Source organism: Pelodiscus sinensis, chromosome 9 (genome assembly GCF_052426305.1).
Source record: "Pelodiscus sinensis isolate ZL-2025 chromosome 9, ASM5242630v1, whole genome shotgun sequence".
NCBI lineage: Eukaryota > Metazoa > Chordata > Testudines > Trionychidae > Pelodiscus > Pelodiscus sinensis.
In genome coordinates this window covers 8,031,652-8,608,367 of record NC_143060.1, presented here as the reverse complement: position 1 = coordinate 8,608,367, position 576,716 = coordinate 8,031,652, and the positions used below count along the sequence as shown (strand labels likewise).

At 45.3% G+C, this 576,716-nt stretch overlaps 1 protein-coding gene and 1 long non-coding RNA gene across 2 annotated transcripts; one reads left to right on the top strand and one right to left on the bottom strand.

The window, feature by feature from the left end:
* The first annotated feature begins 119,470 nt into the window (after nt 1–119,470).
* Nucleotides 119,471–548,595, top strand: LOC149523907 (cytosolic carboxypeptidase 6-like). Its single transcript, XM_089780411.1, has 8 exons — nt 119,471–119,591; nt 203,115–203,204; nt 244,121–244,235; nt 295,909–296,020; nt 388,805–388,957; nt 406,872–407,034; nt 529,551–529,647; nt 546,259–548,595. Exons 3-8 carry the CDS (start codon nt 244,198–244,200, stop codon nt 546,377–546,379), a joined length of 684 nt encoding a protein of 227 aa, XP_089636537.1. The 5' UTR covers nt 119,471–119,591; nt 203,115–203,204; nt 244,121–244,197; the 3' UTR covers nt 546,380–548,595.
* LOC112546332 (uncharacterized) lies at nt 271,535–286,173 on the bottom strand. The gene is made up of 3 exons (XR_003090011.3): nt 286,049–286,173; nt 275,724–275,867; nt 271,535–271,712 (listed from the first exon to the last, which is right to left on the bottom strand). It is a non-coding gene; the product is annotated as an uncharacterized LOC112546332 (long non-coding RNA).
* Nucleotides 548,596–576,716: the final 28,121 nt, after the last annotated feature.

The window sequence follows — 576,716 nt, the reverse complement described above, 5'->3', positions numbered from 1 at the left end:
AGAGATAAAGTTGAAGAAACAGATGGCACACTGGGTTCCACTGGATTCTGTCAAATACTCATGAATTGAACTTTAAAACCCCTTTAGGATTAGAGAAGATTTCTGTCTATCCCTCTCCCTTCCTGTTCTTCCCACTGCACTATTAAAGACTGTACACTAATATACATCTATTGTAACAGATTCTTTAATAAGATAATTCTACTTTTCTTGAAAGATGAATATAGGCTAAGGCTGTTGGAGGCAATATTTTATGTAACTTGAGAACCAGAAAGTCTCCCCAAAAATCAGAGATTGAAAGTTTATATGAATAACCAGCAGCAGTATCCTAATATAAGTTCTTTTAGACAGACTTAGCAATCAGGCACCCTTCCTGCAAGTTGCTCAAGAATTCCAACTACTCAGAGATAATCTCTCTGAAGATTTCAGTCAACCTTTATCACCCCGTTCCCAATTAGATTTCTGATACAGATGCAATAAAGCACCTGGATGGTGCAAAGAGGTTCACTTCTAAACATCTTTAACTTCTGTATGTCCACACCAAAAACGCTATACGGGACACATAAAGTCTATGTCTTCTGCTGTTACATATATGTTATCTTGGTTTCTGTTATTTCCACTCCAGTTCATCTGATGAAGTGGGGTTTACCCATGAAAGCTCACAATTCTAGATATTTTTGTTAGTCTCTTAAGGTTCCATGAACTCATTTCTAAAGACTATGTATCACTGTGGGAATGGCTAGCTAACATGGGTTAAGTTGTACAGCTGGCATTTACTCTCATATTCAATAAGCTGGGGATCCTGAAGGCAGTACCTCCTAATAATGTGTATTTTCAATGCAATATATATTTCTGGAAAGAAGCTGTTCTAATAATGGACTGGTTTCATGTACATTGTAATTGAAAATGAGGGTGTGGAAGGTTTTATTGTGAACAGTAATCCTGTACAAACTATCCCTTCAATCACTATCCATTCTCTACCCCTTTCCTTGAAACAGTATAAAGAACAGGTTTTTCCCTCACTTGATTTACTGTTTCAAGGAAGCAAAGTTGTCATGTGACACTATAGAATTACCCACCCATGATGAAAAAGTATACAGGTTGAATGTCTCTAGTCCAGCTGGTGCCAAACCAAATAATTTGCCGAACTCCGAGAGGTCAATATTATCTAACAACATTACCAACTCTTCCACTGCTTACTGTGCTTAGACATTTAGGGTTCATCTAGACTACAGGCTTTTGTCGACAGATACTGTCGACAAAGCTTCTATCGACAAAGAGCGTCTAGACTACATCCAGTTCTGTTGACAAAGCAAGCCGCTTTGTTGACATGAGAGTATAGACACAAAGGACAGTGTAGATGCAATAACGCCTTCTGTAGACAAAAAGCATTATTCCTTGTAGAATGAGGTTTACCACTGTCGACAAAACTGCTGAGTTCTGTTGACGTTATGTCGACAGAATTCGGTGGCAGTGTAGACGCCGGTATAGTTTTGTCAACAAAAGTCCACTTTTGCCGACAAAACCCTGTAGTCTAGACACATCCTTAGAGTTAAATTAGAGCAAAAAGCAGGACAGAACACTGAGAGATTGTAAACAACTGGTGATTGTAAACAAACTAGGGGACCATGGGAAACTTGGCCATACCCATGATAAGTGTCCACCTGGCTAACTAAAGCCATGCCAAATGTTGCTGGACTAGAGAGGTTCAACCTGCATACCTTTTGAATTCCTAAATGAGGTGCGCTTTTCTGAATTAGAATGTTGATTGCTGTGAATTTAATTTCACTATTTTTTTAGCGCAGATACCAATCTGGTAAATGTGTTAACTTTCCCATAATCCTGCCCATCTTTGTGTGCTGTTAGTATCTTCAGTGTTGGACTGCCACTTGGGAAGTTTTTACAAGACTGGGACTGCCACCTTTCCCAACTGCAGTACATGCTTGCATAGGAACTAGTGCTGCCGCCACACCCCTGGCTCGAAATAGTTTCCATCGTATACAGGATTTACAGTTTGTTTCAAAGGCTCTCAGCACCCACAGATATGGATGACGCAGTTACAGAATTTTGACTTGAAATAGATGTTATTAAACTTCATGGGAGCTCTATCATTGTAAATATCAGAAGAAAAACACTTAAAAGAGACCAAGTCTTATAGTGTCCTGGAGATCAATGTATATTGTTTACCTTTCTTTCTCAAAGGGGGAAGAGTATTATTGTTACATAAATGATATCAGGGCTTTGTTGCCACCTATTACAAATTGAAACAGCAATATTGATCCATAATAATGTGCCTCTGGCACATTTGCGAAGGACAAAAATTAGAGCTTTATTTTCTATTAATGATTTTATAAGGGAAATATGCCATTATATTAAAGGACAGATATTAATACTCATTTATACAAAACTTTCAACTAAATTAAAAAGAAGCTACTATTTTTTTCTTGGGGGGGTGAGGAAGAGGAGGAGAATTTGTCAGATCTGCCTGTTATAGATAGGTTTGGCTTTAGTGATTGCTTTATTGAGATGGAAGATACTCTAAGACAGTCAGTCTAGAATTTTTATTTATTTAGTCATATGAAAGATAAACTGTCAACTGAAGCAGCTTGTTATGTTGCGTTTGGACAGGCAGTGAGCGTGACTGTCAAATGAAAGTACAGTTCACCTGCAGGAAGCAACTTCATTGCACTATAACTTTGATGCTATATCTGATGGGATAACTGCTACTCTTTTGTTGTATTAAAGTGTAGATTATTGTCCTATGGGAAGTTCTAAGTAGCAGTACATTGAACTATATTAAGTCCATGCTTTTTCAGTGGGCCTTAACTATGAGATTTCAAGATTGTTAAACTGAGCAGCCAAAATGTGTAAACTTTTAGAAATAAATTATTGAGCACACATCGGTGTTTAAAATAATGTTTATCTTGACAAATTAATGGAGAGTGAGGACATGCTGAATTAGAGTTGTCACATTAGCCTTCAGCCCAATTGTATCAAAGCAGTGTTAATATTTCATGGGGTAATAGTATTTCACCAGTGTTGGCTGCAATTAAAGGTGTAGATGCAGTGAGTAAGCTGTGCTACTTTACAGCCAGTTTGTACCCAGTTTATGTAAACTGGTGTCACATAAAAAGCTGTATGTAGGTCTGCAGGGATTAAATTTATATTCCTCTAGGCCAGCCATGAGCCCTGCTGGCGAAGAAAACAGGTGTACTTTATCAGACGGCCTTCATCAGATGAAACTCCCTATGCTTGCTAGCTGAGAACTGCAGATGGGATAAATAACATAACCTTGGTTCTCAGCCCTGTGAGAATGTCATTGGGCCAACTTTCACACACTCGGTAAACAGCTAGGCTGCGTCTAGACTGGCAAGTTTTTCTGCAAAAGCAGCTGCTTTTGCGGAAAAACTTGCCAGCTGTCTACACTGGCCGCTTGAATTTCCGCAATTACACTGGCGATCTCATGTAAGATTGTCAGTGTTCTTGCGGAAATGCTATGCTGCTCCCGTTCGGGCAAAAGCCCTCTTGCGCAAATGCTTTTGCGCAAGAGGGCCAGTGTAGACAACGCGGTATTGTTTTGCGCAAAAAAGCCCCGATTTAAAAAATGGCGATCAGGGCTTTCTTGCGCAAAACCGCGTCTAGATTGGCACGGATGCTTTTCTGCAAAAAGTGCTTTTGTGGAAAAGTGTCCGTGCCAATCTAGACGCTCTTTTCCGCAAATGCTTTTAACGGAAAAACGTTTCAATTAAAAGCATTTGCGGAAAATCATGTCAGTCTAGACGTAGCCCTAAAGTATAAGATCACTGGGAGACCTTCCCCTCTGGGAGTCTCACCAGGGACATAGATCTCAAAGGGTGCCCTGGATCCCCCCAGCTGGAGCCAAGTCCACTGCAGCCTGGTGTGAGGTGACCGGAACAGAACTCTGCAGACTGAAGGGACGTAAGCATTTCCAAGTGCCTGTTACTCTTATTCATTGCTCTGCCTATTCTTATTGGCATATTACTTTGCAGTAGCTGTGTAACCATCTGGCAGTATTAAGCCTGTAATAGTAATGACGTAGTGAGATTAATAAAAGCAACTATCCCTAATCTTGAAGCAAATCCACCACCCTGTTGAGCCCTGCTCCTGTGAGTTGACACCTGGCATGGAACTCTCTCTCTGTCTGATTCTTCTCACATGAAAATCAATTGTAAAACTCCTTTTGACTTCAGTGGGATAGGTAGGATCAAGCCGTCAGATGGCAAACTCTAGGTACTCTGTCACTTAGACATATCAAGGGATGGTTTCAAGTTTCCATGTGCCAGCTGACAACTGGAATTTTCTTCCTTTTCTGGGCTTGTATCAACCATAGCATAAATTTAATGGGGGGAGGGAGGGAAGAGTTCGCTGAATTTCTTTCTAGTTGCTTTTCGTAGAATATTACATTACTCTGACATTATAATTGCTTTAGCTCTGTATTGAAAATGTTTCGTTTCCTTTAGACATTTAAAAATTACTTTAATTAGAGACATGAAAAAATTACAAATGCAAAAAACTTGAAATCACGATTTTCAAATATATAAAGGTCTAATTTTGTGGGGAGAGGGAAGGGGAAATCTCGCTTTTCATTAACCCCCAAGACTATTTTGAGTGAAAAATGTCAAACTAAAATTTTATCACACCAGACATGTGCAAAACTTTGCAAGTTTTCAGCATGAGATTGGTTTGCTTCTCTCAGGGCTGTGAAAAATTTCACAACCTGTGTGTTATAATTTAGTCTAATATACTTTCTTGATAAATTTCAAGCCTTGGTTTAGCTGCTGCTAGGTTGACAGACAACTTCTATTCGTCAGCTCGCTACCACCTCTCAGAGAGGTGGGTTGACTACAGTGATGTTTGAACCCCTTTTAGTGCAATAGTGTCTTCTCTACAGTGCATTGCTACAGCACTTCTGGTGTACTTGATGAAGTCTTAACAACATCCGTCACAGCCTTGTTTCATCATAACAGCATTGTGGAATGGTGAAGTGATAATTCATACAATGCTGAGGCAATAAAAATGTTACCAAGCGCAATTATTGTATATTTCATGCACAGGAGATAACTTTTAAATTTTACTATTTTGGACACTAACTGATTTTTCCACTATCTTAGGCTTCCTAAATAGGAAAAGACAATTAATTGGGAAAAGGGATGGGTGTGTGGATTTCAACTTCCCCTCCCCTCTATAGTGACAAATGTGGGACTCGCCTACATGTAAGCAGTGGGAGGTGGAACAGACGCTCTGCAAGCAAAAAAAATCTGCTACCATTGCAAGCACACATAGCGCCCCTTCCAGGGCTTTCTCAAACTGGCAGGGAAGGCTGGTAGCCAACTGCCTCCCAATGGCAGCCCAGCAAGCATGCTGCTGATGCAGGGCCTGGAATGGGGTGGGAAGAAGTCATGTAAGTGCTTTTAAAGTCTGTACCCAGGTGATCTTTTCCCACCTGTCTGCAAAGCACTAATAAATACAGCTTAAGTCAGTCTGTAGCCAAGTGGTAAAATCTTGAGCAAACCGACGGAACAAAGAAGATAACAATCAGTGAGAACCCTTTTCATGAAAAGCATTCCAGTCACACTTCTATGCCAAGAGGAGAACTTTAATGAGTGGGTTAATCAAGTGTTTCTTCTGCGGTCAGGGCTCCTATACGCTGCTATGAAACAGCCATATAATTAGGGATGTAATCTGCTTTCTACCCAGGTATTGTATAGATCGGTAGGTGCCACATGTATGAATAAAACAGATCATTTTCTCGACATCTGTCAGCTCTTCAGCTACTCCCCTTGCAATCTGGCTTTTCTTCCTATTTGTGGTCTCTCTGCAAGTGTGAGGTCAGTGGATTTCCTTTACCAGCTTCCCTGAGAAAGAGAGAGCAGGAGGTGGGGTAGATGGAGATGTTTCACAATTCAGGCCAGCGAGGTTAGTGACATTATTCAGGACTTATGTCTTTACTAGTGCTCTTGGCGGTAAGGAGACTGCTAGAGCACTGTCGTGCAGGAGCTTGTGATAAGGGCAGGTTGGCTAGCGGGTCTATTAAGGTGTGCCGAGAAGAGAGTTCAGGAAGGCAACACTTGTCGTCGTTTGCAACTTTTGAGCTTCAAGTGTGCATCAGAAGAAGTCTCCTGTCACATGGAAATCTTAGGGTTGGAAAGAGTGAAGCTCTGGAAGGGCACAGGGACAGCAGCTAACAGCTGACCTACTGAAATCCTCAAAACAGAGCTCCCACACATTTTCATAGACTCACGAGTTTAAGGTCAGATGGGAGCATTAGATCTCATCCAACCCGAATCACGCAGACCGTAGAACTTAATCCCATTACCCCCCCCCCTTATTGAGGCCAATAATTTATGTTTGTTTAAAGTATATTTGTCTTCCAGACAGGCATCCTTTCTAGGTTTGGAGACATCAAAAGATGGGGGCTCCAATATTTCCCTTGTTTCCCTCTACCCCTATGGCTAATCCCCTTCATGGTTACGATATTGTTCCTTATTTTTGTAGCCTGGCTCATTTCCAGTCATTGGTTCTTGTTCTGATTTTCTCCACAAGATTAGAGAGGCCTTTAGTACCTGGTATTTTCTCCCTGGAGGCAGGACTTAGACACTGTAATCAAGCCACCTCTTGATCTTCTTTTTGATAAACTAAACAGAGCCAGTTCCTTACTTTTAGGTATATTTTCCAGTCCTCAAATCACCTTTTGGCTTTTTTTAGTACTGCTTTGCTATGCACACCTGAGCTGTGCAGAAGGAGTACACTGCAAAACCGATCATGATGAGCGCCTAAGCATTTCACTTAATTAACTTGGTGGTATCTCAGCTGCTAGGATGGATGTATTTTGTATTTGAATGCACTGCGCATTAGTCATAGTTTCACTTTGTGCGGCACTTTTAGATTTTTTTTCTGTAAAACTGAATAACATCAAATAATTTTGTGATCAGGTAGCATTGCCATGTTAATTAAAATGCAGCTGTCACAGAAATCAGGATCTTGCTTATGGAATTGATATAGAATGTGCCTCGCTGGACAGGGCCTTGTTTCTAGCGCTATAAGCCTTTTCCTAGCCATTTTCCAACTGACTGTGTTTTGTGTGTGCCATAAAGGCGACCAGGGGCAGGTGCATTCTTTTTTTCTTTACTGTTTTTTCTGTATGAAGCAAAATGATCCATTAAGCCACCCCAGCACCTGAAAGTACTGAGTGAGGCTAAACATAGCAATGATTTCAGACCCTGTGCTGTAAAAGAAGGTACTAAAGCGAGACACCAAATTGGATGCAATAATTGTTTTATTATTTGTGTTAACATCTGAGCCACCTTTAAACTTTGATTTTTCTCTGGGTGCTGGTAGCAGTAAATTGCTGTAAAGAGATGCAGAATCGTTATGAATCCATTTCTTTCCATGTGGGATACAAGAGAGAAACTAAAGCCAATCTTTTATTTGGCTAAGTTTAATGCACATTTTGGACCCCTTTAACTACAGATCAGAAAAATTATATAAATCAGGCATGTTATAAGAGGGACTAGAACAGCAGCTGCAGGTCAGTGCCCTGACCAATGAAGGGCTGCTTCTGAAGGAATGAGGCATGTTTTGCTTGCCTATGATTTTGCTAAATTATTTTTAGATTCCAAGTTAGCTATTGCTCAGAGAGGAGATGAGGAACTAGTAATCTCCTCAAGATGATTTAACTGAAAATCATTAGTCCCAGAATGCTGAAGGAAGAAGCAGATTTAAGTGTGTAAACAGAAATGAGAGCAAGATAAAGGGGGAAAATTTGCAATTAATATTTTTTCACAAGTCTCCTCTTTCCTTTGAGAGTTTTGAATAATGTCAAACAAGGTTTCTCTAAATTTCCTTCATCTTCTCTCTAATGATAGCCTGTTAATTAACTTAGTAATTTATAAACATTGTGAAATCACCATCTTTGTACTTTCTTCCGATTTGTGTGGACATGAGAAAATTAATTATGGACACCACCTTTAGAAATGTAATTAATGTTTCACTCTTAGATGCCTGCTGATATTTGTGCATTTGCTTTCTGTTTGCAACTGGCCTTTTTAAAAATTCCCCTTTTCCCAAAGCTTATATTCTGGGGCTCAGATTTCATTGGTATAGAACAGAAAAGTAGCAAATGATTCCAGAGAGCAGCCAATGAAAGGGGCTTTTATTAGGCCCTGTGAGCTAGATTAACTTCACCCCTTCCATTGTTTCCTCCATTGTCTTCCTCCCTCACTGGAAGGGGGAAACACTGCAGCATCTGCCCTCTTGGACAGTATTTTTGCTCTTATCTTGCTGGTTGGGATGAGGGAGATTTCAGTTAAATTCCTCTCTTTGCCTGTTGAAAAGGGACTGGAACATGGATCTCTACTCACTTAGCTATGGGATATTCTGATGTGGGTCTCTGTCTCCCCTGTTAAAGCATTCTGTTTTGTGTAAATACTTAAATATGCTGTGGGTCAGAGAGTGGGTGAGAAGGACTCTATAGTCCTGAGGAGTATCCTAACCACTGGGCTAAAGATTATATGTGAAGACACTTTATTCTCCTCCATCTTCCTTTTCCCTGGCTATTTAATGTAGTGATGAAGTGTTCTGAAAGCGCACCTTGAGGAAGCAGTGTGCATGCCCAGATGCAAAATCTTAGGCACCATGGGGACTTTTACAGTGCAAATGAAACCCATTACAGAAAGGATGTAGGTGCATTGGAGAGAGTCCAGCAGAGGGCACCCAAAATGATGAGGGGGCTGGAGCACATGACTTATGAGGAGAGGCTGAGAGATTTGGGCTTATTTAGTCTAGAGAAGAGAAGAGTGAGGGGGGAATTGATGGCAGCCTTCAACTACCCAAAGAGGCTGTTCTCAGTGCTGACAAATGGCAGAACAAAGAGCAATGGTCTCAAGTTGAAGTGGGGGAGGTCTAGGTTGGATATTAGGAAAAACGCTTTCACTGGGGCTACATCTACACTACGAGTTTTCGCAGCAGAAAATATGCTAATGAGACTCATTAGCATAAGTTGTGATTCATTTGCATATTTTCTGCCCATCCATTTTTGCGCTAGGGGTTTTTGCGCAAAAACAAGTAGTGTAGATGTTTCCTTTCTGCGCAAAAACCCTGTTTTGCGCAAGATCCTTATGCCTCAAAAAAGGACGTATACCGATCTTATGCAAAACAAAACGTCTGCAAAAACCCGTAGAGCAAACATGGATCGGCAGAAAATACGGAAATGAGATCACAACTTATGCTAATGAGTCTTTCATTAGCATATTTTCTGCCGTAAAAACTCATAGTGTAGATGTAGCCTACGAGGGTGAGGAAGCACTGGAATAGGTTATCTAGGGAGGTGGTGGTGGAGTCTCCACCCCTACAGGTTAAGTCCCGGTTTGACAAAGCCCTGGCTGGGATGATTGAGTTGGGGTTGGTCCTGCTTTGGGCAGGGGGGTTGGACTCAATGACCTCTTGAGGTCTCTTCCAGCCCTAGGATTCTATGAAATGTAGGTGCAGAGTGAATACAGATGTCTTCAGGGCTAGGGGATAGCCGGGTGAGGCTGTTCTGTTAGGCAGTGGTGCCTAAATCTAGGATTTATCACCTAAGACCCTTTGTGGATCTGGGCCTCAATGTATATGAGAAACAACGGCACACACAATTATGGACTGCCCCTCTCCATTTTATACTAAGGCTTGCTCTGTTGGTGTGACTGAAACCTCCTGGTCTTAGTGTGAGGAGGTCATGCTGGGGAGATTATACCAGGATCGACATTGCACTTCCTGGATAATTAGTGATGCCATTACAGACTCGGTGCATTTGCATCTGCAGATGCCATTCTCTGTCCAGCAATCTATTAGAACTTCCCCAAACTAGGGATCCCTAGTTCAGTTCAGTGGTTCAGCAGTTTTGCTTAACCTTGGTATCAATAAGATCAAGTGTTATTGGGGAAGTGTCCGTTTATGGGATCAGAATAGCTATGGCGTCTTTATAGTTTTGCCTCCCTAAAGCTTCCAAGGTGAGGGCTAAACAGATCTGGCCTGCTCTATGGAGACAGGAATCAGGTTTTTCTTGCTAATCATTCCTTTCTGAGTCCCACATTCTACTGGTGAAGGCTTTGCCTTTCTGATTAGTCAAAAGGATTTGCAGAAACATGAGGAGGACTCTACACTGGTCGCTAAGCAGATCCAAGGGAAATACGTTTTAAGTAGAGACCAGTAAAAGGGATGAAGCTATGTTAGTAGAAATGCTCCAAAACAGAAGCATCTGATTGGCTGCTATCCTCACTAATCTGCATATGAGATTACCTCTATGTTGTGCACTAGTAATTCTTGAGAAAATTCTCCCTATTTAGTGAAAGGCTTGAATAAGAGAATAGTGACTGGTTTCTCAGGAGTTTTCTCTGTATTAAAAATGTTGTGCCACTTTCAGTAACAGTTTCTTTTGAGAAGCTTAGTTGCGCTAGTAACTCAGTACATTGCATATCTAGGCTTGGAAGAATTAGAAATTTACTGGCAAACATCAGCAAACATCGATTTCACCATGCCTGCAAAACCGTAAAAAATATTTCCACCGATAACCATCAATATTTACAATAAGACAATAAGAAAAAATGCTTCTTGAATGTACAGGCTTTGGTTTGAGGATATTTACTTTGTATATTTTGATATTTGAGGCTGACCATTTGCTTTTTCACAGTTATAAAGCTTTTAATTTTTGAATCTCAAAATACACTCTCATTAAATAATTGTATGATCCCTCCCCCAGTAATCTCCCACAACAGTGCACATTTAAATGGGGGAGGGGGGGAAGAATTCAAAATAAATGTAACAATGAAATTCTGCCAAACCTGTACATAACACAAAAATGTTATGGCCGGATCAGATTGTGTCCGGAAATGGATGACGGGAGGGATCACTTAATGATCCCCTGTTCTGTTCACTCCCTCTCGGGTTTCTGGCATTGGCCACTGTTGGCAGACAGGACACGGGGCTAGACAGACCTTTGGACTGACTCAGTATGGCTGTTTTTATGTATATTCTTATCACCTGTCCTGTGGAAAACTCATCCAAGAGAGGTGGGGAACATGGAAGAGGAGTGGAGGCAGGTTGGTTGGCCCTGGAATAAGATGGTTTATGGGCCTTGTCTGCAAATTCACACTGACTCCAAGGAATCTGCAGGAGGTACACGATGGATTTGGTTCTCTGCAGTGACTCTGATTCCTCCCTCTCCTCTGCCCTCCATTCTGCCTCTGGTACAGCACAGCTCTGTTGCGTCCTGTTCATATCTAGGAGGTAGCTGCCCTTGGGACCACCAGGCTTGTGTTTCATCCTTCTGGCACCACCCTGGTCTGTTCACTTCTGAACTGGATCTCTCACAGCTGGGTCAGGGCCCCAGAATAGACAGTAATCTGGTTGCCAGCCCCCAGCTGTCTCCTATGTAGTATGGCGGAGTTCAATAGCCACAGTCGCCTGGCATTGATAGTCTGGGGGTAATTACACAGCTGTTACTAAAATCTTGCAAGTAGCTATGTGCCAGTCTTTGTGTTTAATGTCTGGAGTTACTGTTCAGGAAGAAAGCATTCAAATGAAATGTTAAATAACTAGATGATGCCAAGAAGGTAGGCACTATATAAACAAGAGCATTGCAATGCAATCTGTATATGCAAGTAAGTTAAAAGCCATCGAACAATAGATCTCAGTGGTTACTATAAAAGCATGAATTTTCCCATCCAACTGGAATCAAATACACTGAGCGGGGGGAGGGGGGAGTAAAGATTTCAGCTGTCACTTGGATTGCCTTGCTGCAGTCCAAATCCAAGGCAAATGTATTACCAGACGAAAAGGCTTGCTTCAATTTGAAAGGCTTAGATTACCTGAAATTTACTATGCCTCCATTTAAACAGTTTGAAAGAGAGGAAAGCTGATCAGACTGATTTTCTGTATTCAAGATAGTGTTACAGTGACTTGTTCATTTCCCCACATGCTTAACCACTGTTTTTTCTCCCCCAAAATGTTGAAATAATAGTACTATGGATTAGCAACTGTAGTACCTTTCATCTCTTGTCTCCTTCCATTGTTGGGTGGCAGTGAAGTAGTTCGTATCTAAAAACAAAGAAATGTTACATGTTGATTTTCTGATATATCACTTGCAATCTGTGTAATTCTGAGGCTGAGTCGTGAATGTCTATAGTTGGCCATTTACCAAGTAGTGTACAAAAAGTACATTCACTTTTATATAGACTTTCACCTGATTATCTTAAAGTATGTATACAAATTTAATTAAATCTCACATATTCCCCCTGTCGGATAAGAATTTTTATACCCATTTGACAGCGGAGGAAGTGATGACGCAGAAAGATGGTGATATGTCCAACTCCACGAAGGGATCTAGAACACAGTCCAGGAGCTGTGATATCAGCTCCCTTGCTCTAAATGAGTAGACAGTGCTTCCTCCTGTTTTCATTGAACACTTTATGTCAAGAAACTATTTATGGAGGGAGGCTGTGCTAAGGCTTTTATAAAATAAGAAGGGTGTCCATAAAAAAAATAAAAATAAGGTGGAGATGTGCAGAGGCAGCTGGGGATTGCTTAAGCATCTTTGAAAATCACAATCAATACATGTACCGCCAACCTTTATAGGATGTATGGCTGGGACTGGGTGTCACACATGGTGTTTGTGAGTGCTTAAACCACTGTCCTTTGAGTTTAATAACCCACATGAGTGGAAAGTACATGGTACCATTCCTCATTCACCCATAGTTATTCTTCATGTAGCACTTATCTTGGGTACGCTTGGCAAGATTTATTTAGGGAACTTTGCAACCTCAAAAATTGTACCCCCAAGAGTTCTGAAAACAAAACAAGAAATGCATTTTCCTCCAATGCCCCCAATTCTGTTTGTCATTATTGTGCTTATTGAACAGGTTAGTCTTTACACGTAGAGTAATAACGAGAAATCTCCCAAGTAACTAAGTTACAGAGTACGCATTCATGTAGAAACAGTCACCACGTTTGCCATCTTATTGTGTAACTGGGTGCCTCTCTGGCAGATTGGATTAGGATAGCAGTGAGTATGTTACACAGCGCTGCATTTAATTGCCTCCCTTTCTCTCCAGTACAAAACATAATTGTGTCCTTGGCCACCGACACTTTCGGAAGGACACATCCAACTTCATCTATCTCTGCTTTGAACCATTGAGCCATTGAAGCAGGGACACATTCACAGGAGAAAACCATCCGCATCTGCAGCTCAGTACTTAAAAAAACAGTCCATCCCTATTTTCTGGTACAAAGTAAGAGGTCCCCAATGACACGTGGAAAGAAAATAAGCAAGGTGTTGTCATACAAGGGAATAATTTCCTATTGCTGGCCATCTGTTATTGAACTGCAGCCAGACTCCTACAGGTTGATTGTGCTGTGCTTCATGCGGGAAGGTACGGGCTAAATGTGACCTGCAGAGGCATAGCGAGGCTCTCAAATCTGCGCTGCCTGTTCAAAAGCCCAACGGAAGGCGGAAAGACATTGGAGTGTGTCTGTTTATGAAAAATTCCTGATTTATCCTCTAAACCAAAGGCCTGTGGAGCAGATGTGGCCCACCAAGCCACCGGCTCTGGCCCACGGACGCTTGCGGGGTGCACCAGGCAGGCTCCCCACTTGCCTCGCCCCTCCCGCTTGCTGCTCAGAAATGCAGCTGTGGGATGGTTTTTCTTTAAAAACTGTGAGTCTGAGGGGGGGAAGCTTTAGGAACTACTCCTGCCCCCAGCACAATCCCACTGGCCGGCTTCTGGCCATAAACTGGCCAATGGGAGCTGCCTATTTCAATAACAGGCAGCTACGACGCACAAGGGACTTCAGAGCTCATGGTTGCAGCCTGTGCAGGGGCAGGGTAGGCAGGGAGGCTGATTCTGGAACCACTGCTGGCTGGTAAGTAGCCTGGCAGAGCCTACCTCTGGTACCCTAACTCCTCCCTTCTCCAACTCTCTTCCCCCCACTCCACATACCCAAATCTTCTGCCCCCTCCTGTACCCATATTCCCTCCCAGGTCCAGCACTCCATTCCCCTGCCCCAGATCAGTCCCCTCCTGTCCTAGCTCACAACCCAAATCCCTGCAACCCCTCCTGTATCCCATTTCCCTGCCCTGGGTCACAATCCAACCCCCTGCACTCCACTTCAGTGCCCCAGGTCACAACTGCCTCCTTCACTCAAACTCCCTCCCTTACCCCAAGTTCCTTTCTGCACCCAATCTCCATCCCAGACTCCTCACCTCCTCCATTAATGTCATGGAAGAGTGTGGCCCTCAATCACTTTCCAAATTCTTGGATTGCTCTGCCCCCACTCCCATAAAAAATTATTGCCCACCCCTGCTCTAAACAGAGACTTACAAAGCTGGAGTAACTTACCTGTGAAATGAATTTGATGCTCTCCATCCATGGTTACATCATGAGACCATTTCACTTTTGCATCAGCTGGCACTCTTGTTGGTAGTCTCAGCAGAAAAGTCAAGGCCTAAAATGCACTGACTACTCGTATGCTCATCTATGAGACAGTCTTGGAGGTACCATGGCTGGTCAATATACATTTACACTGCAACTAGTTCTGCTGCATCTCTTCTGTGGAGAACAAGAAAAATTCTGATTCTATTTTGAGTGCCTACTCATGTCCATTCCACATCAGGTGTGCGTGCCCACCACAAACACCACTTCTGGAAGCTTTTCCCTCATCGGTATCCCTAAGGGATCCGGCTTTGCTACCCTCTGGAGTGGCAGTTGCATGGGGCAGTATAAGGGACACTGCCAGTTCCTTCCACCTTCAGTTCCTTCTTGCCAGAAACTCCGAGAGAGGAGAAAGAAGGTGGGTCATGGAATTAACATGTGAAACCTATCATGAAGAACAGCAGTAACAGAACAGGTCTGAGTGCTTGCTCATGTCCATTCCATGGTAGGTGACTCCGAGCAGTGCTGGTGGCGGCAGATAGGAGTTCACGGCTCCGTAGAGTGTAATACATGTTTGCTGAACCCAGCATTGTCTCTGGCCTGCTGAATTCTGGCATAATGAGACATGAACATATGGGCTACGTCTACACTGGCATGATTTTCCGGAAATGCTTTTAACGGAAAAGTTTTCCATTAAAAGCATTTTCGGAAAAGCGCATCTAGATTGGCAGGACGCTTTTCCGCAAAAGCACTTTTTGAGGAAAAGCGTCTGTGGCCAATCTAGACGCGCTTTTCCACAAAAAAGCCCCGATTGCCATTTTTGCGATCGGGGCTTTTTTGCGGAAAACAAATCTCTGCTGTCTACACTGGCCCTTTTGCGCAAAAGTTTTGCGGAAAAAGACTTTTGCCTGAACGGGAGCAGTGTAGTATTTCCGCAAAAGCACTGACAATCTTACATGAGATCGTCAGTGCTTTTGCGGAAATTCAAGCAGCCAGCGTAGACAGCTGGCAAGTTTTTCTGCAAAAGCAGATGATTTTGCTGAAAAACTTGCAAGTCTAGACACAGCCATGGACAGAGGACCACGTTGCAGCTCTACAGATGTCTTGTGTCACAATCCCCATGCTTTATGAAAAATGACTTATGAATATGCATAACTCAAAGATGCTTTATGCAAAACAGGTCATGTGACATATCATTTTTAAAGTTACAGTTTGCTGAATCAGTATATCATATTTTTGTTCATCTATCATTCTTGTATGTGCAGATAGAAATATGAAGTGTGAATCTGCTTTTAATAGTAAATGTGCTTATGAGGGCTATTGGCAATACTTTAGAAACTTAATGGCTCAGTACTTATATCAATGACCCATTAATGGTTTTATTTTTCCTCTAAGCCTAAACTGTGGATGGTTCTAAAAAGACATGTGACCATGCTGATTGGTGCTGGAATCCATCTTGAATCAGGTACTTTTCCATGGGGATGGGAAGACTGAACAAAGGGTTCTTACCCTGTGGGAAAGTCTACTTAAGAGATGAAAACCAATCAGATCTTTGTTGTCAACTGGCTTTTGAAATGGCTTCCCCATCCTAAGCAGACACACTTAAAGAGACCTGTAAACAAATAACTGTAGTGAAAGGGTGAAGACAAAGCTGGGCAAAAAAAGATCAGCTATGAGTAAATCTAGACACTCTGGTGTCTGAGGTACTTGTTAATTCCTCTTGACGCCATAACCAGGCCAAATGAGAGGACTGCAAACTGGCAATTGGCCAAAGCCACAGTAAAAAGGAGAAAGCATCAGAGCCCCATAACACTTACTACATTAAATTATGCATCTTTCAGGTCGAGGGCAGCATACCAGTCTCCCGGCGCTCAGGAGGGGATAATGGAAGCCAGGGAGACCACGCAAAACTTGAAATTCATTAGGTCTATGTTGAGATCTAGGATGGGATAGGGACTACTTTTGGTATTTGGGATAAAAAATGACCAAGAATAGAAACCAGTATTCCGGTATGGAGATGAGACCTTCTCTACCACCCTCAGCTACAAGAGCCCCTGACCCTGTGGTCAAGATGTGTTTGTGAGAAGGGTCCCTGGAAAGGGACAAGAGGTGGGAGTGTGTTTGTGTGGGAGGGGGCATTTGAAACAAATTGGAGGGGGTAGCTATGTGCTACCATACCGAGGACCCAGAGAGTTATTCAGCACCGATGCATGTGGTGAGCAGCAGAATGGACATCAGCAACCCAACTTGAAGAACGCCATTTCTGGAGTCGGCCAATTGTAAAGGAATAACAAATCCTGAGCGTGGGGGAAGCAAATATGTTAATGTCTGGACCAAATTTAAAACGCAGCACAACTGGTGCAAAAGAGAGAACGTTAAGAAACCTTTGCCTCCCCTAAGCCCTCGCCATGTTCTTAAGCGTTGAATTTCATGAAAAGCCCAGTTTCAGGCATATTCAGATCAACAGGAGCCCTTCTAAAATATATTTCTGAAGATTCACACTAGAATTAGCAGCAGTGAGTGGCCTTGAGGGGAGGATTCTATCCAGACTCTTCCCTACCATGTAGTCAATTTACTTGAGTTCTGTGCAGCAAAGAGCATTTCACTCATAAACATGTTTTCTCTTCCCTGCTGCAGAGTGCAAATACTATTTTGACATCTATCATGTTTGCAACATATTTATACACAGAGCAACGTTCACCTTTTTAAAGAGCTAAGGGAGTTACAAATGCACATCCACCGGAGAACATACCCAAGCAATTGCAACCCTTTTTCCAATGTAAGTGAAGCAATCTTAATATTCTTCTGACTTACAGATTGGTTCTTTAAGCACTGCTGTTTCATTGTAAGAGTAGCGTGAATCACGCAGGTAGAAAAGACAATGTTCACCCCGCTCAGAAATTCCACATAATACCCATTTCACTTTTTAAATTAGGTTTGGGCAAATTTAAATACAAAACGGGTTGAAGTTCTGATCATATTGGCCTTGAAGGCTGGGGCTTTGGTGTTCAATTCGGTTGGACGGCTAATTCTTCATAATGTACCGCAGGCTATCTCTTTTCTATTCAAATCGAAGAACATGAACTAGTGCTTTCTCATTCTGTCTGAGATGAATGGGAAAAAACCGAAGGCAGACTGATATTTGGTTATATTTGATTCCTATCAGTGTATCTGTAGTGCAATAACTGAATAAACTCAAATATTTGTGCTGCCACTCAGGCATGCCAGCTCAAAACGTGGGTAGCTTCTCAGATTTCATTTCCTGATGTATTGAATGAAGAATATAAACTCTGAGCAGAGTGCAGTCCAGGTTATGGCTGTTCCGAATTTCCATTCGCTAACACAATTGCTCAGGCAAGCAAAAAACTGCTGATGGTCTGAGTGACCTTGCAATTAAAACAAACCACCTGCACTGCTGCACACTTGCTAATAGCCTCTCATTAAATGGCCCAGAACCCTTGCCCTTCAGGTAACTGGCACATGCGACATACTTTTACTTAGGTGTTACATAGGCCAGCATTTTCAAAGCTGGACATCTAAATCCACATTTAACTTCCCAGATAATGTCCTGATTTTTAGAAATCCTTAGCAACTCCCTCTTGTAAGTAAATGCCCAAGTCATTGTGAAAAACCTTCCAAAACACCATTATTCTATTGCATACACTCTAATCAGAGACCTGATATAGAATTCCCACTGGTCACTCAACAACTCTTTTTCTACCACTTCACCACCGGTTAGGAGAGGAAGTGAAGGATATAAATTATATCAGAAACTGAGGGAGAGTTAAGTAGGTAAGAACAAGTGTCTAAATTGGAATCGAGCCAGGACACTCAGCAAATCCTTTACCCTGGCTAAATATACCATGGGATTTTTAATGATTACAAATGCTCAGGACTTGGGTTTAATATCCTACCAGAAGCTCAATGCCCTGTAACACTAGGCTGTTTCATGCTTGATTTGATCATGATATGAAGGGCAAGGGCCTGGTCTGCATTGATTTATGAATACTGCATAGGAGTGGGCTATAGGAAATGTTTATGGCTATCCTGGAGTATTTATTGTATGTAGATGGGGGTTTAGTTTAATAGAAAGCTGTTAGCAGGAAGGAAACAGATCCAGATAGAACACATTCCGGTAAACAGACTCAGAGGCTAAGAACCCTACCTGCGCTATTCGCTGTGCAGATGCGAATTCCATGTTTTGGCCAAAGTCACACTGCTGTTCTGCCAGTGCTGGGAATGAACATATCGCAAGGAAACAGCATTTCAAAGGTCACGCTGCAGACGGAGGAGGGTGCATTTGGAGAGATCAGTGGAGTGGAAGGTGCAGTTAGTTCTTGTAACTACGACAACTGACTCAGAAGACTGTTGCCCACTTGCGATAGGTGCATGTTCAAGTAGGACCGGAGTGGTATGGAAGTCCAGACAACCTCAAGTGTTGGGGGACATGGGGATTGGCTTCTAATTCAGTCTCACTGCATGTACCTCCTTGGTCTAAGGACCTTGTCACAGGCTGGCAGGCCCTATGGGAGAGCTGGGCTCAGCTTTCCCTGTAATGTAGCAGGTAACTCTCTCACTCCCCCCAGCTGATCCTGAGGTGGAGATTTTAATTACAATTAGAGATCCCAGCTGCACAAGGATCAGGGCAGACTACGCAGCAAAGAGAATTCAGTTGGGGGAGAGGGGAAGACTTATAAGGGAAGTCTCCCTGAAGGGGACTTGATAAAGGTAGGCTGAGAGAACCATGAGGATTAGGCAGAGTAGAGGTGGCTGAGCTAGGACCCATGAAAGCAGGGAAGGCCCTGTGAGAAACTTCCAGAGCCCTTGGTGAGGGAGGCAGTGAGGAAACCTGCCAGGAAGAAGGGCCCCCGGGAAGAAGCTCTGGGAGGGAGTGCTCAGCCTCTGGAGAGTGAAGAAGGATCATGCAGTCCCTGGGAATAGGGTTATGGAACAAGAAACAATGTAGCCTGAGAGGGTAGAAGGCTCCTCTGTTTAGTTGCCCTTTTGTTACCCTGCAAAGGGCCAGGTTTGGGCAGGGAGATGGAAGAGGTCGTGAAAGACAGGCTGCTTCAGGGCAAGAGATGTGGTTGACATGGTGAGATGAAGACCCTCACAACGCTGCTCCAGGGGTGAGTGCAGCGACTTACAGCCCCGCTATGTATTTTCACATACTCCTGACATTTTAGTGAAATTAGAGGTTGGGTAATATAAGACAGAAATATTGATGGAGGCCAGGGCGTAGAAAAGTTCTTAGTGCTGAGAACCAGGCCCTGATCCTGGCTGAGCCCTCTGGGTGATAGACAACAGTGTTTCTCAACTTTTTTTTTACAAAGTACCCTTTAAAAAAAAAAAAGTACCCCCAATACCTACAGTTTTCAGACACACCATTTTTTTTTCTACCATTGCAACACATTTGTTTAAACAATTTGATTGTTGCCGGGCAGGCGATGAAATTTTTGGGTGTAAAAAGTACAAAAATCATAAAGTGCTGTAAAACTGAAGACACAAATTCAGTTTTCTCCAAATTTCAGTTGTTGAAGTACCTCCCCCCCGCCCGCCCGCCCAGACTTCTCTCAAATACCTCGAAGGGTACTTGTACTGGTTGAGAAACACTGGTAAACAATATCTATGCTTGATACTTCTGCAAATGCATGTTGGTGACTGACACATTAGAAATATTCAGCCTGGTGGAAAAGTTTTTGGCGTTTATTTTCAATAGTGTCTGTGTTTGCAGGTCAAATATTGCTATATAGACACAGAGTATTCCTGCTCACTGAATATTTTGGCATAGTTCTAGTTCTGAGGTGCTTGGGCCAATGTTAACTCTTCTAAGCAAATCTTGTTTTCTGTGGAGTGCTAGACTTCATTGTAAACCTCCCCTCCCTGGTCCTTAGCGAAGACCCTCCACCTGCACACACACCCAACTGGATTATTTCTGCATCCCATTTGCCTGTCTGATCATTTTGAACTTTCCCCGGCAGGCAAGTGGAAAGGAATACACTAGCCTCGTTAGGTCAATTTGTGTCTGCTCGGGTAAATGGTCTGTTGAGTTTTCTGAAGACATCCTGCACTAGCCAGGAGCTTTCACCTCCATCGCTGAAAAATTATTGGTATTGCAAGAAAGGGAGCCACTGTGCTAATAAAGGGGCATCTTGGTTTTGTATTTGAAGCAACGTAGTTGCCGGTGGATATATTGCACAGTGGGATAAGAGTTTTAATTTGATCTGACTAGTGTTGTCAGGGACCTGACCTTGGATCCATTCAAAGTATGGAGCCTTCTCAGATATGCTGTTGAAATTGGCCCAGGAGTCTAAGGACAGAAATGGAAGTGTTGTGCGTCCCTTCCTGCCCTCAACTTGATGATTACTGTGATGGGGTGAAGCAACCCCTCACTGATGGGGGGTGCGGGGAGTCCCAGGAGGAGGGGCAACCTGGCGGAAACAGTGGCCGGGTGACCGCTGGGGCGAGTATCTGGGCCCTGCTCGGGGGATCGTACGGAGCTGAAGGGGACGCCGGCGCAGGCGCAGAAGACACAGGACGTGTCGGCCAGGAAGCGCCAGGCGATGATGTCACCTGCCGGTTTGGCGGGGTGTCATAAAACGTGCTGGCGTGATGAGGGGTGGGGAAAGAGCTGGCGGGGAAGCGGAAGGTGGGGGGATGCACCAGGAAGGAGCGTTGTTTCCCCCTTAGGCTCCAAAGGGCGGCAGGCACCCTAGGAAAGGGAAGAGGTAGGCCTGGATGTGGAAGTAGGAAGTGCCCCAGGGCGGGGTAGGGTAGCCCACGGGCGGATGTGTTTAGGGGCAACTCCCCCTTCCGCTAGGCCAGGGAGAAAGCATCCCTGCCTTAGGGCCCTGGGCTGGGACCTGGGAGAGTGGGTGGGCCCGGGTCCCCTTACCCTGCTGTCTGTGGCCAAGTGTTGGGTACGTGGCAATGCTAACGTGGGCGACAGTTGACTTCTATGGTGCGGACGGTGCCATGTATAGAAAAAGGGTGATAATGGTGACAGGGAACACACAATAAAAGGGGTAACTAGCAAAGACTCCAAGCTGGCCCCTCTACAATTACCTTTTGCAGTTGTTTAGGTTTCCATGGTATCAGACGGGTTGGTGAGTCAAAACAACCATCTCAGTTCCTCTCATGACCCTAATTTGTTTTTAAAAATGTGTCGTTCTTACAAATGAATTCTCTGAAGTTGAATTCTCTGGCTTAGTTTGAAAAGGATCTTGAGGACGTGTAAAATTGTAAGTCATTTGTAACTAAGCAATATACCTCAGGAGAGCGGCTGAACTGTAGTTTCTCCTTATTTGTCAAAAATTAGTGCTGTCCTTAGAGCTGAACAAGGAATGAGAGAGACGTCTCGTAGCTCCTTCTGTGAATTCTGAGCCTTTTGATCTTGCCACATTCAGTCTTTTTTGTTTGCTTTCATACCAGCATTTGTGAGATTTGATAAATCAAGCAAGCTACAGGCTCAGGATTAGGCTCCACTAAGAGCCTGGGACAAATATTTTATCACTTCCTTTTTACTTGTCCTTCAATAAAAATGATAACCTAGAAATGGTACCTAATCTAGTACTCTTCAACCATAGAGCTCAAAGGCTTAGTTGGGTTCCTTTGTTTCTCTCCTCTACCACCCCCTGAAGATGGATAAGCACTGTTATCCCCATTTTGCGGATGGAGAAAGTGAGGTATAATGAGGCTAAGTGAGTTGCTCTGTCTGGCAGAGTCCGTTAGTGACAGAGCAATCAACCCAAGTCTCCAGACTTCAAGTGGCTAGCAGTGCCTCCCATGTGCAAGAATTCTGAGCAGAGTTTGCCAGCTGAGTTTGATAGTGGCATGTGCATGCTAGTGTCAGGAGAGAGCAGATTCCAAAGATATCCAGGCTTGTACCGACAGCATGGTAGCACTAACAAACTCAGTCTCTAAAACCACTGCAGTTCTGATTTCTTCCAGCTTTGCTATAAATTGGATGCATGGGCTGATATTCACTTGGTGCTAAATTGAGACCACCAAACCTGTGTTAGTTGTAACTGAATCCAGATATCCACTTGAGTCTCTAGCTGAGAGATGGTAATCCATTGACTCTCACTACCCTCTTTACTTGAAATAGCAAAGAGGTGCTTGAAATAGGTTTTTAGTGGTAGAAATGAAAAGAAGCTAGTTTAGGCCCCAGATTTAGATGTTTAATAAACCTCTTATTACCCCAAATGTACTGCTAGAAATCCTATGACTCTCAATTAAAAACAAACAAACCCCTTCACAGCAGTTTTTTGAGCTACATGATCTATTTCCCTGCTGCTTTGGAAACTCACTCTTACATAGAGCTGCTGTGTATTATGTGACCAGAGTCGGAAACTGACCAGTCTAATTTCACTGCTCAGCTGGGAGAAGTGCAAAATTGAATAAAAACAGTGTGAAGGGTAAAAATGAGAGTGGCGAGAGAAGGGTAGCATTGTCTAGGATAGGAAACAGGGAACTAAGAGCTCCTTCTTGACAGATCTGGGACTGGAACTGACTCATTTGGTGACCTGGGCATGTCACAACCTCTCTGTCATTTTCTCCATGAATACACTGGAGATGAATTTTTTTTCTACCTCCTAGAATATTGAGTATGAATGAATATTTGTTCACCACTTTGAAGGTGAAAGGCTCTATATAAAGGAATAGTATAATTATTTTAATTTTTTCTGTTTTAACAACATCCTAGTATATGTCAGGAATTTAAAAAAAATATGATTGTATCTCATCCTTGTCCCTTTTAAACAAGGCCTCTTTTAAAATCTGCGGATTGTGTTTCACATGGGGATAGATATCCTATTGATGGAAGGAATATAGTTATAATAGTTCTTTTAAAAGGGTATGGTGAAAAACTTTGCTTTTGCTTCTCTACGTAGCCTTTTGATATTAGTAGCTGACAGATTTCCACTTCTTAGCATTTGTTATCTCCTTTTGTATATGCCACTTGTTATCTGCTTTGTATATGACAACCGTGTTAGGTGTTGGTGGTAAATATTTTTAATAAAAAAGCCAAAATGTTTGCAAGCTAAAGCGGATATTACTTTTTCTCCTGGTTCACAAAGTCTCCTTTCGATAGCATAACTTTGACAGTGCAGTACATCCTCTGCTCGTATGTACCACACATTTAAATGGTGCCTGTCCGATGGTTTTCTTTACAATCGGCTCAGCTGCGCAGGGATAGAAGGCTGTGGCCATAAAAGGTTATAATTATAGATGGGCCTGAGGTGGAATGTTCAGATCAAAATCTAGACATGAACTTTCTGAAATTCAGAACTAGGTCTTAAGGTCTGGGATGCTCATGTCACTGTTTTTGTTGGAGTTCATTTGGAGCTATGGCTTGTTAATAGTTGGTGAGCAATATGTGGGAATAAAGTTGGAAGTCTCTCCAGAATCCCCATTGCTTGAGTGCTCCATGTTTCTTCAGCTAGACCTGGTTTATAACTGCGCATGCTTTTAATAATGCAATATTAACCTGCCTTGTGAGTGAGAATTTAAAGAGAGGCCCCTTCTCTCTGTCCCTTCTGGACCGTGAAGTGTCAGTGAAATTTTTCTATTTTTGAAGATGTGAAGTGAATTCCTGGGGTCCCAGTCAACATCTCTCAGTGTAACTGGTTCTAATATCCAGGGCTTAGCATGTGAGCTGTTTTTGGAAAGACGACCACAAAGGAAAGCTTAGCATGCAAAATCTACTGCAGAGGACTTCTCCTACTGTGCTTACCATAGTATTTGAGCATCTTACATTGTGTAATGCATCACTGGAAGTAACATTTATTATGTATGGTTTGTTTGTTCTCATATCTTACTCCCCAGGAGAAGAGTTTGGGGGGGAAGGGGTGCGCACGCATGTCTGCAATGGAGTGTTTATTGATAATGATTGATTGTTTGAATTACCACAGCATGTGGGCACCCCACCTAGGCCAAGAGGGCCTCATTGTGCTAGGAGCTGTACAAACACAGAACAGAAAGACAGTCCCTCCCCCAAAGAGCTCCCAATGTAAGTATAAGTCAAGAGACCACAGATGGGCACAACCAGACTCATGGGGAAATCTGAGAAAACAATGAGACAGTAAAGATCAGAGGGCTTAGTCAGTGGTTTCAGCACACTGGGAGCCTGACCACTGTTACAATATTTATAGGTGATATAACAAGGGAGAGTTTTGAGAAGAGATTTGGAAGAGGATCATAGGTGACTTTATGGCTGTGTATAAGGAGCTCCTCCCAAGTGTGAGGGGCAGCCTGGGAGAAAGTGTGAAGGTACTTGTTTGAAAATGTAACAAGAGGTGGCGGAGGCTGGTACCACTGGCCAATTGAAGGTGACTGTGAGCATCATGGCTGTGAATGAGAGGACACGTGGAGTGGGGATTGGCCATGGAAAATGAAAGTGAGCAAGTTCGATGTGATATTGAAGGAGGAGCCAGTAGCAGGATGTAAAGAGAGGAATGACACAGCTGAAGAAAGTAGAACAGGAAGCAATGAGCTTAAATTGCAGCAAGAGAGGTTTAGGTTGGACATTAGTTTTTCCTAATGTCCAACCTAAACCTCCCAACTGTCAGGGTGGTTAAGCACTGGAATAAATTGCCTAGGGAGGTTGTGGAATCTCCATCACTGGAGATATTTAAAAGCAGGTTAGACAGACATCTATCAGGGATGGTCTAGACATGGCTTGGTCCTGCCATGAATACATGGGACTGGACTTGATGACCTCTAGGGGTCCCTTCCAGTTCTAGGATTCTATGGTTCTATCAAGTGTCGGGCTAGAAGAATGATGGGTGTTGCAGCATTCTGAATGATGAGTGGGAAGAATCTTCGTTTGTTAAGGCCGGAGAGAATCATGTTGCAGCCATTGACACGTGAGCTGAGGAGAGCGGGACAAAAGGTTTAGGTTTGCAGGAAGGTAAGGGAGGCTGTACCTTAGGGAGATTATGCAGAAAGAATTGGCAAGATTTAGATACCTCTCTGTCGGGCCTGACACTGATGATGTATGAGTCAAAGATGATGCCCACGTAATAGGCGTGAGTGACAAGCAGGTCGGGGGTGTTGTCCATAGTAATTGAGAGAGAGAGTGAGGAGGAGGACTCACAAGGGAAAGATTAAGAGTCCTGTTATTGTCAAGCAGAGCTGGATATCAGAGACAAGCAGAGATTTTTAGTCTGGACAGGTCTGGCGTAAACAGGTAGATCTCTGAGTTGTCAGCTCACAGAGATGTTAGCTGAATTTGTGTTTGTGGATGAGATTTCCCAGAGATAAGGTGCAGAGAGAAAGGAAAACAGAACTAAGAATGGAGTTCTGTGGATGGAGAGGGTGTGTGTGTGTGGGGGGGGGGGGCGGGGTTGGGTGTGTGTGAGAGTGTTTTAGTCTACAGTGCTCCTCTGCGTTTACATTAGCTAAGGCAGGTCAAAGAAAAGTCCCCTGCATTTAGAGCAGTTGGAGATGTGGGGTGGGATGGTCCTTAGTTCCCGTTGGATTTCATTCCGCTCGCTCATCTCTCTTGAAAAGGCTTTGTCTCCCGCGCAGGCGTCACCCTGATTTGTAGAGAGTCCCATTGGGTCAGAGGACCAAAGTTGTTGATGGGGGAGGGGGAGAGGAGCTGCCGGCCAGGCTGGGCCTCTGGGCAAGGTGGGTGGGTGGGGACTGGTTTCCTGCTCCTAGGAGGTGTGGGGCCTTGGATGGAAGAGGCAGGCCTGGGAGTAGCAGCCCTCAGCACTGCCCAGACTGCAGTGGGCGCCCCCCTCCATCCCTCAAAGCCACCTGGAGCATGCACCTGGCATTCTGCACAGTGCTCAGTTAACCCTGGCCAACAGCCAGGCCTGCCGAGGAAGGGAGGGGCTAAGGGGTGCAAAAGGGGCAAATGCCCCGGGGCCTAGGAGTTCCAAAGGGCGTAGAGCCCTGGACCCTTTGTAATTGCTGGGCCCCAGGACAGTTGCCCCTTTTGCACCCCTTAGCCCCTCCCTTCCTCAGCAGGCCTGGTTGTTGGCTAGGGATCCTGGGCCCAGATAATCGAGCTCTGTGAAGATAAGGAGATCTCAAATTCCGATCAGTTTTGTAAAGGGGACTCAATGTAGCAAGCTGAGGATGGGTCTGATGTGCTTGTGACATCCCGTGCTGGTGAGGAGAGTTGCTGCTGTGTTTTGGGCTAGCTGGAATGTCAATGCCACCTTCTTCGAGTGCTTGTGTCACCCACACGCCTAGTGTGGTTCACTGCACCATGCAGGGGCGCCTAGACCACAGCAACAGCATAGAACAAGAGACCTCTACAACAGGGGCTGAGAGGCAGCGGGCTTTTAGCTCAGAGTAGAGGCTCCTATACTAAGCTGTGGATATCCCAGGTTCAAATCTACATGGTGGCGGTGACACTTCTTCATATCCATTCCAATTAGGTGTGTACGCAGCATGTGTCCAGTTGTCCAAAGCTTTACCCGATTGGCTGTGGAGCCCCCTCCAGTGGTGTAGGTGCGATGCTGTCTATGACTGCCATACCGACTGCCCGCCAGTTCCTTCTTACTGCTAGTGCCACTATGTTTCCACATAGTTTCTTAAAGAGGGAAACACCCTCCTCAGATGGATCATTAAGGACACTGTTGTCTAATGCAGGGATCTCAAACTCCCGGCCTGTGGGCTATCCCCAGCCAGAACAAATGTGCAATCCTGCACAGGAGTCCCACGTTGTTGTAACATTAGTCAGTCTTCTGCCTTGTGTGCTACAGCCGCCCCATTGCTACATTTGTCTGTTAAAATCTTCCAAGTGCTCTCTATTTTGGCCATGTTCTTCACCTGCCTTTGTGTGGTGATTTCACATGGATATTTCTTCCCATGCCCTGCTGCCAACCTTCAGCATTTGCTCCATCTTTTGGTGAGTGCTCCTGTTCTGCTCACCATTTTATGGATGACAATTTACAGATACTCTGGCGGAGTCCTTTTTATAAGGCAAAAAGCTTTTAATACTACAGGAAAATGGGATTTAAAGGGGAAAATAACTTTCTGTTACAGTTCTCTTATGGAATGCTTTACCGGCATTGTGTAAGACCTGAGCACAAAAATGACACCTTGTTGCCAGCAGGAGAGGCTGTGAATAAGCTATGAAATCCCTCTTCTACTACATGTTTGTGTCGTCTGTCTAATATATGCATCTGTGTAAATAAATCTTGGTGCTAATTAGACGCTTTCAATCTGCTTTATCATTTCTCTTCTTGTTTTCCTCATTGGTGCCCTATATGCTGCTGCTCCTGGCTGGTTCTTTTCGTATCATCTGTCTACTTCGGGGTACCCTAGAGAGGGGGATGGGGTAGAGTTCTGGGCATGGCAGGATGGCAGCCTGTGAAAGACTGAAAAGAGGAATTTTTTGTTCAGAACCATTTAAAATCCCATCCCTAGGTTGTTTTCATGGCTGGAATGCTGCTGCCGTGCCTTACCCAGCTGTAGCACAAACGGCTTGTTGCATCTTGCAGACATCAGCACTGTGCGGTGATTTGAAACGCCAAACATCATTAATCTCTTCAGACAGTTTAATTTTTGATGGTATTTAAATGGAAGACTAACTTTAGCTCTGAAATGTTTGTTTGGGGTTCTCCCCCCCCCCCTGTATTTTCATATTGTGCTTGCCTTTTATTTAAAGTGAATTGAATAACATGTACTTCCCTACCAGGGATCAGCTCTAGCTGCTACAGTTTCCAGATTAATAGAGTGAAAGTTACGTCTATTTCCTTCAGATTGAGAATCTCTAGGAAAATATGAAGACCAGGAGCGGTGACTACATAACACATTCACAAATACAAGGTCTGGCTTACTTTGCAAGTTAGATTAAAGTTATGATTATCTAAGTGTCCAGAAATTCTATACAGACCTATCTATGAACCTGCAACTAATATAGTTATGTTCACTTCCTTAAACAGTAGTGTTAGGGGCAGATGGGTCTCGAGTGGATTGATCGTCAGTAGAGGGATGGTTCCTGATGAAGTTTCCCATTGGGAGCTCATTTTTTTCCCTAATCTAGGTACCAAGGAGGCCGATAAACTTGCATGTAGAAGGGGCGGGGCCTCAGGCAGAAGGGGTGGGGCTAGGACTAGCTTCCCCCAGGCAGCCCTCAGCACCACGCGGTTCTGGCAGTGATTCAAAGGGCCTGGGCTCCGCCCACACTGCTGCCGCGGTAGCACCAGCTGAGAGCCCTTTTCAATCACCAGGCCCCTCTGGCAATTGCTCCCTTTGTCCCCCTCTTTTTACAAAGTGATTCTGTCCATACCTACATTTGTGCACGTCCATGAATGTGTCAGCCCATTTGTCCTTTATTGGTCTAATGTCCCCCACAAATATACAGCATCCAAGGCCTATGGTAGAGCCCTTCACGGATACAAGTCTCTACCTGGGGATGTGGCTATCCCCAGATAGGCATCAATATCTACTGCTCTGCAGGGTTCTAATCCCAGGACAGAGTGCCCCAGCCAAGCAGCTATGCAACTACCAGCCCCATCTCCAATGGTGCTGGGCCGCCCCAGACAGGAGATGGGGCTGAGGGCGGTACAGTCACACAGCTGGAAGGAGGTTCCAGTGTGGGTTGCTGGCACCCAGGAGCAGCAGTCAAATGCTCGTTTCCTTTGGTCACAGCACCTCTTGGGAGACAGAGCTCTGCAGATCAGTGGATCTGATGTCTGTTTGTGGATTTCCTCGTCCGCAGGTAGACATTTGTGTCTGTGCAAGACTCTACCTATGGGTTATGTAAGTTCCTTTTCTTCTCATTAGTATTGATGCACTGTCTGTGTCCTATGGTCAAGGCTCCTGGTGGAAACAGAAATGCTTCTACAGCATTTTTATGATTTAAAATTAATATCAGCAATATTACCACTTGGTACCGCTCTTCCCATAATCTTGGGGGCATCAGGTTATTCTCCAGTCAATTACTTGTGTCAGCATTCCTTCTCTCCACAGCCTAAAATAACTTAAGGACAGTCTTGCAGACTTCAACCTACAGGCCTTCTGTTCCAGCTTTTCTTACTTTGATCAGCGTTTAGAAGGAATAATCATGTATCTACCTTGTGCTTCTATAATCCTACATACAGTGACTATGATTAATCAACATGTCGTATATAAAACACAATAAATGGACAATAGCCAAAAATCATTGGCTGCACAACAAAAAATAGTTGTACAGGGTTATACTGGCCAGATATTTGAAACACCCACACTGGTAAAAGCGGCGAGGAGTCCTGTGGCACCTTATAGATTAACTGAAGTGTTGGAGCATAAGCAAAGACACACTTTGTGAGATGCATGTAGTGGAAATTTCCAGAGGCAGGTATAACTATGCAGGCCAGAATCAGGCTGGAGATGACGAGGTGGATCCAATCAGGGAGGATGAGGCCCACTTCTAGTAGCTGATCTGGAGGTGTGAATTCCAAGAGAGGAGAAGCTGCTTTTGTAGTTAGCAAGCCATTCACAGTCTTTGTTTAATCCAGAGTTGATTGTGTCAAACTTGACGATGAACTGTAGCTCAGCAGTTTCTCTTTGAAGTCTGGTCCTGAAATTTTTTTGCTGCAGGTTGGCTACCTTTAGATCTGCAATTGTGTGTCCAGGGAGATTGAAGTGTTCCCCTACAGGTTTTTATATGTTGCCATTCCTAATATCTGATTTGTGTCCATTGATTCTTTTACGTAGGGACTTTCCACACTGGTAGAAGTCCTTCTTTCTGAAACATTAACATTCTTTTTTGTCACTGATATTTTCTCATCACATAACAATGTGGCACCATCCACACTTAGTGCACATTAATCCTGCGCAGTGAACGGATCTCAAAGATGGGCTTGGTTTATGTTCCAGCTAGACGACTGGAAGCTAGGAATTAATTATAACCTGTATTTAACACTGGCTCACTGTGTCCCAGTGGGGAAGTCCCATAACCTCTCTGCCTTATTATCTCCATTGTACAGCTTAATACTTCATACCTACTTTGCAGGGGCTCTTCATACCTACCTTCTCATGTTGCTGTGCAGATTCACTAGTTAATATTTTTGAAACACTTTGAAGGTTAAAAGTGCTGAGTATTATTGGACTTTCATCTAAAAAGACATTTAAAATCGTGAAACTAGAGACAGATCTGCATAAATTAATTCTTCTGTTGGTGGTTATATCTTGCCTTTTCATCTGAATATATTAAGCGCCAAAAGGAGTGTGGGAATTTGTATCTCTCCCTTTCATCTGAATTTATTAAACAGCAAAAGGACTGTATGAATTAGTGATCTAATTTGAACATCAAACCAAAGGCAAAATTCTCCTTTCAAACCATTCTGCATATCTCTCACTATCAGAAAAGAGTCCTTGCATATCTCAGGTTCAGGAACGACATTTCATCTCAGGGTTTGATTCTTCCTTCTTTAGCAGAGCTTCAATCAATAGCAAGATTTTCCCCCTAATCAACACAAAATCAATTGGGAGTCCCAACTTTCTCTTCTAAGAAATATGTTAATCAAACTGCTCTGCTAGTAGAAATTAGTAATATCGGGACAGATAGTGAATATTTCTGCTTACAAACTAATGAAACTGATTACGTCTGAGATTTGTTTATAAACTGATGACATGATCTAGCCCTATAGTTCACCAACGTTTGCGTGGTATTTCAATCTGATCAAGATAGAGCAGCCACTCTCTAAAGCAGGTATGATAATATCTATTTCTTCTTCGAGTGATGCCCTTGAGGGTGCTCTACTGTTGGTGTCTGGCTTGTCCTGGCACCACAGATTGGAGACTTTTACAGCAGTGTCCAGTTGGGCTGCGCATGCGCAAGGGGTGTGCGGTGGTCCCGCTTTTTAAGTTAGCGCATGCAGTTTCCCCTCAGATTCCTCTCAGTTCCTTCTTTGCTGCACTCAGCTATGGATGGAGCTCCAACCTCTCTCTTCCTCATGTCACTTCTGAGAAGGGAAATAAAGAAAATTAGCTTGTATATAATTAGTCAGACACTTTACTGCCACACACACACACACACACACACACACACACACACACACACGAGCTTTTATTCATAAATAAGAGTCACAGCAGCAAGCAGTGTAGTTCACCACCTGGCAAAATGCTGGATTCTTCCAGCTTCAAAAAATGTGAGAATTGCCGAGACTCTATGCCAGCATCTGATGGCCACAGCGAATGCATACACTGCCTAGGAGAGACGTATGTTTCATAAAAACGTGTTCATTGTTGCAGTCTGACAGTGAGACTGTGCAAGGATAGAGAGCTCAGAGTACGCATGCTGTCCTTTGATAAAGCCCTAGACCCACCCCCATCCGCATAATGAGGGAAATAAGGGTTCGGACGTGACGTCCCCTAAGGGGAACCTCTTAAGCCCTTCACCACAAAAAGTGTGTTCAGAAACGAAGCCCTCATCAGCCCGCTCCCTCCTGCGATGAATTAGTAAGGGAGATGAACCAGGCACCTGACTAACAGGCTCAAAAAGTGCTCTAAGCAATCTGCAAAACTGGCTCCCTAACTATTAAAAAGGGCTCCTACTAAGGGCCCCGAATCAACAAAGGCAATGCCGGCACCTGCAGCACTGCTGGCGCTGGCGCTATCCCTGACACCCGGCGAGCCCCCAGCATGGCTTTCGTCTCCAGCGCCGAGAAAAGACAGAGCAAACTCCATGGTGCAGACTGACCCCAGATCTCCTGGGGTTCCAACGACACCAATGCCTCCACTGCCGGCATTGGCAAACGCAGCCTCCACTGCCGGCAAACTCAGCATAAATCATAAAGACCGTAGCATAAAGCACCAAGCCACTGCCATTCCCCAACATGCAGCAAAACACACGGTCCATCAATGACTGACAGGAGAGAGAGAGAACCAGATCCCTGGGTGAGTCCTCGGCATGGTATCGCTCACTCTCCTCTTATCAATGAGAAGCTCTCCACCATCACCACGCTCACCTACATTATCTCAACTCTGTGCCTACCAGGGGGACACAAGGAGTGTGTTCTCATCACAACACTCGTCCCCAGAGAGAGCACATGCCTCATACAGGGTGCACAGGCTACGACCCTATCAATACCCACGTGGCATCCTGACTGGCACTACTATCCTCAGCATTATAACCGCTGGTCCCCCTATTATTATTGGGCTTCATGGCACAGCTACACTGGCCCCCTATAACCACACAGAGATCATGGTCTTCTACATACTCTAACCCATCATGCTCTCCCACAGATGGCATGGACCCCAAGGAAGAGCAGACTGAGGATGAGCCGACCATCCAACAAGAAGACACGCTACCAAATGACAACATTTCTTCTGCCTCTGATGAAGCAGTTATCCCAGATTCCTCACCTCATGATGACCTAAAAAAATGTCAGGATCTATTCAAAAGAGTGGCTGTCAATCAGGAGGTTGTGCTATCAGACGTGCAAGAAAAGCAGCATAAGCTTCTCAAGAACCTCCAGCCCTCTACAAAATCCAAAATGGTGCTGCCTCTAGACGAGACAGTACTTGAAGAAGTGAACAAAGCATGGCAAATGCCAACTGCAACACTCCCCTCCCCAACCAAAAAATATTTTGTTCCATTGAAAGGAATGGACTTTTTATTCTTACACCCTCAACCCAATTCCTTAGTGGTTGATGGTGCAAATCAAAGATCTAAAAATCCTCAATGCAAAACAAATCTACAAGACAAAGACCACCAATGCCTGGACTTGTTTGTGAGGAAAATGTACTCCTTCTAAACCCCTTCAACTTTGCATAGCTAATTACACAGCCGTACTCACTAATTGAGACTTTGACAGTTATGTAAACGAACAGAGCTTGTGCACCATCTCCCAAATGATGAGAGGAGACCTATCCTCAAAGCCATCATTAAAGAGGGGTATACTATATCTCGTATAGGCTTAGAGATGGCCCTCGATGCCGCTGACACCGTGGCAAGAGCTATGGCAACATCCATAGTAATGAGACGCTCATCCTGGTTTCAAGCAGCTGGCGTTCCTAAGGACCTACAAGCCAAGGTAGAAGATCTACCATTTGATAAGTGCAAATCGTTTGCTGCAGAGACTGATGAAGCTTTGCATTCTAGCAAAGACTTATGCACCACCTTGCACTCATTAGGGATGTATACTCCCCTCTACCGAAGAAAGCGCTACGGGTATGTCTATACTTGCACCCTCTTTTGAGAGAGGGATGCAAATGAAGACATTTGAAATAGCAAATGAGGCCGAGATTTAAATATCCTGTGATTCATTTGCATAGCCGCGTTATGGCACTATTTCAAAAGAACAGACACTGTTAAGACTCAGTTATTTTAAGAGAAAACCCTTCTCTCGAAATAACTGGTAAACCTCATTGTATGAGGAATAAGGGTTATTTTGAGAAGGGGTTTCTCTTGCAATAACCATGTTTTAACAGTAACAGAGATGTAGCTGTGTTAGTCTGGTCTTGCTGAAACAAAAGACAGGACTTTGCAGCACTTTAAAGACTAACAAGATGGTTTATTAGGTTATGAGCTTTCGTGGGCCAGACCCACTTCCTCAGATCAAATTGTGGAAGAAAATTGGCATAACTATATATACCAAAGGGATACAATCAAAAAAAGTGAACACATCTAAAATCTGATTTGTCAGTTTTATAACCTCCTTCTTACCCAATGTTTGTTCTGAATTTAGTATCAATGAACCACACTTTGTACCTGAAACTGCATCGTTCCAGGGATGAAGCCTTATTGCACACTCTATATGTGAGAAGGGCCATTGCCTTCTATTTACACAGGATGCAGTTTTTTCGACTATCAGAGAGTGCTCGTATCTATAGCTGAAAGGTCCAAGAGAAAACCACTTTCTTCCCAGTGTATATCAAAACTGATAACATCCTGTGTTACTACCAGCTACTTGCTCCAGAATAGAGTATTAACGACTCCCAAAGCTCATTCCACCAGAGTGAATACAATGTGAACTGCCTTCCTCAGAGATGTGTCGCTCCACAAACTATGTCAAGCAGCCATGTGGTTGACTAATCACACGTTCATGAAGCACTATGCAGTTCTATCATGCGGTGTCTGTTGCTGAGCAGTAGCTACAGCAGTCCTCTCTGTGACCTGCAACAAAGCCCACCTACCATCTAACTGGGCATTGCTACACAGTCACCAACAGTGGAGCAACCATGGGGACATCACTCGAAGAAAGGGAAGTTGCTCACTCTGTGCAGTAAGGGTGGTTCTTCAAGATGTGAGTCTCCATAGGTGCTCTGCTACCTGCCTTCCTCCCTGCTTCTTCAGGCATTAAAAACTTGCCAGGAGGGCATCAAAGAAGAAAGAGAGGAGTTGGGCTGTGCACGCTAACTACAAAGGCGGGAACACCACTCGCCTCTTGCTTGACACTGCTATAAAAGTCTCTGATCCGTGGCGCTGGGACGAGCCCGACACCAACACAAGACATAGATCTCAAAGAACCATCGCTACTGTACAGAGTGAATAACGTCTCTTTCAGTTGGGTGTAGTAAGGCAAAATTTCATATTTGTTTAAAATTCTTTTAACTTCTTGAATGAAAATATGCCATTGAAATGTGAAGGAGTGTTTGGCATCACAGGTGTATTTTTGGAGATAAATGTATATTGACCACTATGGCAAACATGTGATTGTGAGATTTCTCAGAGCACAAGGCCAAAGCTTTGTCTTATGCTGACTCAATGTCATGCTTTTGTCTCCAGTTGACATGGGTCAATTTCACTAGTTTGAATTTGAAACACCTATCGGGTGTACAGAACTACTTGATGAGGAATGTACTGAACTTTGGGAATGCAGATGGGCTGTTGGCTGGTGAGGTAAATCAAGGGTGTCTGAAAAGCCTTCCCAAATGTGCATGTTCATAGTAAACTTAGAGGTCCTTCATGGTACTTATGCCACATCTATACTTACCACACCAGAGACTGATCTTCTTGCATTTGATTTTAGTGGGAGAAGTAAGGACCCGCTAAACTGATCGCTGAGGGTGCCTCTGGTTGCTGCTGGTATTCATGAGGAATAAGGGAAGTCAACTGGCGTATTTGCTCCCATTGACCTCCCACTGTGGAGACAATGCCAACTCAGCTTAAGGTACAGTGATTCTAGCTATATTATTTACATAGCTGGAGTTGTGTACTTTTAGCTGACCACCTGGGAGTAGTGTGGACCTGGTTTTAGTCCAACATTAGTTAAATGCACTCAGAATTGAGGAAGTACCCCGGCAAGCTGCTTGGCACAGGGTTGGTCAGCTTTAGTGGAGGCTAATATTAAGGTTCTCTTCACCTATAATATATCCTCCTCATGGGCTTAGAGAAATTCATCTTCTCTTGGTTATCTTCCCCACACCGTGGAAGAGCTCCTGAGGCTTGAAAGCTGCTGCTTCCACTAAAGAAGTTGGTCCTCACCCATCTTGTGACCAACATGGCTACAACAGCCCTGCATCCATAACATGTAAGCTTTTGCTTTGACTTCTATTGTCACCTGAATGGATGGTCTTGCCTGAGGCACCTCTGTTTGGATTTTATAGATGAATGCCGTGCCACCTACCTTCTTGACCTGCCTGGGTCTGTGGTGTGCCAAGTAATGGGGGGGAGGGGATAGTGTGTGTGTGGTGGGGGTGAGTGTAAGTGAGGCAGGCAATATCTGGTCCTTTATTGCTGACAGGCTGGCAGCGGATCACTAATAAGCATCACTTTTAGCTTGTGACTTTGCACTGTCTGTTTTGGGCACTATATGTCGGTCATAGATGTTTGGAATCTGGTTTCTTATGTCTGCTTTGATGTCTATTGGAACAGTTCCTTCCAGCCTTCACTGTGATAGGTAGAAGAGTGGACAGTGCCATGGGACGATTGGAATGGAAGATTGGTTGTTTGGTTGGCTCAATGCCATGGAAAAGACGGGTTTGTTAGATACCTTCTGGAGCTATAGCAGAGTCCTGGTAATGGACAGAGCTGCAACAGTGTATATATCATGGGTTCAGGATGCTGGGCGTATGGCATGTTGATCAGCACACGGAGGCGATGGCCAGAGAAGCAGTACTGGAGCTGGGTGCTTCCTCCTTACAGGAGCCTTTGGAGCCTAGTTCCTGAGTCAGGTGCCTGTGCTGAAGGGGCAGGCCAGGAGAAGAGTCTCCCTGTCTCTTTTCAGAATGCTTCTCTCGTTTCTGTTTCCAAATTTTCAAATGTGAACAGAGATCCTTGCTCTGCTGCTCCTGGTGGTGTGAGGACCAGTTGGAATTTGGTTCAAACGGCTGCTGCTACATCCCACACTGGCGAGGGAGGAGAAACCAAGTCCTGTAAGTCCCGTGTAGACCCTTCTTGGCTTGTGAAAGAGCCAGGAGCACCAGTGCGGTTCACAACTGAATGAGCCAATACTTCATTCAAGGGAGGACTCTTCCCTTCTCCAGCCATGGGATAATCCAACCAATACTGAAGAATCTTGCTCAAGGCACGCCAGTTCTAACTAACTACTACCCAGAGTGAAACCACCTACTCCTGACCAACTACAACCTCATTTAGCTGAATGTAATATTCCAGCTATGGCACAGTCTGGATTCATGCCAGGAGGTGGCTCTGAATCTGCTTTAGGAGCATTAATGGATAATCATCTGCTGTCAGTGAATAGAGGGCAGATATCCAATCTCTGAAGTACTATTGCTATCAATCCTCTAGTGCTGCTGTCTTGCCTGAGAATAGTAATGGATTCAGGATCATGTGCTTAAAAGGAGCATGGTTGGAAACTGCACCTCCATGTCTGGAGTATCCACTCACGGAGTCTCATAGGGTATGTCTACACTACAAAGTTAGTTCGAACTAACGGACGTTAGTTTGAACTAACTTTCATAGGCGCTACACTAGCGCTCCATTAGTTCGAATTTAATTCGAACTAACGGAGCGCTTAGTTCGAACTAGGTAATCCTCATTCCACGAGGATTAAGCCTAATTCGAACTAGCTAGTTCGAATTAAGGGGTGTGTAGCCCCTTAATTCGAACTAGTGGGAGGCTAGCCCTCCCCAGGTTTCCCTGGTGGCCACTCTGGCCAACATCAGGGAAACTCTACTGCCCCTCTCCCGGCCCCGGACCCCTTAAAGGGGCATGGGCTGGCTACGGTGCCTGTACCAGGTGCAAGCCTGCCAGCACCCAGCCAGCAGACCTTGCACCTGGCACGGATCGAGCCACCCACCCGATGCCCCCCAGCCCTCCCCCTCTTCCCGGGACCAGGCTGGCGGCTCCCGGGAGCTTGCCCGGGACTGCAAGAGGCGGGCACCCGCCTGGGCTAGTGCGGACATCGTGGACCTCGTCCACGATCTCCACACTAGGCACAGGAAAGTGGCTGGCTAGGGCAGGAGAGCTGCCAGCCTGGCCACCCAGGAGCAGGTGTGCAAGAGAATCAAGGGGGTCCACTGAGACCCCCGACCCTGAGCTTACAATGGCCGTCCTGGGTCAGACCCAAGGTCCATCTAGCCCAGTAGCGTGTCTGCCGACAGTGGCCAACCCTAGGGACCCTGGAGGGGATGGACCGAAGACAGTGACCAAGCCATTTGTCTCGTGCCATCCCTCTCCAGCCTTCCACAAACCTTGGGCAGGGACACCACTCCTACCCCCTGGCTAATAGCACTCCATGGACCCAACCTCCATGACTTGATCTCACTTCCCTTTAAACTCTGTTCAAGTTCTAGCCTTCACAACCTCCTGCAGCAAGGAGTTCCACAGGTTGACTCTTTGCTTTGTGAAGAAGAACTTTCTGTTACTAGTTTGAAGCCTGCTACCCATTCCTTTCCTTTGGTGTCCTCTAGTCCTTCTTTATGGGAACTAATGAAGAACTTTTCTGTATGCACCGTCTCCACCCAACGCCTGCTTTTAGAGACCTCTATCCTGTCCCCCCTCTGTCGTCTCTTTTCTAAGCTGAAAAGTCCCAGTCTCTTTAGCCTCTTTTCATATGGGACCTGTTCCCAACCCCTGATCATTTTAGTTGCCCTCCCCTCTCCCAGCCTCTCTTTCCCTCTCCCACCTCCTTTTCCCAGTCTCCCCCAGTTTTGTTCAATAAAGACAGATTCCATTTTGGAAGACACGTTATCTTTATTTTGTACGTCAAGAAGAGGGGCTAGGGAAGGGTAAGTGGAAGGAGGTGAGGGAGGAATGGGGTACGAGCCCCCAATGGGGAGGACTGGGCTGGCTCTGCGGGATTCTGGGGGTGGAAGCTCTCCTGCAGCCCCCCGATTGCCCCCTCTCCCCAGATGGCAGCCTGTGGCAAGTGCAGCCGGTCTGATGGCCGAGTGCTGTGATGTGCCCAGTGTGGGTACTCAGGCACTCCAAGCCAGGACTGGTTTGCAAGCGGGGCACCCCTGAGAACTGTCTGTCCGGGGTGGAGGTCGGGACCCTTTAAGCACAGCCCTCGGCTAGCCTGAGACAGCATCTCCACGCTCTAAGTCCTCCTCTGATGCCCTGCCGGCACTGCTTCCGGCCATCCTTAAGCCCTGTTCAGGGTCCACTTAATGTGGACGCGCTAGTTCGAATTAGCAAAACGCTAATTCGAACTAGTTTTTAGTTCTAGATGCGTTAGTTCGAATTAGCTTAGTTCGAATTAGCGCTGTAGTGTACACATACCCCATAAGGATTAGTTCTCTCACCAATCCCGCTCAACATCTGTATGCTGGCACTAGGTCAGCAAATGATCAACATGGACTCTAGTGCCAGCAATAGGCAGAGGATGCACAACTCTACTTACCTTTTGCCACAAATGATCACACCACTGCAAAATAGAGGTGATGTTAATGAACCAAGAGAAGAAACTTAAAGAGTTTGTAGCTATGGTGCAGTCTCCTATTCTGTGGTGGTACATAATCGCAATCGGTCAATTCAGTCCTTTCCTTAGGCATGTTCTTGGATTCCTTGCTAATGCCAAGATTGCTTAGCAGCATATATGAGAAGTGATTGTTTGTTTTTAGTCACCCTTGACTGGAGAGGAGACTCCATACTATCAAGGTGGATGATGACTTGGCCAGTGCAATATACCTGAGTATGACGCCTTCAGAACTCGGGAAATTAACTTGTGTAAAATGCCATGATGCACGTCCTCAGCAGTATGGGCTACTGTGAATGCATCAAACCTGTTGGCCACTCTTCACTATATTTAAGTATCTTCAAGATGCCCAGTGGTCTGGGACCAAGAAAAGATCAGCTAAAACTCTGGGATGAAGCTGGAGATCATCAGCTCTGATTCAATGGGACTGTTGTCTATATGGGTAAAGCTTATTTGAGTTGGATGCAGCTTTTTCCGTGCTGGTCCAAAAGTGTGGAATGAACTCTCCTACTGGCTAAGACAATCATAGATCTTCCCTTCCAAGTTCAAGGCACGTTTTTATGATCTTGCCTTCTATAACACACAAATACACATGTTTGGGTAGGATTTGCTAATATATAGCAACAAGATGCTTCAGTACACACACTTCTCCCCTCACCCCACATTTCTGGAGAGAAGACAGGAGAACAGCCAACACATGACCAATATTCATCCTGTCCTTTAAGGCAAGACTGGCAGGGTTTCAGGTACTAAAGTGGTAAGCATGATGTAAGAAACTATATAAAGTGGATGATCACTATAGCTACTGGCCAGAACCTGTAGAAGAAACTTTTCCACAAATTGTTTTAGACACTTCCTTGTGCCAAAAAAGTTTGACCCTTCTGCAAAAAAATTGAAAAAAAATCCATCAATGATTTTAATAACAAATCATTATTTTTGGAAGGGTTTTTTGGTCCATTTGGACATTTCCAATTTGAAACTTTTCAGGGGATTTGTCTTCATTCTGCAAAACTTGTCAATATTTTGTCTTTGATATTTCAACATTAGTTTTCATGTGGAATTGGAACAATTTCCTGTGGGATGAAAATTCTGTTTTCCAATCAGCTATGATACAGACCTCCCATCCATCAACCATGACGATATTTGGAATGTCCTGTTGTCCCCTCCCCCCCGATATTTAGCTTGTAATCTTTTTTTGTTTGTTGTTTTTTTTGCGTTGGCAATGTCTTTTTCATAATTCTGATCAATTGAGTTTTTCCTTTTTGTTTAATTTTCTGGCTGCATCATCATGGTGAAATGCATTGCATCAAACATCTCTCATATCAGTAAAGAAATTAAAACCATAATATTTTCCATAAAAAGTGATCTTTCCCCCCAACAGCCACTGGACCAGTTTGATACACTCGCGTACTAGCGTATGAGCTTTAGTAATTAAGGAGGATGGGCACAAAAATATTTGCGTGAGCCTGGAACTCTGCCAGACTTTGTCCTGTCTTTTTATCATGCTTGTCCATTTGGGTTTCTTTCATGAGCTCTGTTATATTCATCATCTAGATTAACAATATACAAAAACGAACAGACTGTGATGCTTCAAAGTGGGAACTGCATGAGTAAACAAGATCAAAAGTAAATGTAGCCACTGCAATGAATCAAGTGGCCTCTCAACTTGTTTTAATTTGCAAAGGTTAACTGCAGATGGTATTGGAGCTTGCGCATATAGATTGAGGAGAGCATGCAGTATTACTGATGTACGCAGGGCCGGATTAAGGTGAGGGCTAGCTGGGCAGCTGCCTGGGGGGTGCCCACCTCCCGGGGGGCTGCAGCGGCCACCCGGGGTGGGGGCCATGTTAATCCCCACAGCACCAGCCAGCAGTGCCCTTCCCCCCACGGCCACAGGGTCCTGCACAGCCAGGCGCAACCCACTCTGGGAGGCCCCGGGCTGCACGCCATCAGCAGTGGCAGGTCCACCTGGGCAGCGAGTGCGCCATGCATCAGCCCACGCACCCCAGGAGCAGGCCTGCATGTCCCTGGAGTGTGCCCGGAGGTGGGGCTGTGTGCCCCAGGGGCGGCACCGTGTTCCTGGGGCCTGGGGTGCAAAAATGGCTCAGGCTGGCCCTGGATGTACAACAAAAAGGAAAAAGGATGACCAGGAGAGTGAGTTTTTTTTTTTAATTGCCTTCTTTTTTTTTTTACTTTTAATTGGCTTTATTCCTACCTCTACAAAGATAAAGTACAGCCCAAGATGGTGGAAGGGTAAAGCTAGTAGTGGAGTTGTTGGGTTTTGCTGTTCTCATAGGCCGAAGCTCATTCAGCATAAATTTTGAATGGATGAGGGGTGTATATGTGTGGAGAAAATATATAGATGAGAGTTTGCATGTCTGTGAGTCCGTTTGTTCAAGAGCTCCTAAACGGTAAGAGCTAGGACCATCACATTTGGTAGGCAGCTTCCTCTTCTTCCAACTGAAATCAAGGTCAGGGTTTGGTTGTGCCGGGAAAATGGGATGTGCCTGGAATGGGATTATTTTTCATAACACAGAAAGGGAAGGGGCTGATAGGAGAGACAATTACACTGCTGAGTGACCCCAGGGGAGCAGCCACACCAGGAAGAGTGGCCAGCTGGGGCCAGGGCTCTCTGTTACTGGCCACCAGCCCAGGTAAGTGGGCCCCCTACCCCCAAACTCTCCCTCCTTGGCCCTCAGATATAGTGCAAGAGAAGGGGGGGGGCAGCAGCCCCATTGCCCAGAAGTACTATCAGTGGGGCCAAGGCCAGGTAGCACAGCCCTGTCTCTCTCCCGGAAGAGCCCCACCGATGGCCAGGACCAGGCCATGCAGCACTGTTGATAACTGTGCAGCTTTGCCACTGGTAAATAGGCATTTGTGGGCAGCAGCATTTTAACCACTCTACTGTCTGGACAGGCTCCGAGTGAGCCTGTGTAGGCAGCATTCCTCTTACTCTATTCAGAGTTAGAAAATTCTGTTTACATCCAAATGCAATAACTATTCCGGGTTAAGAGACTCTCTCTGCAATGGTGTTGGCAGCTTTTGTCTTAATGGGTGTTCCCTACTACTACAGAGTAACCTTTGATTGCTGAAACCTCATTGTGGACCAGATTTGCTCTTGGGCCGAGTTCCAGAACTCACCACTTCTGACTTAGCCCCACATTTCCCCCAGGTGCAATCCTTTTTGGTCGATGGATCTGCCTGGGTTCTGCTGGGGACCTGACTGAGGAACAGAATAACTTAATCAGTCTCAGACAAAGGTTTCCAGACTATGGGTTGTGACGGGTCATGGAAGGTTGGGCACTGGGTCGCGTTGCTGCAGGGGGATTGGATGACCAGTGGAAGTGCTAAGGCAGCTTCCTGCCTGTCCTGCACCATAGACTGTGCAGCAGGCCCAGCGCTGGAGGGAGGGGGGCAGAGCAGAAGAGCACACAGGGCTCCGTGCTCCGCCCTTCCCCTGAGCACTAGCTCCACACTTGCATTGGCTGGGAACCTGCTGCTAGCTGCTTCTGTGACACAACATGGTCGACGGTGCCAGGAGAGGCAGGAAGCTGCCTTAGCCCCCCTGCTGTACTACTGACCGGGAGCTGCTCGAGGTCAGCCCGTCCTGCCAGGCATTGACCCCGCCCCCCAATGCCAGAGAACCCTCCTATACCCCAAAGCTGTCCTCCTCAGCCCCACCCCGGAGTCCCCACACAAGTCAAATTATGTTGGGTCATGGGCATGAACGATTTTCAACTGGGTCATGAGGGGGGAAAAAAAGTTTGAACACCACTGGTCGAAGGCAAACATGAAAGGCCCCTTCTTAGAAATAAAAATAGCAAAGCAATTGAAAACGGCCTTTTGTCAAAGACAGTTTCAAATTTCACAAAAACACGCTCCCCAATTCAGGGCACAAAAAGCCGGTGAGGGGTGTTGCTCTCTTAGCTAGCAAACTAGGGCACCGCCTGTTCCAAGAAAGGACGGTGACCGCCATTTAGGCAAGGATGCCGAAAGGATCCCCAACGTAGGCAGTGCTAGAAGTGTGCCCAGCGCTGTGCCCTGTTCGTTGTTTTCTGAATGAGCTGTGAAATACTGTATGTACTCTTCCCGTCGATAACTAAGGGAAACACAGATGGCAGCCCCCAGAACGTTTTCTTTCAATCCCTGCACGTAATAGAAAACGAAGCGCTGGTTTGAGGCGGCGGCATGAGTCGCTTCAGGTGTCTGTTTAATATTCCCTGCTCGCATCCTGAAAAAGCCACGGCGCGCTTTAAAATTTCCCTGTGCGGCCGTGCATCACTGCACACTTTTTTGAAGGCGCTGACAGATGGTGATGTTTAGTTTTGAAGTCATTTCTCTATTAAGCCAAACCCCGTGTTGTCAATGATTTTAATAGGAATGCAGTTGATTGCCACAGTGTATTCGCATCATTAGACTGCGTTAGGAGGAATTGGGGTTTTAGGAACAAACACGGGAAATTCAGGGTAATCAAGATGACCCAATTAATGGACAATCCCCTGGCCAGGCCAGTTTGGCACATCATTCATGGTTTGGTGTCTTGAATGGCGTATTAGTGACATGGTAAACCTTTCCCTTTGTGTTCTTCTGTTACCTACTGATCTATCTTAGGTCCTGATCATCCATCTCCAGGGCCCAGATACTCAGAAGTATTTCAGCACCCTTTGAGGCTCTGGGCTAGGGTTGTACCAGGATAAGGCATGCAGCAACACAGATCACTGGGAGGAGGTGAATAATAATGCACAAATCTTTGCTGCTGCTTTCCTCCAAGGATCTCAGAATACTTACTGGAGAATTTCACCACGGTTTTGTGAGGTAGTTAGGGTTTTTACCTGGGTTACTGCTGAGCAAACTAAATAGGCTGAGCAGGACCACCAACGCAAGAGGCAAAAGAGGCAACTGCCTTGGGGCACGGTGATACAAAAGGGTCAGGGGTTCTCCGCTGCTGCTCCGGGCCCTTTCACATCACCACTGGAACAACGCTGATGTCAGAATGTGCAGCACCTTTTGGGTGGTGTTGAAGGCTGCTTAGTCTCAGCTCCACCCTTCCACCTGAGGCCCCGCCACTTCCATGACCAAGAGGCCACAAGGCAGTGTGATGATGGGTAAGAGAAGGTAATTCAGGATCCCCATCTTGGTTAGGGCCTGCTCTTCATCCTTAGAGGGGAATTAGCTTGGAGAGTTCAATTCCTCCATTTCACACAGTCAAATTTTTCCGACTGTTTGCCCAATTCCCAGGGAAGTCAAAAATAGTGAGGAGTGAGGATTTTTCTCAGGCCATGTGGCTAAAAGTTTCTGTAATGGGGGCAGGAGATCTTGAAGCCTTCTAGTACCAAGCTGGCCAGGAGAGAACTATTGATTAGCAAGTGCTAACTTCATATCGTGTAACAGAACATAGACTTGTATTGGTTTGATTGTAGAAAAAAGTTCTCTAATAAAGTTCCTCTTCTGCCACACCCCTTATCTTCATTAAAAAGTAACAATTAATTATCTTTCCCTACAACATATTAATGGAGCATGTTACGCTTGAGAATAAAAATGTCAGTCAAAAGAAATTTTAATTCTGCCATTGAAAACTATGTTCTTTTTTTATTTGTTTAACTTCCTATGGGAAAGCAGATATACCTTAAAAAACGAACGTACACTCACTTAAATTATTTTGCTTTTGGGGGTCACATTTTAATCAAAGCCATACCTGCCTCCAGGGGAAAAAAGGAAGTAAAAGTGATTGAATTTAATAACTGAAATAACATAAACTGTCTGCTTTGAAATGTATAATATCACATGACATTTATTTCATAATGTGACCAAATCATATATGTTGTTATGGGACACTGTTTATTAAAAATGCCATTTATTTTAACAAGAGCAATAAAAAGAAACACACTTTTTTACTGTGGCAGTGGAAAGGCTGCTATTAAGTTGCTTTCAGCTAAATGAAAACATATCGCTCAAGATTCGCTCTAAAATATTTAAATAAAGTGGTGTGGAATTTATTCTTTTGCTGCCTTCTGCCAGCCATAGAAGAACGTGAAATTTTCCTAAATACGATAAATGTTACAGAAGAACTTGTTTAGCTTATAAGCTGTGTTGATAAATAAGACCATTTAAGTGGAACATTTTAATATCGGCCTGTAATTATGGCCTAGAAGGCCTAATTTAAGGCAAGAAATGAAAGTGGGATTTTGTTCCTAAACTTACCTTAGTGCATGCCATGTGGCTTATGCTCAAAGGACTAGAGACATGTGGCTCACCCGGAGGAACTGTGTGGCATGAGGAAAATTATACAGCTGGGTCTAGAGCCACCACAGGTTTTGAAGCACTGCAACGCTGACGTGAACTTTAGGTACCCTGCCGCGTAATGGGATGTCACCCTGTGTTAGGCACCCAGTCTCCCTACACAAGGCATGATGAGTAGAGTTAGGTATCTAAGAATGGAGCATACTCAGCCGGCACACAGTATGGCGTTACCTCAGATAATCAGGAGGAAATACTGAAGACAGGAACCTGACCTAAGCTTCATCCCTCAAAAAGCGTTAGGTGCCTGTCCATAAGGCAGTATGTGCCTGGGGGTGTATAGCCTCACACTCGGGCTGGCTTCCATTATTGGTAGGCAGGGTTTATAGTTTATTTATAGCACGGGTGCTGGGGGGAGTCGTTCCAGCACCCTGGGCCTATCCCTGCTTGGGATTTCCTGCTGTAAACCTCCATGGGAGTTAGGTGTTTTGAAGAAGGGGGGTGGGGGCAGCACTTCTCCGCTTCCCTCAGAATTTTAGCCAGTGATTAGAACGCCTGTCTGGGAGGTCGGACCCCTAGGATCAATTCCCGCCCACCAGGGGAGCTGACAGCTTCTGCAGGCCCCCGAGCAAGGTGTGTGTGGGGTTGCTCTGTGCTCCTGAAAGGGGCGGGGCCTCAGGAAGAAGGGGGCGGGGCTGCAGGAAGAAGGGGCAGGGCCAGAGGCAGGCATGCTGGTGGCGATTTAAAGGGCCTGGGGCTTCAGCTGCTGCAGTGGCAGTGGGCAGGAGCCCCGAACTCCTTGGAATCACAAGGCCTGGGGCAACTACACCCATAGCACACTCGTTAGTGGGCCAGCCTCCCACTGCTTGACGGTAGTATGGATGTGAATGCATGTTTCCTGCCTCTCACTCTAACATGGAGCTATGGGATGCTCTAGGATGGTCCAGCTCTTGTGAGCTGTTTTCAAAAGCTGCCACAGAGGCACCCTCTGCTCACACCCCAAACTAAGAACATAAGAACAGCTGTACTGGGCCAGACCAAAGGTCCATCTAGCCCAGTAGCCTGTCTGCCGACAGTGGCCAGCACCAGGTGCCCCAGAGAGGGTGGACCGAAGACAATGATCAAGCGATTTGTCTCCTGCCATCCCTCTCCAGCCTTTGACAAACAGAGGCCGAGGACACCATTTTATCCCCTGGCTAATAGCCTTTTATGGACCTAACCTCCATGAAATTATCTAGCTTCTCTTTAAACTCCATTATAGTCCTAGCCTTCACAGCCTCCTCTGGCAAGGAGTTCCACAGGTTGACTACACGCTGTGTGAAGAAGAAAGGAAGTGTTGGATTGCGTCAGGCTGTGATGCAGGTACAGATGGGTGGGGACAAGAACATTCAAAGATCCCTTCCCTCTCGCCCAGCCAGCCCAAGACAACAGTCCCTGTCTGAGAATTTGAGGGAATGCTTCCTCAGTGCAGCCGTGGCAATAGGTGGGACCTCAAGGGGGGAGGAGGCAGGCCATGGCTCCCCCTGACCTTTCCCACAGGGGCGCAAGCAGTAGACCGCTGTGCTGGTAGGATCAGGCTGAGCCATCCCAAAGGATGTGGTAGCCTGTGTGCACTGGGCTGCCTGAGGCGAGGAGTTAGATCACTGAGGCCTAAAGAGAGAGAGAACCTGGGCCTGTGCATTTCATAGCAACCCACACAGGGGGACTGAGCACCGCACCTTGGCCTGAACTACTTAAATAGCCTGATTTCCTGCTCCCACTGCCAATATGGAATAAAACTGGTGTAGAGCTATGTTAAACAAACCAAATTAGGCATGCCAGGGCATGGTCAACGACCATGATTGCATACACAAATTGCGTATTTGCATGGGCAAATGGCAATGGTCCATTACTTATATAACTGCCTGAGAGGCATGATTTTGGTGAGAATGGGCTCCCATTGTTAAAAAACAAACATACCCCAGTGTGGGAAGGGGGTGAGGTTGAATTCTGAAACCCACTTTTTTATTTTGGAATGTGTTGAATGCCAAAACTTTCCGGTAACTTTTCCTTGACACAGACCCACTGCCCATTTCCCTGTGAAGGCTCTTTCTGCCCTTTTAACTGTAATGGCCCCTCTTTGCAGATCCATTGAGGGCTTAATGACATCCTGGCCTCTAGAAGTCTGTTTGATCAAACCGAAGAGCCACGTGACTTGAGAGGCGTGTGATGATTTGTTCTCCCCTCTCGATGCCTTCCAGGCTGATCTGCCTTTCCTGAATCTGACAGCTGCAGCAGGAGATGAGAAGTGGTTTGAGTCAGTGCAAAGAGGCGGGAGCTGTGCTGAAGTTAGATGTTAGATCAGGGGGCATATGTTAGTGTGTGTCACATTTGACAATAAATGACCTATTACCGGGGGGAGAAGGCCAGACTGTAGAATATCTTGGGCTCGGTACAGCAGTAACCCGGTGAAATTCTGTGGCCTGTTACAGGTCAGATTAGAAGACCCAATAGTCCCTTCTGAACTTAAAATATAGACACCCACTCCCCGTGTATCTGTATTTCTGCAGCTTCCCCACACTTCTTCTGGAAGAAATGAGAGGGGGAGTCAATAAATACACCTAGGGGTCAGAAGGCGTTTTATAGAAATGTGTGATATTGAACTTACTGATGTTTGTAGGACACCTCTTCAAAGCTTACAGCTATGCCAGATACTGGGAGCTATACCACTTGAGAGGGGGAAAACTCATCAGGGGCTTAGGGTGAGATGTTTATATGCCTGAAAAGCTGCAGCTAGACTGCACTGCTCGATATGTTGTAGTGTACCCTGATCCAGTGAGTGTCCAATAGGTAGCAGGTTTCAAACAAAAGGAAGTATTCCTTCACACAATGCACAGTCAACCTGTGGAACTCCTTGCTGGAGGATGTTGTGAAAGCCAGGACTTTAACAGTGTTCAAAAAAGAGCTAGATAAATTCATGGAGGAAGGGTCCATCAATGGCTATGAGCTGGGAGAGATAGGATTGGTGTCCTCTGTTTGTCAGGCTGGGAATGGACCACAGAGGTGGGATCACTTGATTCCATGTGTCCATTCCCTCTGGGGGCACCTACCATTGGCCACTGTCAGCAGACTGGATACTGGGCTGGATGGACCTTTGGCCTGACCCAGAATGGCTGTTCTTATATTCATCCCTCCAGCTTGTACATTGTTGAGGCAGAGCTAGGAATGAAGATAATGCCTCTGTATTTTACCACTTAACGCCTACGATTGGCATATGTCCCTAGGCTTATTCACTGCCCACTTTACTTGGGCAGATACCTGGGTAATCTGTGTAGTATGGCCCAGAATGGCCATCAGAAGATGAGCTACAAGTAACGGTGCTTTTGCTGCTTTAATTTGCACTCATTTAAAGGGCAGCTCAAACGTGAAAAGAGCTAGGATATAGCACTTTGTTATTTCTAGGAGGAAAATGTGGGTACATATTTCCATACTTTCCAGTGACTTTGAGAATGTTATAGAATGCTTAAAATCTTATTTACTATAGCAGAGAGCATACAAAGTAATGGGTTGCTAGTACAGAACTAACACGTAAGTAAATAGGGGTAGTAAGAAAATGTAGTGAAAATTCTATCCTGTCTGTCAAAGAAAGAGAGTGAGAGCTGTGTGTAAGTAGGTGTAAAAATTATAATGCTAATCAAGGTTAAAAGAAGACTCATCAATCAGTGCAGTAAATCAGTTAAACTTTGTACATAGGGAATATGGCCAAGTGCTGCCAAGTTTGGGGCATTTTGTTTTGAGCCTTTGATTCTTTCGTGTGCAGCTTGGGAATGGGTCCCTGGCAAGTGCTGATAATGTGAAAGTGAACTGGGAAATGACTCGTCTACAGCAATGACCATTTTCAGCTGCTGCAAGGAATTCCTTGAATCTATCAAGCATAGGCGCTGGAACTACAGTGTGGGAGTGGAGGACGAGTGTTGCCACAGCACCTTGGGACCCTGGGTGCCAGCCCCAGCTCAGGGTGGGAGTGGTAGACAGGGGCAAAGGGGCTGGATTTCAGCATCCCCACTCTTAAAACTGTTGACACACCACTGGCTTTTCTTGATACTGCAATTGAACATTTTCCTACAGAACCCAGAGAAAAGGGAGCGTGTGTGTTTGTGGAGGTGTCATGACCATGAGGGTTAGCCAGCAGCCTGGGGACTAAGAGGTTAACTATGTCCCTTACCTAACCAGGTAGCTGGCAGCCAATAGAAATGTAGGTAGGAAATTCAAACTGGGACAGAGGAATGTTTTGGTTTTTTTCCCCCCTTTGTCCCTAGGCAGTTTCTCTCCAGATACTGAGGAAGGTAGACCTGTCTCTCTCTCCAAGAAAAGACACTTCACTATCTGTAAGTAGGGTAAAGTTTAGATAAATTCATTAGGTTTTATTGTTTTATGGTTTGGGATTGGGAATCTGATGTCTGTGCATTTAAAAATGGGTTTTCCTCTCCTTTGTATATTAATTGGTGACTTTTTCATCTAGTCATTTTGCTTGTAACAGGACTATTGTGGTGATGATAAATTTTTTCTCTTTCTTTTTCTATTAACCTGGTATTGGTTAATTTTTGTATGTGTCCTGGTTTTACTGTAGGGCTGAGATTTCCCAAGTTGTCTCTCCCCTCGCTCTGTTATCATTACTTGGGTGGTGGCAGCCGACTTCAATCCCCAAAATCTAGGTTTTTAAGATTTTGAGGGGAAGTTTTATACCAAAGCCTGGAAAGATAAGGTTTTGGGGTACTTTTGCGGGACCCCACTTCTGCATTTATCGTGCCAGAATGGGGATTTAGCCTTGTCAGGAGGGGTGGGGCATTTAGAATTGTAGGGATAGAAGAGACTGCAAGAGTAATTTATCTACCCCCCCTGCCCAGATGTAGGATCTGGAGAGACAACTGCAAGCCAGTTACAGGCTTTGCTGTCTGCAGTGGCATTTGGAAAGAAAGGAGAGTTCTAAGTCATAACAATAACCATTTGGGTGGCTTGCAAGGTCCAGAAGTGTCCGGATTTCAGCACCCGTGAAGATGTGCCTCCAGGCTAATGTAGAGGGGTTGAAAGTGGAGACCGAGTTGTCTCGGGTGGTGACTGAAGTAAAAAAGGGGAAAAGTCCTTGAGGGAGGTGGCGTGAAGGAAGCTGTTGCCTACTCATGGGTATTTCCTGCTTGCAAAAGTTTGGCAAAATCCTGGGCAGAAGTGGGAAGGAGGGGGAAGGCTGGAGGGAACCCAATGGGGCAAAGAGGCATTAGAGGTTGTTAGAGTGGGAGTCAACAAAGGCAGAGAAGTGGAGCTGTTTTCCAGGAAGTCCAACAGAGAGCGATCCCATCTGCTGACTCCTAGCACACACTTGGTCAATCGTCTTGGTCAACTGGCACCCCTTCTCTACGCTTTGCTTTGATTCCCTGCCTTACAAACCACCCTCTTCCCCCAAGGGCAGGTTCATTAACATTTGAGGAACATTTTTGGATGGAAGCTGCCAAATAAGCACAGAATAAGCAGGGAAAGCTGCATCCTGCGTTCAGTTCTGCATCTGTGAAAGCTGTTGACTTCTGGAGGCGGAGGGGTGCTTGACACTGCCTACCTCGTCAAGGCCAACATGGGCGGACGTGTGTGATATTTTAAAACCTCTTGAAATGCAGAAATGGTTGCGTGTCCTTGGACCTATATCTGGTATGTGGGTGCTTTGATTCTTTCCTTTTTAAAATAAAAGAGAAATTAAACGAAAGGAGGGGGGGAAACCCTGAGCACTCAGCTCGTTTACATGGACGCCTCGACAGAGCATAAGGAACACGGTGCAGTAGCAGGAATGTTGCTGAGCTGAGAGCCTGGGAGGCTGCTGAATCTCTGAGAACACTGGATTTACACATCAGGCCTTTCCTTACAGGTGAAACCACAAAGAAACCATCAGGGCAGCCCCACGTCCGCTTAAATCACAGAGGATGCTATCTGGTCTTGGTAGATTGGATTCGGAGCCCTTTAACGATGCAAACTGGATTAGCAGGCCGGGCCTTAGGCACTTCTCGCAGCACTCCATCAGGCTAGCTTCCTTGGTGAGAATCAAAGGAAGCGGTGGTGATTTCCGCATGTGGTAACACATTGTTGGATTTCCTCACCCAGTCCCCTGGGAGCTGTAGAGCGTCTGCCTCTTCAGTTCTACAAAACTCCACCACTCTAGGTCCTGCCCTTCTTTCCCAGTAGGGGGCCGGCTGTATACCAGAGGGGTAGATAGCTGTTGAAATACATGGCAAAATGCCAGGCCATAGGGTCAGTATTTCCCCAACGAGCATGAAATTCCAGTGGGTATAAAGCCGGTTAGTGCCTGCATCTCCCTTCCTGTGTTCCCAGCAATAGGGGTGTACTTGGTTAGGAAGGGGTGAGGACTGGTATTGTGTCTGACGTATTGTGAGCCATCAGGCCGTCCTTTGTGGATCATGGCCAGCTGGTTCAACTTAGAGCAACCTCCAGAGCACCTTAACCTGCGCCAGAGCCAGTGGTAGGGCATAAAACTGAGAAGCTCTATGGCTCCCTGACAGTCTTGCTCTCTCTGCTGTGCTCACTGGCAACTGGGAGTAGCAGAGAATCTGGCTCGTTTAGTGATACTTGAAACATCGACCCTAAGGAACTACACAACTCTGCAATGCTTTGGCCTTGTAGGTGTGGGCCTGTGGAAATGTACGTATAGCCGACACACACTCTTTTACACACATCATCCTCTTGATTGCTGCACAATGGTACAACATTCAGCCATCTGTCAGTCTGGCTTCATCCACTGCTATTAGGCATGTGAGTAGTTTGTGCCTTTTGCTTGCCTGCTGCTGGCTACATCCACTCGTGTCGTCCTTTTACCCGTCTGGGACTGGTCCAGACAAGATACTCTATATATTCTTCAAAAGGCATTGGGGCTTGGGGTTTCATTGACTTCACTGGGGCTTCATGGATATAAGTGTGGCCATGGCATGGGCTTAAGTAGATGTCTTCTAGAATGCAGGAGGCACAGAGTATAGACTCCGTCCTGGCTGAGGTATGTACTCCAGGAGATAAGGACCATGTGGCAGAGAGCCACGCTTGTCTCTAGCTGACGTATGGGGTGATGTAGTTGGGGTTGATCCTGCTCTGAGCAGGGGGTTGAACTCCATGACCTCCTGAGGTCTCTTCCAACCCTAGGATTCTACCATAAGAAAATGCTTTCTCCAAGGGCTGGGCCTGAAACAGCTACAGAGGGGCTGAAAACCAGCCAAGAAGGGTTCTCTCTCTCTCCTGGAAGAGCTGGGGGTTAAGAGATTACTGTTAACTAGTTTAATATTAGCTAAATATGACTCCTGATAATGTTTACTCAGCACTTCAGGTGGCACACTGATGGGTGCCTTGGAAATCTAGACGACATTGATAGCAGGTTAAGGTCAGGCAAGAGATAAGAAAATCGGTATTTCCTTCCATCGTACAGAACTACTTCAGTAGGTTTCCCAAGAGGCATCTGATTCCCGAACACCGGAAGGTGTGAATTTGCCGAACGAATGCCCTGTTTTAAAAAATTCATCTTCTACACTCAAAGATTTTTGTTATAAGGGAGCAAGGAACAGGTACAACAATTTTTCAATAGAACCATTTTATACCGAAGAGTGGCTGTGCGGCTACTTTCCCTAAAATCATTTTTAAATCGAAAGATTGACAGACACGGCGTGCTAAGTGAGGGGGGATTGCTCTCTGCTGTCGTTTAAATGGCATCAGGTTGGACCGGGCACAATCATTTCCTTCGAAATTGGTAGTCGTTCCCTTTCAAATTGTCAGAGAAGCTTTCTTCTGCTTCGTTGCACTTGAGAAACAGGTGGACAGCAAGCTGCACAGCCGTGTTTGATCCACATGCTGTTGTTCAATAGATACCGCAAATCAAACTAGAAAGCCACTCTGATATAGCTATAATGTTGGCCTATTCAGTGGCTAGATTAACAGTGAAAAGCTGCTTGGAATTCGGACAGGGGGTGAACTTTAATCCGGTCTTTCTTGCGACGTATTAGACAACTGAACAGTAAATTTAACTCCTTGGTGCCAAGAGGAGTGGGCCTATTTTGGCAGAACATGGCTTTTTGCATTTTGCAGTATCATAGTGCATTGGTAAGGAGGGAGTGAAGAAATTGAGAACTACAGTGCACACCATACGCCTAATAGCTTTGGGGGAAAAGGGTGATGGTGTGGTTGCAATACAGGTCTGAGTGCCAGATTATCTAATTCTAGTTTGGATATTGCCACTGACTACATGAATTTAGGCATGCGGCCTCTCTCTGCCCTCCTTTTTTTCCCTAGAGAAAGGGGAGGTTGATAACTATTTATCTCAGCGTTGTGAGGCTGAAGTAATTAATGTTTGTAAAAGACTTGGAGTTCCTTAGAGGAAAGGTGCTATCGGTGAGCAAAGTATCATTATCATCATCCGCATTTTCTATTGCTTTCCCACTATTGTGTGTGACTGAATATGAACAACATCTGGTTTTGCTTGGTTAATCTAATATGCCCGTGTGCTCAAACTTTTTGTGGCCTACAAAGGTTTATTTAAAAGGCTGAATGTTTGCTTATCTTGTAATTTACCCAAGGCTTATACCATAGGTCATGAAACAAAATTAAAAATGAAAGAAAACATTTATTTTCCAAGTAGTTTTGCGTTCTCTCACTAATGAGAAATCCACTTACTGCAAAATTAATATTGCATAGAATTTGCTATGTGGCTCTGCAGGGCTTTTCCCCATCTTGGCACCATTGAAGGCGGACCTGGATTAAAAAACCATGCCCACCCTGTAGCTGAAGCATCCGATTTCGATGGTTGGGTAGTAGCTTTGGTAGCTTTTGTGTTGCTTCCATGTATGCAATTACTTACTGAAGCCAGAAGATCAATGCACAGAAGATCAATGCTGTCAGACGATCTTCTGGATGCCGATTAAGTGGGTCTAGTAAAGACCCGTTAAATCGAACTCAGAGAGCGCCTCTGTCAGCATCTGGTGCTCCTGCAAGGAGTAAGGGGAGCTGACACAAGCATTTGCTTCTGTTGGTCTCCCACTGTGGGAATGGCAGGGAAATGCGAATCAAGGCACATTGACTCTAGTTATGTAATTGATGTAGCTGGAGTTGTGTATCTTGATTTGACTTTCCCCTCTAGTGTAGACCTGGCTTAAGTGCCTTAAAGTGATGACATCAAACATGTGGAATTGAGCCATGGGGAAAGGTCTCACAAGGTGTTAACAAGAGTGGCTTGTCAGTGATTATGTTTAGTGGGGAACCTCAATGGGTTCTAATCCTCACCTGCCTTTTCTAAGCTCAGGCTTGTACAAATAATTTTTCATAAACAGAAGAACCCTATGGAGTATGCATCATATATAACAAATCTTTATCCTTTATGGCAAACGGCCTACAAAGATTCATTAGAACAGGATCAACAGACCAGCTTCACCTCTGCCTATAGACTCTTATGTATTAGACAGAAATGTTGCATAACCTGTTTCTAGGTTGGCCCCATACTCATTACTGCTGTGTTTCCCTCATGATCTATGTGGCATAGATACAAGGCACATTCAGCTTGGAAATGCAGAGCTAGCACAAGACAACTACATGGTATACATAGTGTGCTCTGTAGCTGGGGACTACCTAACTAACTTCAATTCAGAATTTACTTTTCTTGATGGCACGGTATATCTGAAGACAAAAGCCCATGCCGAAGGGCAGAGATTCAGTGTGTGGAGTTACACCAGCATGAGCAGGCACAAGGATGGAGAAGGAAATGACACACCAGTGTGATGAGGACACATAGTGAAGGGAATTGATTTTCATCTGATACACTGTGGGATGACTGTTGAAAATCATCAGGAATTCACTGATCAAAGACAAGAAGGAGGGGATTGGAAAATCTCAAAGCACTTCTTATGAGCATAAGAACATAAGAAAGACCATACTAGGTCACACCAAAGGTCCATCTAGCCCAGTATCCTATCTTCCGACAGTGGCCAATGCCAGATGTCTCCGAGAGAGTGAACAGAATAGGTAACCATCAAATGACCCCTGTCATCCATTTCCAGCCCCTGACAAACAGGCTAGAGACACCATTCCTACCCATTCTGGCTAAGAAGTATTGATGGACCTAATCTCCATGAAGTCATCTAGTTCTTTTTTGAACCCTGTTAGTCCTGGTCTTCAGACATCCTCTGGCAAGGAGTTCCACAATTGGTACTGTGTGTTGTGTCAAGAAAACACTTCCTTTTCTTCTTTTAAACCTGCTGCCTATTAATTTCATTTGATGACCCCTAGTTCTTATGTTATAGGAACAAGTAAATAATTTTTTTCATTCACTTTCTCCATACCTATCATGATTTTATAGACCTCTATCATACAAAGGAGGAGACCCCTTTAGTCTCTTATTTTTTAAGATTTAAAAAGTCCTAGTCTTTTAAATCTCTCTTCATATGATGCCCGTTCCAAACCCCTCATCATTTTTGTTGCTCTTTTCTGAATTTTTTTCCAATGTCAATATAACTTTTTTGGGATGAGGCAACCCCATCTGTATGCAGCATTCATGATATGGGTGTACCATGGTTTTATATAGAGGCAATAAGATATTCCCTGTTTTATTCTCTATCCCTTTTTAAATTATTCTTAACATTTTCTTTGCTTTTTTGACTGCCATTGCACACTGAGTGGATGAACTGAGGCTTGTAATGCTTCTGTGGGGTGGGTAATTATGTTGCTTTGCAAGATACCATCTGCATGGGATTGTTATTCTTGGCTCATAGACCTGCAGGTGAGAGTCAAGGGTCTCTGGAGACTGCCCCAGACAATGTTACAGAAACTGAGATGTGGTCTTGACAGGGTGTTGTCAGTGTGGAAGTAGTGGGAACTCTTCCATCTCATCTGCTGGTCCACACTCAATCCGTTGGGAAGTTGGGGATCTTCCATAGGCTCGGTCAGTCTTCAGCCTTCCTCAAAGTGTGCCCCCCCAACTCTCTCCCTGGCCAGAAGGAGACAAAGCTGAGGGGTAGACAGGAGACAGTAAACATGTCTGAGGAAAGGAGCCTTCAGGGAGCTACTGGGGAAACTTGTGCTTCTGCACAATGAAAGGGAAGTAATGTTACCCTTCGCCATAATCACAGGATCTGCCAACATCTGTCCATACACCAGAATATTCTTAATTATTTAGTGGGTCCCCTAGCACTGCCACACCTGGAATCTCTTTTCAATCTGATGTAGCCCTTGCACACACCACAGCTAAGACCCCAAATGGATGTTTGTGTTCCACAAGCACTTGCTCTATGAGGTGAGTCCAAATCTTTCCTTGCCTAAGAAGGGGGATGGGCTGTGCTCTGCTTGTCTGCCATTGCTCGTTGCACAACTGCAGTCAGGAGTATCACCCATCATGCAAATCTGGCAAGGCAGAGCTATAGGGAGTCTCATTCCATCATCTCTTACCTCAGACATGAGGGTCTAATTCTGCTCTCAACAAAATCGATCACTGAACTCCCAGGTCTGAGAGAAGGGAAAGTAAGTCTGATTCACGTGAGTTAGACTAGTACAAGATTATCAAAGTCTCTTCTAATGTTTTGCAGTACTCTGAGGTTTTCCATGTTCTGTTTTTTTTGGACTGCAGTCTTTTCTAGCTCCTTAGCTTGCAGTAGCTGGTTCTCTTACTGTGTATTTCTATGTAACATTGGAGACGCAAAGTGGCACGCAATTCTTGACACAGAATAGAAGGACGTTGAATTTTCATTTAAAATCTCTTTACCCACAGATACTGTGAATTGAAATGGCACAAAATTACTAAATTGCTTTACATTTGGGAAACCTCGGTTCAAAAAAAATTGCTAACCATTTATTTTTGTACTATGTGGTTGACATGATTCTTTCTTTCTGCCTTTCTTAAAAAAAAATCGAATGTGTCTACTGAGATTCCCAGGAAAACCCAAGTGTGTCATACAACATTGCCTTCTGATTTGCAAGTTAAATAGTTTACGCAAGCAAAAAATGCGGCGCAATTGGAATATTCTTTACTCTGACACTTAAGGGCTCAAACTGACTGCACATTTAAACCTGGCAGCCCTCCACCGATATTTTTAGCTAGAAAAACATTTTGAAGTAACAAGAAAAGACAGATCCGATCCAGAGAAAATGAAGCTAAAACCACCCCAGGGCATTTTTTGTGTGTGTGTGAATTTAACTGCTTTCGTACTTAAGTACTATTTCTGTAGGGGTGTATGGAATGCTAGAGGTCAAGGCTTAGAAACTTTGGGCCGTTCTGAAACTAAATGTTATAAAGATGCAAGATGGAGTTAGCCTTCTTGCTGATTGATTTAGTCTTTCTGAAACAGGCAAAGCATCAGGAGCTTTCTGCTAAGAAAGATTAGCATTCAGAGCCTGCTGTTTTTTAATTAAAAAAGCCATTTAAATACAGGAGTTGGGGCGTCCGCCAGCAAGCATTAAAAATACCTGTCTTATAATTATCCCCCAAGCCCTTTTTCCATTTAATTCTTTCATTCTATTTTCCCCCTCCCCGTTATATACTTGACAAACTCTCCCCCATTTCAACTACCTGCTATTGTGGCATGATGCCTTCTGCTAGGGTTAGCAGCTGGCTATACATTTCATGCCAGCACTTCTGCAAGCAGCTGGCAGGAGGTGTGAGGGGAGAATGCACTCGGCATGTGCTTTCTGGTGATGGAGCGTGTCCTTCTGCCTACTGCTCGGCGGGTTGGGTGCACACATTTATTTCCAAATCTGCAAATACACACGTACGTGAGGGTACTTGATTGCAGGTAGACCTTGCCTGCAAGAAAAGGAGGCTGGTAGTTGAGCCCAGCTGGACTGTTAATTTGCCTATTTTGCTGGTTTCTGTTGGACATGTCATGAAAAACTGTGAGGCAGCGGTGGGATTCTGAAAGAGGCCTGGCTGGAGGGTCAGGTCAGTTTGGTAGCTAAAGACAGTGGGGAAACTGAACTAAAACATCCATGTTTGTGTCTGAGATATGTCGAGCTGGAGATATGTGCGCACACAGTCTGTTTATCTATTTAAACATCTGTAACCAAAGAAATATTAGATCAAGTCATAGTTACACTCCAACGTCTTTTTGAAACATTTATGCATATTAACTTTTGTACCCATTGCTCCTTTGAACAGCAACATGCTGAGCCCTGGACTCACACGGGGAAGACTTTTCCATTGAATTTGTTTCCTGCAGACAGGTGTCTCAGGATTTTTCTCATCTTAACCCATGCGTTTCTGGGGCACTTGTCACAAAGGCTCTGCGAGGTTTTCTCAGTCGGTGTCTCGGGGCACCTGGCAACATGCGGTTCTTAGTTACTAATGTAAAGCGTAACACGACCCGTTCTTCGTCGAACCTGTCCAAGCCAATCGACTTCCGCTGCTCACGTGTGTTTTGGGGCAGCTACTTACCCTTCCGCTGCATCAGGAACTCTGTTGATTCAGCCTTGTTTCCCTTTGTCCTTGTTCTTGTGAAAGATCCTGTGCTCAAAATCTCAGCTTGGTGGTGTTTCCTTCCCTTTCCGGGAATGTTTCGAGCATTAACCAAGCATTTAAACACTGTGTACAAGAGACATGACTACTCCCTGGTAGCTCTTTGATCCCATTGCATGACTGCAGGGATGTTAGAAAGGGCCTCATCAGCACTGATTTTTTTTTTCTGAAACTTTCCCATCCTTGTAATAGCATCAGTGCAGACGTGAGGCACTAGCGATATCTAGTCACTGATGTTTTACCCCCATGTTGTGCAGGCCCGGTGTATGCTAGTATTCCCACCATCATTCGCACTGGTGAGAGACTTACCTGTGTAGGCACAGGTGATAGAGACAAAGGGGTGCAGCACTCTGCATTCCTCTGATCTTACAAGCTTCTTTGCCAGTTGGTCTCTCCAGCTGTTGCTGCTATTCGTCTCTTCAAATCACATCCTCTGAGCCTCTCCCTCTTTCCCTATGTTGCTTCCCCCCCCCCATTCCCTACTACTCTAGCTTCATGTTACTAGTTTGAAGAATCCACTTCACTATGGTGCGCCATTTCCCCTGGAGCGCCATTTACTTTTGACCGATTGTACATAGTTGACATACTTTTTAAAACCCTTTACATCCCCAGTAGATGTTTACCACTGGGCTGCATTTGGCCTCATATGACTTTAAACACCTTAATATATTCTGCCACATAGTTGTTTATCAAAACTCTGAGTAGTCTTTCTGAATTCACATGGCAATTTAAAACGTTGTGTTCTAATTATGGCATAATCAATAGCTGAATGAAGACTCAGATTCTGATACCTGTCTTGTTTCTTTCTTTCGTTTTTTTTTTTTTTTTTAGCAGCCTGCACTCATGGAGAGAGATTTCATTTTAATTTTCTGATAATGCTTTTGAGGTAGGCTCTGAGAGAGGAATTGATCAAAGCACCATATTTACAAATATGCAGATTCAATTCTCAGCTGCTCTAATGGATGTACAACAGTTCACTGAAAGGAATTCAGATTTCGAGAGCAGGAGAGAGATTTTCTGCCTCTCAGTTGCTATTCCTAGGTTCCAAGGTCAGAAGCAGGGGCAGTGGGTATGCTAGGTGGGGGAAGGCACTCCCTTCCCAAACCTCCAGACATGGCCCTGCCCCCAGTGTCTACTCTCCCTGGTGCTCCAGGACCATAGCAGCTGGGGCCATGTGGTGCTCCACCTTCCTGTGGCTCTGGGGGGCAAGACCTGGGAAGAAGGGGCAAGTTTAGGGGTGGGGCTGAGACTTGCCTCCCCAAGCCCTACCTTCACCTACCATCCATGGTCAAAAGGGACCATTTGTGATCATCTAGTCTGCTCTCCTGTGCAACAAAGGCCAGACAACTTCCTCAAAATAATTCTTAGAGCAAACCTTTTAGAAAAAAATCCAGTCTTGATTTTAAAAAGGTCAGTGATGGATTCTCCATCACGTTCCTTGGAAACTTGTTCCAATGGTCAATTACTCTCACCATTAAAAATGTACGACTTATATTCAGTCTGAATTTGTCTAGCTTCAGCTTACCGCCATTGGATTGAACAGACCATTATTAAACATTTGTTGCCTGTACAGGTACTTACCGTCTGTAATCAAGTTACCTCTTAAACTTCTCTTTGTTAAACTAAATAGATTGAGTGCCTTGAGTCTTATCAGTAGAAGGCAGGTTTTCTAATCCTTTAATCTTTCTCAGAGCTCTCCTCTAAGACCTCTCCAATTTCTCCACATCCTTCTTACATTGTGAGTGCCAGAACTGGACACAGGATTCCAGCAGTAGTTGTACCAGTGCCAAATAAAGAGGTAAAATAACCTCTTTATTCATGTTTGAGATTCCTGTTTATGCATCCAGGGATTGTTCTGGTCCTTTTGGTGACAGCAACACATTGGGTGCTTGTGTTCACCTGATTATCCATCATGCCCCCCCAATCTTTTTTCAGAGTTGCTGTGTCCCAGATGAAAGCCCCCCATCACGTAAATATGGCTTATGCTATTTGCTCCTAGAGGGGCATATTTTCAGATTCAAATATATAGTGCTTGCTCGCTCACTCACTCCCAATTTATCAAGCTATTCGCACAGCACTGTCCACCACTCCCCTAGCTTTTGTGATATTTACAAACTTTCAGTGATTTGATTTTTTTTTTTTTTTAAATCTGGTCATTGATTAAAAACATTAAATAGTGTTGGGGGTAAGACCTGAGTCCTTCAGAATCCCATGCTCAGTGGTAATTCCCCATTGCCAATTACTTTCTGAGACTTATGGGTTAGCCAGCTTTTAAACTGTTTGACATGTGCCATGTTAATTCTGGTAACATCAGCTGTGATACAGCTCACATTGGCTTTTATGGAGGCAGAGGTAGGTGGACAATGAGCACTCCTTTGAAAGCCCTTCCACTGCATGGCAAATTATACTCTATGGAGCTATACCTATCTCAGGGCAGGAAGGCTCCTTGAGAGGTCATTGAGTCCAGTCCCCTGCTTTCACAGCACTGACCAAGTGCCATCCCTGACAGATTTGCCCCAGATTCCTAAATACCCCCCTCAAGAATTGAACTCACAACCCTGGGTTTAGCAGGCCAATGCTCAAACCACTGAGCTACCCCTTCTCCCTATGAGGCATGCTTCTTGCACGGATAGAGCAGTGGAAGCAAAGTAAGGGTCTTCTGGTGTCTTGTGGAATCAAGGACTCTCTGTTCCATGGGGAGAAGAATTGCCAAATGTCAGTTGTGCTGGCAAATGGGAAGACTCTGTTGAAGAACAAAAATGGATTTGCCTGTCTGTGCTTTTCTTTGGTGGCCAAACAATAAGTGAACAAATTGCAAGTTGTAGCCTTCCATGTTCAGAAGACAATAGTGCCATTGTAATTAGAAACTACACAGGTCAAAGAACATGGTTCATCTTTTCCCATGCAGTGCCAAACTCTGTCCATGATCAATAACAATGTTACAGGTCGACTGTCCTCAATATCTGTGTACAGTGCTGGCCCGGATAGTACTAGACAAGAATTAGGGACCCCCTATGGTCTCGCATGAAAATTCAAGTAAAAAAGCTTTCTGACTGAATGAATCCAGAAGCTTGTTACATACAGAAGTCAAAGCTGCTTTTCTTTTGGTGAAAGAGAGTCCCAGAGCTCTTATGGATTTCTTATCGGGAAGGCAATTTGTTTACATCACACAGCTTGCCCAGGCTTCCTTTGCGAAGCCAGAGATCTCAAACAAAACAAAACCGAAGCAGTTAGCTGCTGATTCCTTTACTGGACTTGTTCCTTTTGATGGATAAGGTTCTGGTGTCCATCTGTTCTTCAGATGCTGCTTTGCAGGTCCATTCTTTCATGTATATTACATGTCTATGTCTCCCAGCCAGTCTGATGCCCTTTTATGCTGTGGCTGTTCAGACACATAGTCAAAGATATGGCCTAAAGAGCTTGCAGTCTGAGGCCCCAACCCTGCAATTTGTTACATATGGGAGCGAAGAATTTGGGAGCTGGTGGTTTATGTTCCAACCCAACCAGTGTGCCCCAAGGCACAAGATGGCAGGTGGTAGGCCATGATGCAAAGTCCATTGAAATATATGAGACTCCTTTGTGAGCGCACAGACACAAGGGGTACGTGAATTGAACAGTCAGTGTGGGACAGAGAGAAGGGGAAATGGAACGGAGAAAATGAGGTAAGTATCCTGCAATTTTTTGTTGACATCTATTATAGATGAGGGAATTATGAGTGGCTGGAAGATGCTCAGCCAGGACAGTGTCTTTGAAAGGAGCAGCTAAGTTCTAAGAAGTCCTTTACTGAGCCTGTGTGAACTGAGATTTTTTTCTTCAGGGCTACGTCTACAGTGGCGGCTTCTTGTGCAAGAACTCTTTTGCGGAAGAGTTCTTGTGCAAAAAATCTTCCACAAGAGCACGTCCACACTGCCATGTGCTTTTGCGCGAGAGCATCCATGGCAGTGTGGACGCTGTCTTCCTCAAGAAAGCTCTGATGGCTATTTTAACCATAGGGGCTTCTTGCGCAAGAAATTCATGTTGCCTATCTACGCTGCCCTCTTGTGGAAGAGCTCTTGCGCAAGAGGGCTTATTTCTCATGGGAAGAGGAATAACTCCTCCGGAAGAAGCCCTGTTTTACAATGCTAGACTGTGAATTTACTTGCTCAAAAATGCTCGTACAGTATAGACAGCAGGCAAGTTTTTGTGCAAGAATAGTCCAGAGGTTTGTATCTCAGCCCAGGTTTACACTAGGGAACAATGTCAAACTAAGGCACTCAACTTCAGCTGCATGAATAGCATAACTGGAGTTGCTGAACCTTAGATAGTTACCCTGGTGCCTCTGCTGTGATGGAGTCAACAGGAGAAACTCTCCTGTTGACTTCCCTTATGCTTCTCAACCTGGTGGAGTAGCAGAGTTATAGGAGCATGATAAGCAGTTGATTTAGCAACCCTTTACCAGTCTCACTAAATCAACCCCCGAGGGATCAATCCCCTCAGTGCTGATCTCATGGAAAGTGTAGACAACACCTATGCCAAGTTTGGGCAGATTTTCACGAGACCGACAAAAGACACATTCCTGACAGAAAGGCCACCTCTCTGCCAAATTTCTGTTTCAAAGCATGGGGCAATAGAACTGATTTTTAAAAAATTACCAGGATGTTACATACTTTCAGTAGCCTTTTTCTCAACCGGCATTCTCCGCTAAAACATGTCTCCTTTACGGACACATCAGTGAGTGTGTCCGTGTGTGTGTGTGAATAAGATGAGAGAACGTTCATAGAGAAATGCCAGCAGATTGCGCTCCAGAATATGGAGCATTGTTCATGGGGTTTGTAGGGCCACTGCAACTTCCTCTTTTTGTGCACCAGAGATGGCCTCAGCTCTATGTAGAGGCTCTTAACATTTCAGGGACAGATTATGACTGCCTGAGACCGAGTGTCTGACCATGTTCGCTCTGGGCCAGTGTAACCCTGCTCTGGACTTTGCCCATGGCCCCGATTTCTCTGAGTAGTATTCATTCTTGATGTAACTTATTTCTTCAGGCCCTGTTCTGTGTTTGGCACTTTGGGTGTGTGCAAAGTGCTTGTGTTCGTTTTACTATCAAGTTTTTGTAATGACTAATGTAGAAGTATTATTTTTAACATGCTGGACAAGATGTGACCCATAAGGAAGTTCCTGAGATGTCACTAATATTCTTGCTATTTCATTTGAGGTGACCCAGACATGCACACTTAATATCATTGTTGTCTGCAACTCAAGTGCGTTACATGGCCCTTAAGGAGTGGGGGATATTGAAACAATCCCATTTTATATTATGCAAATCAGAAGATGCCCATGAAGAATGATGCATTTGTTTCAGAATTTACCCCGGGGGAAGATACTGACACAATCTTTGCAACGCAAACCGACAGAAAATTACTAGTGCCCATTGAACTGAACAACAGAACTTTTTTTTTTTTTCTGCTAATGTGGGTTTTTTTTTTTTTTCAGTTTACAACTCAATATGCAAGACTTTGAACATACTGTCTTGTGGGCAGATAGGAAAGCAAAAGAGAGAACTGGAAGTGACACTTTTAAGTGAGGTTGTAGAATATCTTTGTTTCTAAACATAAAAATGTAACTGCCTTCATGCTATCAGCCGAAGAAGTCCAAAGGCCCCGTGAAACTTAGCATACTCCAGCATTTAGTTTAAGGATTCCCTTGTCACTGTCAAAATTGTTTTAGAAGCCCAAATTAATGCATAGTGCTGAATTTATTAAAATGTGAAATAATCATAAATTTTTCATTCTTTGTACACTTTAGCTAATTTTCACATAAATGAAGCACTTGGCAGTTGAAATTCCACATATGGTTGACACTGATGTTTGATGTCAGAACAATGCCCTGAGCGCCATGCAAATTAAACAGATTTTAATTATTCTGGCTCTCCGTTCTTCCTTTACAGTGTGTCGAAGTAGAATACTAAAAGGAATTTTAAGGGTAATGTATTGTCAGCGAATGACTCACAGCCAGAATGAGTTCTTTCGCCATCTCAGGCGCCCAAGAAAGGACCCAAAAATACCTCTCCTGCATCCAGCAAATAAACTTTTTTTTTTTCAGGAATGGAAGCTAAACTGACTTAGTGAGAACTTCAATATGCTGTTGTCACCACAGCATTGGATTAAGCCAGGATGGAGGCTTATGAAGGCACTGAGCCAAGTCAATCTACAGTTTCTTTATTTAAATGGCAAATTCCAATGGCTTCTCAGGCACTGTTTGCTAGTGAACAAAGCCGTTGCACTTTTCTCTAGCAAAATGGGTTTGTTTGTTTGTTTGTTTGTTTAATTAAAAAGAATCCATGATTTTGGCCCTGCAATTTCATGGTGTAGTGCCAATTCCAAGAGCAATATTTAAAGTCGCTTACTGCCAGGACATTTTGTATAAACTTGCGGCTCTTCTTTCTCTAATACTCAATCTTCAGCAATTCTCAAGGGATTAGCCAGGAATTTGTGAATTCCAAGGCAAGTTTCCAAGGTTGCTGTTCACTTTTCAAAATGGAACTGTGATTTTATAATCATTTGGGTGCTTTCTAAGATGTGACTTTTAGGTACTGTTTCCGGAAAGCACATGACCATGTGCCTAACTTCTGAATGTGCCGAAGTCAGATTGTTGAAAGTTAAGTGCGTCAGTGTTGTTATCAATAGGAATGCTTTCCTAAATGTAGGCGTTCAGTGGTGCATTTCTGTACCCATATATGGGAATATCAACTTACCTCTCTTGCAAGAGTACAATGCGTTAACATTTGCATCGTGTTCTGAATAATTTAAAAGTATTTAATGTGAAATGTTGAGGGTTTTTTTTATCACTCTACTGTTAAACACATTGCTTGTAAGCCTGCTTGGGCCTGTGGCACTGTTGGGTAAAGTCCTCTTAGGACTTCACTGTAATAGTATGTCTACACTACGGGATAAGGTCCAATTAAGATAAGCAACCTCAGCAACATTAATTGTGTAGCTGAAGTCAAAATACCTTAACTTGACTTTTGTCGCAGTCCACGCTACAGGAAATTGAAAGGAGAACACTCTCTCTTTGACTTCTCTTACTTCTCGTAGAAGCAGAACTACCAGCATCGACTGGAGTGCCCCTCTTAATTCGAATTAGCGTGTATTCACTAGACCCACTAATTTGAACCCTGGAAAATCGACAATAGCAGCTTCGATCTTCTCTGTGGTATAGACATACCTTTAGAGAGAAACTTCCACCCCACACATACGCGCGAATATGTGGATCTTCTGAAACACATCTTAGAAGACAATTGTGAGTCAAGTTTGGGGTCTCCTGCTCTGGATGATTTTCCCCTTCAAAACATGACAGCCCAAAAGGAAAACTAGACACCACTCAAGTGGAAGGGAAGAGATTTTCTAATATGCTCTGGAAGTTCTGCAGAAATGATCAGGTTCCGCTTCCAGTTTTTCTTCCAGTAAATGGTGTGAGTGGAGTCAGGGAGGGGAGGGACATGGTGTTCCACATTGTAGTAGATGAAAGGGAAGGCTGAGCTCAACCTGAATGTCTGTAGAGACGGTCGGGATTTAAGGAAACAAGAGAGAGACAGCAGTGACTCTAAAGGTGACTTCAGGTGTGCTCATAAAGCGGACGATCAGTGCGTAAACATTCTGTCTACAGCCTGGAAGTAGGTATGTCAGCCTGGCGGGGGGAGGTCGATTTTTTTTGCCCATCCTCTTCTACCATGTAGTTATTGCTTAAATCCAGAACAGAAGTGTAAGCAAATAAAAACTCAGCTGCTGTGCTTAAAGGTTAATAAGGGTAACGCTGGGAAACAACGAAGTCCAAGAAAAATGGTCTTGTATCGATTTGCTACCTTGTAGGCACTTAACTTGTTGCTTCCAAGTAGGCGTTGGGGGGATACACAGCCTCTGCCTTTTACTTAGTAGATTACATCAGTCTAATGAATTGGTGGCCATGGCAGATGCTGTTGAGGTTATGGAATGCTAAAGATGGATGGGGCTGCATCAGCAGGTTTCCCCAGCTTCAATTACATTCTTTTTTTCTTCCCCCTTACTGTGTGTGTTGCTAATTGTTCATTAAAGCACATGGACAGTGCATTGAAACAAAGTGAGAGATTGAATGCGATGGAATAAAACCTACAGTACCCTGGATAATCACGGACAATAAGAACTATTTAAGTGGCTCGCAGAAAGCATGTTCCAGACAATGGATCTAGGCTACAGACTAGACTTTGAGCATGGCTGGATTTCTCTTTATCCCACCGCTGCTGCTTCCCCTGGAGGGTGGCAACAGAGAATGAAAGGCAGCTCAGGAGATGTAGGTTTAACACATCAGATCAACGTGCATTCTCTCCACCACAATTTTCCTAAAGTGTACATTGGTGGGTGCTGGTTTACAATGTCAGAGGCCAAAATGTAAGGTGGTAGCTGCTGAATGGCAAAGTGAAATGTTTTAGGGCTAGGTTTGCACTGAATCTTCTTTTCTGGGAGTGTTCTTTTTCTCTATGCTAGGAGTGGAAAATAAAATTGCCTGCTAGCCAAGGAGATGCCTTGTGTAAGACAAATATATACATATACACACAGAACTGTGTGAAGAGGATACAAGGCTGTAAAGTAGAGCACTTCTGCACATGTATGATTATATGGTCTTTAACTACACAACCACATTATTTTTTAGATGGGACCTTTACTTGTTCAACCAGGAGCAGCAATTTCAGAGAAAGCCCTGTCCAGCCCCTACAGCTAGTGCTGGGACATGCTCACAAACCCAATCTTTGGAGAATTTAGCTACCAACGTGAAATAAGTCTTTACTGGGTGGGCCTGTGAAAAATGCAGTTTTTCCCCCCACAGGCTTATAATTTACCTGGATTTTGGTATTTTTATGGGAATATCTAAAGTCACAGTCCTGATATAAAGGGTCTATCTCTGAAGCAAGGGTGCATGATAGATTCTCAATTAAACATTTGTAGAACCACAAAATTTTCATTGGTAAATGCATTTTTACCTAATCTTGTTCTTGGAAATGGTTGAACCATTTTTACTGAAGCTTTCACAATAATAATGAATAATCTACTTAGGGCAAACACCCAACATAGATTACAGTTTGTCAAAGTTGCAAGCAACTGACAATAGCCTCTTATAATGGAAGTATATACTCTTGGCCTGTCTGTGTGTAGAACTATTCCATCTAAGGGCACGTCTACACAGCAGGGCTAAGGCCGAAATAAGCTACACAACTGGAGCTACGTCAATTGCTTAGCTTAAGTCGAAATAGCACCAAAAGCCAAAATAAGCGGTCTACTCAGTAGGAAGTCCGAGGAAGAGCACTCTTCCTCCGACTTCCCTTACTCCTCATGAAATGAGGGCTACAGGACATTATTTTGACATCATGTTGAAATAACACCTTGTAGTGTAGACATGCACTATGTTATTTTGGAATAACGTCAGTTATTCTGAAATAACTCTGCTGTGTAGATGTACCCTTAGTGCCCATGGAGGGGTGAGAAGGGACCAGCTCAAAATCTGTGCCAGGAATAAAATGAAACTATGATTGCTAGGCTAAATTTGGGCTGACTCTAAATTGAATAAGTTGTCTCTTGGTATGTTTGTCTCCTGAAATCCATACAACTCCTCAATAAATCACTTATGTGTATCTGTGTACCTTAATTATTCCACTGCTCCAGTGAAACATCATGTTAAGGTACTGTTCTTAGAACTTATGGACTAGAGGAAAAGTTTACACATGCTGGATTTCATGTGGAATATACTCTTGTGGATCAGCCTAAATCAAGCGCATATTTCCTACTCTACATCCTCCTGGAAAGATAACCTACACGTTTTCCCCCTTCCACCTGCAGCTGACTTTCAGTACACTGATTGCAGAGCAACTTCTGCTGGATCATTTCTAGAGCTGCTTGGATATAATCTCTGGTCTGCTTGTAGATCCATAAACAAATGGTGGTGAGAAATGGACATGCATCTTGTATAGATGTGTGGGGAAAGGTCTTGGGTGTGGTTTCACCCGTGATCTAAAAGAAAGGGTAAATGGCATATACCTGGGAAGAAGATACTAATTTGGCAGGTGCATAGAACACAAAGGACAAGTCCCTTCTGTTTGCTGTAATTTTTGATCTGTCTGACGTCGGAGCTGCAGCCAGGAAAGACAAGGACCATCTCTTCCTTTTGCAGTTGGAGTGGCAGTTGTGTGGGTTTATCCTTTTATTCCAATTCCCCTGGCCCAGCAATGGGAGAGATGCTTGGGGAAGTACATGGTGCTAAGCATGGGGACCTGAGTGCCAGTCCTAGTAATTACAAGAGCATCCATATGCTGCCATGGACCTCCCACAATGACCACCACTAGCATTTGGCTAATGAGGTTGGTTCTTACGCAGTTTTCTTGATTTTTCATTTTTCCAGTTCACTGTTAAGTAAAATTAAACTTTGAGATTTAAACAACCCCCCTTTCACAATGTGTCTCTATTTAATAAGAAAGAGATAGGAACAGGTTGTGATGTGCTTATTTGGATAAATAAGCACGCTATGATCACAAAAGCTTTACAAAAATAAAGCAAACTGCATTCCATTTGGGGCTGTACCAAACCTTCCTTCCTTTGCTCTTTGACTGAAGTGAATGTATTCCTTTCTCGGGCGCCCCTGACACCCTGTTCGATATGATTAAATTAGAACTAGGTTTCCTGTAGGAAAAGGTCGGGAGTCAATTGCGATATTGACACCATTCTGAAGGAAAGAATCAGCACTTGTCAGCAGGCACCATCTCGAGGGTAGAACTCTTTGGCTGACCAGAGCCTTTAATTGTCAAATGCATAACTGCTTGCTATGGTGAAATTATCCTGCATTATTTCCTAGGCAAAAGTAACCCTCCCCCCACCGCCACCCCCACACACTAGCTGCCTTGAAATTACAAGGTGACTTCACTGCTTAGCATGGGTTCTGAAAACTTCATCACTCAAACAGGCTTCAAGCATTTCTGGCTTCTATTTGTCCATAGTTTTGCTGAAGATTTAAATGGGAATTATAGGGGAGGTCAAATGAATTTCAGATTAGTAAATTTTTTTAAAAAAAGGTCCCATTTCAGAGTTTGATGTTCATCTTATACAAGGGTTTGTTAAAGTTGTAAAGGAAATGGAATTTCATGCCATCTTAAAAAAAAATGAATTTGTCTACTATCCATTCAATCAGTCTTGTAACCTGTGCAAACGACAGCATATACAACGAGAAGAAGGAAGAATATAAAGTTTGGTTTATAAGCCAAAGTGTGGTTTTTCTGATCGTATGAGTGGCTGGTCCATCATTGTCATTTATACCAAATGCTCATTAGAGAACCACCACTTATCCTCAGGTTTTACGTCTCTTTGTGTAATCCATGTCATCTTATTTCTCTTTTTGTAGCTAGAAGTGCTTTTTATACATAACCAGGATAATGAGGGGGCAAATTTATTCCATGCACCCAAGTTTTGAAGGAGACCTCAGAATTTCTTGTCCAGATTACTCTTCCATGTATTTTAGAATTGTCTATAACATCCATTACCATAATACTTAAGCATTTCCCGTATGCCCAGATTAGCCTGTGTAAAAGTTTGGAATTCCTAATGTGCACAACATTTTTGAAAGCAACTATTCTAATTAGGCATGTAGAATCTGCATTAAAGGCCCTTGCACTTAATAATGGGCATCTTCACATAGCTTCAGTGGGTTTAGATCAGGCCCTGAGTTTCTGAAGCCTGAACATTGATAGACCAGTGGCATGTCTCATTAGGGTCAGCAGCAGAAGGCCGGCACTTTAGTCAGCACAATTTCCCCTAGAAAGTTTTATATTGACATGTTAGGAAGCACCGGTTCCAAGTGATCAGAAAGAAATTGGTTAAAATCACTGGAAAAATGGAAACCCTCCCAATGTGATGCACAGCCCAGCCTTTTAATGATTGGGAGGTGTGGGGGAAGCTTTTCATTCTCATAGGCATTCTCAGTCTGACTCACAAATGTAGTGGCTTTGGTGGGCCTTAAGTTTCCATATCTGCTTAATGACTCCACCCTGTAAACATGTGTGAGTCCGAAGCTCCCTAATTGCTGGAAGCCAAGCAGGGCCTCCTACTAAGCCAAAGTTTTATCCGCTCTTACAGAGGTTTTCTGTGACCATGTAGCCCCACATGTTGTTATCTATCACTTTCCTCTGAGTTGCCATTGCCAAAGAACCTTACACTGTGGTGTTTCTCTAGGACACTTTACCATGCCTCTTTTGAATTGTAATTAAATAAGGCCACAGCCACAATTAGCAGATTAAAAACCAATCAATAAACCTACAATGAGCCTTCACTAGTAGGAAAACAGTTAAGACAATGGAAATAAAACACTGACCAACGCTAAATCCACTGTCAGAAGGATAGGACTGTGTGATTGTGAGAGGAATACATTTGGTTCTAGGATGCCTGGGTTCTTTGTCCAACTCTGCCACTGACTTAATCTGTGGATTTTGGCAAGCTAGTTGTTTGTGCTTCTGTTTCCCAGTGTAAAATGTGTGTCATAATAATCATCTCTCACACAGAACAGTGCAATACACTCCCAATCCTCAGTTGAGTGTTGTTACCAAGTGCTAACTTGATTATTTTCACAGTGCTATTCAACATACAATTTAAAATCAGAACTTTGAAAAAATAGCACATTGGTGTTTTTAGAGTGTGTGAAAGGTACCTGATTAGTACAGGTTGAACCTCTCTAGTCCAGAAACATCCCTCATTCCATATGATTTTAGTTAGTCGGATGCCCACTTTTAATGGATGTGGCCATGTTATCAAAGTGCTTTGAAAAAGAGAGACAAAGAAAGACCTTAGGTATCTGCCAGAGACAGATTAGTCGGCCCAGGATAACGCTACACACCATGTATGAGGTTTGATCCTCTTTGTCCATTTATCAACAATGTCCGTTCCTCATCAAGTAGCAGATTCCTATGGCCATGCACTGCAAATCACGTGTTATTTTGGTCAAGCCTACGCTACTCAATTAAATGGATCTAAGATATATTGACATTCAGCCACCATGGTAGTTGAATTATTTTTACATGTCCACACTATGCTGCTTGTGTCAGCAGTGTGCTTCCTCACCAGGAACACAAGCACCAATTTCCCTGCCAGCCTTTGGGCATTGTGGACAGTTTCTGAAAGGCAGCAACAGTTGAGATGTTGCTGTGACCTAGCTACCTCAACTTAATTTGGTGGAAGCGCTATGCCTTTTGCGGAGGTGGAGTTAAGTCACTGTAGCGAGCATGTTACAGCAGTGGGAGCTACGTTTTAGTGTAGATACTTACAGAGTCAGGTTGACATAAGGCAGCTTGCCAACTCTGTGTGGTTTGGACCAGACCTATATCTTTAATGTACAAAATCATTGCAGCTATAATGTTGCCCATCATCAGTGAATTAGGCTGTAGATCATAAATATTTCTTAGAAGCCTACCTTACTCTATTAATGGGGCTCATGGATTAAATTATTTCCCATTATACAATACAATTTGCAACCTGTTATCTGCAGCATTGACAATACATTGTAGAAATTCACAAAGCTCTTGAACGATATGCTCTTGAATAAAGCATATTTGAGTTAAGCATATTCGTATTCAATGTATATTTCCATAAAAATATGGGGGCATGTGTTAGCACTCTATGCGATACTAATGGCTGCAGGTGTGACAGAGTGCTGGATGAACTCGGGGGCCTAACCTTCCTCTCCTGAGAGGCAGACTACATTACCTGTGTGTTCCTTGAGCTCCAAACAGCCAGAGGTCACTGTTGAACTCAGCTGACTCATTGGTATGAATGTCAAGGCTGGTTAAAACAATGCAGTGAGACTTTCAAGTGCAGGTGCCCAAGTTTATGGGGACCCTACTATCATGTGATGTGTACTGCTAGCGCTCGCTGTGCGGGAGCTAATGTTTGGTGCCGACATGAGTTACGTGGCCAAATGAGGCGTTTTTCTTTGTGGCCCATGGCATGTTTTCCACTGTCATTCACGCACGCCGATGTCTTGGCTTTTCCTCGTTACCATCTGTAAAAGCCAACCCTTTCCACTGACAAGGGATGGGTATTCAAGGCCGATTGCTTTGCAGCAGAAGGTTCACTCATGTAGCCTGACAAGGGGACCCCAAATATGCTAGAACTGGTCCTGACCTTTGAATGCCAAATGTGTTGTCAACTCAGCAAAACAATAGACTTTTCGCACGTAGACATTTTTCTGCTTAATGGTTCCCCTCAAAAGCTTCCCAAGCTCTTTCAGAAAACACTGGAAGGACAGTTTTGAAGACAGTTGTGGAAGAGACCACAACTGAAGTATTCTACACGCTGTGCATTCAAGCATAGCCCACCTTCCTCTGATACTACTGCTAGCGTTGTGGCTTTTCTCTGAGAGAGCATCATACTTTTACCTTTTGTTACACTGAAGAGGGCTTATGGTACCTTGTGTATTTATGCATTCCCAGACCTCTTCAGAGCAATTTTCAGTGGTAGCATCTTATTTTATATTGAAGAATGAAAACAACTATATCCTTCAAGGGTCTGCTCCTGATTTGATCTAAACTTAAGAACATGGACTCCATATGAAATGCTGTGTGACAGTGCAATGAAGGTAAATATTACTGAAACTCTCCCTTTTGCATGTAGGACTAACCGTCTGAATACACTCTTGCATCGCCTGACTCTGTTAGTGTATTGCATAAGTTGTCAGCATTTGCAAAATTGAACTTACAGTTTTGCTCCCTTGCTTAATGTGCAAAGGGATCCATACTAATCTAATGACAGAGACAGAGCAAGATGCAGATGTCTGGGCGACCAAAGCAAAGTTGCTGACCCAGATTTCATTAACTTTAACTAGGCATAAACGCAGGGCATTTTGGAATTTGTCAGTGTGTTAAATCTATCCCCTTTGGATACTCATGTATCATAGTGAAGGCCTTATATATGAATGCAGACAGTGAAGGGCAGCTACAGGACACTAATTGGATGTCTAGTCTAGATGTTCTAGTGATACGCATGTTAGAAAAGCTGATAGATTAGATGCAACCCCACCAGAAGGGTGTGTGTGTGTGTGTGTGTTGACTAGGGAACTCCATGCACACAATCATAGGGTGAAAATCCATTCCTCTGCTAAAATTAGGAGCAATCCCAACGAAATCATCCCAGACAGGGCTTTTTAAAACCATGCTTGACACACCTCTAGGGATGGAGATTCCACCACATCCCTAAGGAACCCATTCCAGTGCATCACCACTCTTCTAGTGAAATCGTTTTTCCTAATCTCCAACCTAGACCTCCCCCACTGTAACTTGAGATCATTGCTCCTTGTTCTGCCATCTGTCACTACTGAGAACAGCCTCTCTCCATCCTCTCTGGAACCTCCCTTCAGGTAGTTGAAGGCTGTTATCAAATCCCCCCTCCCTCTTCTTTTCTGTAGACTAAATAAGACCAAATCCCTCGGCCTCTTCTCGTACATCATGTGCTTCAGTCCCCAATCTTAAAAAGATATAGCTTTTGAATGATCACTTTTAGCTGCTTTGATATGTCCGAACAGTTTTTTTTATGCTGTAATTTTGCATTGCTCATAAATATTCATGTAGTCTGATGTTTTTTTCTTGTTTTGAGGAGGCAGAAAAGTCCGATTTAGAAAATGGAACATGGAATCATTCAGGACAGCTGAGCTCTGCCCCAAACTACCATTAATGTTCGAGGTGCCTATCAGCTAGTCCCTTGACCTCTCTCTGCTTCTTTTGGCAGTTCTATAGCATGTCTATAGCAATAATAACAGCCAGCCAAACAGTGAGAATCAATTATCTGCAAAATGATTTGCGATCCTTTGATGAAAGGAGCTATACTGCATGAGTGCAGTTGGACTCTTGTAATTACCCTTGGTTCCTATATTAGTATGCATCGTTGAACTCTCATGAGGCCGAATCAGTATGGCCGATGATCCATCTGTCCTTTTAAAAAAATGGACAGTTTCCATCTTCTCTGACCAGCTGAGGTGAAGCCCCGAGCATCAACTGGTTAAAGAAGGGGGTTGTGGGGAGGGAGGTGAAGTCCTGTGCATTTGAGGAAAATCGGCTCTGAAGTCCTGGGGACATTATGTTAATGGCATTACTCAATTTCTGGAAGCAATGCTGATTAAATATTCATTGACTTTGATTATACTGAAATTAGGACTAAAGCGTGAACTCAAATTGAGTGGAATAATGGCAGTGTAAATAATGCATACTTTCTAAATTGAAAACACCAGCTTGTGCAGTATTCTCCCCCCACCGTTTGTCATTGTGCCATTTGTTTAGGAGATGATTATACTGATGCGTGCATATCTAGCTACCATTTTTACCAGCTGGGGGAAAATGTGAAATTAAAGGTTTCTGCATTGTTTGCTTTTTCTTAGCATTGGAAAACAGAAGTAAATACGGTTCGGCGAAGACGTAGCTGCGAGATGCATGAGAAATAGTAAATAGCTCCGAAAGCAGCTTTAGAAAAGTCACTGACAACGTTCTTTGGGGCTGAGAAATATTCGTGATGGTCCCACAGAGAGGAACATTAGGAACAAAGGAATCTTGGAGAGCACTCGGGCTGTCCCGCTGCGGGCGTGCTCCAAAGCTTTGCTCCCCGTCTCCCTGCAGACCAGGGAGCAGCTTTTCTCCCCCAGAGGACGGGGGCGGCGGACCGCGGCACATCTGGGCGTCCCGCCGCTCCCGTCCTCCGGGGCAAGAAAAGCCCCGTTCGTAACTGCGGATCCGACATAAGTCGGATCCGCGTAACTCGGGAACTGCCTGTATTAGGTTATGAGCTTTCATGGGCCAGACCCACTTCCTCAGATCAAATAGTGGAAGAAAATAGTCTCAACCATATATTCCAAAGGATACAATTTAAAAAAAATGAACACATATGAAAAGGACAAATCACATTTCAGAACAGAAGCGGGATGCGGGGAGAAAGGTAAATGTCTGTGAGCTAATGGTATTAGAGGTGATAATTGGGGAAGCTTTGTAATGGGTAAGATAGTTAATGTCTTTGTTGAGACCGACACGTAGAGTGTTGAATTTTAGCATGAATGACAGTTCAGAGGATTCCCTTTCAAGTGCAGATTTAAAAGGCTTCTGGAGCAGGATGCAGGTAATTAAGTCGTTGAGACAGTGTCCTTTCTGGTTGAAATGGCAAGAAACTGTTTTTTCTTCGTGATCCTGTCTAATATCTGTTTTGTGGGCATTGATCCTTTGGCGAAGTGTCTGAGACGTTTGTCCAATGTACAAAGCAGACGGACGCTTTTGGCACATGATAGCATAAAGATACTATAGTAGGCATCTTAATTAGAAGAGAGATGTGCCATTCTTGGGGAAACTCAAAATCAAAGACAAGACCTGGTATCTGGCCTACCCCTTTTTCCCTTTGCCCTTTTTCTACACCCCATTTGCACCTTCTTGCAGGGATGGGCTGAAACTTGTCCTGGAGTGAGTATGGGCTATATAGCTTGCCGCACAGCCAAATGTAAGATAAAGACAGTGGCATTCGCTACCTTGTCTTGGAAACTTTTCCACTCCTCCACTCACTCATGAGTTTACTGTGTGATCTTAAAGGGTCACCCTACCTGGGATTTGCACTTATAATTTCCCCCTAGGTTTACTCCTTTTTTTTTTTTTTTTTTGGTACTTTCTTTGGGCCTGCCTGCCTGCGATCTTTCTCTGGAGCTGTGTAGCTCCTGGCTGATATAAGTTCTTTTTTAAAAAAATGACAGTTCTTTTATCATTAATTACTGACTCCCAGTCTCACAGCAGAGTTTGTCACTCTGTGCTATAGACTCTTCTGTTCGTTTCATACGTCTTTTTATAAAATTGATATAGGTGAGTAAATATTACAAATATTTGTGATAAAAGAAACTTTGGGGCAGCAACCTACCAATTATCTAAAAGTTAGTAGGACCAATTTGTTTTCAAGCGGAGTCAATTTAACATTGCAATGCATGAGGATTTGTCTTTTGCTCTCTGAATTCCCTTCCCCCGCCCCAATTAAGGAATTCATCTGCAAACACCTGGAAGATATTAAGATGATCGGTAACAGGCAGCATGAATTTGTAAAGAACAAATCATGTCAAACCAATCTAATAGCTTTCTTTACTAGGATAGCAAGTCTTGTGGATAAGGGAGAAGCAGTGAAGGTGATATACCTAGACTTTAGTAAAGAATGTGATATTCTCTGGATATATTTAAGAGTAGATTAGATAACTGTCTATCAGGGATGGTCTAGACAGTACTTAGTCCTGCCATGGGGGCAGGGGACTGGACTCGATGACCTCTCGAGGTCCCTTCTAGTCCCAGTATTCTATGATATGGTCTCGCCCGACCTTTTTATCAATAAATTAGGGAAATACAACCTACCTGGGGCTACTATAAGGTGAGTGCACAACTGGTTGGATAACCATTCTCAGTCATGCTAGAAGGACACAACAAGTGGGGTTCCACAGAGATCTGTTTTACGACCCGTTCTGTTCAATAGTTCAATAATTTAGATATTGGCATTGAGAGTACCCTTACCGAGTTTGCAGATGATACCAAGCTGGGAGTGGTTGCAACTGCGTTGGAGTATAGGGTCAAAATTAGAGAATGGAAAAAGACTATCTAGGAAGGAGTATTACAGAAAGGGATTTAGGAGTCATAATGTACCACAAGCTAAATATGCGTCAACAATGTGACACCGTTGCAAAAAAAGCAAACATGATTCTGGGATGCATTAACAGGTGTGTTGTGAGCAAGACACGAGAAGTCATTCTTCTGCTCTACTCTGCACTAGTTAGGCCTCAGTTGGAGTACTATGTCCAGTTCTGGGCACCACATTTCAAAAAAGATGTGGAGAAATTAGAGAAGGTCCAGAGAAGAGCAACAAAAATCATGACAGGACTAGAAAACATGACTTATGAGGGGAGACTGAAAGAATTTGGCTTATTTAGTTTAGAGAAGAGAAGAATGAGAGGGGACATGATAGCAGTTTTCGAGTATCTAAAAGGGTGTTATAAGGAGGGAGAAAAATTGTTCTTCTTCGCCTCTGATGACAGGATGAGAAGCAATGGGCTTAAATTGTGGCAAGATAGGTTTAGTTTGGACATTAGAAAAAATTATCAGGGTGGTTAAACACTAGAATAAATTGCCAAGGGCAGCGTTTCCCAAACTTTGAGTCGTGGCCCGGTACCAGGCCGTGGGAAAAAAATACAGGGCCTCAGTGTGGCTGCTGGGAGGGAAGCAGAGTGGGGCGGGCTGGGAGGAGGTGCATGTGTGTGGGGGGGAAACTGGCCTCTGTGAAGCAGGGTTGGGAGTAGCAGGGCTGTCCCACAGAGATCGGTGCTGGCAGGTGGCAGAAGCAGGGTTGGGGGTGGTGGGACTGTCCCGCAGAGATCTGGGTGGGCAGCCAGTGGGAGCAGGGTTGGAGGCAGCGGGGCTGTCCCATGGAGTTTGGGAGGGGGTCAGGCGGGCAACGGAAGCAGGGTTGGGAGCAGCGGGGCTGTCCAGCAGAGACTGGGGAGAGCAGGCGACGAAACCAGGGCTGACGGGGGCGGGGAGGGGGCGGGAGAGCTGGCCAGGGAGAGATCAGGCAGAGGAGCACGAGAGAACAAGGTACTGGAAGCAGGGCTAGACGAGGGCAGTGGGGCTGGTTGGGGGGGTCGGAGGAGGAGCGGGGCTAACTGGGGGAGACTGGTGGGGTGCGGGGGGAACCAGCCACCGGAAGCAGGGCTGGACGGGGGCAGCAGGGCTGGACTGGGGAGATTGGGAGGAGAAGGGGGGGAGCAGGACTGACCCTGGCACATGAAGACCCTGCAGACCCTGGCAGACGAGTGAGTCTGGCCGGGTATTCCGTTTTCCCCCCCCCCCCCCACACACACACATACCCTCCCTTGAGTAGTTGCGAACTGCCTGGCAGGTAGACACACTCAGGCAGCATGAGCACATCTACCAGCCAGGCAGTTTGCAGCTAAAGACTGATACACCTAATTATAATAAAACGTACCTAATTAGAAAATACCAGGCATTTTATTGTCTGGTAATTTCTCAATTTGTTTCCAGGACAAAACCCGCAAATACCAGACTGTCCGGTACAAAACCGGACACCTGGCAACCCTACCCTTCTTTGCACCCTCCCTCCTAGCCAGATACCCTACCCCCAATCTGCTCCTGCTCCCGCCTCTTGGAGTGCCCATGCAGCACCGAGTCCCCCAAGACCTGGCCCAGGCTGGGCGGAAGATGCAGCCAGGTGAAACACTGATAATGTATTCATTTATCATTCTTTTTTTTTATGTGTGTTTATATTTTTGGGCTGAAAAAGACAGTACTGAAAAAAAAAACCGGGTTCCAACTAAAGTAAAAAGTTTGGGAACCCCTGATCTAGCCAGCTTTCTATCCATCTTACAGTCCATTGATCCAATCCATGTTCCCTTAACTTGCTGGCAAGAATATTGTGGGTGGCTGTATCAAAAGCTTTGCTAACGCTGACACTGGGGTCTTTGGGAGGATCAGAAATAACTTATCTGAATATTCATCATTTGCTTAATGAAGATGCAAATATGCAAATGAATGTTACCGGTCCTCCAAAAGCTCGTGAATGGATTTACTGGTCCCCGTGTCAAAGAGTTTGGGAACCCATGGCCTAGGAAGGTTGTGGAATCTCCATCACTGGAGATATTTAAGAGCCGGTTGGATAGACACCAATCAGGGATGATTTAGATCAGTGTTTCTCAAACTGTTCTCCACAGAGCCCCAGGGGCTCCGCTAGACATCTCCAGGGGCTTCGCGAGGTTGACACACTGGAAACATTGATACATACAACACATACAATCAGTGGACCGCTGGGGCTTCGCATAAATTTTTACACATGTAAAGGGCTCCGGAGCCCAAAAAGTTTGAGAACCACTGATCTAGATGGTAATTGGTCCTGCTGTTGGAGCAGGGGACTGGACTTGATGACCTATGATTCTATGAATTAAAAATCATGGCTATAACAGTACAGTTTTGTACACAAATCTAGGCTTACAGTAAATGACCAACCAGATTCTAGTATATAATCTACTAAATATATAAAGAAATTCACGTTGGCATACAGTAGGCATAGGAATTGAAATGGCTCATGAGCTGATTTCACCCTGCAGTATTATTGGATGAGGCTGATCTGTGTATGCCATCAAGAATTTTGTCCACATCTTTCAACTCCTCATAAAGAACATCTGCACTGCAATAAAAAAAAGTTGGCAATGAGTTTCAGAGCTTGTATCAGCTGACTCAAGCTTATGCCTTGGGGCTGAAAATAACAGTGTAGATGGCTGGGCACAGGCTGGACCACAGCCTCTGAAACTCTTCAGACAGACCCTGAAAGGCTACACCGCTGGTTTGGGCCCTTTCATGCAAGCACAAATCCTTGGTAAGTGCTGAATGTGCAGGACTGGGAGATGGGTTGGAAATGGGGGGGACTACGGCCTATAATGGCAAATAGAAAGGAGGGTCAGGGCACAACAGGGAGGCAAGATCAAATCAGTATCTTAGATGTCTATATACAAATGCGAGAAGTATGGGTAATAAGCAGGAAGAACTGGAATTGCTAACAAATAAATACAACTATGATATCATTGGTATTACAGAAACCTGGTGGGATGGGACGCACGATTGGAATGTTGGTATGGAAGGGTACGGCTTGCTCAGGAAGGACAAACAGGGAAAAAAAGGGAGGAGGGGTTGCCTTGTATATTAAAAATGTACACACTTGGACTGAAGTGGAGATGAACGTAGGAGATAGCTGTGTAGAGAGTCTCTGGGTTAAGCTAAAAGGGGTAAAAAATGAGGGTGATGTCATGCTAGGAGTCTACTACAGGCCACCTAGCCAGGTGGAAGAGGTGGATGAGGCCTTTTTTAAACAATTAACAAAACTATCCAAAGCCCAGGATTTGGTGGTGATGGGGGACTTCAACTATCCAGACATATGTTGGGAAACTAACACAGCGGGGCACAGGCTATCCAATAAGTTTCTGGACTGCATTGGAGACAACTTTCTGTTTCAGAAGGATGAAAAAGCTACCAGAGGAGAAGCTGTTCTGGATTTGATTTTAACAAATAGGGAGGAACTAGTTGAGAACTTGAAAGTGGAAGACAGTATAGGGGACAGTGATCATGAAATAATAGAGTTCATGATCTTAAGGAAAGGTAGAAGGGAGACCAGCACAATTGAGGTAATGGATTTCAGGAAGGCAGATTTTGATAAGCTCAGAGAACTTGTAGGTAAGGTCCCATGGGAAGCAAGACTGAAGGGAAAAACAGCTGAGGAGAGTTGCAAGTATTTCAAAGGGACATTAAGGGCCCAAAAGCAAAAAATTCCGCTGTGTAGGAAAGATAGAAAATATGGCAAAAGACCAGCTTGGCTTAACAAGGAGATCTTGCATGATCTCACAATAAAAAAGGAGTCCTATAAAAAATGGAAACTAGGACAAATAACAAAGGATGAATATAGGCAAGCAACATGGGAATGCAGGGGCAAGATTAGAAAGGCAAAGGCACAAAATGAGATCAAACTAGCTACAGGCATAAAGGGAAACAAGAAGACCTTTTATAAATACATTAAAAGCAAGAGGAAGACCAAGGACCGGGTAGGCCCACTGCTTAGTGAGGAGGGAGAAGCAGTAACAGGAAACTTGGAAATGGCAGAGATGCTCAATGACTTCTTTGTTTCGGTCTTCACCGAGAAGTCTGGAGGTGTGCCTAACGTAGTGAATACAAGCAGAGAGAGGGTAAGTTTAGAAGATAAGATACACAAAAAACAAGTTAAAAATCAGTTAGGAAAGTTAGATGTCAGCAAGTCACCAGGTCCTGATGAAATGCATCCCAGGATACTCAAGGAGCTGATAGAGGAGGTATCTGAACCTTTAGCTATGATCTTTGAAAAATCATGGAAGACAGGGGAGATTCTAGAAGACTGGAAAAGGGCAAATATTGTACCCATCTATAAAAAGGGGAATAAGAACAACCCAGGAAATTACAGACCAGTCAGTTTAATGTCTGTCCCAGGAAAGATAATGGAGCAGGTAATTAAGGAAATCATATGCAAACACTTGGAAGGTAATAAAGTGATAGGGAATAGCCAGCATGGGTTTGTGAAGAACAAGTCATGCCAAACTAATCTGATAGCTTTCTTTGATAGGATAACGAGCCTTGTGGATAAGGGAGAAGCGGTGGATGTCATATACCTAGACTTTAGTAAGGCATTTGATACGGTCTCGCATGATATTCTTACTGATAAACTAGGCAAATATAACTTAGATAGGGCCACGATAAGATGGGTGCATAATTGGCTGGATAACCGTAGTCAGAGAGTTGTTGTTAACGGTGCTAAATCCTGCTGGAAAGGGATAACAAGTGGAGTTCCGCAAGGGTCTGTTTTGGGACCCGTACTGTTCAATATCTTCATCAATGATGTAGATTTTGGGATAGAGAGTATGCTTATTAAGTTTGCAGATGATACCAAACTGGGTGGGGTTGCAACTTATTTGGAGGATAGGGACATAATTCAAAATGACCTTAGCAAGTTAGAGAAATGGTCAGAGGTAAACAGGATGAAGTTTAATAAAGAGAAATGCAAAGTGCTCCACTTAGGAGGGAACAATCAGTTCCATACATACAAGATGGGAAGCGACTGTCTAGGAAGGAGCATGGCGGAAAGGGTTCTAGGGTTCATAGTGGACCACAAGTTGAATATGAGTCAACAGTGTGATGCTGTTGCAAAAAAAGCAAATATGATTCTAGGTTTTATCAACAGGTGTGTTGTAAGCAAAACTCGTGAAGTCATTCTGCCACTCTACTCTGCACTAGTTAGGCCTCAGCTGGAGTACTGTGTCCAGTTCTGGGCGCCACATTTCAAGAACGATGTGGAGAAATTGGAAAGGGTACAGAGAAGAGCGACAAGAATGATTAAAGGTCTAGAGAACATGACCTATGAAGCCAGGCTTCATGAACTGGGCTTGTTTAGTTTGGAAAAAAGAAGATTAAGGGGGGACATGATAGCGGTTTTCAAATATCTAAAAGGGTGTCACAAGGAGGAAGGAGAAAATTTGTTCCTCTTGGTTTCTGAGGACAGGACAAGGAGTAATGGGCTTAAAGTGCAGCAAGGAGGTTTAGATTGGACATTAGGAAAAAAATCCTAACTGTCAGGGTGGTCAAATATTGGAATAAATTGCCAAGGGAGGTGGTGGAATCTCCCTCTCTGGAGATATTTAAGAACAGGTTAGATAGACATCTGTCAGGGATGGTGTAGATGGAGCTTGGTCCTGCCTTGAGGGCGGGGGGCTGGACTCGATGACCTCTCGAGGTCCCTTCCAGTCCTATAATTCTATGATTCTATGACCCGAGCTCTGAGACATTCTGCTCAGGATTGTTTATTGCAGTGTAGTCGCACCCTTCGAGGAGCTGAAAGATGGAGGCAAAATTAAGTGCAGTGTAGACATTCCTAGGCTTGATTTTCAGCAATGCAGCCTTGTTGCTGATTGAAGTCAACAGGAGTTGCAAATGCTCAGCATCTCTGAAAATCTGGCCCTAGGCACACTCTGTACATGTGGGGTCTGGACAAGGGGCATTTCTTCTGTTCTCCAAATCTGTGGGCAGAACATTTAAGGGGGATCTTTATGCAAAGCGTAGTTCTTAGCTCATACAAATTATTCAAGCCAAAACTTCCCTGTTGAACCAGCTGTGTTAGTGAAAGCAATGAGCGCAGGTCAGACTTCAGCAATGCTGTTCTGGGCTCCTCAGTCTGGTATCTGAGTGGGCTGATGGGAAGAGGCAGTCCTATGACTGATATGTTAAGACTAACCTTAGAAACCTCCCCCCTCTTTGTTTTTGCTTCCTCAGAATACCAGCCCATCAAATAAGAAAGCTGCAGTGTTAGAGATGCATTTAATGAAACATGTCCCAGCTGAAAAATTGTGTTCCTAATGAGATTCCATTGTCGGACAATGGCAGTCCCGTTGCTAAGTGCTGAGTCATGGAATATGAAAATACTCTGTGCTCAGATGTTGAGCATCTGTGTGTCTCTTCCCCCCAACCTCTCTAAAATCTCTGGGCGGTATAGGAAGGCACACACATTCTTAATAACCCTTGCTTGTCTGTGTAAATAATTAATCAGAAAGAGAAAATAATATAAATCCCAGCTATCATATTGCTATTAAAATTGCAGAAGCATTAATGCATTCAATAAGTATTGTTTTTGTAATTAGACAGTCTTGCTGTGCTGCATCACTGCTCAGAATAAAGACTGTACACCCACTTGCTGGAAGGAACTGATATAAATATTGTGACTGAGAAGACATCTCTGCTGCGGGCCCTTAGAATCTAAGGCTACGTCTTTGTTGCATCCCTCTTGCGCAAAAGCCTATGCAAATGAAGCACGAATTAGCATATTGCCACACTTTTCATTTGCATAATTAATTAGGGGCTGGTTTTGCGCAAAAGGGAGCCATCTATACAGCTCCTTTTTGAGCAACATCCTCCTCTTGCGCAAGAGCCATTCTTCCTGAAAAAATGTGGAAGAACAGGTCTTGCGCAAGAGGGGGAGTTTGCACAAAAAGGAGCTGTGTAGATGGCTCCTTTTTGTGCAAAAGCCTCTTGTGCAAAAACAGACTCTAATTAATTATGCAAATGAAGTGTGACAATATACGAATCCGTGCTTCATTTGCAAAGGCTTTTGTGCAAGAGGAATGCAATGTAGACTTGTCCTAAGAGTCAGAGGCCTCCTTGAACTGGAGTAGGTGCTTGCAGGGAAATAGAGGGGAGTCAATTTGTGTCTCTTCTACCCAGATGCTTGTGGGGCAGGTAAGGCCTGTGGTGGAGATGAAGTGCTCTCGTTCCAATGGCCCTACTTGGCCACTTCAAGGATACAGAATCACCAGGGTATGAGTTCATTTTAGCTTTGCATCTTCCTTCCCCTGAGCGGCATCCTTTCTCCTCTGGCTCACCTCTGTTCTGCCTCTGCTTGGAACATCCCTTGCAGTCAGGCCTCCTGAGGGCTTTCTGCACCAGGAGGTATTCCCCAGTAAGGGCCTTCCGATTCCATAATGCAGTGCTTAGTCTGGCCTGAAGGAAGCATCATGTTACAGGTCTGAATTGGTATCCTCCGCAGTACTGTAGTAGAACTGCACTGATGGGTTGACTAGTCGGAATAAATGGGTGAATCCACTCCAGGAGCTTTCCTCTAAAGCTGATTGCTTAGGAACATGCCATCCACAGAGATATGATGCTGATGGAAAAAGCTAAAACTTCTTAATGCGGGTCAATATTACGACGGTACCTAAATGTGGGGCTCCACAGGGGAAAGTCTGGCTAGTACTCACGATGCCACCAATAGGAGCTCTTGTATCATAGTGTCAATTACATCTTGAATATTTCTATGAATAACGTAACTTAGTATGGTAAATACATAATTATGATATGGCTCTTTAATTGTGAAATGTCTCTACTAACCCGCATTATTATATTATTATTATTATATAGCCATAATTGCATATGGTGATGCAATTATGGTAATATAATCAATACCAATCATTGTTTTTTCACTAACCCCCTGAAGTTGCACTGGTATTATAGTAACAGCTAACATGTGATTTATGCTGAAGTACTGGGAACTAATTATGCAGGTAACTCAGCTTATTGGGGAATAGCTGTGAACAGTGTTCCCTCTAAACTAGGCAGTAGCACAGTTTCACAGGTGATTAATTAGCCACTCCCTCCTCAATGAGAGGCTCAGGGTCCCATGCATGGAGCTGACTAATTGGGCAGGGCTAATTAATCACCTGTGAAGCTGTGCAGCCGCACAGCTTAGAGGGAACACTGGCTGTGAAGTATAGGTGGGGGATTATGATAGTGGCATAACAGGCTCTGAGCAGCTGCCTTGGTGTGGAACCCTGGCTTTCAATTCTATCCTACTGTCTATTTACCTATGGAAATGAGTCTAACTCTCTCAGCTCTTTCACTAAGGGGTATTTCTCAACAGGGCAAAACTAACATACGATTTGTAGAAATTAGTAGTGTCTGCTGGAGAGGGCTACGTCTGGGTTAGCATGGATATCATTGGTGAGGACTAAAGGTGTGTGGACAGAAATACGCAGGGAGATAGATGCGATGCATTCTGTTTCAGCCAGGACTGTAGTCCGCTCTGGTAGTGCCCTGATTCTGTAAACAAGAGGCTTCCTCAGAAAATAAGTCTGGGATTTTCAAAGGAACAGAGTGGGATTAGGTTCCCAATCCAATTAGACGGGAGCCGGACAACTGTCGGTTCCTCTGAGAATCCCAGCCTTAAAATCAGAACACCTGTTTGATGAAGCTATCAGTTGTGAACAATTTTCAAAAATGTATTCTATTTCTAGAGCGCATCTGAAAATGGAACTCGGGCTTCTGAGGTGCATGTGAAAGTTTCACTCGTCATCTCCGTTAAACACCCCGGGTCAGGTCAAGATGTGTCTGGATGGGAAATGCCCAAGAGAAAAAGAGAAGGGACAAGAAGGCAGTGCTGGTGACGCTTCTTTTCCCAAACCAGCTTCAAGCAGCGGCCGGTCTGCTGGCAGTGGATGACGTGCGGCTGATGGAGTAAAATGAAAGACTTAAGCTTTGGGATCATTAAAGATCCTGCAGCAATTTTTCATGGGAGTCAGGGCCTCACACCTAATGTTCTGGCTCACGCACTTGTTAGAGGTGAACAGAAAAAGAAATGAAGCAAACGAATCTCTCTTGTTTTCTCTGGGCTTTGTGGTGCTTTAAAGTTTATGGGTCTGGAAAATTTTAGACCAGCCAAATCATTACAAGCACCTACACAATTTTCTGAGGCAGCCTCACGTCTTTACCACCTCAGACAAGCAATTGTTGGCTGCTGCATTTCCAGTGGTTCCATTTTGGTGGGAAAGAACTGATCACTGGGAACTGATTGTAAAGGTCCTTATGCAGTGTGTAAAATGCCCACAAATTTTTATGCTCTGGGTGAGAGCAGGACCATCTCCTGCATAAGTATCCAGCTTCTTCTCTAATACCAAACTGGAAGAAAGTTAAAGGATTGGTTGAGTAGCCACTGGCCTTCAAAGCGTGCCAGATATCTTGTCTCTGCTCTTTCCTTCTTCCGCTCCTTACTGCTCCTTCTTTTCTCACAAGCCAGTAGCATAACGAGACCAGGATGATGTTCTGAGACATAAAATCTAAGGAAAAGGGACAGTGCCACAATTTCTATCAGGAAAGGCAGGAGAAATTGATGTACATGATGTCTTCTGATTTGCCGCCATATTCTTCTTTAGCTGGCATGTCATCTCTTCTGCAGGAGACATCCAAACGGGATGTAATCTATCCAGCTGTTGCTTCTGAGCCCTTCATCATGGACTATCATAATGAAATTTCCTGTATGATCGTTTCTATGGGCAACATGTGGTGTTAACTAATAATCAACTCTCTACATTGCATTTCAGGGCTGCTACTGGGCAGCTTCCAAGGGCCGATTACACTCAAAAGTGCAGAGATAATTTACTTGTCTGTGAGGCCAATGTGGTACGTAGCCAACTGCAGACGCGTGCTTATTCGTACTCTGACGTCATTCATTTGCCAGCCTCTTCCACTCATCCATAACTACAAGTGCATGATCAAGGAAGACGCTAGCAGCTTTCCAAAAATTGACTCAATGCGGGCTATGAATTATTGATGAAGCTTGGTCCGCGGTGCATATTAGTCAGTGAGCTGATTTTCAATGCAGAAATCTGTGGCTGGAGAATGTCTGCTGCCTTTGACTTGCTGTTATCAAATGTTTCCCATTTATTGATATTTAAAACTAACAGTAGAAGATGTGTCCTTTGATGCTAATACACGGTATCCCTTTTTCATGTTAATATTGTTAGTTACTGAGCTATAAGCAAAGGTCAGTGACCATCAGTTGAGATTTGTGCCAGGCAAATCAACAGTGGTTTCTATCTTTGCTTGTTGGAAAAATACAGAGAAAAGAGAAAAATCCGGCACATTGTATTCATTAAACTCAAAAAGACTTATGATTGAAGCCCTGCAAATCCGTGGATATCTGCTTTATATCTGTGGCTATCTGCATCTGTGGGTATGGATGTGGATATCTGTGGTTCATTTTTGTGGCTACAGATGTGGATACAAATTTTGTATCTGCGCAGGGCTACATATGATCACATTCTGAGAGAAATCGTCTGGTGGTTTGTGAGAGTAACTGACAGATCTCTGAAGGCTGTATCCAACTTGTACAGGCCATGGGGGGACCTGAACACTTTCTAGAAGGGGCATAGACATGGGTCAGCCTAAGGGGGCCGTGGCTCACCCACTATGTACCTAGGTTTGTCTTCTTTCAGCCTGCTCAGTGAGCTGGCTGGGGAAAGTGGGCCAGGGTACTGGGGCTTATCCCTTTGCACCTAATGAGTGAGCCAGGAAGTGGGGCTGGTGCTTGCTCCCCTCACCCGTATTCAAGCCCACCAACCTGAAGTCACAGCCCTGCTGCACCACTGGTTTCTAGCAAGAAAGAGAGCACAGTCAAGATCAGCACCCGCCCCCTTTTTGTTCTATTGCTGCTTGACGTACTTAGAGAAAACATCCAGAGACGGGCACTCTGCTGCATGCTGTCTGCAGATGATGTAGTGCATATGGGAGAGAGCAAAGAGGGAGTGGAAGGAGATTTATTGCACTGTTTTTCAACCAGTGGTCCATGAAAAAAGATGGGAGAACAACTGATCTAGAGAGATGGATTTGCATACTCGAAATAAATGGCATGAAAATCAGTAAAAAATAAAACCAACCATATAATCTGTTGACTCAATGCCACCTCCCAGGGAGGTAACAAGATTCGAAGTATGCGGGGCTAGCTGCTACCAAAGATACAAGTATGTAGGTTTGATAGACAGGGTACTGGCGAACTCAACAACTAGCTTATAAACTGAACAGAAAAGGGAGGGACTAAATGGAGATAAGTGAGTGTCTATCACACTGATGAGTGAGATCTACATGTTGGTACTTAAACCTTCACTTTTGTATGGCTCTGAATGCTGGGAACTGAGGGAGACAGGACCAGCTCCTGAATATAGTGGGGACAAACCTTATAATAGATGCTTGGACCACCCTTTTAACTCTGTGTTTGAAAGAAATGAATTTGGGGAAGTATGATGGTGATGCCAATTACAGAAAAGTAGAGGGAATGCAGGCATAGTGGCTTGATCGTGGGCATGTCTACAAGCAGCGTTATTTTGGAATAACAGGCTTCTGACTCAGACTTCTGTAAACCTCAGTGTATGAGGAGTAAGGGAAGTCAGAGGAAGAGTGCTCTATTTTGAAATAAGTGCTGTGTAGATGTGTTCAAAGTCAAAACAAGCTGTTTTGACTTAAGCTACGTGTTTGACGTAGTTCAAGTTGCATAGCTTATTTTGAGTTTAGCCTTGCTGTGTAAACATGCCTCATGTGAAAAGAAGATCAGAAAAAAATATTCAGGAAACAATGTGTTAAACCAAAAGAAGAGGACAAGAAAAGAATTGGAAGACACAAAAGTGAACAGATGAAGGTCATGCAGAAGGATTTGATTAGCTGCAGAGTTTCTGACTACGTGCTTTCAAGGATAGAGTTGGATGGAGAAGAAGGACTTGAAGAGGTGACCCTGTGTAGACAGGACTCAGATAAGGATAAGGAGTTGTTTCTGAGCTAGGAACATTTTGTGCACCCATGTTCCTTCTATGATGATTAAAACAATATTTCTAAAGTAATTTTACCCTGGTTTAGGGGCTCGAATTTCATCCCTAAACATTTGTCTCTGCCAGATTTGGGTAGAGCCTCCACTGGTATATATTGATGTGGCTCCAACAAAGTTATGCCAGTTTACTTCAGATGAGGTTCTGGTCTAAGACCACCTAATGATTTTTCCCCTCTCCTTAAAATCCCAGAGATGATACTTTTCAGCTCATAATTTTACAAAGTAGGCAGTTGTTTTCAATATTTCTGAACAAGCACCACTGCAATGCAAGGAAAGCAATTCATATGTAATACACTGCCTTGTCCAAAAATGTCATTAATACAATAACTAAGATGACTTTGTATCACACTTCTGACTCACTGTCTGGACAGTCTGTTGACTTGTTGGTCATTAATGCAGTTTGGTGATTTGCTGAAGGCTTAGTAAGTAAAGTAAAGGTAGAAATGTGAAAAGTGGTGTAACCCGTTGCCCTGGTGGTCACCCCGAGTTCGGGTGACCCTCGTCCTAACCAGCTGATCGGATTCCTGGCCCTCCGTCCGATCCTAGCTCCCGACCGACCGTGTGGGATGTCAGAGCCCGCACTGGCTCGCAGACGCCGGGAAGGGGGCTCGGGCCCTCCCTCACTCCGAGCCCCGACCCAGGGCCCTAAGACGGGGACGCTAGTCCCTAGTCAGTGGAGGGGGTTACGTTCCCCCAAACCCTCCACTCGCGGGGACCACGGCCCCGCCCTGGGTCACTTCTTCCCGGCCGGTTGTTCGGCACGTTCCCCCCCCAGCAAGGGGACAGACTCACCCGGAGCCCCTGTCTTGGGTGGGGCTTCAGCCGCCGCGGGTCACGCGTCTCCTCCCCAGGGCCTCCCAACGGGCTCGGTTCCTCCGTCCTGCCTCCAGCGCTCCTCTCCCCCGGTCCATGGTCAGGCGCCTTTTGGACGGCCCGCTCCCCTGCGGACGCCGGGGCCGGCGTGGTCCCGTGACTCCAGGCCCCGCCCCTCTCCGCGCTCTCCCCGTCGCCTCCGGTGACGTCATCGCCCGGCGCCGGGGAAAGCGGCGGGCCGACGGCCGTCTCGGCCGGGGCTCCTGCTCCCGGGTTCCCCGTCTCAGTGCGGGGCGGCGCGGACCCTGTGCCTGCCCCGTCACAAGTGGTTACAAAGAAAGTTGGATGATTTAGGTAAAAAAAAAAATGCAGCTAGCGGATTTACCAGCATCACTCATATCCTTAATGCAATTACATGGGCTTTTTTTTGGAAAATAAAAGGAAAATGTACATGCTTTATTTAAACGATTATATTTTTCAAAAATATTGTGCTATTTTTATAAAGTTCATTTTTATTTTGGAGTTCTTAAAATGGGATTGTTAAAACTTTTCCATTTAATTTTTAGTAAATTTTTAGAAAAGGAAATTTCATGAAGAGTATTTATTCTTCATCCCTATAAACTCTTTATCATTTGCTATATTTTTTTTTAAAAAGAGGACTATAGTCAATTTGGTTTCCAGTAACATTTTTGTCTAGTGTTCAAACCTTAAGCATTGGGTTAGCTGTACCAAAATGGAGCACTCTTCCAAATTTTTCCATTTTATCTCTTTTCCATAAGGTTTATTGAGAAACAATCTTATTCCAGGTTCATCCTATTTTTTTGGGTCATCTTGGTTCAGTCTTTCAACATTTGTTCTGTTATGTCAGGTTTTCAGGACTGTATTTGATTTGATGATTTTTAGCTTTCGTCTGTATGGTTTTATGAGAAGCAATCTCATTCCAGGCACATCCCATTTTCCTGGCACAACCAAACCTTTATGTTGCTTTAGGTTACGATAAGAGGAAGTTGCATAGCAGATGTGATGATCCTAGCTCTTACTGTGTAGAAAGAGTTTTTGATCAAACAGACAAACTCTCTAAAATATGTAGTAGATGTAAAATACTCTGTGATCACTTGGGTTGCCTCTGTTAAGATGCTCCATTTTCTCTATACGTTTTAAGGAGAAAAATCCAACTGTCAGCCAGGAATCTGCTGGTATTAGATCTGATTCTGCAGACAAATGTTTCTGAGCAACCCTTCATCCACAATGATTCTACAGAGGTCTGCATTAAACCATCTGTTTGCAGGACTGGATCTTGTAACTTTCCTTTGAATTCGTAGGCCTATGTGTGCACACTTAAACACAACACAACATAGCGCACACATAGATTAAGCAGTCAAAATATATGGCTGAGATTTTCAGAAACGATCAGTCTTGGCCTAACTCTGAACCCATTGACTTCAGCGAGAGCAAAACTGAACAATTTTGTCAGTGTCCTAGCTTGTCTATTCTAAACTGTTGTCATATTACAGCACGTTCCCTGGCTGATCTGTCAGCATTTCAATGGAGGGTGAATACTTCATTTCAAAAGCCCAATTGGATGCTTTGGGATGGAAGGTGCTAGAAAAACATACAAGTATTTTCCTGGTAACATGTAGCACTTCAGGAGGATTTCGGGCTGGACAGTTCCCTGGAGAGCACTACAGTAGATTAAATTATAGCAATGCTATACTTAATCCCCTCTCCCGCCCCCATCTCCTTGCTTGATGTTACAGACAGGGCTGGCCAATATTTTGATCGACTTTTTCTGAGGGGGGATTGAGGCAATATTTTTTTTACAGAAGGTGTCATTATACCTCAACTCCCTCCCGCAAACTTAAATGTCTCTGATAAAGCCTAACATTTTCTGTTTTCACATTTTTTTTCCAATGAAAAGTAGGAAATTTTCAATGGTGAGTAGGGGGAAGGACACACATTTTTTGGTCAGGTGTAGTGAGACTAAAATTTCAGACAGCCAGTTCTATAGTACACCACATGGCGCTGGCTAACGGAGCATACGCACACATAACTCATGCTGTCTGTAACCTCGTAGTGGAACTAAACCCAGGTACTGGTGCCATAACCCTCATGTGACAGTGCAGCCAGAAAGTCATTTGAGGTAGAATAATTCTGGGACAGTGGAGGAAACCAGAGACAATTTACACTAGTGGAGGATCTGGCAGACCGAGCACAAAGAACCAGCACTAGGTGGGTCCCTGCCTTTTGTGTACCGCGGAGTACTACCCATAGGGACTTAGTCTGTAGTTCTATAGAGAGTACTATGTGGGTGGACCAGGAGATCCATGGTCATCTAGACAACATGGCAAACACTTATAGGAAATTGGTGCTTCAGTACAGGGGGTAGGTGAGAACTGACTTCAGTGGAAGTTGTGTGTATGTATCTGAAAGCACACTTGAGCCCCGTGAGTTCAAAAGAGAGCCACAAGTGGAACTGGTAGCATAATTAGGCACAATAACTAGATAAAATAAGAAATTCTCTTTATTTAATAATTGTCTCAGTGTTTACAATGATATGTATGTCCCTTTAGGGGTAGTGCCTGGAAAATAGTAGAAATATCAATATACAGAGGTGTGTGCTTGTGTGTCAAAAACACACACCATAGATTTCAGAATCAGGCTAACACTGAGTCTTACTGAGTGTCATCTCTGTGTACCTAAATACATGCATCCAGACTCACTACCTTCTTTGACTTGTGTCTGATCTCAGTGGAAATCAGGTGTAACCTCAGTCTACACAAAATCAGAATCAGGCATCTATATGCATGTGTGTGTGTATATATATATATAATATGCAGGTATAGAGATATTTATATGTAAATGTATGTGGAAATAATGCTTGCTATAACCTTGCTGTGTGTTTAGGAGCTGTTCTGGGACCAGCATGCTCCTAAACCAAAGCTCTTGATGAGTTGATTGTCCCTGAACCTCTCCCCTATTTTTTTCCTCTTCCCCTTGTATAGTGTAGCTAGACCTGCATTGTGGTAAAAAATTATTTTCTTGTTTTAAATCTCAGTTGGAAAATGTCAAAGTTCAGGTTTAGAAGAGAGAGAAGTCTGGGTGCTAAAAGAAAGAACATTCTTTTTAATTAGAGTTATGCCCTCCAGCAGTGAGAAACCATTATGTTTTTATTCTTCCCTTGTATTTGTTCCAAAACCTTTTACAGGATCAGACTAAAAGGTAAGTGCAAACGAATAAGCAGCTACAGGAGTAAAGAGGATTCATAAAGGAGCAGGGAAAACTGCAAATCTGGATATTTTATGTTTGTATAATAACTGCCTGACATTTAAAATTACATTGTATATCCCTTCTGGAGACAAGAGATTTGCAAAGACCATTTCCATACTCAAAAATAATGCGTAGGTTTGTGGTCCTGAACCTAAATGCTATTTGGATGACATTTTTGAATGCTTTAATTAAGGTGACATGATTCTAAGCATGTATCTTCTCTTACTGTGAAAACTGATTGTTTCTAAACTGTGGTTCTTAGACTGTTCTCATGGTGCTGTGTCTCTTGTTCCAAGATTCTAAAAAGCACCAAGTGACAGCTGAAACCGTTAAATACGGTCTTTATACAATTTTTCCTTGTAAGCAGTTGCTATGGTTGACAGGGGAATACTATGTGATCATGAATGGGAGAGGCTACCCATTCATAAATGGGATGGGTATCCATTAGGCAGTTCCTCTATTGAGAGAATCCAACCCACAAATATTTGAGGAAGCGCCAAATGGAAAATCTGATGGATTCCTCCAGCTCTCTGAGACTTCGTCCCCAGTGCGGGCATTTTGCGGAAGAGGAAATGCAAATGGAACACTCATTTGCATATCTCACACTCATTTGCATATCTTCTTCCGATTCTTTTTGCGGAAGAGGTTTTTGCGATAAAAAACCCCGTGTAGATGGGGCCATTTGTCAGAAAAACCCCGTTTTGCGCAAGGTCCCTTATTCCTCAAAAAATGATGTTTACAGGCTCTTACGCAAAAGGTTTTTTTTCCAAGAAATGGGCCTGTCTACACAGGGCCTTTTATTGCAAAAACCTCTTCTGCAAAAAGGATCAGAAGAAGATATGCAAATGAATGTGAGAGATGCAAATGAGCACACCATTTGCATTTCTTCTTCTGCAAAACACCCCGCAGAGTAGACGTAGCCTAAGAGCCACATCAGCTGGAAAGTCAGCATGACTGAAAAGCCGCACTGGAACCTTTCAAAATGGTCGGTAGTTCAGATTGTGGCTCACCCTATATGGACATGCAGGGAATGGAGAGGAGACTAGGAATCAAAGTAGGAATAAGAGATCCTCTGGAAAAGGGCTTTATTCCGGAGGATCGCGCCAGTCTAGACGCTTTTTTTCCGGCTTTTCCCCAAGCCAGAAAAAAGCGGCGGACATGTTTATTTAAATCCGCAGGGGATATTTAAACCCCCCGCGGATTTCCCTATCCTGACTTACCTGATTTGCATGGCTTTTCCGGAAATTGTGGCCAGTGTAGACGTAGCCAAAGGGTGGTGTAGATGCAATAATGCCTTCTGTCGACAGAACTCTGTTGACAAGACATTATTCCTCATAGAATGAGGTTTACAGCTGTCGACAAAACTGCTGAATTCTGTCGACATTATGTCGACAGAACTCAGCGGCAGTGTAGACACAGGTATAGTTTTGTTGACAAAAGTGCACTTTTGTCAACAAAACCCTGTAGTCTAGACACACCCTTATGACCTCACTGTTTACCCGTTTCTCTAGATCATTTATAAATAGGTTGAATAGGATTGGTCCTAGGACACACCCTTGGGAGACCCCACCAGTTACCTCTCTCCACTCTGAAAACTTACCATTTATTTCTACCCTTTGTTTCCTGTCTTTTAACCAGTTATCAATCCAAGAGAGGACCTTCCTTCTTATCCCACGACAACTTACTTTTCTTAAGAGCCTTCAGTGAGGGACCTTGTCCAAGGCTTTTTGGAAATCTAAGTATACAGGCAGTCCCCGGGTTACATGGATCCGACTTACATCAGATCCCTACTTACAAACGGGGAGAGGCAACCCTGCACTAGCTGCTTCCCCCCAGCAGACCAGGGAGACGCGAAGCAAGCGCCCCCCTCCAGCAGACCAGGGAGACGCAGAGCGGCTTTTCTCAGCAGACACCTCAGCTTGAGAATAAAAGACTGAGGGAAGTGAGGTGTGGGAGAATAAAACTGAGCTCTGGAGAAATGTTTGGCTAGAGTTTCCCCTACAATATGTACCAGTTCCGACTTACATACAAATTCAACTTAAGAACAAACCTACAGTCCCTATCTTGTACGTAACCCGGGGACTGCCTGTACTATATCCACTGGATCCCCCTAGTTCACATGTTTGCTGACCCCCTCAAAGAACATTAGTAGATTAATAAGGCATGATTTCCCTTTACAGAAACCATGTTGACTTTCCCCCAACAAATTATGTTCATCTATGTGTCTGACAATTTGTCTGACAAAAGACTCTGTGATGGACGCAACTACAGAAATTATGCTTTTTGATGATCCCTTGATCATCAAAATTAAGTGAGGCATAAAGCAGGGGGACGTTTGTTCACCGAAGTTGTTTGCCAGTGTCCTGGAAGACATCCCGCAGAGGATCGAAGTAAAGGATAGATTTTTGATTGATGGTGAGGTTCATCAGATGCTCCTTTTCGCAGATTACGTCATTCTAATTGTGTTGAAACCCAAAACATTGCAAATCCTCTTCAGTGATATCAGTAAGAATGCAAAGGAGATTTGGCCTAACTATCCACACTGGAAAAATGAAGTGGATAAAAAACGCACACTGTTCAGAGTACGACATGCAGCTGGATGGACAGTCTATTGAGTTGGTGGATTAATATGTATATCTTGGACAAACATTGCAGATGGACAATGAGTTGGGCCCAGAGCTGAGCAGGAGGAGAAGGTCGGGTTGGATTGCCTTTGGGAATCTGCACAGTGTTTTTGCTGAGTCCAAATTTCCCATTGAGCGAAAGTCCATCTTTCCAGTAATGCTGTATGGGTGCAAAACATGGAGTTTGACGCTTACAGAAGAATCAAAGCTGCAAATCACCCGAAGAGCAATGGAAAGACGCATGGTGGTTGTAAGCAGGCTACAGCATGTTACTATTGGTGATCTGCATGCAAGAAACAGTGTCAATGATATTATCCAAATTATGTCTGATCAGAAAATTAGATGGGCTAGCCATGTAGTGAGACTAAGAGACAACAAATGGACAGCATGCACAAGTTGTGAAAAGAACAAGAGCAAGGCCTCCAGGATGTTGGAGGATTCATGGAAGAACATGGACGAGAATTGGGCAAAACAGGATGGCATGGAATAGTTGTGATCTGCATTGGTGGCAAGACTGTCCACACTGATGTAATCACAGATCTTCCAAGTATTTAAGTAACCATTATTAGATATATTTTGGGGGGCGGGGGGGGAGTATGGGGCACATGCAAACCATTTGTTCCTCCAGATAGGAAGAGAAGATTTAACACCAACTGGGTAGATTATTAGACAGCATGGGACAAAACATTCCTGAACCAGTAACTTTAAAGATGATTTATTCGAGACACATGCATATTGGGGAGCTTGGAACCCCTGAGTTCTAATCCAGTTCTCTCACTAGGTTAATAGCATTAAGAAGGTAATTCAATGACAGCATCTTTGGTTTCCCCTTAGATAGGCTAATAATGAACTTTGAGAGCAAAAGCACAAGCCCTGTGTGTTTCTGAAGACAGCAAAAGTTTTGAGATTTCTCTCAGGTGTTGCCTTGCTCATCTGCATTCTGCAAACCTGCATATCTCTCAACATTTCAGCAAAGGTGCTGCTAAGAGCTTTAAAAAAAACCTACAACTCTATGCTTATGCATGTAGTTTAAAATATTCAAAACAAATAGTGAAAATGGAACTATAATGATCAAAATAAATGTGCCTCTTGCAATGCAGTTTCCTTCCTAGAGTTTTCCAATTTGCCATAGTTCTTTGCCATTGTGGCTAATTATCATTTGAATTGTGGTAGCATCCTAGGCTAGGTCTATGCTATGGGATAAGTTCAAATTAAGATGCCTAACTCCAGTTATGTTGAGCAAGAGAGGTTTAGGTTGGACATTAGGAAAAACTTCCCAGCTGTCAGGGTGATTAAACACTGGAATAAATTGCCTAGGAAGGTTGTGTAATCTCCATCACTGGAGTTATTTAAGAGCAGGCTAGACGGACATGTGTCAGGGATGATCTAGACAGTGCTTGATCCTGAGGACTGGACTTGATGATCTTTCGAAGTCCCTTCCAGTCTATGATTCTATGATACTTCAACTCAAGCTACACAATTATCTTAAATCAAATTTTGGTGCTGTCCACATTGCGGGAAGTAGTCGACAGGAGCACGTTCTCCCTTCGACTTCCCTTACTCCTTATAGAAGCAGGACTACTGGCATTGAAGGGAGCACCCTCTCAGTTTGAATTAGTGTCTTCACTAGACCTGCTAATTCAAACCCTAGAAGATTGACTGCAGCAGCTTCAATATTCTCTGTAGTGTAGACATGGCTCTACTGACTCCATTGTAGTAGTCCAATAGCTTTCAACCTGTGGTACTTTAAGACTATGCCTAACATTTTCAAATGTGTCCTCACCACCCTTCACATTTCTAAGGAGTCTGCCAATGAAAAAAGCTTGAAAGCAACTGTATTAGTGTAACCACCACCTGGCAGATTTGAACCTGGGACCTTTGAAGCTGAGTATAGGAGCCACTACCCTCTGAGCTAAAAACCAGCTGGCTGCTAACCCCTGCTGTAGAGGTCTCTTGACCTTATCTGTTTCTGTGGTCTAAGTGCCACTGCATGGGTCAGTGAACCACACTATGGGTGTATCTAGACTACAGTAATTTTTTCGAAAAAAGTAGCTTTTTTAAAAAAAAAAAACTTCCCCTGCGTCTAAACTGCAGCTGTGTTATTTCAAAAGTAAATCAAAAGAACGTGGCAGGTTTTTTGATCGTGGTAAACCTCATTTTATGAGGAATAACGCCTTTTTTCAAAAGTACTCTTTCGAGAAAAGGCGCTATTGAATGTAAACTGTGCTTTTTCGAAAGAGAGCATCTAGACTCTTTTGAAAAAGCAGCTTGCTTTTTCAAAAAAATTGCTTGTAGTCTAGATGCTCTCTTTCAAAAGAGGCTTGTAGTCTAGGCATAGCCTAGGTGTGTGGGTTACATACTTCCCCAGGTGAGGAAGTGCATCCAGAACTTCAGAGACCCAGCTGGTATCCTAGACATGCCCCCACTTATAACTGCCACCGGGCAGATTTGAACCTGGGACCCCTGGAGCTGAGTATAGGAGTCTCTATCCACCAAACTAAAAACCAGCTTGCTTCCAACCTATGCTGTAGAGGTCTCTTGAGCTTAGTTGTTGCTGTGGTTTAGGTGCCACTGCATGGGACACTGAGCCACACTAGGTGTGGGTTACACTAGGATGTGTACATGCTTGTGCATGCTTGCATGCGTGCACACACGCGCACATGCACACACACACACACACTGTGAGAGTCTTGCTCTGCAGAGATTATAGTGTCCTGGGTATCACTGAGTTTCCTCTATTTTCATCAGAATTGAACTATCTGTGCAGCAGGTGTGTAACTTGTGCACAACATGCTAATATATATGCATGGTCTGGGTGGCTATAGTATAGCCACTCACAGCAAATGCATGAAACATACATTCCTGCGTTAAATTATGTTAATGTGTTGCATGGAAAAGCACCTCCACAGGAAATGTTAAGATAACAGGAAAGAAAAATCCCTCTTTTTCTGCCTTATGTTTTCCCTGATAAATATATTTGCTGTGAATGTATAAAGGAACACGTTGTTTGATGTAAGATACAAAAATTGGAAAGCGTTATCAACAAGCGAGAGGCACTTGATTTACTCCATTCTAGCTTTGCCACAAAGTTGTCCTCCAGCTGGGGAGAATGAGACGAAAGGGCATGCATTTTTCAAAGAATGCTTTCTTTGGTTTGTTTTTTATTTTTTAAAGGCCTGTGTTTTGATGTGGCCCAGTGAGTCTCTCCAGCTAGGGCAGCCATGCAGTTTTGCAAACATCCCATAGCGTTCTGGAGGTTTGAGAAGCTTTTCAGAAAAGGATGTGTCTCCTCTGATAAAGGAAAAGGGGGAAATTACTGTAATGAATTCGTCCTTTAGATTCTGATTTGCTGGACTGTCCAGAGGAATGCAGAAACAGTGTGTATGAGGGGAAAAGCTACAATGGCAAATGGTATGCAGCAACTGTCTTTTTGTACAGCATCCTGCTTGTTTAGGTTTGGATCTTTTGGTGCCTCTGGTCATTACTGTAATATAAAAACAGTGGGAATTAGTTAAAAGCCGGAGTATCTCTACAATGAACTTCAAAGCGTGCTTGCACGGAGATGAATAAAAATATATTGTCTGGCTTCCATTCTGTGGTGCTGGTTCAATCTAGCTCTAAAGCTGGCCCTGAGTGTATCCTCTTAGTTCTGAGATTTATTTACCCATAGTTCTTGCTCATCTCTGGTTGATATACTGGAGATAGCAGCAGCAGCAGCAGCAGCAGCAGACTTACATAAGAGCATCCTGAAGTATTTATGTTTTTTGCAAGGGGTTAACTCACTGTGCACTCAGCCCCAGCTCTAGGCTTATGCCTTGAACAATAGACAATACTCTTATGCTGCAGTATATATGACTGGCATCCGGTTTTCCTTTGCAACTAGACCCATGATGAAGGATAAAAGAGGATTATCATTAGGGAGATTTAGGGAAGGCTGGTCCATTCAGACATTCAAACAAACTCCATTTCACTATTTTCTTCTGCTGTAGCGGGGTAGGTGCAAACTAGGTTTTTTTTTTTTTAAAGCCTTTCTTTCAGTGAGTTTAACCCCCAACAGGTGCAGGAGATGCCCCGAGGGAGGGAAAGAGATGGGAAGGAAGCATTTATTAACTGCTGCCCTCTCCCTAGGAAAGATGCCAAACTTAAAGGAAGGACCTTTCATAGCATTGCTTTTTGCAGAGCCTTAAGAATGAACTGTAGGTCTAAGGTGCAGAGGTGAATGGATTAGTGATGGACATGTTCGGAGAGAGAAGTGTTTCCTTTTCTCTTACTGATCTTAAAAATCGGGCCAGATGGTCAATTGGTATTGATTTGGTGTAGCTCCAGGTGAAATGAAGTAGAACACAGAGATGCTGAAGTCAGAGCTACACTAATTTACACCCACATGGGATCTAGATATTATAAAATATAGATTAATGGACAGGGCCTTACCAAATTCCTGGCCACAAAAACCATGTCACGGACTGTGAAATCTGGTCTTTTGTGTGTTTTTACCCTATATTATACAGATTTCACAGGAGTGACCAGCGTTTCTCAAACTGGGGTCCTAATCCCAAAGTGAGTTGCAGGGCAGTCGGGCAGTCACACGGTCATTTTAGGGGTATCATCATAATCATATGCTTACTTCTGGGCTGCCTTCAGAGCTGGATGGCTGGAAAGAGGCAGCTTATCTGGGGTCTCAGCTCTGAAGGCAGTGCCCCGGCAGTGGTAGCAGCACAGAAGTAATTATAGCAATACGACACCATGCCACCCTACTTCTGCATTGTTGCTGGTCACAACTCCATCTTCAGAGTGGGGCTCCCAACTAGCAGCTGTCCAGCTCTGAAGGCAGCCCTGTTGGTAGTACTGCAACCATCCCTACTATAACCTTGCAATCCCCTCAACTCCTTTTTGTGTGAGGACCCCTACAATTACAACACTGTGCAATTTCAGATTTCGATTGCTGCAATCCATGAACCTTACTCTTTTTAAAACCCTATGCCAGTAAAATTGACCAGAATGGACTGCAAAATTGATAGGTTGCAGAAATCCTTGTGAGTGGGCCTAATTCCTACTTACTTGATAGTTTAGATTTAGGTGTTAGTGTGTGTCACTAAAAATGGTGTGGCAATCACTTTCTGCATGCTGACTCTAGGCTCTGGTCTACACTAGGGCTTTATTTCGAAATAACCTCCCTTAAGTCAAATTAATAAGCAGAGCGTTCACACTACCAAGCCCATTGTTACGAAATAATGGGCCGCTTATTTTGAAATCTGCACTCCTGCTTTCCTTGCAGAATAACGCTAATTTCAAAATAGCGGCAGTGTGGATACTTTGGTGCTGCTATTTCAAAATAACTCCTCCCCAGAATCATTCAGATTAATTACTCCCCAGTGCTTCCTGGGGCCCTAAGTCGAGGTAGAGCGTGCACATTAATGGAGCCTGCTTCGGACTAATTTCGAGGCTTCCCCATAATGAGGACGTGCTGTTTCGAGTTTGTTATTTCAGAAGTTATTTCGAATTTAGTTATTTCAAAATAGCTTCCTACTGTAGACATGCCCTAGGAGTCCTCCTAGTGTACAGAATTTAGGAGCCATGTGCTTTTCCATGATATTATAGTATGGAATAGGGGAGTCACGCACACACTGTGCTTTCTCATGGGAACTTTGCTTGTATTCTTTCTTGTTATTACTGATTGAATAATAAATCACTGTAGCCTGATAGTGTTTCTCTGTGTAGGCAACTATAACATTGAAAAATGTACATTTGTCTTTGTGACACTTTGTGTAGACAAGAGCTAATGGGTTTACCATATGTTATCCATTTTAAAGTTGTTTATCTCTATTATCCAGTGTTTTTAATGGGAAACCCACTAGTGATATTTTGTAGGAGTCTCCTCATTGTTGTGAATACGCATGCGAAGATTTCTTGGCTGGATTCTTAGGTGGTTTTATTTAAAGTAGCCAGAGGCTAGCCCTGGTGAACTCTCTCCATAAGAGGGCTTTCATATGGTGCAAAGGGGGCTTCAACCTGCCTGCACCAGCTCTGCCATCTGAGTATACAATCTCTTGTACCCAAATCCCTCTTTGAGTACAAGAAGAAGGGAAGGCAGGCAGCCCATTGGGGTCAGGATGGGTGTGCGGAGAAATATGTAGCAAAGTGAACCTTCTTGATTCTTTGCTGGTATCGGTTAAACTACGTCTGTGCAAGGTTAGCTTCAGCTAGGTGGGTTACATGGTAGGTGTCTTTCTGGAAAATATGTTTTAGACAAACAGAAATTATTGATCCCAATACAGGAGTAATTGGGTAAAATTTGATTGTCTATGTTGATGTTTGAAGTCCCCCTTCCTCAGCCAGGCAGCTCCATACACGAGACCTGAGCCCCTGGTTGGGCGGAGCTCATTAAGCATTTGTGGAGCTGTGCTGCCACGCGGCTTAGAGGGACCCTTGGTCTTGAAACTAGATAGCCTCTCCACTCAGAGAATCAAGGGCACCCCTCCCCCCAGCTTTGCTAAGTGGAATTTCACATTGGAATTCGTTTTTTCCCCCCCTATAACTGGAAAATTCACCTTCATAGAATCATAGAGCTGGAAGAGACCTCAGGAGGTCATCAAGTCCAGCCCCCTGCTCTAGGCAGGACCAACCTCAACGAAATCAACCCAGCCAGGGCTTTGTCAAGCGGAGACTTAAAAACCTCTAGGGATGGAGATTCTACCACCTCCCTAGGGAACTCATTCCAGTGCTTTTCCAATATCCTAGTAAAACCGTTTTTCCTAATATCCAACCTAGACCTCCCACATTGTAACTTAAGACCATTGCTCCTTGTTCTGCCATCTGTCACTACTGTGAACAGCCTCTCTCCATCCTCTTTGGAACCCCCCTTCAGGAAGTTGAAGGCTACTATCAAATCCCCCCTCACTCTTCTCTTCTGTAGACAAAACTAACCCAAATCCCTCAGTCTCTTCTCATAAGTCATGTGCTCCAGCCCCCTAATCATTAAAACAGTCTGTTCTGGCCCAACTGTGGTTCAGATATGCAGACATAGTTAAGCAGTCAGACTAACTCTCATAGGAGCAGGCTTTCTCATGAAGTCTTTGGTACTTCCTACATGTGGTTGAAACCAAAATATCATAAAACCACCCAGCTTCTCTGCTTGCATTTAGGCACCTTTTCTTCTAGATGATCATGAAAATGATGGTGGATTGTAAGCCCATTTAGGATATGGCCTATCTTTTACCTACATATATAGAATCATAGAACATAGGACTGGAAGGGACCTCGAGAGGTCGAGTCCAGCCCCCCACCCTCAAGGCAGGATCAAGCTCCGTCTACACCATCCCTGACAGATGTCTATCTAACCTGTTCTTAAATATCTCCAGAGAGGGAGATTCCACCACCTCCCGTGGCAATTTATTCCAATATTTGACCACCCTGACAGTTAGGAATTTTTTCCTAATGTCCAATCTAAACCTCCCCTGCTGCACTTTAAGCCCATTACTCCTTGTCCTGTCCTCAGAAACCAAGAGGAACAAATTTTCGCCTTCCTCCTTGTGACAGCCTTTTAGATATTTGAAAACCGCTATCATGTCCCCCCTTAATCTTCTTTTTTCCAAACTAAACAAGCCCAGTTCATGAAGCCTGGCTTCATAGGTCATGTTCTCTAAACCTTTAATCATTCTTGTCGCTCTTCTCTGTACCCTTTCCAATTTCTCCACATCTTTCTTGAAATGTGGCGCCCAGAACTGGACACAGTATTACTTGAGCGCAATCGGGCTCTGATTGTTGTGTTACTAATAGAAATAATAACTCACTACGGAGGAGTTGGCCAAACTTTTTTGAACGTCGTGTTTTATTGCAGTAGTAGGAGGCCTTCATATTTATTCAGCCTCACTCATTCATCTCGATGACAGATTTTGCCAATTTTGTCCCTCGGTTTATCAGATGATAGGAACACCTACAATCCAGGTTCTTTTGTAAAATTGTGTGATTCATGCAAACTGCGTAAGAGAATTTCTCATCTTTCAAATTAATAAACCAACTATTGAAGAAGCTGCCTCAGCTGCTCTTTCTTGATAAGACGGCAAAGCTTTGCAATTTGACATAAAGCCCTAGTTTTCGTCTTACACACAGTTCTGCACTGCCAAAAGTAGGCAGAAATATTGCAAGAGAACCCCCATCAGTTTTATCATTTTATATAAAGCTATCTTGTCTGACAGCGAGTCTTTTGAAGATAGACATTCTCAACTTGTAGAGCTCACCTAGGACTGCCAATGTCCCACTGCTGTTGCCTCAGGTCTTTACCATACCCCCCTAGCTGGGTCTCATGGTCTAAAATCCTCCCTTTGCTACTGCTCATTGAAATATGGAAAATAAAAAGCCCCCTGAACACTAGGACGGCAGGTCTTTCTCTTAATCCCAAACATATCAGTTTTTAGGCATAAAAGGCATAATCATCATCATTTATACCACTGCCAGGAGAACACGGTAGAATTCCAGCAAATGTTTCCTTCATTGCAAGCATTTTGTATAAAGAAAAAATAACTGCCTTAGGTTAAAAAAAAATTGACTTGCAGACTCCTGGGCTACAGATTGGGAATTTCTATTACTTAAGGTGTGTTTCTAATCAGCTGAAATAGCAAGTGGTGTGTCAGAGGATTATTGTGGGAAATGAATATTAGGTTTGATTATAGCATTGATTTCTCACTTATTAAACCCTTGCTGAAAAAGGTGTCTGGGAATATTATTTCTATCCAGAGTGTTTTGTTACAAGCAGCATTTGTGCTAAGCCTTCTTTTAAGCTGCTGGTTATCCTTTAAGAACAGCGTTGGTTGATAGAAGGGAGGGCACTGGGGTACTTTACCCTGGGGGAAAAAAAAGAAGGAATACAAGTGTATATGTAACCCACACACCTTCTGGGTGTAGTGTGCTGTCCCGCCTAGTGGCACTTGAGGAGAAGGAGTGGGGGAGGGGGAAAATAATTTTCTCTGCCACCTTAGCTGAGAGCCAGTTGGCTTTTTAGCTCAAGCTGTAAAGGTTCATGCACTAAGCTCTAGGCGTGTGTCTAAACTACATGGCTCCATTGATGGAGCCATGTAGATTAGGCTGATCGGCAAAGGGAAATGAAGCCGCGATTTAAATAATCGCGGATTCATTTAAATTTAAATGGCTGCCACGCTGAGCCAACAAACAGCTGATCAGCTGTTTGTCGGCTCAGTGTGCTAGTCTGGGCACTCCTGCGCCGACCTGAAAGCCCTTTATTGACCTCCCCGTTATGCCTCATAGGATGAGGTTTACCGGGGAGGTCGATAAAGGGCTTTCATGTTGGCAGGGGAGTGTCCAGATTAGCGCACTGAGCCGACAAACAGCTGATCAGCTGTTTGTCGGCTCAGCGCGGCAGCCATTTAAATTTAAATGAATCCGCGATTATTTAAATCGCGGCTTCATTTCCCTTTGCCGATCAGCCTAATCTACATGGCTCCATCAATGGAGCCATGTAGTTTAGACATACCCTAGATGCTCTATCTGCATCTGTAGATAAAAGCACCTAAGGGTACGTCTACACTGCATGCTTATTTTGAAATAAGCTATTCCGAAATAGTTTTTCCAAAATAGCTTATTTTGAAACAGCACGTCTACGCTGCAGGGAAGCCTCAAAATTAGTCCGAGGCAGGCTTCCCTAATGTAGATGTGCTATCTCGATTTAGACCCCCAGGAGGCACCGGGGAAGAATAACTTAGAATGGCCCTGGTGAGGGGCTATTTCAAAATAGCAGAAGTGGAGTGTTGACACACGCCTTATTTCGAAATAGCTATTTCAGAATAGGCGTTCATTCTCGTAGAATGAGGTTTACAGAAGTCGGAGTAAGCTGCCCGTTATTTCAAAATTATTTTGAAATAATGGAATGGCTGTGTAGACTCTCTCATTGTTATTTCAAAATAATTCTAGTTATCTCGAAATAACTGTGCAGTGTAGACGCACGGTAATGGATTTGAGAGCCCAAGTCCCATTCATGGTCATGCTTTTGAAGATTTACCCTGTAAGTCCATCTCTGAGTGTGGCCAGTGCCAGATGTTTTAGAGGAAAGGAACAGAATAGGACCGTTTGGAGAGACCCATCCCTTGTTGTCTACTCCCAACATCTGGCAGTTGGATGTGTAGGGACACCTGGAGCATGGGGTTGTGTCCCTGATCATTTTGGCTAATAGCCATTGCTGGGCCTAACCCGTACGAACTCCTCTAATTCTTTTTTTAAAACCCGTATTCATCTGCCTGAAGATGCAAATTGGTGCATGTGAACATTTTAAAAAGCCCCGGGGCACCTAACTTATGTGGATTTCAAATCTTGTTGGGCATATATTTTCATCTTTAGGTTCCTCAGCACCTATAAGAATTTGGCCCCAAGTACATTGCCAATGATCGGATCTGAATTGTGTGTGATCCCAGATCTGCCAGGGCCCAGTCTAGGGCCTTAACCCTATGACTGGTCTTCCTGTCCATATCAAATCAGTTTCTTCACCCAAAATGTCTTCCCTCATTAGTCAAAGTGGCTACATTAAAGCCTCCCTGTTCCAAGGGGTGTGTGTGTATGTGGCTAAATTCATTAACATTTGTAAGGCATTGACAGATCTGCAATGAGGAGCACCTAGAAATGCTTATAAATAAACAAACAGGCTGTAGTTGGCTGCCTCCTCATCTCAACAACCAGGATGTGATAACTGACCAGGGTATGTCTACACTACAGCATTATTCGAAATATTTAATTATATCAGCATTATTTCTAAATAGTTAATTCAAAATAGCTTATTTTAAAATAACGTGTCTACACACAAAATGCATTTCGAAATAGCATTTTTCTACTTCGAAATAGCGCATCCACACTGAGTGAATCACATTTAAGGCTGGTTGGAATCAGTTCCGGCAGGGCATCAGTTCAGAAGTTGTCTTCCCAGTGCACCCTGGGAAGGGCTGGAGGACCCCTATTTCGAAATAAGCATCTACATAGCACTTATTTCGAAATAGCAATTTCGAAATTGGCAGTATTCCTCGTGGAATGAGGTTTACCAATTTTGAAATAAGCCCTCCATTATTTCGATTTAATTTTGAAATAGCAGTTGGCTTGTGTAGATGCTAGGAAAGTTATTTCGAAATAACTGCTGTTATTTCGAAATAACTTTGCTGTGTAGACATACCCCCAGTGCACAGAGGATGGTTTCCTTGAGCAGCTATAATGCACAGGGCTGTTAAGTAAAATGTTTCATACTCTACTCCCTCAGTTAGGCTGCACTGAACTTCAACTTCCTGAAGTCTATATACTCTCCTCCACCCTCAGTCCCAAGGCATTGTCATTTCCTCTGTTTGTTGTTTAGAAAAGCAGGCGGTCGTGCCTGTCATCTTTTGTGTGAGCTTTGTCTTTGCGCCAGCTCCCATTCTGGGGAACTGCAAAGTGGCACCAGCTCTCTCTTTCTCACAGCAGGCATGTTTTGCATTTACTGACACATGGGGAGCGACTGACTAATACTAACATGAAAACAATTCTGACAGAACAAGGGCTTGATGCAGGAGGGAAAAAACTACCCAGGAAAACAGAGCGTGTTCAGCATATGCTATAGCTTGCGAGTGAAAGGCGCCAGTTCAATAAATATTTATTTAATTTCTTAGCATTGATTTTCGCCAGTGTAAACCTAAATGGAGGAGAACGTAAGGAGAGGTTTAGGCAGATGTTTTTTTTTTTCCATATGAAAGCCTCCACCCCACCCTCCGCGTGCTGAGATGTTTCTTGCAGTATAAATGAGACACTATTCTAAAAGGGATTTCTCCCGGCAGTGCAAATCAGAAAAAGGCAAGTGAGGGAAATAGAGCACACACATTCTTCCCTCTTCCTTCATTGATTTTTTTCTTCTTTCTTTGGATCAACATCCAGTAAAGTCTTGATGTTAGCTGGAGTCTTTTATCACTGGAGGTTTTAGATATATATTTTAAACCATCTGTAGAAAGAAAAAGGCAATAACTGAGACCATGGTAACAGAGAGCGCAAATACACGAAAGACAAGATGATGGAGAAGATAACCAATATAGTGGAAATACATCTAAAAATCCATTGGGCTCTCATTGGCTGGGATGGTTTAGTTGGGATTGGTTCTGCTTTGGGCAGGGGGTTGGGCTCAATGATGTCCTGAGGTCTCTTCCAGCCCTAGGAGTCTGATTAATTGGCTGATTATTCTACTGGATGGGTTTTCTTTCTCCCACCTCTACTTTTTCCCTGTAGTTGGCTCCCATATGCACTTTGTTTGCCTACTCTTTTCTGGAGTTTTGGTGGGAAACTCAGTTCTCTGGATGTAGCTGTGGTTTTTAGGTTCTTTGGCATTTGCCATTTTTAATGCTCCTTTTTGGCAGTGAATACTCATGTTCGGTGACCTTTTCCCTTTAGAGTCATTGTGGAGAATCCATAAATGGTCACAAGATAAAAATTGAATTAAAACAATTTAAGTTTCTTCTCTATCCCAAACACCCTTCTTCCACTGAACCATTTTTTGTTGCATCAGATTTGTTTCCCCCAACACGTTTTTCAGCTACTGACCTCTGGAGACATTAATCAAAGAATAACTCCTATTGGAAAGTAAAAAGCCTCTAATGAAGCTAGCATTATGTGCACAGTAGAAATTATACTTAACAACTTTTCAGGGGAAAACTAGTGTACTTGATGTGAAAAACAATCAGGAGTTGTAGTGTAAAGCCTGCACTTGCGAAAGAACATAACTGCCAGACTTTGTCAGACCAAACATCCATCAGTGGCCAAAGCCAGGTACTCAAGAGGGCATGAACAGTAAAGGAATCATCATGTGTTCCATTCCCAGTTGCCCATTCCCAGTCCTGACAAACAGAGGCTGGGGGGATCATCCCTGTTTATAGCCATTGATGGACCTGTCCTCCAAGAAATGTATTGAGTTCTTTTTTTGAACACTATCAAAGTCTTGGCCTTCACAACATCCTCTGGCAGGGAGTTCCACAGGTTGACTTTGTAAAATGTGAAGAAATGTAACCAACATACCTAGATTATGTCTACACTCATGGCTTCTTGTTCCAGAAATATGAAATGAGGCTAAACGTGTAATATCGCCAAGCCTCATTTGCATACCTAATGAGCCGCCATTTTTGTGGAAGAGGCTCTTGCACCAGAAGGAGCTGTCTACACTGCCCCTTCTTGTGCAAAAAACCCCTCTTGCTCAATGCCATTATTCCTGAAAATAATTGGCGTAATGGCATTGCGCAAGAGGGGGTTTTTTTTGTACAAGAAGGGGCAGTGTAGACAGCTCCTTCTGGTGCAAAAGCCTTTTCCATAAAAATGGCAGCTCATTAGGTATGCAAATGAGGCGTGCGATATTCCACGCTTAGCCTCATTTGCATATTTCTGGCGCAAGAAGCCGTGAGTGTAGACATAGCCATAGTGTGGTTCACTCTCCAATGTGGTGGCACTTAGACGACTTACAGCAAGAGATAAGAACAAGTGAGCTCTACAGCTCTCAGTCAAAGCCAGCTGGCTTTATAGCTCAAGCTGCACAGGTGCCAATACTTAAGCTCCAGAAGTCCTAGGTTCAAATCCACCTGGTGGCAGTTACAGAAATACTCCTTTTTGTTTTGTTTTTAAAATCTGCTGTCTATTAATTTCATTTGGTGACTCCTAGTCCTTGTGTAATGGGAAAGAGTAAATAACTCTTCCTTATTTGCTTTCTCCACATCGGTTATGATTTGATGGACCTCTAGCAATATGCTCCTTTAGTCTCCTCTTTTCTAAACTGAAAGTCCTAATCTTGTTAATCTCTCCTCATATGGAAGCTGATAAACCCCTAATCATTTTTGTTGCCCTGTTCTGAATGTTTTTTGAGATGAGGTGACCACATCTGCACACACATTCAAGGTGTGGGTGTACCATGGATTCATAATGAGGCAATAAGATATTCTCTCTCTTCCTATGTATCCCTTTTTAATGATTGCCATTATTCTATTTGCTTTTTTGACTTCCACTGGTTGTTTTCAGAGAACTATCCACAATGACTCTCGCTCTTGAATAACAACAACTAATTGAGACCCCTTAATTTATATGTGTTGTTGGGATTATGTTTTCCAATATACATTGCTTTGCATTTACCAACATTACATTTCATCTGCCATTTTATTTCCCAGTCTTCTTATGAGAGAGTACAACTAATGCTCACTTGATTGATTGTGGTTTAGAGCATTAGTCATCCAATACCATTGAAATTCAATGGTATTGAGTCTACCACCCTTTGGTGCCATTGAAAACCTCACCGTGCAGTTAACACTTTTTGTTTTAGGTGAAGGGGGGAAGGGGTTAGGATTGTTGGCACAGAAGCCAAATGTTCAACTCCTTTGGCATTCCTGACAAGGACAGGCTGGAAAACGAGACTTTCAAGTCACAAAAAACATTGAGGATTCAACTTTTTATTTTTGTCCCAAGGGAGAACAAAAGCAAGACCTTTTGCAGAAATATTTTCCTACTAAACAGATAGAGAGGGGGCACCAACCAGAATGGTGAAAAGTCCTGTGGTTAGGACACTCTCCTGGGATGTGGGAGACCAATCTAATCTGGAACAGGTACTCAAATCGGCATCTTCCCCCAGTCAGAAGTGAATGCCCAAAGCACTGGGCTATTGGCTATTCTGGGCTGGATGCTCTCTCTCTCAAATTCCATCCTTGCCCCAAGAAACCTTTCTGGCAACTTACTGAATCCAACATGATGCTTCAAAAACCTTCCCTTTGATAGACCAACACTTTCCAATGACAAATAAGTGCGGAAAAACTATGGTGGCTCAGATGTGATGTGAAGGGTTTATAGCACTTCGGGGGCTCAAAGTAAACGGCTGAGGAACCCTTGTTTAGAAGGAAGCAGGTGCAAGGAGGGGGAAGCATCTATATAGGGGAGCCCAAGGTCTTTATGGGAATGTCTACACTACCCCCCTAGTTCGAACTTCCTATCCGAACTAGCTGTATGCCTCGTGTAGCCGCGCGGCACGGGGTCCGACCTAGCCGGCATTTAAAAATGGCGCCGGCCGGCTTTATACAAATGAAGCCCGGGAAATTCAAATCCCGGGCTTCATTTGCAACTCTGTACGACTACATTACCCCCCTTAGTTCGAACTAGGGGGGTAGTGTAGACATACCCTATCTTCCCTCCTGTTTGAAGGAGGGTCAATATATTTGGTAAATGCAGGCCCTGATCAGTCTTGATCGAATTTGTTTCCCATACGTCCTACATTTCCTTCCTCCCTTGTGTTTGGAAGGAAGCGAACAAAAGAGGAAGACACAGCGTCCTCTGAGCTCAGATGAAGACTACAGTGCACCATGAATGGAAAACCCCTAGGTCGATGAAAGAAAAATAACATTATTCCACTTCACCGCATTTCAAAACACTGGGTACAAGGCATTCTGAGCATAAACTACAGTTCTGGAGAAGGGTAGGAAGGGTTTAGGGTTTTGTCTATCCAAAGCCCTAATGTTCAGCCAGGGTGGTATAAAAGAGAGCACCAAAGTTCTGGATTTCTTTAAGTATTTGCAGATTGCTGGGGCATTTTTTAAAGCAGACATTGGTGGTCTGTTTATAAGCTGATTTCTATTCTGTTGTCTAACTGATAGCAGCAGCACCAGAGGAAATCCAAGGAGAGAATTATTGTTGGAGCATCTCAGCTATTCATTCTTCTGATGGCCTTTATCTGCCAGAATGTTTCTCTTCCTTAAAGCAACATTTCACATAAAAATAAAACCTTTTTTGGTAGGTGTGCTCTACGTTGGTGCTTTGGATTTTTGGGTTTCTCAATGACAGATGGAGCTTTCTTCCTTTTGAAAATCTGGGGTCTGCATTTACATACTATTTTGAACTGTTTTCGTTTATTCTTTATTGGAGTGACGCAACAGAGAGGATGTGGGAAGAGAATATGTATTTTGTATTCAGTAGAGAAGGATGTGCACTAAAACCTTCCTTCTGGACCTCATAGCGTGGACTCATTTTGACATTTTAAGATGTCTCCAACCTCCCTCCCCTCTAAACCATGGTGTGATCATTATCATTTGCAGTATTGAGATTTGGGTTTGAAGGATTCTTTGCATGTAAAGTGCTTGTCTGCATTGAGAAAGTAACATCCTTTTAATTAACCTGATGCTTATACTATAGAAACATGACTTGGCATCCAATCTGGACCAAGACTGTTGTTTGATAACCATATTAGTTTAAAATGGGATAATAGAAATGAAGGCCAAAAGGGATCACTAGATGATCAGCTCTGACCTACTGTATGTCACAGGTCAACAACAGCACTCAACACTTGCGCACTAAACCCAACAACTGAAAATAGACAACATATTTACAGCCCCGAGGAGACCGAACTGTGATGCACAATAGGTGAAAGATAGGCACCAAGGTACGCCAATACACTGAGCATTTACCATTAGTATAACTCAGTGAGATTTCCTAGTAAAACCCAAGATACACTATACATTTAAATGGCTGGCTTCTTAAGGAACCTTGGCTGACCTGTTTGAAGTCAGATGCAGTTTGACCTTAAACCCATGGCTGTAAATTAGCTCTGAGAACATCTTGATGTGTCAATTTGCCTGTTGTCTTTCCGATATTACAGGTCTTGATTAGTGACCGTCAGAGATAGGCCTGAAAGCAAATTTGGCCTCTGAATTTTGGAGAAATTTACACCTCGATTTTGAGGCATGGTCTGGGATATATTTCTACTAAAGAGAGCTGTAAGGAGCAGGCCATTCATGTAGCTGAATGTAAGGGGTGTTAGACTAATTAGGCACAATCCTCATTCCTGATCTGCACTGACGATCTTTTTCCTATTGAAATCATACTCCTGTTGAGTGTAATGGGAGTTCGAGAGTTGGAAAATGGCATGGTGGAAAGGAACATTTTGGCCAGAGAGCAAAAAATGTCTAGCACACTGTAAGAAGAAAGCAAAGCAATGAGGGTAAGGCACAACACGAGACCCCTAAATTAGAATAAGTGTGTGTATAAGAGAACGAGAGACAGAGGTCACATATTTTGGGACTCTTTCATCTAGGAGGATCCCCAAGGAATTCAGACTGTAGATACCTGTATGAACATTCACTTCACCCGTTCCTGAAGTACAGCTGCCTCTGGGTGAAATGTACAGCTGTTTAAGAGCAAAGAGCAATTCTGCAGAACTATGTAGGACGGGAAGTGAAAATCCTTGTATTTAGTTAAGATTACAGGGGATATCAGTAGACCAGGATGCAACTGCTTGGATTCCAGGAGATCGGTTTTAGACCTCTGCTCTTTCAAAAAAAAAGGCCTAAAGAAACTTTAATCCCCGTGAATGATCTACAAGGATTTCAGGGTTAGATCTCATCCCTACTCTCTCCACATGGTGGGTCTTTATGCAGAGCCGGCCCAAGGTACGGGCTGACCAGGCTACTGCCCAGGGCGCCCCATTGTAGGGGGCGCCGCGCAGGGCTGCCGGGCCAGGCGGGGGTGGCACCGCGTATGCCCAGGGTGCACAAATGGCTCGGGCCGGCCCTGTCTTTATGCCTTGCTGGTGGTTTGGCTCATTGAGTCAAGGAGAATTGTCTCATATGTGAAATGGTTCGGTCCATGTCTTCTGCTATTTAGGTTTTCCCAGGAGGTGTCTTGTGATAGTACTGATCCCTCCAGATGGCTTGGCCTTTCTGGTCTGATGGGATCACAGCCCAAGACAGTAAGTGGGTTGAGTATTGGAGCTTTCACAAAACAAATCTTGCAACCACAGGTAATTGAATAGATCTTGTCTGTGCTTATTCCAGTTTTGTGAGCTCCAGAGACACACTTTAAAGTACTTCATTTTACCCCCAATTAACTTTAATTCATCTTGTCTAGAGCTCTTGAGACTGGAAACCCTGCCAGATTGGTTGCCCAGAGTCCATCTGAAAAAATAAAAATGATGAGATTTGCACTGATTGCTCCAAATTCTTAAAAATAAGAGCACTGAAGTGAACTATTAAACTTTCACCTCTATGGAAATGAGGTTCTATGTGTGAAGTGGAGAGTCTGACAAATGATTATTACTTTCTATGCATGTAATGGCATTGAAGTACAGTAGGAAAAAAGCTATCACTTTAGCTCATTCACTTTGTGTGATCTAATGAGTAATAAGTGCTCCTACCAGAAAAATCAACATATTGGGGGCACGTTACTGTCACCCCATTTTGCATTTAAAAACAACATATGCTAAATATAGGAACATGATCTTGTGTTATGATATCCATGCAAGCAGTGTCATTGAACTGAGAGAGAATGCCTAACAGACAATGTGTCACCCCCATGGAGGGAAATGATCCATTAGCAAAGTGGTATAAACTAGCTAGCAGGAGGGCAGCTTAGTGTTTTGACCCTCTGAGCTGGTAGATGGGAAGTCTGGTCATCCTAAAAGTGATCGCATCAATGATAAGTTTAACTGCAGAAAATACTAGAACAGCAGTGTGGCTGCAATGAATCCTTCTATTTAGAAAGTGGGCATAGGAGGCAGTAGGATCTAGTGGTTAGAGAAACAGCCCCTCAGTCAGGTCAGAGGCTTAGTCCTTTACTTAACCACGTTTGCCTCTCTGTAAACAGGATATAAACTGTTCGTGTCCCAGGGATTTCTGGTATCTTCTATTGGAAGTGCATTTCCTTGCTTCCTCTGTGTTCTAATTTGGTACCCACTGGTGGTATCTGTGAGCCTCACAAAATCATGCGGTGTACGCAAGTGTATATTTTTTCTCTCTCCTCTTTCTAATCAGTAGGGACTCCAGACTTTTTTGGTGGCGTTCGTGTTTTGATGAGGCTTCGGAGTGGCTCAGTTAGAAGTAGGCTGGCGATTATGCTTTTGTAGCCATGTGTAGCTCTTCAGGGGAAGGGTTTCAGATTCATAGGCTGCTTACTGAGAAATCGGTCTCTTGCAGAGAGCAGTTAAGCTCCTGAATCTGGCAGCACAATGGTTCTAGCAAAATACAGCTGTTGTAGGCGGTCGTAATCACTCTGGGTGAGTGGGTACCTTGGGCCTGAACCATGTGGCGTTCTAGCAAAGCCCCAAACCATGAATCCAACAGGAAGCATAGAGCTGAGATGACTGGCTTTTGGTAGCCTGTATTATCGAGATCTAAATTAGTGGTGGGTAACCTGTGGTCTGTGGGTTTCATGTGGCCCACTGGGGCTCCAGCTGTGGCCCATGGACTCCCTGGCTGCCCCCTGTCCCCAGCACTTTTGGAGCACATGAATCACCTGATTCACGCTTCATCCTCCCTCCCACAGCTGGAATGCTGCAAATCAGCTGTTCACAGTGTTCCAGCTTCAAAAGAGAGGGGGAGGTGTGGGGACAGAGTGTAAATCAGGAGATTTCCATGCTCTGGAAGTGCTGGGAGGGAGCAGGGAGGAGCAGGTAAGTGTGGGTTCCAGAGCTCGGGTGCACAAGAGGGGTGTGTGTTTGTGTGTGTGTGTGTGTGTGTGTGTGTGTGTGTGTGTGTGTGTGTGCAGACAAGTGGGCCATGGGGCTGCAGGAGGAGCCCCAGCGGGTTGCTGTGGCCCATTGAAGTGAAGGAGAATCACTCATGGGCACCAGGTATGCTAGGCAGGAGAAGTCATTGCCTTCCCAAACCGCCAGCTTGGCCCCGCCCACACTCCGTCCCCAGAAGACCGACCATAGGTGTTCTGGAAGTGGAGTGTTGCTGCCCCTAAGCGCCTGTCCTTCCTATGCTCTGGGGCTGGGGCAGCTGGAGCCGTGCACTCTCCTCCCTTCCCATGCTCCGGGACTGGGAAGACTGGGGCCACGTACCTCCTGTCCTCCCTCTGGTGTTGTGGGGGTGACAGCAGCTTGGCTTCTGTGGGTGGCAGGGCCTGGACAGATGGGACGGGGCTGGGGGCTTGCCTCCCCCAGCCTTACCTTCACACTACCCATGGGGTCACCATTGCAGCCCAAAAACTATTCCAGGTTGCCCATCCCGGATCTAGACTATGCACCACCTAGACATTCAGGGATAAAGATCCCACTCTTGTATTGTTGCTTCCTGGTGCCCCAGCGGCTGCCTGAGATGCAGGTGACGTTTCTCTGGGCTGTAGGCAGTTAGCTGTAAGCAGCAGTGGAAGGAGGGTGTAGAGATGCAGTGTACCTACTCCAGGTCTAATGGACATAGTAATGTGAAAGGCTTCGTTAAAGCTCTGTAAACTGGGGAGAGGACTCTTCAGAAACACAGATTCAACAGTGGTTTGTTCTCACGAGTAATGCTTACAACCAGAAACTACTTCCTGCTCCAGAAGGGGGAAAAACCCCGAACAACCACGGTCGTGAATTTGCCGCAAGCCGTTGAGAACGTGTTGGTGCAGGTACCTGGTGAATAACCTCCATCTTCTTTTTGGATGTTCTCCTAAGCAACTAAAAAAAGGTCTTTTCCTCAGCAAAGGATCTGGGAGGCTGAGCAGAAGTTAACTCCCTGTTCACTGGATAACAGGTAATGCTCCTGCATCCTGTCACCAGATCATACACAAAATGGCAGGGAGGAGCAGAAATTTGAGATGAAAGTGTAAATGTTAGTTGACCAAAATGGGTTGTAAAACAGCCTTTCTGTACTCCTAATAGCTGGAATTTGAAGTGAAAAAAAAAATCACACTGTTAGCGCTTTTGCTTCATATGAAAATGAGTTAAGCCACACTTAAGAGTTAGGCACCTGAAAAATGTCAGCGTTTTTCACATTAGGCTGTGGGTACAAAGCAAGCCAGCTAAAACCATTTAACGATTGAACTTTGCAGTTAACGTGTTGAAGATACTCTGGGCCTGAGGTGAATTTCAATAGGGGAGTTATAAAACCCTGGAAAAAAATTAAATTGCTAATTGAAACAATGGTTGATTACTGGCAGGTGCTGCGTTAATGCGATGAGGGGAAAAGGAGCCAATGAGTTAGACATAATTTAGGAAGTATCAAGGAAGAGGAGGCCGGGTACACACAGTGCTGATGAGCTTAAGCAAGAGTGATTCTTTCTGTCAGCCCTCGAGATGGACTGATGAGCTGTGACATTGGGAGCTAATGTGAGACCACTGTAAATTGTGGCAAAGCAACTGACTCCACTGGTAGCTGGCTTTGCTTTTTAGAGGCTTCCTGTGTTTTTTTTTTCACGCTGGGCTCCTTCAAAATGCCTCCAGCAAATTTAAGAGTTCCCGAAGACCAGATGTGAGAATTTCATTTTAATGCACTGATGCTAAGCCCAGGGTCATTGGTAATATCTTGAAGAAGTAACAAGCTATTGTGTAAATATGTATCCCCCAGCTGTCTGCTTCTGTTAGACAGGACTGGGTATTTTATCACAAATTAATCATGCATTCTGACAGTAGCCGGAGTGGCATTTTTCCGCTAAACGTATCCCTTTAATTAAATGTAGATGCTCCATCTTTAAACTGACAGTCTCTGGACACCTGTTTAATTTTTTAATTGAGGCCAGTGGCTTGCTGGCTCCCTGTGCCTTTACTTTGTACATTTTCCCATCTCCAAACATGTTCACATAATGTTCTAAGCAGAGCTCTGGATACTGAGCAGGGCGGGCGAGGCTGACAGTTAAGGTCACTTCAAGGCAGAACATGAGCTCTTGTGTTTGAACTGAGGAGGCTGCTGTGTCTGCTAAATACAGATTGACAGAAGTATCCAAGGGACAACCTTTCCCTTCTAGAAGAAGCAGCATTTAATTACCGCTTTGCATGCAGTGGAAGTGCGGACCTCTCTCCCTGCCCAGTCCCCCAAGTCAGAAGGACATCAAATGGCATTTCCTGATGCCTAATTTGCCTTGAAAATGCTCTGGAAATACATTATAGGGAACAAAATGCTCCTTCGTACATAATGCAAGCTCAAAAGTGTGAAAGTTGCATTCCATTAAGAGACCAAAGATCAGGGCTAGGAAAATCTTTTGGTTTGAGGGCTACATCTGAGTAGGCAAATTGGGTGGTGGACCATACTATGCTCATTGGCGTGCTCTCTTAGCCACTGTGCCACACCCAGGGACCCAGCCACTGGGGGAGCCCTAGACAAACGAGTGGGCTTATGCCAACAAAAGCTCTGCTCCCCAACCCAGTTACAGATGGGACTGCCGCATTGGCCGTGCGGAGCAACCGCAGTTCTGATCAGCAGAGGTACTGGAGTTGGAGCCCATCCCAGTGTAAATGACGGGGAGCCTTTCCCTTTGGATTTTACAGTGCAGTGTGGGAGCCGGGTTTCCTGGGAGCAGCTCTGCAGTGATCCAGCGAACCACGGCTTCTGTCGGCCATGGTTAGGGTTTAACCGCAGGTCCCTCAAATCAAAATTCAGAGTTAAACCCAGTCGGAAATCCACATGAGTGGGAGACTGCAAGGAATGACTTGGCTCACACAAAGCTATTGTCAGAAAGCATTGTCCTGGTTCTATGGATAGGGGAAAAGAGGCACAGAGAAGGTAAAGATCAGATTTGCAAAGTTTGTTTCGTCTGCAGAAGAGAAGAGTGAGGGGGGATTTGATAGCAGCCTTTAACTTCCTGAAGGGAGGTTCCATAGAGGATGGAGAGAGGCTGTTCTCAGTAGTGACAGATGGCAGAACAAGGAGCAATGGTTTCAAGTTACAATGGGAGAGGTCTAGGTTGAATATTAGGAAAAACTATTTCACTAGGAGGGTGGGTGAAGCACTGGGATGGGTTCCCTAGGGAGGGGGTGGAATCTCCATCCCTAGAGGTTTTTAAGTCCTGGCTTGACAAAGCCCTGGCTGGGTTGATTTAGTTGGGATTGGTCCTGCTTTGGGCAGGGGGCTGGACTTGATCTCCTGAGGTCTCTTCCAGTTCTATGATTATGGGGCATATGCTCCACTCTATAGGGCAAATAGAGGGTTAAAAGGACTCCCAGGGCCTGATTAGCCTGTTCAGTGGCCTGGAGAGGAGACAGCCAGTCAAAGATTAGACCCAGCAGGAGAGACTTAGACTGTGTGATTGCTGTAAAGGAAGGCCTGCAAGGCCCGCGGGGGAGAACTGAAGGAAGCTGCAGCAAGTTTATTCTCAGTGATTGGCCCGGAGGGCAGTAAGGTGAAGGGTTCAGAGCCCCCAAGGACTCTCCTTAGCAGCACACTGGGCAAGGCTCACACCGAGAGACCAAACAGCAGGGGGAGAGAGCTGGAGAACGCAGCCAAGGGACAGATACCTGCAAGCAGGCAAAGGTAGGGAGCAACAAGGGCTTGAAAGAAATGCACCCTCACTGCCTATCACAAGGGCTCCGAGCTGGACCCAGAGGAGAGGAGTGGGCCTGGGGGCTCCTCTGGGGGGTAGTGTAGGCCTCAGGAGGAGACCGGAACACCAAAATAGAGAGAAGCCTGGACCCCAGCACCACCTTGGGATGGAGGCAACAGCTTGTGTGGCCCAAAGAGGCAGATAAGCCTAATCAGGTAACTTGAGTGCCTCTGAAAACCTGACCCTGAGCATCATGTCTGCGGCGACCAACTGACCCGACTTCGAGCCTGCTGCTCTCACCAGTGTCCTTTGCCAGTCTGTCATCTTTCAGGGGCAAATCCCATGCTGTCCCATTGGGCTTTATGCTATCACCCTCTATGACCCATCTTTGAATACACGGTGGGGGAGGGACAGCAGCGTTGGGAGCCCATCCATGGCTCCCTGTGGGGCAAGAGTTCCCTTGCAGGTTGGTTGGTTGGTTTGTAGCTCCCCCTGCTGACTCCAGAGCTTCTACTGTGAGTTCTCCGGGAGCTCTTGGCTCTCCATGATCCACGAGCAGATCCACTCTGCTTTGCAGTGGGGAGAGGATCAAACCCACGCTGTGGTGTTACCCACTCCCGGTGAAAAGGGAGCCAGCGGGGCAGAGTGAGGGGCCCATCTCCAAAGCAACGTCTGGTTATTACCTAGTCCTGGGCCTGTGGGTTAGGGTACTCAGCCTGGGCTGTTCCCAGTGTTGGAAGGGAGCAGGCTGACCTCAAACCTCTGCTTGTGGATTATGGGCTGACAGGAAGAGTCTGGGCCGGGGGGAGGCCCTCAGGACTGGGGAGAAGGATAAGAGCGTGGGGACCTTGCCAGACCTAACACTCGGTTATTCATGTTAAAGCCTGGCCTGGCTTCAGTTGAGCACAGCACACGTGGAAAAACAGAGATGGCTTTGGCTCACTTGGCAGCAGCTGGCACCCGGAGACTTGCACATTAACAGCTGTGGGGTGGCTGCTTCTGCGGATGGGGCTTGCACTAGCAACCCCAGTATTCGTACTCAGCGGGCACTGATAATGGGAGCAATGCAGTACAGAGCCAGAGAGGAGACGCTCCTGGCCTTACGGGGCTTGTGATCTTAGAGCCCAGTTCTACTGACGGTGGTGGTGGTGGGCCACATGGAGATCCTTGAAGCTAAGGGGAGATGTTTCCTGAGTAAAGGCTGCAGGTCTGGGCCTGAAATCAGGTGCAAATGATCCATTCAAGACCCACAAAATACACTAGTGATGGTACCAGCTGTCAGAAAAATCTTAGTGGTTGTAGCGAAAGGCACATGGAGAAGTTAGGTGTCTTTGGGCTTCTCTAGGGGGCAAGTTACAGCTGGCAAACCTGCAATGCACTCCTTGCTGCATAGGTGTGTAACTGTGACAGGGCACCTGCCCTGCACTGACCCTTTAAGGCCAAGACTCAGGCCCTGAGCCGGGGCTGAGAACAGAGAGGTCAGCTGAGGCCGTTAGGGCTAGTGAGAGCCCAGCTGGCAGCTATATAGTGAAGCCCAGTTTGCTTGGAGAGGCCAGCTGAAGCCATTAGGGCGAGTCAGGGCCCAGCCAGCAGCTATATAGAGAAGCACAGTGTGCTTAGGGGGGAGAGACAGTGAAGGGATGACTGCAGAGGAAGCAGGGGCTCCCAAGAGGGAGAACAGTGGGGGATAGCCAGCTAGGGCTGGGAGAAGGCCAGCCAAGACTCCCCCTGGCTAGGGCCCGGAGGCAAGGCCCAGGGTTCGGAGGCGGATTACAATGCAGTCTAGGTAAGCGGTGCAGTAGAGAGAACCCCAATGCCAATGATGAGCAACCCGTACAGACTGTAACTTGCCCTGAGAGGGGCTAGATGAGGACAGTCAGGGGGCACTGAGGCACAGTTGGGGGGTGCGCATCCTGACAGTAACCTACACATCTGCTGGGTGTGGGGTACTGTTCCATGTAGTGGCACTTAAACCACTTATAGAGAGAGACGGAGCATGTGCCGAGAGCCAAATGGTTTTTAGCTGAAGCTCATGCACTAAGCTCCAGAGGTCCCGGGTTTGGTTCCGCCTGCCGGTGTTACAGTCATACTCCAAGTGAACCCTGATTAGGGTGACCATAGAGCCTGTGTGAAAACTGGGGGTAGAGAGTGGGGGATAAGGGGCGCCTATATCCCACACAGCTCCCAAATGTCCCTATGAAATGGGGACATCTAGTCTCCTAAGCCTAATCCAGTGCACTGAGAGTTCCAGCGCAGTTTGTCAAGAGGCGCTCCAGGACTTCAGTGCACAGAGTCAGGGGGTCTACTTGGGAAGTGACTGTATGGTGAACCCGTGCTCAGTGGAATCACCTGAAGGGCTTGCTTTCCCCACTGTATATTTACACCCTATTTGGGAGGTGTAATTGAAGCATGTGTAAACATACCAGAACCAGCTTTGATCTGGCTAAATCCAAATTAGTCACCAGGGCAGTGACGCACCAGCTGTGTGGGTGGCTGCGTGGGCTAGCCCTCCTGCCCCCGATCCTGGCTCTAAACTTGAGCAGCGCTATTATTACTTAAGCTATCTCATCATCAAATATTTGTTCCCTACGTAGGTACTGGCAGGCTCTGAAGAGGTGACCTCTTCACCTTCTCTGTGCTCAACTCAATAGTTTGAGCTCCTGTAGGCTATTGTTATGTTTTCTACACCTTTAATCATTCTCTTGGCTCTTCTTGCATCCCCTCCCATTTATCAACCTCTGTCTTGAGTTGTAGGCACTGGCAGCCATGCCTGTGTCAAATACAGAGGCAAACTAACCTCTCTACTGCAATCGATATTCATCTGCTCCTGTTTGGAGAAGATGCTGCCGCTTTCAAATGCAGCAGGTTTAGATAAGGAACCGCAGGAAAATACCTTGATCCCGATTTGTACTCCTCTCCCCTCCCCCCCCAGTTCTCAACCTTCACACGTGCTGCCCTCCAGAACTACATGGCACTGTGGAGATGGGCACAGCTGGCACCCTTCCCTGAGAGACTGACTTTCACAACATGCTTGGACTCCATGTGCCTGCCCCCAGGATGGGAGACCGGCTGTTGACCTCTCAGCGTGTAATACCCTATCACATTTTGCAAAGCCAGCTCCAATTTATTTACAGACTGCATGGTGGGTTTTTTTTTTTTTGCCATTTAAGTTTGTTTTAATCCTGTCAGGCCCTCTAAGATGTGTGTTTTATGCCGTGCCTTCCAGGAAAATACTTGACAGGAGAGAGAAGGAAGTTTAGCTGCTTTTACAAAAATACAGGCTTTTTTTTTTTTTTTTTTTTTTTTAAAACAGTTGGGTGTAATACCTCTCCTGTGGCTTTCTCCTCTATTTATTTGAACAGTCAGTGTCTAGGAAGACTTTTTGGATTAGTGGGGTATAGACACTACTCCTAGCAAGTGTCCCTTAGAATTCTCCTAATGCACCAACTTTCAGGATGAGGTTGGTGTATAAAACCAAAGTGTCATGGGTTAGCAATGAGACCTTTTGCCTACAGTTTCTGGGTCAACCAAAGAGCAAGCCAGCTGTTACTGAAAGCGGTTACTAAAGTTGGTCAGAGTAGCGAGCCTTGTGAACCCCTTGTGAGCAATTCCTGAATCTCTTTTGAATTTGCAAATATTTCACAAATTCTGTGAGCAAACTAAAATCACGTTTCTACCAAGTAGGAATTTTCTGATCCTCACCATTCTACCAATCCCATTTCCTGTCTCCAATGCATTGTCTGAGATGTGCCTCGCACACTTGTGTGTTCCCTAAAACAAATAATAATACAAAGCATGGTGTTTTGGCACCTGGCTGAGCAGGGTGAATGTTGGCACGTCAACGCACAAGAGCCTTACACGTGTATCAAATCATGCAGACGTTTCTAAGCTTTGTAGATGACAGAGGACTTCAGTGTGGTGGAATCAAACAAAAAACCCTAATAATAATGAAAGTTTCAATTTTGCTTTTGTCCCTGCTATTCAACCAGCTGTGGTGTTTAGTTTGTGTGTATGAGCTGCTGGTCCCAGTACAACTCAGAGTTTGTCTACACAGACCGATTATGTGTGGGTGTGATTTCTAAAGTTCACACACAGATGTTTCATGCTAATTGGTCTATGCAGACCTTACCGGTGTGTGGTGAGGATTACCTAGTGCAGGGGTGGCCCACCCATTCTGGGCAAAGAGCCAAGATAGCGGTGGATCCAGTGCAAAGAGCTGGAGCAAAGATGTCGAGGGGAAAAAAAAAAAAGGAAAAAAAGCTCTGCCCCTTTAAGAAAACACGTTTAAAGATGTTTAGAGGCTTTTTGACTACATTAGGCTCCCACCAGCCAATGACATGTTTAATTCTACATCTTTCATGGCTGTGTCGGACAGCTCCCCTGCCCAGGTCAGTGCAGGGAGCTGGGAGGAGAGGGTCATTTTTGTGGGCACGGGGCTGGCTTACGAGCCATGGGGGAGAAGGGGCGAAGGGCTTCGCAAGCCACACCCTGGGGAGGGAAGAGCTGATGTGGCTTGTGAGCCGCAGGTTGGCCACGGCTGCCCTAGTGTGCGTCGGCAGGACAGATCAATTAACATGCAACATATTAGCGCCCTTTAGAAATCACGCCCTCTTCCTTGTACCGTTCATTGCTGCTCCGTGTGGACAAGTCCTTAGTACAGAGCAGTGTACACTTAAAACTGATGGTCTTCATCAGACAAGCGTCTACAATATTGGTAATCCTGGTAGAGCAACTGAAAACTGCCTGCTTGAGACTGAACTATTCCTGCTAATTCATGGCTGAGGCACGTTGGTAGGACAGCTGCTGCCTAGGCTGCATGTGTCTGGCGGATAGAAAGAAGATATCCATCTTCAAGGGCTGTTAATCCAACCTATTTGGAGCTTGATTCTGATACCATTAACCCACATAAAGGAGCACCTTTCTTCACCAGTATCCTTGTTGAAATCAGTGGAAATACCTGTGTAGTAAAGAAGTATTCAGAGAGTAAAAGTGGCAGAATTGGGTCCTTAATAATCAATGTGGAATCTCCATCTCTGAAGATATTTAAGAGCAGGTTAGACAGACATCTACTAGGGATGGTCTAGATGGTGCTTGGTCCTGCCGTGAGGGCAGGGGACTGGACTCAATGACCTCTCGAGGTCCCTTCCAGTTCTAGTGTTTTATGATTCTATGAATAAGAATAATAAAAACCAGGTTTTTTTTTTAAAGGGATTACCCTACTAACCATATTTGATTATCTGTCCTGGTGTCATGACTTGTGACAGTTTGCAGACATTCTGTGTGTTCTGTTACCTTTTATGTAGAAGACCTGTATCTTCGCTGCATATTGCAAAGTCTTGTACACAGCTGCCAAATGTTACAGCAGTCTTAACTTAAACGAATCTAACAATGGCAGGCAGATACTTATTGCATTTACCACTTTCTGCCTTGTGCCAACTCATCCTTTCAAAAAGATGCCATCTGAAATCCGTTTCTTCCATGCTTACTCTCCATCAGTGAATTTCCATATCAGATTTGCTCAATTTTAAAGTCAAAACATGCTTTCTATCCCTGCCAGCATTGTAAGCTCAGCCTGGTGTCTAAAATTTGAGTTATGCTATCACTGTATCATCAAAAGTAAAGATTCCAGAATGGGAATGTACCTAGTAATTTTGTTGGTGATGCATGAGGTAGCATAACATTTTGCTTGCTGTTCCACATGATTCCTCACCTCATTTACACAGGGTCTGATCCTCATTGACTTCAACCAGAATTACTACTGTTTTACACAGCTGTAAGGAAGAGAGAATCCATTCTTGACTGTCAGAAGACGCATGGAGAACAGATACAGATGTTAAGAAAGTGATTTTGGTCCAGTGTCAGTCTTCTGCCTATAGCATCCCTGTAACACCTGGTCCTGATTGTTTTCTGACACCACAGTCTGGAATACTGTCCCGTGAGCTAGGAGTGATGTATTTGTGTCAGTTTGACATCTGTTTTCTCAAACAAGGTTCTATTTCTTGCTCTCCAATGAGAATGATTACATTATAGGTTCTGAATTTGTAAGTGGCTAAGTATCCTATATACATACTAAATAACACTCCTAGGATATCAATGATCCCTATCCAGAAGAGCTCATAACTAACGTTTTCCGAGGGAGTGAAAAATGAAAACTGGAGCCATGCTTATTGCCCTAACTGAATAGGAACCTTCTAAAGATCTATTTTATGGATACCCTTAACCTCAGATAATGGACCAAATTAATACTTCAGTAAGAAGGGGAAAATTCTCCTTGACTCCTACCAAATCAAACATCATCTTGAACAGGGCTACTCGACTTTCAGAGCCCCAGGAGCCACAATGATAGTCACAGCACATGCGGAGGGCCGCAACTTAAGTGTGGTTGCATGTACATGCAAATATATATGCAAATAGCTTCTTTCACGCTGACTGGCATGAATACAAAGATTAAGCCATGGTGCTGGACCCAAATGTGGCCATTGTGAGCCAGTCAGCACCTCTCAAGCTCTGCCCACAAGGCTAAGCAGCCAGAATTTCCCACAATGCCCTGGCGCTCCCAGCACCTCCTCCCTGGGAGCTAGAAACACCGATACTCTGTACCCGTCTATTCCAGCCAGCCCGTCTGCTTGCATCTTTCAATGCTCACCCCGCCTGGGAGACACCTCACCATTATGGAGTGTGTTCCAAGTGGAGGCCATGTTCAAAGGGCCATGTGTTGAGCCCCATGTAAACCCAACCCAACCAACCCCGCGGGCTGCAAACCAACGAGCCGTGTATTGAGTAGCCCTGATCTTGAGTAATCTGTCTTGTAAATTGGAACGTGCACTCGGGAGCACCAGAGAAAATGTGTATAGTGGATCTTCAGGGATAGTTTGTATCTACTGGTATGTTACCCGTTCACGCCAGTTTCAGAAGTCCTCTTAAATTTCTGTCTTTTTCTTCAAGGTCTGGTATTTCAGCTGTCCTGTTCCTTTGTTTTCCTCTCCCTGGTTGAAATGCAGAAGTGCCAAGGTTCCTGAAAGTGTGTCTGGAAGGCAGGGGGGAAATCAACTTTTCTGAACCTTTCACAAAATGTTTTGGTCCCAGTTTGGATGAATTTTCCATATGGTCTTTTGCTGACATGGCTTAATCCTTCCTAATATTAAACTAGATGATGCCTTCCTATGCCAAATGAGGAAGTTTTCCTAGAATAATTTTTGAGCTGGCATGTTTTCCAAGGGTATCTCCACATAAGCCAGATACTAGTGCCAAACACATGAGCATAAGAACTTCTTTCTGTAATTAAAGAGCTTATTTGCCATCAGTGTAACTGGTGTTTTGGTTTCATGGCAAAATAGAGCAATGCAAAGTAGAGAGGTGCTCTGTCCTTATCAGCGTTGACGTTACAAGCTAGTTTATTGTACCTTTTCAAACAGATTGTGAAATTTCTCCGTGTGAATGGCAAAAGGTGATTTCTTTGTTTCCTGAAGCCTGTGCATGCCGGAATCTTGACAAGGTGAAGCCCCATGTAGTATATTTATTGACATTTTTTCTTGCCCTGCTAAAAATCTGTTTTTGATTTTTTTTGTTGATTCTCCATCCCAGTCCTTCAGGCTACAATTCAACTTTAAAAAATGCATGTAAAAAAGCCCTTTGCCAAAGAGCTACTGACATATGATGCCTTGTCTTTCCTGCTGAAAGAAAACATTCCTGTATCCTCTACGGCCACACTCCCAGTTGTAGACTGATGTGTAATTTCCCCCACTTCCTCCACTTAGCTGTACAAAATGTATATAAAATAATTCTAGCTTGCTCATCAATCAATATGTATGACTTCAGTGAATGATACTCACTAGAGCTGAACTGCGACTAACTAAGCTGAACTGCAGTGAACTAAGTTGGTCCTGCTGTGGTGGCAGGAGACTGGACTTGATAATCTCTCGAGGTCCCTTCCAGTCTAGTGTTCCATGGTTAATTTACACTTGGAAAGGGAAAGGTTAACGAACCAAACATTGACCATTTAAAATTATTTAGCAGAACATCTCCAACCCCACCATGCGCTCCATGGATCTTGAATGAAGCAGCAGGATTAGGATACAAAATTCCCACAATTTGCATCTTGGATCCAGGGGCTTTTGTTCAAGTTCAAATTTACCAAATTATTGGTTCTCAAACTATGGCCAGGTTCTAAGGGCTTTTTAGATCTTAAGCTATTCTCTGAAATGAATTTCTTTTAGAGATGAAATCCTGTCCCACTGACGTCCATGGGAATTTGGCCACTGACTTCAGTGGACCAGGATTTGGTGCTAACTTTAGTAAAGGTGAAATTAAAATACCATTTAGTTTGTCCTATGGGAGGAGCCTTCGATGTTCTGTCATTAAGCAGGAAGCGGTATAACCTATTGAGCAAGCAGTGGAGAACAGAGGGTATGTCTACACTACAAAGTTAGTTCGAACTAACTTTCATAGGTGCTACATTAGCGCTCCATTAGTTCGAATTTAATTTGAACTAACGGAGCGCTTAGTTCGAACTAGGAAAACCTCATTCCACGAGGATTAAGCCTAGTTCGAACTAGCTAGTTCGAATTAAGGGGTGTGTAGACCCTTAATTCAAACTAGTGGGAGGCTAGCCCTCCCCAGGTTTCCCTGGTGCCCCCCCTCCCGGTCCAGGACCCCTTAAAGGGCCATGGGCTGGCTACGGTGCCCGTGCCAGGTGCAAGCCTGCCAGCACCCAGCCAGCAGACCCTGAACCTGGCACGGATCAAGCCACCCACCCGATGCCCCCCAGTCCTCCCCCTCTTCCCGGGACCAGGCTGGTGGCTCCCGGGAGCTTGCCCGGGACTGCAAGAGGCGGGCACCCACTTGGGCTAGTGCGGACATCGTGGACCTCGTCCACGATCTCCGCAGTAGGCACAGGAAAGTGGCCGGCTAGGGCAGGAGAGCTGCCAGCCTAGCCACCCAGGAGCAGGAGTGCAAGAGAATCAAGGGGGTCCACTGAGACCCCCGACCCTGAGCCCTGAGCTTACAATGGTCATCCTGGGTCAGACCAAAGATCCATCTAGCCCAGGAGCCTGTCTGCTGACAGCGGCCAACCCTAGGGACCCTGGAGGGGATGGACCAAAGACAGTGACCAAGCCATTTGTCTCGTGCCATCCCTCTTTAGCCTTCCACAAACCTTGGGCAGGGACACCACTCCTACCCCCTGGCTAATAGCACTCCATGGACCAAACCTCCATGACTTGATCTCACTTCCCTTTAAACTCTGTTCTAGTTCTAGCCTTCACAGCCTCGTGCAGCAAGGAGTTCCACAGGTTGACTCTTTGCTTTGTGAAGAACAACTTTCTTACTAGTTTGAAGCCTGCTACCCATTCCTTTCCTTTGGTGTCCTCTAGTCCTTCTTTATGGGAACTAATGAAGAACTTTTCTGTATGCACCCTCTCCACCCAACTCCTGCTTTTAGAGACCTCTATCCTGTCCCCCCTCCGTCTCCTCTTTTCTAAGCTGAAAAGTCCCAGTCTCTTTAGCCTCTCTTCATATGGGACCTGTTCCCAACCCCTGATCATTTTAGTTGCCCTCCCCTCCTCTAGCCTCTCTCTTCCCCTCTCCCACCTCCTTTTCCCAGTCTCCCCCAGTTTTGTTCAATAAAGACAGATTCCATTTTGGAAGACACGTTATCTTTATTTTGTACATCAAGAAAAGGGGCTAGGGAAGGGTAAGTGGAAGGAGGTGAGGGAGGAATGGGGTACGAGCCCCCGATGGGGAGGACTGGGCTGGCTCTGCAGGCTTCTGGGGGTGGAAGCTGTCCTGCAGCCCCCCAATTGCCCCCTCTCCCCAGATGGCAGCCTGCAGCAAGTGCAGCCGGGCTGATGGCCAAGTGCTGTGATGTGCCCAGTGTGGGTAGTCTGGGCAATCCAAGCCAGGACTGCTTTGCAAGCGGGGCACCCCCGAGAACTGTCTGTCCGGGGTGGGGGTCGGGACCCTTTAAGCACAGTCCTCGGCTAGCCTGAGACAGCATCTCCACGCTCTAAGTCCTCCTCTGATGCCCTGCCGGCACTGCTTCCGGCCATCCTTAACCCTGGTTCAGGGTCCACTTAATGTGGACATGCTAGGTCAAATTAGCAAAACGCTAATTCGAACTAGTTTTTTAGTCTGGATCTGTTAGTTCGAATTAGCTTAGTTCGAATTAACGTTGTAGTGTAGACATACCCAGAGTTAGAACTACTGTTTCAAACTACACTAGGCTATTGGACAATAGGAATGTGTTTGTTTTGTGTGTTATGTGATTGGGTTAATCTGGAGGGTGTGCAAGGTTGTTTTTTTTCCCTTTTTGTCAGTCCCATCTGAGTCATCTTCAGACCGAAAGAAGCAAAAGCCACTAGGGAATGTCCAGGAGTGGAACCCAGGATGGAGAGGCTCAGAAGAGGGAAGAATTAGAGTTCCTGGGAGAGGAACCATGAGGAAGTTGTAGGAGAAGAGCTGGACCTGGAAAAGGGCAGAGCTCCAGGGCAAAAGCCCTAGGTGGGGGGGCAGGGGACTGTCAGCATTCCACAACAGGAACAGGGAGCTAAGGAGAATCCAGGGGGTCTACAAATCTGAGCTGGAATGGCTAGAGTGTGCTTTAGTACATTTTTTTCAGGTTTTGTATCCTGCTGTGGGACACTGGTAGGAACCCTGGGAACACACTATTCCGAGCGAAGGCTGGGACTGCAGAATTACTTAGAATGTGTGGAGCCGTGTCTCTGTGGGATACTGATGCTTTGGAAGGGTGACAATTTAAAGTAACCCTTCTGGAGGACAGAGGCGTGAGAAGAGAGAGACCATCACAGAGATGGGGTGGCTGTCAGCAAGGGGACGATAGATGAGAAGTTCCACCACCCTGACCATGGGGCACACAAGCAGGGAGTCCACTCTTCTACAAGAGTTGTAATACCGTTCATGCCAGACTTTCTCTCCTGGTTTCTATTCCAAACTCTGCTACTTCAGCCTTGGGCAAGTCACGGAGGGGTCAGCTGTAGACAGTCTAAACATAGATATATCCCAAAGTGTAACCTTTCAAGCATGTTTTTATTTGTGTCGCATTGAAGATTTCAGCTACTATTCCATCTATTGGCTGGCTTAATTCCCCCCACCTCACCCCCTTGCAGGTTTGATTCAGCTACACACACACACTTAGATGTCAATTTAACCCATCCAAGCCATTTAAACCTTCAAAGAACAATTGAAAATCTCACGCTCACAAACTTTTTTGTGAGCTTCTGGATACATTCCGCTCCTGGTCATAACATTATTTTTGGCAAGCTGGTCCTGACATCAGACAGTGCAGTAGGATGGGGTGATGGAGGAAAAGAAAACATGGCTGTCCAAACTCTTTCAAATCCCTCACTTTTCAGTTCAGGTTTGTTTCTTACCAGTTTAGCCACGAATCCTCCTTTCTCTTTACATACAAATTTGAATTTCCTTGAACTTCAAACAATATTCCTGGAAGCACTGGAAGATAATGTACAAGAAGGCCTTTCTACATACTTCAGTTATGCGCGTCACTTAAGCCTAAACCTAAGCCTAAGCCCCTGATGCAGCTAGCTCAGTTTCTTAGCCCTTTTGGGACTGGCTTAGCTCCTTTAGGTGTGGGAGTGAACAGCCCATCACAACTACTGATCAGACATTCTGGAGGTATTCCTAGACCATGTCTACTTACATGTCTTCAGGTAACATCACAGACCAAACTTCCTCCTTATCTTCATCTGCGTCCTTGCTTACTTGTTGAACAGGATGATTTGATTAAATCTGATTTACTCTCACAGAAGGCATCTGATGCCATGAATCTGGAGTTTGGAGGAAAACTAAACTCCAGATTGGTTGTACTACATTTATATTCATATGTTTCCTAACGACATTAAGTCAGGAGATGGGCAGAGCTGGCAGGTTGCCCAGAATTCTGTGACTGATCCATAACAAGCTCTGACCATTTGTCCAAGTATTGGCAATGTTACAAACAAGACATGCATCATGTCCTGCACCCTTGTTTATTTTGGATCAGGCATTTTCCGATTTTTTTAGAAAGAACAGACATGAAGGAAGTAGCCTATAGTGGGTCTTCTGCAGATGTGAACTGCATGATTATTTCTCAGTAAATCACATTGAAACAGCTGCTTGGATCCATGTTGCATCCATTCCAAGTGTGTTTAGATCATGATTTGCATGATCATCATTTCCAGAAGTGTCATCAGCCTTGGAGTTCCTCAGAAGACTCTGGCATTGCTGTCTTTTACTCCTTAGCTCTTTATTCTAGGGGCTGGATCTCCTGTAAATACATTGTCAGTAGTAATGTTTCTTTGATTGTATAACCTGGACCTAAGGAACCTTTTCAGGTGGCAGGTGAGTCAAACCTGGTTGCGTTCCTTCCCATGAAAGTTGCGATTTCAATGACAAAAAAAAAAAAAAAATTGCTACATTCTTAACAAGCTCCAGTAGTGTGCTTATCTCTCCCAACTTGCTGGTCACAGAACATACCCACTTGAAATGTAAATAGTAAGGATGCCCTTTCCTCATTTAATTTTGTCTCTGGATTGACTAACTGTTTTGGCACTTAGTGAAATCAAAAGGCAACCTGAGGGAAACAAGACTGAGATTGTGCAAGGGGGAAAAACGTGTCTAATATTTCACATGGTGAAAGTGGGAGGTGGTTCCCCCCACTTTTTTTTGTAAAGACCACAACTCTGGGGAGAAGAGGCTTCAGTACATTTTTTTTCCCCTTGTGTATGTGTTGATGATTAGGGACCCTTGTTATCTCCCCTGGCCCTGAACACAGTTTGAGTTACTTCTCTGGCACCTATAAGTCCTTCCCCCTGCTCTGTTTCTTTTCCCCTAACTATTCCTTCCCCCTTCTTGTAGACAGGAAGGATCAAAGTAAAAAAGGAAGGAAGAAGCAGCAGGCAGGAAGTGAAAAGGTGCAGTCTCTTATTACCCTTCTGGGGTCTGAATATCCTGTAGGTTTATTCGTGTCCTGATTAGGATCAGAGTCCATCCTTGGTTCTCACCCTTTTTCCTGTATCTGGTCCAGGCAGAAGCAGCAGGGTCCATGACTGTCTCCTCTTCATTGATCTCATCCTGTAACCAGTTGTCTCCTAAAGTGGAACAGTCTTCCCCTGGTTACCACCCCTTCCTGGAAGGTGCATTCCCTCCAGGCAAAGCAAGACTTTAAGGTGTGTCTGGCTTCTGCTAGCGGAGCCCAGGAGAGCTCATTAGCTCTCTCCTTAGTTGGGTCCCTCTTACAAAGCCCATAATCCCTAAATTAGAGCCATGATGACACCTTTGAAGATGCTTTGTTCTTAAATGTTCTTCACCTGCTTCTTCAAAAGTCGATCACAAAGCATTTGACAAGGACCAAAAGAAAAGTATCCTCTGCGTTTGTGTCTACTCCTTTGCCTCAATGTGTCAAACAATGTAAATAATTATTCGGGAAATGAAACATTTCTGGATGGCTAATAAATACTGACGTTGTGGCTGCTGGTGTATGGAACAGGAAATCATATCTCTGCTCCAGTGATTTCCCCATCTACATAGGACAATGGATATTGCGTTTCAGAGAAACAATGTCTGGGTTGAGTACGGTTGGGAGGAGCCAGTCTTCAAGCAGTGCATGTTGTTCTGTGTATTCTGCTGCTCAGGTGGATTATGTTTAAAAGGCATCACAGAAGAAACCTGTCTCTTGAGAGATGGGGCTGGTAGGCACACATAAAGAAGCGATCGGTGTGCATGAGGTGTGGCATGGGAGGTGACTCAATGACAGAGTAGTGAGAGAAAGGAGCAAGTTGGGAGGCTCTAATAGAGCATACAGAGGAAAGAGGGAAGTAGAGTATAGAGAAGTGAGAGCAGGATCAGCATTAGGCAGGTGAGCCCAAGATACTGGGATTCAACACGGTAGGTGGCCTGAAATCCCTGAAGGGATTCAAAGATGGCTTGAGCAGCAGAAGAGGGAGACAGCTTGAGCAACAGAGTTTTGGATGCACAGAACGTGACCAATGTGGAAACCAGGAAGGTCAGTACTAGCAGCACTGGGGTCCAGGCAGGACAGGTAGGGAATATCAATTAGCCTTGAACCCAGAGCCGAACATAAAACTCAGTGTTTGCAAACTGTATGTGGCCCAAAGCAGATTCTAAGTGATGTGAGCCTCTGGGATGCTAAACCACAGCATTTGGTTCGCGTTACTTCAGCAGCCTCAATAAATCTGAAGGGCACACTGATCCAGTTCATGCGACAAAGTGCCCAGGCATAGAAAAAGATTCTCCAAACACTATTTAGGCCTCGAGTTCATCTTTTGCAATAAACAAGGGATGCAACCATTTTTTTTTCAACTGTGCATCATATGCCATAAAATATCCCTCCTGGTTTTGCTTGTACGTGGAATCTTTTCCACATAGCTCCATTGGCAGCACCTCAGAGAGGCTCAGTCTTGTGGGCACTCAAAATCTCGCTTCTTGCTTGCAGTCGGAACTGCCCCTTGTCAGACTGATACCTGCAGAGATTGTGTTCCGTTACCTGATAACTTCATTGTCTTGGGGAATGATTTTCATAACGTAACGCAGAGGCGGTATAGAGGCGCATGGCTTCTATTGAGTTAAACTTGGCAACAGCTCACTGGCATGAATGTTAGTTGACTGGCACTGGCATTATTTGAAAGAGGGGAATCTCCCGGATCTGCTAAAATCTGTTTTGCTAATCAGTAGTGTTTGCTGCGTTAGAGTCTCTGTTGTTCTGTTGTCTCTGGACTAGCGAAGCAAGGAAAACAATATGTGGGCAGACGCTGCAATCAAAAGGGAATGTTTCATTAATATGCTCGCTCATAGATTTTAAAATGACATTAATATCCATTAAGCTGCTGTATATGCCACATTTTTATCAACCTCATTCTGCTCTTTTTAACAAAGTTCCAATAATTGATTCAAAACACTGTGACATACCTAATTCCTCTCCCCCACTTGCGTCAATTCTTGCATGATACCTTTCATTCAGGATGCTTCCTCGGTTTCTGGCACTCCTATGAATTACTTTTTGAATTGTGCCATGTAGGCCGGGTATCACGTGCTTCATTGCTTCTGTAGGGCAAGCTGTTCAGCCAATGGACAAGAGCAGCATATTTAGCTGATGGCTCTGGTATGTCTATGAAACAGCAGGGGGTGCCTGGGAGTCGTATGACTGTAGCGACTTGGGTCTGATTTTCCTCCCACATATGACAGCGGACAAAAGGCATGTTCTGAGGTTCACCAAAACCCATAAAGTTTTCTCTATTGGTGCCTAAAATGTTCCCGGAACTTTTGGAAATATTTCCAGTGTCGTTCAAAAGTCATCCCTTACAGACAGGTCTACAGAGAAATGGTGAATCGAACGTGGGGCCCTGCTTTAGTTGGCCAACTGCCTGTAGCAAAAGGTGACATACAAATTAATGCATACAAATAATTAAATTCTCCATTGGTTACTCATCAAAAATATAATTGTTAGGTACATGCAGCTTAATACCCTTATACGTCCTTTCATAATTCTATAATCTTTTGGTTTGCTCCCTTCTTTCCACCACTATTTTACCTGTCCTTACCTCCCAAATGTTCTAAAGCATGATATGCTAACTGCTAGAAAAGAGTTTTCTAGCTTGCTAGAGTAAATGAGTCTTCCTGGAGTATTTCTAGAAGGATCAAGCCTTTGAGAAGACTGGAGAGGACTCAGCCCTGCATATGGACAACAGACACTGTAAAGAAATGATTTTGCTTCCTGGTGAGCGGGATGTGCAGTCCCGCCGTGTATCAGATGCCCAAGCATAGAAACAAAACCATCTGATCCAGATTGGGGAAAGGTTACAAACATATGGACTCGTTCATTTGGGTATCTCCAAGCTAGAAAATGAAACACGTGTGTGCAATTTACCAAAAATGTCCCGAGGAGATTGTATGACTTGTTGGAGACCTAATTTAGAATCTGATGATGGGGAGGAAGGATGTGTGGAAAAGGCGGACATTTTAATCTAAACTCTGCTAGTCTCTTTGCCCACGGGGTGACTGTACTAAATAATCTGCTGTCTTTTAAAAAAAAAAAAAGTAAATATGCATCTGTTGCACCAAATTTGGTAGCTGGAAGGGCAGCAGATGAGGAAAAATGGAGGACATGATTTACAGCATAATAGCAGGCTTTATTTACACTGCAAACATGCGAGGACACAACCAGAATGTTCATATTCAGGGTGACGGGGCACATTTTGGAAGAGGAGAAGGGGTGAGAGACCAGGCAGGCGCTCTCCCCTTCCACCAGAGAGTCCAGAAGCTGAAGAAGTGGAGAGGCAGAGCGAGAAGATGGTGGCCCAGGGTTCTCAGAACTTGGGAGCAGGGTCAGAGAGACTGGTTGGATCCTCTTATGCTTCCCCTCCTACCAGAAAGACAAGGAGTGGCCAAAATCTCTTCCCCTATTATGAAGCCCCCAAAGCATCCCCTCTTCACTCAGATAACCTACCCTTTAATACCCGACCACAAATCACCCTCTCTTCCCCTGAGGCCACCTCAATCCCTCCTCTCCCTATCCCCTACCCCACACAACCAGTCTCTCAGCTAGCTATCTCCACTCGCCAGGTAACTCCATGTCCCCACCCTTTCAGCTTCCCCATCTCCAGGTCCCTCCATGCCATTCCCCTCAGCACTCCAATCCTCTGGGGCTCCTGATGCCTCCATCCCTCAATGCTCCCATCATTCACATGCCTCTCTCACATCACCATCCCCCCAGTTTCCCAGTTCCCTACCCCTTTCCTTCTGGCCTTCTGCTAGCCACACTTTCAATATCCCTTGAAATGTGTCTTTGGGGGTGGGGGAGCTCCAGTCCCACTCACTAGGGCCTCCCTGAGACTGTCTTAGGTGATGTGTTTGAGTAGGAGCCAATGCTGCTCAGTGGGCCTCACCTGTGCTACCTAGCGGAGACAGAAAAGCCCATGGACAAAGTGTGAGGCCAGCATCAGCCAGGTGAAGCACAGGCACTAGTGCTGGCAGCAGCGCCTAGCATGGAGCTTGGGGCATGAGTAGGGTGAGTCCCCTGCACAACCCAGCCCCAATCTGCAAGGGTTCCCATTGTCGTCCTTGCCTGGCTCTGCCCAGCCACCTTATGATGGAGGCTCACTTGGCCCAATTTGAGTGTGTGGCCTTGAGACCTAGTGCATGCCTCATACTTTTTGCTAAAATTAGGGAATTATCCACCTCACATTCACCAGAAAGTTTGATGTGCCCTTTCTGCCCCGATTCAAGATTCCTACATCTACGGTGATCTCCTGTATAACACAGGCCAGAGAACTGCCACCGAAAAACTTCCTAGAACAGCTTGTTTAGGAAAACATTGTCTTCTGATTTGAGAATTGTTGGTAATGGAGAATCCACCACAACCTTGGGTAAATTGTCTCCTTGCCCCTATTAGGCTGTGTCTCGGAGGAGGTGCAGAATCAAATTAGATCTTATAATCATTGCATGGAAATGAGACTAGTTCTTTTCATTTTGAGCTGATTTGTTGACTTTGCTCACAATTGATAGAAGCTCACATAAAATGGATATCTGAGGCCATGTCTTCACTAGACAGAAGATCAATGCCGTGGCTGATCTTCCGGAGTTTGATTTAGTGAGTCTAGTTAAGACTCACTACATCAAACTCGGAGGGTGCTCCTGCTGGCTGCCGGTTCTCCTGCTTATGCGAGGAGTAAGGGAAGCTGAAAGGAGCCTTTGCTCCCATCAGCCTCCTACTGTGGGGATGGCGGGGAAATATAAAACAAGGTACATTGACTCCAGTTACATAATTAAAGTAGCTGGAGTTGTTTAAGTCTGGCCTAAGTGTTCTGTAACATCAGACTGCATGGTCACCAATGTGCAATAGTCAGTAATCAGCATGTTCATAGAACAGTAGACAAATACAGTTGCCAGATTTATTGCTTTTTATATTTAGACCCTTGGTATTTCCACTTTTTAAATGAAAATATCAATTCTAGGCAGTCATCAGCTAAAAACATACCTAGAAGTAAACTGCACTGTGCCAGGTACTGTATAAAGCAACACTCTTTTCCCAGCACGACAGCTTGTGTACTGTAAGATCTATAAACTCAATTTGCTAATGTATTTAGTGGAGCTGGGAGCAATGTATTTATTTGGGAGCTTGCGTGCTCCAAACTTCCTTTTAGGGACAGAGTTTTAGGTGGCCCCAGAGGTTTCAGTCTCTAGTGTCTTGGAGAAGGGCCCAGATTTCCATGTAGTTTAAAATAAGATACCACCAACGTGTATGGAATTTAGAGTGACAATATTATCGCAGGGTTCGGGTGACATTGACAAACTATTCTGGATGTGGGATGTCACTAGAACTTTGTGATGGGATTAAATTAGATTACATTAGGGCTAAATCAGATTTACTACATGGTTCTTAAGAAAGCATTTTAGATGAAGTATTGTCTTGAGTGAAATGTGCAAATTGTAATTTTTTTCAGGGGGGGAGGAAGGAGGATGTTTTTCTATCTGCACCAGCTCTGCCTTGTAGCTTATGGATTTTCAGATCTAGCATTGTTCGGTGTCTCTCTGACTGTGTTTGGTTCTGGTCCTCTGCATTTCACAACACTTCATGTATTTATCCACACAATCCCCCTGCAAGGTGGGTCCAGGGCAGTTACACACACACACACGAGAGAGAGAGAGAGAGAGAGAGAGAGAGAGAGAATAAGGAACTAGGGCATAAGCAGTTATGCCTGCTGGTTAAAGTCAGGGCTGTGGACATGGAGACAGGAGTCAAAGCTGAAGTCAGCGCCAGAGGTAGGAGCAGGGACCAGGAGGTAGGACAGCAAACAGGCTCTGGAATAAAGAGGCCAGGAAGAGGTACGAAGGCAGGGCTCAGGCACTGGGCAAGTAGCCGTGCTCCATAGCAGCAGCTAGCCAGAGACTGAGGGTATGTCTAGCCTGCATCCCTCTGTCAGCAGAGGGATGCAGATTAGGCAGGTCGACATTGCAAATGAGGCAGGGATTTAAATATCCCGTGCCTAATTTGCATAAAAATGGCCACCGTGTTTTGCCGACTCCGCACTTTGTCTGCAAAAAGCGGCAGTCTAGAGTGGGATCTGTCGAGAAAGAAAGCCTTTTTTGACAAATCCTGTAAACTTCCTTGCAGGATGCATAAGGGGAGGTTTACAGGATGTGTCGAAAAAGACTTTCTTTCTTGACAGATCCCCCACTCGACCGCCGCTTTTTGCCGACAAAGTGCTGAGTTGGCAAAACACGGTGGCCATTTTTATGCAAATTAGGTGCGGGATATTTAAATCCCTGCCTCATTTGCAACGTCGACCTGCCTAATCTGCATCCCTCTGCCGACAGAGGGATGCGGTCTAGACATGTCCAAGCAACTGTCAGTCAGTCAGGGTAAGTTCCTGTACCTCTTTTTGGTGTAAGTGGTGTGTCCCAGCCAATCAGTAGGGCTGGATGTCTCCCAAGATTAGAGCTTTGTGACCCTTTATGAGCAAGAACTTCGCTAGCCCTCTTTTCCGCCTCTTGAAGAAGGCTGCCATAATCACAGAACTTCCAGGTTCGAGGCCTGTGTAAAATATAGATACAAATTATTGAAGTTAAGGACCTGAGCATTTCCAGGCAAATTTTCTAGTGTATTTGTCTTCATTTAAATCATTGCTCTGGGGTGGGGCTGGGGGATGAGGGGTTCAATGTGCAGGCAGCCCCAGGAAGAGAGGACAACTCTAGCCCTCTCTCAATGCAGCAGCTTGGTCCAGGTGAGATGCACCTGTGCATGGCTGCTGCAGCTCCAGGAGGCACAGCTGGGAGAGGGATGCATATCTCCCAGCTGGGGGACAGACAGACAGGCAGACACATTAACAGACTAATTCTCTGAAATATATAGTAGATGGCTGTCCCTTTTTCCACCCCTACCCTCTGTTGGCTCAATGGGGCTAGAGCTGCCATGGTCCCCTTCTCTGACCACTTGCTGCCCCCCTGCGGTCATACTTGAGAATAATTTTCCCTCCTGCCAGACCCCTCCCTTTCTATTTTATAAGAAGCAATCAAATTCCAGGCATATCCCATTGTCCTGGCACAACCAAACCCTGACCTTGTTTAAGTTAGAATAAGAGAAAGCTGCATCCCAAACTTGCTGGTCCTAACTCTTGCCATGTAGGTGTTCTTGAATAAATGGACTCATTACTAGACCATCAGACAGATGCACATTTCTAAAATATATAGTAAGAAAATAAAAATATGGAATCTGCTCATGTGAAGTTCCCAATGCCAATCCTAACACACACACAGACATTAGGGGAAATGTTCTCCTGGATGATTTTAATTCCATAGAAACAATTTGGCATCCTAGTGTAAATGTGGATAATGAAAACTAATCCCAAGTTTTCTCAGACCAGCATGTTACGATTTGAAAAGGCAAGCTACTGTCAGAATAAACACTTGTACATGTTAAACAGAAGAAACCATGCACCATCATCCCTTTGCAATTGCAAACCATGGGACAAGTAATATGGATGCAATTTTTATTCTTTTTAGACTTCATAGGAGGGGAAAACCAACAAGCGGAATCTGTTGAATGCAGGAGAAAGGGTTGTAGAACATTGTTCATTATCATGTATATCAGTGATGTGGAAGCGGGAACACACCTGCTTTTCAGATTAATTCTATTAAGACCCACCACAGAATGGTAGTTCTTTATACCTTCTGTGGATAAATTAGAATAATCATTTGCATTTCTAATTTTAATCAGTAGTTACTCAATAGTAAGCAATGGTTACATTTAGCTGGTTGTTAGTCTAATGTGACAAAGTGTCTTTGAAATTTATCATTGTTACTGTAAAGATGACTCCACCTGGCAAAATAGATTAATGTTCAATTATTCATGGGATGTAACATGAAAGCAAGGTTATTTTGTCATCTTTGGCTCAGAGCATAATATATTTAGGATTAATCTAGAAATTTAGCAGAGATTGAAATATCTACAGAATATTTGCCCTTAATTTGTTACCTTATAATTTATTAAAAGGGGGATCTGGTGATATCTTACATATGCAATTATCTCCTATACTTGATATAGGAGTCTTTAGTCTCTTTTATGAAAGACTTTATCTTAAAGGGTTGCCCCCTCCCCCATAATCTACCATCGGCTTGTCTTGCGCCTTTTTCCATTGGCTTGTGGAAATGATGTATTTCCTCAAAATTACAGTTTCTTCCGAATTATTGTACAAAAATGCAGCAGGTGGATAATGCAATGTTACTCCATCTTTTCTTCAGTGTAGTAAAGTGGAAGATAATTACATCACATAATGGCTTTGAAATATCCGATGCCCATTAGTGCATAATTACTGAGTTGATGTGTTGCCAAACATCATGTGATGACCTACCTTCTCTGCAAAACTTTTAGACGCTTTTACTCACTGCATTAGCATTGTCTTGGAATTGCACAGTGAAATGGTGTACCAATAATTCTAGTATTTTGCTTTTCGTGTAGAGTATAGTAGTAGGGGCTTTGGTTTAGGGGTACATGATGTGAGAAATATTGGGAAATGCTAGAAATGTGCTGAAGTTTTTTGTAAATGTGACCCATCTAAGAAATCTCAGCCTTATAGTCACATTATCTGTTGCATTTGTGGGTGTTGGCTTCTTCCCTCTTGATCCACTTATGGTTTATGGACAACAAAAAACTGCATAAATACGAACCAATATGACTGCACAAATATGAACTGCAAAAATATAAACCACATAATCATGATCCAAATTCTGCTCTGATTTGCACCCCCAAAACCTCAGTATAATATATTTATTCCAGTGGGCTTGGAAGAATATAGCTTAGAACAGAGTTTAGCATATTACATGGATGAATGAATAGTTTTCAGTGGTGTATGTGTTGTACATTATTGTTTAAAGGAATAGTTATGTATGGATTTTCTCAGATCTTCTATCAACTTAAGACTGACTGGTTTACAAGAATCAGGTTATTAGGCCACGTAAACTGCTCACAGTAAATTTAAATGTAAACCTAGATATCTTAATTGAAAGTGGTGTCTAATCAGAAAGAAATGCTCTCTTATTCTTTTCTCATGTAGTGCATTGTGTATGGTCAAGTTCCTTTTGCCTCTTGTTAATGGAATGCCAATGCCGATAATTAAAAAACAAAACAAAATAGAAGAACATTTTCACTACAAAGTCACTATCAGTTTGGCGAGTGAAAGCCATCTAATCTAAGCAACGGCACATTCAGTCAGATAATTTTGGCATCAGTTTGAGGCTCTGACAAAGAGCTTTGCGCACTCTGTTATTTCAAAAATATTATTGGCTTCTGAAGATCATCACATGAAAATGGGAGGTAGGTGCTTAGCACACACTTATAGTGGGTAAAGTGACTAATTCATTAGACATCCACTGTGATTGGGCAATCCAGTAAGGGGGGGCGTCCCTGTCTGGGCTCAGGAGTCACCAGCTGGACCTTTGGTGATGGTGCTCAGAGAGAATTTCATTGGCCCTTTGCACTCACTTTAGGCTTCTTGGCCTTATCTCCTAGGCTCTCCTTGAGTCGGCTTTTGCATACATCTCTTTCCCGAGTTCCTCTTCTGGCCTGTCAAAGACTGTTGACCAGCATTTCTTAAACTGTGTTCCGTGGCACACTGGTGTGCCGCGAGGCAGTAGGAGGTGTGCTGCAGAGAACAACAGAATTCAAAATGGCTACCTTTTTTTTTCTCAATAACTTTCCCCCGACCCTTTTTTCCCCTCAATAACTGCTCCCCTGGCCCTATACTCCCCCTTTTTTGTCAACAAAAAATCCTTGGTGTTCCTCATAAAAAAATTGTTTGGTGTTCCTTGGTCTTAAAAAGTTTAAGAAACACTGCTGCTGACTGTAACAGCAACCTTTTCTTTCCTTCTCCTACCCTCAACTTTATGGTTTCTTCCACATAGGACTTATGTTTGGAACACCGTCCCTCTCCTGAGGCATCATTAAGTGGTCTACCTCTCTTCTTTCCAATCCCATTTTAATATCTACATCTCCCAGGAAGTCTATCTGTGATCCTCCATAAACAAAAGAAATTTTTCATGATGGTGTTTAAGGCAGAAGTGTTGTAGCCTTATCCTTAAAAGAACATTAAATTAAATGAATGCACTGGTCAGCTTGCAAATGTTTCTCTTACAGTGTTTATTTTTGAACACCAGAATGTAGGACCACGTTAAGCAGTATATACACACCGGGCCAAATTCTCAGCTGTGTAAATCAGCATAGCTCCATTGACACTATTTCAGTTATGGTGTTGAGTCCTGAAACCTGCCTATGTGTCAAGATTCCATTTAAATTCAAAGACCGTTCATGCATCCCCAAAGGATAAGGTTAATGTTAATTTTTTTTTGACTCTGAAACTTCTCTCCCAACTCAGAAACAAAATAACCAAACAAACTATGGCTGGCTAAGTCAAACAACAAAAAACCTTCTCATTTGTTCTGTGCCACTCAACACTCAAAGATTCCTAAAAAATTAAAACCCTTAGAACAAAGTCCTGCAGTGCAGCACTTCCCAAAGCATGAGCATGAGTGCAGAGTGATGTTTTTCCTTGGGAATGGCCACAATAAATGTTTGATAAATAAAATATAGGTAGCGAGAGAAGACTTTAATATTGGATGCTGAAGAAAAGCTTACTTGAGTCTAAACCATTAGAGAATTTGTTCAAGAATTCTGCAGTTCATCTGTGTGAAAATATGACCTCTGAGGTTGCCAAGGTCAGCGAGACCTACAGAGATTCACTAAAGGAGGGCTGTTCACGCAGCTTAAACCTGCTCGGGGACCAACTATAACTTACACAACTGCTTCAAGATTTCAGAGACGACACAGTACATGCTCATGTGGGCCTCCAGCTCCCTGTTTCCACTTGCTGTTTATTGGTTTCCAAAGTAAAAAATTAAAGCGTTTTGAAATATGCTGGCCTGACGGCCTCGTAGGCCAAATTGCCTGGATGTGTGGGTAGTGGCACTGCAAACTTCCTCCCATTCCAGGGTCAGCACCCTTCAAAAGTGGCCTCTGATTCCTCTAGCAGCCTTCATGGCCACTCAGTCATTGGCCACCTATGTTGAGACCACCAACAAGGGGCCCAGATACTACCCTATGTGCTATGAGTTGTGTGTTAGATGGACAACTGTGGGCACATCAACACTACGCAGAAGATCAACACTGCTGCAGTTAATCTTCCGGGGTTCAATTTAGTGAGTATAGTATAGACCTGCTAGCTTGCACTCAGAAGGTGCTCCCCGTCAGTGCCGGTATTCCTGCTCTTCATGAGGAGTAAGAGAAGCCGACGGAAGGATTTGCTTCCATTGGCCTCCCGCTATATGCACAGCGTGGAAATGTGATGTAAGATGCGAGCTGCATATCTTACTACAACCTTCCCATGTAGTGTAGACCAGGGCTCCCTGTCTAAGAGCAGGACTGAGAGCACATACTCATTCCAGTAGGGGTCACCACAGAGTCAGCAAACACGATCAACTTTCAATTAGAGGTAACCTGGGACTCACTGAGACCTGTGTTTGCCTGCCATGCTGTCCAACTTTTGTAATGAACATTATGTCTCCTGAATTTTGGGAAATATCCCCAGTATTGAAGAAATTAAATGAGAGCCCTGAAGTGACACTTTCTGAGCCGCCTCTGGCCTGTAGCTGTAAAACATGGGAGGAGTGTTGACAGCCTCAGTGAGATTAATTATCTTGGAATGCAGACAAAAATTCCACCAATGAAAGATTGGACTGAACAAGGCCTGGAGGCATTGGTTCGAAGTAATAGGTTTGAACTCATCATATTAACAGGCAGTGTAAGAGAGGCATCTTCTGTCTCTATTTGTGCCAACGCTGACTATATAAAGGGCTTTAATCCTCATGGAGATGGTCAAAATTTCAGAAAAGTAAAGGGGGGAAGTTTAGGCCTATCCAAGGGTATCTCTGTAAAAAATTAAATGTGTAACTCTCATCATGCAAATGGGACTTGTGTCTGTGGCAGAACATACAGCTTAGAAAATACTGTTCCTCTTAGTAAAAATTACCATTGTTTTTGTAATGTCTTTCATCTTATGGCACTGTATGGCAATCGTTACAGTACCACAGAAGAGCACACGCAATTCTACATATTGTTTATGCTGCAACTACTATTGAGCAGTGCTCCTCAACAGCAAATGCGCTTCAGGCAGGAAGTAAAGAACAATGCATCTGAAATTGTAGGGGGGGCTTAAGTAAAAATATGAAATCACATCATTGTAATTTGTCCAGGACATTAGGTTTAACTCTCCTACGCTCTGCAAAAATATCATGAAATCTTGATTGCCTTCAACTGGTTAGGAATATTACTTTTAGGTCTCCAAATGGCAACTCCAGCCACACAATGCCCCTTAAAACCATTCTGGGGCATTGATTCAGAAGAAAGAGCTGTAATGATTCCTCAAAACACTTCTTGCACAATCCACTAAGTCTTTTTAAATGGGGAGATATATGCATGCAGCCAAATGCATGAAGAGATTACCATCTAACATAAGGACCCTGTAACGATCTTGGGGTTCATTAAATAATCAGTGAATGAGAGAGGAATAATACCATGTGGTGTTCTCAACCAACTTCCTCTATCCACCATTTCTAGGATACATCTCTAAATTCCTACATTCATAGTGTTGCCCTTTATGAGGGAGTGCCTCTAAACTATAATCTTCTACAAATCATATCTCTACAGATCCAAACCATGGAAAGTCATGGTATAAAAGGGCTGCGAATGACCTTTAGAGTTAACACATCCTGGCCCCTTAGAGGGAGCAGGATTTCCTTCATGCTTCAAGTGATCTCTCATGTATGTTCTCAAATACCATTAGTGAGAGAGCTGAATGTTAGATATTTTTAAGAGGTAGACGGGAGCAACTGGTTTTAGGAAAACACACTAAAAAAATGGAGGGTGATTAATACTTTCCCATTCTAGAATTTTTTTTTTACTTTAATTTTTTCCCCAATCTGAATCAAGATGAAAGAATCAATCTAGAAAAATACTTGCCATTTAAAAAAAAATTACATTAGGTTAAGCAAAACCTTCGGGTCTGGTGAGGCCACATCTGGAGTATTGTGTTCAGTTCTGAGCCCCCCACTACAAAAAGGATGTGGATGCATTGGAGAGGGTCCAGCGGAGGGCAACGAAAATGATTAGGGGGCTGGAACATATGACCTATGCGGAGAGACTGAGGGAGTTGGATCTGTGTAGTCTGTAGAAGTGAAGAGTAAGGGGGGATTTGATAGCAGCCTTCAACTTCCTGAAGGGAGGTTCCAGAAAGGCTGGAGGAAGGCTGTTCTCAGGCTGGAGGAAGGCTGTTCTCAGTAGTGACAGATGGCAGAACAAGGAGCAATAATCTCAAATTGTGGCAGGAGAGGTCCAGGTTGGATAGTAGGAAAAACTATTTCACTAGGAGAGTGGTGAAGCACTGGAATGGGTTACCTAGGGAAATAGTGGAGTCTCCATCCCTAGAGATATTTAAGTCTCGGCTTGACAAAGCCCTGACCGGGTTGATTTAGCTGGGATTGGTCCTGTCTAGAGCAGGGGGCTGGACTTGATGACCTTCTGGGGTCTCTTCCAGCTCTATGGTTCTATGATTCTATGAAAACAGATAATTCCAAAAACCTTTGTTTTTGACCTTTCAGGTTTTTGACATATTTTAGTATATATTTTGAAGCAAAATGTTGTTTTGCCCTGATAATTGGATCTCCTCCTGTTGAAAGTGCTTACTTACCTTGAATAAGTGGCAAAGATATTCTATACATCAGTACATTTTCATGGGAGTCAATGTGTCTAGAGAATGTAGCAATGAAAATTCAGAAATCAAACCCTCACCTGCTCTTTAAAAGACTACTTTTCATCTTAACATCCCAAATAATTATTTAGATAATCTACAAGAAGGAAATGTATCTATTCCTTGATTAATAAGGAAAAAACTCAAATATAAATGGTAGGATATGGGTATTTATAGTTTCTCACTACTATAATCAATGTTCATTTCATGACTCAAAAGTGCCTCTTAAAAACATTTGAATGAGCACTTGGTTATACCAGAGTCTGCACAGAAGGCAAGGAAATTCCTGCCCTTTCTCTACAATATTCCTTGAAAGTAAATATTGCTAAAATTAATCACCTATTCCCATGATCCATATCATGCATGTTAATTTTGTTTAAAATCAGTGATGAATTTTTACAACTTTAGATGAACTCTGGGAATCTTCTTGATTTAACTGCCTTTTAGAATATTGAAAAACGAGTACGAGACTTCTGTTGCCAAAAAAATGCAGGAAAATAGTTTGGAAAAATAAGCTCTGTGGAGAAAAGGCTTTATATCTGGGATGTGCTTACTCCTGGAAGTTGCTTTTAAATGAAACCCATCACAGGAAATTGATTTACTTTTATGGTTTTAAAAAAAGGTGGTATCTTCTGGTTTTGGGGGGTTTCTTTTTTTAAAGAATAGCAAAAATTATCCCTGTGTTCCGATGACTTCTGTGAGACTATAACATTGGGCCCTTCATGACCAGTCCTTTGGCTGTGGTCTGATGACTAGGCAGTGCCTAACAAAGTACTGAAATATAGGGAAAAGTGTGAGCTCTGGTTCACATTCCTGTGGCTAGTGCGGAGATCGTGGACGTTGGAGGCCTCCCCCCAAACCTCGATGAGGTCCACGATCTCCGCACTTGACCAGGTGGGCGACCACCTCTTGTGGCCCCGGGCAGGCTCCTGGAAGCCACCAGCCTGGTCCCGGGAAGAGGCGGAGGGCTGGGTGGAAGCGGGTATCTGGCTCATCCTGTTCCAGGTACAGGGTCTGCTGGCTGGGTGCTGGCAGGCTTGCAACTGGCACAAGCACTGTAGCCAGACTGTGGCCCTTTAAGTGCTCCGGGGCCGGGAGGGGGGCAGAAGAATTTTCCTGGTTTGGCCAGAGTGGCCACCAGGGCAAGCTGGGGAGGGCTAGCCTCCCACTAGTTCGCATTAAGTGGCTACACAGCCCTTAGTTCGAACTAGCGGTTTGTATGTGTAGCGCCTATTAAAGTTAATTCGAACTAACGGCTGTTAGTTCGAATTAACTTTGTAGTGTAGACATAGTCTGTAAGGGTAACACGGCTACCCCTCTGAAAGTTTTGTACATACTAACCACCCAGTGGAAAACCCCAAGTTATTGGGGAGCGGAAAATAGAGGTTAAGTATATCTGTAGATGTGTTGTGTTTGATACAGACACTGTTCTGTGTGAACTACAAGGAAAGAAGTTATGGAACAAGTGATCATCATCATTCCTAGTGAGGTTGACTAAGTGGAAGACTCTGGTTTTGATTGGTTACCATGCAAAACTGGCCATAGGTTACCATAGGAACCCAATCAATGTAGGTACCAATATGGTCCCTGGGAGTTTCCTGTCACAAATTCAAATTTCTTTATTACTCCAAAGTATCCTAACTTTGATAGAGACCCAAGCAATCTCCCTGATTTCCCCAGGGTTATAGTTATCAAGAGACACATCTGTATGATACTTCACTGTGGGGGGGGGGGGGGGGGAATAGTGTTGAAACCGTCCCTATAAACATTTGGCCATTTACATCCGTAGAAGTGTGACGGTGTTCATTTTACATTCCACCCCATCAAAAGGGAGTGTTCAGCCTATAGGGCTAACCTGCTTGCTTGCCTATAGATATATAAATTTATTATTTCCTTATGATTTTGATATGTTTATTATAAACAACAAGAAGTCCTGTGGCACCTTATAGACTAACAGATTTATTGGAGCACAACCTTTATGGGCAACGACCCACTACATCAGTGTGTCTTCCCCACAAAAGCTCATCACCGAATAAACTATCTTGTTAGTCTTTAAGTGCTACATGACTGCTTTTTAAATAACCAAGATCAGACTAACACGGATACCTCTCTGACTATTCACATATGTTTAGGGCCTTTCACAGTTAATTCACATATGTTTGGAGACTTTCACCTAGATACATGGTGGTAAGATAGTGAATTTCCATGACTTGGGGGCTTCCAAGAATACCCTCAAACTTAGCAGGTACATTGCTACTTAGGAAAAACCTGAAACAAACAGTTGAAACCAGACTGAATAACCAGGCACTACAGAATAATAAATGTAATAGCAGGAGCAGCCCTAGACGAGCTGCCGGCAACTGGCACCCTAGGCGAAACACGCGATCGGTGCACAATCGGCGCCCCCGCCTCCAAAGCCCTCTACGGCCATTTTTCTTGGTGCCCTAGGTGACTGCGTAGGTCGCCTGTATTGACGGGTCACCACAGTGTAATAGACAACCACAAAACACGCATGGTAACAAATTGACACATTTGATAACCATTGAGATCAATGATATTCTGACCTATTGGAACAAGATCCTTCACCATTAGTAAGTTGAGGAAAAACAAGTAGGGAGAAAAGGAAACATCCCCTACTGAATGTGCATCAAACAAAACAATGTCAGTGTAACATATATGATAAAAGTCGCATCCTAGCCGAAGGGTGGTAAAAGGAGGAGATGCAGTCCTTGGGAGAATGATGGCCACTGATGATGATGGGGAAGGTGCAGGTGATGAGGAAGAAGATGGCTAAAAGCTCGGGTTGTTCAGGAAGCAATGGTGTGAGTATACGGTATAGAAATACAGATGTACATCCTCTATTTATGAAATTGGAGTGTTTGTGACTGTACTAAATGTACAAATAAGCTATATTTGCAATTATACAAGAGTTCCAATAGTGTGAGTGTTGCATCTGTGCACATCAGGATTCCCAACCATAGCATAATTGAATAATGGGCCTGATCCTGGGACCAAGAACCTGTCAACCCTAAAGGTGATAACTGGAAATTCATAAGCAATCGTAGATGAGGCAGCAATATGGGGGAGCTTGTGAGCAATAAGTCTAAAGGAAGAGGAGAAATACCTTGGATAACCATCACATATATTATTATTTCCAGATTATATTAGTTATTATTTATCCTGCAGTAGCATATAAGAGCCACAGTCATGGATCACAAACACGTCATGCTAGAGGTGGAACAAACGCCTAAGAACATAAGGGACGTACTGGGTCAGACTAAAAGTCTATCTCACCCAGGATCCTGTCTTCTGACAGTGGCCAATGCCAGATGCCCTAGAGGAAATGAACAGAACCCATAATCAAGAGACCCTGCCCCTGTCACCCATTCTCAGACTAACAAACAGAGACTAGGGACACTATCCCTCCCCTTCCTGACTAATAGCCGTTGATGGACCTATGACTAACACGGCTACATCTCTATCACTATCCTCCATTAATCTGTCTAGTTCTGTTTTTAACCCTGTTAAAGTCCTGGTCTTCGCAACATCCTTTGGCAAGGAGTTCCACAGGTTGACTGCATTGTGTGAAGAAACACTTGCTTTTGTTTATTTTAAATGTGCTACCTATTAATTTCATTTGGTGACCTCTAATCCTTGTGTTATGGGAAGGAGTAAAATAATTCTTCCTTTTTCAGTTTCTCCACAGCAGTCGTGATTTAATGGACCCTTATCATATCCCCCCTTAGTCTCCTCTTTTATTAGCAGAAAAGTCCCTGTTTTATTAATCTCTCCCAATATGGCAGCCATTCCAAACCCCTAATCATTTTTGTTGCCCTTTTCTGAACTAAGGCAGTCCCTGCCCCAAGGAAGCCTGTTACAGCAAGCTTGGCAAAGCCACATGTTCCACAGAAGAAAGGAAGTTACCCGTTTTCTTTTATATGCAACTCTTCTTCCAAATGTTTGTATAATAGGAGCCACTCAATAAAAATGGGTGCACTGTCCTTTTCCTATGAACTTTTATCAGAACCCCCACTTCTCTAGGGAGACCTTCACCGCCAATATACATGACTTCAGGGTCACCAGCAGTTGAGCGCTCGACTGACTTTGTTTGACAGGCTGTTTTATTTCTCCTGACGGCATTTTCAAAGAAGCTGAAATGAACATTACTGAGAGATTGTCATCAAGGGGATCGAGACCAGGCTCTGCTGTATGACCTTGGGTTACTCATGTCGCTTTTCTGGTGCGTCGGTATCCACTGGCACTTCTTCTTGCCTTTTTCAGCCAATCTGGAACCATGGAGTTCCGCCTTGATTGAACTCTTGAGGAACAACTAAGTAAATGGTGGCATGAGGGAGTGAGAGGAGGGGTTGGCAGTGCAGGGGCTAAACGAAGCCTTTTTGCCCAGATAACCCCACCCCGCTTTATCAGCAGCCAATGCCGGGCCTGGAGGGAGGACAAAAGGAAGGAGCTTGACTCAGATAGGGGCTGACCAGTGAGGAGACAGGAGCGTGGTTCTGCAGTCTGCTGGACCTGCACCAAAGCCCATCTGCTTGGAGAGCCACAGGAGACAGTAAGGGTAGGTCTAGACTGCATCCCTCTGTTGGCAGAGGGATACAGATTAAGCAGGTCGACATTGCAAATGAAGTGGGGATTTAAATATCCCGTGCTTAATTTGCATAAACATGGCAGCCGTTTTTGCCGACTCAGCACTTTGTCGGCAAAAAGCGGCAGTCTAGAGGGGGATCTGTCGAGAAAGAAAGCCTTTTTCGACAGATCCTGGAAACCTCCTTGCAGGAGGCATAAGGGATCTGTCGAAAAAGCCTGAGAGGGAAAGCCTGAACCTTAAGGCCTAGACTAACATACTTGTCCAGAGTTCCTAGGCCTGGGGCACCAGTGGCCGTAGTCAGCACCCCTTCCCTGACAGCTAATCCCAGGGCCTAATCACTAGGCCACCCTGCTGCCAACGAGACCCAGCCACAGGTGACAATTGCTATTACCTTTTATTCATTGCAACTTCATCACTGATGTAGTTTATAAACTATGTGTATTACATCCATAGTTGTTTTTTATTTAAACCCAACACATGCCCTGAATTTCTTGCAAAGGAGCAGATCTGAGCTGTTTGCAGAGCAGGCTAGCTATAAAACATCAAGGTGCCATGGGCCTTTACATCTTGGCACTTCTCATGCAAGTAGTATAGTAATGATGATAATGTGTAACACCTGCCTTATAAAGGTCACAAGTGACTTTACGATATTAGTAAACCAAGAAAGCCGGCCGGTGTGGAGGAACATGCAGTATAGGTGGAAACATGCCTAAAGGGAGCCTCTGTCCCAGTAAAGAGGTTAGGAAAGATGTTGGTAAAGTACAGGTAGGAGCTAGTGTAGAACAGGCAAATGTAGAAGAATCCCAATTAAATGCAAACATGAAGGCAAGGCCTAGAATATTGAGTGCTTGTTCAAGTGCTTACATACCAATTTGAGAAGTCTACATACTAAGAGTGAAGAATTAGAATGCCTGTTATTAAATAAGGATCTTGTGTTAACAGGAACCACAGAAACTTACTGGAAGGAGGATACTCTGTGGGATGTGGTAATAGCAGGGTACAAACTATGCAGGAACTAGCCAATTAGCCCGTCATAAGATGGGATTTTCAGGTCTTCTCTCCTGAGCTCTCTCACTCCGTCTCTCTCTCTCTCTCTCTCTCTCTCCTCCTACTGCCTCCCCCAGCTCTTCCCCCTCCTGCCTCTCACTCTCCCTTTCTCTTCTCCTCCTCCTCCTGCCTCTCTCCCCCCTCTGTCTCTCCCTGCCCCCCTTCCCCTTCTCCTTCCCTCCTGCCCGGGGGCAGTGCCGCATGCCTGTGCCCGGGGTGCCAGAATACCTCGGGCTGGTCCTGCGTAGTGCAAGTAAATATAACATCTTTGGTGGGGGGAAAATGCTAAAGAAACCCACCACAGTAACATTACACTTCCAAATATGGAACCACACAAAAATGATGAAGTTAGTTAAATGGATCTGTGAAAGGAATGGCCACAAGGGTGAAATGCTTACAGATTGCATGGGCCTATTTGAAAGTACTGTAACATAAGTTCATACTAAATGTATACTCCTAAATTAAAAAACAGCAACAACAGTCAGAGTACCAAAAATGCCGCCGATGGTTAACTAGTTCTATGTGATCTATGCCATCCGGTGCCAGCAATGCCCCTCTGCCATGTATATTGGCTAAATTGGATAGTCTCTACAATGAAGGATTAATAGACACAAATCAGATATTCAAAAAGGTAACAGAGAGAGACCTGTGTGTGGAACATTTTAACTTGCCTGGGCACTCATTAATGGATCTCAAAGTTTCCATATTATTACAAGCCAATTTAAAAAAAAAACAGCTTAAAAGGGAATCTGCAGAATTTCATTTAATTTACAAGTTTGATACCTACAATAGAGGTTTAAACAAAGACCTTAATTGGGTTACCCTCTACATTCCACATCCTAATGACCTAAAACGCCAAGCATCAGCTACTTAAGAGCACTCAGACCCCCTCTATCAGCTTCATGTAGCATGGACACACTAAATGACTATTCTTTTCCCATTTTTCCCCTCTCTTTCTCTGCTATTTATTGGGAACCTGCACCCCTTAAACTCCATCTGTAGAAGTGGGTTATTCCCCTGAAAGCTCATGATACCATATATATTTTTATTAGTCTCTAAAGTGCTGCAAGATTATTCATTGTTTTTAAAGTTAGTTCTTTTATGCTGCTGATTAGAGTCAAAAAAGTCATCCTTTAAACATTGGAAGTCAAAACTTAATGATGAAAATAAAAAGGAACATAAACTCTAGCAAGTCAAGTGTAAAAGTATAATTAGACAGGCTTAAAAAGAAAGTGAAGATCAACTAGCTAAAGGTACAAAAAACTAAATGGACAAAAAAAATTGAGTGCCTCAGGAGTAGGAAGTCTATCTGACAGTGGCCAACGCCAAATGTTTCAGAGGAAATGAACTGAAAAGGATCATTCTGAATGCTCCAACCCTGTTGTCTAGTTCCAGATTCTAGCAGTCAGAGGTTTAGCATGGAGTTATGCCCCTGACCATCTTGGCTAATAGCTTTCCCCTCCATGAACTCACCTAATTCTTTTTTGAACCCAGTTTCCCTCTTAGGGTAAACCAGCTCTAAAAATGCAGTGCCATATATAACTGCCTGGGAGTCTAGCCCCTTATATTGTCAGGGATAATGGGATTTGTCCATTTACACAGAACTTTCTGCAGCTCCCATAGGTGGAAATATTTCCTTCAATTTGATTTTTTTCCCATGTGTGGTCATAATTCTTAATTTATGCCATTTCATAGCAGCAGCTTGATAATGATTGTCATGGCACATTCTTACCATAGTGACCTCCTAGGTTCATCTAGGAGCAGCAGAGGTGCTGAGCAGAAGCAAAACTTTATTTAAGTATACACTTCTGACATTCCATAGGGTGGAAGAAAATGATGAACACCCGCCACCCGGCGATGTGTGGTCAGATAGCCAAGAATAGGGTCAAGAACAAACTTTTGAGAGAAAGCTGTACTGCCATGTGCAAGAGATTACGTCCAAGGAGAGATGATACGGTCACGTTCTCTGGAGTGGCTCGCGAACATGAGTGCCAACATCAGGGCAGATGGCAAAACCCCAAACTGGTTCTAGGTACTCTAAAAGTTTTAACATGGAGTTATAGAGATAATGGAAAGCCCAAGGGGACTAATTTGCGAGCCTGGCAAGCTGGATGATGTGATAACTTCTTATACCAAATATCAATATTTAAGTCATTCTCGTTCCCAAAGGACCAATCATAGACCCCGGGTTAACTGCACTTCAGATATCAAACCAAAGACATGTCACCAACCCTATAATAAACTAACAGTTTATTAACTAAGGGAAAAGATGAGTTATTCATGGGGTTAAAGGAAGTAAACACATCAATAAATACAAATGAGGTATAGTGGTGGGTTCCAAATGTAATTTACACTTCTGTAATAAGCAAGCTTTTGCATCTTTTAGGGCTAAGTCAAGCAGCTTGGGAATCTCTTGTTTATATTTAGGAATCTTTGTCCCTCAGAGTCCAAAGAGCATAAAGAGACCCTAGTTCCTTATTTTTATCCCCATCTCCTTAGAGCCCATGGTGATGTAACGTGTAATTCTGCCTATCCCCCTCTTTGTAGGTGAGCCAGAAGTAATCAACAGAGGTTCTTTGATGTCCTACCATGGCCCATTTGGATTCAGTAGGTCTTTCTGGTGGGTAGGAGATAGCGTCTCTTTGTGGGTGCAAACCAGTATCTCACACTGGGGCCATGTCCACACTACATGGTAGATTGATGCTGCCGGGTTTGATTAAGTGGGTCTAGTGAAGACCTGCTAATTCAAACTGAGAGGGTGCCCCCCCCCCATTGGCGCTGGTACTCCTGCTCCTCATGAGAAGTAAAGGAAACTGATGGGAGCGTTTGCTCCCGTCGACCTCCCACTGTGTGGGCACATATTTAAGATATGTTGATTCCAGCTATGTAATTAACGTAGCTGCAGTTGAATATCTTAAGTAGACCTTCCCCTTTACTGTATATGTGCCCTGGGTGATTTTTCTTTCCTTGCTGGCTTTACCATTTCAGAGCAAACAGTTTTACACTTAGGGAACACAGAGTATTACTTTATAGCGTGGGTTACAGATATTAGAAGTGAGATTCATGCATGCACCAGCTTACAGGCATTTCATAAAGTCTGAACACTCTAAACATTGTTACAAGTCTAATATCTATTTTAGCAATACTAACACAGATGTGAGTCAGGCAGTTTCCAGCTGTGCATTTGATAGTGTTCATTTGAAGCCTTGGGACCTTGCCATAAATTGGCACCTGGTCTGTCTGCGTCACAGACACTACAGGTTTTACAGCTAAATTAACCCCTTTATACAAAGATCCTGACAAGGTGAGTCAAGAACAGAGCTGTTCATGGAATTTTTTGATATTTTTTTAAATAAAAAAATACTGATTGAGGACAGCTGTTGACAATCAGGTCAGTTAGATGTATCTTAGACGTGCTGGGGAAAAAAGTTTTAAACTTTTTCCAAACAAAATGTGTTGATAGATCTGAACTGAAATTTGTTTGAGTTTTTTGATTCACTGAGATTTTTAATGTTTTGTCCTCATTTGGGAAGTAAAAATTTTTAAACTTTTGAAAATATTCACAGGATAGGGGGGAAAAATATCTTCTACGGCTCTACTAATCTAATCTGAAATATAGGAACTCCTAGTATGAGAGAAGAGCCAGATATGCTACTTCTAGATATTAATAATTAAACATTTCTGTACAGCAGTGTTTCTTAAACTGTGTTCAGAGCTGTGCCACAGTCGGAGAACAACAGAGTTCAAAATGGCCACTCTTAAAGGGGCAGGCTACCTTTTTTTTTGGCTTAACTTTCCCCCTGACACTTTTTTGGGGAACGGGTCAATAACTTTTCCCCGATCCCCTTCCCTTTTTTTTCTCAACAAAAAATCCTTGGTATTCCTCATAAAAAAAATTGTTTGGTGTTCCTTGGTCTTAAAAAGTTTAAGAAAAACTTCTGTAGAGTAATAGGTCTCCATGACAGACACTTTACAGACTGTTAAGACAAGGTCTTTGCTCTAAGGACATTACTATAACCTGAATTTTTCAGACTCGGTGTTGTCACTTCTTGTGTTTTTTTCCTGGTCACATGATATTTGTTTAATTTAAAGCTGCAGCTCTTGAAATCAAATGATTTACAAAGAGAATCTCGCCTTTCATTTTCTTAAAAATGTTTATGATCCTCATATTTGCATAGAAAAGCTTGTCAATGTGACCTAATGTGCATAATACAGGTTCAGAAACAAGAAGTCAAATAAGAGAACTCCCAAAATTATAACTCGTTTAAAAACTCATTATTTTTAGTCCTATTCAGTAATATTTTGGGGGGTAACTCGTGTTATTTGAACCATTGTAGAGGGCATTACTACAGATGGCATAACAAATTGCTAGTGAAAGATCTTGGTGCACGGGCGTGAGAGATCAGGAAATCTGAAAGGAAACTTTGTTCTTGAGTGGAGTCTTAATCTTTAGAGATAGCAAATACAGGTCCAGACTCTTTGCTGATGAATGTGCATTCTCCATTGCTCTGTATCTTCTGTAGCTTTTTACACTGCTGCCTACCGGGCATATATGCAACTGACTCAAACTGGTTGTGATTTGCACCACTTCTGCACTGGTGCAAAAGATTACACAGAGATGCAGGGCAGCAGAAAATTAGGTCCTGGTCTGTGAGGTTAGGCTGAGGTGATTCTAAATAGGATCATTTCCAACTGGCTCCTGAAATGCTAAACGCGCCAGTGGAGCTGTCTGGTGCAGGCGAGATCGTGGTGGTTCTACTCTGGATGTCTAGCTAGGGCAAGCTGGGAAAGTTTGCTTTGCATGTAAGAAGCTTGTTTAACGCATTTAAAATCTTGAGTTAACACTGAGAAACTTTTTTTTCCTGCACTCTCCTGTGTGCTGTCCTTCTTACTCATTTCTCCATGTGAACAGTATTTGTGTAAACACACACACACACACACACACACACACACACACACACACACACACACACAAAGTATGTGTATAATTTGCTTGTAACAAAACACACAATAAAGAAAATAGGTTTGGCTCTCATCTCTTGCCTTAAATACATGTTAACCTGGATCAGTTTCTGAAGCTGAAAAACATCAGTTGTCATCCCTCGGATTGATAGACATTTGGGGATTCTAGCTGATTTTAGGTTTCCTAATTTTCTAATTTTGCTAAGAGTTTTGATTTGAAACAAGATATTTCAGCCCCATCGAATCCAGTAAACGTTAGATTTTCCATAGAAATGAGCTCTTCCAGCTTCAAGTGAGGAGGACTCATCTGTACGATCCATGCAGACTTCTGTGAACTATGATTGCTCTTTGGAGGATGACCTGGACTATTTACACTCATTTCTCGAGTGAGAACTTGGCAGCAAATCTGTGGGTGTTGTCAGTTCTCGTGTACTGTCCTCCAAATGTTTATCACTCACCTCTTTCCAAGATGTGTTTCACAGTAAGTCAATAATACTGTTTAGATATTACAGTAACTTTTGTCTTACATTGATACAGCACCTTTCATCCTGAAAAGTCCTAAAACACTGAGCAAAATGTTCCTGTCTGAGCTATTCAGTAGGTCAGTTGCATATTCTGCACTAGATATGTGTTGAGCTTCTATCAATATTGGCATAATTTGTAGCCTGCTCCAAAGCCCACTGAAGTCCATGGAAAGACTCCATTGGGCTTTGGATCATTGACTTGGAGAGGGGAGTTTTCCTCTCCTATATGATATATAGGAATTATTTCTTCCACTACTGAAACACAGGCACCTCTGGTTTGGAATAGAGCAGCTACTAGATAGCACACACTAAACTACCGATTAGAATGGGAAATGAAGAATGCTACTTTCAATTTTAATCTACCAGGCAGTTTTTTGAGAGTCAGAATGTAATGACCTAAACAATAATTGCCGTTTGAATTTTTTCATCAGAGGGCTCTCAAAACTGGTTATCTGCATTGTTATTTATTTATGTATATTCCAGTAGCAGGTATAGACACCAAACAAGACCAGGACCTCATTGTACAAGGCCCTATAGTTCAATCTGCTTTGTAATCTAATTAAAATCCTTACGAACAAAACATTCATTTAATACCACCTTAGTGAGGTAGAAATTATTAAATCCATTTTGCAGAGAGGTAAAATGGACATAGCAAGTCTAAGGCCCAGATGTTGCAAACACACACATACTTAACTATGTGTATATACACAGCCCAATTCAAGTTAATGGGACTAGCCACACATATGGGCTACGTCTAGACTGCATCCCTTTTTCGTAAAAGGGATGCAAATTAGACGTATCGCAATTGCTAATGAAGCGGGGATTTAAATCTCCCCAACTTCATTAGCATAAAAATGGCTGCTGCTTTTTTTCGGCACGGAGCTTTGCCGGAAAAAAGCGCCAGTCTAGACGCAGATCTTTCGGAAAATAAAGCCTTTAAGAAAGATCCCTTATCTCTTATAAGTCTATCCCTTATAAGTCTAGACTGGCGCTTTTTTCCGGCAAAGCTCCATGCTGGAAAAAAGCGGCAGCCATTTTTATGCTAATGAAGCAGGGGAGATTTAAATCCCCGCTTCATTAGCAATTGCGATACGTCTAATTTGCATCCCTTTTACAAAAAAGGGATGCAATCTAGATGTAGCCATAAAGTTTAAAGCGTGTGATTACATGTGTACAACATTGGGAATATAGGGTCACATTTTCAAAGGTATTTGCATGCCTAAAGACGCAAGTAGGTGCCTAAAGATGAACTAGGCAGGTATCTGCATCTTTTGATGGCTAAATTACCTTTAAAATTATCTGGCACTAGTGACATGCGCAAGGTACCAGCAACAGGCCAAATTTTGGGTTCCATGAGCATCCAAAACTCCATGTGATGGAATGTTGGCTTAGGTCCATAATTGTGGCAGATCCAAGAATAGACTTGCCTCCAAACTTGGTAGGTTGTTTTGTTCTCACTTGACAATATAAATTTTTCAAAAGAAAGAGTTCTTGCTATCTGAACAGAGAAGGCCTGCAGTAACTCCTATTCTCAATGACCTAGGCAGATATGAGTTAGAAGATGCCTATGAAAGGTGCCTTGCTCAAGGACAAACTAGATTTTAAATATGTTTTTACAACAAGAAAATGCTCATTGTCAACCATAGGTATGATGACGCTCCACTCTGGAGTCGAGGAGAAAAGATCTCTGGTTTTATTTTTCAGTTCATCATAATGACAGGATAAAAGGAAGGCTTCCTTTTGTATAAATAAATGGTAAATTTTCAGATTGGAGAGGGGTAACTAGTGGTGTATCTCAAGGGTCAGTCCTGGGACCAATCCTTTTCACCTTATTCATAAATGATCTGGAGAAAGGGGTAAGCAGTGAGGTAGTAAAGTTTGCAGATGATACCAAACTGTTTAGGATAGTCAAGACAGAAGCAGACTGTGAGGGACTCCAAGAAGATCTCACCAAACTGAGTGATTGGGCAACAAAATGGCAAATGAAATTTACTGTGGATAAGTGTAAAGTAATGCACATCGGGAAAAATAACCCCAACTATATGTACAGTATGATGGGGGCTAATTTGGCTACGACAAATCAGGAAAGAGATCTTGGAGTTATCGTGGACAGTTCTCTTGAAAACTTTCACACAGAGTGCAGCGGTGGTCAAAAAGGCAAATAGGATACTAGGAATTATTAGGAAAAGGATAGAAAATAAGACCCAGAATATCTTACTGCCCCTGTATAAAACTATGGTACGCCCACATCTTGAATACTGTGTACAGATGTGGTCTTCTCACCTCAAAAAAGATATTTTGGCCTTGGAAAGGGTTCAGAAAAGGGGCAACTAAAATGATTAGGGGTTTGGAACAGGTCCCATATGAAGAGAGGCTAAAGAGACTGGGACTTTTCAGTTTAGAAAAGAGGAGACTGAGGGGGGATATGATAGAGGTCTATAAAATCATGAGTGGTGTGGAGAGGGCTGATAAAGAAAAGTTATTTATTAGTTCCCATAATAGAAGAACTAGAGGACACCAAATGAAATTAATGGGTAGCAGGTTTAAAACTAATAAAAGGAAGTTCTTCTTCACACAGCGTGTAGTCAACCTGTGGAACTCCTTGCCAGAGGAGGCTGTGAAGGCTAGGACTATAATAGAGTTTAAAGAGAAGCTAGATAATTTCATGGAGGTTAGGTCCATAAAAGGCTATTAGCCAGGGGATAAAATGGTGTCCTTGGCCTCTGTTTGTCAGAGGCTGGAGAGGGATGGCAGGAGACAAATCGCTTGATCATTGTCTTCGGTCCACCCTCTCTGGGGCACCTGGTGCTGGCCACTGTCGGTAGACAGGATACTGGGCTAGATGGACCTTTGGTCTGACCCAGTACAGCCGTTCTTATGTTCTTATGTTATGTTCTTATGTATTTCACTGTCCTTTGAAAAGAAGATAGTGATCTTAGGTCCAAAATCCAGGGTTATTGGCAGCAGACTGGTCTGTGGACTCCAAACTAAGCCAAAACAGCAGACTTGGCCTGCCACCTCTGTTTCCTTATGGATGCAATTATCAGTCGTATTCCACACTGCTCACTGATGAGAAGGTGATTAGCATCCCTCCAGGAGGCAGTGTGAATGACCCGCTTTTGTGCAATGCTGCGGAAAAAACTTGGCTAAACAGCAGGCTGGACAGGCAAACCACTCACACATCGTGGCACAGGATAATGTATTCCAAAGAAACCAAAAAGTTTGGTTTCTGGCTTACGTTGGATGTGGCAGCCAACTTAGCATTTTGTGGTGATTGCAAGGTAAGAGGCTGAGGGATTTGGGTTTATTGTGTCTACAGAAGAGAAGGGGACAGGATTTGATAGTGGTCTCCATCTACTTGAAGCGGGGTTCCAGAGAGGATGGAGAGAGGCTGTTCTCAGTGGTGACAGATAACAGAACAAGGAGCAATGGTCTCAAGTTGAAATGGGAGAGAGCTTGCTTGGATATAAGGAAAAACTATTTTACTAGGAGGGTGGTGAAGCACTGGAATGGGTTCCCTAGGGAGGGGGTGTAATCTCCATTGCTAGAGGTTTTTAAGTCCAGGCTTGACAGACCCCTGGCTGGGATGATTTGGTTGGGATTGATCCTGATTTTAGGAGGAGGTTGTACTTGATGACCTCCCGAAGCCTCTTTCAACCCTATGATTCTGTGTAATTTAGTTTTAATTTCTGATTATTCATACAAGTGCTTTACAGAACAAAGACATGATGTGAGCTCTATTTCAAAGGGCTGACTCTCTAATTTTAGACATGAGAACATGAACTACAGTAACACTTGGGAGAGATGGGATAAGGCTTGCAACAAGAAGATTGTGTGGTCAGTCAGATTCACTGTGTGTGCATCTTGATCATTTATTTCTGATGTAGCACCATAAAAATCTACATGGAGCTTTACGAAACAAAGACTGAGTTCCTGCCATTAAGAGCTCAAATTCCCACTCAAGAGCTTGTAGATACATAAGTTCTATGGTTCAGTTCCCCAGAGGTATTTAGGCATCTAACTCCCTTTGAAATCGTCTAAATACTTCCAAATGATTTGGGCCTAAACTCAGAAATAAATGTGCAGGTGCAGGCTTTAAATTCAGGCAAGAAGAATGGGAAGAGATAATGAATACAAGAAGGGGTTGCATGGGTGGGGAGAAGGAGAAGACAATATGATCACGTCACTTTGAGTATTGAGTTGCTCCAGGCTTCTGGATAATAGGAGGAGAAAGATTTCTGGTACAGTAGGGTGAATGGCCTAAAGGTGCATGAAATGAAAAATTATTAAGGAATTCAATTATTTAACAATGTACAGTGTTCCAATAAGCTGTATGAATTTCACACCACCAATATAATTATAATTTTGCATATTTCCATTAACTTATATTTTTGCATATAACCAAACAAAGGAATTTCTATTTAAAGATATTTTTTAAAAAACTGGTTTAACTCTGATTTTAATGTGTTTATTACTCATGTTTAATTTTCTAGTTTAACAGCATTTTGTTAAATATAATTTAGTGTTCATGATTGCCGTCTATGAAAATATTAAATATTTTTACATATTTATGTAGGAGTTCTGCCAATATCTGCCAGATATTTACACACACAGAGATTATTAGAACCTAAATTGCATATTTCAGTGCAGATTTTAAAGTGGTTACCATGTAAAAGTGAAGCGTTACTATGTTTTTTTTTAAATATTAAACACAATTAACAAATAACTTCTATATAACTGTAGCATTTCATAGGTGTGCTGCATACTATACTGAATTCTTTTATATATTGCAACCAATTCAATAACTAGAAGTTAACGCTTAACATTTTCAGGAGCTAATGTTGTTACTCAGGTAAAATTCTTGTTGATCGGGATCAGGCCAATCTAACTGTACTGGGAGCTCAATGAGAATCCATTCACCTATTGTTTGTCTGTGAATTTCTGTACAGTACACCGGTTACCACTGAAAGTCATTATGTGTTGCATTATTATCAAAATTATTTCTTATTTTAAATGTGGGGGAAATTGCCTCGTGTGATGGTAACTTCTGGCAAATGCTGCCTTTTTTAGTAGCATTTGCAGTATATGCACAGCAGATTGGTGAGCATGGTTCTATTAGACAGGTACAGACTGAAAGACAAAATTCCTGACTTCCGTTTTTAGCTCTATCACTCATTCACTGTGTGCCTTCTGGATTAGCCATTGAACATCTTTTGCCCTCCAAGGGGTATAATAATGCTTCTCTCACAGATAGGAATTAATCAGTGTTTGAAAAGTAATTTGAGAACCTTGTTTGAAAGTCAGTGTTGAAGAAGAAAGCGATTTACCATACAACGGTATAGGAGAAATTAGGATTACCAGTACTTTCTTTCTGAAGTATAAGGAAAAATGATGGCATTAATAAAACAGCTCTAGGTAAATGGTTAAATCATAGAATCATAGAATAATAGGACTGGAAGGGACCTCAAGAGGTCATCGAGTCCAGCCCCCCGCCCTCAAGGCAGGACGAAGCTCCACCTACACCATCCCTGACAGATGTCTATCTAACCTGTTCTTAAATATCTCCAGAGAGGGAGATTCCACCACCTCCCTTGGCAATTTATTCCAATATTTGACCACCCTGACAGTTAGGAATTTTTTCCTAATGTCCAATCTAAACCTCCCCTGCTGCACTTTAAGCCCATTACTCCTTGTCCTGTCCTCAGAAACCAAGAGGAACACATTTTCTCCTTCCTCCTTGTGACACCCTTTCAGATATTTGAAAACCGCTATCATGTCCCCCCTTAATCTTCTTTTTTCCAAACTAAACAAGCCCAGTTCATGAAGCCTGGCTTCATAGGTCATGTTCTCTAGACCTTTAATCATTCTTGTCGCTCTTCTCTGTACCCTTTCCAATTTCTCCACATCTTTCTTGAAATGTGGCGCCCAGAACTGGACACAGTACTCCAGCTGAGGCCTAACTAGTACAGAGTAGAGCGGCAGAATGACTTCACGAGTTTTGCTTACAACACACCTGTTGATACAACCTAGAATCATATTTGCTTTTTTTGCAACAGCATCACACTGTTGACTCATATTCAACTTGTAGTCCACTATGACCCCTAGATCCCTTTCCGCCATGCTCCTTCCTAGACAGTCGCTTCCCATCTTGTATGTATGGAACTGATTGTTCCTTCCTAAGTGGAGCACTTTGCATTTCTCTTTATGGTGACCATTGCCTGTTGTGACCATTTATGGTGACCATTGCCTCTCTCAATGGTAACCATTGCCTGTTGTTCATTCATTTCTTTGTATTATGTACATGGCGAGTGTTTTGTTTCAGTGGTCATAGCGGAAAAAGCTTAAGACTAAAATGGCTACTTCACCTCCTAAGAGCTGACTGTTTCAATGATCTCAGAGAGGGAGCCCTGTTAATCTGTAGCTTTAAAAACAATGGAGACTAATCTTGGAGACTAACAAAATATATATAGCACCATGAACTTTCGCAGGCAAAATGCATTTCATCAGATGAGCTGAAGAGGAAAAACAGAGAACCAGAATTTAGGGGGAGAGGAAGTACCTATCAATTATAGGATAAGTGCTAATGAGAAATTTTGGGTCTCTGTTACTTCTCTCCAGCTCATCTGGTGAAGTGGGTTTTGCCCATGAAAGCTCATGGCAATAATTAGTTTAAATGATGACAACATACGGTAATACAGACTAGCCATCCTTCTCGATGCTTAATCAATATAACCCTGAAAGCAGCAGGAAACCAAATTCACTAATGCAGGGGATCAACAAGCATACCTCAGGGTCAAGGGTCAGATATTAGAGTACAGAGTGATTATAAATGTAGTTTGGTCTAATGCAAAAGAAAATAAGGACAGGGATACAACAGATTATGCCTCCAGAGAAAAGCACTGTAATGCACGCAATAACTGATAAGCTGTATTACCCAAAGAATGAATTTAAAAACCATATATAATTTGTCTTTATTCTCAGGAGAGTGAGAAAGGTGGAGAAACTATTAGGTGTAAGTGGATCACTGGAATATTGTATTAATATTGTGCAGCTTCCTAAGCGTGTTAAATACATTACAGGAAGACTGGGGGAGGGAAGTACCTCAGGTAAAACACACATCCAGTGGGAATTGTAGTATAGTTCTTTCATGATGGGAGCTTCTTTTCACATAGCCTTTCTGCAAGTACTCAGCTGCTAGCAGGAACACATAGGAAGAATGTCTATCACTGCACTGGGTTAGATCCCAGCATGGTGTAAACGAGCATAGTTCCTGGAATTTAATGGAGCTGTACTTATTTGCACGCAGTGAGGATCTGGCTCATTGCAATTAGACGTGAAAGTCTGTGAGAGTGTGTTCTTTATCCTTTCACCTCTGTCCGTTCTGATGTGCGTGAGTTACGCTTACGTTCCATAGCCTGAAAGTGTTTTGGTCCGTTTCCACCGTAAAACCCTCCTTATTTTCCTCTTCTAGACTTCTGAATTAAAGCCTCAGACAAATTAGCACTGTCCTTCATAAAAGAGAAAAGGGTTTTGTTTCTGGAAAGCCTTGTTTATGTTGGACAGCGGGGCAGGTGGTAAATTGGTATTACTGTCTGTGATTGGTACAGACTTGGTTATTTCTGGTATATTTGCTAACTTCTTTCCTCCATTCTCTGCCCCTTCCCCCGCCCTACATTTTGGCCTACTTGTTTGCCTTGTCGTCTTGATTGTCCGCTTTTTGGGACAACGGCTGTCATTTTCTAGACATTTGTCCAGTACCTAGAATGGTGGTCTCCAACCTTTTTTGCGCGAGATCACTTTCTGCATTTAAATGCAATCCAAGATCTACCTCCAATCCCCTTGCCCCACCTCCTTCGTGCCCCTTCTCCAAGGCCCCACCCCTGCTCACTCCATCCTCACCCTCCCTCACCTTCACCAGGCACGGGCAGCATGTTGGGGTACAGGCTCTGATCTTGGATTAAGGGATTTGGAGTGGGAGAGGGACTCTGAGCTGAGCTTGGGGCAGGCAGTTGGGGTGTTGGAGGGGGTTCTAGGTTCAGGAACTGAGAGGGCATTTGTATGCAGGGCTGTGCAGGAGTGGGTTCATGACTGGGGTGGGCACCAGCTGGGCACTGCTTACCTCAAGTGACTCCTGGGTGCAGTGGAGCTAAGGCAGGCTCACCCCTGTCCTGTCCCTGCACCACTTCCAAAAGTAGCTAGCAACCCCCATTTCAAGTCCTGGAGATAGGATACAGGGTGGGAGAGGGGGAACCTCTCCTCCTCCACCTGCCCTTCACAGAAAGTAGGAGGCTCCTGATGGGACAATTGCAAGGCAAAGGGCAGGAGATGAGCAGCAGTGGGGAGAGCGGCAGCTGAAGTGCCAGCACTTGACAGCCTCTTGGCCAAACCAGTCAGGATCCCCTGTCAGAGGCTCCAAGATCTACCAGTAGATCCCGAGCTACTGGTTGGTGACCACTGACCTAGAATAATAGCGCCCCTGCCTAGCTGGCCTCTGGATGCTACTAAAGTGTATATTGTATGAAATAACTATCACCTCTACAGCAAAACACAAACAAAAATCCCTTGGTCAATAGTTTTGAATTTAATGTCACATTTTTTTAAAATAAGAGAAAGCAATGATGGAAATTCCTTCCACTTTATTTTGGCAAGGAAAAGAGAGACGATATTAGAACGTAGGCTCTTGAATGCACTTAAAAAGCCATACCAAGATTATCTTATTCTGTGCAGCTTAAAAAATAAAAGATAAAATCTTTGTTATACAAACACAGTGGCTTATCTATGCATTTCATTAGTCTGCACTGGAGAGATGTACATTTTAACACTCACTAGCATACTATGTGCTAATTGGCTTTCTGGATGCTGCTGGGGACCATTGCTTTAAACAGGAATATGTTAATGTGTACTAGGGAATTTTGTGTGCCCAAATATGGCCCACACAGGGCCAGTTAGCATGCGGCACACTAGAATTTCCGCTCATCTAATGCAGACTAATGCATTGCATAGACAAGCCCAGTACATCTACTTAGTAAAGATCTTACCAGACAAGGATGTTCTTGTCTGCTGAAATAATTTGCTTGTTCTCAAGAAGCTCTGTGGACAATAATTTGCTTGTTCTCAAGAAGCTCTGTGGAGTGAGGTTCATTAATACCATGTGGTAAAAAACATACTAGCATGCCACCTGAGATCACGACTTAATACACCTGACTGACTGTGACCTCTTCGGTGGAAGTTTACAATTCCCTGTCAGACAAAACATTTGTTGGGAAGACGTCATACAGTCATAGACATGGAGAACTAGAAGGGACATTTATTCTGGTTACCTGCACTGAAGTATTATTTAGGCCAACCCACCAGGAACTTAGATGGCTTCCAAAAGGGCATTTAATATACAGGGACTTCAATATTACTTAGAAGTTGTTGTAAACAATATGTTATTGTGGGATGGGGTGATGAATTTGAAGATAGTCCAGAATGGAACCAAAACCTTAGTGGATTCTGGAGGTTTTTCTTTGTCCTACAAAGGTTACATGTACCATTGGATGGGAAATATTTTCCCGGACCTGTACACAATTCTTGAGATTTAATTTTTTTTCCAGTTCTGCATGAGGACTAAACCAAGACTTAAGGAAGTCTTACGTTGGACAGAATACAATACCCCACAACAGCCAGTAGCTTAGTGGTGAGGGTGCTGATGGAGTGGAAGAACTATGTTCAAGCCCCTGGTCTGAGCGAATCAGAGCAAGGGCTTGAACCTGAGGGCTCTGCACCTGCAGTAAAGTCCCTGACCAGTGTGCTGTTCTGCACATGCTCTTGTTTTCACTCTGGTTTTGACCACGAGAAATTCCATCCTGGACCCAAGGGAACATTTCCCGAGGAAAGTTTTGTTGAAACTGATACTTTCCTGCAAACATTTTTTTATTTCGATGGATCAACATTTTTTTGAGACAAATCATTTAACTGGATGACATTTTCCTGAATTTGAAATCTGAAAAGAGGAAAACAGACAAAAAGATTAAGAAATTCTATTTAAAGTTAGATGGGCAAGAGACACACAATATTCTGAATGTAAGCTCTTTTTGGCAGGGACTATCCATTGGTACGTCTATTATAATGGTCCATGACTAAGACTTGTAGTCATGACCACAATAAAAAAAATGATATTGTTGGCTTGGTTAAAAAGAAAATGGCAAACGTATTGTGATTCTGTCTTCCCAATCATTTAAAGTTCTTTTCATTCTCTTTGACATGTAAACTATCTACAATTATTGTTGCAGCTATCCACTGAGTATAACCTTTATGTTCACTGTTCCAATCTTCACTACTTGACTACTGCTTCTCCCTAGCCTTCCTCTGCTCTCCCCACCTCTCTCCCCTTCTCCTGCCATCAACAAATTATTCCAATTGGTAGAGTAGAAAATCTTCATTTCTGTTGGAGCAAGGCTTGAATCAATCATTGTATGGTTCTGCCTTTATGCAAATAGGAAATAACGAGGAGGTGGTAGAACAGAGAGAGGGGTGTGTGTGAGATACAGCATCTTATGCATATTCATATTTGAATGTCTGAAGGATCTATTCTGAGAATTCTTTGATGCCGAAAGATCCTTTCCCCCCCATCTTTATCATCCACCTTGGGGACACAAATTGATGAGATTTTAGGGTTAGGTTATCAGGGATCAACATCCGAGGTTTTGCATCCCGCACTCATTTAAAGGAACTTGAGGCTGTATTGACTAGAATATTACACTGTTTTATTAAAGGCATCCATCCAGAATTAGCAGTAGGCTTTCAGGAGGGCAAAGGTCCATTTTAGATGGAGACCTTGACTGCTGATGTACAAGTTCTTTGAGAAAATTTTACTTTGAATTAGCATCCCATTGGTAACTGTGCCTGCTAATTACTCTCCCCTTTCTACACCATATAACAGTACCCCAAAACAAAACCTTAAAGGTACAAGATCAAGAAGTTTCTGAATAGGTGCCTGCTTTTTACTCTGTAGCAAGTGAGTTCACATGTATGTGATTGCCCTCTAGCAGATGAAATGAGAATGGTTTAATTTGGTGCCTTAAGTGGGACAGTTGAGAGGGTCGGAGCCTATTCCTGTCCCTCTCTATTTCTCCCTCCCCCAATCTCTTCAATGGTTCCCAGCAGAGCTGGTGATTGTTTGCTGTCATTAAAAAGTTCAAACCAGAGAGTTTACCTAAGCGTGTGTGTCAAGTTTATTATGCCAGCAGTAAAAGAGTTATATCAAGCACATAGCTCCTATGCGAGACGTAGCAATATATTAGAAACTAGACATTCACTTAAGTGAACCTGTCTGTCACAAACATACACAGACAATTCCTGTGCTAGCCCCACACAGAGCCTGTCTGGCAAATAGGGAAGGTGGCTCTCACTTTGCAGACAGCTCCTTTTCTTGGTCATTCTTCTTAGTTTTCTTGTCTGGTCTCTGAAGCAGGGCTTGGTTGCCGTGAAAGCCCTCTGGTTCACAGTCCCATAATCCACATGGTGGAGTGTCACTGGTTTCTTCATATGCTCAAATTAATGGATCCGTACCACCAATAATTTACTTTCTTTCTTTCCTTCCCCAAAGGAATCACTTTTCTTAAAAGCCTGCCCAGTGGGCATATAGTTACTAATTCTTACCTAATTTAAAAGGGGTTTGGGGGGTACATAAATCATGGCAATTTCAGTCACTCATCAACCATTAACTCTGGCTTATGCACGACCCGCTGCTGCTAGGTTATGATGACCAAGTCAGCTTCTGCTCCATGCAGGAACTCCACTCATACAATATTTACTTTTGCACAGCCCCATATTTATGGACCAATAGGTCCAATATTGGTCATACCTGCAGACCAGTCTGCAGTCCTTGTCAGTTTGACTCATCAAACTTAATTAAGTTCACTTCTGCTTGGAGACGACTTGCTCCCAGAATCCTCTGTTCTTTGGCCATGTTTAAGTCGTGTCAAGTTATGTTCATGTCATTCATTCAGTATGGTCGCACCATCGTGGCACCACCTCAACACCTTAGACTTTGCATATGTAACAGCTAAATAAGATTCTCTCTTTTAGCTCAACATTATTCTTTTCGAACAGGAGGAGCTGAATTCTATTCTCATGCCTGCTGTGACATTCTCAGTGGCCCCATAGTGTGCAGCTTGGTGACAACTGTGAAGTCTCTGGTTTATTGCAATCTCTCTGGAATGTTTCCCTCTTAAGATTTCTGCAACAGAATCTTTTCTTCCATTCAGAAATGGAACCCATTCCTCCACCATTGCTACTCCCACACAAGCCAAAAGTAGAATGGACAGAGAGCTTACTGGAAACTTCTGACCTTTGTACGTGAACTCAGCAAACTGCAAGTTCTGGTGCTGACCACTGACTCCTGCCAATTTTGGAAGTTGCAGAACCGGAATCAAACCTATGTGTCTGTGCTTGGAGCCAGCCCATGGGAAGAGCTGATAGATTCACTCTGTCTGTCTTATAGCTTTATCACATTGTAGCTATATCAATTCTTCCACTCTAGAGCTTGTTTCCAGAACAAGCGCTCTTCATGACCAACTTTGGTAAACTGACCATCTAGATTCTGTCACAGGTAAGCAGCTAGCTCGTGTTTCTTTGCTGACTGATTTCCCCAGTTGTGATAACATTCCTGTCTGCTGAGGCTGAAATGATCCAACTCTTGCAAACATAAATGCATGGCATTTCACCTGGTTTGAAACCTCAGTCAAACTCTTGCCTCAAATGTCAGACCTTTGAAGGCTGGGAAAAGGTAGTAGCACCTTTTAGTTTAGATGAGGGAAACTTACTGTAAAAAAATATTTCTACTGTCAAAAGCTTAGCCACCAGTCCTTTGTTGACCAGATCCATTAGGTCAGTACTTTGCAAGGTTATCGTACATCAGTAATGGGGTAAGCATAGAAGTGCTTTTCAATTCATTTGCCTTAAATTCCCAATAGGGCTTTCTCACAATTTCAGTGCATGAATCGGATAAAATGACCTGAAGAAAAAAATCACATGGGTTCAGTGGATTATTTCACTAGCCTCTCACCTCTGTAAATCTACCTTCAAATCCTAGCAGAAATCACGAGTGAAAATAAGTCAGATGGGCTCCCAATCTATTCTACCTATTTCACAAAATACATCCCAGAATCTAGATTCTGAAAAATGCATAGGTTTTTTTTTTTTTTTTTTTTTTTTTTTTTAAAGTTTTGGTGAGATAAGAATGAAGTCTGTGGAAAACGCATGTAATTGAGATGTGCTGTATTACTAAACAGGGGCTCGAGTCTCACTTGTAATGCTCAAGCCAAATAAATGTTTTCCTCCAAAACCTGTGTCGATTTCACATGGCATTGTTTTCACAAGTGCCACTTTCATCAAAGCTAATCAATAGCCCGTATTTGGTATGCAGAGAAGAAGCTGAAATGTTATGGATTGTTGGGGTCTACAGCTGCACTTGTAGGCCCAGGGAATATTGAAAAGCTCCTCTTTCTTCTGATTTGAACTGTGTAACCAATACACAAGGTTCCCTTTGAAGAAATAACTTTCTAAGCAGATGAGAACAATGTAAGAAGAGATTCCAATACTGCTTTCCTTTTCCTTCAGCTTTTTCACAGCTTGAGAATTTTGTCTGGAGTTTTAGCCCTTCCCTTGCTCTGCTTATGTAGATGCTAGAAACATAAGGTGGGTGAGGTAATCAATTTCTGTTGGTGACTGAGATAAACTTACTACTCATTTAAGCTCCTTGAGGTATATCCCATTCAAAACAAATTATACCCACCTATGTGCAAGGTGTAGAATCAAAATATAAATAATCTGAGTACAGGCAGTCCCTGAGTTACGCGGATCCGACTTATGTTGGATCCGCAGTTATGAACCGGGTTTTTCTCGCCCCGGAGGATGGGAGTGGCGGGACGCCCAGCTTTTCAGCCCCCCCCCCAGCAGACCAAGGAGATGCTGAGCAAAGCCGCAGAGCACGCAGGCAGCGGGACAGCCCAGACGCGCCGCGGCTGTCTTTGCTCCCCGTCGCCCTGGTCTGCTGGAGACAGCAGTAGGGAGATGGGGAGCAAAGCCTCGGAGGACGCCGTCAGCGGGACAGCAGGGAGACGCGGAGCAAAGCCGCGGAGGACCTGGGCGGCGGGACCGCGGTGCGTCTCGGTCTGCCACCCGCATCTCCCTGGTCTGCTGGCGGGGGAGGGGGGGCAGCTAGTGCACGCCTCCTCCCCCCAGCAGACCAGGCTTTTCTCCGGATGCCTGTGGTAGAGTAGCTGGGGCGCTGCCAGTTGGTCCCGCTCCATCCATACACGCCTTTTTCCGAAAGAGCTCTTTTGGAAAAAGGTGTCTTCCTCCTAGAAAGACGTTTACGGCTATCAGAAACCCCCCCACTTTCTTTCGACTTTGTCAAAAGAACGCAGTTGGAGTGTGCACATAAGTGTAGTTTTTTCCAGAAAAATGGCCATTTTTCTGGAAAAACTCTGCAGTGTAGACATACCCTAAGATTTGGCATGATCTTTGTGTTCAGTGTGGTGATGACTAGGTAGCCCTGAGCGCTTATGGATTTGTTAAATTTCAGAAAGAAGAGACACGTATAACCTGCACATTTCCTGTGTGTGGTGCACGGTCCCACACAGTGACACCAAAACCGCTTACAATGAAAATAATGAGTCTGCTCTAGAGCCTTAGCTATGAGCCAGCCAGCTTTTTGCTCGTGTGGTAGAGGTTCATACGCTACCCTCCAGAGGTTCCAGGTTGGTTCCATTCCATGCATCAGTGACTGGAGTCTGTCAGCATTACATGTGACTCTGGAGTTCCAGATTACAGTAAGGAATTCACTAACTGTCTCTCTGTGCTTTAGGGCAAATGTTGGCCAGGAGCCAAGTATAGTTACCAACAGTAAAACATATGGCTAGTTTGGAGAGCAAACTGGAAATTACCAGTTGCAATTCAGATCTTCAGGGCATAAAGGTGGAAGTTGAGGTTGATAAGTTTATGCCTACATGACCTTTGTACTGGCCTGCTCAACACTCATCTGGCGGCTACAAGAAATAATCTGTCTGGCAGATGGAGGGACAGCTGTGTGTGTGTACGAGGGGGAGAGAGAGAGTCAGCAGAATACAAATACATACCAATTCTGTTTTGGCCAAGGATATGTGCACTCTCCTTTGATGTGGAGAGGGGTCAATTATTCATTTATGTGTTAAACCAAGGTTAGGCTATGTCTACTACAAAGACTCCACTGATTTGCCTATCCCGGCATAGCACCCTCGGGTAGATGCAGCTTATGCTACAGGAAGGAGTTATACTATCAGGGCAGAAACACTGCCTCCCTGAATTACATTAACTGCATAGCCAGAAATACTCTTCCTATTCAATATATTTATTTGTATTCAACTTATTTATAAATGATCTAGAGAAAGGGGTAAACAGTGAGGTGGCAAAATTTGCAGATGATACCAAACTGCTCAAGATAGTTAAGACCAAAGTTGACTGTGAAGAGCTTCAGAAAGATCTCACCAAACTAAGTGATTGGGTAACAAAATGACAAATGAAATTTAATGTTGATAAATGTAAAGTAATGCACATTGGAAAAAATAACCCCAACTATACATACAATATGATGGGGACTGATTTGGCTACAACTACTTAAGAGAGAGATCTTGGAGTCATTGTGGATAGTTCTGTGAAAACATCCACTCCATGTACAGCAACAGTCAAAAGCAAATAGAATGTTAGGAATCATTAAAAAAAGGATAGAGAATAAGACAAAGAATATCTTATTGCCGCTGTATAAAGCCATGGTACGCCCACATCTTGAATACTGCGTACAGATGTGGTCGCCTCATCTCAAAAAAGATATATTGGCATTGGAAAAGATTCAGAAAGGGGCAACAAAAATGATTAGGGGTTTGGAACGGGTCCCATATGAAGAGAGATTGAAGAGAGTTGGACTTTTCATCTTAGGAAAGAGGAGACTAAGTGGGGATATGATAGAGGTCTATAAAATCATGGCTGGTGTGGAAAAAGTGAATAAGGAAAAGTATTTACTTATTCCCACAATATAAGAACTAGGGGTCACCCAAATGAAATGAATAGGCAGCAGGTTTAAAACAAACAAAAGGAAATTTTTCTTCATTCAGCACACAGTCAGCCTCTGGAACTCCTTGCCAGAGGATGTGGGGAAGGCCAGGACTTTAACAGGGTTCAGAAAAGAGCTGGATAGATTCATGGAGATTAGGTTCATCAATGGCTATTAGCCAGGTTGGGTAGGAATGGTGTCCCTAGCTTTTGTTTGTCTGGAAATAAGTAAAAGGGGAGCGATCACTTGAGGATTAGCTGTTGTTTTCCCTCTTTAAGTGGCATCTGGTATTGGCCACTGTCAGCACACAGGAGACTGGGCTAGATGGACTATTGGTCTAACGCAGTATGGCCGTTCTTATGTTCTTCACACACATGTGCCTACACTGGAGTGTTTGTCAGGATAATTGTATTGATCGGGGTGTAGTTTTGCACACCCATAACGATGGTAGCTATTTGATTATGATTTTTCAGTGTAGACCAAGGTTTAGACTTTTTTCACCAAAATGCATGTATATCACATGCTAACTCACTGTTGATAATATTGGGTTCTTAATTGTTCAGTAAGTCTAATTTTCAAAACTGTGGGAGGACCTGATGTTATTAATGGAACCTGTAAGCTACAGATTTCCTCTAAAACGTACATACAGGTTGCTTTCTCTCAACTTACTTGCTTGATACAACTGCACAAGAGTCTATTTACACTAGAGATGGGTCCAAACAATCCCTTCTCAGGTTCAGACACATCCAGCACTCAGAACCCAGATCTGTGGGCCACATTCTGCACCTGGTCCACATCTTTCCAATGTTCTGAACCCAAATCTGGGATCTGATTCAAAATTTAACTTCTGTGCTTCAAGCCCATCATATGTAGAAACCTAATGTTCTGTGAGCATCGGTTACATTAAGGATTGTCCTACAGTGGGTCTTATACCGAGCTCATCACTGTAATATCTGAATCCTCTTGAGTCAAACCTGACTACAGCGTGGCTGTGCATCTGTTGTGTTGCTTGTTCTCTCATTGTAGAATGATGGTACAAGGGGGACTTCATTAATGTTGACACTGATGCTCAGAAATATACAAACAGCTCCAAAGGGGCAGGGCAAACAACATTAAAGGTATTTTCATACTAATTAATTGCTTTAGTGTTTGCATCATGCTTTGAAAAATGGAAAACATGATACAAATCTGAAATACTAATATTTTAGTGATGACCAGTTACTTTAAATAAAAAAAAGTCAGCTTGCTGCTTGCAGCAGTCAGCTGCTGTAATTATTGCTATTTAATTATGTCCCAACATTTGAACTTTCCTCATTAACCTTCATCAGAGTGAGACATGCAGGATAATGCAGTGCTGAAGCCAACATCTTATGTAATTCTTTTTTTTTCTCTTCTCTCCTCCCTCCGCCTCCCCCTACTTTCCCCTTCAGAATCTCTAGGATTCATTAATTGAATGTTAGAGCATTTGGGCCACTTAGGTATTCAAATCATGCAGTAATGTGGATAGTGTTAGGCTGCTATGGCTCAATAAACCTCTCATGCTTTTGTTCATGGTTCATTTGAATTTTGCAGGAAAAATCTGAAAAAAGAGGTGTTCAAATAAAAATGGTGCAGCTAATGGCGGGAGGAGATGGAGAACTCAGACAAATGTTTGCCTTGAGCATGAGCTGCACATGAGGCAGGAAGAGGGAATTTGTTGCTTTGAACTCCTTGACAGACAGGTATCATTATGTAAGTGCAAAGCATTGCAAGATATTACTGCTCCCCTGGTGTAGCAAGCTATGTACTGAAGAGTCTGTCGTGGTGGAGAAAACATGGGAATCAATTGTAAAATCCAAGGGGATTCTTTAAACAGGTTGCTGGACATAGAGGAGACAAACTGTAGTCCACCCTTGCTTTTCACTTCCTGAATCAATTAAACACCAATTGTGCTGATTGATGGCCTTATGTCGAAGCTCCCTAAAACCCAGCTCAGAGTAAGCCGTCATGGGATGGATTGTGAATGATGTTACAGCTCCCCAAAGAGATTTCTGAGAACTGTTGCTAGGCTTGGTTTCAGATCTTTCTGTTTGCTACATCCATACTGGAAAAATGAGTAAGGCAGAATCAGGGTGGTACATCCACACTAAGCATGCACTTGAATGAGGTTTACAGAATATAGACATGATGGGGACAAAGGTGTAGAAAAGAACTTCCATTCCCTGGGCAGGCGAGCAAGAGATGGTAACCCCCTTCATCCAGGGTAAAGACCTCTTTGTGTTCTGTACTTTCCCAGGCATGGGCACACTGCCAAAATACCCAGCATCCTTTTTCTCATCTGCTTGAGGTACAGGGCTTAAGATTGGCTGGTAGGTTCCTTTTCATGTGTTACAGTTGTACAATGGACAACAACCTCAGATCTTCCAGCTCCTTACCAGAGATCCCCATGTACTGGGGTAGGACTGTCTTGATATGTGATTCCCTGGGGCCATTCTTGATTTGGTGGCAAGTTACTCCTTCAAGCAGTTTTGTCCCTTTCCTCCTTGGAGTTACCCAGCTATTTCTCATTGTGTTGTGGACGAGTCTTCCCCCGTTCTGATTTTCTTTGGAAAAACATTTTTCTCCTCCTTGATATTTTCAAGGCTGGAATAGAAAATGTGTCTTGGGTTCACTCGTTTCCTCTCACATGAATTACTCAAGTCATTCCTCTCTTAATTTGCACCATGATTTGCCCTGCATGCTCCTTCATGCTCGCTCCGTGGGTGGCTACTAAACTTTGCCCCTTTTCCTTTTGTCTTTTCGTTGACCCTGTCTCTTCACAGAGCTCCTGTCATCTCTCAAACAATGCTATCAAAAACGGTACCATTTTGTTTCTTTCCCTTTTTTAAGGAATCAGGTTTTTCTAATTCAACGTCAAATAGCTTTTCTCATGGTTGAAACTCAAAGGGGAGAGGAGGAATGGAAGTGTCATATAACCAGCATAAGGAATATGACAGCTTTTTCTGTGTCACTAGCTTGTGGAACAGGTCGCCGGTCAGAGGTACCGACATCTTATTGTCTATGCTCAGTGTTTCCTATCTTTGATTTAGCTGATGTAGAGACAGTCATTTTTTGTTCACGATCGCCAGCCAATAACTTCTCATTTGTCAAAGAGAAAATGAGATAATCATCGTGTGGCCTGGTATTTCTGGAAGGGCAGATTAGATTTGCTGTAAAACGGTGGCATTTTATGGTTACTTTTATGCACTGTAAATAGAGGAAGAGACAGATTGAAGAGATTACTTTACAAAATTTCTGTTTCAAGTCACTGGGGAAGCAGGTAACCTTCAGAACTGAGCTTTGCATAAGAATGCAGTAGGAGAAGGGGCTTCCTGTTAAGGTTACCGGCTTCTTTCAAAGATCTAACTGCCACCTTCCCGAATCCTTCCTCTCCGGCTGTTTTCTTTTGTCCTCCCACCTCATCCTTGGAAATGTCATTAGCCATCTCTGAACTATTCTGTATGACACTCGAGTTGAGCCACTGACTCAGGGGCAGGTACTCAGCCGGTGTAAGTTGTCAGAGTTCCTTTGGCTTTAATAGAGCCATGACAATTTATGCCGGCTACAATTCAGAGCATTTGATTTGACTCTTTATAGTGATAGAGATCTGCTGCAAAATTTGCCCGTCTCTCCAAAGTTTGTGGATGTTCATTACTGGGGATTTTATTTTGGCCCATCTTTAAGGGTTAACGAACTGGACAAAATTATTGGGTGAACTGATTCACATGGAGGCAGTTTAAAAAATTATGCTGATACCAATCAGGTGAGTAAGGCTTCTTCTTCTTTGGCACTTGCTCAGCAGCTGTCTACATGCAGAAGTCTTTCCTAAGCACCGTAAATGAAATATCATTATGGTCTATAGCCTACTTGCTTGTATCAGTGCAGAAATCTGGAGGCACTCAAGACTAAAATGTATAGGTGTTTAAAAATATCTGCCAAACTATTTAATAATTTTAATAAATAAAAGATTTGGTGAGGATCTTTGCTGGTCTTTTTTTCATTGATGGTTTTATGTTTATAAGCCATGGAGGGAACGTTTTCTCTGGGATTTCACTCTTTTATGTTATCTTGGGTCAGATGCACCAGATTTTTGATGCTTAGATGATTGCTACTAACCGTTGGTTGTTTTTCTAAACTGAACTTCCAGTTTCATCCACCCTGATTTCTGGCAGAAATTGATAGCAGGCAGAATGGGTTTGGTTCTCTGTTGTTTTTTTTCCACTTGCTGGGAATTCTACAGACCCCTGCGGTAAAATCCGGGACACAGTGATACGAATGGTAAAACTGTCTTTGATGTCAGCGGGGGCCAGGATTTCACCCCTAGTGAGAGACGGTCCTTGCTCCAAAGAGCTTACAGTCTAAATAGACACACCAGCTGGAGGGCTGGGAAACAGAGGATCAGAGCGCTAGAGTGACTTGCCCGAGAGGTTTTTAATAGAACCAGAAGAGAACCCCCAGGGTGAAATCCTGTGTCTATTCAAGTCAACAGGAGTTTTGTCACTACTTCAAAGGGACCAGAATATTACAATAGGTCTTCTGGCTCCTATGTCCTGTCCCAGGAATGGGCAAACTTTTTGGCCCGAGGGTAGGGAAACCTGGGGAAGGCTGGGCCTCCCCAAACAGCCAGGCATGGAGCAGCCTCTGCCCCCATCCAACCTTCCCATCCCCTGATCCCCTGGTACTCCTGACCCCTAACCACTGCACCATACCACCCAGAGTTCCTGGGCTGGTGGTGCTGCAGCCATGCCACTCAGGCATTGGGGGAGCTGAGGCAGAAGAGGAACGACCGGGGGGGGGGGGGAGGAGAGGCTGGTGTCCCTGATCTCCGCACTTGCAAGGCTGTCTTGACCCCTGACCTCGCTCGGGGGCCAGACTGAAGAGCCTGAGGAGCAGGATTTGGCCTGTGAGCCATAGTTTGACCCCCTGTGCCCTATCCTTTCAGCCCCACTACCTTCCTTTAGACATGGACAACTCTCTTCTGGGGTCTATTTGTGTCAGCATCATAGGATTATGTAGGGTCCTTATTTTGTTGGACATGGCACATGCATATCCGCCACTACCTGTCTCAAAGAGTTTACTGACTAAATATGAAATAAATAAGATGCAATGGGCAGATACAACCAACAGGGAAAGCCCAATGTAACAATGAGGCCATTTCGCCATTGATTACCTTCTCTTTATTACATGCACGTTTCTTGGGCACGGATCCTCGTCACTTAGACTGTTGTTGTAGGGTTGTTGTAAGTATTGAGTTGTGAGATGGGGGTGGCTTTGTTTCTAAATACAAAATAGTACTGAAGGATTAATCCGCTTCTCTCTCACCCCAGAGAACGTTAGATGTGTAAAAGCTTTGCACACAAGGAGAGCAATAAGAATACCTGATGTCAAATGTTGGGTTTGCCATCCTTCACAGGGCCCTGTTGAGATGCATCGCAGTGTTTAGAGAACTGTACGCTAACTGTGAATGTTCACAACTGCTCTGTGGGCTCTACTGAGGCCTGTGTAAGATAGGAAGGAAGAGGATGAGCATGGGGGAGGGGAGAAGGAGTTAGTCACAGATATCAAATTCCCCAGAAATGTCAGTGGGTACAATCCTGTTGCAACCCCTAGGCTATGTCTACACTGGCGCTATCTTGCACCAGAAGTATGCAAATGAGGCTAAGCATGGAATCTTGCCGAGCCTCATTTGCATATCTAATGAGCCTCCATTTTTGCGGAAGAGGTTCTTGCGCCAGAAGGATCTGTCTACACTGCCCCTTCTTGCGCAAGAAAAAACATCTTGTGCAATGCCGTTATGCTGATTAATTTCAGGAATAACGGCATTGCGTAAGAGGGTTTTTCTTGCGCAAGGAGGGGCAGTGTAGACAGCTCCTTCTGGTGCAAGAGCCTCTTCTGCAAAAATGGTGGCTCATTATATATGCAAATGAGGCTCGGCAATATTCCATGCTTAGCCTCATTTGCATACTTCTGGCGCAAGATCGCGCCAATGTAGACATAGCCCTAAAGTTTAATCACTTAACTCCAGGCATCAGTTTGGTCCCTATAGAGCTAGATCGTACCTTTCTTCACTTCAGTAAATGAAGGATCTGTCCCATAATGTGGGAGATGTAACAGCTCTGTGTGCCAATGCGTTTCGCTTCTCTGCTGTCTCTGGCACGTCAGCGGGGAGTCTAATGATGCATCCATTTGACTGGCTGGGATCTTTCCCCTGAGAGTTGGTTCCACCTTCACAGGGCTGGCATATCAGTGTGTTTGGCTCAGGACACCTGGGTCCCTTCTGAAGTGTCTTCCAGCTCTGCCTCAGTTGGTTTGTTTTCTTATTGGAGGAAGAGTTATAAAAAAAGGCCCAGGTTAGTCTGTTTTTCAGGGCTTAAAATAATCCAGTTTCTACGGCACCTCAGAAGATGTTGTGGGTTTCTTTTTTCCAGAAAAAAAAATTACACAGTTTAATAGAAATACTTTTCCTTCATTAAATTAAATCTCTAAAGCCCAATAGCATTTTCAGTGCTTATATGAAAATGCCAGTGGGGATTTGAGATTAAAAGTGGTATTTTTATACAAGTCAATGAAGATCTCAATAGGAAAGAACACTCTTCACATATAAATTGCTCCAGTATTGGGGAAGACAGATTTTCTACTTAGCTCCTTGATAATACTTCTCTTAGCCTTGTTATGAAAGTCTCTGTTTTCACATATCTGATATAATGCTGTTACACATTAGCTCTCCATTTAATGGAATCTTATTAATGGTGCCTGTTTTATTAGACAGATATACCAAACCATTTGGATTTAATTCATGTTTAACAGTAAACACGAGGTGTTGACCCATTTGTATGCAGCTCAGCTTCTGTATTTTTTCATCTGATAAAGAAGCAAGTAATGTACCAAAAATGAAAGCAAAATATACCTAGTGCACAATGTTATATTAGCACAATCTGGGCTCACATTGGCATCAAAGATCACCATGCCAACATGACATTGCAGTGTGACCCAGAACCACATAAGTAGAAAAGAGCTAGATTTTTTTTTAAAAAAAAGAGAACCTTATTTTTCTCCTTTCTCTCATGTCTCCTACCCATTCAAGCAACAAACACATACTGAAGTCTGCGTTTTTGTAGATAAAATATGAAGTGAACAAGCTCCAGATTATTGAAAAGGGCTTTTAAAATTGTCCCTAGAAGTATAGAAGAAGACTTTAATTGTTAAGAGTGTATTGAACTTTCAAGGATTGCAAAGCAATTTTTAAAAGGCGAGCTATTCTCCCCATTTTACAGGTGAGAAAACTGCTAAGGTCAATGGAAGATCAAGAATGGAGGTCTCCTGGCTTAGACAATACTATACCACACCTTTAGTAAAGGAGAGTAACACCAAACTTTTTGAGAGTACCAGAATACTCACAATTTCAGAGCCTTATCCCAAACACCTGAACTAGACAAATTCAGCTGGGAATCAAATGAGACCAGACTTTCATTAGAGATTTCCTTTCTACTTGTTGCTCTGGAAATACTATGAGCATGTCTTTTTATTTTATGGGGTTTGGGCTTTCTCATTCTGTACTACAGGTATGATTTGGTCTCTAACCTGAATGCTAATTTTAAATCTGTTCATGATTCAGATCCAAACAAGTAAATGTGGTTCCAAACCTTGACCGGTAGGGGACTTTGTTAAATAAAGCTAATAGTATGAAAGCTTCATTTCCCCCTATTTTTCCTGGGAAATGTGTGGTATTACATTACAGCAATTCTGTCTCTCAGAATCTAATTGCCCCTTTGATTCTAGCATGCTTTCCATATTATAATTCTAATATAATCTTTCTTCCCTCAATCCAAAATTATTATAGTCAACAGATCAAAAACGAAAAAGCAAAATGAATTGCAGAAGGTTTGCGTGTCTTCTAGGTCAGTTACTAAACTTAGGTGGCAGTATTGTTGTGGCCATATCATTCCCGAGATATTTGGGTGAGGCAATATCTTTAATTGGATCAACTTCTGTTAGTGAAGGAGATATGCTTTTGAGTCACACAGAACTCTTCTTTAGATGAGTCACCAGAATCCCTGACCCTCCAAATAATTCACTGTGAGTCTTCCTTGAGAAAGGACTGCAGCATCGGTCCTGTATTCATTTTATTTGTTCTCATTTTAAACTTTCTTTACTATAAGTATTTTTGAAACTCTAAGGAATGTTCTTGATTGGCATGCAATATGAACCACAACAGTAGGGTTTATTTCAAACAATGACATGTATGAGACAATAGAGAGGGAGTAGGTTACCTCCTCGTTAGAGCAAGGATGCTGTGTTCTAGTTTGTGCTGCAGTTTGACCTTGAACCTGTACATTAATCTCCTTCAATTACTTGTTCAATTACTCATATATTTAATGGATCTAATATTGTCTACTTCCTAACAATGGAAAGAGGATTAACTAGTGTTCTACAAACATTAATTAATCCTCTGTGGGCATGTCTTCACTATTGGGTGAATTGACAGGCAACTGTTGTCCAGCGAGGGTCAATTTATTGTGCCTAAGATAGATGTGATAAATCAACCACTGAGCGCTCTCCTACTGACTTTGTTACTCCACTGAAATGAGAAGAGTAAACAGTTTCAGTGGGAGAACGTCAGCTGTCGACTTACATCAGTGAAGATAACCATGGTAAGCAGACCTCGGTATGTCGACTTCAGCTATGTGAAAAATATAGCTGAAGTTGTGCAACTTAGCTGGGGTTGCTAGCACAGATAGACACATCTACCATTGGGTTGTGTTTGCTGATTTTTAAACTCTACAAAGACACTGAAGTTGGCTGTTAACTGACACATCTACTTTTTGATAAAGGAAACCCATCTCTGATTCCATTTTGACTGAACAGTATTAACATTCTCTTACCATATAACATGCAGATTTCCTTGGTTTGCAAGAACAGCATTACAAAGACACCATTCTGTACCAGCAAAAGAAACACACACATGCAGGATTACAGCCAGAGTTGATGAGACTTATTAGATGATGTATACCTGGTCCTCTGTGCCCAGGCTACTTTCTTACGGACTTCCTCTAGCTGTTCCCCCTCCCCTTATTTTTCTCCCTCATTTCCTTTCATCAGAATGGGTCTGGGAAGGTTGTTTTTACTTTAAATTATTATCAGACAGCATTTTAGTCTTCGGTCCATCTTTGTTCTGTACCATTTAAGAGGCAACATTGCACATAAATCTGAGCCAAATCCTCCAACATATGACCTCAACTATAGTATGATTGGCTACCATGTAGAATGGGAAAGAAATGTTCTTTAAGGATATAGTGATTTATTTGTAAGGGAGTGGTAATTGGTATCAAGATAATATAACATGCAGAATTTCATTTCCAAATGTAAGCAACCTAATCAGTCAGTGCTGGCATCAGTGTCCCTGTTTTTTGACATAATCTCTGTCCTCAAGGGCCTTAAAGCATCTGAATATATGGGATGTTGTTATTTATGTTCTAGTAGCATTTAGGAGCCCCAGTCATGGATCAGGACCATATTGTGCTATGGGGCGGTACAATACAGAACAAAAAGTCAGTCCCTGCACCAGAGAGCTTACAAACTGAGTACAAGACAAAAACTAAAAGATGGATACAGCAACTCGGGGGGGGGGGGGGGGGGGGAGGAGGGGGAGGTTGAACCTCTCTAGTCCAGCAACATCCGTGGTCTGACATGGTTTTAGTTAGCTGGATGTCCACTATCATGGGTGTGGCCAAGTTTCCTGCAGTCCCATAAAGTTTGTTTACAGTCACCAGTCCTGGCTCTCCATGTTCTGTGGTGTTATTTAGCTGTAATTTACCCCTAAATGTCTTCCAAGAGCCCAGTAAACAGTGGGGCTACGTCTACACTGGCCCCTTCTCCGGAATAGGCATGCTAATTTCGAACTTTGGAATAGGGAAATCCGCGGAGGATTTAAATATCCCCCGCGGGATTTAAATAAACATGGCCGCCGCTTTTTTTCCCGGCTTGGAGAAAAGCTGGAAAAAAGCATCTAGACTGGCGCGATCCTCCGGAATAAAGCCCTATTCCGGAGGATCTCTTATTCCTACTTGCAAGTACATTCGTACAGTAATTCCTACTTGCAAGTAGGAATAAGAGATCCTCCGGAATAGGGCTTTATTCCAGAGGATCGCGCCAGTCTAGACGCTTTTTTCCGGCTTTTCCCCAAGCCGGGAAAAAAGCGGTGGCCATGTTTATTTCAATACCGCGGGGGATATTTAAATCCCCCGTGGATTTCCCTATTCCAAAGTTCGAAATTAGCATGCCTATTCCGGAGAAGGGGCCAGTGTAGACGTAGCCTGGGCATTTGGGCAATGCTGCTAGACAATATTGACCTCTTGTGGTTTGGCAAATTCTCTGGCTCGGCACCGATCAGGTCTCAAGGGTGCTGGACTACAGAGGTTCAACCTGTGTAAAGAAACAACAAGAGACAGCCTCAGCAGACCTGCAGTCTCTCCATTGTCAAGTTCTTCTGTAGGCCCCAAGGCAAAGGGACCTGTAAGAGTCCTGTTTTATTTCTTTAGGTTTAGGCATTTTTTTTGGCGATCCCTGCCCCTATATTTGAAAAGCTCCCATGTTTTACTTCATGTGCTGTTGATACTGTGGGTTGAGATTCTGAATAAAATTGCTGTGAGTAAGGCAGCATTAGGATGGCATAAAGTACCTGGAAGAGGAGGCCTGTGGAATAAGGTTCTTAGCTGAATAACAGACCAAACTAAAGATGCACATAAGGAGGTGAAGGTTTCCTATTGTAGTAGCTTTAATGCAACATACTGTAAATGGGAGTCTCCTTCCTCGTTAATTAAAAAAAAATCTTTGTAGTGCCGAGAGTGTGCTAGGTTGTCAAGTATGAGGCAGAGTCCTGTGCCCAGGCACTCAGGATCTAAGCACAGGTGATGCCAGGAAAATGGGATGTTTGCAGGACAGGAGGGAGTTACCTAGATGCCATAGTCATGGACTGAATATTAAATATCTAAATATCGAGAGTATCAAAGCTGAGATGATGGGGGCAGGCAGGAAAGTTTAAAAATGTCTTGCTCAGTATTTGAATGGTATGCACTGCTTCCATACCACCTTTAAAAGACCAAAGATAAAACCATAGTGACGAGGTTTAAGTTTTATGGGTCTCTTGGCATCAGACAGGTCCTTTAGGCCAAACCATTTAATAAAACACCACCCGCCACTGCGGTGATATTGATGGAAGCAGCGACACCGATCAGATCCTGGAACCCTCCTAGGAAGTCACCTGCTGTCTTCAGTTTCTTGCCATACTCCCCAGCGTGAACATGGGCTCACACTTTATATTAATGTGAAATGTGAGGCTTTTAAGAAAACAATGAAACAGCTGAACTGTAGCCTTACACCTACAAAAAATCCATTACACAGGAGTCATTTGTCAAAGCCTACTGTTTAGTTGCAGTAATTTACATATTTATCAAGTTTGATTAGAATGTATTGACTTTGACTTTCATCGTTTTCTTAACCTTTCTAACCCTCTTTCCCTGAAGAGGCCTTTGCTTTATTTTTTCTGTTGGGAAGGGCAAAACATAATTCAATTTATATTTGCTAATAAATATATTAAGGCATTTTGTCACTTCTAGAGTGGCTGGGTTGGAAACTGGGAGTTACAAGTCTCATGTTCCTTCTTGGAGATTTATGCGGGATCTTACTGACCCACTGAGGTTTCCGACTTTGCTTGTATCTGGTATAGCCATGCAAGCTGGTGTTGGCCAGTTGCACCAAAGCACAACTCAAAGAGCTGTGTAGAAGGAGTAATGAATGTCAAGATGTGGTTAACATCGGGTAATCCCAGTTCCTATGGTTGAAGAATCTGATGCGCATGGGTATCCAGTATTACCACAAGATTTATTACCGGTGATTACTTTCATTTGTGTTCTCTACTGGGAGATTTGTGGTTAGGTGCCATCTAGGAGCAATAGAGCCACTTAAATTCCAGTTTAGAGTCCTAGGAAATTTCTAAGGACACTGAACCATGTAAAGAGTCAACTGCCCCATAATCATCCCACATCACTGAGCTGTTACAAGATGAAAATGTATTGCAAAGATGACAAGAACTCAGTCTAGCAGCAGATACTATGCATGGCTGAAATTGAGCACGGTGGCACTGCTGGTCCGAGACAACTCTCATGCAAAGGAACTTCTTTCCTATGTAACGGAAAAGGCTAGAGAATATAATATCACAGCTAAAAGAATAAAGTGCATGGTAGGAGAAGAAAGGGATGCTAGCTCTGGTTTAAGCGTTGAGCCTTTTATGGAGGGGTTAAGGATTAAGTTTGCTGTCAGAACATCTAAGAGAAATCTGGGGGAAATGACTGAGCAGTTCATTAAAAAGGACAAGCTGAGGCCAACTCACATCAAAAGAGAAGACAATGGAAAAGTCCCAGTCACCAGAACAGTCACATCTAGCAACCAGTGACCTAGGGAGAGGAAGATTTCCCCGGCTCTCATCAGGGAAACTGAGTAAAAATGTCTGCCCCAGAACAAAGGACTGGAAAGCATGAGGTGGGGGAGCTAAGGGGTTTTTGGGAGGAGCCTGAACTTTCTCACCTGGGAACTGATTTAGGAAAGAAGACAAGGAGACATAGGGCCTGAAAATGGAGCTTACTACAGCTGGGTTGGTGAATTGCTGTGGGTTGAGCAGAATTGCCTGTGATTTAGCTTTGACGTCTCTGTGGACTCCCAGAAGTCTCTGCTGGATTTGTTGAGCAGAGCTTGTGGTGTGAAGGAGTGCCGACGCTTCAGAGGTTCAGTCCCAAAACTTGATGAGGCCATGCAGACTAACTTAAAGAGAGGTCTAAACAGGGTTCTGGCACATGGATTGGGTTGCTCTGAGAGGGTTGTAAAAGGTGCAGGACAGTTAGACCTATTTAAAGGTATAAACATCAAAGAAGGAGAAGACGGTGTTGAATGAGAGGATATGAGTCATAGCAAGCTATTAATAGGAGTAATGGTATGAAATTTGAATTTAGGAGAAGTTTATCAGGACAGCAGGAAAAAAACATCCTCAAGATGACACTTGGAACTTTTTTCTAAGGCCAGTGGCCTGAGGAGGATGCACTAGAAGAGCTAAAAGGTCTCTGCCAGGTCTATTATCAATACTTCCATGAAAAGTAATGTGCCGTTTCCTCGGATAACTTGGGACAGGCACAAAGATGACGTATGCAGCCCAGTAGGTCTGCTCCAGAAATTGCAGTGTCTGGTTCTCCAACACCCTTTCCTGTCCCTGGGGGATTCCAAAGCATCTCTCACTTGGCATTCCTGTCTTTGGCCTGTTCTGTCCTTTAGATACACGATGGCTGAGAGTAATCCACTCAGCTTCAAAATGGAGCATTTTTAAAACTTAATTCTTATGGTACTAGATGTTTGTCTCTTTCTCACTGTTAAAGGATCCTTTGACTTGAAATAAAACCTCTCCATGGGTCTGTGGGAAAGTATATATCTATATCTATTTTAAATACAGCTTGCTGTCAAGGCAGGTTTTATAATGCTCGTACAACTTTTAAGGGATGTGTGTTTGTGCAATATAAACCCATTCCTGTTTATATACACAGCGTGCTAGTCAGACTAAATGCCCTTCTGAAATATATTGCTAACTAACTGTGGCACAGAAAAGGCAGTGGAGTTGAATTTGGCCTAAGCACAAAGATGATGTGCTGTTTCCAACCATTGGAAGAAGCAAGGAGCCATTGTTAGCCCAGTGTGAGGAAGATGACGTAGTAACCTGTACGGCAGCCTGTTTAGAGTAGGAAAAGATTCCATACAATGCGGTAGAATTTCAACACCTCTATGATGGACTTGGTGTAAAAGAGGAAAGTCAGTGAAAAGAGAATTTGAGGTGAAGAGCCCCGTCACATTTCTCTTTGTATCCTTGAGGGGTCGGCAATACACCCTGTCCCTTTCAGGACTGTTTCATTTGCTGCTTTAATGGGCAATCAAATATAACAGGGCTTCCCTCAGCCAGAGTCTGGAGTAAAGTTACCCAGCCTGGCTCATTTCATCCCAGGGCCAGACTGGAAGGGAAACCCTCTTTCTGGTTCTCATTTCAGTTCTTCCTCTCTCTCTAGAGAGCCTCCATGACTGTCCCTGCTAAACACAGTGCCACCTCAGAGGGGAGTAATTTACTCACTGAGGAAGGAAGCTGGAGAATGGTGTAAATTAGACCAGTCTGAGACTTTACAATTATTTTAAACACGCCTCAGGTGACCGTTCACCTCAAACTGCCCCCCATCCCTCTGACTTAGTGTATTCCCTAAAGCCGGCCTAGCATTATATTGTCAAATAGCTGTAGAGAACAGTCCCCAATCTGTGGGGCACCCCCCTTCAGGGGTCACTAAGGAATGTGAAGGAAGTGTGTGGTTAGGGCCTCATGGAGGGCAGGGAGGTAACACCACCTACTTTGCTGCCAGCCCCAGACCAGGACCCCGACTGCTAACTACCAGCTCTGGCCCAGCCTTGGCCCCCTTACTGCTGTTCATGTCCTCTCCTCCTATAGGCATAGGCAGAGGTAAAGGGGGGCACAAAATAAAAAGTTTGGGGACCACTGCTGTAGCTGGAGAAAATTAACCCCTTCTTTGCCAACCTTGGGATGGGAATCGATAAAAATTCCGATATCATCTGCCATACGTAATAAAACTGAGGGTTTATCCTGATTCTCCTGTTTCTTACATTGCTTGTCAATCAGATGAACAACCAATCAAGCCAATGCAATCACACTGGTATAAAAAGGGGAGAAATGGGCCCTTCCAAAATGTTTCATGTTGGGATAAAGGCACATGATGAAATTCTGGTAACTACCTCAAGAGCTCTCCTCAGAGAGCAGAGTCTGTGTACGGCTAAAGAGAGCAAACCTATTTCTGGTGGGGGCGGTGCCCATGAGGTGGTGTTTTTAGTCCTGGATGAGGAGGGTCTGCTGTTTTTCTTGCTGAGTCATTTTGTCGTTGGGCTCAGCTAACGAGACACCATCCATTGAGCACTTAGTATTCACTGCTGAACATTTAATACTTAATTCCTGTTTGAGTAAGTCCTAAGCACAAAAGAGAATAATCTTTTTCTAGTGCCTTTTTTTCTCTTTGTGCTGGCTTGAGCCTTGGGAAGAACAGGTCAGAGCTTCCCAAAAGAGGTCAGCCTCACATTTTGAGAGACACTGCCATCCATGAATCTAATTTCAGCAGGTAGTTTTTTTTATTGACCATTCGCGTGGCTAGCAGAGAACATGAAGTCATAGTTCAAGGGAAGCAGAGGTCTTTTACAGCACACCTCTTGCTTTTGTGCCAGGGATTGCTGCTTTCTCCCGGAATCGTGTGCAGTGAAGGCTTTGTTCTACTTAACCCTGTCCATACCACTCATTCCTCATGAGGAGCCTCCTGAACGAGACAAAAATAATTAGCATACCACATCTGCCCTACGCATTAGCATGCAGGTGCTAATCTGACAGATGTGCAGTTGTTCATTTTCCTTTGATCAGTCTGTGTTCCCACACTCACTATTTCATTAAGTGCACGCTACGTGTCTGAAAGGTAGGGCTACAGAAAGCAATTTCAGCTATTGATGGCAATATAACAATGATTTTGCACTGCCATGGTCTCTTCTGGAGCCCTGCAGTTGGCTTACCTAGATGTGGCTGGGATTTTATGTGGATTTTGACCACTTTTCCTCCTCTCTGATATTGGGGACTATGACGCGGGAGAACAGTTATGTTACAGCGGCTAACCAGCTAGAGATTGTCCCTCCAACATTGCCGGAGCACAATCCTCTGGCCCAACCCTCTTCTACACATGACTAACTCCCTGCCATTCCTAAAATATTCCTTTATATCAGGGGGGTTAAGGGCTTCTCCTTTGTCATGGGAATCCTCAGCAGCTGTCTTAAGGCAGCTTGAAGTGTCTTTCCTTGCCCTCAAATGGCACAGAAGCCTTAGGAATGGCCCATGCCCTAAATCTCAGAATGCCAGGGGGCTTTTGAGCACTAATTAACCTGGCTTTGGTTTTGTTACTGTGGTGGTATGATTATCCCCATTCAATGCATGTGAAAATTCAAGCATTGTAGTCCTACAGGAAATCAGTGGGAGTTCCTTCCATGTATATCTTACCTTCGATGACCTTTGTATTGAGACAGGTGTGGGGAACCTCCAGCTTCATTTGGGGGAGGTTGAGTGTGGGTTCCCTTAATACAATACCCCACCTTGGAAAACTGAAATGTAACTAGCCACAAGTGAGGTATTACAGTAAAACTGTTTGGCAGGGTTAGGTGCTGGTGGGCCGCCGGAAAATTTTACTTCAGCATCCGCAGGCATGGAGTCCTGCAGCTCCCAGTAGCTGCGGTTCGCTGGTCCTGGCCAATGGGAGCTGTGAGAAGCAGTGACCCAGACCATGTAGCGTCCTGCTGCTCCCATTAGTTGGGAACGATGAACCGTGGCCACTGGAGTGTGGGGCTATGTGCCTGCAGACTCCCAGGCAAACAAGCTATCTGGTGGCCCACCAGTAGCTAACCCTGATGAATCAGGTATGTGCCACACAACTTGGCACCAGAGTTTCCCTGCTCCTGCATTAAGAGAACTCAAGGTCCTACAGGGGCAGCAATTGTGTGTACAAAGGGGAAGGATGGCCATGAGTATAAGGGACAGGGCAGGATCTTGAGAGGTCGGAGTTCCATTCCCCAAACTGTCACAAGCATTTTGAATCTGGGCACATTACCATTGTACCTCAGTTCCTCTGTCCGAAAAAAATGGAGCTTGTAATACAAACCCATCTCACCATGCGTTGTGAGGCTTAGTTCATTATTATTTATCTATGGGATTTTCTATTTGTGTTGCTGTCTCACCTAATAGTCCTAGTCACAATCCAAGACTCTGCTGTGCTAGGTGCTTGTACAAAGACAGAAGACAAAAAGGCTCTGCCTAGTTAAAGTAGATGAAGCATTTTGGGATCTTCTCAGGGAGAGAGCTGTTATCAGTGGTAATACGAGTGGTATGCCTGCACTGAAGAGGCAATAGGGTGATTGATTTTTTTTTAATAGGGGAAGTGTTGTTTTGGTTATCTTGTAGTTTGTTACAAAAACTGTCATGTATGTAAGTCATATCAGTGTGTCCACGCGGAAAAGGTGAAGACACATTGGCTGTGTCTAGACTGGCAAGTTTTTCTGCAAAATCATCTACTTTTGCGGAAAAACTTGCCAGCTGTCTACACTGGCCGCTTGAATTTCCACAAGAACACTGACGATCTCATATAAGATTGTCAGTGTTCTTGCGGAAATACTATGCTGCTCCCGTTCAGGCAAAAGCCCTCTTGCGCAAATCATTTGCGCAAGAGGGCCAGTGTAGACAGCACAGTACTGTTTTGCGCAAAAAAGCCCCGATGGCTAAAATGGCGATCGGGGCTTTTCTGCGCAAAAGCGCGTCTAGATTAGCACGGACTCTTTTCCTCAAAAGTGCTTTTGCGGAAAAGCATCCATGCCAATCTAGATGTTCTTTTCCGAAAATGCTTTTAACGGAAAACTTTTCCATTAAAAGCATTTCCGGAAAATCATGCCAGTGTAGATGTAGCCATTGTGTCATACTTTAGGGAACAATGTCTAATGGATCCCATGTGAAATAGAGATTTTTTTTTTTTTTTAGCAAAATATGGCTAGACTGTTTTTCTGTAGGTAAACTTAACTTTCTTGTGCTATAGCAGATGAAGGACACCTCTGCATTTTCTGTGATTCCTGGAATGATTTCTGGGGTTCTGGGATTATACATCAAATTTAACAAGATGATATATGGCTTTGAGGAGACACATTTGATGTACCACTTAGCCTTCCCATAATTTACTGCCTTCCCTCACTCTCAGGAGAGGAAGGGGTTTATCTACACTACAACTTGACTTTATCAATATCAAAGCAGGGAAGGGAAAAAAGAAAGCAGGCTTCTAACCTGTTATGAGATGATAGTGATGCAGATAGGTGACATTAAATGCTACTGTCGGCAACCTTAATTGCAAGTTGCCATCACCTTGGCCGTTTGAGTCAAGTAACATGCTATTCATATTACTGTTTTCTATCCCTATTCGTGGGATTTTACATTCCGAAGTTGAGATGCTGAGGAATAATCTAAATGCAAAACTCTGCTTTGAAAAAAAAACAAGAGACGCAAGTATAAACTAGGCATCTTTGCACCTTTCGTTACTAGGGTGTCAAGCATGACATTGTCAGCAAGCCGAGATGGGAAAATGTTTGCTTCTGAGACTTCATGAAGATTAAAAACACACGAATGGGTTTGGGGTCAGTGAGGAGAACCTGCTAAACAATCCGCTGCCATTTCTGATTTTCCAAATAGCTCAGTGGTGTCCTTTGAACTTGCTTCAGAAATTTTTTTTACCAGGAGATATTCCTGGCCTTTTGCTTTACGATCCTATCCCCTCACCAGGCTATTAAGTTGAAAATTCAGTCAAGCATTAACATTGAAACAATTGTACACAGCCTCCCCTCTGTTCAGAGCCCCTCCAAAATACCTTGCCATTTGGAATAAAGGGACGGGGGAGGAAGTGTCAAGAAAAGGGGATGGTACTGGTGCCCTGCTCTGGATTTTAATAGGTCAAGTCATTCTGGTAAATAGAATCCAGGTGGTCGCAGCATCTTTGCCTAGTTAAACTGTCAGTGAAGTTCACTTTGCTGCATTCTGGTGGAGATCATTGGCTGTGAGAAGGGATGGAAGGGGCATTTCTGCAAAAGACCAAAGAGACAAAGAAAGAAAGAAGCATCTATGCAGGGGCAGATGACCGTTTTGCGGGGCCCAGGGCAGCATAATTTCACAGGGACCCCCTTTGCCACGGCGCATGTGCGGGGCTTTTTGAAGCGCGGGGCCCGGGGCAGCCGCCCTGCCCTATATCCGCCCCTGCATCTATGCAAAGGGATCAGATATGCTCTACATATTTGGAGTCATCCTGGCACAAAGATCTGTTGATAACTTGTTCAACCTCTACCTTCAGAATGCTTTGGGGAGGGGACTTTTCTTTTCCTCTGAGTTTGCCTCCGTACGATTCTCACACATAAGATATGCCTGAACACTCCTTTTCTCTTTTTCTAGCTAAACTATATTGAATTCAAGCAAATGCAGCTCCCAGCTCTGTGTGTCAGGGGAATAGGGAGGGAACAACCCAAGGAAAGTGTTAATCCTGTGTCATCCTGGCTTTGAGACATGGTGCTACATTAAATTGATTTGCAAATGAAAGCAAAAAGCTAAGCAAAAGCCACCAACCTATTTTGCCTAAAGATGATTATAATGATAGTTATGTTCCCCTAAATGACAAACCAATTTGTTACCTGCCTACATAAACGTTTGCTTAGATGAGCTCCCAAAATGTTTTATTTTTATTAGCCCCAACTTTATCTTTTTACGACGACACAAGGGCACAATAAAAGTAGCATGCAAATATAATACCTAATTTACATTTTCCCATGGTCAGCAGAATCCATTTGATATTAGGTCAGTGTGGACATCAATAAAGCACACACTCACACAAGCTTTTTGTAATGGTCCTGGAACTTCAAAATTGCTTTGATTTGAGCAGATATGGGAATAGTAGTAGTGTTTGGCTATAAGGGATAAACAGGAGAATGCAATATCATTTTAATGTTGGGAGAGCAGTAATGATCTCTGAGGTAGCCTTTTCTATGCAGGCTCCAGTTCAGCAAAGCAGTTAAGCCCATGTTTAAATTCAGAGCATTCTTAAGTGCCATTGAATTCAACTGATCTTCAGAACATGCAGGTAGGCTTAAATGGATTACCCAAATCCAGGGCCACAGTAATCTAACAGAGCTCTAAATGAAAACTTGACACCTAAACGTTGGGGAGGATGGGTCAAGATCCATGCTTTGTAGTTTGGTACCATCTCTAGGTGCTCGATTGGGCCGTGACATACCATGTAGATCCCAGCATAGTAGTGAGACCTAATGGGTGAGGTAAAAGGCTTTTATTGAACTCACTTCCACTGGCGAGAGGGAGACGCTTTCGAGCCACATGAGGCTTCGCTTCAGACCATGTGACTCTCTCACTAGCAGAAGCTGGTGGAATAGGCATTACCTCACCCATCTTGTCTCTCCTAGGTGAAAGTACACACTGAAGGACCTATCTATTGTCATTAAAACAAGTGAGGGCCAGTGAGTGGTGAGGCGGCTTTGGGAGAAGGGCGGGATTTATTCACGTTCAATGCCGGTTTTATAAAATGGCTTCTCATCAGCATAAACATAGACTCTGCTTGGCTCCAGGCGGGGGCAGGAGTTCTGAAAAAGCATGAGTTTCCATGGTATTTTGGACCTGACAGGAAGCAGGCAGCCCAGAAATTGTCCTGAGACAATGAGGAGGTTTTGCCCTGGCTTTGATTTGATTTAGGAGTACAGAGAACACCACGGCTGTGTCTAGACCTTTTTCATAAAAGGGATGCAAATTAGACCTAGCGCAATTGCAAATGAAGCGGGGATTTAAATCTCCCCCGCTTCATTAGCATAAAAATGGCTGCCGCTTTTTTCCGGCTTGGAGCTTTGCTGGAAAAAAGCGCCAGTCTAGATGCGGATCTTTCAGTAAATAAAGCCTTTTCTGAAAGATCCCTTATCCCTTATTTTAAGAGGGATAAGGGATCTTTCAGAAAAGGCTTTATTTTCCGGAAGATCTGCTTCTAGACTGGCGCTTTTTTCCGGCTCGGAGCTTTGCCATTTTTATGCTAATGAAGCAGGGGGGATTTAAATCCCCGCTTCATTTGCAGTTGCGATAGGTCTAATTTGCATCCCTTTTACGAAAAAGGGATGCAGTCTAGACACAGCCCACCAGAATGGCAGGTGAGCCTGGGGAATATGGGCAGTGGGGAAGAGCACCCCCATGCCCAGATGTGGGCAACCTGCAGCCCATATGACAGGTGGCCCAGTGTGTGTGGCCCATGAGACATGTTGTTTACCATGCCCATGCACAGGGTTGCCAGATTCTGCTGATTTCATCCATGTCGTTTATTTCCTATTGATATTGCTAAAGTGACAGCACATAAAGCAAAGGCACGTGAAGGGAGGGGCGTGCTGATTGCATGCAACATTGACAGAGAGAGCTGGGCGCGCCCTCTGCATCCAATCAAAGTGCTGCTCCGGTTCAATTGGCACATACCCCACAAATCCTCGGTACACAAGTGCAGTGAGCAAAACGACCCCATCCCAGGAGACCATCGTGTGTGCGACAATCTTGTGGCCCACTGAGATGGAGGGTCATTCATGCAGCCCACTCACTAGCCTCGGTTTCCCATCGTGGCTTAGGACTATACTTACTTGGCTTGGCTGACAACCAGGAGTTACAGCTTGTGACCAAGGAACAGATGGGATGGTGGGATGGGACAGAATATACTCGATATCCAGAACCCCCCTTCCTTTAACAGAGGATAGAAAAACCAATAGGTTGGCAGCAGTCCTTTCCAAAGCTTGGTTCAGTCCTTGCGTGTGTGTCTGTGGTCCAAATTGGATCACTGTCACCGATTGCAGCCCTGTGGCAGCAGGTTTCTTTACACAGTCCAGACAATCTGGCAGGGAAGAAGCTTGTGGGACGAGGCCTCCGAACAATGTATGCACAGTCACAACAAGCTTGTGCTTCCTGTATCCTACACGAGCCCAAAAGGACTCGAGAGTGGCCAAAATCACATTCTCTTGCTGAAAGCATTGCTGTGACACACAGTCCTACCTGAAATGACATTTGTGACCAGAAATAACAACAAAACCCCCCTGAATTAGGTGCTAAACTGGGTCTCACAGGAAACGCCAGAGTGCAGTAAATACTGTTAAAGTAGCTTAATGTGGTAGAGATTGGATAGTCAGGACAACAATAAGATCAGCATTAACTTTTAACACAGATGTTCAGTAGCTCTGTTGGACGCAGAGACGATGGAGTGAAATGTAACACAGTCGCGTGCTTTGGTTTAGACCCTCCTTCTTTGTATGATGGGATTTTATTCATTCCAGGGAAACCTTAATCATGTCTCCAAGTAACCATATTTTGAGTACAAATCACTTGCAAGAGCCCAGCTTATACTTCAAAGTACCGGGATGCTCAAAGACAGTGTAGCATTGGGTTATTTTTCAAAAGCCCATGTTTCAAGGAGGCTATGCAAAAGTAGGTGCACGAGTGTTTAATTGAAAGGTGAATTTCGGCCTGATGAAAGATTTATAGCCTTGGTGTCTGTAGCCTTCTGCTTTTTTTTTTTTCCCCCTATGGAAGAGGTAAAGCATGCGGAGTGGCCGTGTGCGCTTCCCTTGATTTTGAGGGGCCACCTCTAATAATAAGGCTTACGTTTCTTTTCTTCTACATATCTTAAACCTTACAAGGATGGGTCTGTATCCTACCTAGATCCTAGATGTAGGAAACTAAGGCAAAGAGTGGTTAACTGATTTGCACAGATTCGATGCCGTAGGTATATGGCAGCACAGGTATAGAAGTAGATCTACAAGGACTCCTAATGCCATGCCCATAGGAAGGGAGTGTGACTGCCTTGAGAAATTTGTGGATCATATTGACTGGGACTCTCTAGCCCTCTCATTTCACTTGAATGATGGACATTTTGGGGGTTTTCCTGATCTCAGGAGAAGTACAACTGTCCTTCCTCACTCCCATCTCTCTTCAGCTCCAGGGGCAATTGACTTTCCTTGAAGATTCAGTTCTCTTCTTCTGAGTCTGTTAAGGGTGCTCAGTTGTGGTTTTCCTGAGGTAGGAACCTGAAGTAAAATCTAGAAAAGGACCTAAGGGAGCCTCAGGGTATGTCTACACTACCCCGCTAGTTCGAACTAGCGGGGTAATGTAGGCATACCACAATTGCATAGCACGAGGAGTAACGGTAGTTCGAACTAGGAAGCCTAGTTCGAACTACCTAGCTCGTGCCATGTGTAGCCGCGCGGCACGGGGTTCGAACCAGCGAGGATTTAAAAATGGTGGCACCCCGCTTATGCAAATGAAGCCCGGGAAATTCAAATCCCGGGCTTCATTTGCAAGTGCGGTATGCCTACATTACCCCGCTAGTTCAAACTAGCGGGGTAGTGTAGACATACCCTAAGAGAACATATTCTGCACCTTCTGGTTCAGTCAGCCTCAATATCATGTAGACTAGTGATAGAAATGTAGCCGTGTTAGTCTGGTGTAGCTGAAGCAAAATATAGGACTATGTAGAAAAAATCAGAACCGAAGAGGGTTGCGGGGGGGGGGGGGGGGAGGTAAATGTCTGTGAGCTAATGCTACATAGTGCTACATAGTCCTGTATTTTGCTTCAATATCATGTGTAACTTTTACAACGGTGACTACCTCCCATGAATTTAAACACTTCTGAGGTGGAAATCTCAAAACACTTGCCTCTTTGCTGAATTCTGGCTCCTGTGGTCTGGCATCAGGAAAATACTTCGAAGCTTGGGAGAACTAAAGAATCTGCTTCCAGCCACGCAGCTCAAGGCCCATCTTTAGTTTAATTATATACACATTTTAGGTTTCAAGCCATGTCTTCATGGGTGGTGGAGGTTCAGGGGACCACTGCATGAGCGGTGCTCCTGGAGGTGTTCTGCACAAGTAGAAGACTGTTCCTTGAGGCACTGCAGGTGCACAATCTGACACGGCAATGGCTACACCCATTAGGAGCGGGATCGTGAGTACACACCACCCAGTGGGTGTGCATGCAGAGGTGGCCTGTGCTGTGGCTATGCTTCTACATTCCCAGTGGATCATGTAGCAGCCGTGGTGACTCTAACACATCCTCCTTTTACGTGCAGAATGGGGTACAAGGAGCAAGTGTTCCTCTGACTGCCTGATCTCTTCTTTTGTGCACTAAGGCAGGAGGAGTTGGAAACTGATCCTTAATCTGTACATATATTCAGATACGTGCTGCGTAATTCTTTGTCGGCCCCAAGCCTGCATCGGGATTTCGTCTGAGTGGAACATTCACTCTCTGCTGAACCTATCACTCCAACTGAACAGTTGAAAGCTGGAGCAGCTGTTGGTTTTAATGTTGTTTAGGTTGGCTTTGGTCACCTTAGATCTGCACTTGTTTTTATTTGTTTTCATCAAACAAGATTGCAGCCAAGTGTGGTGGGAGAGCAACATGCATGAGCAACAAGCCTTGCCATAGCGCTGCAAGCAAAGAGAACAACTGGGAATAACAGCCAGTAGGGCACAGTAGGACAATTTCAGCACAGGCCTGAGCAAAAGTATCCTTCTTTGGCCAGGTCCACACTATGGGCAAGATACACAGCTTAAAGTACACAATTCCAGCTACATAAAAAATGTGGCAGGCATCAACACACGTTAAGCTGAGCTTCAGCTCTGTCCTCATTGGTGGGAGGTCGACAGGAGAAATGCTTCTGTCAACTTCCCTTACTCTTCACGAGGAGTAGGAGTACTGACGCCCATGGAGGTTCCCTCAGCATTCGATTTAGCAAGTCTTTACTAGACCCACTAAATTGAACACTGGAAGATGGATCCACAGTGTCAATCTTCCCACAATTGGAGATGTAGCTTTAGTTTTAGGGGTTGTTTTTCAGACTTAAGCTTGTGGATAATGGTGTGGTGATATATAATGCAGAGAAAAACTAAAAACCAATCTGCATAATTCAACTGATTTTTGCTTTCCTGAAAGTACATCCCATTAGCTATATTATTTAATTTTACTGATATGAATTTTCAGAATTTGGTGCTGTGCATTTGCAGAGCAACCTTGCTTTTCTTTATTTGAACTTCTTAAATACTCTAGTATCAGCCAAACAAGTCACATCGTTCAAATGTCTTTAGTTGTAATTTTAATCAGAGTTTTGCTATTCAAAATAGGAAGGATTCATAATCTGAGATTGAAGCTTAGAGGGATGAAATGTTTTGGTAGCTGTATCAAAAAGCAGCAAAGACCGGGCCTAGTACAGTATCACTGATTTTGTGTTGAAGCCTGTTGTTCAATAGATGCCTTTCAAAAAAGATGGCGATCTATCACATAGATCAAAAGAGAGAGAGTGCAAGAGGAAAACGCTATCATTGTATGGAGAGTAAGGAGAACTCCATGGTTGCAAAACCTAGACTTTTTATTTTCAAGTTTAATGTTTGGCTGTGTCTAGACTGGCAAGTTTTTCCAGAAAATCAGCCGCTTTTCTGGAAAAACTTGCCAGCTGTCTACACTGTCCGCCTGAATTTCCGAAAAAGCACTGACGATCTCATGTAAGATTGTCAGTGCTTTTCCGGAAATACTATGCTGCTCCCGTTCAGGCAAAAGAGCCAGTGTAGACAGCTCAGCTTTGTTTTCCGCAAAAAAGCCCCGATCATGAAAATGGCGATCAGGGCTTTTTTGCAGAAAAGCGCGTCTAGATTGGCCACGGACGCTTTTCCGCAAAAAGTGCTTTTGCGGAAAAGCATCCTGCCAATCTAGACGCGCTTTTCCGAAAATGCTTTTAACGGAAAACTTTTCCGTTAAAAGCATTTTCGGAAAATCATGCCAGTGTAGACGTAGCCTTTGTGTTTCAGTGTTTGCAAAATACAACTTGGGAAAGGAGGGAAATTACAAGACTGAATGTGTCAGCCATGCAAACACAGAAATGGTGATAGGACTGCCTTCCTTGCGATTGATCAATGTGCTGCATGTATAACAAGAAGACTGTCTTCTAAGGCAAGAGAAGTGGTTGTCCTGTTCCATGTCTTCAGGGAAGCAACTGAAGCAATCTCTGGAAGAGAGAAATATGGTCCCGTGATGTCCAACCAGTTCAGAAGCAGGAGCCGCTATAGCAAACTCGCCACATTATTCTAAAAATGTAAAAACTTTTGTGATTTTTGAGTTTTTATTGTTCAATCCAACTAGCCACACTCAACCAGCCGAATAGCTGCATGTGGTGAGTGGCTAGCGTGTTAGATGCCACAGGTCCAGGGAACAGCTAGTGTATGGGAGAGGGAAGGGAAGGACCATCGCAGACCATTTGTTCCAGTCCTTCTTTTAAAGTCCTGGTGCAGGAAGGTTCCTTTAAGGACCTATAAGGCCACCATAGGAGAATGTCCTGGGACAGCATCTATCTGCAGTGAGCATTACACACGTAAATTGTTGCTCTGCATCTAACCCAAGATCAGCAAAGAATCAAAGTTGTTATTAGATCCCAATCTGAAAACTTTGGATTCAGTGGGTTTTTTGTTTGTTTGGTTTTTGTTTTTTGTTTTTTTCTGTCCAATAGCTGTTTGTTGGACTATGTGGAGAAAAGTTTGGTGCTCAGAGTTCAATAACCTGACAGGTGTCCACATTAGCCCTAATTAGTCCCCTGATTGCCATCAGCTGAAGAAAAGCTGAACTATTTCACAGGCCAATGGATACTCATGTCTCCAAAATCAATGTGCTGCTTCCAGGTTAGGACTGAAGCACCAAGGGAAGCCTAGGTGAGCCTACATCTCCTACCTGATCTGTCAAGTAGTTAGTCAGAGGGTTGTGCTTTCCAGAGCTAATGATCCAACATTTGCCATCTTCTAAAAGATGACTTTCCAGGGGGAGGGAGGTCGGGTTTGGATTTAGATGTTTCCCAGCAGGTTCTGCAACCCAATTTCTGAGGAGGGAAACAGATTGCAAACTAAACTAACCAGGCACCTACTAAACCACAAAAATAAAACAAGTAAATTAAAAAGTGCTTTCGATAAGAGTACTCCAAGGTATTATTAAGATCACAAGTGAGGCCTTTTTTTTAATACGCTCTTGCTTTTGATGATTTAATTATGAAATGAGAGAAAATCTGTGTAGAAATTAACATGAAAACATGTATATCCTCTTCAATCAATGTATTTCAAGAAGTTGTTTTTCCAGAGTCCGTGTCATAAGGAATTAGCTCATCCTTTGCAGTTCAGGCTGTACTGATCCTTCCTAATGTGTATGGGGGAGGGAGGAAAAAGGTGCTTTAATTTGGGGTCTGAGCTAAAGCCCAGTCAAATCAGTCCAGTGTATCTATTGCTTTCAGTGACCTTTGAATCAGGCCCTAATCAGGGAGGAATCATTCCAGTATTGGAGGAGAATTAATCATCTGCTAATCTGAATACCAATTATATAAAAAGAAAGTGTGTATATAATATAAAATATTACATATGTCTTCTCAAAAACACAGGGCAGAGTCTTGTCTGGTGTAAACTGTCAACATTATCCATTTTATTTGTATTTTCACGTGATTACCCTTGCTTATCTATACCGTGTCAAGTATCTGCTTCTTTAATGTTAGACTTTATATATATATATAAGAAAATGCCACTCCAGCTACAGGAGACATCCCAGGTTTCTCTCTTTTTCACTTGACATTGTTGGGAGCTGATTTATCTCCTTCCTCCTTCATTACTCAGTGTTAATGTTAATGACACGGGGTGGTCATTAGGTTCTAGCTGATGTTCTTGCATTCCTTTCTGCTGCCTCCCACTTTTCTTCAGCAGACAGCATTGACCCCAGCAGCTGCTACTTTTGTTAGAGACATTCTTTCTTATATTTCTCTGCCTCTGGGGCTCAAAAACACACCAGAGAGGAGCGAAGTTAGTGTATCAAAGGCTGAATAAATGTCTGGGTTGCAGGTTGAACAGCTGTAGGATATTTGAGGGACTGAAGAAATATAAAAGAAGCCTGCCATGGTCTTTTTTCCAAGTGCCTTCTGAGAAGAACTGAAAACATAACCATGATGATGATTATTATTTTTATTATTTTGTCAACATGGGTTTAGGTTTGTCACTGGCTGGGATTTGAGTGTCTGTAAACCAGAAAATTAAACAAAATGAAGCCTCACAATTTACTTGCAATTACCAGAGCCATATGTACCTCCCTGTGTGTGTACACAGTTAAAAATTCATTGTGAATTTTGGAATTCATACATTCATTCATTGTGAATTCATTGTGTATTTCTTTTCTAGTATTTTAAAACCCTGTCTCCCTGCAATGGTTTGAACTGAAAATAGATATCTATCACAATTTTGTCTTGCTGGTTTTAGTGTAACTTCCCTTGAGTGCTTTAGATCTGGATGAGATGTATTCCTGAGGTCCTGACCTGATCTGGTCATTAAAATTTCCATGGTCCTTTTTGCAAGAGGGTATTTTTTTATTGCCTATTTGTAAACACTGTCACTGTGGAAAAACTGAAGAAAACATGCCCTCTGCCCCACAAAGTGTACAGTTTTAATAGACAGTCAAGGCAATGTAGTTTGAAGTATTTTATTTTATTATCCCTACATAGGGGCTGAATTGTAAGATGTTAACCCTAGAGTCCTAGCTAAATTCCAATGTGAGTGCTTATGTTTTAACTACTAAATATAAATATAAGAATGGCCATAGTGGGTCAGAACAAAGACCATCTAGCCCAGTATCCTGTCTTCCTACAGTGGCCAATGCCGGGGGCCCCAGACGGAATGAACAGAACGGGTAATCATCACATGATCCCTCTCCTATCACTCATGCCCAGCTTTTGACAAACTGAGGCTAGGGACGCTATTCCTACCCATCTTGGCTAATAGCCATTGTTGGACCTCTCCTCCTTGAATGTATCTATTTCTTTTTTGAACCCAGTTAAATTCCTGGTCTTCACAACATCCTTTTGCAAGGAGTTCCACAGGTTGACTATGTTGTGTAAAGAAATACTTCCTTTAGTTTGTTTGAAACCTGTTTCCTATTAATTTCATTTGGTGACCCCCTAGTTCTTGTGTTATGCCCTAATTCTTGTGTTAGTAAAGCTCCCTTCCACCTGTCTGTAATTTCAAATGGCTACATTACAATTTTCATCATTACTGACTCAAAACTGTTAAATAGCTGTCATGTTCCACCCCAGAGGTGACTGCGATTCAATTCAGAGTGAAGCAGTTTCTATAAAATGATTTGACTTTCCAGTGTTCCTCAGTACATACATTCAGTCCCGGTTTGTTTTGAATGCCTTGCTGATTTTGAATATCTCCGGCATATGTTTTGATAGAGGCAAACTCAGGTCAAAATAATGAAAAAGAAAGCCATGTACATGCTAATAAATGTCATTTGCCAGCACTTTGCCTTTATTTGGCACCATGCTAAATCTTGTATCAAGTGTAATGCAGGGTGCAATTGGCTTTACACTGTGACTGGAACCCCACTGCTTTTCTTGTCGCCCCAGGAGGACGTTTATCACAAGCGAGAGAGCAATTACAAAGCAGTTAAACTCACTGTAGTGAATCTTGTTTTTAAAAAGAAACTAACTTTGTTGTTGCCGCCTTGGGTTTGTTGTGTCATTAGACTTGCACTCCTTTGCTATTGGGCAGTCTTTCACAGTCTACGAAGAGCTAGCAATGCCACATCCTTCAATTATAGACCATCCCCATTTATAATGTATGAACAATTTTAATAAAAGGAGACTCTTTAATATTTATGGCCCTTTGTGTCCTACATATGGGACCCAATTTAAAGATCTTTGTTTCTTTTTTTTTTTTTTTGCAGTAAACCTTCGATCTGGAGCTGAGCAGAAAGTGGTGTTCATCACGGCTCGTGTCCACCCTGGAGAAACTCCATCTTCTTTTGTGTGCCAAGGTGAGTGCTTACCATGCCACGATTTGGAATAAAAACTCAGAGATGGAGGTGTTGCTCTTCCCTACTGTCTTTTTTCAACATGGTCTGTGCTCTTTTGAGCATCTCAGGCCAACGCACTGTGATCCTGGTTGCTCGGTTGGATTATAAGAAACCATCCACTTGTCTGAAGGGGTTGTTCTGAGGAATAGGGTTGTTCTGAGGAACAACAGGGCTTTGTGTGACTGACATGCACTGCTGAAAACGTAAAACTGCCCATATTGTGTTTGCAAAGGGTTGGAATCTGAGGGGTCTCAGTAAAAATAAGCCCAGTGTGTTTTACAGGTCGAACCTCTCTAGTCTGGCACACACTAGTCTGGCACTCTCTAGTCCGGCACTCTCTGGTCTGGCGACATCCATGGTATGGCATGATTTTAATTACCCAGATGTCCTCTTATCATGGGTGTGGCCATGTTTCCTGCAGTCCATAAAGTTTGTTTACAGCCACCAGTTCTGGCTTTCAGTGTTCTGTGCTGTTACTTGGCTTTAATTAACCCCTAAATGTCTTCAAAGAGCCCAGAATGCACTTCCATTAGACAACTTTGACCTCCTATGGTTCGTAAAATTCTCTAGTTCACCACCAGTCAGGTCCCAAGGGTGCCAGACTAAGTAGGTTCTGCCAGACTAGGGAGGCCCATGATTGCTAAGGGGCCCCAGTAGCAAATGAAACCCATGGGCTGGATTCTTGGTGTGAATTAAAGGAGCTATGCGGATTTACTCTGTCAGCTGAGGAACAGCTCATGTTTGCAAAGGGTTGGAATCTGAGGGTTCTCAGTAAAAATAAATCCAGTGTGTTTTACAGGTCGAACCTCTCTAGTCCGACACTCACTAGTCAGTCATATCAGTCATGGCTTACGCTCTGCTCATTATGCAGCTGATGGATGAATGACTAGTCCTGTTGATTGGTAAAGACCTTAAAGAGGGACGGATGTAGATTCAAGACCTTCTCCCTGCATCCCTCCTCCTGGGAGGTGTGTCTCCTGCACTTCTCAAGGAAGCTATTGTTCCGTAGGTGAGCAGATGCTGGATCTTTTGCTGTAGTTCGCTAGGATGCAAAGCTGCTTCATGGGCGTCCACATCCATCTGACATTGCCACCTCAGGAGCGCCTTGTCTTTTAATCACTATTGGCTGCTGTGCTGGACCCCTCCCCATGCTTAATTATACGGCTCTGTTAAGGTTAGTTGGTTAGGTGTCTGTGATTCCCTCTGCTCCACAGATGGCTGGGGACAGAATCCTGGTGTATGTTGGGAGGAAAAGGAAGGTGTGCGAGGGTACTGTCTCCATTATACATTTCCTTACCTTGCTGTTCCCCAGGGGAACCCTAGCTCCAGGAGCTCTCTGGTGGAGACAGTGCCCTCCCTCTCAGAACCCAGTAGAACCAATGTCGGTAGGCCAGGACTTGCCCGTTTGATTTCCTGCTCTGCATTTCAAACCTCTCCTCCCTCAGTTGCAGTCTGAGGGGACTGACTAGCAGAGAGAGTCACAACAGCAATGCTCCTGTTGGAGCTCTGCTGGCAAAAAGGCATGGTGGACAACCAGGATTCAGAGTGGAGGACGCTTGTCTTCATGCTGATGGCCCTATGCTTTTCTGGATCCCATGAGATCCGCTAATCTGGGGACTTCACCCTTTCTGCGACCGGGAATGCAGTATCTTTCACCCGCCAGCACAATGCCCAAGACTCACTGGATGGAGGTTCAGCAGGTGTCCTGGTCTTGTTTGCTGGACTAGCCAATATAGGCGAGTATAGAGTTCTTGAGATTTATTAAGTAGCATGTATTTATAATTGGAAGGTGTATGACTTTGTTTGAGTCTACGTGTTCCCGTTTGCATTGCGCTGGTAGGTGAAGGGTGAGGCACGCTGATAGGGAGATGCTTCATGAATATCACTGTTTTATTGTGATGGTGAAATATGATTAAACAAGAAAGGAGCAAAATGTGCAGAAGAGATGGGTAATGTAGCCAGATGAAGGAATTAGATGGAAATCATCTCTGTTTTCTGGAAAGACTTATGCTTTGGGAAGAAGAGTGGGAGCTGAGGAGCAGGGGGGAGAAGAAAGCAAGCTAGTCTTGGAGAAGCACATCCGAAACTTGCTGAGTGTGCAGTTACAAGGCACGCTTGACTCGCTCAGGAATGCAAGGATCTATGCTGAGCGAACGCCACCGTGCATTGAGCTATTCTGCTCCGCGCAGATGAAGATGTCTTGTGTGTATAATTAGCGTCATAAGGAGTGATGGGAAATCGCAACAGTCCCCTAGAAATGGAATGCATTTCAAGTTCATTTCGACGTTGTTTCTGACATTGCCAAAAGGAAAATGAGGTATTCGCTTTATCTTTGGAAACTTTTGTGGAAGAAATAGGATCTCTTGGTAGTTTAAGCTCCTGGAGTGAGAGAGATGTTATTTTAGAAATCTTGTTAGGCATTTTGGGCAGAGTTCAATATTTTTAGTTCAACATCTGAAGCCAAACCCAGTGCATTCAGTACATGGCAGTTTTGCCTGGTTTACAGATTTCTCCTGCATGGTTTGAAGTGATTACACATACAACCTGTAGCATGCAGATATGGCAGGCTAGTCGCAAAGATGAGATGTGGGCATCATCTGATGTAGGAAGGCACTGGGCTGTAGCTGCCAAGGCCCAAAGCAATAGCAAAAGAAGAAAACAACCACAGTTTGGCTGCACACCCAATTTCCCTTCTAATGTTGGGCTTTGCTTCTCTCCGTCTTGGTTGTCGGTTTCCCTGTGAAATTCTCTGTTCAGTCTCCACAACGTCCCGTGCAAATGCTCCAGTTTCTGTCTCCCTTTTTACTTATCTCTCTTCACACACCTTTGCTGTTTCCACATGTAACCCATGCCTGCATGGTGTGACGCTCTGTCCCTTCTAGGAGCACCTCGGCCACCTAAAGACTGAATCTGCTATAGCCTTGGCTCAGAGCCAGGTAGGCAATAATTTTAGAGGGGGGGAAGGAAATTTCTGAAGTGGTCCTGGGTCCTTGGGTGGAAGGGCTGGGGCCAGGACACTTCCCGTGCTCCCCCACACACAGACCCTTATTGGCCTGGGGGCAGGGGAGCGCTTGAAGTCTTTCCCCCGCCTCCCCCCCTCCTGCACCTAGAGAGAACTGCCAGAACCTAGAGAGAACTGCCAGCACCACACACCCCCAGGGAGGGAGTAGAATTTACGTGCTTCCCCGTCCCCAGGGCTCGATTGGCCTGGGGGCGGGGAATGTCAGGGCAGCTACTGGCTGGATCAACTGGCTTGGTGGGCCGGATCCAGCCCACAGAAGCTCTCTTGCCCAGCCCTGCAGTAGAGGCTCATGCACTTGGCTTCAGAGGTCCCAGGTTTGGTCCCACCTGCCGGCAACCAGGGTCTGTCAGCATTATACAAGCATCATGACTAATTGCCCTTGTCTGCACAGAGAAGTTTCTAGCTAAACACACTCTCCAGTGTTAGCAGCCTTGTGCGGGGATCCTAGATGTGGCTCTGACACCTTGTGGAGCTTTTATCTTGAGATTCACATTTAAATCTAGTCTGAGCACTGGTGAGTGGCCCAGAGCGAGAAAGACTCAGGCAGCATGGGAGCTCTGAACATGTTTCACTGATGCTGGAGTCGGACTGCCAGAAGCCATCCATCTCGCTAGGACTAAGTCTACACAGCTTACGGTCTTAAGCCTCCTAGCTCAATTTGTGGGGCTCAGCCTAGTGCACTAAAATAGCCATGTACAGGCAACCCCCGCATTTACGACCTAGTTGGTTCCTGGAGAACCATTGTAAGTCAAGCCATCGTAAGTTGAACCCTTATTTCCCATAGGCGCAATGTTATAAATGGTGGTTCCATTCCTGGAAACCTATTTCATACTCTAAAAATACCTAAATTGAGGAAAACTAAAAAGTGAAAACTGATGTGGTAGAGGTGTGCGCAGGTCAAGCAGCAGCTGCAGACTGGTGAGTCTGACTGACCTTGTGCATTTCCTGTTGGGATGACGTGTGGAGTCTGCGTCGTATGCCATTGTAAATACAAGCGGTGTACGTAAATTGGGGGTGTTAGGGGCTATCTTGCATGAAAAAAATGGTTGTAAATGTACGTCTGGCAGTTGTAAGTCAGGAGTCACCTGTAGTCAATGTTGGTGGTGGAACGGAGACTCTGAAGCCTAGCAATTTTACATAAGTCCTGCTGTCATCAGTGTGTCTTTACATGCTACCGTCATGCACACATTCTCTCCCTCCTCCACAAGATTTCCTTCTTCAGATTCACTCCTGCCAGAAGGGTTTTGAAAGCCCTCGTCCTGCCCACCAGCTAAAACAGGAGTTAGGAAACAGAAATGGAGAAATACATGAATGGACCTAACAAACTGTGCCATAAATATTCCTGCTGCTTTGGTTTACCAACCATATGGGGCCTGTTTAGACAAGATGCTCTTTGGAGCAGGGAGATTCTTCTCATTTTTCCTACTTGTCTTCAAAATGGCCACCACACTTGCACCATGGCAACAACAATGACTGTGACCTACTCAAAGGCCACCTGGTAACTTGTGTCAGGAGTAAAGGGTGAAAGGTGGGGATTTTTTAACCTCCCCTCCCCTGAGTTGAAGTGAATGCCAAGGAGGCACTATTATTAGTCTTGGCTTGCTACAACAGAAAGGGTTAATCTGTCACTTGGGTAAGGGAATACCAAAGAAGCAAACTCCTCCATGTCTAGAAAAAAAATGGGGCATTTCCTTGCCAGGCGGGCAAACCTTTGCCTTCTAGAAATGGAAATCAGGTAGCGGCAGCTTTAATTTACTTGAGCATATCACTAAGGCAAATAATTTCATTTCATATTCTGGCACTCTGCATCCTGTGGTATCCCAGTAAATCATGTCAGATCCTAATATATCACTGTATGGCTTATCGCAGAGGGTGATGGCACAAGAGCTGACGCATTCTATTCTGCTGCATCTGAACTTTTTTTCTTGAGAAACAAAGTCCTTTCTTTCAAATGCATAACATATCATCTGTCAAGTTTAGTAACAGGAGGCTAGACAGGCAAAATGGAGGGGAGGAAAGCACTGACCAGGAGCAATATTGAGCAGTCCTGGAGCGGAGGATGTAGGCAACTGGAATTAAATGGACATATTTTCATCTTGCAAATTGAGTCCATCGGCAGTAGTCAAACAAAGGCAGATTTAACACATTAGGATCCCTGTGTCCCAATTTGGTGGCACACTGTGGATAATTAGAAGTGAATCTAAGATGCTCTGCGTTAATCTAATTTACATCTTCTACTCACCTCTCAATAGAGTCCTGCTGCCTATTTCTCTAGGTTCTTATTCCATGCTTGCCACTTGAATTGTGCAAGTCCCTCTCTGTGTAGTGTTACAAAGTGAACAGGCGAGAATCTGAAGGGTTGGAATTTCTGTTTCCCTGTTCTTACAGTGGGAGGTTTACATCAAAGGAGGTTAGGCTGCTTCTGTGAGACTTCTAACCACTTAGGGCATGACTACACAGCAGGGTCGAATTAAGCTACGCAACTTCAAAATAGCTCAGTTTGGCACTATAGACACAGCAGGAAGTTGAAGGAAGAACACTGTTCCTCCGACTTCCCTTACTCCTCGAGAAGTGAGGGTTGCAGGAGTCGGAATAAGGAGTCCTCCAGCTCGACATTATTTCAAAATAATATCTTGCTGTAGAGATATGCTCTTTGCTACTTTGGAAAAAAGTCAGACAGAGTCTTACTGACACACAGGAGCAGATGACCATTTTGCGGGGCCCAGGGCAGCCCAATTTCGCGGGGCCCCCCTTTGCCATGGCGCATGCATGGTGGTGCCACGCGCATGCGCGGGGCTTCTTGAAGCGCAGGGCCCGGGGTGGCCACCCCGCTCGCCCTGCCCTATATCCGCCCCTGCTGACATACACCTCTGGACTCATCCTTTCTGAATTTGCCCAAGTAAGTCTAAGGAAGTCCTGAATTAATGTGCTTTATATGCCCCAGAGCAGACAGAGAGAGTTGTAACATGAATGGCAACTCTCAGGAGAGTTTATTCCATACTGTGTTAAATCCTCCCCTTCTTTGCTAATGTAAGATACTCTCCCATTGACTGATAGCTTGCCCATTACTCCTGAGCATGCATCCGATACATTCCCCACAGATGAGCTTTCGCTGGGATCTTTCTGGTCTGTTTCTTGCAGCTCAACGAAGGGAGCCAAAACAAGTTGGTTGCAGCTGGCTGAGCTGGTATGAATGGCCAAACTTCTTTTTCAAATGAGTCACTTTGTGCCAATGCTATTACATCTCCTCTCTTTGAAAAGCTGCGTTTGGTAAGCAATAAGGATGTTAAGAAGTGGGTAATTAGCTAATTGTGTAATTCATATCATTGTATCAACTACACGATGAGTCGATAAGGGGAGGTGCTCTGTCTCGGCTTGTGCTGGGTCCAGGATCTACCCCTGCTGCGGCTCTGCAGTATAAATGTAGTAGGAGCTGAGAGTGCAGGCAGCCAGGCTCCTACAACATTGAAACTGCAGAGCTGCAGCGGGTGAAACTCCTGCACCCAGTACGAGCTGAGATTGAACAGTCCTGCCTTACGCCGGCTTTGGGACCACTGCAGCTCTGTCTGCCTCCCCTGCCCTCCCTGGCACACTGCAGAGCTTGTAAGCTGGCTCGCCCCAGCACCGGCTCCTGCTCCCCACTTCCCTTGCTGCCTCTGATAGGCTGTCTCGACTACATCCCTCTTTCGAAAGAGGGATGCAAATTAGACATATCGAAATTGAAAATGAAGCCAGGATTTGAATTTCCCATGCTTCATTTGCATAATCGCATCACGGCTTTTTTTTAAATGCTATTTTGAAAGTGAAACCGTGCTCTAGATGCGGTTCTTTCTAAACGAAAAGCCTTTTTCGAAAGATCCTGTAAACCTAATTTTTTGAGGAGTACAGGATCTTTCGAAAAAGGCTTTTTTTTTTTTTTTTCAAAAGAACCTCGTCTGGACCACGGTTTCCCTTTCAAAATAGCGTTTTGCGAAAAAAACGCCATGACGCAAGTATGCAAATGAAGTGTGGGAAATTCAAATCCTGGCTTCATTTGCAATTTTGATATGTCTAATTTACATCCCTCTTTCAAAAGAGGGATGTAGTTTAGATGTATCCATAGAGAGGCACCAAGGTTGGGAGGACACAAGTAGTCGACTAGTCACTTACATCGCTAGTAAGCAAAGGCTCTTACTCCTGCAGATCTCATAAAGTATCCTGGGCTTAGAGGTCATCCCTCTCTTTCTTTGGCAAATACTAGCAACAGCAGCCAGACGCCCAAGAATCCGTCAAGTAGTTACTCCAGCCACTCATTCAATGACTGACAACAAATGCTTTGATAGTTCATATTTGCTGCAACTCCCAAGGTACTAACCCGGGAGAATCCTGATTTATGAAGGATCTCTCAGATTTATGAGCGATCTTTTTTCTCTGTCTCTCAAAATTCGGATAGTGCTATCGGATACAGGGGTGTGTTTTTTTTTTTTCTTCCCCCCCTCTCCCCCCAGGATGGTCTTTCCTTTAAGGCTTAATAACCTATATAATACATGCATGTGTGTGTATCTGCTTTATCACTCAAGGGAAAACAATGCTCTAAACCTATGGTTGCTAGGCTTATCAGAATTGTTGCTGTGGTGTGGGTGAGTGAAGAGTAGATTGGAATTCAGGCTTCTTTTCCTGTATGATTATTTGTGTGTATTTTTACACTGGTGTCAGTCTGCTCTTAAAGGCATGCTGGGTTTCACAGGCCCTTTTCAGCTCAGCTGGAGCCAATACTTCTCTGTGAGGGGCTCGCAGCCAAGAGATCAATGGAGTTAGTGCTCCCCTTATAGGCCGAATTCATCCCTCATGCTGTTGTCACACACGACTGGATTCGCTTCCTGGTGTTCGGGGAAATGACACAAGAATTGGTCATTTCTCTGAAGGGTGATTATTAGAATCTCTTCTTTCAGATCATTATTTTGGGGGGAGGTAAGAAAAGAGCTGATATTTTTATTAAAGAAAAGGTACAATATTCCCCAACTTTCTTCCAGAGGGCTAACAACACATTAGCCCTTACTGGTATGAATTCTTTCAGTGAAATAATACTGAGATTGGCCATACTAGGTCAGACCAAAGGTCCGTTTAGCCCAGTATCCTGTCTGCCGACAATGTCCAATGCCAGGTGCCCCGGAGGGAGTGAACAGAACAGGGAATCACCAAGTGATCACTCATCCATCTCCAGCCTCTGACAAACAGAGGCTAGGGACACCATTCCTACCCAACCTGACTCATTATAATCCATCCAAAAGCAGCCCCCAGAACTGACACCAGGCAACCTTCACATTGGCTCTGATTTCACTTGCTATCTGGTTCAGTCTGGGTGTGTGTAGGTTCACACTAGGGGCGTTGTGTTTGTATTGGCTAGATTGTTTTTTCTTTGGAAGAAAGAGGGCAGCTGGAGCGTGGTTTGGTCCCATTATGGTCTCGGCGTGGTAAAGTTCATGCTTTATGCCTTATTTTTGCACTGGTTCTTTTGTGTATTTCTTGCATATTTTAGCAATGTACATATGTACATAGCTTCCTCGTAGCCTCAACATGTTTTGTTAGCCGCTCTCCGGTCGGGTTCAGTGAAATGTCTAATGCTAAAGGGCTTCTGACTCTTCAAATTTTAATGGGACATAAATGAGGTTTTAAACCTTGCAAATTACAGCTTGCAGAGGTGCTGCACTGAATCACTAAACCTCCTGAAGCAGCTTCCCTTATTTGGCTTCTTTTGTCAGGCATTTGCCAGGATGGCACCCGCCACAAAGTCTGAATCCCACACAAATGAAAATCTGCGCCCTGAGCTTTTTGCTTTAATATTCTCTGCGAGGCTGGGATCCAGCACTCCCCAAAAAGGCGGTGCAAGAGGAGAGGGAGAAGGATCTCACAACCTGGCTTGATAAGGCTCAGCTCTCCTCTTGACCTAACTTTCCTGTGACCTCAAACTGACGTTGAAGGGGCTCAGCCTTTCAGAGCAGGCAGACAGACATGGTTACCCACAAGGAGTGGAGCCAAAATGGCTTTTGATTATTGTTAAGCCAATGCCCCCTCATTATACCAAGTTAGAGCAAGTGGCATGAAGTGAGAATCTAGGCACGAACATATTGGCTTTGCTTGTTAACATTTTTATGACTTTATTGTGAGCTGGTATCTTCTTGCTGCCATGGTTGAGAATGTGAACATTTCTAACACAAAGTTCTGATGCAGAGTTTATCGAGGGTTGGAGGATAAGAGACTCACTCCTGTAGGACAGAAGTCCTCCTGCCAGCCTCCTTCTTGGATCCTATTGTACAGCAGCTCACTCAGCTGGCTGAGAATTGAAATTTCCTTCTACGTGATGAAGGTGCTGTCTCTTCCCATCCAAATTATTCTGGGTCTTGTATTCCCAGAGAGATTCCAAGATGGTGGCAGTTTTCCAGTTCACTTCACAAAGACATTACTTTAGAATTTATGCGAGGGGAGCAAATTCCCCTAGGACTAACTAAGAGAGCATGATGCCGTTGTGCAGCAACCAGCAAAGGTATTTTTCCAGGTAACCCATTCTTAGGAAAATAATAAGGCCACATGTGACAAGACACAAGTCTGGGGACTCTTGAATCTTTCTGTCCCTGTTTAGCATTCTTGCCTTCACTTCCAGCCTACCTTTAGCACACTTTAAAAAAAGCAATGAGGGCTGCATCCTCATTAAACAGCTGTTCCTCCTCCCAATTAACAGAAAACTCTGAACATCAAGGCAGAAAGTGACCTTACCAGCAATAGAGGAAAGTGTGGTTTTGAAATGCAAGAGCAAATATGACGAAGGTGACCTTTGCTCGCAGAAAGAAACTGCTCGGAATATAATGTTTTCTAGGATGTATTTCTTCACACAATGCTCCATCTGTGGATTTCCTTGCCAGATGAGGTTGTGAAGCCCTAGACTATAACAGGGTTCAAAAAGGACTTAGATTCATGGAGAATAGGTACGTTGGTGGCTATTAGCCAGGATGGGCAGAGAGAGTTTCCCTATCCTTTGCTTGTCAAAAGCTGAGAATGGGCAATGGGGAAGGATTGCTTGATGATTCCCTGTTTTGTTTATTCCCTCTGGGGCACCTGGCATTGGCCACTGTCGGCAGACTAGATGCTAGGTTAGATGGACCTTTGGTCTGACCCAGTCTGGCAGTTTTTATGTTCCTGGTGAAGACTGTCTCTCTGGATGCTTCCCAGCTAGGAAACAAAATCTCCCAAAGAAATGAAATGAGAACTGTACCGCTATTTCTAGAGGACTTTGAACCATTGGCTACGTCTAGACTGGCATGATTTTCCGCAAATGCTTTTAACGGAAAAGTTTTCCATTAAAAGCATTTGCGGAAAAGAGCGTCTAGATTGGCCCGGATGCTTTTCCACAAAAACGCTTTTGCGCAAAAGCATCCGTGGCAATCTAGACACGCTTTTGCACAAAAAAGCCCCGATTGCCATTTTCGCGAAAACAAATCTGAGCTGTCTACACTGGCCCTTTTGTGCAAAAGGACTTTTGCCTGAACGGGAGTAGCATAGTATTTCCGCAAGAAGCACTGATTTCTTACATGAGATCGTCAGTGCTCTTGCGTAAATTCAAGCGGCCAGTGTAGACGGCTGGCAAGTTTTTCCATAAAAGCAGCTGCTTTTGCGGAAAAACTTGCCCATCTAGACACAGCCATTGTGTTTAACTGCAACTGAATGAGTATTGAACAAAACACTGAGCTTTGATCGGGCCCATTACAGTAGCATCAACCTCTTGAGAACATCTCAAGGCTCTGTTTGCTGCCCTTTGTAGTCTGTTTAATTTTTGTTTGGAGGAATGCATTCTAACCCAGTTGGAGGTGTTTTATGTCCATGGTATCCATTGTAGTAGTAAGCCAAAGTGTCATCACTTGGCCACCTTTTCTGTCCCCAGAGTAGTCTTATCTGTGTAATATGCACAACCATGGGTGTGCCATTTGCTCTCCTCCCTGCTCACACTGACACCTTCTTAGTGTTCCCCCAGAATAAGGTGCTGTACCTCTAGGGAACTTAACCTCTGCGGTGGACACAGTTTCCATTTTCTCCTTGTGAGGTGGCTGAGCTATGAAGTTCTGAGATGGATCTGAATTCAATGGGTCCTCATGAAGGCTTCACAAATCTTCTGACTAAGCCCTTTGTCTCCAGAGATGGAGGAGCAGGTGTCCTCTGCTGTTGAGCAAGCTACCAGTGAGCAAAAGGAAAAGTGAAGTTGCTGTCCATGCAAATGTTGACCTCTTGACCCCGTGATCTCCCCACCCCTTGAAGGGTTGCTTCCATACCAGGATCAGAAGGAGCAGCCATTGGGCTCGGGTGTGTAGGGAGTATGGTTATATCATATGCATTTGCCAGGCACTAACAGGGTAGCTTCTTCCCCTACAAGGTGATCAGGTATAATCTGTCCCTTTAAAAGAGCTATAGAATTTCAGTCTGTTTAAAAATGGTTATTTTGGCCATCATGTGGGTGCTGGACTCGGTGAGCTCTGGGTATAGATATTCATCAGATTTTTTCATGCTAGTTCATTCTGCCCTGAATTTCATATGATTAAAGGCGAGGCCAGTATGTCTGACTTAATATTGGTCATTCAGCAGTTAATTTCAAGCCAAGGAAAGGTTCTTTGTTTCCTTCCAAAGCCTTCCTTTAAAAAGCCAACGCGGAGTTCAAAATTCAGGATCTGTCTAAGCCACCCCCATTCTCTCCCCAATTTTCTTCGTAGTTTATTCTTTCATCTATAGACGGCTGCGGGTCAGATGTTCGGATTACTACTGAATTCTAAAACAGGCCAATTGTTCCCACTTGTAAGCAAGCCTAGCAAATTGGCGTGACCCAAGCTGGGAAGAGGTGAGGGGACCCTGGCTAAGAGGATAGACTCATTGTGGATTTGGATTACAATTTGGAGAATATTGTAGTTTTGCTGCGGATTAGAACAGACCCATGGGGGGAAAGAACTAAATTAATTATTTTCCTACCTGCAGCCGGCAGGCGCTAATCTCAAAATGATGGTATCAGTGCATCAGGGTAAAGGAGTAAATTCTGCTGGAGGCAGTCTATACAGCTGCCTGACCTAATTTTGTCCTAAATAAATGTCCATAAATGTGTAGATACTTGTCTTTTGCTGTGGTTCAATGATGACAAAGCAGGGGGAGGGGGAGTGTCATTTAAAGCAGTAGTTCAGAAGGCCAGTGGCAGATGGCTTTATACACCTAGATCCTGACCAGCTATATAAACCTATTCCGCTCCCTCAGGTCTGCTGACCCTCTAACTAGAAGAAATAGGAAGCAAGATTTTACATTCTCAGGCCTGCCGACAGGGGTGGGAACAAAGGGGGCAATTGCCCCCGCACTCGGCAATTCAAAAGGCCCCAGGCCCTTTTAAATCAGAGCTAGACCCACACTTTGGGCAGCTCTGAGGACTGGGGAGTAGGGGATGTGGTGCACTCTGGGGGGAGAGGACTGGCTGACCCAGCTCTGCCCTTTCTAGGAGCACAAAGCTACACCCTTGCCATGTCCAAGGACCTGGTAAGTCTGTTGGTCCCCATGCATATTAATTACTTTCAGAATAGAAAAAGGGGAGGTAATTGAACATGCCTGGGTGTTAATCATGCTATTCATCTTCCAGCTCCTGGGGCAGAGTGTCTGACACACATGTCATAACTTGGCACTTAAAAAACAGAAGGGGATCATGATAGATGTAAGATGCAATTCAGGTTCCCTTTTTCCCCCCTAGGGATGCAGGAAAACAACTGACAAAGAGTTCAACAGCACAACCCCAAAATGAGCTGTAGGCACTTTGAAAGATGTCAGGCTGCATTCATCCTTCCCGCTAAGAAAACTAGCTGTTTGTTTGGGGGTTTTGTTTTGTTTTGTTTGTTAAAGTGCATCACTCCTAAGCTACAATATAAAGGGGAACATGCTCTCCTGTCATTCTCAAAGCAGAGTGAAAAGCACTGTTGAGTGTGCCCAATAAATCTCTTGACTGGGGATTGCAGGATGAAGGATCCCATAAAAGAGAGGTTGTTCTAAGAGTGTGTGTGTGTGTGTGTGTGTGTGTGTGTGTGTGTGTGTGTGTGTGTGTGTGTGAGACACACATCGCTGGAGCAAGAGCAAAAGAGACTACTGTGAGATTTTGTTAAAGGCAAAGGAGCTTTTTCTGATGTTCCCCTATACAAGTTTGCCATTAGTCCTAGCAAGACACCAGAAGCATTGACTCTAGCCATCATAGTATCAGAGGGGTAGCCATGTTAGTCTGAATCTGCAAAAGCGGCGAGAAGTCCTGTGGCACCTTATAGACTAACCAAAGTGTTGGAGCATAAGCTTTCGTGGGCAAAGACCCACGTCGTCAGATGCATGTCATCATAGTGATCTGACAAGACATGGAACTAGTTTACTGAGCTTGAGAGGTTCTGGAGCAAGGTTTAAATGCTTCCAGCTGCATCATGACATTGTACATTTATTACCAGGTTTCTTTCATCCGTTAGTTATTTGACCAGTTTCACCCTAATGCTTACAGCAGACTCTTTTCACTTTCACCATCATCAGAAGGGACAAGGGAAAAAGTCCTTTAGTTCCTGTGGTTGATAGAAAGAGTGCTGGCCAGCACCCAAGGTGTGTCTAGACTACAGGATTTTGTCGACAAAAGTGGACTTTTGTCGACAAAACTATACCTGCGTCCACACTACCGCTGAGTTCTGTCGACATAACGTCGACAGAACTCAGCAGTTTTGTCGACGCTGGTAAACCTCATTTTACGAGGCATAACGCCTTCTGTCGACAGAGTTTCTGTCGACAGAAGGTGTTATTGCATGTAAACTGTCCTTTTCGTCTACACTACCATGTCGACAAAGCAGCTTGCTTTGTCGACAGAACTGAATGTAGTGTAGACGCTCTTTGTCGACAGAAGTTTTGTTGACAGTATCTGTCGACAAAACTTCTGTCGACAGAAGCCTGTAGTCTAGACGTACCCCCAGTGACTAAGAGGTTAAACTCAGGTAGCTAGCAAAGGTGTTGGCAGAGGGCCAGAAGAACCAATGGGGATACAGTGCTGAAATTTGAATTGTAATTAGATATCTTACCTGCTTTCTTTGTGTGAGTCTAAGTTAAGGGCTGGAAGGAGTAGATGCAGTAATCAGAATTATCATGCTTATAACTATTGGACATTGGAATGAACTGGGCTTTGGAGTACAGATCAGCATGGATCATGAGTAGAGGGAAAAGTGTATCTAGTAACAATCAGGGTATTTTTCTTTATTTTGTTTGGTTGGTTTAAACTTCTCAGTGTGAATCCATGCCTTCTCCCCACCCCCATTCACTATCTATGGGTACATCTAGACTACATGGCTTCGTCAACGGAACCACGTAAAATAGTTTACTTGCCATAGTCAAAGAAGCGGGGATTTAAAAAATTCCCACTTCATTAAAATAAAAATGGCCGTTGCGCTGTGCTGACGATCAGCTGATCCAGCACAGCACGGCAGTCTAGACGCGGCGCGGTCGACAAGGGAAGCGTTTGTCAACCGCTCTGGTATGCCTCATTTCATGTCTTCATTTTTATTTTAATGAAGAGGGGATTATTTAAATCCCCGCTTCTTTGACTATGCCAAGTAAACTATTTTACATGGCTCCGTCAATGGAGCCATGTAGTCTAGACGTATCCAAAGAGTTGTTCCCAGAGGTTTTCTCTGTGTTTTAATTTGTTTTACTCAATTGCTCTATAATACCGAGCAACCAAGTATGGTTTATCAAGTATATCTTTTGTTTTGTTAATAAAAAACACCTTTTTAAGGCAATGAGTTGATTTTTTTGTGTCTTGGAAAGTAACAGGGGGTCTGTGTGTGTCTGCCTGCCTATGACTGAGCAGTCAACTACCAGAGACTGCTGCTTATTTTTCTCTTTTCTTGTTTCAAGCTCTCTTGGGCCAAAAGAGGTTGGAGCAACCTTTGGGGAAGGAATTCATGTGTTCCCTCCTGGTTTTTCCCCCCCATGGTTAAACCACTTGTTTGTGGCAGCTTTTGTTTTTTTTTTTTTCCCCGCGGCTGACTTCCATTTGCGCAAGTTGGGGTTTTTTTGGATGACTTAAAAGTAGGAAATGGGAGGACTTATAACACATCAGTTTCTAGAAGCATCAACTACTTTAGTGTGGAACGGATGTATATGAGGACAATTTATAGCAGGGACGCCCTGTATTGGCTTTAGGTCTTATTTGCACTGCAGCATAGTGTGGTTTGGAACGAGAGAAGAATGCACTGTGTCCCATGCACCTTCTAGTTCAGTTAAGGTCTTTTTCCCCATGTGCAACGATACTACTGAGATTTACCTGGATCTTCCAGGTGCCCTGGAAGCATGGCAAGTACTGGGTTAATTGGTTTGAATCTCAGTTTTTCAACTTTATCTTTTTTTAAAAAAAAAGCTGTTTCTGTTCACCTTCAATAGTTTCCCAGATCCGCCCTCTCCCCCTCCAACCTGATATTAATCTTGCTGGTCTATAGTTTCCAGATTTGTCTCTTGACCCTTTGTTCTTTGCCTGCCCTGGCTCGGTTCGGATGAATTGATTTTTTTTTTTCATTTTGTTTTCTGTTCTTTTCTCTCTGACTTGCACTCCGCTTGCCTGCCTGCTCTCACCGGAGCATCATACCAGCTGCTCAAAAGAGCCAGCCATCCTGCATGACTAGGACTTGGTCACTTGGATAAAATTCCACCCCTGCCCCAGTGCAGATTTAGCTAATGACAGAGGATATGTCTACACTACCACCCTAGTTCGTACTAGGGTGGTTAATGTAGTCAATTGAAGTTGCAAATGAAGCCCGGGATTTAAATATCCCGGGCTTCATTTGCATCTTGCTGGGTGCCGCCATTTTTAAATCCCCGGTAGTTAGGACTCCGTGCCCACGGCTACACGCGGCACGGACTAGGTAGTTCAAATTAGGCTTTCTAATTCGAACTACCAGTACACCTCGTTCCACAAGGAGAAACGGTAATTCGAATTAGAAAGCCTAATTCAAACTACCTACTCTGTGCCGTGTGTAGCCGCGGGCACGGAGTCCAAACTACTGGGGATTTAAAAATGGCGGCGCCCGGCAAGATGCAAATGAAGCCCGGGATATTTAAATCCCGGGCTTTATTTGCAACTTCAATTGACTACATTAACCACCCTAGTACGAACTAGGGTGGTAGTGTAGACATACCATGAGATATGTTTATAAACCCGTATGCAATACTCTGTACCAATGTACAGAAGCCAGGCTTCGTTGCTTTGCACATCACAGAAAAGAAAGGCCCTAATGTTTGTTTGGAGCTGATGGTGAGGCATATCCAGGAGACTTGCGGAAGGGCTGTGCTCTTCATACAGTCCTGGCTTTGAGTGGAATGGCATACCAGAGCAGGAGAGTGACAGCCGAGGGTCTTACCTGTCATGCTTCCCTTCGCTATCCCCGCATGGTGGCTAATGCTGATCAGACAGCCATGAAATCCTTTCCTAGTATGCATTCCAGGCAGCAAAGCACAGATGCTGGGGAACAATCTGTGTCAGCATGGGCCTCTCAGAAGCTACGTGTGCTGTCTGAGGATGAGCCCTGAGCTCTCATTCCAAGTTTCTGCCGTTTCCCAAATGCTGTCCTTTGAACAAAACGTTCCAAGGAAACAGTGGTGGCGATCACAGAATTTCCAGCATGCTTTTTTGCCTTCCCCAGGGGCTTACCCCGAGAAACAAACGTAACCCACAAGTGGCTGTTTCTGAAAAACACAAAACACGCTTCTAAATGGGGTGGTGCATCCCTCTCCAGTTCACACGGAGGACACTGCCCTCCTACTTTTTCAGCTCGTGGTGTTATTCATTTGTAATTGGACACTGAAGGCACCAGGTTGAATCTCTACGGCTGGCCCACATGGAGGGAAATTGCACATTCGAGATGGCTGGCCAAGAAAGATGTGATTTTTTTTTTTTTTTGTGAGTGCAAGAGAGATATTTTTAAATTAAAAACCCTTTGCATTCAATATATTTTATAAAAACCATTTTTTGTTAATTTGGCATTTTCCATGAATCATTCTTTTTTGTGAGGTTCTAGCTCTTGTTCATTTCCCCTCTCTCCCCCTTCACTTTGTATTTTCTTTTTTTCATTTTGCCCCAAAAAAGGGGAAATAAGAATATATGTAGGGGTGGGAATAACAAAAATGGAAAAAATACTCATTTTACTGAAAAAGAACCCAGAATCTTCTCAAAACAACAAGTCTTTTGTGAAGATTTTCATTGTGACAAAAGCGATTAGAAAAATTTCAACCACTTATGTTACATAGACGTAAATGTTACCAGCTTGGCCACTCATCATGATAAATATAATTAAAAGTCTGGAAGCTTCTTCTAATCCTTAGAGCAGGTAGAGCATAAGCAATAACACTGCAAGCTTTCTAAATTCACCATCCCAACTACCCACCAACGTGCCATATCATTAACCTGAGGGGACCATCGCTAACGGTGAGAGTGGAATTCTATTTTCAGGACAATTCAGTCCCCATTGTTGAGAAGGACAACAGATTTATTCACAGGGCTTTGTATGGCACTGATCACTGTTCTGGCAGAACACCTCACAGACAATGATTTCTGAGAGGTAGCTGTGTTCGTTTGTAACTTTAAAAACAACGAGTTTTTTAAAGTATAGAATCATGAGCTTTCATGGGTAAGATCCACTTCATCAGATGCATTTTAGTGGAAATAACAGTAACCGAGAGAGATAACAGCAGCAAAAGTACCTTTCAATTGTAGGACCCGTGTTAATGAGGCCATACATAGCTTTTGATGTGGAAATGCAGATATTAAAGGCAGGAGAAATTAGCTTTGTTATGCGCCAACCAGTTAATGTCATAATTAAAGCCCCGGGTAAAGCTGTCAAATCTATAGCTGAGTTCCAGATGAATTCTGTAGATAAATAACTTTTAATGACTTTAACCTCCCTGGCTTCTCATGTGAGAGACAGCAAGTGAGTGTTTTGCCCAGTGTTAGATAAGGAGTCTGTGCTGTGGCAGAGTTGGGACCAGAAACAAGGAGATGCCCATCCTAGCCTTGTTCACAAGACCATCTTTGCAATGGCAGTGTTCTTATGATAGGAACTTTATTGTTTGGGAATGGAACTGACAGCACCAACTCATTTTGTGCAGACCACCAAATAGATGCTGGATTCTGGACTAGACTGGAAGCTGCAACCAGTTACAAGCTGCAACCAGTTACAAGAGCCCTGATATTAAGCAACACCTTTCTCTCCTATAGCACCTTTCATTCCAGAACCTCAAAGCATAGCTCTCCTGACTTATGTTATGGCATCCTTCTCTCTGAGCTTTCTGTTAGGACTTGTGTCCTTTATGAGAACTCAGGCAGCAAAGGGGGTGTTCCTTTAAAATTAAAGGCACGTTCTTGTGGCTAAGGGGCTCAGCCTAACTCCCATCTGCCTAGTCCAGGAAGATGTTGGCATTTGTAATGTCCAGGGATATGTGAGTGAGAGGCATCTTGCCGAACTTATGATGGATGCCACGTTTGCCTCCTTTGTTGCTGCATTGTCGGGATCCAAACTCATGGTTGCGAAGGGCCCTGAGATATCCTGAGTCTAAAAGGCACCTGATGCAACTAATTTATTTCTTCATTCTGTTCAGAAAGCAACACATGCCAGAGAGGGAGCTCCTCTCCTTCTTCCCATCCTACTGAAGAATTAAACCACCTCCGCCTCAGAGACATGGCGGTCCCATGTGGCTGTCCACCTGGCGAGAAGCCTCAGAGTATTTCTCTCTTCCTTGCTCATTACTATTATCCTGAGAATCTTCCCCGAATCACCACTTTCGCAGCAAGACTTTTCTTTTTGTACTTGTGGCGTATTCCGTTGCCTGTCAGCCAACAGCACATCCTTATCAGAAAAAAAAAGTCCTAATTTATTTCCACGAAGCTCATTCCTGCATGGATGCCATACGCTCTAAATAAAAGAACAAACCCCACTCCTGCTGTCGAGGGGCAGAACTGATCAGCTGCATTGCTTTTTTTTCCCCCCATACAGAACTCGGTCAGGGGGAAGAAAATCTTCTTTCCTCTGCTGAGGCCCAGAGGAAATGGCAACCCAGCAAGCCCCAACTGGCAGCTGTGGGAGCAACCTCCAGACACACGACTTTCATCTCCAATTCAAGGGGAAAAATTCTGATGCAGCCAGCGTTTCTTGGACAGAGGGTCCCCACAGACGACTGGCTTCTTGTTTAATAAATGACTCCTTCTCTTTCTTTTCAGGCTGGTCCACTCATGAGTCACCCAGAAGTAATTCAGGTTTTGTATACGCTCCGGCTTTCTTCCCTTGCTAGGAACTGCAGTCACAGACTTTGCTGTGCGAATGGATCTCTTTGTTTCACTTTGCTTTTGACTCTTTGTCCTTTGAGAGGGATCGTGCCCCCACAACCTTTCCGCTAGCCCTGCACCACCAATGCATTTACACCGGGAGAGCAATATACATACATCTCTCTTTCTTCCTTCCCACTGCTGCTGAATTTTATTATTGCTACATAGGGCCCCTTGCAACTTCAAAGTGCTTTACAAAAGAGCAAACTGTACGCTAGCAGAAATTGCAGAAGCCTCTCACAAAAGATAGACCCCTCTGGAGTGGAATGTGATAGGTATGGTCGTGAGCGCAAGCAACTCTAGAAAACAAGCTAACGGGGTGTGACGGGAAGGGTAGTTTATCCAATGAACACACCTTTGGGATTTTCTGTACATGGTATCTAATTATTTCCAACTAGCCAATTAGCCCATCATAAGACGGGATTTTCAGGTTTCTCCTCCACGTCAGTCTTCTCTCCTGAGCCTCCAGTCTCTCGCTCCGTGTCTCTCTCGCCTCCTCCTCCTCCTCCAGCCTCCCTCTCTCTCTCTCTCAGCTCTCCTTCGCCTCCTGCCTCTCTGTCTGTCTCTCTCTTTCTCTTCTCCTCCTCCTTCTGCCTCTCACTCGGGGCACCGCAGAGCCCAAATGGCCGTTTGGGCACCGCGCTCCCCGTGCTGCATGGGGAGTGCAGAGCCCAAATGGTCGCTTGCACCACTTGCTCCCACATGGCGGCCCGGCTGAGTGGCACAGAAGTCAGCCGAGCGCCACGGCGGGAGGCAAAGGATGTGACTCGGGCAACAGCGCCACCCAGAGGGAACAGCCAGGGAGGCAACAGCGCTGCCCAGAGGGTACAGCCAGCATTTCAGCATTACAGAGTCACAGACATTGGGCTACTATATATATGATACTGATAGCAAGTATTTTCAATATGCTGCTAATTTTCAGTGAAGGTGTGGGGTTTCCTCCAAAACACACATCACTTCAGGTATCTCACACGAGGCCGTGCCAGAGTGGACATTGTGTGGCTGTTGAATACCTTTTTAGTTCATTTGGAGCGAAGGACAGAAAAAATCCTATAAAGGGGAAACAGCAGAAACTGCAAACCTAGTAAAGCGGAAATCAATAAAGCAGTCAAAAGGTGCTATTACAGCTAGCTTAGTGTAAGTTTTCACATATCAGCTGTAACAGAAAGGGACTACTTCACTTGTCCCCTCAGGGGAAATGAGGGCAAATAACTGTACAGGTTTTCTTTAGGAGCGGCTGTCAGCTGCCATCGTTAGGATCCACAGGAAGACATGCATACGATATTCTTGTACATAAATGGCAGAGGAAAGTACTAACTCCTTCCTATGCATTTCAACAGCCAATAGTATTGAGGATGTTTCTGAAAGCGGATGACTGGATTAAGCTGGGCCATTATACCATCACTTGAGTGGGTTAAATTTCTGGGCTAGACCACAAGTTAAAATGAATTTGACAGTCTCCCCCTAAGTCCTGTTAGTTCCCCTCTCAAATTCACCATATAGTGTGACACATTCTGAGGAGTATCTTCTCAAGAGAAGCCCAGGAGTAGGTTTCCAAGGGATGTTGCAAATGGAAATGAACCTACATTGGCTAGAAAGCTGGTTGGGATATTTTGTTGACACTCCACCCCCCTACCCCCCGGAAAATGTCATAAGACAAAGAGCCAGAGAAAAGTGTCAGCAACCTGATTGCACTGATGGGCAACTATTGCAAAGAAAGATACAGTGACTTTGTACCACTGTCATATAAGAAATCTGTGGAAGAGTTGGGAAGTGGACCCACGTTTCCTGACATGATTAGGTGTCTTAACCACCTGTCCCTTCCTCTAATCATTCATGAGTGTGGCGGTGAAGGAAGAGCTTTGTGGGGCTGTGTTCCAATGCCTACATTAATTTGTTCAGTCAGTTTCCCCACCTGACCTTTGTTCATTCTTTCCAAACCTTCTCCTAGACTTGCTCCTTTTCCCTCAAACCATTCTTTTGGGTTTTGAACTTTGTATTACGCATCAGATAAAGCAGGGCTTGCTACGTATTTCTGTTCCTTCCTCACGATTTACATTTTAGTGGCCTTCAACATCTGTTAATTCACCACAAATTGAGGGCCATAATCCTAGCAAATTTTCCTGCTGTCTAGAGCCCACCATCACAAGAAGACAGACTTTGTATAATAATGAACAACGGTGTCGTCCTAAACAATATCTTTAAAATTACTCTAATAAATCTCAAGTAATTCATTAGCAGAAATATATCTTCTGCTCCCTGCAGTACCTTCTCCAGAAACCCCTTTGTTTCTTACTAAGGGAAGAAGATACCTCAGCCAGGGGGTGGTGATAGATTCATTTTAAAGCAACGAAATCTCAAAGCTCCTTATTGCCCACGAGGAAAATGAAAGAAAACAAAGGGAACCAATAAAGCCACCCACACAAATTCACAGGCAATGCAGCAGCAGCTGTACAGTCCTACCAATATGCCCTCCTCTCTCTTTGACAAGTGTGACATATTCTTACAAGTGAGCTTTCTAATTTTATGGCTGTTTAAAAACATCAGAAATGAAGCAAACTAAGGGAGCATAAAGGTACTCAAATCACAGGTGGCAAGGCATGAGCACAGTGGCGGATTTAGGGCAGGGCGAGCAGGGTGGCTGCCCCGGGCCCCGCGCTTCCCGAGGCGCCACGCATGCGCCGTGTCAAAGGGGGGGCCCCACAAAATTTTGCTGCTCTGGGCCCCACGGCACTTTCATCCGCCCCTACATGAGCAGATCATCCTCTAGTTCACAAAGGAGTTTACTCCACCATGGCTGTGTCTAGACTGGCCAGTTTTTCTAGAAACTCAGCCACTTTTCCGGAAAAACTTGCCAGCTGTCTACACTGGCCGCTTGAATTTCCGCAAAAGCACTGACTTCCTACTGTAAGAAATGGGTGCTTTTTGCGGAAATACTATGCTGCTCCTGTTCGGGCAAAAGTTCCTTTTGAGCAAAACGTTTGCGCAAAAGGGCCAGTGTAGACAGCTCAGATTTGTTTTGCACAAAAATGCGTCTAGATTGGCCACGGACGCTTTTCCACAAAAAGTGCTTTTGCGGAAAAGCGTCCATGCCAATCTAGATGCTCTTTTCCGAAAATGCTTTTAACGGAAATCTTTTCCGTTAAAAGCATTTCCGGAAAATCATTCCAATCTAGACGTAGCTCATGTGTTGCTGGACAATTCCTCCTGGGGGTATCTCTTCTCACTCATGCTGCTTTATATTACGTTGAAGTTAGCAGAGTCATTCTGGTGTAAGTGAGAGGAAAATTAGACCCCGTGGATTTTCAGGAGAGAGGAATTTGGCACATGATGGGTTTATTTTCCCTTTTGCGATGGGTATTGGCCACTGGCGGAAGCGGGATGTTAGTTCTCAGGAGCCTGTGTGTGGGCGGGGGGGAGGGGTAGGAGTTGTAAGAAGGCAGTTGCTTCTGTCAGCATTGTGCAGTCTGTCTGATCAAACTTCCAAGCAGTTTGTCGCTGCTATCGCCGAAACCCTGAGTTTGCCACTTCTGCTGAGACTCTTACCTTTGCGCAGACTCATCTTTCCGTGCAGCCTGAGATTATTTTTTTCCCCTACGGCCTTATATAAATGGCATCAAAATGAGGCCTGAGGCATAACTTGCCTGTTGAAATAAATGAGAGAGAGAAAGGTTCAAACCACCAGGTTCCTGGGGATCCGCAGCCGTTAAATGATTACCAGAGCATCAGAGTGAACCCTAGGAGATGCCAGGAGACTCTTTTATTCAAACCACATTAGATAAAAACACAAGCAGAGGACTGTGGTCTGTTGCAGCAAGACTGCCCTTATGGTCCTATTTCACTGCCTGTTAGGCTCTGTGTACTGATTTTATTTTTAAGGCAGTTCCAGGTGCCGCTTACTGTGATGTAGTGGGGGGTACCTTGCTGATTGCTATGCTGGGCAGTGGGTTGTGTGTTACCGCCACTGGCTGCTGGTTGTAGCGCGGCCCAGCAGGGAAGGGGATGAGTCATTATGCAAAGAGGGTCTCTCAACCTGTCTGACCAGCTACCCGCCAAGGATGGAAACAAAGGGAGGTGGAATGCCGCCCCTGGCTGCGGGGCAGGGCTGGAAGAGAGTTAGTTAGTCTCTGTCTGGTATCATGGAGGAAGCAGCCTAGGCAACAGGCTGGGATTTAGGAGCCCAGACTTCCCCATATCTAGGGGGGCTGAGGCATCCTAGGCCTGCCCTGTAACCAGATTACATCTGTGCTGTGCTGTATCCTGGAGAGGCAATAAACTCCCTCTATTCTACGGGTTGGTGGAGTCTGTTCGTGCCATTTTGGGGGTGCAGGAGACTGGAAAACCCCAACGCGCCGTCACACCTACAATAAAGTAAACTGGAACACTTCTGAATTCCTCCTGCTAGTGAACTTTCCTTTCCGTCGTTCAAAGCATTCGCAAAAGACCCCCACTTGGTCCAATATATCCTTGTAGGTCCTGATTCTGTGAGGTCCAAGGTACCTCAGCAATAGGCTGAGCACCTTCAACACCCATTGACTTCCTCCTAAAGTAGGAAGTAAGTGACAGCTGAGAGCATTTGGGCCAGTGAGGGGCAACCGAGGCTAGTGAGTGGGCTGCATGAGTGGCCCTTCTTCATCTCAGTGGTCTGCAAGATGGTCTCCTGGTATAGGGTAGTTTTGCTAACTGCGCTTATGTACCTGGAGTTTGCAGGCTGTGCGGATTGAACCATTGCAGTGCTTTGATTGGATGCAGAGGGGAACACATGGCTCTCACAATGTTGTGTGCAATCAGCACGCATCTCGCTTTTGTAGTGCTGTTAGGAGAAAAAACCCTATGCAGATAGAAACCACCCGAACCTGGCAACCCTCTACATGGGCAACAATAAACAGAATGTCTCGTGGGCATGCACAAAACTCCCAGGAGCCACAGGTTACCCACCGCAGCCTGGGGTCATGGAATGACTATTTAGATTTTTGGATGCCTCCGTTTTTTGTTGTTTTCCAACTTGAGACACCTTCAAGGAGCTTGATTTTCAGGAAGGGCCGAGCACTCACCCTCTGAAAAACAAGCGCCTCCCAGGCCAGATTTTTAAAGGACCCAGCTCCTGTTTAGACATCTAAGAAAGAACCAGATTTGCAAATGTGCTCTGTACTCAATGTGAAGGTTCTGAAAACCTGGCCTCAGTAACTTGCCAACGGTACAGCAGCAGCATTGAGAACAGGGCTCTGGCATCTGGGCTTGTAGTCCCTTGCTGAAGTCCCTGGGAATAATCGGAAGAAGTGGCCTGTGCCCACGAAAGTTCATGATCCCATCGACATGTTTTTTGTTAGTCTATAAAGTGCTACCAGACCGTTTGTTGTGTTATTTATTGTATGTATTACCCCCCCCCCCCCCCCAATGTAGCCATTTTTCAGAATTAGGCCAAGTAATCCCAAATTCCCAAAAGCAAATATGAGTTTTCTGTGAAAAGGGGCCATGGCTCAGGAAAAAAATACAGGAAGTCCATTACTTTTAATACGTACTAGCTTTCTGACGCTCCACCCACGTGCATCCCTTTCCATCAATTGCTTCAAATAGAGCTGCTGAAATGTGAAGGCATGAGAAGTAAAAATTACTCAGCTCCATCATGCAGGAGACGCCGTTCAGATTATGGAGGAGTTCTCTCTAGCCGTGAACGATGTACAGTACCCAAAATGCTTGCTCAGTGATCCTAGGCTGCTCAGAAAGTATGCCTCTCATGGCTCGCTGGGGGCACGTCTACACTAGCACGCTATTTAGAAATAACTAAAATCAGTTTAATAACTCCCAAAATAACATCAAACTGGCATGTCCACACTGCAGGGGAGCCTCAAAATTAGAGGCAGGCTCCGTTAATGTGGACGTGCTACCTCTAATTAGAGCCCCAGGGAGCACTGGAGAGTAATTAGTTTGAATTACTCTGGGGAGTCGTTACTTAGAAATAGCAACACCAGAGGGTCCACGCTAAAGTTATTTCTAAATAACTATTTTGAAATTGGTGTTATTCCTCGAGGAAAGCGGTAGTGCAGATTTTGAAATAAGCAGCCTGTTATTTCGGAAAAAGGGGCTTAGTCGTGTGGACGCTCTGCTTATTACAGTAAAACTCCATTGGTCCGGCATCTGATGGTCTGGCACTCCTTATGGTCTGGCACCATCAGGAACCTGGAAGTGCTCCCGGCAGCTGGACCATTGGAGCTGCTCTGCCCCGGGCTTCCCAGAGTCAGTTGCTGGTCAGTTTCAGCAGCGGCCGACTTGGGAACACCTGGGGCAGAGCAGCTGGGGTGCTGCCAGGTTGGTCTGGTAGCGCCGCCCTTTGGCACTATGGGACCAACCCGGCAGCACCCCAGCTGCTCTGAAACTGACCAGCAGCTGCTGAATCGGGGACGCCTGGGGCAGAGCCAGACTGGAAGGGGGGGCTATGAGGGGTCTGGGTGGCATCCCCCCCACACCACCTTAGACCTCTCATAGCTCCCCCTTCCGATAGTCTGGCATATCTGATAATCCGGCACCCCCTGGGTCCTAAAGGTGCCGGATTATCGGAAGTTTACTGTAATTTCACCTACGGGGGGTTATTTTGAAATAAAGCCCTAGTGTGGACCAGGGCTGGGAGTAAAAGGGAATTGAGGGGATTTGCCACTCGGGATCAGGTCCATGTACCCTCCATGATTTATGAAGCTTCCATCCGGGAAGTGACCGTGCGGTGATGAAATCCATGTACATTGTGCTCCTGGGGCAGGTTTGTAAAGTACAGGATATATATGGGTTTAGGAAAAAAAACATACCAACTCTTATGGGAAATTACTAAAACATGCACACCCGGAAATGGCATGAACTGTGCTTAATTGAACCCAGTGCCTGTTCATCTCCTCACTGTCTGCACACTGCCACTAATGAGCCCCCATCATTTGTTGCTAGTCATTTGCATGCAGCCTGTATGTCAGATGCACAGCCTACTGTGGAGTTGATGCTAACAGTGTTGCATTGGGCTGGCAAGACAGCTAGCCAGCATGCACCTTAGGAGACTGGCTCTTTTCCCATTCATTTCTCTACATCGGAAAACAAGACTAGCTAGAAAGGCAGAGCATATTTGAAAACAGGAAAATTACTCATTCAAGTCAGTGAGCATATTCTTATTTTAAAAGAGTAACAAATTAAATAAACTCCCTGCATTTTATATGGGATCCCTAAGTGTTTCATCTGTGATAATCTAATTCTGTCATTTTTTCCCTGCATCCTTTTTATCTCATTAGATGAGATTTCCTTTGCTTTTAATCCTGTCCTTAAGGGAGCCCTGGAGTTGCACTAGAGAGGCAGAGGACACAAAGGGGGGGTAACTAAAATAACAAATATGCAGTAATATATCTCAACATCCTCCCAATCAATCAGGCTCTCCCAGCTGACTCCATAACATCTGAGCCGGAGCTGATTAAAACTGTTCTGTTTTAAAATGGCAGCACATATAAAAGTCCGCAAGGGACTTGACTGGTGCTATTGATTGTCTGTGAAAGGCACTTAGGTGATGGGATAAATAATTAAAGTCAGTAGAAGTAGACAGGGGATTGGATCTTGGGTCTCCCTCAGCCAGAAGCATGCATTAGCCATTAGACTTGACCAGGGGTGGGAAATAATTTTTGATGGCGGGCGAGGGGACATTCAAAGATTTTGGAAAGTAGTTGAGAGACACCCTCTTCCATGATATTAATGGAGGAAGTGAGGGGTCTGAGATGGAGGCTGGGTGCAGAAGGGAGCTTGGGGTAAGGGATTCAGGTCCGGGGGGGGGGGGGCTGTGAGCTCTAGAAGGTAGTTTGGGTGAAGGAGGCAGTTCTGATCTGGGCTACGGGATTGGGGTGCAGGGTTTTGGGTTGCGAGCTAGAGCAAGGGATTGGGTTGCAGGGGTTTGGGTTGTGACCTAGGGCAGGAAGGGGTTGTGACCTGGGGCAGAGGACTGGGGTGGAGGAGGGAGTGCAGGGTGCATGGGTTTGGGTTGTGACCTGGGGCAGAGGACTGGAGTGCAGGAGGAGATGCAGGGGTTTGGGTTGTGACCTAGGGCAGGAGGGGATTGTGATCTGGTGCAGAGGATTGGGGTGCAGAGTCTGAGAGGGGGTATGGACTCAGGAGGGGGGCAGAGGATTTGGGTTATGTGGAGGAGTAGGGCAGAGGGCTGGAGGGGAGGTAGGGGCTGGGGTGCCAGAGGCAGGCTGTGGCTGGGAGACTTACCGGTGAGACTCACGGTCAGCAGCCCGACATGTTTCTGAGGCAGGAGCCTGGCCTGCCCTCACACAGGCTGCAGGGCCATGTGCTCTGTGAATGAGAGCCTAACGGGTAAGGGGGATTAGTGCTTCACACGCTGCCTATTCTTGAAACAGGCAGCTCCCATTGGCCAGAAACTGGCCAATGGGATTGTGCTGGGAATGGGAGATGCTCGTGAAGCACCACTCCCCTCTGCTCACAGTTCGTGAAAAAGAAGCCGTTTTTCTGAGCAGCGTGCGGGGGCAGGGCAAGCAGAGGATTCTGCTTGAGGCTCCCTGCTGCGTTTGTGAGCCGGATCCAGTGGCTTGGTGGGCTTCATCCAGCCCCCAGAGAGCATTTTGCCCGGGCCTGGACTAGACAGTCTCAATTGCCCTCTCAGCTGATTGTGAGAGTGAGGACGAGAGCGCGTGTGCTCTGCTAGTCTCTCCATATTTCTTTCTGTTGGGAAAATGGATTTTTGCTTTTCTGTGTTCATTTAGTTCTGTGGTTATGGTGGGTTTAATTTCCGTGTTGCATTTGTCTGCTCCCTGGGCTGCCATGGGAGGTGAGGGACGAGACCCCTGCTGGTGGTGGACTGACCATCGGTTGCGGATTTTGCCTCCAAACTCTGATTCTGTGTCCTACCACTGAGAGAGGTGCATAGGTTTAAAAATGTGCAAAACGCCGCCTGCACAAGTGCAGTTGTTGTGTTTCTGCCCTGTGTAGCCATGTTGGGCAGCTGGTTGTGGAGGTGGTTGTTGTGTGGGGTGTGTTTCCACTTGTACGGCCCCCTCAACATCTGGGCTACGTCTAGACTGGCATGATTTTCTGGAAATGCTTTTAACGGAAAAGTTTTCCATTAAAAGCATTTTCGGAAAAGAGCGTCTAGATTGGCATGGATGCTTTTCCGCAAAAGCACTTTTTGCAAAAAAGCGTCCGTGGCCAATCTAGATGCACTTTTGCACAAAAAAGCCCTGATCACCATTTTCGCGATTAGGGCTTTTTTACGCAAAACAAATCTGAGCTGTCTACACTGGCCCTTTTGCACAAAAGTTTTGCGTAAAAGGGACTTTTGCCCGAACGGGAGCAGTATAGTATTTCCACAAAAAGCACTGATTTCTTACAGTAGGAAGTCAGTGCTTTTGCGGAAATTCAAGCAGCCAGTGTAGACAGCTGGCAAGTTTTTCTGGAAAAGCGGCTGATTTTCCGGAAAAACTGGCCAGTCTAGACACAGCCCTGGTGTTTCATTATCGCTGATGTTCCTCCTCTTAGGATACAAGCAGCTGGCTTGGGAGCTGGTGAGCTGTGGTAAGAGCTAGCCCTGTCTGGAGAATTCCTTGGGCTGTAAAGACACAGAGGTTCGGCATGTCTTTGTCCTCTTGGAGGCAGGTTTATATAATGTTAATCAATGCTTCCACAATGTTAAAAATTTCCCTGCAGCAGTGGATTTGGCAGTCGGACCGCGCTGTGTCTGTGCCACTTGAGGACACGATCTGTTTTCGTTCCGGGAGTCTGACACATTCGATCAATCAGCACGCTAAGAAGAGGCAAGTCGGCCCCTGGGAACAGCGACCCCGTGTCAGGGAATGTGGGGAGCTCTGAGAGTAAAGCACAGAATGGAGTGACTTGGTTGGGACAGAGACTGGGTCTGCACAGGTTTCACATGTCGCTGGAGATGTTGGTCCTTAGCTCTTGGATCCCCTTTTACAATCTGAGGGGATGTGGCTGAGTGCCACTTGCCTGCAAAATGGAAGCTGAGCCTTTGCTATGGAACGCATGGCCTGGGCTAATTCTGGCTTGCTGGCAAAGCCCCAAGCCCCTTTTCTTCCCCTCCTCCATCCCAAAAAAAGGCCATTGAATGTGGAGGGTGCTCTGGTTTCTTCAGGTGCTATGAGATGGGTTAGTTTGGTCAGCACAGCTGGGAAGCACACTGTTCAGGTGCTGCTAAGGGAGGCTCTTTGCTTAAGAGCATGGAGAAGTCTCAAGTATTAGTTTTGCCCTCTCTGTTCCAGCAGCCCCCTCATTTGGTGTCTCTGACATCCCTCCTCAACGTTTGCAGTAACTCTGGGTCTAAGGGAGGGGGAGATGACAAACTCAGATTCTTTGGACCCCGAGCAAGGATAAACACCAAATGCTTTTGGCAGGTTTCTGGAGGAGACTATAGGGAAACATGGAATAGAAATGGCAGTTTGGTTTCCTGATTTTATTCTGTTTTTGTTGTTTGCTCAGTATCCTATGAGACATGTCTCTGTGTCTGAGTTTGACCCACAGAAGCGATGAGCATGTCTCTTTGACCAGTGGAAATGTTGGGAATTAATGGATGTAGGAGAATTTGGTGGTTGTGTTTGAGGTTTTTTTTTTTTTTTTAAATGTCTGTCTTTAAAAAAAAAAAAAAAAAAAAAAAAAAAATTGAGTACCGATAGATAATGTTGTATGTGACTCTCCACAAGTGAATAGGTGCATGGACATTAAAAACATAAGGTTCTTTTTGAGTATCTCTCCCAAAAAAAAGGTGGCCATTTTATTATTGTAAGAGATGCAAACAAATGCAGGCAAGCAAACGGATTGTCTTGCTGATTGGAGGGGGGAGGTTTTTCTGATTATGGTTCCACAGCAAACATGGGGGTTGCTATTCTCTTTGAAGACTGAACAAAGCCTGATTCAATGGTTGTGTAGGAAATTCATTCCAGGACAGTTGTTACTGGTTCGAGCTACTTTCAAGCAATGCCATCTTTTTTTAAGGCTAACGATTTTGTCACGGTTATTTTTAGTCATGCTTTTTTTTTTGTAACTCGCTTCTACTAAAACTGACAGAGTGAGGCTGAACCCTAGCCCTCCTGCGGGATGGGAGAGAGGGGGATCTAACACTCTCCATCATTGTGACTGACATCTTCAGTGGTCCTCACCTTCTATGTTGGCTGGGAGTTGTAGTACAATTCAGATCTCTCTCGCCCTCTGGCAGAAGTGGGGCTTGGACTGCGGGTATCTCACATTCCAGCTGAGTAACCTAAACACTGGGCCAAAGGTTCTGAGGAAGGTGCTCTGCAGACACATAATTGTGATAGGGATCATAGCTGTGAATCTTAAGCAGAGATAGGTGGGAATCCCAGTGGTTTTCTAGGCACCTTAGAGTTAGTATTTTGGGATGTTGAGTGTCATAACATCTAAGTCCCTTTGTGACTCTAGTCCTCACTGTCTTCTACGGGATGCAGCACTTGGAACTGGGTCTTGGTCAGACTTCCTGGACTGCATTTAGTCAATGAGATTTTGTTTGTATTGAGGTTCTGTTTGTTTCACCACTAAAATAAAAACAAACGCGATCCTGTGGCACCTGAGAGACTACCCAAAATATGTAGAATCACGAGCTTTTGTGGGCAAAACCGCACCTCATCAGATGAATTGGAGTGGAAATAACAGACAACTGTCAAATGTAGGACCTGTGTTAATTAGGCTAATTAAATGGGCTGGGTCTGTCCCATACATAGCTTTTGATGTGGACATGCAGATGTTCAAAGTGGGTGAAATTGGCTTTGTCATGCACCAGCTAATGTCTTTGTTCAAGCCCATGGTAATGGTGTCAGCCATTCCTCTATAAAGGAATTTCACTAACCAGTTACAGAGAGTCTGCAGAACTGGAATTTATCTACAGATTTGACACCATTACCCTAGGATTTAACATCTCCATTTCATCATTAAAAGCAAGGTATTGCCACTCTAATTCATCTGATGAAGTGGGTTTTACCAATGAAAGCTCATGATTCTATATATTTTGGTTAATATCTAAGGTGCCACAGGACTACTCATTGTTTTTTAAAGTTATAGGCTAACACGGTTACCTTTCTCACATTCACTGAAATGAAAGCACTTGGACTATTGCTAGTTAGCCACTTAGCTGGGGATAATTCTTCCCTGGTCAAGAAAATGCTGTATTCTAACTGAGGGTACGTCTAGACTACCGCGTTTTGTTGACAGAAGTTTTGTCGACAGTATCTGTCAACAAAACTTCTGTCGACAAAGCGCGTCCAGACACATTGAGTTCTGTCAACAAAGCAAGCTGCTTTGTCGACAGAACCCTGTAGTCTAGACACAACCCTACAGGCAATAACACCTTCTGTCGACAGAACTCTGTCGATAGAAGGTGTTATGCCTCGTAAAATGAGGTATACAGCGTCGACAAAACTGCTGAGTTCTGTCGACGTTATGTCGACAGAACTCAGCGGTAATGTAGACGCTGGTATAGTTTTGTCGACAAAAGTCCACTTTTGTCGACAAAACTCAGTAGTCTAGACGTACCCTCTCACTGTGAACTCGCTATTCTATGTCTTTTCTTCTTCGGATAAAATGAAATTTCCTCACAAAAGGAAATAGTTCATGTAGAACATGCATATGTCTTTGTTGCTTGATTTGGCCTCGATTAGCTTCTACTCATCCTGTCATGAAAAATTATCGTCTCTGCTTGCTTTTCTTTTGTCAAGAGTTTCATGTTCTATAGGAGATATAAAGGAGCTGAGGCTACATCTGCTCTGCAGCCCAGATCAAATCTCTGAGATGGATCCACTAGCAGTCCATTTAGCAGGCCTAGTTAAGATCAGCAAAATCAGCCACAAATAGCTCTCCCGCCGACCTGGTTATTCTTCCTTGGACTAGAAGAATAAAGGTAGTCAATGGCAGAGTTTCTCCCATCGAACCCTTGCAATGTAGAGCCCATGATAACTCAACATAAGGCACATCAACTCCACCTATGTCCACGTATCTGAAATTGTGTAGCTTAAGTTGACTTTCTGTTGTCGTGCAGATTTAGTGATTTCTTCATATTAACTACAGATCCAACATATTTGCCACTAGAGGGCAGTGTAGGCATCACTCAAGCCACATGCTAAGCACCATGACTTTCTTTCAACACTATTAGGTTGCTGTAGGGATAGTGCAGACAACAGGGAAATAAATATGATGAAAGGATTAAAAATATTTTCCCTGTATTAATAATAGTACAAAGCACTAAGCTATCATTAATCTTAATGAGTTCATGGTCTCTGCTACAAATTATTTCTAGTAAGGGGGATGGGTAAACTGGTAACATAAATTTGCCTCTTGTTTCCAAATCTTGTGATGAAACTCAAATCCAGATTGCTGAAATTCTTCCAACTAATATATTTTTAAAATTAATACTCATTTTTTCATACTTCTTGAATTGTCTGTCCTAGGCAGCCTCTGTAAGGGTACGTCAACACTGAGGCACTATTTCAGGACACTTCTGGTATCCCAAAATAGCTATTCTGTGCCTTTTAAATAAGCCCGTTATTTTGAAATATAATGGGCTTATTATTCCAACGTCCCTGTAAACCTTGTTCCACGGGGATTAAGGCATGATTTGGAATAGCATCTTATATTGAAATGTACAAAATAAACTATTGTGAAATTAACTTGAAATAAGCTACTCAATTTGCGTAGCTCAGTTCAAGCTAAGGGTGCAGTGTAGACGCACCCTAGCAGAACAGACATGCCCAAATAAAGTAGCATAGTCTGTGCACAGGGTACTGTTATATGGTACTGTTTTGTGACATTTCCAGACCCATTTGGCAGAATCAAGACCTTCAGATTAGAGACATTTGAGAAGATGCTGCTGGTGATTATTTGTGTTACAATACAGCCTAGCGGCCCCCACTGAGACCCATTTTGCTAGGTATTGTACAGTATAAATAGAGAACAAGAATTATCTTCTCACTTTTACACTTGGGACCTGAGCCCAAAGAGAGTCAGTGACTTGTTCAAGGTCATACAAAACTTCAGTGACCGAACTGGGATTCAAAACCAGATCTCTCATGTTGCACATCAGCTATCCATGTGCACCCTGCTGGTGCACACTAGACGTTCCCTAGTGCATCCTAATGTAAAACTGTTTGAAATGGGACTTTGTCAATGAGTACTAGGGAACATTTAGTGCACGCCAGCGGGGATCACTGACAGTTACTATGCAACATGCTGATATGACCTAGAGTTGACACCCCTGCTGATACATACTAGTGTGCTGAATAGACAAGCCCTATATCTAGTATCTATTCCAAGAGCACAACAGCAGTGCTACCTTGAAATTTACACAGCTAAACCAATGCCCTTTATGTCACGGTCTAGGACAGCTTTGTATACTCTTACCACTCTTGGGTCTCTTCATCTCTGGTATAGATGCACTGGCTGCAGTTACAGCAGGAATGAATTTAGCTCGAAGTGTATGCATAGCTCGTCTCTTGCTGTGATGCAAAGGAAGGAAATGTATTGAAGAATCAGGGATTTTACTGTATTACATCTTCTACATTAAAAGGTTTTTTTTGTATTTTCAATGTGTATTTTGGGGAAAAAAGTCAATTTAATTGCAGTATTTCTCTTAAAAGCGGCTCTGTACTGATGATTAAGGTACAATTCATTTAAATTTTGCTGTGGCTATGTAGTGAGAAATAACATCTGGAAAGATATTAGTAAGACCCTGCTAGTCATCTCCATAAGGATTCTCTTAGCAGGGTGAAATCTCCTGCCTTCTTCCCCAAATCTTTATGTGGGTTTTTACCTGAATCTGATTTCAGCAGCCTGCTTCTAAGTCTTGGTGGGAGGCAGAGTATTGCAGGGAGGAGTGAAGTCAGCGCCTCATTAACCAGGTACTTATGGATTGCCCCGGAGAAAATTCTAGCAAGAGCCAGATTCTAGATCCTACCAGTATCCTGGATACAAGTGAACTCTTCGTAGGTATAAACATCATTTTTTTAATTGCAGTTTGGAAATGCACCAAAATAAAAAAATATTGAATAGATTTGTCTATAGGTCTGTGCTGAGGGCTGGTTTGCCACTGGGAGTAGGAATTCTGCAAGGCGATATTTGCATATTTTTATTACCAACGCTGATTGGGGTATGGTGCCACAGTAATATCTGTGCCCACATCCCCGGTTCCTGGGATGCATCATGGTGCATTTCATTTTCGATTAATACATTAATATCCATCAATGGCTGAGTGAACTAGGGCCTCTTACACCTAACGGAAGTTCCTTCTCGCACATTGTTGATGTACGTTGGTATGGCAGCACAGGAAACGCTTATGTTGTCATTAATCATGCTGTTCTCTGGACAAAGCAGATGTCAGGTCCTCAGCCTATTAATATACCTCTCCTGCACTAAATTCAAAGTAAAATGGATACTGTTGCCTGTTGATCAGCTCTGCGAGTACTGACCTCATGCACATCATCTTCTAATGGGAAAACTGCTTCCTGCTGTCAGTTAAATGTTTCTTATGGCAGAGTGAAACATTCATATCTGTTTATTGTTATTGTTTTGCAAGGCAATTTACATCGTTTTGGTTAATCCCAAATTTCAAAATATTCACTTTTAGCTACAAGATGCAGTTAAAGCTTACAGCAGGAGACATTTTTTTTCCTGATCAGCATGTATTTCAGTCGTTAGCAAATGGCTCCCAAAATATGAATTACTTCTTTCCTGACATGTACAAGACAGGCCAGGATATGTTTGTATTACAGAATGTCATTTTGTATTAGAATCTACAAGTATTAGATTCTAATAGTAGTGCACATTTTAAAGTTATACAATTTCCCACAGATATTGACGTATTGATGCAAATAGCGAAAAGACATCAGGAGAAAGGAGCAAGAAGCAGCTTTAGGGACTAGCATGTGAGGTAGTAAAGGGCAATCCAAGAAGCAGCCAGAAATTTTAGATAGAGAGAATGTCGTCAGAGGTAAAGAAGGTAATTTGAGGCAAATCTTCATAAGGACAGTTGAAATTATCAGAGCGGTTGAGGTAGCCATGATAGGATGCACGGTGAAGATGGAAGAGTGACTTGGAGGGACATCTACAGCTGTTTGGAGAATAAGAGATGCTAAAAGAGCATGCATCAGAGAAGGGCCAATGATCTTTCGAGCTGCAAAACCCAAGAGAAGAAAGAAAGTAGAGCATGGTCAGCATTCTTGAAGGCAGCAAGTAGACCAAATAAAGATGGAGATGCAGCTCTGATTGAATGGGGAGGAGGTCTGAGCTAATAGAGTTTCAAGTGAAGATGGATTCAGCAGGCCATATCAAGCAAAGAAACAGCCTTAAATTCATGGAACCTTTAAAATGCTGCACACATGTCAAAACAAGTGTTATTGTTATCTCTTTTCTTTCATTTCCTTAGTCCCATTTTCTTTTTTTTTAATTTGGTGCCAGAACCAAACACCCGTTGAAGCCAATAGAATGAATTCCATGGAGTTTGGATCAGCCCCTCTCTCTGTTGTGTCTGAAATTAGATTGAGCTATTCAGGGTATAGGCAGTATCTGTAACTGTATATTATTATTGTAAATAATAATAATAATGCCAATGATGATTTCTGGAATAAATCATGTCTGTAATGAAAAGGTCCCATATTTTCATAGTTCTTTGTTTCTATAAACTTGAGGGCTATTGTCCACATTTTAACTTGTGTGCTGGGCTCATCCATCTTGTTCTCCATTTTATTCTGACGTCTTCACAAAGACAGTATTGAGTTGATCAAGAATTTCCATAGAGAATTTAGCCACAGAGACTTGTTTTTTAAAATAATAATAATAATAATAATAATAATAATAATAATGTTTTTCTTATTTCTTGTTTGATTTGACGGATTCAAATTGGAACTCTTCATTTGACCCAGACTGCAGCTATGGTTCCAAAAATCCAACCCCTTTATGGCAGCACTTTTTTTCCTTTAATAGCAGACTAATTGGCCGACCAATTAATCTGCTCATCTGTGAAAAGAAAATTTATTGCAATAAGTAGATTCATTTCCAGAAGTCATTCTCTAAGGTAACATTCCAGTGGCCTTGTTTACTTCATGCCCTGCAACACGATCCAACGCCTCACCAGTAGCATAGGTCAATTAGTGGACAAATTAAGCAATTATTAGCCACTAACAAGGGTGACTGGCATCATTTCCCTTCCTGTTTACCACCAAACTGTTATTTTAAGACAAAGACCAACAAATAAATTAGGGCATCTGCTGTGTCTGCCTTGAAGTAAATGATATTAAATGGGATTTGGCTGCTGCCAAATTCTTAACCTTGGCCTAATGAGATACACTGATATGTCTCTTGCTGATTATAGAAACTGTAAAATGTAATTTGTGTTGATTTATTAAAACAAGAACCAAGTTTTGTGAGGCATTTTTAAAAATAATGCAGCATCTATCTTTTAATTTTAAATATCTTTGGATAAGCAAATTCCTCTGTAGGAAAAACTCTGATTTGTTGTGGTTGTTTACAATCATTTTACGATGGGGTGTGAATGCATAAATATATTTTCCTTTTGTGTTATGCTCCCTGGGACTATTCTTATTTCAGTGTTAGACTTCAGAGGCTTTTTTAAAAACTCTTTACTATTTTCACATATGACTCACAATAAGAAGACATAGCCTTCCCTCACAGATAAAAACTGAAGCATTTATTCAGCTTCAGTTATCCGTAAGCCTCAAAATACGGAAAAGTTAGAGCAACTATCTCAATAGGAGCATAGTAATTGGAAGATAGTGTGACCTTGTAGGTAATCCATCAGCTTGGGACTCAGGAGATATAGGTTCTAATTCTGGCTGTGCCACCAGCCTAGAGCATGATATGATGTAAATCGTATCATCTTGTTTTCCCCATCATCCTTTGGCTGTCTTGTCTATAAAGACTATAAGCTCGTCACTGCAATGATTATCCCTTCTTATGTGTTTATATCGGGCATCACATAGTGGGACCCTAGGTGGACAACCTATTGTAACAGGAAGAATAAATAAGAAGAATCCCACTACAGAGAATTAATCAGGAGGAGGAAGTTTTCTGGGTGGCTTGTTACAGACCTTAAATCAAGAAACGTGCTTACAGCAAAGAATAAAGGGTGGTGTCTACACTGCAGGTAGGCACTTAGGGCTGACTCAGGCTAAGGAGCACTTTGACTGCTGTGTAGATGATCAGGCTTTAGTCCTAGCCTAGCTGTGGTACCCTCCCATCTCACATGCATCTAGCGCCTGGGCTTCAGCCCTAACGCAAACGTCTATGCTGCAATTAAACAGCTGCTTAGTCTGAGCCCCACAAGTCCAAGTCAGCTGCAATGGGCCAGCTGTGGGATGTTAATTGCAGTGTAGAAACACCCCCACTGTCACCTCAGTGCTTTCCTGCCAATAAGCCCTTGTCATCATTCAGACAAGCTATTTGAAATGCTCTAAATACCCCACCGCTACCAAAGTCTTCAGTACAAGAAGCGAAGAGTTTCCTGTGTGAAGTTTAAATCATCAGTGCCTAGATCTACAAGTGAGACTGCGTTAAATAACAGAAACAGAGCAAGAAAAGCCTTCATCAAGTCCCATCAGAGGCAAAGGTTGCCATAGGAGCAGAGCGCCAAAAGTTCAGACACAGTGGGGCTAGCAGCTAGAACAACTACCAGAATGAAAACGGTAGTCGAGGGGAATCCGAGGCATTTGTCCATGGGGAGCCCTCTAGTGGTGCTCACACTGCACTATTTTAGAAGCAATTGGAAAGCAGTTGCAGCAGCTGAATATAGCTAGTCCTGCTGTGTTTGGGTATCATTAGTAAACATAGTTACTTGGGACCCTGGCTCTACCCATTTGGTTTCTTTGTGTTCTTATTATGCCAAGAAAGAAAGACGTAACACTAACTAAAAAGCAGATCAGCATTCAGTTTTCTTATCTGAGAGGAGGTAGCTGAAGAAACATCTCCTAAACCATATAAATTACAGCTCCAAAAGTTCAGAATGAGTCTCTCTCCCATTGGAAGACCTCCCTGTGGAAAGAGATCCTCTCTCCTTCAAGCTCTGCAGAGAAAAAAAATCATTAGTTGACCAAAAAGTGTGGATGTTTAGGCTCGGTGATGGACTATTTACCTAAGAATCTAAAGGTGTCTCCATTATGCCAGAATGTAGAATTCACTAACAGTAGCAGCAGTGGTTTAGATCTGCTTCCAGTGTTTAATGTACAAAATGGATATTAGCAAATGGGTCGAAATGAGGACTGTTCAGGAGATTTTTGGACTCCACTTTAATTTTATGTGTTTGCCTTGCAAAAGCCAAACCACTATGCCAACATGGTCTGTGGAATTCAGATAATAAACATTAATTATCCCATAAAAATAAGAGATGCTAGAAGTTGTCAAAGTCATTTAATTATTCCAGGCTATCCCATCACTGCTGAAATATTTCTTGCTCTATATTTCTTCCTGAGCTCTGTCCTACCCCGTTTTGAAAGACACAGGGGATGGGGCTCTATCACTGGGTGGACCCACCACCATGGCACAACCTTCCAGTAGCACTGGGAATTAGCTCCCATGCCTGCAGGGCTCCTTCCTCTGGCTGGTGTCTCCCCATGTCTTCACGCCACGTGCTTCCTTCCAGACCCGCGTCGCTTCCAGACCATGGCATTCTCCTCAGGACACTGCCCTCCAGCAGTGCCCACTCCAGTGTCTCTCAACTTCCTTCCGTGGGAGAGGGGTGTTTATCAGTCCCTGCACTCTTAGGGTCCTGCCCTCTCAGGGAACATCCAGTTCCCCTCTACCCTCCTTGCCTCAATGACCCACTGCCAGTCTTCATCCGACCCTGCCTCAGGGGCAAAGTGCAGTCTGTAATGGCCGCTCATCATTGGCAAGAGTGTGTGGACCTGCTGCCTCTGCCTCCCCTGGATGCCTCTCCTCATCCCTAGTAGCCTCAGGCCTTGCTTCAGGCTCTGCAGCCTGGGAGCTTGCCTGGCCGGAGCTTCCCCAGCCCTGCCTTCCTTCCTCAGCCCTGCTCTACCTCCAGATAGCCTCCTGCTTCCCAGGCAACCAGGTCCCTCCTGTTCTCCAGCCAACGCAAGACTAAGTCCTTCCTTTTTCTATCTCCAGGAGCCCTTCTTGATATAGCCCCCAGCGAGGCCCCAATGAGCAATAACTGCCTCCGCTGCAGCTTGACTCTTAGCCCTCACTCAAGGCTGGATTTTGCCCTTAAAGGGCAGACACCTTGTCACAGGCTCCCAGAACGTCTGTGACATTTTCCTAATCTGTTTTAATTTTCCTCTGCTTAGTTTGATCCGGCTCCAGTAGCTCAATGATTTGCTTTATTCTGGGGAAATGCGATAGGAGTTCCTTGCATCGCAGGATGGACCTTCCAGGAAACAGAAAATAGTTCTGATCGATCTCTAGGTGTCTCAAAATGGCAGAGGAGCTCAATTTGCCATCACATTTGTTTGGTGGCAAATACTCGTATCCGTGTCAACTACGCGGAAGAAGAGGCGTCAAATCAAAACACAACACTGCCTTTCTTCTTCCCCTTCCTGTTAATGTGGCCAACCCCTTTCAGCACGTTAGTGGAATTGTAGGTGGCAAGTGTTCCCTCCTCAAACACCAGTGTTAGGGTAAAGAAGATGTACTGAAATGGTCTGAGCACATGATGAATGTAGATCGGAACCCCTGTTCTAATGAAGGCTCTTCTACTGACGGTGATCTTAAGGAAACATACTTAAGGTCTGAGGACAAGTCTACACTGGCACTTTACAACGTTGTAACTTTCTGGCTCAGGGGTGTGAAAATGCCCTCCCAGGCATAGTAAGCTACAGCGCTGTAAAGCGCCATTGTGAACCAGGATACAATGCTGTCAGCTACACCCCTGGTGGAGGTGGTTTACAGATAGCACTAGGAGAGCTCTCTCCCGGCACTCATGCCACGGCCACGCTTTTAGTTGAAAGCGCTGCCATGGCTGTGCTCTAAACTTTTAAGTGTAGACAAAGCTGATGTCTCCTCCACCTTGCATTGGTTTTAAACTGATGTAACCCCATTGAGGTCAGGGGAGTTACTCCTGATTTACACAGGTGTAAGGGAGAGGGAAATCCAGCTTGTCAGCTCACTTCCTCAGTTTCCCTGGGTTTGAAATTCAGCCGGTATAAAACTATTGACTTCAGTAAGGCTCTTCCTAGTTGCACCCCATGAGGATCGTGTTTCTTCAGCTGTAACCAGGGGGTGGGATGAAGCACTTGTTTAGCTCATTGAGGAATAATAAGGATTATGTGGCTAATATCTGCAAAGCACTTAGAGAATTAAAAGCCCTATCTGAATGTTGGAGCCCTCAGCCCTGACCGGAACTAAAAGGAATATCTGTTTTTGTTTCAATGTTTAGCCTAACATATATAGGCTGAAATTGTATTTTTATAACAAAGAGGCTCTTAACATTTTTTTTCCTTATGTTTCTCCCAGGTATAATTGACTTCCTCGTGAGCCAGCATCCCATAGCTAAAATACTGCGAGATCACTTGGTCTTCAAAATAGCTCCGATGCTTAATCCAGATGGGGTGTATCTAGGAAACTACAGGTACCGTATGTCACGTTGAAACAGCAAATCATAATGGATTGCTTATAACTTTGCACTGTTTTACCACTAACTGGAACACAGTTGAGTTTTCTTTGTTTGTCATTAACTGGACTTCGGGCAGAAATAAAATATTACATGTGAACTGATAACTCTCATATGGTCCAACACTATCGTCGGGTCAAAAGTCCTTGCGCAGGCAAAACTCTCGCTGAACTCACGTCCCATTGAACAAGTGTATTCTGTGGTAGCTTTGCCTGAGTAAGGCATGCAGGACTAGGCATATGGTTTATTATAGGATATTTGCTCTACAAGCCCCTTTGGATGTCCGGATTAAATTCAGCTAAATCCTCACTAGACCTTAGCCGTGTTTTGTAAATGCATTCATTATGCTGTTCATCAGCCTCTATGTAAATGCTTCAGTCAATCACAATTCTCTTCAGCTACCCAGATCATCCATTAAAGTCACAGATTTCTGTCTATTATTTTACGGTAATAGGTAGTGATACATGGAATGGAATAATCATCCCATCCTATGTTAATTTTGCTTCATTTTAATATTTGAATTAGCACTTTTCCTCCTCCTCGGTTGAAAACATATCCCCGGAATCTTTTGTTTTCTCTAAAATTGTTTGCTCTTAAATGCATTTATTTACAAAATAGATGTGCTGTGGGAGGTAATAATGAAAAGCAGCTGATTAGCTGATGATTTGTTTGTGGGCAATTACATCCATCACGCGTATCTTTGGAAGAGAAGCCCCTGAGAGATTTAATGTACTGTATGCAATTTTGCTTATAATGCAGGACTAAATAACACACACTGCAGCCATAGTACCTTCGGCTGTGATCTAATTAGGTATTTAATTGTTAGGCAGGATAGGGCCTCGTTAGTGCATGGATGGGAGACCTCTGAGGAAGAACCAGCATATTGCAGAAAAAGGTGCTGATGAGTTAGTTCGTTATCTTCCATTGTATGTCACCACTGTCCTCCCTCCATTGTCTGTTGTCGTCTTAACTCCAACTGCAGGGATCGGCAAAGGCAGTTTCATGTGAGGTGAAGTAAACAGGAGGTATGTTGAGAGATTTTGGGTGGGCAGGGGCTCTTTAGAGCCACACTGACATTCCATGAATTCCCTGCTGCCTTGGAAAAGCTTTAGCTGGTTAAAAGTAGGGTTGCCAGGTGTCCGGTATTGACCCGGACAGTCTTGTATTTTCGCTTCCTGTCCAGTAAAAATATTCAAAAAATACTGGACAACTAAAATGTCCGATACTTTCTGATTTTTTTTTTCCCGGCCAGGAGATGAAAATCCTGGGTGCTTACCTGGTTCTGCAGGAGAGCTGTCTGACCCGGAGCAGGAAGACAAGATGGTGGAAGGCTGTCAGCAGCCTGTTAGGGCCAAAAAGCCTCAAAAGCATTTCTTAAAGGAGCCATGCTGGTTTTTTTTTTTTTTTTTTTTTTTTGCTTTACTATCCATCTGGCAACTCTAGTTAGAACAGGCAAAGAAACAGAGGTGGGATTACGGGTCCCTTCTTTTATAATGACATTTTGAAATGGTGGCTCTGCCATGGGTGTGCATGCTAATGGTCATACCTCTTAATGGTCCTCTGGTCTTGAAATGGTTCCAGGATCCATGCCACATTAATCCTAAAATCTGCAAAGACAAAATATTTAGAGAACTCCAGTGGCTACTAAGTAATCTTCCTTTCCCCAAATAAATCTATTTGCTCTGGAGATTTTTCTGGCAGAATTGTTATTTATACACTGCTATTCAGGTGCACAATGCTTCACAGACATACATCTGGCCCATAATTTGTCGGGTCCTTTGGGATGCCGATGCCAGGTATTATGAAAGGACATTACAGTTCCATTCATAATTGCTGAGCTGATAGCACATTATCATTTTAGCCTTTCTTATTATGCAAAATGTTCAGCTCTCCTGGACTAAAAGGACTGTTAATGAGGTAGCTGGAAAAGCATCTGATCTGTTTGCAATTTTTTTATCTTGTTTGCAAAAGGCCGAATGTAACTAATAACTTAAAAATGAGTATAATAAACAGAATGTTACCTATTATGTTGAAAAGAATACAGAACACCAGGTAATGTACATGATTTGTAGTAAGGTAGTGCAGAGCGAGTAATTTACAACAATTTATTTCCTGCTCTTGGAAAATCCTCAGGCTGTTCATGATTTATTTGCTTGAATTTGACTGAATTAAAAAAAAATAACCACCCTCCATGGATTGATTGCTAATATTTGAGATTTCAACACAGAGACTTACTTGTCACTGGTCAGAAAAGTCCATCTTGTACTTTTCTCTTCGCTGATTGGATTAACACACTGTAATTGGGCTAGGCCCTAAGGCCAAGAGGGCCATACAAAAGTTCTCCAGGGAGCTAGAGTGGCTCTGGAGGAACCAGCCAATCAGGAGCCAGGAAGGACTATAAAAAGAGCTGCAGATCTAGAGGCAGCTCAGTGGCAGCCCAGACCTGGAAGGAAGATGATCAGGGTTGGTTTGAGTCAGCTCAAAGTGGGGAGCTGTTAGAATGCTGTCTCCATGATGACAAGTCTCATATTAAGAGGGGAAACAGTCTGAAAGACTGGATTCAGAGAGACACTCTATAGAGGGTACCGAGATGGGCCCCTGTTAGAGGTAAACTCTGGAAGGAGTTTGCGGTTACATGAAAGGGTATGACTTGGCCAGAGGGCTGAGTAGCTGCAAGGCTTTTAAAAGACTGAAGGCAGTGCAGGAAGTCGCACTTGGCCAAATGGGTGCTCGCGTGAGGTGAGTGCCGACCCTGTTATGCGCACACTCACTTGAAGAGAGCAGTCATGCATACGTGATGTGTGATTCAGAGATCTATTGGCTGTGTAAGTTCTACGCTGCTGATATGGGGAGAGTTTTTAGTGCCATGCTCAGTAATTCTCCATCACTTGAATTTTCTTCATGCTATCTACCTCTCAAAGTAGTGGCGGGTGACTATTTCCCTGGTTTATTGAGGGTTCCCATTTGTCGCGATGCACGCTAACGGAATGGGCAATTAAATGTAGCACTTTGGATTGCAGATTGATCACCTGCCTCTGTCAGGGAGTTTTCCCCCTACACACAGTGTTGCATAGCTGGCCAGGCACATTATGAGAGTGCCTTCAGCAGCCTCTGAAACCTAAAACACAGTGGTCACTATTAAAAAGTTGGGTTACGTCCACTATGCAGTGGCAGGTATAGTCCCTTCATTGACCTATGGTTAGAACAGAGGACAAGACAGACAAACACCCCATAGAATAGCAAGTAGCCCAATGATTAGGGCACTCATCTGGCATATGAGAGATCCATGTTCAATTCCTTCTCTGCCCAGTTGGGAAAGACTCAAGCAGAACATGCATGTGAATCTAGACCTTCCTCATCCCAGGTGAAAGCATTAGGCTATAAAATTAGTCTGGCCTGATGCAGAGGAAAACAAATTCTAAAACCGCAAACGTTTTTGCAAAACAGGTTCCTTGTTTTCCAGCCAGCACTAGAAATAACCGCTGATTGATGTAAGACAGTATGGTAACAGCTGGCTGACTTTTTCATGGTAACCGCTATCTAGAAGCAGGATATTGGAGCAGCTGGGCCTATGATCCACTCTAGGATAACAGCCACTTTGTTCCAAGTGCTCACTCTCTGAGGTTAGCGCTGCGAGCCAACACAGCAACAGCAATGCCAAAATTGTCTATTGTCTGCAAGCGACTGCTAATACTCCAGGGGACAGAGCAAATGGGTTGTGACTCTGTGGGGACTTTCCAGTGGTGAAATGTTCATCACCAGCAGCAAGTGAGTTTAATATCAGAGCTATAAAACATTTGTGCTTGGGGCACAGAAACATGTCCTGGCATGCTTATTTATATGCTTTGTACATACACGTTTTTTTTTTCTGGAACAAATATTCGTGGACATGAATTTCAAAGGCATGTGTGTCAATATTTGTGGAAATTGGATGTTAAGTGAAACCTAGGCAACTGGCTCGTTGAGGGATGGGTAGCAGAGGCACTACAGGTACGTCTACACTGCACGGCTATTTCGGGACGCCAGAGGTATCCTGAAATAACGACCTTCCATCTTCACAAGCTGCCCGTTATTTTGAAATATTTTTTAAAATAACGGGCGCACTATTTCGGCATCCCGGTAACCTTCATTCCACAAGGGTTAAGGGATATCTCGAAATAACACGTTATTTCAAAATTTGGTGCTGTGTTGACATGCTAAATTTTGAAATAACCTATTTTGAAATTCAATCAAAATAAGATACACCATTTGCATAGTACAAACTGCATATCATATTTCACGTTTAGAGTGCTGTGTAGATGAAAGTGAGATGAAAGTGGTCCGGCCTCCTTCACACTGGCTCCCATTTTGATACTGAATATCTGACAGCCTTCCTTCAGGCAGGCCTGGGGACTGGGCCAGCCAGATTTTCTGTGGCTGAGCAGTGAGGGTTAGGACCCCACTGTGGGGCACTTGGACTCAGTCACACTTTGAATTTATTCTTCAACTGTTATCAAAATGGTTGGCCACATATGGCCCTCGGTTCTAAAACAGGCCCTGAAAGAAAGAGCAGAAAATCACCAAAAAGGGCAGAGAGCTGACTTCCGCATGCTTTGTACTTCCATAGCATCATGCTGGCGGTCCCCGGTCATCTGCAGATGGAATCGAACCTGAGACCTCTGGAGCTTAGTGCATGAGCCTTTACTGCATGAGCTAAAAGCCAGCTGGTTCTCAGCTAAGGTTGTAGAGCAGACACATTCTTCTGTCTGTAAGTGGTCTCAGTGCCACTAGATGGGACAGGGAATCACATCCAGAATGTGTGTGAGTTGCAATAACACCTTCCACAGGAGGACTTGAAAACACCTTTAATTAATCCAGCTCTATTCCAGCAGCTCTCTGAGGTCGGTGGGCTCTGAGGGCTGGATTATGTGGTTGCACGCTGAGTTGAGGGTAACATGGAGCTGCCCTGCCCCAGAAGAAGCATCAGAAGAGATAGTCTCTGAGGCACGAACCATCCTCTGCCAGTTCATCATGTGTGAGAAGAGAAAGGACAGGGCCACAGCTCCACTTCCTCACTTGTCCCCACGTCAGTGGTTGTGAAGTCTCCTTGTGTGCTCCTCTAACATGTGTTCACCAAGGGTATTTCTGCAGAGCATCTGGGTGATGTAGCTTCCAGTATAGGTAGCTGTACATGTGCTAGCTCTGCTCAAATGAATGCCTACAAATAATAACTGCAGCAGCATGGCCTGGCCACCCAAATATTATCCTGCCTGACCCCAGGATACGTACCCACATGGCTAGCCCAAGCAATTTCCTGAGCCATGACAGCCATAGTGCTGTTTTTAGAAGCTAGTGCGGTTACGTTTGTATGTCCGTCCACCTGAGCTGGGATTTACTCCTCCCAGATGCTTTGTAGACATAAAAGACAATCACTGTGTAGTCGTGAATATTATAATTTCTAATGCCAAAAAGTGAGCCAGTGGCTTCCTCAGGCATAGAACTCTGCTCTCGTGACGCCCAGTTTCCTCATCTGACTATAACATCTTTCTTTATTTTCTCTTCGATCCGAGGGGGTTGGACCTTATTTTCAGTTAAAAGCAGAGGGATTTATGTGTTTTAAACTCAGTATCTATGAATCGGGCAAGGAGCTGTTCTCAGGCTGTTCTCATTTCTACTGGTCCATGCTTCTGTAAAGAACATCTCTCAATAGAGCCATGCTAGTGATCCATAGTAAACCCTGACATTACAGGGACCACTGTTTACTGCTCCCTCATTCCCTTCCTCCTCTCCTGCTGAATACACTTCAAAAGTACCAAAACCTGTCATAGGGAGATAGCAAGAAGTCAAAATTTGCTGCTATTTTTTTCTAATAGAGAAGACTCTGCCCTGAGGTGAGGAATATGCAAGAGAATGTGCCAAGGGGAAAAAAAATCCTCAGTGGAGGTGAGACATTTTCCATTCTCTTACCCAGATTTTTACATCTTCTCTCTCTGGGTACCAGTGAGTAAGTATTTTCTTCTCCGTTCCACAACAGTAATGACCATGAATGCTGATGAGGATAACTCAGAGTGCATTTACACTGCACCCTAAACTCAAAATAGGATACACAATTTGCGCTACACAAATTGCTTATCTTAACATAGGAACATAAGAACGGCCGTACTGGGTCAGACCAAAGGTCCATCTAGCCCAGTATCCTGTCTACCGACAGTGGCCAGCACCAGGTGCCCCAGAGAGGGTGGACCGAAGACAATGATCAAGCGATTTGTCTCCTGCCATCCCTCTCCAGCCTCTGACAAACAGAGGCCAAGGACACCATTTTATCCCCTGGCTAATAGCCTTTTATGGACCTAACCTCCATGAATTTATCCAGCTTCTCTTTAAACTCTATTATAGTCCTAGCCTTCACAGCCTCCTCTGGCAAGGAGTTCCACAGGTTGACAGCACGCTGTGTGAAGAAGAACTTCCTTTTATTAGTTTTAAACCTGCTACCCATTCGATTTTATTTCGAAATAGCTTATTTTGAAATTTGGCACATCTACAAGGTGCCAAATTTCGAAAAGAAGTGTTATTTCGAGCCGTCTTTTATTCCGCGTGCAACAAGGTTGACTGAGATGGTGAAAAAGTGCACCTGTTATTTCAAAAACATTTCAAAATAATAGACGACTTGTGTAGACAAAGGGTAACTATTTCAGGATACCTCCGGTATCCGGACTTAGCCTTGTAGCGTAGACATATCCTCAGTGCTTAGAGAAGCTCTAAACAGTCGTTTCTTAGCCTACTGCACTTGCTGTCCAAACCGTATCCAGTTAGGCACTGTTGTTTTGGGAAAGGTTTTGGATCACCAAGTGGGTCAAGAATTCATTAACACTCCTCCAGCCCAGAAAAGGTGTGTTTGGAAGGCTTTCATTGTAATTTCATGTTTGCTATGTGGGAGTGGAGTAGATGATCAAACTTTTTTTTTTTTTTTTTTTTTTTTTGGCAGTAGCAGCAGCACAATTTCCAGGTCTTTTCTGTGGGTTCTACTCATAGTTTAAAGTTTAATTTTCACATTCAGGAAATACTTGAAGAGACCACCGATAACAAAGGAAAATGAGATGGCAAACGTAGATCTGCAAAATATTCTGCTAGAAACCAAGATCAAGCCCATTATTCTTGCCAAACATAAATTGTTTCACGGGACAGGTGTTCAGGAAAGTTTTAGGAGGACCAAGCCATTTAATTTAATTAATTGCCGTTAATCTATAAACACTGCTAAACACCTGTGAAATTGCAGTGCTTTTTTTGAAGCATTAAATGTAGCAGAAAACAAACATACAAAAACAGTGCCTGTTTCCCTCGAAAGATCCAGCTGCTTATATGTACATTTGGGCGTTCATTGCACCGCATTAAGGACACTTTACTAGGGATCTGTTGGTTTTTTCCTCTATAATATTAAATAATCTGCTGAATAGGAGGCAGTGGATCCAGATCAGGGCTCTCTAACCTTTTTTAAGCATGAGATCACTTTCTGAATTTAAGTCAATCCAGGACGTACCTCAAACCCCAAGGCCCTTGCACTGCCCCCTTTCCAAGGCCCTGCCCTGCTCATTCTGTGGAAATGGGGTATGGGGATGCTGGGAGGGGAACATCTTGACATTAGTGCATCCCTCGTCTGCCTTGCCCACACTGCAGAGCAAGCAGGTGGTTCCTGGGAGGTAGCTCCAAAGCAAAGGACAGGAGCAGCAGGGCAGTGGGGAGAGGAGCAGCTGAAGTTCTAGGACTTGAGAGCCTCCTGGCCAAACCAGTCAGGATCCCGTTGGAGGCTCCAGGATCTACCTGATCTACTAGGTGGTGACCACAGGTCTAGATAGAAGAACATAGGGTTGTGAATTCACAGTTCTACTCCCAATTTCTCCAGTGACTGGTTGTGCTACTTAACCTTTCTGCGTCCCCTTCCTCGCCTGTAAAATTAATAGAAAACTCACGTACCTTAATAAGAGCATTCAGCGGCTTGAGTTATGAATAGTTTTAAAGCACTCTCTTCAATCTGCATGTTACTTTATCGATATTTCCTAATTTAAACAAGGGAAACCCTTTTTTCCTAAAGAGGGTAGTTCAATATATCTGGATATGTACATGGTGTAGAGAGCCTAAGGAAGCAGCCACTGTACCTAAGGTCAATTCCTTCTTCAGGGGTTATTACTTGATGGAGTCTTTTTGTTGTGGTTGTTGGTATTGTTTTTATCTGAAAACCCCAGTGGGGCTGACAGCCACTGCGGGCCGGGGGGCTTTGCACCCCCGGAAGGGACGGGACCTAAAGTGGAAGGGCATGGCCTTAAGAAATAGCCCTTCGCACTACCCAGACTATGGTGCTGGGCCTCACCTTCCAGTCCTCAAAGCTGTGCAGAGCACCTGGCACGGCACGCCAGCAACAATTCAAAAGGGCTCAGGTCTCTGGCAGCTGCCACTACCACATCACCGCAACAATGGCCAGCAACTCTAGGCTCCTTTGAAACACCAAGTCCTTTGGCCCCCTGTCGTCAGGCCTGGAAAATCCATTGGTAAAAGTTACTGTGGTCTGGCTATGTCTGCTGGGTTCTAACAGTTGTCCTGCTGTGAGCTATGGCTACTCACACATGTCATGTCATTTGTGTAAATATCCCTGATTATTTTTCACCTAGTTTGCTAAGCGGGGAAAGAGGATATTGGTTTTGTTTGTTTGTTTCTTTTTCCTCTACGCATGGTAATTCACAAGTTGAACTGAATTGAAAAAACAGGGTATCCATCTGAGAATGACAAGATGATGCTTTCGGTGGAGTTTATTTTCCCTAATTAAGCGTTTGTCTTTGTGTATTCTATATAACAGTATATAAGTAAACAATCATAGACCTTTGAATAAATGTATTGGTTTTATTTATGTTTCTGGGCATAAAAATCTATAATTACCAGGTACAGCCACCGTGTAACTGGTATTTAATGACAATTACTTTTTGTTACCATAGAAATGAGTCCGAAGTAGTTACCTATAATTTCTCATTCCCAGACCTCACACATGTTGTATTGCAGTATTACCATAGTAATTGCCTATTAGTCATCATAAAATAAGCAGCTACCCAAAAGATATCAGGATACTGTGAAATGTCTCATCTTCTGCAAAACTTACAGCGCTCGCTGCTCCTCGTTTTCTTGAGTTGGATTTTTTAACAAACAAAAGGTTGGTGGCACAGAACTCTGAGTGGAGATTGTTTGGCTTGAGTGTATGATGCTTTCTCAGAATGTACAGAATCACAGAAATCATGCATGGCAAATTAGAGAGATCCAGTCCCCTGAAAATGCAGGCTTGTTTCTGACTATAGATTTTGTAGGGCTCTTGCCAAATGAATTATAACGGACTCAAGCAATAACTCTTCTACCACCTCCTTTGAGAGTTTATTCCACACTTTAATGCATTACATTTTCTTTTGTTCAGCTCTAAATTTCTTGATCAAGGGATAGTCAAGGTTCCGACTTCAGAGAAAATAATATAAAATTACAGGCGACCCCCGCACTTACAGCCTAATTAGTTCCTGGAGAACTGTCGTAAGTCAAGCTGTCGTAAGTCGAATGCTTATTTCCCATGGGCACAATGTTATAAATGGCAGTTCCATTCTGGGAAACCCATTTTATACCCTAAAAATGCCAAAATTGACTATGGAAATGGAGGAAAACTAAACTAAATAGTTCAAATAATACACAAAAATAACTAAAAAGTGAAGACGGATGTGGTGGAGACGCGCACAGTCCAAGCAGCAGCTGCAGACTGGTGAGTCTGACTGACCTTGTGCATTTCCTGTTTTGGGATGACATGTGGCGTCTGCGTCATACACCATCGTAAATGCGAGCTGCAGACGTAAATTGGGGGTTTTAGGAGCCATCTCCCATGAAAAAAATGGTCGTAAATGCAGGGGGTCATAAGTCAGGGATCACCTGTAATTAATAAGTATATAAAAACCGGTTTCAGCATCTCTTCAAAGCTTCTGGCGGTTTGGATTTGGCCTGTGATCAGCCTCTTGACTAGTCTTATTTTAATCTGTGTCATTGTCAATGCATTTTCCCCGATACTTACCATACATTTCTTTTGTCTGATCTTTTTAATCCTGGATATAGCTTGGTTATATAGGTGGTAGCTATGAGAGGCAGTGTTGCCCAATGGATAGAGCACTGGACTGGGTCTCAGAAGACCTGGGCTTTATTCTCAGCTTTGTCACTGTCTTGTGTTGTGACAGGTAAGCAAGGCGTTTACCCAATCCATGTGTGGTGCTTAACTCATGGAACCCCAGTCTCAACTCAAGCATCTAGGTGCTTCTGCAATGCAATGCAAATGGTCAATAATAAAAATGCACCAGGCTGGTGGTGGAAGTAGACCAGGAAGGCGGCTACTTTGCTGACCCATTTTTAACAGCAGCACCAATTCAACCACTCTATCCAGCCGGGGAAAGTTCCCAGAAGGCTGCATCTTTAAGGGTGCCCCCAAACCAGCTGGATGGAGCTGGAGCTGGGGCCAGGAGCTATTGTGCTGATGAAAAGAAAAACCAATCAGCTAGAAATCTGCCATAATGGGGCAGCAATAGATTCCCCTACTTGGATATAGCCATCATTTACCACACACTCCTAGTGCACACTAACCCAGTGCAGGGGACACATCAAGTTTCGAAGGGGCATAAAAATGGCCACCATTTTTGCAGACTCAGCACTTTGTTGGCAAAATGCCGCAGTCTACCGCAGGAGCTGTCGAGAAAGAAAGCCTTTTTCGACAGATCCCTTATGCCTCCTGCAAGGAGGTTTACAGGATCTGTCAGAAAAGGCTTTCTTTCTCAATAGGTCCCCCTCTAGACTGCCGCTTTTTGCTGACAAAGTGCTGAGTCGGCAAGAACGGCGGCCATTTTATGCAAATTAGGCACGGGATATTTAAACCCCCACTTCATTTGCAATGTCGACCTGCCTAATCTGCATCCCTCTGCTGACCGAGGGATGCGGTCTAGACATACCCTTAGAGACTAACAAATATATGGGATCATGAGCTTTCGTGGGTAAAACCCAATTCATCAGATGAGTTGGAGTGGAACTAAATGAAACCAAGGTATATATAACGGCAAAGGCAGAGTCCATGTTGGGTTTATGTTTAGAGAACCAGTAGACGTGGCCAGTGGTAATAGAGAGAACCTTGGTAGAGATGATAGAAGGTGTTTTCTTTGTCTCTTATTCCTGTAGGGTATGTCTACACTACCCCCCTAGTTCGAACTAGGGGGGTAATGTATGCATACCGAACTTGCTAATGAAGCCCGGGATTTGAATTTCCCGGGCTTCATTAGCATAAAGCCGGCGCTGCCATTTTTAAAAGCCAGCTAGTGCGAACCCCGTGCCGCGCAGCTACACGCGGCATGGACTAGATAGTTCGGATTAGGCTTCCTAATCCCGGGCTTCATTAGCAAGTTCGGTATGCATACATTACCCCCCTAGTTCGAGCTAGGGGGGTAGTGTAGACATACCCCTACATGGCTTATAGAATAGCCATTGCCTCCTTGCTTGGATTTCCCCCACCCCCACCCGCATGCTGCTCTTATTGCTCGTTGACTGCTGTGATCTTAAGACCGCATCAGTGGCTGCTGTTTTGCTCACCATCTCTTAAAAAAACTCCCTTGTAAAACGTTGTTGTCCTTTATCTTAAAACAAATAGCAGCTTGCGAAAGAGTTCCCATCTACTGCCATTGAAAATGCTCTTTATATTGATGTGGTAACTGCTCATTTAAACCATATTACAGCCCCAGAGTATTTTTCAGTTGCTATTGATGTGACAAATTCTCTTGCACAGAGGACTGCACTAATCAATAGAGTCAGCATATGTGCTTTAATAACAAAACCGCATGCCTCAGGCTCTCCGTTGAATCTGAACCTTTTAGTAGCATTAAATAAAGCTATATTTATTTTGCTTTTGGTGCAAAAAAAATGCCTAATTTAATACAAGTTGTTGCAAAGGCTGGAAAACCACGTTATGGTGACAATATTGTATGTGACTAATGTTTCACTCGCGTCAATGCCACTATTCTGCACTTGTAAGTGCACCCTTCTCCTTTTAGTTAGATTGATCTAGAGCTACAGAGTGGCCTTTTATTTTTAGAGGAGCTGGGAGAGAAGTCATAATGAGAAATATTGAAATCGTGGCTCTTTTTATATCTGCTATTATTCTGCCAAAAAATGAGGCCTGATCTCCTTAAAGAGACAGGGCCATTTATTTCCCTTTTAAATAGCACCATTCATGATTATTGCCTTGGAACCATTCGCATGAGCAGTCAGCTCTGGAATGCCAGCCAAGAGAATTGAAGTTTTGTGCTGTATGCACTTAGGTTCCCATCTCAGTCCTTTTTCTCCTTTTTTAAAAGCTGTCTTTTGAAATGTGTTTGTGACTGTAATTCACGACGGTTCATTCCTACACTCTGGGATTTTATTCCGGACTCACCAGTGACTCACTGCAGGCTCCAGCCAACTTGCTTAATATCACTGCGCTGCCATTTCCCCATCTGTAATTTAGGGATAATAATTACATACCTGCATAGCTAAAATTAGGCAGAGACGCTTGAGTTATTAGCGCTTGTAAAATGCTTTGAGATCTGGAAAGCGCTTCATGAGTAACAAGCGGTGTAACTGTTCAGCTGAATGTTGTTCTTAAATACTGGCATATCAGGGGGGTTGTACAGGTGTTGCCAAAAGCAGAAATTTGTTTTGAAAGCTTGCAGGGGAAGAAAGGGTAAAGCCTGCTGCACTGATCTCTGCACTCATATTGGAATAAACTGAGATCTATTGTTATACCAGCAGTTGCCAGACTATGGTTCATGGCGTTTAAGAGCTGATGTAAAGATTTGCGTAGAGAAAGTCATTTGCAAGACACAATTCAGTAATCCTACAGATCGTAGCAATGGTACTATCTAGTCTTGGATGCCTTCTGCTGGCATTTTATCTATTAACTTGCCAGTTATATATGCACAGATATTGACCATTCCCGCAACAGTGTTCTTGCTGGTGGTCCACAAACAGCTGGCTGGTCTTGTGATGGTGGCTCCACCTCCTTATTTCCAGCTGTTATATTTTAGTTACTTTCAGTGGGATTTATTCGCCAGGGGTTAGTATTATTACTTCCCCACATAACCTGTATTTGCCACAGGAATGTTATCCAGTCGCACTTGCATGACTACAGGGTGCTCTCATGGCCAAGATGGAGTCCGCTCTGCAGGCAGATCTGATCAAGAAAAGACCCATGCAGGAATGCATTAGGGAGACTTCTTTCCACCTCATGGTCGTGTGTTACCCTCTGCCCCAGAGTAATCGTGCATGCACTCACACAGAAATAGTACAGCGAAGGTAGGAAAGGGAAATATTTATTTACAGAGGGATGACTGGAGAAAATCCAGGGGGCGGGGAGGACGATGGAGAGCATGGTGAAATAGGGTTGCATCCAATGCAAGGCTCCATGGTACCACAATAGGAAGGGGCAGACACCGAACAAGGCATCCAACCCTGAGGTTGAGTTCCAGTCTGGCAGTGGCTTTAGGGTGTTCTTGGTCATTTTTGGTGCCAGTAAACTTTCCCTCACCCATCCCTCTGTCTCTCTCTTCTGCTGCTGTCTGCAAACCCGCTCAGAGCAACAACCTCCCTGTTTAGCTAATTACAGCCTCTCTTCTGGCTCCCAGGACCAGGTCACAAGCCTCATTCAGCTCTAGGCAACAGTCATGCTGCATGCAGCTCCCCTTTGGCCTTCTCTGGTGATTCCTTCCTCATGCCAAGCTTCTCCTGGCTCCCATCCTAGGGCGTCCCCAGTCGGCCATCTTGTCTCTCCCAGGCTTCAGTCTAGTTCTTGGCTGCTGCGGCATGTGAGGGCCTGCTCGCGGTGGGCCTCTTGTTTGGAGCTACAGATACCTAGGCCCTGTCAATCTCTCCCTCTCCACTCCTCTTCTTCTGCCTCAGGACAAGGTGTTAAAGGAACCTTGCTCTTTAAATCCCAGAGAGGCTACGCTTGGAAAGAGCGGGGACTGCATGATAGCAACTGGAGAGGGAAGTGTCTGGGCGACAATTAATGGAATGTGATCTGCGGACTGCACTATGGACTCCCCCCCCCCCCAAGACACTGAGTGCACATTGCTCTTCAAAGTCATCATATTATTTCTCTCCTTTCCTCTCCGCCCTGTTTATACCTTCCTTGTGATGCTGTTGTTTTAACATTGATTGCAGCTCTGTTTGATAAAGCTCGCTTATCTGATGATCCTTGGAGACTTGGTCTATCAAGCTATTTTGGGGTGGTGTTTATCTGCTGTTTTAGTATCCCCACCATGCCCTGTTTTGGCTGCTGGTTCATGGGGCACAACCAGGGCTGTCTTACAATTTAATAACACCTTGCTGCAGGAACAGCCTTTGGAGTTGTTAGGTGCTGACTTGAATTAGAGCAACATAAAGGTTGCTCTACATTTATTGTGGACCAAAGTGGTGTCCAGATGGCCCCAGGATTAGAAATGCACAAAAACATTTGAGAGAGACTTTTTTCCCCCACCCTGCTCCTGAGCTGCACCTGGTACTCCTACACCTGAGCAGAGGAGATGGGCAGTTGACTTCATGTGTTGCGTAAAGTGACATAACGATGGAATTTTGATGTTCTACCCCTCATTGGAGGGGCTCAAACTTTTGTAGGATTGGATGCTAATGTGTGCGTTTCTGTCCTGTCCACACATGCGCGCGCACACATCTCTAGCTTGAGTTAAATGGTGCTTTAAACAAGTTGACCCATCAGAGGGTGAAACCCAAAGACTGCTGATTGTCAAGCTAGTAATGCAGTCAAGATGCAGGAGCAGGCTGTAAAGAAATTAGCATAACTCATCAACTGATGAGCGAGTCACTTACTCAGCTAATCAAATTGTTCCGGATAGCTTGACGTCTCAGTGGGGAAGCCATGTGTGTCTGTAACTTTAAAAACAACGAGCAATCCTGTCGCACCTTAGAGTCTAACCAAAACCTGAATCATGAGCTTTTGAGGGTAAAACCTGCTTCATCTGATGAATTGGAGTGGAAATACATTGCTTTTGATGGTGAAATGGAGATGTTAAAACCCAGGGTAACAGTGTCAAATCTGTAAATGAATTCCAGTTCTGCAAACTCTTTCTGTAATTGGGTAGTGAAATTCCTTGGCAGAAGGATGACTGACTCCATTACCCTGGGTAAAACCCATGAAAACTCAAGATACACTATATATTTGTTAGTCTCTAAGGTGCCACAAGACTGCTACTGGTTTATATAGTTTGAGTGTTTCACAATATGCCTCACTCAAATGGGGCTAGCTCCAACGGAGTAACTTAACTACCATAGGTCTGAGTGAGAATTTTCAACTAACATTTTTGGATGAAAAATGACGATTCATTGAAACCAAGACTCTTCTCAGGTGAGGAGGGGCCATTTCCACACATTTCTTGACACATTAAGCTTTTTTGAAAAATATTTCAAACTTCATCAAATGTTCTGTTTTGGTGCTTTTGGAAATATTAAAAAAAGGGACAGGTTTTCAGTTTAAACAGCATTTTTATTTTGAAATTAAAATTACAATACTATGTCAAAAGGATAAATCCAAGAAATGTTTAATGTGAACTGAATTTGCTTGTGGACTTTTGGTTTGCAAACATTTTTCATCTTGATTCGGGACAGGAAAACATTGCAAAATCTCAAATATTTTGAAGGATGGGAAACCTGTCTTTGCCTTGCTGTACTACTAACTTGTGCTAATTGTAGCAGTGAAGACAAGCCCTGAGTTAATTGTGGAAAAATAACTATCAGTGGGGTGTGATGGGATGTACCAACCCCTGTGCTGGGGCTTCTGGGGTTAAGCCTGGCTAAGAATGCCCTTTCCTCAGAGCCGTGGTAGACATGCCCCAACTCGAGGCCAGCTATACAGGTCTGGGGAGCAACTCAGTCTGGACTGACTGCTGACAAGGAAAAAGATGCCACTGGAGCTCCTGAAGGAGAGGCACCCAGACGCCATAACCAGTCAGCAGAGAACCACAGCAGAAGCCCCCTCCTGAGGGGAACAGGTGGACTCATCCCGTGACATGGAAAAATAGGTTTTAAGTGTATACATTATGGCTACGTCTACACTGGCCCCTTTTCCGAAAGGGGCATGCTAATTTTCAACTTCAGAATAGGGAAATCCGTGGGGGATTTAAATAAAGATGTCCGCCGCTGTTTTCCGGCTTGGGGAAAAGCCGGAAAAAAGCCTCTAGACTGGCCCGATCCTCCGGAATAGGGCTTTATTCCGGAGGATCGGGCCAGTCTAGACGCTTTTTTCCAGCTTTTCCCCAAGACGGAAAACAGCGGCGGACATCTTTATTTAAATCCCGCGGGGGATATTTAAATCCCCCGGGGATTTCCCTATTCTGAAGTTGAAAATTAGCATGCCCCTTTCGGAAAAGGGGCCAGTGTAGACGTAGCCTATGTATTCAGGGCTCAATTCAATTCTGCCTTGATTTACACCCTCCCCATACACATTTCCCCTTAGAGTAAACAAACTCTATCGCTGTGAAAAGGAAGGAATATCACCCACATTCTGTGTGCACGTGACGTCCCAGCAGTGTTTTTAATTTTAAATCACAATTTTGGAGTGGTGTAAGCCATACAGTGCATTGAATTTTTATTCAGAGTTAGTGGCAATCTTCAATTTTTTTCCCCATATTTAAGTAGCATCTGCTAACCTAAACCACAGATTCGCCATATGCGAGTGAAGATTGCTAAGGAACTCATTTTTTATTAAATGCCCTGTGGACCGAAATCCTAGCTTTTTCTCTAGTTGCACCAATTTGTATGCTATCACAAGCAACTAGTGATCATTCATGTAGACCCTGAAGTAATCACATTGCCTGTGATCTAGTTTTATCATCTTAGACAGTTGAAGAGTTGGTATTTAACCTTAAGTCTGTGATGGATTTATCATATCTAGATGGAAAAAGTCCAGCATTTCTATTCTAGACAAAGTTTTGTGTATGTGCGTAAAATCCCATTCAGTTATTAGAAAAACAATAGCTGCCTAAGGTAATATTTGTTTTTTCCTGGGTGACAGCTGTTTTCTTTTTTAAATTGCAGTACTTAAAGTGATGCCAGCTTGCTGTATAATTTATAATATCAGTCCGTAGGGCAGCATCATGTAACACAAAAACAATTCCAAGAGAAATCTAAATAATAAGCATGTGGTATATAAAATAATATTATATTAATAAAACAATATTAAATAATGTGTGGTGGTATATCACTTTAGGAGAGTAGAAAGGATAACCACTTATGGAAAGTTTCCACTTTCATTTCATTGTCAGTGAGGTGTATGAAAACTCACTTATAGCCTGGTCTCGCTGTGGAACTCCTTGCCAGAGGAGACTATGAAGGCTAGAACTATAACAGAGTTTAAAGAGAAGCTAGATAATTTCATGGAGGTTAGGTCCATAAAAGGCTATTAGCCAGGGGATAGAAATGGTGTCCCTGGCCTCTGTTTGTCAGAGGGTGGAGAAAGATGGCAGGAGACAAATCATGTGATCATTGTCTTCGGTCCATCCCCTCCGGGGCACCTGGTGCTGGCCACTGTTGGCAGACAGGCTACCGGGCTAGGTGGAGCTTTGGTCTGACCCTGCATGGCCATTCTTATGTTCTTATGGTCTTATGTCTGGGTGAAACATAGCTCTTCCTTCTCCGTGGCAGAGAGCTGATGAGTCCTGAGCTTCTTTATGTTTGACGGAAGGATCCCTCTCCAGGCTAACACTCTGGAGACTGAATTTTCCAAAATGTGGGTAAATCTGGATACGAGTGTCCCTCTGTGTCCCGAGTGCTTGAAACTCGGGCCCTTACTTAGATGTGTTAATAGGAGCTAAATTCTGTAGAAAATCTGGCTGAATGGTGAGTACTGGTCTCATCTGGAAACCGAAGTTGTTAGCTGCTGATGCTGATTCTCCTTTCACTGCAACAGAAGAAGCCTTTCCTTTTGGAGAAGGGGATATGGGTTCTATCGAGCGTGTCCCTACAATTCTGAGTGGTCATGGAGATGCAACACAGTGCCCAGCTGTGAATTTCCAGGTGGTCAAGAATTTGGGGCAATGTCATCTCCATCATGTGATCTATTTCACTCTCTAAGCTTGACACATGACCCTTTACTATAATAATCATCATAATTAATAGGCGAGGCTTTGGGTGTCTAGAACACCTCTGTCAGGCACTAAGGCATCTCCTTTTACATCTCTCTAGAGGAGATGTGCCTCACAAGTCAGAGAGTGGGGGGAAACCAGCCTCCATGGGACAATTACTTTGCCTCCTCATAGGCGAGCAGTGGAAAAGCTAAGGAGTGCCCTTCGATGCCCTTCTTCCTCTCCTGCAATACACAGGGCAGGGAAGCAGAGCTGGCCTGGGGTACAGTATAATTAGCCTAGTAGCTGATTATTTCCCTATTGGCGCAAATGGAGAGCCAATAGGGGAATTATGACTCTCACGGTTGTGCTGCCTCTTGAAGGTGAAAGGTCAAGACAGACTGATATGAGGGAGAGTCAATGGATGATGTTTGACTAGGAAGCAGCAACTACAACGGATCAGATAACTTGACATGCGGTGTGGCAAAGATACACGCCAGAATGGAGAAGTGAGGGGGAGTGAAAACCAGGAAACGGCATTTTAGCATTGGGCTGAACGGCAGGCAGAGCACTGAAAATTACTGCAGATGTGGCATGGACAGGTATTCTAGCCTGCCTTCCCCGCACAAGCTGGAAGGGATGTATATTAATAAACTATAAGCGAATTAACTTGCAGCCACTCGGTGTTAACCCAAGTCCCCAGGGAAAAGAAGTGCTTATTTCAGGTTGTGCAGATCATAAACCTGCTGCCGTGTGCAGTGCACGTGCTTTGAATACTAATGGCCTCTTCCCCCTTTCTTTATTGACATGGCCGCGGAGCTGATGAATTGTATAGATTATGCGGTGATAATGGATGGGGAAGGGGAATTTCAATTGTCTCTTTAGCCGAAATATCAACCGTAAATTCTGTCAGGTTGTGGAGAGCAGCTGGCTTGCGAATGACATTGGAATGCTGCTGCAGCGGGGGAGGGGTTGGCTTAACTAGTCCCCCACCCATCCATCCACAAGAATCAGAGAGTCACCTGCATAGGGAAGAGCGGGAGAACAGCAACATGCATCAATTGTCCTATCACTCTGCCAGTTAAACTAGAGCCTGGGAAAGTCTGAGTCTCTCCTCGCTGCCTCTCAGCACAAGGTCTACAGAGTGCTGAGCCCTGAGGCTGCTGCATAGTGGGGAGGGAGGAGACACCTTTGAGGGACAGCATTGCTAGCTTAGCTTTCCAGGATACTGCTCCCTATTAGAGATATAATATTGTTCTCGATTAACTAATTAATCGATAATCAAAAGCGTATAGGTTAATGCTATAGACTACACGCATCCCTCTCTCCCCTTGCCGATACATTTTTTAGCAGGCTAGCCTGCTTAGTCCTGGTTCATGTCGGGTCTGGAACATGCTCCTGCTGCGACTCTGCATGTAAAATATATTAGAAGCCTGGTGGGCAGGCAGCCCGGCTAATGTTTCAGCTCATGCCAGGTCCAGGAGCTCAGACACCATGTGGATAGGTGCGGTTGCCTCTGTATCAGAGGCAGCAGTGTGGGATGACAGGCAGCCGGTCTGCAAGGGGAGCCAGTTTTTAAACCGGCTCCCCTTGTGGAGCAGCAGGTTTATTGCTTGGGGAGGGAAGAGTGGTGGGTTCAAGTCCCGCCACCACAGGGAGCAGTGGAACAGCCAACACCCAGACTGCCCCCATGGAAGTTGGGATAAGGGACACTTTGACAGTCCCTCTGATAGTGAGGTAGCAGCACAGAGTGACAAGGGGCTTCTTGGGAGTGGGGCCAGAGCGCACTGGCTGCCGGCCTCATCCCCAGGGACTATAGAATAGTCAAATAACTGCTAAGAATGAATGAGGTTAATTGACTATTCAATTAATTGATATTTAACATCCCTACTCCCTATATATTCTCACAGGTGAGGTGGTATTAGGTGGAGCCATGATTCTGCTCTCATAGGCACCAGCCAGTGGGTATGGTCGATGATGGGGGTAGAGGGATGTTGAATGTCTGATAGGGGTGTAGTGGCATGCATGGTCCTGCTGCATAAAGGGTGTTCCAAGAGGCATTTTGCCACTGCATTTCACAGCCATGTGCATTGATTATTAGGTTGAATGATTTTACTTTTTCTTCATTATTATTTTGCATTTGTATTGTGATATTGCCTGACGGCCACAGTCCTGTGGGGCTACGCACTGTACAGACACATATTAAATGGCAAGATCCTCTCCCAAAGTGTATGGAGAAGGCAACCAGATGACCCGCGGTGACAGGGAGAGGCAGGGTATCACATCTGAGAGGATGTGTGCAATTCTTCACCACCCAGGAGCAGTAATCACCATTGTTCATCACCCAGAACTAGCCCATATGCACTTCACCCACCAACAAGTTCTAGGCTTTCTCCAAGGTTTTTCCCCATGCTTCTGCCTTCATTGCCAGAGTACCTCTAAAAAGGATGGTGGATCCACAGGGTTGATTGAGAATTGCTGCACTCTCCCTGCTTCCTAGGAAATCAAATGACTAATACTTAGGAAGAACTAATTTGGGCGCTTTTGCATGTTGCATCTTTTTACACGTACAGACACTAATCAAATCTCCTAGGATACAAATAACTCCAACGTCTCAACTGTGACACTTGTAAAGAACTTCACCTCTGGCTCCTATCTCTGTGATGAGCTGAACCAAACCCCTGGATCTCAGCAGGACCTTGGATGTGGGATATTCAGAGCTAACCTTTGTATTTCAATCTCATCACAAGTTAGCTCTCAGGACGATGAAGATCCTGGTACGTGATTTTTGAGAATTTGGACCTATGACGGGAGATTTGATTTTGAAATCTTTGCTCGATGCAGGTGAATTTTTATTTTGGAAGAAATCCCGTATGACTCCTCTGTCTCTCTAGCTGAGCTGATTGTGATGAAAGTGACTAAGAATAGAGCTTTTACCATACTCTACAAGTTCTAAGGATAGTCCCTGTCTTCTAAATGGAGAATTCTATTGCAATGAATCATCATCATCACCAATCTTTACATGACAATGCCTCCTCACAGACCGAGCACAGTGGGGACTGATCTCTGACAAGGTGCTTTGGCTATATAGTGATGGACACAATTGAATAGCATGAGAGCTTATTTTTATGGTCTTTCTACACATGTTAGATGCAGGAAGTACTGCAGGTAATTTGTTCCCCACAGTACTATTGGTATGTTCAGAAATGGGATTGACCTGGACTTGTTAGCATGGATATGAATTGTTTGGCAGAGCTTTGGGTAAGCATCCAGACTTGTGAGGTTTGCCCATTGCTACAGAAAGGGAAGGGTCTTTCTGTGAAATGTTATGCAAGAACATGGCACTGGTGACAAGTGAAGTGGGAGGTAGACTAGGATTTGCAGGCTCCAGGAGTGGGAAAGTATGCAGCAGATCCAACACACTGTATCTGAATACGGAGCTCTGGAAGAACTGAGACTCTTCTTGAGCCCTGGAAATGTGTAGTGTGTGTGTTTACACCTGAGGATATAATCTATGTTAAATCACAACTCTTCAAAGATCTTAATGTGACTTTAATGATCAGTCAGTATAAATAGCAATATTAAGGTCTGTCTTTGTTGTTGTTATTAATTTAATTGAAAAGATCATCTACATTTCTCTGTGTGTATGTCATAGTGTTACTATTCAACACCCTAAAGGCCTTTTTTTCCCACCAAATAGGGGGTTATTGATAGCAATACGTTGATAAAATACCAAAGAAATGACAAATGATGGAATACGTCCCATCCCAAAAGTTTCTATCTGACAGGATGAATTCTCTCTCTTTGGCAGATGAGGTCCTCATCAGAAAATGGAGACAGTAGGAAATAATCTCAGGGTGTTTGTGCTCAGCTCTTCTGACCAAAAATATTAATACGAACAGAAATCATCAAGCCAATGTCAGCCCAGCCGGGGCGTTCAGTGCAATAAGGCAGGGGAGGGTGTGCATGTCTTGGAATCAATGTGTCCTCTGGGTGCTGAGAACATCTCATTAACATGTATAGCTTTGCTTCCTAGTGCTCAATTAAGGACTTGATAGATAGTGAGCTCTTCAGGGTAGGGACCGTGTCTTTATAAGTGTTTACAAAGCACCTGTCTCGGTAGAGCCCCAACTCTTGAGTGGCGCTCATATTAAGTTGGTGCTACATCTTTTCATGTTGCTTGTTCGATGCTGCAGAAAACCAGCTCTAACAGTGAGAGGGGTGATGTCTGGAGTCTCATCTTCCATTCCTCACACACTCATGCTTCTTTCCCTTCCGGTCACCCTGAAACCATTGGGGGAGAGGGGTTCCCAGGAGGAAACTCTTCTCCATAACAACAACAACAATAAAGACAAAACCCAGCAGCTAGTGTTGAAGAATCAGGTCTACATTTTCAAAAACAGGTAGAGATTGGGGGTATCTCCATTTTGGAAGTTCAATTTAGGGGTCAGATTTTCACTGGGTGTGTGCTCAGCGCAGATTTTTGAAAATCAGATCCTTCTAAACTGTTCCAAGTTAAGCACCTAGATCACTAGTTCCTATCATCCTATCAGCAGCAGAGTAAACACCACGTCCTAGAAGTCAGGAAAAGTCTCTGTTATAACAGGCGTAATACCATCCTAGATGTAATATACTGTGCTTTAGGTAAGGTATCTGACTTAGTACTGCAGGACATTCTGATTAAAAATGCTAGCACTTTATAATGTCAATAAATACCAATGAAATGGAGTAAGAACTGTCTGACAGATCTCAAAATATAGTCATCAGTGGAAATCACCCTTAAATGGGGGTATTTCTAGTGAGGTTCTGCAGATATCAGTACAAAGCCTGATGCTAGTCAACATTTTCATCAGCAGTAAATAAAAAATCACTGCTGATAAAATTTGTGATGACGCAAAGATGCCCAAGAGGTCAATAACAATGAGGACCTGGACATAGTACAGGGCAATCTGGATCATTTGGTACATTACCTTGGGCTGATGCAAGCAAAATGTAAAGTTAAAAATCTAGGAAAAAGGAAATAGGCCATACCTTCAGGCTTGGGGACTGTGTCCTGGAAAGTAGTGACTTTGAAAGGGCTTTAATGGCCATAGCGGATGAGCACTTGGATATGAACTCTCAGCACTGCGCTCTGGCAACAAGAGCTAATGTACTTTTTGGCTGTGTAAACAGCAGGATTGTATGTTGTCCCGGAGAATTGATTTCATACCTGCGTGGGGCGCTTGGTGAAAGTGATACTGAAATATCTACGGTTCTGGTGTCCACATTTTTAGAAGGATGATGAAAAATTGGAGAGGGTGCAGAGAGGAGCCACAAAAATGATTAGAGAGCTGGAGAAAACGTCTGATAGCAAGAGACTTCAAGAGCTCAATCTGTCTAGTTTGTCCATAAGAAAACTGAGAGGTGATTGCACTGCATAAGTACCGTCACGAGGAGAAAAGACTGGGCACTGCAGGGCTTTTTAACCTAGCAGAGAAAGGCATATCAAGAACCAGTAGTGGAAAGCTGAAGCCAGACAATTCAACTGGAAATAAGTCTATCTAAGAGGTTGATCAGTCAAGGAAAGAGGTGGATTCTCCATCTCTTGACCTCTTCAAGGCTGGAGGCCTTTCTGGCAGCATGATGTAGCGACAAGATATTGGGGTCCATAAAGATCTGACTGGGTGAAGTTTATACAGCTCAGATTTGATGACTTGATGCCCCCCTCTGTCCTTACACGCTAGAAAACTCTCTGAACGGTCTTTCTCTAATCTGCCAGTCTCATTTAGGAGATGCCTTCTGTTAAAGTGCCCTAAAACTCTCCAGTCTCACCCGAGTGCTGCTTTCAGGTCTGATTTTGCAAGGTTCTGAAAACTTCCCACAAGATGTTGCTTGTCCTTCACTCTCCCTGACCTCAATGACACTCACGACCTTGCAGGACTGGGCCAGCTATCTTCAGTGTTTCCTCGCATAGTATATGTGGCATGTTCACGTTGTAACAGAAACCCCACTAGAAGAAGGTCATCCAGTTACAGATATGATGATTATATTTATGTACTTGTGTTCGAGTTTTTTACTAGGAAAATAATAATGCAACGCTATTTGCATGATCTCTTCTTTGAGGCCAGTAAAGGAAAAAGACAATCATATTTGACACAAGAATCTTTTGCAATGGTCCATATTAATTTCTTGAATGTTTTTTTCATTTCATCTTGTACAACCTATTTAAGTGAAAGGAAAATATAATACTACAAAAGACACATTTTGGAGGAACAACAAAAAAAGAAAATCTTCCCATGAGCCTGGTTTAGCTAAAAGTACACTGCTGGGGCTCTGCACAGCCGCTCCTTGGATTAGAGATTTTGTCTGTGGTCTTTTCACACAATGGTTTTTTTTTTGGAAATTGTCATTCCATCCAATTAACTTTTCTGCATCTTTGAAGCTCGGCCAATATCAGTGAGACTCCGCCACCTCTCTGGGAAGCCCCACATGATAGCACCAAAGTCATGCCGGGTAACAAAACTCCTTTTGTTGTCGCAAAAAGAAGTTGGGAGGATCTGAGGGTCCTTGAGCTGGGAGGGCCAGCTTGGTTTTCCAGTGATTGGACTGCTTGCTGCCTGACTAGTCGTTGGAGGGGTTGTTTGGTTGTTTTTAAATGGTCCATTTGTCATATGCATACATTTAATTGCCGCCGCTTTGTAAATGTTAATGTTCTTTCTCTCTTATTTGCGGTGTGGTTGTTTAGAAGGTAATATTTTCATTGCTATTTTTTCTGTGTAGAAAGTGTTTCACTGCTGTGCATTCAAGAAAATAACTGAAACGTGTCGAGAAAGATTTAGTAAGTTAACGTCCTCTCTGTTGTCCCAAAGACTAGATTCCCAAGAGCAAATCTGATTAGAGTGGGCATTCAAGGCAGAGGGGTTATCAGCTGTTCTGGAGGCTGTAGTGAATTCCTTGAGGAGTTTGGGGTTAGACTCTGGAAGCATTCCTTCCTGGGAGTAAACAGGAAATTCACTACCTGTGTATATGTGTGTGTCGCATTCAGAGCTGAATGCTTAGATAGGGTCCCACAGACTGAGATGGAAATAGGTCAGTCAGTCGCTTCAGTGCTCTTTCTGTGTTCCTTGCATGACAGCTCTGATGCTCTAAATAGCTGTTTGAAGACAGAATGGGGTTTCATTTAGAAGAAAGAACAAAAAAAATGTGAAAGGGGAGCTTGTTGGTTGTTGTCTTGGCTAGTTTGGGTGCTTATGTGTCCCATTCTCTCAATTAACCCTCATCCTTTCTCCTTGGGACACTGTGTGGTACAGATGAATGATGAACACTCTTCAGATCTTTCAGATACACAATTTGAAAGATACACAAAAATAGCAAAAAAATAACAAAAAACCTCTTCTGTGTACAAAACTGGGCTAGAAATCATTTTGAGGACAGGGTTTCCCCTCAGGATTTCTAGTATTTTCAAAATTTGAAAGAGTTTGTAGGCGAGACAGTGAGTTAATATCTTCAGGTGTTCACAGGTTTTTACAGTCCATACACACTATTCAAAGTGAAGTAAGACAACTTCAGTTTACATAAGTCCTGGAATGACATCCAATTGGTGCTTTCTCTTACGTATTAGCAGCCAGTTCATTAAAGGTAACTGGGCTCCACATCTAAATAACAGGCCCGATCCTCACTCGGTGATAATTGGCATGGCTCCATTGTTGTCAGGGTGTAAGAGACTGTATCAGTACAGCTACGGTGGTTGATGGTTCTGGCCCCCTGTTTGTTGTTGTTGAATTACCTGAGAGGAAGTTAGTGTCAGAGTCCAGTTCTGGCTAAGGTACTGCCATAGTTAGTTGATGTGGCTCCTTATTAGCCTTTGAAGTATTGCTGAGAGTATGGGAATTGCTCCAGAAGAGTAAACCAATGACCGTTTTTGATAGATGTCCTACCTCTGATGGGACTTACGTTAGTCTACTTCCTCAGTTGTTGAACAATGCCAAAGTATCTCTTCGTTGTTGTGCTTTATTTTTCCTCTGACGTTAGAAACTCTCTTTCTTTTTAAGGTTGAAGTATTTCCAAAGAAGTTTGGCTATTCCCTATGAGTTCTCCTGAATATGTATGAATTTCTCCCAAGGATGAATACTGTGATTTGAACGTGTGCATGTAACTTTACATAGGGGCAAAATATTATCAGTGACCTCAAAATGGAAAGGAAAAAACCAACCCTGTGCAAGACTGGAAAGAAAATCTCTTGCATAAGGACGGCCATACCAAAGGTCCATCTAGCCCAATATCTTGTCTGCCGACAGTGGCCAATGCCAGATGCTCCAGAGGAGTGAACAGAACAGATAATTGTTAAATGAGTCCTCCCCTGTCACTCATATCCAGCCTCTGGCAAACAGAGGCTAGGGACACCATTCCTACCCATTCTGGCTAATAAGTATTGATGGACTTAACCTCCATGAATGTGCTTGTTTCTTTTTCTACTTATCATGTCCGTTCATGGCAATTTCATGGTATCACCACAGAAACTATTAAATGTGGGATTTGGATTTGACCAGATACTAGAGAAACACCCAGAAACCAAACTTTTGGAAAATGATCATTAAGAAAACTTTCAAAAGTTTGGATATTTCTCTAAAATCTATCTGATCAGGCACTCTGATCCCATAGTAAGAAATAAAGGAGAAGAGAAAGAGAGAACAGAGATCATTAGGCAGGAGATCTAATGAGAGTGTTTTCTCTCAAAAGTGTCTGTGTTTGCCAGTGTCTAGCAGGGGAGGATCAATGTAAGTCAAGCTTTGTGTCCAATGGGATCTTGATCTTGATTAAACGTGCAGAGGTGAATGAAAATAAAGGGTCAGTTTCTCTTTGGCCATTCCTTTTAGCTAACCACTATAGACACAGAAGCCATTGCATGTGAGCACTGCAGTAGTTAAAACCATGGAATCACAAAGTCTTACACAACATGCTGGGTGTTGTGTGTTCTATGCCTATCAGAGCATGTGCCTTGTGACAGCTCTGAGAATACCAATGCTATAAAGCCGCATCCCCAGCCTGTAATTCCAAAGGAGGAGGTGGGGCAGGATAGCAAAGCTATGAAAATAACAGGAAATTTGGAGAGAGACATTCTTGTTTTCTTTGAGAATAGTCCCAATTATAGTTCCAATTGCCTCAGTTAAGCTGCTTTCAGCTCTCAATGATATGCTTGAGTATTGTTCATTACCAGGAAGCAGCTTCCAATAGTCTTGAAAGAGGGAAAAAAGTTGATAATTGGCCTTTTTCCACTTTACATCTCTCTCTGAACCTGTGTCTGATAGTCATCCTGTCAAACCTGTCAAGAGAAGTGAAAAGCAAACAGCCTTTTTAGCCCAAATAATATACTGTAAGGTTTCTAGTCAGACTCTAGCATTGCTTTTCTGAGGATGGGGATGGGTCTGTAGTATTTTGGTCAGATAGGACTCTTTTTGGGTTTATGCATTTTTTCCTGGTTAAGCTGATGTGCTGGAACAGAGGGATAAAGATCAATGGTAATTTGTTTTTTAGCTTGGCTAGAATTCTCTGACCTACTCTAGGCCAGGCTGTGAATATGTGTCAGAGGTAACTTTACTAGCCAGGCATTTTTAGCTACCTTATGTTTATGTAAGGTACACTGCACCTGTAGCTCACAATAAGCTATGCAATTTGAGTTATGCAAATTGCATAGCTTATTTTGAGTCAATTTCAAGATAGCTTATTTCAAAATTTGGTGCTTTCTACACAGCACTTTTTTCAAAATAAATCACTATTCTGAAACGTCCGTTAGTCCTCATGGAATCAGGTTTACAGGGACGTTGGAATAGAGAGCCCGTTATATTTCGAAATAATGGACACGCTCAAAAGTCATGGAATAGCTATTTCAGGATACCTCCGGTATCCCAAAACAGTCCTGTAGTGTAGAAATAGCCTTAGTGAATATTGTTCACCTGTTTTTCTGGTTTTGTAATGAACCACAGGCAAACCTCAATAAGTTTGGAGTTGGAGTGCAGTTCAGATAAGCAAAGTTTATGCATAGATCACGTAGTTTGTACAAATACCTTGGATCTGAAAAAGTCAAATGGGAATCTCATGAGGACATACGATATGGACAGATATGTAAATTCCAGATCTGGCTGTCCTTACCTCAGCTATGCTGGTATTTCTGCTTCTTTGCCTAGGCATAGCCCAGAAGTATAGAGGGATTTTGGCCACGAAGAATAACCAAATATTTTGCTACTTCTTCTAGGGGTGGAGATTACTTTTTTGAGGAGAAGCACAATAGTAGGAATTAGCAATCATGGATTTTATTTTGGGCTCTGCCAAGGACTTCCAACTGGATCTGGGGCAATTCATTCAACTTGTCTATACTTCTCACATTTCTCATTTGTAAAGTGCAACTAATGCTAGTCACCTAACTCACTGAAGTATTGTAAGGTGTATTTAATTTAAGGTTTTCTCCTTAGATGGAAAACATCATAGGTGCCCAATCCAACTCCCATTAAAAATAATGGAGACTCCAATCGACTTCATGGGATCAGGTCCTGGAAGTAAAAGGTTTATTTTTGACCTTGCAAAAAAGTTTGGTTCTAGAAAATGGCAGTCTTAGTGAGATTTTATACCAGTGGATCCACCCTAAAGTATAAATTGCATGGAATGTTGAAAAGGTAATCTTGAAATCTGATTGGCAGCTTTTACTGAATATTAATTGCCTGGAGATGATCTAAATGGCTGCATCATCCAATGGTCAATTATGATAAGATGAATTCATCTTGGGTGATCTGGGTATGGGTGACCTGAGAAGACACATCACGTCAGTGACTCCTTGATAAAAACATGTATCTCCATTTGGGCATGTGGGTGGAGTGATCTGAGAGAGAAGTGGTGTGAGTGCCTGACTGACTCCCCACTTCAGGATTTGGTTCAGTCCAATTTCCTGTTGGGATAAATCAGGCCATTCATGACTAATTCAAATACCTGTCTCCATTTCTCCCCTCCCCCCCAACACACACACACACACACATGCAGTTTCTTTGTTAGAACAAGGGTTTTTTTGGCTTAGCCAGAGCCATATGGCTTTTCTATTTGTGTAACAAACAAAGAAAACATCATTTTGCTTCAAAATTTTGGTTGCACCTGTTGTTCAAAAACCAAAACTTTCAATCCTGCTCCTAAATGGGCACTATTTTCAGCAGTTTCCTTGGAGACTTAATGACACCATTCAAAAACGTTCACCCATGGCAAACTGTGATTACTTATGAATGATTTCAAATGTCTGGCCAGTTAGCTTATCTTCATATATTTTTTCATCACTTTGCATTGTGTTAAATAATATTACAATATGCATAATATTATACCATGCATTCACCTACAGTATTTTGCTCATTTGCACTTCCCCTCTTAAACTTTCTTTGGTATATTGATGGGAAATGTGACTGGGAAATACAACATGTTCTTTTTTTATGATGGTGATGCATTTTTTTTGTCTGGAGAGGAACATTTGAAGTGCTCTCTCTCTCTCTCTCTCTCTCATACACACACACATGTTCTGGTATGTTCTTATAATATCAGTATAGATTATTGCAGAACCTGACTTGTGTTACAGACCCAGTAATCAGGAATCATACAACTCACTCTTATTTGATTCCTGTGCAACAATGACAATGTACTGTTACACTGTTTTTTCCAACCAGCTTTGTCAGGTATAGCTCAAGATCTCATGTGGTGTTCTCCCTTATTGCTTTATACATTTTACCCTGGGGTGAAATTGCTTGTTTCATCTATCTGTCATTCTATTACTGTTGGAGTCTATGGTATGTTTAGATGCTCACTGAAAACAGCTGGAGTAAATGGCAGAAGACTGCTGAGTCCTACGTTAGAACAAAATGTAGGTTTGTGTAACAGGTAACTTGCAAAGCATGCAGAAAGTTGGCTTACTTTCACAAGTAACTGGGAAAAAATTATCTCGCTCCCCCTGAACCGTCATCTACTTTGTCATCATTACTAACCCTGTTGCCAAACCCTTTTTCCCAGCTTTGAAATCTGGCTGGAATTAAGTGGCTTCTGGAATTTGACAATGCAACATTTTGATGCATGTGTTTGTCACATCCTGATTAGATTGGTATAACTTTTGCTCCCTTAGGTCCTCCTCAAAACTCAATTCATAAACCACAGTTGCATACAAGATGCTACCGATAGGGTGATGAAACTGTCAGAGAAATTCAATGATACCATACACATCTTATCCATTTCCCACTGGCTTCCAGTCTGAATGGAGGTTGGATTTCCTAGTTCTTTAGGGCTGGTTTTATTGTAGGAGATGGAGGGTGGGCAGGCTATTATCTATTCTGGTGTTTGATTAGAATTTTCTTTCAGACTGGAGAGAGGCGTTTTCTATCTCTATGAGTATGTCTAGATTACATGCCTCTGCTGACAAAGGCATGTAAAATAGGCTACCCAACATAGTCAATGAAGCGGGGATTTAAATATCCCTGGTTTCATTAAAATAAAAATGGCCGCCGTGCTGTGCCGGGTCAGCTGTATGTTGGCACAACACGGCAGTCAAGACGCGGATTGGTCGACAGGGGAAGCCTTTGTCGACCGCTCCTGTAAACCTCATTCCACAAGGCATAGGAGAGCAGTCAACAAAGGCTTCCCCTGTATTTTTCCCCAGCTCTTTCATGCACAAAGGCATTCTGGGTGTGATGCAGTGGCCATGGAAGTTAATGGTAGTCTTTCATATTTTAGCCTCCATGTCTTGCACTCAGAAGTGATGCCTGTATGGAGGAACTGCTTGGTTTCCAAGAATGTCTTTTTGGCATAATCCCCACTATGCTGATATTCCAGGTGCAGACACTTCAGTTGTCCTAAGAGCAGGTAGGCCAACTTTTGCTGCTTCATGATGCATCTCCATATTCTTGGGTGGTGGGATTAAGGGTGCCTTCTGACTTCTTTTTCTGGTTTGATTTGTGATGTTCCAATGGGAATGCCCCAACAAAGGTACATCAGGTCAAGAGAGTGGACTTCTGACTGTTTTATGGGACTGGGGCACTGAAAACAAACCTAAATATAACAAGAACCAGCACGTTCGGTATAATCTGCAGGAGAAAGAGGTCATCAGATGTCAGCCAGAGAGATGGAGCTTCTTAACATTGTCTAACTACAGTTTGCACAAGTATGCATAAGTGTTTCAAATGGAAGGAAAGGCTCTTAGAATCATAGAATCCCAGGGCTGGAAGAGACCTCAGGAGGTCATCAAGTCCCACCCCCTGCCCAAAGCAAGACCAATCCCAACTCAATCAACCCATTAGGAAACTTAAGACACACTCACTGGAACAGGTGCCCTCTACATGTCCAGCAGGGTCATTGTGACCTCGTGTCATCTTTCAAAAGAAGATGTCCAGGCACGGGAAAGCCATTTCAGACAAGCGCTCCGACAATGTTTCTCATCGCATTTCAGCTCTCAGCTCCGTTCCTGCCAGGAAATGGGAAAGGCAGTTGTTCATGAAAAGTAATGAGAGGGGAAATGTAAAGTGCAATCAGATATTTCAGAGCCATAACGATGGGTTGATGCAATGTACGTGATAATTATTAGGCGGTTTTTCATTTTCCAGAGCAGTTCTCCCATTTGTAATTTTCCCATGGAGGCAGATTTTAAAATGGCATGTTTGCTGTCAAGGGGGATCTACATTTGATCAGGGTGGGGGTGGATTGGTGGCTTATTTTAACAATTTAGGGAGGGGGAACAATCCTTTTTACAGCCCTTGTGAGTGAGTCAGACCTAATTCATCTCCACTTCTGACGTTCCTAAGCCTTGAAACTCTTCTGAAATGTTTGGTTCTCTTTGCTTCAGGCTATTTTTTTATTCTCTCTTTCTCTTTCTTGCTTTTTGGTAAGGACAGCAGCAATGTTCTCCTCCCACCCCCGTATCTCTGAAATAATTTGTTTCACATTTATTTGTGTTAAGCCCTTGGGAGCTTGAAATTTGAAATCTGCTACCTCCTTCCCTAAGAAATGTGTGTTCCTTCAGCATGCTTTCACTGGCTGGCTGTAGGGCTGTAGCTCACGAATGCTTAATGGCGCACAGACTCTGCAAACAGATGTAAGAGGCAGGTCAATGAGGCCTCTCAGAGACATTGACCCTTAAAGAGGTCATATAAATCAGACCCTTTCACAAAAATGGGAGTCTGGGTATCCTCATTCAATTCCAATTTGGGTAACTACATTCTACCTTCCTCTAAATTCCCTTTCTAAAATGTGGTGTAATGCTGCTGTGGACAGCTAGATAGTGGCTGTGCTCTTCCATGAAGAGAGGGAGCTGAAATCATTTTTGTACATGTCTGGGCTAAGGGTCTCTCTATTAGAATCTATTGCAGGCAAGAAGAGGTGGGACCCCAGGCTGCTCAAAGAAGCTGGCTGCACCATGTGCTTCTCTACACCACATGCTGGGGGAGTAGAAGGGGGTTGGACTCTGCTCCCATCCCCAGCACGATCTCTCAGATGGCCAAAGGGAACTAAGATAGTGCTGGGGGTGGGGGTAGAGTATGAAGCTCCGCCCCCTCCGGCACGTGATACAGAGAGGAATATTGAGCAGCCAGCCACTTTGAACAGCTTAGAGCTACTCCCTGTTTGAGGGTCCCAGCAGCTTGGGTCACAGGACAGATTCAAAGGCTTGGCAGGCTGGATCTGGCTCATGGGCTGGATTTTGGCTGCCCCTGTTCTAACCCAACCCCCCTTTCTCCCCAAAACATGGCAGAAAATGCCAGTGGCAGCAATAAAAAGATTGGCTCTTGTCGCTGTACAGGTGGCCAGAAGCGGTGTGAGAGGGAGAGGAACCACGGCAACACATGCACTGAGGGGCAGTTGTGATCTGGTGTTGTGTTTGTGGGTGTGTGATTTGTTTTGAAACCCCCCCCCATCCCACTGCAATCATGCTTTTTAACCAAGAGGATCTTAGGCTGGGTTTTCCCGGTCAGCATTCCAGCCTTTCCCATCTCCTACGTTCTGCTCCAGGAGTCTGGCATGAAATACAAGGATGGGCTCTATCTCATGCTACATTATGCAGGCTGAACTTACATGTGTGGCGTGGATCCTGTCGAACGTGGGCGGATGGCAAAGAGAAAAAATGAATGTGAGTTGCCCTTTAAACTTGCCTCTAGCAATACAGTGTGGGCACTCGTCGTCCATTCGTTTGCCTTTTCGCAGCAGTCATGGGTCGTGTCACCAATGAGCCTATGAACGGTAACATCCAGCAAGGCTACTTTGTGTCCGTTTCCTAGCAAGCCTTCAATGTGCTCATAGATCCCAGTCATTTAATATTCATGAAGAAATTCTCAAACCGACAGTGGCTGCTAGGAAGCAGCATCCACTAGACCAAACAAAAAGCCTAAAAGTCGGGGGACCTGGTCTGTGCTAAAAGGACACACTCTCCTTTAGCAGCGATGGAAATCTTTACAAGCATTCTAACCTACAGTCGAGTTTGAAAGTAAAGGACCTAAGGATAAGAGGAGATGTCTGATATCCAATCCAATGACATGCCCGACTTCTGCTACTGATATTTTCATGTATGCATTAGAAAAAGAATCAAAAATCATTCCAGATGGAAGGTTCAGTTAAAGGCGCGATCACCGCAGGACACGTAGATTAATGTGTCAGTCACCCATATTTCGTTAACTGCTTTTTACATATGCCCTTTGCTACAGCCATCTATCATACACGTAATGATTGAAGGGGGGGTTAACCCAGCTTCCGAGTTAGAGTCCCACATGGTTAATTATGTTCTGCCCACATAGAAAGTATCCTGCAGGCTTAGTCTGGCATGGCTTTCCTTTTCTTGAGCTAGTGATATGTATCACCTTGTTAAACAATTGCCACAGTTTGCTGCAGAAGGAGTTGCACTTATATGTAGAAGATGACTTTTTTATTAGTATTTAGGACAGGGGTGGGCAAGATATTGCCCGTGGACTGCATCCGGCCCATGGCCTTCCCTGCCTAGTCTTCACCCCCTGGCTAATCAAGACCCAGGGGCAGGGGAGAGTGCAAAGTCTCCTCCCCCTCCCAGAGGTGAGTGGTGCCAAAGGGAACAGCCAGCAGTTCAAAATGGCTAGTGGTTCCCTCTAGGCGTTGCATGCACCTCTGCTGGGTGAGGGCAGGAGACTTTGTGCACTCCCCCACCTTCAGGCCAGTCAAGATCTGGAGACGGGGGAGCATGCAAAGTCTCCTCCCCCTGCATGTGGTCCTAGAGGGAGCCTCCCTTCCTCCCATGGCCCCGCCCCTTCCATCTACGCCCCCCACCTCACCCTCTCCAGGGCTGGCCTGCGACTACTATCCATATTGGTGAACTGTCCCGCTTACAAAAATTATTGCCCACCCTGACTTAGAATAATAGCGCTCCTTGGTACAAATAGCCTGCCAATGTACCATGGTAATTCCCACTAGGGGAAACTACATTATAAGATATGAAGCTTCCTTTAGACAGTGTGTAGTTACTCAGAGACACCGTGACCATTGCCAGTGATAGCATCTGAGTCCAGAGGAAGGAGAGATTGCAAGTCTAAAGTGAAAGGAAAGTTACCCAATACCCTGCATTTCTGGCATAGTAATATCTCATATTTTTGAAACACCTCTTATCCCAAATCACCTTAAATTGCAGCAAATTGCTAGATGGGAGATAGGAATCGCCCACCAATGACATACTGGCTGAAACACGACATCTGTTTAATAGCACACTCTGGTTCTGCATAACCATTTAGGGCATGAACAGAGTGTGATCCCTAAGCTAACCTGTAGGAGAATTGTTGGTAATCGAAAAATAATTATGTTGTCCAAGACAGTTGACTTATTACGTTTACCCTTAATTAGTGGCAGCAAGTATTTGGGGTCATGACTTTTACATCTCATACAAAGATTTCTAATGTGATTCTAGGATATAGGCTTATTTTTAAATCACTCTTACCACTTCCCATGTATTAGAAAACACGTAAGTTATGCATTTATTATAATGAGATGGTTTTAGACTTGTACATTGTAACAACAACTACGTAGGTACATGAGAGATGGGTGATAACATTTCTAAGTGCACATCTTCTAAAGGAACTTCCTAGAAAGAGATTCAATTCGGAAACTGTGGGTATCTTGTATTTATCTAGGCACTGTTTTCTGCCACTTCTTTATGAAATTGTTACAACCTTGCAACCTCATAACATTTCTTCTCCCCAAAAATAGCTTCTAAAAATATTTAGACATCCATGTTGTTCTGCGGTGTGCAATCAACATCAATAAAACATGAGTGAAGCAGGATCTAGATATCTTTACATCCCGACAGTACTTGCTAGAATTTTTTTTAACTGATTTCAAGAAACGAGAGAAAATTAAAACAATGGGTGGATTGGAAGGACTGACCTAGGAGTAATGATTTAAAGGACTTGAATATGTATTTTAAGCCTGGCTGATAACACTGTCTACTGGTAAGGTGTCAGACACTTCCAATTATTGGCACGGTGGTCTGAAGTAGATGACTTCCTGTGGTTCCCTCCAGCCTTGTATGTCTATAATTCTATAAAACCCTGCTTTAAGTTGATTATAACTTTGCTCAACTTGAGCCATTTCCATGCAAAGAGTCTGCCTCAGCCTACATCATCATCATTGCCCTTCACGCCCACCAGCATATAGGGCAGCAACAACGGACTCCACTTCTCTCTGTCTCTGGCCAGCCTCTCAATAGTGCCCCAAGTGTGATTCACGCTCTTTATTTCTACTTCAACAGTCTGGCGCCATGTTGTCTTGAGTCATTCTCGTTTCTGCCTCTCTTCGGGGGTCCAGCGCACAGCAATCTTTGTGATGGAGCTTCCATCTTCCCTGAGCACGTGCCCAATCCATCTCCAGAATCTTTTCACAATGATGGTAACCATGTCATCTTGTTTGCATCCCGCAAGCAGGTCCTGATTTGAAATTATTCTTGGCCAAAAATACGGAGGATCCTCCAAAGACTTCTGGTGTGAAAAGTCGACAATTTATCAAGGTTGTACTCTGTCATCTGCCGGCATTCTGATCCATAAAATAGTGATCATAAAACACAGCTCTGATAAAACTTCAGTTTGGTATGGATGCTGTACTATGATGACTTCCATACGGCATTCAGACTCATGAAGACATTTCTGGCTTTACTGAGTCTACTCCGAATATCTCTTCTGACGCCTCCATCTTGCCTGATAATACTACCCAAGTATGTAAAGCTCTCTGCGATAGGTAGGTCGTGGCCATCGATCTTAACTGCTGCCGGTGCCTCAATGTTTAGGGTAAGCCTAAATAGTTGGGCTATTTTCAGGAAGGAGGCTAGGTCAAAATAGTGTTTTGACCATATTAAAAAAATTCTGGTGGTATTTTCTTTGAAAAGCTCTAGTGCCCTAGTGGAGCCATGTCTTGAAATGTGACACGTGGTGGCCATTGTACCAGGGAAATGTGTTTTGCCCTCCCCATGAACATCTTCCCAAATCTGGCCAAGTAATTACTTTCTGAAAAATTACAGTTCACACATGCTCAGTAGAAACGGTTTCAAGTTTTAGCTACTCAATTCCCCAAAGATTCTATCTGCACGGGCCATGCTCCATCCCAGCAGTTTCCCTGCAATTGCTGCTTCACATTGCTAGGCTGTGCCATGTCTAGGCCTGGGCACCTGAATTGAGAGCAAGGAGGCTCTCTACTGTGCTCTCAGTACCCCTCTGCAGGCCTGCTGATGGTGGAGGGTGGGCACAGTTTCCCCGGGCCCAGCAATTCAAACATGCCTGGAGCTCATGGCTGCCACCAGCACTACCATGGCAGTGGAGGTGATGGTGGTAGTTCCAGACCTTTTAAATTGCTGGCAGAGTGCCGTGTGGGGACGCACTCTCGGGTGGTGCTAAGGGCGGCCTAGCTCCAGTCCTGCCCCTCCTACCCAAAGCCCTGCCCCTTCTGGGGGGGATGGAGTGGAGCTGCCCCACCCCATCTTGCCCAGCGGCCCAGTGAGTCTGTTGGTCCTGCTGCCCCCCTCGTGGTGCCCAACCAACCCAGAGGAGTTAGCTTCTGGGTTCTAATGTAGAGTGGACAAGAGGAAGAGGTGCGGGAGGTGAGGGAAGGAAGTAAACTGGGATAAGGAGCCTGGGGAAAGAGAGAACAGGACTGGAGGCTTGGGGGAGAGAGGGAAACTGGGACTAGAAGTTGGGGTGGTGAAATCTAGAACTGAGAGTGCTGGGTGAGAAGGGAAAAGGCAGGGGACAGACTAGAGGGCTGTGGGGGGAGGAGGCTGAAGTTGGATAAGGAGCCAGGGGGTTTGGGTCTGACTGAACAAGAAGATGAGACTGCGTACCAGTGGAGTGAATGGGAAGGAGCTGAAAGGCAAGGGAGGCAGAGCTGAGCCAGTGGGTGGAAAAATTGGGCCTAGCAGGGCAAAGAGTCTGGAGCACCGAACTGAGTGAAGGGACACTGAAATTGTTGAGGAACCAGAGGAGGGGGACAAGTAGACAAAGCCAGTGTAGATAGGGAATTTCTAGAAGGGACTGGAGGCCAAGGTAGGGGGGGAGAGAGAGAGGTCAGGTGAAGAGCTGGGGGTGGGGACTGGGAGCAGAAGGGAGATTGGAATTAGGACAGAGAATCTAGGGGGATGAGACCAGGATGTGTTGGGTGAAGGGCCTGAGGTAGGGAAAAATATGACTGGGAAAGGGACAAATTAGCAGGGACGGGGCAGAAGAATCTGTACCCACTAGGAGAATGCTACAAGGTTGAAACGAAACCACGATTCCTGAATGTCTCATTATTCCTCTGCTATCAGTAAACCACTGTGAGCCCCCCGACAAAGTGCCCTGTTCCCCTCTACTGTTGGTTCACACAGAGAATGACAACCGACTACTGCTGTCAGTTACTCCATTAGCTCAGTGACACAGGTGGTGGATCTAAGGTTCCAACCCTACTGATGACCCATGTGATTGTCAGTAAGATCCCACATGATAGAATTTCCGGGTTTTTTTACGTTGGATTTTTTAAACACACAGTAGATTACACACAACGTTATGTTTAAAAGAATGATAAGGTTGCAGAATCACACACACAAAAGGGAGGAAATGGGCCTATTTAAAGGTGTTTATGCAAATTTAATTCAGGCCCTTTGTGTATAGCCTTTATGGTATAGTCTATAATTAAAGAGCACATAATACTTTTTCTACAAGGATCCTGTCTCATTCTGTACATGGGATGGACCAGCTTTGGGGATGCTGCAGGGCTGGGTAGGGAGGGAAATTGTTGCCTGCAGAACTCCTGCTTTCTTTGTTGCAGAAACTGGAAGGGGTAGAAGGCAGTGGCAGATATAGGGCAGGGCGAGCTGGGCAGCCGCCCTAGGCCCCGCGCTTCAAGAAGCCCCACGCAGGTGCCGTGGCACCATAGTGCATGCACCGTGTCAAAGGGGGGGCCCTGCGAAATTGTGCTGACCTGGGCCCTGCAAAATCCTCATCCACCCCTGGTAGAGGTCATGAGGCTGGAGGCTGCAGGAAGAGAAAGGGTGGTCTCACTGTTAGGCAGTTGAACACCGCATCAGAGAATTGGATTCTATCCCTTCCTCTGCCCAGGATCCTATGCGATGCTAATCAAGTCACTTCAACCAAACTTCCCACAGATGGTCACTAATTGTGTGTGCCTCACTTTGTGGGTACCCGGCTTGAGACCCGGGGGTCTGATTTGCAAAAGTGCTGAGTGCTTCCAGGTGCCACTGAAATCAGTGGGAGCCGTGATCTGAAGATATAAAGTGCTATATAAAGAATGCTAAGTGTTCTGAAAGATCAGGTCATAAGTATCTCAAATTGGGCACCTGAAAGTAGTGGATACTTTTTTTCCCTAACGTCTCTCTGACACAGCTCCCAGCTCATAAAATGGGGAGAAAACCATCTTCTCACAGCTAAGGGATGTTGTGATACTGAGGAAATGAACCGTTTTCTCTCCAGAGTAGGTAGTGGAAAGTGTGTGGTAAGGCCAGCCGGGAGATTCACACGGAATTAGGAGAATTATGAATGATTGCCCAACGGCTTGTGTCCATTCTGTGTATTGAATGAATTAGTGTCCTATGGAAACAAGGATACATGCTCCTGTACATAAAAATGGTAGAGAAGTGCGTAGAGGGCTGAAAGCAGGTTGTGCAGACAAACTTAATTCTGTCATTTTTGAGTGCTTGACTTTACACCTGGATAATGTTTATGTGTAATAGTCGCTACAGCAAGAGCCAAGTACGCTTTCTTCAGGTTTTGTATAGTGCCTCAGTAGTTATTTCCTGCTGACCTGGTTACCCTGTCTGTATGCTTGAAGGACATCAATGCCAAAGAGTCTGAGGTATACATCTTGATATCACTGGCAGGAATTTGGTGAAATATTAAAAGGGAATTGTGCGGTGAATATCAACGTGACACAGTTTTGAACAGCTCTGTAATAATTTATGAATACTCTGGGTGTGTCTAAACTACACCGCTCTGCCAACAGAGGGATGTAGATTAGGCACATGGCTATTTCAAATGAAGTGGGGATTTAAATATCCTGCGCTTCATTTGAATAGAAATGGCCACCGCTTTTTGCCAACGTGGCACTTTGCCCACAAAAAGCGGCAGTCTAAACGGGAATTGGTGAACAGGGAAAGCCTTTTCCGACCGATTCTGTAAACCTCGTTGCACGAGGCATAAGGGATCGGTCAGAAAAGACTTTCCTTGTCGACCGATTCCCGTCTAGACTTCCGTTTTTTGCCAGCAAAGTGCCGCGTCAGCAAAAAGTGACAGCCATTTCTATTCAAATGAAGTGCGGGATATTTAAATCCCCGCTTCATTTGCAATAGCTATGTGCCTGTCGGCAGAGGGGTGTAGTTTAGATATACCCTCTCTCTTGGCTATTGGGTTATTCAAAACCTGATTACAAAGGGAAACAGCTAACCTGGAATTCATGTACAAAAAAATCAGCTTAGGATCGAATAAGGATCTCAACATTAACGCATTACAAAAGCAATTTCCCCTCTCTGCATAGTCACATCTCCGCATCAAATGCTGTGAATGACTCATTTCCACACTGACTTGATTAGCTTCATAAACACAAGCAACTTCTTCCTTGTGTGTACCCCTGCCTCTGTAACTTCCACTCCAATTCATCTGAGGAAGTGGGTTTTACCCACGAAAGTGGATGCCCTAATAAATCTATGAGTCTCTACGGTGCCACAGGAATGTTTGTTGTTTCTGCAGGTACAGGTTAACATGGCTGCCCTGCTGTGGTTATTGGGGTATGTACTGTGAGCATGTGTTGGATCAGTTGAGCAGAGCTTGATAAGAAACACAAGCAGGAAGCGGAAGAATGACTCAAAGTCAGCCACACTCAGAAACCCCTAGCATGGTGTTAGGGGATAATACTCAACCTGTTGGTTGTGATGATGTTACTTCCTCCCCTGAAAAACTTGTTGTGGTCAGGGAGGCAGAAAAACAAGGAAACTTGGCATGTCAAAAAGAGTCTCTCTTGAGAAGGAGGCAGCTGTTTGGGAGAGCCAGGCTGACACCCAGGATTCACTGGGGTGTCTGAAGAATATGGGCCTACTACACAGATTACCGTCTGAGGCTGATGTGCACGAAGACTTGTTTTAAAAGCCTTTTTCTCTAACTACTTTGTCCCATTTTTAAAGAGACATACTTTGGGAGTTTGTGACCAGTGGTACTTCCAAAGAGAAGAACTGCAAGAGTTTGAATTCAGCTGGATAAGCGTGGTGGCTACAGAGAGCACAGTATCCCAGGAGCTGGACTAAAAGTGGGAGAATTGTAGCATGCCACCACCGTCAAGAGTCCTGCTTTGCTAGGAGATACACTCAGGGCTTCTCTATAAAACAATTAGAACTGCTGCAAGTTGGGGGGTGACTGTACACCAGCGTTAGGCGACCGAGGCGAGTGAATGGGCCCTCCTTCATCTCAGTGGGCCGCAAGATTGTCATGACCATGACAGTCCCCCAGGAAAGGGTGTTGTGCTCACTGCACTTGCATACCTAGGATTCATGGGGTGTGCTGATTGTATCCAGCAAAAAGTGCTGTTATGGTTCAGAGGGAGCGCACGGCTCTCCCCATCAGTACTGTGTGCAAGCAGCATGCACCTCATTTGGCATGCCCTTGCTTTACGTGCCGGTCACTTTCAGAATACCCGTCAGCAAAAAACCTACCTGCATGGAAACCAGCAGAATCTGGCAACCCTACGCGTGGGCAACAACAAACAAATACCTCATGCAGAACCCCAATGGGCTGCATTTAGGTCTCAGGTTGTCCACTATGGCTGTACTCCACACTAGCCTTCCCCATCTAACTATCCCAATGCACCCTGCAGTCACACATTAGCGGTTCTTGGCCATGCTTTGAGCTAGTGCAGTTTTATAGAGGCCAAGATCAAAGCAGTCTAATGAACTGGTCATGGGCACCAGCAGGGTGTGCAGGGATAGTAAGACTCTCGCAGGCCAGCCTGGCAGAGATTCATTCCTCAGATTGTTCCTTCAGACAATCCCTCAGAGAGACTGGAAGGGAGACGGAGATAGAGCTAGCCCTGTAACCGTGATATCGCAGTGAGTTCTGTTGGCCTGTGCAATAGTCTTCCCTGGGAAGCCCATCGCTTGAAGAATTGAAAACAAACCTGGACAAAGCACTGGAGAATGGACGTGGCAGAACAATCCTACCCTTATCCCTCGGATTGTTTATGAAATCACGGAGCAAGATGCACCTATCCTTGTAATAGATCTTGCCTCTAATATTCTGCTCTTGCCGCATGCCCGGAAATTCTATTGACATCACAGAGAACTGCGTGTACGTAGGGAAGGTAGAATCTCTGAACAGAGATGTGCTCTGCAGATCTGGGAGGGGAATTCTACCCATTTTCTCTTCGGCGCACATGTCTGTAAGCCCATTTCCAGATACGGGAAATGCTTGTGTTTGTCAGAAGAAGACAATATCCCTTTGTGTGTATTCTTATTTAACGCTGTTTACATAGGAAATAGCAAAACACATCTTTAACCATCACATACTGTTTAAAATAGTGTCACTACTCTTTGCAGAGCTCATTCTGCAAACATCTACTCCCCCATGTGGCCTTTGGGAGCTAATGCTGCTTTGTGTGTCCACATAAGCTCCGGCAGGAGCACGCTGTAGTGGATGATGTTAAATAGCCTTTTGTGAGGGTTTCCAGGGCTGTAAATTACACATGCAAATTGTTGCCAAAACCAAATCCAGACTTCTATGGCTGGAGCTGAAACCATAGATGTCTTGCTGCCAAATTGCCATAAAATGTATCGGCCTAAATGAATCCCCTTTTAATTAATAATAGGCAAAGACATAAATCACAAACCCCAAGGACCGAAATGGTGAACTCACACTAATGAAGACTCTAGCTTCTCCAGTGATGGTAGGTGTAGAGATGATTTGCAAAATGTCATGAGTCTAATGGGTTTAAAATGCTATTTTCATTACAAGATGCGAGTATTCAGTGTCTTCTCCTTGAATTCTCTCTCTCGTAATGCACAGTGACTACTGCAAGCTACAGTCTCCCAGCAGTTCCTACTATGACTCTTTCCTCAAAGAGGAGCAACAATAGAGACCAATTACCCTCTATCTCAACTCCTTTTATTGCAATATGCCTGGGAAAAAAAAGTATGATGCATATCCTCCCACACCCTCTACCCCTTTTCAATTTCAGATCTTAACCCCGACTGCTAGTGCCATTTGCGGATTTGAACGTGCAGTCTTTGTGTGCAGTATTATCTGCTGATTCACCCAGTACTGATCCAGTGAACCAACATAGCCTTACAAAGCCAAAGGGAAGCATGTATGGTTCTCTTTGTAATAAATCATACGCCATGAAAAAGGATTTCTTTAACTCCGTTACTCCATTATTCTCCATATCCACTTTTTTTGTGGAGAAAGGTCTGTTAGAGAGAGAAGTGGGAACAGAGTGGGTGCAGGGAAGGAAAATATAGTGGAGGGAAGGAATAATCACAACAAAGGGAAAGCCAGAGATCCTGGAGATGTCTGTCACTTAGAGGTTCAAGAAAGGAAAAGTGTAACCTGAAATAAGCATAAGCAGCCTTAACAAATTTACAGCCTCGCATTGGTCATGGCCTTAGACTTGTCTCTATTCTAGCAAGAAACCAGAAGATGGTTGCCTAAAGTACCTATGCAACTAATATCTTCAAACAGTGTTTGGTGAACCTTTGAAGCTTAGGAGGTTTCTTTTCTGATAAGTACCTGTTTGGATGCTAGTTTGAGCTTCTTTGCTTTGTCAAGTTGGGCTGGTAACCTCTTGAATAAAATAGAAATGAGGGCTACAAACATTTTCAGTTAGATTCCATTTCAGTGTTGGATATAATTTGCTTAGAGTGGATTTGCCCCTCTTTATCGTTGTTTAGTGGCAAAAATATTGCCCAAATAGTGAATTTCCAGTGAACGCTGGAGAATCTTACCACAGCTCAATTTCTAAATCATAAGCCCAAATATCTGCAGCAGAAACCTCTAAGAGTTGTAATTTTCCAGTCATGGATCAGAAACATGCCATGGCCAGGGAAGCCTAAACCAACACAGTTTGAATTTGGAACTGTCTGACATTTGAATGTTGTTAAATTATGCTAATATGGATGATTCACAGTCATTGCTGGTGGCTCAGAAAGTTCATAAAGACATAACCGTCAGCTTCCATGGAGGCGGTAGTGATGTCATAAAGGAAGCTTGGGATTTCCCATTGTGACTGATCAGCAGGAGCAGGTGGCAAAGATAGGATGTTGCTTTCCTCCTTTATACGCACCAAAAAACCTGGGGGAAAACGTAAAATGCATATCCCCCCCACACCCCGTACCTCTTTGTGCAGTACTCCTTCCTAGGCAGTCCCTTCCCATTTTGTATGTATGAAACTGATTGATTGTCCCTCCCTAAGTGGAATACTTTGTATTTGTCCTTACTGAACTTCATCCTATTTACCTCAGACCATTTCCCCACCCTTAATCATCTGTACAAACATCCCAACCCATTCAGGCTCTTCATTGTTTCTTTTTCCAGCCATCCTCACAGAACTTGTTTCTCTCAACCTCCCTCACCTCTCCCTTTACTCATCTACATTCTCCATTCTGCCTGCTTCCTTATTGTGTCTTAGAATGCAATCTGGAACATCTGTCTTTATTGCTCTGCCACAGGTCTTCAAAGCTCATCCTAAAACTGCACATCCTCTACTGTGATATGCCATCAAGTGCCAGCAATGTGCCTCTGCTTTGTATATTGTCCAAAGCAGACAGTCTCTGTGACAAAGGATAAATGGACATAAATCAGACATCAGGAGTGATAACACACATAAACCTGTAAGGAAACATTTTAACTTTCCTGGGCACTCAGTCATGGATTTAAAAGTAGCCATTCTACAATTGAATTTTACCACCCAATTACAGAGAGTGCAGAACTAGAATTTATTTACAAATTTGACACCATCAACCTGGACTTGAATAAAGATATTAACTGGTTAATGCACTACAAAGCCCATTTTCCCTGCTTTTGACATTTGCATTTTAACATCAAAAGCTATGAATGGGACACATACAGCCTACTTAATTAGCTTCATTAACACAATTGACAGGTAACTGCTTTTACGTACGTGTGTGTGTGTGTGTGTGTGTGTGTGTGTGTGTGTGTGTGTGTATTTTGGATTCTGTTATTTCCACAGCAACTCATCTGATGAAGAGGGTTTTACCCTGGAAAGCTCACGATCCCATATATTTTTGTTAGTCTCTAAGGATATGTCTACACTACCAGGTTATTTCAAAATAACATATTTCGCAATAGTAACTTCTGCAACAACTATTTTGAAATAAGCTTATTCCTTGTCACAAGCAGGAGTTGTTATTTCGAAATAACAAGCCCATTATTTCAAAATAACAGGCTAGGTAGGGTGGACATTCCTCTTGTTATTTTGAAATAAGGGGAGTTATCTCGAAATAACTCCCCAGTGTAGGCCTGCCCTAAGGTGCCACAGGACTACTCATTGTATTTAAAGTTACATACTAACTTCTGACACTCGTCTTAAAATGTAACTGTTCTCCCTCATGGGGTTGGTTTTCTACTGAATGCTTCAGTTACCTGTACAATACAAACACAAAACTGCTATCTAATACACTACACACCATCTTTGTGGGCCAGATTGTGGAGTTGTGTCTGACACTGGTGGGCTCTCGCGTGTCTAGCAGTCAGTGAAACCAACAGCGCTCCACAAAGTACACACCCGTGTGAGTAAAGGATGAAAAATCGGGCCCTAAATCTTTAAAGGGTACTATGGTGTAGCGGAACACAGTTCTTCTCCCATTGCAGGGCAGGTGTTTCAAAGCAGTGTCAACTAATGGATAGACCCCAGGTCTAGGCCTTGGGAAACTTGAATTCTATTCTGTCTTCAGCAAGTCACCCCTCTTCCCATGTCTCAGTTTCCCTATTTGTACAAAGAAGAGAATCATAGACTACTAGAACTGAAAGGGATATTGAGAGTTTATCAAGTCTAGTCCCCTGCCCTCACGGCAGGACCAGGCACCATCTAGACTGTTCCTGACTGGTGTTTGTCTAACCTGCTCTTAAATATCTCCAATGCTGGAGATTCCACAACCTCCCCAGGCAATTTATTCCTGTGTTTAACAACACTGACAATTAGGAAGTTTTTTCCAACCTGAACCTCCCTTGCTGCAATTTAATCCCATTGCTTCTTGTCCTATCATGTCCCTTCTCAGTCTCCTCTTTTCCGAACTAAACAAGCCCTGTTCTTTCAGTCTTCCCTCATAGGTCATGTTTTCTAGACCTTTAATCATGTTTGTTGCTTTTCTTTGGACCTTCCCCAATTTCTTCACATCTTTTCTGAAATCTGGTGCCCAGAACTGGACACAATACTCCAGTTGAGGCCTAATCAGCACAGAATAGAGGGGAAGAATGACTTCTCATGTCTTATTCACAACACTCTTGTTAGTGCATGTCAGAATATTTGCTTTTTTTGCAATGGTGTCACGCTGTTGATTCATATTTAGCTTGTGGTTCACTATGATGACTAGATCTCTTTCTGCAGTACTCCTTGCTAGGCAGTCACTACCCATTTTGTATGTTTGAAACAGATTGTTCTTTCCTAAGTGGAGTACTTTTTATTTGTCCATATTAAACTTCATCCTGTTTACCTCCGACCATTTCTCCAGTTTGTCCAGATCATTTTGAATTATGATCCTATCCTTCAAAGCTCTTGCAACCCCTCCTAGCTTGGTATCATCTGCAAATGTTATAAGCATATTCTCTATGCCATCATCTAAATTGTTGATAATCATACTCACCTCTTCTGTAAATGTCTTTGAGATGTGCTGATGAAAAAGTTTTTGCGTAAGAGTTAAGTATTATTATTTCTATGTTATGTACATGATACCTGAGTCATCGGTTAGCCAGTTAGCTAATAGAGGGCCAGGCATCGTGTACTTGGAAACACACTGATCTAGGCTGTGGAGAGGAAATTTATAAATCAATGCAAGATGCAAATGTGAAGCTACTTGGTTGAAGTTAGAGGATTATATTGTACACAAGAGACTGCATTGCCAGGGAGTAAAAGAGTGTCATAAATGCAGGATCTGTAAAAGAGAGACTAGGTGAGTGAGGTAATATATGTTATTGGACTAAGTTCTGTTGGTGAGAGAGACAAGCTTTCAAGCTTGCATAGCCGTCCTTTTTCAGATCTGGCAAATGTGTGTGAACTATCACAGCTAAATACACAGGGTACATCTAGACTACGTTCGTCTGTCGAAAGAAGATATGCAGATTCTGAGCTAATTTGCATATTGTCTTCTGATCGCGTTATTGGAAGAGTTTTTTTCGAAAGTGAAAGCAGTTTAGATGGTTTTTTCCCGAAAGAACCCCCCTTTTTCGAAAGAACCCTTCTTCCTTAAAATGAGGTGTATGGGGGGGGTTCAAAACCCCCCATCTAAACTGTTTTCACTTTCGGAAAAAACCTCTTCTGATAATGCGATCGGAAGAAGATATGCAAATTAGCTCTGAATCTGCATATCTTCTTTCGACAGACGAACGTAGTCTAGATGTACCTGAAGTGGAATAGCTTCATTCATCGGAAGAAGTAGGTTGTGCCCGTGAAAGCTCATTATACCATCTACATTTTTGTTAGTCTCTAAGGTGCTGAAGGGTCATTCATTGTTTTTTAAGTTTTTCAAGTGGAATAGCTTGTTAAGCATAAGGTGCTCAGACATATTTCAAGGGACCATTCAAGGTGAAGTGGCCTTTTAACTCCTCTCTAGTCATTGGGGGTGGGCGGGGAGGGGAAGGAGACTGGAGACTGGGAGAGAAATGAGTGGGTCTGTAAATTGTTGTAATAAACCATAAATCCAGTGTCTCTATTCAGTCCCTGATTGTGAGTATCTGGTAAAGTTATGAGTTTAAGCTTCCCTGCTCACTTTTTGAAAGTCTCAGAGGGGCAGCCGTGTTATTCTGTAACATCAAAAACAGTGAGCAGTCCTGTGGTATCTTAGAGACAAAAATATAGTTACATGGTATCATGAGCTTTCGTGGGCAAAACACACTTCACCCAAGCTCGTTTGAAGAAGTGGGTTTTGCCCATGAAGACTCATTATCTATCGATCTATCAATCTATCGGTACCACAGGACTGAGCACTCAGAGGGAATCCCAAGATGAGCACGGATTAGCTCCGCCTTCCCACAAAACTGCACTGTAGGATACTGCAGTGCTCACACTGTTGATGATATGCCCCCAGTATAGACATGATCTGTCAAAGAGGGAGCAAGTGGGAATACCCTTTGACGATTTTTGTTTTGTTGACTTTTGGATGTCGACATAATTTTGTCGACAAAACTTGGTAGTGTAGACACGGCCAAATGAGATTTGGAAATTTAGTGTGAGATCTTATTAAACAGAGGTGGGAGGATCATCCCAAATGAATAACTTGTCAAAATTTGCTTATTTTTTGTTGCTGAAATATAGCTGCAATATTCTCACATTTATTTGTTGCAAACAATAGATTTGAATTAAAGCACGATTCGTTTGCCTTGTGTTGGCTAGTTACAGAAATCGTAGACACCAATTCTGTTGGTGCTCTGGGGCTGGAGCAGTGTGCATAGCTGATTTGCAAGGTTCAAGTTCCAGAAGGGGGAGAAAGGAGTGGAGACGGGAGGAGGCAGGGAAGAGGCAGGGTGGGGCTGGAGTAGGGGTGGGAAGAAGTGGGGCAAGGACTTCGGAAAGAAGTGGAGTGGGGACGGGGCCTGGAGCAGGGGGTGGAGTCACGCACTCCTGGCAAAATGAGAAGTGAGTGTGTCTGACAGAAATTAGGTATAATTATTCCCTGGTTGGATGAGTTATGTAATTAATAAATACTATGCAAACCTCTGCTTACAATTCCCATTTGAACTTTGTTTTTGGTCCTCTCTAGCCTGATTGTTCAAATGGCCAAGGAAACTGAACATGGTGGAATCAAAATTTGTTTGCTTTCTGTAGCGTTACTACTTTAAAAGATGTTAAAAAACAAATGCAAATGAGCTGGGCTAGTCATGCAGGAGATGTGATGTCTGGCACTGAGCTCCTCCAGAAGATATCCTGTGGAGTCCGCGTGCTGTGTCCTAGCGCAGTTTGCCAAACAGCTAGAAAATGCATTGTGAGCAAGACGGTTTCTGATTTTGCAAAATGAAAAGCAGGTTGGTGCAATCCTGATCTGTTACCAGTTTGACACCCTTGACCTTCATTTCCTGCAGTGGCAATGCAGTGAGGTCAGAGGTGGGCATTGGGGAGAGGCGCTGAGCAGGAATGGGCTTTCTGTTCTGCAAAAAATTCCAAGATCTCCCCCCCCCCTTTTTTTTTTAATTCCATGTGAAATGCAATAAATCTGGTTTGTGTGGCAAAAGGACTAGCTTCCTGGCTCCCCAGCTGCCATGGTGACAGAATGGTCAGGTGGTCCAGCTTTCTTCCTGCCCTTTATGTGTGCAGCATGGGGAATTAGCCAGATGAGGATCCAGCCTCTTGACTTCCTCAATAACCAGAGGAACTGGCCTTCCTGTCTCCTCAGGTGACCTGGGGGGCAGTCACCCTGCCACCTTCCTACAACCTTGCCCCGATGGGATGCTTGGGAGGTGGAATCAGGGAAGCCTCCTACCAATTGATAGGCTGCTTGCCTGGTCTGTCAGCATTGTTAACAGAATGATGCATTCTTTTCTAACTCTAGTCCCCTGGAAATCTATTGACCAACTCCAGTGTTGTGGTTTCAACCCCTCACTTTCCTCTTCCAAGCTGGGCATTTCGTCTATCTATCCAAGCCTGTTCTTTGGTTCAGTATTTAGGGTGTTGTGGATTTTCCTTTCCTTTTTTCCTATGAAGTGTAAAAGCCTAACTTCCAGGTTCTCCAGATATATTGTTAAACAACATTATTAGAGCAAATCTCTATTGTCTGCATAGGAGTATTTAAAAAGATTAAGATAGAATGGGCATTTCTAGACTGTTGTGTGGATCAATGAAAACTCTACTTCTGAAGAAGCTTTAAGGATTAGTAGCAAGAGTGATTTTATGGTTTAGTTTTATATATAGGAAAAATTGCATCCTGGCCTGCATTTGTCTGTTATTTCTGTCGAGAGTCAGTGTAGGTGTGTCTAGGCTACGTTTTTCTTTCGAAAGAAGATATGCAAATTCGGTGTGAATTTGAATATATTCTTCCAATCACTTTTTTGAAAGAAGTTTTTTTTTAAAAAGCAAGCAATCTATATGCGGTTCTTTTGGGGGGGAAAAACCCTTTTTCGAACAAATGCTTCTTCCTCAAAAAATTAGGTTTACAGTGTTCTTTCGAAAAAGGGTTGGGTTTTTTTTTCAAAAAAACTGCATCTACACTGCTTGCTTTTTCGAAAAAAACCTCTTTTGAAAAAGCGTCAGAAGATATGCAAATTTGCACCGAATTTGCATATCTTCTTTTGAAAGAAAAACGTAGTCTAGACGCACCCTGTGATGCCTGCATTGCTGAACTGTGTCCACCACTCAGAATCTGCTCAGCTTGGTGCCACCAAGGGAATGATTATTTGTTGCACTTGGTGTGCAAAGGTGGGCAAAAGTGGACAGCAAGCGGGTTTCCTGTGGGCCTCGTTTTTTCGCTTTTCCCTGCGTTCAGACGTACCCCACTCTGCCAATCACCTGGGTGATTTTAATGGTGTGAGAGGAAGATATTTATCAGCATGAGGGAGGCTGGCAGATTCAGGCTCAAAATTGGACCATGATGCATCAGGAGGAATACGAGTCAGAAGCAGGGGAGTCAACAGCCTCTGGGCAAGATGGGGGGGAAGTTTGTGTCCCAGAAGGGATAGGACTGGAGGCAGCCTGGCCTCAGCACCACCCAGATCATTGTGTACTCTCCCCCCAAACCCTCACAGCCACCCAGAGCCCTAACAACTTTCCAGAGTACTCTGGCAACAATTTAAAGGGTCCCAGACTCTGGCCATTGCTGCAGTAGCATCATCATCATCCAGGAGTAATGGACCCCTTTAAATTGCTGGGGCTCAGGGCAACTGCCCCATTTCTCCCCTCTCCCCACCACTACCACCTCCTCAGGCTTGGAGAGAGGAGGAATTCAAAGTAGCGTATATGATCTCCCATTAGTAAAAAACATGGTGGATCTGCTTACTAAGGGCTAGTTCATGGCACGGTACAGTAAGTAATGTGGTCTTTCTTTTCATGTAAACTAAACAGAGGTCTGTCTTGGCTAATTGTGTGTAGGTTGGGCGGTTCATGAACGTTGATTTGCATGTGTTTAAATGCTTTCCCGAATCAGGCCTCACTGAGGATGGTGGTTGGGTTTGAGGTGCAACCTGACTGACATAGATGGTTTGTGGAAGAAAATGGGAGAACACTCCTGGATCAATGGACTATTATAGTCATAGAATCATAGAGCTGGAAGAGACCTCAGGAGGTCAAGTCCAGCCTCCTGCCCAAGGCAGGATCAATCCCAACTAAATCAACCCAGCTAGGACTTTGTCAAGGCAACACTTAAAAACCTCTAGGGATGGAGATTCCACACCCTCCCTAGGGAACCCATCCCAGTGCTTCATCCCCCTCCTAGTGAAATAGTTTTTCTGAATGTCCAACCTAGACCTCTTCCACTGTAACTTGAAACCATTGCTCCTTGTTCTGCCATCTGTCACTGTCCTTATTGGCTACTGCAGTGTGGTCAGATTGAGAGGTGAAGTGGACAAGGACAAGGCTGGCTGAAGGTGAGGTTAAGGGAGCAATGATATGATGGGTAAAAATGTGAGACCTCAAAGGTGCTGCTTCAGGAACCCTGCTGCTGAAGATATGACATGTCACAGATTGGTCTCCCCAACTGCTCTGGATGTCCAACCTAGACCTTTCCCTGCTTTGTGTGAGAAGTTGTGTGCCAGGACGTCCTACTTCTGTCTGATGTGGGTAGAGTTTGAAGACCACGCTGATTGCTGTTTTGTGTGTTTTTACAGGTGTTCCTTGATGGGGTTTGATTTAAACCGGCATTGGGTGGATCCGTCTCCCTGGGCTCATCCCACACTGCACGGAGTGAAACAACTTATCATTCAGATGTACAACAATCCGGTGAGTGGGGTCTCTTACAAAGGAAAAGCGTCTTCCTCATGGGAAAGTGTTGCATTGAGTGGGGAGAGCTTGTGGGCTGTCTCAGGCATCTGGCTGTTTGGACTTGGACAGATCCTGTGGCAAAACTTTAAAAGGGGAACCAAGCAAACAGCACCTCTGCTGCAAGTCATCAGGAAGCATTTTAAGTGGTGTTTGTCATTGGGAACGTTTGAGTGGAGAGAGTAAGTGGAAATAAGTTCTATGCAGATTAAATATGGAATAGAGCCGAACTCAGGCCTCAAATTCAATTGAACCGCTCTCGTGATGTCTCGAGCTGGATTCAAAACAGCAGGCCCCTGAAATTGAATTAGCAAGTGGCATTGATATTTAATCCATAGCTCTGGCAGGCATTGCTATGTAGCGGATGGGCAGGAGGGAAATATTCCATAGACACACACACACGGGCTCGGTCAGAGCAGCCGAGATGTTTGTGAAGTGAAATCTCTGCTAATCAGAGGAGTTGCATTGCGGGGAATTTGGAGGCGGGGAGGAGGGCGAAGGCAGATAGCTATTGAATGTTTGACATCAAAGTGGAGAAGGATTATTGAACACGCAACATGAGAAAAGCCATTGAACAAAGTTGGAGATACGGTTGAAAAAAAAAAGAAGAAATTATTCTAGGCACTCATGAGGAAATATGAGGGGATTTTATAGATGTTGTTTGCTGTGTGGAATTCCTGATATGGGTCATACAGTTACTCTTTCAATTTTGGATATTAGGAGTGATTCTTTTGCATCAACTGAGGTTCTTCTTCGAGGAGTGTCCCCATGGGTGCTCCCCCCCTTAGGTGCTTGAGTGCCTCTGCACCTCTAGTTGGAGACTTCAAGTAGCAGTGCCCATGGTCGGCTTTGCACGTGGGATGCCGACACGTGACATTTGAAACAACTATCCCGCTTGCACAGCCAACCATCTCTTCAGTTCCTTCTCCACCACCGATGGCTTTGGTCGCAGCTTAGCAGCTGCCCTCATTCTTAGCTACTTAGAGTTATTAGTTAACTTTATTATTACTGTTGTTAGGTTTTTATAGAGAGTTAAAAAAATGTCTCTGGATTTTCCTGTTATAATTAGATTCAGGATATATACTTAACCATTGTGGTGCCACTTGACAGAAACTGCCCTAAATTGTTCTTTTATTGGGCCGTGCCTGGTTTGTCAGCATTTAAGCCGTGTATGAGCTGCAGGCTACCCATTCCCATATCAGATGGACAATTTGAGTGTGTCTGCTGTTTGGGAGGGGAGCACTCTACAGAGCAGTGCCCTCATTGCAGGAAACTCACAACAAGAACGGGAAAGGCCAGAGAACTCCAGCTAAAAATGGTGCAACTGGAGTCGACTGATCGTCTTGCCTCAAACCCTGAGCATAGCACACCACCCAGGCAGCCATTCGCTCGGGTGGCATCGGAGAGAGGGGCTTCCCACTAGGTTGAGCCCAAAAGACCATGAAAGGGTCCAGGTGCCCAAAAAGAGGTCCCATTTTTCCTCAGGGACTGAGTCTCCTGCGACAAAGCACTCTCTCCATAAAAAGACTGCCACAGCACCTACAACATCTAAGGTACCGGAAATAAAGGCAGCTAATGGGGCCAGCTCTGATAAGCACCAAGACCCCAAGGAGAAGGTCTATCCTTCCTCTTCCAAGGCACCGACTGACTTGAAACAAAAAGGCTCCATGTCAACACGGATAAAAGTGTTGTCAGCACCAGCCATGGCACTGACAAGACTACTCTCAGCCTCAGAACCGAGCGCCATGATGCTACTTCCTGCAGGGCTGTTGGCTCAGGCTAAACATTCGGCACCAGCGGTACATACCAAACAGCCCATTCCACACCAACCCAGACTACCGGCACCGACGGTGCGGATTTCAACAGTACCTATTCTACTCCCGCCTCCACCGGTGCTGCAATTCACAATGGCAGGGGAGCTGACGGTTTCTTTGGTGCCAGGAATGCCTCTGTTCAGCACCAATGGCACCCAAATACATAAGATTTAGCCTTTCCACCACACCAGCTTCGGCACCACCTCTACTGAGTGACAATGAGGAGGAGGAACCCATTCAGACACATGTACCCAGACACTCCTTACCCAAGCCCACGCAGCAAACGCAGCAGTGGCAGCAACCTCAGTGGCTCCTGCCACCCATCCCCCTAACTGGCCTCACTGGAAGCCTTGGGCAGCATATAGAACACAGCAGACACCGCAGTTGCGACAGCAACTAACGGCTCCTAAACCCCAGATCTCTATGGCCCAGTCTCCAGCTCACTCCTGCTCATCTGAGGAAGAAGAGGACATGGATATAACAGAGGAGGATCAGACACCGGATTTGGCTCCCATTTGGCCCAGACAAACTTGCTATCCTTACCTCTTGCAGATGAGCATGCTTCCACTACATCGTTTTCCACCAGTCCGATCCCTGCTCACCCAACGGAACGGGCAGATACATCATCCAACCATCCACACACTCCATCTTCATGCCTGGATGTTTGCTGGTTGACTCCCATACAGGTGGCCTATCCGGAAGCAGTGCACCAAACCCTCATAAACTGCCGCAAACCTGCAACCAGAAAAACATACAAACAAAAATGGCAGCAGTTTACAGTCTGGTGCTCAAATCATAACTGCGCTCCAGATACTACGTTATCTCCTGGACCCTCACCAGGCTGGACTGTCCTTACGCATTATCAAAATGCATTTCACCGCCATTGCAACTCTGCACCCTCCGCTACAGAGTCACTCCACTTTTACTCACCTTTCCACTAAACGATTCCTCCGTGGCCTACACAATATGTTTCCTCCACAAAGAGATTCAACACCTGCATGGGATCTCAGTCTTGTACTCAGGGCTCTTATGGGTAAACCCTTTGAATCCCTAGCTACCTGTTCCTTGCTACACCTATCAGTGAAAGTCACCTTCCTTGTTGCAATTACTTTTGCATGAAGAGTAGGTGAGCTGAGGGCTTTGAAGGCAGAACCCCCATATACAATTTTTCATAAGGACAAAGTGGTCCTCCGAACACACCCCAAGTTTCTCCCTGCGGGTATGTCTACACTAGCCCACTAGTTCAAATTAGGGAGGCTAATGTAGGCATTCGAAATTGCAAATCAAGCCCGGGATTTAAATATCCCACACTTGATTTGCATCTTCCTGGACAGGCACCATTTTTGAAATTTACAAGTCCGGACTAACTGCCCACCTCCACACGTGGCAGGGACCCGGTAGTTCGAAATAAAGCCCTACTTTGAACTACCTGTTATTCTTCCTAGAATGAGGTTTAACAGGTAGTTCGATTTAGGGCTTTATTTTGAACTACCGGGTCCCTGCCGCATGTAGACACGGGCAGTTAGTCCGCACTTGTAAATTTCAAAAATGGCGACCGGCCGGGAAGATGCAAATCAAGTGCAGGATATTAAATCCCGGGCTTGATTTGCAACTTTGAATGCCTACATTAGCCTCCCTAGTTCAAACTAAGGGGCTAGTGTAGACATGCCCTAAGGTACTTACTCATTCCATTGCAAGAAGCCCATATATTTACCTGTCTACTTCCCAAAACCCTATAAGGACCACAGGGAAGTCGCATTGCATACCCTGGATGTCCTCATGGCAGTCGCTTTTTACTTACAATGCCAAAAATCCTTCCGCAAAGTGCCACAACTCTTTGTCTCATCTACAGAAAGGTCACAAGAGTTACCCATTTCAAAAGAAAGACTATCCAAAAGGATTTCAGGCTGTATACACCTAGCCTATACTATATTCCAGAAGGAGCCCCTGTCCAACATATGGGCTCACTCCACAAAGGCGATGGCATCAGCAGCAGCTTTCCTCCAGAGTGTATCAACAAAGGAAATCTGCACGGCTTCCCCTCGGGCCTTGGTGCACACGTTCACGCAATGTTATGCCATTCGGTCCTTTGCGGACTCTGATACACGTTTTGGCTGAACAATACTTTTGGTCACTGATTCACATCCTCCGATGCACCCACCACTGAGCACGACTACTGCTTCATAATCCCCAAAGGTGGAGCACCCACAGGGACACTCCTCAAAGTGTAGGCAGGTAAGTAAGTGTTACTCACCTGGTGCAGTAACTGGAGTTCTTTAAGATGGTTGTCCCTGTGGGTGCTCCAGCACCCACCCTTCCTCCCCTCTGCTTCGGACTTAACTGTGTCCAGATCAGAGAAGAAACTGAAGAGATGGTTGGCTCCACATGTGGGATAACCATTTCAAATGTCGCACACTGGTGTCCTGCGTGCACAGCCAACCGTGGGGACTGATACCTGAAGTCTGTGACTAGAGTGCTAGCTTCTCCCTTTAACCCCATGGCTTACCAGTGCACCCCATACCCAAAATGACATATGAGAATGTCCATGTAGAAGTAGCCATTTAGAGGTCCTTTGTGAAGAAGATTGTTACTCTGGTGTGGAATTCCCCTGCAAGAAGAACTTCTTTAGCTTGAGAGCTTTTGGAGGCACCTTTGAATTCTGTGTTTGTGCCGTGCCTGGCTTAACACGGTGCTAGCCTCTGACAGAGGCGCTGAGGTGCTGCTGCAGGAGCACAGATTAAAAGGAATGACAGTGAAGGAAGAAGCTGTCCTGGTAGCATAGTTCACTCTCTCTTTTTTTCTATTCCAAAGAGCAACCCGAATCTGTTCCTTCTTGACGCCAAGGGCTTGCAAGCTGCCTCATCCGAAAAGATTGTTCCTCCCAGGGATAAAGAGGACCTCAGATCTAATGGGAAGCTGACTGGGGAAAGGTCACTAGCTGGTGTCCGTATCAGTCGTGTTCCTAGCTGAGGTCAGCAGCAGCACCATGAAATTGCCTTTGGATAAAACTATTTCCTTCACACGGGGCCCTCAACCTGTGGAGATCTGACATCATTGGGGGCTGAGCCAGTCAATGTTTGCATGGCCTGACAGCAAGCACAGGGCTAGGAAAAAAAGCAAGAGAGAAGAGTTGCCATTTGTCTCAAAGGGAGAAAATGAGATCACATGTGGGCCTTTCAGCTATAGCATGGATGGATTTTATTGGTACTCATTCAGGCTGGCCCCATCTTGCCCTCTGGGTTGGCAGCCACCACAAACCTTGGAATTGCTTAATCTGAAGTATGTGTAAATTTTCCCTTCTCCCCCAGATACTATAATGAGGTGCGCACGTTTCTGGCTACTCAGAAAGACAAAAGAGTTTGTAGTCTCTTTCCTATTCTTGTCAAATTGTAACATGTCTGGGAATTACCATGTAAAATAATATTAATAATATTAACCTTCCTGCTCTTCCTCCTCCTCAATAAATCAAAACAACCAAACAAAAATCAGAAGAAAATTAACTGGAATAAAATGCAAAATAAGGTTCACCCTCCCATCCCCTTTCCCCCCCCAAAAAAGCATTAGAAAATTATCCCAATCCCTCCCACTCCACAAGCCCTCAAGCATAAAAATCGGTCTCTTCCAAGATCCGTCATGGGGAGCTGCCCCTAAGAGATTGGATTGTGTAAAGCAAAGGAAGTTCAGCTCCATGTCGCTATCCTGTAACAGCTTGGTGCAGCCCCTTTAGATGTATTCATTTCCTTAAATCATTTAAGGAAAATTAGCTGCCATCACAACATAAAGCAGCTCTTTAAATATTGCAATTTAGGAGGATTTTTCATCGTCTTCTGCAGTCTGGAAGATAAGCTGTTTCCTTTGAAAAAGTTCACTGGATGTGGAGGCGAGTGACATGGGACTAAGTGAAGCAGTTCTAGCGTTTTCTCTTGCTTTCTCTGACACATGCACGCATGCCCACACACACACACACACACACACACACACACACACACACACACACACACACACACTGGCATAGCTGCAGCGGGATTTGGCATGATATGATCCCAGATTATCTAAGCATTTACTGGAGTCACTTGTAAGAGCGTGGCTCCCTCCCACGCTAGCCTTCGTGTCCCAGAGACGGTCCTTCAGTTTCTCGATTTCTCTCTCGCCAGGGGCCAAATGCCTGCCTGCATTTTCCACCCTATATGATACAGTGGGGCCTACCTGGGCACACTCCTGTGCGGGCCATGGCATGATCAGTGAGCTTGCCTCAGTTTCCTCCTTTCTTCTGTAGTTCCTCAATAACCCTGCCCCAGCTTGCCACTCATGAATAGTCCTTAGTAAGTTCGTTTATTACAAATGCCCCATAACCATCATTGCGGTTCCCCCAGCACAGCCAAAGTCAGACGTTCTTTCTCTCCTGTCCCAAGAGCCCATCGACACTCCAAATACAGCTCCAGTGTCTCTCACCACATTGCAGACCTGCAATGCAGCTTTGTCTCTCACCAGGCCTCCGTCATAAGAACCTAAGAGTGGCCAAACTGGGTGAGACCACAGGTCCATTTAGCTCAATATCCTGTCTTCTGACAGTAGCCAATGCCAGGACTTCTCTAACCTGTTTCATTCCTAGGTATGGTTCCAGCTTTTAGCCCTGGGGACATCAGCAAACTCACCCTCCTTCATTCCCCGGCCTGCCTGCCTCTCTAGCTTTGACTCTGGCATGGGGGAGTTTGAAGAGGATCCCCAACTGCCTTCCTGCCCTGAAGTCAGAAGTGGTTTTCTTTAGCAAGCCCTGCAGTCTGAGCTGGCCCACTGTCTTTTAAGGTGCCAGTTATCTTGCTACATTATCACCAGTGACCTCTGGTGTCTGTCTCTTGCGTGCTGTTCTGAATACACAAAACACGACTTTATCCTCACCCATTTTGAATCCCAGTTCGACAGACTGTCTTTACAGGGGGACTGAATGGCTCCAGGAACTGCAACAGGCTAGGAAGCTTGTATCCTCCAGATCACTTACTTTGATCCATTCATTAGTGACCCTGAATCATTTTTCAACAGCTCCTTAGTGGCTTGTGGGGAAATGAAATTCCCAGTTCAACCTGTAGTGGCCACACCTCAAAGCCCCAAAATACTTTGTGAAGAAGCTAAGGATGGAGTAAACTAGCCATACACCTAGCATCGGGAGAGCTACTGAGCATGCTTAACTACTTTGTGGCATCAGGTCAGATGACCTGAATGGGTTGTGGAGATCAAAGTACCCTCCCACTGCCAGCAGTAGCCTCCAAGGCGACACTGAGACATGCAGGCAGGGTAGCAGGCAGAAGCTACTGCTGCTCCCTGCATTGTACCTGTTTTGCCGAGGGCCTTGTCAACACTTACAAGGCGATTGGCACTGTGGGGATCAATCGATTTAGAAAGGTCTGCTAAATAGGCTGCGCATTGAGCACCTCTCATCTCTGGTACTTCATTGAAGCAGGAAGAGTAAGGGGAGCCAATGGGAAAGTTTCTACCATGAAACTCCCGCAGTGGAGATGCTGAGGTATCGCAAACCACAGTACGTCAACTCCAGCTATGCTACTTGCTGGCCGGAGTTGCAGACCTTAGTTTAACATTTCCCCCAAGTGTAGAGTTGGCCTTAGTAACCACCAGGCCAGCTCCTTTCCTGAGGAATCAATCCACACACTTAAAAACCATCTCAGGCTGCCCATGGAGCATTAATTCAGCCCTTTTGTGCATATGCATTGTGTCACAGTCTGCAGTTACAGCAGTACCGGCTGTTTTTTGCCTCATTCAATGCTCAGGATGGATGGTGTTCATTGAATAAGCAGCTATTCAATATTTTGCTTTATTCTCATTGTTCTGTGTGTGGCCCCAGGCTTTATTGCACGCCATTCATACCCTGCTCTGATGACAGATTTATTAATTTCCTCCTGAGCTTTTATAGGAAGCTCATCACTATAGTAACGGAGTGCTTTACATGCTGATGTATTGGGATTATTCCCATTTTACAGATGGGGAACTGAAGCACACAGGGATTAATGTCAAAAGCATCCAGTAATTTTGGGTGTGCAATTAGAGATGCTTAATCCTTGATTTTTCATAGTACTTAGCATTATATAGCGCCTTGTCAATTCAGCGAAAAGCTCCTGTTCGTTTCAATTGCCGCTGTGCATAGTCATCCACCAAAGGAGGAGCATACAATTATGGCATGCCAATATTACACAAAACAAGCAAGCAAACAAGCCAAACAATGCTCAGCATTGAGTTTCTGAGCCTTCTGTGACGGGGTAAAAATAGCAAAGTAAATATTCCCAGCTTAGCCTGAATTCTGGGCTCTTAAACCCTGCAAGTGGTTGCCTTCAAGAGGCATCTATCTTATTGACACCAAATGGACTGGAACATTTCGACCCCTAGTATGCACCTCTGTGGATTGAACTAAGGGTAGATCTATACTTGCAGCCTAATTTGAAATAGGGCTGCAAATGTAGGCATTCGAAATTGCAAATCAAGCCCAGGATTTAAATATCCAGTGCTTGATTTGCATCTTCCTGGCCGGGCACCATTTTTGAAATTGACAAGCCCGGAATAACTGCCCGTGTCTACACGCATCAGTGAAACGGGCGTTCAAAATAAAGCCCTATTTTGAACTACCTGTTATTCCTCCTGCAATGAGGTTTAACAGGTATTTTGAAATCAGGCTTTATTTCGAACACCCGTTTCACTGACGCATGTAGACGCGGGCAGTTATTCTGGACTTGTAAATTTCAAAAAATGGCGCCGGCCAGGAAGATGCAAATCAAGCATGGGATATTTAAATCCCGGGCTTGATTTACAATTTTGAATGCCTACATTTGCAGCCCTATTTCAAATCAGGCTGCAAGTGTAGACATTCCCTAAGGGAGTAGCTGATAGCAGTAGGTAGTAGTAGGTTGTTATTCTCCGTGGGCCAGCACTAGAGGGCTGCTTTGACAGTGAGTTTCATAGCCATGCGCTGACAACATAGGCATGGGGAAACTCAGGTTCCATGGTAGATTTGGGAGAGGTGTATTCTCTACTGGTCGCCAGCCCATCTGCTTCTGTTTTGCCCAAGCTAAATCTATTTACCCGAGGCCTACCCAAACTGTCCCTGTTCTGTCTCTGTCTCTGCCTCCCCCGTTCACTCCAACCATTTGTCATCATCCCATTTGTGGCCAGTTTTACCCCAGATGTGCAGTCTGGGAGCTGTGGGAGCTGCTGTGCCCCTTGAAGACACACAGCTGGACTGGGGACCCAAACAGCCTCACCCAGGCCCTGGTATCACCCAACATGACAGCAGATACCTGAGTGTAAACAACAGACCCCAGCCAATTTCCAGCTTCCCAGGCATATTCCTTTCTGGAGTATGAACCCAAAATTATACCATCTTGCACAGCACAGGGATCTGGGCAGTGCGAGCTCAGGAATATGTCTGCCCCTCCCTCAATGTGGAGAGGAACCTGAACCTTTGTGATAACTAAGCTGAAATTTTTCCTTTAGACGCTTCACTTGAAGGTATACGGATTGAGGTTAAAATATAAAACAAGTGTATTCACTACAGAAAGATAGATTAAGTGCGTAGCAAACAGATCAAAGCAGATTACCTAGTAACTACACCAAAATGGAAACAAAATTGCACATACTAGTAGGATAGGCATGAATGAACAATCTCTCATGCTGACTGATAAAACAAACCGGCTCACAGATTCTCTAGGTACAAGCTGCACTTGCTTTGCACCTTTGGCTCTGCACCCCTGTTCCAAGTCCTTTTCTTATGGAGTTTCTTTCAGGTGTTGAGTTATGGATGACTCAAGAACAACAGATGGTGTCACACTCTGCCTTATATAGCTTAGCAGATGGTGGGAACCTTTTGTTCCAACAACGGTTCCGGGCCCAGAGTGGAAAAATACAGGCCCCCAAAATGGAGTCCAGAGTTGTGTGGGCTGGTCGTAAGCCCTTGTGGAGGCATAGAAGTCATTACTTACAGGCTGGCCGAAACGTCCATAGTAAGGCTCACTAGATGAGGGACAAGCTTCTCCTAAGGCCTATTATTTTCCCTAATGGGTCTTCATAACAAGCTATTGAAATTGGAAGCATCTTGCCTTGTGAATGTCACCCAGGTGGGACTACATGTGAACTACAGATACATAGTCAATATTAATAACGAAAATTTCACGTACATACAAATAGGATAAGCCTATGAAGCGCATCATAATTGTTCCAGTGTCACCTCTCATGACCCATCTTGTACAAAGTGAATTATAATTATGCCATAATCATGTCATAAAAATATCACTCTGAAGAATATGGCGTACAGTGTCAACTCCAACATCCTCACCTAGTGAGTCCTACTCTCTACACTCCCAGGCTCTTTATCCCAGTCCAAGTCTTCCTCTCACTGTGGCTCTTGGTGCCTGTCTCCATCCCTGGGCTCCCCGTCTTAGTTATTCCCCACTCGTTAGACCCTTGACTCTTTTCCAGCCATCTTTGCCAGGAGTTCTCTTGTCCCATTCCGCTTGCCCCTCCAGTCCTAAATTTGCCACCTCACAGCCTTATCCAGTCACAGTCTTCCTTTCTGGCTTCCAGTCCCAGTTTCCTTGCCGGTCAGTCTCAGTGGCAGCCATCTTCGCTTTGCTTTAGGCATGCACATTGAAAGAATGTCACATTCCAGAGACACCTGCTTGTAATTAGGTTTTGTTCATAAACAAACCACTTGTGTTTCACAAATGATTGCAAAGCACCATCCCTGGCCCCAAGTTTTCCATATATATTTTTGACATTATGCCTCCAAAAATTAAACCCTGAATGCTACTCAACACCTGCTAGCCAGAGACACTGAAACTAATAACTAGTTATGTGGGAAGAGGTCAAACAGAGATTGGAGACGAGTAAACAGAATATTGCAAAGTGGCCCAGGGAAGGAAGAAACAAAGAGATGCTGCAGATTTTATGTCACTTTTTATGGCTCTGAAAAAACTTATGACTCATTTTTGTCTCAAAGACAAAACATGTTTTTCCACCTTCACTGCACGTTTTCCAAGCGATATATTGGTTTGCTACTTGGGCATGCAATCAATAAAACTACAAACATCGCTGTGTTGACGTGGCTGGTAATGGGTTAACAGGGTTTTAATGACACACTGAAGCAGATGACTCGATACTCCTGTGAGGCACATAAGAGGCGAGAGTGACTCTCCAGAAGAAAAGGGATGTAGGGCAGGGATGAGTAACCTCAGGTCTGGGGGCTGGATGCAACCCCTGGCTTGCCTGGATCTGGCTAGGGATGTGATAGCGTAGTCGATTAACCAATAAGAAAAAACGTATCAGTAAGTGCTATAGACTGCACGCATTTTCCTCCCCTCCCCCCACAGCAATTTTTTTAGTAGCCTGGCTCAGTCCTGGTTTGCAATGGGTCCAGGACCTCCTCCTGCTGCGGCTCTGCATTTAAATTGTATTAGGAGTCAGGCAGGAAGCCCAGCTCAGTTCCGGCTTGCGCCAGGTCTGGGAGCTCAGACACACACACCCCAGACAGGGGCTGCTGCCACCCTGTGCTGCTGCCTCTTTATCAGAGGCAGCAGCACAGAGTGACAGGCACCTGGTTTGCAAGGGGAGCTGGTTTTTAAACTGGCTCCTCTCACGTACTAGCTCCCGCCTGGCATCCCATGCTGCTGCCTCTGATACAGAGGCAGCAGTGCAGAGTTGCAGGGGGCTCCTTGGGAGTGGGGCCCAAGCACACTGGCTGCTGGACCCACCCCCGGGGACTATAGAATAGTCGACTAACCGATAAGAATTTGTGAGGTTACTCAACTAATCAATTAATCGATATTTAACATCCCTAGATCTGGCCCGCAAGGTGCAGGCCCCTCCCTCCACATTGGGGAGCCCATGCTGGTGTGCTCCAGCCACTTCCTGCCCCCCTGCTGCTGCCTCATGGGGCTGAACCCACAAAATCTACTAGGCTGCCCCTCAAGCTTTGGGGAGGAGAATATGAAAGGGGAATGTGGGTCAGCCGTCCCCAACCCACCAAAAATGTTCCCCACCCCAATGTAGAGTGGGGGCTAGAAGTAGCCATGGGGAGAAGGATGAATTTGGACTTTATGTGACATGTGTACTACATTTGCAGGGCAGGCTATTCCTCATGTTCTTAAATTGCATCTATTACTAGAGCTGGTGAGACTAGTGCGACCGCTGCTGGAATCCTGTGTCCAGTTCTAGTGTTCACAATTCAGGAAGGCCGATAACCGGACAGGGTTCCGAGAAGAGCCCTAAGAATTGTTAAAGGGTTAGAAAATATTCCTTACAGTGATTGACTCAAGGAGGTTGATCTATAGCCTAACAAAGCGAAGGTTAAGGAGTTACTTGATTATAGTCTATAAGTGCCTGCCTGGGGAAAAGATATTTGATAATGGGCTCTTAAATCTAGTTGAGAAAGGTCTAACACGGTCCAATGGCTAGACACATTCAGGCTGGAAATAAGGTGTACATTTTTAACTGCGAGAGTAATTAACCATGAGAACAATTTACCAAGGTTTGTGGTGGATTTTCTATCACTAGCAATTTTTCAGTCAAGATTGAATGCTTTTCTAAAAGATTTGCTCTCGTGTCAGCGTTTCAGTGTGGGGTAGGCGTTCCCCAAATGTTCTCTCTTCTCTGTGGCCCTCCTCCTTCCTCTTTTAAAACCTGATACTACACGGCATTGGAAAGCTGGGTCCTTGGGATTCATTCTGGTGGCCTCAGTGTCTCCAAGCCCATTCTTGAGCCTTCACACTGCGTTGTAAATTTGGATTTACAACTGCTGGATCCTGGTCTCACAATTGTGTTAACATGCCCCTATTGCACTATGCAGACCTTCTGGCTTGGGTATGCTGCTTAAGTTGTATCCTCACTGTAAATTGATGTAGCTTGGACCCATGTCAGAGTGGGACTCGTACTTTTCTGCCTGCCGGTGGGGCCCTAGGGCTTGCTGAGGGCTTGCTGTCTTTATTCAGAAAGTTCTGTTTGTGGATTGCAGGTAGAGTTGTGCTCAAACCTTAGTTGGAGTCTAGGTTATCAATGTGGGGTAGGCATATTAGGTTATGTCTAGACTACAAGCCTCTTTCAAAAGAAAGCGTCTAGACTACACACAGATTTTTCAAAAAAGCGGGCTGCTTTTTCGAAAGAGAATCTAGATGCTCTCTTTTGAAGAAGCACAGTTTGCATTCAGTAGTGCCTTTTTTCTAAAGAGTATTTTCAAAAAAAGGCGTTATTCCTTGTAAAATGAGGTTTACCGTGATCGAAAAACCTGCCACGTTCTTTCCATTTACTTTCGAAAGAATGCGGCTGCAGTCTAGACGCAGGTGAAGTTCTTTTGAGAAAAGGCTACTTTTTTCGACTCCCCCCCCTCCCCATAGTCTAGACCAGTGGTCCCCAACCTTTTGGGGCTGCCGGGTGCCCGGGGGCAGGGCCGGCATGCGCCACGACCCCGGGCAGGGGCCGCCCATGCACCTGGGGCCAGCACAGCGCATGTGTCATGCGCCCGGGGTGGGGCCGGCCCAAATTGTTTGGTGGGCGCACATAAATGGCCCAGAGGGCACCAAGGAACCCACGGGCACCGCGTTAGAGACAACTGGTCTAGACACACCCCCAGTGTAGACCCTGTTCCTCTGTATTCTACTGTCTTCTCCTCTGTAAGATCGTCTCTTTGCTGCTCCAGCTATTTATGGCAGCTTTTTGGCCACTGCCATTCTGCTGACCAGTCTGATAGTTGCTTACTTTTCATGCTCTGACATCCCTGTTCTTCTGACAATGCTTTGGTTGCTCTCTTAACCCTGTCTCGTAGCCTTTATTTCGAAATAAGTGGAATGTCCACACTACCAACCCCATTATTTCAAAATAATGGGCTGGTTATTTTGAAATAACTCCTGCTTTCCATGCGGAATAACACTATTTTCAAAATAGCTATTTCAAAACAGCAGTCGCGTGGATGCTCTGGTGCTACTATTTCAAAATAACAACTCCCCAGAGTCATTCAAACTAATTTCACCCCAGTGCTTCCTGGGGCTTTAAGTCAAAGTAGCGTGTGCACATTAACGGAGCCTGCCTCAGACTAATTTCAAAGCTTGCCCATAGTGCGGATACGCTATTTTGAAATAGTTATTTTGGGTGCTATTATTTTGAAATAATTTCCTAGTGTAGACAATCCCTAGGTGTGCTTGGTTCAGTTAAGATAGTTTAATTGTCATCCAAACTAATTTTTCCCAGCCAGGCTTCAGGTGAGACAGCATCTAAAGGGGTCACCATCAAAGATCTAATGTTTTGCCCACCCTGAAAATGGAAATGGAAGAATATTTTACAGTGGCCTCCTGATGCTGGAAAAATCTGCTGATATAATGTTGAGATTATGAGAAGAACACTGTGGTGGCCCCGTAGATATAAACCCAGCTTTCCTTGTTCATCATGGACACTGGCACCAGGTGGAAATCCGGATCTGTGTTTTCCAGTATCACCAATTATAAAGGAAGAATTTATCTTGGGGGGTAGACTGTGTCCCCCAGTGGGTAGATGAGTCACTGTACAAGGAGTTAAGTGACCTGTGTATGAAACCTGCTTCCATGTTTTGCTGCATAAAGCTACCTCTAATGACAACGTTGTTTTAATGATCTCCCACCATCACCCCACTCGACGCTACTTTCCTCAGTAGACGACTTCAATAAGAAAAACAGAGCCACTCTCCCTGGTGCTCATACTATGCTGGAGTTTGACATAATTTTTCCTTTTGTCAGGCCAGCAAATTGTCAGTCTTCTAGGCTCCCTTCCACTCGTCTCCTGAAATGATGTTGTTAGTATTATCATCAATGTGATACTGTACGGCCGGCAAATAAAGTATAATAATAGACTTTGCAGGGTTTTTGTGTCAAAATTGCACACTTAAGTTTGCAACGCTATGAGCCTGCAAAGGCTATTATCTAATCTAACATTTGAATGTCTGAAAGCAATTGTTTTCTGCTCAATATTTCCACCGCTGACACACGCACGCTCTCAGATTTCCCCAACCCTTCTGTATCATAGCAGCAAAGTGGAGAATATTTCATAGCACAGCTCAAAAACTAATTTGCACTCCTACTCAAACCATTTTGAATGCTAATAAATGAAGCGGGGGAGGAAGGCGAGTGAAACTGTCCAGGATCAGCCCATCCATTTTGATTTGCTCTCCACCCCACTGAGGAGAAGAGGGAACTCGTACCCCATTCATAACTCAATTCTGTCAGGGATTGGACTTGCAAATGAAGAGACGGGAGCAGTGCAACCAGCAAAGTCACTTTGAGGGCTTTTTGAAACAAAGGAGCTGTTTGTTTTGGAAGATATTTAGAGCCAAATGCTTGACCCCAATCTGGGTGCCTGGGGCTGGTACAGTGATAGAGTCACAAGTGTTGCTGTAACGCAGACTTAATGAGTCAGAGGATGGTAACCTTTGTGTAGGAGAATTCCCGGGTGGCATAAAACCGCTGTCATGGCTCTGATAACATCCACTGTCTGGTTCTCTGGTGTGGTAGCTGGAAGAAAGGAGGGATTGAGGCCCACCTCAGCATGCTGGGAGTATCCAGCTGCAGGCATCCATCCCACGCCTCTGTCTTCGGTACTTCGTGGCTAGAGCGTCTGAGCAGCTCCCAACACCACAGAAGAGAGGGAAGCGCTATTATCCTAATTTTGCAGCTGGAGAATTGAGGCACGGAAAGACGACTCCAATGTCAGACAAAAAGTTTGTGACCGAAAAGGGGGGGGAACAATGGGAGCAGCTGCCTCAGGTCCCGGTAATTCAAAGTGGCCTGGTCGCAGCAGCCACTGTGGGAGTGCTGCGTTGTACACTTTGTGCAGCTCTGAGGGCTGGTGGGCGGGGAGGCAACACCATACGCCAGGTGGCATTGAGAGATGGCTGCCCTGGCCCCACCCCTTCCACCTGAAGCTCCACCCCTTCTGGAAGCACAGTGCCGCCTCCCCCCCCGACCAGGACCCCACAGAGGCTGTCGGCTCCCGTGAGAACAGGAAAGTGAGGGGAGTTTCCTGATTCAGAGGTTAGCACTTGAACTGCTGTACCCTTCCCTCAGGCTCCTTTTCGTGCGGCCCCCAGCTTAGATTTAGCTGAGGATCCTTTGGATGGTAGAGTAGCTATGGGCCTGAGGAAGTGGCTTTGCTAGTTCTCACTGCTGTCAGTTAGGGGTATCGTGTTCCCCTTGGAAAGAAACAGCAAGTTGGATTTACACTAGAACTGGTCAGTATTTTTGTGAAAAGTGTTTTAAACAGAACATCTTTTTTTCAGCCACAAATGGTCAAAATGTTTTGGCTAGAGATTGGAAACCTGGAAACTGAAATGTGCCGATTTCTAGGGTTAAAATGTTTGGTTCCCAAAACGAGGCGTTTGAAAATGTTTATTGAAAAATGAAAAAAATGACTGAAAATGGCGTTACATTTTTTTAGGATTTTTTTTGCTTTCATGCTGAAACCCCCCACCCATTATTTCCCCCATTTTTAATGAAGAATGCTAAGCATTTGTCCACCATCTCTAATGAACAACAGTGGGGCAAGCGCCTATACATTGTCATTCCTTGGAAGTTAATGGAGCTAGTTCAGAGATTAATTTGGCCTAAACTCTTGTGTTTAATATAATCCTTCTGCCAGGTGCAACCAGCTGCAACCAGGACCAGGTTCAATATCTGGAGGTCCCTTTTCATTGATACAACCTGGAACTGGTTTGAGTCCCCACCCGAAAACCCTGCAAATTTACACACCACCCCTAGTGCCTCTGAGAAGCAATGGTTCCCCACTTGCAAGCAGAGAGTGTAGAGAAGAAACTTTTAATGAAAGGAGGGAAGTAACTCAGCATTCATTTGGGAAAACACCACAAACAAGGTTCATAAACATAAATCATAACTAGAAGCCCCACCCCTAAGTCCGTTGGCCAGTGTCCTTTCCCCCTCAGGTTCTTAAGTCCACTAACACAAAGTTCCTTTCATGTGCCTGACCCTTCTCTTCACCCCATTCACAATGACTGTCCTTGGTCAGTGCAGACCCACATAATTCAGAAGTGCATTTGTAGCATGCACCTTTCCTCCCTGGCCACTACTTGAGCATTCACTCATGGCCCCTCTCTGCTAGCCCCCACTGTGGGCCAGCTGTCCGCTTGTTCGCTGCTCTCATTGTGCCTTTCCATCAGCTTCCCTGATAGCCGCTCCTTGCATATCTCTGCCACCACCCTCCTGGGTGCTCCATGAGCCTCTTCATCTCAGTAGCGTCTTGTTCACCCACTGGCTGTCTCCTGTCTCTCTGCTTTGACCTCTGCCCATCCGTTCCTTAAAAACAATGAGTAGTCCTGTGGCACTTTAGGGTGTGTCTAGACTACAGGGTTTTGTCAACAAAAGTAGACTTTTGTCGACAAAACTATACCTGCGTCTACACTACCTCCAAGTTCTGTCGACAGAACTCGGCAGTTTTGTCGACGGCGGTAAACCTCATTCTACGAGGAATAACGCCTTTTGTCAACAGAGTTCTGTCAACAGAAGGCGTTATTGCATCTACACTGTCCTTTGTGTCTACACTCCCATTTTGACAAAGCGGCTTGCTTTGTCAACAGAACTGGCTGTAGTCTAGACGCTCTTTGTCGACAGAGGCTTTGTCGACAGTATCTGTCGACAAAGCCTCTGTCGACAAAAGCCTGTAGTCTAGACGTACCCTAAATTAGAGATTAACAGTGCATTCGTGGGCAAAAGCCACTTCATCCCTCCCTTAGTAATTTTCAGCTCTTCCTGGGCAGGGCAGAAACACAGTCCTGCCACCACTGATTTCAGCTGTGGTTGAGCATTTGACATAACAAAGCAGCTCCTAATGATGTCTATTCCCTCTGTTCTTTGAACGGTGGGGAGGAACAGGTCTAGGGAGGACCCTGGGCGAGGGTGTGTAGCCTCCTGGCTGAGAGAGCTGTCCCTACCTCTCTTACTTTCACAGGGTCCTTGGTTTAACAAGGTTCTTTCAACTGAAGTTGGTCTCCTCATTTGGGACACATTAAGCACAACCCTGCGTACCTGTATTTCCACAATAATTATCGCATTGATAACTATATTTCACTCCCTGGGCATTCAGTACTAAAGTAATTTGTACCTAACACTAGCCAAAGTTAATCACTTTGACAGGGCTCCTCTTCTGAATATGTAAGCAGAGCAGGAGCAAAGTGTATTTACATAAACACACCTAAGTCTTTCCTCCTCCCTGCTTACATAGACCCGGCTACGTCTACGCTACGAGTTTCTGTGGCAGAAAATATGCTAATGATCTCATTTGCATATTTTTCCCCATCCGTTTTTGCGCGAAAAGCAGCAGTGTAGATGTTTTCTTTTTGCACAACCCCCCCGTTTTGCGCAAAAAAGTCCACACTGCTTCTTTTTGCGCAGAAAAGTCTTGTGCAAAAAGAAACGGCAGAAAATATGCCAATGAGATTGCAACTCATGCTAATGAGTCCCTCATTAGCATATTTTCTGCTGAAAAAACTCGCAGTGAAGATGTAGCCAAAGAAAGAAATCCTCACCCAGAATTTTTAATCTCAGAGGACTGAAAAATTCTTGCCAAACAGTGAACCAAACTCAGACATGTGCCTAGACACAGACTGGATGGTTCCCTGGTAATGCTTTAATATTCTGCAAATTCAACATCAGTATGTGGCTAGGATCAGCCCAACCCTCAGCCTGCTCGTGAATTCTCTTCCTGCAAAGAGCAGGAATAATACTTGTAAAATAGGGGCTGTTACTTTGTGGCCGTGCATAAGTCTGCATAGGAAGATGCAAACCAAGTCCATGGTCACAATCAAAGTCCTAGATGACCCTGCGGACCAGGTTTTCTACAGCTTCTTACAGCCAGCCTGTATTCCTGTTGCTACACTTTCCAAAACTTGGCCAGGGCATCCACCCTCAGGGAGGAGCAATGCAGCTGATATAAGAGTACACAAAATCACACAGGGAAAGATGACACTTTTATCTGAGGAGTCCTGTGGCACCTTATAGACTAACCGAAGTGTTGGAGCATAAGCTTTCGTGGGCAAAGACCCACGTCGTCAGATGCATGTGATCTGACGAAGTGGGTCTTTGCCCACGAAAGCTTATGCTCCCACACTTCGGTTAGTCTATAAGGTGCCACAGGACTCCTTGCCGCTTTTGCAGATTCAGACCAACACGGCTACCCCTCTGATACTTTTATCTGAGTGACCATGCAGGGGAACACATTTGTAGGCTGTTAGAATATAGTTCTTACATAGCTGAGGCCATATGCAGAGGATATAAGACCCCTGCTCTGTTGAAAAGCACCTTAATGAACACAAGTTGTCAGGACTTTAGTCTTACTTCTCGTTAGAGAACTCCCCTCTGAGCATTTTAATAAAACAAAGCTTCTTCCCGAGCAGTTTTGAAACCTGCAAATCTGAGCTTTTAAAATTCCAGGCCTCCGAAACAGCTTAAAACAGGAGACCTGATAGGAATATTACTTTGACTTTGTGTGTGCGGCTACCCTGCAGTTTTGCATACATTTGCTTGATATAGAGCCCAGTTTAAGCTGTTGAATGGGGTCTGTGTCTGTAATGTTCCCTAAGAGCTATTATGTGAGAGAGATTGGTTATTTGAATCATTAATCAGTCTCTGGATGGCTGAAAGTTCATATATTTCATGGCTGTTTTTCATGATATATGTGACCTATTCATAGTGTGTTCTAACCCGCACTGGAACAAGACTTAATTTCACTTCTTGTTAAAGCTTTCCTGCCCACTGTCTTTCATTTCACTAGTAAACGTTAGAAACCATATCAAAACCCAAAGGACCCCAATATGCATTGCAAAGGATTCGCAGACAGGAACGCTGTATTAACTTGGTAACTCTTTCAACCCAGCGTCAAATGAGCACCATAGCTTGCATTTCCCCTCGTGGTAAGTACTGCCAGTTTTTTAGGATCTGCTTATTATACCCCAAGACAGTGTAAGTAAAATCATAATAAGGGAAACTCCTTAATTAGATGGAAGTTTAATTTTCTTATTGTTAGCAAATTTATCCCATTATAGTGATTTTGCAGTATCACATGGCAATAGTTCTAAGCATTTTTATAATGGTTTACTATATCTATTTCTGTGGCTCCCACCTGGCATCTTTTGCAGGAGTCCTGGCACTTGAAGATTAATAGATGTTTAAGACCAGAAGGGACCACTAGGATCACCTAATTTTGCTTTTCTACATAAAACAGGCCACACAATTTCATCTCAAATAGTTTGCCTGAGTGGGAATAGAACCGGTGCAAGCATAGGCGGTGGGTGAAGGTAGGGCTAGGGGAGGCAGGCTCCTAGCTCTGCCCCCAACCCCACCTTTTCTGCCCAGACTCCATCCCCACCACTATGGGAGGGCGAGCAGCCCAGCCCTCCTCGGTTCTGGAGCACTGGGGGGAGAGAAGGGCATGTGGCCCCAACCTCCCTGTCACTCGACCACGGGTAGGGTGGGTACTGGGGGCAGCAACACTGTCCCCAGTACATCTACAGTAGCTGTTCTGGGGGTGGAGTGTGGGCAGAGCCATGCCTGGCAGTTTGGGAAGGCAAAGCCTTCCCACGCCTAGGATAGCTGCCGCCCCTGGGTGCAGGGATAGATAAGGCATGGGGCGGGGGGGTATTGCATATTCCCCCAGATATGTCATGTGCCCCTTAGATTTTAATTTCTGAAGTCAGGTGACCTGATTTTGCCCCCCTCCCTGCCCCTCCTACTTCCTCACACGTGGGTCGCATCTGGCAGGACTCACAAAAGGAAGTGCTCATTTTCTAGCAACTGGACACACTGGGGGGAATAGCTGTTTAGCAATGCTGAGAAGGTTGAGATTCATAACAAATGAACACTCAGACATTTGGATGCTCATCAAAACCATGTTAAAACCTCCTATTCGTCTGCAAAATTAAGCTGGGAATGCCACGTGATTAGCCCCCTTTATTTTATTTTCCCCCAGTGTTATTACTTTTGCAGTGACTGACAACGCTAAGAAGAGCAAAAAAGCCCAAACCTGAAAATCAATTTTTAAAAATCTCATTAGAATGTTTCAAAGTTTAGGAAACTGGTTGGTTGTGTTTGCATTTCGGTCAAAGATTCGGATTCTTTACTTGCTACTTATTTCTAATGTGCAATCCCAGAGCCTGTTGATCCTTGGCCATTTTTCAGATCACCAGACGTGGTGGATGCCAAAGCAGCTTCTTACTAAGGCAGACTTATCTGTATGTGTATCCTTGAAGCAAACACAACTACAAGCACCTTCAGGCACTGAAGGAAGCCACACTGTGTTAGGTCATTCAGTGCAGCAAACTTGCGTCTGACCATGAATGTGAAGTTACCTTTTACCAGGTGTGCATAACAGACTTTCCTGAGAGAGTCAATTTGATGGGCAATATCCTCATATTTATTGAATAGCTTTACTAAAAGAGATACTTTTGTGATTAAAAACAGAAGGACATAAGAATGGCCATACTGGGTCAGACCAAAGGTCCATTTAGCCCAGTATCCTGTCTTCTAACAGTGGCCAGGGCCAAATGCCATAGAAGGCGTGAACAGAAACAGGTAATCATCAAGCGATACCTCTCCTCTGACAAACAGAGGCTAAGGACACCATTCCCACCTATCCTGGCTAATAACTATTGATGGATCTAATGTCCCTGGATTTATCTAGTTCTTTTTTCAAACTTGTTAAAGTCCTGGTCTTCACAACATCCTTGGGCAAGGAGTTCCACAGGTTAACTGTGTGCTGCATGAAGAAAAGCTTCCTTTTGTTTGTTTTAAACCTGCTACCTATTAATTTTATTTGGTGACATCTAGTTCTTATGTTGTGGAAACAAGTAAATAACCTTTCCTTATTCACGTTCTCCACACCTGTCATGATTTTATAGACCTACCATATCCTCCCTTAGTCTCCTCTTTTCTAAGATGAAAATCCCCAGTCTTTTTAATCTTTCTTCATATGGCACTCATTCTAAACCCTAATAATTTTTGTTGCCCTTTTCTGAATCTTTTCCAATGCCAACATATATTTTTTTTGTGATGAGGAACCACATCTGTATGCAGTATTCGAGATGTGGGCGTATAATGAATTTCTATGGAAGCAATAAAATATTCTCTGTCTTATTCTTTATCCCTTTTTTAATCATTCTTTTTCTGTTTTCCTGTCTATAACACAATGTTTCCCAAAGTGCTAAATATGTGATTCTGGTGGTTGTGCAGGATTAGCCAGGAGAGTGACCAGACCGCTTAGCTGTTCTTCAAAGTCTGAGTTTCCATGTTTTCCCAAGTAATTTCTTAGGTGTTACGGTATGGTGAAAGCTTTCAAAATGCAAAGCAAACATAATCAATGGAGGTATGTCTGGCTGAGTTTGCAGAGAGCCTGCACCTATCATTCTCAGAGGCAAACTGTGCTATTCGTTTCTGTGAGTGCTATCCAGGTGCCTACAATTATACTTAAAATTGTCAACATTTTACAAAATGTGTGTGGGGAAGTGGAGTAGACAAACACAAAAAACTAACTCCAGTGATACATATGATGGCTCCATTAAGACAGACACAATACATGGAAGGTTTGCAGGGGTGGTGTGAGAGATTGGAAAAGTGGGATAGATGGCTCTGCTTAGAAAGTCGGGAAACACTGCTGTAAAGAATCCATTTTCTAGAGCACTTCTCTTTCCATATGTGCCATGATTATTATTTTTCAGGTGGGGTGGGGAGTTTACTTTAGGGCTGTTTCAATCTCCAAATTAATCCTGTAGCTGGGATAAACAGAATCCTTAATTGCAGTGCATTCGTACCAGTAATAACTCTGCAGAAAAAATAATGTTTCTAATTTTCAAGCTGATTGTGTTAGAGACTGGTGCTTAACATGGGCTCTATCCATTTGCTGTGTCTGCTGCTTTACTATACCTATGAATGCTGTGAGGCGTGGTTTATAACATTTTCTACTCTGGTGAAAATCATGACCTAATTAATTATTTTGTATACGGCTCCTTTAATTCTGGAAGGCCTTAACGGGTCCAGGAATCCGTTTGCCCGCCACAGAAATGAAGACCTCTCCGGGGAAGCATTTCTCTTCTGCTGGGAAATGGAGTTTTTCCTCTTCTCAAAGTGGGGAAAATGCTACAGAATTAAATTTCTGCTGGAATAGAAAATTTCTTTCCTGCAACTTGAAGAGTACAGACGCATTGTCTGCTGTGTACCATGCTTAGCTGGCCAACCTGTTTTTCTACACTTGGGCTTTCTGCTATTGCCATGGTTACATCCTAAAACACAGATAGCTTTTTATTCTGTTTACGTCCCTTTGATAATGGGTGTATTGATCTGGCCTTACGTGAGCAGAACTTCAGAGTTTACCAAATGTCGTTAAGGGCAGCAGACTTTTACTGCAGCCAGCAGACGTGTTCCATCATCTCTGAGCCCTTGCCTGCGAACGGGAAAACCAGCAGGACTCCACATATAGGGGACCTGAGATTGTGGCATGTATTAGCAGCCTGGCACATGTAAGTCGCAACTACCCCTAAAGTTAAGTAGGGTATATCCATGGCTTCTTTTCTTCCAGTTCGAATAAATTGTTCCATATGAAAAATAATGGGATGTTGGCCCCTTGCAACTTCTTTTCACCTCTCTGACAATGGATAGGGGCTGGACTTGCCCTTTGAGGAATTAATTTAGGGCATGCCTAGACTGCCCTCAAAACACAGTCCTCAATGCCACAGCATTAAGGGCACATCTATACTGTCTACAGCTTTCAAAAGTAGACATGAAGATTCAGCACAAATTTGCATATCTTCTTCTGATCCCATTTTTGGAAGAGTTTTTTTGAAAAAAAAAAAAAAGCAGTCTAAAGGCGATTCTTTCGGAAAAAAACCACACCCTTTTTCAAAAGAATCCTTCTTTAAAAAATGAGGTGTACACGGTTCTTTTTTCCGAAAGAACTGGGTCCAGACTGCTTTAAAAAAAAAAATCCGAAAACAGGATCCGAAGATATGCAAATTTGTGCTGAATTTGCATGTCTTCTTTTGAAAGCTGTAGGCAGTCTAGATGTGCCCTTAATGCTGTGGCATTGAAGACTGTGTTTTGAGGGCTGTGACCCTAATTCAAACCTAAATCTCTAGCAAGCACTTCAAGCTCAGAATGATCACTGAAAATTGCAATGCTTGAGCGGCCTTGTACTGCCTTATTGCTCAGTCCCTAGTGACCCCTGTAGATCTTGGGGACAGGAGTTCTGGGCTGTAGAAATGCCTGTAGTTATGCAAGTAATTCAAAGCTTTTTCCAGGGCAGAAAGCCTAGATGGAGCACCCTGAAAGATGCCCACAAAATCTGGCCCTACATTTCCAAACCACTGTTGTCTTTTTGCTCTTAATCGTACAGTTTGGAAATACATATCTTTCCTTGGTCCCAATTGATATTGTTTCCCACAGACTCAAGGAGCTGCTGATTAGCAATTAAGGAGTTGAGTGTGGTCCAGTGGACTGGTCATTGAGCTGAGAATTATTGACATGGAGTCTAGTCCCTTTCTTTGCCACTGACCAACTCTGTGACCTTGGCCAAATCCCGTCTCTTTGTGCCTCAGTTTCTCCATTTGTGCAAGGAGAGGAATGCTAGTTTGCAAAATGCTTTGATGTTTACTGATGAAATGCCAATATTATTATGGGTTGTTGTTGTTGTTACTACTCGTTTACCCAGAGGAAATGAACCTCAAATTTATCAGTCTGCTTTTTAGGTTTAAAGCTCTAGCGTGCTATTCTTTCTCTACCCCATCCCCCATATCAGCTAGCAGTTTAGAGGGATAGGAACAAGGAGGAACCTGTGTTCTAATCCAACTAGATTACCCAGAAAATTGCTTCATTATCTGATACCTCAGCTGAGCAGGAAGCATTCAGTGCAAGACAACATTTCCGTAGAGAAATGTTTTGGGCCTGATCCCTAGTATTGCTGTAACTCTGTTGAAATGAATAAAGCTGAGTCCATTTTCACCAAATGAAGGTCTGGTACTTTATTTACAAGGTGGAGGAACCCAGCCGTTTAAGGCTCCTTTGCTAATTTCCATAGCAGAAAATCAAAGTTGCCCTTTGAAACAAAGGTGATTTAAGCTCTGAAACGATGTTTTTTAGCATGACAGTTATAATAATTCAGAGGCCGTTTGAGAAAGGGTTAGAGTAGCTTTCAAAAAAGGAATGCTCTGGCCGTTTCTTGAATATGAAGCAGTGGGAAAGGGCAGTACAGGGGCGGGGATGAGTAGCAATTGTAATATTTAATTATTTTATTTTTGAAAGGTAGAGAAGTCGAGATTATCTGATTTCAAGGGCAAACTGTTTTTTTCTTAAAAAACCAGGAGATGCTGATTGCTTGATCCAATCTCATCCTCCTTTTAGTCTGTTCATTTTGAAGATCATTCTCCAAGTGGCATGGTTACTTTGTAACAAGATGAAAGGAAGAGGGAGAGATGCTGTGAATTGCTCAGTTGCACTCTAAGGACTGCTGGAAAGTGTGACTTGGACAGAGGAGTTTGAAGGGGCCCATCTGACCTCTTTCTAGAATTGCAAGGCATTTAGATTGTTCACAGGTGTGGATTAATGTTTATAAAACAAATATTTAAACATTATTAGCTACTTGGTCCAATTGAAATATACCATGGCTGCGGATTTCTTAACAGAGGGCTTGCAAATGGCATAGCTGATTTCTACTGTATTGCAATAGGAGAGGACTTTGAAGCTTTATAGCACAATAAACATTGCGATTTTATGTTGTTAGCAAAAATAACATCAAGCGTGATCTTCTGGTTCTGAATAATACAAACTCATTCAAGTGAGAGATTTCTCTAGTGTTGACCAGGTTCAGAAAACACCAGGACTGCCCATTGAAGTCTGTGGTAGCTGTAAATGGTGCTTGCTGCTGCTTTAATTTAGTTCCAAAATGAATCCATTATGCCGAAGGGTACGTCTACGCTGCCAGACTATTTCGAAATAACTAGCGCTATTCCAAAATAACTCAGTCCGTGTCTACACAGCAGGCAGTTATTTCAAAATACTGTCAAAATACTGTCAAGCTGGAGGATTTCTTACTCTGACTCCTGTAACCCTCAGGCTGTAACCCTCAGGGTTTTTTTCGAAAAAAGTAGCCTTTTTTCAAAAAAACTTCACCTGCGTCTAGACTACAGCCGCGTTCTTTCGAAATTAAATTGAAAGAACGCGGCTTTTCTTTCGACGGCGGTAAACCTCATTGCACGAGGAAGAACGCCTTTTTCGACGGAGATCTGTCGAAAATAGGTGAGTGTGGACGCGGGGAGGCCATTTTTTCAAAAATACTGGCCTCCAGGAAGAAGCCCTGGTGGACAATCTGGGGCATGGCTTGCATGTCTCTGGTTCCTGTCTGCAGCCATTTCTTAAAGGGACAGGCACCCTCACAGCCACTTGTGGCAGCAAAGCAGCCAGAGCACACGGCTGGTGAAGTGCAGCATGTCCCAGCCCCAAGACCCTCCTAGCCCTTCTAGAGAGCCTTCTGGGGACCCAACCAGGGTCTCCAAACGCCGGGCACCGTCATGGTCTGGGCCAGAGATCAAGACCCTTCTCGAGCTCTGGGGAGAGGAGGAGGCCTTACAAGCCCTAAAAAGCCGGCGGCGAAATGCGGACATTTATGGCCGCATGGCAGAGGCCCTGGCCCAGAAAGGACACTACCCCCGCACCCAGGACCAGGTGCGCTCCAAAGTGAAGGAGCTGCGCCACGGGTATGTGAAGGCCAGGGAGCATAGCTCCCGTTCTGGGGCAACCCTCCACTCCTGCCCTTATTATACTGAGCTGGACCAGATCCTGGGTGGTGGTGAAGCACGCACACCACGGCGTCTCGTGCAGTCAGGCTTGGCGGACCCTGTGGTGAACGTGCCAGAGCAGGACCCAAAGCAGTCTGGAGACGGGGACATGGTGCCAGAGGAGGACAGTGAGGAGACGGCGACCCTCACCCTGGAGCCAGTCACACAGACCCCAGAGGCCTCTCAGGTGTCATCTGATGCCAGAGATGAAGCAGCAGGTGAGTGCAGTGAGGTTGTGTAACACCCAGGGGAGGGGGAGGTAGGTGGGTGCACAGTGGGTGATGCACAAGGGAAACATGTCATGCTCAGGCTGATGCCCAGGTCACACACAGTGTTACCTTCAGAATGTCTGATTCCCCTGTCTGAAGGAGAGGGCATGCCCTTTTGGACAGCTGTTGCACACATGACTGATTGTGACAGAAATGTGGCCGTGTTACTCTGATCTGAGGAAGTGGGTCTGGGCCACGAAAGCTCATCCCCTAATACACCATCCTGTTAGTATATTAAGTGCTACATAGTCCAGTTTTTTAGGACTGGTTGTGTCTTCCTCTTTTCCTCCACAGCCGGACCAGCCGTGCAAGAGGGCCGCAGCACCCCAGACCCACCTCCATCTCGGGGACATGGGAGCCGCAGACACAGGCGTGTGTATGCGGACATCCTGAGGCAGCATGTGGAAGCCGTGCAGGAGCTCAACACCATCCTGCGAGAGAGGGCGGAGGCAGAGGATCGGTGGCATGACCGGCTGATGGAGGAGCTGGTCCAGCAGTGCACGTCCCTGAGTGCCACTCTCAGGGAGGTCTGTGGCTTGCCTGCTCCTGTGCCTAGTCCTGCTCCTCCAGCACCCCATGACCCTGCCCCACCAAACCCCCCTTCCACAACAGCATCCCTTTCCCCCCTTGGACCTCCCTCTCCCCCAGCCCCCCTCTGTTCCCCAGCCCCTCTCTCCCCCTGGCCCTCCTCTCCTCCAGGCATCCCAGTCCCAGTCCCAAGAGCACCTACCCGCTGTTATCCAGCCAAACGACAGGTGCACCACCCGATCCCGTGGCCGTGGTGGACCCCAAACACGAGGCCCAAGCAGGAGACTGAGATCAGGCAAGCACCGTGCAACGTGATCCCCTTCCCCCCTCCAGGTTTCAAGCACCCCCATCACCCCAGTTAAATGACAAGGAAAGTGTTCAACAAAATGTTTATTGTACATAGTTTGGCATGAAAGTATATTTTCTACATCAAAAATGAACAAAAGCTTTTTTATGTTTGCAACAGTTATACTATTTTCCAGTGAGTGATAGTTAATAAAATAAAACAGAACTTATTATTTTGAGACAAACTCTGGTGTTTATTATTTCTCCAAACAGAGTCAGGAGATGGGTTGTGGAGGGAAGCTTCTATTGGGCCAGGGCCCAGTCCCCAGGCAGAAGCCCCTCAGTAGAGTCAGTGGCCTCCAATTGAGAATTGCTCCCGTAGGGCCTCTTGTATGCAAACAGCAGACCAGTGAGCCTGGCGGATAGCAGCTGTCCGGGGCTGGGCAAAGTGCCTCTCCTGACCATCAGCACCTCTACCCCACCCTGGTAGGAAGGCCTCCCCTTTCCTCTCCACCAGGTTATGGAGAACGCAACACGCGGCCATCACCTCAGGGATGTTGCGCTCCCCCATGTCTAGCCGTTTGAGCAAGCACCAGAATCTGCCTTTTAAACATCCGAACGCACATTCCACCTGGTTGCGAGCCCGGTTAAGGTGAGCATTAAACTGCTCCTTGCTCGCATCCAGGTGGCCGGTGTAGGGCTTCATCAGCCACGGCATCAGGGGTAGGCGGCATCAGCCACTATGCACACCGGCATGTGCACATCCCCAACCGCAAAGTTGTGATACGGGAAAAATGTTCCTGCCTGAAGCCTCCGGTAGAGGCACGAGTTCCTGAAGATGCGGGCATCATGTGCCCGCCCTGACCACCCAACACAAATGTCAGAAAACTGGCCACGATGGTCAACCAGGGCCTGGAGGACCATAGAAAAGTAGCCCTTTCTGTTAATGAATTGGGCTGCTCGATGGGGCGGTGCACGGATTGGAATGTGTGTCCCATCGAGCACTCCTTCACAATTCGGGAAGCCAAGGGCAGGAAAGCCGGCCATGACGCTGTCCAGATCTGGTAGACAGATGAGCCTGTTCAGTAGCTCCGAATTGATGGCCCTCACCACCTGCAGAACGAGACAGACACCAAAATGTTAGAAGGGGTTCCTTATCTCTTAGGAGGAGAACCCACCACCCACCTTCCCTCTCAAACACCCCGGGAATCCCCTCCTCAGAACTCCCCCCCCCCCAGCAGTTCAGGGTGAGTGGAGGAGCGCCCTCCCACTCACACTCCACTTTGCCCTTCCTGACAGTCTCCCTTCCCCCCACCCCAAACTGTGACTGTCCCCAGACAATGACTTACCTCCATCAGGATGTATCCAACAGTAGACCTGCCCACTCCAAATTGGTGTCCCACGGAGTGGTAGCTGTCGGGGGTTGCCAGCTTCCAGAGGGCAATGGCGACCCTCTTTTCCACGGGGATAGCGGGCCGCAGGTGGGTGTCTTGCCGTTGCAGAGCAGGGGCGAGCCAGGTACACAGCTCCTGGAAAGTGGTCTTTCGCATCCGGAAGTTGCGTAGCCACTCTTGGTCATCCCAGAGCTGCATAACGAGCCGGTCCCACCAGTCAGAGCTGGTGTCAAGCCTCCAAACACGCCTGTCCACAAAGAAGTTTGGAGGCAAGGGCAGTGGGGCTGCATGATGGACGATCCCTTCGTACCTCTGGTCTGGGTCCAGATGGGGAAGTAGCCTCATGACTGTGTCATGCAGATGCAGCAACACTTGCAGTATGATGGCGTGGGGCCATCGCCTGCCCAGGGGCAGCTCTGGCTCCATGCCAAAAAAAATGCGTCTAAAACAGAAAAACCTCCACACAAAAAACCTGCTGGGGTGTCCCAGGAAGCTGAGCACTCCAAACCAGCACTGCAATGCCTTCCTTTCCTCCTACAGGGACAGCAAAGGCAGCTGCAGAAGCAGAGCAACGGGTGTTCAGGGGCGTCCTTTTAACCACGCGTCTCTGCAAAGGGCAGGTAGCAGCACCCGGAAGGAAATGCTGCCCCCATGCCCTGGCAGAAGCAGTTCCGGGTGGCTTTTAATTTCGAAAGAGCGTCCGATCCGTGTACTGTAGTCTAGACGCGCTTTTTCGAAAGAGGCTTTTTCGAAAGTATCTTTCGAAAAAGCCTCTTTTGAAAGAGGCTTGCAGTCTAGACATAGCCTCATTGTACAAGGAGTAAGGGAAGTCGGAGGAAGAGTGCTCTATTTTGAAATAAGTGCTGTGTAGATGCTCTCTATTTTGAAAAAAGCTGTTTTGAAATAAGATAGGCAGTTGACATAACAGTGACGTAAGCCCTACAGTGTAGACACACCCTAAGATACACTAACCAATAAGCAAATTGTGTGTGTGTGTGTGTGCGCGCGCGCGCGTGCAGATTTCTGATGTGAAGTATGTATTCCTTCTGTAGGTTGCGCATTGGGCAGAGGTGTTTATCTTTTTCATCATGCAGATCTGAAATAAGATCACCTGGGTTTTAAAACCTGTTCTAACACTGGTTATGCTGAGGTCTTGGGAGACCCTTCAGAGTGGAGCTGGCGGGCTATTCACAAGGCCATGGTATTCTCTGGGCACCCAGGCCTGGAGTGCCTAGGAGAAAATGCCATCTGGCTTTGCAGACTGGCTGACTTCAAAGGGTTTTTGCTAATTGGAGCACAGCCCCATAACCCAATATTTGGAGCCTTTCTGTGTGAGCTGGGAGATGGGCTGGAAGAGCTCATAAGAATTTTTGCTTAGCCGGTGTATGATGCCAGCTGGCATTCTCCTTCAGGACATAGTATTCGTAGACTTATGTTAACTGGCTTGATTCTACCTCAAACTCCGTGTAAAGAAATTGATGTCATCTACATCAGCTGGTTTGGTTAGTTTCATGCTCCAGAGTACATCCAGTGTGGAATTCATAAGGCAGTCCAATGAGAGCACAGATTGATCCATAGTCACGCTTCACCCCCATATTTTTATGGAATAATGGTTTTACATATGAATATGCTTGATGCAAACAGGTCAAGTAACCTTTCATTCAAGAGCCTGTGATCCCTTGAATGCGTATATTCTGTTCGTACATTCTTGTATGTGAAATAAGAAATACGAAATGTAAACCTGCGTCTTAATCTAGACTTTGTAGAGAAAGTCATTAAAGGGACTTAATGGCCCAGTGCTGAAGGCAATGATCTGTATATGTTCATTTTTTTTCCTGTAAGTCTAAACTGTGGTTGGTCCTACAATGACATGTGGCCATACCACCTGGTGCTGGAATCCATCTTGAATCTGGTATTATCCCATGGGGATATGGGGAGTTACACAAAGGATTCCCACCACGGAGAAATTCTGTTTAAGGAATGGGAAGCCATCAATGATTGTCTTCAGATAGCTTTTGAAAACTGCCTCCCCACCCTAAGGGTACATCTAGACTACAAGTCTCTTTTGAAAGAGGCTTTTTCGAAAGATACTTTCAAAAAAGCCTCTTTTGAAAGAGAACATCTAGATTACAGCCAGTACTTTCGAAAAAGCGAGTCGCTTTTTCAAAAGAGAGCACCCAGGCAGTCTGGATGCTCTCTTTTGAAAAGCAGTTTGCATTACATAGCGCCTTTTTTCAAAAAAGCACTTTCGAAAAAAGACATTATTCCTTGTAAAATGAGGTTTTCCGTGGTCGAAAAAATTGCCACGTTCTTTCAATTTACTTTCGAAAGAACATAGCAGCAATCTAGATGCAGGGGAAGTTTTTTCGAAAAAAGGCCACTTTTTTTGAAAAAACCCTGTAGTCTGGACATACCCTAAGAGAATACATAAGAAGCTGTCAGACCCAGGCCTGAGAAATAATCAGCTGTGCCTTGAAGGATTTTACCTGGAACAAGGACTACTAGGGTGAGAAATATATTTGGAGCAATATTTCTTAGTGTATTAGGCTTAGCTGGCATGTGAGTTCTTTTTTTATTTTAGTTGAGTATCTTACTTTGATCTGTCATCACTTATAACCACTTAAACCCTACTTTTTCTGCTTAATAAAACACTTTTGTTTATTATCAAACTCCTTGTAAATAATTGTTACCTGAGGGGGAGTGACAGCTGTGCCTATCTTTTTCCTTCAAGGGAGGAACATCTTTATGAGCTTGCTCTGTGTCAAGCTGTTATCGGGTATGTCTACACAGCAAAGCTATTTCAAAATAACAGCCCTTATTTTGAAATAACTTTCCTAGTGTCTACACAGCCAAACTGCTATTTTGAAATAAATTCGAAATAGAGGCGCGCTTATTTTGAATTTGGTAAACCTCATTCTACAAGGAATAATGCCAAATTTGAAATAGCTATTTTGAAATAAATGCTGTATAGAAACGTATTTAGAAACTAGCCAATTAGCACATCATAAGACGGGATTTTCAGGTCTTCTCTCCTGAGCTCTCTTGCTCTGTCTCTCTCTCTCTTTCTCCTCCTACTGCCTTCCCCCCCTCAGCTCACCTCTGCCTCCTGCCTCTCTCTCCATCTCTTTCTTTCTCTTCTCCCCCTCCTGCCTCTTACTCTCCCTTCTCTTCTCCTCCTCCTCCTGCCTGTCTCTCCCCTCTGTCTCTTCCCACCCTCCTTCCCCTTCCCTCCCGCTGTGGCGCTTGGCTGAGTGCTGCCTGCTCAGCCGGGCTGCCGTAAGGGAGGGGGGTGGGGCGGTGACTTACATGGCCAGAAGGCGGGGCCATGTATGTCCCCACCCTCCCTTCCCCTCCCACCCCGGGGGAGCCCAAACAGCCCCTTGCACTGCTGGCTCTCCTGGTGGCCTGGCTGTGGGGTGCAGCACTCAGCTGAGTGCCACAGCGGGAGGGGAAGGGGGATGGTGATGTACATGACCCCGCCCCCTGGCCATGTACATCACTGTCCCGCCCCTTCCCCTCCCTCTGTGGCAGCTCAGCTGGGGTTAAAAAGATATCAAGGACCCATAGAGCTTCCAGTCTCCAACTTTTCTCTGCTCAGATTGCCAGCAGGTCTGCTGGTTATGGAGGGGGATTTCAGTGATGAAGCACTGGAATGAGACCACTTAACACTGTGCATTGTCGTTACTCTAAAACGACTTTTACTAACAGTGATCCTGGACTGCATTCAACTTGCCCAACAAGAGGTCGTGTGATCAGTAGACCATCACCTAGCCACTGAGTCATCCATTTTCTATGAATCAGAAAGAAAAAGAAGTAAAATCACTTGTCTGAGCAAAATTTTGGGATGGGAATAGAGTTGAATAATAAATAAGAACCAGAGTATTTCCATAAGTACAGTTGATACGTGGGAGATTTTAACAGCCATTGGAAGGGATTTTTAAAATCCTTGTTTCTCTACAATTTTTCTAAATTCATCTGCTAATGGTCTTTGCTCAGAGAAGGTCAAAACTTTGAGGCACCTCCCTGACATTTTGCTGGTTGTTCAAAAGAAGGGATTGTCAGTCAGACGAATGCAAACAGAAAGGCATATGCAGAATGAATGAATTTCTCCGGACTGTTGTAGGCATTTTACAGTTGGTTTGAAAGTCACCGACTAGCGTAAATCAGATCAGCATGAATATGCCGGGGGCAGTGCAGGGCAGGCCCGGTATTAGTTTACAAAGTGATGCCCATATCGGAACCTTGCAACCGCCCTTGCAGTGAAATGGCTCAATGAATGGAATTTAATCCTAAAATAAACAATCCGGGGTCATGGCACTGGCAGCACTGTTCATGCCCATATTTAATTCCGCTGAGTCGCCCATTCCTGAACACACTGCGAGTTGCCATCGATTTCTGTCTGTCAAAGCAGAGCATGGTAGGAAGGGAAGTGTTGAAGCTGCGTGGAAGTCTAGATGGCTGTAGAGGAGCAATGAGTTCCTCTCTCTTGACAGCGCCACAACAAATCAAGGAAGCATGAGCCCGACAGCCACTTCTCGCCACCTTTGATATCCAAATGGTGCGTCACAAAGGACCCCGAGCTACACACTCTGCTTTAGACGCTGCATTGTGCCAAGGGGCCTTTCAGGTGTCCAATTGACTGGCAGCAGCCACTTCACTGCTCTTGAAGGAAACTTAGACTTCTGTGCAAGGGATAGATAAGAGTGCTTAGGAAGAAATGGCATTTATTCTGAATAAAGATGCATCTGCAGCCTCCCTACTGGGATATAATCCTCTCCATACCAGAGTTATTTCAATCAACCTTAAGATTCCCTGTAACCCTGGCTATCATTCAAGCTATTCACTAACTCTCACTGCCCAGGCTGATGAAACTCAAGGCCGCCAAGTGCGGAAGCTCCCTGATACTTCCTGGTGCTGTGCTGATTTCTGTGTCAATTGCATCTGAGGACCCAAAGGAGAAAAAAAAAAAAGGAAGAGCCTGACTTTGACTTATAGCCAGGCACAAAGCCATGCATGCATCTGTGCATGAAGTTGCCACATCTGCCTCGTGGCATTTCCCCCCCTCGACATGCGGAGGATGACAACTTACCACTGATCCCAACTCATCAAAGCTGTGTTTGACTTCCTGCAGGAGAGGTCTGTACTCTGGTCATGAAGGTTTCGGTGTTTGTCAATGAACCAGTTGGATAGGGAAGTCATAAGAAGGGTGCTTTTCTTTTTTTTTTTAAGTACAGTTATGATGTACACCTGACCTTTTGAAAATCTGGTCCTATATGTCCTCAGCCTCTTTACCCTGTTCCAGGCTCTCCCAGCCCTCCACACAACTGCTATTTCTTCCCTTGGACCTTTCTCTGTCTCTCCCTGAATCTCCTTTCTTGCCTTTATAGACTCCTGTATGTAATGTACCTCACCTTCACTGTGGCCTCTCTTTACTTGTCAGACATCATCTGCTTCTCATCCCCTCCATCCCAGCTGTTCCAATGCATTCTCTTCCTCCAAACTACTCACATACATTTCCAGGTGAATTCTCTCCTACCTGCTAGTTCTTATCCCAACAGCTGATGTTGTCAATCTGCATGGGGGGAGGCAAGTCCCTGCCAGAAAATTGTGGGGACTTCAGCAGCAAAAAGACATGGCGCTTAGGGGAGTCAGCCATGCGGAGATCAGGGAGTTTTTGTCAACAACTAGAACAGAACAGGATACCCTTCAGCAAGCCGCCTGACTTACCCTAATTCCCAGCACCCTGCAACCTTCCTCAGCCCCCAGACTAGTGCCACCTTGCTGATCAGCCTGCCAGACATTAATTTTAGTGTCAGGCCATGTCTTCACTAAGCAGAAGCTTGACACTGACATGATCGATCTTCCGGAGTTTGATTTAGCAGGTCTAGTTAAGACCTGCTAAATCAAACTCAGAGGGCACCCCTGTTGGTGGCCAGGCTCCTGCAAGGAATAAGGGAAGCTGACAGGAGCATTTGCTGTGAGGGCAGCAGGGAAACTCAATCAAGGTACATCGACTCCAACTTCATAATTAATGAAGCTGGAGTTGCATATCTTGATTCGACCTTCCCCTTTAGCATAGATCTCATCTTACTTATAGGCTCCATCACTGGGAATGTGAAGATTAAGATTTTCCCTTCTGTCTGCTCTGGGAAGCATTCTCTGCAATATAGGGAATTTGATCCATTTCCTCAGTGGTTCCTAGCTTTTATAAATGTCTTTTCACTGGTACAATAGATATTGCATGCCAGGAACAGGCTTCAGTCACAGAAATTGAATGAGCAGATGCCTAATTAGTCGGTTATTTACTGTGGTTAAAGACAGCAGAATTTTGATGCAAGTGGCTCTAGTTTAATCACTAATTCATGACACAGGCACTTATATCATGTGTTAGACCATTTAGCCTTTAGTAAATAGAATTCCCCTCTGACCTTTTGTAAATGGCCTGACAGTTGCCCTGTTTCTCGGTGCTCTTTTAGGTAAAGCTCTCTGCTTGCTTTGTTTGTTGCTTGTTTGTGGGTTAAAATTTTTTTTAAAAGGCCATCCACAAATTAGTTTCTTATAATTGATAATGTGCATGTTCTACACAAAGAGAAGATATTGAACTGCATGAAAGTTATTATTGTGGCATTCTGCTAGCTTGTGTGAATCACGCAAGGCATGGAGGAGGCACTTTGGATCCCGGTCTGTGTTTCTTAAGTCTACGAAACTGGGCTGGGGATCTCATCAGAACTGGCTTTCTTATGAGCAGGGGCAGAGTTAGAGCTAAGGGGGCCCTGTGCTCAACTTCCTTTTTGCTCCCTACTGGGACCCAACCAAGAAAAAGAACATTCTCTCTCATCTGCCCTACATTGTTCATTCTGTTTTCCTGCCTCCTTCTCCCGTGTTATAAGTAATGAGGAGTAAATGAAAATAAAGTGAGGTACCGTGATTATTGTTGTGGTCTAATTTTTTTTCCGCAGTCTTCTTGAAAATTGCCGAGGCTCTTGGCGGATCACTTAATGAGCTTTCTAAATGCTGTTTGTGCCATTAGCTAGCTATTGTAAAGTGCTTTGGATAAGAGCGCGTTATAAAAGAAAAAACGTAACCTTTCCTCAGACACCTGAATGGAGTTTTTGGACCACAGTTTGAGAACTTCTGGTCTAGACAAAAGCTTGTGTTTGCATTAGGCTAATGTGAAAAATGTGTAAAAATAAAAAGTATAGATGAGGTGCCTCAATTGTTTTATTACTTTCCTCAGTATGACATACTGGAAGGACAATCAAAATCAGCACAGCACAACAACAGGCATGAGAAGTATCTCTGGACAGATAAGGAATTGATCAAAATCACATTTCCTGATCTCTTGTTGGGGCCAAATCTCATTTTCATTGCAATCAAAAGGGGTTTTGCTATTGAGTTCAAGGGGAGCAGGCTTTGACATTTGGAGAGGAAAAAACAAAACCACTGGAGCAAGGGCTTTGTTGTGTATACCACAGGTATCAAAGACTGCTGACTCATGGAAGAAAGTCAGCAGACATCTGGTCTTTGTCCATTGCAAGGGGGACATCAGCAGTTAATGAGGCTAGAAGAGGCTCTGTACTGTATCTAACTCCTCTCCCCCCATAGTCCACTCAGCCCTTCTCCTCTGTGGGCTCAGTGGGAAGCCACTCTCACCCTGACCCAGGACTGTGTAGTACTGAAGCTTAACGATGAGTCCTTGGGCATCTGTGCTCCTGGGTGCAATAGGAGTAAAATTTCCACTGCTGCCACCTCTGAAGTGCCAGAAGCAAGTAGAAGGTGTGGGGGTCTCCCCTGGGCAGGCCCTGAGTCACTGACCAAGAGGAACCAGGACTCTAGCACTATCTGGGTCGGGAGCCCCAGTGGAATTCACCTCCCTTGGCTGACCCCGCCTAGGTTGACTCTACTTTCAGAGGTCCTCAACATCTCTGTCCTGCCCCTTCCATTTCTATGTAAAGAATCATAGAACACTGGAACTGGAAGGGACCTCGAGAGGCTATCAAGTCCAGTCCCTTGTCCTCATGGCAGAACCCAGCACCACCTAGATCATCCTTTATAGATGTTTATAGAGTCATAGCACACTAGAACTGGAAGGAAGGCAGGAAAGGTCCATTAAATCAAGTGTAAACTTATTTTCCAGGGTCTGTTGGGAGCTAAGTGTTCCTCAATGGCCCATTCAACTTCACTATTGCCAAGAGTCCCTTGCCTTCATGTGCTGGCTAAATACCTTGTGGGCATCACCACAAAAACAAACATAAGCATACAGCACCACGCTGGAAAATGAGGTATTTGTTTTCTTTTCTTTGCTGCTCGAGTGGGGGCACCTCTGTTGTTGGGAGACTCCATCCATAGCACCCTTTGTTTCCCAGCAAATCCACCTCTGCTCATGTGATCCCCATGCTGCGTGCTCCCCCTGCATCCAAAGCACTGTTCAATCGGCACCCCCCACAAAAGCTAGGCACGCAAGCGCCGTGAGCAAAACTACCCTATCTTGGGAGCCGGCCTTGGTTACGACAATCGTGCAGCCCAGTGAGATGAAGGCGGGCCGCTCGCTAGCCTCGGCTGCGCAGCGCTGCTCTATTTTTATTTCTAGCCTTGCCCGTGGGGCACTGAGAGTCTCTTTAGGTGGCCATTTCAATTTGCTACTCACATATCTATAAATTGGCTTTTGAGATCTTGCCGGCAGGGCAGGGCTGACTTGAGCATTTTGGGGGAGTAAGCAAGTAGGCCGAGTTCCCCACTCCAGCAACTCCCAGTTCCCTCCGTTTGCGCGTCTCTCTCAGCCTTGCTGTGTTATTCTTGTTCTTCTATTGGAGCACAACCCAAAGAGAAACACCCTGCAGATATTCTAGGCAGTAAATCTGGGTGAAGGAGGTTTACAGCAGGTGATTCTATTTCTCCCTACCGCTGGGGGGCAGGAGTAATCAGCCCTCCATAGCTCATCTGTGCTCTGTGGCCCAGGGTTTTTTTCATGCAGGGGGAGCCTCAAAGGGTAGGGAGTAAAAACAGACGCTCTTCTCCTCTCTGCCAGACTTAGTGGGAATGGAATTTGACAGACAATGCTGGGTCTCCTCTCCCAGCCATGCCTAGTGCCTGTCTCATGGCTCCGTTCCTGGAGAGTGAGTGTGGGAGACACCAGCACAATGGAGGATGGCTAAGAGGAAGCCGCAAAAGCAGCTGCGAGTATGTCGAGGGTTAAACTCGGAGCCATGTTCCTACCTGACTGTTCCCTGTGACTTCTTTCTCACCGCTTACTTCTCCCATAGGCCAGGGACAAAGGATTCCACTTGAGGCCCAGCCAGACACAGAACATCATGGAGAGAGAGGAAAGCACTGGAGAGTTCCACATTGAACCACAATGAGCTTCGTTAACGCTGAAAGGGGAGCCTGGTTAGGTTTCAGAGTTATGATATTGTTGAAGGCGGGTGCTGATAAAGGGCGAGGTCTAGAGTTTGTCTAGCTTTAGCCTCAAGAAGAGTGTTCTGGGTTCATGCTTGGGTGGGTTTTTTAGCCCCCCCAAAAGGTTCTTTTTTATTATAAATGTTATTTAATTTCTGCAGAAGACAGTGTGGGGGTAATAATATGGGGTGTCTAAAATGCAACAAGAGATTTCCCCTCCTTAGTATTAGAGAACCCTACGTGATCTCCTTCTAGATTCACTTGGGAACTGTTGATGAATTTCATTCAGTTGAACCAGGCGTCAGTAGGAAAACAGGCCATATCTGAAGAGGCCTTGAGTGTTCATAGCTTCCATCTGTTCATTCACACCTTTGCATCCCTAATGCATCATTCCTCACTCCTGGCGCACTGCATCCGTCTGTGCGTCTGATATTCATTGGGCAGTTAAGTGAGGAGCCAGAAACAACCAGAGGAAAATCTGTAAGGAAGAAAGCCAAGTAAACGTCAGTTGCATTTTAAATCTGAATGATTGTTGAGTCTGGTGCTCTTGGGTAGAGGGAAAGAGTTAACGATCGCTCTCTGTCTTGTGTGATAAATGGCACGTTCTATGTAATACCAATGAAAGATGCAGAATGAAAGGTCAAGGGAATTCCCAGCACAGGATCTAACCTTTATTTTACTCACTGTTGCTCTCTGGGTTTGGAATAAATTCTCCAACTTCTAAGGAATTTACTCACCAGAGGTTTTCTTTTTGTTGTTGTAGTATTCTAAATGGAGCGCCTTCACTTTAAATTCTCCTCCCCCATGTTTAGTTAAGAGAGGGGAAAACAATTTTTAAATATGTAGAAGATTTCATAGGCCAAACAGAGAAGAGATGTTTTCTTTTTTGGAGCTTTGAGATTAGTCACGCTGCTGTCTGTTTTGGAAGAATGCCGATACCATAATAGAGAGACCAATCTTGTGGTGTTAATGTGTATGGACTGATATCCCCTTCTCTGTACTGCAGAAATTCTTCCAACTGTAATAAATTGGAAACCCTTTAGTCTAAGGAGAGTGATTATCAGAATCCAGCATATTTCTCCCCCTCCCTGTCACCTAACTTTGTGCTCGCTCCTAGCTTTTTGACTTGCATATCCACCAAAGAGAGAGGGATTATTTAGGGCTGGCCATGGGTTTTATAATTAGAAGTTAATGGGAAGAATTGAAATAGAAAACTTCCCTAGCAGTCAAATCTGTTAGACTGGAATGTTCTCCCAAGCAAAAAATAGAATCCCTGCCTCTTAAATTATATAAAACCAGACTAGCTAGTGAGTTTCAGCCTTTTCCATACCAAGAACAACTTCCCAGCAATCTAGACTCCCCCCACAGATTTTGAGATATGATGGACCACTTGAGAATATAATTGTGGTACGGGGCCTGAGAGTATAATAAAGATGGTCTAATAAAATCCAACATCATGCCTTGCTATAGCGTCTCACATCCAAGGATCTCTCAAGCTTTGGAGACCCTAATGAATTAATCCTCTCAGATGACTGTGATGGGTAAGTGGTGTTCTCCCCAATTTTTGCTTGGGGAAATTGTGCCACGGACAAGATAACTCACCCAAGCAAGGTCTCCTGCTCAAAGGGACAGCACTGCACGTGGCAATAACTAAGTCAAAGAGCGTACTGAAAAGCAGCATTTAGTTGACAAACGTAGTTAGCCAGTAAAAATGCTTGTAACTGTGCAGACTGAAACCAGGATAATCAGTTTTCCTGCTATCCAGCGAAAGCAGAAGGTTTCAGAAATCAGCCCTCCCCACCTCCTCTCCTGCTGCATTGCACAGCTGTCTGAGTGCATTATGGGAGTTTCCTTAACTTTTCCCATAGCATTTAGCATCAGTCAGAGGCTTGTGAGCTCCCTTTAAAGGTTGTTGAGAAGTTCAAATACTTAGCAATCCCTTTGAGGCTGAAAGAAGCTGATGTTTCGCAAACTGTAAAGTTTAATTGCAATCACTCATTTTTTACAAAGAACTTAGCCCTGATGGAAGCGGGTTAAAATCTTTCTTTGATGCACAGAACAGGTACTGAGTAGGCAAGGCACTTCAGATGTTCTCTGCCCTGCCAGTATGACCAAAACAGGATTTCACAATTCCTTGGCCTATTCAGCTGAGACAGCCAACACAAAGATAGAAGAAGATGGTGTTTTAGTGATGTAGATGTTTGTTCTCCATATTCAAACCTCAACTCGTTTCACTCACAGACCTAGCTATCTGTACGATGATGACAACTTCCGGTCAGCACAGATCTGGGTTGGCTTTGAACCTGTGATCTACAAGTGAACAAAACCTGTGTAACCTGTTTCCAGTTCTTTTGGGCATCTACTGTCCATGAAAGCTGTATTTAAAGTCCTATAATAATATGATAGTTTTATAAACACACTGTGCTCTTTAACAGTGTTTCCTCAGTTTATGACTTGCTCACATAGGCATGTTAAGTCTCTGTGGAAGTAAGAAGAAAAAATCCATGTTCTAATTTGTAGGGTTCCCCTTCTTGCACAGCATTTTCTCTTTTGCAGATAAGGAGGGGGTAATTTTTTTTTCAAAAGCCTGTGACTTATTGAGAGACTTCAATAGAGAGGACCCTGTACCATCTGATATCTCCTGTGGTGAATGACAAAGGCTCTAATGCAGGGGTGGGCAAAAGGTCTTCTGCGAGATTAAGCGGGTGGATCCGTCCTGTGGAGGCCCTGCTGCTCCCGTACCCCTGGGCCAAATAGGGCCTGGGGGCATGCCAAGCCTCCTCCCGCCCTGCCAGGAGCATGTGGCACTTTGAAGCGCCGAGCGCACTGCTCACAGGGTGGGGGGAGAGTGGATGAGGCTTTGCGTGCTCCCCTGCTCCCAGGCTCTATTTGGCCTGGGGCAGGGGAGCAGAAGAAGTCTCCTCCCATGCAAGGGGCATGGGAAACTGTGGGGGGAGGGCAAAGGCACGCCCTCATCTCCAGACCAATCATTACCTGGGGATGGGGAACCTGGAAGTATCTTGGCCACGCCCCTTCTGCTTGTTGTCCCACCCCTTCCTGTGCAGCCCGGGGCCACTTCAAAAATTTCCAAAGTGGCCCCCAGCAAAATATTATTGCCCACCCCTGCCCTGATGGATAACAATCCCTTGGCTGGGTGCACTTTTTTGTTTTTGTTTCTGTAGCCTAAACTTTCAGAAACCAGGCGTCAGACACCCAGAGGTAGAAAATGCTAAGAGTGCCCAGAAATACAGGTCAGCTCAGAGATGCACAGCCACCTGGGAGATGATATTTCCAGTGGAATCTATTTTAATCTAGCAATAATAATAATTTTGTTTTATCGTGGCTGATAGGACAAGAGCTTGAAACTGAATGTTCATTCAGAGCAATGCTACTGTACCATCTCACAGAGTAGTTCCTCAGCCTTTTGGGGGAACCTCCTACCTGTATCCACCAATCTACAGAAGCACGGAAGTCTGTAATTTATTGTATCCATTGCAAAGTATTCTCATGCCTTCATTTAATTGCTCATATGCCAAAGCTCCAATTCAGGAAAGCATCCTTCATCATCCTTTCCTGAATTGGGGCCGAAACCTAACTGTAATATGAACAACTGCTGAGGGAGGGGAGTTCTCTATTTCTGGAAACATTGTCTAAGGCTATGTCTAGACTGCAGGCTTCTTTCGGAAGAAGTTTTTCTGGAAGAGATTGTCCGAAATAAATTCTTCCAAAAGAGAGTGTCCACACTACCAAAGCGCATTGAAAAAGTGATCTGCTTTTTCAAAAGATAGCGTCCAGACTGTTTGGATGCTATCTTGCGTGTAAGCTGTGATTACTATGGATGGAGTGGCCGCCAGAGCACCTGTGCTCTTTCCTCTTTCCTCTTCTTGTGAAAGAACTACCTCTTCCCCATCCACACACGCCTTTTTCCGGAAGACCTCTTTCCGAGAAAGGTTCTTCCTCGTACCAAGTGGTTAACCAAAGTTAGAAAAACCCTTCTTGTCTTTTGATTTTCTTTCAAAAGAACGTGATAGCAGTGTGGATGTAATTGAATTTTTTTTCCAGAAAAACAGCCATTTTTCCCCAAAAAAACCTCTGTAGTGGAGACATAAACAATCAAAATAGATTTTTCATCTGAATACTGTCTTAAAGCCTTATTAAAGATACTGTATCTTCTGTGACATTCCATCTCATAGATGTCATTCCCAGAATATGCTTACTAGGTCTGATTGTGAAAAAGCCAAACAACAAACAGGATAGGGAGAATGAAAAAAAAAAAAGAGTGGATCCTTTTGGATATATCAGTTCCTGTAAAGAATTAACTGTGATCAGTTAATCAGTACTAATATTTATTACTCAAACTGTTATCCCTTTTGATCTGTCAGGCTTGTTTTGGCTAATTTGTTAAAGATGACAAAATGGCTTATATTCCCTTAGTTCATTTTGACCTTTCTTACTATTGGAAAATTAATTTCAGAACTGAAACAAATGTATTAGTGTTGTCATGGAAAAGAAAAAAAGGATGAATACCTTGCCTTCAAGCTGTTTCTTCATATTAATCCATCATACCGTAACATGATCGCTTTTTGACACCTAACATCTTACCAAGATACCTTCAACAGTCACGCTGGCTCTTATTAAATACTGCACATAAATTCCAAGCTCTAGAAGTTATCGATAGATAGGAATGAATGACAAAAAGCACAGAGACAACAAATATGTTCTTTTTTCTTTTGGCAAAGTTCTTTCAGCTTTGGACATGGGTTTTAAGGTTATTTAGAGGAAAACAAGCAAATGCTCAGGTTTTCCCTTGATAATGTTTTACATTCTAACTGACAAACCACTGGTCAATAAATACATCCAGTCAGTAATTTTCCTACCAGTGGTTTTCATTCATTCTTTCAGGTTTGCTTAGCTGAAACAAGTTTTGATCCAGAGAGATTTCAAAGCTCAGAGATTGCATTTTCTAGTTACTGTGGAAAGCTCCCTCCCCCCGCCCCAAGTTTTGTTGTGATGGCTCACTGAAGTTTGCCCTCAAATAGTCTATAACTCCTAGTAATTTGACTATAGGTTCTTTAGCAAATAAAGGACGTAGACAGTATTTTCACATCTGTACATCCATCTCAGTAATATGTGAGGTAGTGGGCCAGTTGTACCGGTATGCTGGGTGATTGACGGTACTCCAGCAATAGAGAGCAGCCATAAGCCAGCTAAATATCAATGATGTGGCACAAAACAATTCAGAGAACCTGATTTGGTATTGAGGAGTAAATTTTAGAAGGGTTAGAGGTTCAAGCAGGATAATTAGAGCCCTGTACAGATACAAAATTTGCATCTGTATCCACCTCTACAGCTGTAAAAATTAGCTGCAGATAGCCACATCTTCATCTGCAGATGCGGATACCTCTGGATATAAATTAGATATCTACCAATTTTCAGGGATCCAGATATGAAATTTGTATCTGCATCTGTATCTGCAAACAAAAATGAGCCATGGACAACTCCATCTACATCCATGGATGCAGATACCTATGGATGTAAAGTGGATATCTGTGGATTTGCAGGGCTCTAGGGTTAAGCGCCCAAATGTTTGGATGTTTATCACAAGCTTACTGAGATGATTTTCTGTTTTCGTAGAGAGTCTGAAAAATGGGGCTAGATAGCTCAGGAGAACACAATTTTCTAAAGTATGGTTCTCAACCAGTGGTGTGATGAATGGAGGTTATCCAGCCGATCTCCTATTGGCAAATGGGAAGAGAGTCCCATCTCCAGAGGAACACTCCAATACAATCCTTGTAAGAGAAAGGTTTTGAATCCCTTCTCTGAAAGTTCCGCTGTTTTGCGTTTCAGTCCACAATGCTCAACGTCTTGCAGGATGACGCCCAAAAAGAGTTAAGCATGGCTAGGGGATCAAATTGTTTATTGCAAAGCCGCCTTTTTGGCTTGGGAATTTGTTCTAGCTTTCCAGGCGATCTTCTTAACCCATAGGTTTGCAATCTCGGGTCCCAAACAGATCTGGGGGAGGGGGCGGGGGTGTCACAACTGTTCTGAGAATTGTATTTCACAAGCAATGTCTCCCTATAAATATGCATGTAGCTAGTGTATATTAAGATCACCATCTGCTGGTGTACAAAAATAACAGCATCCTATTGTTCACAAGGGCTTAGGTTTAATGAAGTTGTCTGTTGCAAATGGTTTCACCTTTGCAGCTATCAGTGCAACCACCTTCTCCTGTTTATGTCTAAATGTCAGGGGGAAGTTTCTGAAACTGTGGGTTGGCAGCCTAACATATTTTCTGGTGTAACTTGGGATCAGAGTATGGAAAAGTTGAGGATCCCCGTCCTAAACTATGAGGTAAGGAGTCCCAGATTTGCATTTTGACCAACTTTATTTCCAGCCCTTTAGAAGGGACTATCCAAATTACATGAGAAGGGAGAGACCTCTGTAATTTTAATTGATCTACTGCTTACGAATGATTGGATCCCTTTACATATGAAGTAAAGCTGGCAATGTTGGGAGTTGTACAGTATCCCGCACCATGGAATGTATAATTCAGTGGCAGAAAGACACACAAACATCTCTCTTTCTCGTTCTGTTCTTAGCTCAGATATTGAATAGGGATGTAGCTGTTTTTCTTGAACAGCTTTTGGGGAGCCAGGTGATGTTTTTAGAAGAGCAAAGGCAATGAATACAAATCATGGCGCCAGAGAACAAGAGTAAACATGTGTCCAAGTGCAGCTCTATAAATAATATTTGCCCTGCGCGCAGCCTAAAATGTGGAGCATAAATTAAATTGCCAAATTCACGGATGGGAATGAAGTTTAAACTGGGAAGAAAATGTGATTCTTTTTCTGACGGATTTATTTATTGGCCCGGGGGCTGGGCAGTGTAATTTATTAGCATTTGTCAGGCCTGAGAGTAAAATGGTAACAAAAGTGTAAACCTTCTGCTTTGTAGGAGAGCAGAATAGGGGCCTCATCCAAAGTACATGGAGAGGGAACTCACCAAGGGAATTCTCTGATGAGGTGGTGAGTTGTGACAGTGACCTAGCTGGTGTGTCCTTATTGTGCCCTCTGCCAGGACTGTGCTCCACTTTTCCTGAAACTTTGTATTGTCTACTAGAGGATTTACTCAGTCTTGCCCAAGTCCATGAAGGGGCTCTGGATAGCAGGTCGGGAGTGTAGCAGTCAGGGCAGAGGGCTGGGAGGTGGGAGGGGGGTCTCAAGGCATGGGGTGGGAGATGCAGGACTCAGGGGGCGGGATACCATTTGATGACACGTGCAGTATTTTGTACAAGGCACATGGTGGACCACAGTGGGGCTATGTCAGCTGGTAACATCAGAGGATCTGTTCCTGTAATTCTTGGTCCTGCCTCAGCAGGCCTCTCAAGGTTCCTTCTACCTCCTCATTTCTGTGACTCCGTGATCAATCGTCAAACCACAAGAACGAACTGATGAAGGTAACTGCACGATTGCCGTACCTCCCATTGAAAGCATCAGACCACTCACACGGTGGTTATGTCTGTGGTTTTGCCCATGCTCCCCGGATCCTGCTGTCACCATTTCAGAATTCAGTGCTGCTTTTCCAAGTCTGCGGTTTGTTGTTAGGAAAGCAATCACTTTTAAGCTTAACAAAAAATATGGGGCAGAGGGGAAATGGGGGAAGAACTGATTTTTTTTAAAGATCTCACTCCCTTCAGCACTTTAGAGGATATTTAAATTTTTTTAAAGATTTGATTCATTTTTGTGTATGAAAAGATGGAGTCTGTCAAGGTGCAGGGAGCAGTTAATTGACAATGGATGAAAAAAAGTCTGAAATCTTCCTATTGGACAAGTTAGCAAATCTTGTTGCATGGCCAATGAGTAACTCAAACGACAAGCTTTCATTCTAAATGCACATATGTATAGGATGTAAGGTCTAGCATCATGGTGTCCCACACAATAGCCACATGTGGCTATTTGGCTGGTTGAGTGTGACTAGTTTGCTGTAGCAGTAGCCATTATAGTGAATGGAACTGGTTGGAGACCACGGATCTATTGAGTGTTGTCGGAAAATGAGTGTGAGTTCTCTGCCTGACCTGTAGTTACCATTAGACGTGTTTTTTGTCCTTAACATCTTTACCTACCTCCTGGGTGGAACATTGTAAACAGCTTGATTTTCAGAGGATGAATGCTCAGCACCTTTGGTGTGGATTTTGGGGTAGATATCAAAGAGGCATCCAGAAATCCAGGTGACCCCAAATCACCAGTCACTTAAAAACCCTGAAAATTACTTTCAGCTCTTCAGAATAGAGGTGCTATATAAAGAAGGGTCTAGATTGAGCCACTGAACTTGGATGATGCTGCAACTTCAAGGTGGTCTCTTGGTTTCCGGATCCAGACTTGTAACTGTCATCTCAGATATGCGTGAAATATTATTATAAAGTTTTAAGTCATGTTTCTGTGGATGACACATGTTTCCATCACTTTGGAGCTTTCCTAAATAATTCTTAACTAGGCCCTAGTAAGTGTTGGCAAATGAAAAAGTATAAAAGGCAAATTAAAAAAGACGGAGCTTTCCCTTGTACTGGGAAATTGAAACCCCTTGATCTTATTCCTTGCTGCCATTTTCTGAACAAAGAAGTTGTTATCCAATGAATTGTTATCCTGCCCGCTGCTGGTGACTTGCCTGACAGCTCTCTCTGTATTAAAATAACATCTATCTATCTACCTTCCCACCCACCCCGGGGCATTTTGTTTGGCAGGCTCATCAAAAATCATATTCTGTTTTAAATTATATCCATTTTCCAAATACCTCCCACTTCACCCTTAAAATCTTTTTTTTTCTGATTGGGAATTTCAGCAGCACTTAAGTTTTAAAATAAAAGACTTGTTCGTAGATGAATTTTCTCTTTTTTCATATTAATGCTTATGCATTATTTAGCTATTGATTTGATTTCCTCAACAGGAAGTGAGATAGTAGAAATGTAAATCAAGAAAGTTTGTCAGAATTCTTTATGGAAAATCTTGTCATTTGGGATGAAGCAGCTCCTTATTCTTTTGCCTTTTGGGCAGTGGTCTTGTGTCACTCACACATCATAAATAATCAGGCTCATCAGGTTACAGAAGAGATTCATCAAATCACTGCATGGGGAGGGTAAATCTGGCCTTATCTCGGGGCTGGAAGTGGCCTTTCAAAACTAATTTGGGGATTTAAAACATGAAATACAGACTCTCATTGTGTGTCTAGTTGCCTGTTCGTTGTGATTGGTTGGATTGTTTTCACTGATTAGTTTATATAAGCTGAAACACGTTTTCATTATCCGTGATTGAGTTGAAAGGGGTGGTTACTATTTTTGTGATGCGTTAGTAAAAGAGGAAAGTTACCTGGCAAAAAATCTTTTAACCATTTAGTAACCTATTGAAGATTCTCGGACAGAGGCTGCCCCAATGTGGAAATGCTCCCATATGGTTTTTCTAAAATACATGAAAGAAATGTCACCATTTTATTATTTTGCTTCCCTTGGGAGCTGGTGGAATCTCCATCCCTAGAGGTGTTTAAGTCCTGGCTTGACAAAACCCTGGCTGGGATGATTGAGTTGGGATTGGTCCTGCTTTGAGCAGGAAGTTGCACTCGATGACTCCTGGGGTCTCTCTCAACCCTAGGATCCTATGATTGCCCCTAGAGTATTATATTGCTTCATAAAGTGCCCAGTACTCTTGTCATTACCAGCCCTCTTCATGACCCCTACAGGGTGGTTGCTAGCTGCCATTTGGGATCTAGAGCCAAACTTTGTAGCTCTCTTCACTTCTTTAAAGAACATGTCCTGGGGTGAGAACATCACCAGGAGTTGCAGAAGCTCAGATCTGGATTTGAACTTCGCAGGTGAGGCCCATGTTTTAGTGAAGTGAGAGGCAACTGAGACTGGTGAGTGGACTGCATGAGAGGTCCTTGCTTCATCTCAGTGGGCCATACATTTGTCCTAACCACGACGGTCTCCTAGAATAGGATAGTTTTGCGAACGGCGCTCGCGTATCTAGAATTTGTGGGGGGTGCCGACTGAGCCGTAGCAGCGCTGTGATTGGAGGCAGAGGGAGTGCACGTCTCTCACGATGTCGTTTGCGGTCAGTGCATCCCTCACGTCATGTGCTCTAACCCAGGCGGATGCAAACCGGCAGACAATGGCCACCCTGTGCACGAGCAACAGAATAGATAGAACCTCAATGGTCCGCATGCGGCCCTCAGACTGCAAGTTGCCCCCTACTGGTTTAGTGAGATTAGTTCCTGACTCGGCCATTGAGCCCTGGTCTCCGCAAGGACTTTACTTCGAAATAACGCTCCCTCTCGGTTGAATTAATAAGCAGAGCATCCATCCTTATTTCGAAATAACAGGCCACTTATTTCGAAATCTATACTCCTGCTTTCCTGGAGGAATAACGCTCATTTTGAAATAGTTATTTCAAAATAGCGGTCATTTGGATGCCACTATTTTGGAATAATGACTCCCCAGAGTAATTCAAACCAATTACTCCTCCGTGTTTACTGGGACTCTAAGTTGAGGAAGCGTGTCCACTTAACAGAGCCTGCCATGGACTCATTTCAAGGCTTTCCTGTAGTGTGGACACACAATTTCGATTTTGTTATTTCAGGAATTATTAAATCGATTTTTAGTTACTTCAAAATAGTTTCCTAGTGTAGACGTGCCCTGACTCTGTAACTTTGGGCAGCTCTAGGAAAGAAAAGTCTGTATTTTACAAGCTGATTCTTGAATCACAGCAGGAGTTGTGGGGTAGCCATTGGTAACCAGCAGAGACATGTTGTTAGAGCCCATTCCTGGAGCTGAGGCAGGAGATACAACGGGAATGATTAGCCAAGAAGACTATGTGCTCCACAGAAGTGGGATTGAGCACTATAATAAACCTTACAACCATTGCTGATGTTGGTGCAGGCTTGTTACCTCTTGTACAAGGTCTAGTCCAGTTTTAAATGGCTCAATGAATGAAAGTTGCACCATTTTCCTTGGTAGATTACAGTCTAAATCAGTCGTTCTCTACCTGTTTACCATTGTAGGCTGCATCTATGTGGTAGGTGGGCTGCATCCAACACGACCTGCATGGCTCTGAGGATCTCGCGTGGGGCACAGTTGCATGCTGATAGTCACAAGCTGCCCACGCGCCACAAGTTGAGAACCACTGGTCTAATTATACTACACCATTAGGTGTTACCAATCTCCAATTGCCCAGGAGTCTCCCTGGGCCACTCTTAATTATGGTCAGCACCAGCCTGGTCCTCTGCTTGTCCCAGAATTGAGGCTAGGAGGTATAAAGATGGCATCGAGCGACCTTTGTCACCACCCTCCCAAGCTGCATTGAGTCCAGTGAAAAACAGGGGTCACAGGTGCCTGCAGGAGGAAGGGGTGCAAGGACAACTTGTCATGTGGTTTGGTTTATTTAGATCCAAGGGAAACCAAGACACTCCACAGAGACTTAACTGCTTCCTTATTTATTGCAAGCTTTAAAGCAGTTTATACAGTTACCAAGTCTTGAAAGCAGTCAACACAGTTTTAAACGTGTCTCCTGCAGGCCCCAAGAACAATTATTACAATACAAAGCAATGCAACAGCAATGCGTGCAATACTCAGTACAATGCAATATTCAAACAGGTGGGTCATATTTCTTATTGAAAGCTAGTTGCTGCAATCTGTAAGCTTATTGCCTGAAAGTCCTAACAATAAGTAAGACAAGACAAAGCATTACAATAGCCATTAATACAACATGAAATGCAACACACACTTCCGACATAGCTCTTATTGCAAGCCAATTACTGCAATCTTTAAACTCGGTTAGTTCACTTACAGCTCACCTGTACCGCACTGCGGCTTTACAATGCCAGACATGAGGTCGTTACCTCTCTTTTCCTGCTCTTTGAGGCGCCTGTAGTTGTTACTGCCACAACGAATGGTGGCTACTTCTAGTTGCAATGAGCAGAACCTGTGGGCTAGTCCTATTCCCTACCTCCCATCGATTCTTTTCGCAAAGCCTATTTTTATAGCAAAGCTGGGCTTGGTTGTCAATACCCATATTTGCCACATACTTTGCTGGCTAAAGTTACTCCATTGTTCTTCACATTTGGATTACACTGATCTGTTTACCTTCTCTTATCTGTGCAGACCCTAACCATGCACATATATCTTCGGTTTGTTTATCCATTTGCGGCAGGCATTTATGATAAATGCAAGGTGTGTCTGTTATTTTACTCCCTGTTCCTGCAGGATTTGGCAAAATAGCAAAATTCTGGAAAGTTTCAGCTATGCTTCTTATTTATGGCCACACTTAGCAGTTTCAGCATTAGCTCGTTATTTATGGTCAGGTCTTATCCAATGGACTTTAGGGCAAGAGGTTACATTTCCCCAAAGTTGCCTACTATGGCCTTGCCTGCATGTATAACCCACACGCCTAGTGTGGTTCACTGTCCCATACAGTGGCACCTAGACCACAGCAACAGATAAGACCAAGAGACCTCACAGCAGGGACTGGGCATCAGCTGGCTTTTAGCTCAAAGGGTAGAGGCTATACTAAGCTTCAGAGGTCCCAAATTCAAATCTGCCTGGTGGTGGTTACACATGCCCATAGCACCAGGTTTTAGCAAGGCCTAGTCTCACTTAGGCACACTCAGGTGTCAAGGCTAGTCCGTGCGGACTTCTCCATAGCCTCCCAGAGGGGTAGGGGACATGGAGGCACCCCCCGTAGCAATTACAATTTTGGCAGAGGCATAAGAGGGAAGTGCACCTCTCGAGTGCTACCATGAGTCACCTATCATTAAAAGGTATGCTTTGGGGAAGTCGTTTTTCACTATTTTGCAACTCAAGAATTCACAAATTTGAAAATATTGCCTAATTGTCATAGAATATGAATCTTTCTTGAACAGAATTTGAAAATTCCTATTATTGAAATGTCAACGTTTTTGCTTGAGAATTGGACCATTAGCTGTTGAAAACAGGGCCCTCTTTGAATGACCAATGACCCTATTTTTGGGTGAGAAACTGCAAGCTTCCTTTCTTCTTTCCTTATAAACCTGATCATTTTCTTAAATTTGAATGGAAATCAGATCTTGCCTTTCTGAGTTTTCTGTATTCTTGTTTCATCATCTCTGCCTGTCTCTTGGATTGAAACCAACACACATAGAAATGGACCAAAGCTGTGGATCCAAGCATCTTCAAAATATGTGCCAATTAGCGGCCAAATTGGCACGTCTACTCTGCATTCCACACTGGTTCCCCGTTACATAACTGTAGACAAGAAAGATTGAGAATCTTTGAGTTTAAGAGGAGTAGGAGATCCAGGGAGTGGAAGTTTACCCTGTATCCTGTATATATCTGTTGTGAAAGTGCTTGTATGCAGCATATACTGTTGACATACATATAATAACATTGCAAGCAACCTCTGGACTCAGTTTTCATATGCGAGGGCCTTAAAAGGACATTGGCCTCATGCATGGGGTGTCTTCAGTTGACATGCAGGTACCTGTTTAAGGTGCCTACGTGCTGATTTCAGAGCCCAAATGCAAGATCTAATCCCCTGAGCATGAAAACGAGGCTTGGAATGTAATCACACCCACCCGTCCATAAGGAGCTAGATGTGTGAAGCCAAAAAGACAATATTCTAATTTTGCAAGAGCACATGTGCTACACGGAGACCTTGCAAACACACACTGTACATGCAGTGAGCTGGAATATTCTCTGTGCCTTTAAAGAGATTCCAAAGCATAGAAAGAGATAGGGATCTGGCACAATACTGAAGTATGTTGTTCTCCGCCCGCTGGGGTTGTTTTTCAGCAGAGCGGGGAAAGCGTCTTGGTCCCCACGTATCACGTCGCCGTCCTTTTCTATTTTCTTTGTGATCACCGCTGGAAATTTTGTCCGATTAGAAGAAACTTTTACCTCTATTAAGCCCACGAATCTCCTTCAAGCGGCTGATAGACTGGGCCCTAACCACAGCCGCTTTGCTTCCTTTCGGGCACCATCCATCAGTCTGACAGTGGTTGCCGATGGGCCAGTCATATTGTCTATATTTCATACACAAACATCAGGCCTGCTGACAGCACTTTGCACACTCGGAAATTGCTTTTGCTGTGAGCTGAATTTCAACGAGAGCCTTTTCCCTGGCTCCATCTCTCTGTGTTTATGACCCTCAGGAGCAGAGGAGCTGCCGCGAATAGATAATGCTGAAAGCACTCTTGTAGCACAGAAGGTTTCGTGTCTGAAGTATTTAATGTTTACAGCAAATTTGGTGTTTGTTAATTTGCATTTTTATTCATTCCTTGAAGAACTGTCACCTCATTCTTCTGCTTGTCCTTTGCACAGATGTGTGGCAATGTCTGTGGTGGGGGAAGGCTGGCAGGGAATGAACATAAAAGGGCGGAGACGCAGTGAGGGAGAGTTACACGGGTGCCCCATGGCCTAGAGAGCAAACATGAACAGGCATTTGAAATTTTCCTACTTTAGAGGATGAGATGAAATATGGCCTTGTAATCGGCGAAGAACCACCCTTCTTCCAACGCCAAGGCTGAACAGTCATGTCAGATGACTCATAAGCATCCTACACACTTAGTCAGAAAGGAAGAGTTTGCCTCCTAATAATGAAACATTCCCATCTTTGTTTAGTGCTGGTGTAGAAAATCTCTCCATTCTGGTAAGGTATAAATAGTGTGTGTCTAGTATAGATATAGATGCACTCAGAGTAAGAGGGTAAATATATGTGTATATTTAGATACACACAGTCTCATGTCATACAACTGTCTGTATCTATTTATACTAGAATATGATTGTGTGTATATGAGAGAGATTGTGTGTGTTTGTCCATGAGTGAGCGACAGAGACACCCGTGTACTCAGGAGGAGAATGCAGGGGGGAAAGATGAATTTGGCAGTTTAGAAAGTTGCATAGCAGTTTTAGTTGAACTACGCAGGTCCTGTAGATTAACCTATTCCGTACTGAAAATTCTCTGGGCAATCAAAATGCTCCTTCCGTTCAAACAGTTTTATAAGGACTATAAAGAATGTACAAAGATATTTCCCTGTAAAACAATCTCCTAGCTGAATGCCCACTGAACCATGAAATGTGGGGAAAACGACAGTCATTTTTTGGTAAAATGTTACGTTAAGTGTCCCAAAATTGAATTCCAAACTGGTGTGTTTCTGACATTCAGCTACAATAACCTATGTTCAAGGAACATTAAAGGGAAACTGTCACAGTAAAAATTCTGTATTAGCAGAAAAAAATCCTTTACCTCTGTTATCAGAAGCAGCTTCTTTTAGACTGTTGAAACAGAAAGAATTTTTAAAATGTTATTTGCTTTTTCACTTATGCTAATTGCTTCTCTCCCCCTATATTTATTCAGCTTGAAGAGAGGCTAAGCTGGGCAGTTTTACCGTGTGTCTGCAGTCGGTTTCATTGACTGGTTTTCAGATACTAACTTAATACTCTTTTGATTGGGTTCCAAACAATGCCCTTTAAATCATACCCTCATTAGACCCTTTTGGTTGGACTCCATCTCTATTTTTGTTAGATTTTATCAAACCCTTTCTTTATAAATCCTAGTGGTTGGATCTAAATAACCTGGCAATTGGTCAAATAGTTAAATCGCTGCTCTCCTTCAAAGAAATAAACAAGAACGGCATGAAAAATATGGGCCAAAAACTTACCTGTTGAGAGAATTCCTCACTTTATCTGTGGTACAAAAGTCTTGTATTATTATCATGATATATGATCCTTTGCATGATTTTTCCTGAAATATCTCGGGAAAGAGAAAATGTGTCCTGCATTGGCTTGATGTGAGATACAGAATCTTAAGCCTAAAATAAGAATGTTCTTTAAAAGAGAGATCATCTCTCTATCTAACATATGACCGATCACCTGCATGTGCATAGTTTAATGTAATCTTCTACAAACATACCATGAAGCAAAATGAAGGGGTTATGTTTACCTCTCAATAGTCTTATATTATTGTTTGCATTACAGCCATGCCTAGGAGTCCCAGCAGAGAGCAGTTGCTATTGGTCTTGGCAGTCCTTTGTAGCACTGTAATGGCCTGTGAATTCCACCTTCAAACTCTCTTATGTAGCTGAATGTGAAATCTATATTCTAAGAACATAAGAACGGCCACAGTGGGTCAGACCAAAGGTCTATTTAGCCCAATATCCTGTCTGCCAAAAGTGGTCAATACCAGATGCCCCAGAGGGAGGGAACGCAACAGGTAATCCTTATGTGATCCCTCTCCTGTCACCCATTTCCAGACAAACACAGGCTAGGGACACCATTCCTACCCATCCTGGCTAATAGCCATTGATGAACCTAACCTTCATGAATCTATCTCATTCTTTTTTGAACCCTGTTAAAGTCCTAGTCTTCACCACATCCTCTAGCAAGGAGTTCCACAGGTTGACTCTGCTCTGAGTGAAGAAAAGCTTCCTTTTGTTTATTTTAAACCTGCTGCCTATTCATTTCATTTGGTGACCCCTAATTCTTATATTGTGGGAATAAGTAAGTAACTTTTCCTTATTGACTTTTTCCACACCAGTCATGATTTTATAGACCTCTGTCATATCCCTCATTAGTCTTCTCTTTTCTTATAGAAACACACAAGGAAACAAAACTTACTGAATGTAACTTGAACTCTCTTGGCAACATTTCTGTGGTCCTTTAGGATGAGACATCACAGCCACCTACTTACAGATTTTGTCCCTCCTTACAGATCAGAGATAATTTAGTTCCAAGTCAAACAGTGGGTAAACTTCATTACTAAGCTCTGTATTTTTGCGATAACCCTGTAATAAATATCAGTAAGCTTTAGGTGGAAGGGAGAGCTAAAAGGTGTATAATTCCTAAGATTATTTCTCCAGGAGCATTTGCTGCTTTTGATACATTCTTTCAGGAGAGCTTTGTATCATTGATTGGTCTGATTTAGAGCATCATGCTTTCACATTCTTGGAGTATTTCCAGTTAAGCAAGCGATTTAAAGTTGCATGGCGTACTAAATTCCAAAGCAGAAACTCAGCTGTGCTACTGTATTTGGTCTAGTATTTACAGCCCACTTATTCTTAGAAGTGGTGGTTTCTGAACTAAACGATGAGGACGGTGATAGCTTTAGAAGCCAATAATAATAATTAAGAATAAGAGTAGAAATTCCTGGCATTTCTTTTACTGATTTCAAGTTGCATGCATACGTTGGCAGATACTGGGGTTTCATTGGAGATGCACTGAAATCAGGAGGTACGGGTCTGGATCCAGATGTTACCAAGCCATTGGGCTGTTCAGAGTTTGGTAGTTCGCTCGGGTCCATCTCCATTTGTCAGTTTAGGTAGAATAATTGTCTGAACATGTGCAATACCCTTCCCCCAATGTGGGGAAGAAGCACATTACATTTCTGATTTCCTTGATGCTTTTCATGGAAGCTTAGATTGCCTCAGAACCAGCCGGTATTGTCAAATACGTCGAATGTTGAACGGTAGGCTTAGAGACCAGACTATTGTACTGGCGGGTGCTATGAACCTACTGCTCACTGGGCAAGACAAGATATGGTCTGGGTCGTTGGGTCTGATCCAGTCTCCTGATTCCTAGGGTTCTAGCCATGTCCATTTCATCCAATGGCTGGACTTGTCCCCAAGATCATTTTCTTTGGACCAGGACCTGTGTATTTCCTAAGCAACAAGCTGCTCATCAGGGGAGCCAGCTAGAAGCTTGAACCTGTGTGAGCCAATGGAAGCTGTATTGTTTGTCTCAGCTGGTGTCTGTGATATTACACTGCCTCTGCTCCAGGGGAAATGAAATTTCCCCAGTTCCTTTCTTACAGCCTATCTGCAACATACCTGTTGACATGAAAACACAAGTTTAAAAAAATGTAATTCATAGGAAAAGTCTAATTATTTGTGACATTTCATCCATCATGTCCTAAGCTTCTCTAGAGGAAAGTAGTAACATTTCGTCTCCTTGACAGCAAACAACGCGCTGACGGACTGAAAAATGTTCTGCTGTATTTCAAACTGCAACGTTTAAGAGTAAAGAGCAAGTGCAGAATAAATAGCAAGAGTAAAGATCAAGAACTCACCTGAGTAGAGGGACAGACGCTTGGAGAGCTTTTTAAAAGCTTTCCCCTAGGTTAGAAAACAAAACAATCTTGAAAAAAACAGCTAAACAATTAATTACATACAAGCTGTCCCAGTAGCACTCAACACAAGCTGCTTCTGCTTTCCCACGTATGTGCCTACATAGATCGGAACAGAAGAACGGCCATACTGGGGCAGGCCAATGGTCCTTCTAGCCCAGTACCCTGACTTCTGACAATGACTACTCCCAAACGTTTCAGAGGGATAAAGCAGAACAGGGTAAATTGCACAGTGATCTATCCCTTTTCATGCAGTCACAACTTCTGGCAGGCAAAGTGAGAAGAGGCGCTTCTTAATGCATACCCAAGCCATGCTGGATTGGAACGGAAAGCATTATGGCTCACTTCAGCCTCTCTTTTTGCTCCTGCATTTTTCCAGGTGGACCTGCAGTTATTTGTAGGTGCCTTTTATATGATTTAGAGGTGGAGCAGATCAGCACATTCCACATTGCCTGCCCTCTTCGAATGCCTTTTAATTCTTGTGGAATTTTCAAAAGTGTCTGAGTGATTTAAACCCCATGAATTCCAATTCCTATTGACATTGAATTGACGTTGATAATTCTACACTTAAGTCACTTACGTACTGCTGAAAAAGCCATCCCTCGTGAATAATTCTAGCTCGTGGACTTAATAATAATATTTGGAGATATACACCTATCTCATAGAACTGGAAGGGACCTTGGTCATCAAATCCAGTCCCCAGCCCTCATGGCAGGACCAAATACTATTCCTAACAGATTTGCCCCAGATTTCTAAATGGCCTCCTCAAGGATTGAACTCACAGTCTTGGGCTTAGCACACCAGTGCTCAAACCACTGAGCTTCCTTGTAGTTAGAGCCTCTGCTTTTAATTCTCTTCTCTTCAATACTCTGGTTCCACTCAGCAGCACGACAAATCTGTAGCCATAAATTCTTCATGGCTCTCATTCAGCACCTCATGTGACAGAAGGAAGAAAACACATCTCCTTCTGCTGGAAAACCACAAACCTTTATCACATGAGCAAAGGAGATTTTCCATTTCTGTCAGCAGCAGAGGGTGTCTGAGGCACTTCTGAGTTGTTTTGATTCCATCTGGTACAGCGCTACACTCACTGGTGCATAGATTCATGGAAGGAACCAGGAAGGGACCTAGATAGATTCTCTAGTCAATCCTTCCCTGCTGAGGCAAGCCCAATTATCTCTAAACCATCCACAACAGGTACTTGTCTAAGCTGTTTGTAAAAACTTTCAGTGACTGGGATTCTACTAGCTCCCTTGGTAGAAAGCATCCAGTGTTTCACTATGCTTATAGTTAGAAAAAAATTCCTAATAGCTAATCTAAATCTCTCTTTCTGCAGTTTAAGGCCGTTACTACCACTTCTACCTTTAGTGGACACAGAGAACAATGGTTGAGCATTCCCTTTCTAACAGCCCTTAGTATATTTGAAAAAAATAGTTATCAGGTTCTCCCACCCCTCCTGCAAGTCTACTCTTCTTTAGACTAACGTGCCTAGTTTTTTTTAAACCTTCCTTGCAGGGCAGCATTTCTAACTATTTAATCTTTGGGACTCTCCAATTTGTCCACAGTGCCACCTTGCTCCTGGTGAGGCCTACCTCGATGCTGAACAGAACACGGCTGTTACCAGCTGCACCTCACATATGATACTCCAGTTAATGCCCTCAAAATATTTGTCTTGTTTGCAGCTGCACCATGTTGTCGGTTCATGTTCAGTTGGGATCCATTATAACCCTTGATTTTTTTTCTGCGGTACTATTGTCTAGCCAATTATTTCCCATGTGGTAGTTCTGCATTTTGATTTTTCTTTCCTAAAGGAAGTCCTTTTCATCTGCTTTTATTAAATCTCATCGTGTTGATTTCAGGCCAGTTCTGCAATTCTGAATTTGAATCTTCTCCTACGAAGCACTTGCAACTTCTCCTGGCTTGATGTCGTCTATGAATGTAATAAGCATATACTCCACTCCATTATCCTCGTGATTAATGAAAATATTGCATAGTCCCAAACCCAAGAAAGAGCCTTGTGGGACTGCACCCAATGGGTCCTTGAACTCTGACAGGAAACCCGCGACAACTACTCTTTGAGAATGGTTTTTTGCTAAGTTATGCACTGACCTTACAGTAATTTCCTCCAGACCTCTTTTCCCTAGTTTGTTAATGAGACTTCCATATGGGACTGTCAAAAGCAGGCCCGCCAGTGGGTGAGGGGCAAAGGGGATGACTGCCCTGAGGCTTGGTGATTCTAAAGGACCCGGTAGTGCCCAGAACTTCGGGTCCTTTAATTTGCCACCAGAGCACCGCAACATCACACTCCAGGCAGCTCTAAGGCCTGGGCCTAGCATGGCATGCTCTGGGTGGCTCTGAGGGCTGGATGCCCCTTGCCCCACACCTGTCTTCCAAGGCCCTGCTCCTTCTGGGAACACAGAGCCATCCTCTACCACCACCACTTTGCCTAGGGGCCTGGCAGGGCTGTAAGCTCCCCTGGTCAAAAGGCTTACTGAAATCCAGAAATGTCATGCTAATTGCTTCCCCCTTGCTCCTTCTCGAAGCCACTTGGCCAGTAACACTGTCAAAGAAAGAAATCACGTTGATGTGGCAAGATCTGCTTTGGACAAATCCATCTCGGTTGTTGTTTATTAATTCTTTTGGAAATGTTTGTTGTTCATTCTAGAAATTCCTCATTCATCTCCTTCTGACTTGGTGTTCTGTGGTAGACCCCTACCACGATGTCACCCCTGTTTCTTCCCCTTTTAGGGATTTTCAACTGCTCTGCCTCGTACCTCCTCCTGGACCTCAGAGCAAGTGTATATATTCTTGATGTATAGTGAAGCATTGTCTCCCTTTTTTTCCTGCTTGTCCTTGCTGAGCAGGTATTGCCAATATTCCAAAAACGAGATTTATCCCACATTGTCTCTGTGATGCCAGGTAAGTCATAATTTTAGCTTATGTAATGAGACTTCCCATACTACTTGCATTTGTGTCTACACATCTAAAATGTAGAGCAGATTACTCCACTGTGTTGCCTCTTGTTGCTCCTAGGATCCTGTTGTGATTTTTCATTTGCTCTTCTTCCTCCAAATGTCAACCCTCTGTCAAGTTCACCTTTTCTATACTTGCTCGGGGGCTTTTGTCACTTGCCATCTTTGAACCTAGTTTAAAGTTTTCTTCACTAGATAGGTTAGACAGTGTCTGAAGAGGCTCTTTCCCCTTTGTCAGCTGGACTTCATCTCTTTCCCTGAATCATCCCATGGTTCAAGAAGCAAAAGTCCCCCTGTCAACACCATCTGTGTAGCCATATATTCGTCTCCAGGCTGTTTCTGGCCCTGCCTGGGCCCTTACCCTTAATCAATAAGGTGGGCAAGAATACTAAGATCCTGTCTTTTTCACAATTGCTCCCAGAGTCTTGCAACCACTTTTGGCTTGTTGAAAACCATACCTAGTGGCATCATTAGTACTTCTGTGGATGAGCAGCATAGGGTAGTGGTCAGCCAGCCTGATGAGACTTGTCAACTTTTCTAGTGTTTTGAGTACTGGTTCACTAAGGCAGCACACCTCCCAGGATGTCAGATTCGGTCAGGCCTTAGGTGCGTCCATTCTCAGAGGTGAGTCCCTGGTCACCATCATAATTTCACACCTTCTTTTGAGGGTAGTGATCACGAACGTCCCAGCTTAGAGGGCAAGTGATGTCTTTCCCAAACATTGGGGTCTACTCTTTTCTGTCCATTGCTAGTCCTGCATTACATATGTCTCTTGAGATGGTACTCCTATTATGGTAAGCAGGAGTCTGATGCCACGTCTTCGTATAAATCAATTCTGTAAATTCCCCCTTGACTCTGCTTGCTTCTCCAACTACCGCCTCTTCTCTAAGCTCCCTTTCATCTCTAAGCTCATGGGACATGCTCTTTTACAGTCATCGTCTGGAATTCCTCTCCTCCAGTTACATCTTTGACCTTCTCCAGTCTGGTTTAAGCCCCTAGCACTGATCTTTACCTACTCTTGCTGAAGACTTCTTAGCCAAAACTCAGAACCAGGATTCCATCCTTATCCTTCTTGAATGTTGGCCATCCTTGACACAGTTCTTCTTGAAATCTTGTCCTCCATTCTGTTCTGTGACTCTCATATCTCCTGGTTCTCTTCCAACCCTGTAATTGTTTCCTTCACTGTGTCCTTCCTCCCCTCTTCTATTGGAGTCTCAGGGGGCTCGGTCCAGGGTGTCCCCTTCTCTTCTCTTTCTACATTGTATCTGAGTAATCTTAACTGTAAACATAAATTCAACTTGGCTCTGCATTCACTCAGTGCCTAGTACATTGAGTTGCTGTTCCAGGACAAGGGATCCTAGAAGGTGTCATGGTAATTATCCCTTTAAACAGACATACTAAAAATTATTCCCAAATGGAAGATCAATTGAATCTTCCATCTCAGGGGTCCAATGAAGACCAACAATGACAGGTAAAACTTTGAAGCTGTAGACCTTTCTTCCCCTTCCGACCTTTGGCTTTAGAAGAAATCCTGGGATTCAAATTTCATATAGCATATTGTTTCTCTTCTTGACTGAGAAACACTAGGATGTTTGAGAATAATTCCTGATGGTTGCTCTGTGAAAAATACAAGTTTGCACAGTGGTTCCTAATCTCCAGGATGTGCTGATTTTCTTTTTGTCTTTGTCTTTTTCTTTTTTCTTGTTGGTTAGTCACAGACAAAAAGAATCCAGGAGGACATGATAAGCAAAGCTGTATTTTCTGTTTATTGCCACCAGGTTAATAACAGTAATGGTGCGAAGAGAAAATGAGGTGTTATGTAAAATCCTGCATTGCAGATTTTGGTGCTGATGCAAACAGCTCAATAAACTGTAACACTTTAATCATGGAGATAAAAATCACACAAGCAGCTTTGCAGCCTTCTAACTTAGATGCAGAGCCTTAAGACAAAATAGAAGTGGGAGAGAGGCAGAGAAGGAGAGAACATTATCAAGACTCAGGAAAGGTCAAAAAGGAAACAACAAACTTTCATTTTCTCTCACACTTTCCTTCAGACTTTGTATTCAGGGGATGCTTAGCTGAAAATATGTGTCTGTGAATTACCTTGTGCTGGGAAAGAACAAAATGCCATAGCCTTATGTACAAGCCTGAGACATGTACAGGATCTTGGAGATCTTCTAACAAAATGAGCAATGCAGTACAGTATCGTTGTTACATTGTGATAGCGGCACAACACTTGAATAGCTCTGCAACCCTTGGGTGAACGTTTTACATAATATCACAGAGATGGACTCTCTCTGAGGTCAGTGGTTAGGTTTTGAATCCTTTTCTTGCAACCAGGCTGCCCACCTGCATTTCTTAATAGGAGTTTCAAATACTGCCTACGCAAATAATTGCAACATGGAGTCTGGTAATGTAATGGGCCTCCTGTATTAGTTTTGTGGCCCTTTTGAATGAGCTCTGTGAAATGGAGCCCCCTACATGGAAGTATCTACATAATCCAAAAGAGAGCACAGCACTGCAAAAGTGCTATGGGTAAGGGAAGGGGAGAGAAAGTGGTCTCTCTGAGCAAATGGCAGGTGATGATGACTGCTCCTGACCCATCCTCTGAGCCTGACAGGGAGTGGAAATTTTTATGGATAGAGGCATTTTCTTCTGCTTTCACCCTCTTTAGCAACATGGTGATGGGGTGACTAGATCTTCCAGTTTTGATAGGAACAGTCCTGATGATTTGGGGCTTTGTGGCACATAGCCAGAAAAGGGTAAGCATCTCCTAGTCTAAATGACCCAGAGTCAGCCTTGAGAGACAGGAGAGCTTCGGTACCATCTGGATCACCCTGACTAGGAACGCTGGACTCTAACCTATGGATTACTTCTGAAAGAATTCTTGCAACACAAAGCTCACTCTCTCTACTGTGCATCTGATCTCACGGACTCGTGTCAGTATGTTCACTGACCTCTTCACCAGAATTCTTCCTTTCTTTTCTTTTTTTAATGAGTTTCAGTTTAGTTGGTAAGAATCGGCTGGAAGATCCGAAATGGCCATTAACGTGAGAGGCAAGAGGTCTGATCCATTGGGATTGGATGATAGAACTTCCTTAGAGGATGGATATGATTTTCAGTAATCTTCACCATATTTGACATGGGTGGCTGGGCGGAAAGCCACGGTTGGGACCTGCATTTGGACTTCTGGGTGACTAGTCAGGTATAGGAGAAGTTCTTTCCAGGCTAGCTCTAAGTATTGCAATATCCACCAGGTTGGGGATTGTCTGATCCATTTTTTTTCTGTTTTTTTTTTTTTATTGGATAACTTCAGAGCAGCTCTCCTGGAACCCTGGTCACAGTCTTCTATAGGTGCCTGTTACTCCTCCATCCCTCGTCCCCATTTCCACGTGTGCTGTCTGGTCACCCTTCCCAGGAACATTTCCTATAGTTGCAGCTGCGCTGGGGCCATGCACTGTATGCACAGGCTTAGGTTGTCTGGCTGCACTGACAGAGTTAACATGTTCAGGGGGAAACGTGTTTCCTGTTTAGTAGGTCAGACAAAGCCTGCTTCTTTCTGGTGCTTGCTGCATGCTGCACATGCGCTCTTCCTTTGATTATTGTCAGTTACAGCCCCGTCCCCTTTGGCTTGTGTGTCTCAAGGTTAACCCAAAGTCAGACGACATCTCGCTGGAGCTTAATGATAATTCAGAAAGATGATCCCTCCACCAAGTGTCACAATTATGAGTCTGACCCTAATGCCTAGGTAAGTCAGTAGAAAGACTCCCATTATGATGGAGATTGGATTAGACCCAAGTTATCATTCTGGGAGAAGGGTCTGAAGTCTAAATCCAGCAAAGCACTTAAGTACACTCTTAAATGGAAAGCAAGAGGTATCTCATCGAAGTGCATGAAGTTATAGATGCTTGTAAAGGATTTTCTTGGCCAGGGTATGAAAAAGAACTACGGGGAGAGGGGAGTTAATTTATACTTTTAGCCACTGATTCCGGTTTGTAGGTTTTGTGCATCGAATTTTATTCCCGCGTCAAGAGCTTTGGAGGGCCATGTTGTGAAAATCATCTGAAATGAACAAATCTAGAAGGAATGCAATGGTTACTGTGCACTGAACAACCACTGCTTAAGTCTCATTATCATTTAGTGAGACTTGATTGCCCTTTCCATCATGAGAATGACACCATACTAAACATCTCCTTTCCTACCCAAAATGATGCAACCCCAACAGTGATGAGAATCAGCTCAAGTCAATAAATAAGTAAATGTTCATTATATTAATTAAAAAATACCCGCCCCAAAGCAGAGCTTTTAGAAAAGAGCCAGAGTCTCCATAAAGCATACTAAAGACCTTGCTATTGTTACTAATTTTAGGTGGTAGGCACCCAGATTCTATGCTAATGGGCAGTCATATAGTGCAGAGAGATTTTACTACTATAAAGGAAATGCTTATAGTCCTTACATAGCTGTTAATTCTTATTAAATGTGTTAAAACACAGTCAGTTGGGGGTATTTTTTTATCATATGCTAATTCCTGTCTGAGAATTTAATTTTTTCCCCCTTGTGCCTAGAATCAGTTTTTCCCCTTGCTTGGCTTCTAGTTGCTACCCGCACTCCTTCCAAAACCACCTGCACTATGACATGATAGGAACATCGGAAAGCCTTTCTGGTACAAGCCACTTGTGTTGCCATTCATGCCTGAGCAAAGTCACAGTACAGCTGTCTTTCAAATTGGGTAATACACCTACCTCACACAGCAGTCAACCATGTCTAGGTGGGATATTAGGAAAAACTATTTCACTAGGAAGGTGGCAAAGTATTGGAATAGGTTCCCAAGGGAGGTGGTGGAATCTCTATCCCTAGAGGTTTTTAAGACTTGGCTTAGCAAAGCCCTGGCTGGGTTGATTTCGTTGGGATTGGTCCTGCTTTGGGCAGGGAGCGGGACCTGATGACCTCCTGAGGTCTCATCCAGCTCTATGATTCTATGGCTGTGTCTAAACTACATTCCTTTTCCAAAAGAGGAATGTAAATGAGTCTGATCAAAAATGCAAATGAAGTGCAGATTTACAAATCTTGCGCTACATTTGCATAATCGCATGAGAGCACTTTTCAGGAAAAGGTTTTTCGAAAAAGAAACCGCAGTTTAGACGGGGTTGTTTTGGGGAAAAAACACCTTTTTTGAAAGAACCCGTACGCCTCACTTTTTCAGAAGTACGGGTTCTTTCAAAAAAGGGGTTTGTTTTTTTCAAAAGAACCCCGTCTAGACTGTGGTTTCTTTTACGAAAAACCCTTTTTCGAAAAAGTGCTCTCACACAATTATGCAAATGTAGCATGAGATTTGAAAATCCACGCTTTATTGGCATTCTCAATCGGGTTCATTTACATTCCTCTTTCGGAAGAGGAATGTAGTTTAGACGTGCCCTATGACACAAGCTCGGAAAGGAGGAGAATCAGGCACCCGTAAGTGAGATCAAAAGTTGGCCCTTATTTGCCATTGCTATCTAGAAAGATATGTGGACAAACTGATGTTCAGCAGCTTCTTCAGTTCAGTCCTTCTGGAGTGCTAGAGAAAGGGGCAGGCAGAATTTACACCTGGCAGGAATGGAATTCTCTTTTTTAGTAAACCTTTCCCTGCCTATCCACCCAGCTTAATGTGTGCCTTCCACGTACAGTGCCTTACTGACTATCCAGTATTTTCCATAGAACAAATCGGCTGACATAATTCTCTGGAGAGATAGTCTTTGTTCCAACAGAGTAAACTTAACTGGGGTTAACAGATGCTCTGACAGCATGGCTCTGAAGGCCACAGAAATGCTTGTACATAAATAAGCTAAGAGTGCAACTCTTGAAGAAGTCGGAGACAGATGAGAACAGTGGTTTACAAGAGCCCCTAATAGACAGGATACATAACTATTGTGGGCAAGCAGCTGGGGCAGCTACATTTCCATCGTTGTAACCTGGAGCCAAAGTTTTGTCTTAAAATGATACCGATTCCTTCAGGGAAAAAAATCTTCTGTTGCACAGCTCCAGACATTCATTGTGGCAGCCTTAGTTTAGCAAGTTGATTACAATGCGATCGTCTTGTCGTTCTTAATGTTTCAGGCAAAGAACGAGGTCGGCTTTAATTAGTGGCATCTCTTTACAGGCAGCATACACAATAATCTTGGTCTCCATCCAGCTGAATGGATGATGGTTCTTGGAAACATGCTTCATTGTGCTTTGGGAAGGCTGTAGACAACTGGAAGGGTTGGGAATGCTATCTGGCTCTGCTCAGCACTGGTGAGGCTTCAGCTGGAATACTGTGTCCAATTCTGGGCACCTTTTCGTCAGCTTCAGTACCAGTGGGCTCAGGTCCTTGGTACAGTTTACTTAGCAAGTGGGAGGGCAGGATTTCAAGAGCTGTGCATGGTGCAGTTAACTCCATGGGAACAGAGCCCAAGAAGGACTGCTTCCCTTCATGAAAGATTCTTCCGCTTGGTCCCAGCAGTTGAGCAAATCAATGTACAGCCTAGTTTATGGGTACCACCTTCTCCTCCCTCCCCCTTGATCAATTGATCTTTGCTTCGTGCAGACTCAAGTGCTATTTACCTACTTAAATGCCGCTGCAATGAAAACTTTACCTGTTATTTAACTTAACAAAATTATGAGTTGTAATCTTTCGTGTTCTGAATTTAAGAGATGGGGAAGCGGGGATATACCTAGATACTTCCATTTAAATGTACATTTTGACTTTTCATGTCTAGGTAGAATATCTGTGTTTTAAAAGAAAAACAAAACAAAACCCACCCAATCACACCAGCTACAAACACAACAACCTATGGATTTGGAAGAATACATGCTCCTTTTTTTGTTGATATTGATATACTTTCCACACCATAATCTTTTTTCTCATCACATCCTGCATTTTCTTTTACTTTAAAACTAATTTTATTGGGAGAACAAATAGAGAAGATTGTTAGGAGGAAATATGCCACATTGGTTTGTACAGAGAAAATTTCCCATCTGCTTAATGTGTTTCATCTTGTGTCAACTTAAGATGTGGTGCTTGGTTTAACATGCCAGTCACTAACCATGAAATAGAAGCAGTTGCAATCACATATACACAGGCTTGGCTTCTTTCATTTAGGAGACTTTGTGTCAGTCTGAAATCGGACCACAATCTGACCTCCTGCCATAAATGTATGGTGCAAGAGGATCATGTGCCATTTGTGCCATTTTTGGTCCTCATCTTTAACCTTCCTGAGGGAAAACTAAACCATTCTAAATGAGGGCCAGTCTAACTAACGTAGGGGTGGGGACCCTAAGGCCCAGACCCAGATGTGGCCCCGGAATTGCCTGGGTCCAGTTTCTGAATCTCAGGACGCCCCCCCCCCCCCCCAGCATTGAGGAGCCTGTGCTGAAGCTCCAGCCTCCATGTCACCCCAGTGCAGGACTGGATCACACAAAATCTACTAGCCTGGGTTCCCCTAGGCTCTGGTGTATGATGGGAATGGCGGGATGTGTGGAGCGTCTTTCTCCTTCTGAGTCAGGAGCCATCTCAGTTAGGGTTTGGGTGGGGGGGTTTGTTGCTTGTTGGTTCTCACTTGAGTGCAGCCCTGACTGATTTTTCTGTGGGTCAGTGGCCCTCAATGCAAAAAAGGTTCCCCAACTCCTACTAAGGCCACAGGATCAGGGGAAGGGAAAGCTCTTTGAGGTGAACTTTGTTAAGGAGATATCCAGCCAAAAAAAGCTACAGATCTTTCCAACTGGCAAACTAGTCCGGCAGAGTTGACTGACCATCCTCACCCAGGGTATGTCTACACTAGCCCCCTAGTTTGAACTAGGGGGCTAGTGTAGACATACCCCCTGGGTATAATTTTGTAACTGTTCTGCTCTCTTCAGACCATTCTGCTAATCACAACAGTGTCACTATGCCTATTGGAGTGTAGGACTGTACGCAATGAGATTAGACTTGGATTGGAAATTACTCTCTGCTCTTTGCTCTGGTTTCCATTATCTTATTTCTCTATGGCTACGTCTACACTGGCATGATTTTCCGGAAATGCTTTTAACGGAAAAGTTTTCCGTTAAAAGCATTTTCAGAAAAATCGCGTCTAGATTGGCAAGATGCTTTTCCGCACAAGCACTTTTTGCGGAAAAGCGTCCGAGGCCAATCTAGACGCGGTTTTCCACAAAAAAGCCCTGATCACCATTTTCGTGATCGGGGCTTTTTTGTGGAAAACAGTACTGTGCTGTCTACACTGGCCCTTTTGTGCAAAAGTCTTTCAGAAAAAGACTTTTGCCCGAACGGGAGCAGCATAGTAGTTCCGGAAAAGCACTGATGATTTTACATGAGATCGTCAGTGCTTTTCTGGAAATTCAAACGGCCAGTGTAGACAGCTGGCAAGTTTTTCTGCAAAATCAGATGATTTTGAGGAAAAACTTGCCAGTCTAGACACTGCCTATGAGTCTTGGGGGTGTGCAATACAAACATTGGCCTTAGTTTAGATATAACCGAAAGTATTGCTTAGTATGGTGCAATTGCTGGTAAACATATATGCCACATCTTGTGCTGATTTCACAATAATCTTGGCTTTAGAAAAACCATTTCCTTGAAGTACCCCTCTGATCGATCGATCTATTCATCCTCATACACGCTCATCTATCTGTCTATCTATCTATCGTTTTGCTATTTCAACCACAGACATTTCAGCTGAAATATGTGGAACATGTGTCGGAGCAGAGTAAACCTAGCTGGTCATATTTTGTCACATTGTATATAATAAAGACTTTAACTTATTTTTTTTAAAGAGAAGATGCTTGCAGACAGCTTCACATGTCTGCCGAAGGACAAAATGAGCTGAGGTTTGTAGATAGCTTTTTTAGAAATAAATAAATGGAGAGATTTTTATGTTGATAATAAAAATAACGAATGCAGAGCTCTTTGCACCAGTGCCTGGAGACACAGACAGATGTGGGGTTTTGAAGGGATAAAGAATTGAAATCTGTTGGCAGGTAGTTGCTATAAAAATACCTTGGCTTCCTGCCCCCTCTATACACCAACATCCACGTGAATGAAGATTGTCTGAGAAGGTAAAGATGACAAGATCAGATTCCAAACATCAAAGATCATCAGAAACCCCCTCGGTTCAGTTAAATTCAAAGCCAAAGAGAAGCAGTTAAAAAACTAGGGTACTTTATTACTGCATGTTTTGGACATTTTCAAACTTTGAAAACACTGAGGTGCGGGAGAAATGGCTGGAGGATGTTTGAGTTTGAACTACGTGCTAGAACCAGTGCTGGTTCAGTGGAACTTGGATATGTCCACGAACTCTCAGAGCTTTATGTACAGTTTTTCCACCTACCCTTTCCGGAATTCAGAAAACTTTGCCCACAATGCTGCCAAAGCTGCGAGTAGTTTTCTTGTCAATTTAATAGCTCCAAGAATGAGAGGTGATGTAATTAACCAACAGTGTCTAACAGATAGGGTATGTCTAGACCGCAGGTTTATTTTCGAAAAAACTTCACCTGCGTCCAGACTGCCATTGCATTCTTTTGAAATTAAATCGAAAGAACGCGGTGGTTTTTTCGACAGCAGTAAACCTCATTTTATGAGGAAGAACGCCTTTTTTCGAAAGAGTTCTTTCAAAAAAAGGTATTCCTGAACGCAAACAGGGCTTTTTCGAAAAAGAGCATCCAGATTGCCCGGGTGCTCTTTTGAAAAAGTGGATTGCTTTTTGAAAAGTCATGTGGCTGTCTAGACGATCTCTTTTGAAAGAGGCTTGTAGTCTAGATATACCCACATTGTGTTGCCCTAGATATACTGACATAAGCCCTACCCCTCTTGTGGAGGTGGAGTTATTATGTCGGTGTAGTACAGCACTTACATCAGCAGGAACAAGACTGTAGTGTGTACAGTGACATATGCAGGCCAATGTAAGCTGCCTTATATTAACCTAACTCTGTAGTGAAGATCAGGCCTGAAATCATATAGGAAGTGGTGTTAAAAGATTCTCAGATACATCTATGACGAATTAGTTGTGAGTGTCCTGTGAAGGGCATGTGGATCTATGCTTTCACCCTGAAGAGGGATCCAACCAGACTAGACTTGAGACAAATCAATCTTTTTCTGTACTGTGCACATTTACAGCGCTATGCAAATGGCAAATACTGCTGAGTGTAAAGCATAGGAAAGAAGGCCTCTTCTGCCATGAAAGAGACTTGTGCTACTAATTGGATTCCAAATCACTAAAATCCAAGACACCCTCTTCTTCCATCTGTGCAGGGTGCACATGTCAGTAAGAGTTGGAGGGGGGCATCAGGTGAAACCCTGCCTATATTAGGAGAAGGTTGAATTAAGATATGCAACATACCTTAATTTGACATACCTTAATTTGACTTTCTGCGCAGTCTTCACAATAGGAGCTAGAGTGAGGAACAAGAGTACGGTGTCGACAGGGACACCCTCTGAGTTCGATTTAGTGGGTCTTTACTAGACTCGCTAAAATGAACTCCGAAAGGTCGATTGCAGCAGTGTTGATTTTCTGCATAATGAAAACGTGGCCTTAGTTATGTTCTGCTTCAGAAAAATGGTGTCCAGTTATCTAATTCGTTTCAAATCTACTCCTAGTGCCTTGGGGCTACTGTTTGTCATCTCTTGCCACATAAACATTCCCCTTACCTCTCACCTGGAGGCGCTCGGCCGCCTGCTCTCATCCAGTTGTGGGTAGAGAGAAATTGACAAGGGAGGGAAAAGAGGAAGCCAAATGGGAAATGACCATGAATTTGATTTCACTAAGTCAGTGATTTCTACTTGCTATAAAACTGCAGTGGGGAGATGAGCGTGCTTTTCTGTCTGTGCCGTTCAGTTCTGGGACTTATGACAAACAACCATTTACTGCATACCTCTCACTAACCCACACAGCGGCCTGTCACACGACATGTGGATGCTAACTCCCCCTTGCTCTTTGTTTTCCAACTAACTTGACAGATGTGCTGATGCTGGTAAGCAGGCTTTTGCCTGTTTGCATCAAAGTAAATAAATCTCCTGTTTACTTATCCTTCATGCAGTGACAGGGACATTGACTGATGTTTTGAACACCAGCAATAGTAGCAACCCGCATTTCTTCAGTTTGATTCTTACCACCAAGAAGAACCTTGGTTTATTTTAGGTGTAATTTCCAAGAATCACAGGGGTCCTAATCCAGAGAGTAAAATAATGCCCAGAAAACTAGAGATTTCACAGTTTGATTCTGATTTGGCTCCAAAAGATCACTTAATTTGAGTGCTGTTTACTTGCTAGAATTGAGGACTGCAAATCAGGAGCCCATAGTACCATTCTTGGCATTGGCTCTGACTGTGTTGTGACCCTAGGCAATTTAACCACTAGGGGACACAGTGGAGGGCTCTGTAAAGTGACAGAACACCCTCATGTCAGTGGGGTCGGGAAGCTTCATTAATTCATGCTTATAAAGCACAAAATATTAATATCACGATTGCTAAGAACTCAGTGTTGCAGCGGTCAAACCACAGCTCTGTAATCAAACACCGAGACAAAGTGAGTCGTGATTAGTAGCAGTAGGTGCTAAGAGAGGCACATGAAAACAAGCACTATGCATTGCTTTCTTTCCATCTCACTGCCTTTACCGTATCCTGTCCAGGAGACAGACTTGCCCAGACAGGTCTTGCAATTAGCAAGTCCAAGGGTTGTCTGGGTTACAAAGTTTCCACTCAGAACACATTACTATACACTCTTAATGCGTACTCTTCTGTTTAGAGCTAAGGTAGGAATTCTCTTTTCCCCCTCTTCATATACCCTAAATGCTTTTAGTCAAGATCTGTGGTCATTAAAGATTTAAAGAGTCCTTGCAAAATGGTCCAATTCCAGTGAGAGTGATTACATTTTAAACACCTTCTTCTTCCCCCGTTTTGTCAGGATTCCGTATTCTTCCCTTCTTGCCCTAAACTATTGTCACTTCCATGTGTACTATTCAGCTAAGCGTGTGTCAGTTCCACCCCAGAGACAGTTGCATATCAGCAGTTTGCAATGATTCATACCTAAACAGACTGAAAGCCAGTGTCCACTGGGTTTTGGGGACAGTACACAGATTGGCAGCTACACGTTAAAGTGTTCCTTCAATGTGTCAAAAGCTTCATTTTGTGGTTCACAAAGCGCCGGTCAGAGACATGCCGGTGGGCAAATGCCCAGGGGTAAGAACCACTATTTGCAGAACTGAATGTCTTATTGGTCCCCTCAGCAAAATAACCTGCCATCAGGAACCAACCAAGGAAACCTACAGCACAGCAAATGCATTCTGAAATTAACACTTCAGTTCTTATATCTCACTAAGACACATTAGCAATAGGGATCATGGAAATCATACACAGTTTTTCCTCCTCCTAATTCTGTTATCTCAAGGAACAGTGGACATTTCTTGGCCTTACTTACTAAGAAATCTTAGCTGGGAGGGGGCATCTATTTGTTTCACCAAACTTCGTTTTTTGGGGGACATGAAGGAGCAATTCCCATCCCTTCTCCTGGACAGCTCTTTTGCAGCAGAACCAGTGAAGTTCTGCTGTGCAGAGTGAGAAGAGTGAGAATGTAAGCATCCACGTAGGGGCTGATCCAACCTGGGCAGAAAGGATGGGAATTCCAAATGATCGTGGACACGTTGAAGCAATGGTCTGCAATCATATATATAGTAGCCAAATGTCTGTGACTCTGTAACGCTGAAATGCCAGCTGTTCCCTCTGGGCGGCGCTGTTGCCTCCCGCCGTGCTGCATGGGGAATGCGGCGCCCAAACAGCCACTTGCGCCGCATGTTCCCCTACGGTGGCCCGGCTGAGCGGCGCAGAAGTCAGCCGAGCACCACGGCGGGAGGCGAAGGGGGGTGGGGTGCTGACGTACACGACCAGGGGGCAGGGCCTGGAGCCTCCATCATGTCCTTACTGTGCTGACGTCTGGTCCAACCAGCTTGGGAGTGTTCGCAACCTAGAGCGGGCCCGGGAGGGAGGCGTGGGCTGGAGGAGCACAAGCAGCTACACAGCCAGCTGGAGAGAAGTGGCGCTTTTAAGGGGAAAGTGCCGCTTCTCTCTAGCCGCCTGCTCCATGGCTGCCCCCTGCTCAGTCCTCCAGTTGGCACCTGTGAGTGGGGGCTGGGCGCTGAGCCTGGCCGGAGGGGAGGGCGGGGGAATGAGGGGGAGGGGGAGGGCAACTGGGAGGCTGCGGGATCAGTTCTGGGGTGAAGGGAAATGGTGCAGGGGGGCAGCTGGAGCTCATAAGCAGCTGCTCAGCCCAGCTGCTGCGTGGGAGCAAGCGGTGCAAACAGCCGTTTGGGCTCCGCGCCCCCCGTGCAGGAGGAAGAGGAGAAGAGAAAGAGAGAGTGAGAGGCAGGAGGGGGAGGAGAAGGAGAGAGTAAGAGGCAGGAGGGGGAGAAGAAGAGAGAGTGAGAGGCAGGAGGGGGAGAAGAAGAGAAAGAGTAAGAGGCAGGAGGAGGAGGAGAAGAGAGAGTGAGAGGCAGGAGGGGGAGAAGAGAAAGAGAGATGGAGAGAGTGGCAGAAGACGGAGGAGAGGTGAGAAGTGGGGGGAGGCAGTAGGAGGAGGGGAGAGAAAGTGAGACGGAGTGAGAGACCGGAGGCTCAGGAGAGAAGACCGAGATAGGAAGGGAATAGGATGTGGAGGAGAGACCTGAAAATCCCATTTTATGACGGGCTAATTGGCTAGTAAATAAGATAAAATTCATTGAGGGCAAAGGCAAAGTACTCCACTTTGGAAGGAATAATCTCTTGCACAAGTACAAAATGGGAAAAGCCGACCTGGGAAGGAATACTGCAGCAAAGGGTCTGGCGGTTACAGTGGATCACAACCAACACGTCAGTAATGAGTCCATAACTGAAAACAACCAGACAATGTTCTGGGATGTGTTAGCAAACATATTGTACAAAATCACAAGCAGTAATTTTTCCGTTCAGCACTGAGTGGAGAAGTGTGTCCACATGTTGACAAATTGGGGAAAAACCAGAGAAGAGCCACAAAATGATGAAAGGCCTAGAAAACATGATCTATGAGGAAAGATTGAAAAAACTAGGTGTATTCAGTCTGGAGAAAAGACGACCAGGGGGCATGATAACAGTCTTCAAGTTGATAAAAGGTTGTTTTAAAAAGCAGGGTGAAAAATTGTTTTCTTTATTCATTGAGGGCAGGACAAGAAATAATGGGCGTAAATTGCAGCAAGGGAGATTTAGATTAGACATTTGGGAAAAGTTCCCAAGGGTAAGGATAGTGAAGCACTAGAACAATTTACAGAGGGTGGTTTTGGGATCACCATCATCGGAGGATTTTAAGAGCAGATTAGTCAAACACATGTCAGGGTGGGTGTACATAATACGTAGGCCTGCTTCAGTGCAGGGGATTAGATGAATTATTAAAATCCCTCCCAGTCCTGCATTCCTATGATTCTGTGATGTCGGTGAAAACCAATTCTCTCTGAACAAGCCCATACACGGGGTGTGCGCGCGAAGGGTACAAAGGGTGCAAATGCACCCTGATGGTCCCCCATGTAAGTGTGAGGGGGCTCTGTGGCTCAAGCTCAGCCCCCTCCTTCCCCCCACAATGGGGAGCCCACACTGGTGCCCCCCTCCCCCGCAAGGTTGGCGTGTCAGTGTTGGCCTGCCCTGGAGAAGGAGAGAGAGAGAGACTCGGTGCACGATCCAGCTTGCGGGGAAGAAGTGCTCCTCCTCCCCGTCCTGCAACTGGGGGAACAGCAGTGCATGGACACGCTGTCTGGAGGCTTTCCCCACTGCTCCTATAGGCCGGAATCCAGCCAATGGGAGCAGCGGGATGCCGTGCCTGGCAGTGGTGTGGGGCACGAAGGCAAGTAAGTGCCCCCCCACCTTGTCATACCCAGATCCCGCCCCCTCATCCCCGTCCTCCACCTCCTCCCCATCCATGACCCCATAACTCCAACTTGTTCTTGCACCCTCCCCCCTGGCCAGGCACCTTGCCCCCAGCCTGCTCCTGCACCCTCTCCTCTGGCTAGACACTGAAACTTCCCTTGCTCTTGTCCCTTCCCCTGGCCAGACACCCTACTCCCAGCCTGTTCCTGCACCCTACCTCCCATCCAGACCGCACTCCCTCACCCCCTCCTACACCTCACCTTCCGCCCAGATCCTGCACCCCTATTCCTCTCACTAGCAACCCTGTCCTGCACACCGAACTGCCCATTTTTATCACAACCCCTAGAGGGCGTATCTGTAAAATCCACTAACTCTGGAAACCCAGAAGAGTAAATCTGGGATTGGTCCTGCTTTGGGCAGGTGGTTGGACTCAATGACCTCCTGAGGTCTCTTCTGACTTTATGATTTTGTGGAAAGCCCTGAACCTCAGTCCTCCCTCCCACTCCCATGGTGGGGCTGGAGTGCCAGAGGCGTGGAGTGTCTCAGTAGGGGGCCACAACAGTGAGGGCTGGGGGTTTTTGTAAGGGGTTTATTTTTGCTTCTGACTTGTGTGGTCCCCAACTGATTTTTCTGTGGGTCAGTGGCCCCCGACCCAAAAAAGGTTCCCCGCCCCTCTCATAAATAAAGGAAACATGGGAACCTTTCGTGTGGGACATAAATTAATATTTAACTTTATTTAAATTGAAATTTGATAAACTAACAGGAGAACGTTAAAACGCGTAATCTGTTGAATAATTTAAATTAATATTTCCTTTCTTACTGGTTAAATCCAGCAGTTCTCCTTATCTGCAGCACTCGCAAAATGGCTCGGATGTCATTATGTGACTGACGGTGAGTTCCCCTAGCAAGTGGAGGTCCGCGGAAAGGTTTGCATTGAGCCAGGTGGACCATGAGCCAGAAAGTTTGAGAATCACTGTGCTAGGATGATGGGAGAGTGCTGTGTTCCGGGGGGATGGGTGGATGAGGCTGGTGACAGAACAGCAGGGTCGGGGGAACAGTGTCCCCACTTGTGCACGAGGAGCAGCCCAGGGCTGGTCCTGCTACCAGAGCCCTGTCCACATTCACTCAGCACTGGCCTCACCAAGCAGGTAGAGCGGCGGCCGCACTGCCCACCACGATCCCAGAAGGTAATTTCTATAAAACCCTTATTACTGTCTAACATTTTTAGTATAACGAAATCATTTCCCCAATCACTGTTTCTACTCAGAATATTCATTCACCTTTCTTATGCACAGTCATTGCACAACTATTTTGAACTCCTTTGTATTTAAAAAAAGAGTGGGCCACATTTACAAAAAGCCGCCCCCGCCTGAAATTCCTGCCTACGGGCCTGAAACCCATCTGGAATTATGTGCGAAATGTGATTCAAATGCCCTTCTTCTAATCCACCTTTATGGCTTTGGTTTTGGGTCAGACCCAAGGTGCTCATTTCCTGGTTCCTGTGCAGATGAGGCTTAAGTTACACCAAAATTCCTTTGTGTTTGACCTCAAAGGCTTGTCTCAACTTGATCTGGGTCTTGACATTGTCTCCTCAGCTAATTTAATATGCATTTGAATACAAAAGTCTTCTTGAGGGAGTCTTTCACCTCTAGGTCACCCTTTCAAATCCAATTCAGGTCTGTCATGACCAAATGTTACTACCATCTGACTGCTCTTCTGTGTCCCGTGTGCGTGGCTGGTTTCAGTCCAGTTGCTAGTGGCCAGCTGCCCAAATCACACAATGTGTCATAGCTGATACTAACTGGAAGTCTCTTCAGAGTCTCCGCAGAGGGGTCAAAAAGTGAATTGGCCTGGCACATGAACTAATACTTAACACAGATCCGCTAAAGTGCTTCATGTCTTCAGAGCACTTTCCAAACAACAGCTAGGCCTCAGGAGGAGAGAGTGATGATTAGCGCTGCACTGGTGAGACTAACAGGCAAAGGCTGAGCAAGTCAAGTCAGGATTAGAAATTCAAAATTGCAGGCTTCCTAGTCCTGTGCTAGGCCACCCCTCACCTACTCTCTCAGTCCTACAGGTGGTCACTTCAGAGCAGGGTTCACACGCTCTGGTGCACTGTATCCCTGTTCTGTGGATGAACAGCCGTCTTCAGAGCTGCCAGGCTAGAAACTTTTATGGGCACTGCATTCGTCTTCTTTACCGAACTCATGGATCTAAAAGGGTATGTGATACGATGGGCCCTTTCCCAGACTTTTGGAAGAGTTAATGGCGATGTAAGCTGTGTGTCAATATTAGTCACGCGACAGTGGGCATCAGTCAGTGCTAACATGCACCAAGCAAAATACTTGATACATTGCAGTATTTTCTTAGAACAGGGTAAGTCTTGAATTTTGGTTGGCACCCAGTAAAGCTGGTGTGGTTAAAGAACACATGATGGTTGGCAGGCTGTGGTTCATGAGTCCCGAAGGTCTTCTGTGTTTGGTCCATGAAGACCTGGCAGGTCACGTGGTATCATCTTCATTTCTGTGCTGAGAGCTTGTTCTACAGGTGTCCGGACTCCTCTTTGACCCCAGCCATACCTATGAAGGCTCTCTGTATCAAAGAGCAGGAACTAACCTAAATGCCCTCTCCTCTTATGTACCAGTGATTACTAGTGTGGCCATCGAGGCTGCTTCCCTTGGGACCTGATCGGTGCCCAACAAGAGAATTTGCCAGACCATAGGAGGTCAATATTGTCTAGCAGCATTGCCAACACTTCCACTGATTGCTGGGCTCTTAGGAGACATTTAGGGGTAAGTTAGAGCTAAAGAACCGTGTGGAACACTGAGAGCCAGGACTGATGGCTGTAAACAAACTTTATGGGACCACGGGAAACTTGGCCACACCCATGAGAAGTGGACCTCTAGCTAATTAAAATCAGGCTGGACCATGGATGTTCCCATACTAGTGCTGGACTAGGGCGATTCAACCTGTTGTCAGTGGGGTGTTGCATGATTGTGAAGTGGGGAAGATGACTCATGATATGATGAATGGAGAAAAGATGGAAGAGGTGCTATAAAAGGGAGAGGCGTCTTCATGTGAATGAAATGGGAGGATGTGTCTCTAATAAGATAAGGCTAAAATCCTTCATGTTTCATTTTAATTTTGTTTAAACTCTCCCCTTAACATGAGTGAAAATTAGTGCAAAAATTAACATCAAGTTTTTTGGACACATATGAAAAATAATTTTGGGTGACAGGATGGTAGAAAAATAGAGACATTCGGGATACTGGAAGTGAAAGCAATTTAATGTTGTGGTCTATTTCATGAACTGTACATTAACAATACGTACACACACACGCAGATATATGTGTATGTTCTACTGAATTGCCTTTCTTTAACAGCCTCAGATATACACCTAGACTTGTCGTTTACTAACAAGCGCACCCAGCTAATGTAAAATATAGGATTTTTTTAAACATTTATTGGTACTTTCATGTACGTGAATGGTGCAAAAGTTGAATGAAAATCGGTAGAAACTGACTAGTCGCTTTTGTAAAACCTGACAATTTTTCAGTAAAGATCAGTAAAAATTGAAAATTTACATAATGAAAAAAATCTGAAAGCCTCTGTTCTGGGACCTTCTGTGTGCAATGAAAACATATTCCTTGCGGTAATCAACTAGTCATAAGACCCTGTCATTTGTATGGCACATAATTAGAGGTGCAGAGATGGGTGAAGTAGTTTGTATGTTGTTAGAACCAATCTAAACCTTCACCTAATAGTGGGCCTGAATCCGGACATCTCACTGGAGGTTTGAAAATACGTGGCTAACTTTTCTATTCTTGTTGTTAACTTTTGTGTTATATCTGACATTCTAGCTCCTACTGGTTCCAGTAGAATTGAAAATGGGCTGTTTTCTCTATGTGTTTGGAGTCCAGAGACAGCTGGAAGCTCTGGAGGTCTTGTGAAAGTTTTGTATTGGAAGGTTTCTAAACTAAAGGGGGAGGGTGCTTAGCATAAGAACTAGACCTGTAGGAGTTTCTCTAACTCTTCTGAAACTTTAAAAACAAAGTGTGCGCAGTGGCATGTCAGAGACTAACAAAAATATATGGAACCACAAGCTTTGTGGGCAAAACCCACTTCATCAGATGAATTGGAGTGGGAATAACAGAAACCAAGAGAGAGAGATAACAGTAGACGTATTTGTGAATTGTAGGACTCATGACTTAGCCTCTTCTGCTGTTACATATATCTCTTGGTTTCCATTATTTCCACTCCAATTCATCTGAAGAAGTGGACGGCTACCACTCTGAGATCTTCTGAAACTTGGAGGACCCAAATCCCCTGTTAATGTAAATTACCTTAGTTCAACTGACCTCAGTGAAACTGCTCTGTCCGTTGTTGTGACAATTTACACCAATGATAGAGGCGGCTGGGGACCTTTCTTTTTGCTTTGACCGTTGCAAATGATAAGCTGTGATTTTAACTCCTGTATGATGCACTCCTCTCCCCTCCCCCCACCGCCTCCCCAGCAGGCTGTCTGTATGAGCGAAGGAAACTCTTTGACACTCCTTCTAAATGAATTGCTGTATCAGAGAATTAATAAAATCCATATTGAAGTGACAGCTGGTGGACAGACTTGGCTTTTCCCTGCATCATTTGCCTCTCTAGTGGCCCATGTTCTGGGCTCACTGCACATTTATCCTTTTATTATAGCTTTTATTGATTTTTTTTTAATCTTTCCTTAAGAATCATAATTGCACTGTTCAAACTCTAGCTTTGCTCATGTCTGCACTAGCTACTAATATAATTTTTCTTTTGGTCCTTTAATTACTGACCCTCCAAAGGTATTCCGCTAATGAAATACAAATGCAAGAAAACAAGAATCTATTTTCCCATAGGCCTTTGAATAGCACCATGCACCAAATTCCAGCCTCTCTGTTACTTTGACTGTTTGGTACCCTGATAATGGACATCAGCTTTTATTCTTTATTGCTGGGTTCTTTTGGCTCCTCACCCTTCCATTTCATATATATCTGCCAGAAATTTTAGGCTGACCCAGCATATCAATCTACGACATGGGTCATGGTAGCAGAGGGCAAATGAACTCTAGAGCAAAGAACCACTTGCTCATTCATTTACTCTGTTGTCAGGAGTAAGACGAAGTGAAGCCTGTTCCTTTAAATGAAGGGAACACTAAACGTCGCATTGGGGATGGAGAGGTGTGCTCTCCGGGTGATTCCAACTGTTCCTAAGTGATTCCTGGTTTGATGGAGAGAGAAGAGACCTCCTCTAAATCTGTTTTCTCTAGCTCTGCAAGCCAGGTCAGCCCTACTCATAGGTAATTACAGCTTTACTTTAAAAGGGAAAGTGCAAACGGGAGAGAAAATTTCTCCCACTTATTGTCAGCACCACAGAAAGATACGTGAGAGAATTAAATTGCTCGGTGACTTTTATAAGGCATCTAAATCATTTTGCATTCTACCCCTAAAGAAAAGTGATGAGTTTAATATCAGAGATTAGAATGTATCTTGTAACTCTCTCAAATGGCAGCCAGAAAAGTTTGGTCGTTCATTATCTTCTGCATAACATTTGTGACACACGTAAGCAAAAGAGACTGGGCCACATTTAAATGCCTTCTTCTTCTTCTCTTTTTCTTATATTGGATGCCGTCTAAAAACTACAGCCAGGTTGAGCTCACTGCTATACAAATTCCCCAAAGATCTCCTTAGGACTGGTTGGAATGTGCTTACATGTATAGTTACATCTTTCTCACAGGGATCTTCATCCCCCCAAGAGTAACTTCAGAAGAGCATTCATGGCCATTAAAGACCTTCTAGCCAGGGATGAAAGTAGCTTAAGTTTCATACAGGTACTGTTGTGTTGCTTCCCTGGCGGGGAAAGGGGGTGGCTCAGGTCACGGAGATGGGATGTGTGTGTGATACGACAATATCTGTGAGAAATTTAAGTGTGGGGTGGGGTGCAGGAGGTGAGGGCAGGGGGCTGGAGACGTGGGAGGATAGCAGGATTCAAGGCTGGGAGTATGAGGATGGGCTCAGGGCAGGGGCTGGGGGTGTGGTGGGCTCAGAGCAGGGGCGATGTGGGGATGCAGGATTCAGGGCAGGGAACTGGGGATGTAGGGGTGAGTGGGGGGGGCAAGGATGCCATTTTGGGGGCGAGAGGGTTGCAGCAGCACATACCGGTCCCTGCTCTCCTTCCTGTTTCCTCTGTCTCTCAGCGAGCAAGGGAGAGTGGCCTTCCGCTCGCTCCCAGCCGCCCCAGGGGAGGAATGCAGCAAGCTCTGCATTTTCCCTCCTCTGTGTGGCTGCAGCCTGTCAGTCCCCGTAATACACGAGGTTCGAAGGGATGCCGGAAAGGATGAGACCACAACTGGGGGTTTCAAAAAGTACAAACTGATTTTATTTTGATGGCGCCAGACAATCATCAGAATAAAAATTAAACAGATTGCCAGACAACACAAAACAATTCCCTGAGGCTTTTCTAAATCACAATAATTCCCAATAACTGCCCAGGGGTTAGGAACAGTTGAATTAACACTGGTATTATCCATAGGGCTGACTATTTACACAACTTTATACAAGGAAACAGTAAAAAACCTAAACCACAACTATTTATAAACTAACTTAGTAACTTTTTAGCCACTGTCACTTGGCAAGCAATAAGGACAACTAAAAAATCAATTAGGATAGGGATGATGGTGGGGGGGAAGGGGTGTTATACCAGTTCTGGAGACAGCAGGAACACAAGTACCGGTCACACGCTCATAAACTGTCTCCACTCGGGTCGACCAACTCGGAGTACGCTCAGTAAGACTCAAGAGCGGGGGGTGCAAGGCGTCTGGGTGATCAGGCCAGGCGTTCACTCAATGCGAATCCCCAGTGAGAGAGGGGCTGCCTGCCTGTTTTATTGCCTGTGAACTTATCACCCCATAGGTTGGTTTTTGTTGCAGTGGGTGGAGTAGCAGGCCTGAGCACCAGTCAGCCCACTGGCTGATCTGTTACTGCAATGGGTGGAGCGAGCAGGGGAAGATTATTAATTTACATGCCCTTATATGGAAAACACTCCACCTCACAGACAGAGCCCCCTATACCAGCCTCAGAGGTATTACAGGCTATGGCTCCCTGCGACGGGCAGTCATTTCTGATGTTCTGTCTCGGACATGCCCCCGTGGCTGTCCGGAGCAAGCGGTAAGGGGGTTGCCTAAGGTGAGAGCGCACGTAAGGGTAATCAGCAAGAAGCCAATTGGGTAAATTGAGGTTCTGGTGAGCTGCTGTCTTCAGAAAGGGGAGAAAGGGAAAAGTAAGCAACAGTAACAGGGAAAGCGGAAACAACTCTGTGGATAAGAGCTTTTGCAACAGCAGTGCCCACTAAAAAGGCTAGTAACACAAGAGCACATACAATCAACCACTGCTTAATGGTGGATGCCCAAGTACTCAGTCCTCAAGAGGAAAGTTTTGTTTGCCACCAGTCCCATTCTTCCCGCTGTTCGCGAATCTGAACTGCAAGTGAGGTCAGCTGTTGGGTGATGGCTGAAACGTTGTTCCACCCGGGCTTGAAACGCAAACGGTATTGGTCCTTAAACCTGGGGTCAAGGTCCTCGAGTGCCGTACAAAAGTCCTTCTGCAATATAACCTGTATCATTAGACGATTCTTTTCAGCATAATGAGCTAGTACAGTGAGAGCCAAATCGACTTGTTGAAACCCTTCAGCGGTCAAATTAGTGAGGGCTTCAAGATTGCAGGACATTTGGTAACATATCCCCAAACGAAAGATTCAGTGGCAGACTTAAATTTTTTCCATCTTAATGGTTCTCGTCGGCTCCGGAAGTCAAACAGCCGGTGGGGGGCTCGAATGGGTTGGTACCTGAAAAACAAAAAGGGGACAAACAACGCCCTCAAGGCGGGCTAATTAAGATCGAAGAGAAAGCCAATTGTGACGGACTAACGTAGGTTGCTTCAACGCTATTTAATCCCTGTACAAAGACTATCTTTCCAGTGGGGGTGTGGGGCATATCGGGGGGGATGATGGATACCTGTGCCCCCGTGTCTAACAAAAAGGGGATAATTGTCTCGTTTTCGGTAGTCAGGTTTTGATAGGGTCGAGGGTCATTTAAATCAGGCCGAGTGACCGCTAGGCACTCGGCCTCTCCCCGTTTTTTGGCTGCGGGGGAATAGGGCGATCTTCCCACCCCAATTTCACAGCCAAGTCTTTCTGTTGATCACTATTCATTTTCCTAATAGCTTCCTTGGCGAGTCCCTTACCCAATAAAAATCCAAAAATCTTACGCTCGATGAACGAACGCTCGGGGTATTTGGGTTTGGGCGCCATTTTGGACCCTTTCACCAGAGTAGAGGGGGTTGCAAGTAGGGCGGCCTTTAGTGTTGCCCACTTCACCCTCTCTACAGTGTCGTATAGTCGGCCAATAGGTTGTCCTGTGTATCCCCTTAGCCACAGAAGAGCCCCTGTGTCTAGATTAGGGCTGTTGTCCACGGCTAGGGTAACAGCTGCATCTTCTATGGGAATCTGAGTGGGATCATCAACAAAACGAAATGGGTTTTGTGCTACCGTCTGAACGTTAGTTAAGTTGAGGGGGTGTGCGGTGGGATCCCAGAGCAGAATAGAACTCCCAGCGATTGCGTACATAAGGGTAGTGGAGTTATTCACACAATCAGGTGGCATCTGTACTGCGCGAAATCCCCCTTGTATTTGGAGGTGCGCGGCAGCTGCGGCCGTTACAGGCCAATGATTATTCGCTGCCAATACTCCCCCCATAAGGCCCCGCGACCAACTCCCGGTACGGGTTAATGTTAAGGCTTCCTCCCGGTCAACCCAGTCACTCCCCTGTTCCAAGGCTAATCTCCCTACCCAGATTATAGGAGGCTCATCTGGACGTCGGGCAGTATCTGTGATGAACTCCTTCATTTCCGCCTTGGTTCGGGGGCGGGTCTCAGTTACCTGAGAGGTATTCCCCTGACCATCCATTTTTAGTCGGGTTACAGTCACAGGGAGGGCCTCCGGTACAATCAGGTCGGGAGCTGTGGGTATGGTTGAACTCAGGGTAGTCAAGCCAGGGTAAATGTTTGGTGGGTCATGAGAGCCTTGGTATGGGGGAGGAAGTTGTGTCTCTAAAGGAGGCGTCTTTGGCGCCTGAGGGGAAAACTCCGGTTCTCCCTCTGACTGTGAGTGCGCCACCCCACGGGCGCAATTTGTAATGGCCCCATGGTAGACGGTAACTTTATCAAGGGCCGCTGCTAAGGTATTGCAGATGGCAGCCAGAACATCCTCTGATTTATAAGAATCGGGGTGTAGTTTTTTAACCTTTTTTATCCCATCTAACCTTTGGACCAATCCTATTAACAGGTGGTGTGCAGGTGATCCATGTGGGGCTCTTGGCTCGGGGGCCAAGATGGAGGGGGCTACCCCACAGAGTTTAATTACCCTGTTCACCTCTTTCCAGAGGCTAAGAGGGTTTGTATTAGGGGCTGTCTCACCCACTTGAGTGAGACACGGTTGAAGGCTATTATCAGCCGGGGTGGCCCTGAAGGTGGGATGGCAAGTTAGCAAGCAGCCCACATCGCTCAACCCCAAAGGAATGGTGTAGGTCCTACAATCATGGCCGTGTCCTATGACACAGACCCAGTCAAAAGTGTTAGGGGCCCCTTCGCGCTGTCGAGTACAGAGGAGGTGGTATTGCAAATGATTAAACTGATCCTCCTCAGAACCTGGGGTCTCAGTTTTAGCCCAGGGGCAACTATCAGAGTTGTCATGGTCTCCGGGGTTCCGGCATCCTGTTCGTGACGCCATGTCAGTCCCCGTAATACACGAGGTTCGAAGGGATGCCGGAAAGGATGAGACCACAACTGGGGGTTTCAAAAAGTACAAACTGATTTTATTTTGATGGCGCCAGACAATCATCAGAATAAAAATTAAACAGATTGCCAGACAACACAAAACAATTCCCTGAGGCTTTTCTAAATCACAATAATTCCCAATAACTGCCCAGGGGTTAGGAACAGTTGAATTAACACTGGTATTATCCATAGGGCTGACTATTTACACAACTTTATACAAGGAAACAGTAAAAAACCTAAACCACAACTATTTATAAACTAACTTAGTAACTTTTTAGCCACTGTCACTTGGCAAGCAATAAGGACAACTAAAAAATCAATTAGGATAGGGATGATGGTGGGGGGGAAGGGGTGTTATACCAGTTCTGGAGACAGCAGGAACACAAGTACCGGTCACACGCTCATAAACTGTCTCCACTCGGGTCGACCAACTCGGAGTACGCTCAGTAAGACTCAAGAGCGGGGGGTGCAAGGCGTCTGGGTGATCAGGCCAGGCGTTCACTCAATGCGAATCCCCAGTGAGAGAGGGGCTGCCTGCCTGTTTTATTGCCTGTGAACTTATCACCCCATAGGTTGGTTTTTGTTGCAGTGGGTGGAGTAGCAGGCCTGAGCACCAGTCAGCCCACTGGCTGATCTGTTACTGCAATGGGTGGAGCGAGCAGGGGAAGATTATTAATTTACATGCCCTTATATGGAAAACACTCCACCTCACAGACAGAGCCCCTTATACCAGCCTCAGAGGTATTACAGGCTATGGCTCCCTGCGACGGGCAGTCATTTCTGATGTTCTGTCTCGGACACAGCCCTGCCCCTCTCCTCAAATGGCAGCGGGGGAGGGGGCTTGAGGCTGGGGCAGTACCGGATGGTGGTGTTCAGTGTACCCTCAGCCAGACCCTTTTACCCTCTTGGCTGCCTGCTGCTGAGCACGGCAGCAGCAGGAAGCCCCAGGAGCCAGACTTCACCCTGCCCCTCCCCTTGCAGCCGAGTGCCCAGCCTGGCTGGCTCTTGCCAGAGATCCACATGGGACTCTAGGGTTTACTTTCACCTCTGCTCCTAGCGCTCTTAGCAGCATGGCCAGTACTAGCTCAAGAGGCTAGCCAAATGCCTACTCCCCTAATTACATCTAAATCTCTAAGTGAATTTTAGCTGGAGTTTCAGACTGATGGTGTATTCTTCACTCCTGGTCTTAAGAGCGTATAGTTTTTCTGCCAGCATTGCACTTGAGAAGTGACATTGTGTCAGGAACAGAAGAAACAATTAGCGCAGTGCAACAGCTGTATTTTTTTCAGCTTGCTGGGTGATTCAGCATTTTTTAAAAGTGTTTTAACTTGACGCAATATAAAAACGTTTTGGTGAACCGTAATGTTGGGTGGGAGAAAAGAGTTTGGGTTGAATTATACATTTTGGACAATTTGAAACCAAATGTTTCATTTAGTTCTGGAATTCTCAGAATGGTTTTTAAAATCAAACTGAAGCAAATTTCTAAACCGGGAGTTGGTTTCAATAAAACATTGACATGTTTCGTTGGGGAAATGTTGAAGTGACATGCTTCAGTGGGTTTTTTGTTGTTGCGGGAAGGGTTTATATTGAAACAACTTGGTAAAACTGATGTGAAATAACGTGTTTCAGGTAATTCAAATCTGTATTTTTCAGAGAAAAAAAGTTTCACCTGAGAAATGGTGTTCAACTCTAAACATGTATGGTATTTAAAGTGCTTTGAGATGTATAGCGAGGTCATTATAGTTCGGGAACACAACTTAACTATGTTGCAAAACAAAACTCCAAACTGACCCTCTGCAGTTTGGGACATAGCAAAGGCCTGTGATATGATGTGGAGGACTGACAGATAACAGCACAATAACTATAGATCGTAGAATCGCAGGACTGGATAGGAATCTCGAGACGTCATCTAGTCTCATCACCTACACTCTTGGCAGGACCAAGTATTATGAATGCTGCCATTGTCCACTGTAACACCAGGCCAGCTCCTTTTGAGCCTGTGAACAAAGACTTCTGCTCCTGGGAACATTTGTATTATATTAACAATGCCGGGAGTGAATCTGCTCTGTAAAGGAGGATGTGCAAGATGTTTCCCTTTGATAAAATAATAATAAATGTGATTCAGAAGAAAAGAGATGTGAAACATTGAAATATTGTTCTCCTCCTATGCATCACAGTCTGGGAGTAGCTCCTGTAAATGGTGGTTATTATAGCAATGTGTAACGTGTCATGGAATAGCATGAGCTGTTGCTCATTTCAACTGGGAAGAGTGGGATGGAGATGGATTTGAAATGCTCAGAACAGGAGCGGGGGACAAAGAGGAGATGTCAGAAGACGAACAATATTTGTTGGACAGCTTGTAGGATACATTTCAAAATATTGGATTAATGTTTTAAACTGATTTGCCCATCAGATCATTTATGCTGAATTTCATTATATTTTTCAAATGCATTATTTAAATATTTGTAATTAGTCACATAGCTCTGCATAGCAGCTGGTGACATGAATACAGTGGGCTTGATCATTTAAAAAACAAGGAATTTCAGAATCCCAAGAGAGTTCTAGTTTCTCTGAAGATTTGTGACCTAGATGAGGGGATGGGTTGCACGCTCAGTAAGTTTTCAGATGACACTAAGCTAGGGGGGGAGGTAGGTATAGGGTGGAGGGCAGGGATATGATCCAGAGTGACCTAGACAGATTAGAGGATTGGACTAAAAGAAATCTGATGAGGTTCAACAAGGATAAGTGCAGAGTCCTGCACTTGGTACGGAAAAATCCCAAGCATTGTTACAGGCTGGGGACCGGCTGGCTAAGTAGCAGTTTTGCAGAAAACGACCTGGGTATTACAGTGGATGAAAAGCTGGATATGAGTCAACAATGTGCTCTTGTAGCCAAGAAGGCGAATGGAATATTAGGTTGCATTAGGAGGACCATTGCCAGCAGATCTAGAGAAGTGATTATTCCCCTTTATTCAGCTCTGGTGAGGCCACACCTGGAGTATTGCATCCAGTTCTGGGCCCCCACTATAGAAAGGATGTGGACACATTGGAGAGGGTCCAGTGGAGGGCAACTAAAATGATTAGGGGGCTGGAGCATATGGCCTACGAGGAGAGGCTGAGGGATTTGGGTTTGTTTAGTCTGCAGAAGTGAAGAGTGAGGGGGGATTTGATAGCAGCCTTCAACTTCCTGAAGGGAGGTTCCAAAGAGGATGGAGAGAGGCTGTTCACAGTAGTGACAGATGACAGAACAAGGAACAATGATCTCGAGTTACAGTGGGGGAGGTCTAGGTTGGATATTAGGAAAAACTATTTCACTAGGAGGGTGGGTGAAGCACTGGCATGGGTTCCCTAGGGAGGGGGTGGAAGCTCCATCCCTTGAGGTTTTTAAGTCTCGGCTTGATAAAGCCCTGGCTGGGATGATTTAGTTGGGATTGGTCCTGCCTTGGGCAGGGGGCTGGACTTGATGACCTCCTGAGGTCTCTTCCAACCCTAGGATTCTATTCCAGTTCTACCAAGGAGTACTTATCCTGCTGTGCAGCATGGATACCTTTTATTAGTACAGGTTGATCCTCCCTAGTCCAGCACCCTCGGGACCTGACTGGTAGTGAACCAGAGAATTTGCTAAACCACAGTAGGTCAATATTGTCTAGCTGCATTACCAACACTTCTAAGAGCCCAGGAAGCAGTGGAAGACATTTAGGGGTAATTTAGAGCTAAATAACAGCACAGAATGCTAAGAGCCAGGACTGGTGGCTGTAAACAAACTTTATGGGATCACAGGAATCTGACCACACCCATGATAAGTGGACATCCAGCTAACTAAAATCATGTTGGACCATGGATGTTGCCAGACCAGATAGTGCTGGACTAGAGAGGTTCAACCTGTAAATATATCCTTGTAAAGAAGATCCATCTAGTTCGTTGTAAAAGTGTTTCGGGTCAGGATGACTTGGGCTACATCTACACTGCGCGTTGTTGTGCCAGAAGATATCCAAATGAGGCATGGAGATAAATATCACCGCGCCTCATTTGCGCAGCTAATGAGCCGCTACTTTTGCAGAAGGGGGTATTGTGCAAGAAGGAGCTGCCTACACCTCTTCTTCTCGAGCAAAAAACCCCTCTTGCCCAGGAGCAACAAAAATTAGCAGCAGAACGGCTCCTGCACAAGAGGGGGGTTTTGCCGAAGAAGGAGCAGTGTAGACAGCTCCTTCCTGTGCAAAACCCCCTTCTGCAAAATGGCGGCTCATTAGGTATGCAAATTAGGCAGGTCAATATTTATCGCTGTGCCTCATTTGCATATCTTAGTGCGCAACGATGCACAGTCTAGACGTAGCTTTGGAGTATATAAGGACAGCTGCATATGTATTTTAGAAAAACAAAGTGGCAATGTTTATGACGTTTCCACTGACGGGCAATGGAAGGTGAGATTTCTTTTAAAAAACAGTTGTTTTGTAATTGCAGCATTTCGTTACAAGGTGCCAGCAGCAGATTGTTCTCATCTCAGCTTTCCTTGAGCTGAGAGTACCAACTCCTCCACACCCAGGGTACGTCTAAACTACATGCCTCCGTCGACGGAGGCATGTAGGTTAGACAGATCAGCAGAGGGAAATGAAGCCGCGATTAAAATAATCGCGGCTTCATTTAAATTTAAATGGCTGCCCCGCTCTGCCGATCAGCTGTTTGTCGGCAGATCGGGGCAGTCTGGACGCGCCGCATCGACAAAGAAGCCTTTCTTGATCGGCACCGGTAAACCTGGTTTCACGAGGCATACCTGTGCCGATCAAGAAAGGCTTCTTTGTCGACGCGACACGTCCAGACTGCCCCGATCTGCCGACAAACAGCTGATCGGCAGAGCGGGGCAGCCATTTAAATTTAAATGAAGCCGCGATTATTTTAATCGTGGCTTCATTTCCCTCTGCCGATCTGTCTAATCTACATGCCTCCGTCGACGGAGGCATGTAGTCTAGACACACCGCCAGAGACAGAGGCTAAACTCATCTCTGTTATAACTCCCTCGACTGCCTCAGCGATACACCAGGGATTAATTTACTGTTGTCACAATCAAACTCGGGCCTTTTCTCGGTAAATCCTAGAACTGATTTCTGGACCACTTTCTCAACCAAATTACATGTGATTTTCTTGGATTTTCTTTCAAATTATGCTATAGTAGCACTCTTCCTCCTAATGCTGTAGTGCATGTATCAAGACACTTGCCAGTTTGTACTCTAGTTCTTTGCCCATACAGGGTTAAATGGCATACATCTTAGTATGAGACTTCAGAAGCAATTTAGCTTCTCAGATAGAAGGTTAAGGAGGTGATTTAAGCATGGTCAAAAAGTAACTATTCTAAGAAATCCTTCCTCGTTGTAAAGGATTTTTTAAACTAGTAAGCAAAGGCATAACAAAATCCAATGGCAAAGGGGAAACTGACAATCGACACATTCAGATGGGAAACAAGGTGAAGTTTTTTAACTGTGAAGGTAATTAACCACTGATACCTTTACCTAAGGTCGTGGTAGATTCCCTTTTACTTCAGGCCTTTTCAATCAAAATTGGACTTTTTTTCTCACTGTATGCTCTAAGTCAACCAGAAGTTGTAGGCTTGATGCAGGAAGTATTTAGTGAAATTCAGTGGTTTGCATTATGCAGGAGGTCAGTCTAAATGTTGTTTATATCAACATATTGCTTCTAGTTACAGCCTGTGGGGCCACCTAAAAATATCCTCAACTTCCCCAGACGTTAAGCATTCAGACACATTTAGATGGGAATCCTGTATTCATAGATAAGATCATTATCAGAAAAACACACAGCTGACTGAATTTAAGTTCAAACATGAGGTGCATTGATGGCCTCCCTCCAAGAACTGTGTTTGTAAATGACACTAGAATACCACCTGTGCAGTTAAATCTTACTGTAATGCACACGCATGGGTGGGAAAATGGCAGGAACAGACACCATTTGGATTATGGACTTTTATGTATATTAATTTTGTCTGGTACTTATATAGAAGTTGCCATAGATATCTAGATTAGATATACTTTTTAGATGTCAGTTCAGTGTATTATGAATCTACTGTTACAACATACTACAGTATTTTAGTATGAAATGCTGATTTTCTTCTCATGGGGAAGTTATCATATGGAAAGTGATTGTTGTTAATTTCTTTATTCCCTGAAACCTATTTTTTCTAAAGAGGAAAATTCTGCTTGATATTTCATATGGTATATGCTAATATTTCCTCTCACTTGTATAACTGTGAATTGGTGGTCTGCTTTTTATTGTTATTCTGGTCTTCTACAGAACAGTATAATGTTTTGGCAGTAGCAAACAATTTACTCTTTTATATTAGAGTCAAATACAATCAAATATTCCTTTCCCTATGTAGTATAGTCACCTATTGATATTGCATTAACTAGCATCTTAATGCAGGAGAGGCTTAATAAAATGCAATATTACTCTCTTGGCTGTTTAATTAAACTAAACAGTCAATGTGTGTTGTGCACTGGTTTACTGCCAAGGGAAAGTAAATCTGAATCATATTAGCATCACACGCCAAATTATGTTCTTCCCTCATTAGAAAACATCTAGGAGAGCTGCCACTACTGTTACATGAAATGCTTTTGTATAACATTGGGCTGTTTTGTAGTGCAGTTGTCCTTCTAGGTACCACTCAGCTGCAGAATGTACTCTGATCGAGCTTTGCATACATTATATGCTGCATACATTTTGTACGTTGTACTATATTGGCTGATGCATACGCATACCACCACCTGCAAGTGGAGAGGGGCAGAACTATTTAATGAATGTCACAATTCCTAGAGTGCTAACATAATTTTTTCCCCATAGCTCCACTAAGGGGGCCAGCATCTTCGGAGCAGGAAGATCTAAATTTTATCCCTGCTGTCACCATGACATTTCTAATTGCCCCATGCTGTGTAGTACTGGGAAAACCACCAAGACTTGAGCGAATGTGTTATGATATTGTTATCAAACCTATAGCCACAGCAATTCTTTGTCTGCAGTTCACGATTAAGGATAACCTATGTCTGTAGGGCAACTCTAGAGCTGTGTTGGGATCAGGAACCTACTACATATAAGTGTTCTATACAACTGGCTGTTGATGTCAATGAGAGATTTGCTTGAAAAGTAAGGTCATTATTTTGGCCCTAGGTATTAATTATAACTAATTACTCGGTATTATAAACATTTTAGTTTTAAATTCAAGATTCTAGCTGCTTGTGACAGCTGATTATGGTCCATTTTATGGTCAGAGAGTCTTCTAGTAATGTTCTGCTTTTCTCAATATCCTAGTCCCTGTATTGTAGGCTTAGGTGGGTTGGATCTGGCTATGTGTGGAGCTCTGTTCTGGTTTTGTATGTCATGCTTGGTGCTTGAAAATCTGAAAGAGTAGGGAAAAAATCAGGATGTGTCATGTGAGGGTCACTCAACGCAACCCCTCCCTCTGGGTCTAGGCATGAGGAGGGGTCACCACATGAAATTAATAGGTAGCAGGTTTTAAAACAAAAAAAAGAAAGTATTTCTTCACATAATGCAAAGTGAACCTGTGGAACTCCTTGCCAGAGGGTGTTGTGAAGGCCAGGTCTTTAACAGGGTTTAAAGAAGAGTTAGATAAATTCATGGAGGTTAGGTCCATCAATGGCTCTTAACCAGGATGGGTAGGAATGGTGTCCCCTGCCTCCGTTTGTCGGAAGCTGGAAATGGGTGACAGGAGAGGGATCACATGATGATTACCTGCTCTGTTCACTCCCTCTGGGGCATCTGGCATTGGCCACTGTAGGCAGACAGGGTACTGGGCTGGATGTACCTTTGGTCTGACCCAGTACGGCCATTCTTATGTTTCTGAAGACTCCCAGTGGACCCTGGAGGCGTTGGCCCCCAATGAAGGTCCTTGCATGGCAGGGTTCTGTACTGCGATTAGAACCCAGAACACAGGGGAGTCAAGCTGGGGAAGGGAAATGAAGCTTGTTAGCCATTTAGGGAGGACAATGGGGAAGAAAACCACAGAAGCTACAAACAGCCGAGAAAGGAATCTCAGGCCTGAGGGCTCCCTTTGCCTTTTCTCTGCATTGTATCCTCTTTAGTGTTCACAGAGCGTAAGTAAGCTGGGGTACTTCCATTCCAATAAGTATCGGGATATACTGACACCCCACAGGTGCACATGAGATTGCAAGATTTCAACCCCAGTTCTGAGGAGGCAAAGTTAGTTTGCATAAAGCACCGCAGTATCACCACCATTGTTGCCTGGTTATGCAGATGCTACCGCTACTATGTGGTCCTAAGGACAGCAGCCTTGCGTTTAACACAGCGTTCTCCTTCCACATGTGTTTGCGATCTATCTCATGTTTGTTTGTTTGTTTGTCTCAATAGAAAATTAGCCTGGAGTTCTATATTGACATCCATGCCCACTCCACCATGATGAATGGCTTCATGTATGGGAATATCTTTGAAGAGGAAGAAAGATTTCAGAGACAGGCAATTTTCCCTAAGCTCCTCTGCCAGAATGCTGAAGATTTCTCCTTTGTAAGCAACATTTCTCTTTTTTTTATTTTCCTTTTTAAAGATAAGTATGGGGCAAAATGTAACTCTGTGGGTTTGTTTTTAAGGTAAAATATGAAATATTTCAAATGTTAATGGCAATGTTTCTCGCTGTGTTTCCATTCATAATTATCAATGGGGATCATAATCGCTTTTCTCCAAGGGTATGTCTAGACTACATGCCTCTGCCGACAGAGGCATGTAAAATAGGCTACCCAACATAGTCAATGAAGCGGGGATTTAAATATCCCCGGCTTCATTAAAATAAAAATGGCCACCGCGCTGTGCCGGCTCAGCTGATTGTCGGCACAGTGCGTGAGTCAAGACGCGGATCAGTCAACAAGGGAAGCCTTTGCCGACCGATCCCTTATGCCTCATGAAATGAGGTTTACGGGAGCGGTCGACAAAGGCTTCCCTTATCGACCAATCCATGTCTTCACTCGCACGCTGTGCCGACGATCAGCTGAGCCGGCACAGCACGGTGACCATTTTTATTTTAATGAAGCCGGGGATATTTAAAGCCCTGCTTCATTGTCTATGTCGGGTAGCCTATTTTACATGCCTCTGTAGGCAGAAGCACATAGTCTAGACATACCCCAAGTGGCACACTGTGATTATACATCTTACAACTGTCCACAAAAAATATGAACAGCCTATGTCATCCTACACGTCAGGCTGTAAAACGTTAGAATGGTCTGCAAAACAGAATTTCAGTCCACCAGGAAACCCGAGATTTAAAAATGTGGTTTTGTCCCAAATTAGGACAAATAATTTGGAATTATTCTCAAAATGAAATATTATAAAATATTTTGTTCCAACTTTGTTGAAACATTTCATCTTGATAAAATGTAAATGTTTCATTTCTACTTTAATGAGGTGGGTGAGAAAAAATCTTTTATTGCACCAACTTCAGTGGTAAAAGGGAACAAGCTTTTTAGCTCCATGGTGCACTCAGGTCTCCAGAAAGTAACTAGAGTGTCTGGTTTTATAATTTTGACTTTTATATTCTATTATAATAAAATAGTTTCAACTATGAATATATTTTAATTGAAGAAGAAAATGATAAAGTCAAAATGAAATGCTTTGATAATTTCCTGTTGGAAATGTTGATCATACTGATACATTTCCACACACAAAAATTGATTTCATTGCATTAGCTTTTTTCAATGGAAAACCATTGTCACAAAATTTTTGAGCCACTCTATAAGGTGGCAATAGCGTTTTTACCTATATATATTGTACAACCCAGAAGACAGTGTGCACATATATAGAGAAATCTTCACGGAAAAATAGTAGGGCACCTGAAAATTATTTGTAAGCTCCTAGGATTTATTCTTGATCTCTGGAAAGAAGAACAGTGGCTCCAGAAGTGTTCAAATGGATGGGGGCAGATTCTTAGCTGGTGTAATTTGCCACATCTCTGCCAAAGTGCACAGAACTAGGACAACTGACAGCAGCTGAGGAGCTGGTCCAGGATGTTAGCGACTTTGTCCCTGTCACGGGTCAGGTTGCCCCTCAGGCTTACAGCCTCGTCATCATCGGGGCCACCCGCCGGTGTTCCTTATTTTGGTACCCCCAACCTTTATCCCACCACCGTGCTTGCTGCGGAAGAAAATTTCGGGACCAGACCCTGGGCCCCAGCCCCGAGTCTTAGCAGTCCTAAGTGTTAGATGGAGCCTGCGAGTGAGGAGGGGGACTTGGGCCCACCCACGCTCCAAGTCCCGACCCAGGTCCCTGAAGGCAGCCGTGCTGGCTCGCTGCCTGGTTGGTGGGAACTCCTCCCCCGCAACTCACCCACCCTCCGGGCACTGACTAAGGCGCTACCGTCGCCCGTCGCCCCATCCTGGGTCACTTCCTCCTCCTCGCCGATCGCTCTGCCGTCGACCTCTGCCGTGCCCCTCCTCTGGCTGGTCGCCACGACTCCCCCCATGCCAGGCTCTTATCCCCCCAGCCGGAGCTCTCCTGCTTGCTTCCCCCGGCACCCTTTTGAGGGCCGGCCTTCCGTGGCCCCGCCCCCTCCGCCCTGGCGCCGGCTGGTGACATCACCCGCGGCAGGGGAAACCCCCCCCCCAGGGAATGTCCCCTTCCCGAGCCAGCCCCGTGCATGTGGGGCACGTGACCCAGGATCCCGATCGGGAGCGGCAGCCTCCCCCGCTCCTGGGGGCGGCGAGCGCCATGTCCCGCGCTGCGGTGAGCGCTGTGTCCCATGCTGCGGCAGCCCCTTTTGCCCCTCGGGGCCTCTGGAGTGCGGGGCGTCCTCGGTTCCGCGGCGGCAGGAACCGGCGCCCCGTCACAGTCCCGGTATGGCTATCCGTTCAGGAGCCACTCTTCACACATTTGAAAGAGTTGAGCTAGAATCCTACACCCCGGAGAAGATTCTAGAAGTTGGCGTCTTCAGTTCCCAGCAGAAATCTGTTTTAGTTTGTCATATTCTGGCTCCTTTCATTGACCACAGTTGTATTCCCTCGATCTTGGTTTTCTCCCTCACTCACCACTCCACACGTTATGTTTCTGGCCCTGTGATATCAGTGAGTGCTCCTTGTGAATTCACATCCTCCCAATTTGCATAATGCCATCGCATTGAACCAAAATGAGAGATTAGGGGGCAGGGGACAAGAGGGAAGCTGGAGGAGTGCCCCACGAACAACCGATGACGACATCAGACACAAGAGCAGCCAAGTCTGCAGGCGCGAAGCGAGGTGATCAGAAACAAGGCCCTTTTCCTGATGGAGGTAACACCAACCTAAGCTTTCTCATCAAGGAGCAATACAGAAATTGTTTGTAGCTCATGGTCTCATGTAACAGACTTGTCTGTAATTGCTTTGCAATACAGAGCCAACCACAGAGACCTAGACATGGAGTTATGCCGGGGTTTCTCTCACCAGAAAAAGGACGAGGGAGACAGGCTTGTTAATCCCCACGTTTTGAGATTCTCTGTTTAGAATGGCGAGGAGTGACCCTCAAACTGGGGAGAATCAGCGTAAGAATGTGTGGATGTTTAGCTGGCTCTCCTGAGGGCCCGGTCTCAGGACCTTCTCTCTTGCTGCTACAACTCCTTCTCCTCACACGTGGCACTTTGGCCTGGGAGGACCCTACATTGGAAGTGGGAAAGTCCTTCCTAGGCTGGCAGGTATTCTCAGAAGAGAAACTCTACAGCCCAGCCCTGTCTTGGAGTGTACGTCCAGCAGGTTTGCTCCATGTCGGGGGTGGCATCACGCCATGATCTTCTCCTGCTCTGCCAGAAGAGAACTTCAAAGGGGATCCTGCTCTGCTTCAAGAATTTAGGCTCTGTGTGTTTCCTGGGCGGGCTGTGCATATCCCTCGAGGAGACATCCCGGAGCACAGAACCGCACAGTCCAATGCTATAGACCAGTGGTCACCAACCAGTCGTGTGGGATCTGCTGGTAGATCTTGGAGCCTCTAGCAGAGGACCCTGACTGGTTGGCCAAGAGGCTGTCAAGTGCCAGCACTCCAGCTGCCCGTCCCCCAGTGCTGCGTATCTTCTGCCGTTTGGCTTGGAGCTTTGCCCCCCACGGGAACCTCCTGCTTGCGGTACAGGGAAGGGGTTGATGTCAGGGTGCCCCCTCCCACCCTGTAGTCTATCTCCACAGAATGGGAGGGGGCACAACAGGGCTTGCAATGGAGGGAGTTTGCTGTCTGCTTTTGAGAATAGTGCAGGGCCAGGGCGGGGTGAGCCTGCCTTAGCCACCTGCACAACCACCCAGGAGCCACCCTAGGTAAGCAGTGTCCAGCGGGAGCCAGCTCCAAAACCCTGCCCCAGTCGTGAACCCCCTCCCCCCACCGCAACTCCTCAAGCCCTGAGCTCCCTGGACCCAAACTCCCCTGAACCCACTCTAGCACCCCAACTCCCTGCCCCAGGCTCAGCTCAGAGCCCCTCTCACACTCCAAATCCCTTAGCCCAAGACCAGAGCCTGCACCCCAACCCTCTGCCCCTGCCTGGTGAAAGGGAGGAAGAATGGGGGAGAGAAGGAGGGAAGACGGAGGGAGCAGGGGTGGGGCCTCGGAGGAGGGGCACGGAGGAGGCGGAGCAAGGGTATTTGGGTTTGAGGTAGATGAGGGATTGCACTTAAATTCAAAAAGTGATCTTGTGCTTAAAAAGATTGGAGACCCCTGCTCTAGAAGAAGGGATGAGGTAGAAGGAATGGCAGAAAGTCTGGGCCAGTTCTTATCTTCCCCAGAGCACTCTGCCAGGAGCGTGTTGACTAAATTTGGTGGGAAGTATTGAGAACAGGGCACTGGGCATCCACGCTGTTGGCTTCTGTTCCTGGCATTGCCAAGTTCTCTGTGGAAATTCTTGGGCTATTTGCCTCAGTACCCCAGTCACAATTTACATGTTCAGTTCAAATACATATCAGACTTGAGTGTGCTTAATAAAGGAGGCTGGGATTTTCCCCGAAGGCCCAGGGAAGGAGGCACCCAAATCCGCTTGAGTTGGGTGCCTAACTTTTGAAGGTGCCTTTGAGAGAGAAGAAGGATTACTCAATATTTAAGGTACTAACTTAGGGCTTGAGAGACCTGGGTTCCAGCTTTGGCTCTGCCACAGGCTTCCTGTGAGACCCTCTGCAAGTCACTTAGCCTCTCTGTACCTCTGTTTCCCTCCTGTACAATGGAACAAATAGCACTGACTTAGCTTACAGGGGTGTTGTACAGATAAACACATTGAAGACTGCAACATGTTCAGATGTTAGAGTGACAGCGAAGTACCTAAAATGGAAAGAAAATTGGAGTTTTCGTGTGTGTGTGACAGGTTCTTTCTGTTAACAAGAGGCACGAGGTTTCTCTAATAAATCAAACTCTCCCTTAAAAAGGGATGTAGGAAATAGGTGCCAACAATTAAATAAACAATGATGCCTCCCGCTCGACCCGTAGCTGTGTCTTTAGTGGTAGCTGGAAGATTAAAATGTCTGTTGGCTCCCAGCACGTCACAGATCAGTCTGGTGCTGCTGGAACACAGTACAATGTCAGCACCCCCAACCTATGTAGTTGCTATGTCATTTAATGCAGCATCGGATTTGTTTGCAGTGTGAGCCAGCGTGTCATACAATGAACCGGTTAAGTGGCAGGTCCCACAACAGTAGCGACACTGCTGTTCAATATCAGAGGACAGCTTTGCAGCCCACTGATCTCTTGTTTTGCTTGGAGGAAGTACCCTGGCCTCAATCCAAAGCATTAATCTCTGCATAGAGCAGAATGCATATTTGGTGTACACATATCCAGATGGGAATGGGATCGCTTCTGGAGGTGAAAACAATGAGGGGAGGCACCAGTGTGTATTCAAGGGACCCCTGAAAGTTCCCACTGTTTTCCAAATGGAACAGTCTCAAAGTTACAGGAGTTGTGCGAACAGTTGGAAATATCATTGACTCTGCGACTAAGATTGCCGCACAAAAGGTCTAGAAAGATTCCTCGAGTTTTGGGTGTTTGAAAGTGGGGGGGGAAGCATTGGCGATTAAAAATTGTGTATGTAAATACAGTCCCTTGAATGTGCCCAGAGGAGGGGGAAGTGCCTCGTTAGCACGATCAGGCCAATATCTGTAAGTGTGGGAATAGGCCAGTGTTGTTGCTAATTAATTTCCCAAAGCTTCAGGAGGTCTCATTTTACATTGTACGCCTCTGCAGCCATTTGTTGGGATTATAATACTTCAACAGCAGCACTTCAAGTGAAAGCTGGCGGCCGCGTGAAGTGTTGTCCATAATTGACTCGCTCCATGTCTTCACACGGCAGAGAGACAATGTTCCATTCTGTTATCCATTGACAGTATCGTTGCAAAGATTACTCTCCTTAAAGCATCTGTCAACCTTGATTGATTTACCAGGGACAAAGAACTGAAAAGGTTTGAAGTGCGGGTAAAATTTTTGCCACCGTTTAGCATATATAATGGTTCTCCTTTGATGTCAAAAGCTCATATTCTATTAATAATGCAGAGGGCTTTTGAATGCAGACTGCTTGTATGGAGTTCCGCACTAATAGCCGCGTTTCTGCGAAATGGGATTCACTTTGGGAAAGCAGTCATTAGTCTGGGTTTTACATGCTCAGAATCAATCCCGAGTCAATGGGATTTCTTTCAATGCTCTGCAGGATTGCAGCTGAGCCCAGAGCGGGCTAGGAAGAGCAGGCAAATCCTAGGCTTCCCATCCAGCTGGGAATTTGGCAGCAAGCATACAGTGAGATGAAAACTAGCAAGGACAAGTCAAAGATGATGCTATCAAAGGCCTTGTTTGGTTTGTCTGGTGATCTGCCATTAATATATCGAAGAGTGCATTTCACGTGTGGCTTCTTTCTTCACCTATCGTTGCCAACAGGCCATTTTGTTTAAAGGGTAGCATAAGAGGGAGAATGGTCTAGAGATTTGCGCATGAGTGGAGATAGTTGTGTCCGGCTCTGCTATTGACTCACTTGTGTGACCTCAGGCAAGTCACCTAACATCTCCCTGCCCTACCTCCTAAGGGAGGCTACATCTATCCTGCAGACTTCTTGTGCAGGAAGCTTTTATCAGAAGAGATCTTCTGCAAAAAAAAGTCTTGAAAAAGTGCATTGAAAAAGCGATGCGTTTTTGCACAAGAGAGTATCCAGACTGCGTGGACGCTGTCTTGAAAGTGAGCTCTGATTGCTATGTACAGAATGGCCACCAGAGCACCTGTGCTTTTTCCTTTTTCCTCTTTTTGCACAAAACCCTCTTTTCCCCAACCATACATGCCTTTTTGTGAAAGAACTCTTTTGCAAAAAAGGCTTCTTCCTCGTAGAAAGAGGAATACCAATTGTGCAAAAACCCCTCTGTTCTTTTGATTTTTTTTTTGTGCACAAAAACGCACTTGAAGTGTGGATGCTCCACAAGTTTTGTCAGAAAAACTACCGTTTTTCCGACAAAACTCTGTACTGTAGACATAGCCCGAAAGGTTAAGGAAATAAATACATGCCTTATTGGAGCACTGAGGATTAATTAGCCTGGACAATACACGTGATATGCACACAAAAAAAATCTTGATTTTTCGCACCTCTTTGGAAATGAATCCCATTTTAAAGGCATCACTAGATTTTTTAATTCCCAGATACGGCAGCCCTGAGTTGGGGGCATGTCTTCCAGATTCGAAACAATTTCCAATAACCGCCTCCACCAGGAGGAAATGAAAAGCCAGGTACTATTCCTGTAGGTGTCACCAAAACCCACTATCTTATACTCTGCAGCGGCTGTGCAGCAACTGATATCTACAAACACATCCCACTTTCTTACATGAGCATTCACCTGGATGCAGCTGCATAAATAAGGGAACAGGCACACACAGAAAATCTGTGAAGTTTTGCTGTGTGACAAATATGTCAGAGACAGATTTACTTGGGCTGCCATATGGGAAATAAAGACAGAATTGGTAGGGAACGCTTTTATATTTTCAAGCTCCTAGAAAGATATTTTTAAACAACAGAGTAAATATATTATCTTCTAAAGCTATAATAGAAAGAATTGACAGTCTCTTTTGAAAAGGCTGGCTAATCAGGTTTTATGAGCAGCTGTTGACACCTTCTCTGAACGCATTACACGTCCTCCATAGATAGGAGTTGTTGCAGAATTTGGAGAGTTGTTCTTAGTTTGACATTTCTCATTCTGGAGAGTGGGTTAGTCATAATGGCCCAGATACAAGCACTTGAGCATTTCAAGAGCACGCTAGCCATAGGGATGGCTAATTTTGACCTTTGTGACAGTATTAAAGGAGACCATCTGTTGTCTCTGGTTCAGTTACAAGTAACAACCAGAGCCGCTCTATAAGGGTTTTATCGTCGCCCATGGATTGCTTTTCTGGCTGCTAAATGAAAAAAGATTTTGGTCAAAGATCCATGTTCAGGTAGCAACACAGTGAATAGATGACATCCAGGGCCCTTTATATTTCTTTGAAGTTCCCCACCCTCCTGCCACCACGCCTTCTTTCCCCGTGTGCCTCAGAGCAGAATAGCTATAATATTACTCCTAATTTTCATTATTGTTTACAGTATCAGTCCCCTTTCTGCCCAGTACTGTACAAACACAGTGAAGGACTGGCCCTGCCGAGAACACTTTACAACTACGTCTACGCTACGAGTTTTTGCGGCAGAAAATATGCTAATGAGGGACTCATTAGCATGAGTCGTCACATCATTAGCATATTTTCTGCTGGGGGTTTTTTTTGCACAAGGGGTTTTTGTGCAAAAAGAAGCAGTGTGGACAGGGTTTTTTTGTGCAAAACCCCTGTTTTGTGCAAGATCCTTATGCCTATCCTGGAGTTATTCTGCACACAAAAAAGGAGGTTTTGTGCCCCCCAAAAAAGTCCACACTGCTTCTTTTTGCGCAAAAACCCCTTGCACAAAAAGAAAGGGCAGACAATATGCTAATGATGTTGCGACTCATGCTAATGAGTCCCTCGTTAGCATATTTTCTGCTGAAAAAACTTGTAGTGTAGACGTAGTCCCTGAGTAGAAAAGAGTGGGGAGGGAGGCTGAGGTGAAGGAACTCGCTCAGCATCCCACAGAAGCTTGGAGGACAGCAGCCATCTTTCCTGTGTGGTAGGTCCAATGCCTAAGCCGCTAGATCACACCGTCTTCCCCGGAGGCTGAGATCCATGTGCACTTCTTACGGTGTTTCCATCTATTTAGCACATAAACCATTCAGCAATCCCTCAAGCCAGTCTTAGAACTGTTCTGCCTGCTGTTTGGGCCTGATGAGCAACACGCTGAATGAATGCAGGGCCCTTTGTCTCCACGTCCTTGTCCCCCATCAGAGAGGTGAGGCAGTCGAGGGACGGAGAGACTGCGACCACCATTTTGAAATCTGGATGCCTGACGTTAGGCGCTATACTAGCCATTGGCTGCTGGAAATCCCACTCCCTTGGTGGGCTTCCTCCCCTGGAAGCAGATCTCTAGGAAAAGAAGGGCAACGAGCATAACGCCCTTGGTCTTGAAGCCTGGGAGAAAAGAGACAGCTGTCACATCCTGGGCTCCTCCCAATGGCTGCTGAAACCAAGTGGGCTGAGAAGCTCCTAGGGATATAGCTCCAGCTAAGGTACCACCCACACGTGTTCTGATTGGATGATTGCTTGGCTGCACTGATTGGTCCAGCTATGCTATTTAACCCTGGAGAAGTAACCAGACTTGTGCCAGCCACAAGGTGGTCTCCTGTGGTGACTGCATTGGGCCCTGATTGGGTCTGCTTCCAACACTCGGCCCTGTTCCAGCCATCTGTGCTGCTCCTGCCTTCGCCCTGTTGCTGCTTAATCCTTGTCTCTTCTCCAATCCTTACACATAACCTACAACAAAAAAAACTTAAAAAACAATGGATAGTCTTGCTGCACCTTAAAGATGAACAAAACATGTGGATGAGCTCATTAGCTTTCGTGGGTACAGCCCACTTCTTCAGATGAATGGAGTATTTAAAGTCCAGTTCCAAAATAAATAGGGGATGGGGAGGAGAAGGAAGGGGAAAAAATAGTGAATTAGAGCATTCATGTTACATGAAGTTGATAGAGAAGGTGCAAATTCTTCTTAAGTACCCATTGTTTGGTTGGTTAAGTCATTAGGATGTGGAAGGCGGTATGCTAGCCATGTCTTTATTCGTATTTTTGTGATGGGTCCCAAACCTGTAAATGAAGTTAGGTTCCAAGGCTTCCCTGTGTATTTGGCTTGTAGAATTGGCCTGAAATAATACAGTGATTGTGAGATCCATTAATGAGTGCCTGGGCAGGTGAAAGTTTCTCCAATAGGTTTTTGTGTCCATTCATTCTTTCCCATAGAGACTGTCCCATTTGGCCAATATACATGGCAGCGGGACATTGTTGGCATTTGATGGCATAGATCACATTAGTGGACGTACTGTTAAATGAACCTCTGATGTGGTGGCTGATGTGGTTGGGCGCAGTGATGGAATCGGTTGTGTAGATGCTGAGTTGGTACCAGGGCTGATTGCAAAGCTGGGTTCCTGGATGAGTATGATGGAGGTATGCTTCATGGTTAATGGAAAGAATTTGTTTGAGGTTAGGGGGTTGTCTGTAGGCGAGCATTGGCCTTTCCGCCAAGGCCTCTGAGAGTGAGGGGTCATTTTCCAGGATACGGTGTAGACTGTTGATAATGCGTTGAAGGGGTTTAAGTTGTGGACTGTACATGATGACAAGTGGAATTCTGTTTTCTCTTCTTGGCCCGTCTTGAAGTAGTTCTTGTCTGGGTACTCTTCTGGCTCTGTCAATTGATCAGCCTTGGTTGTCCAGCGACTAAAAGGGCTGGGAGCAGATGACAATCAATTAGAGACCAGCAGACTAATTAAAAAGGGCTGGTTTCTTCTGTCAAACGGGGCAAATTCTGGGGAGGAAAGAAGGGTCTTTCCTCTACCATAACCCAAGAAGCCAAGCATGGTGAAGGCCCACTGTTGACCACACCTTGTTTTAAAGTCACTGAGAGCTTTCTTAATTTACTCTGTGTGAGTGTAAAGCCAACACGACTTAGACTTTGGTCTATTTATTGAAAACTAGGTGAGCTCACTTCACAAGATACTGCGGTGGTTTAGGCAAGCTGGTGGCACACTTAAATTACTCAGCTGAATTTTAGCCTCTGAATTTCCTGTTTTCCTTAATGATTTTCCTATCTTCAATCACGCCCTCCATCTGAGCATCTCATTCCTCAGCTGCTTTCTGATGCTGATAATTAAAATTGTTTTCTCCTTTCTTTCTCTCCTTCCCCTTCTTCCATCTCTCCTACATAGATTCATAGAACATTAGAGGTCATCAAGTCCAGTTCCTACAATCACGATAGGACCAAGCACCATCTAGACCATCCCTGATAGATGTCTGTCTAACCTGCTCTTAAATATCTCCAGGGATGGAGATTCCACAACCTCCCTAGGCAATTTATTCCAGTCATTAACCACCCTGACAGTTCAGAAGTTTTTCCTAATATCCAACCTAAACATCCCTTGTTGCAATTTAAGCCCATTGCTTCTTGTCCTATCCTTAGAGGCTAAGGAGAACCATTTTTCTCCCTCCTCTTTGTAACACCCTTTTAGATACTTGAAAACCATCATCATGTGCCTTCTCAGTCTTCTCTTTTCTAAACTAAACATACCCAATTCTTTCAGTCTTCCCTCATAGCTCATGTTTTCTAGATCTTTAATCATTTTTGTTGCTCTTCTCTGGACTTTCTCCAATTTCTCCACATCTTTCTTGAAATGTGGTGCCCGAAACTGTACACAATACTCCAACTGAGGTCTACAGCTCAATTCCTTACTGCTTTCTTTGATCTGTGTCATTCAACAAGCCTTTTCCCGTGTGCTAGTGACAGCTGCTGCCATCTGTCCGTGCCTTTGCTTGTTGGATGCCCTGTTCTATAATCTTGTGATCCATAGCTCTAATCTCTGAAACCACCCAGTGTATTCTGGAGCACCACAGAGGGAAGCACTGTGGATTAATGCCGGGGCTAATCCCAGGACACAAGTGGTGGACCAAGCAAAGGATTGGCAGGATAGTTGGTTTGGAGTTGAAAAGGGGCAATTTGCATTACAAATCAAATCATGAGGCGCAAACAGGAATGTGGGTTATCCAGTCCAGGGATATATCTCTTTTATGTATCCCTTGTCACTGGAATACCACAGACTTCTGCGTTCAGGCAGGCTTTGTCAACATCCTGCAAGATAAACAGGTCTCCCCAGAAATCTCTTAAAACCAGACCTCCACAGTAATGTTTCTACCGTCCTGTTTGTTGTCTTATGCCGGTGGCATTTCCAGGAAGACAAATATATCCATTATTTGTTTGTTTCCCCTTTGGGATACATTTTTGTTCACTGCTCCTTGAACATGTTGCTGTGTTTTGAGGGCGGGAAGAAGGGGGGCAGGAGAATGTGTTTGTGGTGACACAGGCAGCGGTCTGTAAATCGTATGTTTGAGTAAGTATGTCTCCCTCTCTCAGGGACACTCGCCTCTGGAGATTCCTGGCCCATCTGTCACGTGATAGTGGATCAGTCCGGGACCTTGTTACCCAAAGGGTTGTCTTTGCATTAATCCATTCAACTAAGGGGCGGGTGGAATAAACACCCACAAGCCATGCAGTTGTTTGTTTTTCTTTCTGTTCCTTTCTGACTGGAAACATTTAGAAACAATGACTGCTAAGTCATTAGGGTTAGTACGGACCATGCTCGACCACCAGCTGCCTCCTGCACCATGTGCCATGCCCGGTGTGCGTCCATTGAATGCAATTGACCAGGAGTCATGAGGGAGTCTCCATTGCTGCCAAAATTGAACTCAAAATTGGATAGTTTTCTAACAAGTCTGCTCTCGGAATTATTTTGGCTGAGGTTTTGTGGCCTGTGTAGAACAGAAGGTCAGTCTAGATCAGGGGAGGGCAATAATTTTTGAAGGGGGGGGCCACGTCACAAATTTCTGAAGTGGGCGGGGCCTTAGGTGGAAGGGGCGGGGCCAGGAAACGTCCCATGCTTCCCCGCCCCTGGATCATGATTGACATTGGGTGTGGGAGTGTGTGAGGTCTTCCCCCCGTCCCTGTCCTGCAAGGGGTGCGCAGCGCCTAGAGAGAACCACTGGTTTGAACAGATGTTAGTTCCCTCTGGTGCTACGCACCCCTGTTGGGGGCAGGAAACTTCCAGCACTTCCCCCACCCTTGGTCTGGATTGGCTTGGGGGCAGGGAAGCAGAACGGCAGCTGCGGAGCAGATGAACTAGCTTAGTGGACCAGATTGGTCCGTGGAGGCTGTCTTGCCTACCCCTGGACTAGCTGATTACAACAGTCCCTTCTGGCCTTGGAATCGATCAAGGTATGAATCCACCCAGGGGCAGATGACCATTTTGCGGGGCCCAGGGCAGCCCAGTTTCGCGGGGCCCCCCTTTGCCACGGTGCATGCGCTGAGCTTCTTGAAGCGCGGGGCCTGGTGCGGCCGCCCCACTCACCTTGCTCTATATCCGCCCCTGAATCCACCCTAGATTTGCAAATGTGCTTTATTTCACCTTCCAGTTGCGTTCCCTTCCATGGAGGACCACATTAATTCCTTCAGCCACACACTTCCTGGAGTCCCAACTTAACTTGGCAGTTTGTTGATGATGCATGAGACAGGAGCGCACAACAGCTCCCTCCTTCACAGCCTGGGGCTGCTGACCAGACAAAACAATCTGTTTTTGTCAGCAAACTTAAGCAGGCATGACTCAGAAGACACTTAGGAGGGGAAAGGTTCCCGTATCCCCTTGATGCATGTGTGTATGTCCCATTAAGGCTAATAGGAGTTGTGCTGGCTTGTAAAGAGGATATTGGACCCCCTTAGGGAGAATAAAATACGTGTGTGCTCTAACACAATGCTTTTTAACCATCTTTTTTCCAAGTAGAATCACACTCTAAATCCTGAGAGAGTGGCCCAGCGTGGGTTGTGTGTGTGCTGGCCCCAGTGATATTGCCATGCAGGATTGCTGATACTTTATTACAGTGTGAGGATCTTTGGTTTTGTCGATCTCATTCTTAGGGGTAGGCAAAGTGGATCGGATCATATCAGAACCTTCCCTCTCTCAGCCTGCAAACTGCCAGGCTGGAAATAGAGCAGATAATGTTCCCTCATTATCTTGTTGCTGCTGCCCATCTTAGCACTTCCTGCTTCCAACTGGGAACAGAAGACCCCAAATATTGTGACACATATCTTCCCTGCATTGGCAGGAAGAACAAGAGTCTTGTGGGGGGTTCCAGCCTACTTCTGCTGACCCGAGGGGTTTGGAAAAGCACCACATTATGACACGCTTTTTCAAATTGCACCTGGTCTTTCAAATCGTCTACACTTCAGCAATAGTTAGTTATTCTAAGAAATTGAATCATCTCCCTTTCTGCACCAGAAATGTACTGAGACTGCAGGGAGAGATTTGCACATGAGTCTGTGAGCAATTGGAGTTCTGGTTTTAGTTTATCACATCTCTATTTCCAACATCCTTCCTTTTTACTCGCCACCAATGTACCCTCTACTTTCTTTCCATCTGTGTGCAGAATAAATTTTGTTATGTGCACTGAATAATGTGTGAATGTACACCACCAGTAGAAACATATGCTGACAGCTGTGGGTGCTCTGCTGATTACCTGGGAGGCATTTGAATCTTCTGGGTTGCCGTCCAAGAGCTCAACTTAGAGGGAACACTGCTTGCCACTTCTTTCAAATCAGCCACCCACTTCTGCGATCTCCCTTCATGTTAAGCAATTCCATCTATGTTTCAGAGGCTGGCTATATTTCTTTGTGAAAGAAATAAAGTAAAAGATCCACCTCTTGATTTCATGGTTTCCATATCTCTTGACCCTTTTTTTCACACAATCGATAGGCTATTGCAGGAAACAGTAACCCATATGACTTCCAGACTATTAAGGGTGCTAATGAAACTGGTGTGAGGACAGAGTTAAGCTGGCTTAGAAGTAGGAAGCTTCCTCGAGGCTTTCGGAAACAGAAGGAGATAACACTTTGACTGGTAAGATAGCTGTTTGTTGGGCTACTGAATGCGAGACTGGCATGGGCAGAGCAGAGGCTGCTGTGCACACCACGGAAGTCATTAGTTCAATACGTTAGGGGAAAGAGAGCTTCCAGCCGCACCCCTCTCAGAATGCACTGCTAGAATGATCGCAAAAGAGTAACCATTCGTAATACCCCTACTTACAGTCTTCCTTGGCAAAGATTTCAAAGCTGGTGTGGTTCTGTGCACCCTGTCCAACTTCCCCAGATTTTAGTGAAAGGCCTAGACCTAGATCTCGATGATAGTGTAAACGTTTTCACTGAATGAATTTGATGCACTTTAGGGTTCATTCCATCTCCCAATAGCAGCTTTCTTCTTCCTTGGTGACAACTCGGTCATTTTTTTTGTGTTTTGGGGGTGGTTTTTTGGCCTCTCATGACTATATTCCGGAGCTGTGTGTGGCAGTTTCAGGAAGCGAACCTGGTTTAAGAAATCTAAGTGTTCTTTTGACAGAGTTCATCTGTGGACAGCATTAATGGATCACTTCAGAGATGTTCTGAGTAAAGATTGCACTTGTCTATTGCTGCCGATGATGTATAAAGAACACGAGACAATTTGTATGCATAATCCTGGCTTATCCCAGTAGGTAAAGCGTTTATTGCTTAGCCATTAAACAAAGCATGAGCAGCCGACACAGAGATTGTTACTCTACAGGAGACATTGCAAAATATAACTTTCTTTTCAGAAGAGACATGGGATTGGATAACCTATCTTTGGTAGTTCTGAGTAGCGCCAAAGCAAAGCACAAGAGAGAGCATTAAGGGCAGCAGTTTGTCTTTTAACTCTGAATTCGTCTGTTTTTGTGGGTCTCCATCTAACCTATCAGGACAACAGGTCAAAATGAGACCCATTTGTGTGTGAGTGTGTGTGCAGTTAGTGATATGTGTGTCGTAAGTGCACAACTTCACCTACATGTGCAATGGCGGAATGTATACTCATTAACCTATTCGTGTATTCAAAAGGATGTTTTATACGGAAAAGAGCTTTGCATGCACAAGTGATAATGCACAGAATTTGGGTGCAGACATTGCAAGCTAGGTCAAAGGTCAACATGTGGTCTTTCAGGTTAATTTGACAGGAACTTTTGTGGCAGGTTTACTATCCTCCATTTTACCTCTAGCCACGTCTGCACCTACCCTGTAGAATGTGATGCAGTATGACGTAGACTACAGACATCCTCTGCGTCATACCTATCAATCTAATTACAGGAGAAAATGGGAATTATATTTGACTAGTTCCGGTATATGAAAAGTTGATCTTTCAGGCCCTATCCACATGGCATTCAGGACTGTGCTAGCTACAACCAGATATCAAGTTGGTTGATGACAACATGGTTTCCCTCTTCCTCCACCTGTGTCCTGTCCATAGTCAGTGTTGCATTGGACTGGCAGCTTGTAGTCCAGCCTGAGGAGTATTGCATTGCTGTACTGTCCCAGACGCAGGGCTCAGAGAGTCACAGTGTGGTCACTGCTGCCCCCTTAGTCCATGGCGGAAATGAACTATGCTAGGCCTTTATTAGTCGAGCTCCTATACCCTTTCATACTCTCTTTGCTGTCTTGGACAGCCACTGGGGGACCAGACCAGAGGTTTCACCTACTTCCTGTCCCTCTGGGCAGAAATGGATGTAACAGCCTAGCAGCTTGACCCCCACGCCTGTCCCTGGCCAGAGACGGCCACAGCCTCAACCCCCCCCTCCCCCAAGGATGCAGAGATCCCTGCTGCACAGCTCTGAGTCATGCAAGAGGTGCAGATGTCTCCCTCCTGTAGCAATCCCCACAGAGCAGAGCCACACCAGGTCTGGCACTGGCAGACTCCAAAGAGGTAGAATCATGACTCTTGCCATTCTGTTTTGCTGTGGTCCGGCTTCCCGCCTGCTTCACTATTTAGCAGCCTGGCTTCTTGTTTGGCATCTCCCAGCCCTCTGGAAAGAGATTTTGCTCCAGAAGTTCTATTCCCTGGACCGTTTGGAAGGCAGGCAGCTAAGTCGCTCTGTGAGCCTTAGTGTCTGTATGTGTGTTAATAATGAATTCCTGTTGATTATGTACAAATCTCCCCTTTCTGAGAACTTCAAAGTCCCCTGTGTTTTGCCTTTTCCGGATTCTGTCCTTTCTTGTTGCTGCTGACACTTTTATGTGGTTCAGACGTGGCGAAATAAATATTTGTTTAGCTACTTTCCTGCTGTGTGCGCTCACTGCATTTGCTTAATGATGACTTTGCTTTGCAAGGGCTTCGGGGTAATAGAGTCTCCCAGGGAAACAAGAGACTAGTTCACTAGCATACCTGCATTGCCTGAGCCAGTATCTCACCCCACCCCATCAAAAATACATTTAGTCTCTCCATTGAATTCGTGAGTAGCCAAACACCCCAACTGCCTGCTCTGTGGAGTTTTCATTTCCCCAGGCTAGTTTCTTCCAGGGCTGTCCTTCCCCATACGCAGAATATACAGCAGTGTAGGGCACCTGAAAATTTGGGGACCACTGGGTTTTAGTGTCCACCCATCTGCCTCTTCCGACCCCTGTTCTGTGGCTCTGCTTCTTCTGGAGAGGATCTAGGTAACTTAAAAATGAAAAAGCTGGCCAGAACCTATTAGCAGAACATGGAACCCGTGAAAGAGCCAGTCCAGTGCTAATGAAGCCGTTTAACAGGCATTTGAAAATTCCAGGTCTAGACTGTCAGTATCTGAATTTACTGCAGGAGTCAACAGGACCTTAGTTTACAATTCGCTTTGGGTATGTCTACACTAGCACCCTAGTTCGAACTAGGGAGGCTAATGTAGGCATTTGAAGTTGCAAATCAAGCCCAGGTTTTAAATATCCCGCGCTTGATTTGCATCTTCCCGGCCGGTCGCCATTTTTGAAATGTACAAGTCTGGACTAACTGCCCGCATCTACACACGGCAGGGACCCGGTAGTTTGAATAAAAGCCCTAGTTCGAACTACCTGTTATTCCTCCTGGAATGAGGTTTAACAGGTAGTTCGAACTAGGGCTTTATTTCGAACTACCGGGTCCCTGCCGTGTGTAGACGCGAGCAGTTAGTCCGGACTCGTAAATTTCAGAAATGGCGACCAGCCAGAAAGATGCAAATCAAGCGCGGGATATTTAAATCCCGGGCTTGATTTGCAACTTCAAATGCCTACATTAGCCTCCCTAGTTCGAACTAAGGGGCTAGTGTAGACAGACCCTTTAAAAATATTTCATTTCTGTGTTGCTGAAGATTATAAAATCACATCTCTAAAAAAATGTTTTGTTTTTTGTTTGTTTGCTACCTATTGAGCTGTTTAAATGTAGACACATTATACACCTTTCTATACACTCTCTTTCCCAAGCCATACACATTTACACCCATGGTCTCTCCTGATTAGTTCTTTTGTCTTTCTCCCATGCAGTCTAGCACGTCCTTCAACCGCGACGCTGTGAAGGCAGGGACAGGACGACGCTTCCTCGGCGGCTTATTGGACCATACTTCCTATTGCTATACACTGGAAGTCTCATTCTACAGCTACGTCCTTGGAGGAAGTACATCTACTGTCCCCTATACAGAAGAAGCCTGTATCCTTTACAAATCCACCCTTCCTTCTGAATGCTTTGAGGGCACCTGAACTGGACACCTCGGGTAAGATCCGCTCTAAAGATACGAGTTTGCTGAGTTGTGAATACATAACTGGAAATATGTGTTTCTTCCTGATGCTTTAATCTTGTTAGTATTGATGCTCCACACTATATATATATACAAGAAGAGAATAACCTATTTGCTCTAATAGTCCTTTCCACTGCCCATAAAAAAGATTGCTTCCCACACTATGTATCTTCCATTTTTTTTGTTTCTGTCTTCTCCTTTTGCTGTTATCCCTTTACTTGTATGATTGTCAATAGGTGCCTTTAGCAGTGAGTCATAGCTTCTTCCATGCCCGATGGAGGTGAAAAAAGGGGGGAAAAAAGACTGTAATACAGTGTTTCTTAAACTGTGTTCCGTGGCACACCGGTGTGCCATGGAGAACAACAGAATTCAAAATGGCCTCCTTTAAAGAGACAGGCAACTTTTTTTTTTTTTTTTGCCCAATAACTTTCCTCTGCCCCTTTTTTTTCTCAATAACTTTCCCCCAACCTTTTTTGTGTGTGTGTGTGCTTTTTTGTGTGTTCCTCATTAAAAATATATATATATTCTTTGGTGTTCCTTTAAAAGATCCATTGGGTCCCAGTGCTCAAAAATAGGGAGGAGGGGAATCCATTAAAATAATCTCTGAAGTTGTTTCTCTTTTGTGGGGTTTGGAATGGGACCATTTTTTATTCTCACAAAATTGTTTGAAATGTACATTTATGGGGGAGAGGGGGAAATCAGTGTTTGAAATTTTCCATTTTCACTTCCCTGCATTCCCTCTTCTTTCATCATCTGGGCAAAAAACGTGTCTTGCCCTCTGTCGTTTTGCAAGTTTTAGGGAAGAAAAAAAAATCATTTTCACTGGTGAGAGCTAAAAGTGGCTGGTCAGGAAGGTTTGGACCTGCCAGGTGCTGTAGCAGTTTGATTTTATCTTTGCCCTTCAGCCCTTCCTTTGCCCATGAAGGTAAGCCGCTTCCAAGAAATAGTTCCCTATTCCCCAAACCCAGCTACAGAGCCTCACATACCACTTAAGAAATGCAGCTCTTTGGCGCTGAAGAGTGGAATTGTCACACCGCTAGATCCTGTTTTAATAACTTGTCTTATTATCTCAGCTCTCTGGCCTTTTAGAAACATGTGTGTTAGCTTCACCTTTAATTTCCCTCCTCACTCGGCACTCAGTGTGTTGACAACTGCTTATTTACTCTCCCTTTAAAAGTCCTATTTATCAAGAACAATCTTAGCGGAGAGAGAGAGAGAGGCAGGCAGTCCCCTGTACAAATGAGATCCTGCTTCTCTTGAATATGCATTCCCTGGGTGATTTACATGTCACGCTCGCTCAGCTTGCTATTCAAAGCAGCCTTTTATTTTATTCCAGGTATTTGGGCTCTTTTTATCTGTGCGGCATCAACTTGTCGTGTGCCGATGGAGCTGTATTGCTCTGGCTTCATACATCATTGCCGTCAGCAACAACCGGCAAGCAGAAAACAAGTTTCTGATCACACTGATTATCTGTGGTGATGATGTATGGAAAGCTTAGGCGGCAGCTTGATTTTCGTAAACCTGGGCTGACCCCTAAGCGCAGCACAGACTCGGTTTGACTCACTAGCCGCTACAGCATAAGCTAGAAAACAATTGGATGGGGCAGGGCAGAGGGCCGCTTCAGGCTCCACCCAATGGGTATGATATTTCTTTTCCACCTGAGGGACGCTTACAGGCTGCCTGTTCTCCCTCCTCAGCTCCATACCCCGATGAGAGGGGGAGATGGGGCTATTGAAGGGAATCTGTGGAGCGATGGCGGCTAATGGATGAGGCTCTGCTCTCACCTGCCTGAGCTCCTCTGCTTGTCAACACGCAGGCCCTCTCCGTGAGAGAGGGTTTCTCCTTGTCCCTGGGAAAATGCATCTAGTGGGCCCTCCGGATTAGACCAAAACTTCACGTGCAAGTTGCTTGCAAATCAGGAATCAGTGCAGGGGCGGGGAACCTTTTTTGGGTCCGGGACCGCTGACCCACAGAAAAATCAGTCAGGGGCCCCACACAAACAAGAAGCAAAAACACAAACAAAGCGTCACTGAGGTGCCCTTGCCTCAGAAGGAGAAAGACACTCCCCACCTTCCCTTTGCACACCAGAGCCTAGGGTGGGCCAGGCTAGTAGACTTTGTGTGCTCCAGACATGGCACAGGGGGCTTGGAGGCATAGCTTGGTGGTTTGAGCACTAGCCTGTTAAACACAGAGTTGTGAGTTCAATCCTTGAGGGGGCTGTTTGAAGTAAATCTGTTAGGGATGATACTTGGTCCTGCATTAAAGGCAGGGGACTGGACTTGATGATCTGTCGAGTCCTTTCCACCTCTCTGAGATAAGCTGGAGTGCCAATGCTGGAGGTGGAGCCCTGAGCATCAGGGGCTAAGTACAAGCAAGCTGGGGGGCTGGATCCAGTCCCTGGCCCTTAGGTTCCCCAAGCCTGTATTAGTGAAAGACATGTAGGGGGTTGAAATGGCTCTGACCCAAAGGCACAGTCAGTTGCTTCCCCTCCAAGGAGAGGAGTGCTTTTGCTCTCTCCTGGTATCCAAGGAGAATGTCAAGCAAACAGGCCAGGAAAATAGAACAAGTCCAACCGCTTTCAGGTGAGCTCAAGTGATCAGCGGATCTGAAATGAACAGTCTGTGATACAGTAACTGACTTTAAAGATTTGTCTCTTGGGGCCTGATCCAGCCCTCGCTGAGTCACTGGCGTGTTTTTTACTGACTGGAGGTAGGATGAGGGCCTTCGCGGGCAGCAATATGTTGTAACTAGAATTCTGCAAAGCTTCCAATTTTAGCTTGACAGATACTTGGCAGAGGCTGTACCTATGATCCATCATACACTGTAGCGATGGGTAGAGACGGCAAGGGGCTGGCCCCGGTTTCAGTGTGCCTACTTGACTCTACATAAGCTTGGGGATATTTTTCCTGTGAGTCTTATTATGAATAATAAAAATTATAATACCGCTTGAACCTCCCAAATCTGGGACTCTCTAGTCTGGATCATGGATGCTACTGGATCAGAGAGCCCTGGAAGCGAGGGGCACAAGCCAGCTGGGAATCCCACGGGTACTGGGAACCTTTGGTTGGGCCAGCAGGGGCTGGTCCTCAGGTGCGTGGGGAGTCCAGCCCTACCCAAGGGAGCCCAAGCCCTGGCCAGGAATACAGGCAGCAGTGGGGCAGGCAGCAGCTGGAGAGTCCCAGTCTGAGGAGGCTGAACCTCGGCATTGGGCCAGCAGAAGGGCAGGGAGCCCAGGTTCCGGGGACCCCCACAGCCCAGAGTGGAGCCTAAACTTCCCTGATCCGACAAACTCTTTAGTCCAGGACTGCACAGGTCCCGAGGGTGCTGGACCAGGGAGGTTGAACCTGTACTACGTAATAAAGACAATGTATTGGGGACCAGGTGGCTTAGGACCTCCAAATGTTCTGTTTAACATGAATTAGACCTCATAATACTCCTGTTATGTAGCTGAATATAACTAGATCCATTTTACAGATGGTTAGACTGAGCAAACGGAGTTTAATCTTTTCGTTTCACTCCCTTGGCACAAAATGCTGTACATTGGCGACACTGTTGTAATTTCAGTGCAATTTCAGGACATTGTCATTGACTCTATAGTCCCTTTAGACTTCTGGCTGGTTGTACTAGTTGTATGTTTACATTTAGCTGATCACATTAATTTATATATTTGCTCAAAATTCCATGATTACAAGGACATTTTCATAATTATCTAGATCTATGGACACCTCTTGGAGATGGGTGAACTTGAAACCTACCTGTTATATCATTTAGTGTGGCTAACATCCTGGACTTTTTATGTTTATTTTGCTTTCCTTCTTTTTCTTTAAAAAGAAAACAGCAATTTAAAAGTCCAGCCATGTTTTCTGCTAACTTACCCAAAGTTAAAATGAATTGCTATGTCCCCACTACATAAATCCTGCTTTAACTAGGCACTCGGTTACTTCTGATTTACATTGGTGAAACCAAGGACAGAATTTGGCCCTGAGGTTGAGCAGTTGCATAAAAAGGAAATACAAGATTAAAAGTCTCAACTCAGCCCCGTTTCAGGTACTGTATGTTTTGGGACATCAACATTAAAATCTTAGGAGACAATACCACCGAAGTGCCCGATGCCTGAAATAATATTGCGGTAGAAATGTGAACTTTTGTATTCCCTTATTTTCTCTCTACGGACAACATTGCACCAACATGGTGTCCTGCGTTTACTATTATATATTCATTATTTTCTTCCTTTAGAAATCCATGTTTGGCTCGTAGGGCCTGCGTCAAACTGATATGTAGCTGGTTTACTAGAAACACCAGGGATATGTTCTCTCGGCTCAGCTCTGCAGCGTACCCTATGATAACGTGTACTGTAGATAACAATGAAAGGACTCTGCTTGCAAGGCATAATAAGAGGATTGAGGGTTTATTGCCTGGAAAGAAGTGGATGGAGAAAACCTTGTTTAAAACCCGGCTCACATGGACGTGTTTGGTAGCAGCTGATTACAAAAGCAGCACTGGAAGGAGCTGCTTAGCACCAGGTAAAAATGCTTTAAAAGGAGCTGATGCGCTTTCATTAAACAAACACCACGTTGTACTAGGCATTGGTAGGGCTTATGACTCCAGGCCTCTAAAAGGCTTTTGAGCTGCTCACCAAAGGATCAGCAGATGAGCAGCCTCGACCGTCTTGTCACTGGGTTGGGGGAATAGCGATTTTCTGGCTGTTGGCTCTCTGCTCACTAGCTCTGATAGGACTTGTAGAGCACCTTACTATTGGGAATGTAGTATGCCTGGCTTGGAATGAACGTGCATCAGCACTTTGACCCACCATTGGCTGGCAAGGGAGCAGTGCCAGGCTCACGTTGATGATTTTCTAACCTATTGGGGTCCTCTCTTGAAGCTCTAAAATGGATCTATTGCTGTAAAGTAGGCAGCCCAAAGGGGAGCTGTAAAGAAGAAGAGGAGAAGAATTAAAGAATGCTCCCTTAAAAATTAAGGGCCTGATTCTGAAAACTATTTACCTAAGCAAGGGCTTGCAGAATCAGGCTTGATGACAGCTTTGTTATAATCAGTGCTGTCTGCCATAGGAATCCTCGTTAGCCGTAGGAATCATCAATTGATTGCAGCCTTGGAGTCATCGTATTGTGTGTCACCCCTGGCTATGTCACTTATTATTTTACATCTTTCCAGTTACTTCACGTCAGTAGGAGCTAGGGTGCTCAGTGCCTTGCAATCAAACCAAGATGACTAGAACTGCGTTTGCTGGAATTTCTTCTGTATGATGCAGTGGCAAGGGCATAGGCTTACAAGTCTGATGACCTGAGTTCTAATCCTGACGCTGATCTACCATATGATTTACAGGAAGTGACTTCATCTCCCTGCCTCATCTGTAGAATGAGATTGATGATAGTTATCTTGTGTTGGAGAAAGTGCTTGCAGATCAGTAGGTGAAAAGCATTGTATGTGCCCTAGATATTATGAATATAATTTCTAGTAAAGACTTTTCTCTGTTCTGTACAATTAAGGGGTGAAATCTATGCTTAACATCATAGCTGAAAAAATTTACAAAGAAAAGGAGACACCGTTTTCCAGGTGTGTTGGGAGAGACTCTTAGACTTGCGCCACTTAAAAATAAGTTCATAAATTGCACAGCATGCCAGTTCTCCCAGATGAGTGTGGTCATGTGAGATGTATTCACACCATAGAAATCTGTGTATACATTTGTGTCTGTGCATCCAAAATGAAAATTTAAATGAGCCAGTGGCATTTCATTTGAGCGACTGAAACGCAAAACTAAGGACACTTAGATGGACTGAAAATCATTAGTATTCACCTGCAATTTCTTGGCTCACCCATACTGAATAGCTAAAAACTAGTGGCACGAGGAACCAAGGAGGGCTTGGAAGTGAAGAGCCCACAGGGAGAAGCTGAGCCATGGGAAAGGAATATGGTCATTAATGCCTGAGGAAATATGAGTGTAATCCACAGATTCCTCAGTTAGAGTAAGTAGGATCCCAGTTAATGGCTTGGAGGAGCCATTCTTCACCTGTACCAGGAGGTTTCATACTTATCATCATTCAGACAGGAGAAACTTTAGCTATAAACGTAGTAATATAAGGCAGAGAGAGATTTCTGAGAGATACTCATGATCTGTTAGGATGGGGGGCACAGGTATTTTGGTGCCCTACAGGGAATCTTGATGATCTTTTGGCCTCTGCCACCTCAATGGGGACCTTAGGAGAAGGCATCACCAAGTCTAACAATGGGCTGGGGCATTGTGGGGTGAATTCCCAGACACTCAGGGAACGGCGCTAGTTAGGCAGAGAGAAGTAGCTGACTAGAAGCTGAGGCAGGGAGTTCTGGGGAAACGACACGGCATGGCTTGTATTTTTGAGATCCCTGCTTGTAAAACCGCATGGAAGAAAAGACAGAGAGAGAGACTGACACATCTGGTGTCCATAAATCAGACCCCATCTTCCCTGCAATAAGGTCCAGTCTGTACTAGATGCTCTCTAGCTCATTCCCTCTCATCTTTCTGCTCTGGTCCTTGCTACCCTCCCGGCTCCGTGGGAAGCTCTCTTCTGAGAGCTGGCTTAGCCTTTAAAACGAGACATCAGACTCCCATAAAAACGAGCACCATCATTAAACTCTAGCTCATGGGACACCTGGTGGGACAAAAGAACCTGTTGACATGCCTCTTTCTAATACCACCATGCCATTTGGCTCTGCCTCAGATAAACAAAAGCAAACTCCACGCCCCCTTCCCCCTCCGGTGAGAAACGGTGTTGAGTTTACAGCCATAATTTCAAATGCTGCTAATATCACTGAGTGCATAGAGTTAAAGTATAGAGTTGTAAAGTTACTCTGTAGTGATAATGCTGTCTAGCATCAATTTCTCTGCCTCGGGGCACCATGGAAACTCAGTTCATGATATAAGAAGTTGACATTTTTCAGATTTGCAGCTGTTGGCTGATACCCAGAAGGAATTTGCCTGTTTGTTCATATTGGGAGGATACAGGGAGACCTGCTCAAAGCAAATTAAAAAATAATAGTATGTTATTTAGCAGAGTGCAGTAAAACTCTAGTCCAAAGCAGGCTACAATGTTGCACTCTACAAATACCTTTTCCTCACAGAGTGATTTTCTGCAGAGAATGGGGCTGTAAAAAACATTTCCCTATCAAAGAGTTTTATTCTGCGCATGTTTGCATGTAGATCTGTTTATCCAACTCTCTGTCTTTGACTACAGAATTCTACACACACTGGGGCTGGCAGCGTCCAGTTGAAATACAACTTAGAACTGCTGGCTATATCCAAGTTAGGAATGTCTATAATTTCTGGATAGTGTCCTTTGGCCTCTGCATCCCAAAATGCTTTGGTATCGTGCATTGAAAGATGCCATATGAGAGCAACATGGTTACAAATGTTCAAGAAGGGAAGAATTGTGGGTTCTTTTTTTTTTTCTGATTTGTAGAACATTAATCCCGGATGGTATTTTCAAAGCACAGCTTGGAGACTAAATCATGTGACACCCATTACCATTCTAATGGAAGCCGCGTTGCTATAGCTGTGACATGTTGGTTTGGAAATTTATACCACAACATTTCACAACTACCAATGGTTCCATTTGGATTAAAAATTAGTATGGTATACTATTAATATGGCAAACATTAAATGGATCCAAATCTGGCTAATTGATAGGTCTTAAAATCTAACGGCAAACAGTCGAGTGCCCAGTGGGATCCCTCAAGCACTGGTTCTTGACCCTAAGTTATTTAACATTTTTATTACTGACCTGGAAGAAACTTTGAATTCACCACTATCAAAGTTGAAATGACACAAAAATGCACCTGGGGAGAGTTCCCACAGAGGTAGGGTTGGTTTACATTTCGGTCTTCTGAAAGCAGTAAGTACAACATCTGAAGAGTTTCTTTGAAGGAAGGCAAATACAGATAGAGAGCATTCGGCTGTTATGACTTGCAAAGATTGTGCCATGTTTCTCTTTCTCCCAGAGGACAGAAGCAACGTTGAAGGAGAAGGCCCAGGTTGGGGGTATCGAATTGTGGAGGTAAATGCACAATTGCACAAGTGGTGTTGGAGAAGAGGGGCTTGGAGTCTTTGACTATGTGATATAGTTCCAAGGATTGCTAAAATGAGAGAGGCTCCAGCTAATGAAAAGAGGAAAGAACGTCTTCTCAGGCAGGCTTGCAACTAACTAGGCAAGCTTTAAACTGAGTTTGCTGGGAGATGGTGACCTAAGCCCTGGAGTACATGGGGAAGTGGAATACCTAGAGGAGACACAAGAAGGGGATACAACTGAGGAGGCCTCCTGATCCGTACTGAGAAAGTAGGGCAATCGGCTAGTCATTTTACGTGCCTGTCTATGAATGCAAGAAGCCTGGAAACAAATAGGAGGACGTGGAAACTCTGGCATAGTTAAAGAAGTAATTGATGCGATTGGAATAAGAAAGATTTGATGGGGAAACTCACACGAGTGGAGCAGTGTCATGATGGGTATACTGTTCAGGAAGGACAGGCAGAGGAGAAAAGGTGGAGGAGTTGCACTGTATAGAAGGCTATGTCTACACTACAATGATCTATCGGAAAAAGGTATGCACATTGCGCTCTGCAATTTGCATACCTTTTTCGGATAGTTTTTTTGGAAGAGGCTTTTCCAAAATTTGGCCTATCTACACGGGGTCAAATTTTGGAAAAAACCCTCTTTCAGAAGAGCCTTTCTTCCTTGTGGGAGGAGGAAGACAGCGCTTCTGAAAGAGAGCGTCTGTTCTTCTGCAAAAAAAAAAAAAGCAGAAGAGCGGACGTGTTCCCTGGACTCAGTGAACTTTAGTCTTCATCTAAAGACTGTCAATATCCTTTTCTCCAGTTTGCTACTGGAGCTCTGAGCAATCCTACTGCTCCCTTCAGCTATGTCTAGACTACAGGGTTTTTCCGGGATATGAAGACTGGAGGCAAGAGCAACAAGTGATGTCATGGTGGGTGTCTGCTATAGACCACCAAAACTTTGCTTTGAATAACTGTCAGAAAATTCCAGATCACAGGCCCTACTTCTCATGGGGGACATCAATCACCCAATGGTTGTTGGGAGACCAATACAGCTGTACACAGAAAATCTGGGACGTTTTTGGAGAGTATTGGGGACAACTTCCTCATGTAAGTGCTAGAGAAACATGTGCCTCTTGACGTGCCACTCAAAAACAGGAAAGAATAAATAAGGGAAGTTGAAGTAGCTGGCAGCCTGGGCAATAGTGACCATGAGATGGTTGAGTTCAGAATCTTGACCAAAAGAAGGAAGGAGAGCAACAGAATATAGACCTTGGACTTGGTAAAAGCAGCCTTTGACTCCCTCAGGGAACTGATAGGCAGGATCCCCTGGGATTCTAATATGAAAGGGCAAGGAGTCCAGGAGAACTGGCTGAATTTTAGAGAAACGTTATTGAGAGCCCCTGTCGAAGTACTCCGTGCTTTTTTTGTTTTGTTTTTTGCCTCAGTCTTCACAGACAAGATCAGCTGCCAAACTGCTGCACTAGGCAGCATAATATGGGGAAGAGGTGGGCAGCCCTCAGTTACAAAAGAACAGGTTAAGGACTATTAAAAAACCTGGACTTGCACAAGTCCATGGGGCTGGATCTAATTCATGTGAAGGTGCTGAGAGTTGGCGAAGTGATTGCAGAGCCATCGGCCATTATCTTTGAAAACTTATGGTGATTGGGGGGGAGGTCTTGGATGATTGAAAGAAGGCAAATGTTATGCCCCTCTTTAAGAATGGAAAGAAGGAGAATCTGGGGAGCCACCTGCTTGTCTTCTCCATTGAGAGAACTTGCTCTACGGACATGGGGAAAGTGGTGGGTATGATATACCTTCACTTGGTAAAGACGACCACAGTATTCTTGCCAGCAAGTTCAAGAAGTATGGCTTGGATGAATAGGGTGGATAGACAACTGGCTAGATTGTTGGGATCAGCAGTGTGATGTCTAGGTGGCAGCCACTATCAAGTGGAGTGCCCCAAGGGTTAGTTCTGGAGCCAGTTTTGTTCCATATTTTCATTAATGATCTGGATAGCGGAATGGATTGCATCCTCCGCAGGTTAATGGATGACGTGAAGCTGGGGGGAGAAGTAGATATGCTGTAGATAAGGTCCAGAGTGACCTAGACAAATTGGAGGATGGAACCAATACAACTCTGATGAGGTTCAACAAAGACAAGTGCAAAGTCCTGCACTTAGGACAGAAGAATCCCAAGCATAGTTACAGCTGGGGCCTGACTGGGTAAGGTTATGCAGAAAAGACCCGAAGACCACATTAGATGGGAAACTGGATATGAGTCAACAATGTACCTTAGTTGCCAAGCAGTAGAAGCATTGCCAGCAGATTGTGGGGCATGATTATTCCCCTCTGTTTGGCATTGATGTGGCCACATCTGGAATATAGCATCCTGTTTGGGGCCCTCACTACAGAAAGAATGTGGATAAATTGGAGAGAATCCAGCAGAGGGCAACTTGACTTATTTAGTCTGCAAGAGAAGAGCGAGAGGGGATTTGATAGCAGCTACCTGAAGGAGGGTCCAAAGAGGATGGAGAGAGGCTGTTCTCAGTGCTGACAGATGATAGAACGAGGAGCAATGGTCTCAAGTTGCAGTGGGGGAGGTCTAGGTGGGATTAGGGATGTAATAGTGCAGTCTATTAACCAATAAGCAAAAGCTAATAGGTAACAGGTTAGTGCTATAGACCACACACATTCGCCCCTTCCTCCCGCCAGTACATTTTTTAGCAGGCTGGCCAGCAGCCTGGCTGAGTCCTGGCTTTTGATGGGTCAAGGACCTACCCATGCTACGTCTCTGCATTTAAAGTGTATTAGGAGCTGGGCGGGTAGGCAACCTGCCTCAGTTCCAGCTCGCACCAGGTCCCGTGAGGGGAAGCTGGTTTTTAAAGAGGCTCTCCTTGCGAACCAGCTCCTGCATGGCACCCTGTGCTGCTGACTCTGATACAGAGGCAGCTGTGTGGAGTGGCAGAGGGCTCCTCCAGAGTGGGGCTGGAGAGCAGTGGCTGCTGGCCCCGCCCCCGGGACTATAGAATAGTTGACTAACCGGTAAGAATTCGTGAAGTTACTCGACTATTCAATTAACCAATATTTAACATCCCTAGGTAGGATATTAGGGAAAACTATTTCCCTAGGAGGGTGGTGAAGCACTGGGATGGGTTACCTAGGGAGGGGGTGGAATCTCCATCCCTAGAGGTTTTTAAGGCAAGACTTGACAAAGCCCTGGCTGGGATGATTGAGTTGAGGTTGGTCCTACTTTGGGAAGGGGCTGGACTCGATGACTCCTGAGGTCTCTTCTTCTATGAAATGTTGGGGGAATGATAAATGAAGAGGGCAGGCCACTGACACAGAGAGTATCAGAGGGGTAGCCGTGTTAGTCTGAATCTGCAAAAGCGGCGAGGAGTCCTGTGGCACCTTATAGACTAACTGAAGTGTAGGAGCATAAGCTTGCATGCATCTGACGAAGTGGGTCTTTGCCCACAAAAGCTTATGCTCCTACACTTCAGTTAGTCTATAAGGTGCCACAGGACTCCTCGTCGCTGACACAGAGAGATCTGGTAAAATGGGCTGGCCACACAGTATGTGTTTTATAGAGCTAAATGTCAATGTATTCCTCTAGGGCTAGAGAATGGAGGCCAGACATAAAGGCTGTGAGATTCTACCCTGGGAAGCAGGGACTCTGAAAAAGATTTGAGGGTCACGGTGCATAGTCAGCTGAACATGAGTTCCCAGTGCGATGCTGTAGCCAGAAGAGCTAAATATGATCCTGGGATGCATATACTGGGGACTCTTGAGTAGGAGTAGAGAGGTTATTTTGCCTCAGTATTTGGCACTGGTGAGACCACTGCTGGCGTATTGTGTCCCGTTCTGCTGCCTGCAATTCAAGGAAGATGTGGACAAACTGGAGAGAGCTCAGAGAAGAGCCATGCAAGTGAGGAAAGGGTTAGAAAACCTTCCTTATGACGATAGACTCAAAGAGCTCACTCTAGTTAACTTAACAAAGAGGAGGTGAAAGGGTGACTTTATTATAATCGAAATGTGCCTAATTGGGGAACAAATATTTAAGATTGGGCTCTTCATCTAGCAGAGAAAGGTATAACACCCTGTATCATTGGAAGCTGAAACTCGACAGATTCAGACTGGAAATTAGATGTACATGTTTAATGATAAGAGTAATTAGCCATTGGAATGGTTTACCAAGCATTGCAGGGGATTCTTGATCCCAAGTGCATTTTAAAATCAAGATGAAATGTTTTTCTAAATGATGGGCCTCAGAATTATTTTGTGGATCTGCCATGGCCTGTATTAGACATGAGGTCAGACCAGATGATGATAGTGGTCCCTTCTGTGAAGCACAGTGGGTAGTTCGTGCTTCCCTTACCTCGATGGTTAAGAGTTTTAAAGACCGTGAGCGAGCTCATGGCCGTGTTAGTGCTATTTTCCTGTTCTTACGGAAGGATCTGTTTTCAGTAAAACCCAAAGGGCAGTTGGCAAATTAAGGATATGACCTTCTTAGATATACTCGGGTAGCACTTTATAGACTAACAAAACATGTAGAGGGTATCATGAGCTTTCGTGGGCACAGCCCAGTTCTTCAGATGACCAGAGTGTAGGATGTTCAGAAGCAAAAATAAATAGGGAAGGAGGAAGGAGGAGGGAGAGGAAAAAAAATGGGAGGGGCAGGAGAAAGAGGAAGTGGGTATATAAATATCAAGGGAAATCCAAGCATATGTAACAGGAAAAACTAAAGACTGGATAGTTAAAAGAAGCAGATAAGAACCATTAGTTAGCAATTAAAGAGAAAGAGTACTAACACCAGATTCTACACAAAGAACCATTGGCACCTTCATTGTTTGGTTGGTTGATAATGTCTCAGCCATCTGGTATCTCCATTCAGACCATTGGCATGAGAATTAAACTTGTGACTGAATTGTAGTTCCAACCCTTCTGTGTGTATTTGGCTTGTGGAATTGGTCTCTAACAAGAGATCTTCAAGTTGCTGTTTTAATGAGTGACCAGGCAGATTAAAGTGTTCACTAACAGGTTTCTGTATAATAGTGATAGAAATGTAGCCGTGTTAGTCTTGGGTAGTTGAAGCAAAATGCAGGACAATGTAGCACTTTAAAGACTAACAAGATGGTTTATTAGATGATGAGCTTTCGTGGGCCAGACCCACTTCCTCAGATCAAATAGTGGAAGAAAGTAGTCACAACCATATATACCATATAAACGTATATATGGTTGTGACTACTTTCTTCCACTATTTGATCTGAGGAAGTGGGTCTGGCCCACGAAAGCTCATCATCTAATAAACCATCTTGTTAGTCTTTAAAGTGCTACATTGTCCTGCATTAGGTTTCTGTATGTTCCCTTTACGGATATCTGATTTGTGTCCATTAATTCTTTCCTGTAGGGACTGTCCAGTTTGTCCAATATATATTGCAGTGGGGGCATTGTTGGCATTTGATGGCATTCTTTCCTCTTCCCGCCCCCTTCCCTGTTTATTTTTGGTTCTGAACATCCTACACGCTGGTCATCTGAAAAAGTGGGCGGTGCCCATGAAAGCTCATGATACCCTCTACATGTTTTGTTAGTCTTTAAAGTGATACCAGACCATTTGTTGTTTTTTAAGTATATCCTGTACAGAATAACTCGGCTACCCCTCTGAAGTTTTAGATATACTCAGCACCCTTGCATGCTGTTGCAGGAGCTAAGCATCCTGCAGGATCAAAACCTGACTGGCTCAGGGCAGCCTGAGCATTTGAGAGATCTTGTGTTCGTACACACCATTTCCGTAACCATAATTGTTCATCCTCCCGGTAACAGCAGTGGAGCCTCATGGCTAGTGGATGGCAAGTTTTCCACCAAGTGACCTAGACCAGTGCTGGGGTTCGTTCTTTAGGCCCAGGGAGGGTCTGGTCCCATGAGATGCCCTCCAGCACTAGTTGACCAGCTCCAGGGGAGCCCACAGCTCGCTCATGCCCTTCGCTTTTCTGCTGTGACAGCTGGTATGTGCACTAATTAGTGCCAAACTGTGCTGGTGGTTCACTGTCTTCTAGGAACTGATTAAAATAATCATCAGCTCATTCCACATCAGCCATCAAACATGCAGCTATGGGTTTTGATTACCAGCTAGGCCACATGTAAACCAGGAACCTAGAAGCAAAAGACTCCATAACTCATTACATATGGTTGAGAAATTAAATGACCATTTAATAATAATTTTTAAAAACTTACAAGATTTACTGATAAGTAGTCTTTTAAACCAATGAGACGATAGCATCCAGCTTAGCAATTCCTTACCCTGAAGAACACCCTTTTATGAACAATCTGCAGGGATAGGAAGGAAAAATTTAGTGCATGAGTGATCGTGGAATTATGGTTGTGATACAAACAGGGGAAAAACCTCCCTACAGCAGGCCCGGCTGCTGCATCTGGGGAGCTGACTTTTCAAATCTCGTACATTTCCTTATGAGCATATTTTCTGTAAAGTTTATCTTTCCTTTGTCTTATAAGCAGCTTCAGAGGAAACTAAATACATGGCCCTGATAGCTAAGCTCTTGGGCGTTCAGTGCACCATAAAAATACTATTAGACGTATAGTTAAAATAATTCTTTGGTAAATGTTAAATTCCTATTAGTAACACTTGCTAAACTTAAGTGCGACGGAAAGGGCACGGCTAATCTGACTGGCGAGGGAGAGCGGGCCTTACAACATATTAACAGTTTTGTTGCACATGTCTGAGGGATGTGACAAATGATAGGCTAGCGTCCATGGAACTGAACATCTAGGGTAGGAGTTGGCTTGAGATACCGCTGAGTTCTGCTGAGCACAGAATGGGATGAAAATAATATAACCCGTTGGAATCTGGCTCTGTGGCATATTTTGATGTAAGACATGGAAGAATTGGGATGCCTCTTCTACAAGGCTTGTCTATAGGAGCTACAGTGGCATAAGGGAGACACTTCCTACCAGGATGGAAGGGATTTCTTTCTCACGGTAGACAATCTCTGGGCAGTGATAGTTAGGTCGACAGAAGAATTCTTCCACATATAAACAGGGAGTTGGGTTCTAGCGGCTTTCGTCTTAAGACTCTCCATAAACCTTAACTAAGATCATACAAAGCAGATATTAGACCTGGGGAAACTGAGACAGAGAGATTGAGGTATAGCAGGGGCCCTTCCTAGGGAACTCAGTGCGTCTCTTAATGCCAACACTAAATTTTTCATCATGTGACTGGCCAGAACGGAGGGAGCTATTTGTAAAAGTGTGTCCCATCATTAGACCATGCGTCTCCCTCATATAGACCTGACCTAGTACAGAAAGTATTACATCAAACAGAGGGATTTTCAGTGGGTAACAAAATCAGTCTGCTAACTTTGGTCTAGTTCGAACAATGCTGGCTTTGCGTTTTAATGGACCTCAGACCCAAAGGGCCAGGCAATGGACAATGTGTTTGTTCCTGTCCACAGGATATAAAGTACAACCGAATGAGAATTCTCTGTAAATTTGCCCTGAAGTTGTGTTCTTTTACACCCACTTCACCCAGCTGTAAGTCATTATCCAAGTTGCTTGGCACTGGAGCATCAAGCCCTGTGTTTATAATTTTGATACATAATGTCAGTCCTGTGCCTAATGCATATAACTATTTGTAGCAATAGCCTGCCTGCCTCACTCAGCCAAAACTCCCCTTGATGCCAATGGGGAACTTTACAGGAATAAATGGGATGGGGTTTGGCCCTGTGTTCTAGTAAAACACATGCTTAAGAAAGACACAGGTATCCCATTCCACTTTTCCCATCCCAGGATCTAGGGCAGGGGTCCCAACCTTTTTCGGTCCCCGTACCTCCTTGGCTTTTAGTAAACCTTCCCGTACCCCCTATTTAATATGAAAGGAAATAAATTCTAGACTCTCAAATCCACAACTGTTTCCATTAACACTACTACTTTTGGAATATTTCAATTAGGATAATCTAGTTATTTACCAAATATTCCCTGTACCCCCTTGACAAGCTTCTCATACCTCTTGAGGGTATGCGTACCTCAGGTTGGGAACCCCTCATCTAGGGCCTGATCCAAAGGCCACTGAAGAGAAGAGTTTGTTCAGTGCGTTAGGCAGTGTTTTCCAAGGGTCTGAATGAGTCAGGGAAGGTCAGTAGAAGTTGGGTGTATCTGGATAGTTCTCATTAGCTCCTTTGTAAATTGCTGCATTAAGTCAGCCTCACAAATGCCTGCTTAGAGCCATAGGAGTCTTGCTGGGTCTCACACCCTAAACTGTACAGACCACGCCTCCTCAGCACATCAGCCACTCCCAACCTCCAGCCTCCCTCTACAGCCCCTCTTCACATGGCAAGTCCCAAGTTAGCATCGGTCACAGTTCTACCAATCTGCACCAATCTCTCACGGTTATCCGGTGCAGAAAACCGCACGCTGTGGGTGGCCACTGCAAACTCTCAGCTTTGATCCATTGCTGTTTTTTTTCTGTAGATCACTTGCATTAGCCCCCTAACACTGAATTTTAACTGCAAATCTCTCTCAAGGCAGCTAAGTGTAATGTGCATCAAAAGCATCAGTCTGGTCTGCCCAGAGTTTTTATCTGGGGAAGTACTAGGGTGGAGGGCTGTTCCCTGCCTGCATGGATCTCAGCACGCCCGTCCCTTCTGTAAATCCCAAATTACACAGCTCCTCTTGGATGAGTCGGCTGCATTCACATTCAGGTGGCTGATATGAAAATGGCTCATGTCTTACAATTTTGTTCTCCTCATAGTGTGTGAGTCTCCATCCCAGTGGTTTTACTGGGAGCCCAGCGTGCGTATGTGGCGATAGGGACCTGCCCTTCTTGAGCTTCCCACCGAAAGAAAGGTGGATCTTTTTATCAGACCCTTTCTCTGTCTCCCAAGGGCTCTGGAAAGATGCAAGCAGAATGGTCTAGAGTAGATGTTCTACCGCATTTCCATACCGTGTCTCTTCTAGTCAACTATTTGTATCTGGGACATCACACTTTTAGCCATAACTTGGCACTGGTTCCCGCTACCAGGGGAATTGTACAATGGCAGAAGGATTGGTTTTGATCTCCTGACTGCAAGCGGCAGAGCAAATCCGCTGTTGTAGAAAATAGGAGAATGGGAATCAATTTCGGAACCTCTGTATCTACACAATCGCATTGCTAACACGCCCCTTGAGGAAATGACTGCTGTATCAGAGAGCTAATGCCCAGCTGTTCCTGGAGGGCTGATGTGTTGCCATCTTCATGGTACACCCAGACTTTCATCCCGTCTCCCACATTTATGGAGTTCTCTTTGCGGGCAGTCCCTTATCTTTCTGGAATTCACTCTGTTGGCTGTTCCCACAGCCAGCTGAGAACGATAGCGCGCCTTCAAACAGGAGTGCCTGAATCTTAGGAGCTATCAATATTTTTCTTGAAATGATAAATGACCTGCCAATAAACTAAGGCATCTGCCAGCTCTGTCTGAGAAATGTGCCCTTAGCCCTAGTTTATCCGTGCTTGGTTGATGTCTGTCTGGAATCTCTGAAGGCTAACGTGGACTCACCAGATATAGGAAACCACTGAAAATGATCTGACCGCTCCTGGGCTGTGTCTAGACTGCACCCCTTTTGCAGAAAAGCCTTTCCCAAAAGATCCCTTATTCCTGATTTTAAGAGGAATAAGGGATCTTTCGGAAAAGGCTTTATTTTCCAAAAATCCCCTTCTAGACTGGTGCTTTTTGCTGGCAAAGCCCCGAGCTGGAAAAAAGCGGCAGCCATGTTTAGGCAAATGAAGCGGGGGGGATTTAAATCCCCGCTTCATTTGCAATTGCGCTGTGTCTAATCTGCATCCCTTTTCCGCAAAAGGGGTGCATTCTAGACACAGCCCTGGTGTCGGGGGCACCAGCTTTAACTGTGGCTGATCTTTCTTCAGGCTCCAGTCATACCTGAGTTTTGCTTGTGGGGAACATATTTCGATAAACAAAACAAAATTGATGTGTCCAGAAAGGACTTTAACACATTGGCTACATCTACACTGGCATGATTTTCCGAAAATGCTTTTAACGGAAAACTTTTCCATTAAAAGCATTTTCGGAAAATCGTATCTAGATTGGCAGGATGCTTTTCCGCAAAAACACTTTTTGTGGAAAAGCGTCCGTGGCCAATCTAGACACGCTTTTCCGCAAAAAGCCCCGATCGCCATTTTCGCGATCTGGGCTTTTTTGCGGAAAACACTACTGTGCTGTCTACACTGGCCCTTTTGCGCAAAACTCTTTCGGAAAAAGACTTTTGCCCGAACGGGAGCAGCATAGTATTTCCGCAAGAACACTGACAATCTTACATGAGATCGTCCGTGTTCTTGCGGAAATTCAAACAGCCAGTGTAGACAGCTGGCAAGTTTTTCCGCAAAATCAAATGATTTTGCGGAAAAACTTGCCAGTCTGGACACAGCCGTACAGCATCATAATTCTGTTTCTCGCTAGCTCTCTCATCTCTCTTACTTATGACTCGCATATTGAGTGATCAGGGAAATGAATGTGCTTTTCCTTTCTCAAAATAAGTCCCACCATGCAGGATCCATATGGCCCAGGGGTGTACATCAGTGTCGCTTGTGACTAGGAACTCCCAACAGCATTGAGGGAAACACTCTGAGGGTGAATCCGCAGTGTCAATTCTCAGGGGGAGATTTTGAGGTCCACTGGCTTAGTGCATCTTTCAGCCTCCCTGTCATTATTTTCCAGTAGAGTTGAGCAGTCGTCCCCCCCCCCCCCCTTCCCGGCCGCCTTTTTTCCTGGGTCAGCACCAGATTGCATAGTTACAGCTGCCTGTAGTAAAAGTGCCCTCTTCTGGTACAAGGGAGGTTTTCTTTCATCCCTCACTGGCACTCAAAGGAGAAGAACTGGGATTTTTCTTGGAGTGGCTGAAATCAAACACAAAGCCGAGGTTTGTTCTGAAAGGCCTTGCGCTGCCTTAATGGGCAGCAGTGAGCAGTCGGAACAGCAGCCGAGAAGTGTTGGAAGTAGCTAGAAAGAAGGGAACCTGCCCTGCTGCTCTGGTTTCCAGAGATTGCAGTCGTTCCTCCCGCTCCCTGCCCTGAAGCCAAGATGGATCCTGTCGATAAAAATTGGCTCTGATGAAAGATCTCTCTCTCTAGGCCAGACCTTCAGCCGTGTCACTCAGAAGCTACCCAGAATTACACCAGTAGAGGGTCTGTGGGTATGTCTAGCTCTGTGCTTTGTAGTCATTCCTTGAGGCGCACTGGTGCAGCCTGTCCTCCTAGCAATGTTGACTCCATGACAATCATTTTACCTTTGACTCCAATGGGACCAGAATTTGAGCTTCTAGTGATAAAGAGGAAGCATTTGGTGGGAGAGGGCTGGTGGGGGCAGACATCGGTGCAGAAACAAAAGGTGTGAGGGGGCGCTGTAGTACCCCTGGGCTCCTGGTTGCTGTATTGCACGCCAGGGGCTCTGTTGCCGGCCATATCACGCACAGGGGCTCTGTTGCCGGCCATATCGCACACTGGGGTTCTGTTGCCGGCCATATCGCACACAGGAGCTCTGTTGCCGGCCATATCGTGCACTGGGGCTCTGTTGCCGGCCATATCACGCACAGGGGCTCTGTTGCCGGCCATATCGCGCACTGGGGTTCTGTTGCCGGCCATATCGCGCACTGGGGCTCTGTTGCCGGCCATATCACGCACCAGGGGCTCTGTTGCCGGCCATATCACGCACTGGGGCTCTGTTGCCGGCCATATCATGCTCAGGAGCTCTGTTGCCGGCCATATCGCGCACCAGGGGCTCTGTTGCCGGCCATATTGCACACAGGAGCTCTGTTGCCGGCCATATCGCACTGGGGCTCTGAGGCCGGCCATATCACGCATAGGGGTTCTGTTGCTAGTCATATCGCATGCTAAGAGCTCTGTTGCCGGCCATATCGTGCACCAGGGGCTCTGTTGCCGCCCCTGAATGCCACAGCTTTGCTCCTGGCTTTAGCTGGAGTGGTGGGGTGGGTGGACAGGGGTAAAAGGCTGTATTTCAACTCCCCTACTCTTAAAACTGCTCTCTCACCACTGGGGGCAGGAAGGCAAGAGAACATAGCCACTTGTATAAAAGTGACTTCAATTGGCTATTCGGCTGGGGAGGCAAAGTCCTGATACACTTTCTACTGTCCATCCTGGGGGAATTCTGCCCTTTTACTGTGGCTCCCAATGCCACGAGCGCAGCGTTCCCCCAGGGCGCTAATGTGAACCCAAGGTCAGCAGCACTCCCAGGGCAGCGACGGCATCTCTCCGCCGAGGATTAAAATCGATGTTTAGTAAGAGGAAGGTGTTGCCTGTGCTGCTTTCGTGCATCCGTTGCCGCTGGAGGCCTTTCCTGGGCTTGGGCTTTCGGTGCGTATTTAAGGAACATTTCAAGCACTACTTGATTGTAGCTGAATTTGCGTTGCAGAGCAGGGAAGAGCAGCAGGTCAGGACATTTGACTGTAGGCAACTTGACCGAGTCCAAGTCCCATTTGGACCCTTCAGAGCAGGGCTACCACGGTGCTGGATTTTTTTAAAAAACAAGTCGTGTCTTAACTAGTGAGCGCAATGCCCCGTTAAGAATTCTGACTTACCGTAGGCTCTCAAAAAATGCAAACCCTGCTCGCCTGGACTATATGCCATTGTAGGACGCCTTCGTGGTCACCCCTCCTGCTGCCCTCTGGCCGGGGAAGGAGCAGCAAAAGGAACTGAAAGCAGCATTTGCCACCAGCTTATAGCATGTGCGGCAGGAAGTAACGCTGACTCCCTTCTCCTTGCCACAAGCCCTAAAATGGGGCAGGGTGAGAGAGGATGCTACAATGGTTGTGTGACTCTAAAGGGCCCCTTACATGATGATGATCCTCCCATGGCCTGTGATGCCCTTTTTAGGGCTGTTGCCACAGAGCAGTCAGGAGCAAGGTCAGAGTAGTCCCTTAGGAATGTCACTCCTCCATTGCTAATCGTGGTCCTGTAGATAGGAACTGTGGCCCAATAGGGTGCTGGATTGGGATTCAGGCAGCCAGGCAGAGGCTCCGCCAGACGCCAGGCAAGGCGGGGAAGGGCCGGCTCCGTGTTCCCAGCAGGGGCGGGGTTGGGGACAGAAGGGGTGGGGCTGGGAATGAAAGGGGCGGGGCTGAGGACAAAAGGGGCGGGGCCGGGGACAGCCAGTCCTCCGCACTGCCCAGAGCACACCACATCAACCTCCCAGCAGCCCTCAGCGACACCCAGAGTGCAGCACCCCCTTGGGACATAGGAAGGATAAGAGGGGCCAGAATGAAGGGAGGTTGAGGGGCTTCTCCAGTGGCTCAATGGATAAGGTACCTGCCTCAGGGATAAGGGTTCAAGAGCCAGAAGTCAAGGGTTCAAGTCCTCCCCCAGGGGGCAGCCACCACCAGCTTGGTGATAGAAAGACTTGGCACCCTGTGGGACAAGGGGGCTCAGAATATAGGGTGGTTGGGGGCTCCTCCAGTGGCATAGTGGATAAGGCAGCCAGAGGTCCAGTGTTCAATTTAAAGGGCCCAGGGATCTGACCAGCCCTGCTGCCTCCTTGAATCTCCAGGCCCCAGGGCATCTCCCCCACTCCAATGGGCCTGCAGGCAGCATGGATTCTGCTCCCAGCACTGACCTGCTGTGAAGTTTTGTGCCATCACGTCACTGCTCTGTGCCTCTGTCTCTTCTTGCACTGTTTTTGTTTGCATTAGCTGGAGCGCTCATCTCTTTGGGACAGGGACTGTCTCTGACAGTGTTTAACACAGAGCGCCACGAGGCCCTGTTCTTGACTGGACCCGCTCGGCGCTACCACGCTGTAAATACTTGATAACGATTTGCTGAGGCGAGATGGGGTGCCCCTACCGTAGCTTGTATTCAAGCCCAGGCGAATCTTTGTTTTAATGAGCAACTCCTGCGTTCTCGTGACGTCTCTTTCTTTGCTGGCTAGTTCCAGAGCCCTGGAAACAAACACGCCTGCCAGACAACCCCAGCAACACACACCTGGAGATATTGTACATCCCAAAAGAGCAATCCTGAGAATGAGGGGGGAGGGGGGGGGGAAGGAAACCAGAGCATAGACGAACATTTTAAGAGCCTGGGATAACAGCAAGAGCAAGTTGCTTTTGTGTGAAAATAACAGCATCATCTGGACCCAAACCAATAGCCATCCCAGCAGAGAGTCCACCCTGGCAAATCACATCCTAGCATGTGTGTCCATGACAGATAACACCCGATCTAGCCAGAGGGATGGGAGAAGAGGGTGGGACACAACCATGCTGAAGGGAGCAAATGGCTGTGGTGCCCGGCTCGCTGGGCATCAGGGGCTGGGTTGCACGTGCACACGCGTGTGTCTGTGTGCACACGAGGGCAGGACGGGGGGAGGGAATTTATCTCCTTTTTTTTCAAGTTCTGTCCCTGCGGGTGTTCTGCCCCGCATGCCTTCCACCAGACATTTTCATCAGCAGGGGCCGTTCAGTCCAGGCAAGTGCTGTTGAGGTCCCCATGGCTCGCACGGTGGCCACAGCAGGCTGTGTAGGTGAGCCTCCCTCAGTTCCTCGGGGGCTGCCTCAGCCTGAGGCGGCGCAAAGAAAATCGACTTGGTGTTTGCCTGGGCTTTTGCTGGGCTCGTTGATCACGGACCGTAGGTGAACCTAGGGCCAGGGGAGGCAAGACCCCAGCCCTACCTCTTCACCTGAGGCCCTCTCCCTGGTGCCCAGGAGCCTGGGAAAGCCCAGCCTCGCCACCCCCACTGTAGGGGCAAGCCACCCCTGCCCCAGTGGGTGTCATGTGGCCCCAGTGGAAGCAGAGGGAGGGCAGGCGGGGCAGGCCCCAGCCTTCCCCATTCCTGGCTGGAGCGTGGGGGAGGGGGACAGATGGAGTGCGGCTCCAACCTTCCCTGGCCCTGACTGGAGAACCGGCTAGAGGAAGGGTGGGTGGATCATGGCCCCAGCCTTCCCTGGCCCTCTCTGGAGCACAGGGAGGCCATGAGGTTCCAGCTGTCTCCGGAGCATTTTTCAGGTGAGGGCATTTCCAGAGGCAGGCCTGTTTGCCATAGCTACGAACAAAAATGCCATCTATTTCCATTGGTGCCAACTTCCCCTCTAGCCGGGGGGGGGGAGGGTTCGACCCCCCCCCACACTCTGCTCCTGCCCCCACTCGACCCCTTCCTCCAAACCCCTGCCCCCTCCCCCTCCAAGTGTCTCCCCCTCCTGCCCAGAGCGTCCTGAACCCCACAGAGGAGCTGTAGCGTGGTGGGCGTGAGGCGTTCAGGCTGCAGGCGCAGGGCAGGGAGGCAGCAGAGATCGGGCCGGCTTCTGCACGCTCCGGCAGTGGTGGGAAGCAAAGTGGGCCAGACCCAGCCCTCCCCATGCCTCTGGCTCCCAGCCATGTTGCTCAGGGAATGGGGCTGGGGGAAGGAGTGAAACCCCCACTCCACTCACTGGTGATGGCAGGAAGCAGAGATCATGTGCCAGACTGTGGGGGGGGGTACCACTAGAACCCAGAGTGTAGAAAATTGTGTCCGCTGCTGGTGCAGATGTATTCACTCGGCAGGACCATGAGAGGAGTAGAACAGGAGTAGAATTGAGACCTTTCAAAGTTTCGGCCCAAGCGAGGGGACATGGGGGTGTCATTTGAGCTCCCCGCCTCGGGTGCCAAAATGTTGTGCGCCGGCCCTGGCAGTAACTATAGTGCCTTGAGATATGAGTCCTGGGGGCTCCACATTCTGCCCTCCTTCCCTTCGGCGTTGGCGTTTCCTTCTGAGATTTGGCGGGGGAGAAGAAACTGAGGGTGTTTCTCCCACCCAGCCTTGGTGCAGGGTCCAGGGATGTGAGTGGCGCATGCCCGGGTTGAACAGATATGGGCAATGACATTTCTGATTGGCAGTGCGTGGAGCACACACGCACCTGAAGTGCTGCATCCGTAGGGACACACTTCTTGAAGAGCTACACTTACCGCACCGGGTGAGTAACCTCTTTTTCATCACCAGTCCCTTTATTCTGTCTCCAACGGGGCCTATCTAGGAGCTCAGTGATGATAAAGAACACAGCATGCCGGAGTGACATGCACAGTGCCTCTGTAATACATCAAGAAGTGACAGACAGACCCAAAGGGGGTATAGTTTATGTCCGCTATACTTATTTCCATAATAACTTCTAGAGTTTGGTGTCTATAAACTTTATCCCATCCTCCTGGTTTCTGCTGCCACGTAACGGGGTTTTAGAAGAATTTGGCAAATCTGAAAACCCCAATTAAAAGGATCCCCTTCTCCAAACCAGCGTTTGCAGAGGATACCATAGTTCCCTGTTCATAAGAGAACAGTCAGAATTTCTGATTCGTTTTGTGTTTAAGGCACAAGTCTGGATGTGAAGAGAGCTGGGTTTAGTTCCTGGCTCTGCTACTATCACTTTGGGCAAGTCTCTCAGTGGAAAATATAGTATGTGACCATGCCTGTATTATAATTCATATGTACCAGGGGCCTGAATTATGGTTATGCAAGTCACCTTCATTCTGGAAATTCATTAATTTGGAGTATTTTATTTTACAACCTTAACATTCTTTTTCTTGGTCATTTTTTGCTTTAGTTTTTTTAAAAGCAAACCCCAAAATTCCCCCATATTGACATTCACATGGTTCGTTAACTGGGGTTGGAACCTTTATCTCCACTGCAAACACTGCTGTCTCTTGATGTCATGGGGTAAATGATAGCAATAATAGGTTGCCATCCTCCATGTGGGACAAGCGCTGAAGGATGAGACACACCTTGCTAATGGGTTTCAAAAGCGTTTGCTAATCGCAGAGGAATGGTGAGTGGTGAGGATTTGGGGTTCTATTCCATGATTCTCCCATGTCTGTCTATTTCTGCTCTTATCCCTGTTTGAAGCATACCTCAGAGGAAGTGTGTAGGTGGTAGAAAGAATAGCAAAACAAGGACATTGAGATAGAATTTGCAGGCTCGCAGACAGGCAAAGAGAGGAAGGGGAAACAGAGGAAGAAAGACGTGATTTGTCCAAGTCTATACATTGTAATGCTAGAAGGGACCATTGTGATTATCTAGTCTGATCTCCTATATAACACAGGCCAGAGAACTTCCTCTGAATCATTTCTAAAACAGATTTTATATAAAAAAAAAAACATGCAATCTTGATTTTGAAATTGTCAGTGAGGGAGAATCCACAACAACAAAGTCCATGGAACAAGTCCAGGAAAAGGACCCAGAGCAGTACCCAAGGCCAGGAAAAGAACCCAGAGCAGTACCCAATGGGGGTTTCCCTGTAGAAGAGTAATCTTTAGCCCTGAATGATTTAAGATGCCCTTTTTAGTGGTAACATTTTAATAATCTAACAAGTGAATCGTGTCCAAGAACTAAAGGATTCTTTTGTTTTAAAACTATTTGTGCAATTTGTTTACCTTTTGCATTTCTCTCAGATAGGACATTGAAACTGGACTGGTCAATTTCCTTTTCTGTTTATTTTCAATTTCACTTTCTAGTCATCTGGTGCTAGGACAATACTGGTGTTGCTGCGACATTTCTCAGTGGAGACTGGTCAAATTAAACAAGGATTTTTTTTCGCTGAAATTGAAAAAATTTTATTCCTATTTCTAGGAGTGCTTGGATTTTTTTGGGGTGGGAGGGAAGTTCTTGGCAATGGTCATTAACTATAAAAGCAGAAATTGTTCCTGAAAAGTTATTGAAAGCATCTGCTTTTAAGCAATACTTTGCTTCGTGATTACTTCTTTCCCTCTTCCCTCAGTGTACTTTGTTTTGTTCACCTGTTACATCCTATCTCATATGTATATTGTAAACTCTCTGAAGCAGGGAATTGTCTTCATGGTTCATATGAAATTCTCTGATATGTATTATTCATGAGGTCAGACAAGATGATCCAATGGTCAATTTTGGCCTTAAAATGTTATAAACCTATGAATAATTATCTTTATGGTGATTAATAAACTGAGGTTCTCACCCTCCACTGGGGTTCTTAGGTGCTAGGCACAAGTGCTAAGTAGGTTAGGATAAATGATGATGGTTCAGTCACAATTAAATGTGAAACAGAATAAAGTCCAAATTAGTAAAATATATATTCTTGGTTCTTTTAAAGGACCAATTTCACAAAGTTCAAAACAATTATGGGACAAATCACCAGGAGGAAAAATTTAATAAAAAATGTGAAAGGTGATTTCTAGTTGTTTAGGAGTGCTTCAATCAGTCCTCAAATGTACAGTCTCACAACAAAGGAAGAAGGCTATATTGGTTAATAACTTGATGTGATTTAGAAGGGACATAAAGACAGCTCTTAAAAATCCACAAAAATGAAAGAGAGGGGAAGTTGATAGTAATGACTCTAAATCAGAAGTTAGGAATTGTAGAAAATTGATAAGGGAAACAAAAGGATCCAAGGAGAAATGTGGCCTGCAGACTAAAAGATAGTAAAGAGAAGGTATTGACGTATATTAGGAATAAAATCTGGATACTGATATTGGTCCAGTCATCACTGATAAAGTTTGCACAAGAACTGGGAGAGTACTAAATGAAAAAACAGGTCTGTAATGCAGAGCAATATACATTGTTTGATAAACTGCCTGTAGGCAGACACTAAGTTTGAATATGACTAAATGTAAATGTATCTATCTAGAAAGAAAGAATGTAGGCCATCCATAGAGGGTGGTGGACTAGACTCTGTGATGGGAAGCAGGGACTCTGAACAAAAACATTTGGAGGGAGGGGAGGATAATCTGCTGAACATGAGCTTCCAGGGCAATTCTGTGTCCAACACGGCTAACACAAACAGGACAATCTCAAGTAGGAGCAGAGAGGGTATTTTATTTCTATATTTGTCACTGGAGAAACCACTATTGGCATCCTGTGTCCAGTTCTGGTGTCCTCAATTCAAGAAGGATAAGAATAACTGAAGAGGGTTCACAGCAGTGCCACGAGAATGATTGAAAAACTAGAAAACCAGCTTTTATAGTGATAGACTTAAAGTTCTCGGTCTATTTATCGTACCAAAGAGAAGGTTAAGGGGTGATGTGATTACAGTCGGTAAATATTTGGCTCTTCAGACGGGCAGACACAGGTAGAACACCAGGGGGCAATTTACCAAGGGCAGTGTGCCCTGGAAGCCGTGTGGCCCAATGCTGCCCAGCTGATTAGTAGAGTGCTCACAGATAGATTTTGTGTTTCTATATGTGGTGCACATTCGCATGTGCCTTGGTGAACAGAAAAAAACTTTATTCTGCACACGGATGGGAAAAAACCCTGCGCATGAACGGAAAAGATTAGACGGAACATTGTCCAAGGGTTGTGGTAGAGTCTCCATCACTGAGAATTTTTAAATCACGACTCAATGATTTACTCTGGGAATTATTTTGTGGTGGTTCTCTGGCCCGAGAGCTACAGGGGGTCAGACGAGGTGATCACAATGGCCCCATATGGCCCTAGGAGTGATGACTCATAATCCAGAGGAGTGGGAATGAAAGAAAAAGAGGTGGATCATTCATAGACCCTTCCTCAGGAGCCTGGAGGCCTGGTGGCAGGTACTATGGGCATGAGTGTGGGAAGAAAGGACCTTTGGAGGCCCTCTTATTACTTTGGCTCACAAATTAATTCTTTGGGGTGAGAAATCTCTCTTGGAAACAGGCTAAAAGTGAAGACAAAAGGTGTTTTGAGACAAGGGAGGGCTAGGGGGAGGCTCTGTCTCGTGTCCCTCAGAGGCCCAGTCCAGAAGATGCAGCTCAGGAGAAGGGCAGGCAAAGGCGTCTTTATGTTTTTGCGGGGGGGTTCTGCATTCAAAATGGCCCAGAACTGCCTGGCTCTGCAGTGTGGTCTCCCCCAGAGCTGAGGGCTTTGAACACACCCTCTCCTGCCGATGCTCTTTCAGCTTCCTATTCCTGATACACCCCTTTGCTGGAGGGTGAGCGGGGACAGAGCAGTGTCACTTCCATCCGGCTAACACTGTTCCCGCAAACTGCTCCCCCGCCCTATTAGAGCTTTCATATGGCACAGGAGTGGCGTGAAGGGGCCTGGGAAGGAGCCAGAATCTAGCTGTAGGGCAATTGGCTACTTGTACTAGCCACTTAACCCTGTGGGAGAATTTGCTCTCCCACAAACTTGACAGCAAACAAGGACAAAAGGAAAGCAACTGGGGAGCCGATGCATTTTATTTCCCCTGCTGGGCCTGCAAATTAACCCTGTCGGGAGCTCGCGAGCCACACCAGAAGCGTCAACAGAAAATGAGCCAAGGAGGGAAAGTGTTTGAGGAAGCCAGTGCAGTCCCTCAGCAAATCTAATCAGCTCCCCGACCATCGGAAAAAAAGCCGAGCTGTGTAGCAGAAAGCAGCAGGCTACAATTTACCGACACCTCCACACTTTTGAAACTGCTGCGGGGAAAACAAAACCACAGAAGAACAGCGCCTGTTGGGAGTCCATATCCATGTTATGTGCCAATGGTGCATTTCCCAGAAAAGCCTTGATTTCCCCTGGATCGTTGTATTATTTACCATTTGTTGACTGACTGTGGGGCTTAGAGAAATTCAAGCTGTTGAATTTCCCCCGGCGAGAGGAAGGATTTGAAAGTTTCTTTCCTTATCTGAGCAGCCTGGAGACGCAGGGTGTTTTACTTTGGACTGATGCATTCATGTCCCTTCTTCTTTCTTTTTATTTTTCTTTGGGTGGGGGGGGGGAGCTTGAGGTGGGGGATCACCATTTCATTTTGGACACCCTACCTTGGATGGGATTTCCAGGAGGAAATTGCCAGGCTGCAGTCTCAGGGGGCTTTCATGTGGACTTTCCGGTTTATTAAAGTCATGTGTGTCATTTCCTATCTCCGCCTACTTGTCAATAATCCATAAGGGAGGTATGCAAGCCTGTGTGTGTGAATCCATCAATGGCTATTAGCCAGGATGGGTAGGAATGGTGTCCCTAGCCTTTGTGTGTCAGAGGGTGGGAATGGGTGATTGGAGAGGGATTGCTTGATGATTCCCTGTTCTGTTCACTCCCTCTGGGGCACCTGGGATTGGCCACTGTCGGCAGACAGACGCTGGGCCAGATGGACCTTTGGTCTGACCCAGTATGGCCCTTCTTCTGTTCTTAATGCACACACACGTGCATGTATAGGGTAGCACAATGGACAAACTTCCTCCTTGGTGGAGGAAGTCATCCAGGTTACCGTCAAGTCACCCACTCAAGTCACCAGGCAACCACTTTACACCCCAGATGAATTCGTTAAAAATTCAGATCTGTAGCCTTGAGAGGAAATATATTCACTGCATCGGAAGCCAAAGCGGCGAGGCAGGAGCAGGCGTTTAATTGGATCCTATTTCCCTTCTCCTGTGCACCAGTCCTTCTCTCCTTGCCCCATCTCAGCTTTTAAAACAGCCCCATCCTCATTACCTGTCTGCTCCTCAGGTACCTGTCTGCTCCTGACTGAAGTGGACTGACAGAAATGGGGAAGTCTGCACGGGCCATGCTCTGGGGCTAGCTACTCCGATGGTTCCCCCATCTTTCTGGAGGTTCACCTGTTTAAGTGCCTCCTGCCGTACTTTGTGGGCCACTGGGTTGTGCCCCTCAATGCCAAAGTGGACAGAGATGCCAGCTGTGACGGCAGGGCAAATGTAAAGGAGCGGTGCAATTTATAGCCAAGCTCCCCAGAGCTCTCGGCCATGAAATCTAGCTTTCTGGTGAACTGGTGGTTTATTTTGGGCCTGGCATCCATTTGAAATAGCACCAGCTGCGGCCCTGACGTCAGCAAGGAATTCCTCTTGTTTTCACACCTTCAGTTCTCCTTGGAAGGCTCGTCCTCACCGCCAGCACTGACATTCATCTGAGGAAGTGGGATGTGCCCTTGCAAGCTCCTCTACATTTTGTGTTACTCTCCAAGGTGCTGCAGGATCGTTCGTTGGGTTTTTCAGCTACAGACTAACACGGCTTCCCCTCTGAGACCAGGACCGGTGTCATCTAACCGTGGCAGCGAGACCAACACTTCTGACTGCTGAAATTCCCAGCGCACGACATGCTGCGGCTGCCAAAGCTTTCTGCTGGCATCTGCTCAGCCCACAAAGCACGAGCCCCGTGCCCGTCTCCCTCCAGGAGATCGTCACTGACAGCACTTTGGTCCTCAGTCTCATAGGCACGTTGGCTGAATTAGCAAGAGATCTGGGGAGAGCAGGGTGTGGGTGACCTTGTCTCTCCCTCCGTTGATCGTCCATTCAGGATCCCCTCTGCTTGATCCTACGGCACTGCCGTGACCTAGCAGGAGACAAGCAGAATATACCTCTTACTGCCCTTCTCCTGCACAATCTCCCATCTGCCAGTCCCCTTCACCTGGGTGGCACACGTCTGGTCTTTTAGTTTTATGGGAATAAAAAAGATCAATGCAAAGTGCTGGGAACTCAACTAAGTGATGTTGCTCAGCCGATGACGCAAAGGAATTTTAGGGGCCGGGCAACTTCCAGCAAATCAGATCATCCATCCTCTCCCAAGTCGGGTTCCCTTGTAGGGCTGCTGCCTACAGTCCTGACTTTCAGGTGAAGCTGCAAACAAGACATTAAATTCCTCCTCTGCAATTGGAGTTCTCCGAGTCAGGGAGGCCCTCTGTTGTGCCTGCCTGCTAATTAGCACCCTCTCCATTTGGAGCATCCAGTGGAGGAGCAGAGAGGGAATGCGTGAAGGTCAGCTTGTACCAGGTGCGAGTGTGTGTATGAGGGAATGAAATTTGCTAGACAGGAGAGGGAGAGAAAAAATGCAACACAGGCAGTCACGGTGCAAGAGTCCTCTCTGTGTGCCTTATGTCCAACCTCTCGGGTAAGCAGGGGAATTTTGCCCCCGTGCCTAATCCATCTTTTGTTTTGGAAAGATCGGTCTGGGAGGCAGGAGAGACATTCGGCTGGAACTCAGGAAAGCTGGGTTCAGTCCCTTGCTCGATTCTGACACCTTTCGTGACCTTGGGCAACTCCCCTCGTCCTCAAGTGCACAATGGGAATTGTTGAACTGTCCTGCCTCCCAGGGGGGTTGTGAGAATAAATGTGTTACCAGTATTGAGGATTTCATGTAGTCCAGTCCTGGTCTCAGCCGTCCCTCCGGTAGATTTGTGTGTGTCATTGAGAAGGATGTTTAATGAGAGAGCAGAGGGAATCTGTATTTGCAAAATGTGCAGTCTGACAGAAAGCAGGAAATTATTTTGAAGCATGTTGTGTTACTACACATCACTTTTTGATTTAATAAGAAAATCACTTTCCCACTCACATGCACACACAGAAGAACCAGTAAATTGAGACCAAAATCCGTTGTGTTTTGGAGACAGCGTTTTTTATGAGGCCTGCGTCATTCTTCATATTTTTTTCCTCTGGCCGCGTAGAGAGCCTGCAGTGTCAGCCACTGCAGCGTCGCCAAAAGAAGAAACAACTTTCCTGCTCTGCCACGTCCTTCACGGCATGTGCTTTCAGGGCAGTCGAGCCGAAGGGGGCATCTGGTGGGAGAACCCACATGAAGAGCCCTGCCAGAGCACAGTGACATCGGACTACAACACGGAGGGAAACGTCGCGGCATGTGATGAACTGAGTGCTGGGAAGAAGGGGTCTGAAAAAAGGCTCATCGTGTGCTGAGCTGAGCCTAGCGAGGACGGGAGCGTACAGCGTAGGCAGGCAAACAGTGTAACACAGACACACATGTGCCCTGTAACTCATTGGAATGTGGCCAATAGGCCGGAGACTTTACGAAACTGAAGGAGCTTTGTTTCAGGGAGCAGCACTGGATACACTCAGGAAAGGAGCTGATCCCATGCACGGCAGATGTAACATCCTTCCGAGCCTAAGCCACTCCAGGACAGCCGCTATCAGATGCCAGAAGCATTGCCTGCACCCCACCTCTTCCCCTCTCTGCTCTGCCCCTTTCCATAGGCCGCCACCACCCACTGATGCCTGGTGACTCAGTCCCTCCTCTTGTCCATTCCAACCCACCTCTCTGCAGGTCCCCACTGCTCACCGTGTCCCTCCTACTGCCTGGCCTGTCCCCACGTCCTTCCGACCCGTCCTTTCCACCGCCAGGCCCATCCCCACATCCCTCCAACCCGTCCTTCCCGCTGCCTGGTCCGTCCCCGCGTCCCTCCAACCCGTCCGTCCCTCTGCCTGGCCCGTCCCCGCGTCCCTCCGACCCGTCTGTCCCACTGCCTGGCCTGTCCCTGCGTCCCTCCGACCCATCTTTCCCGCTGCCTGGCCCGTCCCCGCTTCCCTCTGACCCGTCCTCCTCTCTGCCTGGCCCGTCCCTCCGACTCATCCTGCTGCCTGGCCTGTCCCCGCGTCCCTCCGACCCGTCCGTCCCACTGCCCGGCCCATCCCCGCGTCCCTCCGACCCATCCTTCCCTCTGCCTGGCCCGTCCCCGTGTCCCTCCGACCTGTCCTTCCCATTGCCTGGCCTGTCCCCGCGTCCCTCCGACCCGTCCTTCCCACAGCCTGACCCGTCCCCGCGTCCCTCCGACCCGTCCTTCCCGCTGCCTGGCCTGTCCCTCCTACCCGTCTTTCCCGCTGCCTGGCCTGTCCCCGCGTCCCTCCGACTTGTCCTTCCCGTTGCCTGGTCTGTCCCCGCGTCCCTCCGACCCGTCCTTCCCACAGCCTGACCCGTCCCCGCGTCCCTCCGACCTGTCCTTCCCGCTGCCTGGCCTGTCCCTCCGACCCGTCCTTCCCTCTGCCTGGCCCGTCCCTCCGACTCATCCTTCCTGCTGCCTGGCCTGTCCCCGCGTCCCTCCGACCCATCCGTCCCACTGCCTGGCCCATCCCCGCGTCCCTCCAACCTGTCCTTCCCGCTGCCTGGCCCATCCCTACTCATCTCCACCTCCCCTCCCACATGAAGCCCCTGCCACATCCCTCTTCTCCCTGAAAGCCGGGTGCTCTGCCTGGCCTGGGGTTGGGACCCTTCACTCATGGCTCCTCCAGCCATGAATTAGGAAAGGGCTCAGGACTCTGGTGGTGATGATGAAGGGTCAGGGCCTCAGATAGAAGGGGTGGGGTAGGGGGTGCCCCCCCAAGGGGATTTCCCACTGACACTGGCATGGCAGGTGCATAATCCTTTCCCAAGCACCCATATGCACAGGGAGACTGCTACCCCCAGGCTCCTGTCATGTTTTCTACCTCCTGCCTCCACCCCCCTTAGAGGTGCATAGAGGGACTGTGACTGAGGGGAACCAACCCCTCTTTTCATTGAATCCCACTTTCAGTCCTTCTAAGCTTTTGGCCTCATGGATATCTGGGGGCAAATAATTCCACTGTGTGTTGTGTGAGGGAAAGATTTCGGCTGATCCGTTTTAAATGTTCTGACTTTTGATTTCATTGGCTGCCCTCCCTTTCTTGTATTAGGAGACAGGATAAAACTACCTTCTCTGCGTCACTCACTGGTTCAGGTATCCCTGTCATGTCTCCTCTTTCATTTTCCTCCTCTCTGAATGGAAGCAGGCCTTGTCTTTGGAGTCACTTCACATTCCAGGCACAGTGAATTTCTAAGCATGAAAAGAACGTTTACTCTCCAACTGTGAATGGATTGATCAGGTGAGAAGGGACAGAGAGCTGTGTTGTCAGTCATGATGCTGCGCCTGGATGTCCATTTACACAGATCAATATTTTCCCATTATGACAGAGCCTGACTTTGGTTGTCTTTTCCCGGGGATATTTAATTGATAGAAAATCAGTACATCTTTACCAATTTCAGCCTTTTATGATGAACTGACCTGCATCACAAAAACACTGATTTTGGACTATATTGATGCCCATTTATTTTTGATTTATGTTGTTAATAGCACCTGGAAGAAATAATTTTATGACAATTTTTCCCCTCAATTTCATCTTAATTGGATATTGAATTGGTCAGTTTCACATCCTGACTCTTCAGCAATATACCAATGTTGTCTCTAGCCTTTCAAAGGTGGAAAGAGTTTAAATTTCCCATCCCCTACCCCCAACTAATCTTTTTGCTGAGATTGCTAGACTGGAGTATAATGAAAATGTTTTGCACGCAGTGGTTAGAATCTTTACAGCAATCACGAGGGGATATAGACAAACATCTTCCAATTTTTCAGTTTCAGTTCAATTCAGTGAAACTTTACTGGCATCACAAGTGTTGCCAAAGTGCAAACAAGACAATGATCCCTCAGGTATTTGTCAGAAATAGTTATGATCCACCCACAATAGAAATATACACCTTGTTTCGGGATTTCTCCCCCCATCTTTTGGTCAGCCCAGAATCCATTCTGGATCCAGCGAAAAGCTGCTTTTTTTTTTACAATGATTGCCATTTCTTTCCTTTCTCCCAGAGGTATGTACATATTGGGATGGGAAATCTATGATTCTTGCTCATTTGAGGAAAAACCCTTTGATGTCTCTAAATCCTCTTGGTTGCTTTCAAACTCTCACTGCTTTGCTTTGTAGAACCTTTTAAAAATAGCACCCACGGGTGCATGGCTCTCATTTCGTACCCTGCCACTGAGGCTCAAGTGCTGGAAGGGCATGTTTGACGGTCCGGAGGGATCAGCTCCCTGTAAGTTGACAAGAGGGCTTTGTGCACCATGTTATCTTTGCTGCCAAGGAAAGGACAGGATGGTTAATAGAATGGGGGTGTAGTCAGGATGGAGTTAAATGATGCAATCTGAGGCAAGCTGTCATTGTTGAAAGCAGGTGTAATTTAGAGCAGTCCCCAGGCTGCCCTAACACACAGAATAGGGGGGAAGGCAGGACCAGCCCTTTGATTTGTGTTCTGCGTGTTTTCAGTCTGATACAGCATCCACTAAAGTCAGAGGCAAAACTCTGGTGGCCTTCAGTGATTCAGGATCAAGCCTTTGAGAGGATCTGGCCCCAGATCTACATCTGGAAACCAAAATTGCTCTCTGTTGTCTCTATAAGGTTATTTTTCACCCTCTAAATCCCTCATTTTTTGTTCATTGTCTGATTGTTTGGGCTGAGTGGAAAAAATGACGCAGCTGTCTCCTTGACTACAGCATTTACGATGCCGTCTACGCTACAGAGATCCCTTCTCATTAAGGTTTCCTTTTGAACCTGTTCTCATCATTCATTCTTTAACCCTGCATTAGTTGGATATGTCTTCCTGCTCCCTGTTTGGCTGCGAGGCTTTATTTTGTATTGTTGGGTGTGAGTCACTTGGAGCAAAACCCATGGCTGCTATTGAAATAGGATCTTATCAGAGCAGTTAAAAATCTGGGTTGATCATCCAGAATAAAAGGGGACAACCCAACAATTTGCCCTGTTTGGTCACTTTCGGAGATGCAAAGAACTGCTCAACACTCATTTCATTTTTAACAGGGGGTTGATTCTGTTTCCTTGTATCTTACCATACTGGGGATATCACCTCTAAGAAGAACATAAGAATGACCATACTGGGTCAGACCAAAGGTCCATCTAGCCCAGTATCCTGTCTGCCGACAGTGGCCAGTGCCAGGTGCTTCAGAGGGAATGAACAGAGCAGGAAATCATCAAGTGATCCCTTCCCTGTCACCCATTTCCAACTTCTGACAAACAGAGGTTAGGGACACCATTCCTACCCATCCTGGCTAATAGCCATTGATGGACCTATCCTCCGTGAATTTATCTAGCTCTTTTTTGAACCCCGTTAAAGTCCTGGCCTTCACGCCATCCTCTGGCAAGGAGTTCCACAGGTTGACTGTGCGCTGTGTGAAGAAAATCTCCCTTTTGTTTGTTTTAAACCTGCTACCTATTCATTTAATTTGATGACTCCTAGTTCTTATGGGAACAAGTAAATAACTTTTCCTTATTCACTTTCTCCATACCTGTCATGATTTGATAGACCTCTATCATATCCCCCTTTAGTCTTCTCTTTTCTAAGCTGAAACGCCCCAGTCTTTTCATATGGTACCCATTCCAAATCCCCAATCATCTTTGTTGCCCTTTTCTGAACCAAAGATTCTGATCTGCTCATTTGAAGATGGGGGATGTACGTTGCTATATGATTGATATAGGTTTATAATAAGTTATCAGGGATTTCTTCTGCATTGACTACGCTCTAGCACTGGGACTCCCTCAGATTTAAGGCTGGAGAAGAAGCAATGCCACCAAAGCAGCTTCTCTGCACAAAGTTGGGGAGAACTAAGCCTAAGAGCTGGAATCCGCCTGATCAAAATCCTTTCCCTTCTCTGTTGCCCAGCTTTCACTTTTGTGATGTCATCATTTTCCTATTTCTGTCACTAAAGGGTTTGCCAGGTTAGGCGAGACCTGAATTCCTAAAGCAAGCCTCTTAACAGCAAGCACCACAGCCCTGAAGGAAATCCTTCCTTTCTTCCATCTTTGGGCATGGCTCATTGGCACCTCAGGGTTCACCTACAGCTTTGCCCCACCAACACTTAAGGGCTGTGTCTACACTGGGCCACTTATTCCGGAAAAGCAGCCACTTTTCCGGAATAAGCTGCGAGCTGTCTACACTGGCCGCTTGCTTTTCCGGAAAAGCAACGACGATCTACTGTACAAAATCAGCCGCTATTCTGGAAAAACTATTCTGCTCCCGCTCGGGCATAAGTCCTTATTCCGGAACACCGTTCCGGAAAAGGGCCAGTGTAGACAGCCCAGTAGTCTTTTCCGGAAAAAAGCCCCGATCGCGAAAATGACGCTCGGGGCTCTTTTCCGGAAAAGCGCGTCTACATTGGCCACAGACGCTTTTCCGGAAAAAGGGCTTTTCCAGAAAAGCAGCCTGCCAATGTAGACGCTCCTTTTCCGGAAAAACTGAAAACGGAATAGTATTCCGTTTTAAGCATTTCTGGAAAAAGGTGCCAGTGTAGACGTAGCCAAGCTGTACAACTGTAACCCAGCTAATGACATTGAGACCACTTATAGAAACAATCACAAATCTGCTCTACAGCCTTAGCTGAGAGGCAGCTGGCTTTTAGCTCAAGCTATACAGACTCATGAACTAAGCTCCAGAGGTCCCAGGTTCGCTTCTGCCTGTCGGTCTTACACAATGTTTTAGCTAACACGTGTTGGCTGTCTTGTTATACAAACACATTTTTTCCCTAATGTAGATATACCTATCAAGATAGGTGTGAGCCCATTTTTCCCCCTTTGAAGGTCACCTTTAAGGAATCCTTATGTTTTTTGTTTGTCTTTTCTGAACACCTAGATGCTTTTTCCTGATTGAAAATGAATTCCATGGCCAAGCTGGCCCAAGGCTTCTACTCTCAGTGACCATTTCAGTCTCCCCCTGCTGAAAACCAAGGACATAAATTGTATTCCTTTTGCATTTGTCAACATTAAGTAGCATTTGCTGTGAATCAGCCAACTTACCTGGCAGTACTAAGGACTCTTTAGAATTTCTTTGCTTCCTTCCCCTCCCGCCTCCCACCTTTGTCCACTCAGCTGCTCAGTTTTGTGTTGTCAGCAGACTCAACCAGTTAGCAGTCAGCTTCCCTAAGCCATTTATATAAATTAGACTTAGCGGGGCGGGGGGGCAAAGATCGCACTGAGATGAACATTACTTTGCATTTGTTGACTTTAATGTTCTCTTCCTTTGTGTTGACCCACTTCTAGAGTAGATCTAAATTGTTGGCCTGTTTTTTTTTTTTCATGTCCATTATATGCCCCCTCCCCATGGCAAATGTAAGAAGTCTGAAAACTCCATCTCGCCAAGTCATTTACAGACTCTAAAACTAGAGCAGGAAGGGCAGACTCAGTGACCTCATTCAGCAAGGCCCATCATTTAGGCCCCTTAATTAACAATGACTTTGTTTTCTGTTCTTTCGCCCAATCTGTATCTGTGCTCATTTGCTACCCTGCCTCCTCCCCACTTCCTGCTGAATGTGCAGCTTTTCATGCAGAATTTAGCTAAGCCTCCTGCAAAATATAGAGGAGCTGCAGTGAATTGTATTTTATGTAGTTTCCCTTTAACTCGCTAATCTGCAGTGGCCCCCTCTTGCCCCTGTAAGAGATTTTTTAAAAGTTGCCCTTTTTTGTGATCTTTTGGACAAGTGTCAATCCAGGTGGAAGGGCGAGGCCTTGACTCTCAGCGAGACTCAACTCTTTGATTTGTCCACCCAGCCACACATGCTATCGGCATGGGAACGTTTTCCCATTGCACTCAACGACTATGTCAGGAGGGATCCGCCGCTAAGGATAGCTTTATCCCCATGGCCTGTGCAGCCCGCGGCCTCTGCCAAGGCTGGCAACAAATGTGACAATCAATGCTGGTTGTCTTTGTATTTATGTGGCCACCAGTTCACTGGGGTCTGACATTTCACATCCTGTCCACTCGGAAATGGACTGAAATCTCAGAAGCCATCAGCCACCTAGGCATTGGAGCAGGGGCTAGGGCGATGGAGGGAATGCATTCAAGAAGCCATAATCGGCGTCTAGGAAATTTGCAAACCAGAGACAAAGGGGATAATCATCAACAACATGAGTCTTTAGTGATTATTCACCTTGCTCAAATACTACAATTCCCTTTGCTGCATCATTTGTCCTGCTAAAAGGATTGCCTGCGGACCAGGAGAGGGAACATCCCAGAAATCTTTGTGCTATCCCTAGTTAAAAATGGACGGAAGTGATCCTTCTAGCTGCAGGGCCATGTCTGACCATCGTGGTTAGTCATCTTAGGACGCTGGCCGGGCCTGAAGGAAAATGGGTCAGAAACAGAGCGATTCAAACTACAGTCATGGGATCTCCACACAGAGTAAGGCAGGGCGGGGGTATGTAAAGCGGCTCACTCATGAGCGCCCCCTTGTGGTTGAAGGGGGTGTCCACAGTCTCCTCTGCTCTGACTGGCTTTGGGAGTGGAGGTGTCCCTGGTCAGTCACCTGGGACGAGGCTTCTTTTCTTTCCCCTTTTTGTAGCTTCTGGGGGTTGGAGGGAGCAACTCAGGCCCACCCACTCCTCTGGGTCCCCGCCCAGGGACTCTGTAAGTAGCAGGTGCCTGCTAAGTGTCCTTACAGTCCACTGCTAACTTGCTCCCTGGACCACTTCCCCAAGAGCTGCCCTTCAGCCTTCTCTTTCAGGGCTTTGAGATAAAGTTCTCACAGCATCCTCTCCAGGGCTCTGCAATTTGCCATCCTCCACCACAGTCAGTCTTCAGCTACCAGCCCCGGGCTTTAGCCAGGTCTGCAATGCAGTCCACACCCGGAGCCTTCCCTATCAATCCCTGGATCTGTCTGGCTTGAGCTCCAGTGAGGAACTGCCAGGCCCTGGCCCAGCAGCTTCTTTATATCAGCTTGCTGGGCCCTGATTGGCTGCAGTAGAAGTAGCCACTCTAGTTCACCTGGAGGACCTCTCCTCTCCTCTTTTCCCTGGGATGAGGTGTGGCAAGGCCACCAGCCTCCAGCAGGGGACTTTGGGCCTAGCCCACCTCATCAAACCGTCCCTTGCCTCTGTTCATCCTCACCCCCATCTGAGACCGAGAGCAAAGTCCCAACACATGAGACCAGCAGTCAGGATCCCGGGTGATGGGTTCTCAGCTGCTGCCCCACACCAGGGGCTCTACTGTCCCCCAGCACAAGAGGTGCTAACCAGGATCCCAGCATAGGGGGCTAGCATCAGACCCCCTGGCGCACAGGCTGTAAGCCGAAAAACCAGCATGCAGGGCGGCAGCAGGGACCCTAAGCGTTGGGCTGGGTGCAGCATCCTGGCACCGCTAGTTCCCACGCTGATGGAGCAAGAATTGGATAAGGCAAGAGAAATATCGTATTGAAGGGTGGGGGGGAAGTACTGAAAGAAAAACTCCTGACTGCTAAGACAAATGAAATACTGGAAGAAGCAAAGGAGCCGTACAAAGAAGCAGGCAATGCAATGAAAAGCAAATTGAATGGAATGTAAACACACTGAAGATCCAGCTGTTGAAGTTGAAGTTGCTGCCATGGAGTTGTTTACCCAGTGACTAAAATCCTGCGTGGAAACTCAGGAGATGGGTCGATAGAAATAAAGATGGACAAATGCTTACGGTGAAGTAGAGCAGAATAACAGATGGGCAGAGCATTGCAAAGAAGCCCTCCACAGACCTCACGTTACCTCAACACCAGAGTTCGATGAAACACATGAGCCTGATCGTATCCACACTGGTCCAACAGAGAAATCATAGAATCCTAGGACTCTGGAGTCATCTAGACCAGCCCCCTGGCCAAAGCAGGACCAACCCCAACTCAATCATCCCAGCCAGGGCTTTGTCAAGCCGGGAGTTAAAATCCTCTAGGGATGGAGATTCCACCACCTCCCTAGGTTGCTGCCACATCCTGCTCACTATTGAATTTGGGGGACTACCCCTGGGATAATGCATTCCCACAGCTCAGAGCAAGGTTTGGCCTGGTACGTTTCAAGGGACCCCTTTTGAGACTGTGTCTACGCTATGCAAGAAGATCAACCTCAGAGATGCAACTCCAACTATGACAATGACATAGCTGGAGTCAACACCCCTGAAATCGAATTTCTGCATTGTCCCCACTGCGGAAGGTTGACAGGAGACTCTCTCCTGTCGACATCCCTTACTCCTCACAACCCCATTGAGTACGTGGGTTCAAAGGGGCGCTACCAGCAGCTGTTTTAGTGGGTCCTTAGTAGACCCCTAAATCTCCAGAGCATCGTTCTCAGGGTAAGTGTAGACCTGGCCTAAAATTAGCCCTGCCAGATCCATATAGTTTAAATACTGCAGCATCCTTGCTCTCTGCCTGTCTCAGCAGATGGGGTACAGATGTAGACACGATCCCTATTTTCTGAGCGATACAGAGAGCAGGAGTCTTGTCCATTTCACCGCATTCTACCTTCATCCTGCGGATTGTTGCACTCGCTGTCCTATTTAGCATCCGTTTGTGCGCTGCTTGTACATCCAGCGTGCTGTTTCCCGGAAGGGTCTGTAATTGACCCACAAATAAATAAAATGGAGGAGAAAAGCTGTAGTTCATGTTCTGCGGCAATGTCGTCCAACACTCTGGAATCACGACCTTGTTTCATTTGGGACTCGGCAACAAGACTCATCCCCCTTGCTCTCCGAAGTTCCCCTTGAGAGGAAGGGCTGGCTGCTTAACTTTCCCCCCTCCCTCCCCAGTCCCGGAAACAGGGCTTCTAGCAAGACAATTGGATTGTTTCATTTCTCCTGGGGAAGGACGACCGTGGCTGCATTTCAGTACATCAGGAGCCACTTGAAAAGGTGAAGCCCTCTCCGTTAGTGCGGTAATGGAAGAAAAGCCTAAAGAGAAGAAATGTGACCATTTCAGGGGCACAAAGTCACAGCGTTTCGGCTGTTACATTCGGAGAACGAAAATAGCAGGGACAGGTCCCAGCTGCTGGCTACCGCGTATTTGAAAAGGTTATCGAGACATTATAGCATGTAAACAGCAGCGCTATTAGCTCTGAGCTGTGAAAAGTTTCTAACCTTCACAGCGCAAACCTTAAATTATTTTTGAAGTGTTAATGAAAGTCAGCTCTCCAAAGATGGATGTGGCACATGGAACTACATTAGACAAATGGCAGGAACATTTTAATAGTTATTGCTTCACAAGCCCCAGGGAAGGCGCTGGGGGCGGGAGGGGGAGGGGGCCGGAAACCAGCCACCTTCATGCGGATCCCATGGATGATCCTTCTCTCTCTCATTTTCTCTCTCTGTGCGCTGAGGTTGAGTTTTAGCCCCGGCTGCTCCCAGCTCTCATTAAAACCCCTGGGTTGGGAGAGTGTGTCTGACGTACATATTCCTCAGGGCACAGCTCGTCGTGAGTGAAAGTCTGGTCTCACTGAAATCAAAGGTTAAACGCCCCTTTGCTTGAGTGGAGCCGGGTTCTCCCCCCACGCAAAGCACCACTTATAAATAGTGATCTAGAGACATGCCCAATAAAGATACGTATATGTGCGTATTAGCGGAGTTTGTGTGTCTACTGTAGGGCCTTGTTGTGTCCGCCCATCGGTGGGTGCGCTAATGGACAGCTCGTGCTCGTGAGCGTCGGTTTGAACACTCAGCCACATTGGACACCCCCAAAAAATCAGGCACGGGGGAGCAGAGCCTGCTCTTTTCAGGGCCGAATGACCCTTCTCTCCTGGAGCTGTTTGCCTTCATCTGAGTGCCCAGGCCGAATGCCACCAGCCACACAAATACCTCTGCTGGGTCCCCCTCCCTCTGCAAAAGCCAGTGTGTGTGTGTGGGGGGGGGGGGAGATGGACATTTATCATTGTCAACAAATTACTGGTTTGGACCTCACCCTCAGGACCTGAACGGTCCTGGATGAGGGATGTTGCCGGACTAGGGGAGGTCATTTCTGGACACCCCAGCCCAGGCCCAGCTGCTGGCTGGAGCCAGCTGCCGGCCCTGCTAGCCTTACCAGGCTTCCCAACCCTGCCAAGCAGCCCTAATTTGGCATACTAGGTTCCTGGCCCTGCTAGCAGCCCGCTGCGCTGGTGGCCGCCAGCCCTCCTTCAGGACTCTCTAGTTCTGGAATATCTGTGGTCCTGCCAGACCACATATGGTGCCAGGCAGCGGCGGATATGGGGCGGCTGTCCCGGGCCCCGTGCTCAGAGGCGGACTGGCCGGCGGGATACCGCACTTTAGATTCCCTGGCGCCACGTGCCGCACGGTGGAGGAGCGCATGCGCGGCGTGCTGAAACACTGCAACACGGGGGAGAGAGGAGACGCCCGGTGAAAGGGTCCCCACAAAATTGTGCTGTCCTGGGCCCCGCAAAATTCTCATCCACCCCTGGTGCCAAGCCAGAGAGTCCCAGTTTAGAGAGGTTCAATCTGTAGTATTTATGTCAGCGGATGATTGGGAGAGACAACTCTTGAAAGATCGGGAGATTTTGGGACCGAGTTTAACAAACGGGGTTTTGATCCTGTAACGTGCTGAACCTCTCAACCCCATCCTGCAAATCCCTTTCAGCACATGCTTAACTTTGAGCACACATGTTAGACCCATGAAAGGTAAGCACTCGCTTTAGAGTTTGGCAGGAATGAGGCTGTTAATGTTTCACAGCCGACGAGTGAAAATGCCAAAACAAGGACCACACGTGCATCAGGGCTGAGAAGGAGGTGAGCTAGAACGGCAGTCTGTCCAGCCTAAATTGGGAGCAAGTTTCAATTAAATCTTTTGGGTTCTCTTTCTTATAACCCATGGCATGGTTTTGCTTCCCTTACATACTGCTCAGACGTGGCCGATTTATGTGAAGGGCTTCAGTTTTCTTTCAAATATTTCTATTTTCTGGCCAGGCACCATTTTTCTCTCCACTTTTTTTTTTTCTTTGAGCAGAAGGGAAAAAAATAAAAAAACCTGTAACCTTTTTGTGCATAATAACGTTTAGGCTTTTTATTACTCTGTTGAGACAAAAAAAGCTTTGATGAATTTCAATACAGTACAGAATCGACCATGCTCTAGTGTCTAGTCATAAAGAAAAGAAATCTCTCTCCAGTTCTGGAACAGGATGAAAGACCCGCAAATGGGCTTGTAATGCCAGAGTCAATAGAAGCTCTGTCCGGCTTTCACACCCAGGAAGGAGGATCCAAACTCCCCTGACTTCGCCCCCCCCAAAAATCAATCATAACAATGTCATTCATCAGTGTTTTGACTGGTGACAGTGTTCGTTATTTCTTGTGCTAAGACTGTGTACAATGAAAAGACACAATCCATTTGAATTCTAGTCAATTGCCATAAATCTGTGTACAGATGTGGTCTCCTCACTTCAAAAAAAGATATTTTGGCCTTGGAAAGGGTTCAGAAAAGGGCAACTAAAATGATTAGGGGTTTGGAATGGGTCCCATATGAAGAGAAGTTAAAGCAACTGGGACTTTTCAGTTTAGAAAAGAGGAGACTGAGGGGGGATATGATAGAGGTCTATAAAATCATGAGTGGTGTGGAGAGGGCCGATAAAGAAAAGTTATTTATTAGTTCCCATAAAAGAAGAACTAGAGGACACCAAATGAAATTAATGGGTAGCAGGTTTAAAACTAATAAAAGAAAGTTCTTCTTCACAAAGCGTGTAGTTAACCTGTGGAACTCCTTGCCAGAGGAGGCTGTGAGGGCTAGGACTATAACAGAGTTTAAAGAGAAGCTAGATAATTTCATGGAGGTTAGGGCCATAAAAGGCTATTAGCCAGGGGATAGAAATGGTGTTCCTGGCCTCTGTTTGTCAGAGGCTGGAGAAGGATGGCAGGTGACATCGCTTGATCATTGTCTTCGGTCCACTCTCTCTGGGGCACCTGGCACTGGCCACTGTCGGCAGACAGGCTACTGGGCTAGATGGACCTTTGGTCTGACCCAGAACAGCCGTTCTTATGTTCTGATGTAAATGAGTTAAAGGGCGTTTTAGGCTGCACATCTTCCCCTTGGCACCCCCCTTCGATTTTTGTGGGTTTCCCCCCTGAGTCTCCTGTTTTATTGATCATAGCTCTGTCTTCTGTTGCCTTCTGAAAGGCCCCCAGTCACAAAGAGAAAAGTAAGTACCTCCGCTCTGGTGGTCAGAATTGTCATGCCCGTGAGTTGAAAAATCATGAGTCAGGAGCCCAAGAAAGCATGAGATCGGCTTAACATCTTTTATATGTTTGTTTTGTTTATTTTGTAAATCCAGAGCCCAGATGGAATAAGATCAGAACATGGTGTCCTCCCCTGCCATACGGCTGCAGAAATGACTCACTGAGTCCAGTAGGAGGTGCCCTTGCAGTTGTAATGCTGGGAGAAATAGCCTCGGGGTGCATTGCCCTGTACTTTAGCGGCATCACATGCTGCTGCTGCAGCGTGTGGCGAGAATTTATTGCAGAACAAACATCAGAGCAGAAGAGAAACTAAACTCATTGTATTGTCTCTGTCTGCTGATGTGCACGGTGCCATGTGCACTGTGTAAATACATGGTAAAGACATGAGCAATTTTTTCCTGTTACTAGAGTATCTCCCCTACTCACTAGACAAGCAATGATCACAGGAATTATTATAGAAAGAAAATACCTGTTCTTCTTGCTGCTCTCCCTGACCTACGTAGTAAGACTGTCCCCTGCAGGACTGTTTTCATAAGAACATCACATAAGAACAGCCATACTGAGTCAGATCAAAGGTCCATCTAGCCAGTATCCTGTCTTCTGACAGTGGCCGATGTCAGACACCCCAGAGGGAGTGAACAGAACAGATAATTATCAAGTGATCCCTCTTCTCTCATCCATTTCCAGCCTCTGACAAACAGAGGCTAGGGACACCATTCCTACCCATCCTGGCTAATAGCCATTGATGGACCTATTCTCCATGAATTTATCTAGCTCTTTTTTGAACCCCGTTAAAGTCCTGGCCTTCATGCCATCCTCTGGCAAGGAGTTCCACAGGTTGACTGTGCACAGTGTGAAAAAAAACTTCCTTTTGTTTGTTTTAAACCTGCTACCTATTAATTTTATGTGGTGACCCCCAGTTCTTATGTGATGGGAACAAGTAGATAACTTTGAAGTCCTTTGTCCAATTTAGTTTTATGTGCCTTGGGAGGATTCCACCGTGTCCCCTCCAGAGAGCATGCCATATGGAATGAAGCATGCGTCCTGCATGTTAACATCACCATGAGTCACGGGACAGAGAAAATTGCTGGGCTGGTTGAACCAACGGGGATTCTTCATTCAGCTAAAGGGCTAAGGAGCTGTGTTAACCTCCCCCCATTCAGAAGTCTGCCCTGGCGTACCATGTTGGCACACCATGGAGGAAAGCTTCCAGCGCCCACCAGATGCCTCCATCTCTGTTCCAAGATCTGGCAGTTGTATCCTAGAAACTGGGCAGGCAACTTTCTCTTCTCTTCGCCGCCTCACCCTCTGCTTTCGAATTCACAAGCATCCTCATTGGTTTTTTCCTTGCGAGCCCTTGTTTGTTGGTGGCGAACGGAACAGAAGTGCAGAGCTGTCCAGCAGCCATCACTTGGAGCACGGTCAAATTAATATTAGCTCTGAGAAGCGGGTAATTATTTTCCATGTTTATTTGGTTGCACCTATAATTATTGCTTTACCTGGTGGGAACCATAAGCTGTTGTAATTATGCTTCGTTAAAATGCTGATTAATAACGGCTTGCATCTAAAAGGTGTGTTACGGGACTTGCTTTTTCCGTGGCTAGGCTTATTAATTGTAATGTGTATCTATCTGCATACCTATTAACACTCAATTAACACACGGAGGAATGAAGCTAATGTCATGTTTCGGCACCTGTCTCGGACTCACAAGAGCCAGGAAGTTCAGGGTTTATGATGGACCAGCATCGCTGTTCCTTTGGCCAATTACACAAGGGTATGAAACTGGTATATGTGTGGTATCTTACCTAGGTACAGTGGGTGAGTTGGCTTTTTTACATAAGCTTTAGGAATTTGGACTTATTTAGTCTACAGAAGAGAAGAGTGAGAGGGGATTTGATAGTGGCCCTCAGCTACCTGACAGGGGGTTCCAAAGAAGATGGAGAGAGGCTGTTCTTTATAGTGACAGATGACAAAATGAGGAGCCATGCATGGGCAGCGAGTTGTATGGGCTCATGGTACCCATGCTCCACCAATATTTGGAGCTGGAGTGGGCTCTGGTGCCCCCGCACGTCCTCCCACCCCATCCCCAAAGTGTCTCTCCCCTATCCCTGTCCCTGTCCCATCCCTGCCGTGCGCAACCTTCACTGAGCTCCCCCTTGCCGGCTGCTGCTGCCATGCATGGCGTGCTCAAACTGGTGGGTGGAGAGACGCCCAAGCGTGATGTAACATCATGGCCTGGGATTTTAAAACTGCTGGGCACTGCATTGTGGGTTCGGAGTTCTGGGGCAGAGTGCAGACTCCAGCCCCGCAAAGTGGAAGGCAGAAAGTAGGGGAGGGGGAGGGGGAGGGCTCGGAGAGGAAGGGGTTTGTGTGGAGGGGGAGGGGAAGGGAGAAAACTAGGGGAAGGTCTGAGAGAGGAAGGGGCTTGTACGGGGGGGGGGGGAGGGAAAGAAAAGAGAAGGCACCGAAGGGACAGGGTGGAGGAGAGACAAATGCCAGCGGGGCAAGTGCAGACAATGAGGAAAAGGCAGGAGGGGAGGTGTCAGTGGGAGGGAGACCGGGTGATGCTGGGAGAGGAGAGGTTAAAGGCATTGGGGGTTAGTGGGGGAAGAGGGAGGTGCTGGGAGAAAGCTTGAAAAAAAGGGGTGGGCGTGAGGAAGGCAGGGATGGAGCAAGTCATGTGTGAGGGCACAGAGGAGCATGAGGGGAACGGGGGCAGAGGGTGGTGAGGGGGTGAGTATCAGGGAAAAAGAGGGCAAAGGGTGCAGGGGCAGTGAGGGAAGGTGGAGGCACCAGGAGGGTGCAGGGGTAAGGGAAGGTGCAGGTGCCAGGGGATTCTGGGGGTGAAGCAGAAGGGCAGACACCTGCAGGGGAGGGACCAGCACCAGAGGAGAGAGGCAGGACAGGTGTGTAGAGGGAGGTGTTAGAAGAGGGGATGAGGAGGGGTAGCTCACATAATCAGAGTGGGGCTACTGGAGAAGTGGGCACAGGGAGGAGAGAAGGGCTGGTGGAGGGGTGCAGGTTGCAGGAGGGCTGAGGGCAGTGAGAAGGGCAGGAGTCAGGAGAGCAGAGGAGGGTGAGGAGTTGGGGGGGCAGCAGGCACCAGGGGAGCTGATGGAACAAGGGGAGGAGACATGGCAGCATAGAGAAAAGGTAAAGGTTTAAAAATATTTATTAATAACTTGGGTGCCACAGTGGCACATCTAAACAAGCCACATGAACTCAGTACAGGTGCACAATGCAAAATTCATTTTGCTATTGGGAGGAAACTCTTAGGCTATGTCTACACTGGTGGCTTCTTGCACAAGAACATCTTGTGCAAGAGTTCTTGTGCAAGAAGTCTTGCGCAAGAACATGTCCACACTGCCATGTGCGAGCTGTGCTTTTGCACAAGAGCATCTACGGCAGTGTGGACTCTCTCTTGCCCAAGAAAGCGCTGATGGCCATTTCTTGCGCAAGAAATCCCTGCCGAGCATCCACACTGCCCCCTTGCGCAAGACGGCTTACACCTGTTAGAAAAGAGCATAGCTCTTGCACAAGATGCCCTCTCTTACCACGCTGTACTGTAAATTTCCTTGCACAAGAGCATGTGGGCAGTGTGGATGCTCTGTGGGTTCTTGCACAAGAGCAGCTGTACTTGCGCAAAAAGCCGTGAGTGTAGACATAGCCTTAGAGGGAACACTTCCCCCAGCCTCTCTGCCCCCGAGTTAATGTCACACACATTCGGTTAATGCAACTCCAGGATAGTTGCATGAGGGGAATTTGATGGGGGCCAAACTAATTCCTGTTGGTAGGAGGATGGTGGGAAAAGCCCTTCGAGTGGGGTGACATGACACCTTTTACTTCTAGTCATGTGTCCATCTTGCCCCGAGCGTGTTACCTCCAGAGATCCCTTTTTACATAGGACAAAAGAAGTGGCTGAGGCCAAGGAGTTCTGGTGTGATAAGGATGATTGAGTGGGCAAGAACAATCCGAGCTTAATAAAAATGAGGCAAAGATTCAGTCCATGAGTCCGTGAGATTGAGTCTATAGATCTTCATTAGTGGTTTATGCCTTATAAAGTCGTAATGGTTCCAAGAGTGAGGAGGGAATTAGCGTATTAACTTTTTCCATCCCTGCAATAGAGAGCGTGGCCTGGGACAGATCTGATATTAGTGTGGCTTTATAGTGCATGCTCAAAATGAAAATATTCCAGGTTCAGAAAAAGGTAACAAAAATGAGCAGGAGTTTGGGTGCCATAATGAAGAGAGATTTAAAAGACTGGGACTTTTCATCTTAGAATACAGGAGAATAAGGTGGGATATGATATAGGTCTATAAAATTATGACTGGTTTGGAGAAAGTGAACCAGGAAAATTTATTTACTTGTTCCCATAAGAACTAAGGTTGCGAAATGAAATGAATAGGTAGCAGGTTTAAAACAAACCAAAGGAAATATTTCTTCAGGAAGCAAACAGTTAACCCGTGGAACTCCTTGCCGGAGGACATTGTGAAGACGAGGACTTGAACAGGGTTCAAAAAAAATTAGATAAATTCATGGAGGATAGGTCCATCAATGCCTATTAGCCAGGATAGGTAGGAATGGTGTCCCTAGCCTCTGTTTGTCAGAAATGAGTGACAAGGGAGGGATCACTTGATGATTACTGTTCTGTTCATTCCATCTGGCATTGGCCACTGTCAGCAGATAGGATATTTGGCTAGATAGACCTTTCGTCTGGCCCAGTACGGCCATTCTTACGCTCCAGGCCTTAGTATGTTTCTGAAACCTACAGCCTATGTCTACACTGGCACGATCTTGCTCAAAAACGACCACTCTTGTGCAAAAACTTGCTGCCTGTCTACACTGGCCACGTGTTCTTGCGCAAGTAAACTGATGTTCTAATGTATGAAATCAGGGCTTCTTGAGCCAGAACTCTGATGCTTCCGCTCAGCAATAAGCCCTTTTGCGCAACTATTCTTGCGCAAGAGGCCAGTGTAGAGAGGCAACATGAATTTCTCGTGCAAGAAAGCCCTATGATTAAAATGGCCATCAGAGCTTTCTTGCACAAGAGAGCGTCTACACTGGCATGGATGCTCTTGCACAAAAGCACATGCCAGTGTAGACGTGCTCTTGTGGAAGAGTTTTTGCACAAGAACTGTTCCGCAAAAGAGTTCTTGTGCAAGAAGCTGCCAGTGTAGACGTAGCCACAGTGTCCTGCCCTTATCCCCTTCTATTCCCCCCCTTGACTCCCGGACCTCCCACATCCCCCAGCCTGCTGCCCTGAGTCTTCCACATCCCCAAGCCCCTGCCCTGACTCCTGGCCCCTTCTCCGTCCCCCCCCCCCATTCTCTCCCCTGCCAATCTCCCTGCCCTGCAGGACCTGAGTAATGCCAGGTAAGTCTTCCAGTCTGAAATAAAGAATAATGGAACCATAGGCCAAGAGACCCCTCCTTATGTCTGGAGGATCAGGCAATAAGGTAAGAGAGAAAAATAAAAGTGAAATTCAGAAAGGTGTCATCAAAGAGGGACAAAACTAAAAACCCAGGTCTAAACATCCCAAACTCGAATCATGGACCCGGGCAAATATCAAATGACCCTATCTCTAAAATGGGTCAAGGTAGACTGTGAGATTTGAACCATTCTGAATGTTTGGGTATTTGAAATCTGACTCCAGATGTGAATTTGGTGGCTTGGGTCATTTAGGGAAGTGCCCAAAGAGCAGATGTGTTACGCCTTTTCCCATTCCCAGAAAAATGCTTTATAGCCTAATAAAACATGCTGGGTTACTTTTCTCCAGTCCATGTGTCTGACTCTGCCTTGACTTCATTTTTCTTTTAGAAGTCAATATTGTTTTGGCACAATGGATCAGATCTTTAATGGGTGTAAATTGAGATAGGCTTATTGACGTCATGAGAGTATCATCACTTTACACCAGCAAAGGATCTGGAGGTGGTTGGTATTTTTTAAATTAATTACCTATTGTCTAATGCTATGTGTATAAATAATAAGTTATGCATATGTTGTCTGCAGCATGGCGAGGAGACACACACAGTCAAACCTTCCCACTGGATTCCTCTTTTTTTATATTTTACCTTTGTTAAATCCAGTAGATCTCAGGAAAGCATTTGAAATCACTTTCAATGTAGAATTAAACAGAGATAACTGGGCACCTTCCTACCTTTTGTCTCAGGAAGAGTAGAAAATTGATGAAATTGTATCATTAGGTCTTATGAAATATACACGTTTGTTCAGGTGTTCTTTAAAGCTAACATGTTCAGTCCCTAGGACGCTTATGTCCATCTCTAGGACTGGGTTTGGGTGTTGTCTTAAAATTGTGATTTAAAAATTATAACATGGGGGTTGTTTCTATTCGCCTTCTGCCCTTTGAGCATTCAGGGTTCACACTGAATTGCTCTCTGCAACTATGAAGGCTAGAAACTTACTGCTTTGTTTGGAACTGAAAGTCGACTGACATTTTAGAAAAGGAAAGCTTACTGTTAGCTCACAGATTAATCCACATTCAGCTGCATATAAATAAGATCCCAGTCCACTCTGTTGTACATGCAGATGGACGCTCATTAGTCGTGAACCTTCCATACGTTGTTCATTTTGGAGTCTGTTCTTTAATGGTGTTGTGTTGACTTCAGCATTCCCTCAGCTAATAGCTCATCGGATTGATGCAGTGACGGCATGTCAATTTCATAAGCAACAGTACATAAGGAAAAGATGTGGCTGGTGTCATTGCTCCCACGAGTAGGGTGAGGTATCCATTTGGTATACTAGATAGATTCATGGAGGTTGGGTCCATCAATGGCTATGAGCCAGGATGGACAAGAATGGGGTCCCTAGCCTCTGTTTGTCAGAAGCTGAGAATGGGCACAGGGTGGAATTACTTGATTTCCTGTTCCGTTTATTCCCTTTGAGGGCACCTGGTATTGGCCACTGTTGGCAGACAGGATACTGGGCTGGATGAACCTTCTGTTTGACCCAGTATGGCTGTTCTTGTGTTCTCTCCTTCCACTGCAATGGCTTATGATTTAACGTTGAACTGCTCTGGGAAGTTGCTGTCTGCAATCCCAGAGAGAAGGGCTCTCCTTGGGCAGAGGACGTCAGTCCCCACCCCACAGCACCGCATCGGACGCTTTCCGCTGACATCTGTTCTGCCTTCTCCGACCAATTCTAATATCAGTTGTGCTCGGCCTTGCTTTTCAAAGGCAGCTCAAACACACAATGAACGGACTCCATGAGGAGCTGCCCGAACTGACTGGTGCCATTTCTAATGCACCCCTTTAAAAAGGTGAACGATGTGTTCTTCTTATGTGGAGAGTCTCCCAGAATCACCTGACTCCAGCAGCTGGGGCTTTAAAAAGTACCAAATATTTCAAGACTCAAAAAAATCTGGTGGTTGGGGAGGACAGATCTTCAGCTAGCCTCTATCAGCAGTGCTTGTACACGTTCAATGGAGACTTCAATGCACGGAAGCCGAGTGTCTGGCCTTTTATGTCTCTCTGTTTCTGTGTGCAGCGTTGCAATAGCCATGTCAGCCCTGGGATATTACAGAAACAAAGTGGCTGAGGAAATCTTTACTTGGACCAACTTCTCTGTGTCTGTGGCCGATAAGGGAAGGCTGGAACTTACGGGAAGTGGAGTTTGCGTAAAAACATGCTTCCTCCTCTCTTTATAAGAAAATGTTCGTATCAGCCAACTAACGCCAGCAACTGCATGCTGGCCGTTATCTCTTGTGGGGCTGGCTTTCCTGTCCTATTAATCTCTCAAAACCTAGTGGAAACTCTCCTATTTGCTAGCTTAGTCTCAGGAAGGTCATTGTGTTATTCACAATCCTTTCCAGCCATGGTATAAATTATTTGGAAAAATTGATACTGCATATTTTAAGGAGCTTGATTTCTCTCTCTTTCTTTCGTCCCCTTTTTGTTCCGATTAGACAAATGAATCATGCAAGTGAGTGTTCCCTGCCATGCCGCTAATTGATGGATGCTATACAATTGCATTGCAATAACAAAACACTTTCAGGCTCCAAGAGATTAGTTGCATTGGCCTGCGATTAGGAAACCTTTGAAATCCTGAATCTAAATTACCATTCTTTTGACTGCTGTTTGTGACGCTAATTAGCTGTGTTAATTGGATGTTTTGATACTTGAAGAGCAGAGCAATCCAACTTTTTTTTTTGAAAGCCAAAATTATTAATGAGTTTGGCAAGAGAGTTGGAGTTTATTTTAATGCTGCACTCTTCCATAGTCCGTTTTTTTTTTTTGCATTGTTGTTGTTATTATTTTTAAAGCACTCGGCGTGAGTAATCAGCGTAGGAGGGAATGGTAAATGTTTGAATGTGCTTTCCAACAGAGAGCCATGATGCATTGCTGTCTCCAAATTATTAAACTGCGGGAGAGAGAATGTGCTGTCGCCAGCATCATATATATGGGGGGGATGAAACAGATGAAGGAAATTAACTTGAAGCCATTTAGATGGAGCATCTCCCTTCATAACTTCATGGTGGGCAAGATCCCAAATTTAGCTGGCTCCTCGTCACCGTGTGCCAGCTCTCTGCTCCTATGTTGGACAATGTACAGGCTCCCGTGTTCTGGATCCATCAGAACAATCAGGAGTAAGTCAGGTGGAATGGCTATAGAGATGAGCAATAGCTCTTAACTTGTGGGTTCAAACACAGGTCGGGCATGGCTGTGAGTTGTGGCTATCTGAAGGCCTGTGTGACATGAGTTTGGTGACGTCACTTCAAGTCCCAGCAGCGCGATCCTGACAATAGCCTTTACGAAGGCCGTGAGTTAAATGCAAAGAAGGGATCAGCCCTCAGAGAATCCATTACAGGTTTTACTTTGAGCCCAGCTCATGCTGGGATGGATTTGGGTTGTGTAGGGCATAGGGTGGATAGGGTTGCCAACTTTGGTTGGACGTGTTCCTGGAGGTTTCATCCCATGACATAATCGTTAATTAACAATTAAGTCTTTAATTCCTGGAGACTCCAGGACAATCCTGGAGGCTTGGCAGCTCTAGGCATGAAAACACCTGCTGTGCTGATTTGATCAGTAACCTCACCAGTGTTTAAAAACAATGAGTAATCCCGTGGCACATTAGAGACTGACAAATATATATAGTATCATGAGCTTTCTTGGGCAAAACCCACCTCCTCTGATGAGCTGGAGAGGAATAACGGGAACCCTGAATTTATAACATAAAAAGAAGAGGAAAAAAGTACCTGTCAGTTTTAGGACCAGTGCTAATGAGGCTAATTAAGTGGACTGGAAGTGTCCCATACTTAGCTTTTTATGTAAAAATGGGGTGTTAAATGCAGCGGAGGCTGGCTTTATCATGGGACAACCAGTTAATGTTTTTGTTCAGCCCAGGGAAACAGTGTTACAGACTTACAAAGGAATGTAGTGTTTGTGTAGCCCACACACCTTCTGGGTGTGGTGCACTGTCCCATCTAGTGGCACTGAGACCACTTAGAGAAAGAAGAATGAGTCTGCTCCATAGCCTTACCTACCAGCCAGCTGGCTTTTAGCGCATGTACTCAGCTCCAGATGTCCCAGGTTCGATTCCACCTGATGGCGTTGCATGGGGGCATTAAGAATTCACATCAGAAAAGCCATTATTACGAATTGGCCTCCTTGTTCCCAGTCACATCAGAGGGCAAGTGTAGGATGAGCATAATGACAGACCCCTTCTGTCTCCTGAGGAAGACGGCACTGCTGCTGTGCTTTCTGTCCCCAGCTATAGATCAATACAGGCCCTTCCTCTCCAGAACGCTCTGGTCCACGTCTTTCACAAGCCAGACAGTCACACAGTTGTTCTGCATGGCCCTTTAAGAGACTCTCACCCTTTTGCCCAGGCAGAGAGAGACTGTCGTGCCGCATTTTAAAAACCATACAAATCTTAATTTGTAATTACAGCGCGAAACACAGCAAAACCCCATCGAAGCCAGCATGCTGGCAGCTTGCCCTCCTCGCCAAGGGGGAGAGATCCTAATTCCAGAGGTGCTTGGAGAATTTAGTTCCAAGCCCAGTGTGGGGACCAAGGCGCAGTGTGAAGCTGATGGCTTTGATCGCTAGGACAGGTTTTGCTGGCTGCCTGACGTTTCAGGCTCCATCTGTCAGCTGATTGACTTGCTGACTGACTGCTGCCTTAGAGGAAGCAGCACCTCCTGGCTTCATGACAGCCAGCTAGCAGGCAGGCAAAGGACCGGGGTACCTCAGTGTCTAGGGGAGACGGAAAACCAGGCAAAATCAGAATGGAGCCAGGCTCAGAGTTCTGCAGCCTGAATGCTTCCTAATGCTGATTAAACTAAACTTCACTTTTCATCATGGACAGTAATCAGCTTCCTGTTGGCAAACAGTTGTCTAGAAACCGATAAATGGGGAAGGGCATTAAACCTGCTCCGGTGATTCTGAGCTTGTGCGAGGAGTCCTCTGCTCTCTCCCTTTTGTTAGGCTGCTATTATCACAGCTTTCTCCCGTCGTGTTCAATGTGAGTAAAAGCAAGTGACAAGTGTAGCTGTGGAATTGATCAGTGATAAATGGGGGGGTGTTGGCTGGAAGCGTGGCGGTGATCAGCCAGGCCAAGTGTGGAGGCGAATTTCTTGGACCATCTGTCTAATCCTCATTGCTGTCATCACCTGATCACCTCCCAGTGCTGAAGGCATTTCTCCTCATAATGCTCCTGTGAGTCAGGAAAATGCAGGTATCCCCATTGTACAGATGGGGAACTGAGGCTAAATGATGTGGCCAAGATCAGAAAGGACATCAATGATGGAGTGGAGATTTGAACACAGGTCTCCAAAATCCCAGGCTAGCACCCTCACCACTGGTTCATCCGTGACGCTGCACCCCATAATCTCCATGAGATATTATTATGACACAGTTATAACATAGTGATGTGTTTTATGCAAGAGAAGTCAGGTGAGATGTGGTTGGAAAGATTATGATTTGTTGAATCCGAGTACCCTATTTGAATGTGTGGTTATATCTGATGTTAGGAATATTGATTCTGTGTGGCTGTGTCTAGACTGGCCAGTTTTTCAGGAAAATCAGCCGCTTTTCTGGAAAAACTTGCCAGCTGTCTACACTGGCCGCTTGAATTTCCGAAAAAGCACTGACTTCCTACGGTAAGAAATCAGTGCTTTTTGCGGAAATACTATGCTGCTCCCATTCGGGCAAAAGTCCCTTTTGTGCAAAACTTCTGTGCAACCCAGGATAACACCTCATTCACCCCAGACTCTGCCCCACCCTGTCCCTTCCCCTGATTCCTCACACAAAAACCTTTTGCGCAAAAGGGTCAGTCCCACATGAATCCTCCCCACACCACCTCTAGCCATAGGTTGGTCCATCCCTGTGGGTGTGTGGGGCCCAGGACAGCACCTCATTCACCCCAGACTCTGCCCCACCCTGTCCCTTCCCCTAATTCCCCACTGCTTCTTGTGGGGAGCCCAGAGCAGGGGGGCCATGTCTCTGGGAGGGGGGACCCAAATAGAAGTGGGATTGGGGGTGGGGCCGGCAGCTGAGCCGTGAGCTTCTGCCAGGACCCCAGGTGAGGGCCAGTAGGGGAGACAGTCCCATAGCAGAGACCTGGGTGGCAGTGAGGACTGGGGGCATGGAACTGGCAGGTGAGCCCCAAGTGGCAGCCAGGACCCCAGGGCTCTAGACTTGCCAGCTGCTGGCCCTTGGCCTTCCCTCCCCTGTGGATTTTTGGGGGGGGGTCACATGCCCTTCATGCCCCCAAAACATTGCCCCTGACTGACTCCCTATCCCTATCCAGGACTTCTGGAAATACCAGAGGTACAAAGAGTGAGTGGGAGAAATGCTGGACCCAGGCTAATGGGCCATTTAGCCTCTGACTGGAACACCAGGGGTTTCTAAGACGGTGTAGCCTGCCCCTTAAGAATCTACAGCCTGTTGGCATAATTAGTTATGGAGAATTTGTATTCCTATCCGAGCTAGGTGGTATGTTAAGCTTAGTGGGTGACTTTTGTTTCTTTTACTAGGTCATCTGCTTTGATTTGATTGCTACCCCTTGTAATCCCATAAAATCTATCTTTGGTCATTAATAAGCTTATTTTTGCTTTGTCTAAAACCGGCATGTGGGAGTCATCACTTGGGGCAAAAGGCTGTTGTATGTTTCCTCTCCCCCTTGAAGGAGGGGGGTGAATTTCATGCTGTACAGTTCTCTGTGCCGTGCAAGATGGTATAATGTTGGGCTTATGCTACAAAGGGTGTACCTGAGGCGCTGGCAGGTTTGTTAGCCGGAGCCTTCACAGCTTCTGCATGTACTGCAGCTGGGTGTGTCTCTGCTTGTACGTGTGCTACTAAAGGAGCAGACTGAAAGGGCTTGGTAGGCTGGTCACAGACATAGTGTAAAGGAACACCGATAACGGGGCGTAAAATGGGTCAATAGTACCCCAGTTCCAGTGGCACCTCCAGTGGGAACCCACCCCAGCACCTCTCCACTGAGCCCAACTTGTTCGAAGGGACATTGTTGTGGGGTGACAGACCTTTGGTGTTTCTCAGTGCAGCCGTCATAGTCACTAAGGACGTGAGTCTAAATATTGAGAACACTGCTGCACATTGATTGGACCAATGGTATTAGGGTTTAATATATCCTGGTAATATTAGCTAGTGGTTACAGCAGGGAACTGGATCAGCAGGTAAACTCCAGACTTCTTTCCTGACTCTGCCCCTAATTTACTGAGGGAGCACGTCACCAAATTTTCAAACTGAGTATCTAGTGTCTGATTTAGTTAGTCAACTGGCTACCTACCTATGGATTTAGGTGTCTTGGGAGCAGGTATAAATCTATCCTTTCCCAGCCATAACATAGAAGTAATATGGAATAATACAGACCTCTGAGGGAGAATTTGCATCACTTGCCTCCTTATTCGTAAATGTACATTGTGAGGGGAAAATGTTTGAATGATCCTGAAAGTAACACTAATTAGAGCCGGGCCTCACCAGGGTTATCCCACAACACCTGAGCCTTGACGGCTGGCGGCCATGTTGGTCGGTCTCGAGGCCCCATTCGCCTCTGTTACACCGGGGCAGTCTCACAGAAGTGCACTGAGGTTGCCTCTACATAACTGAAGACAGAATTTGGACCCAGTCTTCCCTTCAGCCGTTGTCACGAGGGCCACCGAGAGGATGGCTCCACAGTGGATCCATCAGCCAGTGGGGATGCCACAGTTTACATGGACGGTTTCTGCAGGTTACAGAGTTAACAGCCCGAACCAAAGCGGCTCAGGGGCAGTGGTGACGTGAAGATGGCGTAAGGTGTTATCTGCTTCTCAGGGCGTCCCTGGAGAGTTGGCTGGTTATTTTGGATTAACTTGTCTCTATGAAGGTTCGTCTGCACTTGGAGCTGAGGATTTTTCTGTCAGAGCAGCTGGGTAACGTGTTGCGGCTGGCGCAGGGGCGGTCTGTCAGCACTCCCAAGCAGACGGGAACATCAATGACAAGCTAGAGATGCTGAGCAGATGGAGTGGCTGCTCTCCTTAGGAACTGGCGGTGGGGGGTCACCTGCATTGCTTATGGATTGGCTGGACCCTTAGGACTCAAAGGTAATTATCTCAATGACTCATCAGGACCAGAACATTTGGCAATGACTCATCACAGATTCCCACTCCCAGACAAACTCCCCTCCGCTCTGATCCAGCTGGCAGGCTAAGAATAGCGCGCGGCTGCAGAGGCACAACGGGCGGGACTGGCTGGCCTCCCTGAGTGTGTATCCGTCGGAGACTGGCCCACACTCAAGGTGGCTTGCTGCTCCCCATGCCGGAACTTGGAGCCCTGTGGCACCTTAATGACTAACAGATTTATTAGGGCCTCAGCTTTCATGGGCAAAAAGCCACTTTGTCAGAGGCAGCTTTTTGCCCACAAAAGCTGACACCCAAATCTGTTGGCCTTTAAAGTGCCACAGGGCTCCTTGTGGTTTTTGCAGATACAGACTAACATTTGACTCTGCTGAAGCGATAGTTTTAGGAATGCTAGCTCAAGGAAAGGTAAAGCTGGATGGTGGTAGCCCATAGTGGGTCTGAAATACCTTCCCCCAACACCTACTAAAAAAGCAAATAGGGCCCCCATGGAGCCGCTTGGGGCCTTAAGCAATTGCTTAGTCTGCTTATGCCTAGCTCTGCCTAAGGGAAGTGTATCTTCTCAGTCTGGAAATTACACATTGAGCTCGAAGGGTAGACATCCCTAAATTCAATGCAAGTGAAACCAGGTTGAAGCCGATATGAGTTATGTCAAGCTACAAAAATCGCACCCAATGCAATAAACTAAATCAATCAGTAGAAACTCTTGAATGCTGTAAGAAGTAATAGTGTCACCTGCCAACTTGTTTGAAAATTCTCCCATTCGCTGCTTGTGCGCAGGGGAATTTTGTGCTGTGCTTTGAAAATTCGCCCTCCTGTCGAATCATCTTGCAAATGGGGCTAGACTGCGCATCCGGAGGCTGACGTCCCCCTTTTATTCACAGGATGGGCTCAGCATAAGCACTTACAGAGCCTTTTTCCCTCGTCCTGCCTGTGAGGAGGTACACAAACCTCACAGGCTGTGTCTAGACTGCAGAGTTTTTTCGAAAAAAGTAGCCTTTTTTCAAAAAAACTTCACCTGCATCTAGACTACAGCTGCGTTCTTTCAAAATTAAATTAAAAGAACGCGGCTTTTCTTTCGACGGCGGTACTCCTCATTTCACGAGGAAGAACGCCTTTTTTCGAAAGTGCTCTTTCGAAAAAAGGCGTTCTTGAATGCAAACAGGGCTTTTTTGAAAGAGAGCATCCAGACTGCCTGGGTGCTCTCTTTTGAAAAAGCGGCTCACTTTTTCGAAAGAAGAGATTGCAGTCTAGGTGCGCTTTTTCGAAAGAAGCTTTTTCGAAAGTATCTTTCGAAAAAGCCTCTTTCGAAAGAGGCTTGCAGTCTAGACGTAGCCACAGTGGACAACAAGGGGATAAGGGGCTGCACTGGGTTCATAGAATCATAGAACACTAGAACTGGAAGGGACCTTGAGAGGTCATCGAGTCCAGTCCCCTGCCCTCGTGGCAGGATAACCCTGCCTCGCCACAGCTACACAGATGAACAATCTGGGGGGGAAAGGGGGAGTTAAAAGGGAGCAGGGCAGCTCATCCCCAGGCAGGCTAGAGAAGAGAAAGGACCTTCGCTGGGTAGCTTCTGAAGAGAGGACTGAAGGTCTCTCCCACAAGGAAGAGCGGACCAGCTTTTAGACCCTGAAAGGGAGGTTTTCCCCTTCTCATATGCTAACTCGGTTTATTTGTGCTGACTCCCTATGTTTGGATTGTCCCTGAAGGGGAGAGAGTAGGAAGCAAGGCATGAGAGGAGACAGCTGCTGCCCTAAGAGTAGAAGGGCTACCCGGCCATTCCTGGCCATGATTGGAACGGCCTTGTAGTGAGCTGACCCCCATCAAACATTTGTGTACAGATGACAGGCTGTGGACAATAGTGAGATAGTAGCAAATCTTGAGGCACTCCTGGATGTCAGATCCTTTTGTTGCCCTGAGCTCCCCTACCAAATCCCCCTCTGCAGATCCAAAAGCCCTAAGCCCTGACTACTAGGCAACACTCCCCTGAACAAAGACCTGCCTAAAAAAAAAAAGGTCTTCACCCTGACATAGGTGAGAGACTAGTTCTGTGCAAGTATTAGCATCTCTTCTGAGACTGCCCTGGGATGCCCATTGTAAATGTGGGACGAACCCAACAACTCCTGAAATTTCTTTTGTCAGTGCTGACGTCTGTCCATCCGTCCGTGGTTGCCTATATAGCATTTGATTGCAAGGGAGTCAGTTGTTTGGTACTGCAGATATGCTGTTACCCCAGGTCAGATAGTCTGCTCTGAGGTTCTCTGTAATACATTAAAGTGCTATTTACATACTCATTGTTAACAATTCATTTCAAACCAGCATAACTGATCTGAACTGGTGAACGAAGGATGGGACATTGTATGTGTCTCCTAAGCCTACCAGCTCCCGCAACTGGGGTGAGGGAATGTTACTTACTGAATCTCTGAATTACCATGAAGTAAATCCATATCACTAACTGTCACCCGGTGCTATAATTTGATTAGCTGAGTATGCAGCCCACCTTTGGAAAGCCAGGATATTAGGACTGAAATTTCAAGTGATTGATCTTAGCTCTAAATACCTTGCTAATTATTTTGCCTTATTTATATTTTGGAACATTACTTGATTTTCCTGCTACTCAGTATTAATGTGCTGGAGAGAGATGGTAGAAGTTCCTAGTAAGACAGACTCCACAGGATAAACTGAGCTTGCAGCCGTTTTGATTGCTATGCAGTGCACCCGCTTATTTAAAACACAAGATTCTAATAAAAGGCGATAATTCACTCAGAACCATTAATTCCCTTTGCTTTACACCATTGCATTTTACCTCCCCTGGCTACAGATTTTCAGAGCTAATGGGGAGATCGGTGCTTTCTGAGGCAATGGCTGTCTTCGTCATAGCCCTGATTAGAAATTTACTCACACTTCTAGGACCAGCAGAATGGGAATAATCAATAATCATTCTTTTGGCAAATAAACGACCCCGTGGGCTCAGAATAATGATTTACGGAAGGCAATGAGAGTTTCTCAGGAAAGGAACAATAATGGATAAAGCGTCTGTTCCAACATCCGCGTATAACCTTGGCTGCTTTAAACTCAGATTCTGTTCTTTCCTCTCCTCCTTGTAGATTTGTACTGAATTTTGTGACAAGACATTTTCAGAGAATAAGTGCAATGAAAGCATAGGTGCCCATTGCACGATACAATCAATGCAGCGGTGCTGGAACAGCTGACTACAGATTTCATGGGGTTGGAATGCATAAGCACAATCTAGAGTTGGCAGGATTAACGCTAGCAAACACAAAAGGAGTGAGGCTGTGTCTAGACTGGCCAGTTTTTCGGGAAAATCAGCCACTTTTCCGGAAAAGCTTGCCAGCTGTCTACACTGGCCACTTGAATTTCTGCAAAAGCACTGACTTCCTACTGTAAGAAATCAATGCTTCTTGTGGAAATACTATTCTGCTCCCGTTCAGGCAAAAGTCCCTTTTGCACTAAGCTTTTGTGCAAAAGGGCCAGTGTAGACAGCTCAGATTTGTTTTCTGCAAAAAAGCCCCGATCGCGAAAATGGCAATCGGGGCTTTTTTGCAGAAAAGCGCGTCTAGATTGGCACGGATGCTTTTCCACAAAAAGTGCTTTGCGGAAAAGCGTCCATGCCAATCTAGACGCTCTGTTCCGAAAATACTTTTAATGGAAAACTTTTCCGTTAAAAGCATTTCCGGAAAATCATGCCAATCTAGACGCAGCCTGAGTGTTTAGGGACTTTGTGTTTTCAGATCGACTATCGTGGGAGCCTGACCCGTTGGGGAATCTTGACCGTGGAGAACCCTTGGAGCTCTTGACCAAATCATGCTTGAGATGAGCATTGGAGTTAGAGGTGGAAAAGGCCATTAGCTCGTCAGTCTCATCTAAAACTCCAAAATAGTTGCCCCCTGCAAAGGCAGGATGAATCCTGTGAGAGAGGGACTGGCAGAATTTTCATTTTGGCCACATGCACTTTAAGACCAGAACTTAGGGACCCTCATAATCATTTAGTCCAACCTCCTGCACATCCCAGGCCACAGAACTTCACCCACCCACTACTGCATTAGGCTCAGAACTTCTGCAAATCTTGCTTTAAAGACATCAAGTTACAAAAATCCACCATTTATTCTAACTGAAACCATCAAGTGACCTAAACCCCACACTTCAGCCTATGGATGGAGCCCATGCCACTAAGGGTGTGTCTAGACTACAGGGTTTTGTCGACAAAAGTGGACTTTTGTCAACAAAACTATACCTGCGTCCACACTGCCTTTGAATTATGTCGACATAACGTCGACAAAACTCAGCAGTTTTGTCGACGTATGTAAACCTCATTCTATGAGGAATAACGCCTTTTGTTGACAGAGATCTGTCGATAGAAGGCATTATTGCATCTACACTGTCTTTTGCGTCCACACTGTTATGTCGACAAAGCGGCTTGCTTTGTCAACAGAACTGGATGTAGTCTAGACGCTCTTTGTCGACAGAAGCTTTGTCGACAGTATCTGTTGACAAAACTTCTGTTGACAAAACCCTGTAGTCTAGACGTACCCTAAGAGTCTACAAGTTCAGTTGTATAGAACAACGATGTACTACACAAGGCAGAACCCTGGACAATAAGGAGACGTCTGATTCTAACCCTTTCGGATGCTTGAGAACAGATGTCTTCGTGTCATAAGAGAAGTTATGCAAAGAGACATTTCAGAATGAAAGTGTTTAAGAAGGCAGTCAAATTCTGCCATGTGGCTGACAAAATCCAGGAAGTGTGGCTTTGCTGGTTTGGATGTTTGCAAAGGATGACTGAAGGGGATCCGGTGAAGATGCCATGCCAGGACATGTGATAGAAAGAGACCCTGAAGGAAGCTGAGGACCTGATGGATAGATTGCATGAAAGACAAATGGAAGGAAGAACATTCATGCCATGTGAGAAAGAAGAAGGTGGTGAAGGCTTGTGCATAGTTGTGACCCAAGTTGATGCTTTTGAAGCTAAGCTCCCTCTATTTTATCTCCTGTTTATTCAAATAGAAAACAAGGTGTATTGACATTGGTCTATTTTTGCTGTAAAATAGTATTCCCTTCAGTATTGATACCTCTCTGATGCACTAAGGAGAGACGGAGACGGCCATACCCACTGAATTGGTTGTAAAAATCCATATTAGGAATTGTGTTCCTCAGGCTTAATTGGCTAGATGAGTCACATGGTATTGTTTTTGTTCCCTGATTGGATGAGCTTGAAACCCCGCTACCTGTTGTCAATACTGGCATTTACATTCTATGCATGTTTGTTCCATGATGCCAGACCACTTGAAAGCTCTTCGGAAATGGTCACCGAAAGGGTGTGAAAATGACTGGAGGAAATTCATGTGAAATGTGGACAAACATGCATGGACAACTGTTTGCATTATTCTCCAATCTCTGTCAAGAATGACTTTGAATTTCAGTTTGAGAGACTCCTAGTTACAAGAAACCCTTTGCTTTGATTTAGCACACTTGGCCTGCAGGAAGCCCTGTTTTCAAGAGCTAGCTGAACTCCAAATGCTAGGTTGATTGACCTCAGCTTACCTGACTAGTCACAATCACTACTATTACTCCTTCGCGCTGTGCCCCAAAATATGTATCTTCATGCAGAGCTATGACACAGCAGTCTGCTAAATGCATCCATAAAAAGAACAGACAGTTGTCCGCTCTCCAAGAGCTTTCCAAACACTTTCTAATTAAACCTTGCCCCAGCACTGTTAAGTGTTAGGATTTATTTATTATTTGAATGGCTGGTGTCTAGATTGCCTCACTACCAAACCCGAACCCCATGGTGTTAGATTCACCGCATCCGTGTAGTAAGGGATTGCCCCTGCTTACAAACTGACTGCACAATACAGACACAGGTTTTGAGATGGGGAACTGAGGCACAAAGGGATTAGAACTGGTCAGAGGAGGAGTCTGGGGCACAGTTGGGAACTGAACCTGTTTTGCCTGAGCCCAGGCCAGTGTCCTCAGATCACAATGCTCCTGCCTTTTATTCTGGATTGTTCTCCCCATTTTTGAAAGTGAAGAAACTGAGGCAGAGAGCTCAAGACTCATAGAATCCTCAGGTGGTCATGGAGTCCAATTGTCTGCTCAAAGTAGGACCAACCCCAACTCAATCATCCCAGCCAGGGACTTTGTCAAGCTGGGACTTTAAAACCTCAAGGGACGGAGATTCCACCATCTCCCTAGATAACCCGCATGGCCTGAAGCCACTTAGGAAACAATTGGCAGAGTGAGGACTATCACTCAGTGGTGCCTGGTATCTACTTTGAGCGCACAGCACTGCACTGAAAGAAACAATGGCAGGAAAGAGAGAACCCACAATAGATCTTTCATGTTGGATCAGAAGTGGCCACAGTGGGGGGACGGGACTGAAGAGTTGTCACTAAGAAGCTCCCGGATGTGCAATGAAAATCCAAGAGTGGTTTGCAGGCCAACTCCACCTTCTTCGCAAAGGTTGCGTGTGTGTGTGTGTGTGTGTGTGTGTGTGTGTGTGTGTGTGTGTTTCACCTCCTTATCACTTTCAACCCCCCCATAAGAATCTGCACCTCAGCTCTTTACACAGCCCCCATCTACATGGTCTGCTCATGTTGCCATCTGTAATGGATTGATGCTCACAGCCCCCTTGTGAAGCAGGGAAACGTTTCAAATGGGGAACCAAGCCACAGAGATATGAAAGCTACCTCTAGACTGCATCCTTCTGTCAACAGAGGGATGCAAATCAAGCACATCGAAATTGCTAATGAAGCAGGGATTTAAATATCCCGGGCTTCATTAGCATAAACATGGCTGGCGATTTTTCTGAAACGGAGTTTTTCTGAAAAAAAAAAAAAATAAAACGGCAGTCTAGACGCAGATCTGTTGAAAAGAAACCCTTTTTCAAAAGATCCTGTAAACCTCATTTTTTGAGGAATACAGGATCTTTCGAAAAAGGGTTTATTTTCGACAGATCTGCGTCTAGACTACCTTTTTTCGAAAAAACTCCATTTTGAGAAAAGCGGTGGCCATGTTTATGCTAATGAAGTGCAGGATATTTAAATCCCTGCTTCATTAGCAATTTTGATGTGCCTAATCTGCATCTTTCTGTGGACAGAGAGGTGTAGTCTAGACACACCCGAAGTGTCTGCGTTTCATAGATATGTAGGTGCACTCAGGCAATCTGAGAGGTGCCTAGTGGGACTGCCAATGGGACGTAGGTGCTTAAGCACTTTTGAAAATCCCACTGGGGCCCTTCTGTATCTTTAGACACTTTAGCCTTCGAAAATCCTGGTGCTAATGTAACCCCCACACCTGCAGGGGGAGAGTCACTGGCCCATGCAGTGGCATTGAGACCACGTACAGAAAGAGAGAATGAGTTTGCTCTACTGTCTTAGCTGAGAGGCAGCTGCCTTTTGGCTCATGCACTAAGGTCCCAGGTTCGATTCTGCCCGCAGATGACCAGGTGCTGCCAGCGTTACTCTAGCAGGAAGCTAGGAGAGACTAGAACCAGGGTCTTCCAAGTCCCACTCTATTGCCCTCCCCATTGCCCTCTTGAAGAAGAACCTCACAAAGAGATGGGAGGGAGGTGGGTTCTGGTCATCACAAAATGTATTTGGCTTGTGTGCAGCTTAAGATGCGGACCCTCATCGGTGCAGGCTCGTACTGATTTGCAGAGGAAGGATGGCGCTCTCCAAATATGCAGGTTTTGCCTTGCAAACATTTTCAGTAGGATGTCAGGCAGCGTGATCTAGCAAAGGGGCAAGACGCTGCCACTGGCCGAGACGGTAGGGTCTGTGGTGGGCCCAGGATATCGCAGAGGCAAACTGGGTGAGGGTCACGAATCTGTCCTATGGGGAGTGCCTCCTTCATGGGGAGCACGCGTGTGAGTCTAGCTATCCCCACACCCTAGCGAGTGCTGCAGGGTGTCTTTCTAGCCAGCCATGCTCAACCCTCCAGCCAAGGCCTCTGGAGTCTTGTCTCTTTGTGGATTTCCAGGGGAGAACACAAAACAGCTGGCAGGCAGCAAACAAGATGAAACAAGAGCCAGTTAGCAGCTGCGGCCAGGAGATGGGCCCCTCTTCTTTCAGAGGCAACGGAGCAATCCTGGGGCTCCATATCAGCCCTCTTCCCTCTCCTGCCCCAGGGTCCTGCAGCCTCTTTTTGGGAGGGCAGGGGCTCTGCGGGTTCGCAGGCCTCTCCTCAGGCGCAGCACTCTATTCCTGCCAGATTGCCTGGAGCATGAACGTCACCTCCAATCCTGGCATGCTTTGCAGGCCCTCTGACCTCCAGCTTTCTTCAGGGATGCTCCACCCAAGGCTCCACTCCCACCCAGTGGCCCCGGAATTATTTTTGGGGTGGGGATGCTGAGCCCACCACCCCCTCCCCTGGAGCACCAGTGCAGCTGCCAGGGTGGCAGCCTGTCCCTGCAGACAGCAGGCAACAGAGGCCTTGGGAATGGCGGGGGACAGGACCCCAGGGGGTGCTGAAGTCAGCAGGGCCAGCGGGACCCCAGAGGGCTACCGAGAGGCCGAGACATGGGGCCTCCCACAGCCAGGACACGGAGCTGGTGGTGGGGCAGCCCTTAAGCATGGAGAAGCTGGGTGGAAAACCAGGGCATGCTGCAGCATCCCCCGCACCCTTACTTCCTACACCTATGCCTCCACCTTCCTCTTCCTGCCCAGGCTCCACTCCCTCCCTCCCTCCTCATGCATCCCTCCTTCACTTCTCCCTTTCCGGCCTTTGCTCCTCCCCTTCCCTGTTAGCACCTCCCCCCACTGTACAGCTGATTGGCAGCAGGTAAGAGGCGCTGTTGAGGGAGGAGCTGATTGGCAGGGCATTTTGTTCAGCTGATTGGGATGGCTGGTGATGGCTCCAGCACCCACCGAGTCATCGCCTGTGTTTGCAAGTATAAAGGGCAGGGTCTTTCCAGCCCAAAGCTGCTTCTTAATCCCTTCCCTGCCAGTGCTAGTTTGCATACCCCGTCACAGTGGGGTAATGCCTTTTCCTGGACCAACTCCTGTGGGTGAGAGACAAGCTTTGCAGCTACCCAGCGCTTTCCTTCGAGGAGGAGGCTGGTAGTTGTTCTTCAGGTTTTTCAGCTCTACCATCCCCGCACTCTCTGTGTGTGGGTGGATTGCTTGTCGGGTAGCTCAGTAAATAGATTGTGAAAATGACATTTAATTGACTGGATATTATAGGTAACTTGAAGGAGTCGGGAAAACAATGTCAATTAAGCTGCACAAACGTGTGTGTGTGTGTTTGATTTCTCAATGCTTTTGCAAGCGGAAATGCTATAATTTAAAATGTGACCGACTCCGAATCACTTAATTATTTATTTTGGCTGGTGATAAAAGAAACTGAGCTGGAGCTGAAATTTAATCATGACTTTTTTTCCCCATAAATCTGATCTGAAATAGTGTCCCGCTCAGCAAGTGTGGATGTCTGAATTTATACCACACTAAGATCTCCAATATCTGGCTATTTCTAGACTGCATTTTTTGCGGGGATACCGGTGGTATCCCAAAAACCAATGCTGTATCCAAGGAACACATCTGCTTTTTCAGAAATTTTTTTGAAAAAGTAGACACATTCTTTCACCATCCCTGTAAATCTCGTTCTATGAGGAATGAGAGATGTCGAAAGAGTGCTTTTTTCCACAATTTGGCACTGTGTAGATGTGCCAAATTTCAGAAAAGCCTCTTTCGAAAGTAAATCAGAAAAAGATACGCAATTTGCATACCGCGCATTGCGTATCTTTTTCCGATTTACCGGTGTGGTCTAGACGTAGCTTCAGCTATCTCTGGTAGTACTGGTGAATGTGGATCTCTTTCTGAAGTAGTGTATGGAAGAATAGACCAAAATCTGTCCTCGGAGTGAAGAACAGCGGCACTTCCACACCCTGGGGCTGTGTCTAGACTGGCCAGTTTTTCCAGAAAATCAGCTGCTTTTCCGGAAAAACTTGCCAGCTGTCTACACAGGCTGCTTGAATTTCCACAAAAGCAATGACTGCCTACTGTAAAAAATCAGTGCTTTTTGCAGAAATACTATGCTGCTCCTGTTCGGGCAAAAGTCCCTTTTGCGCAAAACTTTTGCCGAAAAGGGCCAGTGTAGACAGCTGAGATTTGTTTTGCACAAAAAAGCCCCGATCACGAAAATGGCGATCGGGGCTTTTTTGCGCAAAAGCGCGTCTAGATTGGCCACGGACGCTTTTTCGCAAAAAGTGCTTTTGCGGAAAAGCATCCGTGCCAATCTAGACGCTCTTTTCCGAAAATGCTTTTAATGGAAAACTTTTCTGTTAAAAGCATTTCCGGAAAATCGTGCCTGTCTAGACGTAGCCTATGAGAAATTGCCTATGGGGGACATGTTTCTACCTTTTAGGATAGAATGGCCTGTACTTAATTTGAATTTCATCAGCCAAGTAGTGTGGCGACTTAACTACTCACACAGTGTCCGTTATGTTCCTGTATAAGAACTGTCCATTAACGCTGCTCACATAGGGAAACAAGGCCAGCTGCTAGTTATGAATGGTTTTTGTTATAACTTCACCACCTTTCTGGCTTTATGACTCACTCAGAGGTGCATCCTGATTTGTTGTTTGTATTTACCAAATAGTTTGGACGAATGAATTGTCATCCCACACAGTGTTATAGAACTGTTCATAATCCACTCTTTGTTTAGTTGGTCTCTGGACTCGTGCAGCGTTTCTTCTCCTCTCTAATGGATAATGCTGGTCTTGCTACTCATTTTTGGCTGAATTGTCATGTATTGCTGTTGCTTGTGTAACCCAGAGATACAGAGACAGAGAGATTGAGTCTGCCCTACAGCCTTAGCTAAGAATTGGCTGGCTTTTAGCTCATGCACTAGAGGCACACGGCTTTAGCCCCCTTAAGTCCTACGTTCCAGCCCACCTGCAATGACCAGTGTCTGTCAGCTTTGTAAGTGGGGGCTCATCTGGGGAGAACTGCTGGGAGGTCTCTGAAGCTTGAGATGCGCCCCTCAGTGGAGGGAAGTATGTAACCCAGAGCCACTGGGAAAGGTAGTTAAGGCTAAAGAACAGACTTCATTCTACGAGCCAGTTGGCTTTTAGCTCATGTAGCAGAGGCTCATGTCTTTAACCTTTAAGGTCCCAGCCTCTATAGAGCAGACTCTGGGTTATACTTGTATTACAGTAATGTCTATTACCCAAGCTGCTAGGTCCTACACAAAAACACACAGCAAAAGGCAGTTCCTATCAGGAAGAGCCATACGAATGAAAAAGATAGGGCAAAGTGTGAGAGAAGAGAGAGATTTGTCCAAAGTCACACCGTATGTAAAGAGCAGAACTGGGCATGGTGCTCGGGTCTTCAGACTCCAATCCAGTGCCCCGAGAATGCTCCCTTCTCTGCTCGAGCATACTTTGTGGAGTGGTAAGGCCCGGAAGCGGTTTTTGAAGCAACTCATGAATAATACGGCAGCACCAATTTCATGGAAACAAACCTCAAGCTTGCAGTCAGGACAATACGGGCAACCTGGTCTGTTTTGGTTTTCAGGTTCAATCAGCTCTCGTTTCTTGATGTAAATGAGTATGAACAAAATAAGAACTGTTCTTTCGCTGTCCTCACCCCATGCTCTGCCCATAACTCAGTGACCCTGAATCATTTTTGTGGTTTAAAACGATTTGGTTCCCTTTAATCTCCCTGTTATCTGTCTTTTTTCCTGTATCTCTGGGGTCCAGCCAGTGGAAGAAATGAAGAGCATAAATGTCACACTTCCTGTCTCTCTGGTTCACCAAGAGATACAGGCTCACCAAATTCCAGAAATCTCCTGTGGGTTTTCATATTCAGCCTAGTTCTGTAGACCTAAGAGCTTGAGAATAAACATCCAATATTTTGGGATGCTGATGTGAGCAGATTCAACTCCATAGCCTTTGAGGATCTTTCATCCATAGGATTTTGCTAAGTTCGTTAAAAACGTATTTACTCGACAAGCAAGAACAAAATGGCAAAGTGATATTATCTCAGCAGACCATAGCATCAGGAGTTGCGTTTGTCTTTTGTTTGTTAGATGGTAAAGTGTTCCGTTGGTCTCAAGTTTTTCCATCTGGCTCTTCTAATGTTTAGAAAAAAAGAAAAAAGGAAAAAAGCAGCCCTGCTTCTGAGGCTTATCTGAAAGGAATGAAGAAAGTATTGGCTTTGAAATTGCCTTGTTACAATCAGATTGAGTGAAAATTGGAATATAATAAAATACCTGAAATTACATCTTTTTTGCTTCCTTTTATGCATGCCTCCAGCTAAGTCGACACACGTATTTTCTAGGTTCCATTCCTGGCTCTCTCCTGATAGTGACATGTTAGAGAGACGGGTCTAGGTCATTTTCTTCTTCACGTGCGCAGGCTAAAGGAATAACAGGGGAAATGCTTTCCTAGGTACCTACAATAAACAATAGAAGCACAAGCCAAAGCATGGACTTTAGAGTATATGAGAGTGGTTCCCATAAAATCAGAACTTTCCACTTGCCTGAAATCCAAGTTCAGACTTGGGAAGTTCCCCTGATTGTCTTTCATTTTCATGCTATTGTGGATCTGAGTTCTGGAAGGGATCAGCAGTAAGCGTGGCCAGACATGGCAAGAAAAGTCTATGTGTAGCCCACCTGAAAGCAAGCCACACAAGGAAATTGCATGAAAGAGCCAGTTCTTTGGGGGATTGCAGTCTCTGGTTTGTGGGGCCAAACTTACAATGAAGCCAACTCTAAAATGTTTGAAGTCTGCCAACTTTTTTCCTTAAATTGTTGTGAGAAACAAGGTGCCATATCCTCAGATTGTGCAAAACAGTCCAACTCCCATCAAAAACCTGGAGCCTATTGCTGGAACATCTGAATGCCCGGCTGACTTAGACATAGAACAAATTATCCGGTATGGATTCCCATTGTCGTTATGGATGAGAATGAAGGCCCAGTTAGTACAAGAGGGGTCACTGATAATTGCAAAGACAGTTGTGACAGTTACCTCTATGATCTTAGCCAGACACTAATGTGGGTAATTATCTTCAATATATAAGTCAACTTGTGGAACTCCTTGCTACAGGATGTTGTGAAGTCCAGGACTTTAACAGGGTTCAAAAAAGAGCTTGATTAATTCTTGGAGGGACAGATCCATCAATGGCTATTAACCTGGATGGGCAGGGATGGAGTCCCTTGCCTCTGTCAGAAGCTGGAAATGGACAACAGGGGATGGATTATTTGATGATTCCCTGTTCTGTTCATTCCCTCTGGGACACCTGGCATTAGCCAATGTCAGAAGACAGGATACTGGGCTAGATGGACCTTTGGTCTGACCAAGTTTGACTGTTCTTAGGTTCTTCTTTCTCTCTAAATTCCTTCTGCAGTTTTAGTCAGGCAAGGTATTCTTCATTGCTTATCTTAAACAATGTTGTAATATCCAGCAGCTACCACGTTCCATTCCAGAGATGACCGCATTTTAGTGATGAGTAGCACTGTGGATAGTTTGGGATCATCACAATTAAAAGAACCATATAATTGTATAGTGCTGTTACTATTTATATTGATTTTGATGATTTTCATGGCGGAGGAGCTGATATACAAAGATAGGTGTGGATGGTCAAAGCAGCCTATGGGATTTAGAGACATATCTTCCATGCAAATTAAAAGAAAGGATGCCTCTAAATCAAATGCTCAATTACAAGTCCGTGAAAGATCGTTATCGGAATTTGAACTGATGTTGGCCTGAAGCTGAATGAAGCCAGGCCCAGCCTACACAGATTTTATACCAGGAGAATTATGTCAGTTATGGGGTTATTCTTTTTACCCAGACAGTTCTATCTCTGTAACCCATAACAAAGAGGCTGCTATGTAACGGTGCTTTACACCTCCCTGTACAGGAATAAGCTATCTTAACATAGGCATTTTTATCGTGATAAAATTTCATCCACATTAGGCAAGTTGTATTGCTTTAACCACGCTGGTATCATTAAGGTGGCACAACTCTTCATGTAAAGACAAAGACTCAGACACTAGCCTTGGCTTAAATCTATCAGCCTGGGTGACCGAGTCAAACCCCTGTAGGGTTGCCAGGTGTCCAGATTTCACCCGTTATTCGTGGCCTCTTTCACGAGGGGGAGCATGGAGTATGGGGATTTTTAAAGGTGTAGCGACCTTTTTTTTTTTTTTTTCTCCTGCCTCTCCTGCCATGTTCAGGATGTTTTGTGAAAGCATCTGGCAACTCTACCCGTTTATGGAACTTGCTCTTTGAACCCCACATCCACACACTTCCGCCCCGAATGTGCTTTCTTGCTCATGTGAAGGTTACGCTACAATTAGAATTCGATTCCCATTCCCTTTAAACATAAATTCCCCACTTCATTTTTACACACAGACAAAATCCTCCATCCTGAGACTCATTAGGTGTCCCCTGGGAGGGCACTAGCAACTCATTTCCAGTTCTTTGTGTCCAATAATCTCTTCTGTTTCCTCTTCAGTGCCTCTCTAATCAGGTGGTAGATAGATCTGACACCTCTAGCTGACTGCGAGAACTGGCTATCCAGGGAGCGCAGCAAGCTTGAGATGCATAGCTTGCACTGTAGGGCCAGCAGGCAGGAAAAGCCAGAAATGAAAGACCTGACTTTATTTTGCCAGCTTGATTGAGATGAGATTGAGGTAAACTGCCTTTTCAGTAATGCAGGACAATGTAGCACTTTAAAGACTAACAAGATGGTTTATTAGATGATGAGCTTTCGTGGGCCAGACCCACTTCCTCAGATCAAATAGTGGAAGAAAATAGTCACAGCCATATATACCAAAGGATACAATTTAAAAAAATGAACACATATGAAAAGGACAAATCACATTTCAGAACAGAAGGAGGATGCGGGGGGGAGGGGAGGAAGGAAGGTAAGTGTCTGTGAATTGATGATATTAGAGGTGGGGAGAGTGGGATGTCTGTGAGCTAATGGTATTAGAGGTGATAATTGGGGAAGCTATCTTGGTAATGGGTAAGATAGTTTGAGTGTTTGTTCATTCCTTCTCGGAGAGTGTCGAATTTTAACATGAATGACAGTTCAGAGGATTCCCTTTCAAGTGCAGATGTAAAAGGTCTTTGTAGCAGAATGCAGGTGGTTAAGTCATTGAGAGAGTGTCCTTTCTGGTTAAAATGGCAAGAAACTGTTTTTTCTTTGTGATCTTGTCTGATATCTGTTTTCAGTAATGCAGATTGTTAACCTGGTGGATTCCCTCACTGGTAAACCCACATGAAATCGAATGCATTAACTGCACCCACTGTGCCAGGCAGTGCTCCGTCAGAGGTAGTGAAAAGATGTTCTCATCCCTGGTCTAGAGTCCCTCATCTCTCTTTTCCACTTCATGAATGGGACAGAAAAGCTCACTTTTCTAAGCCTGTCCCATAATGCAAGTCAAAGAAGGGACACTCAGTGAAATACAGGAAATTTAAAGCCAACAAAACCGGTTTACACGGTGTGTCGTTAACCTGTGTAACTCACTGCTGCTGCAGGCTGTTGTAACTCACACACCTGTGCACTCTCCCATGTAGTGGCACTTAGACCGCTTACCGAAATTAAAAACGAGTTTTCTCTGAAGCCTTCGCTGAGAGCCAGCTGGCTTTTAGCTCATGCAGTGGAGCAGGGGTGGCCAACCAGGGCCGGATTAAGACCTTTAGAGGCCCTAAGCACTGAAAAGATCATGGTGCCCCCCCATCAGTAATTCAAAATAAAAACAATACTATACCACAGCGTTTCCCAAACTATGGGCCGCGGCCCGGTACTGGGCTGCGGGAAAAAAATACCGGGCCTCAGCATGGCTGGTGGTTGCCGGCAGGGCCGGCCTTAGGCCGATTTGGTCAAATTGGGCCCCGCGCCCCTGAACCTGGAAGTGCTGGCGAGTTACAGAGCCGGGGGCCCTGCTCCACCAATATGTGGTGCTGGGTCTCTCCCCTGGCTCTGCTTGGAGCGGGCTCTCCCCCACTCCAGCCCCCTTGCGCGTCCTGCCACCCCACCCCCAGAGCGTCCTCACCGCCTGCTGCTGCCCATGTGCGGCGTTGCACGTGGGTGGGGAGGACGCCCGGGCATGACGTGACATCATGGCCTGGGATTTTAAAACTCTTTGGAGGCACATGGCGGGGCCACGCTGGCTCCAGGTTCGGCCTCCGGCCCTGCAATGTGGAAGGCAGAAGGTAGGGAACGGGCTTGGGCGGCGGAGGGGAGGGGAGGGAGGGGAGGAGAGGAGAGGTGACGGCAGGCTTGGGTGGAGCGGAGGAGGCAGTAGCGGCAGCGGCAGCGGGGGAGCTTGGGTGGAGGGCGAGGGGTGGAAGGAGAAGGAGCATGGGAGGGAGGAGGGGAAGGCACCAAGGGGCAGGGTGCAGGAGAGACAAATGCCAGGGGGCCAAGTGCAGACACTGAGGAAAAGGTCAGGAGGGGAGGTGTCAGTGGGAGGGGAACAGGGTGATGCTGGGAGAGGAGAGGAGAGGGGAAGGGCATTGGGGGCTGGAGGGGGAGGTGCTGGGAGAAGGCTTGAAAGAAGGGGTGGGCATGAGAAAGGTGGGGATGGAGCAAGTCATGTGTGAGGGCAGGAGGGGAATGGGGCAGAGAGTGCTGAGGGGTGGGTATCTGGGAAAGAGAGGGCAAAGGGGGCAGGGGCAGTAAGGAAAGGAGGAGGCACCAGGAGGGTGCAGGGCTAAGGGAAGGTGCAGTTGCCAGGGGATTCTGGGGTGAGGAGGAGGGGAGAGCTGGCCACCGGAAGTAGAACTGGACTGGAGAATCGGGGCAGGCTGGGGAGATTGGGGGGCAGGTGGAAGCAGGGTTTCTGGGGGGTGCGAGGTTGGGGGCAGGGAGCTGGCCGGGGAAGATGTGGGGGTGGGGGAGAAGAAGTGGCCGCCAGAAGGAAGGCTGGATGCGGGCAGCAGGGCTGGCCAAGGGAGATTGGGAGGAGAAGTGGGGGAGAACTGGCTGCCCCAGAGGGGGTTGGGGGAAGTGGGGCTGGCCAGAGGCACAGCGGGGGGAGGAGGGAGGAGGAATGAATCGGCCTGCAGGGAGTGAGACTGACCCAGCCATACGTAGATCTTGGGGCGCTGCCCCCGTTCCCGCCTGCCCCCCACAAAGCAGAAAGCATGAATTAGTCCGGCCCGGGGATTCTATTGTCCCCCCCACACACACACCCCTTGAGTAGTTGCGAACTGTCTGGCTGGTAGACACACTCATGCAGCCTGAGCGCATTTACCAGCCAGGCAGTTCGAAACTACAGACTGATACATCTAGTAATAATACAACTTACCTAATGAGAAAATACCAGACATGTTATATGTCTGGTATTTTCTCAGTTTGTTTTTTATTTGTTTATATTTTTGGGCTGCAAAAAGCAGTACTGAAAAAAAAAAAGGGTTCCAACTAAAGTAAAAAGTTTGGGAAACCCTGGTCTAACCAGCTTTCTGTCTGTCTTACAGTCCATTTATCCAATTCCTTAACTTGGTGGCAAGAATATTGTGGGTGACCATATCAAAAGCTTTGCTAAAGCTGGCACTGGGGGTTTTGGGAGGACAAGAAACAACATATTTGAATATTCATCATTTTATTAATGAATATGCAAATATGCAAATGAACATTACGGTCCTCCAAAAGTTCGTGAATGGATTTACTGGGGCCCATGTCAAAAAGTTTGGGAACCCTTACTATACCATAAAATCACATTTTTTTTGGTGCCCCTGCTTTGCTGGAGCCCTAAGCACGTGCGTAGTCTGCCTATTTGGGTAATCCAGCCCTGTGGCCACCCACAGCTTGTGAGCTGCATGCAGCTCTTCAAAGAATAATTTGCTGCTCCCACATTCACGGCTCTGAAAGGGGCAGTGTGTTTCTGTCTGCACGGGATGCGGGTGCAGACTTCAAAATGGCCACCTTAAAAAGGCAATGACTGCTTTGCTCTTAAAAGGGCTGCGACCAGGGCTTTTTTTTCCCCTTGGCTTTGTGCTTTATCCACCACTATTTTAACTCTTCATCTGTGATGGGTTGGCTGCCCCTGCAGTAGAGGCTCATGCACTAAGCTCGAGAGGCCCCATGTTCGGTTTCATCTGTTGGCGTTACACTATCTCTTAGACATAGATCTCATCAAGTACTCAAAAAAGGACTCGGCGCGTGTGGTGTTATTTGTTTAATACTGACAGCGTGCCATATAGTACGTAAAAATAAGGACTCCTTTGCTACAAGGAACATACAGGCTGGAAGAAAAGAGCACTCAGAGGGGACAGTCTGAGAAATCCAGAGATGGGAGGTGTTTGCTTTTGTGTTTGTGGGTTTTTTTTAAACTGTAAATGTGTGTGGTCCTGGTGGAAAGAAGTGTGTGTTTCGCTTTGTTGAGAAAAACCCAAAGCAAGCATGCTAGCTTGGAGAGCTGGACTGGGACTCGGGAGGGGGGGTGTGTGTTTTTTTTAATGTGACTAAATCATAACTGGTGTTTCACCAGTGAGGATCAGCATGGAACATAATTGTGGGGATTATCTTTAATCTGGTATTAGACATAATCTGATCAGCAGTTGGGGGCAGGAGAAACATTTTGCTCTCTCCTCGCCTGTCCCTCCATGCTGAGCAGGGTGAGTTTTGCCAGCCTTTGAAATGGCCAGGATTAAACACGGTCAGGAAGAGGATGCTGAATTTAAATGGACCATTGGTCTGCTCCAGCCAGGCAGCTGCAGTGTTCTGTCTCACGTTCACTGAGATAATCACTCTCCATGTATGTTAGCTCTGAAGTATTTCTCTTGCAGTTCTGAGGCAACTTGTTTTCCCTCCCTTTCCCATCCCCACTACTTCCATTTCACCTCTCGGCCAGCTATGGCCACTGCAGTGCTTTGCATGGGAATGGCTACCTCTCCCGTTTTGGTGCAGTGACTACATCGTTTCTTCTGCCCTACATTGGAGGGCAGGCAGGGAGTTCGGAGAAGAAGCTTTCCAGCTGCATCCTTCCAGTTAATGAACTCTGCAGTCATGCTTTCTTCCCATGATTGGAATTAATTGCTGTTGATTACTTTGTGCAGCGTGGAAGGAGGGACCCTGGAGACAGCTCTCACTGGGGCTCAAAAAACAAAACAAAGGCAAGACAAAACTGGGGTGGATGGGCAGGGCTTCCTACCCCCTGAGGAAATATTTGACAATCCTGTATGGTCAAATCAATGGTGTATCAACTTGTCAATCCCCCGAGATGTACAGTGCACGTCTAGGTCAAGAGATGAAAGTGAAGGAGGAAGTGCATTTGCATGGAAAGTAAATTTCTACGCCGAGGAGGATTTTGATATGTAGCTTGTAAATTCACATTTTTTTTTAAGGCTGCAATGGATTTTTTTGTAGGATGCCTCTGTAGACAGTGTAGCTTTGCTCCCACTGAGCTGTTATTTGCATATAAAAAGTACAGCAGTGTTTTATAGCCAAATGTATACTTTTAACACTTGGGAATTTAAACTGCGCTGGGTGTTTGTAGAGACTGCTCAGTGCAAGAAGTTCCACTTGAAAAGATTACACGAGTACAAATTCAGTCTTAATAGACGCATTCAAACCCAGGCCTCTGCTAAACCGCGAGCAGGCCAGCTCCTTGCTGGTATGAATCAGTGCAGTTCTGCTGACATTTACATCAATCCAGGTGGTTTATTTCTTCAGATTTTTTAGGCTTGGTCTACACTGAAGTTACCCTGATATAACTATGCCAACAAAACCCCAGGGGATGCAGCTCTACTGACAGAGAAAAGTGCCCCTGCTAGCACAGCTAACGTTGTTTGGGGACCAGCAGAGAAACTCTTTAGGGTACGTCTAAACTACATGCCTCTGTCGGCAGAGGCATGTAGATTAGACAGGCAAAGGCAAATGAAGCCGCGATTTAAATGATCGCGGCTTCATTTACATTTACATGGCTGCCGCGCTGAGCCGACAAACAGCTGATCAGCTGTTTGTCGGCTCACGCGCTAGTCTGGACGTTCCCCCTGTCGACATCAAAGCCCTTTGTCGGCAGCCCCGATAAACCTCATTCCACGAGGAATAACGGGGCTGCCGACAAAGGGCTTTGATGTCTACAGGGGGAACGTCCAGACTAGCGCGTGAGCCGACAAACAGCTGATCAGCTGTTTGTCGGCTCAGCGCGGCAGCCATGTAAATGTAAATGAAGCCGCAATCATTTAAATCGCGGCTTCCTTTGCCTTTGCTGATCTGTCTAATCTACATGCCTCTGCCGACAGAGGCATGTAGTCTAGACACAGCCTTTCTGTCCACTTACATCACAACAGAGCTGTACCAGCATAGCTCTGCCTGTCTAGGTACTGTAGTATAGACATAGCCTAACCCAGTGGTTCCCAGCCTGTGGTCCGCAGCCACTGGTGGTCCATGATGGTACTGCAGGGGGTCCATGGAAAATTTTAAAAGCTTTCTCCTTTCCCCTTCCCTTTCCTTACTTTTTTTTTCTTTTCTTTACTTTTTGTGTCTTTTTCTTTCCTTACTTTATTTTTGTTTCTCCCTGCCCCCTTACTTTTCTTTTCTTTTTCCTTTTTTCTCTTCCAGAAGGGGGAGAGGGTCCATGAAATTTTAATAGGTTGAAAAGGGGTCCGTATGCCTGAAAAGATTGGGAACCACTGGCTTACCCACACGCCTCTGGGTTTCTGGGTGCGCCTGCAGAATTTTAACAAAACAAATGTTCACCTGATGAAACCACACCAAACCCCTCATCCATAAAATGGCCTTGTCACACCCCCTCCTTGAGGGAAAATAAAGCAGCCCTGTTGGACTAGGTCAGACTAATGCAGAGGAAGTAAACCCCAGACTCACAGCTCTTTGATAACCCTTTGCCTTTAAACCTGAGGGTTGGTAGTGGTGACACATTAGTGGATGGTGGCATTTGCCCAAATCATCCACCTGAGACCATCCACTCATTTAACATAACAGTCATAAGGTGGGGTGCTTTTTGGTCTCTAATGACTTAGTCCACATTTCAACCAGCACCATGAAGTTGTGAGCTCCCCATCCTATTCCCGTGCTTCTCATCCAGCCAGACTGACAGATACCTTCTGTATTTTTTTCATCACTGATGATTTTTGAGACTAAATCATAAAGGGGGGGGAACAATTCAGAACATCTGGGAGGGGTGCCTTCCAACGGGAATCACCAAAAGATGAATTGCCACTCCATCCTATGGAATTACAGAGGGACATCTTAATGGATTCCAGTGACAGCCACAGAAGGCTCCAGGAAGGGTCAGAGGAAGAAACCTTTGGGCGAAACTGAAGTTTGCATAAAATCACATTTATAGAAATCCCTGTTTTACAAGTGGGAGAAACTGAGGCAGCTCGTGAGAAAGTAAGTTGCTGAGTGAACCGGTGCCAGAGTCAGGAATAGAACCCGTCCTCTCTCACAGCCCCATACTAGAGACAGCGGTACTGCATAGGTTCATTTCCTCTTCTCTCTATCTTCCTGAGAGAAAAGAAGGTCATAGTGTCGTAGGGCGGCAAAAGATCTTGAGAGGTCAGCTACTCCATCCTCCCATCCTGAGGAAGGACCAAATAAACTAGACCATTCCTGACAGGTGTTTGCCCAGTTTATTCTTAAAACCCTCTAATTCAGGGGATTCCACAACATCCCTTGGTGACCTGATCCAGTGCTGAATTATATTTACAGTGAGAAAGCTTTCCCTAAAACCTCCATTTCCCTTGCTGCGGACTAAGCCCATTACGACTTGTCCTGCCTTCAGTGAACATGGAGAGCAATTCACCGTTCTTATCACCACAGCCCCTAATAGATTTGGAGACGGTTCCCAGGTCCCTTTTCCAAATGCTTTCCTTAAAACTAAACAAGGTCAGGTGCTCATGTGCCCCATGCCCCGGTATTGGTCCATCACTGATTGCAGGCCCTCCAGTGAGGGAGGAAGTGGGAGAAAGGGGGCAATAGCCCTAGGGTCTTGTGGGTCAGAGGAGTATGGGCCTAGCAGACCCTTTAAATCGCCATGGGAGCACCATGTCACATGTTCTGTGTGACTGAGGGCTGGGGGAGGGCACACCATGTTCTGGGTGGCGCAGAGCTGGCTGCTCTGCCCCGCCCCTCCCACCTGATGCCCCGCCCCTTCCGGGTGTGCGGCACTGCCCCTCCCCCACCTTGCCCAGGGGCTGCAGAGGATGTCGTTTCCAGAGACTGACGGTTAAAATATGACTTATTGAATCACAAGTTCCATCCGTGGCAGTCTCGGGCTATTCCTGGGAGGTCTTCCATCCTATCCCTAACCAGGAAACACACTGTGTAGCCCATTCGACCTCATGGACTAACAACCCTGCTTGCTGGCTCTGTTATCTCTGAGTGCAAGTACAAACTCTTATTAAAAAAATTAAGAAAAATGAGGACAATTGAATTTTGGATGTGCTCTCCATCCAGCCAATGAAATAGACTAGCGTCAGACACCAATGGACAGTTGACTGCTCCACAGTAATACAACACAATTTCGTACAATTTTCCACAGTTGACATATGTTGATCAATATAGGACTCAGAATTTAACAAGCATAGAATTTCAATTAAACTGAATTACAGAAGAGTATAGACACCACCGGGCTAGGAAAGAGGTGTTTTAGCAAATGAAGCCGCCTCCCCCACTCCCTGCATGCTGTGCTGCAGCTGGTCTGTGAATTAAAAAGTGGGCTTTCGCTTTCAAATTTCCATCAACACTTAATTCTTTACCAAACCGTGTCATTAAGATAAATTGTTTCTCTCTCTGTTTTCTGGTTTGTGTTGGGGTTTTGCAAAGGGTAAGAGATGGCTGTCACTAAACGTACAGACACGGTGTTTAATGACAATTAGGCATAAAGTAAAGCGAGCAAACCAAGGAACAGACTTCTCATTTCCGTTTTGCTACCCTCGGTCCATAGCGATGCACCCTTGCTGGTATGTTTGGCTAGGACTATAGGAAGATAGTTGCATTCATATGTGCCATGGGATTCATATGTATAAGCCTACATGTATATGTACAATTGCACATGAATACATAATGCTCCCACGGAAGCATTATGTACACATGCCAACTTGATTTTTTTCCCCCCATCCACGGCTCCTCCCTCATTTTGCAGATGCTGCTGATTCATGTTCAAAGTGTTATGTCTGAACATTTAACGTCTGCCACAATAGCTGGAAACTGTATCAGCAATGCAGGCACAAACGCTGGTGGAGAGAGAGGAAAGAACAAAGTACTTTATAAATAATATAAAGAGCGTTAATGGTATAATCCAAACAAGCAATGAACTCTCTTTGTTGTCTCCACAGTGGGTATGTCTAGACTGCACCCCTCTTCCGGCAGAGGGATGCAGATTAGGCTGGGCGAAATTGCTAATGAAGCGGGGATTTGAATATCCTGTGCTTCATTAGCATAAAAATGGCCGCTGCTTTTTTCCAGCATGGAGCTTTGTCGGAGAAAAGCGGCAGTCTAGACGCTGATTTATCACTAAAGAAAGCCTTTTCCGATAGATCCTGTATACCTCGTGCATAAGGGCGTTATCAGAAAAGGCTTTCTTTAGCGATAGATCAGCGTCTAGACTGCCTATTTACTCTGACAAAGCTCTGTGATGGAAAAAAGTGGTGGCCATTTTTATGCTAATGAAGCACAGAATATTTAAATCCCTGCTTCATTAGCAATTTTGCCCAGCCTAATCTGCATCCCTCTGCCGGCAGAGGGGTGCAGTCTAGACATACTCAGCGTGTTGATTTTGACTGTGGTTAATGGACGTGCACTGAAATCAGAGACGTCCCCAGGATCAGTGCAGGTCCTGGGTTTTGTGCCATCTCCCACCGAGGGCACAAGCATGTGAAATGATTCCCAGGCCTGTCAGATTGCTGCATAACATAGAGAGGCAGACTGGCATGTCTGCACATGGAAACTCTTTCAAAATAATGAAAATCGATTCAATAACTCCCAAAATAACAACACCAAAATAGCGGGTCCTCACTGCAGGTAAACCTCAAAATTAGTTGGAGGCAGGCTCCATTAATGTGGATGCACTACGTCGACTTAGAGCCCCAGGAAGCCCTGGGGAGTAGTTAGTCTGAATTACTCTGGGGAGTTGTTATTTCGAAATAGCGGCACTGGAGCATCCACACGACCGCTATTCCAAAATAGCTATTTTGAAAAGAGCATTATTCCTTGGGGAAAGCAGGAGTGCAGATTTCAAAATAAGCGGCCCGTTATTTCGAAATAAGGGACTTGGTCGTGTGGACGTGCCACTTATTAATTCGACTTAAGGGGGGTCATTTTGAAATAAAGCCTTAGTGTAGACCAGAGCTAAGAATCCATCTGGATTGTTCCAAAGCGGGGCATTCCAAGGAGAAGCAGGTCTGCTAACTTTTGGGAAGCAGGTGGTTTCTAGCTTCCCTTGGCTTGTGTTGCTCCCACGAGCAGTTTGAGCATAGAAGTCAGTCTTTTCCAGGCAGTGCATTTTGAACTGCAATCTGAGATGCACTTGGTGCCAGGCTGCTTCTATGCTCATGGGCATTTTTCTGAGAAATCCATAATCAACCGGGCCACAAGAGTGAGGGGAAAGACCCGTCTTATGCTCCAATAAACAAATCTCTGTACATTTCACTGGGTCAAATCAGAATGATCAGGGTGGTTATTGAAAGCCACCAGGACTGAGGCACCATATACAAGGAACGATTTTTTATGCTTTCGGATTTGAGTGTTGAGTAGGGGTGTGTGTGTGTGTGTGTGTGTGTGTGTGTAAATGTAGTGCTGGTGCAAAGGGCCTGAATAATAACTTGAAGCATTAACTCCTCTCTCCACATTAGTGTGTCTTTACCCTGATCTGGAGGGATTAGCTTCAGAGGTGAGAAATAAATAAAACCCTCCCGGGCCCATTCACTGTGACATGATCAACAAGGCTGTCAGATGCAGCAGTGTGTTTTGTGGTGTGGACACATTTCCACTTGCAGTGGGACTGAGACCACCAAATCCACTTCACGGGTGGGCACCACATGTCATCCAAGGGTAGCTGAGCTGTATGTGAAAGAGCAACCTAGGGCACGTCTAAACTAGGAAACTATTTCAAAATAACGACAGCTGATTTAATAACTCCCAAAATAACAAAATCAAAATGGCATGTCCTCAGGAAGTAGGTTCCATGAATATGGACATGCTACCTCTGGGCATTAAGATCCAGAGATGTGATTATTCCCCTTTATTCGGCTCTTGTGAGGCCACATCTGGGGTATTGTGTCCAGTTCTGGGCCCCCCACTACAAAAAGGATGTGGACACATTGGAGAGTGGAGGGCAACAAAAATGATTAAGGGGCTGGAGCATATGACCTATGAGGAGAGGCTGAGGGAGTTTAGTCTGTTTAGTCTGCAGAAGAGAAGAGTGAGGGAGGATTTGAGAGCAGCCTTCAGCTTCCTGAAGGGGGGTTCCAAAGAGGCTGGAGAGAGGCTCTTCTCAGTAGTGACAGATGGCAGAATAAGGAGCAATGGTCTCAAGTTGCGGTGGGAGAGGTCCAGGTTGGATATTAGGAAAAACTATTTCACTAGGAGAGTGGTGAAGCACTGGAATGGGTTACCTAGAGAAGTAGTGGGGTCTCCATCCTTAGAGGTTTTTAAGTCCTGGCTTGACAAAGCCCTGGCTGAGTTGATTTAGTTGGGATTGGTCCTGTCTAGAGCAGGGGGCTGGACTTGATGACCTTCTGAGGTCTCTTCCAGCTCTATGGTTCTCTGATTCTATGATTCCTTTACACTCCTCTGAAATGTTGTGGCTCCATATTACTCTCATGGAGGTGAAGAGCTCGGGCAGGCTGGTGACTGGGGAGTTGAAGTTGGCTTCTCGATTGGCCAGTGAGATTCATTCTGGCAGACTCTATCTTAACCTTCTGAGCTCTCCCGCATCCCCCCCCCCCCCCCCCCGCCCCACACACATGCACTGTGAAGCCTGTTGCAAGCATAATGCGCCAATCACATCGAGTAGAGCCGTGATTCCCAAGGTATGGGTCACAACCCAGGACTGGGTCACAACCCAGGACTGGGTCACAGGATGTAGGGCACTGGGTTGGCAGCTGCTGGAGAGCTCCCTGTGGGGGGAGTTCCCCAGGCAGCTGCTGGGAGCTGCTAGCAGCTGCTTGTCATAAGGAAGAGGGAGAAAACTTGTTCATCTTGGCCTCTGGGGATAGAACAAGAAGCAATGGGCTTAAACTGCAGCAAGGGAGGTTTGGGTTGGACATTAGGAAAAAGTTCCTAACTGTCAGGGTAGTCAAACACTGGAATAAATTGCTCAGGGAGGTTGGGGAATCCCCATCTCTGGAGATATTTAAGAGCAGGTTAGATAAATGTCTATCAGGGATGGCCTAGACAGTATTTGGTTCTGCCATGAGGGCAGGGGACTGGACTCGAAGACCTCTCGAGGTCCCTTCCAGTCCTAGTATTCTAGGATTCTATCACTGGCGAACTCCCCCCATGGTAAACCCTACCCTGCGGTGGCCAGGGAACTCCCCAGCAGCTGCCTAGGAATGCCCTCCTCACCCCCCACACCACTGGATTCCTCACTACCGGGGGAGAGGGTCATGGGCATAAATGATTTTTCCCAACTGGGTCACAAGAACAAAAGTTTGAAAACTCCCAGGCTGTGTCTACACTACATGCCTCTGTTGGCAGAGGCATGTAGATTAGGGTTGTAGGCAAAGGTAAATGAAGCCGCGATTTAAATGATCGCGGCTTCATTTACATTTACATGGCTGCCGTGCTGAGCCGACAAACAGCTGATCAGCTGTTTGTTGGCTCGCCGCTAGTCTGGATGTTCCCCCTGTCGACATCAAAGCCCTTTGTCAGCAGCCCCGTTATTCCTCGTGGAATGAAGTTTACCGGGGCTGCCGACAAAGGGCTTTGATGTCGACAGGGGGAACGTCCAGACTAGCGCGCGAGCCATGTAAATGTAAATGAAGCCGCAATCATTTAAATCGCGGCTTCATTTACCTTTGCTGAATAAACAAATCTACATGCCTCTGCCGACAGAGGCATGTAGTGTAGACGTACCCCCAGGTTAGAGTGTGTGGCAGACAGCAGAGGTGGTGGGGATATTGCCTGACTAGACTATCACAGCCAAAGAGCTTTCCATGCTGACTGAGGGGAGGGCTTGAACCCAGACCTCCTCAAGCAGCAGGCGAGTATATTGAAGCATCATTGACAGCCTCCTTCTGGCCTCTGCGAGTCAAACACAAGCTTTGGAATCTCACTCTTGTTCTCAACCCTTCAAGGCTCCTTCAGCCTCAGACGCCAGTTCTCACCTATGCCTTAAATAACTGGGCTGGGTGTTATCCCACACGCTTGTTCTCAATGGGTTTCCCTTCCTCGAGCTTTCAGGCTCTTATTCTTCTCGTGAAGAGGGTAATTGACATTTGAATCTTTCGTTCTGTACTTACGACGCACTTCCTTAAGCGCACAAAGCTCGCCTCTGTGTGGCTAAGAAATAGGGCGCATCCCCAAGAACTCCTTGTTCTGTTTACAAGCCCCGGAGTTACAGAGCTGTTCTGTCGTGGGGTGAGTGCGTGTGCCTGCGCTCTCTTGCTTCTAAAAGCCTTTTCTGAAACTCAGCCCTCCGGCCAAGTCACACCCTGTGTGAATCAAAACCCCTTCTGGGTACCCATTTAACAGGGGCTCATCTCAGTGCCCTCTAAGTCTGTTCCCCACTCTGGGCTAGAGTGGCACCCTCAGGGTTTCCCCTCCTGGAGACAGCATCCTCGCCCTTTCCTTGTGACTTTAGCTCAGTCTCAACATAGCCCCGCTGCCTCCAATGCGCTCTTCACTCACCACAATCAGGGGTGCTGCTGTTTTCTCCCTGCAGGCAGTCTCCTGCTCTGCCCAGCTTGAGGTCTCCAAAGGAACTGAACTGCCTCTGGTCCTGCAGCTCCTCATATAGGGCCTTCCTGGCTCCTGATTGGCTGCTTCTCTTGCAGCCATCGTAGCCTCCTTGGAGGACCTGTCTATGGTCTTTTGGGGGCAGAGTGTAGCAGGACCACAAGGCTTCTGTTAGGGGGCCTTAGAGCCAGGGCCACCCCATCACATGTTCCTAATAGCTCCAGATCCTGTAGGCTCCAGCAGGGCACGTCCTAACCAATTAGCATACCCGGGCGACCATCCAGCTCACCCATACGGTTGCCAGATGGTTTCAAAAAAATTACCGGACCCAAAAAAAAAAAAGCCGGGGAAAATTTGTCAAGCAAAAAAAAGAGGGGAAGGTTTGGGAAGTCGGGCCGAAATGCAGTCATGGCTCGCCCCTAAGATTGGTTCTGTTGGCGGCCTCTTGAAAATGGTGGCCCCAGTTGACCGCCCAGCTCGCCCGCCCCTAAGACCGGCTCTGAGCCCCAGAATATAATTCACAAACCACTCGTACAGTAGCATTGAAGGTACTATTCCAAGTCTTCCATTTGTAGGTATTCAAACTTTGACATATCTGGACCTGCAGTACCTAAATGGATGGATCTATATAGGTGTGTGTTCGTGTGTTCCTGATAAACTCTACTTCAGTGATGTGAAAACAAGCTCTCAAGCAGTCACAAATATTATATCATTTGCATGGGAAATTCATAGACTGCTTGGGAGATTGTTTTCACATTACCAAAGTGAAGTGTATCAAGGAACGCCCATTAAACGGCTGTGAATTATCCATGGAACTCTCCCCTTGGAAGAGCCCTGTATGACAGGTTACAAAGAAGAGATATTGATGACATTTCTAATAACCAGTGAATACCCCCTTCTCACAGCTGTTGGCTTTCTCATTCTGCTCTGTGGCATTTAAAGGGGCACTCTTAATTTAAAAATCACATTTCTTTGAGAGTGGGGGTTCTTACCTATTTTTGTTACAAAGAAGATCACTATAATTGAAAGAGATTAGAGAGAAGTAACGTTTATCCATTGCTTCCCCCCGGGCTTGATTTCTTCTTGCATTCGGCAGCCCTTCATGTACAGAACGTTCAACCATTTATTCATTGAAGTTCCACTTTTGTTTGTGTGAAGCTTTTTCAAAATAGGAAAATCCAATTGTAAACCCATGAAAAATTAGCTGGCAGGAGTCAGTGGCAGGTGTAGTATTTGAAAAGTTTAAATCTGGTTTCAATCGATTAGGTTTCAAGTCGATGGTGTCCCCTTATATATGAACTGAGAGGTGTTAACCTAATAGAACCTCGTGTATAACGTTCTAGGGCTGACGTGGAACAGTTGACCATCGGAACATGTTAATGCGGGAAGGGAGCTGCATTGCTAATGTGCTACACTGGCTTCGTGTTTGTGAGCATGTCTCCCTCTAGTGGCTAGCCCCAGTGATTAGAACAGCCTGCTGCCTACTAACAGATTGAAGGCATATCTGCGCTGCAGTTGGGGGGCGCGATTGCCGCATGTGTAGACATACCCAATCTAGCTTTCATCTAGGTAGTTCTTGTAACCAATAGCAGTGAAGTCGAGGTGGCACAGGCTTTGGTTCAACCTGAACAACCCTGCCTAGAAGCCTGGCTAATTACTTGGGTGACTAACCGTGACTGAAGGGCATGCTGCTGCAGCATCACTACTCCAATACCTGAGCTAACTAGATTAAAGCTTCAGGGGGTAGCCAAGTTAGTCTGTACAGATGTGTTTCTCAAACGGTGGGTCCCGACATGAGCAACTTACAGGGGGGTTGTGGTATCACAAAGTTTGAGAACCCCTGCTGTTCAGGATAACCTTAAAAAGCAACGGTCTGGTAGCACTTTTAAGACTAACAAAACATGTAGATGGTATCATGAGCTTTCATGGGCACAGCCCACTTCTTCAGATGACAGGAGTGTTGGATGTCGAGCATCAAAATAAATAGGGGAGAAGGGAATGGGGGAAAAGGAAAAAATGGGAGGGGGGAACAAGAAGAGGCAGCAGGTAAAAAATATCAAGGGGAAAGCTGAGCTGGAATGTAATAGGAAAGACAATAGTTACTAAGAACCTAAAGGCTGGATAGTCAAAAGAGGCAGATAAGAACCATTCATTAGCAAACAACAAATGGTCAGGTAGCACTTAAAGGCTGACAAAACATGTAGATGGTATCATGAGATTCGACATAGACAAAGAACCATTGTCGCCTTCATTGTCTGGTAGGTTGATAATGACCCAGGCATTCAGTATCATTATTCAGTCCATGGGTGTGAGAATCGAACTTGTGAACGAGTTGTAGTTCCAGTCCTTCCCTGTGTAGTTGGGTTGTGGAATTGGTTTGTAACTAAACAGCTACTTGAAGATCTGTTAATGAATGCCCAGGGAGATTATGAAGCAAAATGCAGGACAATGTAGCACTTTAAAGACTAACAAGATGGTTTATTAGATGATGAGCTTTCGTGGGCCAGACCCTATGTCTGTGTGTGCTGCAGTGACACCCCATCACAAAGGGGGAGAGCCTGAGCCAACTCCTGCAGAAGTCAAGGAGAATCTTTCCCTCAGCATAGCTGGGAGTTGGATCGGACCTTTGCTCCCCTAGCTCCTGTGGTGCATGTTACAGGAGTGCTCTGTGAAAGAAAGCTGCCATGACATGCCTAATAGGTGCAGTGCTGGTGACTGGCACTCAAGAATATGTAGCAAATGTGTCTGGCAAATGGCCTCTCTTGTGCAGCTCTTGCTTTCCACCGTGGAAAGCTGTGATGAGGGTCCTGTATTTAACCCTCTGCTTTTAACTCCTCTAGACAACCTGGACTCTAGTCATTACATCTACGGATTGAACCTCTCTAGTCCGGCACCCTCAGGACCTGACTGGTGCCAAGCCAGAGAGTTTGCAGACCACAAGAGGTCAATATTGTCTAGCAACGTTACCAATACTTCCATTGCTTGCTGGGATGTTAGAAGACATGTAGGGGTAAATCAGAGCTAAATAACGGCACAGAACATTGAGGGCCAGGACTGGCGGCTGTAAACAAACTTTATGGGATGGCAGAAAACTTGGCCGCACCCAGGATAAGTGAACAGCCGGCTAACTAAAATCATGCTAGATCACAGATATTGCCAGGCCGGAAAGTGCCAGACTGGAGCAGTTCAACCTGTAGTAAAGCAAAGGACGACTTGGAATGCTGAATTCAGCTCTTGGCAAGTAAATAGAAGCGGAGAGGATCATCTTTTCTTTTCCCTTTACAATATCCTGCTCCTGAAGACCCCAAAGCGAACAATAACAAGGGCATTCTGTGTTTGACTTTTAAAGGCAATGCTAAAAATGAATTAGACTGCCACCAGATGGGTACGTAGCATTTGTATGCATTCTCAGGGCTAAAGGTGGTGATCCCTGGGGTCATTCTCAATTGATCAGATGGCAGCTCATTTCTGAGAAGCTCACATTAGACTGCTTCTCTTTATTCTTAAATCAATGTCCTTTGCCATTACAGGGGGAGAGGAATGGGATAAAACAAGTTTCTACTTTGATCTCTGAGCCATAGTCTAAGGTTAAGAACCTCTCCCCTCTCCCCTCAAGATTCCAAAGCAGAAATGAACGATGAACTCACTGGAACAGAAAACCGTGTGCATATACAGGATGAATAGTTTAAACACAACTTGCAGTCACTGCACATGATTGTCCACCCTCATCTAAATGTCTTTCTAGAAGTGAACTGATCACACCCTCTGCAGTCTCAAGACAATCCTGGAGACAGCCTATGGGCATCTGTTCAGCCTTTTTGTGGAGACATCACCGTTCATCCCTTTATCCCCTCAATCAGTTCCAGGAGGGGAAAGGTCGGTCTAGCTTATGACTCCAGATTTCAATGTGGCCCAGCTTACCCACAGCGAGTCAGAAGAATCAGACACCTCCATTTGTAAAACTGTCTAGAATAAATGATGCAATACATCTGCAAGCTAAATATCATTTCCCACTCCCCAGCTCTTGCTCACCTCTGACACCTTCATTGGATATAGCCTATCAAATTGTGTTGGAAATGTTAGAATCATAGAATCATAGGACTGGAAGGGACCTCAAGAGGTCATCGAGTCCAGCCCCCCGCCCTCAAGGCAGAGTATGTACGTTTCTGTGTATTAGAGATGCGCATACCTCAGAGGTGGCTTTGGTTTTGTAAGATGTACACTAAAGAGGTTCAGATCCACAATTCATTGTATGTGAGCTCCCAAAGTTTGCTGGGAGAAGGAGTTGTTGAATGGTCCTAGTTATGGAACGAGAAGGTGATTGAAGTGGTTTTGGGCTCTGGAGGTGGTGTTTGGATCTGGGTTAGACTTCAAAGCATGAGTGCAAGTACAAACCAAGACTTGGACTTCATTTTCAATTCCATGTTTTTGATGTGGCACAGTCTCATGAGGTTTCCATGCAATGCGCCTATGCCAGGAGGGTGGAGGCAAGTGTAGCAGTCTGCCAATGTGTTACTCACCTTCAACACAGGAGCCTCAGTGGAGCAAAGGGGCTGTAATCAATTTACAACCTGCAAACAATCAACAGCGACCCAGATCCCTGACTCTAATCAGCATACTGTCTTGTCTGGGAGGTGAGCATTTAACAGGTGGGGAAACTGAGTTGCGGCGTTGTTAAGGCACCCGGGAGTGCCTTATGTGAGGAGCCTAGATCCATATTTTGGCGCCTAGGTCACAGGCTTGATGTTCAGAGGTATTCATCACCCACAACTCCCATTGACTTCCAAGGGAACTGTGCATGTTCATCGCCTCTGAAAATCAGGACACCTTTCGAGGTGCCGATGGCTGGGTTTAGAGGCCCGAATGTCAGTGCTCGGGTTCAAACATTTTGGTCTAGAGGGCTTGCCTTGATGAGTGAGGAAGTGACAGAGCTGTGATTGGAAGCCAGGGGTCCTGACTTTTGCTCCCATCTTCTACTGCCAGGACAACACTCCCTCTCCGAAGTGTGGCCTGAGTGGGTTTGGTGCAGTGTAGCGGTTTTTAAATGTCCTCGTGGCGTGGTGTGGGCAGCCACCTCATTTAGGAAACCCCAGCAGCAAATTTTACATTCCGTGCCATTGGAAGTCGATTTGATCTAGTGTGGGTTAGCTGTTAGCCACTGCTACTGCCCTGGGCCCTTTAAATCACCACTGGAGCACTGGGCACCATGCTCAAGAGGGTGCCGAGGGCTCGGGTGGGGCAGGGCATGGCACAGTCCAGGAGGCTCTGAGGATTGGCTGCTTTCGCCCTGCCTTCTGCCTGAGGCCCCTCCCCTTTTGGGAGCACAGACCCTCGCGCTTTGCCCAGGGACCCGGCAAGTCTGTTGGCTCCCTGGCTTGAGGGGAGCAGCATTTGCTATGTGATCGTGTCTAAATCTCAAACAATCGGTTTGTGCCTCAGTTTCCCCATCTGTAAAATGGGGATAACATCCATGTTGGTGCAAAGCTGAGAAATCTTGTGTTGCCAGGTGCTGTGGACATGTGTATTATACCAGATGACGATCCTGGAATCTGTGTGCTTTTCCCTTCAGCACTGCCACTCCATCCCTGCCTACAGGAAATGCCGTGTTGCGAAGCCTTGGAGACTCTGTCTTACTAGCTCTTATATCCCTCAGTCGGGGGACCTGCTCTAGCCCTGCCAGGATCCTCACCCATTTGCATGTATTTTTAATCCCTTCAGCATGCAGAAGTAGGAATGTTCCTAGATTATTTTTCTCCTTCTAAATCAAATGCTTGCTCTAAAACAATGAACGAACAAGCAAACAAACAAAAACACCCTTCCCCCACTACACTAGGGATCTAGCCATTAGCAAGGAAAACAGTTTAGAAAAGAGGCAAAATAAAAATGCAATCAATTATCTATCACCGTGCCCAGGTGTGTGGGTGCAGTCAATTTTCAAAGTAATCGAGTACTGTAGATGAGAAAAGGGAAGCTGTTGATGGCAAATTGCAAGTGTTAGGGGAGGAAGGAGGGGGGAAAGGATAGAGAGAGCAGAGAGAGAGAGATTAATTTCCCTCTTGAGTGAGAAGTGTGTTTGAGACAGACAGATGGGCTGTAAATACTCCAAACCAAGGACAGGAGCTGAGACAAGAGACAGCCTGGTGATTGAAGTGTGACTGTGATTGAGGTAGTACATTTCCTGGCCAAGGTGACTGGTTTTGTTCTAGGGGGGAGAACTCAAAATGAGGATGCTACACTTCCCATCAACCTGGATCAAGGATGCATATTTAGACTTGATAAGTGATATCCAGGTCCCTGCGGGGTCTTCCGTAAGGGTCAAATTCACTGCCTGCCTAGTGAGAGAAGTCTGAAGGGAAGGAAAGAAAGAAAGACTCTTCTTGCCTGGTTAAAATTATTGAGCTGTCTACAAGTGGTGAGCTAGGGTAACATGTGACCGGCAGTTAATCACATTGCTGTGAAATGTGACTGCTGCTGATAATAGGATCTTCCCTTCAGTAGAATTTCTGCTTCAGAAGTAGTGATTTTCACAAAGAAAAGAGGTTGAGGGAGATATCATTTCCGATCTAAGAAAGCCTGTGTACATTTTCTTTGGGGAGAAAACCTTTTTCTTTCCACGTTCGGCATCTGTAATCTTTTTTTATTTTTTATTTTTTCTGATTCTCCTCTCTGCTCAAACTCACCGAATGCAAATGTGCCTGGTAGCTGATTAGTTCTCATTTAGTCATAAACGTAACCAACCCTGCTCCAGTCAATTAATCCCTAGAAGCTTTAATTTATTGATGCCCTGGTCTAAGCAAGCAGTCGAAAAGATGGATACTTGACTTCAAAATGAACTCGCCTGCCTTTTCTCCAAGATGCAGGAGCGATGGAAAGATGCAGGAAACAAGCATTTTGAAATCCCTCCATACTATCCAAGACAACAGCCCTTCCAAGATACTTTGGCTTGCATGAGAAATGATGCAACACACAGACTAGATCAGGCATCCACGACAAGGGGAGAATGTGTCGCTGCAGGGGTGTGGGTAATGGGGTGGATTGGTCTCTTTCATTTTAATCAAATAGATACATTGCAGGTCATTGGGAGAGGCATAGACCAGGGCCAACATATTGAGCTAGATGACTTTCTACCTTTTTTCCAATCTCCACTGCAAACATCTCTGAACTCTTTGCCTTGGGAGCTGGGATTCTGTTTTTACAAGTCAAACAAGTATTTACCAAAATATTTTTGCGCTCTTCTCCTAGCCCTACTCACTCCACCAGAGTGTTTCCGTGTGGAGGTGTTTTATATTGCCACCCACAATTGGCAGTGTGTGTGTATATGAGTACCAAAGGACAGCTGTGTTCTTATGGATAGGGTACAAGACTGGGAGTCAGTAAACTGTTGAGCATGTTGGCTCTGTCACTGACTTGCATTGTTACACTGGGCAAGTCACTTAACGTTGTATCCCAGTTACATCATCTGTATAATGGGAGTGCTAGTTCTTACTGGCCTCTTTAAATTAACAGATAGAAGCTAGGACTATGTCTACACTGCGCCCATTTTGTGCAAAAAATATGCAAATGAGGCAAAGCATGGAATATTGTCATGCCTCATTTGCATAATTAACTAGGCTCTGTTTTTGCACAAAAACCCCCTCTTGCGCAAGAGCCGTTCTTCTGCATTTTTTTCAGGAAGAACGGCTCTTGCGCAAGAGGGGGGTTTTGCACAAAAGCGTCTGCTAATTAATTATGCAAATGATGTGCGGTGATATTCCACGCCACACTTCATTTGCAGAAGCTTTTCCAGAAGAAGGCTACAGTGTAGCCGTAGCCTATGTGTTTTATTATCTGCTCTCATTATCTGCAACTAATTCTGTTCAGTTTATGCCACATGCTGTCCCGTATTGTTTAATTCTGTGTATCATTTATTTGAAAGATACTTGAATCCACACTATGATATTTTGTTCTCCTCTGTATACATGGTGCTCCCATCTGATCAGAGGAGCCTTTCTGGCCTTCCATGTAGGAAGACAATAATAGCAGGGTCAGGATCCACCGTACAGATCTGAACAAAACAAAAATTGTCTTATACTTCTATATTATTGGCCTCGATCCCCTCACAGCTGCTCATTAGATCAGCTGCTTTGTATTTCTTCCAGATAAAGGAATGGACTTTTTCTGTAGACATGCCCATTTCATAGTATAGATCCTCTGCTTATCCTCCAGGTAAATCTCTGCTTAGAGAGGCGAGGCCTCTGTCCGGTCTCACAAGGTGTGTGCTGCGAAGAGCTCACGGGTCCTGCCCTGGAGAGCTTTCTGGCAACCCAGGCTGTTCACCAGGATCACTCTGCTTGCTTCATAGCCAGTGGAACCACATGTACAGCAAAGCCTGCTGCCAGGTACTTTTTGGAGGAGGCAGCCAGAAAGGTGCAATTGTGTGCGATCATGTTTCTCCACACACCAGCTATCCCTGACCGCTGCCGTCACCTGCAACACAGACCCTCATGCAATTCAGGATGCATAGTTCTGCATCATTTCCAGCCTCTCTGTTTCATTCTGTGCCCTCTGTTCCGCTCTACCCTGCCGCTCTGCTTGCATATGCTTTGTCCTTCCCCTTGATTGCTTTTTGCACTTTATTTGCCCGCACCGGCTCACTTTCTCAGGCAGCGTATTTGTTGCTAGCAAGCGCTCGGACGTGCTTTCAATTATCTTTGAACAATTTCTATTTACTTAGTTTTTTGCCTTTCTCCCCTTCAATTTCACCCACCACCTCCTGCATTCTCTCCGAGCATGTTCTGCTGAAATACACTCTTCTCCTCCTTCCCCTCCCCATTTCTCCCCTTCTTCCTTTTTTTTAAATCTCACATTAGTATTATTGAAGAGGCCTCAATAAATGCTGGCCACTGTAGCTGCCATATATGTACCTATGCAGTCCTAGGACCTTGGTTCTACCCAAAAACACATGCCACTGCCTTGTCCTCTGTAAGGAAACCATTCCCCTCAAAGCCCACAAGCATACTGGGGTGGATATACCTGATGAGGCGTGGTCGAAGCAAGCTTCAGCACTCCAGGAATTTCCCCTTTCCATGTCAGAGCCCAGTCTGCATCTCAATATGGTGTCACTCCAACCTTGGATAAGGGTGAGAATGGTGATGAAGCTGAGTTTTCAATCATCTCCATTTGTCTTCCCAACTACATAATCTTCCTTAGTATCATCCGAGACCAAGCTCTGGCTTCCCTGGGTATGGCTACACCGTGTTTTATTTTTTGGAAGAGGTATGCAAATAGTGCTCATATTTGCATACCTTCTTCCGTTTTTTTTCCCCCCGGAAGAGGCTTTTCTGCCATTTGGCCCCGTCTGCATGGGGACAAATGTCAGAAGAAAAGCCTCTTTTGAAAGCCCCCTTCTTCCTCATAAAACGAGGTTTACAGGGGCTTTTGAAAGAGGGGTTTTTCCCCACAAAATTTGGCCCTGTGTAGACAGGGCCAAATGGTGGAAAAGCCTTTTCCAGGAAAAGAAACGGAAGAAGGTATGCAAATGCAAGTGCTATTTGCATACCGCTTCCAAAAAATAACACAGTGTAGCCATACCCCCTCTTTCCACAGGCTATTCTCTCAGTGCTCTGTCTATTAGCAAGGTTCTAAAAGGTGTCTATTTTTGTCCCAGTTCTTCGTTATTTCTCCTTTGCATTTCGGGGCTCAGGGAAGAGAGGGATACTGGGTAGAAAAGGGAAGCGGTGGATTCTTCATCTCTTGATGTCTTCAGCTCAGAACTAGATGCATTTCTGTATGATTATGCTTTAATCAAACACAACTTATGGGACTTCATGTAGGAGCAACTGAGTGACAATCTAAGGCTTCTATTATACAGGACATCCACTAATGTGATCTATGCCATCAAATGCCAGCCATGTCCCACTGCTGTGTGTATTGGCCAAACTAGACAGTCTCAACGGGAAAGAATTAATGGACACACATCAGATATCCGAAAAGGCAACATGCCTGTTGGAGAACACTGTAACCTATCCAAATTACAGGACTATGTAGCACTTTAAGGACTAACAAGATGGTTTATTAGATGATGAGCTTTCGTGGGCCAGACCCACTTGGGTCTGGCCCACGAAAGCTCATCATCTAATAAACCATCTTGTTAGTCTTTAAAGTACTACATAGTCCTGTATTTTGTTTCAGCTACACCAGACTAACACGGCTACATTTCTATCACTAACCTATCCAGGCACTCATTAATGGATCTCAGAGTCACAGTGTTGTTTCAGACCAATTCCACAAGCCAAATACACAGGGAAGGGTTGGAACTTAACTTCATTTGCAAGTTTGATTCTTATCAGAGAGGAATGAATAAAGATATTGGCTCGCACACTACCTTCCACATCGTAATGACTTAACCAACCAACCAACCAATGGGTGCTTATAGAGGTTCTTATCAGCCTCTTGTAACTTGAACAATCCAATTCACTATTTTTTTTTCTTTTCACCCCTCCTTTCCCCAACCCCCTCCCTCCTTTCCCTTATTTATTCTTGGCTCTGGGCTTCTAATACTCCAGTCATCTGAAGAAGTGGACTGTACCCATGAAAGCTCATGATACCATCTATATGTTTTGTTAATCTTTAAGGTGCTACTAGACTATTTGTTGTTTTTTAAGTTTTTCTGGTTACAGACTAACACAGCGACGCCTCTGAAGCTATTATACAGGTGGTCAGACGAGATCTAATGGCCCTTTCAGGCTTTTAAACCTTTATCTGGGAGAATTTACTCATCTAGCCTGCTTGTCTCATTCTGAGGGTAGGGGGGATCAGGGCTGGTACTCCCAGGAGTACTTACCTCATCCACACAACACAAGGCCTCCTAGCCATGGCCTGAACTTGATTTATATCTGAATTGCCCACAGATGGGTTTGATTTAGTCGGTGAGGAGCCCTGAGTGTGGCAGACCTGTGGACGCAGAATCTTGGCATCCGGGGAGCATATTGACCTCAAATGAAGAAGGGCTGGTGGCATATGAGACTGAGAGTGAATGAAAACTGCTCCTGGTTGAACATGAGGCTGGGACAAGTTGTTTGGAAAGTTCCATTCCTTCTCCGCATCACCTGACTCCATTATTAGCACGGGATAATGTCTGAGGAGGGGGGAGGGATGTATTATATTATATTCTTCTTTGGCTTGCATCAACTCGTTGCTCACTTCCACTTGATCCTGCTGTCCTGCTAGGCTTCAGTGGGCCCAGTGTATGTGGTCTATGGACTAGAGGTTCCCAAATTGTGGTCCGTGGACAAGCTCCATTCAGGTGATCTGTGGATAGTTCCTTCTAAGATGCATGCCTGGGAGGCAGGCACACACGAGAGAATGACATATAGTGTAAGCCATATGTAGGCCTGCAGGGGTTACATTTTTATTCCTCTATGCCAGCCATGAACCCTGCTGGCAAAAACACCAGGTGTTCTTTATCAGATGGCCTTCATCAGCTATAGCCCTATGCTCGCTAGCTGAGAGCCAAATATGGGATAAATAACATGGCCTCAGTTCTCCGCCCAGTGGGAACATTGAGAGTAGCATTGAGCCAGTGCGCGCACATTCGGTAAACAGCTAAGGTATAAGATCACTAGAAGTCCCACCCCTTCTAAGTCTCACCAGGAACCTAGACCTCGGAAGTTGCCCTGGATTTCCCCAGCTGGAGCCACGTCCGCTGCGGCTTGGTGCAAGGTGACAGGAACAGGGCTTCCTGCAGACTGAAGGGGCGTAAGCATTTCTAAGTGCCTGTTACTCTCTTATGCATTGCTCTGCCTGTGCTTATTGATGTGTCACTTTGCAGTAGCTGTGTAACCATAGGGAAGTATTAACTCTGTAATAGTAGTGACGTCGTACGATTAATAAAAGCAACTATCCCTGATTGACTCTGTTGTGAAGCGAATCCACAATCCTGTTTGGCCATGCTCCTGTGAGTTGACAGGATGGCCACCTAATTAGAGGTTGACAGGTGTGGCTCCATGGCCTGGACTCTGGACCCTCATATGTAAGGTGAGGTGGTGGCCTTAGGGGGAATAGAGGCAGTGGGCTGAGGTGGGGGAAATAGGAAGTAGGTGGGGGGCAGTGGGGTGGAAAGATGGGTGCGGGAATTTGGTGTGTGGAGGGCTGCAGCAGCCAAAGAAAAAGACCTCCTTCCCTAGCTTGAGGGCTGCAGCTACTGAGGAGAGCTAGTTCTTCTTCCCAGCCTCAAATGCGGTTGCTGTGGCGGGGGAGAGACCCCTACTGGTATTAAAATATGAGTTGCCTGCTTTCAGTTGTCTAAAAAAAAGTGTTAATTATTAGTAAAGTTGTTTTTTTCATTTAGTGCTTTTATCCAAAGTGCTTTGTAATAGTTAGCTAATGGTACAAACAACATTTGGAAAGATTATCAAGTGGTCCGCCGAGACCCTCAGCACTTGTCAAGGGGTCCATGAAAAAAAAAGTTCAAGAACCGCTGAGACTGAGGATAGTCGTTTGCCCTCACGCATTTGGGTGTCAGTCACGCATTGGGCGCTGAGCTAATGGCGGGCTAGAAAATGCCAGTGTGTGCTGGGCTATGTTTATACGTTTAATTCCATGTAAATTATTATCATCGACATTATAAATAATGACCGTTTGCCTCCCAGCCCCTCTGCTCCATTCTTCCCTGCTAATTGCAGTGCTTAGATCTCAATGAGCTCATTATGTTTTGTCAATATTCAGCTTTCTGGATCGCTTGCTGAGGGGAGACCAGGGACTCAAACAGGAGCTAGAGATTGGAAATGCCAGGCCCCAAGGGGTCTTAGTTAGCGATCGTCCCTCCTTCGCCTCTTTACACTGATTAATCAGCACCCCCGCCTTTTCTAATGAATTATAGATACCTTAGAGGCATGCTGTGCCCAGGAAACCAGGCTGTCTCATTCAGGGCCTGATCCTTAGCAATGCCAATCAGCGTCTGCTCCCACTGACTCCCAGAATCCGCCCCCACCCTCCTTTTCCCTCCACCTCTTCCCCCTCCTCCCAAATCATTCACCTTTTCAAAGGGGCGCATTAGAAATGGCGCCAGTCAGCTCGGGCAGGTCCTCGTGGAGTTGGTTCTTTTGTGCGTGTGTTTGAGCTGCCTTTGAAAAGCAAGGCCGAGCGCAACTGATATCGGAGTTGGTCGGAAAAGGCAGAACAGATGTCAGAGGAAAGTGTCTGATGCGGTTGTGCAGGGTGGGGCCTCACATCCTCCACCCAAGGACAGCCCTTCTCTCTGTGATTGCAGACAGCAACTTCTCAGAGCAGTTCAGCATTAAATCGTAGGCCATCCCAGTGGATGGAGAGAACATAAGAAGAGCGACACTGGGTCAAACCAAAGGTCCATCCAGCCCAGTGTCCAATCTGCAGACAGTGGCCAATGTCCGATGCCCCTGAGGGAGTGAACACAACAGGTAATCATCACATGATCCCTCTCCTGTCACCCATTCCCAGACAAACAGAGACTGTAGTCACTATTCCTAGGGTCACCATTCCTACCCATCCTGGCTAATAGCCATTGATGGACCTAATCTCCATGAATCTATCGAGTTCTTTTTTGAACCCTGTTAAAGTCCTAGTCTTTACAACATCCTCTGGCAAGGAGTTCCACAGATTTATAATGAGCTGTCTGAAGAAGAACTTTCATTTATTTGTTTTAAAACTGCTGTCTATTCATTTCATTTGGAGACCCCTAGTTCTTATATTGTGGGAATAAGAAAATAATTTTTCCTTATTTGCTTTTTTCACACCAGTCATGATTTTATAGACCTCTACCATATCCCACCTTAGTCTTCTCTTTTCTACGTTGAAAAGTCCAAGTCTCTTCAATAGCTCTTCATGTGGGACCCGTTCCAAACCCCTAATCATCTTTGATGCCCTATTCTGAACCTTTTCCAATGCCAATATATCTTTTTTGAGATGAGATGACCACATCTGTACGCAGTATTCAAGATGTGGGCGTACCATGGTTTTAGATAGAGGCAATAAGATGTTCTGTCTTATTCTCTATCCCTTTTTTTAATGACTCCTAACATTCTGCTTGCTTTTTTGACTGCCGCTGCACACGGAGTGGATGTTTTCAGAGAACTATCCACAATGACTCCAAGATGTCTTTCTTGAGCAGTTGTAGCTAAATTAGTCCCCGTCATACATATATGGTGAGAGGTAGGGATGGGCATCTACCTGGCCTCCTGGGATCAGTAATGGATAATCTGGCCCCTCGGTCTTTATCTTGGCAATGCAACAGGTGTAAAAAAGACATATATTCTTTGCTAGCTATTCCTTCAGCATAGGGGCGTCCCCAGAGGACGTAGAACTACCTCCTACAACTCTTGGCTGAAGCACGTGCTGGTGGTTTTCTGTAGATGCTGCCAAGCTAGTGAAATCTGGGGCAGGCCCCATGGCAGAGCCAAAGCAAAACCAGACCTGGGAGCAGAGAACTATACATAAGAATGGTCGCACTGAGCTAATCCAAAGGTCCATCTAACCCAGTGTCCTGTCATCTGACACTGGCCAGTTCCAGGTGCCCCAGAAGAAATGAACAGAACAGGTAATCATCATGTGATCCCTTCCCTGTTGCCCATTCCCAGCTTCTGGCAAATGCAGGTTGGGGACACCATTCCTGCCCATCTGGCTAACAGCCACTGATGGACCTATCCTCCATGAATTTATCTAGTTTTTGTGTGTGTGTGTGTGTGTATGACCCTGTTATAATCTTGGCCTTCACAACATCCTCTGGCAAGGAGTTCCACAGGTTGACTGTGCGTTCTGTGGAAATATCTTTTTGTTTGTTTTAAACCTGCTGCTTTTTAAGTAAATCTGCTGCCTGTAACCTGACTCCCTGATAGTTTAGTCACAAAATTCTGCTTCATCCATGTGGGGGCAACTGGGCCAATGACTCTAAGCTGTAACAAATGAAAACTGTTCCCATTCTGGGGGCCATGAAGCAAAAAGAACTTGTGAGTCTCCATCCAGCTCCCAGTGGATCAGCATCCACGCTACAAAACCACTGCTGGTGTCCTCTGGGCAGTCTGAACAGGCCCTGCAGAAGAGGTTTCCCCAGGTCGGCGTGTGAAGCATAGCATGGGGCAGAGAGGGGAAGCCTGCAGTGTCATTGAACGTGCATGGTTGATAAACAGAGAGACATCAGCTTCCTGACATTCAGAGCAGTAATATTTTTTTATATCCCTTGGTGCTTTCAGGCCTCAGTCATTAAGCATTGTGCTAGGCACTGTACAAACACAGAATCGAAAGAAAGCCTCTGCCCCAAAACTTTACAGTCTAAGACAAGACCTAACAGATGGGTACAGACAGAGAGGGGCGTATAAGGAAACAATGAGTCAATATTGGTCACCAGGACAGACTGTGGTCAGGGCACACCAGTGTCCAATGTTCCACCAACATTTGTTTACTCCAAAAAGTGTTCTTAAAAAGACAATAATGTTTGCCCCAGCTGTGTCTAGCACTTGTTATTCTTCTCAGAACTCCCAATCTGCTGCATAGGAGTTACTTATAAGTAAGGATTAATAAAGGGCTCATAGATAGGAATGACAATGCGGAGGTAAGATGATTTTTACAGTACAGCCATAGATGAGACGCTGACTGATGACAAAGTGCTGCAGAAGCCTCTGAAAAAAATTCCATAAGCTACAGATTCTGTTAGGTTTACAGATACCTTAGCAGAAATGCTCTGTTCACTTTAAAGCCACCCCACCAGTTAATACAGAGGTCTGCTAATACCCGGAATAGCTGGTTGCTCTAGAAACTCCTCTTTAAGTTCCAAGGAGATGATTCTGGTCCTGCCTTGAGGGCAGGGGACTGGACTCAATGACTTCTCAATATCCCTTCCAGTTCTATGACTCTCCTCTGATTGCCACCAGTTTTACACTGGTGTAAGCCACTCCCTTCAGTGGAGATATTCCCGGTGCGTACTGATGGCGGCGAGAGAGAACACAGCCGAAGACTCAAACTCTGAAGTTGTGTAAGGGCACATCCCCAGCTGAGTTAAGTGCGTTGTGGGAAATAGCAGCATCACACGCATTCCCAGCCTCATAACCTTGAAGAGAGAAAGGTATAGTCCCAATGCTGCCAACACCTCGCCCCGGGGGATGCCATAAAAACAGAGATCTGCTCTGGCAACTGGCTTTCAGGAGGCGTTTAGCATGGGCTTTGTGATTGCAATCAGAAGAGAAGGCAGAGTAGTACGATTTGTGGCGGAATATATATATATATATATATATATTATATATAATCACCTTATCGCTGCATTACAGCTTGTATGTAAAACAAAGAGGGAAAATCAAAGGTTTCACAAAATGCTAAATTTATCAGGAAATGGGAATTGCCGTATAAAGCGAGGCAATTTATGTGAGGCAAACGGATTTGTAGAATGGTTTTACCCATCCCTCACTCAGGCAAACTCCCAGTGGCTTCTGTTGCAGTAATAACCCACGTGATTTGCTTCTCTCCTTCACCAGTGCAATCTGGAGGCGCGTCACTGGAATCAGAGGAGTTACACCACTGTAAATTATCTCTGCCTGGTGTGCCTTTGCGTTGAGACAATCCACTGCCCTGCCCCCAGGGTGTCCTTTACGCCTGTGCTGAGGAGGTGTAAAGTGCGGCTGAATCAGAACCACAGTGACCCACGCTTCACATGCACCGGGACAAGGACTGAGCCAGATGCAGCTCAGCGGAGAATCCAGTCCACTGTCCTTCCAAAGGGTCGTAGAGCATAGTTCCAAAATGGTACCCAACGCGCCTCTTTATCCATCACGGAAAGGCGGCCACCTCTCGGCTGGAATGGGGCAACTGTGATTGGCTTTATGGCTTAGCGCTCGTTACTCCTGGTCACCCATCTCATATCCTTTCCTCTTCAGCAGCCCTGGGAAGCTTGATTTTCCCAAGACATTCATAGAATCACTGCGAGGGGTGCAGTGTGGTAATTATGTAACATTTTTTTAAAAGAAAAGGGACTTAGCTATTAGGTTTTGCATGTGATTGTATTTTAATTGGGTAATATGTATTTTACTAGAAGACTTGTACGGCATTGCCTGGCTCCTTCAGGGCAGCGGGTGGGCAGGGGGAGTGTGCGGGAGTCAGGGCCGGACCTTCGGGAAGTGGGGAGCAGTGCAGAAGACTAGGGGTGGAGAAGGTGTGAGAGTGAGCGTGCAGAGTGGCTTAGGATGGAAGGTCCCATCCAGCACAGGCCTTTTCTCTCCCCCAATCCTTCCCCTGCTGCCAAGGGCCTTTAATCTCCCCCTTTCCCACTTTGGCCCTGTGGCCAAGGGCGGGAGTGGAGGGAAGGTCTGGGGCAGGGAGGCTACTTACCCAGTTTGCTGGCAGGCAAGATGACACCACTCCAGCCCTGCTGGCCACTCCCTTGGCGGTACAGCTGCCCTCTGTGAACCTGCTGCAGGATAGCTCTCCCCGGTGGGCTTGCTGCCCCTAGTGGCCACTCTCAGTATCGCATCCCTCCAAACAGCCCATCCCTTCCCATGTTGTGCAAAACAGTCCAATTCTTGGCACTTCCAGTTTTCCTGGCACAACCAAACCCTGACCTTGCTTTAAGTTAGGAGAGGAGGAAGCTGCATAGCAAATTTGGTGGCCCTAGTTCTCACCGTTTAGGGGGAGTTCGTGAACAAACAGACTTGCAGACAGAGACACAGATGCCCAAATCTCAAACAGATATATATAGAGAGAAATTACATTGGCTTTGCTTTCATTTTTTGGTACAATGCAGCTAGCAGTTTGATGGGGCAGCAAATCAGATCTAAATATCTGTGTGGGGCTGGAAGTGTATAAATGTGAGGCTTAGGAAGAGGGAATATTTGTGTGCATGAGGGCATGCTTATTATTTTACAGAGGGCGATTCTTAGCCAAGAAGTTTGCAAGGGCTTGCTCATGGTCACAGGAGGACAGTCGGGGAGAGCTGGCTTTGGAATATGAGTTCCTGACTCCCAGTCCTAAATCATGAGAACATGCCTTGCTCTTGCCAACTGTTGTCCCTCAATGGAATTATACCTTGACTGAGCTGCCAATGGATGAAGGGCTGTTTCTCTGACCCTGGGTGCTGACTTGCATGGACAAATAAACTGCTGTGGATTAAAGAGGGCATCTTTCCTCCCTGCTTTGACACACGCAGACTCTGGCAGGCATGGGCCTGTGTTCCTTATGGTCAGGCAGAGCATTTGAAGAATATTTCCACCCTCCTATGCTTTCAGGCTATTTTTGTTCCTTCTCAGCATGGTGGGAATCCTTATCAATTCTGTTTGCCTTTATGGCTGGCTTCAGGTTTGCACCACAACAGTTCCCAGTGTTAGTCCCCATAATAAATTCCTCTCTGGGTGTGTCCAACCCTTGTCACTTCATAATGCCCAGTAACCTTGCAATGGTGCCAGACTCTTCCTTATTTTAGGGCACGGGGGAAAGGTAAGAAACTTACTGAGGATGAAATTATCCTCTCCACCTGACACTTGAGGTGCAGAATGGAGGAGTCCCTCCTGATACCATCACCTCCTCCAACCCTGGAGAAGCCCCTTTGCTCTGCACATGGGAAACAACGGCTCTACAGCCTCTTCCTTCCACCAAGCTATACAGATAAGTTCACTCTGACTGGATCTGCAATAAGTTCTTGCTTTTTCCCTCCCCTGCAGAGTGGCAGACACCACTGGACAACTTTGGAAGCCACTGGGAGCTATGCTCCTAGATATCTCTGGGCTAAAACAAGGACCTCCGCATGGAAGGCCTAGGGGTTCTTACACCTGTCAGCCAGCAGTTCTGTGCCCCCCACCTCTGCAAGTCACACGAGGGCTTTTCTCTGTAATTGAATTAAACTCCACAAAGGTGGTTTGTGGTTGACCCCAGGGCTTAGAGGAGGCAAGAGCAATAAGTCTGGGTCATTTCTACAGGATATTCTCTTTCAAACGTGATGCAGACACCCACATGGGACTGGTTCCTGCATTCTTTGGGCACCCACTACTCCCACTAGCTTCTGCCGCAGGCAGCCATTCTAAAATGAGGTCTGGGGAACAGCGCTCCCATCCCAACTGGTAGCAGTGGGAATGGGCATAGCTGTAACCCTGTAACCCTGACAGCCCTGCAACCCAACCTGCCTGCTGTCCAGAAACCAAACACTGCACTGTACGCTCCCATTTAAACCAGCCTGAGGGGAAGGAGGCCACATCTGAGAGAGACAGAAGGGCCCAAAGATGTGATGTGACGGGTATAACTTAAACCTGGTTATGCCTAGTTCAGCTGCACTCAAGCAACGGGTGTTTGCTAAGTGACCAACCACTGCTGTAAATTCAGGGTGACCAATGGCTCATATTGACAAGCTCATATTGACAGAAGTCATGGCTTTGGGGAACCCTGCTCTTTGGGGAAGAGACGCTCTTGTGAGCAGCAGAGAGACCTCCAGAGAGCAGGTTTGCTACAGTGTAGTTCCCACAAATGCAGGCATGTAGCGCAAAAATCTTTCATACACCATCAAGGCCTGGTGTATGACCAGGAGAACGGTGCTGGAGGACACCCCGTCGGGTGCTTGTGAAGGAAGAAGAACCATCTGGAGGCAGAGAGGAGAGGAATCAGGAAGTGGTGTTGCACAGTATCACGACACTGCCCCGGGCAGTAGGGTGTTGGCAGCACAGTATGTGGCTGCATTGCAGTGCCTCTGATAACAAAATACTCCACCACCTAAGTGGACTGCTCCAGAAAACTAAGCAGAGATACTGGGCTTTAGAAGGATGAACTCAGCCACGTATGCAACACAAGGCAATTTACCAGCAGGCATGTTCATGATGTGGCAATGACGTAGCACCATCCCAGTTGTGCACAACCTCTTGTCTTCTTTGCAAAGCAACAACATTTTTTTTAGCTTCTTCTTGGAGCTGTCGCTCAAGGGTTTTACGGTGTGTGGAAGTTGGATAAGCTACTTGGGTTTGGACAGGGCTTTTGTTCGGTAGGGTTCCTGGAGTAGCTCAGTGTGGATCCAGACCCAAAGGTCCCCCTGATTCGAGATATTTCAATCCACACTTGTGTGGCCTATTATGAGCCTGATCCATTCCCACTGCCTGTAATGGGAGCTGTAGCTGGCTTCTGCCGGGTGATCCAGATTCAAATTTGCCCCGCAGATCCAGTGGCTGTTGGTTGTGGGTTACAGCTCACATCTCAAGTGTCCTTGCTCTGTGTGCGTGGGAAACAGTGTGGGAGACATTTTGCAATTCACTGCTGCATCTCAGTCATTTGGAAGCTGGCTTTGCCATGGATCCTTGCCCTCTGAACAGCACCGGGGTGCATGAAATCACTTCCAGTTAGTGCTGCTGGGGTCCTGGGATTTTCCCAGCACGTCTGTTCTCTGCAAAGAGCAGGTTTGGTCTTGCTTGTTTTACGGGGCATCATTCCATTTGCAGATCCCTCCTCCCCTTCCCCGATATCATTCTGAGGCACTGAAGAAGTGGACCACCCCCAAATGGTCTTTCCCACCCTCCGCAATCTAAAGTTGCCTCACTTCTGAAGCAATATTTGCAGATGCCGGAGACATTGCAGTGGAAGAAATACATTCCTTAGCTGCAAACACAGTGGTAATGAGTTGTATTTCCCTGCATTTTTTGTTCCTTCCCCCCCACACAATAAAGTTTTCTGTCCCCCTTTTTCTCATCTTTATGGCTATGCCCTTTGCTGGGCTCCAGCCTCTGGAGTTATTTCCCACTTCTTCATAAAGCTTTAATTGTTTTAAAAGGCTGCACATTTTAACTGAAAAGTTGCAATCAATACGTTTCCCTTCCCCCTCCAAAGAGCCATTTGCAGTAAATAACCTCTTAGCCAGGCATTTTGCACTGAAGAAATACAGATAGCTGAACTTGCTGTATCGTGCCTAACCTCCAGGTTTTAAATCACGGTGGTTCGAACAGTGCTTAGCCAAAAGGGTGAACACACTGCAGCATAAGTGTTGTTAAAGACACAGCATCAGAATCCCCCGTCCTTTTTCCTCTAAGGCTACTCTGCTGGTTTTTTGCAGAAGAGGATATGCAAATCACGCTCTCATTTGCATATCTTCTTCCGAATTCTTTTTTGGAAGAGGTTTTGCCGATAAAAAGCTCCTAGTAGACAGGACCGTTTGTCGGGAAAAAATCCCTTTTTCTCTAGATCCTGTAAACCTCGATTTTTGAGGAATACGGGATCTTGCGTAAAAGGTTTTTTTTTTTTTTCCAAAAAATGGCCCCGACTACATGGAGCTTTTTATCGGCAAATCCTCTTCCACAAAAAGAATCGGAAGATATGCAAATGAGAATGCGATTTGCATATCTTCTTCTGCAAAAAACCGGCAGTGTAGCCGTAGCCTAAGAAACGCTCTGAAAGGGGAGTGCTGCCGGCGGCGGCTGGTTCTGGTGACCAAAGTAGTAATTTCCTGTTCTTTTTTCCCCGCTTGCAAATGCTGATGTGACCTTGGTGCTAAAGGCCCATTCCAAAGCCCATTTAAGTCCGGAACCTTTCCACTGACTTTGATGGATTTTGGATCAGGGCCTTAAACAGTAAACTTCTCATGGCTTACTGCAGCTAATGACCATTTCTCTGTATCCTTCTCAGGTTTGTAGCAGCAGGCTGATTTTATGGAGGCAATTTCATAGATTAATGGGTTGGAAGGCCAAAATGGACTATTATGGCTGTATCGTTTGTCCTCCTGGGTACCACAGGCCATCGGACATTCCTGTATTAATTCCTGCTTCAAGTACAATGGCTGTGGTTGAATTAGATCATTGCTTCTATAGAAAAATATTAAATCTTGATTTTAAAATTTCCAGTGATAGAGAATCTACTATTACCTTTGGTAAATTGTTCCAATGGTTAATACCCCCCGCCGTTAAAACTTTGGGCCTTTTTCCTAGTCTGAGAGGGTCTACCATCAACTTCAAGCCACTGGAAGTAGTATCTTTAATAGAGTGAAAACTGTCTTGATGATCAAATTCTTGCTTCTCATGCAGGTACTTCGAGACTGTGACCAACTCCATCCCTTAACCATCTGTCTGTTATGCTAAATAACAATAAAACAAATTCCTAGCTCTTACATGCGTTTCTCATCAGTAAATCACAAAGGACTTTACAGAGGAGGTCAGTATCATTGTCCTCATTTTATAGATGGGAAAACTTAGCTCATTAAGTCAATCACTCTAAGCCCTGGTCTACACTAGGGAGTTATTTCAAAATATCCCCCTTAGGTCGAATTTCTATGGGGAGTGTCTACGCTACCACGCCCGTTATTTTGAAATAACAGGTTGCATATTTCAAAATCTGTACTCCTGCTTTCCTTGGAGAATAACGCTAATTTTGAAATAGTTATTTTGAAATAGCGGTTGTATGGATGCTCTGGTGCTACTATTTTGAAGTAACGACTCCCCAGAGTGATTCAGACTAATTACTCCCCAGTGCTTCCTGGGGCTCTAAGCTGAGGTACTGTGTCTACATTAATGGAGCCTGCCTTGGACTAATTTTGAGGCTTCCCCATAGTGTGGACATGCCATTTTGATTGTTATTTATGGAGTTATTAAATTAATTTTAGTTATTTTGAAATAGTTTCCTAATGTAGACATGCCATGAAGCAGGTTTCTCCAAACTTTTAATCATTCTTACAACTCTTCACTCTACCACTCCAATTCATCAGCCTTCTTTTTGACTTATGGATTCAAAACTGGATTCAATATCTGTCACTTTCCTATGAGCACTTTAAAGATCGGCTACCCAGAATCACAATCCAGGGCAGGAGATAGGGCACCGGGAGCCCTTTGCATCATCATATGCACTTGGTTCAGGGTATCCATAATCCCAGTGTTAGCAATTGAACACAAGATGCAGAGAAATGTCCAGGAGGTTAGTAGGGCCCTGTCCTGGCTGGGGTACTAGGCAGGTACTGTGGGGGGATATGTGACCTTGAAATGGTCTGAGATGCATTTTGGATAGAGAGAGTTCCAGTGTATGCACTCTGCCTGCCTCTACACTTCTGAGGAAGGGCGTTGGGGGACCATTACTGACACCCCATACATTCGCACTTACTGTCCCCTAGCCACTGTCACCACAGATGGGGCTCTAAGTGAGAGAGAGCCTGCCCTGTAAAATGGTGGGTAACTTTCAAATTGTCCGCTGGTGGTTCTCCTCTACCTCCTCCCATCCCCATTAAGGGTCTGAAGGCTCTCACTGACAACAGTGGTCTTTGGATCAAGCCTCTAATCCCTTTTCTTGCCTCATTCCTAAACTCCCAATCTCTAATCACTGCCCCTCTGAAAGATTCCTTATCGTAAGGGGACAGTGAGGTGAGCCATACGCCTAGCATTCTCTCTTCTGAGTCTCCTACTGCCCTGGTGGATCATAGGGTACCCAGGATGCAGTGTGAGAGTCAGGCAACATTTCAGGATTTGTCCTTTTCCTTGCCCCAAAATCCATTCATCCCTACAATGGCTCATATCAGTGTGCCTCTCAATCTGTCTCCTGTTTTTAGCTTGAAACTAAATGTATCCAAGAGGCCTTTTAAAAATTACCCCCCACCCCACTCTTATCTATTTGGGTTGGCTCTCAGCAGTGCTAGTAATTGTGCCCAATCCCGAAACAAAAACTGCAGAGGAAGGAGCAAGAAAGTCAACTGCTTCCTGCATTCCTTAGTGCCTAGTTATGACCTTTGATCTCCCAGCAATTCTGAACTGTGAAATAGTTTCAATCATCTTTTTGATGTGATGGCCAGAAGCAATGGTACTGCTGTGAGGCATAGAACTGATTTCATGTGGACTATAGTGAGCATGCTTTGTCAAGTGCAAATGAGGAATGTCTAATAAGAATAGCTAGAAATGCAGTAGCATATTGCAAAGTGTGTAAGGTATAATCAGGGATGGACCAACTAGGGCCATATCTCCACTTGCCAGAATATCGACGCTCTGGTGATTGATCCTCTGGGGTTTGATTTAGCGGGTCTAGTAAAGACCCACTAAATCTATTGTTGATACCCCTGTTGGTGCCAGTATTCCTCACAAGGGAAGTCATGAGAGTGTTTTGGGCACCTCCCACTGTGGGGCTACCCCAGAAAATCAGTGCAAGGTATGTCAATTCCAGCTACACAATTTACGGAGCTGGAGTTGTGTGTCTTGCATTGATTTTCTCTGCCGGTGTAGACCTGGCTCAGGTATTGAGAAAGTTCAGACTGTGATTTTCCATTGGTGTCCATTTGGTGCTCTGTACTTTTGGATTCCACTTGGGGCCAGAAATTGTTGCTCTGTTCTACATGCATTTCCAACCTAAGGGAATGCAGGAAGCAAAACAACTGTTATGCTTCTAGTTCTCTTGCCCTTCCTTCCCCAGTGTTTTTCAGAACCCTGGTCAGGAAGTGAAGAAAATTGCCAAAGTTGAATTTTCACATAATTGCTTACTCCACCCCCCCCCCCCCTTTGATTTGTGTATCACACAACATCAGCTCTGTAATGTTCATTAACTGCATGAAGGGCTGAGGTCAGCCACCCCACAAGGGTTTCCTTCCAGAGTTGAAAGGTGATAGGAATTCAACAAAACAAAGATCAGAAACATTTCAAATAACTGGAATGGACTTCCCCTAGTATCTTTCTGGTACCGTATAAGAACATGTTCTCAGAGTTTATTGTGAGTTCGTCCCCTCAGCTTGTATGTGTACAGTGGGCCAAGTTAATTCTTGGTGAAACTAAGGAAGTTGCCGTGTACTGGTTTTAGGCAATTTACTTTAAACTATAACACACACTAGTTTCTAGAGGGAAGTTGAAGTAACATGCATTATAACATGAATTAAAAGTTAGTGTTGCTGATACCTTCTTTATTATGGTGGTTAATATGCAGATGAAGGTTCCTACTTGGGGGTATGTCTAGACTATATGGCTCCGTCGACAGAGCCATGTAAACTAGTTTACCCGACATAGTCAATAAAGCGGGGATTTAAATAATCCCCGCTTCATTAAAATTAAAATGGCTGCCGCGCTGTGCCGACAATCAGCTGATCCAGCACAGCGTTGCAGTCTAGACGCGGATCGGTCGACAAGGGAAGCCTTTGTCGACCACTTCCTTATGCCTCGTGAAACGAGGTTTACAGGAGCGGTCGACAAAGGGTTCCCTTGTTGACTGATCCGTGTCTAGACTGCCGTGCTGTGCTGGATTAGCTGATTGTCGGCACAGCATGGTGGCCATTTTTATTTTAATTGAGCAGGGATTATTTAAATCCCCGCTTCATTGAATATGTCGGGTAAACTAGTTTACATGGCTCCGTCGACGGAGCCATGTAGTCTAGACATACCGTGTGTCTTAAATAATGTCCCCTATAAAACACGCACATCAAGAGGGAGAAAACATTTTCTGCTTTGTTCTGCTGCTGTAGTCCTTGTTTGCATGGACAGTAAGGCCCCTTTATACCATCCTGACAGTACATAGGAGTCTTAAAATGATGAGAAATAAAACTAGATGCTATTTTTTGTTGACCAACAGTTAATTCATTTAAAAGTGCATTTTTGAGGTGCTGAAACTAGTCACAAATTCAGTGAATAATTTCAGCTAAAAAAAAGCTGAACAATTTTAGAAACGTTGAAACATTTTGTGTGCAGATTTTCAGAACCCACCAATTTTGATATTTGGTTTCAAAACAATATTTCTGAAGCAAAATGGTGTTTATGAATCAGCATGCAAAACATTTCATTCAATCTCAACACAATTTTTTTCTGTTTCAAGAAGAAAATGAAAAACAAAAATAATTCAGTGTCAGTTTGAAACAAGCTGTTTCTTTGTTTTGGATTTTTCAGTTCACCCCTCAAAGTGGAAAAAAAATAATATCCTCAGCTCTGGGTGTAAATTAAGTAATGTAGAGAGAGCAGTGTAGAAAGGTGTTAGTATGGGGGAGATCAGGTCCTATGTATGCAGAGTATTTCTGAAAAATCATTTTCCTTTGCTGGACCAATCTCATATGGAGTCAGATGTCAAACCATCCACTCGCCCTGTTGTTGCATCCCATATTATTGTGTCTGTGGTTTTTTTTCCTGATACGTGTGGCGTGGTTTTGCCGGCATTTATTTACATGCTAATTTAAGCATTACTCACTTGCTTTATGTGCATAGTAACGATTCTGTAATTCATAATCACTGGGGATTTGCCTGAAGAGAAAACTGCATGTTGTTGGATTATGCATAATCCCTGCCTATACCCTGAGGAGGCAAAGTTCAGCCAAGGATCGCTGATCTGAAGAAATGCATCTGAGGAATAACAAAAAACCACCAACTTTGCCGTTCTGTTGTGTTTTGAGGAGTCTCTTTGCTTTTAAGCCCTGTCTGGGATCAAGGACTATGTGGTGTGTGTGTGTGTGTGTGTGTGTGTGTGTGTGTGTGTGTGTGTGTGTGTGTGTGTGTGAGAGAGAGAAAGAGAGAGAGAGAGAGAGAGAGAGAGAGAGAGAGACTACGTCTACACTACAGGGTTTTTGCACAAAAAGGCCATTTTTGCGTAAAAACCTGTGTAGTGTCCACACCTCAAGTGCATTTTTGCACAAGAAAAGTTACGGTGAATCGACAGAAGAGAGGGGTTTTTGCTGTATAGATAATCCTCTTTCTATGGGGAATAACTCTGTTTCGTGCGTGTGGACGGGACACAGGGTTTTTTTTTTCAGAAAAACAGCCTATTGGAAGAAGCATTGGTGCCCGGGTGGCCATTCTGTTAATGACAACGAGCGCTTTCTTGTGAGAGAGAGTCCATGCAGTCTGGACGCTCTCTTGTGCAAAATCGCATCGCTTTTCCAATGCGCTTTTGAAGTGTGGATGCGCTCTTGCGCAAGAAACTTTTTCGGAAGATCTCTTCCGCAGAAAACTTCTTCCACAAGAAGACTGCAGTTTAGATGCAGCCTGAGAGAGAGAAAGACAGAAAGACTATTGGGAGGCAGCCAACTCTTGTTGATATGTCTAGCCTGACCTGATGCAGGAAGCAGAGAGAGCTATATGGTTTAAAGCTAGAATTGACCATTATGATCATCTAGTCCAGGGATGGGCAATAATTTATGACCAGGGGACACTTCAGAAAGTTTTTGAAGTGGTCCCGGGCCACCTTGGAAGGGCAGGGCCTCAAGTGGAAGGGGCGGGGTCAGACACTTCCATGCTTCCCCACTCACAGACCCTGATTGGTCTGGGGGTGGGGGAGCATGTAAAGTCTGTGCCCTCCCCATCTTCACCCCCAGAAAGAACCACCAGCTGTTCTGAACAGCTGGCCGTTCCCTGTGCCTCTGATGGCGGGAAGACACTTCATGCGCTCACCCACCCCAAGGCCAATCAGAGCCTTGGAAGTCTCCTCCCGTCCTGCCCCCTTCCTGCAGGATGGGAGCATGGCAGGAAGAGACTTTGCATGCTCTCTCCTGCCCCCAGGTCCTGATTGGTCTGAGGGTGGGGGAGTGGCAGGGCTTCTGCAGGCTGGATCAACCTGCTTGATGAGCCAGATCTGACTCACGGAGGCCCTTTTTCCCATCCCTGATCTAGTCTGACCTCCTGCATAACTCAGACCAGGGAACCTCCCGTGGTAATTCCCACATCATGCCCGTATCTTCTGGTTGAGCTAGACCAGGGATCAGCAACCTTTCCAAAGGGGCAAACCAAGATTTAACCCTCCTTCCCTGGGCTGTGCTGCTTTCCCGGGGGGAGGGAACTCTCCACCACACCCCCTGTGGACCACCTTGGTCAATGCAAACCTGTCTGCAAACTCCCAGTTGCTGATGGAAACTCACCATTAATTAGATAATTACGCCTGAGCAATTTTGCAAGTGCTGCAGCTGGGGAGAATGGTTTAATTTAACTTATTAAACAGATTAAGTGTTTTAACTTTTTCATGTTCGTTATCAAACTTTTTTAAAATAAAGTAAAAGACTATGTCCTACAAAAAGATCTCAATGTTTTCTTTTTTTATGGCAGGAGTGGGGAAACTTTTTTGGGCTGGGGGTCACTGACCCACAGAAAAATCAGTTAGGGACCACACAACTGAGAAGCAAAAAAACTCCTCCTCAAACCCCCAGCCCACACTGATGTGACCCCCAACTGAGACACCTCACTCTTCTGGCACTCCAGCCCCCACATGGTGAGGGGCAGAGAGAGGGAGGACGGAGGTTCGAGACTTCCCATAGGCCAGATTTACTTTTCTGGGGTTCTGGAGTTAGTGAATTTTGTGGACCCCCTTAGGTGGGGACAAAAATGAGGGGTTCAGGGTGTGGGACAGGGCTGCTAGTGAGCGGGACAGGGATGCAGGATCTGGGTGGAGTGTGGGGGTGCAGCAGGGGGTGAGGACAGCAGAGTGTGTAAGGGAGTTTGGCAGCAGGAGAGGGTGTAGGTGCGGGTAAGAGAGGGAGTGTGGAGGTGGGAGGGGGTTGGGGGAGTAAAACAGAAAAGGTGAGAGGGTGAGAATGCAGCCAGATAGCTTGTTAGAGAGGGAGGGAGAGAAATGGGGAGTAACGGAAAGTGCAGCTTCTGCAAAGTAAAATTGAATCCCCCCTCACATCTTCCCCCTGCTCCAGCCTCACTTCTCTCAGCCCCATGATCCCCCCAGCCTGATCCCCTGCATTTCCCCAACCCCTCAGTGCAACCCCTGCCCCCTCCCATCCTGCCCCCGCATCCTCCTTCATCCCCCCTCCTGCCCCCACATCCCTGTGCCTCCAGTGCACTCACCAGCTGGGCAGCAGCGCTTGGACTTGCAGCACCCCCAGGAGCAGTGCTGGGGCGAGGAGAGTTAGGGGGCAGAGTCTCTTTCCTGCCTGGCCCAGCCCTGTGCCTGCAGGATGCGGCTCCAGGGCTGGGGCAGGCAGAGTCCGGGGCTGCCCAGGGCTGACTCCAGACTGGCCAAGCACAGCGGGATGCTGGGGAAGGGGTTCCCCACCCTCACCCACACTCCACGGGGAGCAGCACGGCACAGCCTGGACCCTGCAGCTGCCCAGCCCCAGTTCTGCAGAGCAGGCCCAGCTGCACCCCCTCCCGAAGCAGGAAGCAACCCCAGAAATGCCCGTGCGCACCTCTCCCACCCCCCGCTCCAGCAGGAAGTCGGAGCTGGGAATCCAGTGTGCAGCTGAGGCTGGGGGTACAGTAGGGGCTCCCCACTCCGCCAGGGTGAGGGACGGGGCTGAGCTCCTGCCCCGCGTACCAGTAAAAATCGGCTTGTGTTCCGCCTGTGGCATGCATGCCGGGAGTTGCTGGCCCCTGAGCTAGACCATCTCTCTTAGGGAGACAACCAGCCTTGGTTTAAAGTGCCACAACTCTCCCCCAAAATCCTGCCTGAGATACGCAGCCCCAGGAGGTAGATATTCAATCCTCTGAGGCTTTCCCAGGCCCAGTTGCACTGATCAATAGGGCTGTGTCCAGACTCAGGGGTTTTTTCGAAAAAAGTAGCCTTTTTTCGAAAAAACCTCACCTGCGTCTAGACTGCAGCCGCGTTCTTTCGAAATTAAATCGAAAGAACGCGGCTTTTCTTTCGATGGCGGTAAACCTCATTTCACGAGGAAGAACGCCTTCTTTCGAAAGTTCCTCTTTCGAAAGAAGGCGTTCTTCAATGTAAATAGGGCTTCTTCGAAAGAGAGCATCCAGACTCACTGGATGCTTTCTTTCGAAAAAGCAAGCCGCTTTTTCGAAAGTTCAACGTGCAGTCTAGAGGCTCTTTCGAAAGAGGCTTGCAGTCTAGACATAGCCTAGGGGTTTTGCCATAAGCCTCAAAGAGGAAAAGCTAGGCCTCCTAGCCTCTGATGTTCTAGCAAGTTAGCCCATTGCTAATGGTTTCTGTGTATTAGATTTAACTACCATTCTGAAGACTCTAGAACTTACATAGGCCTGCGATTGGCCACAGTTTATCTTGCTTCCCAGGAGTAGCCTTTTGCGGGCAGGGCTGTGTTATTTTGCCCTGAATATCAGTGCTCCCTGTTCAGCTTTGCACAGGTACGTGGATTACATGGCAATGGCTAGAGAGGCTCCCACGACACCTTTTCTCCAAACCCTTCCCCCCTTACTCTTTGGCGCTGTTCTCATTGTCCACTCGCAATCAGATCAAACCTGGGCAGCGCTGGGTTAGTGATCAAAGATTAATTTCAGCCCCGTGGAAACACCAGGAGCACACAACTGAAAGGAGGAGAAAACGATGCTAATACACTGGAATGCTAGGGCTGATCCTTCCTGGCATGATATAATGCTGCGATTTAAAGCCAGTTAACGCCATCTTCCATTAGCATCCTCATTCAGAACAGCAATTCTAAGTGGATTGTGTGCATCGATGGGCGTGCTTCTAAACGGACAGGGAAAAATCCTCCCTCTCTCCGGAGAGACTAGGGAACTGACAAGACACTCACTGCTCACCATCATCTGGGACCAAGAATGTCTTCCTTTTTTCATGGACAATGGGATTTTCATTGTAGTGATTCGAGACTTGCTGTAGAATTCCATGTTGTCTGACAGAGAAAAGCCTCTGATTTCTCATTTCAGCTATTACAAAGATGAATCTTTCTCGGTGCATCTCATTCCTCTCCACCTTCCTGCCCCTGTCGCTGGCTTTTGGGTAACTTAGATGTGTTTGTCTAAAACAAAGGCGCCCACAGGTCTGACTCTGGACTGGAAGGTCATCGTTTTAAATCCGGCTGAGGACTCAGCTTGGATGAATTCCATAAACTAATCACCCAGCGCAGTGTTTCAAATTGATGGAGGTGCCGTCCTCTAGATGAGACATAAAAACAGAGCTGCGATTGGTTTGGCAGGGACCCCACAGGACTTATCAAAGACGAACAGGGGCTACTAACGGGTTTGCCCTTGTCAAATCCGTCTCATCACCAAAGCTTCACTTCCTGCTCCAAAGAAATGACATCGGGCCTCGTGGAAATGAGATGCAAACTCGAAGGAGCCGTCCTGCGTCTCATTATTTCAAACCGTTTGCTGTGCTGTGTGAGAGGGGAAAGAGAGGGGCTGCCCCCTTGGATGTGGAATGATGCTGCTTTTCTAAAAGCAAAACAAAAGCTGACGGATGGTGCCACCACGCTCTGCCAGAGCGACATTATTAAATGATCAGTGCGCTATTAAAGCAGCAACACTTAGCAGTATAATTCATGAGGGGAGAAACTAACTTGTTTCCAAATTGAGATTTTTATTGCATCCTGGTGCAGGCAGAATTCTGGGGGCTGTGGCTGCAGTGAATCATTTTAAGCAGGTAGGCACACATAATAAGAACTGCAGATCTCGACTAGAAACAAGTAATGGATGAGTGGTTGCCTACATATTCCAGAGGTGGCATCTTTGATATGTGACAACTAATAAACAGTAAGGCAAGTGGGGGATTTGGCATGAGGATCCAAAAGTTTATGTCCTTATCTGAACCAGCTATGTCTGCAAAAATTGGCAGCTAATGGGCAAGAACAGACTATAAGAACATAACAATGGCTGTACTGGGTCAGACCAAAGGTCTATCCAGCCCAGTACCCTGTCTGCCAACAGTGGCCAATGCCAGGTGTCCCAGAGGGAGTGAACTGAACAGGTAATGATCAAGCGATCTCTCTCCTGCCATCCATCTCCACACTCTGACAAACAGAGGCTAGGGACACCATTCCTTACCCACCATCTTGGCTAATAGCCACTAATGGGCTTAACCTCCATGAATTTATCTAGTTCTCTTTTAAACCTTGTTATAGTCCTAACCTTCACAACCTCCTCAGGCAAGGAGTTCCACAGATCAACTATGAACTGTGTGAAGAAGAACTTCCTTTTATTTGTTTTAAGCCTGCTACCCTTTAGTTTCATTTGGTGGCCCCTAGTTCTTATATTATGGGAACAAGTAAATAACTTTTCCTTATTCACTTTCTCCACACCACTCATGATTTTATAGACCTCTTTCATATCCCCCCTTAGTCTTCTCTTTTCCAAGCTGAAAAGTCCCAGTCTCTTTAATCTCTCCTCGTATGGGACCGGTTCCAAACCCCTAATCATTTTAGTTGCCTTTCTCTGAACCGTTTTTAATGCCAGTATATCATTTTGAGATGAGGAGGCCACATCTGTACACAGTATTCAAGATGTGGGCGTACCATGGATTTAGATACTTTTTTAATAATTCCTAACATCCTGTTTGCTTTTTTGCCTGCTGCTGCACACTGCATGGACGTCTTCAGTGAAGTATCCAGGATGACTCCAAGATCTCTTTCCTGATTCGTTGTTGCTAAATTAGCCCCCATCATATTATATGTATAGCTGGGATTATTTTTTCCAATGTGCATTACTTTATATTTATCCACATTAAATTTCATTTGCCATTTTGTTGTCCAATCACTTAGTTTTGTGAGATCTTTTTGAAGTTCTTCACAGTCTGCTTTGGTCTTAACTACCTTGAGCAGTTTAGTATCATCTGCAAACTTTGCCACCTACTGTTTACCCCTTTCTCCAGATCATTTATGAATAAGTTGAATAGGATTGATCCCTAGGACTGATCCTTGGGGAACACCCCTCTCCATTCTGAAAATGTACCATTTATTCCCACCCTTTGTTTCCTGTCTTTTAACCAGTTCAGTCCATGAAAGGATCTTCCCTCTTATCCCATGACAGCTTAATTTACGTAAGAGCCTTTGGTGAGGGACCTTGTCAAAGGCTTTCTGGAAATCTAAGTACACTATATCTACTGGATCCCCCTTGTCCACATGTCTGTTGACCCCTTCAAAGAATTCTAATAGATTAGTAAGACATGATTTCCTTTTACAGAAACCATGTTGACTTTTGCCCAACAAATTATGTTCTTCTATGTGTCTGACAATTTTATTCTTTACTATTGTTTCAACTAATTTGCCCGGTACTAATGTTAGACTTACTGGTCTGTAATTGCCAGGATCGCCTCTAGAGTCCTTTTAAAATATTGGCATTACATTAGCTATCTTCCAGTCATTGGGTACAGAAGCTGATTTAAAGGATAGGTTACAAACCATAGTTAATAGTTTCACAATTTCACATTTGAGTTCTTTCAGAATTCTTGGGTGAATGCCATCTGGTCCCGGTGACTTGTTACTGTTAAGTTTATCAATTAATTCCAAAACCTCCTCCAATGACACTTCAATCTGTGACAAGTCCTCAGATTTGGCACCTACAAAGGATGGGTCACGTTTGGGAATCTCCCTAACATCCTCAGCCGTGAAGATTGAAGCAAAGAATTCATTTAGTTTGAGTGCAGCATTTGCAGAATGACTCATAAACACTCCCAATAGTTCCCAAATTCCAGTAACTAGGACAAAACTCTTCCCAAAAGATGGTGCTTCTGTGGGGTGACAGGATGTTCTGACTCTCTAACCTCACACTTCCATGCATATACAGACACAATCCCTGTACTATGTAGCCAGAATTCAAGAAAATGTACCTAATATTGCAGTGATGCTACTTTTCTTGTTGGCTGACTATTGTATACATGGGTAACACCCCCGCGGCCCATGCATACTCACAGATATATATTGTGTGTATTCTCTCTTCTGACTCTCCTGAGTGACATAACAGAGTCCATAGGATAAGCCTCCTGGGTATTTACTTTCCCTCATGAGAGATGGAAGTATGCTGAGATCCCAGTGGCACTCGCAAGGTAAATCAAATTAACCTATCCACAGCATGATGAATGTAAGGGGGTGGCACTCGCCATCTTGCCATATATACTTTACCAGGGGTCCATTCCGGCATCCCCTGTAGTCTCTCAGTTCAGTCCATTCTCTTAGGGTGCGTTTACACAGCGACACTAGCTTGAAATAAGCTGCACAATTTGACCTATGCAAATTGAGTAGCTTATTTCGAGCTTATTTTGAAATAGAGTACTGTCCAAGGTTTACAGGAAGCCAGAATAAGATGCCTGTTATTTCAAATGTATTTCAAAATAATGGGCTTCTTGTGTAGACAGTGCAGAACGTTATTTCAGGAAAATAGACATTATCCCGAAATAGTGCCACTGTGTAGATGCACCCTCAGTCTGTTTCCCCACTCAGTAGGAGAGTGGTACCTCCAGGGTTTCTCCTCCTGAAGAGTGTTCTAACAGCTCCCCACTCTGAGCTGTCCTTGGTTCCGCCACCCCAACCATCTCCCTTCTAGATCTGGGATGCAACTGAGCTGCCTCGACTCCTGCAGCTTCTTACGGAGTCCCTCCTGGCCCCTGATTGGCTGGTTTCTTTCTAGCCACTCTAGCTGCCTGGAGGACTTCTCTATGGCCCTTTTGAACTTAGGGCCTAGCCCCGTTACAATGAACATTAGCATAAAATTCCTGTGCAGGAGGCCTGTGAAATAGACTTTCAGGAGAAATTCTAGAGCCACTTAAAATTGCCAGGCGAAGCTCTGGAAACTATCCAAGGGAGCTCCAATCCAGCATTGGCTGGATTGCAATTCTGAGCAGTCATCAAGGGTCACTTATTCCAGCTAGACCTTTGCTAATTAACTCTCAGGATCACATCTGTGTATAACATTTTCCACCTCCCAGTCACAGAGTCACAGACCCTATGTTAGTCTTTCCCCCTTTCTAGAAAAAAAAACCAGAGTTCTCATCAGGCTGCACGAACCCGAAGTCTAAATCTCATTTGTTTTGATTCCCTAATGGGAATGAGGAAATAAGATAACTTCAATTATAAGCTGGCATCTTTCTACAAGCCACTTGAAAACTCCTGATGTGTTGCAGTTCTGGAATTTCTTTCTAATGGAAGCACCAGCAGATACCATTTTTAAAAATAACACAGAAAGTGCTTGTGGTTTTTTTTTTCTGTCGTGGCAAAGGAAAATGGCATGAAACAGCGACAATAGAATGTGTGTTGTGGCGAATTAAAGATTCATCAGGTTATGTATGATGAGATGCCATCTGGTTCCCAACTCATTGGCCACTGAAATGGTTATTGTCACTGGCCAATAGATGCCTTGAAAAATACTACAGAGCAGAATTTTGATTTTTTTTAATATGCTGCTTTGGCTTTGATTATGCCCAGGTGCTTGTTGGAGACCAGCAGTTCATAATTGTGTCAGCAGACATAACAGTCTGTATGTCCTCAGCAAATTCTTACATGACAGAGCCCTGAATGATGAAAACTGTTTCATTCATAATGGGTGAAAGTCACCTGGTGTTGAAGGCATGCCCAGCTTTGGAGAGTTGGGGTTGGTCCTGCCTTGGGCAGGGGGCTGGACTTGATGACCTCTTGAGGTCTCTTCCAGCTCTATGATTCTATGATTCTATAGGCCTTGCACTGGCCCTCAGCATAGGCAATTGTGTTACCCAATGCGACCACTGTCCCGGTTTCTTTTTGAAAATGATCCTGGATTGTTTAATTTTGATCAAGCCTCAGAAAGGTTGCCTTGCTGTAACGCCTCAGCTAGACAGACAGGACCTCGGAGAGCGCAGCATTAAGTTAGTTCTGAATGGTAAGGATGGCATTTGGTAAGGAGCATGGTGACATTCTGGTAGGCCTGATGGGTAATTTTGTGCATTGACCTCCCCGTCGCAATCTCAAAGATTATTCTCTGCTGTGAACCTCCCAGTCCTGTACTGTAGCTCCTTCCTAGGTCAGCTCCAGGTGAGCCCAAGTCAGTGTTTCAGAAGACTACATTGCTGGTGCTAAGGTCGAGGTTACTTAGGCTACGTCTACACAGAGGGGCTATTTCGGGATACTGGAAGTATCCCAAAATAGCAATTCCACTTCTTTAAACATGCCCATTATTTCAAAATATACTTCGAAATAATGGGCGTGCTATTCTGGTGTTCCTGTAAACAGGATTTGTTGGCATAGTGCTTTATTTTGAAATTTGGCGCTGTGTAGGCAGCGCCAAATTTCAAAATAAGCTATTTTGAGGTAAGGGTGATGTGTAGACACACTCATACTGATCTATTTAGAGTTCATAGCATGACAGTCTAGATCTCTGCTCCTGGAAGCAAGTGCAGTTGTAACGCTAACAGACTCAGGTCATCCGTGAGCAGAATTGAACCTGGGCCCTCTGGAGCTTAGTGAATGGGCCTCTGTCTCATGAGCTAAAAGCCATGGCTGGTTAATCCATGCTATTGAGCAGACTGACAATTCTCTTTGTAAGCAGTGTCAATGCCGCTAGATGGAACAGCATACCACACCCAGGAGGCATGTGGGTTACACACTACTGCTGAGATGTGGCTGCTTTCCTGAAGCAGGATACCCTGGAGCAAGTTAATGTGTACCAGGGTATCCTCTGGATAGTTTCCAAATTTAACTTCTTGGGTATTTACTTTCCCTCGTGAGAGATGGAGGTATGCTGAGATCCCAGTGGTATTCGCCAGGTAAATCAAAGGGGCGTGTGTCTTTCCCTTCAGGATTTCATACAACACATTTTCCAGCTATGAAAACAAGAAGCAAACCAGAAGACACTCACTGTAGCTGCTGACATATTTTGTTGATCTTACCCTGGCGCTTTCGGCACTGTGGGATGGTTAATGTAAAACTTGTTCATGCATCGAATAACAGTAATTTACCTTTACGCTCTGCTTGTCTCTCCCCACCCCCCAGCCCTTTTCAAAACAGTTCCTTCACTAAAAACTCTCAGATATGAAGTTAGGGAGGAATGTGGCCCGAACGTTTTTGGATTACTACCGGCTAAACGCCTTAGCCGAGAGACCACTGGCGCCTATCTCCAGCACACGGTAGGTCAGAAAGCAAGTGCATCTCTTTTTATGTTTGTTTCTCTTGCTTTATAATACCCTTCCTGACTAAACTTCCCTGGGATCCTCAGGATTGTGGCTTCATAATAAGTTTGTTATTCTAATTCTTATTTTATTGAAATTTCTTTCTAAACCAAGCACTTATGATCTGAAAAATACCCAAGTTACACCTAAAATAATATTCTATGGATTTTGGAGATATCACACTTGATTCTTCTCTCACACTAGCTATACTCCAGTCTAACTGCAGTGTCTTCAGTGGACTTATTCCTAATTTTCACCAGCATAAGAGAATCAGTGCTGCTGTATTTTAAATACCTTTTATTCCGGAAGCGAAATCTTGCGTGTTTAGGCTTTGTTTCTCCTCAGACCAAGTCTGAGTCTGGCAGTGGTCTGATAGATTCCACATGCACCCTGCCAGTGAGCCTTAGGCCTGAACAGAGGGATCACCTTGAGCATGAAGAGAGCAGCTCACTCTCCAGGCTCACTTGAAGTTTAGCCTCTCTGTGAAAGCAGGCTGCTAACCTGACAACTGTGAACAGTCCCTGAGATTAGTCACACCTGTATGTCTATGGGGTGGAGGTCATAGGGACGAGTTGTAATGGCAGCTGTAGAGATGCAGACACATGCCCACCAAGAAACGGGGTGAAACCGCCATACGAGGCCATGCACATTTACAAGGACATAGCAGAGCATTTGGAATTCCCAGTTTCTCATCTCGGCTCTGGCGCTGGTCTGCTGTGTAGCCTTGGGCACTTCACCTCACCTTTCTGTCTGACTGCCACACTTAGAGTGGAAGGTGTAGATCTTAGCTCAAGTAGACCTAGCGGTGCTAACTCCTACCGAGCTACCTCACTAAAAATAAGGTGTAGCTATGGTGGCACAATGTGCAAAAAGGGCTAGCTACCCTGAGTGCCATCCTATTCAGGATGCTGTGCCCGCCCTTCCCGCTACTCACACTGCTATGATTACACTCCCATTTTTAGAGCACTCGCTCGGATAGAGCCAGTGCTGGTCCGTCTCCTCGAGCAGGGAACTGCACCCACAGCCTGGATTGTAGAAATACCTTCAGTGTTGCTGTGTGAGAAGCAAGGGCAATAGCCCTATGCTATCCGGGGAGGATTATAATGAACACAGCACTGTGCACTCTCAAAGCCCCATGAAAAGTGACAAGCAGATCCAGCAGGACAGGCATTTCCATTTCATAGGACCACTAGCTGCTTTGACATTTGCTTTCCTTCCCATTTGGAGAAAAAAGAAAGAATTTGAAAAATTTCTGCAGAATTAATTTTTTTAGAAAAAAATTATCTTTGGTCAGACAAAATATTTTAGTGCTAACTTCATTTTCTATCTATCTATCTATCTATCTATCTATCTATCTATCTATCCCCACACACCTCATCTATCTATCTATCTAGATAAATATAGCTGTAGGTGAAATCTTCTGCTCCCATAAGGTCGAAACTTTAGTTTTGATTTATTTTCTAATGAGGTTTCTGTGGGAATATGCATCAGTTGAGAAAAATTGGCATTTTCAGAGACAAAAATGAAAATGTTTGGCTGCAAAACCTCTGCTCTAGTGACAAGTAGTATTATAGCACCGTTCAGTCCAGGACAGATCAGCTGTCAAAGATGCTTTTGAGAATGATACCTGTGAAGTATGCTCCACTTGCAGCCATTTTGGCAGATATCTTATCGGCACGGTCAGATTGTCCCCGTTCTGCTGCAGCCACTCTTCAAACATCCTCTGTCAGCCCCATCTCCCTTTCTCTGCTGATGACTTCGACATAACCGTTTGGGCTGGGATGCAGTTCTTATTGCCGTCGCTCTGCAGAGACCAGCTGGGCTGGCAATGAACAGCATCAAGCATCTTCCTCCTCTCGTCTCCTGAAACTGAATGCATCATTTCTTCCAGACTCCTAGTGTCCACTGTCTCTGGTTCTGAAAACCCAAGACTATTACAGAACCTAATTACCACCTAGCAGCGTATTGCCCTTCCATAGCACAACTCAGTTACCGCGTCATGAGGATTTTTTTTAATTAAAGAGTTGCTGTTGGTGCTAACAGAAGCATTATAATCTCATCAAATATCCATTCCTATTTCTATAGAGACAGATACACCAGAAACGAAATATACACATAGAATCATTTTGCACAGGGTCAATTTCTATTGTCCCCCCCCCCCACAACAGTCTGTTTTTTGGGGGGGGGAATTCTTTTACTACTGTAAATGTCTACATATTGGTTAATATTTTTCACAAAGATGACAAATATTTAAGTAATAGATTTTAAGTGATCCATGTTACTAATGCCTTGATGTATCAGTAAATATATCAGATTCTCCCAGGAATAGACAAATGCCTTTTCTGTCTGTATCATGGACTTATTTACATGCCATATTATCGCAGCTTTTTACACAGAGAGAGAGAGAGGTGAATGAAATGAAGTGTTTCTTTGAAGCTGTCATGTTAACTGCAAACTTGTTCAAGGAGAAAGTCCTAGAGCTACTTATGGGAAGAGAGTTCTGAGGCTTTAATTATGCCTTGGCTAAGAAATGACAAAAGAAATGGATTTGAATATGTAAAACGGTACCAAATATCTGTGTAATCAGTGCTAATTATATGGCACAGATATTCACTTGAACCGGGACATGTTTTGCCTACAGTTTATGAAAACACATTATGACTTTACCAGATTCTCCACGCTGCTGAAAGAGAGGCTGCAAGAAGTTAATAAATGTGTGAAAGGAAACTAATTGGATCCTTTGTGCCAGCTACTGTACATGGAACAATTGTTTAAGGGACTCAGTGCTGCAGAAAGATGCTGGAGGAGTAACGGTAGTTCGAACTAGGAAGCCTAGTTCGAACTACCTAGTTCGTGCCGCGTGTAGCCGCGCTGCACGGGGTTCGAACCAGCGGGGATTTAAAAATGGCGGCGCCCCGCTTATGCAAATGAAGCCCGGGAAATTCAAATCCCGGGCTTCACTTGCAATTGCGGTATGCCTACATTTCCCTCCTAGTTCGAAATAGGAGGGTAGTGTAGACATACCCCCAGTTATTCCAGGATAAAAGGGCAGAGCTTTCCCCAAGAGGCATCTTTGTAACTGCATCCACAGTAGGGATTGCACGGACACAGGTGCTCCAGTTCAAAATCACTGCCCTACATGAAATAGTGAGGCTGGTGGACGAGGCAGGCCTACATGTCCATTGCATTGATTCATGCCCCTTCCCTCAGCTTGCAGCAGGAGCGGGTACTGCAAAGGTTAAGATTCTTGAAGTTCAGTCCTTGAAGTTGCTGTGGAGTCTGCCAACAAGCGTGTCAGTTGTGGTGAGGCATTTTGTGTTGTGGACACCTAGAAGCTAACCTCAGAGCCCTGGACTCGACTCTTGCTCCCCACCCCTGTTGCACCCCTTTGTGCACATCCATGGTGGATTTCAGGATGAAGATAATTGTCATCTTCTCCCTCACCCTTCGGTGGGAACTCTAGACCTCTCACGCGGCTCACACTGCTCTTTAACAGTGTTAGGGTGTATCTAAACTACATGGCTCCGTCGATGGAGCCATGTAGATTAGGCTGATCGGCAGAGGGAAATGAAGCTGCGATTTAAATAATCGCGGATTCATTTAAATTTAAATGGCTGCCGCGCTGAGCCGACAAACAGCTGATCAGCTGTTTGTTGGCTCAGCGAACTAGTCTGGACGCTCCCACGCCGACCTGAAAGCCCTTTATCGACCTCCCCGTTATGCCTCATAGGATGAGGTTTACCGGGGAGGTCGATAAAGGGCTTTCACGTCGGCAGGGGAGCGTCCAGACTGCCCCGATCTGCCGACAAACAGCTGATCGGCAGAGCGGGACAGCCATTTAAATTTAAATGAAGCCGCAATTATTTAAATCGCGGCTTCATTTCCCTTTGCCGAACAAACCAATCTACATGGCTCCGTCGACAGAGCCATGTAGTCTAGACGTAGCCCTAGTGTCCTCATCCTCCCTCCAACACACCAGCTACCTCCAGCTCTTCTGTATCCTTTGCCATCACAAAGTGGCCAGCTAGCCTTCCTTCTCCCTGTGTCTGAGCCGTTAGCCCAGCTCCCATGGAAAGTGCATTCCAGAACTCAGGGACCATTTCTCAGCAGGATGAGTTTCAGGCAGGCAGGCCTGACTTGCCCTGCTTCCTTGTTCCGGGACTGCGTCCCTGATTTCCAACCAGCATCCCCTTTTAAACAGCTGAGGGCCAGTATTGTCTGGGAGAGAAGCAGTTATTTTACTCGAGGCTAGAAATCTGAATTTTAACTATGTTTGAGTGCTTGGCTTGTTCACCTTAATACTTTTTTTAATGTAATTTTGTGTGTAGTAAGTGGACTGCTGGCTGCATTCTCACTGATGACCACCGCAGGCTAGAAATGACATCTGTGCTCCTTGGTCCGTATGTAATAACCTCCCAGACGAGATGGAAAAGCCACTGTTAGGGTGTATGGATATGTTCTTGGGTCGGATTGGGCATGAACCTTGGAGATGTTCCTCAGCCCACTGTATTTTCCTCTTATTTCTTCCTTTATCCCATTGTCCCAGATAACATCAGAATTCTTCCTTACTTTGATCCAGCCTACGCTGATGTCCTTGTTAACTTCTGCTTTGAGGCTCTCAGTCTCGGCTGGTGAAATTCCCTCCAAAGTGGTCTTTCCAAATCTCTACTCTCTACATTGCAAGGACCACATCCAACAAAACATGGCCTGTTTTCACACATGCTATGGGTATTGGGACCATGATCACCAGCTTGTTTCATATTGATCACTAATCAGCTGTTTTCTTTCCGCCTCTTCATCTCCCTATGGCGTTCTTCAGTCTACTTATTTGTGGCCTGGGAAGCCTATTAGTAAAACACTGAAATCAATGGACATTAGGCTCCTATATACCTTTGGGCTTCTGTGCCTAAGGGCTCAATTGTTCCTTGGCCTGCATGCCTGAAAGGAGAAGTGAGGGCCATCTTTATACCCTACTTGGGCTGCCCAGGCCTTGGATCTGAAGGTGCAAGTCTGAATAAAGAGAGAACGCTTATGCCTACAGCTTTCCCTTAGAGCAGGTGGGCTGGGATGGCTTAGGACAGGATGGAACCCTGGTTCTATTCTTCCCACTCTCCAGTGAGTACCGTTGACCTAGACAGCGAAAGGGTGTATGTTACAATTCATTGGAGCTGTAGGAGAGCAGCAAATGATCCCTTCCCTGGGCCAATGGAGAAGCAGGGAGGGAATCGTGTCTCCAAGGCACCATTTCGCCCCTGTGCTGCTCACGTGATCGCGCGGCTCCATGCCTCCCCATACACAGGGATGTAGCAATGCTGCACTCTATCTCCAATAGCTGATAATAATTCTAAATGGGAGATACTCCTGCTAAGATGCTGGGGATCTGGCCAATTCATTGAAAACACAATAGGATACAAATAATACACCTCACGTACCATCCAGTCTAATTATTCCTCAGGCACCAGAGCATGTACAGACTAAATGTGTTTCTAAAGAGCAGCAGGGATTGTCTCAGGAAGGGAACTGCCCATACCAATTCACTCTATAGTCCTAGCGCAGCCCATATAAAAGGGCCACGGGCCAGGTGAGACGCAAGTATTCAGCGACCTGCTTTCGTGCCTCCAGACCGAGTGCAGAGGATGGTAAATCATGCTGCTGGTATTGTAACGCTAGTAATAAACGGTGCTGTAGAACAGGGCATCAGTCCATGGACAGCATATAGGAAAAACATATATGAGTGCACCCAATGGCTTAAACTTCGATATAAGTTACATTGGGATGAGTCTGACAAATCACATAGCCACCAGCGTAGTTAATTCTGTTTACACAGGCGTAAGATCAGAACCTGGCCCTATTTGTTTTGGTCATGATGCCTTTTGTTTCTTGAAAAAGGGGAGGTTGGTACATTCTAGACATGCTGCCCGCTGGTGCAAGGACATGACCCAAGAAAAGGCACTGGTTTTCCCACCAAACGCTTAAATTCATTGAAAACCAGACTTTCTTTGCCATTTTGTAAATTCAGTATAATTAACCGTCTCCACAGGCCAGACATATGCAAGTAGAACTCAGTCTTCCACATCTGCGGATGGAAAAACGACTCCAGATTTACATTTTGGCAGCCCTGACAAAAGGCCCCAGCCACTGAGAGCTGGATGCGTGTGGTTGGAGAGCCTCCGCTCCTTCCTTTGGCGCCTTGTTAACAGGAAATAAAGCTGACTTGTGACTTTAATGAGAGACTTCCTTGGAGCCCTCCTAGGGGCATCTGCAAGTCAGGCTGCTTCTCCTGCCCACTGAGGGCCTGAATGTCCATGGGCTGCTTGTTATGTCAACAGCTCTCCCTTGTCTACACAGAAGAGAGAGCGGAGACTGCGAGTGAGACCCTGAAAAGCTCCTGGTTTGTAAGTGCTACAGCCAGCGCTTCCTGCGCAGACGCTGCTGGTGTATTGGCCTTTCTCTCTCCACCACACATTGATGATAAGGGGGGAAATCACATAAATAAGAAGAAGAGGAAACAAACCCTTCCTCCACATTTTTGAGTAACAAATCTGGCTCCCTCCCAGAAGAGGAGAACCGACAACTTGGGAATTTCCACACAACAATGACATGATGTGATAGGGACAGTTTCCCTTCCTTACCCATAGGACCACCAGCATGAATTACAACTATTCTATACTCCTCCTGGCAGCCAGCCCTGCATGACATCATGATGTGTTGGGAGCTGTCCCATGCTTACACCGAAACGATGCCTGCCGACGGCATCGTTTCTCTGCTTCCTACTCGTTTGCGTTCACACGGCACCAGCTTACATCAGTTTCTAAAAACCGGCACTGCTTTCCCAAGTAGGTCAATGTACTTCTAAGAAACGGCTGAGAATCCAAACGACGTTAATCTGATTTCCAGGGTGGCAAATTGCATCAGAAATGGAGGAACTCGTACAATTTAAAGGCAAATTATATGTTTTGCCTCAAATTAATTTTTGTTTTTCCCCTTCTCTATTGATAATTATAATCTGTCAGTTTACTCCTACATGCATCTGCACGTATTATGCAGCTCCCGATACTTGTCGCTGTCGTTGAAGAAAACCTTTCAGGTTTTAAACTGTGACACATTTGCGTGGGTTCAGTGAAAAGGATCCATTTGCAGGGTTCTGGGAGATTTGCATTGCTTGGCTAGCTTCCAGCAGAGGGCTCGCCAAAATACCACATTACAACAATTACCCTGTCAAGGAGCGAGAAATCAGAAACTCTGCTGGAGCAGCAATGCAGCCCGGGAGTTCAAGCAGTTTAAACGCACCCCCAAACCACAAAACACTGCATAGACTTAGATCATGCCTTGAAGCACTTCCCTGAGCAAATGATAGCATATCAACGGCTCTACTCCAGAAGCAGCCCAGGGGATCGCGACAACACGCATGTGTCATCCTCCCCTCTTTGTTTCCTAGAGATTGTCATTTACTGTCATTTACCCTGGACCATCCATTGGTAAATTACTATCCCTCTCTGAGGCATAGGGAGGGTGTTATGCACCCGGGGGCAAAGGCAAAATTTGTGCCCCCCTCTGCCGCCACCGTGTAGCAGGGTCCCGAGCCTGGCACATGGCTGAGCCCAACTCTGGGAAGGGGGGGGAGCTTGTACCACATCTTCCCCCACCCTCTCCAGTTTGGGGCTAGGCCCCCGCATACACTAACCTGATGGCGGAGATGGAGGAGGGTTGGGCTGGGGGCGAAGAGGCAGGGAAGAGGCTCTGGCCACTGCCAGCGGGCGGAGGAAGAGCAGGTGAGCCAAGGGATGATGGGGAGCAGAGGGGGACTAAATTGGCACTCCTAGCGTGGCACCCGGGGGCAACTGCCTCCCCACCCACCCTAGCTATGCCACTGTCCTCTCTACCCTAGCAAGTTGGAGCACCAACCCTTCACTGCCCCTCCCACCACCTTAGTTCTAGACGGTGCGTGGTCCTGCCGTGAGGGCAGGGGACTGGACTCGATGACCTCTCAAGGTCCCTTCCAGTTCTAGTGTTCTCTGATTCTGTGTCCAAGAGTCACCTGTGCTGGTTTGTAGTGATGTTGACGACATGGCCACAACTGTCTAGTCCAGACATCAGTTCTACAGCAGATCCCCCCTTCCATATGATATTTTGCCAAAGTGGGAGGGGGAGAGACAGAAGGACACCACCCAAGTAGCAGTCGTGTCTGCATCCAGGAGAGAAGCAATTGCAAGTAGAGTTGGGCTAAAATTTACAATGAAAACTTTTTTTGGGGGGGGTGAATAATACAGATTTGGGTAGACCGAACTGTTTCGCAAAACCAAGTCGATTTCACTAGTTACCGTTAAAATAAAGGAGCTCAAATCGTAACATTTTGTTTCGTCATTTTCAAAATGAAACATTTGGATATAAGGCGACGTCTTGATTTGAAATTTCCTTCAAGTTTATTTAAAAGCTTTTAAAAGAAAAGCTTGAAATCCAAGCAAAATGGTTCAATGGACCTGAATTGGTTTTTTTTTACTTTTGGATTTGCCATAATTTTGAAATAAATATTTGTTTTAGATCAACCCCAAACGATTTTTCCCCATTCACTGGGGAGGAGAGGGGGAGGACTACCAGTGAACCAAATAATTATTTTTTTGCACATCCTGACGTGTGAGGTTTAGCAGCATGTAACAAGGTGTAAAGTGGTTCTCAGCACACCAGAAGTTGTTCCTAAGCACAGCAGGTTGTGTTTGCATAGCTCTGTTCCTCTGGCAGCACTATGACACACTGCCCCTTCTCCATACTAGTGGCATACGCTGGTTCAAATGGTTCACATTCATGAATGCATATGAGGTTAGGGGGTTGGATTTGAGGGGGGGGTTCTCCTTAAAACATGTATTTGTATTCACCAGGAAATCAGCACCTCATCAGCGAATCTCAGGGTTTTTCTGACCATTCCTACAAAGTTGTAAATTTGTTTTTATTGTTTATGATTGGCCCTGCTTTGGAGCGTGTCATTACCTCACTGCCAGGGCCTTTGCTTGTCATTATCTGCGGTGCCATTTGATTTCTGGGTTTAATGCTTCAAACTTGTCACGTGCTCACAGAAAATACAGACATTCTTTTGCAACATCCAACGTGGTGCCAGTGATGTGCCTCTCTGAGAGGGAAGCATTTGAAATAATCAGGCTTTAATTGTTTGTTTGGAATGGCTGCCTGTCTCAAATGAAAATGCACATCTTATAGACCTATGAAACATTGTAAAAAACGTAGATCATTAGCTATTGCAGTGGAAGAAGATTTCATTGTTTTGTCATTTTCAAGCTTCAGTGATCATGTATAACCCTCTATTTCAGGAGTTCACAACCTTTTTCGGTCCCCGTATCCCCTTGGGTTTTAGTAAACCTTCCGGTACCCCCCATTCAATATGAAAGGAAATAAATTCTAGACTCTAGAATCCACAACTTTTTTCACTAACAGTACTACTTTTGGAATATTTCAATTAGGATAATCTAGTTATTTACTAAATATTCCCCATGTCCCCTTGACAAGCTTCTCGTGCCCACTGGGGGTAAGCGTACTGCAGGTTGGGAACCCCTGCTCTATTTCTTGGAAAAACTTAAAAAACAACGAATAGTCGTGCAGCACCTTAGGGTATGTCTACACTACCCCGCTAGTTCGAACTAGGAGGGTAATGTAGGCATACCGCAATTGCAAATGAAGCCCGGGATTTGAATTTCCCGGGCTTCATTTGCATAAGCGGGGCGCCGCCATTTTTAAATCCCCGCTGGTTCGAACCCCGTGCAGCGCGGCTACACACGGCACGAACTAGGTAGTTCAAACTAGGCTTCCTAGTTCGAACTACCGTTACTCCTCGTGGAACGAGCGGGGATTTAAAAATGGCGGCGCCCCGCTTATGCAAATGAAGCCCGGGAAATTCAAAACGCAGGCTTCATTTGCAATTGCGGTATGCCTACATTACCCCGCTAGTTCGAACTAGCGGGATAGTGTAGACATACCCTTAGAGACTAACCAAATTTGTAGATGTGCTGCACGACTATTCATTGTTTTTTAAGTTTTTTCCAGTTACAGAATCACTTGGCTACCCCTCTTAACCTCTGGTCCTTGCAATTTCAACATAAGATCCAATTAAATTCACCTTCCTTTTATCTGAGTTACTAGTTAATATCTACCCCTTAAACCTGAGTTTAAGACAAACTTAGGATAAAAAAAATAGGCATGTGGCAATCATCGTTAGTGCAAAGGACGATTGGAATATTGTATGGGAAGATCTGGATGATCGTGAAGTCTGGCGTCACAGAAGTGGAGTTCATTCAGCAGTGAAAAGCACAAGGTGATGCGCTTGGAGTCTAATAAGAAATTTTATTACAAGTTAGGAGCTCATCAGTTGAAAGCAATCAAGGGAGAGTAAGTGGGTGAGCCACTAATGTGATGCAGCTGCAAAAAACCCCAAACCACTAATGAGATCCTAGAATGTACTTGGGGAGACACTTTCTTGTAGCGATAGAGAAGTATTAATGCCATCGTACAAGGCACGGGTAGGAATACCATATGTGAGCCTGGTTGTCCATGTTCAAGAATTGATTCATGCTGGCACAGGTGAAGAGAAGAGCTACTAGGGTGATCAGGGGACTGGAGGCCCTATCTTATCAGAGGCAATTGAGCTTGGCTAGTTTAGCCCAGTAAAATGAAAGCTGAGAAGAGTCCGATTTCTTTCTCTAAATACATTAGAATGGCAAACACCAGGGAAAGTGAAGAACGGTTTAAGCTGAAGGATAATGTTGGCACAAGAAGAAGCAGGTGTAAACTGGCCATGAACAAATGCAGGCTGGATATCAGATGAAGGCTTTTAACCATCTGAGAGATGAAGTTGTGGACCAGCCTCTATATTGGAGTTGCGGGGGCAACTAATTTAACTAGGTTTGAGAGGTGGACCCGTTACAGAGAGGTGTGTATGGGAGTGTGTGAGTGTCGCCCTCACCCTGTGAACCCCTCAGCCTTAAAGACGAGAAGGTAAATAAAAAGAATCCAGCTGTGCAGTATTTCTTTTCAATGGGGGTGCAGTCAAGGTGATGTTGATCTGAGTGTTTGTACTGCAGGGTTCTGACTGATAGCCTGGGCCAGAGGATTGGGGTGCAGGAGTGTCAGGGCTCTGGCAGGGGTGTGGGCTCTAAGGCGGGGCTGCGTTTGAGGGGCTCAGGGCTGGGAGAGAGGTTTGGGGTTCAAGGGCTCTGGCTGGGAGTGCAGGCTCTGGGGTGGGTCTGGAAATTATGGGTGTAGGGTGCAGGAAGGGAGCTCCAGGTTTGGAGACGGACTCAGGGTTGGAGTGTGGGGGAGGAGGGGTGAGTGCTCTGGGGTGGGCCCAGGGATGAGGTGTTTGGGAGGCAAGAGGAGGCACCAAGTTTGGGGAGGGGCTCAGGGCTGGAGTTTGAGGTCCAGGAGGGGGTACAGGCTCTGGGCTTGGGGGACAGGTTTTGGAGTGGGGCAAGGGAGGGAGCTTTGGGGTGCTCAGAGCTAGAGGGACTCAAGGAGGCTGGAGCACATGATCTACGAGGAGAGGCTGAGGGATTTGGGCTTATTTAGTCTGCAGAAGAGAAGAGGGAGGGGGGATTTGAGAGCAGCCTTCAACTTCCTTAAGGGGGGGTTCCATAGAGGATGGAGAGAGGCTGCTCCCAGTAGTGACGGATGGCAGAACAAGGTCTCAAGTTACAGTGGGGAAGGTCTAGGTTGGATATTAGGGAAAACAATTTCCGTAGGAGGGTGGGGAAGCGCTGGGATGGTTCCCTAGGGAGGGGGTGGAATCTCCATCCCTAGAGGTTTTGAAGTCCCGGCTTGACAAAGCCCTGGCTGGGATGATTGAGTTGGGGCTGGTCCTGCTTTGGGCAGGGGGCTGGACTCGATGACTCCTGAGGTTTCTGCCAGCCCTAAGATTAAGGTGGGGCAGGAGGCTGGGGCCTGGGTTTATCAGGGCAGCTCCCTTGCTGGGGACAGCGAGGAGAGGGCCCCATTGACCCAAACATGGCAGTTTGGTGCAGGGGCTGGCAGGGAAAGGTTCCTTGCTGCCAGTCCAAGCAGCTTCAGGCTTTGGGGAGGAGATCTCTCTCCTCCCTGCAGCCCCTGCACAGGCCTTAATAGGGGGTTGGGTGGCCTTGCATTTTAGGGGGAACTTAGGGCACAGGTGAGCTTGGCTGTCTGTTGCCTGGTCTAAGTTAAACAATAGCTCCATTTTGCAAGCAAAGGGTGGGGAAGGAGGTGCTTGGACAGCAGCCATCCGTGTGGACTCCGCTGATGCCACACGCTGCAGACTTGAACCGTGTTCCCTGTTGAAATTTGACTCGTTCAAATGTTCAGACCCCAGGCAAAGTTCATTTTCCCCCACTTCTCCTCCCCTCTGGAATGTATTTTTTCAGGCAGCAGTCAAATGTGGCAGATTTCAGCCATAAAGGTAAATGTGCTCAGATTGCTGGAGAGGGAGGAAGTTGACTGCGAGTTTTGTCCTAAATATGACATTGTAACGGGCATGCCAAGTGCCTGTCGGAGTTAAGTTTGCGGAAAAATTTGCCATTACTCCGACATTAATGATCATGTGCTCTGTGAGCACCTACTAAAAGCCATCCTGCGCACAGTGTGAGTGTATTGTATTCCCCAAATCACCTTGTGCGATTGCCTTGCAGTGCTTGTGGCATTCATGAATCAGCAGCTTCTGTAGTTCACCAGGTACTTAGACTATATCCAAGACTCACACCGGGAGATCTAGCACTGCTGTGGAAAGGTTAAGCACTGCTTCCCATATCTGTGACAAATAACAACCCAGATTATTAAAAACCAACGAGGTTCTCAGATCTATTTTATCTTCTTGCTGCTCATCATATTGTTGGACTTTCCTGCTTCATTCAGTGGACCAGAAGTAACGAGAGTGGTCGGTTTCACGTTAGTTTCTGGGGGGGGGGAGGTTCTGGACTGTTCTGGTCTAGTTTTATACCAGAGTAACTGCATAGAAACTACAAAAGCGGCGAGGAGTCCTGTGGCACCTTATAGACTAACTGAAGTGTAGGAGCATAAGCTTTCGTGGGCAAAGACCCACTTCGTCAGATGCATGTAGTGGAAATTTCCAGAGGCAGGTATAAATATGCAGGCCAGGATCAGGCTAGAGATGATGAGGTGGATCCAATCAGGGAGGATGAGGCCCACTTCTAGTAGCTGATCTGGAGGTGTGAATTCCAAGAGAGGAGAAGCTGCTTTTGTAGTTAGCGAGCCATTCACAGTCTTTGTTTAATCCAGAGTTGATTGTGTCAAACTTGAAGATGAACTGTAGCTCAGCAGAAACTAAAGAACTAACGAAGCGATGCTGTGAAGAATCGGACCCTTTGGGTTGGGTCAGGTTCGTGTGTGTGTTTAAGTCTTTCCTGCAGCTGCTGGTGGGTTTCAGTTTCCAGCATGGAGTCCTGAAACACTGAGATTTAATGAAACCTCAAAAAAGCCCGTTTTCCATTCAGTCTCCAGGCACTGAAAGTTTCATGAGTCCCCCATTTCCACTCCGACCCATGTAGTTTTATTGAAATGTAAACAGTTCCCTTTGCAAAATACCAGTGTGCCTTAGGAGAGCGATGTAGCAAAAGGAAATACAATGCAAATGTCAGTTGCTTTCACATCTCTTTAGACAGATCTTTCTATTAATACAAACAAAGGAAATAACAAATATTGAAGGGGAGTGACAGCTCCCGGGGGAAGTAGAACCCTCCGTAGTATCAGTGTGGCATCCGGGAGCAGGGACACCGACGGCCTCCATGGGCAAGTGTCTGGGGGGGGGGGGGAGCTGAGGCATAAGAGGCAGGGCCAGGGGCAGCCAGACCTCATCACCATAGCAACCATGGCACCCCTTCAGCCCCCCTCCACAGAGTGCTCCCCACCCTTAGTGCTCCTACCCAGGCTCTGGAGCACAATGCTCCAGTGGTGATATAAAGGGCTTGGAGTGCCAGTCTCTGCTGCAGTAGTAACTGGGCGCCCCAGGCTCCTTTGAGTCGCTGGGCCCTGATGCAGTGAGGGCAGCCCCGGGGGTTGCGCTAACCCCATCCGTCACGGCGAAGCAGGCGGAGGGCGCCTTTTGCTTTCTCCAGTCAGGCTGGCAACCCATCGCTCCGTGTGGCCTTGTGCGAAGGGCGAAGCAATCCAACGCCGTGTCTGGTTTGATTGCCGCCTAAGGCCAGGCGGGCTGGCCCAAGAGAAGTGGGAGCCATGCCAAGATAAGGAAGAGAATGAAAGAGAAGGAGGTGATTAGTGTGCCAGGCTGAGGGGGGCGTTATGGCCGCTCCAGTGCAAGAGTGCTGGAGGGGGAACACGTACGGGGAAGCTGTTCGTGCCCACTGCACGCTCCTTGCAAAGACAGCCGCCGTTGGTCGCTTGCAAGCTCCGGTGGGTGGGGCTTTGGCTTATGCTGCTGTCAGCATGATTAGCCCCAGGCTACGTCTAGACTGGCATGATTTTCCGCAAATGCTTTTAACAGAAAAGTTTTCCATGAAAAGCATTTTCGGAAAAGAGCGTCTAGATTGGCATGATTTTAACCAGAAAGGACACTCTCTCAATGACTTAACCACCTGCATTCTGCTACAAAGACCTTTTACATCTGCACTTGAAAGGGAATCCTCTGAACTATCATTCATGTTAAAATTCGACACTTTCCAAAAAGGACTCAACAAACATTTGAACTATCTCACCCATTACCAAGATAGTTTCCCAAATTATCACCTCTAATACCATTAACTCACAAACATCCCACTCTCCCCACCTCTAATATCATCAATTCACAGACACTTACCTTCCTTCCTCCCCCCCCCCCCCACATCCCCCTCCTGTTCTGCAATGTGATTTGTCCTTTTCATATGTGTTCATTTTTTTTAATTGTATCTTTTGGTATATATGGTTGTGACTACTTTCTTCCACTATTTGATCTGAGGAAGTGGGTCTGGTTAGTCGTTAAAGTGCTACATTGTCCTGCATTTTGCTTCAGCTACCCCAGACTAACACGGCTACATCTCTATCACTAGATTGGCATGGACGCTTTTCCACAAAAGCACTTTTTGCGGAAAAGCGTCCGTGGCCAATCTAGACTCGCTTTTGCGCAAAAAAGCCCCGATCGGCATTTTCGCAATTGGGGCTTTTTTGCACAAAACAAATCTCAGCTATCTACACTGGCCCTTTTGCGCAAAAGGGACTTTTGCCCAAACGGGAGCAGCATAGTATTTCCACAAAAAGCACTGATTTCTTACAGTAGGAAGTCAGTGCTTTTGCAGAAATTCAAGCGGCCAGTGTAGACAGCTGGCAGGTTTTTCCGGAAAAGCGGCTGATTTTCCAGAAAAATTGGCCAGTCTAGAGACAGCCCCAGAGAGGGGAGGATAGGCCAGCAGGGACACGTGCCACAGCTGCCTCTGAACACTATGCTCCTCCACACACCGAGACACATTTCTGCCTTTCAACAGCAAGATACCGAGGGTACCACTGCTTCGGCTCTGCACCTTCTTCCCAGCGCTGGGTTCTGGAGGGGCCAAACTCAGCCTCGGTCATGTATCTTTGGGGCTTTTCTGAACCAATTCTGTGTCTGCTGCAGGCCTACCACAGCGAGTGGCTGTGTGAGACGCGTCCGACTCAGGGACGGAGGATGTTGATTTAGGCCCTGTATGATAATTAAACGTGCAAGGAGTTTTACAGAATGCACCCGAGAGGGGTTTATTGAAAAATAAGAGCGTCGGCCACTTCCCTGTGGGGAGGGGGACCGGATGTCCCGATGGGAGGCTTTTTCTTACGCAGGCTCCTGTGACCTTCCACCCCATCCCAATATTTCACACTTGCTGCGCCGGGCCAAGGGTAGCTCTTGGCTGGAGCATGAGAAGCAGGAAGGGAAAGCGCCTAGAATCAGAAGTGACATTATGCAGGTCTGTTTCACCGACGATGCTGAGGCTGAAGCAGAGGTGAAAGTAAGGCGGCGTTTCCGTTTCCGTTTCCGTTTCCCGGGGGCATGACCCTTCCACCGGTCCGGGACTGCCCCAGCCCTGAGCCTCATGCTGCTCGTGGCTTGCTGTTCCCCTTCCCTCGGTGTCAGGGAGTGAGGGGACAGCACAGAGCGTCCCTGCGTCCCTCACCCTCCCTGCTAGTGTGGGGCAAAGGGGGGCTGAGGAGAGAGCGACACGCCCAGCGTGCTTCCCTCTCACTCCCTGACAGGGACGGAAGGGGCACAGCAAGCAACAAGCAGCGTCGGGCGAAGGCTGCCCTTGCCCCCCAATACTCCCCACACTCACTCCGACCCTCTTCCCTGAGCCCCCTGGTCCACTTCCTGCACCCCCCCACATGTCCCGACCTTCTGCCCTGAGCCCTTCCTCATATCCCCCAACCGTAACTCCTGCACCCTCCCCCCGCACACACCGTCCTGACTCCTGCACCCCCACCCCTGCCATGAGCTGTCCCCCCTCCACTCCTCAGCCTGCCACGAGTGTCAGGATTTCTCGAAGAACACCTCACGTGTGTGGCTTATGCACCGCTGCGACGCTGTGACTTCACTGTGGCTTTCTCCCCTCTCTTTTCTTTGTGCAGGAAAGAAAAAATGCCCCCCTTCAAATGTGCCACCCAGCGGGGCCCAGGGACCAGCCACACAGGCCGCAAGCTCGAGAAGAGAAGCCAGACGAACCCTACGGAGCACGCTCACTCGTCATAACGACATTGGGAAACAGGCGCTGCTGAGGGAGCGGAGTTGGGTCCGCACCTTTTGAAGGGGGGTGGGGTTGAAATCGGTCTCTCTCTTTTTCCCAGATAAGCAACACAACAAATAGTCGGGGGGAGGAGGGGGACAGAAATCAGCTAGAGATGTTACAGTTGGTTTTCTTTTTACCGAGGGAAAATCCATCCCTGGCCTTTTGGCACATCTCTAGAAGATGTGAACAGAGAGATTCACAAACACCATTAACTGGAGCCGAGCAGCCATGAGTTACAAAAAGAAGGGCCCTGTAGACCTCCCCTCGCTCTGTCATTAGAGGGGTAGTCTGCCCACTGAGCAAACAATTCAAAGCCCCAGTCGGCAAGTGCCGGGTCTACCCTTCTGTGTAACATTCAGCAGCGCCTGTGCAAGTCTCCTGTGCTTACCGGGTACTAGCGTGTACATAAATCGCTCCTGCAGGGAGGCAGGCGTGCTCCCCTGTGCTCTGCTTTGTGCCATCTTTCATTTCCTGGCCTCGCTCTTGGCTCTTCCCTCAGATCTTGCCATGAGAGACTCTGGAGCGCTCTTCATTGAGAGCGGCGCGTGCGTACCAGTGCACGTGATGGTTAGGGCTCCCAGAGCCTGGGCTGAGCCGGGGTGGGGAGGATGTGTGGGGCCCAGTCCCTTGGCTGTCTTTATTGTGCCTGCAGAAGCCAGTTGCAGTCACTCTGCTCGCCCACATCACAGCTATAGCCTGTGCTCCCCAGCAGATGCTGGTTAGAATATACACCCAGGGCAGGGCGCATGGTTGGCCGCATTGATTGGCCTCCTGACAGGGGTGAGGGGCAAACCCTGGGGCAGGCTTTACCTCCACAAGCTAGAGCGGCCTATGCTAGGTACCCACAGGGGAACCTGTGTGAAAAGCCACCTCCAGCAGGCAGCCTCCTCCCCAGGCCTCACCGCACCCGGCTGAAGAACCTCTCTGCTTTTCAGGGAAACCGATTTGAAACTCTAGGGAAAGGCCTAATCTACCGAGTTTTACTGTTCCCTTCTGCTGGTTCTATGAGGTTCTGGAACGGGGTGTTAATGGACCTCTCCATCCCCAAACCTGGGGGCATTGAGAGCTTGGCTTTAGCACCAGAATTCCCGCTGCTGACCCCTGGTCTGAAATGGCCCTCGGCAAAATTAAAAGCAGCCTTAGTTTAAGTTACCCTGGCTGCAGTTGTCCTACAGGGCCTGCTATAGCAGCAGGGAATCTGGCTGAGCCATGTTCTCCACCCCTCTCCGAATATCCTTGTCCTGGCCCCCCCACGCTCCCTCAGGTGAGTGTAGGGGGCTCTATGTGGCATGAGGATTCCCCTCTCTTAGAAGAAAGCTTTGCAGGCAGAAGATACGGTTTCAAGTTCTGTGGTCCGGGTACAACTCTCATGCATAGCTCTATGGCGACGTCTGAACATACGACCAGATCTGCAGCCCGTGCATCATGTGTCTCACCGTCCTCCTCCCCCCCACCCAGGCCTCGCTGCAGATGTAAAGGAAAGCAGAGTATGGCCCTGTTTGGATCTGAAAAAGAAGCAAGTTCCAAGAAAGCGACAAACCTGTAAATGCACCAAAGTTGTCAAATACAATCCATCAACCTGATTTTTTTTTTTAATCTCTGGGAAGGGGAGAGCAGGGGGAATAGGAAACAAGTTGAGAACAAGAAATAAGATGACCCACGGGAAAGAAAATGATAAAAACAAACTCAATATTGTCAGCATTTCAAGGTTACGGGGTTAAACTGTGTGCATTTTTAAGGAGGATGAAGTGCCTTAATATGATGAATACCAATGCATCTAAAAGGCACAGTGCTGCTTTCCTGGCTCTCTAAGCAGAGTAATGAATAGTGGTGACAGCATGATAATTAAAATGACCTCTTGGAGATATGGATTAGAAGGCACGCAGAGCGGGGATAACTTGTCCTTTGAATTAATCTAGTGTTAATTTATTACTATAGTTGGATTTTATAAGGTTTTAGTGGAAGACTTTCAAAGTTGGTTTACTTGGGGGGGATGGGGAGGAATGTTCCCTTTGCATGTTGATTGAAACAAAACGTTTGCAGAATTCCTCGGTGTTTCTTTCTGAATAGCTCCATGTAGCTAGGATTTCGGGTAACGTCTCCTGTTCGTTGGGAGAATCCGCCCTAGAAAGGATTAATAAAGTGATAAATGCAACAGCTGAGCGTGGCGCTGCATTTTCTTCTCTTCCTCCCTGCAGCTGTGTTCCTAACTCTCCGGGCTGGCTGGATCGTGAAGGGTGCCCAATGGAAATACCATTGCTGTCCTCCCGCTCACCCCGGTTCTCAAAGGTTTCCTTCATCTGGCTTCCGTAGTCAGGCTGTTTTAGTTGACATGGACATGGCTTTATTGCCATGGAGATCAACCTCTCTTCTCCTGACCTGCCTCCTTCCTCCTGCATCTCACCCAGTCCCTGCAACATCTCCCTCTCCAGTGTATTCCACCATGACCTCTTCAGGCAAGGTCTGAGACTCCAGGTACATTTCTACAGTGCAAGGGGGCTTTACTCTGGGCATTGTTGCAATAGAAATGCTGAACAGTGATGGTCTCTGAGACCCATCATCTCCCAAGCAATAACCCTGGTCCTGCCACCAACGTGGGCACCCATTCCACCTTTCCGTCACCCCATCTGTAAACAGAAAGTAAAAATAGTAGCAGTTACGGCCCCTTTGACTCTCTTCCCATTGGCACATATTTTATTCTGCAAGCAGTTCCATGTGGGGTGTGGTACAACATAAGTAAGGGAGGCCCTTCATGTTTCTACAATGGGAAATGCTACATAAGTGCTAACTCTACTGTATATTTTAGAGAGTTTATTTGATCAAGACTCCTCCTAAATGGTAAAAGATAGGGTCACCAAATTCGGCATGCAGTTTCATCTGATCATAACTTAAAGAAACATAAGGGTCTTGTGGTGCCAGGAAAATGGGGTGTGCCTGGAATTGCTTCTCAGAAAACCAGAGAGAATCACCAAATCAAGCACAGTCCTCAAAACTGACATAACTGAGGAATGTGGAAAGAGACTGAACCAAGAATCCCAGGGCTAGAAGAGACCTCAGGAGGTCATCAAGTCCAGCCCCCTGCCCAAAGTAGGACCAACCCCACTAAATCAACCCAGCCAGGGTCCCGTCAAGCCAAGACTTAAAAAACGTCAGGGATGGAGATTCCACCACCTTCCTAGGTAACCCATTCCAGTACGTCGCCACCCTCCTAGTGAAATAGTTTTTCCTAATGTCCAACCTAGACATTTCCCACTCTAACTTGAGACCATTGCTCCTTGTTCTGCCATCCCTCACTACTGTGAACAGCCTCTCTCCATCCTCTTTGGAACCTCCCTTCAGGAAGCTGAAGGCTGCTATCAATCCCCCCTCCACCCCGCCACTCCTCTCTTCTTCAGACTAAACAAACCCAAATCCCTCAGGCTTTCCTCATAGGTCATGTGCTTCTCAAACAAGCTTTTAGAAAAGAGATAAAATGGAGAAATTGGAAGTAGTGCTCTGTTTTGGCAATGCATACAGTTTGAAAACTAAAAGAAAATTTTATTGGGCTATAGTCAATTTGGTTTCCCTTTTTTTGTTAAATCAGAGCGAGTGATAGGAGTGTATAGGAATGAAGAAAAAATACACAATGAAATTCCTGTTTAAAAAAATTTACTAAAATTAACTTCATAAAAATAACACTGTATTTTTGAAAAATACGATCACTTCAATAAATCACGTACATTATCCTTTTATTTTCCAAAAAACAACCTCCAAGATGCATTGAGTTGAAGACCTGAGCAATGCAAGGTAAATATGCTAGTAATTCATAAAATTCAACCTCTCCCATAACTCTTCAGAGCCAAATTTGTGAAGTTCTTTCAGAGAGCCAAGGCGTATGTGTGTTGCTTGGAGACAGATGGACCAATGCATGAAAGACAACTCCCCCCCTCAGTATAGATTTACTACATCTAGCGATCCTATGCCTCCCAGATCATCTTCTCCTGTCAGTTTCATTTGAAGGAGAAACAATCCTGTACACAATGGAATGAAGATTTTCTTTAAGAGAATGATGTCTGTTAAAGCTTGATGAATTAAGGGGGCAAATGCCAGTATGGAGCATGCAAAGATCTCCAAGGAGGACAAGCAAGATGTGAGGTGGAGGTTATTTGCAGCGACATAAAAGGAACGGGAAAGTGCTTTGAGGCAGCTGTTTCTTTATAACCAATATAATATTTTCTGTTACAGCAGGAAGTGGTTTTGCATTTAATATTAGCAATGAGATTGTCCTCTGATTGGTCAAAGCTCACATCAAGGAACAGGAGAAAAGGCTCCTTTTTTTTAAAGCATGAGGACAGAACTAGTATGTTCAAGGAATGTGTGGGGCTAGGAGCCAAATTCAACAGAGGTCTATGCAAGCAGAATGGCCATTGACTTGACTAGGAAAACCAATCAGTTCAATCGTATGTGCTGCCAAATGGTCTTTGGGAAAGTACATTTAGAAATACTTCTTTACACGTCACTAAGTGGTCTGAGTTAGACATCCTGCAGCAGTGAGTTCCATGGGTCAATCAAGTACCACGACTGGATTGTAGGCGAGGACTAAGTCGTTACATGACTGTTGCATAGAAGTCGAAGTGTTTTTATTTCCTATCAAGGGCCATTTTTTAATTTGCCTCTGGATGGATGCAGGGGGGCCTCGTTGAAATGAAATGAGAGCTGCAGCTGCAGATGGGGATCCAGCGTGTGCCTTCTGAAACACAGTTCTGAAGGAGAAAGGCCAAGGTAAGAGCTGTGCATGTACAACACACGTGTATATGGGCTGTGGGTATGCAGAAGAAGCGGGGAAAGCAAGGGATCGATTGCTGGCTCGGTGCACTAAGGTAACCCAAACTGTAAGGTGCTGCCCTGCAGTGGAAGTGATGAGGGACGCATTACTCATGGAGACACTCTGGGAGACATGGATCCCCAAAAAGGCACATTGCCGGCCACCGTATGGAGGGAGAGCGTCCACCCTCCAGGTGCATACCGCAGCAGGCTGCATCTGCTAGCTAGTGCAGCAGGGGCCAAAACCCTCCACAGACCTTCATGGAGAAGGGCCCGTCTCCCTGGCTGCCCCTCCCCCCTACATGAACACCACCTGGGCACACAGAGCCAGAGCCTGGCCAGGAGATAGGACAACAGAAGAAAAATTCTAGCTGAAAAGAATTCTTGTCCCAGCTGTGAACAGTGCCTGTGTCTTCCCTTCTTGAGGGAGACGCTCCATGTCTCAGAGGGTATGTCTACACTACCCTCCTAGTTCGAACTAGGAGGGTAATGTATGCATACCGCACTTGCTAATGAAGCCCGGGATTTGAATTTCCCGGGCTTCATTAGCATAAGCGGGGAGCCGCCATTTTTAAATCCCCGCTGCTTCGAACCCCGTGTAGCGCGGCTACACGGGGCTCGAACTAGGTAGTTCGGACTAGGGTGCCTATTCCGAACTACCGGTACACCTCGTTTCACGAGGAGTAACGGTAGTTCGGAATAGGACCCTAGTCCGAACTACCTAGTTCGAGCCCCGTGTAGCCGCGCTACACGGGGTTCGAAGCAGCGGGGATTTAAAAATGGCGGCTCCCCGCTTATGCTAATGAAGCCCGGGAAATTCAAATCCCGGGCTTCATTAGCAAGTGCGGTATGCATACATTACCCCGCTAGTTCGAACTAGCGGGGTAGTGTAGACATACCCAGAGGCACTTGGAGATACATTATATATCTGTCCGATAAAACACCACGATAATGCCAATCAGATCAGAAGGCAGATGGGTTGGATGCAAACAGACCTATTTTAGATTCAAAAGTCCTGTGCCGGGACCCCCTGCTGGTCATCATACCTAACTTTGGACAATGCATTACGACTTCAAATGCACATCATCTCGTGAAGTGGGCTTTGCCCACAAACACTCATGACACTCTAGAATTTTTTAGTCTCTAAGGGTATGTCTACACTACCACCCTAGTTCGAACTAGGGTGGTTAATGTAGTCATTTGAAGTTGCAAATGAAGCCCGGGATTTAAATATCCCGGGCTTCATTTGCATCTTGCCGGGAGCTGCCATTTTTAAATCCCCGTTAGTGCAGACTCCGTGCCCGCGGCTACACGCGGCACGGAGTAGGTAGTTCGAATTAGGCTTTCTAATTCGAACTACCAGTACACCTCGTTCCACGAGGAGTAGCGGTAGTTGGAATTAGCCGAATTCAAACTACCTACTCCATGCCACGTGTAGCCGCGGGCACGGAGTCCGCACTAATGGGGATTTAAAAATGGTGGTGCCCGGCAAGATGCAAATGAAGCCCAGTATATTTAAATCCCGGGCTTCATTTGCAACTTCGAATGACTACATTAACCACCCTAGTTCGAACTAGGGTGGTAGTGTAGACATACCGTAAGGGTGCGTTGACACAACACCCTAAACTCAAAATAAGGTACACAATTTGCGCAACGCAATTGGTGCACCTGATTTTGATTCCATTTCGAAATAGCTTATTTTGTAATGTGGCGCGTCTACACAGCACCAAATTTTGAAATAACACACTATTTGGAGACATCCCTTAACCCTCATGGAATGAGGGTTATAGGGATGCCGAAATAACGTGCCCGTTATTTTAAAAAATACTTTGAAATAATGGGCAGCTTGTTAAGACGTGGGGTAGCTATTTTGGGATATCCTGAAATAGCCGCGCAGTGTAGACATACCCTAAGGTGCCACAGGACTGCTCGTTCTGTCAAGCGCATAGCCTTTCAATCTGGCACAAAGCAAGGCTCTTTGTTTTGGGGGCTGGGGGATCCGGTGCGTTCGCACACTGTTTTCTCCAGCATCTTGGCAGAGCGAGCCCATAGGAAGAGCAATGGCAAATTAACTCTCTGTACACAGAGGCTGATTCATGAATATTCAACCCCTGAAATTACCTTGTTTTCTGTGCAGCCTGCTCTCCTGACAAGAGCATCCTGCTGCCACCCCTCACGCAGACGGTCTAACTCTGTTGAATTGGACTCTCGCGGTGAGGGGATTATATATTCTGACTGGAGCTGCGTTTGCAATTATTTTCTCTGCTGCACCAAAGACCTTTACTGCAGAGCTGCAAACCAGTTATAGGAACATGAAATGCTTTGACTTCTTCACTAGGGAAACATTAATCAAATCACAGGTTATGTCCATTACAGACTATGGCAATATTGTGTACAGGAATTCCCGGGAGAAAAGTCTACAAAAATTGGAATCTCTCTATAACCATGTTATGAGATTTACTGGTGTGGATAAAATGGGCAGAGTTAAAATTACCAGGCTGGCTATCTCTAAAAGACAGGTGAAGGCTGCTGGGTATCATTGCTTCATAATATTACAAATGGAAAAGCCCTGAAGTAATTGAATAACACATCTGCTGAAAAACCCTGTGAACTGCTATAACCTAAAGATAGACTGCCAGGAAACAATATATATACAGCAGCAAGTTAAAAGGAAAAAAAAAAGATGCTTTCCTTACCTGCGACCAGAGATATCACAAATGCTGGAGTTTCTCATCTCCTCCATAGATCGTTAGATGAGAAATCAATTTCATCAGCATCTTGAAGGATGGTCGAGGATGGCAAGGACTTTGCAAACAGAACAGGGCATGTTTCCCTTTGTCGTGGGGCCTTCTTGCAGTTGACAATGCTGAGGGAGCAATGTGGTTGTATCTTTCATGGGAACAAGTAAGGATCATAATAGGCAGGATCTCCAAGCACTTAGTTTTAGTTGGGGCCTCGTCTACACTCAGCGTTAACGTTCAGCAATCGCTGGCAAGGAACTGGTGAGCTGGGGTATGTTCAGCTGGTGCAAATGGCAGGTTTCCTTTGGGCCACCGATGACTGCATCTCAAATACAAACAAGCCTATCTCTGAACGCCCAACTCAGGTCATCATTGCCTACCCTCATAGTACTTATGAGGAAGCTGACGTCCAGCTTGTGGCCGGCATAAGATCTCTATGTGGTTTAGTTTCGCTTTAGACATCTTGGCTACGTCTACACTGGCATGATTTTCCGGAAATGCTTTTTTTCCGGAAAAGCACTTTTTTCGGAAAAGCGTCCGTGGCCAATCTAGACGCGCTTTGCCGTAAAAAAGCCCCGATCGCCATTTTTGCGATCGGAGCTTTTTTGCAGAAAATAAATCTCTGCTGTCTACACTGGCCCTTTTGCGCAAAAGTTTTTCGGAAAAAGACTTTTGCCCGAACGGGAGCAGCATAGTATTTCCGCAAAAGCACTGACAATCTTACATGAGATCGTCAGTGCTTTTGCGGAAATTCAAGCGGCCAGTGTAGACAGCTGGCAAGTTTTTCTGCAAAAGCAGATGATTTTGTGGAAAAACTTGCCAGTCTAGACACAGCCGAAATGTCTAGACTCTTTGGGAACCAGGAGTTCTAACCCCAGCCTGGGTATCTCAGGCTACGTCTACACTGCGGGGGGGGGGGGGGTTGGCAGAAGATATGCAAATGAGTGCTCATTTGCATATCTCGTGCTCTCATTTGCATAACCTCTTCCGATCCTTTTTGCAGAAGAGGTGTTGCCATTAAAAAGCCCTTTGTAGACGGGGCCATTTGTTGGGAAAACCCCCTTTTGCGCAAGAGCCTGCAAACCTCATTTTTTGAGGAATAAGGGATGTTGCGCAAAAGGTTTTTTTTCCCAACAAATGGCCCCATCTACATGGGGCTTTTTAACGGCAAAACCTCTTCAACAAAAAGGCTCGGAAGATGATATGCAAATGAAAGCGTGAGGTATGCAAATGAGGACTCCATTTGCATATCTTCTGCAGGAAAAAACCCACCGTGTAGACGTAGTCTGAGTCCTCCAGCCTTCTAAAGGAAAGATGGCACATGGGCTGTGCGTTATGTGTAGGTCTTTTGGGTGAGATGCCATAAAAACTTGAGGCCCATTTTGGTCTGCGTGGCCTTTAAAGATCCCCTAGTCCTTTTGGGGAGGCATGTTCTCCGCTTGCTGACGTTGCCGAGTGGTGCTCTGTGAATTGCATTGCAGTCATGTAGCATGATAGCACCAGGGGGTTCCCTGAATGAGGTAGCAAACACAGGAGAATCTAATGTGTGTGTTTCTTTGTAACTAGATGATTTATCCAGTGTTGCTTGGATTCTTTTGGGGGTTGGAAAATAAAATGAAAATGTTCATGCTTCATTTCAATCATTGCTCTGGGGCTGGGGGTGACGGGTTCAGGGTGCAGGCTTCCCCGGGGAGAGAAGACAAGCCCAGCCCTCTCTCACGGCAGCAGCTTAGGGCCACGTGAGAAGCGCCTCTCCAGGGCTGCTGCAGCTCCAGCAGGCACAGCTGGGGGAGGGGTGCATGTCTCCCGGCTGGGGTAGGTCCAGGATTGGCTGCCTCCTGTGCTCTCCAGACAGAGTGAGGAATACTGTAAACTGAGCACTTTCCCCTCGCTCCCTAAGGAAGGGGAACACAGACTAAGCACGGCTTAGGGCACCAGCAAAGCAGGGGCACCAAAAAAAAAGAGATTTTACGGCATAGTATTGTTTTTATTTTGAATTACATATGCGCGGGCACCATAATCTTTTCAGTGCTTAGGGCCTCTAAAGGTCTTAATCCAGCCCTGGGAACAGCCAGCAATGTCCCTGTATGAATCGGGAGTGGGGTGAAGAGATCTTCAACCCTCCACCCTCCCAAAGGGCACCTGTGGGGTGGGAGGCTCGGCTCTGGGGCAGGCCCACGTGGGGGGGCAGCCAGCCCTTTTCAGCTGCCTGGTGATTCTGTCTCTTTTCTGCATGGCTTTCTGAGAAGCAATCCCATTCCAGGCACATCCCTTTTTCCTGGCATAACCAAACCCTGGTCTGGCTTTAAGTTATGATAAGAGGAAGCTACATACCGAATGTGATGGTCCTAGCTCTTACTGTTTAGGAGGAATTTCTGAACAGACAGACAGAGACTCACTCTTTAAACTATAGAGTAGCCAGATCATTCGAGCCTGTCTCTGGCAGACTGGCATATATGTAGTAAAACATTTAGAGGAATAGGACTGTGGCAATCAGTGTTGGTGGAAAATGTCTTTTTTTGTATTGATAATTTCAATATTTGAATTTGTTGACGAGAGACAGAGATCCTACTTCTCTAGCAGGGCAGGGACTTTCTCTCAGAAAAGTAGTGCTATTGAATTCTGAGGGTAAGGTGTTTTGGTCCAGACGAAGCAGGGGTGTGCTTGTTAGTGAGTACTAGATAGGACATCGTGTGGGGGGGAAAAACCAGGGTGCTGTCTGTGCTCGTGATCCAGAAAGTGGCACTCTTCTCTGAGTCAGAATCGAAACCATGTCCCGACGTGATCACAGGTTACAGACGGGATGTAAAATTGAGCTGTTCATGACGCTTATGCATAAGCTCTCACCACACTCTTCTGGCAAGTGTAGGGGTATTAGTCCTGGTGCCTGAGGTCAAATTCCAACCCAGGCGTGAGCAGCCTGTCTGATACAGTACCTTGTGGTTTCCAATGAGCGTGAGTTTTATTTCCACTTCCAAAAGAGTTGAGTAAAGTTGTCATGCAAGAATAAATACCTGCCATGGTTCATCCCACCTACAGATCTGTGATGGCAAGGCAAAAGGGGGGATTCTTGGAGGCAAACGTCATCAAGCCTTTTCCTATCATTCATGCCCATCCCTATCCTGCGCCCACGCATTTGAAAAACTGGGATCTTGAGTTGCAAAAGGCAAAATGTGCCCCACGTCAAGTCATGTAAGAAAACCCGACTCAGAATTTGTGGTGGGGGTTGGGTGGGCTATTTTGAGCATTACAGGCTTTTCAGGATTATAAAAAAGCTGGGTGTAGGCATCCGGAGTGAAGTCTTGACCCCACTGACGTCTATGGGAGTTTTGCCATGGACGTCAGTGAGACCAGAATGTCAGGCTAAGCGTTCTGCTCTGTGCACTCCCAGGGTGTCTAGACTACAGGCTTTTGTCGACAGATACTGTTGACAAAGCTTCTGTTAACAAAGAGCATCTAGACTACAGCCAGTTCTGTCGACAAAGCAAGCTGCTTTGTCGACATAAGGGTACAGATGCAAAGGACAATGTAGATGCAATAACGCCTTCTGTTTGCAGAACTCTGTCGACAAAAGGCGTTATTCCTTGCAGAATGAGGTTTACAGCTGTTGACAAAACTGCTGAGTTCTGTCGACGTTATAACGACAGAACTCAGCGGCAGTGTAGACGCAGGTATAGTTTTGTCGACAAAAGTCCACTTGTGCCAACAAAACCCTGTAGTCTGGACACACTCCCAGACTCTGGGCCAGCTCTTGGGCAAGTCACACGTTTTTCTGTCGCCCTCTGTGAAGTCCTCATTAGCATATCGAGGAATGGTAATACTGCTCCACCATTGCGCGCGAACCCTCCGCAAGTGCCTGCTACGTGCGGCGTCCCAGAGAACTTCATACGCATGAATGCAGAACCCTGGGAGCAGTGTGGTGAGGATGGGTATTGTTAAGTCCTGGGGCGCAGTCGTCCGGCCCTGTCAGACCAGAGGCACCTTAGAGGCAGCCCACCCGGTCACATGGGTGGCCTTTTCAGATTCGGCCCAGGCGGCTGCGTACAAGTTGCTAGGAGATATTGGTAGATAAGAAGCAGTCGCAGGAATAATGGCAGTTGGGAGGAAACCCCATCCTCATTGGTTTAAAGGCTCAAATCAGAAGCCTCGCAGAGTGGTCAGGCTTCCCCCAACCAGTTTGGGAAGGGGACCAGCCTAAATTCTGCCGCCTCCTTTGTAGCAGAGGTCAGGTCTGCATGAGGAGATTATTTCATATCTACTAAGTTCAAATTCTGGGCACCCAATTTTACAGATTCAAACTTCTGTGTCCTCACTATGGGGAAGAATTGAGTGTCGATCGAGGCAGGCTCCATTAATGTGGATGCGCTACCTCAGACTCAGAGCCCCAAGAAGCATTCTGGGGAGCTGCAGGAGGCCTCCCAGAGGCCAATTAATTCAAATTAGTGACACTGGCGTGTCCACACTAAAGTTATTTCAGACTGACAAGTTTGGGAAGAATGTTATTTCTCATGAAAAGCAGGAATACAGAGTTTGAATTCCACAATAACAGGCTTGATAGCGTGGACACATCGCATACAAATTTGACCAGGGAGTGGGTATTTTGGACGAAGGTCCTAGTGTAAACCAGACCAGGAAGACCAGCCCTGCCCTACAGGGACTGGAGGAGAGGAGACAGCTGAAGGAAAGGCTAGCTAAGCCACTATATCTGGCCCAAATGACAAGGCAGCTCCAAAAAAGAGAGCTGGTGCCCCCTGTCTGAAGAGCGTGACTGGCTGATGTTCAACCCAGCTCCAGGGAGACGACTGAGGAGAGCTCCTAAATTGGGCCATGAAAAATCTACCAGGAATCTTATATGGCCCCAGCATGGGCGTGAACGTGAGGGACTAAAGAAACAAATGATGCTCGGTGGGAAGAATTAATAAATCCAATCATTGAGAAGAGGTGATACACTTTCATTAATCTGGTGTGAGAACTGACCGCAAACTCCCCTGTGGGGCTGAAGACCAAACTCCAGCAGGGCCACAAAGAGGCATGCTGGGGCGCAGTGCCCTATGACCACAACGCTCCATTTAAATAAGGGGACACTGAGGCACAGACCGTTTAAGCGAATCGCTCAAGGTCACTCACACAGGGTGAATGAAGGACAATGGTGGCACAAGAACAAGTGGGTGTTACCTGGCCTAGAACAAATTCAGGCTAGAAATTAGGGTTTAGTCATCAGAGAGAATGAGGGTCTGGAACAGCTTCCCGATAGGAGTCATGGGAGGAAACAACTTAATTAGGTTTAAGAGAGAGCAGGATACATGGGAGATGGACTATGAGATGGGGTGCTTGTGGTGTGGGGCTCACTCCTGGTTTGACTCTGGTTTCTAGAAGCTCATGCTTCATGTTTTCACCTGGCAATGACTGGAATCAGGAAGGGATTCACCCCCAGTGTATTCTGTTCTGTTTTGCTTTGAATTCCCTTCCTCCAAAACTAAAGCATCAGGGATCATCGCAGCTGAAGATGGGACATTGGATGGGGTGGGGCAGGACTTCGAGGTGACATTCAGCATTTTCTCCCCACCTCCAGAGTCGAACTGATCACCATATGTGGGGTCCAGCCAGAATTTTCCCGTAGAGCAGACCATCAGCAAGGGTATGTCTACACTACAGAGAAGATTGAAGCTGCCGCGGTTGATCTTCCGGAGTTCGCGTTAGCGGGTTTAGTGACGACAGCTAATTCGAACGGAGTCGATGCCAGTTGTTCTGCTTCCATGAGGAGTCAGGGAAGTCGAAGGAAGAGTGTTCTCCCTTCAACTTCCTGCAGTGTGGACAGTGCCAAAAGTTGAGTTAAGGTACTTTGACTTCAGCTATGCAATGAACATAGCTGAAGTTGTGTAGTTTAATTCAACCTTATCCTGTAGTATAGACATACCCTTATTGAGAGTTGGTTTTTTTGCCTTCTTCTGCAGTGTGGGACAGCAGGGTGCAAGCCTAGTTTATCGGAGTATATTTTTACTTAATCAGTTCTCGGTCATGGGAAGGGTCTCTAGGCACTGGTGCACTTTGGTTCCTTCTATTCTCTCCCTGTGGAATATGATGGGTTAGTCTGCTGAGAGCTGTAACACTTCGGGCTAATTTTAGTTCTTGGGTTTAGTGTGTTGGTGGCCTGTGATGTACAAGAGGCCAAAACTACATGATCTGGTAGCCCCCTTTGGCCTTAAATACTGTGACTTTCTGTGGGGTAGAGCTGGAGACAGAACCTAGATTATCTCATGCTAAGTCTTGCAAGACCGTTGGGGATGGTACTTACCGTACAGATTCTAATTAACAGGCTTAATTCATTGATGCTTGTAAAATGTACACACGGATGGTTGTGGAAGAGGAACGCATACTATTATTTACAACGACTATTAAATACCAAATAGCTTTAGTTAAAAAAACCAGCCTTTTTGAAAAATAGTTCCGCTCCCTTTCCAGTAAAATATAAGTATAATAATATTGTAGTTCCGTAAAGCATTTGTCTGAAGACTGCCCTGCAATTTGTGACAACATGCGCCTTCATCCCCATCCCAATTTAAGAGCATTCCCATTATACCGAGGGGGAAACTGAGGCACAGAGCAGTTGCATTGTTTGTTGAATTGCAGATGGCAAGATAAGGCACAGCCAGGCGATGATCTTTGCTCTAATCATGCTACACAGACTCTCGGTCCAAAGGCGCCAGTTGTTCTGTGTAACGTGACAAAGCTCCTTTTCAACCTTGGTAGATCTGGAGCTTTCAGGCAGATTGCTTGCTTCAAAGGCTGTCAGCAGTCCTCAGCTTAGGCACCAGCCAGCTGTTTGTTGAGCTACTCTCATCATTGGCCAGCGTGGGGGGAAAGAGGAGAAACTTCACAGTCTCTGTGGCCTCTCCCAGTGATACAGGGCAGGACAAATCCTAAGACCAGTCTCTTTTTAATACTAGAATGGGGAATTGGTGTGTGGGAGGAGGTGCGGGGGACCCTGCCCTGCCCTCTACACTGGATTCTAGCTCAGGGACCTTGTGATAGCAGCTGTCTGTAATGTCTCTGATAACAGCTGTGTGACACCTTCAAATCCCTGGGCTACTTCCCCATGGCCTTTCCCAGCACATTCCTTACTGCAGGCTCTTCTTCCTGGTACCTGCTTGTGCTTTCTCCTCTCAAGTTCTCCACAGCCCCTTCTCTCCTGAAACACCTCACACACTAAGCTACCAGAAAGGGGGCCCTTTTTAACCAGTCTCAACTGGTTCTTCATTGGCCCCAGGTGTTCCAATTAGTCTAATTCACTTGACTCTGGAAACCTTCTAATTGGCTCCAGGTGACTTAATTGCCCTGCCTGGTTCTAGCAAGTTCCTGCTGGTTCTGGATTAGCCCTTGTTAGTCTACCCCAGGGAACAGAGAATTACTCAGTCTACAGTTAATACTTCCCCTCTGTTACTTTCTGTGCCCTTCTGGCCTCACCCTATCACAGAAAGGAAAACTCTTGTATGCCTTTGCTCAGTCTGCTTGTAAATGCAGGTTTTGCCCAGCCATGGGCTACGTCTAGACTGGCATGATTTTCCACAAATGCTTTTAACGGAAAAATTTTTCCATTAAAAGCATTTGCGGAAAAGAGCGTCTAGATTGGCACGTTTTGCGGAAAAGCGTCCGTGCCAATCTAGACGCGGTTTTGCGCAAGAAAGGCCCAATTGCCATTTTCGCCATCGGGGCTTTTTTTTTTTTTTGCAAAACCGTTTTCAGCTGTCTACACTGGCCCTCTTGCGCAAAAGCATTTCCGGAAAAGGGCTTTTGCCCGAACGGGAGCAGCATAGTATTTGCGCAAGAAGCGCTGATTTCAGACGGTAGGACGTCAGTGCTTTTGCGCAAAATCAAGCGGCCAGTGTAGACAGCTGGCAAGTTTTTCCACAAAAGCGCCTGCTTTTGTGGAAAAACTTGCCAGTCTAGACACAGCCATGGGGCACAGTAGCAGCTAGCAAAAAGAGTTTATTTTGTAAAGCGCCAAAGAGCCTAGGCAGCGGTTGTGGGGATGGTTAGGTGGATCCTTTCTGTTGTGTGTGCCTCGCACTGTGTCACATGTCATTGCTTATGAAAGGTAGGCCTGTCACTTGACTTGAGGGGACCGTAGGGCATGGCAGCAGAAACCTTATGCCTTGTGCCTGGAATGCTTTGTGCTATTCCAGTGATTGGGGCCACGTTCAAATAACTGAAGCTGGGTTCATGCTGCATAATGCAAATGTGGAGCAGACCTGGTTTAGGTGGGAGAGATGGCACAGTGGTTTGCTTTGGCTCATTAGAGAGAGAGAGACACCACTGGCAAAGTGTGAAACTGGATTTGGAATTCAAAGCATGCGCCACAGTCATGTAGCACAGGAAATGATGCATTGGGGAAGAGCGTGGGTGTAATGCAGGCTGGGATTACGAATTCAGAGAGGCCATTTTCTAAGACTAGGGCCCGTGGGTGGATGAGTTTTGCTTCAGTCCCCTCACTTCCCTTATATTTGTAGCTTGTGAAAAGAAAACTCAAAACTAAAAAATCTCCTACGCATTAACCAGCAACTAAGGTTTAGAATCACGGTATCCTAATCAGCTCGCAGCTGGAAGAGTCCCAAAGACTCATGGGTTTCACATGTTAGTGACACAGTCAGTCCTAACCCCCCACATATCAGCCGGTGATATGTACGACAGGTTGAACCTCCTAAATCCGGGACTCTGTGGGCCAGCAACATCCAGGGTCCGGGAAGACCACAGATGTTGCTGGACCAAAAAGCCCCGGAGGCATGAGCCAGCCGAGAGAAAATTGGGGGCTGGGGATTCCTGCCTGGGCCAGCAGCGGCTGGGCTGGAAACCCCGGCATCAGTGGGGCCAGGCAGGGGCCAGAGAATCCAGGCCCAGCTGGGGAACCCCCGGTGGCAGTGGGGCCAAGTGGTGTTACTCGCACAAAATACTCACACGCTAGGGAGACACCCACCCTTACCTGTTTATAGGGCAGAGGTGTAACCCTCTCAATATAGGCACCCATCCTTACCTGTCCTAGGGCTCAGGTGTAACCGTTCCAATATAAGCCCCCACCCTCACCCATTCCTAGGGCTCAGGGTGTAACTTCCTGTGGGTCTGCAGGGTCTTTTACCACTGAGAGAGCCTTACACAGTAATAGCCTTATTCTGGATTTATTGACAATTCCCACGCAAGCAGAATACACATGCTACACACACAGACTATGTCTACACTGGCATGATTTTCCGGAAATGCTTAAAACGGAACAGTTTTCCGTTATAAGTATTTCCAGGAAAAGCGCATCTACATTGGCAGGATGCTTTTCCGGAAAAGCATTTTTTCCAGAAACGCATCCGTGCCAATATAGATGCGCTTTTCCGCAAAAAAGCCCCGATCATCATTTTGGCGATCGGGGCTTTTTTGCGGAAAACACTACTGTGCTGTCTACACTGGACCTTTTCCGGAACAGTTTTCCGGAAAAAGGACTTTTGCCCGAACGGGAGCAGCATAGTTTTTCCGGAAAAGCGACTGATTTCTTACAGTAGATCGTCAGTGCTTTTCTGGAAATTCAAGGGGCCAGTGTAGACAGGTGGCAAGTTATTCCAGAAAAGTGGCTGATTTTCCGGAATAAGTGGCCAGTGTAGACACAGCCACAGAGTCCTGCTCACCAAGCCTGATCAAAGTGGGCAAACTTCCCCTGTTGGCTTGGCAAGGTCAGTCTCCCGATCTTAGCTGCTGCACATCACGGTTGTGCAGAGGAATCCTGACAGCTCTGGTCATAGGCTGGGTCTTGGAGGTGAGTTCTTCTTCCAGGTCTTTCCTCTTTCTTCTTCTTTCTGTATCTTTCTTCCTTTTGCCTTTCCTCTTTCCTCTCCTGCTGGTCTCCTTGGACCCCAGTTTATATAGTGAAACTTGAGTCCTGCTTAGCTATACCTTAACCCAGGGATTCTCAAACTTTGTGATACTGCAACCCCCCTCTAACTTGCTCGCAACCCCTTTAACTTGCTCGCGACTCCCCTCTAACTTGCTGCAACCCCTCTCTAACTTGCTCACGACCCCCACTCTAACTTGCTCGCGACTCCCCGGGGTTCGGGACCCACAGTTTGAGAAACGCGGCCTTAACCAATTATTATAGTATCATTTTACTAACCAGTCGTAACACACTGTAACAGAATTACCTAACCAATCATACCCCACCACCATAGCTGATTTACGCCTAGCAAAATGAATTATACCGCAGACAGAAACAGAAACCAGACCGAGATGACACAGACAAACAACAGGGAGGCGAGGACCATAATCATAGAATGAGGATTCCACAACCACAGCGATTGATAACGTTTCTTGCCAGACGAAATGCTGTTAAACTCAGTTTTTTTCCTTTCTTGCGATCTATTTCTTTATCTGGTGACAGCGGGTGCCAAGAGGACAGGGTCTCCTCCTTAACAGTCTGGTGTGACAGTATTTCAATGCAATATACATGGCATGTGAGTATGTGACTCCAAACTCTACAGCTAATGGCTGCTGCTCGTCAGTCTGGCTGCAGAGGAAGGCTTTAGGCCTTCCAATATGGCTACAGAAAAACCATATTGTTACACTGGCGGCCAGGGAGCCTCGGCTGGGGAATCCTCAGAGGCAGCAGGGCTGGTGGCAGCCGGGTAGCACAGCAGGAGAACCCTGGCAGCAGCGGCCAGGTGGTTCTAGCTGGGAACTCTGGCAATAGTGGCCAGGGATCCATAGCCAGGTCAGCGTTGGCATGGTGGGGAGTCCCAGGGAGAGAAGCTGGCAGCGAGGCAACCAACAGAGGAGCACTGACCTCTCCAGTCCGGCAAACTCCCTGGTCCGGGACCACTCAGGTCCCGAGGGTGCTGGACCAGGGAGGTCCCACCTGTCACAGTAGTCTAGAGTGACGCTATATGGCTGCACTGAAGGACGTAGGCCCTGATCCTAGAAAGTATTGGGGTGTCTAACTAGCGAGGCACCTCTATACCTTTGACAGTTCCCAAGGCCAGAAAGGATCATTGTGATCATCTAGTCTGACCTGCTGTATGACACAGGCCCAGGCCAGTCCACGGGGGAGAGGAGAGGGGACAACTGCCCTGGAGCATGGCAATTCAAAAGGACCCAGAGCTCCTGGCCGCTGTTGCTACAATGGCAGTGGTGGCGGCGGGAGCACCAGGCCCTTTAAATCGCCATGGGAACCCTGGCTAAGTGGTCTGGGCAGTGCTGATGGGCAGTGCTGATGGGCTGGCAGGGGGAGGCTAGCCCCCAGCCTTGCTTCTTCCCCCCAAGACCTCAGCCCTTTCTGGGAACATGGAGCTGCCCTCCTTCCACCCCAGTCAATTCTGTCGGCCCCCCTGCACAGGCCAGAGAACTGCCCCAAAATAGTGCCTAGGGGATCTGAGCCTAGAGGCCTAAGGCCTTGGCTGCGTTCACCTGCCATCTGCATCATGGGGCGACATCGACCCCAAAGGTCCATCTCTTTGTGTAACGCAATCAGTGGGGAGGGGTTCAGTGGCCGGGGTTTAGTGCCATTAAGCCCTTGTTCCTAGTCACCACCACTACAAGGGGGGGAGAGGAACCATTTCCCACGGACACAGCAGGTAGACAGACGCTTGTCGCCTATGGGGGAGCCTTGCGGAAAACCCATCGCCCACGTCCTGTCTGCTCTGGGGCAGGCCACGTCTGCAGTGTGACAGCGTTCTCGCCCGTCAGGCCGGGGCAGGGAACAGGGCAGAGCTGGCTTTTGTCAGTTGTTCTTTTACAAGCGGCACCAGGAGTCTGTTGACCCCGAAGGAGCTAAAGCAGGGCCCGTGTGCTTTTTGAACGTCCGGCTAATCGGCCCCCTGGCAGATAAAAGGCAACGATATAAATGCTGTGTGGAGTTCTCCCTCTGAATTAGCCATCAGAGAATCTTTAGGCACGAGCTTTCCCCATCCCCCTTTCTGCAGTAGCTTTCTTTGGGGGTCTCTTTTAAAGCACACTCTGTATTTTAGCATTAGGCCGTGAGGCCTAGCGAAGGCTACTTGCTGCTAGAGAATCTCGGCGAAGAATCTGGAAGTTCTGCTCCCACGATCAAGCTCGGGACTGCTGAAAGGACAGTGGACGTGGTTAACTCATGTCCAGCTATCAAGCCTTAGGCCTGCTGAGAGCGCACGCACCTTTGCCACTGCCCTCAGCTTGCTCCTTTGAACCACACTGCAAAGGTGGCCTCTAAGCAGTTGGTGTGAGGGGACAAGCCCGTTGCTGTTGGTGTCGAATGCTGTTGTGCCTGTAGGCCAGCTGCTGCCCTGTCCCCAAAGGCCACTCCAGGGATGGATCAGGCAAGCGAAAATAGGAGAGACGCCTCTTCACCCCGTCAGCGAGACGACAGAGGAGCAAGCGCTGCTCCCGTGGGCTCAGCGGAACCGGGAGCTACAGACAGGCAAGCCGAGATTTCAACGGAGGCGTGTTGGTGACAGGTAACAGATTCTTACACCCACCAGCGTTTCAGCCACAGGCCTGGTTGCCAGCTAATGTTTGTAGGTTGTTTACTGCAGGGCTCGTGCCATCTGGGTAGCAGCGCTTGAAACCCAAAATATACGGTTATTGTTAGTCAACTAACAGACTTATCCGGCTTTGCCCAGGTCCTTCAGTGTGGGGGGCTAGTAGCGGGTGTGCAGGATTCAAGGCAGGGCTTTGAAGATGTGTCAGGGGAGTGCAGGAGGCTAGCAGTGGGCGGGGGGGTGAGAGTGATGGTTGGGGGTATGCAGGGGCTCAGGGCAGGAAGTACCATCTGGCAAAGAAGATTTCTCACCCCTAGCGCCCTCCTCCTTGGCCTCTGGGGCATTTTTCTTCCATACAGTCCCCATCTTTATCCATGGTTTCCAGGGGCCTTTTTTCTCCTTCCCTTCCAGTGCTGAAGCCATGGGTCAGGAAGGGGAGGAAAGGTTTGGAGAAGGGGGGGCCTATTACTGCTGTGCTGGCAGGCCCCAGCCCACCTGGCCACCCCCTTGGATACTCTGCAGGGTCGCTCTCCCCTGTTGGCTCGCTGCCTCCAGTGACCACTCTCATATCACGTCCCGCTGAAGAGCACCCCCCCCCACACACACACCCCTTTGCATGTTATGGAAAGCAGTCCTTTTCCTGGGACTTCCAGTTGTCCTGGCGCAACCAGACCCTGGCCTTGCTTTAAGTTAGCAGAAGAGGAAGCTGCCGACCAAATGTGGTGGCCCCAGTTCTTACCATTTAGGAGTTCCTGAACACACGGACTCGCAGACAGACACACGGACAGATGCACTGTAAAATATATAGATGGATAGGTGCAGGCGGTCTTTCATGTTACTCATGTGCCTTACTTAAAACTTGCATTTCGGTGCTTGGGTTCTGGAGTGATTTATTTTGATCCTCTGGCTAGGATGAATGTGTGCCTTTCTCCAGAATAAATGTACAGGTTTGCTCATAAACACTGAAAATCTGCAAGGGGGAGGGGGAGAAAAACCCCCAACCATCAAGTATTTGTTTACATTGCAAATCCTGACGAATGAGAACGACCCTTCCGGCGAGCTGAGCTGGTGCTTGGGTTGCGATTGTGTGGAACACGGGCTGCCCGCGACGGCCATTTAGGGTTGATTAATCACAGCCGTGTATCCTTTATTTCTTATTTACGGGTGATACAGCAGGATGAATTTTAATCAGCTATCAGTTGCTTTGCTGTGCTCATCATGTTCCCTGCGTTGAAGCCTCAGAAGTTAACTGTTTCGGGAGATGCAGGAAAAGCAGAGCAGCTGAAGAGTGGGGCCGTCCGTTTCTGCTCGCACTGATTTGCTGTGGACTATTGGAAAGTGGGGCATTACATTATACATAGTTAATGACAAATCAAGCTACCAAAAAATCTGCACAGTCGGGGAAAATGCAGTGGGCCTGACAGTCCAAAGTGTTGCAGCTTATGCAGACGTCGAAACCTGTCCAAAGTGGGTGGGATATAAGATTGACCAGAGAGGGTCAGACCAATGGTTCATCTTAGGCCTTCTGATGGGGGGGAGGAGGCAAAAGGGGCAATTCATAGGGGCCCAGGGCTCCTGGGCGCTGCTGCTGGTACTGTGGCAGCAGTGGTGTCCTGTGATGGATAGAAGGAGAGCTGGCTAGCACCTGGTGACTAAAGGGTTAAATTCAGGTAGCTAGCAAGGTTGTTGGCAGAGAGCCAGAAGAACCAATGGGGATGGAGTGCTGACATTTGAATTGTATAAGAGACCTGGCCTGTTTTCTTTGCGTGGGAGAGTTAAACCAGGAGTTGAAAGATCCAGAATGATTTAAACCCAGGCAGGACCACCATGTCTCCAAGGAATTCGGGGCATAGAAGTGGACTGAACCAGGAAGGGATTGTGAGTAAATAAAGGGAAAAAGTGTATCTAGTCACAATCAGGGTATTTGTCTTTATTTTTGTGGTTTGGTTTGAACTGCTGTGTGTGAATCTGTGCCTCCCCTCCCCATTCACTATCTAAGAGTCGTTTCTCTGTGTCTGAATTTGTTTTACTTAGCTGCTCTATAACACCTAGCAATCAAATATGCTTTATCAAGTATATCTTTTGTTTGTTACTAAAACCCACCTTTTCAAGGCGATGATTTGATTCTTGTGTCCTGGGAAGGGACAGGGTGTGTGTGTGCGTGCGTGCGTGCGTGCACGCGCCTAGACTGAGCAGTCAGCTACCAGAGACTGCAGTTTGTTTTTCTGGGCACCGCATTTCAAGAAAGATGTGGAGAAATTGGAGAGGGTCCTGAGAAGAGCAACAAGAATGATTAAAGGTCTAGAGAACATGACCTATGAAGGAAGGTGGAAAGAATTGGGTTTGTTTAGTTTAGAAAAGAGAAGACTGAGGGGGACATGATAGCTGTTTTCAGGTATCTAAAAGGGTGTCATAAGGAGGAGGGAGAAAACTTGTTCATCTTGGCCTCTGAGGATAGAACAAGAAGCAATGGGCTTAAACCGCAGCAAGGGAGGTTTAGGTTGGACATTAGGAAAAAGTTCCTAACTGTCAGGGTGGTTAAACACTGGAATAAATTGCCCAGGGAGGTTGTGGAAACTCCATCTGTGGAGATATTTAAGAGTAGGTTAGGTAAATGTCTATCAGGGATGATCTAGACAGTACTGGGTCTTGCCATGAGGGCAAGCGACTGGATTCGATGACCTCTCGAGGTCCCCTCCAGTCCTAGTATTCTATGATTCTGTGTTTCTCTTCTCTTGCTTTTAAAGCTCTCTTGTGGAAAAAGAGCTTGGGATACCCCGGGGGGGGGGGGGGGAATTCAAGTGTTTCCCCCTGTTTTTTAGGGTAAATCACTTGATGGTGGCAGCCACCCACCACGTCAGTGAATTTGTGACTCGGGGGAGTTTCTGTAAGCAGAGCCTGTAGAGGCCAAAGTATTTTTAAGGTCTCTTGCGGGTCCCCATCTTCTGCACTCAGAGTGCCAGAGTGGGGAGCAGCCCTGACATGGCTGGAGGCCTGGGCCCTATAAATCGCCACCAGAGAGCAGCTGTGGGGGTTCTCGATGCCACTCTGAGGGACGGGGAGGTGCACCACACTCTGTGTGGGATGGAAGGCCCTTCTGCCTGAGGTCCCACCCCTTCCTGGAATGCAGAGCCTTCTCCCTTCCCCCAACTTGCCCAGGGACTCATAGAGATTTGCAGCTCTCCTGGTCCACCTAGCTCAGCATCCTACCTTTCACCTGGCCAGGAGCTTCAGAGTCAATAGACAGCACAGGACAATGTACTGAGGGCTTCATCTCGTGTTGCCTAGTCAGAGTTTAAAGATACCTGGAGCATGGGGTTGCATCCCTGACCCTCTCGGCTTCTAGCCATTGATGGACATATCCTCTGAGAATGTATCTAGTGCTTCTTTGAACCCAGTGATACTTTGGGCCTGCACAACATCTCCTGGCAATGAGTTCCCCAGGCCGACTGCATTTTGAGAAGAACTATCCATTGGCTTTCAACCTGCTGCCTTTTAATTGCATGGAATGACCCCCGATTCTTGTGCAATATGGATGGGTAAGTAACTCTTCCCTCTTCGCTTTCTCCACAGCATCCCTGATTTTACAGACCTCTGTCATATCCCCATTAATCGTCTCTCTGCTAAATGGAACAGTCCCAGGTGTTTTAACCTGTCTCTGGATGGAAGCAGTGGCATACCCCTAATCAGGGCCACCAAAGGAGGGTGGAAGGTGGGGCAAAGGAGCAGATGAGCTGGAGCTGGATGATTTAAAAGGGCCCAGGGATCCGGGACTTTTCAGTGGCTGCCGGAACCCCATGCAGTGTGGTTCGGGCAGCGTTAAAGGTTGGCTCGGGGAGGTGTAGCATTGAGGACTCGCTGCCCCTAGCCCTGCGCCTTCGGCGTGAGACCCTCCCCATTGCGGAGGCCCAGAGCCAAGCCTCCCCCAGCTCATTGCCCAGCAAAGTCTCTCACTAGCCTGGCCCCTCATCACTTCTGTGGCTCGGTACCTTTTCCAATTCGAATGTATCTTTTCTGAGGGAGGCAACTGGCACATCATACCGTATTCACGAGGTTGAGGTACCATGGATGTATTTAGTGACATTTTGATGTTTACTGTCTTATTAGTTACCCCTTTCCTCAAGGTTCGTAACAGTCCACTGGCGTTTTGGATCGCTGCTGCCCATGCAGCAGATGTTTTCGGAGAACTATCCACGGTGAGGCCAAGAGCTCTTCCTCAAGTGGCATCTGTGACGGACCGGGCCGTGTCTGGGCACAGCTTAGGGCGTCCGCTCAGGGCGAATTGCTCAAATCCGGGGCTCTTTACAGTCCCCCTGACTGGCGACCTCTCCACACAGGCCACAAACCAGTCTCACAGAGCGCTTCAGCTGCCTGCCTGAAGCCTCCCGAGCAAAACCCCTCTGACACCCCAGCAATATCCGTGCCCCAGATGGCCCCGGGCCTATACACAGGTGGGGGGTCCTAGCACCCAATCCCACCTACCCCGAACAAGTCCTGTCCGGTTCCAAGAAACCAGCCACAGATCCCTGGTCAATTTACCCTTTGGACCTTACCACAAATCACGCTGGGCCAATCCTTTAGAATCTATATCTAAAGGTTTATTATTACAAGAAAGAAAAGCCTGAGAGTAAGGTTATTAAAGTACAGTACGTTACATGCACCGAATCTCCCAGTTCTCGATGCAGGCGCTAGCAGAGATGTTGCAGCTGCTGGTTAAAAGTCCTTATTGCACATCCTACGATCAGGATGGGTTCCCAGGTCTTCCGGGCTCTTCAATCCCTGCAGTGCTGCCTCTGGGATGAAGTGCTGAGCTGAGAACAAAAATGGCATCGACCACATGGCCTCTTTATACTCCTTCCTGGCCTCTTCTGGTATGCAGCAGGTCACCTGGTCAGAGGCCAATCTCTGTGTTCCCTGCTGGCTGCTCATTCTTTGGGTGTGTCTTTGGCCCATCAAGTGCTATTGTCCCACAGGGCCTGGCTACTCAGCCTGTCCATAGCCATGCTTAACCACATTCAGAGAAATATTCAGCTTCTACACAGATTACAGATCTACATACACAGACATTATATACTCACATAAACAGTGTACACAGGATCAGAAAACAACAAGCTCCCATTCAATACCCCACATGGCTCCCTTTTTACCAATTTCTGGGGCCAACACCCCCACCTACGGGTGCAGCAGCGATCTGGCTGCTTCCCTCCAACTCAGTAATGTGACACCCCCAACGCAAAATTGATGCAGGAAGTGATGCCAGTAACATCACTGAGGGCATCACAGGCCTCCCCCAACAAAATGGTGGTGTGCCTCAGTTTCCCTTCTTACACAGGACCTTCTGGCTGGAACCCTTTTTGTCCTGTAAGAAGTTCCACGACCAGTCACAAGTGTTAACCACGAAATAGCAACATCACAATGTCCCCCTACATACCGTCTGTCGTTTGGTACATCTCCAGACAGATTACATGGTATTTTCATAAGCTCATGCACACTGTATACCGTTACAATTCTCTGCAACAATAATACATTGGTTACAGGAATTAACATCAGTAACAAGAACAATCCTATCTCAGGTGTATACTGAAATTCTCCGTCAGGCCCCTTCTCTGGCCCCACACCATTGCAGTTTTGGCCCTTCAGGTTTAAACTGCAAATCTTCTTGGCCAAAGCAAGTCCTGCCCCTCCCCCTTGTCCTCCGGGCTCCAGGCCTGAAACCTCTGGCCTGACCAAGACAATGGGCTGGCTGGGTGTGACTCCCTGGCTCACAATGGCCCTGGAATTCTCCCCCTTCCCCCACTCAGTGGGGTAACAGCAGTAAGCTGTAGACTCCCAAGTCTCTCCTCTGTCCCTCTCCAACCTCTGTTTCCACATGGAACCAGATATCAAACTCCCTGATTGAGTATGAGTGTCCACAGTGTCCAGAGATGGGAGCGTAACTGCCATCTCCTGCATCCTAGGGAGAGTGACCACACAGCTGTTCTGCTCTGCATACTTAGCTACCCAGCCCTTCTCCTGAATCTGAGACACTAACTTCCCACTCTCCTCCTTCACCTGGGAACAATCCTGTCCCACACACACTGACTTCCCAGCAAGCTGGTCACCCACAGTCACTGGGTTAGCAGCCTGCTCCAGTTCTCTGGATGTTCCTGCCTCATCTGGAACAACCCTCAGTCCCTCCGAGACTTCTCCACCACCATCCACACTGGGTTTCCCTAAACCCAAGTCAGTGGAGTCACTGTTAACAGACAAGTTCTGTCTGTCAGGCACTGCAACAAGTGCCTCACACACCAAGCTGCTGCCTTTTACAGGCAGAGCTTTCTCCTGAATGCCTTCTCCCAGCAAGGCCCTGTCACCTCCCTCAGTCACAGCAAACTGCTTGCCACAAGCACTGCCAGGACTCTCCTCCCTATGAGCTTCCTTAAGCAGCAGTTCACCCTTCCCTGGCTCTGCAGTAGCATTGCCCTGCTGAGCCCCAACCAATTCCTCCTGCAATTCCCTTACTCCCTGAGTCATCTCTGGCCCCTCAGATGGATTCACAGATAATCCCCTTTCAGGCACATAGATAGACTCACAAGAGACAGGGTCAGAGGCATCTTCACTCCCTGTGCAGCTCTCTAGATGGCTGTAAACGTCCACACCATCATTAGGCACCAGAGTTAACACACCCTCATTCTCTCCTTGTGCCCGGGCTAAGGGGTTTCCCTGCTCCCACAGAGTCGCTCCCCCCTCTGCCAGCAACACAGCAGCATCAGGCACAACATCAGGGTCACCACTGTCTGGTCTCTGGGGTTCTGGTAAAACACTGACTGACTCTACCTGAGTCACCTCATCCCTCTCCCCAGCCGACACAAACCTTGGGCCACCCCCTTCCTGGGCCTTAGCCATATCCAGACCCAACTCTGGGACAACACCACTGCTCTCAGCCTTCACAGGCTGTGGGGCACTTTCCTCAGACAAAGGAAGAAACTCTTCCCCACACACAGCCAGACCACCAGAGACTGCTTCTCCCTTGTCCCAACATCCCTGGCTAATCTCAGGCATACAGCTAGCGACTGGGACAGCTTCCTTCCCTTCCCCATAGCTACTTCCACCCTCCAAATTGCCAGCTTGCACCCACTGTGCTTCTTCACACAAATCACTTTCAGCTTGTGCAGGTTCAATTCCACAAACCTCACCAGCCACCAACTCCTCAACTAAAACTTCACTTTGGCCAGCCACTCCAGGCTGCCCCAGAGAAACATTTCCCTGACTTCTGGACTCTTCCTGCCCTGGTTCTGATTCCAGCCTCACCTCTGAGGCATCAGACGGGCCCTCACCCACAGGCTTACATGTAGAGACACTTTCCCCTTGGTTACAGGGAGACTGACCAGCTGTAGGAAACTTTTCATACCCACATGCACCCTCTTCCCAAACCTCCCTGTTAGCTACAGGTAACACAAAAGGTTTGCATTTACACATGCTTTGGGGTTGGGTTTTCACATCAGCTGGGTAAAATACGTCTGCCATATCATAAGCATACCCCATACCCACAGAGTTATACATTGAACCTTCAGGAGGATACAGTCTCTCTTGTTCTTTTAGTCTCTTAAGCTGGAGGTCAAGTCTAGCATTTTCCTCCCTGGCTAGGGCCATCTTCTTTGCATGCTCTGCCCTTCTCTCTGCATACTCTGCCATTCTCTCTGCATGTTCTGCTTTTCTCATCTCAAGTTCCCGATCCATCTCCTGCTTTCTCTTAGCAATTTCTTCATCTGCCTTCCGCCTTCTTTCAGCAGCCTCCTTGGCTTGCTTCTGCTCCTTTTCATCCACATCTCTGGTTAATAACAGCACTACCAGATCTAGTTTAGAGGCCCTTTTCCTAAAGGCAATGCCTCTCCCCAAGCACAAATCCTTCAGAGCACTTTTGCTCAGACTCTCATATAATTCCGGGTTCATCGCAGCGGCTCTTTAATCAACCAAACTCTCAACACCAAAAATCAAATTTAGACAGCGTGGGGTCCTGATCCCAAAGCTCAATTGACCAAGATCTGTGGATCCTGCCGACTACGCCACTGTGACGGACCGGGCCGTGTCTGGGCACAGCTTAGGGCGTCCGCTCAGAGCGAATTGCTCAAATCCGGGGCTCTTTACAGTCCCCCTGACTGGCGACCTCTCCACACAGGCCACAAACCAGTCTCACAGAGCGCTTCAGCTGCCTGCCTGAAGCCTCCCGAGCAAAACCCCTCTGACACCCCAGCAATATCCGTGCCCCAGATGGCCCCGGGCCTATACACAGGTGGGGGGTCCTAGCACCCAATCCCACCTACCCCGAACAAGTCCTGTCCGGTTCCAAGAAACCAGCCACAGATCCCTGGTCAATTTACCCTTTGGACCTTACCACAAATCACGCTGGGCCAATCCTTTAGAATCTATATCTAAAGGTTTATTATTACAAGAAAGAAAAGCCTGAGAGTAAGGTTATTAAAGTACAGTACGTTACATGCACCGAATCTCCCAGTTCTCGATGCAGGCGCTAGCAGAGATGTTGCAGCTGCTGGTTAAAAGTCCTTATTGCACATCCTACGATCAGGATGGGTTCCCAGGTCTTCCGGGCTCTTCAATCCCTGCAGTGCTGCCTCTGGGATGAAGTGCTGAGCTGAGAACAAAAATGGCATCGACCACATGGCCTCTTTATACTCCTTCCTGGCCTCTTCTGGTATGCAGCAGGTCACCTGGTCAGAGGCCAATCTCTGTGTTCCCTGCTGGCTGCTCATTCTTTGGGTGTGTCTTTGGCCCATCAAGTGCTATTGTCCCACAGGGCCTGGCTACTCAGCCTGTCCATAGCCATGCTTAACCACATTCAGAGAAATATTCAGCTTCTACACAGATTACAGATCTACATACACAGACATTATATACTCACATAAACAGTGTACACAGGATCAGAAAACAACAAGCTCCCATTCAATACCCCACATGGCTCCCTTTTTACCAATTTCTGGGGCCAACACCCCCACCTACGGGTGCAGCAGCGATCTGGCTGCTTCCCTCCAACTCAGTAATGTGACAGCATCCCCTGATTGAGATCCTATCCTTTGGTAGGCATAGTTGGGATTGTGCTTTAGCAGCATTGAAGGTTAGTGTGAGAGGTGACTTGTGTGGTAGTGTGTGACGCCCACTTTCCTAAATGTCCATGACTAGTGCTAGGCAAATGAAGCTCAGAGCTTTGGATCACAGTTGGTATATATCTGCTTTTAACTCAAGAACTTTTAAAGACTGAGCTGCGTGTTTAAGAATGTACCTTCTTAATTACCTTTTGCATTGGTAAATCAAGCCCATTATTATTCACGGTCTGGTTCATGGACACAATCAGAAAATTGCCTCTTGTTGGGATTATTTAATTGTCTCTGTGTCGGGGCTCTGGCCAGGGGTTTTGCATTTTCCCAGCTACGAAGTCTTTATGGACCATTTTTGATTTTGTATTGGTGCATGCATTTGCAGTACACAATCAATTGCAGGATCAAGGTTTGCATTCTTAATCCTGTTAACGCTTTGCAAAATCTGTCCAACTGGAGGGCACTGGGTAGCACAGCAGCTGAACACTCACTCGGGTATTCCTTTAACAGAGGCGGGAGGAGAATAACAATTCATGCAGAGCTTAGCTCAGATCCTTGGATGATCATCTTGGAGCCCCTGTGGTGCTAAAATGGCAGTGAAATAACAATCCTGGGTTAGATTTCAAGCACAGATGCATTGGCATCATTTGTAATCTGGAGTAACTCCACTGCTATATATATTGGACAAACTGGACAGTCTCTGCGGGAAAGAATCAATGGACACAAATCAGATATACGTATAGGAAACATACAGAAACCTAATGGGGAATACTTCAGTCTTCCAAATCACTCTTTAAAAGATCTTCAAGTGGCAGTCTTGTCGCAAACCAGTTCTACAAGCCAGATCCACAGGGAGGCCTTGGAATTAGAGTTCATCCACAAATTCAATCCACATGCTAATGGACTCAATCGTGATGAAAGTCGGTTGGGACACTACCAACTTAACAGCCATTGAAGGTGCAAATACCTCTTTGTGTGGACTCCCATGTCAGGAAGGATACTATCCATTGACTTTGATTCTTATCTGCTTCATTTTAACTACCCAGTCTTCAGATACTTACTGATTCCCTCTGCTCTCTGTCTCCCACCCCGCTTCCTTTTTCTTCCCTCCCCTTCCCCTCTCCTATTTATTTTGGGTGTGCACATCCTAAACTCATAACTCCAGTCAGCTGAAGAAGTGGG

What these genes read in the sequence shown, in the direction of transcription:
- LOC149523907 (XM_089780411.1), top strand. Translation starts at nt 244,198, where the DNA reads ATGCTTAATCCAGATGGGGTGTATCTAGGAAACTACAG. An exon ending in GTGTATCTAGGAAACTACAG is followed by an intron (nt 244,236 to 295,908) that starts GTACCGTATGTC and finishes GTGTTTTTACAG; the next exon opens with GTGTTCCTTGATGGGGTTTG. An exon ending in ATGCTGAAGATTTCTCCTTT is followed by an intron (nt 388,958 to 406,871) that starts GTAAGCAACATT and finishes TCTCCCATGCAG; the next exon opens with TCTAGCACGTCCTTCAACCG.